The sequence below is a fragment of the Lepidochelys olivacea genome (assembly GCF_965140295.1).
Source record: "Lepidochelys olivacea isolate rLepOli2 genome assembly, chromosome: 14".
Taxonomy (NCBI): domain Eukaryota; kingdom Metazoa; phylum Chordata; order Testudines; family Cheloniidae; genus Lepidochelys; species Lepidochelys olivacea.
This window is the reverse complement of record NC_140424.1, coordinates 7943612-8484498: the sequence shown is the minus strand read 5'-3', so window position 1 is coordinate 8484498 and position 540887 is coordinate 7943612. Positions and strand designations below refer to the sequence as shown.

Sequence of the window (540887 nt, the reverse complement as noted above, 5' to 3'; positions counted from 1 at the left end):
AATGAGGTACATTTTTTTTTTTTTTAAAGGCTGCTGAAGCAAAGGACTCTCAGCAAAACGGTATACCTAGGTCACTATGCATTATGGCAGAGTACACCAAAGGATTTAGCTAAAGAGGAAAAAGCATTGTACATCGATTTTTTTTTACTTTTACCAGGAGACTATTAAGAAACGAAAATGATAGGGGCAGGCAAGCAAGGTGACATTGATAGAGCAGCGAAAGTACCTTCCCAGAATTGTTCTCATGTGATTTATTTCTTGACATGCAATAGACTTAGAGCACTGACTGCAAACACTGCTGTTGCTTCTAAAACACTATATATTCTTGCTGTAAGTCAGCATTTGTTTGCATTGTCAACTGGGAGAGAAGTGAAGGGTTAGTTTACTGGGCTGTACACACTAGCTAGCTTTTAGAATCAGAAGAGTTTTATCATATGATTGTAGTACCCACAGAGATGCTTGCTACCTGACAACCAGTAGCTTGCATCTATCTAAAAAGATCACAGTGCCTCCTTACTGCTTTTATTATGGTACATTTCAGTGAGAACAGAGTTGAGCATGGAGAATGGCACATTTACAATAGAGATGTCAGTTGAAATTTTCCCAAGAAAACTCTGAGGGGCTTTTACTTTGGCAGAATAAGACTGTTCCATCCTGGCAGCAACTCAATGCACTGGAGGAAGGGCTACATGAATGTCTCAAGTTTGGGTTCTCTATTTTCAACTGATATTTGAGCGTTGATCAATGATGCCCAGTTTTCCATTTATCCAAATTCAGCAATGCACACTTCCCCCACTACCTTCATCCGTGACAGTGATCTGAAGCAGACACCTGGAGTGGAGGGTGAAGGGTAGCTCCATTGCCCTGGCTCACTTAATACTTCATCTCCCCACCTGAGACAAATAGGATATCAATGGTGGTAATGGACAGTAGCTGGAGCAAGACCACTAGCTTAGGACAAACCAACAACATTTGACCACCCCTAGATTTAAACCACTACTCTAGAATAATATTGCACCTGGAGAGTTAAGCCACTAAGGAAATAAATAAACCCTTTATTAGGAAAAGTTGAATTACACAACAATGGCATTTTATTTGTGCCCAACCCCTTATTTGATGTGTATCTATTTTTTCATTTGGCTACACAGAGACTAGGACATCACAACGTTACTGAAAGAGGGAAAAGCAGCAAGATGCTTTATTTTTCCTTTCACATCACAAAATCTTAACCACTTCACCTCTTCCAGAAGGAAGGTATTTATTGTATCATATAATAAGTTAAGAGGTAACAGTCCAATATGTTTCAGTGTCTATTACTTAAACATTTAACTATTCATTGTTTTCACTTTTTGGTAAACCCAGCGTGTGTTTTTAACTGGGGGTGTTTAAAAATATATGTAGATGTCACATACTGCAGACAGATGTTTATAAATCATTTGGATTGCTCTTCCAGACTCTCTTACTGAACAAGATCACACTATTTTAAAAGCTGTACCTGATTTAAAAAGAAAAAGAAAAAAAGAGGCCATTATTTAGAATACTTGCTTTACAAGCTCAAGTGGGGAGGTGGCAAAGTAACTTCTGAATTGCAATAGATTACTAATGAAGCAAAGGAGTGGAAAGAAAAAAGTGAGAATTTCTTTAAAGATCAAAACATTTCATACTCAATTACATTAGCAGTCTTCCAATAATTAACCAATAGGGGGCAGATTACTAAGCATATCAAATGTATTCAATGTACAGGAAAGTACATGTGCAATAGAAAACTGGTCTATAGTACAGCTAGCTTTTCATACTGAGTCAGTTTTGCTTTACACAGATTTTAATGATTTCATCATTAAAAGACAGTTTACATTTCACTTTCAGGTTATTTTGTGTGGTGTTGGGATAGCAAATGAGACGCACGTATCAGGCTACACATCTATCTTCATTAAAGGGACACTGTCAAACTTAGGTAGTAAGTTGTTAACTCAGGAAATGTCCCCCCAATTCTAAGAGTCCCTAAAAACCCATATTCCAACAAGCACCAGTGAAAAGGCCAATGCTACAAGTGAAGCAGGCCTTAATAGGACATCAGCAACAATGCTAATGCAGAGACAGAAACAAGCAAATATAACCACATGAATTGCTAAACAGATAAAAGTTTAGACAACAAAAAGGACAAATCTGGCAGGGATTTTTATTTTCAAAACTTTTAGTATGTTTTATTACAAACAATGAAAAGCAAAAAGATTTTAAAAGTAATTAGATGACAGTGTCCCTTTAGAGTGTATTTGCCCCTCAACATTTCTAACAAATTTTACAGGGTCTCTTACTTTAGAACAAAGTTAACTCCTGGTGTTTTTTTTAGCAGGACAAACATGAGTATTTTGCAGCCAATCAACTGACACACTGAGCACATAAGACACTGCAGTCTCTCCAGTGATTTACCCAGTTCTATTATGAACATATCTTTCTACAACATTTTATGAGAATTTAAAAGCTTTTGAACTAAATTCTACATAAGGACTAATTACATTCGCTCAGGTTTATCTGAGGACCTCTGATGACACAGCATAAAGAAAAACAAACCCCAACTTGGTTTAGTGTGTCACCAAAAACTCAAGTTAAAACATAATTCAATAACTTTGGAATTTACATGGTAATAATATACAGAAACAGGACACTGGAGCAACATAGCAGGTCTCAAGTATTATGAATTCTCATGCTTTTAAGAACCAGTTTTAAGTATAATTTTTGAAATACATATTCAGGAATGATACTGGTATTGCAGATATGGTAATTTTTTAAATATATCATTTTTAAAAAAGACAAAACCACAAAACTTGATAGCTGATAGAGCTAGAAAATGTCTCGACATGTTAGCTGGCAATAGAAAAACTGAAAAGATGTCAAGAAAGTGAAAATGTCTATATGAGATTAACATTTCCCTAGCAAGAGAATAATTTGTATTAAAAATTTCTAAGAAGTTATATAAAATTTGGCAATGCCAAGAGCTACATAATCAACCAATGTTTCATTAGAAACACCACCAAATCCGATGTCAAACACATGACTTTATTTGTCTAGGATGAAATGTCCTATTACGTACAAAAAAAGTACTCTTCAGTTTGCCACAACTATTAAAAACATAGCAATCTATTGGCTACAGGTAGGAAAGTTCTTTTCGCATTAAGTTTCAAATGACATCATATATATGTATATATGAATAAATAGTACAGAAATACTATGAAGTTGTGAAGAGATGCAGAATATTTTCAGAACTCATTAAATTGAGAATTTTCCTTCTGGCATCGAACACAATGCATACAATATGTAGCATTTCTTTTAAGAAGTCAAAGGACAACATAACCTAAATGCAACTACTCTTCTCATAATATTTTAAGAAGCATAAACTGATTTTGTTTTCACACTGAACAATTCATTTTTAGTTTTCACATCTAGATTAAATGACAATATCTGTACAAAAATGTATGGGTTTTATTAGATAAAATTAACTCAGAAGAACCTGTACACCTGAGCATGTAATTGTAAGAAAACTGTGGTCAGTAGCAATGTCTTACTTCTAAGAAATTAACAGGAAAGGTTCTTGCATAGCAGGGTGAGGTTAAACCCAAGGGAAGCTTATCCATAAACCAGGTAAATCCCAGATCACTGTAGGACAAAGCTAATTGTGAAATAGTGCAAAATGGTTGTAGAGCTGCATAAACCAGCCTTGGCTGATTTACTGGAGGCAGTTAACGTGACAAAGTCACTTACATAAGCAATGTGCAAGTGATAGCTCAGAGAGAGGAGAAGGAAAAAAAGTCTGCAAGTCACATCTTCCTCTGTTGGCTTCCATTTGTCCCTCATGCTAGCTTTCCTTGGACAGGAAGAGACAAAACCACTGAGTGCCCTTCCGAGATATAATTACAAACACGTGGTACATCATTCCTGGATGATACTTTGCCTTCTACTTTCTAATTCAGAAGTAGGCAATGAAATTTCTCAATACTGCCTTTATTATCTGATGCAGCAATTATGGCACCACAATAGAATTGTTTTTTAAAGGGACAGTAGTTGCTTAATGAAAAAGAAAAACGCTTTCCCTTCCTCCTTTTCTTACCCTTTTCCTCCCCTACTACTTGGGATACTTCCAATTCCGAACAGACCCCCCCCATCCACCAAAAAAAAACAAAACTTTACAAACATATTAGCGCACATTCAAAGACACCTACATCTGTGGGGAGAAAAATTATCTCCATTTATTTTGTTTCATTATACATCCATGTTTTGAATTTTAATACAAAAAGAAAAAAAATTAGAATCTGACAAATGTTTACAAACAAGATACCTTCAAATAGATTTTACTCATTTCAGTCTGGTGCAGAGTAAATGACAAATTGTACTGTTATATTCAAGGCAACAGAGTCTGTAGTCAGTCTGTGACCACTTAGCCCAACTTTTATGCAAGCTTAATCATTTTTATCTACCATGAATGATAAACTCATTGTTGATTCCCAGTTTTTTTGTGTGTGCACATGTGTACATAGCAGCTCCTTTCATAGAAAGAAAAGACATCTAGAGGTCTTCTTGTACTTTTACCTACAGGAATCATGTTAAGATACAGAATGGATTACGTGTAACCAGGGCCGGATTTTATAAGAAAAAATAATTAGCTGACAAATGAGGGCAGCAATAAAAAAGCGTCTTTTTTTGCAACAATAAATAAATACAGTCAAAGTTTTCTGTGTGGACTTTAAACCAGCTTCTTCACTGAAGAACAGACGTGGCATTTCCATGGAGTTAAACTTGACCCCATTTACTGTATCTTTTTTCTTGCTTGCTTGCTCTCTCTCGCCAACAAAACAAAGGTTTCTCACTTCTGCCACAATAGTACAACAATTTGATCTTGACAAGAAAGTGGTGCTGCTGATTTTTATTCCTTTGTCCTTTGGACAAAATAAGCCAAGAATATAATTTGACTGCTGTGACCAATAAAAACACAGTTTACATCAAGTCTTGTCAGGATAACCTGACTAAAAACCATCTGGCTTCTTAATTAAAAAATTTTCAGACAACCAGATTCTTGCTGTGTGTGTGTTAGGTTAACACGCTGAACTCTAAGAAGCTGTAGACTGCAGTTTGTTGTTATGAGACCTGCAGAATACAGAAAAAAGTGAATTAAGCACCCTTCATTTTTGAGAACACTGTTTCTCTAAGAGGATGCCACGGGTCAATCACTAGGAGGGGAACGCAGCCATGTTGTGTCTGTTCATCTTTGGAGACAACCACCATTTAAAACAAGCATCTCTGAACTTTACAGAAGTTTTCAGCTACAGCATTAAAAAAATTCCATTGTATACAAAACATGATGCTTCACTGGAATATCCAAAAATGCCCAAAATAAAATTTTACTAATCAAGATACATAATAGTATTCTGTAATAGGGAAGGCATAAAGACAATTCATAAGTTATTACTTTTGGTAAAATATACAAAATATACCAAAGTTACATTGATTTGGGAAGTCTTTGGATAAACGTTCAAACATAAAAAACTGAATAGTAAAAGAAATTAATACCACATTTTTGCTAATCAGAGTTCAGCGAATCCCCTTTCTAAAGTTCACAGTTTTATTAGTGACTGCAAATAATTAAAATACATAGTTTCCAAGACTAAATTATTTGACTTTGTTTAAATACAGTATTCCAAGGAACAGACAGTTTCTTAATACATTTTTGTTTACCAACATGGCTGCTGGCAAATAATTGTTTCCATTTTAAAAAGAACAGTTAATATTTGGACATTGATCTGGATTTTTTAAGGCAGTTTAATGTCATGGTACTGTACAATAAAAGAAAGAGTGACCCCAACATCCAGTTCTGATTCCAGTTAAAAAGGTCAGACTAAAGATATCACAATCTGCAAGAAAAGAAAGAACATGGATGGTGTAAATGAAAAAGCACAATAAATAAAATGCAGCAATGAAATTAGTGTGCAAACAATGAATGTCGGATAACCAAATATGACTGAATGAAAGAAGCATGAGCCAGTAATGGCCTGATAAAAGCAGGTATCATAGAATTAAATTAAGAGGGTAAACACACAGTTGCTTCAGTTGGCCACACCTACACTTCCCCCATTTGGAAAACTGGCAACTTCCACAAAGATGGATATAAGTGCAGCTTCTAACCGAGTTAATTGCAAACAGATTTAATCCTGAATTGATCTAAACCTTCCAGAATTCAAGTGTAATGGTCAAGTTGACTAATCTACCAACTGACTGTACATAATCAGAATTCAGATTCAAGTTGAATTTAATGAAAGTAATATTTGTAATTATGTCATAGGTGGTTTACTGTTGGGATACAAATCTGCAATGACATATGGAGAGTCCTATTACTATACTAGTGTTAAAGAGTAAGCTAGTCTCAACCTAATTATAGCAGTACCACCACTCACAGCTCCCTGGTTTCATGTAAGTCCGTTCATGATACTATGCATTACACGTACGGACATATGGATTATAGCCTGAAACGTAGTTGACAAGCTGTATAGTTCATATTAAGCAGACTGCATGTTAGTTTTACAAACAAAGTTCCCAGATGGAATATTCTGTACCAGTCTTTTCCCGCAGAAAAGGAGTTTAAAGCTAAGTTTCTGCGTTTTTAAAAAAAACCTATTAGTCTGCAATTTAAATTTCTATTATTCAATTGGACATTTAATTGCTTAAAAATGAGGGTGAACAGGTTATCTATCTAATACAAAACAACGAGAAAAGATGGAAGTTCGTTAGGTAAGAGTAAGGAACGGTTTACTTTCGCATACATTTGAATTTTCCTTAGATTGTGAGCTCTTTGGAGTAGGGGAGCATACTTCCTTCGTGTTAGGAAAGGACCTGGCACCAGTGGACTGTAAGTAGCTAATAATGATATATAACCTGTATTCAAAACAGAAGCTGGTCCCTTTGATTTGGTTTTCACATTAACTGAAAAGGTCTTATTTATTTTAATGTTCAGTTTCTTTATAATTATGATAATGCCCATATTGATATGGAATTCATATGTTAAACAAAAATTATAAAAATATTTAAGTGGGATAAGGTTCAAGCCCTAAGTTTGACAAAAATCAACAGCTGGAATGTATTGACTCTAGATTCTTCCCTTCCAAATCTAGCTGTAATGGCACGTGTGTGGGAAGAGGCAGGCCTTTATAGGAGTGTAGTAAGATAAGCTTAGGGTAGTAGGAAGATTTTCTAACACAAACTCAGGTTACAGTCATACGATTATCAGCATGGGGAACACTTTGCCTTACCTGCTTGCCTTGAATCCTTTTAGCTTCTGTACAAAGAATGATTCAAGAACCTCTGCACATTGGTAAAAAGGGGAGTCACTTGGATTGTAGTAACGACAGTTATCAAAAATTTTGGTCATATCTGCCACAAACTCTGTCACCTTTTTGTAGTAACGTTTCAGGATTCTTTCTTCCATGGTAGCAAGGTCTTAAAAGAAAACAAACGAACAAACCAACCCACACCTGTTATTTAAAATGAGACATCTTTAGTCTCCTAGACAGAAGTTACAACATTTGATGATGATATAAAGTAACAAAAGCACAACTGGCTTGGCTACATTTTCTGCAAGGTTGCTGGTGACATGAGGTCAGCTGAGGGGTCTCATTTAGAATGTGTGCTTCTCTCATGTCACATGTATTTATTATATGTAATTTACACATTTTTAGTTACAGCAGCTCAAGTTTTTGAAACCTCCATTACAGAGCTATTATTTACTCCTTATGAAGAAAGGACACTGCCATTAGAGAATTCTGATTCTATCCTTTGTATTTTTTTGTTTTCCTTATTTTTTAATACTATCGTCAATCAATGCATAATAAATACATTGGATTTGCAGTTCATCTGCTCCTGCTGATTACTCCCTATTTGAATACATAACTCTTTTAGGGACATCCATTAACTGCCATTGAGATGCACACATTACCACACAGAGGACAGAACGCCTTCAAGGGCTTTCAGACTGCAAACTGATAACTCGAACACCGCAGCTAATCAGTTCTGAAATTTCAGGGAATGTCCTAGGCATCCATAGCCAACTGTGCTGATTTGGGGGAAAATCAAGAGAGGGAAAATGGGGGACACATGAAGTTCCTGCCAATGCCAGCTACTCAACTGTCTATCCAACAACTGGTTGATGACACCCATTAATAGCTTTCAGCATAACAATACTGCAACTCATCACTGCTCATCTTTCCCAGAGAGTTTAATATGTTGATATCCTGAATCACTTATCTCCCAGACAGAAAGAATAGCAATTGTGGTGAGGAATGGGGGCACGCACACAGGCATCTGGGGAATGGGGGAGGGGCACACAGAGTTCCTGCCATGGAGGAAGGGGAAATGGGCACACAGCCAGAGCCAGTGGTGAGGCAGGGAGAATGGAAACCCTGGTATAGGAGTTTGGGGGGCACACAAAATCCATGATGGTGGGGAACTTGGGGAGAGTTGTAGGGAATGCTAGAAATAGAGGGGGATGGGAGAGTGACACACAAAGTTTTTTTGGGGGAGGGGAATGAAAGAATGCAAGGAGCTCCTGGTATGTGCAATAAGCTCGGCCTACACAAGTTACAAAGTGTGCGACTCCCTAGTTAAAAACAAAGGGACAAGCATTGAAAAATATAAACAAAATGGTCTCTAAATTTAAATTAACAAGTGTCCCTCTTAACCTGGCTGAGAAAATGAACAAAGGATTCAACTGCCTTAAAAAAATTCCTTCTAAGACTCTAGTTTGATACTGACTTTGAAGGAAGAGGATCACGAACATTTGTAACTATGTCCTGCAGCAGCTGGGTTTTCCTTAGAGATCTTACATCCAAGTCCTGATGCAGCCCACCAGTGCTGTGCCCTTGAGATTTAGTAAGATCACAGCGCAACATAGTATGGCTGCAGATTATTATACAGCTACAGTATCTGCCCCAGCATGATTTTCTTCCTTTTCAATGAAGCTTTCAGTCTAACCAAATGTTCTTGTACAATAGCAAAGAAAATGAAGATTGCTTTTATATCTTTCCATCCTATATTACATAAGTCATTAGGCAACTACATTATCAGTTTACTAAAATAATCTTTTTTCTTAACTATCACAAGAGCACATACTTCTACTTCTCTCACTGGGAGATGCTGAGTGTGGGGAGAGGAAAAAAGGATATGGTGCGGTGGTACAACTCACTCTGTTTGAAAGTGACCACAGAAGCACAGAAAGGTCAGAAAAAAATAAGTTTGTACGTTTGATAACCCAATTGCAACTTTATTTGTATGTTAGGAAGGATGGATTTTGGTTAAGGAGCAGGACTGAGAGTCAGTATATAGGGTTCTTTTTTAGTTCGGTCACAGACTTACGTGCTGATAAGCAAGTCACCATCTCTGTCTCGTTTTACCCACCTCCCTAATGAGGATATATTGATAAAGCACCCAAAGATCCTCGGATGAAGCCATTCGATATATGTACATTTAAATCTATATTAACTAACAATTACCACTCAGCCAATCATGCTATTAACTGGAAATATACTTACCCATAGGCTCTTTGATAACACCATAATAATCTGGTGCATCATTGGGATCAACTGGTTCTAGGAATGGCCATGCCATCTTGTGAGCCTATCAGGAAAATGAGACAAACAGTTTCAGAAGAAAACATTACATATATGTTTAAATTAACTAGGGCTTGATAGCAGTTTAATTAATTATATATTGCTAGAGATTTGCATCTGATTCTAATTTCAGCAACAACTAAAGTGTTATTTGCTGATCTTGCTCTAGTCCCAGCAGATGATTGTCTGTATCCTAAAAAAGTGTAATCTGGCATGATGAGCAGTTTGTCCTCATGAGGAGAGAGGCATACGGGAATCGAGAGACTGCACATAGCCAACTTCAGCCATTATTCCTGAAGAAGCTTCCTTTCAAGTCAGTGGGAATTGAAGGGGCTGCACACCTCACAGAGTTGGGCTGTTAGTGTTTTTCACTTTCATTAAATCTAAAATTAACTTGTCACCAAAAATGTCCATTAAAACCGCTCAAATCAAACAAAAATTTTGCTGTACGTTAGATATTGCACTAGCCTGCTCTTCTATTAACACATGGGATTATTTCTAGCTGATGGCAATTTAAATGTCCCTTTTCAGCCATTAGAGATATTTACACTAACAAAAATGTTATAACTGGGCCAGAGGCTTTTCATTTTTCTTAGCAACACCCAGTCATTTGCATGCTGAAATCAATCTTCTGGAGGCGATCTTGTATGGAAGAAAATTTTAATAATTTTTTTAATCTTTTAAAAAAAAGTCAGTCTTGCAGTTTAGCTGAAGTGTATATAATTTCAGACTGGAAATCATACAGGCTAGCCAGAGAACACAACTTATTTTATGTTGAAAAGTCCATTTCCTACCCAAAACACAACTGCTCTGCCCTTTACATTCTGATGAAATCTGCTTCCTTCATGCTCAACAGAGGTATCCGCATTCATTAAAAAAACAAAATACCCCAGAACCTGGAGGCAGTGATTTTCTTCCAGGCTACCATCAGTGTTATTCAATGTGACAATGCTGCTTGAGAAAGCTGTGGCCAACATACTGTCATCCCTCACAGAAAAGGAAGCTTATTACATCTCTTAACAAAATCATGTTGTCTTACAATCAGACAAGCGGAGATCCAAGGTTACTGCCAAAAAAAACACCTCTTGGATGAACCTCTACTGTACCTGTATTTTCCACTCTAAGTATGGTTTATCCTCACCTGTAAGGAACGTAGTACTCGTCGTAATCCCTCGTAATCTTTATCAGTCAGTGGACTGAGTACTGTCATGGCATCTTCTGTAGACTGACATTGTGGACAGACATACTCATCAATGAGATCTGCCTCACTTTGCAAAATACCAACACAGCGCCCGTGATACCAGTTCTGACATCGGTCACAGCCAATGTAAAATCTGCAAGATTTGAAAGAAAAATATCAGTAACATTATCCTTTACATTTAAAACAAAAGATTTTTTTAAAGCTCAGTTTTAACAATTTGCACCTCAGTAGTTGTTCTGCATGATATAAAACAATTATATATTTAAACTTGTGACATTTCAGTTTTACATATGCTAATTAAACCATGCATGCTAATTTAATATTTACAAACTAAATTACCTGACAATTTTACTTCATAATTATCAGGAGTGCCTAAAATTAGAGAATTAATTTCAAGGAAACAAGGTTTCAAAAGTTCTTTATCAGTTTTAAAGCTGAAAGTAACAGTGTAATGCCAGAAGTCTCACTCGACCAGTGATTAAAGGAACATTTTACACATGTAAAATAGGACTACATTCTAGGGCTCCCATTTCACCTTGTTCAAACATTTTTCATATGGAAACCAGAGTCTTGTGATTGAATATAGAAGGGGTATTCTGGTGACAAAAAGCCTTATAAACGTAAAGATAGCACCCAATACCCAATACTCCAAGTAATTTTTCTAATCTGAATTGAACAAGAGACTAATTTCAAGCACAAAAAATTCTAACTAATATTCAATTTTGTTTTAATCTTTCTAGCTCTTCCCTTGTTAAAATTAATCCCAGTGTAAAATTCTTGGTCTTATTTAAAACATTGAGGCCACCTTAAGAACTTTACTTTTCCTATATATCCAAAATATTCACTTGAAAACAACATTTGGGAGAGAGAAATATTGAAAAGGAATTTGTAATACCAGGGGATACAATATATGCAGAATATTTTTTTCTCTTTTTAAGGAACAAGTAACCAAAGTCAGAGCAGTTTGCTCCCTAAATATTAAATAAGAGGTTCTTATCAGAACTCACTGTGACTCATCATAAGGTGTTCTGCAGATACAGTACAATTCCTCACTGCTGCCCTCTTGTGCCCGTTTACAATCATTACAGATGTACACATCCATTTTCTTAGCCTCCTTTTCTGTGATGCCAACACATTCTCCATGATACCAGTTAGTACAAAGATCACAGCCAATATAGAACCTAAAAGTGTTCACAATGAAAATGACAATGTAATTGTCATTTCAAATGGCATGGCTCTTTTCCCTGCATTTCTGTTTCTGATGCACTTTCTTGCTAGCCTGCTTTCTGCAATTTTCTGACTCAGTCTCCCTGTCCTCTACCATTGTATCCTTGCAAGGCCTACATCTGAAACTGCAGCTGCACTGTAAATAAGGTCACTTGGGTCAATCTTGATATAGACAGTTTAGTAAATGTGGATCAACCAATAGCTACAAGATTTTGAAAAAACTGGACTGAAAATGTGCATCTCCAACATGAATGCGTATGTGAAAAACTGTAAAAGGCACAAAAAGACATGGCCAAAGAAAAAGATTTACATTTTCAAAACTATAGTTCAGAAGCCAGTTAAGTATCAAGGTAATTTCTTAAGATTTGAAAATGTAGGTCTCAGTTAATTTTAAAAACAAAGCAAAGCACAAACACCAACTAGAAGTTACAAGTACACTACAAAGGAACATGCATACCAGCCATGTGTAGAATACATATTGGTATAACATGATGTGAAGGAAAACTGTAAGAATGTGTATTGTAATTTTAAAATTTCTATGTGGGATCCTGAAAACAGAGCAATTCAACTAATCAGAATTACAACAAACTGGAACACAGACCATTCTTTGGAGAATATAGGTCTATTCTCAAACAACACTATTGGACAGAACCAGATATGGTATGATACAAAGTGAAGGAGAATTGGGTAAGGTACAAAAACAATTTAATTCCATACAGAATCATGTGAATAATGGACCCTGCACAGAATGGTGTGATAAACTGGTAAATAATTATGCAAGGATGTTTGACAGTATTTTGGATATGGATGCCCCAAATGTACCTATGACTTGCAGAATCAACCATGGGGACAAGACGTTAGGCACTCAGTCTCCCTCTCTCTCTGACTGAGCTAAAGCTAGCTGACTCCAGATTTTCAGGCTTTCTAGAATTTAGTGAGAACCTTACCATTTATCACCTGTTATGATGCCAGTTTCTGCTAACCTACAGAACCAAATCACTGGGCAGGCATGACAAAGACGAACTGGCGATACGAGGGTGGCTCGCAATATATGTCACACCAAACAAACAAACATCTCTAATTTCTACCAAACTTTTGCACTAGAAGTCTTGGAATGTGCACCCAGACTTCACATCAAATCACACCTCACCTAGACCATTCTTGCTAATTTGGGAATGCTTCCCCTCCTGTGGGTGCCTCCAAAATCCTGTTAGCAGCTCAATATCTGCCACATTCAACCTATTTTTTTCCATTGCTTCTTATTTCTTATCAGTCAAATCTCAACAATCTAATGAAATCATCTTTCTGCAAAGAAGGGCTAGATATAGCTCTCTCTACAGTGAATCAACACCAATTCAATCTTGCACAAGGTATTTCTTCTGCTTCCTCCCCCAACACTGTAAGGGCAGATAGCACCATCTCCACAGTGCTGTCAGCTCCTGCTGGCCTGGAAGCAAATTCAGGTCCAGAACTTGGATCCTTTGCCTCACAAGTTGTTTTATTTTTATATTTCCCACTTATCGGTTAAATCTTAGATGGATACCCTGACTAACCCATAACCTGTATCTGAAATACAATAACGAGTGAATCCCTAACATGTTTCAATGTCATTAATGAAAAAATAAACATGAAAGACCTGCAGTAAAATAATATAAATGACTTAAGCAAAGAATGATCTTCGTGAATCTAGTGCATTGTAACAAATGTACAGGGCACCTCATCTCATATTACAGGCTGCCTCTCAGAAGCAGTTCAGGCTACAAAACTGAAAGCTGCACTTCTGTCCTGCCTGAACTGCAAATGAGGCACCAGCACAAAAAACATATCTGATAACTGTACATATTTATTAAAAAACACTAAATTACATAAGAAAACAATATTTTCAAAAGTAATTAACTTCTTCACAATCAAGTGGTGAAATAATTAAGCTCAACAGCATAGCCACTGTACATTAAAAACCTGTGAGATTCAGAATTTATGAGCAGAGAGGTTGAACTGGATCACATTAGGCTAAGGCATTAACATTCCATTTTTGTGAAATCTTATTTCCTGCTTAAATAAAGGTTGTCTCTGTTCACTATGCTAGAATGTGCTGTCATCATGTATTATCTATGGCCCAATCCAGTGCCCATTGAAATCAACGGAAAGATTATTGACTTGAACAGGCAGGCATCAGATCAAATCCATGTATTTACTTTATTTTTGTGATAAAGCTTCCACTACTTATAAGAGACTGAACCAGTATCACTGGCCTGTGCTCAATATGTTATAATAAAATGAGGACAGGGCATCCTACTAAGTTTTACTGAGTGACAAAAATCCTAATATAGCACTTACTCTTCCCCACCCCACCAATGCCCATTTAAAGTGGTATTTAGCACTTATAAGTTGTGGCAGATTGGCAGCCTGGAATGGAAGTACTCTATTCATAGAATGGCTGCAGCAGGGAGCAGTCTAAGCTTCCCAACACTGACATGATGGTATCGTGATCGGAGTTATATAAATACCCATGAGACAGAAATGAACCCCCTCAGTTGTGACTTAGAGGGACCACTACTGGGGTGACAGGCTAGTTCAGTCTCCATGGCTCATTTTAATTCTCGGCATTTCTACTGAAACCCCAAACAAAGCTGCTAATTAGTGCTTTTGGAGTGAGTGATTTTTGTCAAGTGGAAAACCTGGAACACTGACACCAACTGATTTCTCAGATGCCACCGCACAGCGATCAGACGGTAACAACTTTTGATCATTACTGACTTGAGCGGAAGTAGAGCCAGCAAACTAGAGGTGATCCAGTCCACTCAGTCATCCAGTCCACCATTTATTAATTTCTCCATAAACAATTCTTTCTATAAAGGAATATCCCTTTCAGCGGGAAACATAGCATTCTTCTTTTTCTCTTCATAGTTCGTTTCTAAACCACTTATTGGGGAACTGCCATTTTCATTTTGTCAAATGCTTAAAACTTCAAAAACGTACTAGAGTCTGATAGAAAAGTATGGGTTTTTTTTGCTTGGTTTGCATTTCTTAATGCAACTCAGTAAGAGTCTGGTGTGGGTAGGTAATATATTAAGAAATGAAAAGAGAAAATACATCTACTGGAAATGCTGTCCAAAATGAACTGCAGCCTAATAGGTTAGTATCTCTCGTTAACTACTTAATTACAAAAAAAAAACTTATTTATGGGGAGACGGTACCAACCCTATCACTAGGGAACACCAACCAGCTTGGTCACAAGAAGGAACACAAGTATATAATTATTTGCTCCCAAAGCAGAGGCGAACAGGCAAAACAAAGAACAGAGCGAAATAAAGAGTATGTGCATGTGAGACAGAAAGATCATACAATGGAAACATGCAAACAGGTAAAAAAAATTAACTCACAAGAATTACTAGATTTGTAATTGCTCGTGTAATCCAGACACTGCTTATTCTTTCATAGTCCATGCTCATTGCAATACCGGCTGATTTTCTACCCCCATTTCTAATCGCTATCTCAGACTAATAGCTAAATGCTAAAGCTGAACCAAACAATGCACGGAACAAGCATGCTGCATTCACCACTCACTTGGATTCATCATAAGGTGTTTTACAGATGCAATAAAGCTTTGTATCCTTCTTGGTTTCCTTTGAGGTAGTAGAAATCATTTTCTTTTTCTTGGACTTGGAAGCTGAAGAATCTTTCTCCTCCTCTCGTTTTCTCTTCTGGGAAGACGCTGGCACTGGGACTGTGGTGGCAGCTGCGATGCTGGTGGCATGCTGCGGCGGTGGCGGAGGGGGAGGCGGTGGCGGAGGTGGTGTTGCCGCAGCGGCGGCGGCTGCAGCAGCAGCGGCTGCAGCGGCAGCTGCCTGAGCTTTTTCTTTTTCTCTCTTAATTTTAGTCAAGTCTTTCTTTAGCTCTTCCTGAAGCACATTTAAAAAAAGGCCAAAAAAAAAAAAAAGAGACACCTGATGAGGACATTCTAGAACAGGATCAGAATCCAGACTCAAATCTTTCTCCAGTTTAAAAAAAAAGACAAACCATTTAAATAATTTACTCATTCAGGTACAAATTCCAAGATTAATGTAAGTCAGACCCTGGGCTCCTTTAAGATTCAATGTTTTAAGTCTGATGATAAGCGCCGGGGAGGTGACCCCATGTCTAATCCTAAGGCAAAAGAAGAGGGAGGAATTTCAGGGATCTGTCAAGAACATGGAGGACACATGCTTGCTAATAAAAATGGTGATCAGGCATAAAAAGTTGAATTAAGGATGCAGTCAGTCTTTACTGTTAATCACCTAGCTCTTCGTACTTTTAACAGTAATAAGTCAAATTTAATATGATTCTTATAGTATCTGTGGCATTCAGAATTGAAATATCCACAGAAACTTTAATATACTAATGAAGTCCCACACTGGTAACTCTGCATTATCATGTGAGAAACCTATTCAATTTCTAGTCCCTATTAGTCACTCCTTGGGCATGTAAAGGGTGATTAGGGATATTCAACAGCAGACCCTCTGGCAAATAAACTATAATGTCAGATGACACAGAAGGCAGCTCCCCCAGCCAGAGGTGTAATTGCCAGGATACAAAATCTTGTGTGTGGGAAGCATACAGAAACAATATTTCACTCCAGTGATACCATCCACCAGAATTCTCACTCCTGGTTTTCACTCCTTAATGGGAGAGTGGGGTAGCTTCCACAGTCATCAAAGAGTTCTGATCTAAGAGCAGTGGTTTAAGTGCTGTCCTCTGGACATTCCAGCTCCTTCTTGACCATGATTGGTGAAGGAGCTCCCTGTTGGTATGTCTTTATATCACTTCAGTTTTCCACACAACCACCACATATTCTTTACCTTGCAGATGGTCCAGTAGGTTCCATAAATTGTGAGGCCTTTGCCTTAAGAGCTCTGGTACATTTGTGTTGCAATTTGCTGTTTGTTTCTTGGAAATCTGATGCCCTTACAAGGAGAAAGTGCCACAGAAATAAAGGATAGGGCCAGCTCTAGGCTTTGTTGGGTCCTTCACAAAAACATGTCTAATGCAGCTCCACCCCCACTTCTAGAAGTGTATCCCCACTGGTGTGAAAATCTCAACAGGAGTGGAATCAAATGGGTCATATTTCCTTTGAAGGCAGGGGAAGGAGCCAAAACTAGGGTAGGGGGATTTCTGACCTCCTTGGGTTAGCTTTTTCAGTGAGCGGCAAGACTGCAGGATTTGGACCTTTAACTTTAATAGGGCAGAAATTGTTTTAAGATCTCACCATAGATTAAATGCTAGATACAGTAAATAAACTGATCTGGGGGTTCAGCAGGGATACAGGCATGCAGCAGAAGAATTTCACCCTGCATGCTTCCGTAAAGACTCAAAGGACAAGCTGATAAACAGAACATTTTTTTCCCCAAACTTAAGAAAACCCACCTGGCTCATTGAGAAGAACTGCTCTTACCTGTACTTCAATTTGTAGATCTTTGTCCAGAAGTGCTCTTTTTTTCAGTATTTCAGCTTTAAGCTGTTCTTTATGTTTGAAAAGCAGAGCTGAGAGCTTGGTAGCATTCTGTTTACTACGCTTCTGTTCAACACTCTCTTCTCGCTTCCGTTTCTTAGCTGCCTGTTTTTCTTCTTTATCTATCTTATCCAAAATATACTTCATCACCTGATTACACACTATCATTCTAGGGAAGGAATACAGAGAAGCACATTGTGCTAAGTTGTCTAATAAATCACAAAATCAAAGTTATTTTCTCTTTACAGCCTCCACAAATCACAAAGCTGTATTATTAATTCTGACGGTAAAATCATGGATTTAGCCACAACAGCAACACTTGCTTGACTGACAGTTTGTGGAGACCTATCCATTTCAACAAAGACTCACGCTATATAATCTGATGGTTAGAGCATCAAAAAAGCTCACCTTTTGATCCAAAAAAGAGACATTTCGAGACAATTCCATTTTTGCAAAAACCTTTGAGGTTTTATTTTTGTTCGAAGGCAGAAAAAAAATTCAAGACCTGAAAACTTGCTGCAAAACAGAATTGTCCTTCTGACAGCTCTGAACAGTACTAAACTTTGGTGTTCCAGCAAAAGTAAGTCCAAGAGAATCATTTTCTCTATCAGTAAAGATCACTACAAATAGTAGTTCCCAAACTGCTTCATCATGAAGCACCCCTTATGATAGACTGCTGGATGCAAACCCCCATACAATATGTCCCCTCTATGCCCCAGTGTTGCTGCAACTGTCTTTTCCTGACCATTTTCTGTTTGAATTTTTGTAGTATAGTTGTATTTTTGCTTTGTACTTTTCATTCATTTTGAAGTTTCTGTTCCTCCCCGTTCCCCAATTCACCAGAAGACTAAATGTTGCTTGGCATGGGGGTATTCAAATAAACAGGCAACACTTACACCTGCAGCTAAGCTGAGTGCAGCAAGAGTAGAGAAAAAAAAGCTTGTGGCAAGTGGCTGCTGCAGATGTCGGAATGGAAAATCAAGTGGTTTCAGGGAACCACCTGGTATTTTACTGAGAGCTGTAGGAATACACTGGTTGTTTGGTAGGGCCATAGGACATCAATCATTCTGTTCTTCTCCACTGTCCCACATCTACCTGGTCTAGTCTGGGTTTCACTGTTAAAGATTATACTCTTTGGGAAGAAAAGACTAATTGGGGAGGAAAGATGACAGTGCCACGAACAGAGCTGGTCAAACATCATGAACAAAGATGTTCTTTTGTTTTTTAAAAGTAACAAATTTGGTCATTTGCAATTGTTAAGAGAGCAGTCTGTGCCAACAAATTTTTAACTTTTGATTTGTGAACTAGCCACTGTGTGTTCACTATTCGTTTCTCACACTGAGTGGACAGCTAAGTTGCACAGTATTGTTCTTGTACCTGATTTGGGGATCAAAACATTATAAAACTGGAATTCCTTTTCCTGATCACAGGATTATTTGATAAAACATGTGAATAACAAAATAGTCAAAATAGCAATGGAAGAATATCTAAAGCCAACACTCCATATACACATTTGCCAGTGCAAGGGATGAAATTACTACTAATTTATGGAGTGACAATGTCTACAAGTCTCCCTACTTTTGTCTGCTGGCTGGGAGGTAAAATAGTTAAACAGAGGACAAGCTCCTGCCAACAAAGGGAATGAAATTAAGAAACCATAACATGGAGTGCTCAAACAGAAATGAGAAACAGGCTTAGCTACAATGGAGCAATCCTTCATTTCCTTTTGTGAGCTCCCTCAAAGTTATTTATCTGCTTGTATTAAAAACCTGTGGCAAGCACTACCCACATGCATCATATCACAGTCCATATTCTGGGCAACAATTGACGATAGTCAACGTTTATTTTGATTACAGGAGAATCAAACTGCTCATAATTAGGAATGTTACTTTTAAGTCATGGATTCGTCACCATGATTTGTATATTACTTGAAGTCAGTTTTAAAAATTTCATACAACTAAGCTTTCCAAGCCTGAGACAGAAGGCGTGACTACACTATGGGGAAATGCGCACTATCAGGGCGTGATTTCTAAAGCACACTGGGGTTTAAAATAGCACTATGTTAAAGCAAAATAGGGAACTTTCAGTGAGCACCAGCACTGTCTACACAGACTGGTTAGAAATCCCACTCACACAGTGTGCCTTACAGCTCCATGTAGGCAAGCCTTATTTTGTACAACAGACACCAATGAACACATTTGCTCCATGTCCATTGATACATTATCACGTGTTCCTACCTCTGATTTTCTTCTCGTTCAGCTGGGGTCAGTGTCTTTTTCTGTTTCAAGTGTTCTATGACAGCATTGTGTTTCATCACCACCTTGAACACAAAGTCCAAACAACATTTAAAAACCTCAGGTAGTGTCTGATAATAGTACTTGGGGAAATGCGGACACTTGCCAACTTAAGTCACATTTGAACAAATAAGTCTTATACTACTTACACTATTTTGAAGGTAACTTTTTATACTTAATCTTAAATTATGACTAAGGAATTTAGAGATTCAACTTAATTTTTCATTATTTCTGGAGAAAAAAATAAGTGAAGTCAGTTTCACTTCTGTAGTCAGTTGCACTTTCCCAAGCTCCTATTGCTGCACTATATTTAGAGTTTCTGCCCATTTTTTCTCCCACAGTCCGTCCCCCTGTAGTTAACAGCATTATGCTTAATACAGCTCTTACAGTCTCCTTTCTATAACAGTCAATGAAAGCACAGTAGAAGTGTTGCAAACCACCAGTCCTCACTTTTTCTGGACTAACACTGAAGATACATTTCTCCCAATAACCAGTGATACAATCAATCAAGCCAAAAGTGCCAGAGAGCAAGCACAGCATGGTAGTTTCTTAATGTGCAGAATTAACTTAGAGGCGCTATTAAATTGGCAAAAACAATTTTGCAATATAATTTAGAAATAAAAATCCCAGAGGCTCAATTCACAGGCTATCTAATGTATCAATAGGATTAACAGAAACATGTGTTTAGCATGGTTTGTATTTACTTCTGAGAACATTACCTGTTTTTGGATAATGTCACTTTGATTAGAAGCCTGAAGAGTGTGTTCACGTTTAATTTCTATCTGTTGCTGCTTTTTCTTTTGCTGTTGCTCCCTGAGCTGCTGAACCCTCTGCAGCTGCTCTTGAACACTAGCTGCTTGAACTGTTACCACATTCTGAATCTGGTGAGCCTGCACTGGGCTGGCTTGCTGAATCTGAATAGGCAACTGAAGCTTAATCTGCTGGGGGACTCCGCCTTGCTGGGCCTGTATCTGAGCTACAACATGAGACTGAAGTTGGGAGAGAACTTGGACTTGCTGCTGTAGCTGAGGTACAGTAATAACTTTTGTTGTAGGCTGCTGGATCTGCAGTTGAGGGCGAGATGGAGATTGTACAGTAACTTGATTTAAATTTTGTGCAGTTGGAAGAGTCTGAAGGGAAGTCTGAATCTGGGGTTGTGACTGCTGCTGCAGTTGAGCTTGTATTTGTAAAGAAGCTTGGGGTTGCACTTGTATCTGTTGCTGAGTTGTAGTCTGCACCTGAGCTTGCTGCAGAGCTTGGACTTGGGACTGAGCTTGTGGATGGATGACAGTCTGTGGTTGATTTTGGATTTGAATTTGAGACAGCCCTTGAACCTGGGTCTGTGGTGGAGACTGAACTGTGACTGGAGTTTTAGTTGATTGTGCCACGACAGTTTGTGCTTCAGATACGACTGGAGACTGAGCTGATGTTGGAGACTGAGACTCAGGCTGTGTCTGATCTTCAGGCTGAAGTGAGGGCTGAGTAGTCTGTGGTTGGGCTGGGGGCTGAGGCTGAACACTCTGGGTTTGCACCTGTGGCTGAGCTTGCAACTGACTGTGAGGGTGGGGCTGAACTGGTGGCAGCACTGGTTGTGTCTGTGTTTGTGAGGCTTGTTTCTGCTCTCCAGTAGCTGTGAAGGATAAAAACAGAGTATTCCACTCATTCCAAGCAATGTGTCTACAAGCCCTGTTAATTAGAACCATTAGGCCACGTCTACACTGCAGTTTTATCGACAAAAGTTACGCTGTTGCATGTCCACACTATGCTCCTTGTGTCGGCAGAGTGCATCCACACTAGCAGCTCTTGCATCAACATAGAGAGCAGTGCACTGTGGGTAGCTATCCCACTTTGCAACTGGGCGCAGGGTGCTTTGGGAAGGGTTTGCAATGCCTCCTGGGGCAGTTAGAGCATCACATGATGCAGGTTTCTAAATCCCATCATTCCATGGGCATCCTACTAGATTGCCAGTCGCTTTTTAACTGAAGTATGTGTGTGTGTGAGAGACAGGGAGCATGTGTGTGATGGAGACACAGTGTGTGTGTTGGGGGAGTGTGTGAGAAAACAGGGAGGTTGAAGGTGCGTGTGCTGGGGGAGAGTGAGTGCGTTGGTATGCTGTCTCTAAGTTCAGACAGCGGCTGGAAACAACCAGTCCCAAGGCAGATGCAGACCCCTGACATCGGCGGCTGCTGCCTCCCTCCCTGGCTCTGCATCTCCGCCCTCCCGCGCGCACACATGCCCCTGCCTGCTGCTTTGTTCCTAGTGCCCAGTAGGTTAATGATTTGCTGTTTGCTGCCTGAGCAGAGCGGCATGTGTAGCTGTCAGAACTTCCTGGAGCTTTGAAAGGGGAGGGGTGCATGCCTGTGCAGCTGGAATGCATGGCAGCAGAGTTCAAAACATTGATCAGAGTGGTCACAGTGGGTATTGTGGGATACTGGGGGAGGCCAGTTATGGAGACATAATAAATGGCAGCATCTACTCTGACACTTTGTTGCTTAACTTTGCTGCAAAAAGCTTTATGCCTCTTGTTGAGGTGGTTTTATTTTGCCGACAAAAGTAGCATTGTACACCTCCACTGTTTTGTCAGCAAAAGCTCCCTTTTGTCACCGAAACTGTGTAGTGTAGACAAGGTCCTAGGTTTTCTAAAGTTGAGGAAGCACTATTTCCCCTTTGGTTTAAAAAGCACTACAATACTTTATACAGAGCGTCAGCTGAAGATTTCTAAGTCTACACACTGTTCTTTTAACTAAGATACTTTAATGAAGAGACTAATTCCAACTATATAAAAAAAATTAAAAAAACCTAACTCCAATCACCCTCTTCTCTTGAGCACAGGAAACCCTACCTGATGTCGAAGTGGAAACCGTCGTAGTAGTTGCGCTAGCTGTAGAAGCGGATGATGATAACGGAGTGAAAAGGAATCTCTGAATTGTACCATTCGGCATAGCCGCTTGCATTAGCTGTTGTCCTGGACCTGGTATGACAGTCACACCCTGAGGTATCAACTGTAACTGGCCAGTAGTTTGACCCTGTCCCTGAATTACCACAGTCAACCCCTGACTGCCACCCTAAAAAAAAAGTAAAATTCATGTTAGTATTGTTGTCCCAATGATATAAGCCTTAGGTGGATTATGCAGTAATCCGGGAGACCCAGGATTATGAATTCTGGGGATTCAACACCTGAACCACTAGGGTACATATTGCATCTCTGATGCTTAAGTTCAGTATCGTGGAAATACAAAGTTTTATGACAAAAACCACATACAAAATATTCCAGTAACAAAATTTCAGGTCAAAAGATGGTAAAGTACCCTGGTTCTTTATGGACAGATCTGATTATCTATTGGGCTGGGTTCAGCGACATGCATTTTCATCAGAATACTGAAGCAGATTTGTAACAACAAAAGGCTGTTAAGATTTTATCTGTCAAACTTGGCTAGATTCTTAGCCAACAGAATCTACAGTTGATCTTGTGTCTCTTTAAAATGTATGAGCAATAAATTCAGGTGTGAGATTAATTTGGGGCATCCTATTAACCACCTCCTGACCCAAAGACCAACCTCAAGAATCCCAACTGCCTGTTCACAAGGTTATTCAATAAAACATTTTCCTAAGTGCATATCACACATTGCCCAACTGTAAACTGTAAGTGTTGACTGTTCATCCAGGTTTTCAGCATGCTGGTAGAACGTTACTGCTTAAATTGTTTCTTTGGATACCATATTTTTGGAGGTCTTTAATACAGGCAGAAACATCCCAGTTTTGCAGACAGATCAGGATAGTTCTAACCCTTACAGTGACTCCCTGTGTCAGACATGTCTCTTTGAATCAGTCCCACCAGTGGCAGCTCTTGCCTTCAACTGATACCTGCCCTTGTCCACACCTTCAATAATCAATAACTTTTTGAATCAGCCCTAGCAAATAATTCCTGCATGTTGTTCTACATGTCAAAAATGACACTAAGGCATGAGCATATTTTGACAATTAAACTTTATATCCATTCTTAACATTATTATTAAGTACTTATATTATGGTAGTGCTCAAAGATTCAAAGATATAAACACAGAAAAGAGGGCCCCTTGAAGGAAGGATTTACAATTTACAGCCAAACTCAGCATGAATCTAAACTAACATGCAGACCAGACTCTCGTGGTCTAGGCAGAAGTAATAGAGAGTGCTATTTCCCAGTTCCAAATGATGTAACTCTTCCTTTCCCAGCACTAAAGCAAACATAAATGACAGCTATAATGTCCTTCAACACCCAGCCAAAGACAGTGGATGGGCATCCACATTCTGAAGGCAACAAGGTAAATAGATAAAAGATATTTAGAGAAAATAAATCTCTATTTTCTTAATTTAATTACTATTTGATTTGTACGTAGGTTATAGGTTTCTCAAAAAGTAAAACTGAAACACCATGTATGAAAATGTACACCCCCCCCCCATACTGATGAGATCAAAGGATACCAGTATGGGCATATTTTCATGTCTGAGTCTATAAAAAAATGTTTACCTGTCCTTGAGTTAACTGCGTGAGTTGGGCCATAGTAAGTTTCACTTGTCCTTGCTGGGGACGAGTGGGCTGCGGCGTTGTGGTTTGTGGTTGTATATTCTGTGGAGGTGTTCCAGGAGCTGTTGCTACCTTTTGTCCAGGACTTGAAGAAGTTGTGCTAGTACTAGAAACTGCAGTTGAGACAGGCTGACCTCTAATTATCTGAGTCACCACCTGTTGAGTCTGACCTGTTAAAGACAGCAAAATTTGTTATGCTAAAAATACATTTCCAACATTTTTCATTAAAGCACACAAAACTTCTAAACCCCAACTTCATGAGAGAAGTTAAGCAAGCATTTCTGCTTGCCATAGAACATCTATTAGTCACTTCTGTATCTGACTAAACAAAAATATGAATCTGAATTCAAGTAAAACATTTTGCAATCTACTTACAAGACACTTTAAAACACCTAGCTTTCCTCTAATTACATGTAGTGTTTTCGCACAACACTTTTAATTCAAACCTTTCTACAAACTGATTAATAATAATTTTATATTTTCATTATTCATTAAACCGTTTATCCAAGTTTTGTATTAAACTAGGAAACCTGTTCTTTGTACCCACCCGAATGAAAGAGTTACTATTCAGTGGACTCTCATTCAGTAACCTTGATTAAACTGATGATTGATCCCAACACTGTTTTTGTTAACACTGCACTGAATACAGTAATTTCTGAGTTAGGGTGAATGATACATAAAATGTTTATGGAGAAACAAACCATGGTTTTCACACATTGGAAATTTATAATTAAAATGAACCTACTGGATGGAAGAATACCTTGCTGCACCACTACAGGTGTTCGAATGATGGCCTTTCCTAATGTTGATGGCTGAAGTGGTGTCCTTATTACTGTCATACCTGGGCGGAGTGGTGTCCCTGGCATTATCTAGAGACAGCAAAAGGAGAACATACATGTCAAACTTTTCAAAAAGCGCATATCCTGCTGAACCTGGAATTCTTTACAAACAGTGAGAAATAAAGGGATACAAGTAGCTCATATATTTATATGTTGCATGTTTGAAAATTCTTTTAAAGCCGACTTTAGCAAAACTCTGTCCTATTTACTCTCCTAACAAGTTTCTTAGCTCTGATAAGTATCGATTACTCATTAAAACTATGTGCTATGAGGTCCTGTCTTGTAGAGACCAGCCAAAAGCCAAGAAGGACAACATGGAAGTGGCTCCTTGATTGGTGAAAAAATTATGCGTGGGTTTATCCTCCCACTCTGACCAAATGTGAACGCCAGCCTAGAGAGTGGGAGACGGAATCCAGGAATCAGATTGATATCAAGGCAACAGGGATCATTAAGATCATCGAGTCTGACTTCAGCATAATATAGGCCCACAGAACCTCACTCGGTAGCATCTGCATCATGCTCATAACTTCTGATTGAGCTACAGTATATCTTTGAGAGAGATCTCCAGTCTTGATTTAAAGACTACACTGAAGGAGAATTCACCACATCCTTAGGTAAATTATTTCAATTGTTAATTTCCCTTCGTGTTAAATTTACACATTATTATTTGTATTGCCATAGTGCCTACACACCCTAGCCATGGATCAAGACCCCACTGTACTAGGCTAGGCACTGTACAACCTTATTTCTAGTCTGAATCAAAACTTGCATGTCTTACATAGCAATACAGCACAACCTTTGAAAACTTTAATAATTCAATAATCCTATTAAAAATCCTATTCTGAAATCTTAGAGTCTATGAGACTTGCTGTGCATCTGCATATGCATGTAGGATCCTGCTTCTGTGTTTGCTCATGTGCCCTTCCATGACTTCCAATGTATTTACCCAATGTAATTGATAAAGCTCAGAAAAACATCTTACTTGTGAAGTACATGTTGTACCTAGAGTCCCTGTGGTATTTGGCCTAATAGTTACAGTCGCTGTCCTTGGCTGGAATGAAGTAAATGTTTGTTGATTTGCACCTGTAGTTGATGGAATGATACCCAACACTTTTTGCTGAACTTGAACAACACCTAATAAAAAAAAGAATTAATCAATACAAAAAATTGCAAATGTGATAAATCATAGGGACACCACACTGACATCCAGTACTCTCACTCTGAGTTTTTATGACCCTTCTGTGGGACTTCTGTCAAAGTCTCTTGGCAGAAACTTCTTCACGTTCTATAGAGAAGTAGCATTACCTCTTCTGTTGCTTGTACAACTCCCTCCAAAGTATCAGTCCACAGACTGATATTTTAAAAGGATTTGGGCAAAGAATGGTATTTCAGAGTTGTGAACCTCTCTATTGATCTTTATGATGAGGTACTTGCCCATGTGTGGTCCCATATACAGGTGATTATTATTTACACATTTAGATATGGATGGCCTGTGCCTCCCTGCTTCCAAGTGACCTACTTAAACATCTCAATGAGCCTCAAACTCATGGAACTGAAGAGCATGGTAAGTGCCATTCATCCACCTAAAAAAGCACCATCAAAAGCTAGCAGTCTCCATGACTTTTTCATAGATTAAATAAAGGAGATGGAGGAATGAGTATTTTTCTTTGGTGAAGAAGTGATATGCCATCTACAAGCTCACAAAATGTCATGTTGTCATTTCCAATCAAGAAGAAAAGGATCCAACAGTACTGCACTGATAAGTAAAGTGAATCACACCAGCTTCTAAGGAACAAATATTTACAACAATTAGCGGTTACATCTGTTCTGCTACACTTTTAAAAGAATCCTTTTGCTGATGTCTAATTTAGAGGCAGAAAAAAGAATTTTGCATTCTAGGTTGTCGAAAGAAATTAGAGCTTCTGATTATGCACTATGGAACATAGAGTAGAAGACCCAAGGTCACGGATAAGAGCAGGCAGAAATTTAAGATACAAACCTACATTTTTTGCCTGAAAACAACTGCCATTGTTTTGGCAGCAGCAAAGAAAAAGCTGTAGAGACTTATTCCGGTTGGGTGGTTGTGGTTTTTTTTGTTTTTTAAAAAGAGGCAAGTCACATTTTATTTCACTAGGAAAATAATGTTAATGCAATCTGAATTAGAAAGTTAGAAGATACATTTTTTACCCCTACCTCCTTGGGTTGATGGCACATTAACGGCAACAATCTTGCTGTTTGCTGGAAGTGGCAACTTTGTTATCACTTTGCCTGCCATAGTTACTGGAGTGCCTGCAATCTGGAACGTCTGACCTGTGCTGGCAATGGTTGTAGCTGATGTAGCAGCTGTGCTGGTAGCTATTGAAATAAGAAAGTCAATTTTTGAACTTGATTATTATTAGTAAATATGACTTGTCTTAAGTATAAAAGAGTAAAACTGGAAGGTTATTATACAACCACTTTTGAATGAGTCATCATTTCCCCCTCATTATATCTTTTAAAGGTTTGTTGAAACAATGAATTTATGCACAGAACACTTTCACCATAAATATTACAGATAAAACTGGCATAGATAAGAAATGAAACAACCTGGCTTGTGAGTGCAGGAAAAATATTGGCCTAAGGACAGGACATTCATCTTTAGACAAAAGTAATTGTTCCCCAGCTCCCTCCCAAACTGATAAAGTTAACCACAAAGATGAGAAATTAAATTCCAATATTGCTATATTATAGAGAAAAAGTTGGTGTGCTATAGAAGCAATGACTAACAACAGGTTCCTTTAGTGACACCTAAGGTATGTCTTCACTACCTGCCAGATCGGCGGGCAGCCATCGATCCAGAGGGGATCGATTTATCACGTCTAGTCTAGACACGATAAATCGACCCCCGAGCGCTCTCCCGTCAACTCCTGTACTCCAGCGCCGCGAGAGGCACGGACAGAGTCGCCGGGGGAGTAGCAGCAGTCGACTCTTCACCACAGTAAGTCGATCTAAGTACGTCGACTTCAGCTACATTATTCACGAAGCTGAAGTTGCGTAACTTAGATCGACCCCCCCAGTATAGACCAGGGTACAGATCATTTACCTGCTGAGGACTGGCCTTGTTTAACCCAGGTAGCGAAAGTCTGATGGAAGTTCTTGTTCTGTTGGAATGTTACCGTAGCTGGAGAGCCCACTTTAGTAGTAAGCACTACTTTGGTTCCAGTAGGAACTGGGCCTGTTAATGGGCCTACCACAACCTTCTGTGGAGTGGAGGCAGTGGTTGCAGTACTGCTTGCTGTAGTGACCGTAGTGGCTGTTGTAGGTAACTGCTTCTGTTGTTCCAGTCGCTTCTATCAAAGTTAGAGGAAAAACTCAATGAATGAATGAAGAGTTAAAATTTGTAGATTTTGCAAGGGATGAATACCTAATTTTTCCCACTGAAAAATAAGGTATGCAAACAGGATCTAGCAAATCTAAATACTAAATTATTGAAGCAGAATACATTACAGATTGCTATCAAGCTATCACAATTGACATACACATGCAATATTATAATTTGCCATAAAATACTTTCTGTATTGCAGATGTATACATTCCACTGTGCTACACCGCACATTGTATACAGCATCTTTTGAATGCTGTACATAATCAATCCAGTGCATTTATTCACTATTCTCAGACTATCAAGAAATATGAAACATCAAAAGGTAGAAAGTTTTTTATCATGATAAACTACAGTCAGAAAATATATGCCCATATTTTGGGTTTCAGTATGTGTCCATGGCTTTCATCAATTTCAATGACAGATGCAAACCTGTATTACACACACAGCTCAATTTTTAATTACTGTTGGCTTTCCTGAGTTTACTGCTGGCAGCAGCTTTATCTTGCTAATGGTAACAAAAGTGTCAGAAAGTGAAGATATCTCCATTTCTACTTTATCTAATTTACCATAATCAAAAGAATACCATTATTTAAAGTTTTTCATCTGACAATGAAGCCAATCTCCAGCTTACTTTCAAAACCATATTCAACAATCCCTTACATGACAGTAGGCTTCCCATACTGTCACTACCCTAAGCAATGGTGCTTTTTTATTTTAGAGAGACTGCTATCTGCAAGCAATTAAAAATGCCAACTGTAATTTGCATGTTTTCCAATATATTTCACGTTGAGCAGTGCTCCTTATCAATTTGAATCGTGACTGCAAGTCTGGGAAAAGTGGGTAGAACTGCTTAGGCACCAACATTATTTCTTTTTCACTATTTACAAGTGAATAAATAATGATTTAAGAATTAAAATAGCCATGATTTAAGATATAAAATAGCATAAACATTAGAAAATAAAGTAATGGGTTTGTAAGTTAACTAAGGGTTGGCATTTTATGCTTAGATAATTCTAAAATACTATTTGTGGTATCAGTCACTAACAGGCAGAAATGTATTCTCTACAGACAATACAAAACAAAAGGAAAAATGAAACCATTCTGGAAAAATCAGGGTGCAAAATAAATAAAATAAAATAAAAAATCAACCTGCGATCAGGTATTGGGGATTATTAATTAGCAGGTTAAAACACAACCCTCCCCTTCCATGCTTGTACCCAGACAAACTCAGGGTTGGACAAAATCAGAAAGTTTTGTCCTAATTCTAGCATGGGAACCAATCTAGCCAATTTCACAGTCAACTGTGTGTTGAAGCTGCTTTCCATCGGACTGTGGAATGCTTCAGATCCCACCTGGAGGATGCTATTTCACACCCCCCTTTTAAAAGTGGAAGAAAAACATTTTTGGACACAATCTAAACTGGGTCTACAAAACTGAAAGACAATTATAAAAAAAAATCCTTCTTACAGCCCAGTACTTCAAAATAATGTATGTATTACGTACAGTAAGTAACAATGTTTACTATCTCAGTGGGAACTTTCCAGAATGTTGAGTTTGTATATATACTGGAAAAGTTACAATTATACTTGAAAAATAACATTACAGAGGCATACTTTATTTCTTGTGTTTGGATGTACGCAGACTAACAATGCAAACTTTTTGACAGGTGGGACTACTAATGGCTCCCCCACCTGCTGGGCAGCCAATCGTTGCTGTTTTAGTTGAACCTCCATTTGGGCCTTGAATTCCTCAGCCTTCTTCTGTTCACTAACCTTAGCCTGCTGCTCAACTGCCTGTGCCTTTTCTTTCTCCACCCTGCCAAAGACAAGCAACCAAAGAAAAAAATTACTACTGTACACAAAAAGGCTATTTCATTTTATCCAGCTTAACCGATTTTTTGAGAATTAGTCCTGCTTCTTAGACTACTCCCTGAAATATTCTAAAGCAAATTAATGCAATGCCTTTCAAAGAAACTATTTATCAAGTCTGTGGTCTATAACTATTCCTCAGACGTTCTTGTCAACTGCTGGAAATGGCCCACCTTGATTATCACTACAAAAAGTTTCTTCCCCCCACCTCCCCACTCTCCTGCTGGTAATAGCTCACCTTACCTGATCACTCTCGTTACAGTGTGTATGGTAACACCCATTGTTTCATGTTCTCTGTGTATATAAATCTCCCCACTGTATTTTCCACTGAATGCATCCAATGAAGTGAGCTGTAGCTCACGAAAGCTTAAGCTCAAATAAATTTGTTAGTCTCTAAGGTGCCACAAGTCCTCCTTTTTTTTTTTGCGGATACAGACTAACACGGCTGATACTCTGAAAACTATTTTTGAGAGACTGAAAACACCACTTTTTGCATAACACCAACAGCTCAAAACAATAGCATTTTGTTAGATAAGCAAGATAAAGGTCTAGCTATAACTTTTCCTCTAAATGTGAAGCACTGTGAATATTCCTTTCATGTGAGTGTACTTTGGGACTTAAAGGCTGACTTTACCCTTTGTTTTAAGGGACACATTTGCTTCATTCGTATTGTGAATGATTTAAAACCTTTATCGTTTTAGTAAGTAATGTGCATGTCAGAAGGACTCATGCTGTACAGAAATACTCTGTTGGCACACAACACTGTTTACTTCATACAGCAGTCAAATAATAGTTTACTTAGTTACTACATACTAGATTAACACAAAATTAGTGTGTAGGTTTATAGATCTGCCACAATTAAATTAGTTTCTGGCATCACCAGTAACTTGCTCCTTCAACTTTAAAGTTTGCCCATTTTTAAAAAAGAAAGCAAAGACAACATTAAAAGCTTAATTTTTTATTCATTATGGGTATCACCTATAGCTTGGGCAATCTGGTTGGAGCATTTATTTACCAAAGTACACACAAACTAAAATGCGTCATTTAAATTGCATCAGTTTACCTTTCAGCAAATGCCCTGATCTCCCATAATTCCAGTTCCTCCTCTGCTACCCAACTTTCAATGATAACAGGTCCTGTCTGCTTGGGCGTTTCTGGCCTCTTTGGCCTCAATGCACTTGATCGAAGGCCTTTCCTCTGAGGTGTAGGAGTTTCTTTAGAGAAAAGTCAAACATTCATTAAAGTAAACCAGGAAATAAAATTAAGATCCAAATTTAAGGTTATTTAGTGTCAATTTTTATACAAATTCTGAAGTGTTTGAAAATGGGGGTTATTCAGAATAAATTTTTCAAACAAACTCCCACTGAATTCAATGGCAGCACTGTTAGGCCAAAGCTGAAAACTTTTAAAAATTCTAACCTAACTGTTAAAGAAGTAATCTGAGTATCATTATCCAAGACTCTATAATAAGCAAAACAGATCCACAAGCTATTTTTGATTTTCAGGAAGCTAGAAGCTAAAACTGTATTCAGGAGGGCTGTTAGATTTTAATGAAATCAGGAGAAAAATATAATAATGTCTAGAGTTTTAAAGATCTGTAGGGGTAGGTTCATTTTAGCTTCTTTTGTATGATGGCATGGCTACTGAAAATCCAGAGAAAGTAAATATTACACACACACACAAATTTGCTGTTTTTCAATTGTAACCTACTTGAATCTACAATATCATATGGTAGATTAGATATGGAGTTGGGTTAACTTTTTATTAGTTGATAATTTTCTTTTAACATGTTAAGGACAGGATATCCTGCTTATAAAGAAGATTTACTGTATATTACCCCATTCATTTCTGCAAATCTCATTTTAGAAACAGGAAGGCCTTTGACTTTAAGATAATAAATCTAACAGAATGACTAGATTGATTTGTTTAACACAACTGAATGGAGAATGAATACTTATCTCAATTTGTGCAACAATGCCCTCTCCTTAGATGGTCAGGGTTACCATAAAAATTTGGTTAAACTTATTTCTATAAAATTTATGACGACATTTGAAGACTTATAAACAAACATACCTTTTGGAGCCTCAGGTACACCAATAGGGCAAATGATTTTTCTTATACAGTACTCTGAACGAATTCCATAAGGACCAACGTCTCTCCGTTTGATTATTTCAGTTGTTGTAATTTCAGTTTCAGATGTTTCTACAGTGATTTAACCCAATACGATGTATTAAGTTAGAAAATAAAAGGTAAACAATTTGTTCATCAGAAATAAAGACAGGAAGTTGTGGAGAAATAACTTTCAAAAATCCATTGAGTTTCACAGGCAAGCATAAAAGCTATTTCAAGTGCCTGCATGAACAGGCTCAGATTTACAAATCTGGATTTTTGCTTTTACCTGTATGAAGGCATGTGTGTACATAACTCCTGAATTGTGCACATGGAAATAAGGCATGCACAAAAGCGTGCAGGCTGATTTGAAAATATGGGCTACAGTGAGGAAATCAAAGAATATTGCAGTTAAAAATGGCAGAAATAAGTGATTGTGTGTGCAGATTGGTTTGGAGTAAACAAAAAACAGAGAAATACATTTTAAGAGACAGCCCACTCCTAGAACCACAGGAGGTGTAATATCAGAATAGATTGTCTACCTCACACACTGGTCAATTTTGATTGTCAGAGGAAAATTTAAACCCCACTCTTGTGTAAAGTAACACTATCACCAGTAAGAAGGTGTAAAATCCTGGCATTACTGGGTTCAGTAGAACCAGGATTTCACCCAAGGTGAGGGAAATTTTTCTTAACCTCAGATGATCATTCTGAAGTAACTGTTTGGAAGCAACTCTACACACTTTGTTTCTGGTTAGATTTTTTCAAAAATGTACACAGAAAAGTAAAGCATTTAGATTAAACTGATACATCCATTTCTCCAAAATACTCAAAATAAGTAAAATAGCAATTGGTATAAACCATATAATGTTAATTTTATATGATTTTAACCAACTGAAATTTGTGTAGCATATTGCACTTTTCTAGACAGACTCTCAGTACCAATATCCTAAATTAATACAAACTATTCATTTTTAAAAAGGCAAAAGCTTATAAGAAATACTACCTGTGCGTGTAGTTCCTCCCCCAGGTGGGGGTTTTGCAGCCATATCATCCCAACGTAAACATGCCCAGAGTAACCGCAACATAAGGCTCACCCCAGCCAATGACTTCACCGTTTGAAGTCGATATCTAAAACAAGCCACAAAGAAAAAAATAAAATATGTTACATTTTAAACTGAACACATTAAGTTCATGACTAACCAAACCAAAGACTCAAAGGGTTTTCATTTTATCTTTTCAGTATTTAAGTAGCATGAACACTTGTAATTTATTCGGTTCCTCAAACTCTTTGGAACTCATACTGCCCTAGATCTCCAGAAGATTTCCCATTGATGTCAGTGTGTACTGCATGTGTGCATCAAGGCTGGATACATGACAGGTCCCCCTATGTACTCCACGGCACAATGGGATAAGATGCTGTAGCAAACACCCCTAAATTCTGCAACGTCAGTTTGTCGTGTCCTTCAAAAATCTCTTTTGTTCCACATGACCCCAGAAAAAGCCCTGTGCAAGAAACATGACAGTCTATATATTCTATAGTGTTACAGAATAGAATTATCTTTATTAGATGACATACGAGGTCAAAATTTGGAAAGCATAAAATAAAGACCTCCACTTTTCTTCATAAGTAAATGAAACAGGGCCTTCTATTAGTAGGCATGTGTTTAAATGGTCCAGAACAAACTGACAAAGATAAAAACCTAGCACATTCTAAACTAAGACTGAAAAGCCATAGAAGAATGCATAGTGTATATTTGTTTTGAAAGTGTCTGCAGCAAGGCACAGTCACCTGTTGATGGCACTGAGGAGGGCCTAACTGTAAAAGTTTCTCTGAGTTTATTTCTACATCCTACTGACAATGCATATACAGAATTCTCTTAGGAAGTGGGTAAAGGACACGTGTGCACAAATACACCTCATCTTAAGGTGATGAGTTGGGAAGTGGAGGATAGATTAAACATATTTTGATGAAGAGGAGAGAATTTTATCGAGTTATTTACATGCCATTACAGGAATGACACTGGGCAGCTGGAGGAACATGCAAAAAGGGGCTGACCAAAAAAATCCCTCCATCGAATACCACTCAGAGGAAAAACATATGGAACTTAACAGACAGCACATACAAAAGATAGGTAGGTACAATGCAGCCTTGTTTGAGATCTAAGCAATATCTGAAAGTGCAGGAAGGAGTCAGATTTAGCACAAAGTGGCTAACACTAAATGTCTGAAGCTGGGAGTTTATCTGAAAGGTACCCAGGGACAAATTAGGGGGCTCTCTCAATGAGTTAAGCTGAAAAATTAACAGTATTTCTGCAGGTCCATAAAGTGCAGTGAAGATTTTCTGCAGGAATCTGCAAATCCCTCCCCACCAGAGAAACTCAGTTTTCAGCTGTATTTATAACAATGATTATTATGATTTAAATATCAAAGATAAAATATCAGTGCCTAATCATAATACTGCAGATTTTTGCAAGTAATAATGGGCTGTAGAAACAGATCAAGAATGAATCAAAAGAAACTTTCATAACACAATTCAGCAATAGTTATTGCTTTTTAAAAATAATAGATTTTGGTCACCTTTTCTTTTAAGGTGAATACAGAGCAATTAGAATGATTCTTAGTAAGCATTTTGTGATGAGAAGAGACTAAAATTGTTAAGATGATTCTCACTAAAACCTTGATTATGCATCATTAAAGTTACTAGGAGTTTTTCCATCATCTTGAATGGGAGCAGAACCAAGCCCTAAAGCATGAGAGTCTGTGGATACGCAGTGGAATTAAGGAAGAGCTTTAGCAGGCAAATCTACAAGACACCATATACCATTCAGGCCCAACTGTACAAAGAGTTTTGTGTTATAAAGAAGAATAATCACATAAAACCAAGAAAATTAGGCTGTTGAAAGAAAATAAAATTCAGACCCTGTCTACATATACAAAAACATGTTTAAACATGGTTATGGCTAAAAGTATATTACAGCTTATCTTACATCCACACAGACTATAAAAAGTAAATTTATAACTACATTTTAAATGTAATAGAAATTGTGTCTACACTAAACTTTCTTACATTTCCCACTACTCCATCTTCACCTAGTGTAGATAAGGCTACTGAAAGAAAAACATGGGACTTTGAAAACCGTTATAACATTCCCTCCCACCATCACCACCAAAACACTCGATAAAAAGAAAACATTTAATGCAGCTGAGCCACAACCATGTTTAAATATGGTTAGTATTATAAACAGTCTCAGAACTATTTTGTTCCAACAGGTTATTCTACCTATTCACCAATTATAGGTAACACTGAGGTTCCATCTCCACTGGTCTTTAAACAGAGCCTGAGAATTAGTTCCATATAAATCTATTTCCACCACTTTTGTGTAGCGTGGACAGGATACTTTTATTTTATGGTAAACCTTTCTACAACACTGTTTTAAATTCTGGTTTTATGTTGTTTGGATCCATCTAAAAACTGGACTTGAAACATGGGGAAGTTAGTGGACAGCAAGCTAGGGTGTAAATTTACAGTGCACTTGCTACTCTGGCACGACCTTCGTGGCCTAAACACATTTACTGAGCACTTAATGCACCCTTGTCAGTTTAGCTCAGAGCTAAACTGCCAGAGGGCATTTTTGTGCACAGTAAGAGGTGTCGCTGGAATAGCTAGTGTGCTGTAAGTTCACACCCTAGCTTGCTGTGCAGTAACTTCCCATAGAGACAATCCTTACATCACCTGTAACCAACACCTTTAGTGATTTCAGTGCAAACCTGTGTGTGGATGCTTATTTTGGAATAAGAATGCCCTATTTTGATGTACCTTAAGTCAATAAAAAATTACCTTTTGCATGCCTATTGTATTGCTTCCATTTTTACAGTTAATTTCATCCCATCCCAAATTCTTCTTTAAAAAGGTAAACATTAAGTATGTACCTCCAAGTGATACCAAAAGTTGGTCTTGGGGATGGATACGGCCAAATATCCATGGCAGGTTTTGCATTGTAGTTGAAATAGGGAACCTCTCTGATACCTCCTCTTCTGGCCAACTTTTTTAAATCATCATTGGGTAAAACAAATATACTCTTTTTACTGCTTTTGGTAACAAATTTTCTGTAAGATGGCAAGGCTGTTCCAGAACGAGTCTTTTTGGGTCTCGAAAATTTCATTAACTTCACTTTATCCCTTGTGGAATATTCTTTGCTCACAGTCATGGAAGTCACTAACGTGCCTCCTGGAATAGTTAATGAATCAGTTACTGTTGTTGTAATCACAGTTTTACTGTGCTCCTGTACAGAGATGACATCAACATTGCTGTCTGCAGCAGGTGCAGTAAGCTTAGTTACAGTGGTGGTGGTGGTTACAGTGGAAATGGCACAATTTTCTGTAGATGACACCATAGTTTGTTTATCATCCTTGAAGGCTGACAACTCTGCTACTTTAAACACCGTTTTGGATTCTGTGGAAACAGTTGATGTTGTGGTGGTCACTTCTGTAATAACAGTTTTATTTTTTGTTTTATTTTCTCCATTGATATTTTCAACTTTATTATACATCTGCAGGCCATTCTGATCAGTAAAGTCACTACTCAAGCTAGATTCCTCACAAGAAGTTACTGGTGAGGGTGCAACGTCCTTACCCATAACAGCTTCAGTTTCCATGGATTCTGCTTCACTAATCACATTTTCCTTACAGGAAAGCTGTGCTTGTGTAGAAGCACTATCAACAAAGTTGGATCTTTCAAGAGAATGCTGCTTTTCTCCAATATTTTGCACACATTTGGACATTTTATTTGGAAGCAGAGGATACTCTCCAGATTCACCACCAATCTCCGCAGAACTCTGTAAACATGATTTAGCATCCAAGTTATTTTTTAAATCTGTATCCTCCATAGTGATATCACCATTCATTAATGGCTTTACAGAGCATTCTTTAATAGTCAATGGTTTTATTTCATGTTCAGGAATGGATTTACTAATATTATTGACTTTAGGTTCAATATCACTCCCTGCCTTAGTATCACAGGTATCTTTCATTAAGCATTCTTCATTTGACAATATCTTAATGTCACTGTCTTTTCCATTAATTTGAAATGCCACCGATTTCTCTCTCTCAACTTTAGTCTCTATTTCTCCATTCTTATTGTTCTTTTTGTCAGTGATACTTTTTAGATTCAGCTGATCGAGACATTTGTTTATGGTACTTGCTTCCATTTTCTGTTCCTGACCCTGCTTTTCACCATTAGCTTCAGTGACTTTAGAATTCAGTAAATCATCACTAACATTTATTCCACCAATGTGTTCAGGAGTTTGGCTTTCAGGTGTTTTTCCTAAAGTTAACTTGGTTTTTAATGATTGTTTCTGATCAAATAAAATCTTGTTTTCAGTTTTACCATCACTGCTTTTCTGAGCAATATCTTTTCCCTCATCATTTTCTTGTGGGGACACTGATTCAGAATGGCTTTTCAGCGTGCAATTATTTTCTGGGTCACTGACCTGTTTTTCAGGTTTTTCTTTCAAGGTTGCTTTTTCAGCAATGGGCTGAACATCTGTTTCACAGCTGCTTTTAGTTACCACTGGCTGTAAGGGGTTTTCACATTTACTCTGAGACACTGTGGTATTAAATACTTTTTGTTCTGAAGATTTTTCATTGTTTAAGGTGCCACTCTTGCTTATATCTTCTGTGTGTGTTTGTTTTAAGTCATCCATGAGGGGATTCTCACTCTCTCTCTTTTCAAGAACTTCTTGTCCTTGACTATTATCAGTAGCGACTGGTTCAGAATCACCTTCTTTAGTGATGTTCTGAACTGAGCTTTGAATTTCAGAGGCATCATCCAGTACTTGGCCTTCTCTTTTTGACAGTCTGTCTATGGAAGGCAAAGAAGGCTGGTCTGGTTCACTGGTTTTTGTACAAGGTGTACTGCTGGTTGGCAAGCAGTCCTGAACTGAATCTTCAGTTTGGATCTTACCTGAAATATGGGTTCTGTCTTGGGGAGACATGTCAATCTGGCTTCCTTCTTTTGCTTTAGTTGTTTGTGGCTCATCTATGTTTTTCTGTGGACTCACAGATCTACTGCCTACAGGTTTAGAACTAGCCTCCAGCTTCATCCTTTCTAGGCGCTGTTTTTCTTCCAGCGTAAACTGTTTTACTCTTCTTTCAAGTAGTCCATCTAATTTTGATGTTTTTACTTTTCTTTTGTAGCAAGTCCTTAAGTGAAACCCCTCGCTGACATTGATTAAATCTGCTTTAGAGTGAATATCCTCATTTTTTGTGGGGGATTCCATTTTTACATCATCTATCTCCATGGGTTCTTCTTTGATGGCTCTATTTATACAATCAACTTCTCTTTCCGCTGTGAACAATAAATATTTTTGAATCAGAAGGACCTCTCAGTAATGACAGTACAATAAATAACTTTCAATTTTACATGAAGTTTAAAGTAATAACTGCACTTACAGCAGTACACATGTTCAAAGGGCTGGATAGACATTAACTGGGCTAGGAAAAGCATGAAGCAGAGAACTCTTAAGACATTCTCATACGGTACGCTACTGCAGACAAGTAGTATGAAATACAATGACTAAAAACTAGTCAAAAAACTTCACCTGAGACTCTCAAAACTAAAAAAGGATTTGTTAAAAGATTTCTTGTGCTTTAACATACATAAAAATACATAACATATATCCTAGGTAGGATATATAAAAATGTGACAGAATGCAACCCTGTATTCACACACCCTACATGCTATTGTAATAATCTGTGTACAAGGCTTGCCTTGTGAGGTATCACTTAAAAACTTATACTTTGTTGATCAGTAATATGGTAAAATGCATGTAGCAACACTGTGTGTAAAGTTATAGATAAACATCAGCTGAAATCAGGACTGAAGTGTGTTTCTCAGATAAATCTGGGGGGTGGCTAAACCAGTTTCTCAAACACAAAAGGCAAGCCGATGCCCCATCCAGGCATCAACATAGCTAATGGGCTACCACCTATCAAGGGGCCATTTTTTGGCAAGGAAGGAGGGCAGGGACAAAGATCTCCATCTTAGCAGTGAAACAGCATGAGGTCTCCTTCCTCCACCAGACCAGTCTCTTGGTTCTCAGCTGGAAATGCCTTTCAAAGAGGGACTGAAACTATAAAATGGAGGGGCAAACACCTCAAGAGGCCCTCCTCTCCCTTCCCCCTGCCCTTCTTATTCTCCACACCTGAGAAGACAAAGAAAACAGCCATTGGATTCTGGGGGGAGAGTTCCTGACTTGAAGACTTTGGTCAGTAATGCTATTGGAAGCACGTGGTGAGAAACTTTACTTGAATCTAATATAGTTTAAATCTTTATTTTTCTTGTAACCATTTCTGACTCTTATGACTCATTCCTTGTACTCACTTAAAACTTCTCTTTGTACTTAATAACCTTGTTTTATTGTTTTATCTAATCCAGTGTTTAAGTTAAAGTGTCTGGGTGACTCCACTTAAGGCGGTAAACTGATGTATATTAGTCCCTTAAAAGAGTAATGGACTTAATATATTCAGACTCTCCAGGAGAAGGCTGGCCAGTATAAGACATACATTTCTGGGGAAGAATCTGGGACTGGGAGTGTGGTGGGGTCACCCTGCAGTATAAACCAAGGCTGGTGAGAGCCAGAGTGTAACACAAAAGTGTGGCTGGCAGGCTGCAGTTACACACAGACACTCAGGGTGTGACTTGCATGCTGGAAGGCTGTTTGTGAGCAGCCCAGGTAGGAGCTACTAACAGCAAGGTATTGTAAGGCACACAAAGTTGCAGGGCAGGGGTAAATAGTCCCTCACTGGTCTGGACTGCACCCTGATGTGTCACATTCAGGTCTGAAATATGTCTGTATTACCTTCAGCTTTTGCATTATCTAAGTTTTCAGAATTCATATCAATTTCCACCTTTTCTTCACTCATTTTGTTTTCTTCCTTTACTTGGGCTCTCTCCAAGGTTTCAGAAATTTCTATTTTCGTTTGGTCCTTCTCTTGTGGATCATGAGAATCTTTTATTCTTTCTTTAGAAGAATCAGTCTCTATTTTTACTTTTGCTGGACTTTTTCTTTTATCCAGTTCGCACTGGTTTTCAGTGGTAACATCATTCTTTGCTATTAGCAATAGATTAAAAAAGTAGAAAAAAGTTTTAAATGTTTTAACTTGCTCAAAATAACTCAGTACATTTTGTTAATGATTTAATTACATTATTTCCTCCATTTCACAAGCATCACGTACACTATTTTACCTTTTCAGCCCTCCTGAAATCAAAGTTAACCACGTGGCATGGTTAATATGTCAAAAGAGAACCCAACACTTCAGTGATATATTCAAGTAACAGGCTCAAAATGTTGAATATATACATGTATGCTATGGGCCCAATCCTGGAAAATAGTAAAAATTCCATCCACTGCAGGCTCAGGCTCTTTGGTCTGGATTTTAAAAAGCAACTCGTGTTTTTGGAAGCCCAGTGTGAGATACCTTAAAAGGACCTTATTTCCAGAAAGATCTGAGCACCCACCCTCTGAAAATCAGGCCCTTTTACAGTGTCTCAAGATAGGCTTCCAAATTTTTTATTTATTTATTTAATTTTGGCCTATACACCTTAAACCCTGGATGGACCCAACTATCCAACTGGCAAACATTTTGTGCCTGACTGGCACTCTGGACTCCATCAGGCAATAATAATCCAGTCTAGCAGTTACAAAGGGAACCCAAAGGCTGTGTCCACAAGTAATACAGCAGAGGGAGCCTGCATGTTTTTGTGGACTCCAGAAAATGTTTTTAAAAGTTTCATAGCAGTAAGTTCACGCACAATGTTCTAATATTTAAAAGGAATTCCAAGATTAATTGCAAACCACTACTTTTCTAAATAAAATTGCAGACAGACAATTTTAAGGGTCAGCGGTACCAAATGGAGCTTAGGTCACGTTCATTCATAGGACTGCTTCCCCATAAAAATTGAAGTCCCGTTTCATTATTTCTGTACAGACAGGCTTCCTTCCCCATTGCAAAAACTATGGTTTCCAAATCAAGCTGGTTAATGGCACAATATTTGGTTAATATAGAAAATAGGTATATATCTACAATAACTAGCTTATGAATGCTATTTTTGGACATAGGTTGTCCACGAACAAAGCAGATGTGAAGATGCACATATGTAAGTACTACAAACTACCTCAACTTCATAAATGAGCCAATTTAACATACATGATCAATTTTGTAGGACAGCTGAAATACACGCTATATACAGAAAAAAGGCGACAGCAAATTCCTAAAGTTTACATAGAACACTATTTAGAACAAAGCCTACTTATCTGGGATGTTTTTGATGCAGTCTACTAAATATGCAGTAAATTCAGTAAGTAGTATGTTATGAATTCAAAATAAATAAAATTTCACTTACTTGGTAGCACTTTTCTGTAATTGACATTAGTATTTCCAGGTAATTTAGGCACAAACCTATGAACATGTGTTTTACTAATCCAGCTCCAACCACCATATCCTGTTACTCTATATTCCTCTCCTTTTTGTTTCCAAACCTGTTAAATATTTTGCAACATTAATTTTTTAAAACATTGTTTACTGAAACCTTTAAAGACGGTTTAAAGAAGTGTGGCAAGTCACCATAACACTATTACTTTGCACTTACGTCGCACTTTTCAGGAGTACAATACTTTAGGCTGAAAGATTTTTATTCAAGAAAATTCATTACCCCCCTTAATCATTTAAATGAGTTGGGTGCTGGTAACTCCCTTACTTCCTCCCTTGTGTGATCTTGCTTTGTTTGAGGGACTCCAGTTTACAGCATCCTAATTTAACAGTGATGCAGCTGGGAGTTGAATGTTTTCAGCAAAAAGTCATTGACTAGAATTCGCTTTCCACCAAGACCCAATTTGCTAATCTTCAGGTCATGCTGTGAAGCCTATCTGTTCTCCAAGGTTTTGATCTGGAGGGAAGGGAGAAGTTGGTGGATGAAAGGATGTTGTAAGAAAGTTTAGGGTTTTTTTGAGGGGTGAAGGGGAAAAAAATCTCCAGAAATTTTAGCTTTTGGACACAGTCTAACTACACTGGCGTGTTTATGAAGATTGTACATATGCCAACATCACTGGGTAGGAATTCTTTAATAAGTTGAAAGCAGCAGATAAACAATTTTGTTCACTTTTGCATCATACTGGAAGATGTCTGTTGCAAAATGTATACCCAAAAATAAACTGACAATACAACTCAGTCCGATAGCAAAATTCTAAAAAATCTTAGCTTAAAATAAGACTATCTTTATTTGTTAGCCCTTGAGCTCAGGATATTATTCTAGTTGTTTTCTACTTTAGAGAATATGAGCAACAAAAACCAAATCCCCTAAAAAATTCAGAAGCAAATGCAACCAAGTCAATTCCTTGAATGAATCTCCACTGAAGAATATCATAGCCTTTAATGTGTAACTCTTGTGTTTCGACAGCAATGTTTCATTGTTTCACATCTCGTTTCAGCACAATTTAGCTAAAAGACTTCTTACTTTTTATATTCAATGATACTCCACTGTTCACCTATTATACTTCCATTAAAAACAGTTGCATATTTTGAATCATAAATAAAAAATTTTGACACAGGCAACCTCAAATGATCAAGTCCAGAAATAACATCAGAAATTTAACTCTGAGTATGTGCACATGGCTCTCACTGATGCAATGGAGTGAAGAATTTGGTCATTAACATCTTAAGTATAAAACAGAGTTGTATAAATGACAATTGCTACAAAAATAAAGTCTTTTATTTCTAAAAATAAACTGCTAGGCAGAAACGTTACCTGATGTTTGATAGGAAAGGTATATTTCACCCACGTAGCCTGTTGCATTGTTTCTTCCTCCTCTTGTTTCCTCTCTTTTTTTTTCACCTTTTCCTTTTCTTCTCTTTCAATAGCTGTCATTCTGTGTAATCTAATACAGGCAAATTTTGTAAGCAAATTTGAACACCCTAATAATGGCATATACTACCTCCTTGAATGTCTAAGATTTAGATGAGGGGAAAAAACTATCAATGAATAATATTAAGTTAAGGAATAACATTAATATACATTACTGGTGATAACGTTGCATCTGATGAAGTGAGCTGTAGCTCACAAAAGCTTATGCTCAAATAAATTGATTAGTCTCTAAGGTGCCACAAGTACTCCTTTTCTTTTTGCAAATACAGACTAACACGGCTGCTACTCTGAAACCTGTTGCTTTTATGAGCATTTACACAATTGCAAAAGCAGTTGATGGCAAGAGTATTCAACATCATGAATGTGACACCTACTCTTATCCCAAGATTAGAGAACAATGTCAGATCCCAACAAATTGGGGTTTTTGAAAGTTCTTCACTGTTGCTTTCTTAGACTTTCCCCATTGATGTCATTTGAGGCTGGGGCTTAGGTAAATCATTGGGTTTAAGTAAATCACTGTTTGAAGGAAAAGGAGCAATGAAACAGGATACGTTGTCAATAAAGAATTTCAGTATCATTTAGTAGAATGTTTGATGTCTGACTGAATTCTCATCAATACTCTTAATTATAGTTTTAGCTCAACCAATGATGCAGATCAGAGTAGAATACATTCATAAAGATTCTCTTACCTAGTGTGCCCCAAGGACTCCCGCCAAATTGGCAGCATGACAACTGGTTTAATTGCACACTCCAATATAGCCAAAGCTAGTGCAAATTCTCTAGGTTTGCTACACATTTGAACAGCCTTAATCCAGTTAGACCTACATTAGAAAGAATGTAAAATATATCAAGTTCATTTTATGAGCAATACGTCAACAGGATTTTAAAGTAGGCTAAACAAACTATTAAAATATCTTTGCTAAAACACTGCATTATTTCAGTTATGCATTACATATCACATTTATTCAAGTGTCTGTTCCAATGATATCTATTGTCTATGTGAGTGATATGACTTAGGACACCACAAAGCATGAGCACCCACCGGCAGCCCCTCCGATCAGCTCCTCCCTCACCCTCCAGCACTTCCTGCCAGCTGGCGGCCCACTGATTAGCTCCTCCCGCTCCCTCCGTCCCAGAGCCTCCTGCCTGCCTGTTCAGCGGTGTGTAGGAAGCGCTGGGGGAGTGGGGAAGGAGTGGGAATGGGGTATAATTGGGGGTGGGATCTTGGGGGAAGGGGTGGAGTGCAGGCAGGGCCTGGGGCAGAGCAGGGGTTGAACACCCTTAGGGAAAGGAGGAAGCTGGCACCTGTGCCACAAAGTAATGTTATTAAATAAAATATGGGTAATCAAAAAATACTTGCTATTTCTTTACCTGTGGGAGGCCCAATTGGGGTGAAGGAATGATGCAGGGATGTTGCTCTCTAGCTGAATGATAGTTAGCCTCAGAGTAGATATGGTAAGAACCTTGGACCCATGTACAGACCCATTCCATTTGAACTCTCCAGCAGGAGTCAGGCAGAATTTATGCGCAAGGTGCCGTCTCTTGTCATGGTCTTCTCTGTGCTGGTGTTTGTTCAATGCAAATGAGTTGGTGGCATACTGGTTGTGATAGACACGATACTTCCCCTCTTGACCTAACTTGAAATAATTACTGATGTTTCCTTTCATCACGATTTCTTTCTTGGTATTCAACCGGGAGATTTCCCCTTGGGAGTTAACCACCAGAACCTTGTTAAAGAAACAAAAGGGTTTTTTTGGTTTGTTTTTTAAATTAACTTATTTAAAATCTTTAATAATATCTATTATATTCCTGTTTACAATACAGGCCTTCAATTTTCAAAGTCACATCCATTCATTCTGAATTATATATTGTATTAGTTTCTTCTTCTTTAATCTTTTTTACCTTCAAAACATTTTAACAGTATTAAAGTTAGGGGCCAAGTTTTCTAATGTAGACACCCAAGTTGCACCCACAAAATAGGTGTGCAAAGAAGTTAGAATTTGTGTATGCAAATAAGTAAAATAAATAAAGGTTACCTATCTTACAGTAACTGGAGTTCTTCGAGATGTGTGGTCCCTATCTGTCTTCCACTGACGGATGTGCAGGCGCTTCATGTGTCTCAGATTGGACAATTCTAGCTAGCACTGTCTATAGGTCCACGCCTGGGTCCTTATGCTCTCAGTCTGGAGCACGAGGAGCAGCGTGGACAGACTGCCCCTCTATTTACCTTCCTAATGCAAGTAACCTTAGAATAAGACTCAGCAGCAGTGGGGAAGGAGGGTGAGTATTAGAATACTGATAGGGACCACAAATCTCATTGAACTCCAATTATTATAAGGTAAATAACTAACTAACTTTCTTTGAGTTGTCCATATGTATATTCTATTGAGGGCAATTCATTGAAGAGAAGGGTGAGGACCCTAGCGGTACCACCAATTAGAGGATTGCTCTGCCAAACGATTCCTCAGCTGTAGAAGCTTAAACTACGGCGTAATATCTCGTAAAAGTGTGAACAGAACCCTGCAGTGCTGCCCTGCAAATTTCCTTGAAACATTGCAGCCTGGGTCAGTCAAGTGGTCCCTCACACAATGTAGGGTTGGGAAGGAATTTTCCTCCAGGGCAGATTGGAAGAGGCCCTGGAGGTTTTTCGTCTTCCTCTGTAGCATCGGGCACGGGTCACTTGCTGGAGGATTCTCTGCTCCTTGAAGTCTTTAAACCATGATTTGAGGACTTCAATAGCTCAGACATAGGGGAGAGGTTTTTCGCAGGAGTTGGGGGGAAAGGGGAGTGAGATTCTGTGGCCTGCCTTGTGCAGGAGATCAGACTAGATGATCATAATGGTCCCTTCTGACCTTAATATCTATGAATCAATTTGTAATAGAGCAGGATGCAGTCCAAACTTCATTTGGACAGTCTTTGGGACAAGATTGTTTCACCTCTCATATGTTCTTCAAGGGATACAAGTAATCTAGGTGATTTTGCTAAAAGGTTTAGTCCTCTAGAAGTAGAATGCCAAGGCTCAGACATACAGCGAGTTAGGCTTCCTCTCCTCACTGGTGGCATATGGCTTTGGGAAGACAACAGGTAAGTGAACAGCCTGATTTAGATGGATTTCTGTGACCACTTTGGGTGTGAATTTCAAGTGTAGTCTTCAGGAGACTGTCCCTCTGGAAGGCTGTGTACAGTGGATGTGCCATGAGGGTCCCCTAGCCTACATGGCTGGTGTGATGGCCACCAAAAAAGCAACCTTCATCAATAGATGGACTAAGGAATATATGTCTAAATGTTCAAATGGATCCTCCATTAATGCCGACAGGACTATGCTGAGGTCCCAAATCAGGGTAATTTTTAGTACCAGGGAAAGGTTTTAACGATACCCTTTAGGAAACTGTCACAACATGGTGGAGATCAAGTTATTGCGACAGGCACTTACAGCTGCTAATTGCATCCACAGGGATTTAACCAGTAGACATGAAGTCTTTAAGAAGAGAAGCTATTCCAAGAGGACACAGATATTGGAATCCCCTGGGGCTGACAATGTTGACACCACATCAAAAAAATCTTTTCCACTTTGTTGTGTGGCACTCTCACATGGTCTCCTCCTTTATTGTTAAGGAGGTAATGAACTGCTTCCAAGCATGTCTTTTCTAGGGTCATCATCCAGCCAAATGCCAAGCTGTTAGGTGGAAGGATGCTGGATTGGGATGCCTGATTTTGTCTCAGTCCCTGGACCAATAAATCTGGGAAGAGTTGAATACAGCTGTATGAACATTTTGACATCTGCAGAATGTTGGGAAACCAGAACCATCTGGGACATCTGGAGCAATAAGAATCACCAATGCTCCCTTTTGCTTGATCCTTCTTGGAACCTGAGGTAAGAGTGGAACGGGTAGAAAGGTGTATATTAGTGTCCTGACTAATTAAAGGGATTAAAAATGCCTCTCCTTTGGAGCCTGGACCTTGAGTCCCCTTGCAACAGCAGATTGCATCTCAAGAGAACAAGAAATGCCCAAGGAAGTCCGAAGATGGGGATCCCATTGTTGAAATACGTTCTCTATTACCAAATTGTGTAGTTCTCTTTTGCTGTCCCTGGAGAAGTGCCTGCTGAGGCTGTCTAACTTGTGGTGTATTCCTGGGAGATGCAATGCTGAGAGGATGATCTGGTGGCAAGCACACCAGTTTGAGAGATTGATCATTTCTGTACAGAGAGTTGCGGACCTTGCTCTCCCTTGTTTGAAGTAGCACACTGCTCATTTTGTCTGACTCGGGATATCGCATGTATGGGTCCCGTGGGATCCCAAAAGGGCAGTGCGAGGGGTCAAATGGGAACTGAGGTGGTCTCCATGGAGTCCTGAGGTGCATAATCGCTCCTATAAGATCAGGATAGTGCCCAAGCGACTCTGGATCCTCTGTCTGGACTGACCCTATGTCTCAATGGTAGTGTTGACACTGACTCAGAGGAGGCAGTAGCTTCAGATTCCCACATTGGTGCCAACCTTGATATGCTCCAGCTGGTAGATGGTACTGGTGAGCGGCTCTCCCTCTCTTCCATCCCTTGGATCGATAATGTGGTGATCTCCCTTGTTAGGATCCATTCTTACAGGATGAGAGAGTCCAGGTTTGAGAGGATGGCAAAGTCCTATGGGGGCGGGGTATCTATCCCCAGACATATGGACATGGACTCTCTTTCTTCGGTGGCACCAGCAGTCTCGATCTTGTCACGGCCTTTGGTACTGACATCTCCCTCTCATAGTACGACAGTACCACCAATGTAGAAGGCATCCACTTTGGCTTCTCTCTGACCGGTAATGAGTATGATCCTGCTCCTGTGGTTAATGCCAATTTTGGGGTGGTTTACTCTTTGGAGCAGTGAGACAATGATGTGCTCCTTGTGAGCTCCTGACACTCCCACCAGGGCACAGAGCCACACCTGACTTAGGGGATGTCGGAGAAGAGGTCCTTTGTTCGGATGCATACCTGGAGGCAGATTTCTCTTGCTTCTTATCAGAATGTCTCCTACTCTTCTCATGTCCATTTGGAGGAGTTCTCAGCTCTACTCCTATAAGTCCCACAGCCGCAGAGGTCACTGTGCTCCGACAGGCACTTCTTGATGCCTCTGCCTGATGTACATAGGGGTCTGTTGGGCGAAGGCTGAACTGGCACCTCATAGCATGATTTATTAGGAATCTCCAGAGTCTATATTCAGAGGTTTGATGCATTCAGCTTGGAATAGATTGGCTAAAAGTGCACTTGGAGGGGACATGAGCTTCCCTGAGGCAGTAAAAACATTTGAGATGGCCACCGCTGACTGGGAAGGCACAACGGCAGGAAACGCAGTTCTTAAATGCATGGTTGTTGGGCATACTGGTCACCCCGTATGGGTGGGGACTCAAGGTAGGGGAAGACTTCCCAAGGTCCTGACTGCTCAAAACTATACCTAAAGTATAAAATCGATCTAAAAACTGTATCTAAAAGTTATTTACAAATATTTACAGTTTGACGCAGAAGCAATTAGCAAACCCTGCAGACACAGAAGAGGTTCCATCTCAGACCACAGGAAGTAGAAAGGAACTGCAGAAATTGTCCGTCTTTGCTGCCCCTTATGCCCTCAGTTCAGAGCATGAGAAGGAGAAGGGAATAGGCATGGACCAACACACATTGCGAGCAAGAATCCTCAATCTCAGAGGCATGGAGCGTATGCACACCCCTCAGTGGAATACACAAAGGCACATGACAGTCAAATATGACCATAAAGTACCAGGATGTTACAACTAGCAAGAGAATTTCTTCATATCTGATCACCGAAAATAGGGGTAAAAATATATTTAACTAGTTTATGTGTACACCATACCCACTGCATCACTCTCCTGGAAAAGGAAACCAAAAGAACCTGCTTCACACTAAAGAAAAGCGACTCTACTCCACTTTGTTATTGTCACACCACTCTACAGAGAGCAAATCAGAGAGCAGCTACACAGAGGGAAAGGGGGTGGAATAAAGGACAAAAAAAACCTAAGAATTACCTCTGATATGGCAATTCTACCAACTTGTGAATTTCTCATGTACCTCCTAGTATGTCACTGACCCCATTTTCTTAAGACTGTAGCAGGAAGGTGGTTTCTTCTTATGTTACCAATATAATTTTATATTTTAGAAATTCTCAAAGTGAGTACAAACCTCTCTGCCTTCTTTAAATAATTTATTTGCTTCGTGTGCTGCAGCAGCAACCTGCTGGCTTTTCATCTGGCTCAGCTTGCTATCTGGATTTCGTAATCGGGTAAGCATTCGTGTCGAGCCTGATGTGCCTTTCCCTGTGCATGGAGAATCACTTCTTTCACCATTGGATTTCTCCCCTGCCACAAAAAATAATTTAAACAAACATGAAAAAAGAACGAAGGTAATACATTGCAAATGTGTTTATATATGGGAATTATGAAATTTAAGAATCAAGTTTAGAAACAAGTTTAGTGACACTTATTTTTACCTGTTTCCTCTGAGGTCTGGGATCCTCCTTCTGCATTTTCAGCATCATCAGATGTCTTAATGGAGTCATTCTGCATAGAATTTAGCTCACTGCTGTTGCTGTTTTCGGCAGACTGGAGGGGTGCAGCGGATGCACTAGGACTGATGCTGGGGGTCATCTGACCAGTTTCTTCTACAAAAGAAGGACTTTAGATATTTAGTACTGTATCAATTAAGCTTACTTTTTTTTCTTAAAGTTAAAAACTCAAAGAGTCAGATGAGCTACTGAAACATCAATAACTCATTTGTAACATGGAAGAATTGGTGGTTTTAAATTACCTCAAAAAGTCTACCTAAAATCTTTAACAATGTATGAAGCATACACAGGCATATGCACCTACTGGAAACAAAGATCTCCCTCTCCCCAATCAGCTTTCAAATCAATCACAGCTGTTCAAAATGTCTATGGTCAAATAAGCAAGAAAGTAAAAACAATAAGTGATTGTTTTAACCCAAAGCATTAAATAGACAAATTCTACATAAATAAATATCTTCATAAATATTACCAATATAAACATTTGTCTATTTATAGACAATTACATGCTTTTCAGTAGTTGAAACCTACAAGTGAAAAAATTAATCACTATTTCTTTTGTTCTTTGTATTTAACCTCTCATAGATTTCAAACCGGATTTTCTGCCTAACCTGCCATTCAAGATATTCTTCACATCCTGATATTCTGAAACTGCTGGTTAACATTACCAAAATATATGTTCATCAAAATACAAATTAAGAAAGAGTGAATCAGCAAAGACCAAACATATACTAAGTTAAAAACGATCTATGCTGTCAAACTCTCAGAGAAAGACAAAATTAGTTTTCTTACCTGCAGTTTTGGTTTCTCCTCATGTAGATACAGTGCTCTGGACAGATACTCCCTAAACTTGTCTAGTATTCTATACAGGTTTGGTTTAGCATGAGATTTTCTTATCTGTCTTCAAGTCAGGACAAGAGGGAATGTTAAATCATGCTAAAAATTGATGCAGTGTTGACAACATAATAGCAGGATTTCTTTAGCTTAACTCATTAAAAAAAAATTAAAAAAATTAAGTTTTGCTTCTTTGGAAATGTTTACTGAGGAAAGGTGTGATTAATTCAGCAAGCACGAGTGCAGGTGATGATGCTTCCAGGACCTACTCCTCCCCTCAAAGAAACTCTGACTTTTGCTAGACTGCAGAGAAATACCCATGAGTTATGACTTCTATCCAGAGCACTGGATCCATCAAAGAAGAATACTTACATTTTAAAAAAATATCTGCTATACTTTTACAACTTTTTTTCCCAAAATTACAAAACCTAAATGTTTTATAAAAACAAGCCTTGTAAAACAGACTATATAGAAGTCAAACATTTTAATTTTTATATACATTTTTACTGAGTATATTTTTTAATACAACAAAGTAGACTCCCTAGTTTTGTGTCTGCAACCTAAGCATTACAGTACTGTGCTAGAGAATAAAAAACAAGAAATGAAAGTGACTAGCTTGTTTTGTTATCCAAACTAGGGGGAATGCAAAAATGGAACATTAATGGTAAGAAGTTTTTTTAGAATTCTTACAGTTTATATTATTAAAAGTGTTATTAGTAACAGATAAAGAACATTTTTTTAAACTGACAGTGGCCCATAAAGTATTTTTTTAATCTGTATTTTATTTACCATCTCGGAATTAGATGTAAATGGATCACACTGCCTGTCGTTGTATTTAAAATGCAGTTCCTCCCTCATTTCTTAGAGCTAAGCAACAGCTTCACCAAGACAATGAATATACATAGGAACATCTACTCTGACTGGATGAATTGCCGTTTTTAAACTAGAAATTCTTAAAAAACCCCAAACCTGTCCACATATACTGGAAACAAGTCTCTACACAGACTAGTTCACATATATGGTATAAATAACTGTAGTGTTCAAGTGCCCACATGAAAAATGAAGACCCTCCATCTATTATCTGTAACATCTGTAAAGGACATTTTCTACAACAAAATTAAACAGTTTTGACAGTAACAAAAGAAGGGAAATTCAGAATTAACATCTATAACATCTTTAATGTAACCTGATTTGATCATGTTTTCCTGTTACTCCAATGGCTTTCTGAATATCCAGGATGGTGAGAGTTAAATCTTTATCCATGTCATGTTATAATTAGCAAAATCAGAGTAGATCCCTGCAGAACACGCCTGTGATGGTTCTGATATTCTAAAAATGACGTGCCTGCCTACTGCTTTGGCTTTTTGTTCTATGAGATACAGAAGATGGACAAAATCTTTAGGAACTCAGAAGAGGGTGGACGTCCATGAAGTATTCTAGTGAAGTAATTGGCCACCTAGCAGGTACTTCGTGTTGCATCCCCTCACTACTGGTAGAAGAAATGGACTGCCCCTCCAAAGGGATGGGAAGAGTCTTGCTTCCCTGACATAAAAACATTTTAGTTGGTTTGATTTACTTGGTCTGCCAGTTTGAGCCCATCCCTTAAAGTCCTCGACTTCTGGAACCTCATCTGGTAGCAAGACTTAAGAGAATCTGAGCAACTATAGTGAAAGAAGGACGAAAGAAGACTACTTGGGCTCCACAGGCAGTCCTGAACCTGGAAGCTCTGAAGAGCTTGATTCAAGGCCTCCCACTTTTAAAGCAGCAATAATGAGTTTCAGCGTCTGTCGCTCTTGGCATCTTGCCCTTAACCAGCAGCTCTTCCCACCATGAGGTTACTCATAAGTAGAAAGGAGACCAAGGTTTGTGTGTCTAGGGAGACCTCTGGCAGTAAGTCTGAAACCAAGCAGGTTGGTCCAGATCTCCATGTACTTGTGATCTGTCAAAGAGTCTAGATTCAGAAGTTGGAACCAAATAGTTGATGTTTTGGAACAAAAGGCTATGGATGAACCTGCCAATATGGTCTGTGATCAGGTCATGGATTTCTCCTGAGGTCAGAATCTTACAGAAGAAACACACCTCCTCCATCTAGAACTCGGACTCTCTGAATTAGTGACTAGGATGCCAACATGCAGGACGGACCCCTGGGTCTCATACTATCTCTTAAGCAGGCACAGAAAAGAAAAGGTGCAATTAGGTTTAGGGCCTGGTGAGCATTGGGCTTATTTCAGGGTTCCCTATCTCCTTGATAACCTTGTACAAGGGAAACACAAGGAGGGGTTTTTCCTGAACTTGAACAACCTCTTCCCGAGGGCCCTCTGTTCCTGGAGTCCTCCCTGGACAAAATCCAAACTTTGGACATCACCTCCCCAAGGGTGCTGAAGGTCAGGTGCTCAGATACTTTGGTAGTATACAGTATACCGAAGTGGTATACAGCCCTATATAGAATAGAGAACAGAATGGCGAACAGAAAGGTCCTGTCATCCTTTTGAGACTGGTGGTGGGTCATGTCTCCCTCTCTGGGAAATACTCACCATCAAAAAAGCAGAGGAATAAATCTGCTGAGAATCCAAGGGTTCTCAGAGCACCCGTAACCTCACTGCACCTTGTTTTGGGTGAGACACAGATCCAGAACATGATCAATATTGTTTGGTCCCAAACCTGCCCATTTGCTGGTTGGGGAGGACAGAATCATCTAAGGCCTGGAGTTTGGAGGAGAACGGGAAGGTAGACCACCCCCTCCCAACCTACATTCACATGATGAACTGAGATCCAGAGGGCATATAGCTGGGAAGAAAGTAGGTAGATTCTCTCTTCCATATCTACATCTCAGCTTCTGCTCCACCTATGTGGGAATGGATGCCTGCCTGTTGTATGTCATAGGTCTCCCCACGCTCTTGAATAAAGGTCCCTATGACTGTGCAGTAGCAGCAGACTTATTACTGCAAGGTAGCAAAGAATTCAGGGTAGGCTGCAGGTAGAAAAGCTTGGCTGGATGCAACCAGCTAGAGCTACTTGCAAAAACATAACAAGGAACAGCAGCCCCGAGTCCAGCCCAATAAGCATCTTCATAAATGCATTTTTCAACAAAAAATATAAACTCAAATTTTGAATCATCAAGCATATGTGCTTTCCCCATGCACCTTCAGTAATATCCTGTAAGAAAAGGATTATTTCCTCATTAACTCTAAAAGGAAATATGTACTCAACAGGTGATTTGTGAACAGTAATGGAAAAAAAATTATGCTTGATCTATAAATCCTAAACAAAAATATGTTTTTTTTCCCCCAAGCACAAGCACATTTTCCCTATTGGAGATGTACATAAAACTGCTAATCCAATTATGAAGCTATTTACTAATGGAGAGAAATAAAACTAACTGGTGGTGGAGAATAATGAGGGTCATTTCATACAAAAGAATTAAATACAGTAATGTTTTAAAAGTTAAATAACCACCCAGAAACATTACAAACTACGTCTGTATGGAGGCATTTTACTTGTTCTTGGAACACAGCACACCATATTTTTCAATGAGTTATCAAGAACCAACTTTCAAATCTAACATACCAAGTGTGCTTTTTTCAACTGCAGTACCTTAGTTAAAAGAAAAGGAGTACCTGTGGCACCTTACAGACTAACAAATTTATTTGAGCATAAGCTTTCGTGAGCTACAGCTCACTTCATCGGATGCATGTACCTTAGTTGTAATATTGATTCAAGTGAAAATACAACTTTCATGATCTTAATTAATGCTATGAGTTATTCAAATTAACTTATCTGTTGCTAATGTAGGAATTTGGTCAAAAGTACAATGTTCTCTCTCTTTTCTAAAAAGTATTTGTATGGTTTTAATGTACTAATTAATGCTCCAGACCTAAGCAAGTCATACTCATTCCTGAGTTTCAAGAAAAGAATTGTATTTTATGGAGTAGCAAATTACTACTGCACGAAATAAAAAACAGCTTAAAAGAAAAACAAACTTTGTACATACATTATTAAGCTTCAGCCTACAGATTTTTGGGATGATGCAAAACTTTTCTCCAGGCAACCCAATGCAAGAACCTATATGAATAACTGCAAATACTAATTTTTTCTTGTTAATTATTTTTACAGTACATTACAGGTTAAACGATTTAACAGCCATTAGCAAATAAAAGCTTGAAATAAACCTTTGTAGGATGTTCACCACCACTACGGTTTGCAATGAAGAAAAATAAAATATATAGTAAACAGAATATGAGAAAAGCTTAGCCACAGTAATCTTTGGAGGGCATGGAAGCATATGCTAACAGCAGGGAGGACCACATTAAAAAATTCTAAATGTTAGATGACAATGCAGCAGTAAAGGATGGCAGTGAAAGCAAATAGCATGAATGAACATACACTGTAAATGGTTTTAGTTGACAAACCATAATTTATAATAAGAAAATCTTAAAGGTTCCCCAAATTACAGAGGCATTGATACAGCGCCCTCTGTACCTGAGAGATCCTGAGGGAGCTCTGATGCCACTTTCTTCTCTGCCACATTGTTGCTATCAAAGGTTTCTGACTGACACCCCATTGCGTTCTTCCCTTCAGAGGAACTAGTTTCTCCTGCAGAAGGATTTGTGGTGCTGCCGTCTGTGCTTGATGCCCCAGAGTTACTTTTATCCCCAACGTCTGTTGGCTCTACAGTAAAATGCACAACAAATCTTTAAGGATATTCTTAACATTTCCTTAGGATGTCATCTGGCCTTATCCATGCTAAAAAGCAGACTTCGTGCAGTTCCTTGTATTATGTCCACTTTGTAGCACCAAAATATATTGAGTGTATTTCTGCAGTAAGGATAGTGTCTTCATAGAATCAGAGAACAGAAACAGGCCAAAACTACTTAATTCTACTTTAAAAATAGCATTAGAAATCAATCCTTTGATACTGGTGGATGTACACATATTGACTGCCATCAGTGAGCTTCATGCCAGAAAAGCCAGACATCTCAAAGCAAAAATGGAGTCAAATTGTAAAACAGCAGTAGGGAAAATGAGCTATCCAACACTACCAAAGAGAAACAATGGTATATAACCATAAAGAAGCAAACTAGCATTATCTCTTTAAAAGCAATTTTAAAAAAATCTTGCCAGTGTAAAAAATTACATTAATATTTCCAGAAGTAAATGTGCTAGTAAAAGGTTATTTAAAAACAACAAAAATATTGCTAATGCAAGGTCAGTTTCTTTACCTTCTGTTTTTCCTTTTTCTGAGTCTTGTTCAGATGGTGTGTCTTCATTTTTTTCCTGTAGTTGGTCTGCAGGTTCTTCCTTGCCTTTTTCAGTATCTGTTTGGTCATTATTTTCAACATCATTTTTGTCCTTATCTGTTTCCTCAGCTGCTTGACTTTTATCCTCCACTATTTCTCCTTTTTTGACTCTAAGAGCATCCAATATTTCATCTACAGTAGGAAAAAACCGGTAAAATTCAGGCAACAAGAATCAAAATACCCTTTATAGAGCCATTAAGTAGAAGTCTTAAATCAAAAGTCATTTAAATCAAGATGGCCTTCAGGTTTAAAGCATTACCTTTCACAATCACAAAACAAAAGCCAGGAGCTAAGAACAAAAATTAACATCCAAGTTCTTACTCCTTTTTCCATTTTCAGATGCATGGAAATTGGAATGCTCGAGTTCTTGATTTCTCAACATTATGTTATGTACAAAATACCAAACCCCTTTACACAGTCCTTTATTGTTCTATGGTAGATAAACTGAGTTTCAACTTACTGTTTATGGGGTTCTACATAAAGTTTAAAGATGCTATCACACTTTCTCTAAAAGATTAGGGTTTTGCTCCAGTGTTTTTGTTGAAAATATTTGCATGGCCAGTGTCATATGCCTGTTTATTCCTGCCCCTCTTTACACTGGGGGAATTCAGGAGGTCAGGATCAAATCTATTTCTGCCTTTTTTTTTTTTTTTTTTTTTTTAAAGTGGTCTACATAGTTGCTTCCTTTTGTCTCCTTCCCTTGGGATTACACATCTATACACCAAAGACCAGCTATATGAGACTGTCATGCTAAGCACTGAAGTACAGTGTAATTTCTGTTCAACTGCTTCTATAAAAATCCAAGCCATGTAATTTACTGAGAGTTGAGTACATGTATTGATGGTTGGCTCCAAATATCTGCTGAGCAGCACTCCACCCATGGCGATTCACATTCACATTTTAACTTTTGAGTATTAAGCAGAAAGAATTAATTATGGAATCAGACTGTCTCCAGACAGGTCTTTTTGGGATTTTTTTTAAACATCACTTATACTGCCATTATAAGATCCGGTTTGACCAGTAAAACCTTGAAATAGTGATTCTGACTTGATTACTGTAACTTATTATTGAGAATTAATTGAGGGTGCTCTCAATTCAATTCAGATTGCATGTGACTGAATTCTCACCAAGTCAATTCCTTCTCCATGTCATGCCATTCTTATCCTTACCCACTTTGGCTTCCAGTAAAGTATAACGGATTTGAGCATTAATCATTGAAACTCAATAATACTGCACCATCCTACCTCCTAGTTTTTGTTATTTTGTACTCCTTCTCTGAATGACGTAAGAATAGCTGCTTTGCTCACAATGTTGAATGAAGGCTTTCTAAACTTTGAAAGACTTCATACTTTCAGTAATTATATCTCATAACTAATAAAAATCCTTTCATCAAGACATAAAAAGCTGAATTGCTTAAACTGTTAATTTAATATAGCCAAAGCTACATAAATGCATATTGTATTTCAGTAAGAAAAAAAGGCTGAAATAAATATTGAGCGTGTAAGTTACAGCCTTCGTTCCTTGAGGAAACCACACAGGTGATACAAATCATTAGCTTGTGTAGGGCACGCATGTAAACAAGGATTCAGATACAGCTTCTATGTAGTTGATACTTCATCTTGCTTGTTTTCTCTGCCTAGAATTTCCCTAGATTTTTTACTTTGTCAAAGCTATCTAGAGAAAACAGATTATACCAAATGCCAAATCACATACATCCATGGAGTTCCTTTAAATCTTTCACATCTGAACCAAGAATTATTGCCACAATACACATAACTCATAGAAAACACTTAATTCTTTCATTTACTAGTAACATTATACAGTTGCGTTTGAGGAGCATTATGTACTTCCCCCAGTTAGTAGTAGCATTTAACATTTACTTTACACCAGATTGCTGGATAATTAGAAATTCTAAAATTTAACATTAGGGAATTTATATCTTTGGCACTCATTTGGAAGGGACTGTACTTTGACAGCAGTCTACAATATTCTATTAAAACAAATGGCTCAGACTTCAATTTTTAACAAGAAGTTCTGTGGAGAAATGAAATGTTAGTAAAAATGTTAAATTAAAACAAGGTTGAGTAGATCTCATTCATAATTGTAGTGTCAATGTTTACAAAGTACTAGATAGGAAGTACAGAAGAAATTTCCTAATAATTAGAAAGCTACTAGAGTATTAAATATGTGGGCCTGCAGATGCAGACGTCTAGGTCTCTAAACAAAACTTAACAGACCTAAAATTAAAAAGTTATATAAGTCATATTTCTCAGGTAATTCAAAATTGTATTCTACCCCTTCAAAGAATATTACCTCCAGACAGAGTTAACAGGAAGGACAACTCCGTTTTGAACCCCTGCCACTAATATCTATATGAAATCCAAAAAAGGTATAGATTTGGACTTTTCTCTGGAATGGTCATATCACCACATAAAATTCAGTTAACAGGATACTTAACCATTTTACTAATGAACACTCCATCTCTCTCCCTTTCCCCACCACACACTCTCTCTTACGTGGAACATAACATTAAGTCAATGGAAATTCAGGACATAAGTATGTTTGGCAGTGCTAGAAAAATATGTCTAGAGGATATATCAAGCAGTCCAGCAGGACTAAAACTGTTTAAAACAGGAAGTATGGAAGCAACTTCAGAAATTCTTAACATTGCTACTGCCAGCCAGGTTGACGTTAGAAAGTTATTAACAATACATTTCAAAAAAACATTTGTATATGTGAAACTTGGGGGCAGACATTACTGCAATGTTTAAAGACTCTGAAGTAAAATCATAATCTGAAAGTGTTTAACATTCATTCCCATGATAGACAGATATTCCTACCATTTGCTGCAGCAAGGAAAGATTTGTTGTTGCCCCGTGCTTTGTTAGTAAGGTCTTCCGTGATATCCATATGCCGATGAATTTCTTGGCACATTTCTTCAAGAGTTTTGCAAAGATCAGCTTCCCAGTAATCTTTGTCTAGGCATTCAATTAACTGTGCCAGCTGGACCTTTGTGCTATAGTACCAGAGTTTCTTATCCTTCTCATTGTCTGAATCTTCCTCTCTGCAATAACAGTTTGAGAACAATTGTTTTATACATTTATTTTAGATAAGTGAAGAAAATTAGATAAGATGAATTTACCTGCTCCTTTTTTCCAAGAAAATATTAAGCAATAAGGGCTGAATAAGATTAACACCCGAGATTCACCTTTGGCCTCCCAAGCTTCTAAAGAAGCTCCCTCTCTTTCCACCTCCAAATGTTCTTTTCACACCACTTCCTCCCTGTTCCCTCAAAAAAGCCAATATTCACAATCACTTCCCAGGGAGGTTAAAAGAAAAGCTTTTAAATCATTGCCTCAAATCTGGTTTGTCCATCTTCCAGTAGGATTTACTACAGTTATTTTTCAATGATTACAATATTACTAAATGCCTATGCTTACCAAGCACTCCTAAAACCAATGCAATATTATGGCTTTGATATATTTAAAATTTCAGTCAGAAAATTTAAAGATGGGGAATCCCATAATCACCATGAAATGTTTTATATTACTATTCAGATAGTATTTACCTGTGTGCGCACGCATCAGAGTGGTGAAGAAGGCACAGGCCCTTGCGCTCGCTGCAGAGGATCTCTATTCAGATCCCTATAATCTGGAGGTTTGGGGAGCACAATGCTCTGCTCCTCCTCTATACCTAATTCTTCCAAACAAACCAGTCTGAAGCAACCCGATCAGGGGAACTTGCTGAATTTCCCTCACTACTGGCCCTCTCCAGTGTTTTTTCTCCCCAATGAAAGTATATGATTTGGCCTTATGCATTCAGGAACACAAGTATCCTTAGTGATTTGATGAGTTTATTTACATATTAGAATACTTTAAATAAAGATTATAAAGCAAGCTAAACAGTCAATTACACACAGACAGTGCAGAAAAACTCAAATTCACCAAAGTGTTGTTACGAAGACAATCATCCTCAAAATTGCAAAAATATCAGGAGCTTGGAAGTAATGGCAATATGACTTTACATTAAATCAACACCTTTCTAGACATTACTTCAAAATATGTTTTTGACTGGCTGACAGAATCTGGCATATCGCAAAGAAATACTACCCTTTCCATTAAAAAGGACTTAGGGGAATCTTTCCTTGCTTTTGGAAGGCAACTAAGACTCTAGTTAATTTATTCTTCTAGTCCAGTGGTCCCTAAACTTTTTACAGGGGGTCCCCATTACCGCTGTCTGCACCTCCTCCCTTCCCCAAAGCCGCCACTGGGAGCTAGGAGCGAGGCCAGGAGCTAGTGCCAAAGCAGAGCAGGACTGTGTGGTGTTCCCTTCCTGCCCCCTTTGGGGGCTGGCCCCTGCCCCGCCGCATCCCCCGCCCTCCTAGAGAGGCACGCCCCATAGTTTGGGGACTACTGCTCTAGTCTTTCTAATCTCCATCTGATCTTCATAGTTTAGCATGTTTTAGTTATTTAGTGGTTTTAAAAGGTTTCCAACAAAAATGATTATTTAAGGAAATTTTCAAGTTGTTCACACAGATTACAGATCCAACGGATAGTTCAAAAATAGTTTTTATATTGTCAACTCTTTGTTCTTATTTATCTCTGTGGTGTACTCTAACACTTAGCCACCTATGTGTTTTTCAAACTTAACAGAGTTAATGGTTAAACCATATTTCATCTAAACTAAGAAAAAATTATGCTAGTCTGATAGGTGCTTCAAATCCTATGAGTGAAGAGACTGTCGAACTACTGGGATATGGAAAGGAAAAGCAGGAGGAGGCAGAAACTCAAGAAGAGAAGGGAGAGAAAACAGCACGCAAGTGACAATATAGCTTATTCAGAAAAAGAAGAACAGACTGTAAACGAAAAGAACAGATAAGAGAAAAAAAGTGGTAAAAGAGCAAGAGGAAAAGAAAAAAGAATACATGCTTACAGTGTTGTATTTATTTGTTACTCGTTTTATATCCCTGGCAGACACCACTGCAATGATGGGAGTGGGAAGGGTTGGCAGAGCTGTTGTAGGAGCTAGACAGTCATTTTGCTGCTTAGTAATATTGTGGAGCACATGTAATTGTTGATAAGAGTTATACTTTTATGAAATTACTTAATTACTCAGCAGCAGGCATATTTGTTTTTCATTTTGAAACCAATTTATAAATCACACAAGATTACTGGCTAACCAACACAGAAGCCCACCTCACCTATCTATCTTAGCTACTTAGAAGACTCCCATTATCAAAGTATCTGAGTGCCTCTCAGTCTTTACTGTATTTATTCTCAACATCCCTGTCAGGTAGGAAAGTACTGTTATTCCCACTTTACAGATTGGAAATGGACACAGAAAGAAGCTACGCGACTTACCGAGACTTTGGCTGTGGCCATCAAGCAGGTTTCTTCCTCTGACCTCCTTTTTTCCCCACCTAGCTTCCTACCAATGAATCCAAAATGCCACAGCTAAAGTCATATCTGTTGCTCTGACCATACAGTTACCCAGCCTAAGACACCCATCTCCTCCTCCCCCTCCCTCTGTTCTCATTTCTTCTTACTCCGGTGTTGCAGGGCTCCCTCAGGTCACCCCATCATACAGCAATGTAGATTCACATCTAGTAGATTTCTCTCTCCACTCCAGGCATAGAGACAGAGAGCTTACCCTACCATCTATAAATTGCCATGTTATAGTCTGACACCCCAAAAGAATCCTGAGCCACCCAGATGGATGCTACATCACAAAGGGATGATATTTTACAGGAGAGACCACAAAGGTAAACTTTCTGGATCTAGTCAAAGCTCTAATCGTTTCATGACTGCTCTGATCATGTACAGGAAACAGACTACTAAAAAACAAAGTATTTTTTGAGAGTGCCATCTAATTTTTTCACAGGGTTTCACTGGGCATGGTATTTCCCTGGCAAGAAAGCTACAAAGCACATAAGGACAGCCACACTCAGGCAGACCAATAGTCCATATATCCCAGTATCCTGTCTTCTGACAGCGGCCAGTGCTAGGTCCTTCAGAGGGAGTGAACAAAACAACTTATTGAGTGATCCATTCCATTGTCCAGTCAGAGGTTTAGGAACACTCAGCTAATGGCTGTTCCTTTCTAGATTAGAAACTGCTCTTCCCAGAGGACAGGGTAGATAAAAATCAATTATTTTTTTTTTAAATAAAAAATCTGATTTTTTTATTTAAATCCATTTTTCTGATAAAATGCTTTTTGAGGGAAAAAACCTATCTAAAGATAGTTTTAATTAAGATACATTATAGCTCAAAAACATCTCATTCTGGAATAGGGATTTAAATTCTAATTCTATTATATGAGACAATATATTCACATAATGTTTAAGAAAAGTTGGTAAATGAGTTCCAATAGTTCATGGATTAGGGACCCAATCTTAGGCGGTTCCAGGGGCTTCTGTACAGATTTAGTTTATCTTTCTATCTACCCAATGGGACTCAGTGCTCAGTCTAGAAGATACCATCAGAGATGCTTAGTTTGCAGTTCTCAAACCGTGGATTTGTGTCTCCAGAGATAACATACTTGTTAACAGCAAAAATGTTTTAAAATAAATAAATATCTAGAGAGATGAAAAATAACAGACCTCAACCCTACTGTCCCTCTGCAAATTTGTGTACAAAGAGTCAATCCCTTACCTCTCTTTAAAAGTGCAAAGTTTCAGAAAGTTCAATGAATAGAAGATTGTTGGGGGCAGAGTAGATCTGGACAAGGAGAAGAAGTCTAGAGATAAATGTGAGAAGGGAGGGACAGGCAGCAGAAACAAAAGTGAAACTGTTTGAGCAGCATATTCCAGAAGTCTTGAGGTCTTTCTGAGTGTAGCCCTCATTGATTTGAGATCTACCATACCATTCTCTCACTAGAAGGGAAAACCTATAATGACAGCAGGCCGTAAAAAAGACCCAGTTTGGGAATATTTTAATGAAGTTCCTCTACCTGTGGGTAAGAGAGGCATGCATGCAAAACGAAAACAGTGCAAAAAAAGCAATGCAAAGCCTGGTTGACCGAATGAAACAACATCATTAGAAGTGTTCCTTCTCAGGAAGGAGCTGCGTTGAAGATGATGAAAGGAACACATCTGAACATGCAGAATCTTCAGGTTGGTAAACTTTTTTATTTCATTACTTCTTTCTTAAGGGCTTCCTTCTGGTCTATTCTTGAATTCTCATGTCTGAGCAAAAAAATATATTTGTTACTCTATCATTTTAGATGCAGTTGTGATAAAAAATAAATAAAGCTGAAATAGGCAGATCTTCCTGCGGGAAGTGGCGTGGGCCAAGGGACTTACTGGCTGCCACTTCCCGCAGTCCCCATTGGCTGGGCACAGGGAACCGCAGCCAGTGGGAGCTGTGATCAGCCGAACCTGCAGATGCAGCAGATAAACAAACCGGCCGGGCCCTCCAGGGGCTTTCCCTGAACAAGTGGTGTCCCAAGTCTGGGAAACACTGGTCTAGAAGGTGAAATTGTTAACCTGAGTCTTGACGGGTGGAGCAATGTCCACAATGATCCTGTTGTATGTGCTTGTCTGACAATCAAAGAAGGGAATAAGAAGGGGAGTACATGTGGCACCTTAGAGACTAACAAATTTATTTGAGCATAAGCTTTCATAAGCTACAGCTCACATCCGATGAAGTGAGCTGTAGCTCATGAAAGCTTATGCTCAAATAAATTTGTTAGTCTCTAAGGTGCCACATGTACTCATTTTCTTTTTGTGGATACAGACTAACACGGCTGCTACTCTGAAACCTGTCATTGAAGAAGGGAATGTCTTCCTTATAGAAACAACTGATATATCAGGAAATGCACACACAGCGGAATACTTACAAGAAGTAGCAGTAAAAGCAATAAACTGAAAAACAATTCAAATGTCCAGTATGCAGCTTGGTCACAGACAATGCTACAAATGTATCCAAGATTAGAAGAAACTGAGAAGAGAGTCCCAAGCTAATAACATACGGTTGCAGTGCTCATTTATGCACCTCCTAGCCAAAGACTTCAGTGTTCCAGAAATAAAGGCTAATAATGTTGAAATTGCAAAATACTTCCGTAACAACCACTTTGCAGCAGCTGCTCTGAAAAAGTGGGAGGAACCAAGCTAACTCTCCCACAAGACGTACGACGGAACTCAGTAGTGGACTGTTTTGAGCACTATATCAAGATCTGGCCTAATCTGATGACAGTTTGTGAACAAAATAGTGAAAAAATAGCCCAAGTTCTCAACATTGGGCTTAAGAGAAATGTTGAACACATGCTGAGTGCCCTGAAGCCTATTTCTATAGCCTTGAACAAAATGAAGGGAAATAGCTGTAAATAGCTGTTCTATTGCCGATGCTGTTGAAATTTGGAAGGAACTGAGATCTTAAAAAGATAAATATGCAAGGACAGAGTTAAATTACAAGCATTTAAAAAAAACGAATGGGACAAGCACTGTCTCCAGCTCATTTTCTTGCCAATATTTGCAATACTCGGTACCAGGGTCAAACCTTAACTGCTGAAGAAGAGGAATTGGCTATGACATGGATATCCAGCAATCATCCCTCCATTATGCCAACTATAATAAACTTCAGAGCGAATGATACACCATTCAAGAAATATATGTTTGCTGATGATGTTTTAAAGAAAGTCACTCCATTGAACTGGTGGAAGTCACTTAAGCACTTCAATTCAGAGACTGTTGAAGTGATAATCTCACTTTTAACAGCAGTAGCTTCTTCTGCTGGTGCAGAAAGAATATTTTCTTCCTTTGGACTAATTCATTCCAAATTGAGAAATCGTTTGGGACCTGAAAAAGCAGGAAAGCTTGTTTTTCTTTTCCAGATTATGAACAAACAGGAAAATGAAGCAGAAGATGACTGAGTTAGCTGCAGAAGCCAATATTTTATGTTCCTCATGTTGATCTGGCTGACACAGTTGATTTAATTTTTATTTAAAAAAACAAATGTCATTTAACTATTTTAGTTAAAAACAATTTTAACAAAAACAAACCTGATTTTAAAAAACTTGAATGTTTAAATTCAAAAATTCATATGCTTGTTTTGTTAAAATATTATATGCTTGCTGTTGAAGGAAAAAAATCCAGAATACACAACATTGATTTAGTCAAATAAAACAGTTTAAATGTCTGGTGATATTCTCCTCCTAATACAGCATGGCAAGAAAATCCTCCAAATATTAATGATTAACCTGTTGAATTGGAGATAGTTCACCTCCCAATGACTTCATAAATATCTGCTTCAATTACCTTTGGTAAATGAAATAACCAAACAATAATTCATTTTCCAATGTAACTATAAAACTAATCTGAAAAGTTTTCAAAATAAATCACTTTAAAAACGTATAGTGTGTACCTTTTAAAAATGAAACCTACATCTCTATCTCTGAGTTGTGAAGAATATGTATTAAAGGTTATAACAACCAACAAGAATGCACTTTTACGTAGAAATCCATGATTAAATTGAGTCTTCCTAACTAGAGGTTTAAATCAAATCCACCCTGCCAGAGGATTTTCCCTTCTTGGGATGATGTCAAATAAAGATTGGAAAGGGCATGAGACATGAAGAGATCCAAAGAAAACAAGGACTCAGGTCTACTGATGCCCATGATCTGGGCCTGCTGGGAGCCTTACAGAATGAGAGAGATGAGATCTGGAGTTTGTGTTGACAGTGTGGGAGGTAGATCATTGCCACTCAAAGAAGCTGTTTCAACAGAAACACCTGATATTTCTGGGCTGGGTTAGTCAGCACTGCTCCTAGAGAATGAATCAGGAGAGACAGCGGAGGATAGAACCAGAGAGACAGAATGGGGCCCAGGACTCTTGCTGCTTCTGGTGCATTTGGGACAAAAGGAGTCTGCTAGAGCACGGGTCAGTGGAAACTCCCATACCTTGGGCACTTTCTTCCCCTCTGTCCAACCTGGCCTTTTCGTTTTGAGGACATGTTCAGCTTGACATAATGAAATCACAGGAAAAAACTGTGAATATCTGTAAAGCCTGGTCCTGCTTCAGTAAACAGGCTTCCAGCCCTTCCTGATGCTGCTATGGAGTGCGGGAGACCACACATACACAAAGCTGAACAGGAGCAGAGGACTCCAACCTATGGAAACCTCAGCACTACTGACAACCGAAACAGGAAGTACTGAGTAAAAGGAATCCCCCTGGTGTCCTTGATATACTGCCCTAAAGTGCCCCCCTCCCCTCACACACACACACCTGATTCGTTGGCGGATTGGAGGGGAAAAAAAAGAAGGCCAAACTTCTGCCTAAAAAGAGGACACAAACATCCCAGAGGAACTTTTGTCTGCCTTGAAATGGAGTCTGGGTTTAAATATGGCTGCAGTACCACAAGCATGCTACCAGACTAGCCAATATCAGGTTTAAGAGGGGGAAATCTCAAGACAAATTTTACATTTTAGTATGTCTACACAGTAACAACACACCTGCAGCTGGCCTGAGTCAGCTGACTTGGGCTTGCAGAGCTCAAGCTGCAGGGCTGTAAAAATGTGGTGTAGCTGTTTGGGTCAGATTGCAACCAAGGCTCTGGGGCCCTTCTGCCTTGTGGGGTACCAGAGCTTGAGCTCCGGCTTGAGCCTGAACATCTACGCCGCAATTTTACAGTCCCACAGCACAAGTCAGTTGACATGGGCCAGCTATGGGTGTTTAATCACTGTGTAGACATTCCCTATCTTATCTTTAAAGTGTGGAATTCAATATTTAATATTAGTAAGTATGTTGAGTTTTGACAGAGGGATCAGAGGCTGCTAAACAGCCTGGGAGCTTGATTTATGGCTCTCTGTTAATCCGAACTATTACAGTTGATGTTTCTCCCACTTCCTCCTCATTTCCAGAGATTCTGGTTAAGCAATATCTCCAATGGAAAATGTTAAGACCTTCAGTGTAACCAGAATGACTTAATAAGGGGAGGTACAAGTTTGAGTTGGGGCCACTATGCCTGATAAAACTGGTGGAGCCACGACCTACCACCTTTGGCTTTAAGTTTTAAGAAAATGTATTGAGTGGAGATGGAAGTTTGTCAAGGTAAACTTTGAAATATGTTACATCAATGCAAAATTGAGAATCTGAGACCTGTTTTGTAAGAATCAAATTACTACAGAAAAAGGATCTAAATTTGACATTACTAACAGATGTTAGATAATTAAACTACCATCATCCCCTTCTTGCCCTCTCAGTCCTCATTTTAGGGCAAAGCTTTCTTCAAAATTTTATCTTACGTACTGATTTAACTGTTTTAGTTGCATTTTTTACTCCTGGGGAATTCTGTGCAGAATTCATGTCCCCCACAGATTTCTTTGCTTCCCTGCAGAAAAATGACTTCTGATGGGGAAGCAAAGGGAAGCCGCAAGAGCGGTCGTGTGATCCTCCTTAGCAGCGCAGGCAAGTCAGTTTGGGTGCCTGGAGCAGCTGGTAGAAACGTAAGTCACCGCTTGGGGGCAGGGGGGTAGCAGGCAGTAGGATGGGCAATCACCACTGGGGGGGGGGGGGGATGGGCAATCACAGGTTTTGGAGGGGTGGGGGGGAAAATGGACAGTCATGCGTGTGAGAGTGTGAAACTTGGTCGGTCCCTCTCGCTCGCTCCTGTGGCACGCTAATGTACAGAATTACAGAATCATAGAACTGGAAGGGACCTTGGGAGGTCATCTAGTCCAGTCCCCTGCACTCATGGAAGGACTAAGTATTATCTAGACCATCCCTGACAGGTGTATACTCCTGGGGGAATTCTGCACCACTGCACAATGCAGAATTTTGCAGAAATTAACGTGTGCACAGAATTTCTTTCCCCCACAGAAATGGGCTGCAGTGCTGCTAGCTGCCACCAGGGGCCACTGGACCCAGCAGAACCCAACTCGCACATAGAAGACACTGCTGGGGGAGGGAGAGGGAGCTAGAAGGTTCCTGGCAGCTGCGGTTCCCAGCATTCTGTGAGGGAAGGAAAAAGCAGTGTGCAGGAAACTCCATGCAAGCCTGGTACCAAGCATAAGGCTGTTTCTCCCTCTGTATCTCTGGGCTCTTGCGGGGAGGGTTGTGGGTGTCTGGCCTCCTGGCTGGGCTCAGGGGAGGCAGAGAAACAGGAACGGGGTTGTCATAGGGGTTTCTTTAATGCTCTATTCCTGGGGGAATGTTTGTGTGTGTCTGTATTATTATAGACATACTTGCTGACAGGTAGAGCTGGTCTCCACTACTGGGGAGATTGACACTGCTGCAATCTAGTGAAGACCCACTAAACCGACAGCAGAATGCTCTCCAGTTCACACTGGTACTCCAGCTCTCCGAGAAGAGTAAGGGAAGTCGACCGGAGTGCATCTCCCATCGATTCAGTGCCGTGAAGACACAGGAGTAAGTTATTCATGCAGCTGGACTGGTGTAACTTAGGTCAACTTACCCCTGTAGTGAAGACAACCCTGCATTTTGAAATAAATTACCAAAATAATTGAAACTGGTGTGATTATGTAGTGTTATAATAATAAAATTTGCAGAATTTTGTAGAATTCAAAAATACTGTATGCAAAATTTTTAATTTTGGGTATAGAATGCCCCCAGGAGTAATTTTTCCCCTTCCTTAGTTGTTTTTTGTTTTCAGGTTAGTAGTTACTACTCAGCATAATGCATATTCAGTACCAAAAAATGCACTAAAAAACAATAAAACTGTGACTGTAAAATTTGACACTGCAATTAACAACCATCAACTATTAAATCTGAAAAACAAGTACTGTAAAAACTAAAATTTGTGACAAATCATACTGGTATATTTTCTCTTGTTATTAAGATTGTTTAATGGGAGGGTTAAGATTTCCATTCCATTCCATGGCAAACTATAATTTCAAATTGTACCTGCACGAGTAGAGACTCCATATTAACACTGAAGTAAATCACTGATAAGTATCTGAAAGCCTAGATAGTGCCAAAAATGGCAAAAATAAAAATTTTAATTTTCAGTTTTAATAGTGTAATGTTAGCATAACAAGATTTCTAAATTATTTAAATCTGATATACTGTAACCATTCTCAGACTGTAAAGAACCTTTTCTCCTGCGTAACTGAACTGAGTTTCTCCCACCACCATTTTGGAATCTTAGGGAAGGGAGAGGAGATAATTAACATTATCTGAATTTATGTTAGCATGTATTACAAAAATCTTTAACCTAATCAGTTTCATGCTCTAGTTCTCACACACACAACTGGGATTATCAGTATTGGCAATATTACAAGGGAATGTCTAAATTCAAGGAAAATCTTTAACTGAAATTTAGGTCTTCCCCCTTTTTCAAAAAAATCTTTATATTTTGCGCCTAATACACCTGACAATGTACCTTTAAAGAATTAAAAGATTTCCAATTAAGCAGTTTAGATAATAAAGAGACTCAATTTCATTTTCTTTTAAAGTGTTCACATTTATTTAAGATTCCAAATACTCAGAGTTTAGAATTATTCGCACACCAATCAGATCACTACTTTCTGGGTACTGTACAGTGCATTTAGGTATAATCTTTAAAGCTGTGGTTCCAAAAACTCTCACATGTAAATCTTATTCCACATATGTTTCAACTACAGCCTCCAACCAACTGTTCCCCCAGAAGACTAGTGGCATATAGGGTCTGCTCTAAAGCCCACTAAAACCACAGGAATTATCAGTGACTTCCATGGACTCTGGATTAGGCCCAAAAATGGGTTTAAGGAGGAAAATGACAAGAGGATGCTGCTCACTGAAAACACACTGAGTAGCTCCCATTTGACTCCAGCCTTGTAACAATAAGGTGGTAACAAGATGATGCAGGACCACTGAAGTACTTGAACATCAGCACACAAACAATGCAGAGATGAACTCTGTCTTTGCTCTGTAAAAAACATTTAAGAGAAAAAAGTGTTTACACCACTAGTTCACTTCTATATTTTGAGCAGTGAGGCAAGTACTTATTTTACTCTTAAATGTTTGACTATTCTCTTATGACTGAAGTGGAAGTTCAAACATCTTTAGCACTTTATTTGCTAGCCTCCATTTGCTGAGGGAAAAAGGAAGTGCGCTGGAAAAGTCAGGCATATGCATCTCCAGTGCAAGTTTATTGCAAAAAGAGATGTTCGGAAAAAAATCAAAATAATTCAAATAGGAAAAATATATATTTTTAGATAGCCTTTTTCCTCTGAGTAAATACAACCTAGGAACAATTACCCTTCACGAACCTCATTTTCTTCTTTATTCTCCTGCAAAGACTGTGACTAACTAATCCTCTCAGCTGAAAAGGAAGTGTCAGTTCTCCTTAAAGTTCTCCAATGATCCCCATTTTAAAGTTTTTAGAGTTGCTTGTTTACCTCTCAGCAGCCTCTGACAGAGTATGGCTACACTAAAAACAGGAAATATGATTGCAGAATGGGTAGTCATACCCAAACTAGCTTTTACCCAGCTAGATCAAAGCTAGTTTAAGTAACAATAGCAGTGTAGCTGCAGCAGACCAGGTTAGCTGCTCCAGTATGTACCTAGGGGCCTGGGCAGGGTTATACTCAGGAGAATAGCCCCTGCCACCATGGCTACACTGTTATTGTTACTCAAGCTAGCATTGATCTAGCTAGATTAAAGCCAGATCAGGTATGCCTACAGATGCTGCAATCACACCTCCTGATTGCCGTGAAGACATACCCTAGTCGTCTTCAGTTCTGAGCTACTGCTCTCCTCTAGTGCTTTCTAACTGCCAAGCGGCATCCCCTTTTCCTGCCCCCTAGGAGAGTGCTATACTATCACTATTTCCTCTTGTAATACAATCTTTTTCATGCTTTGCGCTGAACATGATTGTCCTTAATAATCAGCACAGTTTAACCAGTTTTTAACATTCTGGAAAGTCATATTATAGATTACTTTAAGAATCAGAAGATCTAGTACATCAAGAGAGTGGGACATACTAAAGTAGAGAACCCCCATCTCTAAACATAAATACGTGTTTGAAACTTATCTATTTCAATAATGGTCTCTACAATAGTATATCAAATCTATGAACCTTAAACAATATGTAGATGTGTGTCACCTTGTGGATATGTACACCTAAAAACTGGATTATACTAATAAGAAGGGGGGTTAAAAAGAAAGCGTGGTGTATCAGATTTAAGAATGTATAGAAGTCTACTGAAGTATTTAAATCAGCTCAATTTTAAAAAGTTATGCTAATACAGCATACATGGAATAAAAGGTTAAATTCAGTTTAACTGGAAAAAAGTTACTTTGGACACAAATTTAACATTTGCCAGATTCCTCCACCTCAAACCCTTCCTCCAAGAGAAAGATAATGTCTGGGAAGTGCAGAGAAAACAGATGGGCAAGCTCCCAAGTCCAGTTAACAACGAAAAGGCATGTCCATTCTTTCAGCAGTCAACCTTGCTTAACTGAAATACAAAACTTCACTATTATGGAAAAAAATTCCCCTTTTTGTCATAGACCAAGTCCCTAATCTGGAGTTGATCACAGGGGCTCACATGTCCCAGTATGCAGTATTCTGATAATCTCAACAAAGCAGGATCTCTGATCATGGGGTATGTATTTTGCAGAACTACAGGAGTGCAAGAGGAAAGACAAGTTAAAAATCACTATTTTGCTGAAACTCTTCCAGTTTCTCTGAGTCTGTAGTAAAATGAAGATTCTATGATTTATGATTTCATGCTGTCATAGAAATTATGGTGTCAGATTTGGAGAAGGAAATGTGCTATTTAATAGCCACTGTCTATTGGATTTTTTGTAAGTAGTGAATGGATTTAATATTTTTCCTAGGATGAAAGCTGCTCCCCAAATCTTTAAATGCACGAGTGGGAATTCAGATGAATAATCTGCTACTAATGGAAAATGCCCACTTCCAAAGAGCTGAGGAGCAGCGTGTCTCATAGCCTGACAAATCAGGCTACGTAATTCAACAGAAACCAACAGAGGGCAGCCCTCATCTGATTGAGGTCTCACATACAGAATAAAGTTGACAACAAGATCAGGCTGATCAACTTCAGCAATACATAATAGGCTGCAGTTAGCCCCAAGAATCTTACAGAAGATTAACTGCTACAACTGTGGCTTTTATGATCTGGTGAAGTAATTAAAATGACAGGAAAAACCCTCACCTCACAATTATAGGACATGCTAATATTCTCTGTTAACAAGTTGAAGTTATACCCTTGGTGGATTTAATCTCAAGAACTAGTCAATACTTTAAGTATCAATGAATGATTATGTACTAATGCTAGCAGGAAGAGATGACAGTACATTCTGAAGGACTACAAATGCATGGTTTGGCCTGATGTCTTGCAAGTGACAGAATCATATTGATGGCCCCTCCTCCCAGAGAGTCTAACATTTTGATATATTTCAATGTAATTAATTTTGTAAAATTTTGTTAACTGTAACTTACTATGGACTATTTTCTCCAGGATTGAATGCTTAATGGGAGATGGTATGAAGAGATAATAAAGCTCACTATGTTAAGCATTTTATTTCTCTCTTCATAAATTTCCACTTCTTTTCCCTTTTCACAGCTACTGTGTTAGACAAGATTTTCAGTAGTAGCCAGGATTCCACTATCTATTTTCTATTAGAAAATAAAGATCTGTTTACAACTCCAAATTTAACTTTTCGGGGAGGAGGAGAAAAAAAGATCAGGTACCCTGAGCTACCATAAAGCATCTTAGATTATGATTATTAATCACATTTATGACAGTAGTACCTAAAGACCAACCAAGAATGGGTCCCCAAAGTGCTAGGCACTGTAGAAACAAAACAATAGACAGCTTGAACTCATAGGTCTATGCATTCACTTCCTCTTTATAGCCTGAAGACTTATTTCATTTGTACATGCTCTCCATCACTGCAGTCCTGGCTGTGAACAATAGAGAGTGATCCAAGAGGATTTCTACTAGTCAGGCACAGGCAGACCATCAACAGTCACCAATATTCAACCATCAAATCTCCATCAGCAGGGGGAAACAGTATTCTGAAGTTGCTCCTAAATCCTGGTTTCTATGCAGCCTGCTGCTACGAAGGCACTGGATAGATCCAGTTTAAGTGATGTTAACAAGAAGTTCAATATTTTTAGAAAGGATATTGTAATGTTATTTTTCATATTTTTTAAAGTCGTCTCTTATTGTCTGCAATAACTCTGTGGATGCTCAAGACCAAAACATATTCCTTTACTGAGATTCCATTTCCCTTATCCCACATTCATGCCTACTACACGCTGGTTTGTTTTTGCACATGAGCATTGGGCTGAAAGTATTGAAGTTCTGTCATACATAGAGTATTTAAACATTCGTTTTGGCAAAACTACATGGATGAAATACATGGATTTTGGAACCTACATAGAAAAGTACACAGGAACTTTGGTCTTATATTACAAAAAATATATATATATATATATATATATACACACACACACACACACACACACACACACACCTTTAAGATGAAAACAGTACTTATAGGAAAAAGGTTTTAAACAAATACTTAACATCCTAATGTTCTTCAGAATAGACTAAAGGACCGGATTTACTTACATAATAAGTCTTCTGTTCAGGAACCAATATTTCCGTCTGTTTCTGTCGTATCCAATGGGTTCATGTCGAATATATGGTTTATTTTTTTGGATTTCAGCAACACAGTCAGTTACACCAGGCACCTTATGTGCTACACAGACCTCACACTGCCATTCGTCCTCTGGTACCTCTTCAAGAGGTGGTTTCACACACTCTAAATGGTACACAGCTGAGCAAGTTTCACAGCAAAGCAAATCCCCCAGTTTGTGACAAACCCTACAGTGATCATCATACTGGATAACACCTTCGGACATTAGCTCCTCACGTGCAATGTTTGTTGTAAGAAACTGATCTACTAAGAACTGTAGAACTTTGATTTTATTCTCTACTGGTCCATAAGGATAGTCCTCTGCCTCTTGATAAGGAAGAACATGATGGTATTCCTTGTCACTCTCACAATATACCCGCAGAACCTCTGGCCACGTCATTCCATCTATGAAATACAAAGTGGAATTAACGCTATCTTTGAGGTCAGCAGGTCCAAAGGTAGTATTTGAAGTGTCTTCTTCTCGTAAAACTGCTTTTAAAAGCACTATATGCATCTCTGCCATAAGTGTGCATTGCTCTTGACTTACCAGAGCAGCACAGAAGTCCTCAAAACGAAAAGGAGACAGGCGTAAAACAGTGCCAAAGTTCCGTAGTACCTCATAGATGGCAATAACATTCATTATATGCTCATTAGGCACCATTAAGTCCTCAGAGGATTTAGGAAACTCAAGGAGTGGTATGTCTTTTTCTTCCAATATTGGAGAACGTGGACGATGCACTCTTTGTCTTCTTCTACCTGTAAATAAAAGTAACAGTAAGAGTTTTGCTAATCACAAAACAGTATACTTGAGTGTGCCTCCTATGAACAGACTTCACGTGTAAAATTTTCCTTCAGAGCTACTGGAAATTAAATCTTCATGTTTTATCAGCAGCTGCACTCAGCTAAATGTAGTATTTCTCCAATTACTCCCAGTATTTTCACCCTACCCTTATATTTAAGAGTACTAAATAAAATTACTTCACAAGTCTAGATCACAAGTCTCACTTCACACTCATGTTTAAACTTCAAATTTTTAATACTCATGAAATTGTTTTTAACTTTAATCTAAATCTGACATCTAATTCTTAAAATAAAATGTAAAATCCAGACTGAGTATTCATATTGGCAAAGTAAGCAGAATCAGAAACCTAAATAAATTGAAAACAAGTAGACAAATGCCCTCAGCACCCAAAACACTGATAGTTTCTCATTTTAATTCAGTATGGCTAGCTGTTTTGCCAAAGCTTTCAGTAAAATTTCCTATCTCTGAAAGCTTTTAATTCTTAATTGATTTTTATACTTAATACGATTCTTCAAATTGACATTTTATTCAAATGAAACTGGAGTACTAGCAACAAACCACATTGCTATTTGCCTACTCAGCAATGGTGTACAAACACTTTGTGGCAAGTGGGTGTCTTCAACTATCAGTTTCTACAGAAACTAAGTTTTTTCTTTAAAAAAATTAAGTTTCCAGCCCACATGGTTGTGAAGGAAAGCTTCCAAATACGTACTGATGTCCCGTCTTCCTAAATTTGGAAACAGATACAATGCTCTGCTATTTTGCCTGTCTATAATCAACTGAAGAGTAAAATTAACAGGAGTTTGATCAGCATCTCTATTGCTAATGAAAATTTATGCCAGTGGTGAAACTGATCAGTATGTCAATTTCACTGCAGCTGCTTGGGGAAGACAGAAGTACCAGAGCCAAACACTGTAGGTTACTTACTGGGGAGGACATAAAGAGAGAATAGGCAAGGAGCAGATTAGCAAAGACCCACCCCTAACTTTCAGGAAACTCTGGAGCGGAGAGCTTTCTTTTGTTTTTTGCAATCAGGAGACAATTGGGGTTTTCAAATTTACTGAAAATGGAGTCCCAGTCAGGGTTGAGTTAGAGCACCCTCTCCTTTTACAACAGGTGGGAACTGCGGATAAATTGGCTTTCTAACCAGAGTACTCCCTCTGGCCATTGCTGGTGGTTCTTTTCCCCCTGCCCCTCTCTCTCTCTCACACACACACCCACCCACCCCTAAAATAAAAAGATCTATACTTGATCTTCACTTCTGGCTTGTCAGTATCTGGTAAATGTTTAAAACCATGCTTTCAATAAAACAGAAAAGGACCTCTCCTTAGAAAGTTTCCAGCCTCAGAAAAATTAATCTTATGCCTTTTCTAATTATCAGAAGCCAGTGCTGATCCTAAGAACACCAAAGTAATATTTCAGTTTCCTTAGATTTAGAGGGAAGGTCACTCTTCAGGGAAGCATCCTAGAAAAGGGGGAGGGAGGGGCAGGACAGGGGAAATCCCAGCTCACCTAACCAATCAGAAAAGCTATTCAACACACACAGGAAAACCAGGCATAATCAGCACAGCTTTCTAGAACGGGAGCAATGTCACAAGATTTTTCTTTAAAAAAAATATCATAAAGAAGGATAAGGAATGTTTATTCTTTACATGGTGCTACAGCAGTTTTTTTAAAAACCTACAAATATGTTCAATGTTTACTGGGTTAATTTAAAAGGATTCAACTACAGGTAATTGTTTTGGAGATATTAGATTGAGTATTCAGATGAACTCACCAAAGCTGTTAGAGCTTTTAAACTCAGTAAAGGGTTAGGCATCCAGACAAGTGAATATTAACTTAAAAATCAAAAAAGACTGAAAAGAAAACCTAATTTTAAAAAACGTGTCTCTTTCATTCAACACAGCAATCTTGTAATCTTGCTGTATTTTAGCCAATAACTCAGCAACTGTCAATATGTAAAAGGAACAGTTTGAGCTGAACTCTGTTGCCAGAGTTTCTTTACAGGGAAAATCTAAACAAAAATAAATGAGAAAGTGAAATTATCCACAAGGATAATTCCAATTACAGGTAATAAATTAGATGCATTTTCCAATGATCCAATTAAAACAGACAGTGCCATATAAAACTTTATATAAAGTTTTGTATTTATAATATTAAACCTCATGGGCTAAAATCAGAGTTTATACAGAAGTTCAAATTGACCCCAACATTTGAAAGTCAAGATGGATTCTTTCCTTCTTGTGTATTGCCACCAGTGAGAGGTCAGGCAGGCCAAATTATGTCCTCAGTGACGACCATTGTTCAACCCCACTGTCTTCAAATGGTTTTCACTGGTGTAAGTTATCGACCCTGTAATTGAAAGAACTAATCACTAACAAAAGCAGATATCAATCAGCCATAGGGTTTGACAGAGAGATGACTGAATGAATACATAAAAGGACAGATCTGTTGAGTTAGAGGGTGCCATTTTTGCAGGGTTTTTTCAGAGTAGAATACATTTTAAAGCAGCACCCAAACTTTAAGGTGGTATTAAAGAGAAAAACTCACAATTAACAAAAATACAAAACAAAAAGAAACATCTATTTTTAATGAGCGTTATGTTCCATAAAAGATGATTTGACAGATAGTTCCATTACAGGAATAGTAAATCAAGGGTTGAGCCAGTACAGAAAGAGGATAACAGACTCAAAATAATTACTATATTAGGTAAATTGCTCCCAACCTTAAAGTAGTTATCTAATTTCAAGTTTAATACATTTACTTGATAATGTGAATGAAAATCTTGTGCAACATTTGAACTACACACTCTGAAAGGATAATACAGTATAGAAGATGAACTGCCAGATGTTTCCATTATAGAAGAAATAAATCAAGATTGAGAAGTGTATAAAAATAAATTTCCAAGTTTAGTTAAGCTACAGTTACTCTGCGGAAAATGGAAGGAGGGCATATAATCATTCTTTCAGTAAACAGCTGCACAAGTCAGTGGAAAATGTTTAAACATGGCAGACACAGCAGAACATCGGGATTTCACAGCTACAGATACAAAATGCTGTTGGCAGCAAGAATATGTAGAATAATTCATTCCTTCTATTGTTGGGATTCAAAATTCTTTTAGGCTCAAACTTGAAAGTCAGTTTGAAGAAGACACTCAGCAACGACAAAAGAACATGCATTTCCTTGGAATTTATCTTAGACTCCTGAAACTTACTTCTGATTCCCGTGGAACAATCTGGAGAATAACCCAGTAGCTGTGGTCCTATTCAAAATTTTTTTCACTGAAACGTTCAACCAAATGCAAGGGAATCTATTAACAAATGTAATTTTTGCTGCCCAAGTTTTGAATTAAAAGAGCTCCTCTATGTACTATAAAGGTGGCCACAGAAGAAGAGTAAGAAGCCCAAAGAGAGAGAAAGATAGGTCTGGATCATCTTCAATGTTGACTTAAAATCATCAGGCTTTCAAAATATGAACTCTGTACTCAGAGTTCAGAAGTGAACTAGAAGAGGATATGACTGGCTAGGAGACTGGAGAAAACTGAAGGCTTCACCCTGACCCCTCAGATACTTAGATTGAGCTACATTTCTCTGATTCAGTTGTGTATTCCCAGCCTAAGAGGCAAAATTGATATATATCATAAATAAAGACAATCAAGTGGAGCATTCCTAGCCTTTCCTGTCATGGTGAAAAAAAATTATTTTTTTTTAAGTACTTTGAGGAGAAACTGCTGGTCTCAAATGCAAAGAAAAAAAGCTTATAACTGGTCAAAATATGGAGAAGCCTTACAATGTATTTACCAAAATGAAGCACTTCAGTTCAGCATATGAAATAATGCACCAGTTACAGTTATATTCTTCCCATCATGCTCCAACTTCTACTGAAAATCTATTTATATAGTGGTACACACACTGTGGTCTCCGATGACCCTCAGAAGAAGTAAAATACCAGTTACATTACTTCTCACACCTGCTTCAATTATTAAACTGAGCTCTTAACTTCAGGACATAGGTTGCAATTAGCATTCAAGTATCTTCTGACACCTCTTTGCCTCTAGTTTGCCTTGGTATAAAGCAGAAAGGGGTAAATTGCAATAAATCTAAGGGGTGGCAAATGAGCAATGATAGGTCACATTATGCAATATTAAATTCACATGCAGTATGCACCTAATCAATTTCCTGTGTTACAATTTTATAAATTGCCTGTTTACAGCCTAGCATACCTGGTTCTCCTTTACACTACTTCAAATTCCACTTCAACTAATACCATTGTAAAACACACATTATTTGACAGCCTCTCCTTAAGACCTCAGAGCCATCTCTCTCAGCTTAGGCACACTTTGTTTTGACAGGTTTCAGAGTAACAGCTGTGTTAGTCTGTATTCGCAAAAAGAAAAGGAGTACTTGTGGCACCTTAGAGACTAACCAATTTATTTGAGCATGAGCTTTCGTGAGCTACAGCTCACTTCATCGGATGCATACCATGGAAACTGCAGCAGACTTTATATACACACAGAGAATATGAAACAATACCTCCTCCCACCCCACTGTCCTGCTGCTAATAGCTTATCTAAAGTGATCATCAAGTTGGGCCATTTCCAGCACAAATCCAGGTTCTCTCACCCTCCACCCCCCCACACACAAATTCACCCTCCTGCTGGTAATAGCCCATCCAAAGTGACAACTCTCTACACAATGTGCGTGATGATCAAGGTGGGCCATTTCCTGCACAAATCCAGGTTCTCTCACCCCCTCACCCCCCTCCAAAAAACTCACACACAAACTCACTCTCCTGCTAGTAATAGCTCATCCAAAGTGACCACTCTCCCTACAATGTGCATGGTAATCAAGGTGGGCCATGTCCAGCACAAATCCAGGCTCTCTCACACCCCCCCCCCTTTTTTTTCCAGGGACACACACACACAAACTCACTCTCCTGCTGGCAATAGCTCATCCAAACTGACCACTCTCCAAGTTTAAATCCAAGCTAAACCAGAACGTCTGGGGGGGGTGGGGGTAGGAAAAAACAAGGGGAAATAGGCTACCTTGCATAATGACTTAGCCACTCCCAGTCTCTATTTAAGCCTAAATTAATAGTATCCAATTTGCAAATGAATTCCAATTCAGCAGTTTCTCGCTGGAGTCTGGATTTGAAGTTTTTTTGTTTTAAGATAGCGACCTTCATGTCTGTGATTGCGTGACCAGAGAGATTGAAGTGTCCTCCGACTGGTTTATGAATGTTATAATTCTTGACATCTGATTTGTGTCCATTTATTCTTTTATGTAGAGACTGTCCAGTTTGACCAATGTAAATGGCAGAGGGGCACTGCTGGCACATGATGATGCTACCAGCACTCCCAGCTACCTTCGAGACACCACTGACTTCCTGAGGAAACTTCAATCCATCGGTGATCTTCCTGATAACCCCATCCTGGCCACTATGGATGTAGAAGCCCTCTACACCAACATTCCACACAAAGATGGACTACAAGCCATCAAGAACACTATCCCCGATAATGTCACGGCTAACCTGGTGGCTGAACTTTGTCCTTACCCATAACTATTTCACATTTGGGGACAATGTATACCTTCAGATCAGCGGCACTGCTATGGGTACCTGCATGGCCCCACAGTATGCCAACATTTTTATGGCTGATTTAGAACAACGCTTCCTCAGCTCTCGTCCCCTAAAGCCCCTACTCTACTTGCGCTATAGTGATGACATCTTCATCATCTGGACCCATGGAAAAGAAGCCCTTGAGGAATTCCACCATGATTTCAACAACTTCCATCCCACCATCAACCTCAGCCTGGTCCAGTCCACACAAGAGATCCACTTCCTGGACACTACAGTGCTAACAAACAATGGTCACATAAACACCACCCTATACCGGAAACCTACTAACCGCTATTCCTACCTACATGCCTCCAGCTTTCACCCTGACCACACCACACGATCCATCATAGAGTGCTGGTAGCATAGGGCCTGAGGAGGGAGTCTACATAGCCAGACAATCCTGCTGTCAGGGTGCCAATGCCTGAGATGATGGGGCGCCCAGGATTTCCAGGTTTATGGATCTTGGGTAGCAGATAGAATATCCCAGGTCGGGGTTCCAGGGGTGTGTCTGTGCGGATTTGATCTTGTGCTTTTTCAGGAAGTTTCTTGAGCAAATGCTGTAGTTGCTTTTGGTAACTCTCAGTGGGATCATAGGGTAATGGCTTGTAGAAACTCGTGTTGGAGAGCTGCCGAGCAGCCTCTTGTTCATATTCCGACCTATTCATGATGACAACAGCACCTCCTTTGTCAGCCTTTTTGATTATGATGTCAGAGTTGTTTCTGAGGCTGTGGATGGCATTGCGTTCCGCATGGCTGAGGTTATGGGGCAAGTGATGCTGCTTTTCCACAATTTCAGCCCATGCACGTCGGCGGAAGCACGAAAGCTCATGCTCAAATAAATTGGTTAGTCTCTAAGGTGCCACAAGTACTCCTTTTCACTTTGTTTTGAGTAATTCAGCAATGTATACAGAGTGGCTTCCAGAACCAGGCAAGAAAAGCATACAAAAGTTGCAGAACATTTTAGGAAAGAACAATACCCAGCCATTTCTTATATGACTGGCTTAGCTGCATGGTATTTAGGCCAATCTTGGGCTTTTATACTATTTGTTAATATGGTTGGTGTTATATCCTCCCTCACAAAGCCTGAAGATTATGAGACAGACACAGAAGACAAGATGCACTGGAATATTCAGAAGATAATGTTACATGTGTGTAAACGTATTATTGTTAGTACATGTAGCACAGAACTGTAACAACAATAAGTCAGGAAAAAGAACGACAACTTTACAGAAAAGAAATCAAATAATCTAGTCTCTAATGAAGAATCTGTACTTTCTGGGTAAACTGTTCCTAAATTCTGCACCACTGTGGCAGCTTCATTTAAACTAAAATTAATTTATGATTACACATGAAATCAAACCAGGAGTACCACAGCCCATTTTGATATTAAATTCAATTTTACACCATCCCATATTTACAATATTCTATATATGTTTTTGTACTGACAATACATAATTACACTGCAGAATTTGTTACTGGTGAAGCTGAGAAGTTGGGCATTTGAAGAGGATGAACCTGGGACTTTTGGCACCTTCCGTGGCAAGAGAGAGTTTTGGACCATGGCACAACCACATTATATTTGTGTGTATGATTCTGATAAGCATCATCTATAGGTTTTGGAATTATTCCATTGAGATGGATAGTGCAGTTACCAACTCTCAGAGCTATTACATTCAAATTCTTTTTCAAAGAAAAAGGCTTTTAAAGATAAAAAATAAAAGCTTGGATTCTGAAGTACAATTCTGCAACAATGGTTGGATTCAACTTCCCAAAATCCGAATTCAGTTTATTTCTTCTTTTAGAATCTCAGGGAAGTCCCAATTTTTCAAAAGTAATTTCAGATATTTTACTTTAAGAATATGGATATTTTGATTTGTGACTTCAACTGGATACATCATTAATCACATGGATTTCTCAGTCTAAGAGATGAACAATAATTAGGGCTGCCGATTAATCGCATTTAACTCATGCGATTAACTCAAAAAATTAATCTTGATTAATCAGTTTTAATTGCACTGTTAAACAATAGTATACCAATGGCAATTTATTAAATATTTTGGATGTTTTTCTACTTTTTTAAAGATATTGATTTCAATTACAACAGTATACAAAGTTGACAGTGCTCACTTTATATTATTTTTATTACAAATATTTGCACTGCAAAAGTGGCAAACAAAATAGTATTTTTCAATTCACCTCATACAAGTACCATCTCTATCGTGCAATCTTTATCGTGTAAGTGCAATTTACAAATGTAGATTTTTTTTGTTACATAACTGCACTCAAAAACAAAACGATGTAAAACTTTAGAGCCTACAAGTCCACTCAGTCCTACTTCTTGTTCAGCCAATTGCTAAGACAAACAAGTTTGTTTACATTTACGGGAGATAATGCTGGCCGCTTCTTATTTATAATGGCACCTGAAAGTGAGAACAGGTGTTTGCATGGCACTTTTATAGCCGGCATGCAATGTATTTACACGCCAGTTATGCTAAACTTTCGTATGCCCCTTCATGCTTCAGCCACCATTCCAGAGGACATGCTTCCATGCTGATGATGCTCATTAAAAAAAAAAAAAATGTATTAATTAAATTTGTGACTGAACTCCTTGGAGGAGAATTGTATATCTCTTACTCTGTTTTACCTTCGTTCTGCCATATATTTCATGTTATAGCAGTCTCGGATGATGACGACCAAGCATATGTTGTTCATTTTAAGAACACTTTCACCGCAGATTTGATAAAACACAAAGAAGGTACCAATGTGAGATTTCTAAAGATAGCTATATCACTCAACCCAAGGTTAAGAATCTGAAGTGCCTTCCAAAATCTGAGAGGGATGAGGTACAGACCATGCTTTCAGAAGTCTTAAAGGAGCAACACTCTGATGCAGAAACTATAGAAACCGAACCACCAAAAAAGAAAGACAACCTTTCTCCTGGTGGCATCTGACTCAGATGATGAAAGTGAACTTGCGTCGATCCACACTGCTTTGATAGTTATCGAGCAGAACCCATTATCAACATGGATGCATGCCCTCTGAAACAGTGGTTGAAGCATGAAGGGACATACGAATCTTTAGTGCATCCGGCACATAAATATCTTGCAACGCCGGCTACAACAATGCCATGTGAACGCCTGTTCTTGCTTTCAGGTGATATCGTAAACAAGAAGTGGGCAGCATTATCTCCTGCAATGTAAAGCAACTTGTTTATCTGTGTGATTGGCTGAACAAGAAGTAGGACTGAGTGGACTTGTAGGCTCTAAATTTTACATTGTTTTATTTTTGAATGCAGTTCTTTTTTTGTACATAATTCTACATTTGTAAGTTCAACTTTCATGATAAACAGACTGCACTACAGTACTTGTATTAGATGAACTGAAAAATACTATTTCTTTTGTTTTTTACAGTGCAAATATTTGTAATAAAAATAAATATAAAGTGAGCACTGTATACTTTGTACTGTGTTGTAACTGAAATCAGTATATTTGAAAATGTAGAAAATATCCAAAACTATTTAAATAAATGGTATTCTATTATTGTTTAATCAGGCGATTAATCGCAATTAATTTTTTTTAATTGCTGGACAGCTCTAACAATAATATGACTACAGAGGGAGCATTTACATTATAACCCATTATTTTCAAGTATACACATCTCCCCAAAAGCTTCCCTTTGGGCTGAGATTTAAGATTGCCTTGCAAAACTGTTTGGCTTTTTTCTGAAGATGTCTTCCATGGTTAAGTTTTCAGACACTGAGATTTGACAATTTACTTTTTTAAAAAAAGTCTAACTTGTCATGTCTACACTGGGGGTTAGGTCAAAACTACAGCACTCTGGGCACAACATTTTGTACAGTCATGAGCCATGTAGCTAGGTCGATCTATTTTTTAAATGCAGACAGGCCTTAGCCTTTGTCTATTTAAGAAAGTTACACCAACACTAAACGTAAGATTTTAAACCAATTTAGTTAAACTAGTACAAACCTGTGTGGACACTTATTTTGGTTTAAAACTAGGCTTCGCTTGGTTTAACTTTATTAATGCTAAACTAAAATAAACCACACAAACTGAATTAAAAAAGTGTCCACACAGAGGTGTGTATCAGTTTAAACTGTTCAAAAGCCAATATAAATTAAACTGGTGTAGCTTTCTCATGCAGACATGACTTTAGACATCTCTTTCTTCAGCTTTATTAAAAGATTTAAAAAAATCAGATCACATGTACACACTAACAGCTGTGTTCATAACAATTACACACTGAAATACATGCATGGGGCATGGTTATTTTGATGTCACCAATCCATATGCATCAGAGTCAGATTTACTCCACTTCTATGTACCACTTCAAGTTCGCTATTTCCCTTACAGTCAGTTTATAGCTGTTTTCTCTCACATAGCAACAGAAAGGAATATTTTAAAAAAGAAAGAAAACGTGATTGTAAAAACCACAACAAATTGTCAGAAGGACTCAGAAGCAGGTGTAATACCTGAAACTACTTTTCATTTTTTATTTTAGTTGGCTAGATTTCAAGTTGATGGGGTCTAAATTTAAACCTAACACTTAAAGAGTCATACTATTCATACTTTTGGTTCCCACAAAGAAGCAGGACTTTATTTCATGAGTAATGCATCCTTTCACAATTCATGCATACCCTTTCACCTAGTCCCTGAATCAAAATCCCACCAGCAAGGCCATTCTGGGTGAGCCCAATCAAAGCAGGAGCAGAACTCCACTCCTGCTCAACTCATGTTCCATGGCTTTCTAGTGATCTAGGGTATGCATGAGACCCTACCGCTCAGCAGCAGTTTCCAGATGAGAAAGCCTGATTTAGCAGCCCCTTCCCATTTTCTACTCTCTGACTGAGGAGACTGTTTATTCTTTAGTTTTAAATACAACCATGTAATTGATGTGGCACCAATTATTCAAGTATTAATAATGAAAGAGCATTCATATAAATCTAATATGCCCAGATCAGAAAGCTTTGACTTGAAGCATCAAGATAATTGGTGTGTTGACAAACACACACTTATAACTGCTCGACACAGAAGCTGTATAAGAATTCTGCAGCCACGTACTATAAATTTCTTAAATTCTTTTAACAAAATGACAAGAGATGGCTGCATGGTATGGTCACTATGCCAACAGATTTTCTAAATTTAAGCTATACACAGCCACAAGTTCTAATGAACTTTTGGAGGCCCCTAGAAAATAAATCCTCAATCCAAGAATGACATTTTGTAATATAGAGGCTCGATCCTCACAACCCTCAATATGAGTAATGTATGAGAGGAATCTGGGATTGTCACTGGAGAGGCAGACTTACGGTTTATTGGTGCAGCACAGAAAAAAAATGTTGTTAACTTAGTGCAACCCCTTATTGTGTATACAATTCTACTGGTAGGAAGGAATTTTTACCAGTATAATATGTTTCACCAATCCCCACCATGACATCCAGTTCAGATCTAGGAATAAAGGGGCACTCTCTACCACTTAATCCTTGTTATTTTTGCTGAGATCATCATCAAAGCTGTCCATTAGTACCAACTTTGATGGATAAACATCTACATCACAAAATTCACCAAACAGGAATGGAACAGAGATCAAACTCATTTTACAGTGAACAATTAGCAAGCAGCCAACAATTTTGGTCACTGCTTCCTTGGGCTGGATTCAACCCATAAACCTAGATATTAGATAACATGTAACTCAATACTAACAAATGCATGGATTTGGGACTTCAGAAATCTTCATTCCAACAACAGGAAAATTGAATATTTATTTAAAGAGGGCATTCAAAGGTTTTTCAAGCCCACAACTGACTTTACAAGGTCCTTTAGAATTTTCCCTCCCCGACTGCTTTTCCCACGAACATCCACAACACACCTTTCGAGATTCATGGATCCCACACATGCCTATCACAACATGTGGTGTATCTCATCCACTGCACTAAATGCCCCAACAACAACTATGTCAGTGACACCAGACACTCACTATGCTCTCAAACCAACACCCTCCAAAAAATGAGAAAAGACAAAAAACAACTATCACCTGTGGGTGAACACTTCACAAAGCGATCACTCTATATCTGACCTATCAGTCCTCATCCTCAAAGGAAACCTGCACAATACTTTCAAAAGATGAGCCTAGGAGCTTAAATTCATTACTCTGATAGACACTAAAAATCGTGGACTGAAAAAAGGACAGTGGATTTATGGCTTATTACAACGATCTGTAACCCACTAACCCTCTCTTTTTGTCCTATGACTACAGAAGTGTTAATGGGCCACTCTACCCTAGATGGTCCCTTGCAAAATATGCTGACTACTTAGGCTGCTAAACAAAGTTTGGCACACCTTGCATTTTGCTGTGATGCTGGGAGTGCCTTTTCCAGACCTGAAGAGTAGCTTGAATGCTTGTCTCTCTCACCAATAGAAGTTGGTCCAAGAAAAGATACTACCACACCCACTTGTCCCTCTAATATCCTGGGACCAACACAGCTACAATTACATTGCATATATCTGTGTCACTGTGCCCATTCTTATCCCTATTTCTTTTATTTTATAACCCACAATAAGCACCCATTAGGTCTGTGAGCACTTTTCCAGTTAATTATTGTGTATTTTAATTGTAAAACAAATACAATAAAGACTAAATGATTCAATTATTCACCTGTTAATCAAAAACCAAGCTGTATCTTATATCCCATATACTGTCACTTCTAAATGTATTAGAAGAGATGGCCTTTGCAGCAGATCCTGAAAGTTAACAAAGGTGGGCTCTGGTGGGCAGGAAAGAAACAAATTCCAGTGGGAGGGACCTTCATGGAGAAGGCCTTCTCAGAAGCCCCCTCTTGTTTAAACGGAGTGTATTCCAGCTAACCACAAATGCAGTAGCGTCACACAAGGAGAAGCAATCTCTCAGCTAACCAGGTCCAAAACCAATTTGAAAGTTATAAAGAACCAACAAATTGAATTCCAATCAGAAGTCAAGGGAAGGTTTAAACTCTACTTCCACCAAAGACAGTTACTGCCATGCCTTAAATTGACCAAACATGATCTCGAGACCAATAGGAGCTGCTTCCAGCATCTGCTAGACCAGAAAGCTCTCAACTAATTTTAGTTTCTCTCCTCCAAAATCTTCCCCTTAACTTTCCTTGCCAATAGGAACAGCCAGGCCAGGTAAAATGTAAGTAATGAATTATAATCCTCTTTCAATTACCTGCCAAGACCTCAGTTCAGGGTTTTGTGTTATATCACCACCTTTTACAGAGGCCAGGAGACACATAAAAGAGCACATGGAACAAAAGGATGTTCCCTGTCCTATTAGGAAAAGGACCTCGTCAGGTTGTACAATAAAAAAAACAACCCAAGCCCATAATTCAGTATTCAGATCTTAGCAGGTGAAGAGTTTTGCAGCTCCAAGAAGAGGAGAGATTACTTGTTTGTATTTGGTGACAGTTCCCACAGAATCTTTCAAACTATGTAATGCATACATAACCCAGTCAGACTAGTTACGTACTAAAATAAAACCAGGATTTTCTTCCAGATTTAGGGCCTGTACAGAGCATCTTCAACATGAAGGTTTATTCCCAATTAATAATGTGCTGCTCTGGAGGCATGAGGATTCCCTAGAAACAGGTGCTCTCCTCAGCTCCTACCTAGTAGGCATTCTCACTTTTCAATACATTGCCACGCTTAGTCAAAGAGAACCTTTTTTTAAAGATTTGTTTTTAACAGATATGAAAAGAGGCAGTTTTAAAGATCAGTTGATTGCTACACTATATATTATTTTGAGTTATCCAAGCTTCAGATAAAAGTGCTGTGCCACAGAACTTTTCATAGTTTGAAGAGATGATATAACTAGAGCTAGGCACAAACTAGATTTTCTATATCTAGGAAAATTCGCAATTTTGAGGGTTTTTTCAATCCAAAATGGAAAGAAAATTAAAAAACCATATTTCCTGTAAAATAATTTTTTAAAAATTGTTTGGGGTCATTCTTTTTATTTCACATTTTTATATTATATAATAAAAAAACAAAGAAGTCATTCTGAAAGGGAAAATCATTCTATTCCAAAGAGGTCGAAATGGAACGTTTCAACCTCACCAAAATACTTTTTCAATTTTTCTTTCAAAATGAAATTTCATACACCGAGACATGTTTCCAAAAAATGTTTCAGTTTCAACAAATAAGCATTTTCCGACAGAAAAACATTCAGTCAAAAAATTTCTGACCAGCTCTACTCACAACTATGGGACCAGTTTGGATGTTGCTATGCAAAAGGTGCACCTTTTTTCAGTTTCCTTATATTGCTTGAAAAAGAAATCAAGATTAGCCACAGAAATTGTACCAGCTTCCTATAAAACACCACACACCAAATTGTTTGTAGAACCGTGGCACAGACAGCAGGGATGAGACAGCAGAATATGGTCCTTTGACTGGAGCTTGAGCATCATTTTCTGGGCTCAATTTATGATTTATAGAATATTGCACTCCCCTGTGAGCCACTGAACCTGACCCAAACATACACCCCTCCCTTCCCCACCACTTACACTGCTGTGAAATGGAATTTGAAGTTATTGTGGCTTTTTTTTTTTTTTTGAGCATCAAGGATATCAGCACACTTCTAAAAACAGTGGGTGTTAGTTGCTTCTGAAACAAGCAGATACACGCTGGTTTTACATAAGTTTAGTTTCTTAAAAACCTGACCATCTGCATGAAAACTATATGGATCCCTCTAAATACTAGTCAACTACAAAGATGATGTCATTTCCTAAACTACTTCCCGCATCCTTTTAAATGTTCTGGTGAATAGTATGAGATATACTGTATCAATACTTAAGTACAGTGTGGCCATTTGAGAGGTACTCATAGTCACCTATCATCTAAGCAAAATTTCAACCCAGGGATCCAAAATTGAAAATGTACAGGATTAATGCAATTTAGCTACTTTTTCAGCAATTTAGGATGACTGACAGCTTTACTTTATTATTAGTGGAGCTACAATTATGTTCACCATATGTAGACTTAATTTAGGAATTAGAATAATGTATATTTAAATTTCTCCATGGAAAAAAACAAGAAAATCCACCAAAAAGTATATTCATCAATTATAATAATTATTTGTTTGTATATTAATACCATGTGACACTGAGGTCATAGGTCAAATTTGAAACCTTACTGCAGAACTAGAAGAAAGTTACAAGGTAGCTGGTATGGCACAATATTCAACTGCTAATAAGCCAAGAAGGAGTCCAGATCCAACTATTCACACAAAGAATGCTCCTTTTTAAAATGTATGCAAATAGACCATAATTGTTTAGGATTTTATTTTAAATGGATTTTTAAGGAATTCTTGAGCTGGCATGCAAATTCTCCCCTTTCTGGTAAAAGCTGCATGCAAATTCTCCCCTTTCTGGTAAAAGCTGCAAGTCAACGCAACACAATTAGGCACAAACCTATTCACTTGTTCTTTTGCACAAACTTCTCACTAGTATTGTCAAATCATCACTTGTGTTCCTTCATAATAAGCATGATATCTTGGTGACATCTCCTCTACATAATTAAACCACCAGTTAGAGACTGCCTCAAGAGAAGCCATGCCAGGTTTTATTTAAAGCCCAGTGCATGCTGGGTAAAGACCTCAGGAGTTTAGTCAGTGCTGTGTGAATATTCCGACAGTGCAGACACGATCAGTAAAGTTTTGTTTACATACCTCAATACCAAACCTTAGTGCCTTCATTTAAGTAACTCCCCATTTAAATAACTCTCCTTCATTTAAATAACCTGGGACATAAAAGAATATTATGCAATAAAAATTACAAACAGTTAAAAAGTTTGAGAGATGTGCAACACTTATAATTCTCCAATAGAATAATTCTGCTACAAAAGTAAGAGCACTCTGGTAAAGTGACTCGTTTCAGAAGGAAATAATGATGGCTTATAGCTGCATTAACTTTCACATTGACAGAATCCAAGTCAAGAAATTTAATGAAGTGTTTATACGTAGTCCTCTGGCTCTTCACAAATCCAGTGCTTTCGAATAATTTGTCAGCCACACTGACATTTCATTCTCTGACTTAGCCAAAACCCTGATTTTAAGACATGCTGCAAGAACCAACTGCTTTCCCAGGGTTTTGTGGGACAAGGAGAAAATAATTGAGACGGAGGGTAAGATAAGACTGACTGTTCGGGAATCATAGAATATCAGGGTTGGAAGGGACCTCAGGAGGTCATCTAGTCCAACCCCCTGCTCAAAACAGGACTCATCCCCAATTTGATCATCCCAGCCAGGGCTTTGTCAAGCCTGACCTTAAAAACTTCTAAGGAAGGAGATTCCACCACCTCCCTAGGTAACGCATTCCAGTGTTTCACCACCCTCCTAGTGAAAAAGTTTTTCCTAATATCCAACCTAAATCTCCCCCACTGCAACTTGAGACCATTACTCCTTGTTCTGTCATCTGCTACCACTGACAACATCCTCTTTGGAAACCCCTTTCAGGTAGTTGAAAGCAGCGATCAAATCCCCCCTCATTCTTCTCTTCCATAGACTAAACATCCCCAGCCTCTCCTCATAACTCATGCATTCCAGTCCCCTAATCATTTTTGTTGCCCTCCGCTGGACTCCTTCCAATTTTTCCACATCCTTCTTGTAGTGGGGGGCCCAAAACTGGACACAGTACTCCAGATGAGGCCTCACCAATGTCGAATAGAGGGGAACGATCACGTCCCTCGATCTGCTGGCAATGCCCCTACTTATACATCCCAAAATGCCATTGGCCTTCTTGGCAACAAGGGCACACTGTTGACTCATATCCAGCTTCTCGTCCACTGTAACCCCCAGGTCCTTTTCTGCAGAACTGCTGCCTAGCCATTCGGCGTGCTTAAACATGTGGTTTTAAATTAAGCAATGTACCTGAAGTATTGGATATGCATAATTACATCATAACAAGCTTAAAGTAAAAGGTTACAGTGGACAGGTGGTGGCAACAATGTTTTGAAATACAGAACACAAAGGATAACTATTTCAAAATTTGCTTGCCAAAATAATGGAAGTCAAAGGCATAACAGAGTAGGGATACCTGGTTCAGGGGTGTGTCAAACTACAGTAAATTAGCTGAACTAATCAAAGTCCCACGACTGATGCTTGCTCCCCCAGCAAAAGAAAATCATCGCATCCCTTGGAAGCAACAAGTAGCCATAATGGTTGTGCTTACAACTGAATCTGACTGCAGTAATTGTCAAGCTTTATATCAATGCCATAATGATATTCCTAAGACTTTTTTTTATTTCCTAAACTTAAAATTCAAGTAACATCAAAAGTAGTAGATACTCCAATATGCACATTCAAGAGATATCACTAACTTTCCAGTAGAGCAAAAAAATTGAAGCCCTTTTTTCTCCACACAATGCACAGACAACCTGTGGAACTCCTTGCCCGAGGATGTTGTGAAGGCCAAGACTATAACAGGGTATAAAAATGAACTAGATACATTCATGGAGGACAGGTCCATTAATGGCTATTACCCAGGATGGGCGGGGATGGAGTCCCTAGCCTCTCTTTGTTAGAAGCTGGGAAATGGGCAACAGGGGATGGATCACTTGATATAACCTGCTCTGTTCATCCCCCCTGGGGCACCTGGCATTGGCCACTGTCAGAAGACAGGATACTGAGCTAGATGGACCTTTGGTCTGACCCAGTATAGTCGTTCTTATGTTCTAGGGACATTCACCATGATGTTATCTTTCAATATAAGAATACAATTCTTAAAAGTTTAAAAATCTCTCTCATTCAGGTAAACTGAATGTGATTTCTGCTTGAAGTGTCCACATAAGGCTGGTGAGAAGTGTTTGACTGACACTTGTACTTAAATTGTCTGCACAGCACAGGCAGCAGCATCATAATTTCCTCTCACACATCTCTGCAAAAATGCTGCAACTGTGAATAGGACCACATCTCCAATGAAAGGGGAGTTCAGGTTCCATTCCCAAATCACTTCTAGGATCTGATGAGATTAAGATGTCAGTTACTGCTACCTGTAAGTGGCAGTCTTTGTGATAGATGTATTTGTTCAGCAGGAACTGGACACAGACTTACAGCTGGTCAAACTAAAAGTTGGTATTTTATTATTCATCAACTGCAATAAGCAACATTAGTCATCACTTGCTTCTTTTCTGAAGATAAGAATTTGAGAAGCAACTTAAGGCTCAAAATTATTTAAGTAACTTAAAAAGTAAGCCTTTCAGCATACCGCTAAAATACCAGCCATGCTACAATATAACTGGCAACTCAGCAACAAGTATGGGGTCTATATATGTGATACCTCAAAAGACAACATTAAATGTACACATTTTTAAATTTGAGATTTAAACTCAAATAAGCACATACATTTATAATTCTACCAGTTCTTATAAAGTGTACTATTATTTTAGTAGTAGGCACTTAAATACCACATACGTGTGTATGCATACAGTGACAATACACACACGTGCCCAAAGCTCTCTCTTTAATTTAGGTACTTTTTCTCAAGACTTGAGTATTTCTATATTGTATTCTGTAAAATGGATCTTACATCTGGATTTTTGGCATCAAAATATTTCTCAGCATAAGCCTATGAAGTCAGCAAACAAATTCTTCCCTTGACCAAACAGGAGAAGGTGGGTAACTACGAAAAGCTCCCACATAACTAAATAGAAACGTAACAGTTAAGAAAATGCAGAATAGTAACTTTCAGTGCTTGGGTCTAACTTAGTACAAGAGTTCATCTTTAAACAAGAACTATTTGAAAGTCATCAAACTGATCAAAGTACTATCCTTACAGGTGAACTAAAATCCATTTTCCAAAAGATGATCTCTCTTTGGCAGTTACATTTAAATTGCCTTGCAATTTCTTTTTAAAAACTACCGCATTTAGAATCCTTAGGACATGAAAGAGGTGCCCTTTTAAAAATAATTCTACTCCTTTAGAAGTTTTGAAAGCCACATAATGGCATCCCCATTGCATGTGTCCATTAAGTAGGCAAATAATTAAAACAAGTGACATGTTCTAGCAACCTGAACTTCTTTTTCTCCTTCTCAGAAGTTGTCTATAAGTTGTACAAGACCACAGAGCTATTTTATTAAGTACAATAAATTCACACAAGCTATCTGTTTTTCTCCCCATACCTAAAAACTTAGGTAAACACTCTTGCAATCTATGGCCCAATTCAACAAGTTAATTTAAATTTATGCCTGGGCTTAAATGCCTCCCTGAATCAGGACCTAAAAAAAAAAGGTCAAGCCTAAACTCTACTGGAATGAAAGTAACCCCTAAATTTTAAAAAAGTGGTGCAAATCTAGACAAACCATAATTTTTGAGTTAAGCTTCAAAAACTCCTATAATAAAGCAAATTATGGGAAAAAAGGAGAGTAGAGTTTAAAAACTTGAAAGAAGCCCAGATTTGTTACTGATGTAGAATGAATACATTTTATAATTAAAATAGATAAACTGTAAATCCAAATAATCAAAATGAGCCTCAAACCCCTAATTAATAAACCAAGTTTTAAAGTTTGCCACATTTTAAAATAAATGCAGTGTTTAAAGGCAAGCGTTCTGAAGACTTAAACCTACTTCACCTTTGATTTCCATTTTTACCACTTTCAGTTCAATGTTTGGATGTGGGTTTTTTTAAAACATTCCAGTAACTAAAACTGGGTTTAAACCAGTGCAATGAAACCCTGTGAATTTTCCCCCAAACTGCAACAATGCAATCTCCATTTTGAACAATGCACCTCCTTTTCCTTCTAGTAAAGCTAGTTGTGTTCTGTGGCCACTAGACACTGTATGCATGTCTGCAAGGCACACAGAGTTTAATTTCTGGAGGACACCTCATGTTGCATGCACTTCCTTTCCTTATGTCTACAAGAAGAACTTGATGTTACAGGCATCCCTGTCTATATGTATTTGCAAGGACCCTTTTTGTATGAATGCATATTTTTTCCTTTATAAAAGTACCACTGGATGCTCTATACAATTCCTTCGCCACTGTTTGTGAACACTTTCTGGTGTAGTATGCGTCTATGTAATTGCAAGTCCTCTCTCTCTCTGTCTGATAGCATCCCTATAGTGCACATATTATTTCTCCTTCCATGTGAGAGTTTATGAGCACCTTCTCATTCTCAACGCATCTGTGTGGTTACCAGCACCACTTGATTTGCATGCCTCTCTCCCCCCGTGTCTACTTGCAGGCATCCCTTACTATTGCTTGCCTTCCCCCTCCCCTGTGAATGTGTGTTTGCAAACCTAGAGGGAGCATGTGGGGTGCCCTCTCCTTCTTTTACAGTACATCCCACTGACTGTATACCTGGGGTGCTGCTGTAGGTGCTGTGGCTCCTGAAGCTGCTCTCAGTGCAATAGCTGGCATCATCTTCATCCTCCATCTCCTCGGGGTAATCGGAGTCGTCGTCGTCCTCCTCCATGATCTCCTCTTCCTCCTGCTCCTCGGAGTCCTGGTTATCCTCGGGGTCCCCCTCCTCTTCCTCTTCGGACACCACGCTCTCCTCCTCCTCTTCACTCTCATGATCATCGTACACCACTTTGCTGATGCTCCTCCTGGACGAGGCAGCCCTGCCTTGGCTGCTGCAGCTGCCTCCTGCGCCTCCTCCCCCTGCTCCTGCTCCTCCAGCCCCAGCCCTGCCCCTGCCCCTACTGCTGCTGCCTCCCCCACCAGGGGTGCTGCTGCTGCCGCCGCTGCCGCCCTTCCTCTTGCTGCCCGCTCTGGGGGAGGCGGTGGAGGAGGAAGAGGCCTGGACAGCCCCGACCCCCCTCGGCCTGGGCCCCACCGCCTCCACCTGGGCCGAGGCCGCCCACCTGCCCCGACTGCTGCCCCGCTGCCGGGACCTCAGCCCCCCAATGGGGCCCGGTGGGGCGGGCGGAGCCGGGGAGCTCGCCTGAGCGGTGGCCGCCGCAGGCTGCTGCTGCTTGGGCGGCCTGCCTCGCCGGCCCCGCATCTCTGGGCGCTGGCCGAGGGGGGAAGGGAGGGGCGGGGAAGGCTGGGGAGGGCGCTCGGAGTCCGGACAGGCAGCTGCGGGGAAGCTCCCCCCCCTGCGAGGGTTCCGGGCCGGGGAGGGGGGCCGCCGAACTGCGAGGGCCGGGGGATCAATCCGAATTGCCGGCGTCCCGCTCCGGATCGCTACCGGCCGCCATCTTGTTTCTTCGTCTCTGCCTCGGCTCGCTCCGCTCTGACTGGGGGAAGCGGCGGCAGCAGCAGGCCCTGAGCGCCTCACGTGACCTGCCAGACCGCCGAGCTCCGCCAGGTGGCGCTGCGGCGCCGGCCGCTCTTCGGCTGGAGAGCCATGTTAGAGCCCCAGCGGCGGGCAGCGCTCCCAGCCCCCGAGCCCCGCTGCGGGGCTCTCACGCCCCCCTGCGCCGCATCCCTCAGCGCAGAGTAGGGCGCGAGGCTCCCCTCGACCCCCGACAGATTCCCTGGGCCCCTGCGGCCACCCCAGGGCTCTCCTCACACCACAGCTACAGAGAGCACAGGGGCTGCCCCCGCCCAGGGCTCTCTGCTCCCTGTGGCTAACACCTGCCAGAGGGCTCTCTGCTCCCTGTGGCTTTTCTAGCCTCTGCACCTGCCGCAGGGCTCGCCTCACCCTCCTCACAGCTTCAGCTCTTCACACAGTCCAACCCCAGGGCTCCCTCCACTCTATACCTGTGTCCAAAACACGGCATCCCTCCACCCCTTGCCAGCTTCAATCCCCTCTGTCTGCTATTTCCCCCCTGCTCCAGAGTCTAGGCACAGGGCTCTTCCCCCTCTCTAGTGCTGCACAGGCCAGCCATAGCACTCCCACCCAAACCACACACCCTCAGTAGGGATTCTCCCAGCTTCACCAGGCAGAGGGCAGGGCTGTCCTCAGTGTTATCCTCCTATAGCAGCTGGCAGCTCTACTGCACCCCACTTGCCTCCAACACAGCCCAGTACCAGGCAGGTAACCGGGCTTGCTCTATTCTATCTTCAGTCTTCATCCCTGTTGTGTGCGTAGCTAAGAACCCTCCTAGACCCCCACAATGTCTAACCACAGCCAACACCAAGCAAGCAACAGTGCCAGACCACTAGTGACCAGACAGCAAGTGCGAAAAATCAGGACGGGGGTGAGGGTAATAGGTGCCTATATAAGACAAAGCCCCAAATATCGGGACATAAATCTTCAAGAAAACTGGCCTGTATAGAAAGCTGCATGCAGGGACTTTCATTTCAGACCTGAAATGCCCATAGTAATCCTAGGAGACCCAGCCTATCCTTTAGTCCTGTGGCTCATGCAGCCATACATTGGAAACCTTGACAGCAGCAAGGCGTGCTTCAACAACAGGCTCAGTAGGTGCAGAAGGACAGTAGAATGTGTGCTTGGCAGATTAAAGGGTTGCTGATGCTGCCTTTTTGTCAGGTTAGACATCAATGAGGAAAATCTTCCCATGGTCATAGCAGCCTGCTGTGCTCCGCATAAAATTTGTGAAGCCAAAGGAGAAAAGTTTGGAGCATTGAGGTGGATTGTCTGGAGGATGATTTTGAGCAGCCAGATGCCAGGGTTATTAGAGGGGCTCAATGGGAGGCCATTTGAATCAGGGAGGCTTTGAAGCAGCATTTTGACAATGAGACCCACAATAGGTCTTTCTGTAATGCATTCAGCCAGACACTGTTTACTTGCCACCTCGCATGACCCTTGTAATGATTCTTGCCTGAACATTAACTGTAGTCTGCCAATGTGCCAATTGCCACTGTGTATACATTTCTATTGCAACCACCTTGTGTAGGTCACAAATAAAGAATCAGTGTCTTTTTAAGACTAAATTTTTCTTAAACAGCAATACACAGATTAACATTTCTTAAAAAGGACATGACACTGAGCAGCACTCTCTGAAATGAGGATTTCACAGCTGTGTGTAAGTCCAGCTGCTGTTATGGAAAATGTCCTTGGGGTGGAATGCAAGAGGTACTAACACAGCCCAGGAACATGCATGGGGAGGGCATGGAATGCAGTTCTGTATGGGCTGCAGGGGGCATCAAGCACACATGTGTTCTGCCTGCAGCAGAATCAGGGACCTGAGCATCTCTGTTTGGTCTTTCATGAGTTTTCTCATCTGCTCCTGACTCTCTATTATCCGCTCCTGCCCCCTCTCCTCTCTTGCTATCCATGTCTAGTTTTTCATTTACAGTCTCTCTCCAGGCTCTGTGCTTGCTATTGGCTTGAACAGATGATTGCAGCACTTCTCAAAACATGTCCTTCTTACTCCTCCTCATTCACCTCCTTATCTGATGGAGGTACTCCACCGATGTGTAGGAGCTGTCCCTCAAGAACATATCTGCAGAAACAAGAAAAAGCAATACACAGAGTCAGTATTGTGTGTGCACTCACAGTCTTGAATCATAAAAGTTATACAACCTTTTTCTCACTTTCCCTTGGCAAGCACACAGCATGGCCAAAACATTAAACATAGTGAGTTCACCCTGGGGGGGGGGGGTGAACAAGTGCAAGATGAGACAAAGGGGTCTGGTTGGCTTCAGAAGGGAATCAGCACAAGTGGCTAGGGACACTATTCTGAATACTGGCATCGTTTTCCACAAATGGGGGGTGATCAAGCTGAAATCACACTCCTGAGGGTAACTGAAGATGCAAGGGTGCATCTCTTGCACGTGTGCGGCTTCAAATTGGGTCCATATGCTGCTTGCCTGTGTGCTGCTTTGGTTCCTGCAGAAGTAATTGCCTATTAACATGGAAAAGTTTCCTACAATAGGGAAAGAAACAAAGCAGCTCTGCCAAGGAATCTTTGGCCAAGGATTGCAGAGTACCTGCAGGCAAGTTTCCTAGAGATCTCTATGGAGGATTTCCAGGAGATCTAGGTGTGCAATTTGCATTACCAAACTTTTCTGCAGGGCCCCCACTGTGTAGATGCACAGGGAAATGAGAAGCATTTGCAAACAGTACCCTGTGTTGTTAATTTCAATCCCTTCTCCCATGTGCACTGTGTAAGAAAATAAAGGATACCTCTATCTCATGTAACTGTGCAGTATCAAAGCAAAATGAGTAGTTACCGGAGCACCCCTCTCCTGTTTCAGGCATGCCAGAGCCGGACTGCTGGGACTGGCTAGACCTCTCTGAAATCAAAAAGAGGTACTGGCTCACCATGGCACTAGACGAGCCTTTCATCTGTCCCACGTCCCCCTCAACCCAACCTTCTCATCCATTTCATCCTAGGGGTTGACTTCGCTGTCCGCTGCCTCCTGTCACACCAAAGAATCCACGGAGCTCTTGGCGGTAGAGGTGAGGTCACAGCCAAGGATGGTGTGCAGCTCCTTGTAGAAAAAGCATGTTTTCAGCACTGCACCAGAGTGATGGTTGGCTTCCCAGTACACCAGCCTCAGCTCCTTGGTCTTAGCACAGCATTGCCGCGTGTCCCTTTCATGTAATTTCTCATCCATGCCACGAGCAATCTGCTCACAGGTGTTCAAGTTCCTATGGCTGGATCGGAGCTGCCACTGCACAGCCTCCTTTCCCTATCGACCCAGTAACTCCGGTATACTCCAGGCAGGAGTGTGTTTCCTGTGGAAAGCCGGCATGGGGTCAGCTGGGAAGATGCAATGTGAGCTGTCCACAAGGAGCAAAAATGAAGTGGAATTAAAAAAATTCCTGAGGCTTTAGAAGGGATGGGGCACATACTTGTATTTCTGGCTGCAGGGCAGCAGAGCAGAAACTGCTTACCAGAGTGGTCATGATGGGCATTGCTATTGTGGACCACCTAGCAAGTGCAATGGGTACTCTGACACGGAGTTGCTCTAACTTCATCACAAAAAGCTCGAGGTGGGTTTATGATGTCAGCATAGCAGGAAAGTTACATCGGCAGGAGGAGCATTGTTGTGTGTACACCTCCACTGTTTTGTTGACAAAACCTGACTTAGTCATGTTTAAAGCTGCCTCGTCATTTATATTCAGTTCTACTTTTTAAAATGTACTGTTGCATAGCGCTTTAGAACCTTGCTAGACTCCAAGGTTCAGCTACAGCACCAAGCAAACCCAGCTTATGCTCCTGTGTTCTTTTACCTTTTGGGTGCATGTCCACTATATGCAATTATTGCGCAGCCTGACAACCCTGCTCACCCCAAAGTTGTCAATTATATCCACAGTCCTGTACTTAATTTGCACTCTTCTATGCTCAACATTTCATCTCTTTTAAAAGGTGCCTATTTTTAAATTAACTTGCTGCTCCATCTGCGAACCCTGTTAGGCTCACAAACCTGCTTGTTGGGTTGGAGAAGGATGGGAATGGTGCTTTATAAAAATACTATTATTATTAAAAGCAAAGCAGAAAAAAGCCTTCCAAAAGGAGAATGCCTCTGTAAGCCCAATGATTTTACAGCATTTGGCCCACAAGTTTTAAGATCTGAACCAAACTTTCATTATGGAGCCCAAAACCACAAAGTGCATCTGGTTCTGTTTATTTATAAACCCCAAACTAAACATTTAGCATGAAACTGAGCCAGTTTATAGTTTTGATGCTAAACCAGGTGAAACATAACTGGTTTGTTTTAATTTGCTTTGAAGTCAAACTTTAAACTCAAAGGAATAAATACAAAAACCCATGTGAATTAGAATCAGAAGAGGCTGGCATTAATGAATCCCCTGTATACCAAAACTGTTGCAACTCACGCAGCTCAGGTTTTAAACTTTTGTCTCAACTGTTACCTAGAGCCAGAAAAGGAGAAATACACATTATAGCACAAAGGTGCTAGCTTTCATGCTATGACTAGCATATTTAATGTCTTACTTGTACTTTATTAATATGCAGCCACAAGTAATTATCACAGGATATGAAACAAAATAAATAGTACTTTATTTCTGGCTGCTGTAAAAAACAGTATAATAAACAGCACTCGTCCTGATACCTATTTTCATGCAACAAGTATAGTGCACTAAAATGTATATAGGACTCCTCTCTGAGCATTGGGAAGTGAGTTCATGGATACATTTTCTCTGCTATGATTAGCAATATATACATGTCCAGAATTTGTGAATTACTTTGAGTTCCTTCAGGATGAAAGGTGGTACAGCAAAGTAAAACATTTTTGTTGATATTGACATTCATTCTCTTCTTTGGTTTGTGAGAGTAAATGAAGCTGAACAGTACAGGGGATAGAAACATCTTTCTTTGAGAGAAAACTCCTACATACAGCCAGTTGGCTCATACCTAGGGCTGGATATTAAGGCATGAATGCCACAGGCCTATGCTAAGATCCCAGCTATAGTATGGCCACATGATTACTAGACTCTACAGTACCTTGGTCTACACTTAAAAGTAGGGCTGTCGATTAATCGCAGTTAACTCACGCAATTAAAACTGTGACTAATGGTGATTAATTTTTTTGAGTTAATCGCACTGTTAAATAGAATACCAAATGAAATTTATTAAATATTTTGGAAGTTCTTCATTTTCAAATATATTGATTTCAATTACAACACAGAATACAAAGTGTACAGTACTCACTTTATATTATTTTTATTACACGTATTTGCACTGCAAAAATGATAAACAAAAGAAACAGTATTTTGCAATTCACTTCATACAATCTCTTTATCAGGAAAGTGCAACTTACAAATGTAGATTGTTTTTGTTACATAACTGCACTCAAAAACAAAACAATGTAAAACTTTAGCACCTACAGGTCCACTCAGTCCTACTTCTTGTTCAGCCAATTGCTAAGAGAAACAAGTTTGTTTACGTTATGGGAGATAATTCTGCCCACTTCTTATTTACAATGTCACCTGAAAGTGAGAACAGACGTTTGCATGGGACTTTTGTAGCCGGCATTGCAAAGTATTTACGTGCCAGATATGCTAAACATTCATATGCCCCTTCATGCTTTGGCCAGCATTCCACAGGACATGCTTCCATGCTGATGACACTGGTTAAAAAAATAATGCATTAATTAAATTTGTGACCAAACTCCTTGGGGGAGAATTGTATGTCTCCTGCTCTGTGTTTTATGCGCATTCTGCCCTATATTTCATATTATAGCAGTCTCGGATGATGACTCAGCATGTTGTTCAAGAACACTTTTACTGCAGATTTAACAAAACTAAAAGAAGGTACCAATGTGAGATTTCTAAAGATAGCTACAGCACTCGACCCAAGATTTAATAATATGAACTGCCTTCCAATATCTGATTGGGACAGGGTGTGGAGCATGCTTTCAGGAGACTTAAAAGTGAAACACTGATGCAGAAACTACAGAACCTGAACCGCCAAAGAAGAAAATCAACCTTCTGCTGGTGGCATCTGACTCAGATGATGAAAATGAACATGCGTCGGGACGCTCTGCTTTGGATCATTATCAAGCAGAACCCATCATCAGCATGGACGTATGTACTCTGGAATGCTGGTTGAAGCATGAAAGGCCATATGAATCTTCAGCGCATCTGGCATGTAAATATCTTGCAACGCTGGCTATAAAAGTGCCATGCGAACACCTATTCTCACTTTCAGGTGACAATGTAAACAAGAAGTGGGCAGCATTATCTCCTGCAAATGTAAACTTGTTTGAGCGACTGGCTGAACACAAAGTAGGAGTAAGTGGATTTGTAGGCTCTAAAGTTTTACATTGTTTTATTTTTGAATGCACTTTTTTTTGTACATAATTCTACATTTGTAAGTTCAACTTTAATAATAAAGAGATTGCACTTGAGTAGTTGTATTAAGTGAATTGAAAAATACTATTTCTTCTATTTTTACAGTGCAAATATTTATAATAAATATAAAGTGAGCACTGTACACTTTGTATTCTGTGTTGTAATTGAAATCAATATATTTGAAAATGTAGAAAACATCCAAAAATATTTATATAAATAGTATTCTATTCTTGTTTTATATTTTTAATCACTTGACAGGCCTACTTAAAAGTTATATCAGCATAGGTATATGTCTGTCCGGGCGATGAAAAAAACCACACATTTCTGCTAGCTATAGCTATAACAAAATTCCCAGTGTAGACACACTATATGTTAATGTAAAGCCCTCTTTTGTTGACACAGCTGCATCTAAACTGGGAGTTACATTGGCTTAGCTACATCAGCTAGGGGTGTGTTCTTTTCTTCAGCTGACTGACATATCTATGGTGTTATTACTTCCAAGTACAGACCAAGGCCATGTCTAAACTTCTGTTGACCAAATTTTGTAGTCATATGAGCTGACAGCCACCAATTAACATATCACTCATGCACATGCATATGTAGCTGCTTGCGTCAATGTTATACGTACTAACCCAGGACTGCTTGTGTTGATGCAAAGTGTTGTGGACCACCAGTAGGTGTCCCTATATGACATGCACCGCTGTCTAGCATAATGCCTTTTGGGAAATTTTCAGATGTTGTAGAAACAAAACTATTCAGCCAAGGATCTCTAAGAGCCAAGTCTCAAGTTTGCAGCATGCAATTTTCTCCATCCCTTTATGCCATCCCTAATTCCATAATTTGCCTGCCTTTTTTTAAAAATCCTACAAACCCGCATGGCACTTTTCGGGGTCTGTCCTCTCTGACAAAAGCATGGAGCCTGCAGAGCTCTGCACTATTCTCACGAATGTTGCAAATACAAGATGTGTGATCCTTATGTATTCACAAACCTGCAGGAAGTACTGCAACAACAGTGGACATGATGATTTCTCCAAGCAGTTTGGTGAGAGACAACTCAAGGGATGTTGGTGGCATCCATAGAGCAGCTGCAGATGGTGAAGCTTACTTCTGGGCCCAAGAAATGAGCACTGACTGGTAGCATCACATCATAATGTAGGATTGGGTTGACAAGCAGAGGCTGCAGAACTTTTGGATGCAAAAAGGTCACATTCCTGGATCTTTGTGCCAAGCTCACCCCCACCTCCAGCATAGGGAAACCAGAATTAGAGTTGCGTCGACAGCGGAGAAGCGAGTAGCAATTGCATCGTTGACTCTTGCAAAGTTGGATGGCCACCGGTCAGTAGGAATTCATTTTGGAGGCAGAAAATCCGTAGTGGGGGCTATCGTCAAGTGTGTAGGGCCATTAATCGTTTTCCACTACACAGGACTGAGACTCTCAGCTTTGGGCGGGACATAGTGGATGGATTTGCAGCAATGAAGTTCCTGAACTGCGGGGTGGCGGGTGGAGGCGACAGATGGCACGCATCCCCTACACTTTGCCACAGAGCGCATCAATAGAAACAACTACTTTTATACAGTTATGCAAACACTGATGGCTCACCAGAGACACTACACTGTTATCAGTGTGGGCTAGTAAGGGAAGGTGCATGGTGCTTCCATCTTTAAGAACGTAGGACTGTTCAGAAAACTGTAAACAGGAATATTCTTTCCTGACTGGTGGATTACCACAAGCAACATTGAAATATCAGTACTGATTTTTGGGACCCCAACCTACACAATGCTCCCCGTGGTCATTAAGCCATACAGTGGCTCACTTGACAGCTCAAATAAAGATTAAACTACCAGCTCAACAGGCGTGGAATGACAACTGAATGCACTTTTGATAAATTGAAGGGATGCTGGCAGTATTTACTCATGAGATTGGATCTCAATAAGAAAAATATCCCACTGGTTATAGTTGCCTGTTGTGTCCTGCACAGTATCTGTGAGGCAAAGGGGGAAAAGCTGTGAGACGGTGGAGGTGAAGGAGCCGTTTGCTGACTTCAAACAACCAGACACAAACCATTACAAGAGCTCAACCTGGAGCCATGCAGTTGAGAGAGGCTTTGAAAGACCATTTTAACAGTCAGCCAATAGTGTTCTGTACTGGATTGTTCTCTGGACCTGGAGCTTTGGCTGCTGCTATGAATTATGTGGTATGTGTGTACATTTACTGATATGACTTTTTCTGCACTGTTTTTGTCCACTCCAAACATAGTACTGCTATGCATTTTGCAGTGTCAAATCACAAAGCACCACCTAATTCAGGCTCAGAAAAACAATGCGCAAAGAATAGGAGGCAATGCAATACACAGTTTAAACAAATGAATGGCATGGGACTTTGCAATTGGAAAGGCAACAAGTGTTTCTGCCCCTTTCAGTGCACAAATGTAGCCCATTGCACCCACATGCACACACAAACCGTGGTTCTCTCGACTCAGTTTACATGAAGCTGTGATATTCATTGGTGTCTCATGGTGTGGAGTGGTAGGAGTAAGGAAGAACACAGCCTGTCAGGCCACATGGCAGGGTTGGGGAAGAAGGGAGATGCTACTATGGAGTGCTCTAAGGACTGCAAAAGAGTGGGGAGTCTGGGATTTTTGGACCTGTAGGTCAACCAGGGTCTGCAGCATTGGTAGTTTCTGCCTACGAAGACCCATCAGGTCCTGGTGCATTCCTCTCCTGGGCCTGTCTCCTGTATGCTCTGCTCTCTACGCCATCTGCCACATCAGCCCTCCAGGCCCTGTGTTCACAGTCAATGAAGCACTAGCTTGCAGGATCTCAGTGAACATGTCCTCCCTAGTCCTCTTCTTTTCCCTTCTCATCAGTCAGGCACCAACATGTGAGAGAGGCAGCCTTCAAGGCCGCAACTGCAGCAGTTGCTGATAAAAACAGACAGGTGTAGCATTGGATTGGCAGTAACAACAGAAAAGGAAAGAAATTTCAAAACTCCCTTCTCTTATTGCTATAAAAGCTTTTAAGAAGATATGCCTATTGACACTTTAGCTGTGGAGCATCTCTGCACAGCACTGCTCCCCAACCTCAGATATGGTGAGTATGGCCCAGCAAGGGAAAAGAATTTCAGTTGCACGAAGCAATCAAATTTTGTTCTCTATTCCATGGGTATAAGCATAGGGCAATGGCACTGAAAACTGCCGCTATTTTCCAGAGGTGGTGGTGGCTTTAGTTGATATCTCACAGTTGAGAGTAACAGAAAGCACAGAAAACAGCTACTACTGGGGTCCCAAAGCCACCTGTCAGTATGCCCTTAGCCCATTTATTGCAATGATGCCAGCTAAACTGATTATGGCTTCTGGTCTCCATGACCCCATGGTAGTGGAGTTCACAGTTGTGACCAGAGCAGTACGTCACTGCTGCAGGCAATGGGGCATTGTGGGACAGACGGTGGAAGACTGTTAATGTAGACATTGCCGAACCCTTGTCAACTCTCACGCTACGTTGACTGCCATAAGTTGACCATGGCTCCATGGTGTGGTTTTACTGTGTTGCTTATGTTGGTGGGAGACAAAATTTGAGTGGAGACATGCACTAATAGGTCAACATAAGGTGATCTATACTGCTTTAACTTTGTAGCGTAGACCTTCCCCAAGACTGAATTTCTTGTTCCACTTATGTTGCTGGCTCTTCCACTCTAACCCTAGGACAATCTGGAGACAGCCAGGTGCCGTACCCAACTCCATAGGAACGCTTGGTAGAATTAGGTATAGCAGTCCATAAGAATGGCCATACTGGGTCAGACCAAAAGTCCATCTAGCCCAGTATCCTGTCTATTGATAGTGGTCAATGCCAGATGCTTCAGAGGGAATGAACAGAACAGGTAATCAAGTGATCCGTCGCTTGTCGCCTATTCCCAACTCCTGGCAAACACAAGTGAGACACTCTCTCTCTGCTCATCTTGGCTAATAGCCATTGATAGACCTATCCTCTATGAATTTATCTAGTTCTTTTTTGAATCCTGTTATAATCTTGGCCTTTACTACAGTAGGGACCTGCTTAAATCATGTACTTTTTTTTGTAAACTGTGCTTCTTTTCAAATTATTTTATGACTTGTGTATGGGCCAGGCCTTTGAGCTTACATATTACTTTTACATGTCCATGCTAAAAATATGGTGTGATATCCACGTTTTTTACTACATAGAGCAGTAAGCTCTGCTGGAGAAATTAAGCAACTCACTTCCATCTGACCTTTGCTGACAGACTGCATTCAATAATACAAATAATACAATAATACAAATGTTAGTTGTGACATGAGCTAAGCTGCTATTTAGACAGACTTCGGCTTTGATTAATACAGACTGCTCGGGGGAGGATTTATTACTCAAAACCACTCTGTGGTTACCATCTAACAAGGAAAAGTTGCTAGGTGTCTTCAGAAAAAAAAAACCCCTGGAAAAGATGTTGCACTAATTATGCAGAGTACAGATGTAGGCACTGGCCAAGACATGTTCTTAAAATAAATGTGATTAGGTTTGAACTAAGCCAATATATTTTAACGTCTTATTTGAATAAAGGCCAGTCAAAAATGAGCAGAATATGATTAGGAACAAAAGTGTAAATATACAAAATTTATGTGAGTTACTCTCAGGAGACAATACAACCCTCTCAACAGGATAACCAGCCAGTTGGATTCTTGACTGAAATATTTATCCCTTGCTATAAAAGTTTAAAATTATATAAATTATCTATTCCAGTAATATTATACCTCTGCAGAGGTTCAGAACCCTTTTGTAGCAGAGTCCTGGCCCATACTAGTTACATGCATTTTTATTTTGCAAATAGTAATCAAGTTCAGTTTAATTCTGGTGAGAAAAACTGGAAAAAAAAAATCTATTGTGGATTCAAACTGCACTAATTCCCTCCCTCCCCCCAGAGTTTTCTAGTGAGAGGCTAAACTTAAAAACAAAACAAAAACCACACCAACAGTTTGGCTAAGTTCTATTATCAACTGTTACTACAGGTTTGATCATGCAGAAGAAGGGAATCTTAAGATTGAATTGTGGGCACCAGAACTGACGACAAAAAGAATGTTGATGAATTAATTGGAGGGGTCAAAGAAGAGCTGCAAGAATTGGAAAGGAGAGGTAACTGGAGCAGTAACTGAGAGTTCTTTAAGATGTGTCCCTCTGTGGGTGCCCCACTATAGCATGCATGGGCCCTGTGCCTTTGACTGGAGATTTTTGGTAGCAATGCCTGATTGGCCTGCACATGAATCCTACATATCCTCATTCCTCGTATTGAAGTTCTATAGGGCTGTGCGGGTGAACTACCCTCAGTTCCTTCTCTATTGTGAATTACACAGAGGAAATTCTAGAGCAGAGGAGGGGAGGTAGTGGAATATCACACCTCTCCTCCTCCAAGTAGCATCCCTGGGGGTGCTCGGCTTCAGATGACTCCCTAGAAGTAATCCCTTAAGGCAGTGGGATTTTCGGAACAGAGTCCCTGAGAGAAGAACTGCATTGCCTACTGTAGTGTCTGATCTGTGCATATGCTTTGGTTCACACTGCAAGATGACCAGGTTGCAGCCTTGCAGATTTCAGCAACTGGAACATCCTTGAGTAATGCTACAGATAGATTGCAATCTACTAGAACGTGCAGTCACTTATGGGGGAAGTGGAACGTCAGTGGAACCATAAGAGGCAATAATGCACCCAGAGATCCATTTTGAAAGTTTGAGTGGAGACAGAGGCTCCCCTAGACCTAACCTGCGAGAGAAACAGTCTAGGCACCTCCCTGAATGGCCTACTTCTGTCCAAGGAACAGGCTAAGGCCCTCTGAACATTTAGTGTGTGGAAGTCAGATTACAGTGTAGACTGATGCAGTTTGGGGGGTGGGGAGGGCAGGGCAGGGAAAAGGAAGGTGAATAGTTTAGTTAATATGAAACTCAAGAAACCTTAGGTAAAAAATTTTGAATGAGGTTGTAAGGATACCTTCTCCCTGGAGATCACTTTACATTGGAGGGCCTGCCATCAGAACTCCCATCTCCCCAACCCTTTGAGTAGGGGTGATGACCCCCAATAAGGCCCTTTTCATAGAGGGACTGAGCCACTAGTCATGGGGTTGCTTCTACAACAGCTGTTTCATGAGCCGGTTAAGAAATGAGATCCCAAAGCAGTGCAGGGGCTCTAATCTGCAGAAAAAGATTTGTAAAACCTTTCAGAAATCTTGTTGCGGTCAGATGAGCGAATATTGAGAAGCCTTCTACTGGCATGTGCAAGGCTGTTATTGCCACTAAATGAACCCAGGAAAAGACCTCGCATTTTCTATTCCAGCGGGTAATCCAATATTATGGAAAGATGACTGGATAGGTGAAAGATGTGGTTATACCTGTGCCAATCTCTTCTCCATTTCCAAAGGGAAGCGTCTGCTATTTAAAAGTACATTTGGTACTCCCAAGAACAGGCTGCCTCTAATCTTGAGAGCTATTGATTGAGAACCAGGCTTGTAGCTGCAGAACATTCATATTAGGGTGAAGCATCTGACTTGCATCCTGAGACAAAACAGCTGAGGTTTGGTTGAGAGCCACCCTGGAGGGAGAGGAGTAAGTTTAACAAGGTAAGGAAACTAAACTTTGTTAGCCAAGTTGGTGCAATCAAAATGGCCGTGGCTTGGTCCTGATGAGGACCTTTAAAAGCAATGGAGTTGGAGGATATGCATAAGAAAAGACTTTTGTCCATGTAATGTGGAAAGCGTCTCCTAGAGATTGAGTCCTGGAACAGAGTTTTCTGCACGTCATGTTGGCTGCCATGACAAAAAGGTCAATCTCTGGAAATCTTCCAGCTAGGAATATTTTGTTGAAGATTGAAGAGTCCAAATCCCATTTGTAATTTAGGGAGAAATGTCCGCTGAGGTGGTCTGCCATGGTATTTTGTATACCCGGGAGGTAAGAAGGTGAGATGACTATCTGGTTTTCCAAGCATCAGTTCCAAGTTTATTTCTTTAATACAGAGCAAGCAGGAACGCGCTCTGCCCTGACAATTGATATAAACACATACAAGCTTTGTCATCTGTCATGATCTTGATGGACTTGTTTTTGACTAGGGGAAGAAAGTGTAGGCAAGCATTTCTGACCACTCTTAACTCCAACAGATTGCTGTGCAAGCATTCTTCCGGTTGTGACCATTTGCCTTGGACTGTGTGAGGACCCAATTGTGCTCCCAATCCCAAGAGGGAAGAGTCTGATGATAGCATGACCATAGGGGGATTGTGGTTGAATAGGACTCCAGCACAAAGAGATTTTTCCACCAGGTGAGTGACTGTAGAATCCAGCTGGGTACAGATACTTGTTTGTTCATCTTGTGTTTGTTGGGTACATGACTATAAGTGTCTGTCACATTCTTATAAGAGCTATTAATCATGCCGTAATCATTTACGGCTTTATAATTTGCTTGTGTCTTGATGGTAGCTGGGCAATTCTGCATTATAAGCAGGCTTGGAAGGATCAGTAAGTGTCATTAAACAAATTTTCTGATACATACACAAACCAATGAAAACATTTCCATTTGACTATCAAATTTACAGATAGGCAAAATAAGAAAAATGCTGCTTGAGAATTTAGAGTCCTCCTTATTGTATATAAAACATGTCGTAATGAATGCTGCATGAAGCATATATTTACAACTTTGTCTAAACAGTTGGCTCCAATGTTAGCAAAACTGGAGCTGCAGATAATTATGCAATATTTATAAAACTAACTTTTTGAATCTCAATGTCTATTGTCATAAAATTGTCTGACGCCTTCCCCCCATGATTTCCCACAACTATGAAAATACAAATAAAAAGAAGCTTAAAAATATTCTGATGAAATTATCCCTCCCACCAAATTCTATCAAATCTAATAAGGAAAGCATGATTCTAGGATGGCAGCCTGAATCATAGAATTGGATATTGTGAAGTGACTGCTACAAAAGAGCAGCAACCCCCCCCCCCCCTGCAAGCAGAGATAAAATTCTGATGCTACAGAGTGTAAGATGAGATCTTGACATTCTGAAATTTATGCAAATGGTAATGGTAGTCTCCAGGATAATGAATTTTAGTAATTTGAGCCCTCAAGACCATCCCCCAGAAAGATGGTCTATTCTCCCATCACAGGCACCAGGAGTTCAAATGGATGTAAACTCCTCATCTTTTACGGGGAGAGCCCCTAAAATGGGACTCTGGTTTTGGGAGTAGGCTAGTTCAGACTTGTTTCAGGAAAATATTACATTAAGGTTTGGTCTTCACATTCAAAAGGCTTTCAACAACATTTAGGGCAATCAAGGTTTTTAATGCAGAATGCGAGTTTGTCACGTATAGGTGAGTGGTGGATTAAAAAAAAAATAGAAATCAGAAGGGCTGAAGCTACCAATGGGGCAAAATGTTTGTCTGCATTAGAAAATGGTACAGACGAGGTGCTCTTACTTACCTTTTCATAATACAAAAGCAAACATCCAATGAAGCTAACAAGCACTGCATTTTAAAGATAAGAAGAAATACTGCAGTTAGTCCATAATCAACTTGTGGAACTTAATGCCACAAGCTCCCTTGAATCCAAGATCTTAGGATTAAGAAAAGGAGACATTTGTATGGATAAGAACATTTTATCCTAGCTAATGTAACAGATATAGACCCTCCTGCTTAAGGCATAAATACCACTACTGGTTGAGGTTGAGCAGAAACGGTTTATGGGAAGGTTACTCCCTAATTGAAATTGCAGGGATTCTTGCACATTCCTCTGAAGATCTCGTACTGACTTCCGTTAAGAGAAGATGTTGTTCTATTAACATTCTCTTATCTCTAACACATACCCCCTCCCCCATCACAATGGGGCCTAGAGAAAAGTTGCATATAGTTAGAAGGATTTAACCCAAAATACATTTGAAACTGTATGACCAAACCCACGCAAAATTTCTAATCTATCCCTTTAACCACAATTATAACACACATTGGACTGGATGGACTACTGGTCTATTGCAGTATGGCAATTCTTATGCCAGAATCTGAGCAACTACTTCAAGATCACTGAACCAGAGTGTCTTCTAGGGTGTAGCTGTGGCTAAAGAGTGGTTGGGAACCTATGTGAACCTTTATGCTTAGAGTCAGAGACACCATTGTCAATCTCGTTATACATCTAAATGTAAGAGGTACTAGGAAGCCATTTGTTCAAAGTCAGGTTCTCCATTTTACTTCAAATCAAATGACTAGAGTTCCAAGTCTACAGTTTCTAAGCAAACTTTGAGGGCAATTTCCACTTATCTTTCCCCAGGGCTTACAAACTTGTTTCTCCCTCTATTTTAAAGATTTTCTTAACCATGACCATTGGCTGGGAATGCACCTATGATGGGATAAGCATGGCATCACAATCCTTCTAGATTTAAGAAAGCTTCAGAAGAACAGTTAAGTGTGTGTTAATTCAGTAAATCTTGCATGGATTGATGAAAGGGAGAGAGAGAGAGAGAGAGAGTGTTCTTGTCAGTTGCCTCTGGCTAAGAAAAAAGGTCTCTCCTTCAGCTCAAGAGTGTTTTACTATCTCAGAGAAACTAGAATATGCTTCATGAACAAGTTCTCACTATTAAACTAGTATTAGATTCTACCTCTTAATCTGAGAAAAATAACACAGTTCTTCCTGTCCAGAAAGCAGCTCTCCTCCTCCCCAACTCTAGGGTCTCCAGTAGTCCTGTGGGGGCAAATCAAGCAATTTCAGGTTACAGCAGAACCTGGAAGACCCAACAGACTGGGGACCTGCTAGGTCAGGCTCGGGACAAAACATTCCTTGCCCCAAGAATTTATAATCTAAGTAGGCATGACAGACAGGACGGGAGGAGAAAGAGGCACAGAAAGGTGAAGTGACGTACTGTATGATGTTGGGCATAAGTGACAGAATAGGGAATAGAAACGAAGTCCGTAAGTCCAAATCCAATGCTCCATTCACTGGACAATGCTGCCTCAGTGAATAAAGCTAGGCTTGGTTGCGCCAAAAGTATATTAGTAAAATATGAAAACAATTTAAAAATGGGAGGCCAATGATGCACACTGTAATTAGCTATGAGCTGAATTTATCTGCAATTCATAAACGAAGTGGTGAAAACAGGAGCTTTGTGAAATACCAAATCTGAGATTTCAGCTGTCATAAAAAGACCAGGGGAACAACAAGCCATAAAATGAGTGCCTCTGAAGGGAAAGTTGTCATTTAATACTTTTCAGATCTGCTATAGCTAGGAGGTCCCTTCCAAAGCTTTGTCGGTTTATCTCCTAAAACCTCAAATTAGACGCTAAAAAGGTAATAAAATGAAAAAGCCACAAGCAAAAGAATATTTGTTCAGCAGGACAATGCCATTTCACCTACTGATAATAGAGGAGAGAACAGAGTTTCTCTTCAGGTTTACACTCTGATAGGGAAGTGCTAATTGACAAACTCCTTATTCTTCATCTTTTGGAAAAGTAAATTTGCCCAATGTTAAGGACCAACTGAAATTAGTTATTCTTACTCCCTAAATGTAATCTGTTTTGTGCACTTCGTGATAAATCTTACTTCCAGTATAATACATATAGGGGAACCAGGCAGATAGTATTAAAATGACCTTCTACACAAACCTAAATGTTTAAAACAAAGATTCCATACTATAATTTCGCTCATACTGATGAACAATTCTTGCACAGTATAATACTGTCATCTTGTCTAAGAAAGTGCCTGTCAAGACCCTATTTATGAAGCTATTTTACCAATATATAATCAAGTTTGCATAAAATCAAGTCACATTTTAGAGTGTTACTGGGAGTATATTTTCCTAGTATGATTATTCTGATGTCATGTGGGGTCTTCAATAGGTCATCCAGTGAAAATGGGAGAGCTTTATACATTAGCCTCAAACTTGTATCCCTCAATGTAGCTACAGAGTAAACCAGTTACCCTGCACAGAAAGCTCACAACCCATTATGAAGAGGAAATAAATCCTTGTCAGAGAAGGGATTAAATAAAAAATAAGTTTATGAAGAATACATATCAAATTCAAACCAGTTCCAACATTTCAATAGAATATAAGCCAAAGTCTTTTTGGTGTTTTATTCTTTGCAGCTCTTGTAAACTTCCTTCTATCTTGTTGAGTTCTGAGTGAAATCGTACCTAAGAAGAAAAATTAAGATGTTTATAATACAAAGTTTATGGAATGCTTTTCATATGTGAAAACAGTGAAAAAAAAAAAGGACATTTATATGATACACTCATCCTGAAGGATCTCAAAGCTGTTCAAACTACAAACACAGAACCACTGCAATACTGTCATTTCTGGGCCTGTAGTAGATGGAAGACTATAGAAATTTGACACAAAGGACAAAGCATGAGTAGAGAAGAACAAATGTGTATGATTGAGTTGACTGTATTTTTATATCTCACGTGCCACTCGGATACTAAATCCATACTCAAATTAGTGCAGTATTATAGGAAGTGTAACTTACTTGTGCTCTCACAAACTTATGCAAGCTAAAAAGTAATCCTTTTGCTTCTGGTAGCATCACCACAACTGTAAAATGAGCATCTAGTAACAGGCACATCCAGTCCATAATCTGAACAAACAAGACAAATCAGCATTACCATAATTATAGTTTAATGATATCTAACATCATCTGCTTAACAGATTACAAGTTCAAAGGTTGAACAGGACATTTGTATTGAAAGTTTAAATTTCTAGTGATGTAAAATGAAACCCCTTTATCTTGGAGAATGTGTCTTTTTCCAAGCCACTTTAGAGATATTAATCTGTTAGCATGTAATGAATAAATGCAATACAATACACTGATCTAAACTACAAGATTACGCCATTACCAAATTTAGGGTAATATTTAATGCTATCTTCTCACCTGGTTTATGGTTGGAGAGCGCATGCCAGGAAAATTCATACTAACTTTTTCACTGCACTTTATATACAGGTACTGCAAATACCGGAGAAACAGCTAGAAGAAAAATAGAGTCAGACTGCTATACCAGATTCTTAGCTATTTCCCCCCCAAACATGCCCCTATTTGTAAATTTTAATATACTGTATCAGCACACAATATAAGGGAAAGGAAAAAGACTTCATTATTTGTTAATTGTAAAGTATTGATCTCATTTTTAGAGAGACTGAGAATTTAGCTTCAGAACACTTAATACCATTTTTAATTCTTATTTGATATCTTAAACCAATACATGAAAAATAAGTTTATGCAACTTAGAATCCATCATTGAAAAAAAGTAGTTTTCTGATTTATAGTTAGAGCTAAACTGATATTTAGTTCTAAGTAGTATAGCATGCTTACAACAACTTGCTGAGCTGAAAGGTCTTTCAGATGAGGCAAGAGAAACGTTTCACTGTATGCTGAATGGAGAATGGCATTTCTGTGTAGGATTATTCAGGAAATACAGTTTCAAGAATTGTCATTTCTATGAAGATTCAGTGGATCTTAAATTTTGTTAAAGTAGTCTTCTACACTTTTAGGGAGAAATGCTGTTCTGGTTTCTGAATATTCTTCTTCCTAGTCTTTGGGCTTCTACCGTGATATAAGTTAGTCTCAGGTCACTGAGACTAGCATTTTTTTTATTTTTTTTTAAATGGATTCAATTTTCTTAGAAGTACTGTAGTTACATAGTTAAGGGTGCCTTTGCCAGCCAAACACTTAATACCAAGTTTTCTTTCTGTGAAGCTAACATTTTATACCAAAAATTATTGCAACATGAAATTGTATACAAAAAGTAAATGTAAATCAAAATTAAGTATCACTTATTTTTACAGGATGAATACGAAGACTGCCTTATTACTTTTTGTGTAGTTATGACCAATTTATCACAACTGACAAGCTTTTTATGATTAACAAGAGGTTAAGACAGACTTTGGAACAATGCTAATAGTAAGCACCACTTATTTTACAGCCTGTATTTTAATCAAACTAGAGATAATTCATGAGGTAACAAAATTAAGAGGGCATATATGCATCAAAGGATACAACAGTGCTGCCTTTTGTGGTCCAACAGGGCATAATTCTTCAGTGTACATCACATGGGATTTGTGTGTTAACTGAACATCACAGCTGTCCTCCATCAGTTCAGAACTGAAGCCATTCTGTACAGTTTCACTTTTTTTTTCTACTTGATCATTGGGCGTAATATCGATGTAACCGATTACTGAATCTAAATTCACATTTGTTCCTTGAAGGCTGTCATCATTGATGCTATAAGAAGGAAGGGTCATTCCATGGACAGACTATTAAATGTTTATGTTTGTATATTCTCTGCACAGGCAACACTATCAATCTTTTTATACCAAAATAGTCTATTAGCACTTTGAAGCATACAATACAGACGAAAGAACAAGAGAAAATCCAGTTAAATTATTTGACTTAATATTTATAAAACGTGTACTGATTCTAGCACCACAAGTTTAAATTACCGTGTCACCAGCCATTCTATTATGGACTAGTTTAAAGAAGGTTATAATCTAAGCTTGTTTTGATCATATGGCATTATATAAAGCTGTGTGTTTTGTTCCTTAAAATGTTTATAATTATTCCAACATTTAGCATGCAGGCAGTTGACAGGCAATTAGCTGCTAATATGAACACCACAGTTTGCCATTTTGAAATTTTTAAAGAACGAGTTAGTCTCCATGGATAGTAACTTTTGGCAATCCAAATAGTTTATAGAATTGTTATAGTCAATAGGCATCTTGCACAGATAGAAGGTAGAATTTTAGTATTAAGGGCTTCTTTACACACAAAGTTGTGCCAGTTTAACAAAAGGTTATGTTTAGTTAAAACTAAACATTTAGTTAAATTGTGTGTGGACATTAAAATTAATTTATCACTGTTCTATATTGATTTAGCTTGCCATTTAAGTTTACAGGAGCAAGCTAAACCAACGTAAGACAGGCCCTGGTAAAATATATCACAGGCCACTCAAAACCAAGAGCAGCAAAGTGTTCCCTTTAACCTCTCATCTGTGTCTGGGGACTGCAGAACATACATAACTTATGCCACACTTAAGAAACAAGTGCATTTACAATTTTCTGTTACACTTGTAACTAGCTAGTGTGGAGAAGATACTGAGACAAAGACTTATTGCATTTAAATGAATCTGCAGATGGATGGCTCCAAGTATTCTGGGGATTTTCAGGGCTGCTATTCAATCTTTTTTTTTGGCCTGGCTTTATGCTTTGGTTTGTCTTAGCAATATACCATCTGAGAGAATATTAAAAGACAGACAATAGTTCAGCATTTTTTGTAACGGTGAAAAACCATGGTGAGTTACATAAAAAGCATGGTGTATAGGCAAAACTGACTTAGCTTTCCATCTTAAGAAGCTATCAAAGCAAGGGGGGCGTCCAGTTTTAGTGGAAACAAAGCTAATGCCAATAGTGTGTCCTAGGAGAGGAGACACACAAGCCTGGCATCAATTTAGGCTAATGAAGTAATTTGCTGACCAACAAGGTGGTGAGTAAAAATTCAAGAATAAATACAATTTCAGGTTCCTGAAGGTTCTTAAAATATTGTTTAACTCTTCATCTGTAAAAAAAATGCTTAGAATGCTAAAATGATTCTTAGGAATGTATTGAAACCAAGTCTTCAGGTAAAAACTAGACTAACAGAAGGGAAATATATTACCAGCTTCCTGCTTACCTTAAGAAAGCCTTCAAGCAAGCACAGGTAACTGCTTCAGGAACATCAGGAAATTGCTGTAGACAGAGTTGCAACAAATGCACATCTGTCTTCTCCAAGGCAACTGCCATTAAGTCTGGGCACAAACTAAAGCAGAATAAATAAGTTAGTCCCCACATTTCGACCACATGTGAACTACTGAAGTGTTAACCTTCTTTTAGATTAAGGTGCAGCAGTATTGTCCAGTGGTTAGGGCACTAGTTTAGAACTTGGGAGACCCACGTTCAACTCCCTGCTCTGCCACAGACCCACACTGGGCAAGTCACTTAGCCTCTCTGTGCCTCAGTTCCTACATCTGTAAAAAATGGGATCACAGTACTGCCCTACTTCATAGGGATGAGAATGATAAATATTTTAAAAAAAATGAAGTACTTTGAGATCTACTGATGAAAAGTGCTATAAGAGGTACCAAAATTGATATTTGCAACAGAAATCCTACAGGTCTTCCTGTGAGAACAGCAAATCATAAAATAATCACTTTTTCTGGTAAAGGTCTCCACATTTCGACCATAAGTAACACTTTCAAAACTTCACATAAACAGCTTAGTCACTTTCAAAAACTGGACTTAAACACTTAATATTCACCTGTAAGAGAGTCCTTGTGTCTGGATTAACTGTACCAGGCAATTTCGAGGGTAAAATGTTGGCTCTGTTTTACACCTGTTCATGAGACCTGTTATAACGTATCCAACTGTAGCTTGGAAATCTGACATCTGTGCATTTGACAAGAACTGCCTCAATTCCTCTTCAATATCATTCTGAGAAGAATCCTAAAAGTAACATTATCCAATTAAAAAAAAAGTGTTAGAAATACAAGATTAGCATATTGTTACTGATTAGACTAAAATGGAGAAAAAGAAAACTTCAGACTGCAGATAACAACATGCAATGTAGATGTAGACGTGTTGGCCCCAGGATATTAGAGAGACAAGGTGGGTGATATATCTTTTATTGGACCAACTTCTGTTGGTGAAAGACAAAAGCTTAAAAGTGACACAGGGCTCTTCTTCCCTGCAAACTAAGATGACTTTCCCTTCTGATATGGTGGTGGTAAAGCTAAGATTTTAAGATTACCCCTTTTGACAGCCTTGTCATAATGACCAAAAGATCTAATCTAGAACTGAAAATTATACCCTTAATAATCAGATGGGAGTGGTCTCATTTCAATCCTTACTCAGTAACTTTTCTCATTAGTTACTATAATATTTGCAGAGATCTTTACTCAATTTCCAATCAAATAACTTGAGTTACAGCACTAGGATTGCTTGAACAATAATATTTTTTCAATTAATGTGTTGCATATACCAAAGCAGCCATGAACTTTCAAACAAGCGGGGAAGCACTTTTGATCACACACCATTTGCAACAATTTCCAGGAATTAATCAGAATATGCAGCGATGTTGCTGACTAGTCAGCTCAGGTTTACTTTTATAAGTTTAAATACAATTAAATTTAGTTCAGCAATTCTCAAAACTGCACCAGGATGTTGCTTAACTTGTTTCTAAATTGATGTGCTATAGTGAAAAATCATTATTGTTGATACAGGTATTAAGTTTAATTATCTTATTTTGGAAGCGATTATAGGACAGACTTCACCTTCAGACTACTTTTTAAAATTAAGTAGCTTGTTTCACATTGTATCAAGAAACTCAGGTATGAAGATTTGGGAAGAAGGGTTTTATGTTGGAATATTAATTGTCAGGGTGCCTCGTGCCTCCATATAGATGTCTTATTTAAATCAAAACAAATGTAAATATTCCAGACAGAAAAAGTTCCAAAAAGTTACAAGTCTAGAGTTCAGTCAGAATCTTTTTTCTAAGTCTCACCATTTACTTCAGAATGTCTATTGCCTTTAAATTTAAGACCTCCATCTTTGTGCAAGGCTACATTTATAATATTTAAATTATTCAGACGCTGTACACGATGTTCCTGAAGCTTTGTTGAAAGAGCTAGCTTTAATATCATTAGTATTATGCATGAGCAATTCTTTTTGCAGAATAGTTATATACACTGATGGTTTGATCTCCAATATGGCTAATTCTTACAAGCATACATGTATCAAGCTACGAGGACAGGAAAGGAAGAGGGGGAATGACGGAACTCGATCGGCCATTTGGGTTGACTTATTTTGAGATATTCTAATAGGTTAGTAAAATATGAGCTAAGGATATTTTAGTTACTTACCTTTATATCTGATAAAAGCTGTTCAACTGTAAGGGTGTCTCGCTGCACTTTTGCAACATTGTTCCTTCTCGACCTTAACTGTAATTTAAGGAAAAAAAATAAATCGAAGTTACCCTCAAAGCCTGGACAAAAATGATAAATTTTCAATCAAAATAACTAGGAACAGCATGAATGTGCTATTTGTGTGTTGTAGAAGTAGTATGTAGGGTTTAAGGCAGTGTTCCCCAAACTGTGGGGCACACCCCCATAGGGATGAGTGGAGGAAAGCTCAAAGGGGGGGGGGTGCATGGCAGAGCCCATGCCAGCCCCCACCCGAGGCGGAAAGCACCATGCCGCCCCTGCTCCAACTTCGCCCCTGGCCACCACTCTCTCCTCATTCCCTCTCCACCCCCCAGCACTGCTTCAGCCAAAGCTCCTCGGCTGAGCCAACTTTAAAAGGATGGAGGAGGGGTGCAGACAGATTCCATTACTGGAGGGTGGGGGGCGGTGGGAAAGACGACAACAGGAAACGTTTGGACACCACTGGCTTGAGGTCACCAACCGAACAATGTTGAGACGTCCGATCACAGTTTTAGAAACAAACTGTTATCTGCCAGAGCCAACCCTGAAGTTTTGAAAATACATGCACTCATAATTAAGACTAAAGTTTGTGTCATGCATACTTTTATTAAAAGTCAGACAGATCACGGGCAACAAACAGAAATTCACGGCAGTTTGTGAACTGTCCCTGACTTTCACTAAATATATCCCTGACAAAAGGGGTAGTGGATTCAGCACCCACTGCTGCTGAGGCTCTTGGGTACCCCACTGCTTCAGTGTGTGGGTGCCACAGGGATCCGCTGCTTGCGGCCGAGCAGTGCCACAGGGTCTCCCCACCAGCTTGAGGGCTGGGAGTTGCGAGGGCAGGGCTGGCTGGGAGCTCCAGCCCCAGGGCAGAAAAGGTCATGGAGGTCAATGGAAGTCACGGATTCCGTGACATAATCGTAGCTTTACTTATAATGCAAAGACAACCAAGGAAAAGACAACCCTGAAACTTACAGTTCTCTTGGATTCAGTTTTAGCAGTTACAGATTGCTGTGCACGTGGAGATGCCAGATCTTCTTCTTGAAGCATATTCCAATTCACATATGAAGACACCGTTCTCATACCTGTGCAATCACAAAAAGTTATATTAAACCTATACAAAAAGTTACAAAAGTGCATTCACGCAAAGAATGGAAGCAAGTTAATTCTATCATCTCTCTAATAGCAGTAGGGAATCTTTTAACTCTAAAGCAATTTAAAATATTGAGTCATTCCTTGTCAATATAAAATTTGTTTCCAATTCCATGCATCTTGTGAATAAAATTAAAATAAAGTTTAAGATCAGCATTAAAATAAAAATGTTTTCCTAGAAAATAAGGTTAACGCAACTGCTGTATCAGTCAAGATACAAATACACCAGTTGCTCTGAAATCTATCTTGGACTTTATTCTAAAGTCTAGGATGAATTAGATATGTACTTTCAACAGTATTTTACAGGTGCAACAGTATGACTGGTGTTAAGCTGACTCCACAATACCCTATTTTCAGAAAAGGCTGTGCCAAGAACTACCTCTAGGCAAAAGACTATCATATGAAGTCTGAAAATAATGGAATTTGTATTAAGGGGAAGAAAAAACAAAAAACACCCAAACCAGCACTGTATGTAAAGATGCTTTAAAAAAGCTTCCACCTAAAAAACTGCGTAAGTACAGTTTTATTAATAGTAGTAGTAGTAGTAGTAGTAAAGGTTTAACTAGCACAACATACAACAGTTTAGCAGCATGGGGGACAGTCATGTTATTCCTCTACAAAAAATATGCAGTAAGTGAATGCTTAATGTTGTTAAATATATTGTAAGGAAATTCACAGTTCATAAACACCATCTCCCCCCCATCACCAAGGCACGTTAGGATGCTCTGTTTCAGTGCATCGATACTACAGGTAATGTATTATGCACATTTCAATAAAGTTTTTGCAAAGGAACAGAAAGCAAAGTTAAGCTACTGTTCAGCTATTTTACTGTAAGACTGATCCTGTTTTTTCTATGAAGTTTTTCAACAGAATTTTAGTGGTAGGTTGTATGCTGAAATTGCAAGTATTCACTGAATAATATTTATAATTGAACTCTTACCTGAGGTTTGAGTATCCTTGAGTTTTCCAACAGCAGCTGCCAAGGAGGAAGTTTCACACTTGTATACGATTACAGTTAGCACCTTCCCATGTGTTAAAAAAAATTTCTCTCCATAACACCACAACTACAAAATATTAAGTACATTGTTAATTAACAGATGAAGTACAGAAGCTAATTTGGACTTCTACACAAAAATCCATTCAAATCAATATTTTTTTTTAAAAACATCTCAGTAAGTTGTTTCTTTCCATCTACCCTTACCCTCGACTAAAACTCCAACTGAGTCTTAGCATCATTGATCAAGCAGTGTGAATGAGACAAAAGCTTTATTTTTGGGCAGACTAAGTGCCTCCTAGTGGACTTTCAAAACTATGTTTCTTTCCAATCAATTTAGGATTTAAAAAACCTACCTTTTAGATAGCCCTGTCACAGTTTTATTGCATAAGCCCATCTTGCCTGAAGTTTGCCTCAAGAGTTGAGCATTTTAAAGTGTTTATTATTTTACGCTGCTCAAAAACTTCTACTGTTTCTCTTACCATGGCTTAAACAAAACATTCTGCCCCTCCCCAGTTGTATGTACTCATTTCTACAGTGAAATAGAAATGCCAAGTTTGTTAGATTGAAGCCTACAGTACCATAGATATCAAACACTGAATTACAACTTACTTGTCCTGAGGTTCCCTGTGGTAGTTCTTTTGAAGTTTGCAATGTTTGAAATTTTGTATTCCATATAGATAGGCACTCTACAGAAAAAGGAAAAAACTGGATATATTGAGTGTTCAAAGCGACAGACATAACATTTCTCTGTAGTCTTCAGTTACAGAGAGGCACTTCCCAAAATAAAATGAAATTGCATTTCAGAATGTATATAATGCACCCAGCACTAAGGAACAGCAAAAGTGATTTTGGCAAGTCAAATGGGGCAGTTTTCCTGCTAGGATGTCCTGCTTTCCAGTCTGGCCAAACCAGCCAGGCCAGCACCCGACGATCGCAGGGAATATATTTGATTTCAGAACCATAGACTTGTTCCTGGCTGCCTTGCATTTCAGCACAGCCAAAAACAAAAATATTTTGGAAATTCAGTCTTGCGAAAAGCTTCATATTTTATTCCTAGGGGAATTCTGTGCCAAAAAATTAAAGATTCTGTGCACAATATTTTAAAAAATTCCTCATTTTATTTGTCAGAATAATGCAATATAATCACTCTGGTTTCAATTATTTCGGTAATTTATTTAAACTACAATACAATGGCTGGCGCATGGGAGTGGGGAGCATTGGAGAAAATCCCCAAACCTCATTACCCAATAGTAATGTGGCCAGGTTTGACCCTTTATTTCTAGTTATTAGTCAACAAATATACGCAGCTATATGCTCAGTGTTACATCATAGGCAACTGAAGAGCAAGTGAGGGCTGGGGAATCAAACTCACGATTTATATTGGCTACTGACCATCTCCAGAAAAGTCAGCAGCAAACAGTTCATGAAGCACATTTTGATAGAACTGGTCCAAATTTTTGGACTGAAAAAGTTTCCTAATGACTAAAGCACCGTAAGCATTTATAAGGCTATACTGTCCTTTACACCACTCTGGCAATGTAAGAGGAGCCTTAAAACTTTTACACCTGTTTTATACTCCTGGAGGAATTAACAAAGACAATGGGAACAATTCACTGTGCAGGCAGGCTGTTACATTCTGCTCTACCTAAGGGAACAAAGCCTGCCCCACACCTACCTCCTAAGGAACACACCGAAGCCCTGCCCCTCCATGCTGAGTGTGCCGCAATAGTGAGCAGTAGGTACAGTGTCCCTCTCTCTCTCTCTCTCTCATGAACGACTGCCCAGCCTGCCCCTGTGGCCCTGGCAGTGATTTACATCTCTAGTAGCTGGTTTGTGTGCCTGAACCAACCCATCTGTGCTGCTGGGGAGGGGTGTGTGACCACTCTTGCGCTTCCCTTTGCTTCCCCATTAGAAGTAATTTTTCTGCAGGGAAGCAAAGAAATCTGTGGGGGACATAAATTCTGCACACGTGCAGTGACACAATTCCCCCAGGAGTAAAATTTGACTTTTCATCCTGATTCAGGACAGAAAATGTTTTGGAAACTTAGAATTTCAGTCCTGGGGCAAACTTCATTTCCCAGCCAGTTTATTTGCAGTAGAAGTAGATAATTCTCTTTTTGTATGCTGAAATTACAAACAAGTTGTAAAATATTTGAGGGTTATCTCCCACTATATTTTCATACAATTTTCAAAAACAGTGTAGAAATACTGCAGTTTAGAGAGTGAAATTCAATAGCAAAAGTAGTTTCTAGTCTTGGGTTTGACACTACTATTTACAATTACAATCCATTAGAGGCATTATTTCAGTAAATGTAGATTGGAAACCACTCAGTTGTATAATTAACTGTACTACAATAGTTTCCAACAGTAAACTAGCATTCTGTCAAATTTAGTTTCTTTACCATCCCCACTAAATAATTGGGTCTCTGAAAAAAGTTGTAAATTCCCCGATTAGAAATTCCAACCCAAGATCATTCTTTCCTGTGAAGAGACCATAAAAATAATCCACCAACTGGTCTATGTGGCCAACTTAAATTTTGTCTTAGAAGTTAAACAAAACAAGTTACTTCAAAGTTACCTTTAGCAATATTAGGTGGAGAATCCAAACATCCCAATACTGCAACATGATCTATATCAAGGATGGCTAATGAAGCTCTTTTTAGAACAGTGTCAGACACTACAATTTTGAGCAGTAGTGACTTGGACAGAATTTGCTCTTCCTCTGGGACACTTTGTTGCAGTGACATCTTATACACACATCCATTAGAATCTATCAGAAGAGAAAAGTGACACTACATTTTAAGTTAATGATTGTGTCAAACCATGCCTCTGCATTTTTCTAAAGCTTCATATATACATCTAAGACCATTATAAAATCTGCACATGAAAAGCTAACCTAAATGGACCAACTTTAATCACAATGCAGTAAGTTCAGAAGAGAGTTCAAATGCAGAACTTTCTTAAAGACATCTCATTGTGCAACGCATAGCATGATCAGGTATAAGACTTTCCAGCCATCAGAACAAGAAAATGCTTAAAAAAAGTTTTAATTACTACTACACAAAATTTAATACCAAAAAAAGTTATATTAGACAACAGCAATTCACAAACAGCTGTAGTTGTTAGTTTACAAGTTTCAACCAGTTACATCCATCATAAAATAAGACTTACACAAACACAGGAGTGTGAGAATCTTGTTTTTTGTATATGCTGTAAAACTCAGTGGATGGGATGATTCTTCTTGTTCAAGCTTGTATTTGTGTAGGATATCTGGGTTAACCTTCTGCACATACACAAAATAATTCCCATTCTAAAAAAAAAAATTAGTTTACTGCTATTTCATTTACAAAACAGGGACATGCTACAGATATTATTGTTACAGACTAGCAGTAGTGAACTGCCATACAAGCCATTTAGAGTTATGAACCTAAACTCTTAACTGGACATGTTGCACAAACAACTCACATGCAACAGTTTGTAAAATTCATGCAGGTTTAAGTGACATTATGAACTAATGCAATACAAATGGATTTACAGGGAAGATAAAAACGAGTTAATGAAAAAGCCAAAATATCAGAGAATCACTTTCAGGCACTAATCAACAGTGCATTTGAAGGAGTCAGAAGAGGCTATTAACATGAGCCAATACAGGTTTTCTGGTTAATAAACCAAACGTGACGCTCAAGAAGCCATTTCATTGGCTAAACAAGATTTCTGAGGAACTTGCAGGGGGAGTCCTCACCATCCCAAACACCAAGAATTAGTTATGAGGGTTCTCTTTTACTTAGTATTTCCCAGTTTTTAATTTTAAGATTTCAAAACAAAGCATGAGTGGTGCTCCTAGGGACTCAGGAATACAAACTACTACTACTGTTCTGATTTTAATTTTAATTGCTCTTTAGATAAATACCCAAACTAGTTTCCCTTCTTGGAGGCAAAATAATGGTAGAGTTCAATGCGATTGTCACTTTGTAGAGACATGTACGGTATTTCAGATAAATACACAGGAATTCCTCCCTCCCCACCAAAATGAGATTTTTGTAGTGGGTCACCTTTGTAAATAATTTTTTTTTACAATAGAACCTCAGTTACAAACTGACCAGTCAGCCAAACACTTATTTAGAACCGGAAGTACATAATTGGGCAGCAGCAAAGACAGACAGACAACTGTGTTAAACTACTAAAAAAAATAAAGGGAAAGCAGCATTTTTCTTGTGCATAGTAAAGTTAAGTCAATATTCAGCTGTAAACTTTTGAAAGAACCATAATGTTCTGTTCAGAATTACGAACCACCCCCATTTCTGAGGTGGTGCTCATAACTCTGAGGTTCTACTGTATGTAAAAATATGGCTTTAAAGTTGTAGGCCTCTGTAAGACTTATTTTTTAAGTTGTCACTACATTTTCCATCATAATTAAATGTCCTGAATTTTGCCCCATCCCTGGGGTAATGAGAACAAGTTCACTATTACTGAAAAGCTAGATGACATTTTGTAGATTTTTCAACTAAGTCACGCTCATCACTACAGGACAACTCAATTATAATATAAATTAAATAGGTAACAAATACTTTACATCATGAAAATTTATATTTATGAAATTAAGCAAGAGATACAAAGAAAGACTAAATTGATTTAAACCCTATTATAATTTATTTATTTTGCTATAACAAATTTTTAAAAAGCCACTCACTTTCTCAGTAGTAAAAATTAAAACAGGTTGTTGTGTTTCCATGAAAGCTTCACTCCACCTAAAAGTAGAAAGTTGTAGGATTATTTCTTGCTACAAGTAAAAACAATTGAACATTTTTAAGTGGGCAATGAACTAAAAATACATTTAACTCAAAACTCTAGGTACATCTTCTGGAGGCACTGCCAATAGAACGGATGACTATCATTGTGATCTTCAACATCACTTCAGTCATCTAAATGCATTAAATTATGTATTTAGACCTTTATACATATATTCTCATTTTAATAGGATACAGCCTTATAGCCATAAAATAGTAGTGCACAAGACATTTTTAAATACGATTGCAGCTCTCACCTCTGCAACACACACTTCAGGGCACACAAGATAGACAATAGCAGACTTAGACCTTGATTCACATATGACCATCAATTCCTTGGATTATGAAGGTAGTTCCCTAAAATGGTATCACTCACCTGATGACTTCATCTGAGATAACATTTTCAATTTCTTGTTGTGGTGCTGCCAGCAGAGCATCTAAGGTTCGCACAGCACCTCCTTTGAAAAGCACAAGTGGCTCTGTATAGGGTAGTGAATGTATCCGATATACCTCAGCTGTTAACTGAAAGAAAAAGTGTTCTCTTTAAAAGTTTATTTTAAATTCACAATTTATTGCCCCCAAACTGTTGTACATTTGATTTTTTTGTTTTTTATTTCTACAGATTTCTTATAAAAACTGACTAGCAACAGAATGCTGCCAGTGCAGAATTCCTCATAATGGAGTCCCAGCAAGTTCCACTTTTGTGAAACATTGTGATGCATCATCATTTCACTGCCGAAAGAGGCAATCGCTAGTAAAACATCTGTTCCAACTTAATTAGCGTCACATTTCTGGGTCGCATTAGACAGGTTACAATCCGGAACAGTTAAGTGACACCAGGAATTTAAATATAACTGCTAAAGCACAACACATCCACCAACCAGACCTCACTATAAAGAAATACAAAACGCAAATAAAATTTTCTGACTGAAACTCCCATTCAGTTGAATAATTTACCTTTTACTCACAGAAATAGGCTAGAAGAAACCTTATGTATTGAAATTTTATTAGCCCAGTGGCCCCATTCAGAAAATTCCACAACCTATAAATTCTATTATGTTTCAAAAAGAGTTATCACTGGTCCTACTAACCACTTTCAGTCTAATGTTTGTCAGGAAGATCTTTAAACCTAAGCACACAGGTGAATTACTAGTAATATTCCATACTACTGGAAGTGTAAATTAAGGAGACAAGTAATTGAAGAAAAAAAAAAAGAATATATATTCAACATTTCACTGCAAAGCTAACATCCTCCCCTCCAAAAATTCTTAATTCTAATTTTAAAGTGAATATACATTATTAAAAAAACAAAAACAAACAAACTTACTGTTGCTTTAAATACTTTATCGAAATTAACATCTTCATCCTTCCATATTCTTAAAACCTTTACAAAATAAATGGTTTTATAAATATGATGAAACTGTCCATTTACTGTATATCACAGACTCGCATATGAAATATTTGTTAGTGAAAGCAAACATATCAGGAAATTTTGAATGAATTCTGAATTCACAAGGAGTGACCTTAGTGAGAGCAGTCTTGAGGAAGCGGTTTGTGTGGGAGGGACAGCCAGAGGACCCAGGCAAGAGCTGAAGGAGTTAAGACAGCAGAAATTCAGCACAACTGCAAGAAGTTTGCATTTGAAAGGGAGGATGGATAGATTTTTGAGAACAGAAGATACAGAAGCGTGACTGAAGGAAAACAAAGAAACCAGATGAGGATAGACTAAAAGGGAGGAAAAAAAGGAAAATTCCGATAAAGGAGTTGGAAGGGGATATGATCAAAGCCACCCTCTACCAGGTCAGGGCCCAGGCCGGAAAGATATAGTAGGGTTCATTAGTTATTAAATATAATTCATTGGCATGAGAAAGTGTATGAAGCGTAAAGAAAAGCAGAACCGGTGGTTATTTTCAGTTACCTATTTAAAAGACGAGAACAGAGAGAGATAAGGTAGCAGAACAGGAGATGTGAACTACCCCAATCATCTCAACAGGGTGTTAATGCAAGTCTCACAACGTAAATAATTATTACTTCAGAATTTATTTTAACCGAACTATTCTTATGCTTATGTCTATCATATGAAAAGACTTTATAGGAAAGAACTTGCAAGTTTTCAAAAGGCAAGTAACTGAATATGTGGTTCTCAACATAAGGCATCTCCTCTTTCCCCCCCAAATGTGTGTCCAATCCCAGTGCTGGATGTCATCCTCTCCACTGCGCAAAAATGCAGTGACTGAGGTGCTCCAAATTCTGATGGTGTGCAACCTGGAGCATTCCAGGATTTGAAAAGCCCTAAGAGAAGGATAACTGCATTTATTCTGAAAAATTCCACACTTCTCCAGTACTTCAAATAGCTAAATCACAATCAATTACTTGTAATTCACTCAGAAGACTTTATATTCTCAAACACTGGAAAATAGCTCTCACCTTATTGTCTTGGACAGCAATGTATTCGCCAGTTTCAAAGTTACATACAGCCGGGCATGTGATAGTTTGATCTTGTTTGACTGACCAACAACCCAGTGGCTTTTGGTCCGAAACCTAGACAAGTGAGAATAAGTAATTTAGATTTCCACGGATGACGCAAGCATAGTTCCAAAGAGGGTAATGAGTCAAAACACAAACTAATCAAGTTTCACTTGAATATGGAGTTTATATAAAGAACACAGGAACTACCATTCTGGATTAGACCTAAAGTCCATGTAGCCCTGGCTCAGATGTTACCAGTACCAGATGCTTCTGAGGAAGATGCAAAAACCTCATAATAGGCAGATGTGTGGTAGTCTTCCTTCCATATTAGGTTTCATCCTGGTCTCCACACTTCGAGCTGAACACGTAGTTTCCAGCTTGCATAAACATACACATGCTAGCTTTGATTGAGCTAGCATGCTAAAAATATAAGCGTAACTGCACTGGCACAGGTAGCAGGACGGGCTATCCGCCCTGAGTACAATCCTGTCTAGGAGCGTAGGTACTTACTTGGGAAGCTAGCCTGTTCTGTTGCCTGTGTCTACAGTTAACAGGCTGGAAATTAAACCTTCAGCTTGAAGCACAGATATACACTATTAGTTAAAAATTGATTTAAACCCTGAGGCTTGATATCCCTTCCAAAATTTGTAATAATTAATTAGGAGATCAAGTATGTCCAGAGTTTACCATGTAAGTGTCCAGTCCCTTTTTGAATCTTGTTAAATTCTTGGCCTCAACAATTTCCAATGGAAATGAGTTCCCCAAGTCACTCCTAGAGCCTTTTTAAAATACAGGTATAACATTTTCTACCCTTCAATCCTCTGGAACAGTGGCTTTTTAAAAGAAGATATGGCAGATTTTTGTTAGAAGCTCAGCCACTTCATACTCAAGCGTCTTCAGAAGTCTTGGACATAAGCCATCTGGGTGTTGACTTATTGCTTTTTAATTTATCAGTTTTCTCCAGTATTTTTTTCTTCAGGTATGTTGATCTGATAGTACTTCATGCAAGTTACCAGCAAAGCACAGCTACAGGTTAGGTATCTCCCCAATATCCTCAGGAGCAAAAACCAAGAAGCTAACTGACTTCACATTAATAACATCCTCCTCCTTTAAGCCTCACTGATTCTGCAGACCAACCAATTACTTCACAGACTTTCTGTTTCTGATATATTTAAAGAATCTCATTTGCTTTTACATTTTTAGCAATTTCCCTTTCACTGCCTGATGTATTATTTATGTTTCTATTTATTGGCTTCCCTAGGGTCTGATTTCCAAATTTTGAGGGATTTTCATTTGGTTCAAACAACTGCACTAACCATGGCAGTGAGCCACCCTTGTTTATTTCTTGCATTCCTTGTTTTCTTTTTGTTCAGCAGTCCACATATCTTCCAATGCCTTTTTAAAAAAATTAAAGTAGTATTTATGTCACCTCTAAGAATTTAACTTCGTTATTTTTAAGTTTAAGGTCTTTTTGCCTAACCTCATTTCTCCTTTTCCTAAAGTTTAGTGTTACTATGTTACTTTTTGATATCTTGTTTGCCCCAAGCACGTTGACCATAACTATATTGTATTCACTATTACTCTTTTGTTTCCGCTACACAAGCTAATTCAAGAAGTGACAGTATTACCTAAGCCTGAGCGAAGAATTGCCTCTTTTTGAATATTCTAGAACTAGTTGTTCCAAGAAACAATCATTTAAACATTGGAGAAATTGTCTCTTTGAGAACCACTGGTTTAAACTTTTGTACTGGTTACCCCTTTCACACAGCAAGCCTCTGAGTGCGACCCTCCCCCTTATAAATTAAAACACTTTTTTATATATTTAAACACCATTATAAATGCAGGATGCTAAGCGGGGCTTATGATGGAGGCTGACAGCTCGTGACCCTCCCCCCCCATAATAACCTCGTGACCCCCTGAGGGGTCCTGACCCCCAGTTTGAGAACCCCTGCTTTAAACTCTGTTCTATGATGCCATTTGACCAGTTTATGTGGCTGTTGTCCACCATTTTCATTACTGTTAAATTTGTCTTCCTTTTTGATTCTCTCTGTACTGTGTACATTCGCACATGTTGGGATTTGCACTCATATGTTAATCATAGCAGCATTACAGCCTCACCTAAAGATCCCAACTGAGATCAGGGCTGTACACACAGCAAAAGGCAGTCCCGCTACCAAAGAGTTTACAGCAAGCAGACAACGGAGACAATTGATGGGAGAATGGAATTATTGTACCACTGAACTTTTCTTAATTATGTAGAGCTGCCGTTGCTTTTGTAGAGTGAAGATCTGGTATATGCATCCACGCCCTTTCTGAAAACCAGCTTCCTCTTTTCTGAGAACGCTATCAACTGCCTCGGATATATGCTGGACAATGATCTTATATAATACTTTGCTTGCCACATGTAAAAGTGTGATACCATGCCAGTTATTACAATCACTGACAGCTCCTGTCTTCACTATAACCCCATTGATCCACTCATCTAGCACTTTTTCCTTTTCCCAGACTGATGTAAATAGAGGGGCCAGGATAGATGCTGCTAATTTAGGATTTACCTTGAACAATTCTACATTCAAGTTATCCTTGCCAGGAGCTTTCCCATTTTTTCAGGATTTGATGGCTTGAATGATCTCTTCCTTAGTTGGGGTGTCTGTGTTGATATCAAGATCATCTTCTGCCTCCTGAATGTTTGCTTCTTCTTTAGGTGGCTTCCTGTTCAGCAATTCTTCGAAATGCTATGTCCAGCGCATTTCTTGTTCTTTTTCGGTTGTTAGTAGGTGGCCTTGTTTGTTCCTGATGAGAGTGTTTGTTGCCGTCTGCCGTTTACCATGGATAAGCTGCGTCATTTTGTAGATGGTTCCTTGTTCACCACGAGCAGCTGCATCCTCTGCTTGTGTTGCCAGATCATCAATATAATTCCATTTGTCTGCCCTCACAAGGCGTTTGACCTCCTGGTGTGCCTGGCTATACTGCTTGTGGTATTTGTCCTTTAGCTTCTGGGATTTTGCGTCTAAAACTTTTTTCTTCAAGGCTTGTCTAGTTGCAGAGTCTGCAATGGCAACTTTACATACATTTCATAGACTTTGAGAAGGCTTTTGATAACATTCACAGGACCAGCCTATGGCGCATTCTGCAGGCATATGGAATTCCTTTCCGTATAATCAACGTCATCAAAAGCTTCTGTTTCAACTTTACATACAGTGCTGATCACAGTGAGCTCAGTTTTTAAGTCAAAACAGGAGTACGTCAGGGGTGTGTCATGTCTGCAATCCTCTTCAACATTGCCATTGACTGAGTAATGCGGCGTACAACAGAAGACATGCCAAGAGGCATTAAATGGACACTTTTCATCCCTTGAAGACCTGGACTTCGCAGATTATGTTGCTCTCCTATCACATAGCCAACACCATATACAAGAACAAACAACTTGAGTCAACACATACAGCCAGCAAATTGGACTGAAAATTAACCGCAAGACAACAGATCTCATGACCTTTAATATTGCCTCACCATCACCAGTAAGGATAGAGGATTATGTTCTCACCAACGTAGAAACATTCACATACTTGGGCAGCACCATCAGCCAGGATGATGGAATAAGCCAGGACATCCGGAACAAAATCAATAAAGACGGGAACACCTTCAGGAGCTTAAATACAGTCTGGATATCATCAAAAACACAACACCAAAACCAAACTCAAGATTTATCAGAGCTGTATACTTTCAACACTACTTTATAGTTCAGAATGCTGGGAATGAGAATGTCCAAGCTGTCTTCATTCCATACAACCTGCCTCAGAAAAATTCTCCATATCTTTTGGCCCAAAACAATCACAAACCAAGATCAATTGGCACAGTGCAGCCCACAGGACCTGAGCACCATCATTGCCAAGAGGCACTGGAGATGGATTGGTCATGTGCTTCGGATGGAAACGGATTCCATCACCAGAGTAGCAATAAGATGGACACCTGAAGGCAAGTGAAAACAAGGCCATCCAAAAACAACATGGGAAGAGCTGTGGAAGCCAAGCTGAAAAATCTGGGGCACAGCTGGGGAACCATTGAAAGACTTGCCAGAAACAGACTGGAATGGAGGAGCTTCGTTGCTGCCCTAAACGACAGTTGTGTAACAGGAACATGATGATGAACTTTTCTATTTTGCTCTGTCAACATGACATGATTGTATGCAGTGTTGTAGCCATGTTGGTCCCAGGACCTGAAGAAGAGCTCTCTGTAAGCTCAAAAACTTGTCTTGAAAGCTTGCCACTGACAGAAGTTTGGCCCAATAAAATATATTACCTCACACCACCATCTCTCTCTAACATAAAATGAAGATTTTTTTATGACATTTTACCCTTTAACTTCAACAACTTTTTTTTTAAAATGAAAGCTATTTGAAGAGTAAAAAGTCATTTAACGGTGGGGTTTCATTTCCAATTTGTTGCTCCTCAGACCAGCAGGCAATGGAGGCTGTAGGATCAAAAACTGTCAGATAAAACAGTTGTAGCACTGCCTTCTAAAATAGAAAGTTACAAACTATCAGGTTTCATGATAGACTGTTTCCCTATGGGTTAGCAAAGAAACTGACCACACTGCTAACTACAAGCTGCACAAGAGGCTAGGTATACTGCAGGGCAGCATGGCTGAAGGAAATACATGTTTTTTTCCTCCTACCCTCAGAAACAGCAGGTACCGGCTATTATCAGAGGCTGGGTAATCAGACTAGAAAAGCCCATGCCCTGATGCAGAATAGCGAGTCCCAGGAGTGCAAGGCCAGCCTTGGGGTGCGCGCAGATCTGACACACAGCGCCCCGCAGGTGCCTGAAGACAAGAGAGGGTACAGAAACTTTTGCTAAAGCACACGCACCCGGGTGGGGGGAGAAGAGAAGAGCCTCCTGCAGCAGCTGAAGCGGCAGAAGTGCCGAGCAGGGACACAAGGGCAAGGGATACATCCCCGCAGGCTGCATGGCCCTTCCCCACCCCGCGCTCGGTGTCCGGCAGCGGGGGTTGGGGCAGCCTGGGCGAGCTCTGCCATGCTGTCCCTGCCCAGCATATACAGGACGGGGGCTGCAGCGAGACAGGCCAGCCCGGGGGACTGAATCCCCGTCCCGGGGAAAGCGGGGCTCCGCACAGGGTCCCTGCCGACGAGCATGCGGTGCAGGGGAAAGAGGCAGGCGGATCTCACGCGGTCCCGTCCCACAGAGGAGCGAGGCTTCCCCGAGAGAGCGGCCACGTCCGCCGCCGGGCGGGGCGATCACCTTGTAGAGAGTGGCCGTCCGGCCGCGGTCGGTAAGCAGCACCCGGTCGGAATCCGGGCCGGGCTCCAGCCCCACGATACCCTGGCCAGCCCCTGCTCCCGCGCTGGCAATCAGGCCGCACAGCGTGAACTCCTCACACAGCGCCGCCATCTTACAGAGCCGCCGCCTCTCGCGAGAGCTAGGGAAAGACGCGAGACCACATTCCGCGAGAGAGCCGGAGCAAACGGCCAATGAGGGGAAGCAAGCGCGCGCGCGCGAGAATCAACCCCTAGGAGGGGAGGCGCATGCGCATTTATCTTTATGCGTGTTGGGGCGTGGCCGACCTACTTATGAGGGAGGAAGGTGTCTGGTGCTAGGAGGCAGGTCTGCGTGGTCCTTTCTTGCGGGTGCTGGGCGCAGACTCCCCTCCCGATGTACCGTGAGACCTTGGGCAAGTCAGAGCCCTGCGCTGGAGCGGGAGGTTGTACTGTCTCTGACTGGTGGGAGGTGCAGGTTCAAATCCTGGTCAGAAAGCTGAGCATCCCCTCACCCCCATTCCAGGAGGAGAGAGGGTGCTGGCTGCCTCTGTGTGCTGGGTCCTCAAGGTCTCAGGTTGGCAGCTCTCTTGATTGTATCACAAGTTTCTCAACATTTGATGTTTGACTTAAAGCCCCAGCTCCCAGAGAGAAGAGTCTCAGCTGCTGTTTAAAAATAAGAGTGCCCAGCCCTCCCGGTTGCAGAGAAAAAGCTTGAAAAATCCAGCCCAAGAGCAGCCTCAAAGCTCAGAGGGCAGCTCAGAAAAAGGACCCCACATTTATTTATTTTGTAAACCTCATGATTACTACACCGATCTCATGATTTTGGGGGAGCCTGGCTCATCATTTTGTAATGTTTGGAGTTGGCGATACTGATTTGGGCACTCAAAAACTGAGGCACTTGGAGTTAAAGGGCTCATCTGAAAGTTTGTTTAAAGTCATAGTTGGGACTGAAACCCAAACTCTCAGTATCACTATATAGATTGCATTGCCTTTCATTAGGGACCGTTCCTTCATGAATTAACAAGTTTTTCCTCTTGTTCTGCTCACTCACGCAACTGTTTCAAGCAGATCACTATGCTTTATGGTTTCAGCCTACCCAGGATAGTATCTGAAGAATGGTCTTTTTTATATATCCATTGCCTTACTTTTCTTCCTTTCATAGATTTTTTTTCTTTCTGTTTCTTTGTCACTGAAAAATATCCCCCATCTAAAGTATTTCATATCTCTGGGGAGCTACAAATGCATTTGACATACCGACTATCATCTTAAATCAAATATAATAATTAGATGAACATATTATCCTCAGAAATAATCAAACGAGAATGAGCAATTCATTAAGAAAGGGCAGAAGAAAGCTCTTGGTCATCAAGCAATATTTTTCTAGTTTGGTAGCACAAATGTGTTGGAACCAGGCACACTTCTGAAGAGTATAGAGTTTGAATATTTGTCAGTCAAAGCAAAGTGCCACATGTTTTTTCTTGCTTTCGATACAAGTAAATATGATAGTGAAAAGACCTTTTCCTTTCCCCATGGAGGATGACCAATCTCTACATGGGAAAAAAAGAGAGTATTTAATTGTTGGTATTTCTGGTGAGGATGCCAAGAAGGGTGCTTGTTTTGATGGTAGTGTTTACAATGTGTAAATTTGCCTGTGGGGAAATGGATTGAGAGTACAAAGCTCATATCACTTATTGAATGATGAGTTGCAGTCAATAGTGATCGAGGCTGGATGCAAACCAAGGTGCTGGAAGAGAAAGTCTCTATTGTCTAGTACAAATACCTTGAGCTATTCAGTCCCAGAAAAGATTCTCTTTATTATTGCTAGTATATGGAAATAATACCAGGACACAAAGCTAGCAGCAGAAAAAAATGATTTCTGGAGAGAACAGGGGATCTGGAGGTTTTCTTATATTCCCACTAGAATATTCCCACTTTGAGGGAAAATGCAGCTCTGCTCTGAAAAATGTATTTGTAAAAATAGCTTACAGTTATTGTGTCTTTCTGATGCTGTATCAGATTTTTCCAGGTAACCATCAGCTCTGCAAACATTTTGGGATCTGAAAGCCAAGCAGAGTTTTTTTAGCTCATGCATCAACACAAACAGTAAAGACTCTGCAGGCTACATACTGCACTCAGATACACCTGAGCGACCCCATTTTGCTCAAATTATGCCCTGACACCTGTGCAATCCTATTGTTCTATTGTGGGAATATATAAGTGTACCTGAGGCATCATTTGAATACAATGCATTTACACAGGTGGCCCAGTTACCAGAAATTAGATGACAACTATATTGTGGATGTGCAAGCCAGACATGATTCAGTTCACTCTCCTAGAGCTAGGTTGATTCTACACAGGAATAAAAATCTGTAAAAGTTTACTATTGTCCCTGAAGTGCATTTCAAAAGATTTAGAGGTTCTAAGGGCTAGATTCAAAAAGGAAATCCATGCTGAGTATTACAGTTTATGTGTCCTGTTGTTAAATGGAATTCACAGCCATTAGGTAGGCATCCAGGCTCTCTATATAATGCTCGGTGAGGGCCACGTGCCAGAAAAGGGATTCACAAAAGACAGCAAGCATACTGAGCTGCCTAAAATAGCTAGTAGGAATTGCCAAGGAGAGGGTTGTGGCCTAAGCCTCACACTTCATAGGGTGTTGGGCACCTAAATCCAGGTCAGAGAGAGATAGGTGCCTCCCTCCACTGGGGATTTACAGCTGTGAACCTTTCTCCTGGAGTTAAGGGCCTAAGCCAGACTGACCCTTTCTCAAGAAAAACAGAGGAGGAGGTGCTGCTACCATGCCTTTTTTACTCAATAGTCCAATGGCTAGAGCAGTAGGCCAGTATGCATGAGATCCAGGTTCAAATCCCCACTCTGCCTGATGTGGAGCAAGGGCGTGAACTTTTCCACCTCAAAGGTGAATTATAAGTGGAACTGTTGGGTGGTGTGAACACAAAGGCAGCTGTGCACATGTAGGCACCTAAGGGACTGTGCCAGTTGAAATATAGGCACTGGAGGAATTTAGGCACCTACAGCATTGGGGACATCTGAACAGAGGTTTTGTGAATATCAGTGGGCCCTAAATGTTGGACCTAGATCCCCTTTGTGAATCAAGCCCTAAAAATCTCACCCAAATTCAGATTTTAACAAAACCCCTTGGTTTGTCTCCTAATCTTATGCTGTAAATCACAAGACAATCCTTTGCCTTTTAAAGGTATTTTTATGTGCAGCATTGGAGCTGTGCTGAGGAACCATAATAGATTTCAGAACTAATACCTAAAACCATGTATCAATCACAACACTACTTACTGAACGGCAGTGTCCCCATCTGTAAAGTGGTGATAATAATTCTTGCCTATTTACTTCATAGAGATTGAAATAAGGCTTAACTAATTAATGTTTGCAAAGTGCATTGAAAATGTGGAGCACTATGCAAGTTCTCAATATTATAGTTTTAAAAAGAATCTTTAAGAATTTCCTATTTGGAAATTTAAAGGCAGGTGTAATTAACAACATTTAAGACTCTATTCCTAGTCTTGTTTCCATTACAACTTACGCGTATTATCTATCAGACCATTTCTACAGCCATTCATGTGGTCTTATGGATGGTTGATTATGCTAAAGAGGTTTAATTTATATGCAGATTAGCACTTGCACATCAGATAAAAGAAAAGGCTCTTGAAATTTTGCATCCATGCAATAATAGGTTGCTACTTGTAAGAATGCTTGATTTAAATCTGCTTCCCTACCAGGTAATTCTTGTTATATAGGATTTTAATAAAGAAAGCGGCAGTAAATTTGTTTCCTTTTGCAAAAGTGCAGCCCAGTCCCATTGACTTCAATGGGAGCAGGAACAGGACCTAGACTGGCAATCAATTCATAAGGTAGTTGAATGAAAAACAGAGACTCTGCATTTCCTAATTCTCAATGTAAAAGCTTGGCAATCTAGTGGTTTTAATACTGTACATATATAGTCACAACTGGAGATGAAAAATATTCACATGGTATTTATTGGATCTGGAAAAGGCCTTTGAACAAGTTCCAAGAGAAATCATCTGGTGTGTATGAGGGAGAAAAATGGTACCGGAACTTCGTGTGTGGCTTGTTCAAGCCATGTATGTGTGTGCAACATCAACAGTTAGAACTTTTAGTGGTGCAACAGATGAACTATGAGGAAAGGCGGGGTGTGCATCAGGGATCAACACTGAGCCCTTTCTTATTTATCCTCATCCTAGATACCCACAAAAGGAACATTCAAAAGGAAGCACCTTGGTGTACATTGTTTGCAGCTGATATTCTATGTAGTGAGGAGAAAGATAGTCTAGAAAAGGATCTTGGTAAGGGGAGAGATGTGTTGGAGAGACATGGGCTCAGGATAAGCAGAGGAAAAGCAGAGTATATGGTGTATAATTTCAATAATGTGAACACTGAAGAATTATCCTTGAAACTAGATGGGCAATTAGTATTATGACAATTTGGAGTAGTTGTCTATACAACTTACTATATCTGGTTGATATTATGAAATTGTTACTATAAAAATCGCTGTATCAGGAAATGTGTTTAGGTCAGCATATACACCATTGCTGACAAGTTTTTAAGCACGTTCCTCCCAAACCATGAACAACAGACAATCCTTAAGGACTATCACCACCTGACTAGGTCTTGCCTGGGTAGAACAAAAAAGTAACTGCAGCATCCTAGGGGAAACCAGTTCCAATAAACGCCATGTAAATGTTTTCTATCTCCCGTTGTGACAATATATGCACAATATTAAAACTACTAGGTTGCCAAGCTTTAAATTGAGAATTAGGAAATGCAGAATCTCTGCTGAAGGTCTGCATTGTGACTTAAATGGTCAACAATTTACAGATGAAAAGGTGAACTTGAGAGTGATGTGTGCTTAATTACCTCAGCCATAATAATAGCGATACTGTGTGGCACCAAAGCACTGGTGAGCATCTTTATTGGGTATCATGAGCACTGAGTGTCCAGGTAAAATTTTATTTCCTTGGGTTATCCTATGTATTTCAGGCTTATGTGCAAATGATATGGGGAAATTGCTTTGATCAGTGAACAGATACCATAGAGATTATATAAATCTGAACCTCATCACATGATATTGACCAAAAGAAAATAGCCACACTTGTAAAGAAGATTGCTTGGTAGTTTATTTACAACAGAATGTAAGGAAAAGTAAGTTATTAACAATAATAAATAACTCAAAAAACAGCAACTAAGTGATATGGATGACAAATATGAGAATAAAATTCTTCTGCTTAGCCTTGCATTGTTTAACATACGGCACATTTCAAAGCTTGGTCCTTCTCTGATGGCAGTGGTACATTCTCTAAGTTAAATGTCATAACTCTAAACCTAAAGCTAGATACTAAGGATTACAGGGACATTCAAAGTCACACGGAACTTTCACAGAAATGAAATAAAAACAATTAATCTGTATTAGTGACACCCAAAAACTAGAGGAGACTGTAATTCAGTGACCATGCTGTCCATTTAAAGCAAAAACATTGTTAGACTCAGTTAGCCTCAAGCATTTTGGAATTTAGACAACTAAATTAAGTCTGAATAATGGCAGTTGAAAAGTTCCTATTGACAAATTCATGTGTTCTCTCTTATTGCACTTACTAACTCATAAAAAGCATGTATGTTGAGCCTTTTTTAAGTAAGAGAATGTTAAGTTATAGTGCAGCAAATCCCAATGCATTATTAAAGATTGTTGCTGTCTTATTACCAAATTAAAGTCACTGGACAAATAGTCCAGTTTCAAAATATCTATTTGAGTGCATTCTGTTTTCTAATGTATTTGTATACTACTACTAATGAACATGAATTGTGCCCTCAATGGAGCAAAAATCATCTCCCAAAATCTTGGTATGATCAAAAAGCAACAGAATAAGATCAAACTATGCCTTTCTGTTGGATTATTTTGTAACTCTTACCTATGTGACCAATCATTACTGTAGTGAATAATCCCATTGAAGTCTATTACTGAAGACTATTCACACAAATAAGAGTGGCTGGACCGGGCCCTTGCAAATTCTTATTCAGAGAAATCTTTCTTTTTAATTCAGTTGGTGTTTTACCTGTGTCAGGACTGCAGGATTGGGCCCTCAATTGCCAGCATCATTCTGCGAGGTCTGATTATTCTGGAGGAAATACATATAAAAGTAGGAGCAGGGTGGGGAGAAGGATTTAAAAATAAATCATAAGCCAATTGCTTTATCAGCTTCATTGTGCTCTTCTTGGTGATAATTTTTTTGTGGAGCCTCACTATGGTTGTATTATTTAATTCTCCAATCATGGCAGCAGGGAATAAGGAGGCTACAGAATTATTAAGTAACTTCAGTTTTGCTTTGCTGCATCGTACTTTAAAGATGTGCCTCGTACAATTTTTTTTCACAAAAGAAATCAACATGTGCAAAATACTCTTACTTCCTTCCCCTCCCACAAACATGTCTGAAAATTATACATCAGGTGTTTTTACAAAATCCATTCACAAGTCAGCAATGAAAATAAACAAAACATTTTCTCAAAACATGTTGTCAGAAAAATATTCTAGATTGCTTTTTTTTATTTTATTTTATTTTATGTGTGTAAGGAACATTGTAGAAAACAGATATCCTGCCACGACAAAAAGAAAATGAAATGACATTGAAAAATTATTTTTGAGAGCATATTTAATGGTAGAAACACTGCGGTAAAACAGAGCAGAACACAGCATTGGATGCTTGTGTAACCTGTGGAAAGCATGATGTAACCTATAGTTCTTTCTTATCCAAAGCAGTGACATTCTATGGATCTTTTTATTTGCCACCATTAGCACCCACATTGAAGGCAGATATGGATTGTACTGATCCCCATGTTGGCTAGCAGTGAATTAGAAAAATTTTAGTTGTCTATTCAGTAAACGTTATACTTCTGTAATACAGTACTCGTGAATGGAGCTCAGAGTTATAGAATTGCATGCAGAGGCATAGCATTAAGGATTCATTATTTTTCCACTGCATGCTCAGTCAATTCTTTTCTCTTTCCTAAATATCCACCATACAGCTAATTAATTTGAATCCTCTTAAGATATGTTAATAATGTTCATACATGCCTGATCCCCATACCTACATACGATAATAATCTTATCACACAGGATAGGAAGTTTGATACTTAAAAAAAATAAACAAATGAGTAAAGCTATGTATGCTTTGTCCTAATGATCTGTGTTAAACATTCAGAAGCAAATTAAAGAATATCAACATTTATTTGTATACATGCAGAAATTATGAATACTTAATTAGTACACACATCTGTTAATTAAAGTCATGAGTTGATGTAGGGTACTTTAGCATTTGATACCTGTGGCATTTCACTGGCTAAAAAAAAATCACAAATATTAATCACCAGTTAATTTACTAAGCACATGGAATTGCTGGCCTTGAGAGGAAAGGAAAGCAGAACATGGACAATATATGAGATAATGGATGAAGTCATACCATAGGCTAACCTACAAAGAGCTACTGGATTTTATTTAGCCATGGGCTTTTAAATTTCAAATACACACACATTTTCAATGTCATCTGACAGTGGAATTCTTCCCCTCCCTCTCCCGTTACTAAAACTAGCCCATAAAAATCAGACATTCAACTTAGCATTTACTACTGGACATGGAGCTATTCGAAAGGTCAAAAGGTTTAAGTCAATTAAACTTTTCCACAAGCAAAAATCATGCTACCATGCTGGGAAGATGGTACAAACATATCCCGCCACCGGGGAATTCTATCCACAAACTGATTCTTCATCATTCAGTGATACTTTAACTCCGTGAGGTCCGTCTCTCTGCTTCACCATGCTTGTTATAACTGACAGTACAAGATACCATCTCAATATGAATATGTGATTCAGATAATATCCACCTTTCACTGGGCATTCACAATGACTTATTTAAAGTCTACTACAACAACAAGGGTGGTAGATGCTGACATTAGTTAAATAGCATCACAGGGGACTAAACACAATGGTAGCATTGCAGAGGACTAAACCCATTATATGAAAGTCAACAACGAACCCTGTGACTGGACGTCAATAGGAAAGGTTTCTCCATAAGGCTGAATTTTAGAAAGGAAGTGGCTCCTTATTTCCCTATATTTTTTACTCTTGGCTTGGGGAGAAAATCCCTTTTCTGATTTTTATTCCTGAGACTGAAGGGTGATTTCACTAACAGGCCAGGGATGTTGCTCCCCTTTCCCACATGTTACATTACATGTTACTGAGTTGTCAGATGACCCCTTTATTTTTGGTAAGTCATGTCTTTCATTCCTCTCCCCTTTTAGAGATCAGTGGCAAAGTCTGAGATCTGTTTCCTGCTACTGGAGACCGCATTAGCATGAAAGGACAGGGATAAAGTAAGGGTAAGTCCTCTTTCTCCCTCAGGAAGCCCAGAAGATCCCCATATTTCCCCCCTCATCACCTATGAGGTCTCCTATCACAATCACAATTTTTCTGTCCAGTGAGGACAGGATGGAATTCATCAAATCTGCTCCTTAATTGGCTAAAGTGGCCACTGTTGAATGACTTCTTTTTGTTTGAGGGCTGAATATGCTGCCTCTACAACATTATTATCCCATTAGCCCATGAAGCAAGAAACCTAGACTGGGATCTGAAATTGAATCTGAATATGTAACACATCAGGGCAGAGCAAAGGTTGTGGCTGAAGATCTTTAAAGAACTTTCCAATGGTGGACATATAAAAAATGTTTATTTTCAGAATCTTTACTCCCAGGTGCTGTTCCAAAGCATCATGGCCTAGTTATTCAGTATCCATGCTCAAACAACAACTATTCTGCATCTGGTAAAACACCATAGCATAATATACATTCAGCACTAATTAGTACAGTGAAATCTGTACAGGAGGCTACCCTTATTAGGCACCCACCTGTCTTAAGAGACTGTCCTAAAGTATCCACAAATGTACTAAGTACCATTCTTCCCCACCTTTAGTAGAAGACCTCCCTCATTGAGCTCCAGATTTTTTTACAATCCCTCGAGTGGTTATTTAGGGCCTGAGCCAAAGCCCACTGAAGGCAATGGGAGTCTTCCCACTGGCTTCAATGGGATTTGTATCAGACCCTGAAAGCTGGTTTCATTGTAATTAGCCAGGAGTTCAGAGGACTTAAATGAATGACAGGAATGCTATGATGACAGCTTCATTGGGAGAAGACCCTTGCATTATTTGGACTCTTTAAACTATTTAGCGGCTTGTGTTTCCGTCTTTTTTATACCTGGAGCAGGGGTTACAAACACCAGCACATACTTGAGAGATCACAAGAGGACTGGGGAGAACTAGTAAAATACAATATAAACAAGAAATGGGTGGAATCTTTTATAAATTCTGTGCAAGGTATAAATAGTTCAGTGGCCTTAAAGTCAGTATTATTAATTACAAATGGAGCCTTGGTGCATTGGTTATTTAGTTTTAAAAAGTTTAAAGTTTGTGTTAGCTAGGCCCCAAATCCTGAGTCATATTAAGCAACACCTGAATTTGAATAATTGCTGTTGGTGTTCAAGTATCGACAAGTAGCAGTTCAAAGGTTTATGATTAGACATGATAAGCCTGAGTAGAAAATTTTTAGAAATTCTGATATAATAGGAGAAAATTGGATTTTTACCTTTTTAACGTAACCCTGCACCTAAATTGACACTAGTTCCCTTCAGAAATCCTTGCCAGCTTTATTAAATACCTTCAGCATTTCCAATCACAATTGCAGGCTATTCTCAGACTATTTAATTTCACATTAATAGCATGTGCCATATGGCTTTGAGCTTTACTTTGGGAATCAGAGTATATGAACTATGTTCTCTCACATGCACTTATTTAAGGGTTTTAGGGAACAAGTCTGAGTAAAGAAATCATCTTTCTAGATTGGTAAAATCGTTAAAAAAAATCCAACCAACCAACCACACTGAGCTTTGTAAATGTTAAGTTACTCTTGTTCTGGCAGACATGGCTTGTCAGAAGGAAACATGCTAGGTTAAATTTAAAGTGCTTTTTTCTCTGGGTCTGGAAGCGTGAGGGTTTCTGGAGCAGATTTTTTCCGAGGTCGGTCTTTGGGAACTGATAGGAATTCAGGAGCATCTGAGGATAGAGGAGTGGATGGAGCACTAGAAGGAGCACTACGGGTTGACGAAGGCAGGGAAATATTAGAGATAGATATTGCAGGTGGGAAAGTCCCAATTTTCTCGTTGGTGGCTTCCTGAGTTGCACGTTCAAATTCTCGGACTTCATCCATCGTCATGTCTTTAATGAGAAGAAAAGAAAGACAAATGGAAAGTTAGAACCACTTCAAAGATGATTTCAATAGCTCCATTGCAGTGATTGCCATCAAAATCTAAACCGAAGGGTGTATTCTCACCCCAGGGTGGGGATTCATGTATTGGAATTCTACTAGAGTTAATAGGAGCTCTGGCCAAAGTTTTCATAAGAGGTCACTGATTTTAGGTGCCTGGCTTGACACACCATTAGGCCTGATTTTTAGAGGTGCTGAGCACGCAGAGCATATTGAGTTCCCAGGCAGAAGAGAGTGCTTCATGTCTTTCAACAGGAGCTAGGTGTCTCAAATTGGGTATCCAAAAATGAAAGCACCCAGAATGAAAGGCCACTTTTGAAAATGTGGGCTTGTGGAGAAGGGTCTTCCCCACACAAAAGGCCTCATTCTCCACTGCTTTGAATTCCGTGAAGTTGTTTACACCTGTGGAATTATGAGATCAGAATTGGTAGCATTACACACCTCCTTTGCACAAGTGTAAATGATTGCACAAGGTGCAACGCAATGAAGAATCAGGCCCAAAGAATGCTTCCCTGTTACTAGAGAAAGCCTTCTCATGTGGAGGTGAGCAAATGTATCGGTCACATAGACACTACTGTACAAATCCACAAGAGGGCAGAGTAAGCCCAGAATAACGTGTTCCAAACAGCAATACAAACATTTTCTAATAAACTCCTAAGCCAGGTGTAACCCATCTAATTTTTCTGTACAAACTCAGAATTCAGGACAGGTTCAGCAAAAGTTAAGCAAATCTTTTTTCAAACCTTGCATTGCATTTGGAGTGTCATACAGGGGTTTATTGCTACAACTCAAAGCAAAATTCAGATGAGTTTCACTTTGAGTTTTTTTGAGTTCATTTGAAGGAATCTCAGCAAGAAACTCAGTGGATGTAAACCCACCAGAACCAGCACAGAAAACAGGCTCACACAGAGCTCCTGTAAACTGTAAACTGGCGGAGTTTGGCACAGCTCCAGTCCCCAGCACTATAACATATGTAGTCAGTAAGAAATATTTTTCAAGTACTGTAAAACTTCCTTATAAACATTCTGCAGGAGGTTATATTATAAGTGATGATAGATCCATGGGATGCATATTTAAAGAAAGCTCAGGAGAGGGGTTTGTTTGCATTGCTAAGATTTATGTCTATCTGACTGTTACTGGCCTCCTATGCTGCTCCACGCGAAGGGTATGCCCACACAGCAGCTGCGCGGTGTAATTCTTAGCTCACGTAGAAGTACATGTGCTAGCTTTGCCTGAGCTCTTGCGCTAAAAACAGCAAGTTGGTGGCTGTGACAGCGCGGGCGGTGGCTTGGGCTAGGTGCATAACACGATCCCGCCTGACCGCACAGGGTGTGTATTCAGGCAGCTGGCCAAAGCCACTGCCCATGCCGTTGTGGCCACACTTTTCTTTAGCGTCCTAGCTCAAGCAGAGCTAGCGCCTGTACAGCTACCCAAGCTGGGAACTATACCTCCCAGCTGCTGTGCAGACATACGCTCAACCGCACATTCACGACATGCCATGTGATACTCAAAACCCACACTGTGGAGGAGGAGAGAGGACAACTGTCCTCATAGCCATGTGAGGATGGAGCTATGGGGCTAAATACACGCTCTGGTATACCCAGGGATGTTGTAATAAAGTTTATTGTATTTCTGCAGTGGAGGGGATATAAGCTACGCTACTTCATTTTCTCCTTATGGTTGGATGCCATCTGGTTAAAATGAAAAAAACCACATACGAGCTATACACTGTGACCCCCTTATTTCAAGGTAACATAGTTGTGTGTATGTAGCCTTGACTGTAGAATGTTTCCTGATGCTGTTGTGTGAAACAGGCTTTATGCTGTACTGTAGAATCTATAAGATAATCAAAGTCCCCATTCAGTGCGAATTTGCCTGCTCCCCTCTGAACCGACTTTACTGGTCCAGGGGCTTTTTCAGTCTACAGGCAGCTCCTATTACTGGGAGTGGAGGATATTTTAGCCATATTCACCCCTGAGGTAAGTGGGTGAGGTAAGCGGATGAGCTCAAGGGAGCCCACCCATTTACACCAGGGATGAATTTGGCCCTGTTTTGCTGATTTACATTTTGCTTAACTTATGTTACATTGCAAGTAGTGTTTCTGCGCTTAGGGCCTGATCCAAAGCCCACTGAAGTTAATAGGCGTCCTTTCATTGACTTCAGTGTGCTTTGGATCAGGCCTTTAATAATGAAAAATAAAATAAAATATGGCTTCTGTATGGGGAGAGATATAGAGAAGAAGATTCCTCAATAACATGCCATCAGAGTGGAAGGCAGACCAATGAAAGTCCTACCATGCGCCCCTCCCAATATTGGCAATTTCAGAAGCAGAAGGGGAGCACTCACCCTGCCTGAACTTAATATTTGGTTTTTAGTCTATGCTTGCTTCAAATTCATGCCCATGCTAGGGTGACCAGATAGCAAGTGTGAAAAATTGGGGCGGGAGTGGGGGTAATAGGCACCTATATAAGACAAAGCCCTGAATATTGGTACTGTCCCTATAAAATCAGGACATCTGGTTGCCCTACCCCATGCTGATGTGCACTCAAGTAAAACTAATCCTGACCCAGAACTGCAAAGGACTCAGAAATACGTGACTCCATTCTGTCATTTTCTTTTTATTAATAAAGGCCAAATCCTGCCCTGATGATAGTGGCAGTTTTGCCTAAGTAAGGGCTGAATAAGGACCACAGGCTTTTTACCAAAAGCCCATAGGGCCAAATCCTGAGGTCTTTAGTCTGAGCCTGATTCTAATCTCGCTTACTGGTGTAGGCATCAGGAATAACTCTGAAAAAGTCAATGGGAATTCACCAGCTTAAATCTAGAGTTGCACCTGCGCAAATTTGGTGTAAGAATCAGGCCCTCACTGTTTACTGAGAGAAAGTCCTTCTGAAGTCATTGGAAGCTTTGATTGAATAATGACTGAGTTAGGACTTCAGGATATAGCCCTTAAGGACTAGCCCCGACATCGTTATTTGGGCAAAGCCGTCATTCACTCCCATGGGATTTTGGCCTGACTAGAGATGCCAGACATACCAACATTTTAAAACTGAAATGTCACTGTATCTCCTTTCAGGCTCCTAGTTTGTAGCTTATCAAGGGCAACACTGCAAATGATCTTGAAGACAAGTGAAAAACCCAGTTAGCCTTTTTCTCAGTGGTACAATTTCAGCAGCCCCACAGAACTTTTCCACTCCCCAGGTTCCTGGCTGTTTGACAAATGACACTTGAACACTGACATGGCTTTGAAACAATCAGAATAACTGGATGCCAAACCTGACATTGCTTGATCTTGCTTCTACTAAAATTCCTCTTTGTGTACCCAACAGAAGTTTGAGGATTTTGTTCTCCTGGAAGACGGGGAGTTATGAACCTGACCCTATCCTCTACTAGCTCAGTGGGAGTTTGGGATGCAAAAAATGCAGGATTACACTTTACTGGGAGTGATTCTGATTCCACTGAATGTCAAACCTCCCGTTAACTTCAGGAGCAGCAGGATCATGCTTAAAAAGGGCCATTCTTCTTTGAGTTGTGAGTTAGGCGAGGGTGGGCAATATGTTTTAAAAAACTACATACACTTGATTTTGCATGGCTCTCTATTTCATCCACAGTAGATGAATGTTGATTGCAAACTTTAATGTTGGTTTTTTCATGCATATTTTTCTCGAATTCTCGAACATCATCCATAGTCATATCTGCAAAAAGTTCAAAATGTTGGCATTTTCCATTAATTCACTGCAAACTTTAATAAAAAGGAAGGTGCGAGGGATAGATCGTCTTTCAGCAGAAACCAAAGAAGGTTAAAAAAAAAAAGCAGGGAGCCAACTACCTTTATGAAAGGTGACTCATAAAGGTAGTTAAACCAGCCAAGGAAGATGTAGGAAGGGAGTCATAGAACAGGGAGGAGTGGAAAATGTTTAGGAGTATCTATGTGAAGTGAGCTAGGCAAAAAGTGTTGGAGTGCAGGCTTTTCTACAGGAAAGATCTTCTAAAATGACTTTAGAGGATCCTCCAAACTAACTGACAGGTATTAAGAAATATAAGGATTTACTTACCTTTCTAGGAACTTTCTAAGATAATTCTATAGCATTATCTTTAATATTGCATGGTATGTTTCAAAATAAAAAGAAACCTTCATTGCTGAAGCATACAGCTGCAGTTTCAGAAGCTAGCATACAATCACCATGCTGAACGGTTTACCAGTCAATACCAGTAATAATTTTGTAGCATCAGACCCTTGGAAAGATTATATAAGTCTGACAATTCAGGCTAGTCCAGAACATCAGGAAAAGATATAATTGTGTGGGTATGTTTGACATTGTTAGTATATAGCTATGAAATAAAATGGTATGGGATGGAATTGCAATACGTGGAAAGTCTGTTAAACGTTTTCTGCCCAACTTGTATGATTTAAATTCTACTTTATTAGAGCACTATACTTTCATATTTCCATATGTACCATTTCCAATAAAGAGATGATCACTGAAGTTTAGACAGGAGTTACAGAGAATGTAGCAATTTACCACCCGGTCAGTAATTAACTTGAGTAGAAATTGGGTTTGGGCTCTTGCTGCTCAAATTTTTCTCAAGTGTTTTGTGTGTCATTTGGATTTATGACTTGCCATTTGTTATATTGTACGAGAGACTCTTCCTTCATTTAACAAGAGCATGCTTTTAAGGAGATGCATCACTTATGCTGTTATATCAGCGATAGAGTACAATACTTTATTACTAGTGGATCCTTTCTCAGTGAGAATGAAGGACTGCTTAGCACTGATCAAAATGAAACATATGGAATAACATTAAATGACCCATTCATTTAACCTACTCTTTTTCCTATTACCAGAAATGAAAAAGAAATTAATAAACAATGTAAATAGCATGCTAAAAAGCATTTTTGCCAAGCAAAGGATATGCTCTTTATTAGTAAAGTTTTGAGTTAACAATACAGTGAAGAAATTAGTTTTAATTCATGATAAAGCTAAATACATTTCAGTAAAATCAGTGATAACACACATTAATACTAGAGTCGGTAAAATCTGCTATTTTCCTTTTTAGTCGTTGAGTCTTATAAACAGTGGGCCAAATCCTCAGCTGGTATAAATTGGTGTAGCTCCACCAAACTCATTTGTCTCTTTTGAACTAATTTATACCATTTTAGGATGTAGCCCAAAGGTTTTAGCTTTAAAATTAACACGCGCATTGAAGGGACACTGTCAGTTTAAAATTTATATTTTTGAAAAACTTTTCCTTCCTTATGTTACTAGTAATAGTGAAAGAACTTTAAAAATTTAAATGTACTTTTTACCATATTATATGATTGTTTACTTGTGCATTTCACTCAGTTTGGTCAGTGAACCAGTCACTGTCCAGTCAATTTCACTTTCCGATTCTCATGCTTTAGTGCAATTCTGCAATACTTGGATTGCAAATAGTGCAGGGGAATATTTAAATTCTCCTCCAGGCTTATTTAATTTTTTTAAAATAAAACTTTCCTACTAATATCCTAGATTTTGGGCCTAACCTGCCTGACAGAGTCCCTTTAAAAACATACCCACATGGTATCATAAAAACTGGTACCAAAAGTGAAAACCTAAATGATAACCATGTACATTAATAATTCGCTTATTTGTGCAAACAGTCTTTTTTTGACAGGGTGGTTTTGGGGGTAGAGTACGGAAATATGTGGTTACATTTTTTCCCCTTGGTTTTTCTTTTTTAACTTTTGAGTATGTGCCTAAATGCTTTGCTGAACAGGAAGGGATTAGTCACATACTTAATGCACACACTTACACATTTACCTGAACTAGGGCACGTAAGCTGGTGTGTTTCGATTCCTATTGATAGAAACTCTCAGCGACAATCTCACCCCCATTCACCCACAACTGTGGGTGCAGCTGAACCAACATAAATACAAATTTTCCACTTGTAACTTCTGTTCTTCAAGTATGGTTTCTGATACGGATCCTGTACTAAGCCTGATTCTGGGGTCCTAATTTAGGCTTAAAGCTCCTTTTGAAGTCAAAAAGCCCACATCCTCAGTGGGTGTATACTGATGTTTTGCCATTAAAATTAATGGACTTATGCTGATTTACTCCAACTTGAGGACCTGGCCCAGGAAAGTTCTGGCTGTGTAAAAACTGCAAGATTGTTTTCTGTCGTGCACCAGTCTTTGAGCTTGTGCTAGAATGGCATGCTGTAGTTAAAACAACGCTAACCAGATTCTTTCTTTCTTTCTTTCTTTCTTTCTTTCTTTCTTTCTTTCTTTCTTGATAAATTTCAGAGAGCACAGAAACAGATGGGATGGCCTTAGTAGGGACCTAATCACTATATGGATTTGATCCTGTGCATACCAGCCCTGATCTTGGGGGAGGGATAGCTCCGTGGTTTGAGCATTGGCCTGCTAAACCCAGGGTTGTGAGTTCAATCCTTGAGGGAGCCATTTAGGGATCTGGGGCAAAAATTGGGGATTGGTCCTGCTTCAAGCAGGGGGTTAGACTAGATGACCTCCTGAGTTCCCTTCCAACCTTAACCTTCTATGATCCTGAAAAGCCCTTAAGCATATGAGTAATCCCACTGAAGTCAATGGGATTACTCATATGTGTAAAGCTAAGCATTTATTTGTTTTGCTGTATCAGGGCTAGAGAAGTCATTCAAAAAAATTACTGGACTGATCCCATATATGTGGGGTGACAGGGGGAGGGGATGGAGATATGTAGATCTGCAAAGGTAAAAGTACCGGAATAAGAGTTTAAAGCTAGATGTTTCCTTTCATCATATGGTGTAGCTCCATCTTCCACATCTCAGCAGTAGCTGAGATTAGACAGGAGATGGAATCTGAGTGCAGTGAGCTGAAAAAGTACACCATCCCATGCATTAGATAACTATAGTTTTGCCAATGGGAATTGGGTTTACCTAGTAACTAATAATCCACATGTGATTCAGGAACAATGAAGAGAGTTAAAAATGAATCCACAAGCTGCAGATTTAATTTGACAGTTAAGAGTGTCCGGTATGAAACTGCAGAAAAACCTGAGAGTCTCTGGATTAAGTTTAGAAGTGTGAGCAACAAGGGTGATGTTGTGGTGGGAGTCTGCTCTAGACCACCGGACCAGGGGGATGAGGTGGACAGGCTTTCTTCCAGCGTGAAGTTACTAGATCACAGGCCCTGGTTCTCATGGGAGACTTCAATCACCCTGATATCTGCTGGAAGAGCAATACAGCGGTGCACAGACAATCCAAGAAGTTTTTGGAAAGTGTAGGGGACAATTTCCTGGTGCGAGTGCTGGAGGAACCAACTAGGGGCAGAGCTTCTTGACCTACTGCTCACAAACCAGGAAGAATTAGTAGGGGAAGCAAAAGTGGATGGGAACCTGGGAGGCAGTGACCATGAGATGGTCAAGTTCAGGATCCTGACACAAGGAAGAAAGGAGAGGAGCAGAATATGGACCCTGGACTTCAGAAAAGCAGACTTTGACTCCCTCAGGGAACTGATGGGCAGGATCCCCTGGGAGAATAACATGAGGGGGAAAGGAGTCCAGGAGAGCTGGCTGTATTTTAAAGAATCTTTATTGAGAACAGGAACAAACCATCCTGATTTGTAAAAAGAATAGTAAATAAGGCAGGCGACCAGCTTGGCTTAACAGTGAAATTCTTGCTGATCTTAAACACAAAAAAGAAGCTTACGAGAAGTGGAAGATTGGACAAATGACCAGGGAGGAGTATAAAAATATTGCTCAGGCATGCAGGAGTGAAATCAGGAAGGCCAAATCACACCTGGAGTTGCAGCTAGCAAGAGATGTTAAGAGTAACAAGGAGGGTTCCTTCAGGTATGTTAGCAACAAGAAGAAAGTCAAGGAAAGTGTGGGCCCCTCACTGAAGGAGGGAGGCAACCTAGTGACAGAGGATGTGGAAAAAGCTAATGTACTCAATGCTTTTTTTGCCTCTGTCTTCACGAACAAGGTCAGCTCCCAGACTACTGCACTGGGCAGCACAGCATGGCGAGGAGGTGACCAGCCCTGTGTGGAGAAAGAAGTGGTTTGGGACTATTTAGAAAAGCTGGACGAGCACAAGTCCATGGGGCCGGATGCGCTGCATCCGAGAGTGCTGAAGGAGTTGGCAGGTGTGATTGCAGAGCCATTGGCCATTATCTTTGAAAACTCATGGCGATTGGGGGAGGTCCTGGACGACTGGAAAAAGGCTAATGTAGTGTCCATCTTTAAAAAAGGGAAGAAGGAGGATCTGGGGAACTACGGGCCAGTCAGCCTCACCTCACCAAGGAGCTTGGCTTGTTTAGCCTAACTAAAAGAAGGTTGAGGGGAGATATGATTGCTCTCTATAAATATATCAAAGGGATAAATACAAGAGAGGGAGAGGAATTATTTAAACTCAGTACCAGTGTGGACACAAGAACAAATGGATATAAACTGGTCATTGGGAAGTTTAGACTTGAAATTTGACAAAGGTTTCTAACCATCAGAGGAGTGAAGTTTTGGAATAGCCTTCCAAGGGAAGCAGTGGGGGCAAAAGACCTATCTGGCTTTAAGATTAGACTCGATAAGTTTATGGAGGAGATGGTATGATGGGATAACATGATTTTGGTGATTAATTGATCTTTAAATATTCATGGTAAATAGGCCCAGTGGCCTGTGATGGGATGTTAGATGGGGTGGGATCTGAGTTACTACTGAAAATTCTTTCCTGGGTATCTGGCTGGTGAATCTTGCCCATATGCTCAGGGTTTAGCTGATCGCCATATTTGGGGTCGGGAAGGAATTTTCCTCCAGGGCAGATTGGAAGAGGCCCTGGAGGTTTTTCGCCTTCCTCTGTAGCATGGGGCACGGGTCACTTGCTGGAGGATTCTCTGCTCCTTGAAGTCTTTAAACCACCGTTTGAGGACTTCAATAGCTCAGACATAGGTGAGAGGTTTTTTTCAGGAGTGGGGCCGGGGGGTGTGAGATTTTGTGGCCTGCGTTGTGCAGAAGGTCGGACTAGATGATCATAATGGTCCCTTCTGACCTTAATATCTATGAAAACCTCAGTTCCTGGAAAAATCATGGAGCAGGTCCTCAAGGAATCAATTCTGAAGCACTTAGAGGAGAGGAAAGTGATCAGGAACAGTCAGCATGGATTCACCAAGGGCAAGTCATGCCTGACTAATTTAATTGACTTCTGTGATGAGATAACTGGCTCTGTGGATGAGGAGAAAGCAGTGGATGTGTTATTCCTTGACTTTAGCAAAGCTTTTGATACGGTCTCCCACAGTATTCTTGCCAGCGAGTTAAAGAAGTATGGGCTGGATGAATGGACTATAAGGTGGATAGAAAGCTGGCTAGATGTCGGGCTCGATGAGTAGTGATCAATGGCTCCATGTCTAGTTGGCAGCCGGTATCAAGCAGAGTGCCCCAAGGGTCGGTCCTGGGGCCGGTTTTGTTCAATATCTTCATTAATGACCTGGAGGATGGCATTGAGTGTACCCTCAGCAAGTTTGCAGATGACACTAAACTGGGAGGAGTGGTAGATACGCTGGAGGGTAGGGATAGGATACAGAGGGACCTAGACAAATTAGAGGATTGGACCAAAAGAAATCTGATGAGTTTCAACAAGGACAAGTGCAGAATCCTGCACTTAGGAGAGAAGAATCCCATGCATTGCTACAGACTAGAGCTCAAATGGCTAGGCAGCAGCTCTGCAGAAAAGGACCTAGGGGTTACTGTGGATGAGAAGCTGGATATGAGTCAACAGTGTGCCCTTGTTGCCAAGAAGGCCAATGGCATTTTGGGATGTATAAGTAGGAGCATTGCCAGCAGATCGAGGGATGTGATCATTCCCCTCTTATCGACATTGGTGAGGCCTCATCTGGAGTACTGTGTCCAGTTTTGGGCCCCACACTACAAAAAGGGTGTGGAAAAATTGGAAAGTGTCCAGCAGAGGGCAACAAAAATGATTAGGGGACTGGAACACATGACTGAGAAGAGGCTGAGGGAACTGGGATTGTTTAGTCTGCCGAAGAGAAGAATGAGGGGGGGATTTGATAGTTGCTTTCAACTACCGGAAAGAGGGTTCCAAAGAGGATGGAGCTAGACTGTTCTTGGTGGTGGCAGATGACAGAACAAGGAGTAATGGTCTCAAGTTGCACTAGGGGAGGTTTAGGTTGGATATTAGGAAAATCTTTTTCACTAGGAGAGTGATGAAGCACTGAAATGCGTTACCTAGGGAGGTGGTGGAATCTCCTTCCTTTGAGGTTTTTAAGGTCAGGCTTGAGAAAGTTGGGGATGATTTAGTTGGGAATTGGTCCTGCTTTGAGCAGGGAGTTGGACTAGATGATCTCCTGAGGTCCCTTCCAACCCTGATATTCTTTGATTCTATATTCCAGAGACAGGTGTGTTCTGTACAAAGAATGATGAGTCAGGATCTGGCTAGCTATCACTGCATTTTTAATGGCCCATCACCTCAGTATCCCTGTAGCACCTGGAAATGATGGGTGCTAATTCTGGCTCAGACGCTGACTCTCCCTGTGGTCAGCTCACTTAACCTCTCTCTCTTTGTTGTCTGATCTGCAAAATGCAGATAATAGTACTTATTTCATAGTCCGTTAGGAGGATTAATGTTTGCCTTGAAGATTATAAACCCTAAGCGGTATTATCCAAGTCCTTCTGAAACTTGTTGCTCTCTTCTGTTGTATTTACTGATTCCCTCCTTTATTTTGGGGTGCTTTCTTCTTTTGTGTCTCTAATATATAAGTGAGCACAATTTATCTTAATTATGATCTTCGTGGCAATCTGCTTGTCTCCTTCCTCTCCCTCCTGAATTGTCTTCTCTTGTCCTCTTTATTAGGCCCCCAAGATATTGTGACTCAGATATCTCCCTGCTTATTGCATACATTTGACTTCATATATTACTCTTGTGTGTGGTATTTTATCAAGCATTTTCTTGATGTCCAAGTAAATCACAGCCTCCCACTGATATTTCTTTGTGTCTCTCTTCAGTGAATACCATCCAATTTGTTAGGCCTGACCTTTGTGTGAATTCAGTCTGCTCTATTTTTATTCAAACTCTATTGCTTCAAGTTTTCTTCTGCTCCTTCTTTGGTTAGTGCATCAAGTCATGCAGAAAGATCAATTAGGGCTTATGAAAGGCAAATTGAACTCCAGTGTTATGGAAATTGTTAAATCTTATAAGAAACATGAACACAAATGGACTAGTTCAAAGAAATAAATGAAAGACTAGAATTTGGAAAACACCTAAAGTGAACCCAGTGGAAAATATCTCACTTTCTAAGTCGGGGTGGGCAAACTTTTTGGCCTGAGGGCCACATTGGGGTTCTGAAACTGTATGGAGGGCTGGGTAGGGAAGGCTGTGCCCCCCCCAAACAGCCTGGTCCCTGCCCCCTATCCATCCCCTCCCACTTCCTGCCCCCTGACTGCCCCCCTCAGAACCCCTGACCCATCCAACACCCCTGCTCCTTGCCCCTGACCGCCCCCTCCCGGGACCCCCCGCCCCTAACCACCCTCCCGGGACCCCACCTGCTATCCAAACCCCTCTGCTCCCGTCCTCTGACTGCCCTGACCCCTATCCACATCCCTGCCCCCTGACAGGCCCCCCGGGAGTCCCATGCCTATCCAACTCCCCCCGTTCCCCATCCCCTGACCCCCCCCGAACCTTCACCCCATCCAACTGCCCCCTGCTCCCTGTCCCCTGACTGCCCCCTGGGACCCCCTGCCAACTTATTCAAACCCCCCAGTCCCCGCCCCCTTACCATGCTGCTCAGAGCAGCAGGACTGGCAGCCCCGCCGCCCGGCCGGAGCCAGCCCCGCCACCACGCTACCTGGCAGGAGCTCGCAGCCCCGCCGCCCAGAGCGCGGGTGGCATGGTGAGCTGAGGCTGCAGGGGAGCGGGACAGCAAGGGAGGGGCCAGGAGCTAGCCACCCTGGCCGGGAACTTAAGGGCTGAGCAGGATGATCCCGTGGGCAGGGCCGGCTCCAGGCACCAGTGTTCCAAGCAGGAGCTTGGGGAGGCAGTTAGAAAGGGGCGGCAGAGTTTCCGCAGCGGGGGCAATTCGGCGGCAGCTCCTCCCTTTTGCCGTCCATGATGGCAGCTTTTTTCACTGCTTGGGGTGGCAAAAACTGTAGAGCCGGCCCTGCCCGTGGGCCGCAGTTTGCCCACCTATGTTCTAAGCTGTTCTTCTCCTCTTCAGAAACAAGTAGCATAGGTATGTTCTCGGCAAGGCAAAAAGAACTAGTATATATAAAAGGTCTTTGTTCTGATGGATGCATACTAGTACTTCCCATTGACATAGTGGGAGATAAAGAGTAAGCATCAGAGCACCACAGTATAGGTAAGAAATGAGAAAAAGCAGATGTGTATGTTATTGTCAGATCTACAGTACAATAAGCAAATTGGTACATTGTCTTGTTTTCAGCACAGCTGCAATGGTTGATTAATTTTGAGTCCGTTCTCTCTTCTTAACAATGTACAAGAACGTGAATTTATTGACTGAAAAACAATTAACTTGAAAATTTAGACTCAGTGCTATAGAATACCATCATAGTTATAAATATGGATTTAGCCAGCACTTTTCATTGAGATGCATGGTTCTTTATTTCCATACACGCTTTGCCAGAAAACTATAAAATGAGATCTGAAAAGAAACGTAAAGGTGCAGGCATGAAAATTCAGAGGATGGCAAGACTCGAGATTTTAGTTAGCTCTGAATCCTCATTTGGAACAAAAGTAATAAGAAGCAAATTCTGTGTCCCATTGTGAATTCATACTAGAAAATTTGATTTTGTTCATTTTATTCTGCTTTGTAAATGTAATTAGCTAAATTAATCCGTAGTGTGACACAGCTGAATCCAGCAAATTTACACCAAGGATTAATTTGGTCCAACTTTTTAAAATTATGGTTTTACCAGTTTTTCACTCCTCTACTTTTCAGCTAAACAGGACTCTCTTGTGTAATTTACATTTAACTGGTATTTGTTAGCTTGGATTTCTTGTTGTGCAGTGGGGACCCTGTGGGCACATGTGCTGTGGAGGGTGGGAGTAGAGGAAAGGGACACAGGCCTCCCTGGCCAAAGATGATTAGGGAAGATCTAAAAGTGAAGGACCTCAACACCTACAGCAGCCGGTAACCCAGGCAAACTATGACCTTGAAGCATTGCAGGGATAAGATCTTCATTAGCATGTACTCTTCTGGACTCATCCTCCAATGCATAGACTCATATCTGTCAAGTAAATCTTATTTCTCAAGCAGGCATGTTCTGTGGCTTCAGGGAGGGAAATCTTACTCCTTTTCATGAATAGGTTCTATTGATTCCCTTGTACAGTACTTCAGATTGATAGTCTACCAAAGCCCATTTCACACTGTTGTCATTTTTTGAAGATCAAGACACTGATCATATTTTGCAATCTTCTGCCTCACTAGAGATATCTTTTTGATGTAAAAATTTATATTCTTCTCCTTGGCAACTGAACAGTCAGACTATGCCCCTTTTGCGCTGGTGTAAGACTGTACAGTGGAGCTAACAACACATAATGTGGAAACAAGGACTATCCAAAGCATAGGTGGACTCTTCTGAAGTAGTTCTCCTGGCATAAAGTAAATCACCCAGAAACGGTGCATTACACACTGGCTAAAGTGTTTCTCTGAAGCTGATTCCCATATAAATGAATCCATTCACATTCTCTTATGTGAGAGCAGAGGAACTCCTCAGTCTCTATTTGCAATTTGTGCTGAAGATCATCACCATCCAAAACACTGACAGATATAACTATGTGGTCATGCATCTTGGATATTCTTCTTGAGCAACCCTGTCTGATTGCACAAAAAATTTCCATAGAAATGCCCTCATAGTGTATGAACAAAAATGAAAAGCAAGGAACTGAAAATAATGATGTAATTTTTGTTTAATTGTCTACATTGAGCCAAACATATAAAAATACAACACAAGTGTTTCAGCAGTGTCTTCCCTGATCTGCTTGTGTAAATCAAGTATTTGTGATTAGGGCCTACTGCATAAACAGCGCTACACATTTTAAGCAAGAGTCCAAGCTACCGAAGGAACAACAAAATATGCATTAAGTTGCTTGTTACTAGCAATCAACACTATCTATCTATATCTATCTATCTAAACAGGAAACAAGATAAAACAGGAGATAGGATAAAAGCATCACATGGGATCACTATAAAACATAGCTTAAGGAAATGAAGGAGTATGAATTTCATTAGAAAAGAAACTTGAAAGTTAGAGATAAGCTAAACTAATATTGGGTTATTTTCATTTGTAGCTAGGGGACACTGTCTGAACACAGACACTGTGTCTTTTACAAAACTTATGGACACTGATGATGGCATAAGGATTTGTGGAGGTGTGGGACATATACCATATGAAGAAATAAAGCTTGTTCTCATTTGAATTAAAGATGCAGAATCCTCTTACTAGTTTATGAGTGTCCCTAAATTAAAAAACACAAAGGAAAAAATAAAAGATCCATTTCCAGTCTGCCAGTATTTTTATGGCCTCTATACCACAGCACATATTTCCTCGTGCTTTATCAAATCTGTACAATAAAATAAATTGTGATTTTAAAAGGAAATTCTTCTCTAATTTCTAATAATCAGTAGCCCAGATTATGGCCAGATCTTTATCTGGTGTAAATTGGTATACTTTCTCTGAAGTCAAAATAGCTATCCCACTTCACACAAACTGAAGATTTTTGTTTGGACTTCTAGGTAACAGAATATTTCTGAGCGCTGAAGAGAGATAAACATCATGTCTACACTATTGAGATTATACTGGCATAGCTATGCCTGCATAGCCCCATGGTTTACATGCAGCCTGCGCTGACAGAAAGTTAGGAACACCACCTCCCCAAATGAAGTTAGGGCTTGTTTACACTTGAAATGCTACAGTACCACAGCTGAATTGCTGCAGCTACACAGCTGTAGTGCTTCAATGTAGACACCAGCTATGCTGACGGGAAGGGTACTCCCATCGGTGTAAATAATCCACCTCCCCAAGAGGCTGTAGCTAGGTTGAATTCTTCCATCAACCTAGTGCTGTCTACACTGGGGGTTAGGTCGGCTTAATTGCACTGCTCAGAGGTGTGAATTTTTCACACTCCTGAGGAAAGTAATTATGCTAACTTAATTTTCTAGTGTAGACCAGAGGCAGGTCTACACTACAAACTTTCATTGGCTCAGCTGCACCAGTGTCACTGTAGCACGTCTGATACAGATGCTCTCAGCTAACGGGAGAGAGCTCTCCTGTTGGCTTAATAACTCCACTTCTATGAGTGGTCGTAGGTACGTTGGCAGGAGAAGCTCTCTTGCTGACATAGTGCTGTCTACGTGGGGGGTTAAGGTCACTATAATTTTTTCAACACCCCTGAGCGACACACTTACATTGAAGTAAGTATGTAGTGTAGACCAAGCCCAGGTCTTAGCTATGTTGACAGAGGTCCTTTTCCATTGACATAGCTGCGTCTACAACGGGGCACACCTGTGCTGATCGGGGTGTGGTTTTTTTCACATGCCTGACTGACGTAGCTGTGCTTTTCAGTGTGGACCAGGCCTTAGAATCGCTAAAGATTGTTCATGAAAAGTTTAAGGCAGTATTCCCTTGAACCTCAAGGTGGTTCTATCTATCTTTGTCTCTTTTAAATACATTTCTAAATTGCAATTCTATATTACAGGAATGTTTTAGAAATTGATCTATAATATCTGGGATAATGCATACCCTTTATTGAAATAGTATGTATATGGCACAATACCTGTGTGTTTATTGTGCAATAAAATGTCATAAACTATTTTGATGTTGAAATTACTCTGTAAAATTCAAAGTGCCTATTCCTATAGCTGAAGCATGGATTCCGTGGGAGTTGTGTATGCAGCCACTGTTGAATCAGAGCACGTGGGTTTTCAATTGGAGCTATTATATTTATTTGTTTTTCAAACAGGAACTTTTAGTTCTGGTTTTTATTACATTTTATATTAACAGTTTAAAACCCGTCCTGAAAAGTTGAAATTGTGTTAGAAATAACATGGGCCAAAAGCTTGGAGGTTGGAGATGACTGCACATTAGTGCTATGAAAGCAGCATTAATATTGGCTTGTACTCAAACCTATGCACTGTCTTTCATGTAGATTATTCTTGACAGGGGCAGCACTAAACTGTTGAAGATGTGGAGTGTCTGGATCTGGGGCATATGCTCTAAAATACATGGACCATACACCCTGGTCCCACCTTCTGGATGCACCTTCCCCACCAGTGGCTATTGTGGCATAAACTTACATGTAGAGTGAGGGGTGAAATAAGGCCCTATGTATTTTGGGCCTCATCTAAAGTCCATTAAAGCCAATAGGAGTCTTTCATTTATTTCAATGGGTTTTCCATCAGGTCCTTTCTAAGGCTATTTTGTAAGTTAATTTTGTGAAGATGACTTACCATACCACTCATCAACCCATGCAAAAGCCTGTCGGTGTCCAATCATTAATATATCTCTGACCACCTGTGAAATAAGAAAAAAAGGTTAAAAGTATCTTGTGTAGTAAAACATTATAGAAAATAAACTATAGGAACATCATGGTCTCTCTACAGGGTGGAAGGACATAAACACTCTGAACTTTGAGACTCTACACTGATCTATGGTGACATACACAAGAAGGGGACATTTGGGAGCTGAACAACCAATATATTAATATTTGGGCAAGCAGACTGGAACTCCTTTCCCTTCTATCTTAAAATGGAACCTGTTAGTTCTTTTCACATACAAGAGGTCAATAACCTTCCAAAATTCTACCAATGTCTGGACATTAAAATACTTGGAGAAGACCATTTGATAATTGTATCATTAATGAATTAATATTTGGACAAGTAGAATGGATAACTTTCCCACCACTTGTGAAAGCTGTAGGATAACCTGGATGTTGTTATTCTGTGAAGGTTACTCATTTCTAATTACAGATTTTAAAAAAATCTTTGAAGAAAAATATAATATACAAAACTTTGGCAGGAGAATATATAGAAAATCCTATCCAAAAAGCATGAGTCAAAACCTTTATGAAAAATTCAGGCATTTTTTAATAAAAAAGGGATTGAATTCTGAGGGCTTTGCAGAATAGGAGAAGTGTTTGCAACTGTGACTTTATCATCTTGGAGCTCTGTACATGCCCTGAGATATCTGGTTTTAGAAGAAGGAACCACACATCCAGTGAAAATGAACAATAATATACACTTGAGAGCCAAGCATGCTAAACTTCAGGAAATCAGATGAATGTGCAAAAGGCATCAGAACTATTGCAGTAAGTCCAACTTAGTTGTCTAGAAACTCTCGTTCAGTGATAGCTTAATATTACGCTAACGGTCCAATTCTGATCTCATTTACACTGGTTTCTTACTGGTGTAGCTCTTGTGACTTCAGAGGAGACACTCTTGATTTACATCAGTGAGACTGAGGTTAGAATTAGACTCTAAATCAAAGGAGTGGGTTGAGACTGCCACGGTTTTTGTTTTTAGTATTTTGAGATTGGCAGATTAGCATAATGAGAATTAATAAGCTTTTACTGCATCCAGATAGATAGCCATTAAAGCCAATAGAGCTATCAAACTGAAGTAACTGTTTGGCTTCACATTCTGCTCTCACTTTCAGTACACTGGGAGTAACTACACTGATGTCAATGGTGTAAAATCAGAGTGAGTGAGGTCAGAGTCAGACCCACAGTGTTTGTTTAATTGTGGTAAAATTAAATGAACTGCTGATAAAGTGCAATACAGACTTTAAAAGCTTCAAGTAATGAAATCACAGGGGAAAAAATATTTCAGTCTAGAAACATTGTATTGTATTCATCTAACAGCTCACAATTGTCACAATAAAGCTGTTGTCATTGGCACAAATATTATTTTACCAGCAGTGGAGGTCTCTTGGGCAAGGATGTTGTTAATTCTGCCCACATAAGGATCACAGCACTGGAAACGTTATTGCTGGCTGTACTCAGAGATGGGCGAAAAACTAAGCCTTGGATCTGAGTAACTCGAGCCTTTGGGGAAGTTTGTATCCAGAGATTAATTTTGCAGCTGGGCCTCTTCTCTTTAATTGACACATGAAAACCCCAGATCGAATCACCCTTGAATGTTAAGGAGGTTTGGAACCAGATCTAAACCTGAACTTCCTGGCTCAGCCCATCTCTAGTCCTATTCATGTGCAGGTCAGGATAATGCTCTAGTTCCACTTGTGCTCTAGCCCTACTCCTGTGCAAGATAACAGCATATAGGCATTCACTGACCTTATGTACAAATTGTTCTACTCTAGTTTGAAGTCCCCAGACTTCAAATTTCACAGTCACCAGTTTGTAGGAGCACATGATCGGCTGGTGTGTCTCCCTCCAGCCTTCTTTTAATAGGCCTCTCCCCGTCTTCTCTGACTTGAAATGTTTAGGATCCTGCAAAGCAAGGAGAACCACGACTGAAAAACCTTGGCTGAAAAGTCCCCATTTGCTAGCTTGTTAATGTGTCTGTTTTAAGGCTAATAAACACTAAGGGTATGTCTACACTACCCGCCAGACCGGCGGGCAGCGATCGATCCAGCGGGGATCGATTTATCGTGTCTTGTCTAGATGTGATAAATCGACCCCCGAGCGCTCTCCCGTCGACTCCTGTACTTCACTGCTGCGAGAGGCGCAGGCAGAGTCGATGGGGGAGCGGCAGCAGTCGACTCACCGCGGCAAAGTCACCACAGTAAGTCTATCTAAGTAAGTTGACTTCAGTTATGTTATTCACGTAGCTGAAGTTGCGTAACTTAGATCGATTCCCCCCCTTCCCCTCCCCAGTGTAGTCCAAAAATAACACAATTTGCTTAAATGAATGGCAGGATATAATAAGATACGTAAGGCCAAATCCTGGTCTGTTACCCAAAAACCAGTGCATTGATGGCAGCAGTAGATACTTGGCGATGCTGTGAAGCTCATTGGGCACAAAAGACATTGGGCCATAGCAGGGCATGATGCTACAGGTCATTTTAGTACAATGCACTATGAGGCACTGTTTATTGCTCAAGGAGCAACAGGTCTATTTCCAGTGAGACCTGCTAGCGTATTCTATAGTTGGCGGCATACATATACACCTGACTGTGGTCCAGCCACATCCCTATTCCTGAAAACCATATCTCTTTTGGCATATCACACCCACACAACATGGCAGATCTGCCAGCAGACTCTTGTGGGCCATCAAAGGGTGTCAGCTGGAAAGCCCCTTTGCATGCATCACTACTTGTGTGAAGATCTGTGGCTGATTGCACTCTTCTTCTTCCATACCCACTGCAGGAGTTAGCTCAATGTAATGCACTAATGTGAAAATGTAGGGAGTTGCTCAACCTGGAGCAGCAAGGGAGCCAGATGGGATGACGCCTGTTGAATCTCATCCTTAGCTATAAACCAACTAACTATTGGAAGTTTAAAGTAAATGTAATGGCAGGGGGAAATATCCAATGTGTTTTTTTTTAAATTACAAAAACTCTTGTACACACCATGTGTAAAGAAACTAGAGAAGGGAAAGCAGAGATTCCATTGTGCTGTGTGTCTGCACTTTAGAGCCAGCATATAAAAATAAAATGTGTAGTTGTGACAATGCAAGTGGCAGGAGGGACTAGCTGTCCCAAATGTGTACCTGTCTGAGACATTAGGCACATACTCCGGTTGGCTAGTGCCTTCTGCCACTCACATCACTGTGGCTATGCTCTATTTTTAGCACGCTAGCTCAATCAGTTTGCATGGGTAGATCTCCTCGATTTGGGAAGTACACCCTCCAGTTTGAAGATACTGTATACGTAAATCCTGCCTGCATTTTATTCTGGACTCTGCACATCGTTTGGATGGAAAATAAACAGAAACAAGTCAAGGGTGAAAAAACCCAAAAAACCCAACACTGCCAAGCTTCATTATCTATGTGTTGGAAGCAGAGTTACTCACCTGTGTGCTCCTTTATGAATTTATCAAAGGCCTTATCATCTACTGCCTTAGACCTTGTGTATTCATTTATAAGTGTGCAAAGTGAATGCAAAGAAGCCATAAAATGCTACAATCCCAATTTGGTAGCATATTACATGCACACTGTGGAGGTGTCAATGACAACACAAGTCATGAGGGCAGTGAAGAACCAGGGTTCTAATGTTCAAACCAACTGGGAGCACTGGAAAATCATAAAGAACTCTGTTTCTGAGGTTGAGGAAGCAAGTTTCAAGCCTATGAGAGAACCACATTATGGGTATAATCAGCAGATGGTAAAGTGTACATCATCTGTTTGAAGGGCTTGACAATGCCATTGTAAATTCTAAACTAACTTGTATATTACTGGTTGAGCATGAAACTTTACCAAGTTGGAACCTCCAGTAACATGGACAAAACCCTGAAGGGACTGTAATTTCAACATCAGCTATTTGATTTTCCAGTACGTCAAGGAAAGTCAAGAAGTATGATACTAAATATATTGTTTGAGGGGGCAGTGAAGCCAAGACACCAATTGCTATTGAAAGCAAAGACATTACATCCAGTATTGATTCTTAAAATGAAATCACTTTCCAGGTTCTCCAAATTCATTGCCCATGTAATAAACTGTATTTTAAAAATATGGATGTTTTGGAGATGTGGTCATGAGAAGACAGCCAACTTGTCTTCAGGGTTTATTTTAAACAACACAAAAAGATGCCCTTGGTTTAGGTAGGATAGACAAGAAACACTTAGAGATTAGTTGCTGTTTATTTGCATTCGTTTGTTAATTTTTATGTATCTGGCCTTATGTCTATACCTGCTAATTGCACCTTGGCAATCTTGGACAGGATTCACAGTTCAATGTTCATTTTCAAATGAACAAGGACAGGGAAGTAATAATGAATTTACGATACAACTCCTTTAATCTACACTGAAAATCAAGTTCAGCTGTGCCCTACTCCCTGAGGCCTTGATCCAGGAAAGCTTGTGCTTAAGTCCATACTATTTAGAAAAACACTTAAATATGTGGCAAAGAGTCCTGTGGCACCTTATAGACTAACAGACGTGTTGGAGCATAAGCTTTTGTGGGTGAATACCCAGATGCATGTAGTGGAAACTTCCAGAGGCAGATATAAATATGCAAGCAAGAATCAGGCTAGGGATAACGAGGTTAGTTCAATCAGGGAGGATGAGGCCCTCTTCTAGCAGTTGAGGTGTGAACACCAAGGGAGGAGAAACTGCTTTTGTAGTTGGCGAGCCAGTCACAGTCTTTGTTTAATCCTGAGCTGATGGGGTCAAATTTGCAAATGAACTGAAGCTCAGCAGTTTCTCTTTGAAGTCTGGTCCTGAAGTATTTTTGCTGCAGAATGGCTACCTTTAAATCTGCTATTGTGTGTCCAGGGAGGTTGAAGTGTTCTCCTACAGGTTTTTGTATATTGCCATTCCTAATATCTGATCTGTGTCCATTTATCCTTTTACGTATGGACTGTCGAGTTTGGCCGATGTACATAGCAGAGGGGCATTGCTGGCACATGATGGTGTATATTAGATTGGTGGACATGCAGGTGAATGAACCGGTGATGGTGTGGCTGATCTGGTTAGGTCCCGTGATGGTGTCGCTGGTGTAGATATGTGGGCAGAGTTGGCATCGAGGTTTATTGCATGGATTGGTTCCTGAGTTAGAATTACTATGGTGCGGTATGTAGTTGCTGGTGAGAATATGCTTCAGGTTGGCGGGTTGTCTGTGGGCGAGGACTGGCCTGCCTCCCAAGGTCTGTGAAAGTGTGGGTTGTACAACCCATCCTGGACAACGATCTCTCACTTTCACAGACCTCTGTGACCTATGTCTGTTAGTCTATAAGGTGCCACAGGACTCTTTGCCGCTTTTACAGATCCAGACTAACACGGCTACCCCTCTGATACTTGACTTAAATATGCACTTCACTTTAAGCAGAAGCTTCAGTGATCTCCTGAATAAGAGGCTAAATGAGGATGAGCTAGGGAAGTGGCAAACTGGTGAGACTACTCTGTTTGTATTTCCTGCCACTCACTGTGAGCTTCTCTCTCACTTGGTGCTATTCTTTTTCTAATGTTTATAGTTAGCCCCAATGACTTGGCTTGTGATTTGATTCATAAACTGAAGCTCTACCATGAACCTTTCTTGTTAATCAGGCTCAAATGAAGAGATGTTCTTGCCATCTTTCTGAAAATCATTACTTTCACATCCTTCTCTAAATGTGACTGCAGTATTCTCTGCTTTCAACCCTAGAGCACCATAAAAACAAATCAGCTCCAGCACATAGCTGAGTAACATACCACTTCATATCACGAATAACTGTCACATATTGTTTGCCCGTCTTCTCATTCAATAAAGCTTGTCCTCAGCTTGGTCTAGATATTTGAAAAGAATTGTTATATAACTGATAATTGCCTGAAGCACACAGTTCAATAAAAAAAGTAAGATGTGGATGTGGAATTCTAATAGATGGATCCTTGAATTTAGAAACAGTTTACAGCAACAATGTAGAATGATTTCAAATATTCTGATACAATATGCATGCAGTAAATAAATATTCTTCTTTGAGTGCTTGTTCATGTCAATTCCAAACAGGTGTGCGCACACCACATGCACGACAGCTGGAAGATTTTTCCCCTAGCAGTATCCGTAGGGTCAGCCTGGATGCCTCCTGGAGTCACGCCTTCATGGCGCCCAACATAGGGCTCTGTCGACCCGACCCCCACTCAATTCCTTCTTACTGCCTGTGATGGCTAGCTGGAACTCCCCGTTGCTCTTGCCTCAGCAAGCACGTGTTAGCAGTGTTTGTGTATATAGTTAGTTAGTGTTAGTATAGTAGTTTTTTCCTTTGGGGGGGTCCCCCCACCGATGTTTTTCCCCGGCACTGGGTTATGCCTTGGTCTCTGGGCTTTAAACCATGCTCGGACTGTGGCAGGTTTATGCAAAAAATGACCCGCACACTTCGTGCTTGAAGTGTCTAAGCGAGGGGCGTCTTAGAGATCAGTGCAAAATCTGTAGAAATTTTTGCCCCGGGACTCTTAAAGACATGGAGGAGCACATCCGAGTGTTGTTTATGGAGGCAGCACTTCGTCCTCAGTCAGAGCCGGGTGTGGCAGATCCGACTTCGAGCGCCGCATTCTTGGTGCACAGTGCTCCAGCACCGTCCATGTGCGAACCGGTGCCGAAGAAGGACTCTGCTGGAGACCCTTGGCACTGCCATGGCTCCGCCCACAGGCCCCAGACATCGGTGAGGCACCGGTGGTGCTCCCCAGTGCCCCACAAAAGGAAAAAGGCTGACAGAGGGCGCTCCCCGGCCAGGTATAAAGACCAGTTGGCAAACAAGCCCCTATCGGGTACCCATTCGGTGGAGATTCCATTGACTCCTGCCCCGAGATGGGTCCAGTTGAGTCCGGACCAGCACTGCTCACTGACGCGCCGCCACAAAGACCTCCAGCTCCTCTCTACACCAGAGAGGCTCCGAGGCAGCAGTGGACCTTTTGGCGCTTACAGCACCACGCTCACCTCCTAGGCGAGAGATCGCCAGCACCGGTTCCGGGCCTGGTACATTCTGTGGGCAAACTAGCGATGATGTTGGCCTTTATATATCAGCCTTTATGTGTTCCTGCCCACCCCGCTCATTCACAAGGTACTCCTCAAAATACGGAGGGAACAGGCTTTGGTGATACTGGTAGCTCCAGCCTGGCCCTGCCAATACTGGTACACATCACTCCTGGAAATGTCCATGGAAGCCCCAGTCACCTTGCCGCTCTTCCTGGACTTAATAACTCAGGACCATGGATGCCTTCAGCACCCAAACCTCAAGTCATTGCACCTCACGGTGTGGAAGCTCCATGGCTGAACCCGATGGAGCTTGCCTGCTTGGACTGGGTTAGACAAGTCCACCTGGACGGTAGGAAACCCTCCACCAAGGCCAGGGGCGGCTATACGAATTTTGCTGCCCCAAGCAGTCACTGCCGAATTGCCACCGCCGCAACAGTGGCAGAGCTGCCGCCAAAAGCCACGGCGGTGGGAAGAGCGGTGGAGCTACCGCCAAATTGCCACCACAGGACACGGACTGCCGCCCCATTCTAAATGCCGCCCCAAGCACCTGCTTGGAAAGCTGGTGCCTGGAGCCGGCCCTGACCAGGGCTACCTACCTTGCCAAGTGGAAGAGATTTTCAATCTGGGCGGCACAGCATCATTCATCTCTGACTCTCGCCACTATCCTGCTTATATTGGACTACCTCCTCCATCTCAAGCAGCAAGGTCTGTCCATGTCGTCAATAAGGGTTCACCTGGCCACCATTTCAGCCTTCCATCCAGGTACAGCCAGCCGATCGGTCTTCACCAACCCTATGGTCAGTCGTTTTCTGAAAGGTCTCAACAGGCTATATCCACAGGTCAGGCAACTGATCCCAGCTTGGGACCTCAACCTCGTCCTTTCTAAACTGATGGGTCTGCCCTTTGAACCACTGGCGACGTGCTCCCTGCTCTATCTCTCATACATGATGGCATTTCTGGTAGCGATAACCTCAGCCAGGAGGGTGTCTGAGCTCAAGGCATTAACATCAGAGCCTCCTTACACCATGTTCTATAAGGACAGGGCGCAGCACAAGCCACACCCAGCTTTCCTCCTGAAGGTTGTCTCCCAATTTCACATTAATCAGGACATCATCCTCCCAGTAGCCTATCCTAAGTTGCACTCAAGTGGCAGAGAGCAGAGGCTTCACTCATTGGATGTGTGCAGAGCCCTGGCCTCTTACATCGAGAGAACGAAGCCATTCTGAAAGTCTGTCCAGTTATTCATGGCAGTGGCGGACAGAATGAAAGGTCTTCCCATCTCTTTTCAATGAATTTCTTCATGGATCATGTCCTGCATCCATGAGTGCTACAGCCTGGCAGGGGTGCCCGCTCCTCCAATTACTGCGCACTCTACCAGGGCTCAGGCCTCTTCAATGGCATTCCTGGTGCAGGTTCCCACCCAGGAAATATGCAGAGTGGTGACGTGGTCCTCCATACATACTTTCACTCCGCACTACGCAATTACCCAGCAGGCCAGAGACGACGTGGCCTTTGGTAGAGCAGTGCTCCAATCAGTAGACAACTCCGACCCTGGAACTTGGGCTTCGGAGTCACCTGACTGGAATTGACATGAACAAGCACTCGAAGAAGAAAAAACGGTTACTCACTTTCTCTTAACTGTTATTCTTTGAGATATATTGTTCATGTCCATTCCAATACCCACCCTCCTACCCCACTGTCGGAGTAGCCGGCAAGAAGGAACTGATGGGGGGTTGGGTCGGCAGGGCCCTATACTGGGCGCCATGAAGGCGCAACTCCAGGGGTTGCCCAGGCTGACCCTATGGATACTATTAGAGGAAAAATCTTCCGGTTGTCATGCATGCAGTGCGTGCCCACCTGATTGGAATGGAGATGAACAACACATCTCGAAGAACAACAGTTACGAGAAGGTGAGTAACTGTTTTTTTCTAAAGAGGTCAAGCAAAATTCACATGAAAATTCTAGTTGCACTGGGTTAGTTACTGTGCTATGGTTCATAGGATGTTTTTGGTATTATGGCAGACGTAGAAAAGATGGTTTTGCATTATTCACATTCTCACACATAATTACATATTTGCATGCTAAGATATAACAGATACAAAGATGATGTAGGAGATGAGATGGCAAATAATAATTTATTAAAATCAAGATTTTCAAAAGTTACTAGGGATTTTGCATGCCTGAGTTTTTTGGAAGCCCAACTTGGAAGACCTTAAAGGGATCTGATATTTTGAAAATATGGAGCACCTGCCCTGTGGAAATCAGGCTCCTTCAAGGAGTCTTAAGTTAGGTGCCCAAAATCACTAGTTATTTTTGAAGATCTTGGCCTAAAATCATTCTTCAACCACTTAGTCACACCAGACTCTCTATTGGTTACTTGAGAAGCAGATTTAGTAATAACAGTACAATGGCTCATCTAATATAGACACCCTAGTGATGGTACTTGGTGACTCTGTTATTTAGATTGATAGGAGCTTATCCTGCCATTCACTGACTTCATTCACTTTGATTGTCCTTTGCCATCCGTAATCTACATCTTTCAGCAAATTTACACTGTTTATGCACAGTGTCAACACACATTGTTAAACACTTTGGATAAAATATTCAAAAGTACCTGTGTGACTTAGGAGCCTAAATCCCATTTTCAAAAGTGGCATAGGCTCTTACGAGCCTAAATCCTGTGAACTTTCAATGAGACTTAGATTTCTAAGTGCCTATGTAATTTTTGAAAATGGGATTTAGGAGCCTAAATTGCTTATGTACTTTTGAAATTTTTGCCCTTTATTTCTTTAAGGAATTTTCATGTGGTTTCAAATGATCTCTAGTTCTATGTTAGTGGAGAAGAGTAATGTTATAAATAAGTTGATGATAACTGCTAATATCAGCTACTGCTGAGAGTCACGTTGTCCCATACATGCAATCTATAGTTTTAAGCCCCAATGATCACTTTGGTTCATGAGGAAGATAAAGCAAATGAAGATTTCTCAGTTACTATTTCATGTTTTTAACGATATACTTTGTACTATGTCAAATATTATTTTCCAGCTGCAGGATGCCTAGATCATTGATCAATTTTCTTTTATTAAACATTTTTTCAATTTAGGTATTCTATGGTTCTTATTAGCAACATGGATGTTTCTTTGACATCAGTGAGTAACTTCCTGCTCTTACTGAACTAAAAGTGGACCATTGCTGATTGCTCTTAAATGAAATGTTCAGGTAGGGTCTTTCTGACCTGGATAACATCTTATTTCCTGTAATACTTCTGGTCCAAAATATCTCAGGCTGATAAACTAGAATTTTATCTGCCATATTGGGTTACTGAGTCCGGAAGTTACCTTAAAGAATTCTATTTTTATATACTTAAGGCAGGGACTGTATTTTCATTTTGTGTGTATACAGTGCCTCATATAATGGACCAGTGGTTCTGATTGGGATTTTTAGGCATTACCACATTAAAAATAAATGAAAAATAATATAGTTTCTACCTATAGTACTATATAAATAATAATTAATTTCCTCCACCCCCAGCAAACCTCTAGATAAAAAGTTTCAAATCCATTAACTCCATTAAAGTCAACAGAATGACCCCAGTGATGAATTTGGCTCAATATCAAAGTTTCCATAGTTTATCAAAGCAAACTAAACAATGACCATCTAAATTGCTTGAATACCTAATTGCAGATGGGATTTGTGTTTTGCTCAAACCATAACAGTTATCAGGAGGTCACAAAAGGCATTTTATTCTTTTGGAAAGTTAACTCAGCACATAACTAGATTAGTGATGAAGACTCTTTTTAGCTGTTGGTCCACAAACAGGCCACGGATATCTACTGCATTGCTCCTGGCTCAGAATCCTTTTAACAATGACCACAATGGATGCTCACAGATGGTCTCTTGGCTGTCTTTAATCACTCTCATCTGTTTGAAGGACTAGTCATAAATTGGCTGGAGTGCTTAAAGCACAGGTGCCAGGTGGTGATAGACCTGGACAGGCAATCTGCACAGCTCAAGAAGTGCCAAATCTTTTACAGGAAATCCTTCGTTTAAGAAAACATTAATGTACAGATTTCGCATGATGCACCTTTATGAATGAGTGCTGGGAAATTAAAAGGTCAAATCCGAAAGACATTATTCAGCAGTTACTCAGTCCTTGCTCAGGCAAGGCTGGTACTCAATTCAGTGGGAGCTTTGCCTGTTTGAGGACTGAGTAAAAAACTGAGTAATGTGGCCAAAGGAGCACAGCTCCAGTAAGAAGAGGAAGAATTGTGAGTCTAATTTTTTGTCCATACCCCTGAAAATTTATCCCAGGGTTTGCTAACTTTGGTCTCACACCTGGGAAGGGTGCAAGTGTTTTACAGAGGAAAGTAACTATCTGTCTTCGGTTGTAGTTCTGTTGCTCCCATCACTGTAGTGTCTAAGGGCCTGATCCAAAGTTCTTTGAAGTCATTAGAAATCTTTCTAGTGAATTCAGTGGGCTTTGAATCAGGCCACAAGTACTGAGTACCATTCCACATGCTTTGAATCAAATTTTCAAAAAAGCAGCTTCCATTCTGGGGGTGCACTTTGTTCCTGCAATTGGGTTGCTCTTGTAAATCTGAGGACCAGCTCCTCCAGCTACGTGATGGAGAGCAGAAATCAGGTAGCAGAAGAGCCAAGTATTCTGATTTGCATTCACAATCCATTTTGCAATCACAAATTGCACCTGCAGAAAGGTGGCCAGGTTTGGCCCTTTTGAAAAATATACCTCTTTGTATGAAAAGAGGCCTCTGATCAGAATTTTGCCTCGGAGGGAGGGCCCAGGTTACCTGCCTGGCCTCCTCAAATTTGAATGACATTGCAACTGCATGTGCCAGATTACAATGCCACTTATTCTGATGGAGGGTGATAGGTCCAAATGCGAGTGACATTGTTGTCCTGAGTGTTAGGTCACAATGTCATTCACTCAAATTTGGCTCAACCACCCCACTGTCATACCAGATGGGAAGGGGCTCTGCCGTTACGCCACCCCACTCTGGTCAAGGTGGGGCCCTGGCTCTTTGGTCTAATAATAAATAATAATAATAATTAATAATAGCAACCTTACTAGTCTTCATTACCCAGGACATCCAGAGAGCTAGCTGAGCAAAGTAAATTCAACCAGATTACTTACACTGTCAGTTTGGATTACAAAAGATAATAGTTGACCAGGAAAATGTCTTGCTATTAGAATGTGCAGTTTTTAATAAATATTAAATTAAGCAGATACAAATTAATGGAGTTCTTTTCAGTTCTTCAGGTAACCATTCCTGCCTGTATGACATTTTCATAATGCACCATCCTAAAATATAGACAATGGGTAATATTTTCAAAAGTGCTTAAGTGACTTAGGAGCCTAATCCCATTTTCAGAAGCACCAAAATTGATTTTCAAAAGTCTCATTGATTTTCAAAAGGACTTAGGCTCCTAAGTGACTAAGGCACTTTAGAAACTGGGAGTTTGGTACTTTTGTAAACTATACTCCCAGTGACTAAATGCAGGGAATGTTGTGATGAACTACAGATCTTTTGCACCTGTGCTTCACGTGCTTCTACACTAAGTGTTCTCAATATTCACATTTCTCAAGTGAGGCCACCAGGGACTTTTCTTGCAGCCACAGCCTCCTGGGCTCTGATTGGGGGGTGTGGCAAAGTAGCAGCCCCTCCCCCTCCCTGTTGCTCCTGGATGCACTGCCTTGGTGTTGGTTGCTGGGGCCACCAGCAGGAGTTGGGCCCGACCCCCATCTGGAGATACCTGGGGCACACCGCTGTCGGAGCAGGCAGCCAATGAGTTCCCCACCTTCCCAGGTGCAATGGGGCTCAGGCTTTGGGCTTTAGCCCTGAGGTGGTGGGGCGTCAGGCTCTGGCCGTAGGGCTTCGGGCTCCAGCCCAGGGCTCTGGCTGTGGGGCAGCAGGCCCCAGGCTCCAGCCACACAGCTTCAGGCTCCATCCCCGGGCTCTGTCCCCCGGCCATGGGGCTTCGGGCTGTGGGCTCCAGCCCCCTGCTGCCTCCCCTAACCCCCCATTCCACCCATCACCCCTGGTCCCCACTGCCTCCCCCAGCCCCCCATCCAGAGCTTAATTTGTCCCCAGTCTTGCCTGGGCTGAGTAAGTCTGCTGTGAAAAGTGATACCTGTATGTTTGTTAATATCACTTTTCACAACAGACTTGCCAACTAGCAATAAATAAATTACAATGATTTGGATGTGTATATGTGCATATTTATTTGCTTTTCCTAAAGCTAATTAAGTATTTTAGGAAAAAGCGTGAGAGTGGCCTCCAGCAAGAGTTGGGGATCGCACTCTGAGGCCACAAAAATTTGTCCTGAGAACCCCTAACTTACCTTTCCATTTTCTAAAATAAGTGCTCATCTCTTTCAGAAAAATCAGGAATTCATCTGAATATTTCTTTGGGCACGACAGAGAATCTCTTTTCCCAATGTCATTAGAAATTGATTTAAAACACTCCTTGAAAGGACAATCATTACGCTCTTGGATCCATGTGTTTTGTACCCTAGTGCAAATCAAGCACAGAGGCAGCAATAGTTTTGCTTTGTTAGCACTCGATACCCCTAAAGTGCTGTTTTTAGAGCACTTTGTACCTGGCAATACAATGTCTGGCAAACACAGAGCAATTTGTGCCTTTCCCTAGCAAAACGACTTTGTCAGATGAGCATGCCTCGTAAATTATATCTGACAAGCATTGAGAGAGGTGGGGAAGGATTTTCTAAACCATCCGTACACTTTGGTTGATGAATATTCTAGAAAGGAACACACTGAGGCACTGAATGCTATGTTTGACCTAAGGTTAAATGATTAGATGATTTCAGTGTTTAAGGGAACAAGGCTCATACAAAGGCTTTGCTGTGCTGAAGTTTCAGAGTAACAGCCGTGTTAGTCTGTATTCGCAAAAAGAAAAGGAGGACTAGTGGCACCTTAGATGCATCCGATGAAGTGAGCTGTAGCTCACGAAAGCTTCTGCTCAAATAAACTGGTTAGTCTCTAAGGTGCCACTAGTCCTCCTTTTCTTTTCATTGTGCTGAAGTGTACACCGTGCAATTTTTGGACGAAAGAATACTTTGCTAGTCGTAAAAAATAAATCCCAGATTTCTGTGTGAGTTCTCCTCAAAAGACATATCGTTACAAAGCTTACACTCATCATTAACTCGCAAAGTTGTCATGGCCAGATCAACCCAATAAAATGCACAAGGCTACGTTCTGATCTTAAGACATTAAACGGTAGGGTTAGGAATATGAAGGGCAGACAACATTTTAAGGCCAATATTCCAATCCCATTGAAGACAGTTGAGTAGCGCTGGTGTAATAGAGCAGGCCTTAAAATGTTATCTGTCCTCTTACATTCTTAACCCATAGGTCCCAAGGCAAGAGTAAGCTGATTTATCAGCAACAGCTCAGGGGAGGGATTACAGGTTAATTCAGTTAAATCTGATCAAGACACTTCTCTGAAACTAAGTTCTGGCACTTGCTGTCAGGAAGACATCAGATCAAGTTTAGGTTTTGCTATTTACCTACAAGTCTTTATGTGCAAGCTTATCCCTGGCCCTTGCCAATGCACCAATCCTGACCTGCAGCACCCAGTGCTGGGCCTATATGGCTCTCTCAGCTCTGTACTAGAAACACTCCTCCTAGTCTACTCTTGGGGCTCTCTTGAACATTAATTGCTGTTTGGTTGGTTGTTTTGTAATGTGGAAAAATATTCCCAGGCAGCTAGGATGGGCACATTCAACTCATATCCCCTGTGATGAACTAGGATTTAGTCTCCAGAAGTGAAAGGGCAGTGGGCTCACTCTGCATCTTTTTATCCTCCTACAGGTGGCTTTTTGGATGCCTCAAGACAAAGATTCTTTCTGGTATGTGGATTATTTTTCTTAAACTCCTACCACGGAATATTCTACCAATAGATATTTAACATGAAGTTAATTTTTTTTAGTCCTAAGCTAAAGATCAGTTTGTTTGATCTAGCATTTCAGAACTAATTCTTCGTAATTGTATTTTGAACTATATATTTTGAACTATGGCATTTCATCACCAGCTGTGATGGGTAGGCTTTGGATTTCAGACTGTACATACGGTGCTCCAGAAGGCTATGTCAACATAATCTCCTACTAGTGTATTTTAATTGTAAATTTTGTATTTCATTTTTAAAATATTTCATTTTTTATTTGAAGTTTATAAAAATAATTTCTTTGAGGCTGTTAGATAAATACTGCATTACCCCAAATGTCAAGATAATTCTGCTATAAGCAAATACATATTTATTTTATTTTATTTTAAAAAATGTATTAAATAACACATGGTTCTGTGGCATAGGAGTGTAGCCTACAGACCATCTCTAGTAATATGGTCTTGTCTACACAGTAGAAATTGACTATACCAGAACAGCTATTCTGGTATAGTTTAGCTACTCCAGAATAACGCCTCTGTGTAGACACTATTCTGGAATAAAAGTAACTTTATTCCAGAATTATTACTCTATTCTGGAATAATTACTCCACTCACAAAGCAAAGTCACTTGTATTCAGGAATAGATTATCCACAGGGGGACTATTCCAGAATAGCTATTGCAATATACTTATTCCAGTAGACAAGCACAGTGATTGATACGCAAAGTGAAAAGGGATTCAAGGGGGGGAGGGATAGCTCAGTGGTTTGAGCATTGGCCTGCTAAACCCAGGGTTGTGAGTTCAATCCTTGAGGGGGCCATTTAGGGATCTGGGGCAAAAATTGGGGATTGGTCCTGCTTTGAGCAGGGGGTTGGACTAGATGACCTCCTAAGGTCCCTTCTAACCCTGATATTCTATGATTCTATGACATTAGATCAACATCTGCTCCAAGATACTTCATAGTAAATCTGGAGTAATTCCATTTGAGTTAACACAGTTGCTCTGGACATAGGTGTAACTGGGAACAGAACAAAGACATTTGGTCCCTTGTTGCTCTGCTTTGCTATGCTTCATGAAACTTCTCTGTATTAGAAACTCTTAACTGAATAGAGAGAACATGTTGTTTTCTTTCTTTTACTCTGACACTTTAAAAAGCTGAGATGACAAAAAATGATTGTTAAAAATGGGAATCGCTCTAAACTCAGACCCAGCAGTCACCATCAGAAAACAACAGAGCTGTGGCAGACATGGAGGACACATGGTAATCCAGCCAGACATTCCACAAGCTACTCAACTGGCGTTAGTAACTACAGGGAGATTTTCACTTGGTTCTGCTTAACCCAAGCTGAATTACTATACTGACAATTGAACACACTTTCAGTATGGGAGCTGAAGCAGCTGTATTATTTCAAATGTCATCATTCTCTGTGCCTGAGGTATAATGCAGGTTTAGTTTTTCTAAAAACACCCCAACAGGGGCAAGTTGGACCCATTAAAACACAGCTGTTTTACACTAAACAGAAACTGAAGGAGAACTGTGGCAGCTGCATGAAATCTTTCTATTTGGAGGTAATTTGAAAAGCTTACTCTCTGTCCCCCAACCTCAGCCACTTTGCTATAAACAGGAAATGAAACATAGTTAATCTGAGAATTTAAATAAGGTGGAAAAGAACATTTTGCATAACAGTTCATAGCTACGGTAAATGTTTTGTTTATGTGAATGGCTCACTTGAGGCTCTCATTCTTAAGCAGTAGCTCAGCTCCTCTGTTCAAAAATTCGGGTAAATGCATCATTTATGTCTAATACACAAACACATACAGGGAATACATGATACTGAGGTATAGTTGGCATGAGTTTGGACTGGTCATGTGAACTCACAAGTGAATTATGAAGATCATCCAATGCTAGTGCTAATAAAACCTTTATGCACAACTCTTCATCCTATATTCTATGTAACATTTAGATATAGATTTGGACACGCACACACACACATACATGGCACATTACAGAGATAAAGACGAGCCACTAAATTTGGATTTGGAGCCAAACTTCCTCACAAATGAACCTCACATCTAAACACCCCAGGCCACTGCTTTCCGGAGCTCCCATTGGCCGAGAAGGGTGAACCGCAGCCACTGGGAGCTGCGAGCAGCTGTATCTGCGGACGCTCAGTTAAACAAAAAGAAAAGGAGGACTTGTGGCACCGTAGAGACAACAAAGGTGCCACAAGTCCTCCTTTTCTTTTTGCGGATACAGACTAACACTGCTGCTACTCTGAAACCTGTCAGCATCTCACGACCTGCCAGGGGCTTACCCTGAACAAGCCATAAACCAAGTTTGGGAACCCCTGCTCTAAATCGAAATGTGAAATGTGAAGTCATAGCCACTCAGGAAGGTGGCAGCAAAAGGTTTGATGATGAGAAATGCACAGAGTGTCATCACCAATAATTGTAGATAGGAAGAACTCCAGGGAAGACAGAGAGGTGCAAGTGAAGAGACCTGAATGTAACAGCTAGGACCCCCCCCTCCTCCAGTCCAAACTGAATTAGTTCCTGAACAAATGTATGGGCCAAATTCAGACAGAGTTGCACTTATTTGCACCCAGTCTGAATTTGGCCCTTTGAGTCTCATTAAGAGTTATATATGGAATGATATCAACCCATTTTCTTATGCTGGATCTATGAGATCACGCAAGTTCTCATTGCAAAGTTTAGTGGTTTTCCTAGCATGTTTGCATACACAGAATTGTGAGCATATCCAGCCCTTGTGATTATGCAGGTTCATGTGAGTTTAGATTGACCTTTTTCAGATGCCTTGGATATTTACAATGCTCAGTATATGAGTGCAGAAAAGGCAGGAAGGGAAGATTGTGGGGTTTGGCTGATCCAGTGGTTATCTAATATACAGAATCCATTAATACTATAGACATTTTATTTATTTATAAAATTCTTTTTGCACCTATCCCCAAAATACATGGGTGCTTCACAGCAATAAAAATAAATCTTCCTTTTGAAAGGGCCAGATCCTCATCTGGTGCCAATCACTGTACCTCTTTGAAGTCAATTTACACCTGCTGAGGATCTGGCTATGTTTGTGCTTGCCATCGTTAATAAAATCCTTTTGCGATTCAGTAGTTGTTTAAGTGCTTTTTTGCAAACATTGAGGGATAAGACCGTTATTCTTAAATGGATTAGGATCATTTAGATGGCTCTGGCCAAGAGATCACTCAAGATTATCCTGAAGGATCATTGGTAGACATCCTCTAGGATGTTCCTGCGTGAAATGATAACAGCTCTTCAGCACATGTGGCCCCTGGGTAACTATATCTTTGACACTTCAGTTTGTAGCTTATGTTTGTTGCCTTGGAAGAGGAGGGCAGCAGATGTATGTTACACGAATTACACTTCCCCTCCCACCCCCGCACTTCAATTTTTGTCCCGTTTTCACAAAACACATCTCCCCTGTTTAGTTACAGCAGAAGTCAAAGTGTACCGCATAATTCCAATGGGAGATTATGTACATGAAAGACCTGTCTTCTGTAGCTTTGGCCCTGTTGTTTATGTGAAAATCACTGCTATGTGATGTGCAATGGAAGGGAAAATACAATCTCTTTAACTTGACTGATACCTCTTTTAGATTGTGGGCTCTGTGGAGCAGGGAATGTCTGTTTTGTTTGTACAGCACTTAGCACAACAGCACTCCTGATTTCTCACTGGGGCCTCTAGGTACAACTGCAATGTTGGTATTAATATTATTAATAAGAATATAATCTTTATGTGTAACACAAATAGGTCCAGCTTTTCTGAACTTTGCTAAAGTTAGTGCAACTGTGTGCTTTACACCAGGAGAAGATTTGGTCCATAATCCATGGGTTGGTTCGTAAACAGAAACTCAAAGAAAGGTCACAATCAAATTGCAGAAAGGGGCTTTTCATGCAGAGGCCCCTGCAATATTTATGATATTTACAAAGATGCGGGGAAGGGGAGAAAGGAAAGCTGAATGCCTCAGAGCTAAAAATAAACAGTTTGAGTCACAAATATTAGCCTAATAAGAAAAAGTATGTTGTTAGTGCAATTTTCTCTGATCACATAGCACCGGAATAATGATCCACCTATACAAACAGTCTAATAAACACTGACATATTACAAGAAGATTGAATGCTGCATCAAGTGAGAGGAGAATCTGGTCTGTAGATGCAATGCAGAAAAACAATGCAGAAAAATTGTGTAGAAAAATCCCTTTGAATCACTGTGAAAATTTTACATCAATCTGTTTTTAGTAGAAACATTGTTAATTGTGCTATGAAAAATACAAAGGGCCAGATTCTCATTTATACTGAAAGGTCCCTTTATGCTAACGGAGCCTTAAAATGGGCAGAAATGATATATACACCTTCTTTAGGCCCTTTTACACTGCCAGAGTAGACTAAAGAGCCGTAGTGTAAATGAGAATCTGGTCCATATTCTTCATATGGAAGTGTGAAAACATAGCTTGGAAACCTTTGAGTGTACTGAATCAGTTATTACAAATTCATTACCAACTACCAAATGCACACTGTATTTTTTTTAAATGAGTACAGGACACCCTCCCCCCTTAAATAGGAATGATGGGCATCTTAGCTCTTAGTATTTTATTAATTGTTGAAGAAACTTATGTGGTCTCTACATAAATTATGTTCAAGCACTGGGAGAAACATAACAGTTGTTGGGCTATTTTTGTTGTTTAACAACATGCAAAAAAATCTCAATATGCTTGGAATCGGAGTCATAGATTTGTCCTTGAAATATAACACATGGTCTTTGAAACTTCACTGAGTTAATATGAAGTTGTTTTTCTGCATTGTAAAATAAACCCTTTTCAAAATGAAATTTAATAGTTGGGTATTAAGGAACCATAAGAAAAGCTTAAAAGCTATTTGTTATCTTTATGTTTATAGTATCTTGAAATGCATATTGAGATGAAAAAATATAACTTGATTTGTATAAAACACAGCCAAATACTGGCCAGTTTAACTGCATTTCTGTTCTCTGCAGCTGTTATTCCTAAATGGTACTGGAAGACCATGGGATAGAGTTAAGATAATGTGAGGCTGGTGAGTCATTTCACAAGGTGACATATAGCATGGATTTCAGTATACAACAGATGGCTTTTACTCTACAATATATTTATTTTTCACTCTGATAGAAATACAGTTTTTCACCTCCTGTATTATGATCAGTAATGTATTATAAAAATTTCAATAGGAAGTATAAATAGGAGATCGTAACATATGGCTTTCAGAGTATGAAATACAGTTTTTCCTATCTTATACAAATATTTCCACTGACAGTTCTTCATTTTCTATCCTAAAAATGGTTGTGCAGTCTTGTTGTGCACTGTTAAACAGCCACTGTGCTCCGCCCCTGCTATGAGGATGTTACTGGGTCCAGCCTCCCCTTCTGCAAAAGCAAATTGTGCCTCCAGAATGAACAGTAGGCATGAATTGGAGTAGTTCTTCCTCTAGCTACCTGTTTTGAGCCTGCAGTTAGATGGTGTGAGACTCAAGTGCTCACACTTGCCACTGAAGGGTGGGTGCTAATTCTGCAGCTGTAAATTGCATCCTCCTAAAGGAGGAGCCTTTCAGGCACACTTTAGATTATTGAAACACATGGTTGAAATTTTTGAAGAAGCTTAAGACAGTTAGGTGCTCAGTCTTCATTGAACTCCAATGAGTTTTCGGTGCCTAACTCCCCTAGGATTTTTTGAAAATCTCACCCTATATATTACATAGTTTTTTCTATGTTAAAAAAAAACAGCATTTCGGTTATAACATTGAACATTTGAATGTTAGGAAATGCCAGATTTATGGTTGCTCATGCAAGCTTAATTCAGCCCCTTTGTGCTTTGAACTTGTGCCCCAAACAAAGCAGGGATCCTATGGAAAAATAGTATGTTACCCTATAATTACTCTACTATAATGCATATGCAGTGCACAAGAGGGCAGAATTAAAGTTGCCCAGGCAACTGTAAACAGGGCATTTCCCAACTTTCAAGTGCTTGAGTTTGCAACATTAACAATATTCTTGTAGCATAGTTATTTTATATGTAATTATATTATGTGCATTGTAACAACTTCTCAGCATGCGTCTTAAGCAAAAGTCATGAGCTTGACAAAGGCATCACTTGGCAAAATTCTATGACCTGTGTTACGCAGGAGGTCAGACTAGATGGTCATAATCGCCCCTTCTGACAATAACATCTATGAATCAGCAGCAGCCTGAACCCTGAACCTTCAGTATCCCAGCACACACTGCTGCCACCTGACTAGCTAGCAGCAGCAGCAGCTGTGGATGAACCAGTGGGCCGAAGCACTGGATCTAGGGGATGGCCAAGGGGATGATGCGCCTGGCCCATGAATCTCTCTCTCTCCCCCTTCCCCCCCCCACGGTGGGAATTGGGGAACTTCCTGCCCCCTGAGGTCCCCCATAGTGGGACCAGGTGATGGGTCTGGGGGAGATTTATGGAGTAGATGGAGGGGAAGCTGCTCCTGGTAGGTGGGGGTAGGGGTTCCTGACCAATGTAGTGCCTCCAGAGGGGGACCTGGTCCATTGGGGTCTTATGCTGGGCCCAGGGGTGGAGAGGAGCCCAGCTCAGCTCTTTTTCCTCACCCCTAACGCTGCTCCCAGGTGTTCGCAATAAAACATGGGCTGCAGCAGCCTGGCCTTAGAATATTGGTGTTAGTTATTATTTAGGCAGGCTGCCAATGCTTTCTAAGGAATGCAAGCAAGAGAAAGAAAATAGTGATTTTTAACAGTTTATAACAACACAAGTCAAATGGAATTTCACAGAACAAAGACAAGGCACTTCTCCACCCTGAGAACATTTCCCCTGTTGAATATCAAAGGCCTGTTGTAAACAGTGGAGATTTAAGAGCTTCTCAAAGAAAAGAATCAAGTATATTTTATAATGGAAATTGTTAGGCAACCTAAATACAGGGTCACTTCCAGATCCCTCTATAATCTACAGCACTAGCCCACATTTTTAGACTAATGACCAGCACAATTTTATTTGAAAATACAAAACTAGTTTGAGTCCTAAGAACCCTTTCCTATCCCTGTTCTTCCAGATACATGAAACAGCCACACTGAGTACCTTTTATAATTTATATGAACATCTTAAGATCTTCATCTTAAGAAACTTCAAAAACAGACTCCAACGAGAGACTGCTGAATTGGAATTAATTTGCAAACTGGATACAATTAACTTAGGCTTGAATAGAGACTGGGAGTGGATGGGTCATTACACAAAGTAAAGCTATTTCTCCATGTTTATTCTCACCCCCACCCCCACTGTTCCTCAGAGGTTCTTGTCAACTGCTGGAAATGGGCCACCTTGATTATCACTACAAAAGGTTTTCTCCCCCCCCCCCCACTCTCCTGCTGGTAATAGTTCATCTGAAGTGATCACTCTCCTTACAATGTGTATGGTAACACCCATTGTTTCATGTTCTCTATGTATATAAATCTCCTCACTGTATTTTCCACTAAATGCATCCGATGAAATGAGCTGTAGCTCACGAAAGCTTACGCTCAAATACATTTGTTAGTCTCTAAGAAAAGGAGTACTTGTGTCACGTTAGAGACTAACAAATTTATTTGAGCATAAGCTTTCGTGAGCTACAGCTCACTTCATCAGATGCAGGTGCCACAAGTACTCCTTTTCTTTTTGTGAATACAGACTAACACAGCTGCTACTCTGAAACCTGTCATTATGCAAGGCACTGAATTTAGCCGTATGGAGTGGCAATCTATCAACTTCATGAAAAAACTCGTACAGATACAGACAGATATCATCTTCCTTTCCAAATGCAAACAGATGGACATCATACCAAAAGGACTGAAGGTAAAAAATCCATTACAATCTACATACCACAAAGACTATGCTGACTGCTTGTGCCACACGCTCTCAAAGAAACTGCGGAACCACATGATCAACATCCTCTACAGCAAACAGGGAAAGATTAAGAATGAGCTCTCAAAACTGGATACTCTCATAAAAAAACAGCCTTCCATACAAACTTCCTTGCGGCTGGACTTTACAAAAACTAGACAAGCCATTTACAACACACACTTTGCTTCTCTACAAAAGAAAAAGGACACTGAACTATCTAAACTACTACATGCCACAAGGGGCCACAACAGTGGTTCTCTTAACCCACGCAGCAATATTGTTAATCTATCCAACTATACTCTTAGCCCATCAGAAGAATCTGTCCTATCTCAGGGCCTCTCCTTCTGCCCCTCCACAAACATGATACAGTTCTGTGGTGACCTAGAATCCTATTGTCGACGTCTCCAACTCAAGGAATATTTCCAACACACCTCTGAACAACACACTAACCCACAGAGACCTTCCCACCAAGACTACAAAAAGAAGGATTCTGGGTGGACTCCTCCTGAAGGTCAAAACAACAGACTGGACTTCTACACAGAGTGCTTCCGCCGACATGCATGGGCTGAAATTGTGGAAAAGCAGCATCACTTGCCCCATAACCTCAGCCGTGCAGAACACAATGCCATCCACAGCCTCAGAAACAACTCTGACATCATAATCAAAAAGACTGACAAACGAGGTGCTGTCGTCATCATGAATAGGTTGGAATATGAACAAGAGGCTGCTAGGCAGCTCTCCAACACCACTTTCTACAAGCCATTACCCTCTGATCCCACTGAGGGTTACCAAAAGAAACTGCACCATCTGCTCAAGAAACTCCCTGAAAAAGCACAAGAACAAATCCGCACAGACACACCCCTGGAACCCCGACCTGGGGTATTCTATCTGCTACCCAAGATCCATAAACCTGGAAATCCTGGACGCCTCATCATCTCAGGCATTGGCACCCTGACAGCAGGATTGTCTGGCTATGTAGACTCCCTCCTCAGGCCCTACGCTGCCAGCACTCCCAGCTATCTTCAAGACACCACTGACTTCCTGAGGCAACTACAATCCATCAGTGATCTTCCTGAAAACACCATCCTGGCCACTATGGATGTAGAAGCCCTCTACACCAACATTCCACACAAAGATGGGCTACAAGCCGTCAGGAACAGTATCCCCGATAATGTCACGGCAAACGTGGTGGCTGAACTTTGTGACTTTGTCCTCACCCATAACTACTTCACATTTGGGGACAATGTATACCTTCAAATCAGCGGCACTGCTATGGGTACCCGCATGGCCCCACAGTATGCCAACATTTTTATGGCTGACTTAGAACAACACTTCCTCAGCTCTCGTCCCCTAATGCCCCTACTCTACTTGCGCTACATTGATGACATCTTCATCATCTGGACCCATGGAAAAGAAGCCCTTGAGGAATTCCACCATCATTTCAACAATTTCCATCCCACCATCAACCTCAGCCTGGACCAGTCCACACAAGAGATCCACTTCCTGGACATTATGGTGCAAATAAACGATGGTCACATAAACACCACCCTATACCGGAAACCTAGGGACCGCTATTCCTACCTACATGCCTCCAGCTTTCACCCAGACCACACCACACAATCCATTGTCTACAGCCAAGCTCTATGATACAACTGCATTTGCTCCAACCCCTCAGACAGAGACAAACACCTACAAGATCTCTATCAAGTATTCTTACAACAACAATACCCACCTGCTGAAGTGAAGAAACAGACTGACAGAGCCAGAAGAACACCCAGAAGTCACCTACTACAGGACAGGCCCAAGAAAGAAAATAACAGAATGCCACTAGCCAACACCTTCGGCCCCCAACTAAAACCTCTCCAACACATCATCAAGGATCTACAACCTATCCTGAAGGATGACCCATCACTCTCACAGATCTTGGGAGACAGGCCAGTCCTTGCTTACAGACAGCCCCCCAACCTGAAGCAAATACTCACCAGCAACCACACACCACACAACAGAACCACTAACCCAGGAACCTATCCTTGCAACAAAGCCCGTTGCCAACTGTGTCCACTTATCCATTTAGGGGACATCATCATAGGGCCTAATCACATCAGCCACACTATCAGAGGCTCGTTCACCTGCACATCTACCAATGTGATATGTGCCATCATGTGCCAGCAATGCCCCTCGGTCATGTACATTGGTCAAACTGGTCAGTCTCTACATAAAAGAATAAATGGACACAAATCAGACATCAAGAATTATAACATTCAAAAATCAGTCGGAGAACACTTCAATCTCTCTGGTCACTTGATTACAAACCTAAAAGTGGCAATTCTTCAACAAAAAAACTTCAAAAACAGACTCCAACGAGAGACTGCTGAATTGGAATTAATTTGCAAACTGGATACAATTAACTTAGGCTTGAATAGAGACTGGGAGTGGATGGGTCATTACACAAAGTAAAACTATTTCCCCATGTTTATTTCCTCCCCCCACCCCCACCGTTCCTCAGACGTTCTTGTTAACTGCTGGAAATGGCCCACCTTGATTATCACTACAAAAGGTCCCCGGGTCCCCCCTCTCCCTCCCGCCACCCCGCTCTCCTGCTGGTAATAGCTCATCTTAAGTGATCACTCTCCTTACAGTGTGTATGGTAACACCCATTGTTTCATGTTCTCTATGTATATAAATCTCCCCACTGTATTTTCCATTAAATGCATCCGATAAAGTGAGCTGTAGCTCACGAAAGCTTATGCTCAAATAAATTTGTTAGTCTCTAAGGTGCCACAAGTCCTGCTTTTCTTTTTAAGATCTTAAAAGAGATCCACACATTTTGCATATGGATACCATGTCAAACAAAGATCAACCTGAAGTATGTCTGTTCCCTGTAAGCAGACTGCAGAGCAATGCATATATTGTTTATAAGCCTTCTCAGAAAAATAACATATTTTTGAAAGTACAAAGAGAAATCTGGACAACATTTTAGCACTCCAGTGGGGGATTCTCTGAAGCTCCCAGTGGACAGCACCTGGGTTCTGCAACAGGGGTCAGATATGTGGGAAAAAAATCCTACCAGTGACAAATGAACTCTAGGCTACATTCCTTCTTCACTGTTTTATACTCTTACCTCCGATTCTTTGTAATAGCGCTCAGGGATTTCGTCACAGGCAATATCGATAAAGCAGACTTCTCGCTCAAGATCTTTGGCTTCATTGTCAAAAATCTGCAAGATTTAAAGAAACTTTAACTTTACAACAGGACAGTTCCAGCTGCAATAGTGTTTACTAGGCATTGTGAGGGGCTGAGCCAATGGCTTGTAGAACAGCAGAGCGCATAGTGCAGAGGGATCTGACCTCATGCTTGGAACGCTTGCAGCAGCACTCCATGTTCCACATAATGCCAAGTCATCCGCAGAATCCAGAGGCCCTGTACACGTGCCAGAGCACGCAACGAGGCCCAGGGGAGAAAGTGGGTGTGACCAAGGAGGCAAACAACAAGCAATACATTCCTAAGCAAGATCCAACTGCGGCTTAAGAGGAGTGTGCAGCAGCCATCGTTTTGGGGTATTTAATCACTCCTGCGTCAAGCCAGGAGGCATTGGACCGTACTTAACAGTACACCCTGCTTAGCGCCTCTTGCTGCTGCTCTGCTCAGTCCATTCCTTTCCATGTCACTCTGCACATCTTTGCAGGATCCAGCCCCTAGTGACTTCTGGGTAAAGCAGATATTTCGTCAAGGGATTATTATTTATGTTGCCTTCTCTAATTGTTGGGCCAGATATCACCATCGAGGGAAAAGCTGACTTTCCAGACTCAAGTTTTTTTTGTTCTTTCGAAAGAGTTATTAGAAGAGTTATTCTACTTTCGGGACAACGATGAAATGTATCTGTGCATGTGTATGAAATGAGACAAAGCTTCGACTCTGCTGTTATACTGAGACTCAGGATTCTGGCTGAATCCTACAGATTAAAAGGTTGAGGAAACCGTAAAGTCACAGGATAAAGTTCTGCTCTCAGGTGTGTGCATGAAGCTCCTATGGATTTAAATCCTTTAGGACTAGGTTTTGAAAGGCCAGACTCTATTTCTGCACCTACATACTAAGGGTGCACTTTTGGAACCACAATTATTTGCATGTACAATTTAGGCAATTTCTAACTACCTGACTGTGCCCACAAATCAACTACATGGGCATCTCAATGACATATGCTGTGTCTGCAATGTTTTGTTGGCACAAAATGGTGGCCAGGGTAAGGCAGTCCTAAAGCCAGGAGAGCCATGCATGCACATTCAAGGACAAGAACTGGCCAACACTGTGTTTTACCTGAGTAGTACCATGCTCTACAGCTAACATTTTCAGGAATTATATATATCCCTTGCTTGAAAAATAAATTTAATGAACATATAAAAAAGTTAATTCCATTTCATTTCAGCCCAGTGGGACAATTAATTTGATATAAGGATACAAAATGCAGCGCTACTCAGTAGCCAGACTGCCAGTTTGGTATTTCTTCAAGAAACATAACTATTCAATATACAGCAGTCATAATGAAAGAGGGACTGGAAATGGGCCAGTTTATGGGAGGAGGTTGAGCTAGGCCAGTTTGTAAATTCTTAACAGGTTGCTATTAGTAACACAGGTAAGAAACTTTCTTAAAAATATGTATTTTAATCCGACATTGTCCATTCAGCTGTGTACTTGAGATATTGAAGGCTCAATCTTCGAGTAGTACCTATAAATTACACACAATTCAATTTTTTTCTCGCTTTAAAAAAGTTAGAAATAGGTCAGGTGGACAGATTTCTGGAGGCTGTTCAATTAAATCACTGGCCTTTGCTAGACTGTCAGCCAAGTGAAAGGTTAGAAATGGACCTAAAAATGTACAGTCTTCAGAGGGTTAATTTAGGAGGAAGAGATTATATCCCTCTCCATCTCCATTAGTCCTCCACCTCTAGAATTTGGCACTAGAACACAGACCATTTCCTTAGCTCCAAAAGTTGGCTGCATGACGTCCTGGCTCCCCATTACTAGCCCAAGTTGTCATCTAATCATTGGTCCATGTTCTTTTCTTAGAATGTCCTCACAAGATTTGCAGATAGAGATTTAATCTCTTAGTTTTATCAGCAGTGGAAAATAAGAAGTCATTAGAGCACAAGATTGATTTCTTTTTTAGGTCTAATTCTCTTATTGCCCCGTCTAGCCAAATACTCCAGGATATTCTTAAAGCACACAGGGGGGATGGTTTGATTGCTTTTGCAATCAAAATTAAGAGGCTGGAGAAATTAAAAAGTTTTAAAAAAAGAGATTAAAGCCCACAAAAAGAAACATAAGGCTCCCAATCTGTGCAGCTCTATTTGCAAGTGTGCAGAGAGTGACTGACAAGAATGCTTTGTATCCTTCATAATAAAAAAGAAATTGTAGAAAGGCTGAATGTTAAATATTATTAAATCTGAACGGTCGTTCTGAGAGAGAGAGAGAGTGCACACTTTACTGCAATATTCAAGCATCTGTGCAATTCCATTTTCCAAGAGGGATGAAAACTGCTCAAGAGAAGTTTCCCAGTCAGACTAAATCACCCCCAAAATAACAGAAGAACAGACAGTAGATTTTAATCGGGCTATTTTGTATCCAGATAAAGTCGTTTGTTTAGAACGAATTTAAATGCCAAAAAAACCCAACAAAACCCTGGGACAACGTTAGAAGAAGATGCCCAAAGAAAGATCACACAGGGCACTGAAACCAAAACAAGTGCTTTTCAATTTACCCCCATTTCTTTTCTTTCTACTATGTAATGCGAGCTCCACCACCTTTTCTCTCCCAGGCTTCTGGCTCAAATCTAGCCCAGGTTGTAGTGACTGTCAGTTTCTGCCATCTGACAGTGAATTCTTAGGGTATGTGTTCACTGCAGAGTTAATCTGGGTTACCCTCCCACCCTGACACTTGGGTGGGAGCACCTGGGTTATCCCAATTTGGGTGTGAGCAGCTAGACTACAAAGCCATACAGTTGTACAAAGCCATACTCAAGTTTGCCCACTTGATTGCATCCACACTGGTTCTTCACTCACTCAGGTGAGAAAGTAGGACTTCTGGGGTCACGTCCCATGGTTCTTTGTGCTGCTTTAAACAGAGCTGATATATGATTCTTTCTTACTGAATTGTGAGGGTACTTGTCTGCCTACATTAAAAGCTTGTCTCAAAGGTACTTGTCTCAAAGGTAGAAATTCTGTCCCCATAATTAAGCAATGGGGTTCACTTTAGAAATCACAATTTGATAGCACAGCATAACTAACCATATACCAGCTTTCATGCTGAAAAATTTCTGGCATTTAGCTAAACAGTGATATACAGAAGAAAGATTTCAGTGCTCAGATAAGGTATTAGATCCTGGGCTTGGTTCTCAGTAACACTGAGACCCCTTTATAGTGGGTATATCTGTATGCCCATTTTAAGGCCCTTTCACATGGCCAGTGTCACGTAAAAGAGCCCTAGTGTAAGTGAGAATCAAGCCTTCCATGAACAGCACTGAGTCTCTGTAATTGAATCAGGAACTGAATGTTCCTATCGCTACTACTACTTCATAAGCAAAGCCTGTCCTAGCTCCAACTCCATGCACAGTAATAAATAATACTGTACAACCTATGCACAAGGGGGACAAGGTAGTATTTCCTAACCACTAGGCATTTAATTCTCCCTAATAACATTGCATTAATAGAAAAATAAAAAAAGATTATGGGCACAATCCTCATCTCCAATCCGTCCCCTTTACGTTGGGTGAAAGGGCCAGAGCAGTATAAAGGGGCTCGATAAGCCGTGATCTGGCCAAGGGAGGATTCCCCCAGCACAGGAATGGCAGAATCCAGACAGGCCCTCTTCTGGGGAGCCCCCTCGCAAGCCCTGACACAGGGGACATGCCAAGGGCAGGGCTTTTGACAAAGAGGGGTTTGGGGAGTGGAGCTGCAGTATGCAGCACTGTGGAGATTCTGAACAGCGCTATGCCCCACAGGCAGCTGGAGACAAGCTGTTGTAACTGAGGCCCCCAGAGCAGCTCAGGATCAGGAGGGCACAAAGGTGGCTTAAAACCATCTTAGCCCCCTCTCCCTCTGAGCTGTGTTTTCTGTGCTGTGCCTCTTAGGAACTCAGGAGACAACCTCTCCCTAAGCGACTGTGATTTTAGTTAACTCTTCAGGTCCTCAAGCTTTTATGTAGGCTTTCTTTAAAATTGCTGTTTAAATATAAATAAAGTAACTGAATCTTATTATCAGGCCGCATGCAAAGAAATTAACTAGAGATAATGGTAATCGCCTGGGCTATGACAGAATGGTGATAATTGGCAAACTGAGAAAGGGATTAAATATTTCCCTACATTTCATTTCAAGCAGATCCTCTACCACCAAGGAAGCAATCATGTTGTCGGCCTCAGTGCCTGATGACAGTTCCCTCCACCAGCAAATAACCTCGGAGATATATCAGACTCTCATCTTAATAACATGCATATTTTAGTGCAAGCTAAACCCAAATTGATGAGTTCTCTTTTATAAGGCCTTAATACCCCCTACAAATCTAAGCTGGAGAACAGAATTTTACTAGGCTTAAGCAGGAATAGGCATCCCTATTATGGTACTTTTGGAATACTCTGCTTTGCCCTGAAAGTTAAATAAACTCAGAAAGCTCCTGTCTATGGTTTAAGCCCCGCTTGCCTGATTCATTTGAGTAATCCCACTCAAATCAATGATATAGCGTAGAGTGAGCAGGATTTATCCCTTAAAAACTCAGTCCTGAGGCAATTTCCTGCAAGATCTCCCCATGCAACTTGCACAGACACTCAGGAGATTGCTAGAGCCCAAGTGTTTGGAGATGTGATATGCCAGGCATGATTACCAGTAGGATGGCTCAGTTCCATGAGTTGTGTGTGATACTCCTTCGGGGAGGGAGCCAAGGGTGGGGAGAAATCATACAGAGTCCCTGAAACTGCAGATTGAATTAAACAGCATCCATTTCATTTACAGCAAGTGATAATGCAAACTAATCCAACATAGGAGGAAAAGGGCAAATACATTTGCTGATTGGGAAACTATTGAAGGATTAGGGGTAGGAGCCAGATCATTTTAAAGGCAAGGAAATTACTCTAGTTTCCCCCTAAAAATAAACTGATGGTGAATTCTTTTTCAGACTGTAAGTGAGTGTTTCTTTTAGAAAGGGAAGAACCCAGGCTCTACCATGCTGTATGGTTGACACTCACACCTTTGCAGGGAGGCCAGTACAAGGCCAACACAGCACTTAAGTCCCATTTAAACCCTCAAATTAAACTTAAGTGGGATTTAAGTGGTGCACTGGCCTTGTGCTATACCTCTGCACAGAGTGAATTTCACCTTATATAACTAAAGCCTAAATGATATACGAGAACGATTGAACAACGTGTAAGTATTGTAGAGTGCACTTTCATAGATTCAGAGGCACGCAACGTGCAACACTTAGGGCCTTATTTTCAGATGTGCTAAGCAGCTGTAATGTCAGATGGAGTCAATGGGAGCTGTGGCTGCTCAGCACTTCCGTAAATAAGGCCCACGGTATCTCAAGTTGGGCACTCAAAAAATAAGACACGCAAAATTAGTGGCCACAGTTGAAAAATCTGGCCTTGAAGTTTATGAAAAACTCGGAGCCCTTTGAAGGGAAGATGCTATAAGCATGATTGCGTGCACATCAGTCTCCCCAAGACAGCTACATTTACATGTCTTTCCATTCCTGTTTTCATTCATTTATAACTTCCCTCGTTCAGGTTGAAATACTCCAGACCTGATAGCTGCCTGAATTGTGTTTTTTTTTAAGTTTGAGCAAAAGCAGTTCAACAATTTTTTAATACAAGGAGCATAAAAAATAAACATATTCCCCATTAGGAAAAGAAATCTTGCAGAACAAAAGTTCTAGTACCAAAATGGCTCAGGAAAGAAAACAGAAATTGGGCCTAGAGGATGAGTGTGAGTGAGCACTCCAGTGAAAACTGGCTTTTGATTTGATCAATTAATAACCCATTGAAAATGACTCTCTTTGCATTCACAGTATATTTTATGCAGAGTTTTCTTGCTCATAAAGTGTACACTAAGGAAGGATGCATTGTATCTATCTGCATGGCTCACTTAGTTATGCTTTTTATTAATTATTTGTATTATAACAGAGCTTAAAGTTTCCATTGTGTTGGGTGTCATACATACACATAGTAAGAGACAGCCCCATGTCATCTAAACAGACATGGCAAAGGGTGAGAAGGGAAACAGAGGCACAGAGAAACGAAGTGACTTGTCCAGGGTCACACAGCAGGCTGGTGAAAGAGCCAGGAATAGAACGCCTGATTATTAGTCTAGTGCTCTACACATTGGACCATACTGTGCAGTAAAAATGCTGTGAGGGGGGATGGTGAATGTCTGCAGGTGCCCTGGCCTCATTATCTGTGCACCTAGAAATGTAAGAGCTGAACAGCTCATGAGTTTTGCAACACAGAAGCTCCTGCCTCTGGATCTCATAAGATGTGGGATGGGCTGTTTTGGTGCTAACTAGGTTCTCTTTCTAAGATATGTATTTTATTCTCGGCCATGAAATTTCTTCTCAGCCAGCAGCAACACCTTCCTTTAGTGTACTTCAAGGGATGAGCCAGTTAACTACAAAGCTAATTGAGCTGAAAATGTAGGTGGCCTGTATGTGTCAGCTAATTTCCACCAACTATGTGTTATGCTTTATCTGTAGTACATTGTGTAAGATGGTTTACTTGATATAAATAACTTCTGAGGACTCTAAGGCATACACAAAGAAATACAAATTACTACAAGACACGATGACAGGATTTCTAAGGCAGCAGGAAAAAAGTATGATATGCTGAATTACATGAGGAATAATAAAAAGAAAAGGCGGACTTGTGGCACCTTAGAGACCAACAAATTTATTTGAGCATAAGTTTTCGTGAGCTACAGCTCACTTCATCAGATGCATTAATAGATGATCATGGGCTGTGTTGTGATGGATAAAATAAGTGGTCAATGTTAAGGTTACTGGCTTTTGAGTGCTTCACTGTGCAACCTTAACATTCTCTTAAAAATGTAAGTGTTTTCAAAGGAATAATAATTATTGTTGTTAAATGTTGCTCTGGGAAGTGTCAAATATGGGGTCATAACTGTGGTGCAGCCAATATTTCCCCAGGCCCAGAGAATGAGTGTATCAAGGCCTCTCTCTAATTGTATTACCAGCCATGTCTCCTTACAGCCAATTACTGGATCTGCTTCCTACCCAAGACACAAAAAAATGGGCACAGGCCCAAACCACTTAAGAATTGCAGAAGATTGTATCTAGTGCAGAGGTGGGAAAACTACAGTCTGCAGGACCATCTTGCCCAGCCCTTGAGACCCCAGCCCCTCCCCTGCTGTCCCCCCTCCCCTGCAGTCTCAGCTCGCTGCGCTGACAGTGCTCTGGCCTGCCACTCCTGCCGGGCAGCGCGGTGGCAGGGCTGGCTCTGGCCAGGCGGGGGGGGGCTGCGAGCTCCTGCTGCTGAACAGCATGGTAAGGGGACGGGGAGTGTGGGGGGGGCGCTGGATTCGGGGCAGGGGGTCCCAGGGGGCAGTCAGGGGACAGGGAGAGGGTGGTTGGATGGGGCGGAGCGGGGGGGGAGTTGGATAGGCATGAGAGTCCCGGGGGGCCTGTCATGGGGCGGGGCAGTCAGGGGACAGGGAGCGGAATGGTGGTGGTTAGGGGTGGGGTTCCAGGGGGACGATCAGGGGACAAGGAGCAGGGGAGGTTGGATGGGTAGAAGGTTCTGAGGGGGGGCAGTCAGGGGCGGGAAGTGAGAGGGGGCGGATGGGGGTGGGGCCAGGCTGTTTGGGGAGGCACAGCCTTCCCTACCCAGCCCTCCATACAGTTTTGAAACCCCGATGTGGCTCTCGGGCCAAAAAGTTTGCCTAGCCCTGATCTCATGTCTACTACTGAAACAGAAGGGAACAAGTTGTACCATCCTTATGCAGCAGTTGGTTTTGCTCTCCCTGCGAGTACTGTTTTTTTAATATATTCTAAAACAATGTGTGCTAACTACCCTGACCGGGCTCACTTGCTCTAGCTGTGTGCTAAAGTACCAACAAGCAAGTTGGCTTCCATATATTTATTTTCAAGATGTTCTACACAATTACCACTCCCCACACCTCTTCTGAATCCTTATGAATATTATTGAATTAGCTGAACTTACCAAAATGGAATGAGGCCTGAACCCCAATTTTGCCCTGGGATTTGACTCCTGACTCTGTCCCCAATTCCCTGCTTTGGTTTCTGACTCCCAACTCTGACCACTAGGCTTGACTGCCCTCATCCTGATGCTCATATTGATAAGACCAGGATCCGATAATGGAGACAGGATTCCAGCCCCGTACAATAGGTTCAATATTTTAAAGCTACAAAGGGGTCACTATTTGGATAACTGTGCAGAGAGCAACGGAACTGCTGGCACTGATGTTGGGACCTAATCTCTGTAGGTTTATAAAGAAGTAAGCCCACTGCCTGGGCAGATTTTCCCTCACACCAAGGTCCCTCTGCAGCTGCAGATTTGTCAGTCTGCTGCAACCAGCCCTGCCATAGAACCTGCCTCCCTGAAATACAACATTTTGGGGGGATTTTAGCTGTAATTGGCACTCTTCCTTCACTTCACAGGGCGGTGATTCCTTAGCAACTGCTAGAATGAAAACTTTCGTCTTTATTTATTCAAATATTCTCGTTACAGAATCCTTTTCATGGCTCAACATTTGTTATTTTTTTTTCTGTTCCTTGGAATAGGAACAGCAAGTGCTTTGATAACGGGATTGAATAGGTAGTTTGTTTTGCTGAAGCTTCTCCAGTGCCTTTGTATCTTTTGCTGAAATTTTGCCATTTTGTTTTCTTTCTTTTTTATTTTAACATTTTTAGCTGAATTTAGTACTTTAGGAAGGAGCCAGACTGGGAGTTCTGAAGCCTCAAGTCTCCTATTCATTCAGAAAACAAGCACAACTGCCTGCCAACTCTGTAGGAGAAGGACCACTTCTAAGGGATATTTAGTTTCTATGGCCAGCTCTGTCCTAACCCCTTTCCTGAGACCACCAACATACATCAATTAGCACTGGTTGGTGTGGTGGATTTTGTGATGTGGGTTCCTGTCCATTAGGAAGTGAACTGAGACCACAAACTCCTTTCACATAGATTTAAAAGCAGCCAGACTAATGGCTGTTGACCACTCATGAGCTGAGCTAGAATTGAATGAATGCCCTAGACATAAAAAATTCCCTTCCTAATAGCAAATATATTGGGCTATTCCCTGGCTCGCTATTTTGTAACTTCTTACACCAAGAAGAACCTCATTGACTCATACTATCCTTATGCCTCCTACAGCAACAGCACTCTTGGACGACTATGTACTCTTCTTTCTAAAGCAATGAAAACCCATCCCAGCCACTCTGAAGCTAAACCAACACACCTATCCTGATTCTTTGCACTTGGGCTTGGTCCTACTCATATATTCCCTACGCAAACAGAGCCCCCATTGATCTGAATGAGAGATTGGACCCATAAAGCATAAACCTAAAATGAGGCCATACAGATTTTTATAATACCAGCTAAATGAATGCTTGTTAACACTCAACAAATGCTTTTATAAGGTTGTATGAGGAGAATGAAGATTGCTAGGCTGGTTTTGGCCCCGGGAATCTCTCATACCCCAGTGGAGTGCATTGCCAACCCATATGTTAGCCTTGAATGAGTCTGAATATGTAACTGGAGCTATGCTGATTTGTGTTTGTAGTGCATCCTTTATCACAGCCTACCACTCCAGCAGCGCACACAAAATATTAATACCTGATTGTATCAATAGTCAGAGCAATCCTATTCCTCTCTATATAGACCACCAGGTTTTTGTTTCTTCAGGTGCCCATTAGGTGATTAAAATACTTGGTTTAATTAAAAAAACTCACCACTTTAAAATAGTATTCTAATTTTTTGCCTGTGAATTTCCTTTTTAAAACCTTGACAACCAGCTATTTGCTGGTCACCACTCCCACATCCTGGTTATTTTCATTAAGTTCATTAAGTTGTTTTCATTAAGTTTCACCAAGATGTCCAGAATACATCTATCGATCTATAGAAGTCCCTGAACATCCCCAGGCAATTCAGAAGTAAGCCTGTAAGGAAAATGGTGGGCGGTGGGGAGGGGGAGAGAGAATGTTTAACTGGAGAATTAAAAATTTTATGAAACAAAACCCAAGACGGGGGGTTATTTTGGTACTTTGAGGAAAGATGTGTATGTATAAATAGTGGTATAACTTTGCAAAAAGGATTGTAAATATGAGCATTTCATTTTTTCTATTAAAAATCTGGCACAAAGCCTACACTCTCTAACTTGTGATTTCAATCTCCTTGGATTGGCATAAAGCCAGAACTGTTGGCTAATTTCCAATTTAATACCACAGCATCCGATAGCAGCTTGTGTCAGCATTTCCATTATGAACCTCTGTTTTCTGAGGTTTGTAATTTGGCTTGAAAAAAGGTTAGTTAAAACAAGCCCAAATTTAAAAATAAAATAAAAAACCTGTTAATTTGCTTGAATGGGAATTTTGCCTGAGTAAGGATTGCAGGATTTGGTTTATGTTGCAATACCTGTTCACCCAGGATAATTATCTACCTGGACACATTGCACCATAGCCACCAATGTCTTTAAGTAGAGGCAACCCCATTTGAGATCATGGAATTGCACCTATTTATACCAGCTGTAAATCTGGCCCATTGAGCATGAATGAGTGACATCATTGTCTGCCATGGAGTGAACTTCAAAAAGGTAGTTGTATATTTACAGCCTTCCTCTCCCCTTTTTATCTCTTTGTCAAGCCCCCACTATTAGTTCACCTCATATGAAGTGTAGTTTATTTAGATTTATCCTGCTATCCAGTGCACCACACTCCCCCACTACTATTTACCAGTGAATGGTTTTTGAATACCATCACATCTGTATGCAGGACCAGGTACTGGACTTGCCGTGCATGGCCTCTCTACTATTTGTTGAAGTTTTAGAAGTTAGAGGCAAGATGATTTTGTCTGGTTAATAGCTCTGTCATGATGGGCTCAATTCTGTTTTCCATGAAGCCTGTGTGTGCGCTTGGGACTGACTATTTGTAAAGGTGTTCAGCACAGGGGTGCTGGAACTATTTGTATAGTGGGGGTACTGAGAGCCATTGAACCAAATTGTAAATCCTGTATATGATGAAAACTACTTCAAGCCAGGCGGTGCGGTAGCACCCCTCGTTCCAGCACCTATAGTTCAGCAAGGCTTGGGCCCTCCATACCATGTGACTTTCAGCCTGATCTCCCTGCATGTTTGCCTGTGTTTGTTAGAAGAGCCATTAGGTGGGGCTCTCTTCACAATAAAGAGGTTTAATTGAAAACTTGCAGGACCCACGTAAACAGTGCAATTAATACTGTCAAACATTATCAATATAGGACAGATAAAGTTGTCCCTAAAAAGAACCTATTCTGAGATTCAGGCACATTTTGCAATGATGTATAATAAGAGGTGCTCGTAATTATCATATTTCTATTTTATAAATGTTCATCAAGGCTAAATTAGAGTACAACTGAACGCCCGCTATTAAGGTTATGTTTTGCCGCACAACTTTCCTTCAAATAGAAACGAACAGAAGTTCACTCTAGCCAGAGTTCCATTTCAGGATTTAGTGGAACTGCGCTATATCAGGGTTTGCGATAACTAGATTCCACTTTATTAAGTAAGAGAGCAACCAAAAAACTAAAAATAAAAAAGCAGAACCAAAAACAGCTTCGCTTGTCACCCTCGTATTTTAGGTAAAACCTACAACTGAATTTTACTCCAGCTGCATGTTTCTTTATATGGCAACAGATACTGCAAAGTTGCACATTAAAAAGGAAGGAGCATATTTTTAGAAGCATGATGTAACACTGCACATTCAATCACTTCCCAGGGTTGCAGAATTAGAACTCATAAGTTAGAAAAGATTTCCTATCTTTAAATGATGACACTCCACTGTTTTGAGGCTAAATATTGAGCAATATGTACCTATTAGCCACATATTTTTAGCATGTTCTGACTATTAATTTGTCGAACAATACTGCTGTTAATTGATCAAATACTGCTATTATTCCTCTGCATAAAGGGTTATGTGCACAATAGCATTACCTCTGTGCTGTAATTTGACAAATGCTCAATTCTGAAACAAGGTGGGTGAGGTAATATCTTTTATAGGACCAAAATTCCGTTGGTGACAGTGCATTCTGTTGGAGAGCGAGGAGCACATTGGAGGTATATTCTTCTCTTGGTCCACAGACATTTATTTTTGTAGCTCCTACTGCAACAACGTTATTCAGAGTTATACACACAAAATGTGGCCCATTGAGAAGATACCACATCCTGTTATTTTTAAAGATGAGTATGCCTCTAAATCTTTGCTACCGTCTTGTATTGCCCTTAAGAGGCTATATGTATTCTTGCTAATAAATGCTCCACACCCCTCTAACAAAAGAAAGAGTATCTTGTTTTATTATTCCACATATTAAAAACTTTCATGGTATTCTTCAGTGTAACAAACCAGTCACCTTCTTAAGGGCATAGGTTTTATACTACAAGCAGCACAGGGTGGCAAGAAATTTATAAATAATTCTTTTCTATTGTGACAACTGTTCAATTATTTTTAAGTACTGTACCTTTTGCTCCCCACTATCACCAACCAGGCAGTAAAATTCACTGACCAAGTATCAGGAGAAATGTATTCTTGCATAAAAAGAGAAGTCTGTCAAAGATAATGAGAATTCTGCAACCAATATGAAAAGCCCAAGGAAAGTGAAACGTCTTTCTGCGACTCACTCATTTATTTTAATAGCATCTGCCCACCCTACAAGTTTGCCCTAGCCTAGAGTAACTTTCCCCGGCCCTGACAGCATGTAGCATGCAGATCTAGCTTAAAAACAGCTTTTTGCTAGCTATGCATGTCACACTCTGTTCCTTCCCTTCATATATTTTTATTACCATTTAATGCTGGTGTATATTTATAACGAGGTTGATACCAGCTTTGAACTCACCCACAAACGGACTCATGTGTAGCTGTCTGACATAGCTTTGGTAGACAGCAAAAACATGCAGACAGAACAATGAGAAGTATACATCTGAAAGGGTCAGTAATTCTGTTTTCTTTGCGTGTGTGTGTGTGTGCATGTCAGAATGTTAAGGCATCTGATTCACACTTGAAACATCCACTTGCTATAATTTGACTTGTATTCTGGAGAGAATGTATTAACTTTAGATTATAACAGCCTAACCATTACACGTAGCTGTGTGCAGACCTGCCACTGAAGCTCTGTGTAAAAAAAGGTGAAACAGTTTGTTCTTGAAAACTTATAATGTTGTTCTAGACCAAGATTTAATTAATTTATATACACTCCTTGGACAACCTGTAAGAAACGGATGCAATATAAATTGACTTTTAATAAATGGATTATGGGGGTGGAGATTATTTAATGGTTTAATATTATTTCAGCAGAATTGATACAGGTCTCAGCAAAGCAAGGAATTCACTATCAACAGATGTCATACCATTGCTTCTAAAACACAAAGCTCATTTACGAATCAGGGAGCAAATAGAGGTGGCTTCCCCTGTAGCTTCTGTAGTGCACAACAACGAGAGATGTGTGAAACAGGTAACATTTTTTGCATAAAGGTTTTGCCATTTCACTTTGAGTGGCTTTGTGCAGGTTTAATTTCTCAGTGACATTTTACAAAAAGGTTATTTTTGTACTGAAAAGTTCAGAAAATCTGAACTTCCCTGGCTCATTTTTGAGTGACAAATTGGACTGTGGAATTTTTTGCTGAGATGGTTATTTTTGGTTATTTTTGTACTGAAAAATTCAGAAAATCTGAACTTCCCTGGCTCATTTTTGAGTGACAAATTGGACTGTGGAATTTTTTGCTGAGATGGGCCTATTTTCTCATTCATAGTGAAATGTGAAAAGATTTCTCAGATTTTGAGTAATTTTGCCTTTGTATTTTTTTTGCAAATATTTTGTTTATCACTATTAATACGCAAAAAAATTCCTATAGATTATATGCCCCAGACAGCACATCAGCAATGACAACCTCATTCCATTCAGACTATCTTCAAAATGGAAACTTCAGTAAAGACAAATATATCGTCCATTTTGAAATTAGATGGGTAACTTATACTAGTCAGGCCCTGTTACTTCAAGGCAGTGATGAGCTGCTAAAATCTTAACAACTGGTTCTCTCCTCACCCCATGAGGGGATTGTGGCCCCCCCGCCCTCCCGCGGGACTCCTGCCCCGTCCAACCCCCAGCGTTCCTTGATGCCCCCCCCCAGGACCCCTGCCCCATCCACCCCTCTCCCCTGTCCCCTGACTGCCCCCAGAACCAGGCAGGAGGGTGGCGGAGGTGAGCTGGGGTGGGGAGCACGGGCCCCCCCGGGTTACCTACTGCGATGCGGGTGGCCCTCCTCACACCCCCCAACCCCAGCTCACCTCCGCCTCCCTGGGCCTGAGCGGGAAGCCACGGCCTGCTTCTCAGCCTGCCCCGGCTTCCCGCACGAACAGCTGATTCGTGGGAAGCTAGGGGGGGCAGAGAAGCAGGGCGGGGAGACGTGTTCAAGGAGCCGGCGGCAGAGCGGAGGTGAGCTGGGGCCGGGGGTGGGGCGGGGAGCTGCCGGTGGTGCTCTGCACCCTCCATATTTTCCCCTTGGGTGCTCCAGGGCTGGAGCACCCATGGAGTTGGTGCCCAAGGCGCCACTTTTGGCCGGTTAAATTTAGAAGCCCTTTTAGAACTGGTTCTCCCTTGCGGAACAACCAGTTCTAAAAGAGCTTCTAAATTTAACAACCGGTTCTAGCGAACTGGCGGGAACCGGCTCCAGCTCACCGCTGCTTCAAGGGCAGAGTAGCCCCAGCCACAATTTGTTCTCTAACCCTCTTACTCTCTCTGCAGGTTGGTAGGGTAGCTATAATTCCTGTCAAAGTTCTACAGGCGAAACTGCTGTGAGAGACGGGGCTGTAGGTGCTGGGGGAGAAGCTGAGGCAGGAGCTGCTGAATGAGATGCTGCGTCACTGCACTCCCCAGCAACCTTGGCCATGCCCTCTTTCCAGCCAACTCATCAACTTTTGGGGCTGTACTGAGCCTTTACACCTCTAGCCCCACCAAACTGAGGTTGCAGCTGCTTTGTGCTACCATAATCTTATCTGCCGGTGGAGTTTGCACCATAACGGTGTACACTGACATTAACCGGTATAACCCTAGAATAAATTAGGCCCCAAATCCTATTTCCAATTTGCCTAAATAAAAGAAAATAAATAAAATTTAGATATACCTCCTATTCAATTTATTCAGCAATATTTTGACTGAGCTAACTAAAATATTGTCTCAGAGATCCATACACTTTTGTACATATAAATACTTCAGGGATCTTACTGACCCTCATCCTACCAGTCTTAAATAAGAAAATCTTATGATGATGATGATTGATGGAAGAACAAGTGTCATATATTTTCCCTGGACTTTTTTTATTCTCTTCCTTGGCTGTCATGGTGTCGCTACTTGTTTACCATGAGGGCCCATCCGGCTGGCCTTAAAGAGAGTCTATCATTACATGAATTCTGAAAACATAAGCAAACTTTATGGACATCTGTGTCAGAGCTAAGTGCCTGAGGAAATGTGTGTCATTCCCTGAATGTTCACTTACCACATCACTTTTTATTGGCAGGGCAGGAGCAAGCGGCATGCTTAAACAAATGCTACAGCCCTACACAAAGAGTTCAGCTCATGTCAACTCTTCTAAGAAGCAAAAGCCCTTAGGGGTAATGTCCCAAGTTCTGACATATCAGCTATTCAGACCTGGAGAATCCACTCCACTTATTGGATTTACAGGATTCAGGGGTGGACAGCAACCTCCGTCATTCCCCTCAGGCTAAAATTGCTTGAGGTCAATCAATATCTTCAAACACATGCCCCATTCGGAGAGATCATGTGCTATCCAAAGGCACAAAATGGAGTGGATATGATCATCTGTTAGAAAGAACTAATTGTTACCATCAGAGTCAATGGAAACTCTATCTCCAAGAGCAGAATTTGGCTCAAAGGTATTTTTTATGTGCACGGAAAATATTTCTTATACTACATCAGATAAAGGGCTGGGGGAAGACAAGGAATCCATTTCAATTTAGGTTTGATGAAATCCTCTACCAAAGCAGAAAGACATCTAGACCTTCAGAAACTAAAGTTTTGCATGTTATCTATCTACTGTTTAGGCCTGTCACAGGGCAGGGTTCCCTCATCCAGCACTCCTTACTGCATACTGTCCTCATAGACATCAGTCACAAGTTTAACACCAAATGCTTCATTTACAGTGTGCTACACAAGTCCTTGTTCCCCCACAACAGAAGGCGTTTACCTTCTCCCTAGCCACAGGGCAGGGAGAGATCTCACCTCCCTGAGATCCTGGACAACTCTGGCCCTTCCTTCCTACTTTACCCTCTTTCTTTTAACTGTCCTCAGCTGAATCCCCTTGTTGACTTGTACTTAATTATCACATCACTTGGTACTTAATTATCTCATCACTTTTGCTTATCAAGTACACAGAAAAGTGAGTCAGCCTGAGGCTACTCAAACTGTGTCACGGCCCCCATTACCACAGTATCTTTGTTGTGCCTCATAATCTTTCACATATATATACTCACAACACCCCTGTGAGGCAGAGAAGTATCATCCCCATTTTACAGATGGACAACTGAGGCACACAGAGATATTAAGTGACTACCCAAGATCATGTGGAAAGACTGTGGCAGAGCAAGGATTTGAACCCAGGATCCCAAAGTTTTAGGCTAGTGTTCAAACCACTGGGCCCTCCTTCTGTATAATAAAAGGCAAGCTGTGCAATTCCCTATTTATATTTATTTTGGTATGGGGAAATGGAGGGTGGAGAAAACAGCGTGTTTACCATAAGAGTCTCTGAGATGGAGTCCCCACACTGTCTTGGGCTCCCTCTTAAGGCAGTGATTGAAATATCAGAACAATATAGCTGGCCTTAATGACTGTAAATTAAGTAACAAACATCAGATGAGGACTGAAGAAAATTATCATTTTACAGCCAAAAGCTCATAAATCTAGTCACAATACTTAATATTTATACCTACTTTACAGTTCACGGACCTGGTATATTATCGTCTTTTCAATATCTAACTCTGGCTCTAGCTCTTTTCACATCTAAATGAGAGGACCGACAAGAAGACGTTTCAAGCCATCTTTCTTACAGGGATTGCTATTTATTAAGGTAAATCACAGCTATTGTAGGCAGCTGCTTTACTAATCTGAATTTGAAAACGAAACCATAAAAACCAAAGCCCATAGAACTCCTGCCTAACAATAAAATAAATGCTTTCTTTTTTTCCCTGTAGTCCTCCATTATAGACTATTTAAGGACTAGACAATTGGGTTTGAATAAACATAGTTTTCTTCGTTTTTAGGGTGTCTGCTTTTTAAAATTCAAGCTCACTCTCAGTTCATAAATTAAATGTAGTGTACATTCTTATGTGCAGCACTTTAGAAATAGCCTAGCAAATACTTTATCGTTTGGCTGTCCTATAAATATCATTATACTGTAAGGACCAATGATAGTTGCAAGTCTGGATGACTTTTATAATACCAAATTTACAGTACATGTGGTCCTCCTTGGATGGATCCTATTACCAGCTGGAGGACTGCAGCGGATACTATTTGTGACCGACTGCTAAGCTGTGTCTGGCCACAATCCCCGAAAAGGACAAAATAAACAAAGTCTCAGTATCTGTGGTGGGAACAGAGCAGAATTTGGGGAGTACCAATTGGGAAAATCCAGGCTATTCTCTACCTCACCTTTTCTGGAGTGAAATGTATCTAATATGAGATAATAAATGCTGAATGGGTACAGGACGAAAGGAAGAAACGAATATCTGCCTGAACCAAGAAGTGAAGTCACCAATTAATGAACACATGCCTTTTCATGGAGGCCAGGACAATCCAATCACACAGGAATGAGCAGCAAGTCATACCACGCATGTCTGTGAATTTATACCATTTAAGGAATTAGAAAACTTTCAGAATTCCCTTCCATCATATCTATGTTATTAATCAATGCGGAGCTGGCATTCAAAACAGCGCTTTTATGTATGCACATAGCAATCTCTTCTCTTGCTGATTTTACCTTATGGACAAAATAAAAATGAAATATGCATATTATGCATTATTTTTCATGCAATCAGTGAGAAAAGATGGAACTGAGAGAGACAGGCCTGTATTTGTATCACCTGTCAATGTATGGAGCCCTTGTTGTAGGCATTGTTATTATTAATATTAGGAGTCCCAGTCATGAAGACGGACCCCATTGTGCTACATGCTGTACAGACATAGTTCCTCTCTTCCCAACAGGGTCTTTTCTGTTTTGGTTCCTGCCTCAGAGTAGCTAAAAGCAGCAGATTTGCAGTTGACTTAAAAACACATGAGGGAGGCAATATTCGTGATTAGCTGAGAGATGCCAGTTTGGGGCCATTCATATTTTATAAGACATTCTCATTTAAAAAAAATATTACCTTCTAATTTAAAATAAAAACTCCACTTTCTAAAAAGACCCTTAAGCAGCAATGCTGAGTGGCTTGCCTCATTAGCCCAGTTTCAAACACCATTATTTGATGTACTAACATGTTCATCCAATGTTGACTCTGTTTTTCCAAAGGGAGAGTTGCCATGTGAACAGCTAGTTACTTCAGCTGTGTTGTAGCACTAGAAATCACAAGTGGCTAGATTTATGGTACTGCACCACTATCATGCAGGCAAGCCTCATTAGTGCGTTATCTCAATAAAGAGCTCCAATCTCCACTGCTTTGCACTTTGTGTCATCGTTTACAACTTGTGCAAAGAAAATGCAAAACTACAGAATGGTACCATTTTACTCCCATTTTTCACAAACGTAAATGATCACTCGGGGTGCAGATTTATCACAGCATTTTTTGTCACAGATAATGGAGCATATTGGTAAGTCACGGGTTTTGCTATTTTTGATAAGAAGATACCATGACAAATCAGAAGGAGGCCCACAGCAGTGGCATCCGCAACTCCTGCCTTGCAGGGCTGGGCTTTGCTCCCCACTCTGGGTGTTGTGACTTGGAGCATGGGGTTACAGTACTGCTCAGGTTTGGCCTGGCTGCCCCCGTCACGACGACAGAGGAGCAGTTGAGCCAAACCTAAGCAGTGCTGTGACACCCACGCAGTAGGTCACAGTGCAACACACTCAAATTTGCCCCACCCCACATTCTGTCATGACCCCATGTGCTAGGCTGCAATATCTGGAGCAGGGCGGCAGCCGCAGCCGCCCCCCTCCCCAGGACTGCCACTGCTGGGTGAGTTTATTAAAGTCACAGACACAAAGACAAGTCTCAGACAAATGGGAAAATCACAGTATCCATGACATTTTTCCCACTGTGACAAACCTTTAGTCCTAATGATGACACAAGGTATAAGGTCAGGGGAGAACTGGGTCCTGGGTACAATTTAATTATAGAATATCAGGGTTGGAAGGGACCTCTGGAGATCATCTAGTCCAACCCCCAATTTTTGCCCCAGATCCCTAAATGGCCTCCTCAAGGATTGAATTCACAACCCTGGGTTTAGCAGGCCAATGCTCAAACCACTGAGCTATCTCTCCTCACAAGAGAGGGATAGCTCTAGTTAATGTTGTCTTTCATTAGTTTCTGCTTTCAAGACTATTAGCTTTATTTTAAGAAGAAAAGTCAGGAAGACATTTATAGCTAGATGGGTTACTGGAATTAGACAGAATGCTACCAGATAATGCATCATGTTAAGTGAAGTAAGAATATGAATTTACTAGCTCACTAAACGATAACAGGAGCCTGAAAGCACTTAGGTTGCTTTCATCCACTAATCAATATAATTATCTTTAGCTTTCTTCAATTTAATTATTGCTTTTTACAATCAGTATCTATTTCATTAAATCACATGCAACTGAAGAAGGGATCAGAGTTCAGAGAATAATTTAAAAAAAAGATCTGAACAATCTCAAGGAAAGCCTAGAAACAGCCTAGCTAAAGTCACTCATGCATTATTAGGACAATAAATTTATTCCTCATTCTACTCTACTAGTAGGGATGATTCAACATATTCTGTATTGAAACTGCAACATGTATGAAAGCATCTCCTACGGTTAATTATTTCCACATCCATGGTTGGCAGTTAAAGTGAAGGGAAATATAGAATACAGTATCTTTGAATGCAACCTGATGCTGCTAATTCACCAGAGCAGTAGAGGTGAAAATGTTATGGGTACAATTCAGTTAAAAGCTATATTTGCCTTTTGCCAAAGAGGGCAGGGGGAAGGGGCGGTGGAGAAAATACAAAAATATAATGATTTTAACTCGTTGAATATTTAAATGCAGTCAAATGAAAAGTTTAGCAAAAAAGGAAAAACTGGCCTTTCTGCTGTTACCTGACTGAGCAAAATTTTTCATATTTAACCTGAGTCTGGCTGCAAATTTTGCCATAAAAGAATACTTTGACCCCAGTGTAGACTGAATTTTAAACCTACTCACCTAGTTCTGAGTGCAATAATGAGCTGGGGACCAAGTCCAAAGCCCTTTAAGTCACTGGGAGTCAGAATTAATGTTTATAAAGAGCTTGATTTCAACGGTGGTACACAGCTGAGGATCCCACCTATGTCCAGTTTGCCTTAAGTTCACTGATTTGATACTTATTCAGGGCTTGACACAGTAATATTTTTGCTCCAGAGAGCTGACATCCTGAAAATATTTTTAAGCATCCATTGCTTGGTTAATGAGTTGAGTGGAAAACTGACTTTCCAACTCTCCTTATTCCATGCTATCAGTGCAGAACACGTTTTCTTCCTGCCAACTGCCATTGCAGTCTGACTGTGCTAGGACACTGTGTGTCCCTCCCATCTGTCACAAATGCTTGACCATAAACTGTGGGCCTTCTCTGAGTTAAGTGTTACTAAGGCCAGAAAGGGGGAGAGAAAATTTAATAATTGTATGAAACTGGGCATACTGGAAGACTAAGACAATTGGCAATGGAATATACAGCCTCTCTCCTTCTAAGTCACTGGTTTGAATCTAAGGGTATGTCTACACTATGAAATTAGGTTGAATTTATAGAAGTCACAGAATCGGAAAGGACCTCAGGAGGTCATCTAGTCCAACCCCCTTGCTCAAAGCAGGACCAATCCCCAATTTTTGCCCCAGATCCCAGAATGGCCCCGTCAAGGATTGAACTCACAACCCTGCGTTTAGCAGGCCAATGCTCAAACCACTGAGCTATCCCTCCCCCCAATTTTTTAGAAGGTGATTTTATACAGTCGATTGTGTGTGTCCCCACACTAATGGACTAAGCGCATTAAGTCGGTGGTGTGCGTCCACAGTACCGAGGCTAGCGTCGACTTTCAGAGCGTTGCACTGTGGGTAGCTATCCCACAGTTCCCGCAGTCTCCGCTGCCCATTGGAATTCTGGGTTAAGCTCCCAATGCCCGAAGGGGCAAAAACATTGTCACGGGTGGTTTTAGGTACATGTCATCAGTCACCCCTCCCTCCGTGAAAGCAATGGCAGACAATCGTTTCGTGCCTTTTTTCTGTGCAGGCGCCATACTGCTTTCAGCAGACGTTGCAGTAGGACTGCTAACCGTCGTCGTCATCATCCACCACTTCCACTGCCACTCTGTTCTCCTGATGCTATGAATCCACCTCGCAGGTCCTCTACATGACTGTCGTCATCCACCGCTTCCACTGGCACTCCGCTCTCCTGGTGGTCTCGCAGGGCTGCTTCCACTGCAACTCTGCTCAGCTGCTCTTGTCTCGCCATACTACGGCAAGCGTGCAGCCCGCTCAGCTGTTGTGTCCTGGCAACAGACGGTGCAGCAGGTCTGCAAAACTGGTCGTCCAACCACTGCTTCCCCTGCAATCCTGCTCTCCTGCAGACGCCATACCACCGAAGCATGGAGCCGGCTCAGATCACCGCAGCAGTTATGAGCATTGTAAACACCTTGCGCATTATCATGCAGTATATGCAGAACCAGAACCTGCAAAAGCAGGCAAGGAGATGATGGCAGCGCGGAGACAAGAGTAATAAGGACATGAACACAGAATTCTCTCAAAGCATGGCCCCGGCAATTTGGCCATCCTGGTGGCAATGGGGCAGGCTCATGCCATGGAACGCTGATTCTGGGACTGGGAAACAAGCACAGACTGGTGGGACCACATAGTGTTGCAGGTCCGGGATGATTCCCAGTGGCTGCAAAACTTTCTCATGCGTAAGGGCACTTTCATGGAACTTTGTGACTTGCTTTCCCCTCCCCTGAAGCGCAAGAATACCAAGATGAGAGCAGCCCTCACAGTTCACAAGCGAGTGGCGATAGCCCTCTGGAACCTTTCAATGCCAGACAACTACTGGTCAGTCGGGAATCAGTTTGGAGTGGGCAAATCTACTGTGGGGGCTGCTGTGATCCAAATAGCCAACGCAATCACTGAGCTGCTGCTATCAAGGGTAGTGACTCTGGGAAATGTGCAGGTCACAGTGGATGGCTTTGCTGCAATGGGATTCCCTAACTGTGGTGGGGCGATAGACGGAACGCATATCCCTATCTTTGGACCAGACCACCAAGGCAGCCAGTACATAAACTGAAAGGGGTACTTTTCAATGGTGCTGCAAGCACTGGTGGATCACAAGGGATGTTTCACCAACATCAACGTGGGATGGCTGGGAAAGGTACATGACGCTCATCTTCAGGAACTCTGGTCTGTATGAACAGCTGCAGCAAGGGACTTACCTTCCAGACCAGAAAATAACCGTTGGGGATGTTGAAATGCCTATAGTTATCCTGGGGGACCCAGCCTACCCCTTAATTGCATGGCTCATGAAACTGTACACAGGGAACCTGGACAGTAGTCAGGAGCTGTTCAACTATAGGCTGGGCAAGTGCAGAATGGTGGTAGAATGTGCATTTGGACGTTTAAAGGCGCGCTGGTGCAGTTTACTGACTCAGTTAGACCTCAGCAAAACCAATATTTCCATTGTTATTACTGCTTGCTGTGTGCTCCACGATATCTGTGAGAGTAAGGGGAAGACGTTTATGGTGGGGTGGGAAGTTGAGGCATATTGCCTGGCCGCTGATTACACGCAGCCAGACACCAGGGCAGTTAGAAGAGCACAACAGGGCACGCTGCGCATCAGAGAAGCTTTGAAAACAAGTTTCATGGCTGACCAGCCTACGGTGTGACAGTTCTGTTTGTTTCTCCTTGATGAAAACCCGCCCCCTTGGTTCACTCTACTTCCCTGTAAGCCAACCGTCCTCCCCTCCCCACTTCGATCATCACTTGCAGAGCCAATAAAGTCATTGTTGTTTCAAATTCATGCATTCTTTATTAATTCATCACACAAATAGGGGGATAACTGCCAAGGTAGCCTGGGAGGGGTATGGAAGGAGGGAAGCACCGGGTGGGGTGGTGGATGAGGGGAGGAGGGAAGGACAAGGCCACACTGCACTTCAAAACTTATTGAATGCCAGCTTTCTGTTGCTTGGGCAGTCCTCTGGGGTGGAGTGGTTGGGTGCCTGGAGCACACCCCCCCCCGCATTCTTGGGCATCTGGGTGAGGAGGCTATGGAACTTGGGGAGGAGGGTGGTTGGTTACACAGGGGCTGCAGTGGCGGTCTGTGCCTTTCCTGCACCTCAACCATATGCTGGAGCATATCAGTTTGATTCTCCAGTAGCCTCAGCATTGCATCCTGCTTCCTTTCATCATGCTGCCACCACCACTCCTGTTGCTCCAGCCATCTATCCTCTCATGCGTCCCTCCTGTCATCGCATTCATTTTGTGCTTTCCTGGACTCTGCGATTGTCTGCCTCCACACATTCTTCTGGGCTCTTTCAGTTTGGGTGGACTCCATGAACTCAGAGAACATTTCATCGCGAGTGCGTTTTTTTCACCTTCTTATCTGCACTAGCCCCTCGGACGGAGATGCTAGTTGAAGCGTTGAAACATTTGCAACTGCGGGAAGTAAAAAGGGAGATTTAAATTGAAAAAGACATACTGGCCATTTAAAAGGAGGGGCTGATGTTTTCAGGTTAAACCCAACTAACCCCCCCCCACACCCAATTCTCTGGGATGATCGTTTCACCCCTCCCCCAACCGCGTGGCTAACAGCGGGGATGATTTCTTTTCAGCCACAGGCAAACAGCCCAGCAGGAACAGCCACCTCTGATGTCCCCTTAATAAAATTCCCCTATTTCAACCAGGTGACCATGAACGATATCACTCTCCTGAGGATAACACAGAGAGATAAAGAACGGATCTTGCTTGAATGCCAGCAAACACCGGGACCACACGCTGCCATGCTTTCTTTTGCAATGATTCCAGACTACATGCTACTGGTCTGCTGAGGTAAAGTGACCTATCATGGAGGATGCAATAAGGCTGCCCTCCCCAGAAACCTTTTGCAAAGGCTTTGGGAGTACCTCCAGGACAGCTTCATTGAGATGTCCCTGGAGGATTTCCACCCCATCCCCAGACATGTTAACAGACTTTTCCATAGCTGTACTGGCTGCGAATGCATCCCAAGTCTTTAGGGCAAATTAATCATTAAACACGCTTGCTTTTAAACCGTGTATTATATTTACAAAGGTGTACTCACCAGCGCTGCCTTCTCCGCCTTCAAGATCTGGGAGCCCGAGTTGGGAGGGTATTGGATCCAGGGTGATAAACAGTTCCTGGCTGTCAGGGAGAACAGTTTCTCCACTTGCCTGGTGTGTGCTATCATCTTCCTCGTCCCCAAAATCCTCATGCCTGTGGCATGAGACTCCCCCTTTGCAGGAGTCCATGTACAGGGGTGGGGCAGTGGTAGGGGCACCCCCTAGAATTGCATGCAGCCCATCATAGAAGCGGCATGCCTGGGGCTCTGACCCCGAGTGGGCGTTTGCCTCTTGGGTTTTTTGGTAGGCTTGCCTAAGCTCCTTAAGTTTCACGTGGCACTGCCGTGGGTCCCCGTGATAGCCTCTGTCCTTCATGCCCTTGGAGATTTTTTCAAATATTTTGGCATTTCGTCTTTTGGAACGGAGTTCTGATAGCATGGATTTGTCTCCCCATACAGCGATCAGATCCAGTACCTCCCGTTCGGTCCATGCTGGAGCTCATTTGCGATTCTGGAACTCCATGGTCACCTCTGCTGATGAGCTCGCCACACTGGCCAAACAGGAAATGAAATTCAGAAGTTCATAGGGCTTTTCCTGTCTACCTGACCAGTGCATCCGAGTTCAGAGTGCTGTCCAGAGCAGTCACAATGGAGCACTGTGGGATAGCTCCTGGAGGCCAATACCGTCAAAGTGCATCCACACTAGCCCAAATTTGACCCGGCGATGTCGATTTCAGCGCTAATCCCCTCGTCGGGGAGGAGTACAGAAATCGATTTTAAGAGCCCATTAAGTCGACAAAAATGGCTTCCTTGTGTGGATGGGTGCAGGGTTAAATCGATCTAATGCTGCTAAATTTGACCTAAACTCGTAGTGTAGACCAGGGCTGACTCAGGTAACTAGTGACTGAAAGTTATCATCATCCAATGGCTGCTTGGTGGCCTCAGTCCAGTTTTCAATGGAAAAGTGTCTGCATCACAAAAATCATGATTAAAACCAAGACTATAGTTATCTAATTGCAATTATTATGCACCCATCAACTCAGCAATTTAGCAGAGAGGCCAAGGAACTTGTTGCCTGACCTATTCTCTCACCATTGGAGGAGGTTCCACCGGGTCAGGGTTGGGGCAATGTGTGGGTAAATAAAGAACGTCAGTCTCCAGAGATGCCATCTAGCACCCAACTCATTGTTATAGGATGACCTGTGTCGTAGACCTTTTGCAGTCTCTCTCAAATGCACCCCTCGTGACAGGATTTACTTCCTTCAACAAGGGTGGAACCCCACAATTCAATAACTCAGACTGGATAATTGGGCTGCAGCCACCCTGTTTTCCAACACTGTTAACACAACCAGCCCAAGTGTATTTGACACTTGCAAGAAACCTTCCTCCAGAAACTTCCCAGCCTATGTCCAGCAGCTGATTAAAGTGACTCAAAACAGCTTTTTCCAAATAAGCATATTGTTTATTCACCCAAAGATTCACAGCAATCAGAGAACTGGGTTAAAATAACAAAAATCTACATGCATCTAATCTTATCTAAACTTTACCCTTTCCTTGCAAGTCTAGGAACGTGCACTTAACCCAGAAACCCCCAACTCAGTGCTGGGATAGACAGAGTGACCTCCTTCATTCTCTGCCTCTGGCAGGGTCTCTATGTCAGTGTCTCCCCTTCAGTTGCTACTGGCCACTTACCTGCTCTGTCTTTGGAGAGACAGTTTTTTACTGTTTACAGCCCTTTTGATTTCTCGGCTATGGTCTTGAGGAAAGAGCTGTGTAACTTTTGACTGGTGCCTGGGAAGAGCATCTTCCCAATTAATGGCCCAGCCATTGTTCTCTTCAAGTTGTTTACCCAGAGCTGCCTTATCTCTGACCCTTGTTTTGTTTCTTGTTTGTTCTTCCTACCAACTCCTTTTAATTCAGCTCCACATAGACACAGATAATATCAAGCAGGTAAACTTACATACATATGATATAGATATCTCCCTCATTCTCCACAATCCTTCATGAGCATTAAATTCACACCCATGAATTATGTTGAGATTAGAGGAGGAGCCTGGAGGTAAGATAAGAGGCATAAACTCTTTATACCATAGTGCTTTACATAATTCTTTTGCAAGTTGCACAGTCTTCATGGAATCATAGAAACATAGGGCTGGACCGGGCCCTCAAGAGGTCAGCTAAGTCCATCCCTTCATGCTGATGAGTTGGCTATCCAGGTGCAAAGATTAAGGACTGCTGAGCATTCTTTTCCAGTTTGCAAGCCATGCAAGCCCCAGGAATATTTCATGATTAACAATGTCCTTGCATGGGTTTAAACATTTATTTTTCAAAAAAGATCATACTTACATTGTCATTGCTTCCTTTGTTGTCCTCATATTTTGTTTCTATGTGAATGGAGAATTTAGGCAAAAATGAGCACTGCAAAGAAAGCAAAATGTGTCCAGATCAATTTAAAATGTCAATTGCTTCATCAGGTCACTTGCTCAATAAATCCTGTTTTCTAGCAGCTTTCCTATTTTTTCTTGATTATTGCAAGAAATTGAATCAAAATCACTAAAAATCCACAATTGCAAAGGTTTTTTTAAAATGATTTTGAAAGGATATATTGATTCTATCCCAAAGTTGAGGACTAAAACAAAGTTATAACTAAACTAATAGAATTGTGGGACAACTAGTTATAGCAATCAGTGTTTATTTGATACATAACAGTGGCTATATTCTGAATGTTCCTCCACTGCTCTCTGTCTTAAGTATCGCTATATTTTTCAGAACTTTTGAGCCGTTGTTCTATAGAGCTTTTCCTTGGATGACTACCATTTCCAGAGCAATGCCTATCTGCTCTATGCACAAAGTCTATGGAAATTCCACTGCCTGCAGTCCCTGATCAAAATGCTGAGGATGCTTGATCATGCAGTTATTTTCTAATTCCAGTATGATGCAAGTTTTTAAGTTATCTCATTTTGATTTTTGGAAATTTTCTTAATTTTGGCATCCAACCAAACACACCATCACATCAACCCACCCATATAGTGCAAGAAAAATTACAAACATTCAAATGTTTTTCCTATCGATCAAGAAGAGAATCTGATGCCCCTATGCTCATATGGGCAAATTCTCAATTAGACCCATACAACTCCACTGACTTGAGGGAGTTGGCACATACTCTTCATATCAAATTTTGCTCTAACACTGGTGCATATCCACTAGTGTTACTTTATACAAGACTGGCTTTCTTTCTCTGTGGATTGTTTCATTCATTTGGTTTCCTAAGAGTGCAATTTGCAGTGCTAGACATCACAGTTTCACTTTAGAGACTATTTCAAACATCTTCTCTTTAGCGTTTCACACTCTTGCTCCCAAATCAATTTTTTTCCACTATACTTAAGCAACCAGAGTCAATGGCCAGCAATCCTTGAATGATATTAGTTCAGCCACTTTAATATAAAGGCATCAAGTCTTTTCTTGCATTAACTGTCAGCGACACTGACGTGCCAGTTCTTTGCAAGACATTTAATTGATGCCCGATGGCAAAGAGTCTTTGAACTGCTTGTGACTATTTCAAACATTATGTACTGAGGTTACACAATGAAGAAAGTTTGATGCTTCAGTGCTCACATTGCTACTGGTCCAAATTTGGATTTCATCAGAGTTGATTTTGGTTCCCGCAACAGGAAGGGAGATAGCTTGGAGAGCCAGCTGCTGTGGAGCAAAGCTGAAAGGGGAAGTAGGTTCTTCCTGAGACTAGAGAATTACTGTTTTCTATTCCCTGGACATTATGAAAAGAAGCCATTGATTGAGCCTCTAATTTTGGCCACAGAACACCTACTATTCATTAGCAGCAGCTGAGCAATAAGCATGGACCACTCAAACCTTTACGCAAAAAAGAGTGAGATGTTTGTGCCAGAACAGGGCCCTGCAATGAATTTAGAGAACAATCTTTACCAAACATTTAACACAATACTTACCAGCTATGAAAATATCTAGGCCATGAACTATGCACCTTATTTATGATATTAATAGTAGACCAGTGATAAATGTGGTACAAGAAAAAAATCAGTGGTGTGTGCAATGGAGGATGGAACAGCTTCAGAGATGGCCCAGTCGGTTCTAATTACCCATATCTTTGGGGCCATGTGTTACTTGGTAGGCACACACCTCAGAAGGCTAGGTGAGTGTATTGATTATTCATAAGCAACCAGACAGAGCTGGAGCTAATGCAACGCAGGCTAACGGATCAGAAACCCAGACAGCCTTCCAACTTAGCTTTGACTAGCGGAGTCTCAGCTGATTCCAACATACAGGACGTTTTCGTCCTGTCCCAGGTCTTCCAATCTGCCAAAAACATCCCTATTTTATTTCCCCAAGTTCTCAAGGCAGCTGCAGAGCTTCAGTCATAACTCCTGAAAGAGTTATAACTCATAACTCATAACTGAAAGAGGGTCAAGCAAAAGGGTTGTTTTTTCCATCTTCTGCATTACAGATCTATTCAACATGTTATGACTGGGCTGCCCACTTTCGCTGGGCTACACAAACCCCACCACAGCACGGCACAGTGCATGCTCTCATGTGGGGGAAGGCATCAGATTGCTTGTTAGGGTTGTGGGAAAGAACTACCATGACAAGTTTGTGTGTGATTGCTAGTGCCCACTGGGAAGGCTATTACACGTAAAAGCAGGAAGATGAAAAGACAGAGCAGATGGACAACACAAGACCCGCAGGATGCTTTGCTGATTAGTTGCTAGCTGGTCTGAGCATGAAAGAGATTTCAATATTTTTTTCAATCCATTACAAACAGTTTTCTTTCCACTTTCATATATGGATGTGAAAGCTGGAAATCCATCAGAGGTACAGACAGATGTCTAAAATACCTTCAGAAGCAAATATATATCACAAATGCTGAGATTCATGACCGAGTTCAATAGCTTATCTCTGAAGTTATCCACAAAAGAAGATGGAAATATCTGGGACATGTTAAGAATGAAGCCAGAGCATCTGTTGTGGCAGGTGTGCTATTGGGTAGCTAGAGGAACGTGTAAAAGGGGCTGACTGAAAGAACCTCTCTGTCAAATAGTACTAAGCTGGGGGGTGGGGGGGGAATATGGGACTTAACAACAGAGAGAACATGCAAAGAGTGGCCCAGGATAGGGAAGGACAGCAGAGTCCTGTTTGTGCCCTAAGCAACATTTGATGGTTCCAGAAGGATTCAGATTATAAACAGTAAAGAACCCAACATAGAGGGTATGCTTTCTGTTTTACACTAGCTGTTTTGTGTGCGTGGGCAAGTGGATGATGGATAAAGCAAACTGCTACAGAAAGTAGGTTATATACTGCAGATTTTTTAAATAAAAAAGAAATAGAGACTCATCACATACATCTTGCCGTGCAGAATTTTTGGAACAGCTAGAAAATAAGAAAAGGACGGCTGTTACTCTGAAACCTAGAAAATAAGGTGGCCAAAACATGGCATATAGAGTTCTGCTGCTGCCCACGGCAGCTGTGATTTTTAATAGGATGGTGTGTAGCCTGTAGAGACTACAGGTCTGAGCACCTAATGCTCCAGCTAGATTCAAGCTGGAACTCTGCATGCTGAGACTTCTGCTGGGAAGCACCATGTAAGAGATGAGAGCAGTTGCAACTTGTTGCATTTTAGAGATGGCTCCTGGCAAGTGTGGTTTTGTGTGGGTGGAGTCTGGTTATGCCTGCCTTTACTGGGGGTCAGTGTTTAGTTTTGAATTATTGGGTTCACCAAAAATGTCACCAAATTTTTTTAAAAAGTGGTTGCTTCATGGTTGCTAAATGTTTGGAGGATTTGATAGGAAAACACAGTTGATTGGTGTTCTGCACACATGTCTTCAGGCTATTGCTCTGTGTCATCGTCTGTTAATGTGTTTTAGACCCCAGCTCTTCTGGTCCGAGCATGCAGATTTAATTCTCTCTTTTACACAACTTTTAAGAAAACAAAACCAAGTAAAAATCAAATCTAGCAAACAGCAGAAGTTGTAGATGAAATATATGAGCTGCCAGTTGGTGGAGAGTAATCAAAGCATGTACTGTCTGAGCAGACAAGATCCAGGTCTGGCCAATTTGTGAAGCCACAAAGCTGGTTTCTTAAATTACACAGTACAAGTCTGGTGCTTTGTCCAAAACCTCAACAGTTATGTAAATTACTCTTATCACTCTGGCTCTAATGGCCACGGACAGTGCAGCTGCTCCCACAGGCGTACTGGTGCTGCTCCCATATCCCCAATTACCCTGCTTGCCACAGGAAGTGGTGTTGCCATTTTAACCTTCATTGCTAGGTTGTCACTGAAAACCCTCTTGTTGGCAGAAGTAGTTTTTCACATTCACTTTTCTGCTTCTGGTTGCTATGCAGACAAACACCCACCCCCCAGCCACCCACCCAGTGATTCCTCTTCCCTTGAACCAGCGAAAGTATCCGTGTGCTATGATCTGACTGTCAAGTCCCTGGAGGTGTTGGATGGAACATATTTTCCACAATATAAATACCTTTTTTCTTCACTTATTGAAACTGTTGCTGTTGGGTACATCTGCACTGCAATCATCCTATGATTGCAGCTCGTGTACATGTAGGTAGAGATTAAAGCTATCTTGGGTATATCTACTGGAGTTGCAACCACACCCCATGACTTCAGTGTAGACATGCCCCTGAAATCACCGCAACCTCACAGTTAATAGAGGATAGCAATCAAAATCATTCTCTCTGCCTTAGTGGGGTAAAGCAAAACTGCAGTTCAATTATAACTCATAATTCAGTACAATTATGACTCCTGAATAAACATGGATAACTGAGAGGATTTTTAAATATATAGACATCTGGGGCATGACCCTATTTTATATAACAAGAGTACTGGATAAATCAAGTGACACTATAGCAAGCTTCTTAGTAAATGGCAAACCCCAAATTTAAGTCCTGCTTAAGTGATGCTTTGTCCTTCTGCCCAAGGGTAAAATTCACCTCAAGTATTTTAAAAGTCACCTGTGATAGGGGCCTAGGAAATGCTCACTGCTGTGTATACAGACAGGTTTGACCATTGGCCTGCTAAACCCAGGGTTGTGAGTTCAATCATTGAGGGGGCCATTTAGGGATCTGGGGCAGAAAATTGGGGATTGGTCCTGTTTTCAGCAGGGAGTTGGACTAGATGACCTCCTGAGGTCCCTTCCAATCCTGGTGTTCTATGATTCTATGAACAGTAAATATGGCAGGCGACCAGCTTGGCTTAACAGTGAAATCCTTGCTGATCTTAAACACAAAAAAGAAGCTTACAAGAAGTGGAAGATTGGACAAATGACCACGGAAGAGTATAAAAATATTGCTCGGGCATGCAGGAGTGAAATCAGGAAGGCCAAATCATACCTGGAGTTGCAGCTAGCAAGAGATGTTAAGAATAACAAGAAGGGTTTCTTCAGGTATGTTAGCAACAAGAAGAAAGCCAAGGAAAGTGTGGGCCCCTTACTGAAGGAGGGAGGAAACCTAGTGACACAGGATGTGGAAAAAGCTAATGTACTCAGTGCTTTTTTTGCCACTGTTTTCACGAACAAGGTCAGCTCCCAGACTGCTGCACTGGGCAGCACAGCATGGGGAGGAGGTGACCAGCCCTGTGTGGAGAAAGAAGTGGTTCGGGACTATTTAGAAAAGCTGGACGAGCACAAGTCCATGGGGCCGGATGTGCTGCATCCGAGAGTGCTAAAGGAGTTGGTGGATGTGATTGCAGATCCATTGGCCATTATCTTTGAAAACTCATGGCGATCGGGGGAGGTCCCGGACAACTGGAAAAAGGCTAATGTAGTGTCCATCTTTTAAAAAGGGAAGGAGGATGATCCTGGGAACTACAGGCCAGTCAGCCTCACCTCAGTCCCTGGAAAAATCATGGAGCAGGTCCTCAAGGAATCAATTCTGAAGCACTTAGAGGAGAGGAAAGTGATCAGGAACAGTCAGCATGGATTCACCAAGGGCAAGTCATGCCTGACTAATCTAGTTGCCTTCTATGACGAGATAACTGGCTCTGTGGATGAGGGGAAAGCAGTGGACGTGTTGTTCCTTGACTTTAGCAAAGCTTTTGATACGGTCTCCCACAGTATTCTTGCCAGCAAGTTAAAGAAGTATGGGCTGGATGAATGGACTATAAGGTGGATAGAAAGTTGGCTAGATCATCGGGCTCAACGGGTAGTGATCAATGGCTCCATGTCTAGTTGGCAGCTGGTATCAAGTGGAGTGCCCCAAGGGTCGGTCCTGGGGCCAGTTTTGTTCAATATCTTCATTAATGATTTGGAGGATGGTGTGGATTGCACCCTCAGCAAGTTTGCAGAAGACACTAAACTGGGAGGAGAGGTGGATACGCTGGAGGGTAGGGATAGGATACAAAGGGACCTAGACAAATTAGAGGATTGGACCAAAAGAAATCTGATGAGTTTCAACAAGGACAAGTGCAGAGTTCTGCACTTAGGACGGAAGAATCCCATGCACCGCTACAGACTAAGGACCGAATGGCTAGGCAGCAGTTTGGCAGAAAAGGACCTAGGGGTTACAGTGGATGAGAAGCTGGATATGAGTCAACAGTGTGCCCTTGTTGCCAAGAAGGCCAATGGCATTTTGGGATTTATAAGTAGGGGCATTGCCAGCAGATCGAGGGATGTGATCGTTCCCCTCTATTCGACATTGGTGAGGCCTCATCTGGAGTACTGTGTCCAGTTTTGGGCCCCACACTACAAGAAGGATGTGGAAAAATTGGAAAACGTCCAGCAGAGGGCAACAAAAATGATTAGGGGACTGGAACACATGACTTATGAGGAGAGCCTGAGGGAACAGGGATTGTTTAGTCTGCAGAAGAGAAGAATGAGGGGGGATTTGATCGCTGCTTTCAACTACCTGAAAGGGGGTTCCAAAGAGGATGGATCTAGACTGTTCTCAGTGGTAGCAGATGACAGAACGAGGAGTAATGGTCTCAAGTTGCAGTGGGGGAGGTTTAGGTTGGATATTAGGAAAAACTTTTTTACGAAGAGGGTGGTGAAACACTGGAATGCATTACCTAGGGAGGTGGTGGAATCTCCTTCCTTTGAGGTTTTTAAGGTCAGGCTTGACAAAGCCCGGGCTGGGATGATTTAGTTGGGGATTGGTCCTGCTTTGAGCAGGGGGTTGGACTAGATAACCTCCGGAGGTCCTTTCCAACCCTGATATTCTATGATTCTTCTTCTGACAAGTCTGTTTAGATGATAATCTCCACAACATCATTGCAGTTTGGAAAAAAGTCCATATCAGTTTTCACTTTTCCTCTCTACCCATAAATATCAGATATTATCAGCTAAGCAACTGTCTGTCAGCAATGAGGCAGATCAGGATGCTTCTTAACACAGAGCCCAGCCATTTTACATGCTCCAGATTGAATTGCACCAGCTTGCAGCAGCTTGACAAACCATTACTTTAATGAGGTGGTTGTTTCCTGTGCTCCTGAGTCTAGACTCTCCTTAAAGTCCAAACCCCAGGATACAAAGACATTTTTCCAAAATACTATTCATATGTAACTAATGGAGAGATGCTCTGCCTGAGTCTGCAGACAGCCTGAAACATTAGCTATGAAAGGTGTGCCCTCCTCCCGCTCATTTCAATGGGGCAGTAACTCTGCAGTCTACTGATTTGCAAAAAGAAAAGGAGTACTTGTAGCACCTTAGAGACTAACCAATTTATTTGAGCATAAGCTTTCATGAGCTACAGCTCATTTCATCGGATGCATACTGTGGAAACTGTAGAAGATCTTATTATATACACACAAAGCATGAAAAAATACCTCCTCCCACCCCACTCTCCTGCTGGCAATAGCTTATCTAAAGTGATCGCTCTCCTTACAATGTGTATGATAATCAAGTTGGGCCATTTCCAGCACAAATCCAGGTTTTCTCACAACCCCCCCCCCAAACACAAACCCACTCTCCTGCTGGTAATAGCTTATCTAAAGTGACCACTCTCCTTACAATGTGTATGATAATCAAAATGGGCCATTTCCAGCACAAATCCAGGGTTTAACAAGAACGTCTGAGGAGGGGCGAGGGTTAGGAAAAAACAAGGGGAAATAGGTTACCTTGCATAATGACTTAGCCACTCCCAGTCTCTATTCAAGCCTAAATTAATTGTATCCAATTTGGAAATGAATTCCAATTCAACAGATTCTCGCTGGAGTCTGGATTTGAAGTTTTTTTGTTGAAGAACCTTCCACACAAACTTCCTCGTGGCTGGACTTTACTAAAACTAGACAAGCCATTTACAACACACACTTTGCTTCTCTACAAAAGAAAAGGGACACTAAACTTTCTAAACTACTACATGCCACAAGGGGCCACAGCAATGGTTCCCTCAACCCACCCAGCAATATTGTTAACCTATCCAACTATACTCCCAGCCCAGCAGAAGCAGCTGTCCTATTTCAGGGCCTCTCCTTCTGCCCCTCCAACCCCACGAACATGATACAGTTCTGTGGTGACCTAGAATCCTATTGTCGACGTCTCCAACTCAAGGAATATTTCCAACATACCTCTGAATAACATACTAATCCACAGAGACCTCCCTACCAACACTACAAAAAGAAGGATTCTAGGTGGACTCCTCCTGAAGGTCGAAACAGAAGACTGGACTTCGACATAGAGTGCTTCCGCCGACGTGCACGGGCTGAAATTGTGGAAAAGCAGCATCACTTGCCCCATAACCTCAGCCGTGCGGAACACAATGCCATCCACAGCCTCAGAAACAACTCTGACATCATAATCAAAAAAGCTGACAAAGGAGGTGCTGTTGTCATCATGAATAGGTCGGAATATGAACAAGAGGCTGCTCGGCAGCTCTCCAACACCACTTTCTACAAGCCATTACCCTCTGATCCCACTGAGAGTTACCAAAAGAAACTACACCATTTGCTCAAGAAACTCCCTGAAAAAGCACAAGATCAAATCCGCACAGACACACCCCTGGAACCCTGACCTGGGATATTCTATCTACTACCCAAGATCCATAAACCTGGAAATCCTGGGCGCCCCATCATCTCAGGCTTTGACACCATGACAGCAGGATTGTCTGGCTATGTAGACTCCCTCCTCAGGCCCTACGCTACCAGCACTCCCAGCTACCTTCGAGACACCACTGACTTCCTGAGGAAACTACAATCCATCGGTGATCTCCCTGATAACACCATCCTGGCCACTATGGATGTAGAAGCCCTCTACACCAACATTCCACACAAAGATGGACTACAAGCCGTCAAAAATACTATCCCTGATAATGTCACGGCTAACCTGGTGGCTGAACTTTGTGACTTTGTCCTTACCCATAACTATTTTACATTTGGGGACAATGTATACCTTCAGATCAGCGGCACTGCTATGGGTACCCACATAGCCCCACAGTATGCCAACATTTTTATGGCTAACTTAGAACAACGCTTCCTCAGCTCTCGTCCCCTAATGCCCCTACTCTACTTGCGCTACATTGATGACATCTTCATCATCTGGACCCATGGAAAAGAAGCCCTTGAGGAATTCTACCATCATTTCAACAATTTCCATCCCACCATCAACCTCAGCCTGGTCCAGTCCACACAAGAGATCCACTTCCTGGACACTACAGTGCTAATAAACGATGGTCACATAAACACCACCCTATACCAGAAACCTACTGACCGCTATTCCTACCTACATGCCTCCAGCTTTCACCCTGACCACACCACATGATTCATCGTCTACAGCCAAGCTCTGCGATACAACCGCATTTGCTCCAACCCCTCAGACAGAGACAAACACCTACAAGATCTCTATCAAGCATTCTTACAACTACAATACCCACCTGCAGAAGTGAAGAAACAGATTGATAGAGCCAGATGAGTTCCCAGAAGTCACCTACTACAGGACAGGCCTAACAAAGAAAATAACAGAACGCCACTAGCCGTCACCTTCAGCCCCCAACTAAAACCCCTCCAACGCATTATTAAGAATCTACAACCTATCCTGAAGGATGACGCAACACTCTCACAAATCCTGGGAGATAGGCCAGTCCTTGCCTACAGACAGCCCCCCAACCTGAAGCAAATACTCACCAGCAACCACATACCACACAACAGAACCACTAACCCAGGAACCTATCCTTGCAACAAAGCCCGTTGCCAACTGTGCCCACATATCTATTCAGGGGACACCATCACAGGGCCTAATAACATCAGCCACACTATCAGAGGCTCGTTCACCTGCACATCCACCAATGTTATATATATGCCATCATGTGCCAGCAATGCCCCTCTGCCATGTACTTGGTCAAACTGAACAGTCTCTACGTAAAAGAATAAATGGACACAAATCAGATGTCAAGAATTATAACATTCATAAACCAGTCCGAGAACACTTCAATCTCTCTGGTCATGCGATTACAGACATGAAGGTTGCAATTCTTCAACAAAAAAACTTCAAATCCAGACTCCAGCGAGAAACTGTTGAATTGGAATTCATTTCCAAATTGGATACAATTAACTTAGGCTTGAATAGAGACTGGGAGTAGCTAAGTCATTATGCAAGGTAACCTATTTCCCCTTGTATTTTCCTAACCCCCCCCAAGACGTTCTTGTTAAACCCTGGATTTGTGCTGGAAATGGCCCACCTTGATTATCATACACATTGTAAGGAGAGTGGTCACTTTAGATAAGCTATTACCAGCAGGAGAGTGGGTTTGTGTGTGTGTGGGGGGGGGTTGTGAGAAAACCTGGATTTGTGCTGGAAATGGCCCAACTTGATTATCATACACATTGTAAGGAGAGCGATCACTTTAGATAAGCTATTGCCAGCAGGAGAGTGGGGTGGAAGGAGGTATTTTTTCATGCTTTGTGTGTATATAATAAGATCTTCTACAGTTTCCACAGTATGCATCCGATGAAGTGAGCTGTAGCTCACGAAAGCTTATGCTCAAATAAATTGGTTAGTCTCTAAGGTGCCACAAGTACTCCTTTTCTTTTTGCGAATACAGACTAACACGGCTGTTACTCTGAAACCAGTCTACTGATTGTCATTTAAGTGTGGTATTTTCAAAATGCTCAGTGTTGGCCTAACTCTGCCCCCATCCAAGTCAATGGTGGTCTTCTTGATTTCAGTGGGAGCAGAGGTAGGTCAACGCTGAACGCATTTGGAACTACCAGCCTAAATTTCAGTGTTTTAAACTACTGCATTGAGGATCAAAGCACACGAGAAAGGAGAGCGACAACATTATAACGATTTGCACAATCTAGAACGAGTGCCATCTCATGTTGGCATCAGTACTGAGAAAAGATAGGGAGAACAGCACCACTTATTTTCTCCCTCTAGGTCGAACCCTGACTACATTTAATGTCTCTTCATCATGCCGTATTTTGCCACTAGCTATCCTGTTTGATTGCCTTCCTGAGAAGCAATAGGCTGGCATAGAAAGACTGGTATATTTCACTAAAGCTGTTTTAGCAAGTGTAGCAGGGTGGCGTGCCTCTTAGGGTATGGCTACAGAGCATTTTGGACCCAGCGCGAGTGAGCCTCCCAGCCCAGGTCTGCAGACTTGGGCTGGAGGGGCTCATGCTAGCACTCTGAAAATGGCTGAGTAGACAGTGCTTTGAAGATGCGGCTTGGGCTGCAGCTTGGGCTCTGACGTTATACAATTATTTTTAGAGCACCAGCACGGCAGACCTGGGCTGGGGGGCTTTCTCCTGATCACTTCAACATGCTGTGTAGACATACCTATGAAGGCTGGAGGGCCTGGTGCTAAACCTGATTACTCAAGAGGCACACCTGAGCTGGATCAAGTGATTCCCCAAAGAGCAGCAGGAAGCTGCAGGAAAAGGGAAGAGGCTCAGGAGTGAGTGAGAAAGGCTGCAGTAGGGGTGCTGGAACAATTTACATAGTGGGGGTGCTGTTATTGCTACTTTGAGCCAGCACCACTGACCCTGAAACCCAGGGAGTCGCCCCAGCTAGGAAGGGCCGGGAGTAGCTGGCTAACACAGAGAAGCCCTCAGACACCCAGGGAGTTTGAGGCTGTGCCCAGTTTAAGGCTGGAGGGAAGATTTTTTGTGTTTAATTTTGAATTTTAAGTTAATACACCAGACCCCCAGCAGGCCTTGTTAAAGCCTCTTATTTGAGTTTATTGAGGAAGCCCTGAGGGGCCACATGCAGGGCTGCCCTTAGGCCTCAAGGGGGTGCCTGGAAGGAGGCCATTCGTTGACGCCTAAGGACCCCAGTCACCATGTCCCATACAGCAAAAGACGTGTGCACTTTCCTGAGGTGGGCAGCAGAGCCGGAGCACAATCACCACAAACGCCTGGGAATGAAGATGCTGATCATGGTTGGCCTCCTGGTGCCCCTTGTCTACTACCTGAAGTGCCACAAGTGGTCTGTACTAAAGAGCAGAAAAATCGTGCACCGGCCCCCCAAGTAAGCACTGGACCGGAGCCTGCCGCCCTGCGGGCCTTGGCCACCCAGCCGCCACGCAGCCCCTCCCAGGACAGGAATGTATGTTCAGCTGGACAGACAGATGGGTACAGCCCACTCCTCATGATGCATTACTCTTATTTAATGTCCTCTCCCTTGGACACAGCCGCTCACCTGATAGGCCTGGGAAAGGACTCTGGGAAGGGGGGCGGCTGCTGTCTGCATGTGCCCATCGGGGGGGGGGGGGCAGAAATAAACCTTCAATCTTAAGTGGGAAAATGTGGTGTGGTGTGTTGGCCTAGGCCCTGCCCGTGGGGCCCTCGCCTTCCCCTGGCCTTGTCACTGCCACCTGCTGCCCTGCCCCATGTCCTTCCCACCCCAGCTACCTGCCTGGTGGGGACCCCACCAGAGGGGAAGGCCTGTGCCCTGCAGCCCCAGCTTCCTGGGGGGCCTGTGTGTAATGGTGGCATTTATTAAACCATTCTCCCCCCGCCCCAAACAAAACAAAACAAAAAAAACCTCACAACCTTTGCTCCCATAAGCCTCAATGAGCTAGGACATCCCTTTGATAAATAATGCGTTCGCGAAATACCAAGTCTTAAAAGAAAAGAAAATCCCCGTGGAATCCCAGCATTCTCCTGAAAAATTAGCTTCAGCAACTGCGTGTGTGGGATGAGAGCTTCAAGAACTATGTCTTTGTCACCTGTCAGCTTGTTTCCCCCGAAGAAACATTAAGGGAAGATTACAGACTGAGAATTTGAGTGCCATTTGCCTCATATGGTATAATGGGAAAGAAACTAGGAAGCCATAGGTCCTGCCCAGCCACCAGGTTCTAATCTAAATGCATGTGTAGCACTGGGGCTGTAACAACTTTGGCTGAAACGAAAAATGGTCATGGGAACTTAAAAAAGCCCCCAAAATACTAAAATCCACCTACAGTTACTGGATTGCAAATATACCTTAAAATCATTTAATTTATTGGCAGCTGCTGTTGTAGTAGCACTGGCTTTCAGCAACACTTAGGCAAGGTCCAAATTTTTGTACAAGTCACAGAATGTATTTTGTGACTCATCAGATGCTCTCTGAGTAATTGGCACAGAGCTCTGGCAGCACCAGGGAACTGTTTATGCAGCACTCAAAAGGCTTTCTTATTCATCACGCACAAAGAATTTTTTTCCCTTAAAGAACAAGAATTAGGCAAGAATTAAAATCAGACACAAAAGTGAAAGCTCGGAAATGTTTTTTGAGTGAATTACTCTTCAAGGCACCACTCCTTCCTGCCCTGCCTCCCTCGGGGATGTATTCCAGCACAAACCTGGCAGCTGATTGATACACAAAGCATGCACAGGAATGTATGGGGCAATTCCATTTCCAATTTTCCATTTCAACATCTCTAAGGTTTGCAAAGTGCCTCTCAGAGAAAAAACAAGTAGCAATTCCAGGCTACCATATTTTTAATTCATTTTTTCATTAAATCTTAAATTCTACAGAACATCTCTAAATTTGCAGGATTCCCCTTGTCTTTTATGACCCTTAGTCCTAAGTTTCTTTTCTGTACAACTGTCTTGATAGCTGACTTATATATCATGGCTATCAAATCCACGGAAAGTGCATTATAAACTCACGTTGACTATCTCAAGCGTCCTGCAAACCCATGATATTTACAATCAGGTGTGTAGGGAGAACGCAATGCACAGAAAGTTGAAATTCATTAAGATTTTGCTTTCTGAGGCCATGGGGAGATTTCACAGCGGAAGAGAGCAATTAGTGAAACAAATGCATCTCTCTGTAAGAGTAATTACCAGATTTAAGCGTGAGTATTCCCAGATTAAAGAAGGGGGAAGTGAAAGCAGTATATGGAAAATACATACCACAGTTGGATTTTCAATTCACTACAGACACTCTCTTGAAAATGAAAGGCTATTTTTAGCATGATGATTGATTAGTGTTGTCATAGCAATAAGAAACACTTACAGGAACAGGATAAAATGTAAGCAAGCCAAAACCACTGCCAAAGCCTTAAAGGGACAGAGTCAAACACATATGGCATTTTGCAGTCAATCTATGGATAGGGCTGTAAAAATAATCCGTTCATAGCGATTACTGTACATCTGAGGTGGATGAAGGGATTACAGTGGTTTGCAATAAAACTGTTGGGCAGAAGGCTAGAGAAAAGGGTTCCTTTGCCCTTTGTAACCTATTCAGGAAGCTGGGGAACAAAAGGGAACAGTATTTTAGCTAGTTTCATTACTCATTGCGGGACCTTCTGCAGAAAATCCAATGAGCTGCTGGAGGCTTCATCAGTGCACTGTACCTCTCTATACTCCTCATGAACATTAATCCTGAAGCCTTGGAAACTATTTTTGGATTGTCAGAGTTAATCCTGCTCTTTGCTAGAGTGGCTGAGGCATATTCCCTTAAATCTTAGCACAAAAGCTAAGGGGCAGCAGTCATTTCATGTCAATGCTCAGTCTGGCCATCTCTCACTTTTCAGGCTTTGTGCTTTCTTATATGGTCACATACATGTTTTCTTGGCAATGAAGTCAGATTCTGCAAGGAGCAAAGTGCCTTTGACTCCCATTGAAGAGCATATCCTAGGACTGGGCCTTATAGACAAGGTGTTTGGCTGAGTGAAGTGAGGTTGGCCAAGTGAAGCAATGTCTTACGCTCAACTTGATGACTTTTCTCTGTCTGTAATGCAACAACTTTCGAACCCCACAGCCAATCAATTCCAAAATGTCAGGGAATGTTCTGGGCATCAGTGGACAGAACTCTTGATTTTGGTGAACATCAGAAAACCACAAGGGGGAAATGGGGGCCTCTGGCTAGCAGACCCAGCAGCTTCAACCATCTCTGTAATTGTCTATAGATTCATAGATTCTAAAGCCAGCTTGTGATCATCTAGTCTGATCTCCTGTATAAACACGGGCCATAGAACGTTCCCAAAATAATTCCTAGGACAGATCTTTTAGAAAAACATTCAATCTTGATTGAAAACTGTCAGTGATGGAGAATGCACCACAACCCTCATTGAATTGTTCCAATAGTTAATTACTCTCACAATTAAAAATTTACACTGATAGATCAAAGAACCAGTTGATGACAGCCATGAACACCTTCCACCTTCATCTCTGCTCTGTTAAGATGCTGCTACCCTGGACAACTTATCTCCCAGAGAGAAATAAATAAGAATGGTGGTAGGGGAGGGGAAATGGGGAGTTTAAGGAGCATTTCCTGCCAGCACCACTAAGGGCACTAGAGGGGGAAGGGCAGGGCGGAATCAAGGTCATAGATCCAATCCCCCTCTCTTGCACCAGGCAGTGGAGCTGGCCAGCCACCAAGGGAAGAGTGTGCTACATGGCCTGAACAGGTGTAGCAGCAGGCATGCTCCCCCTTGAGGCCTAGAAACACCGTGAGGCACAAAGCTGCACTACTTCCAATGCAAAGCTGTGACTAAAAGCCACACGACAGCCCTTCATGTGCAGCTGGGCTTACTGGGGCAAACCTGAACCAAACCCAAATGGCCCATCTGAAGGTGTCTGTCTTTATGAACCCATTGCTCCTCTCAGCTGACTATGTCACTATGGGAACCAGGGGGTCTGAAAGAGCTGCACAGGGCCTCCATTCAGCCTCTCGGGGTTCTTGCAGAATTTGAATTTTTTTTCCTGTCCCTCAGAGAGATAAAACCTATCCTCTGAAGGAATGATCAGATGGAAACTCTGCGCCTCCAGGTCACATTTTCAAGCTTTTCTTCACTGCCATGAGGGCTAGAAACTTTTTTTTTAAATGGAAATGTAACCCACATGCTTTATACTGCAGCATTTGCTCTGAAGTCCAAAGAAAGGCAGAGAAGCAATGGGGAGGAGATATGAATACTTTGTATCTCTGCAGATGTGTAGAAGACCAGGCCAAGCAACTCAGCTAGAAGGGACCAGAACATCCAAAAGTAGGGAATGGCAGTTACTGGATGCTGTTTATGAAGGTTTTCATTGTAGGCTAGCGACTTGGCAGGTCACAGCCATTCATCCTCTGAAAGCTCAGCCAATCAGAGCACAGCAGGTAAGGAAAGTAATAAATATAGGAGTTGTAGACAGTCCTGTGGACTCAGTGGCTGATGCATACAGATGTGTCTGCTGTGAGAGCTGCGTCCCAATACCTGTCCCATTTTGGATATAGGTAAGTGCTATTCTAGCTTTCCTTAGTAGAAAAGCTCTCCATTAGGATAATGTTTGGTCCACTGCTGTGTGTATCATGGATCTAGACAGAGAGCGGGGAGGCTACAGGACTTATATTTAGCCATTAATTAACGGCTTGAAATTGAGATTCTATCTCAGTTAAAGAGAGGACCGGGCAGAGCTCAGTCAGAGAGGGTTTGTACATTCAGACCTGATTTAACTGGGCTCACAAGGAAAAGCTAGTGCCTTCTAGAAGTCCAGGGAATGGACGTTTTATATGCCGATCCCAATACATGTACCACTTCGGATACAGGCTACAGATTTCTGTTTCACAAGCAACTGAGGTCCAGTCAACTGTGGAGGCCCCAGACTGTTTGCTGACTCAGTTCTGAAGTGTTTGGAAAGGAACTGTCTTTGTTCATGAGCTCTGAAGAGTCAATACACATTGTTGAGACTGAGAAATTGGAGAATCTGTTTATATGTATGTAGCAAGGCACTGAAGTGTATATGTTATGTTAAAATATATATGTAACAGCAGCAAAGGGGGAAATCTGTATGAAGAATACCAACAGATTTGCTGCCTAATAGCTTGTATTTACGGTATTCATAAGTATTCCAAATAATACTTGCAATGTACAGGATGATTTGTAATGTTTTGTGTGTGCATTAAATGGTTATTTACTGAGAAACTGTATGGTACTGTCTCATACTGGGAACGATTAACACTTATTTACCAGGGTTTTGCATGCAATAGCTCTGAGGTTTAACTCTGCGTAATACTTTCAGAAAAGTCCTGAAAAGAGAGAAATCTGGCCTGTGCTTCAGCAGAGAGTTAAGCTGAGGTGCAAGAAGAAAGAGAACATAATAGAGCTGTACATAATATCCCCTCAGCATCTTCCTACCCCATTACAAAAGCTCAGAATCTGGTGTAGTCACATGACTCCAAAGGCTGAAGCCCTGACACAAGCCTATGCCCTAAACTAGCCTTTATTATAGAAGTAAATCAAGGGAAAGACCTGTTGGGTTACTTGTCCATCCCTGGCCAATGAAGGATTGTTCCCTATAGCATATATATTAGTGCTTTTATCGGGAGTTTCTTGTCTCTGTATGGGAAGAGCCCAAAAAAAGGATGATTTAGCCACAGGTTTGTAAATCTGTGCTGCAATGTAACTGATTTTTAAGAACAATGATGAAGAAAAACTGCACAAGGTTGTGCCCACAGTGCAAAACCCGCATTACATCACAAACCACCCAGGCTTTGCTCTTGTTGCCACTTCATTATAGTCCCTTGATCTTTGTGTGGTTAACTACATCATATGCTCTCCAGAGAGATGCATGCAGAGAGAGAGAGTGTTGTGAAGAGCTGGACTAGCCTGGAGTAATCACCTTCCACCTGCCTAAAAACTTCCGTAGCTTCATCTGGAAAATTTACTCTCCACTTCATTGTCTAAAACCCTGCTTCTTGTTTTCAGTGCAGAATGGCTGCACCCATTGGAGTGATTCCTGTAGAGGGAAGGCTTGATTCTGATCTCACTGACATGGGGATTTACACTGGGGTGACTTCATTGAAGCAACTCTTGATTTACGCAAGAGCAGAACCGGGCCCATTAGTCTGTAAGGTGCTCTGGGGTCTTACAGGATATAAAAGCACTGTCTAAATATAGTCTGTTCTTATTCATTTTCACAAGTTTAAGATAACGGTTCAGATCCTAAAGAGAGATGATGTCTTCCAAAGTGAGTGAAAAAGACAGTGTGCGGGAACGTGGAGGTGATATTTGGTCAGTCATGAGCCTAATTTTGCTCTCACTTACACCAGTGTCATTCTGGAGTAACTCCTCTGACTTCAACAGTTTCACTGTATTTACACCAATGTAAAGGAGACAAGAATTTGGCCCAGATATGTAGGTCTTTATGACTTCAATTTAGATCTGCAGGGTTCACCACTTCACCCCAATACATGTTTGAAGTTGCGTTAACTTTAATTAAGCTTAAAATGAATGAAAAGTTTATCCAGCTTCCTGCCAACCCTCACATTCTCTGAAACCACTTTTAATATGAGAGAGACTGAGATCTTTGGAAATGTTGTACTAATAATTTATGAACAGTAAAACTCATCTCAAGTGATCATCTCAAGGGAAAAGAAACAAAAAATAAGCTCGGTAGGAGAGGTTTCCTAACCACTGCCTATTCCTGCCCGACTTGGGTTTAAAATCTATTTTTCAAATAAAGATAGTTACAGCATCCCAGATAAAAATAGACTTTTTTTCCAATAAAGACAGTCAGTCCCCTTCCCCAGCCCACCCTGACATGTTCAGAACCAGCCTGGAGCTCGCTCCCTTGTGGCACAGGGTGAAATCCTGGCTGCACAGAAGTCAGTGGGAGTTTTGCCGTCGATTTCAGTGGGGCCAGGATTTCACCCTGGTACAAGTGTCCCCGGCACAAGTTGCTGTTTCCCTCTCATCATTTCTATGTTGCTGGGGTGCTGTAACTGTGGCTTTCTTACCAACAAGCAAATTTCATGCAGAGGATTCCCACTCTCTATTGTCATAATACTTTCTGTATGCTTGTGCATCCAAAATCCTGAAACTGCTACTAATGCTAGAGACACAATCAGGGTGCAAACACCACCACAGCCATTATAGACACTGCATTAGAGTCAGAGAAACTCTACCTATCAACAAACTCAGTCACTTCACCCCAAACTCCCTGGGTTACAGCTATGTTTAATTCAGAGAGGAAAGCTCCCACTCATGGTAAAATTGAAGGGCTAAAATCCCCATGCATCACACTGCATTATTTTTACTCCAGTCTAAGTGGGCAGAAAATAGATTTCATTAAAAAGATTTAAAAAGCTACTGGATGTTGGAAGCTAATGAGTGTGGGACACAAATTCTCCTTGCATATGCAAACACAATTTCCATTGCATATTCCTACATTTTTGGTTGTTAAAAGGCAGATGTAGTATTAGACAAATATGTACCAGTTTTTCCTAGTCTCTTACATGATCCTTTTTACTTCTTAGCCTTTGGCTGGAACTCACTGATTTATATTCTGTGCACTCAACATTTTACACTCTGTACCAGGGGGTGCTGTATTATTGATGGTGTTTTATATTTTTGCTGGCTGTGGCTTTAAATGGGCTGTAATATGTAAGAAATCAACTATTTTATTGGTGTACTAAATTCTAAAAAGAGCAGAGAAGTTAGTGCACTCTGGGCCTGAGCCTCCACCATTGACGTCAATGAGATTGTTGTAAGCTTGGACACTAAAAGGACTAGGGTCATAAGGAGATTTTTAGTCTGTAAACAGCCAATAACGATCTGATTTTAAAATCCTTTTAAACCTCTAATTTTCACTGGTGTACAGTTTGTGCTCAGCAAAAGTTAGTCTCTGTAAATTAAATGTATCTTGGCCCGTTAGCAAAATACTAATCAATTACAGATTTTTAAGCACAAGGGCAACACACTATTTGGCCCTTGATCCTGCACTGTGATCCATGCAGGTGGATTGATTAGTTTATATAGAGCAGTATTTATTTCTATAGGCTTCGTATGGCTATAGCAGTCTGCCCATGCAGATCACACTGCAGGATTGGGGCATTAGGTTGTAAACGGAACAGGCCTTGTTATCTTTCTGAATATCTGTTAAGTGCCTAACACAATTTTAATACCAAATACAAATTATAATGGTGTAGCTTTTTAAAAAAAATTATTGCCAAGATTTTATCTTAACAATATATAAAACTTAACCCAATTCATCCAAAAATGAAGCAAGAGGAAGTTTAACTTTGGAAAAAAATTTTGCTGTGCAAACACTGGGTGGCAGTTGCTGAGCCTGGTAGATCAAGAAACCACTTTCCTTAAAGCAGCTGGCTCTCCTCATTATGGGTCTCATGGAAGTAAACAGGAGTCTCTGACTCGATGACTGCAATGTTTTGCAAATGCAAACTCAGGTGGAAGTTGTACACATGACTTGATTTTCTTCTGCCTCTTACAGAAGCTAGATAGATGGAATTTTCAGAGTCTTTTTTCATAAATAGCCCCCATATTACTGCCTACCCGTAGGAAACTGTGCACAGCACAGGAGTGTGAACACACAGTAGTGCCATTCATTACCAACTGCTTACGGCACAAGCTGGTGTCAATCAGGATGACAAGTATGTGATTTTATAAGAAGTTATGATCATGATAACTGGAAAATGGATGGCTTGGTAATGTCATGAATGCTGTGACTTTCCTGCTATTTCTCAATCCTAGAAAAGCTATGTGTGCGTCCTTTGGTGCAATCTGCATTGGGATCAGTGCCAGGTTCTTCTTTCTTCCTGCAGTTAGGAGGACGATCCATATAACCTCCAGTCATCAAACAGCTCTCCATGCTAGATCGCCCAAACTTGGAAGAGAGGGAAACTTCATGGCCAGCCCTGATGCATGTCTAAAAGTCCGAGAAGTCAAACAGAGAAAGGCAATGATGTGAAGAGTAGGGCACAACTAGGAGGATGAGACAAAGGAGAGAAAAAGATGAGGAGTAGAGTATGGAAGACAAGATAAGGAGCACGAGAGTGGCAAAGATGGGAACAGTGCTGTAGGGAGGAGAGAGTAGCAGAGACATATGATTCTATGAAAAGAAGCAAGGAAACTACAAAGAGAAGTTCAGCACAAACAGCCAAGTTCAGTAGGAAAACGGCTGTTTACATCACAGGTGCAGACCCTAGGAGATGAAACAGTGAAGGAATAAGCTGCCTCTAACCACTCTGAACCTGACATTGATGACTCTATTCATTCATTGATTCAGGCTCTTCTTGTTCTCTGACATACTGGAACAGTAGCTTGCTGAGAAAAAAAGAGGGCCAGAAGTAAGCAGATGCAGCGTTGATAAAGAAAGCAGCAGTGTTTCCTAAATTGGAGAATATTTGATGTTGACTGAATCATAATAACCAAGTAGGAGAATAAAGGAATTCTCATAGGCATCCTTTTAGGGGAAGATTCAATAGAAGCTCTTAAAGATGGAAAACAGCTTTAGACGCATGTGAATTTGACATGATTCGAAGGCAGACAGGCTGATAAAGAGAAAAATGAGCAAACACAGCAACATTTTATAAAAATATAGGGAAATGTTGCTTGGCAGGAGAATTCTGACTTCCCCAAAGATTTTGGAATTGTTACTTGCTAACCTGGGTCTTGTACCTGTAACTCATGTACAACTACAAGTGCCATTCACTTCACAGTGAGTTTTAGTTGGACAAGCTCAGCTCTTTGATCATTAGGGGTCTAACTAGCCAAGCACAGCTGAATTTTCACCGAATAAATTCAGAGGCAGTCTTGCAGTTGCCAGTTGGGATAAGTATTTGAGAATTCTGAAATAAAGTGTTTCCTCATTAACTTGTATTAGGCCCCAGTACTGCAATTGATAGCTGCTGCTGCTTGCATGACTGATAGAGCATATTAGCATGTTCATTAAAAGCATATCAATAGGATGCATCCAAAATTCAAGCAGTGGCATTCAGATAAGGGAAAAAACAAGAGATTCCCCTCCCCCCAAATTCTTTGAAATTTTATCTGAAACAAAAGTCTGCTCCCTTGCTTAACTCTACTGTCTGTTAATCAAGGTAATCACTGTACTTCTTGATAACTTATTTTATGGATAAATTAGCAGCTGATTAAGTGAAACACGTAACTGGTCTGTTCTCAAAACTAGTAGGTCAATAATGGGACATTTAACAACTATCACTCTGGTGCCGTGATACTTGTCAACTGAAGTATTATATTCTCCATGAATCACTTGCTATAGGAAAAATAGTGTCAATGTGATAGATCATCAATACAGGATTATCGTCTCCTGTTTTCTCTTCAAAAACTGTTTTTCATAAACACTTCTGTATTTAGATTCTATTCTCATTGAGGCCAGTGGCAGGTGGAGGGCAATTCTTTTCTGGTATCTGCAGGTTGATCAACTTATGCCTATTTAATGTCCCATATTATCTTAGCTTCCATACTTATAACTATGGTCAAAAATTTTATCAGTGGTCCAATTTGATCATGGTGTGGTCAAAAAGTGTTCCAGCTGGTTTTAAAATTGCAGACCCAGTATTTAAGTATTGCTTGTACTGTGAAAATTGACTGCAGAAGTATTTGAAACTAGCCTTAGTGTGTGATGGGACTGCACATGTGAACCAGCAAAAGGTCTGCTTGAATTCTGCTTACATTAGCTTTTTGTTAGGTTTCCCCCCCCCTTCCCTCTATGTGGATATCTGCAAATGTTTTGAGATTGATTTTCAGTGTATTTTGAACATGAGACTGATTTGTTTGGACCAGGACTGAGTCAGACAGTATTGGTGACGAGGTTGTTTATTTGTTTATTTTGAAGCTTCTGTCTTGTTCTCCACAATCTCAGCTTTCACTTTGAACAGGTCACATGAGTATTTGTTCTGTGCTCCTTATTGGTTAACAGGTACAGTATCCCTGCTCTAGAAGCCATCTTCACTTGGTTTCTGAGAGAGAGGGACAGAGAGAGAGAGAGATTGCTTTTCCATTAATTCTCTTTGATCCAGCTGGACAGATCCAGAAAAGAAAAATCTCCTCAGGATCTTTTACTCTGGCAGACAAAGGCCTATTAAGCTTACAGAATTACCCCCATAGCTTGGGACAGTTTTTAGTATTTAATATTTTGCCTTATAAAATTTTCAAGCTTGAGTGTTGTGGGTGCTCAGTCACTTTTCATCTAGGTGTGTAAAAATGACTTTAGTACCTCTTGACACCTAATTATGAAGATTTTGGCAAATACCTTTAAGTGGACCATCTATATTGGACACAATAATGTAGGCGATGGGTAACTATTGTTCAACATAACCTCATAATACTTTCTGTGTTTTCCATTTCTGTATTATGCACCCAAGCTTCTACAGGGGGCTTTCATCACTTTTTCTTGGAAGACATTTTGTAATAGTTCCATTAAGAAGTTTTGTTGATATGTGCCTGAAATGTTCTTTGCTTAATTTTGTCTCAATATTCCTAGCTGTGTCTCCTGGCATCACCCACAAGAATTACTCCCTCCTCCCCACAGACAGTTGTATCCACTCATAGTTATTATTTAACCAAATTTTACATTTTTACAATCCCTTTTAATCTTTCTTCATAAGTCAATCTCTCCAGCACCTTGATCACTTTTTATTGCTCTTCTTTGAAGTCTCCAATTGGTGAGTATCTCTCGTATGGAAGTTTACAGAACTGAAATCCACGTCCTATCTATGGTTCTTACCAGAGTTGTGCAAAGAGGGACGGACAATAACGTCTCTGATTCAGATTTGCTGTCTGACTAATAATAATACCTAGCTTTTATATACTGTGTTACTTTTTTGGGGGTGCCTTATAGTATTGCATTTCAAATTAATATATATTTTGCCGTCTGCTATCACTCCCTAGGCTCTTTCAACATTCCCAACTGTTTCCCACCCATTAGTATCTTTGCTTTGGGTTTTCTTTCCCCAGATGTAGTCACTCGTGTGTAAACAGGTCTTGGTGATTTACTGCAGTTGTTTTCTCCAGTTGGCTCCATAACATCTTCTTTAGTCAATTGCTATTAGGAACACGGTTTAGATTTTTGCGTGGAAAAGGAATTCTCTTTCTCTATAAGAAAGACTGATCCAAAAGTTTACATTTAACTTAGCAATTACATGCACATCCCCATTAGCTCTTCTCTTGGTAGTTTTCTCCACTATTAAAATTATCTACTTTTAACAGGTAAACAGTTAATGAAAAGTTTTCAGAGTGTAAAACAGAGCATAGGTAATGGATGCCAATGCCACATTTCATGATGTATGTCAACTTCCTTACACAATTTAGGGAAAAGTTCTGCTCCCAAATCCGCCGTGCGAGGAGATGATCCTCAGATGGCGTAAATTGTCATAAGCCCATTGAAGTTACTGGACCTGTGACAATACACCGCAATGAATGATCTGCCCTCAGATCACTATTGTTGATTCTGCACTCGTTCCAAGTGTGGACTACCACTTACGCCCATAGGAATATCGTGCATGACACAAATGCAGAACATACATAAAAAATCTGCCAGGCAATCTGGTGAGTAGAGTTTGGCACTTAAGTTTTAACTAACACTTTCCTCTGTCTACTCTACCTACCTCCTGCATGTTCTTAGCTCTGCACCTCCTCCCAACTGTCCCTAGATTTCTTCTCTTCCACTTTCATCACATTAATCTCTTGCTCATTTGAAAAATGTTGCATAAGCATTTTAAATGCTGTACTATCAATATAGAAGGAATGGTGTACAAGGGCATGCTTGCTCTGTAGTGCCTGCTGATGGCTAGTATGGTGGCTCTGCTGAGGCCTGCCTCAGTTTCCCCTTAACTCCTTAAAGAGTCCACACAGGCCAGATATTCAAAATATTCCCCCTTCTGGGGTCCAATTTATTAAGTCCTATACACAATCTTTCAAAATAGGTTCAGATCTACAGTCTTCACCGCAGTTTCAGCTGGACCCTGCCACTCTTCCCAGAGGGTCCATCCTCTCTTTTAAAGTTCTTTTGCCCCAGTCCCAAGCTGGGCACAACCCCTATTCCCTGAAGGTCTGTCTTCCCACCCTCCAGTGCCTCTTGCTTGGAGTTTGGCCGTCTCCACAGGCCTCCTCACTGACTGAGGGGCCTGGAGGAGCCATCCTACTCCCTGCACTGTCTGCAGGCATCTTCTTACAACCTGCAGCTGTTTCCCCCTTTATAAGGCCCAGGTACTTTCCCTTAAGCCCTGTTGGGCACCAGGTAGTTCATCCAGGTGCATTGGACCTCACTCCCTCTTAAAGGGGCCAGTCACCCTGTGACAGATGGGTTATACTTGATCTTTGCTTTGAGGGTCAATCTAACTTAGGGTAGGACCTTCTCAGTTACAGGACTCTATGTCTGGAATGTCATCCTTGAGGACATCCACCCATGTTTCTCTCTCCAAGGCTCAACTAAAGGTTTTTCTATGCAGGCTAGTACCTCTGTAACCATTTGGTCTCTCTTTATGTGCCTATTCTTTTGCCCAGCTCCGTTTGAGGGAATGGTTGGTTTTTCTGGGCATTGGGCCCAGTTTTTGTTTCATTTTGACTACAGATGGTACAGTTTCCCAGATCCTATACCCAGAGACAAGCACTTTATAAGTGTTAAAAAATAAAATAAAATCTGTCTCTTGTCTCCAAGTAAGAACCAGGACTTTAAAAACCCTTCTTTTATAGAAACTTCTTTTCTGTGATAGCTACAGTCATTACCAAGTTATCAAAATAAGTTAAATAATTTATAAGAGCTTCATAAAACACTTTAAATTAGCTTCAATGTGCTTGAACAATTACATAAAATAAAGTTCCAGTATCAAACCTGCTCAGCATTAGCGTGGCAGTAAAGGAGCCAGCTTTGGCTTCTACCTCTGGATTTTACAAAGTGATCTTATTTTCAGAATTAAAGAAATAAAGAGTATGGAAAACTTACTGTGTATTCTGGTCCCAGTTTGTCCATTGGTAATAGAAGGCAAGAGAGGAAAAAAAAAAAAGCAGAATAAAATAATGCAAATTATTTTCTCTAAATGCAAAGGTATATTAATAATCAAAATCATTGGGTTGAATAAAGTACTGACTTACACCTCACAGTGCAATCCCACTGGAGTCTATGGGACAGCATGGGATACAAGTCAGCATGATATTTAATATACAGTATCTAAAGATCTAATGCAGAAATTTAAAAGGGGAGAAGGTAGCATAGGATGTTTCAGTTTTACCCATCTATAGTTTCTGCATATTACCCATATTTTTTGGCAATAGCAACTGATGAGAAATAAAAACACCCAGTGGTTAAATAGGAATTGTTCAAATATTTTAACGTCTGCCTCTAGGTATGTGGCATGCAGCCTTTAAGGACAGGCAAGACTATGCACAATAAACTTCCAATGTTTTCAGTTTGCTTTGAGTACTTACCTGTGATTGTATATGGGTAATAATTCCAAGCCTTCTCTGTAATGTAAAATATTTTGGGAACAACTGCTCTGGCCCAGCTAGGTAGCTTGCTGCAAAGAAAGGAAATCGCTCATTAGAATATTGATTGACTTGCAAGAATTGTAAGATACTTTCTAATCCTGCTCACAGTTTGACATGTACTAAGCAGGAGCTACTAACACTAAGTCCTCACACAGTAACGTCTGTAAGTTATGTGTCCCTTTAACCCTGCACTGAAATCTCACTTCAGCCAGCTCCTGACCACTGGCCATTGCACTGCCACACATTTATTCATTCTTTTGGGGAAAATAACTTCCCTTTACGCTTCTCTAGCTAAGGAGAAGATTCAAAGTATGGGTCTGTGAATTCACAGCCTTGGTCATGTGAGGAATCAGCACAGGTCATAAGATCCAGTGCTTCAGAGGAGCAGCCGTGTTAGTCTGTATCTTCAAAAAGAAAAGGAGGACTTGGGGCACCTTAGAGACTAACCAATTTATTGGAGCATAAGCTGAAGTGAGCTGCTCACGAAAGCTTATGCTCAGATACATTTGTTTTCTTTTTGCAGATCCAGTGTGTACTTTACACTATAGTGTTCTTAGCATAAGAAGACAGCCTTTATCAAGGGTAGTGAGCAAGTATAGTAAACTGGCCTAGTCATTCTGATTCTGTTACTTCTGCCTAAGGAGTTTCTTCTTCCATATTGATGCATAAACTCTTGTATTCCATTAACCCCAAATCCTGATTACGAGACAGGATTTTCTGTGTGCTAATAATACTATGTAGCAATTATAAAGAGTTTTATATTCAAATTAACTATCCCTCACTAACACCCTTGTGAAGTTGGTGGGTATGTATTATTATGTCCATTTTGCAAATGGGGAAACTGATCCAAAATGATAAAGAGCCGGAGTTAGAACCGAGGACCTTTGAGTTCTAGCCCAGAGTCTGCCAGGCAATTTACCAATACACTGGCTACAATCCTAGTAGACTAAGAAAACCCTTAGATAACGAGAGAGAGAGAGGGGACATGATTTTTTTGTGGTCAAGAAAAAACCCCTGTAACCATGCGAAAATACCTCTGACACAGTGACAACCCAGTTGGAGTGATGACTTCTATGGGGCTATACCAGGCAAAAGCCAGTGCAGCATTCAGTTGTAATCTGTATTATGGCAATGCTTAAGAGCTCACTAGGTGCTGTACAAACACAGAACAAAAAGACAGTCCCTGCCCCAAAAAGCTTACAATTGCTTTTGAATACTCACATGGAAAGATAACAACCATGATTAGGCACTATTCCTGGCAGGCTGAGGTCAATTTTTGGACTAGCGACTCCAATTCGTGAAGCTCAGAGAACCCCGAGTTATTGTGGAGTTGACAAACCTTGGTTTTAAAGGGAAGCACAGTTTATATACATTTGCTGCTCAAGTGTTGCCTTGTGACATCAGCTTTAGCCACCAGAACTGGTGGTGACAATGATGGGGCACTTGCCACAAGGAGAGAGGCAGAAGTTTGGAGGTGACAAACAGAAATACTCTTCAGGGCTCCATTTAAAATAGTCTTGATCAGACCAGGGGCATTGGAGTCTGAACTGAACCACAGCAAGTAGCTTCTGAACTCAATTATCCAAACATAAGGGGGAAATCAATTAAGTTCAACTGTTTGTGAGTTGGATAATTGAGGGAATTTTCAATACCACCAATGTGTGTCAGGGATAACAGAGGGTTTTGGATAATTAAAGATTGTTCGATCATGATTTTGCTCGATATAAATCTTTGCATTTGTGTGGAAGCCAAAATGCAGAAGTTACCACATCTAAACCCACGAGTTTTCATGTAAACCAGAAGTTAAGTGCATTGACTTTTTCGCCTTCACAATGACATTGTCTGAAGGTTTGTTTTTTGCTTACCCATGCTTTTCTTGTGAACAAAGCCCTAAGCGGTGGTTCTTGGGGAACAAATTACATAACAAAATTCATTCTGCACATGGGTGGGAAAAATTAGACGGAACACTGGATGCTATCAGTCTCTCCCAGAAACAGGAAGAAATCTGTTTGTTTGAACTTGATTGCCAGATCTCTGGACAGCGTCTGGAACCCCAGCAGGAATATCAGGGAGGAAGGAACTCCAGGGAGAGGTCCTTTGGTTGGGTTTTATAACTTTCTCACAAAATCTTCACTGTATTTGTTTAGACTTTGCCACTAGGCCACGGAGGAGAGTCTGAGCTCTCCAGAGAATGAAAGTAAGGGAAGGTCTGTATTTTTTTTTTTTTAAGGAGCTCTACAGCTACAGTCTTGAGTGAACCTTAATCTGATGCAGTTAGGGTATTTATGTATCAGAATGAGTTGTTTAAAAGTGTCCAGTCATGGCTTGAAACCTACATTCCTTGCTCATGCAAAGCACCCATTGCCCCCAGTAGGAGAAAGGACTACAAGAACACGACCTTTAACTGGTTTTCTGCCTCATTTTGACCGTCACAGAAGTATCTTATAAACAAATCCTGAACCAAGTGCCACTTCATCTCCATTTCATTTCAGAAGTGGTGGTGCAAGTCCAGGGACATCTCTCTGAAATCCACTTGGAAGAAAACATGGGCCTTGTTGTTGGCTCAGAGAACTGGGTTATGGGATTCTAAATGTAAGTGTACTTTCCATTTGTTCTGATCTCTGGAATACATCAGTATGGTAAAAGCTACTTCCTTTGCCAAAGGCTTGGCCTTCTCCACAGTTTGCTTTATACAATGGAAAACTAAGTGTGACACATTATCACTGCTATTATGAATGCCTCATTTGATTGCTGACTCAACTCCCACTGAAGTCAATGGCAAAATGTCCACTGATTTCAATGGAAAGTTGAATTGGGTGCTTTGGATTTGGCTGCCTCGAGTGCAGCTATAACTTATCCTGCTTAGATTTTAATTTTAGTTCTTCAGCAGAAAACCGGGGCTCTTTTTTCCTGAAACTTCTACAACCAGTTAATTTGTTCTTTGAAAAATTAGCTGCTACATCAAATGCTAAATTTGATACTTGACAGTTATAGAATCATAGAACTGGATGGGACCTTGAGAGGTCATCTGGTCCAGTCCCCTGCACTCATGACAGGACTAAGTATTATCTAGACCATTCCTGACAGGTGTTTGTCTAACCTGCTCTTAAAAATCTCTAGTGGTGGAGATTCCACAACCTCCCTAAGCAATTTATTCCAGTGCTTAACCACCCTGACAGTTAGGAAGTTTTTCCTAGTGTCCAGCCTAAACCTCCCTTGCTGCAATTTGAGCCCATTGCTTCTTGTCCTATCCTCAGAGGTTAAGGAGAACAATTTTTTCCCCTCCTCCTTGTAACAACCTTTTGTGTACTTATCAAGGAACTAATTTTGCAGAAGGTCTCCCTTTACTTGCCATAAAAATTCTGCTCAAATAAGTTGGACTCATTTTAGGTAACAGAGATAAAGGAACACTATATGTTTCTATAGCATTCTTTTGTATCTTCAATTCGATCAGCCTAAGCTCTATATTTTGACCTTTTATTTCTTGTATTTCCCAAAAGTCTGGCATTTTGCAATTATTTGATTATGATCACTTGTACCTTTAAAATCCTGTTTAGTCGGATTGATTAGTCTTGATCTGAAGTTGTGAGATTTTAATAAATACACTGTACTTGTAGTGGGGTCAGCACCCCATGCACCTCCTCATGGCCAGAGGTGCCTCTGCAGTGCCCTGCTAACAGTTTCTCCCTCACAGGGCTTCTTAAATAAATCCACCCTGGCTTTTCTTGTCTATTCACCACCCTTTCTCAGGGCTCTGAGTTTATTCACATAAACAAAACTCAAGGTCCCAAAACACAGGCCATTGGTTTTAACCTCTTGTCAGGTCACTGCCAGGCTTTTTCTGCCTGTAGTCTCAGTAGGGAAACTCCATGCCCCAAATCTTTCTGCTGGAACCTGCTCCCTGTCAGCAGTCTCCAATTCACCCTGCTCCCAGACCTTCCTGGTTGGGACCTTTCCTGCTTTGGCAGGCCTGTACCCAGGGCCTACCTGGCTAGAGCCTCAGGCTTCCAGTTCTGGCTTCCAAACCCCGCGATATCGGGGTCTTCCCTGGAGAACATTCCTGAAGTTTCCTGCATTTCCCCCTTCCCTGCTGCCCTTTACAGGGAATTACCTGATCCAACCCAGGCATGCCTCTTTAGTCATCAGAATTGGCTAGCCCCAAGCCCTCCAGCCCATAAGGGGCAAGCTGCCTTGTTACAGTGCTGTTTATAGTTGTAGTTCTATTTAAATTCAATACGTTTGACTTAAAACACTTATGTTACGGCCCTAGCTGAGCTCCCCTTTGTGGACGCTCACCAGGCTGCTCTTCTGGACCCAAACCTTTGGCTCTCATGAGTTGAAGGGTTATTGAGTCTGACCAGTGTTCAGACACTCCCCTATATCTGGCTTTTCAGGCACACTCCTGGGGTACAGACTCCAATGCTGGTACCCACTCCTGAGTCATGGGGCCCCATAGCCCCGCTGACTTGCACCCCAAGACCACTGCGGACTTTCCCAGTCTCTGCAGTAGCTCTTGCATATCCCCTCCAGAGCTCCACCCTTGTCAGGACTCTGAATTACTGCTCCACCTTTCAGGGAGTTGGTGACACAGACTTTGCCAAGGCACTTTACATCACATACAAGTTAATCACAGACTGAGCATAAGAGATATACAGATCAATAGAAAACCAACAAACAAACACCCCTCCGCAGTTCTTGACCCCTCCTAAGGGCCCTTTGGCTCTTCATCAGTGTCTTCCAGGAAGGTTGGGATTCTTCTGCATCCCCTCCTGCCCCCTCCTTTTGTCAGCCAATGGATGGATGGCGAGAGAGAGCAGAATTTGTTCTTTTATAAAATTCTAGTTCCCTCTATCAGGTGATCCCCCGAGTGGCTTCAAGTTCCTTGTCAGGCGATTGGTTGCTTGGTTACAGCCTACTTGAAGTCCTGACTGGGTAAGACTGGTTTCTGTGGACTGCAGTACATGCATTGTTTGAGGGTGATTCCATTTGAATGGAAGACCATCCGGATAGATGACCCTTTTTTGCTCTCCATTGTTAGCCCTCTGCTAGATACAAGGATTTTCCCTGATACCACCTGGATGCTTCAGCTGAAAATGGAGGCTGAAGTTGCCAAAGTGAAGACTCAGCAGCACAGTTTAACAATCAAAATGGAGTTCACAAACCAGAATGAAGTTTGCAGATTGACAGACATGTACTAATCCATCAGAACGCAGCATTAGCAGAACTCAGTGAAGGCTTCTGTTGCCCTAAAATGTATTACTGCCTCTCCTGTTGCGGATAACTTACAACACAGCTATCTAATGAGGTAAACAGGAATGATGGCTGTGTAAAACATTCTCAGAGAAACCAGGTGAAACTAGACTAGTTTCCAGCGTTGCAACGAATTTGAGTCTTAGACTAGTTCCATTGCAAAATCACCATAGTTCTCGAATATTTAGAGAAAACCTGCATCTACTTTAGAACACTCAGATCTACTTTAAGCTGAAACCACCCAAAAATCACAGTTGTGCTTGGTAACTTGTGCTCAGAAGTACTATGAAAACAGGTGAAAGTCATCAGTTTTTACTGAGTTCGGAACCCAAAAACTTAAAAGCAAAACTTGGAAGGTACAATGAAACCCCAGAAATGTTGCAAAGTGCTGAGTATGTGTTGATTTAGTTGTCAAAGAATACAAGAAAGCTCCAGCTGGAAAACAATGGGTCACATTTAGCAGATTTACACCTTTTGATCTGATGACAACACTGCATCTAGAATGGTAAACTAAACCAGATGTGGTGGGTGGCTAGGAATGAGCAGTTCAAACATTTAGAATGCCAACAGAGGGTGAAATCCTTGCCCCCTTAAATTTAATGGGCATTTTTCTGTTGTCTTCAATGCAGCCATGATTTCACCCTAAAAGTGAGGTCCAGGAGATATATTAAGGGCTGGAAGGGAGGGACTGGGCTTGTCAGTAGAAGGAGAGGGAGCAGTGAGTGGGTTCAACGGTTAGGAAAGGGTTTAAGACTCGTTGAATCTGCTCACATTTTCCTATGTACTAGCCATCTTGGACACTGATCCATATATTTTAGAAGTTTTTTGGCCTATAAACAAAACAGTGTTCTGACAATGTCACAAATTACTGAATGCTGAATTACTGAACAGACAACTACCGGGAAAAGAAAAAAGATCCTTTTATTGCTAACGTACGTAAACTGTTTTTCACCCAAAGTCTCTAATCTAGATTAATGTCAGGTACTTGATAAAAAGCCAGGCCAAGTCAATGTGACTTTGGAATCGTTTACGCTTGAAGATATAGGGTAAAATCCTGACCCCATTAAAGTCAATGGCACGTTTGCCATCGTTCTATCCCAGAGAGCCAGGATTTCACCCATAAAATCTAAGAAATGATATTTCTGAGCAATATATGAATTTGCTCTAGTCCTATATCTGTGACTCACAGAATTGATGATTTGCCCACAGAGCACCATCTTTTATGAATGTAACTCATATACTGGTATTTATGGCAAGGCTTTCCCCCCCCCCATTATAATGGAAACTACAAACTAAAGTATTTATGGACAGCAGAAGTAGAATAGTCACACCAACAGATCTGCACTGGCCATCAGGCAGCATTCTATTAAGACACTGACACTCTCTCCAGGGCACTTTCCCTTAGTCAAGAAAGATATTGGAATCGTTTTGTTGCAATGGATCAGATATGGTACTTTTTTGACAGAAAAAGATATCTCAAAGAGAATGATCTTTCACCTCCCACAAAAATATGGATCTCATGGGGGACAAGTGAAGGAGACAGAATGGACAGCTACCCTGAAATCTCTAGAGTCTGCATGAAGGTGCAGTGATCTGTCCTCGCTGTTTCTCCTTCCCAGATGGAAGTAAACATCTCACATTCTTTCTCTGAATGGAATGGAGATAAAACTAACCCCAAAGGCATATGAATGTATTAGATATGAATCCTCAGGACAGTTTCTGAAAACATGTTATGTCTGTGCACAGCCTTTTGAACACATGTACATGCCAAGCACATTTGTACTAGCACTGATCTCCTAGTCAGTGACAGATATTAAGCTTCTCAGTGGTGAATAAGGCCCTCAGCAGACTTTCTGCACAAGAACAATTATTTGTAGGTGTGGAATATTGCTGGTAATTCTCTTGTTAGGCTGGGGAAAGGTCGGATCTGTCAGGTCATTACACATGCAATGGTGTAATTGCCACAATATTGCTATATCTAGTTCTAAGGATCACAGTGCAGAAAAGCTTAATAAAGAAAATGGGCCTAAGGGAACAGAGAAGAATTAGAAAAGCAGCAACATTCAGTTAGATCGGTAGTAATAAAAAACTGCAGCAGATTAAGGAATATATTTCATACAACAGAAATATATATATATGTTTTCAAATTAATACTGGGCTTTAAGTCAGTGTGGAAGCACTGACCCCTAACACTTTAATTTCAGCTGCAGAAAAGACACATATTCTGCTTTAGGAAATGATGGGGCTGTTGGGAAACAAAAGCAGTTTTTTTCACCATGTCTTTAAGCCTGTCACTTTGCTGCAGAAGGTCACTGATGTACAATTTTAGTGGTCATTCATAATGTCAGCTCACTTTGCTGAGACAAATCTTTTGTTACCAAAATGGGTCACTGGCCTTGTGCAGTTCTTACAAAGTAGTGCTCAATCTTGCTACATCAGCACCCCAAGGGCTCACTGCTACCCTAAGCAATTCTCCGCTAAGTGTGGGGCCAGAGTGACTTTCTGCATGCTACTGATGTTAAACAGAGGAGACATGATTAACCTCTGTGCCATTTCAGACAGGATTAATTTTAATGCACCTATTTGATTTTAGCTGAAGATGCTGATTTGGGATTTTAGAAAAAAAATAAATCTACCTTTGATCTAGATTTTGAAAATAAAATAACTTTGCTTTAAAGAAGAACTTCAGTGTGTTAAATTTTTTGCACTTCTATAGCACTTGCCATCAGAGGCTCTCACAGCACATTACAAACATTAATGAATTAATCTTCAAACACCTCTGTGCAGGAGAGAAGAACCATCATTTCCATTTTGCTGTTGGGGATGAAATGGAAGCACACAGCGATTAAGGGCATACACAACCTTAATTAAAGTCCATGGGAGTTACTGGTGCTCCGCGCCTTGGAAAAATCAGACTCTCCTGGACTGTCACAAGATCACACAGCAAGCATGGGATAGAGTGAGGAACAGAACCCAGATCTAGTGACTCCCAGTCCATCCTGCACACTACTTTTCTTTTAAACAGATCCCCTTTTTGTTTTATGTATTTTGAAAAATGGGGAAGTGTGAAAGAAAATGAGAAATGTGCTGATTTTCAACACAATCCTGCCTTCAGGCCACAATTCTTTGCCGAGGAAAATGTGCTCTAAAATAAAAAAGGTCTCTATTTCAAGTGACGGCGCTCTTCCACTGTCCCTTTCCTTGAAGTTGCCAGTAACTGGCCTGTAGTCAATAGAACACATTACATTTGAAACACAAAGGGTATTTCCTGAGAGAGATGTTACGCCCTACAAATCTTCAACACTGTGCATGACTGGAGGTTACAGCGGCATGCTGTTCAGGGAAACAGCTGCTTAGTACTTGCCTGTTGAGATAGACCCGTTTTTCTGTTAGCTGACCATTGCCATGATTTGGATCTTCATAGGGTTCATTCTGCACAACTTCCACACCCTCCCCTCGGTCACTCTGCTCATGGCTATGCTTACTGATCATATACAGCTGTCCAATTCTGTACTGCAAAACAAAAACAGGAGCAAATGTATTAGCCATATACAATGCATGAGTATCCACAAGCCAAATGTCAAAGGGTTATGCAGAAAAATTTGCAATTTAAAGGTAGTGAGGGGAGGGGGAATCACTGCATTGAGAACTGCCAGAATTATCATAATAAACACTACTACTAATAAATAAATTACTAAATAATAGTGGTACATCAATAGTGTCTTCTACCCAGGGAACCTCAAAGTACTTTACCAAGATCAGTCGCGTGGTACATGATCATTGTTACATAGGTAAATTACATTATGGGAACCTTAAAAACTTAAAAACCATCGGTGGGGGTGATATGGATCAGAATAAAAGCCCCAGTGTTCTGGAAAGACGGAAATTTCTGGATTGGCAAGGAGTCATGAAGAAGTTGGTGAAGGAGACTTCTTTGAAAGCCCTTGGCATACCTCTTTAAGGATTTGTAGCTATAGAGCTAGGTCCTCAGCTGGTGTAAATCAAGGTAGCTCCACTGAAGTTAAATGAGTTATGCCAATTCACAGCAGCAGGCCCCTAAATTACTACTTGCGTCCAAACCATCAGGGCACCTCACTGTCATAAGGGGACTGATTTTCTTCTTCTAAACCAGATACCAAAAGGCAAGCAGTATCCCAAGGAGACTCCCAAGTTTTTTGCTTATACATGGAGAGATATGCAAGGCACCCCTTTTAAACAGGACTAGACAACTGTGACTGTAGAGGTGCCAGGAATGGCAGCCTGGTAAAAAATTATACGGACACATACATATACCCAGCAGGAAATAATGACCTAGCCACGATCAGCTGTGACCATAAGACATCCAACAGCTTCATGATGGTCTGTGTGAAGCAAGCTGGTGGTTTCTGCCCCATTTCTAGTGGATAAATGTCCACATCACAATACCGCCACCACAGCTGACACCCTTATTAGACTCCTCAGAAAAGCCAAGAACTAAATGGGTCCTGATGACTGGCCTCCACTTCTTCTGCTAGAGGTCCTTGAAGGTCAGTCGTCAGGCACTCTGGACAGTCAGTTTGGGGAAGGCTGCACTGCCTCCCTGCCCCTGGTCTATGACTGCATCAAGGGCTTTATTATTCACGTTTGTCAATCCAGCACTTTCTACCAGCACCAGAAATTCACTAAAGTAGGTTAAGAACTCATTGATTTTCTTGAATGAAAAGGTATTTTTTTCTATTAACCTCTAAACGGTATTTTCTGTGCAAGTTTCATGATTCTGCTCTGAGTTTTAAAAGAATGTCTTGCATAACTGACAGATTCATTCTTATTTCACTGAGTTCTATTCTTTAGAAAAGTTCTAAAAATTTTCTTTTATTTAGTTTCCCTAATTTTTTTCTGTCTCTGTATTTGTACATTTTGGAGCATAAGAGAATAGTTAAGAACCAACAGCTCCCTCTTGACTTTATTGTTTAATGGATTTTTTTTTTAACTTGAAAAGGTCTTTTTCTAGGGTAGCTGTGATGGGAGGACTAATCCCCAATAAGAAACACATCAGACATCTGACAAAGAATTCCAGTGTATTTTGAAAGACAGATTTATAAATGATCTTTGTGCCAGGTTGTTAATACATGAACTGAGGTGCTTTCATTACTAACAGTTAAGTGCTACATTACGTGTCTCATATACTCAAGTGCTAAATAGCAGGGCTGATGTTTAGTACTTGTGTACAAACTATTCTATTATTATTTCAAACAGTGCCTACCACGGTCCACTGAGATATCAGTTTCTGAGACACTATGCACAATAGAAATTACATTACTGTGCAGTATTGGAGGTATTAACTCTGTTCCCCTGACTACTTTCTGTCATGGAGAACTGCAAATTAAAGATCTGATCCTGCTCCTATGGGAATTAGCGGGACTTCAGCCTTTTATTTCAACAGGGGCAGAACTGGGTCCTGAGAACAATTTCAAACAGCAGCCAAGAGAGAGGAGGAAGGAAGATGCTAACACTGCAGTTCTGGGGGAAGCCTTGATGGAGGCTTTCCAAGTACAAGCTGTACTAAATTTAAAATGTATGGATTCAGAAATGTCTGGCAGAGTCATGTGTATGTGCAGTATTCCCTAGGTGAAGATAGGACTTAGTGCCTCCTTTACTCTGTATCCTTCACTCTCTGCTGCCTCTCTTGCACCTGTCAAGCCAGGTCAGCATGCCTCCTATCTTCCTGTTTTCGAAAAGGATGGAACTTCCACCCACCTATATAATTTCTTCCTTCCCAAACACAATCCCAGTTTCTGTTCCGTGGTCACAGTGTCGCTTGATGCTGCAGTCCTTTAAAACTGTGTTTCCCTAACGGTGGGTCCCAACCCACCAATGGGTCGCAGGAAGGTTTTAGATGGGTCATCACATCTGGGACTGGACTAACCTGTCATTGGACCCTGATGGAGGGGTGCATGGGCCAAACCTGAGTGGTGAAGCAACCCTGGGTACCAGGTTGCAATGCCTGGGGCGGGGAGCTGGACCCAGCCTCATGGGACAGGAACCACTGCTGAACAAGTACAGGGTGGGCTTGTTCTTCAACCCTGCTCCTCACCTCAGAGCCTCCCCTCTGCACTGGGCTGGGATTAGGGTGGAGGCCAGGGCAGAGTGTGAATATATGTAATGCGGGGGAATCTCAAAAAAAGACAAAATGCAGTTGGTAGGTCACCTTAGTAAAAAAAAATTGGGAACCACTGCTTTAAAGGAGCTGCTGTGGCAATCACAGTAAAGGATTCTGGAGTATATGACTGAGCAGAAACAGGGAGATCCTTTAGGAAGGCTGAGACGGCGTTTGTCACCAGGAGAGAACAGTTTATTATAACAAAAATACCTAGCTTTTATATAATATTTTATCAATTTAGAACTGTCCCGTTGCAGAATAACCTTGTTATTCCTATACAGTGTCCCCTTACAAGTAGCACACTAAGCATCTGCCTACTTAGCCTATGTCTAAGGCCTTCTTGAAGAGAAGTCATAAAGGCGCTTAGCAGTGATGCAGAGGAAGTAAGATGACCAGCTTCTTGCCTGTGTGGCCTCTTATAGGCTGCTCAAGTGCACAGGCAGCCAGTCCCAGTCCCCATTATCTCACTGAGGTGCCCCTTGTAAAGAGGAGCCAGCCCACTAGCTAGGTGTGTGGTCCCAGGGTTTAGCCTCTGTCCTACAAAGCCCCTAGCCCTGAAAACGTGCCCGGCTGGAATGGTAGAGGTGTCTTTCTTTGGCACCATGCGAGAAGCATTTTGTGTTTGAAAATTTTCAGGTGGGTTTAGTGCTGGTGAAAGGAGCCAGATTTACAGGCTTGGTGGTTGACGTCTTTGGTTTGTCCCCAGAACAAGCCTGGGCAGAGGCAGCAGCAGTGCACGCTTCTTCACACTACCCTGGCACTGTACCTTAAACCTGACCTGTGAGGACTACTTCTATGAGTCAGAGGCTATTCATGGGTGAATCAGACATTGGTTTCTCTACTGAGACTGGCAAGAAAGTTGCTAATTTTGATGGTGTGGACACTTACATTGGAAGCTGGGTGGCCACCCACCGAACATATTTCCCACTCAACACCACCCAACCATCAGATAGCAGCAGGGCCAGATTTAGGGGCAGGCAACCCAGGCGACCACCCAGGGTGCTATTTTTTGTTGTTAGCAACAAAAAGGGAAAATAAAATGTTTGAAGTAACATGTTTCAGGTATTCCATATGGGGATTCATTTTTCACTAACCTCCTAGAATGTTCTGGACCTCTGTAGAATCTCATGGAACATTCCAGACTTTCTGAGAACTACATTTTCCTCAACCCTCCTAAAATGTTGTCAACCATAGCCTGTATAATGGGCAGGGCATCACCAGGCAGTCAGTGAGATATAAGAATGAACTGAACTGAAGTGAAAGCCCAGCTGCAATATTGTGAATCTTATTTTATTGTGTAATTGTGAAAGTGTACTTGTGTTTTAAGACTGGAAGAGTGTAAGCAGCGACTTAGAAAGGACATATTTAATGAGATGCCAGAGATATCTATGGAACTCCTATTTATGCAACAATATAAAAGGAACACTGTGACATGTTAAGCATGGCAAAAGAAGTAACATTTGATGACTTTCTAAGACTGCGAAACATACTATTAGGGAGAGCAAAAGCCTATCTGTTTTCCTCTATGAAAATAAAAGATGCCCTAACAGAAGCCTTCAGCAGCTCAGTATAGAAAGCAAAAAGCTCAACTGCAATCTAATTTGCAGCGAGGGGCTAATTTAATGAGAAAATATCTGAAACAGAATAACAACAGACCTTTTGAACTAAAGGACTAGGGTTTACATTCTAAGGCTGTCACCTACCATAACACTATTTACTACTGGTCCACCCAATGTTGGTGCACAGCTCGATTTCTTGATGTTAGTACATTTCAGTTATTCTTAAAATTAAAAAGTTTACATAAGCTTAGAGGAAACAACTTTTTTATTTGCTTGAATAAATACAGATTTATAAATCCTAGCATGCAAATTTATCATCTTATATGACAGGGATAAATCATGCATGCAAACTGTGCATCTGATTCATGAAATGGACTACAAATGCAATTAAAATAAGGTACTCAAAATTTAACAAATGAAGGGGGTGGGGGCTCCAAAGATGCTGCTTGCCTGGTATGCCATTTGGTCGAGTGCTGGCCACGGAGAGTAGTAATTTCTGGTCATATCTCACCTGAGTCGGTGATCCATAGGTGAAAGTTTCTATAAACCATTATTGATTCTCCAAGCTATCCTATCTGACCCTGAGAAACTTTCTTCATTTATACAGTACTCTGTACTATTAACTTTACATATTTTGATGCTTCTGAAAGTAAAGAAAGGCTTTTCCTTGGTACAGGGCGTTACAATATCCAGTATGTTCAGTTTCAAACACACCATACCTAGAAAATTGGATTTTTATAGCACCTGTCCTCATTCACTCTTTCATCTTCCAAAGTGCAGTTCAACAAAGCTTAGCAGAATTTGATCTGAACAAGACTGATATCAGAGGGCCAGATCCTGATCTCAGGTGTAACTTTTTAATTCAGTGGAATCATTCTGCATTTACTGATGTCAATGAGATCAGTATCTGACCTGCCAATCTTGTTACTATTAACTCTTAGGAGCTACCCTGCCCTCTAAATACAGCATGTTAGTGTCTCAATAGCACGTACAGATGCAGTTCTGGCATGGGATGAAGCTTTCTAATCAAACCGTATTGCACTGAACGTCGGGATGGTATAATGCACAGCTGGAATTGCTTCAATGGAAAGGCATTAAGTAAACCAGCTGGAAAGTTTTCAAACATTACTTCTTCAAGTGGAAGAGAAACACAGTGTCCAGTGACCATAATTTACTAACAATGAACTGTCTAATCAGCATTATGATCACTAATATATTGTATTTTTCCATGAACCATAGCAGCCAGGGTAGGTTGGCTCAGACATTTGTGGGATGCTGTACAAAGTGAGGCGTGGCATGCCTAAGGCTCAGGCAGACTTCTGAGTATAGCTCTAGCACCAGTGCGGATGGAGACACCTGTTTAACTTAAGGCTTTTAGCCCCAGTCTCAGGCTTCAGGGGGATCTCTAAAGCCCTCAGCACTGTCAGCATGGTGCATGGGTGCCACAAGTAACATGGCTTCAGGCACTGTGGTTGTGGCTGACCCTGAGCAAAGCAGAGGAGGGAGGGGAGCTCTGTCTCCCCATGATGCAGAAAAAGCAGTTCTGAGTCCCAGGGCTGTCTGGATTTCGGTTAAGAAGGAGACTGATCAGCTGAATTATCTACAAAAATATGAATGGTTTTGACTTTTATAGAAAGTTGTAGAGAAAGCAACTTTGATGGGGGAGAGGGCAACAGAGAAGCAGATTTCAGGCTTTTCCATGTCTCACTGCAGGGTGGAGAACAAGGAAAGGAATTGGGGAGGGCAGAGTTCTGAGTTCTTTGTCCTACTGGATAGGAGTTGTAATAACTGTGCCTACAAATCTACTCTAACGGTGAGCACAACTGTAAAAATCAGTGTAAGTTCATAAGGTGTCACAAAAAACTGTAACAAATAATGTTGATGGGAAAAGATGCAAAAGTGAAACAGAAAGACTGAATTAGTCCAAACAAAATGGCCTCCTGACATAAGTCAAGGACTGTTAAATTCATGGCTGGTAAACAAAAAAAGTGTGGAACTGGAAATCACTGAACCAAAATTGGGGTGTTGGGTATTAGGCCTAACTGGATGACAAAAAAACAAACAAAAAAAAAACCAAAAAAAAAAAACCCGAGGGGATGGGCTATTCCACCCATCACTCCATTTTGGGGTCATTAAGGAAAGAAACATTGGGGAAAAAACTGGATTCTGGACGAAGCTTCACCATCATGGCTTCCACCCCCACCAACTCCTGGGATCCTGTACCTTTGTTATCCTGATCCTGAGAGATGTCCTGAAGAGACTGAACCAGAGAGAGGGACCTGGATGACATTGCCACCTCTACCTACTCTGGCTGAATCCCAACCATTGCCTGGAATGTGAGATGGTGTCACAAACCTCCCCCTGTTTGTTCTTTTCCTTCCCCACCTTATTTCTTCTCTCTCCTACTCCTCTCTTTTTCCTTGTATCTAATAAGAGTCTAGCTAGCCGGCCAAGACTGCATATTTTGCAACACTGATGTAAGCCTGTGACCAGAAAGAAGAAACCAAAAGCAATGCCATAAAAAGCCTGATGCTGGTACGAGTTTGCCAGGTCTTGGAGTGGCTGATAAGATCATGTGCTGTGCCAGTGTTTTTCCAGCAGCAAGGTTGCAAGTGAGAGTCAACACCAGAGACAGACGTTGCATTTTCTATTGTTTTTGTTCTTACATGTCCAGCCCATCTCAACTAATTTCTCTTTTCTTCGCCAAACCTCATTTTAAAACTGTTTAATATTGGGCAGTGGTTGGGTTATGTTAACACATTTGACTCTTTGGGGCCATTTATTCCATCTAAATTAATGCAACACAGAGCAGTTGATTTTATCAGCAGAAAGGGAAACAAGGTCGCTTTGTCACTAGGAAACCGGAGACTGTGTTGGTAGCTGGTAAAAGAAGGCTTGATCACGTACGTGGCACTGCAAAGCTAGGTCCCCAAGAGCCTCTTTTATTGTGGGTTAAGGGACCAACCAATGGACAGGAGAGTTCAAAGGCATATGTTGGAAAGGGATGCAGACAGAGAGCTCCAAAGGTGCAGGATACTGGGGCCTGTTTAGAGTGGTCTCACCACCCATCAGAATTTACAAATGAGTTAAGAGGAGCATGTCTTTGTTTTAAAAGAACAGGATAGGCAATAGGAGAGCCCCACTGAATCACTGAGTCCATCTCCCATCCTATTGGCTCTCAATTGTAGCCAATAGGACTAATGGAATGTAATTAAAAACCGAAGAATTACTAAAACACTGGGAAACACTAGGGCAGCAATCTAAACTCTGGGAAAGATTCTAATCTTCCCTTAGCTCTCACAACTTTTCCACCCAGACAGGCCTCACAAAGAAAGAAAGAAAGAAAGAAAGAAAAGATTTCCAAGTCAAAGCTTATTCAAGGCATTTGATACCGGCAAAGTAAAAAGTAAAAGATGAGAAAGCGACATTAATTTTAAAGTATAAAAACTAACAAAAAACCCCCAAACCCAACCAACCAAAACACCGCAAGCCTAATTTAGATTTATTTGGCCTGATTCTTCTCTCCATTACATTAGTGTAAATCAAGTGTAGCTCCCCTGCGAAAATGTAATGACACCAATGTAAATAAAAGGTGCAAGGGGAGAATCAGATTCACTGTATTCCTTTTAGATAGACTGTATTTGTAAAGCTGTAGGTTACTGAATGGTCAAGAAGCACTTAAGCCAGTGCCTCTGAATCTTGGTTCACAAGAGCGAAATAAGGTGGCATCATACTCTCATACTCTGTATAGGATTGCAGGACTCCTCTCGAATCAACCCGATGTCAAGTGATTAACCCCTCCATAAATATACCGGGTAATTACTGCTGAGTCACAGTAGTAGATGCATCTTTGTTGATTTCAGCCATTAATTAGGAGGGCATTTGAGCTCTTATCGTGAAACCCAAGGAAGGGTCTATCCATAAATGACATAACACATTTTTAGGTGACTTTCAAGACCCACGCACCCTTTATAACACTGAAACAAAATGTACAACATAAAGGACCCATCCTCCCCCTGTCCCCCAGTGCATTATATAATTTATGGACAGCCCTGAACAGCCAACAAGCTTAGCTTTTATATAACCCTTTTCAACCATAGATCTCAAATTGCCAAAAAGCCAAACCTCAGGAGGGAGGTTAATTTGGACTAGAAACAAAGCATGTTTATTCTGTTCAGAGCGGAGTGGGAATGCCACCTGCTTGTGGAGAGGTAACAAAGGTCCTACATAATTTGAAAAAAATCAATGTAGTTTTGTCTATGTTCCTATTTTCAACATCAGAGCAATTGCCAGCCAGTTTTGTCAAACCTGTTGTTACAATTGAATGTGTTTAGGTAATCCTCATTATGAGCAATTATATTTAAAAGCTATGTGTACTGAACTTTAGTTTTTGTCAGAACAACAATCCAATATAATCGTTTGTGAATAGGCATCTAAACCTAAAAGGTCTACAGACAGTTGCAATTCAGAAAAGCATGGCATGATTTTTAGTGGAAGAGAAATTACACAGCAAAAAAAAGAAAGATCTTCATTGTTTTAATATAGCCTTTAGGCTTAAAACATGTTTTTGCAAATGTTATTATCAAATTCTATCAATTTTCTTTGTGCGTTTTATGTTCTAAGACTTGTGGTGCTGCTATTGTTTGAAGCCACACAAAAGCTCACGCCCCATTAGTATTTAGGTGTAAAATCTGTTTTGCAGTAGGCTCGCTCTAGCACTGTACATAATAATTGATTTTAAGCTACTTCTGTGCAGAAGGTCCTCCTCCAATAGCCCTTGTTCATGCAAAAACTGCCATTCTGGTCAGACTCAGAGTCCTGTGTACAAGGGAGATTTTCACCTAGACTGTAATATTTAAAACTAGAAAAACGTACTGATAACGTCTTTAATTCAGATGAAGTAGGAAGCACTGACGTTGTTGTTGACTTGCTGGATGTTTTCATTTCTAATTCTACTGTTTGGTTTCTTTAAAGTTTGGCCTGTATTCATTCACTGAATCATAGAATTGTAGGATTGGAAGGGATCTCGAGAGGTCATCTAGTCCAGTCCCCTGTACTCATAGCAGGACTAAGTATTATCTAGATCATCCCTGACAGGTGTTTGTCTAACCTGCTATTAAAAATCTCCAGCGATGGAGATTCCACAACCTACCTGGGCAATTTATTCCAGTGCTTAATGCTAACAGTGGGAGTAAGTATAGTTTAGAGGAAAGGACAGGTACCTTTGGTCTGGAATACAGTTTTGTTCTTGGCTCTGTGGAACAATGCTAGATAAATCTCCCTCTCTAGTTTTCAGTTTCCACCTCTGTAAAATGGGCCTAATAATACAGATCTCACAGGAGTATTGAGGCTTGATCAATGTTTAGATAGCAGTTTGAGATCTTCTCATGAAAGGTGCTAGATCAGCGTAAAAGTGTTACAAAATTTGAAACAAATTAATCAATACAAGAGTCTGGCCGAATCGTAAATCACTAGACCTCACATAACTAACATGGAGGATTGCTCTTTCTGGGACAAATTCCGCTTTCAGTTTTTGGTGCAATGGCCACTGATTTCCCCCTCCCTTGTAACTTAGAACAGAATTTGGCCCTATCTGCATCTCTTGTATTAGAAATAAAATCAAATTAAGAAAAAGAAATGGGCTGTGCTCTGCATTTACAATGCTTTTATGACATTTAACAATATATGCAGTTGTTTTCTCCCCTGCTGGGTAAGGGTTACATTTGTTAGTCTTGTATTTCCCTCTGAGACAAAGAGAAAACACAATGAGCAGTCACAGCCCTAAACAAATCCAAGAATGCTACTTCAGGTCTTTCATTGTTCATCTCTTAGTTGAAATTATTTACTCCCAAACCAAACTGCAGAGATAAAGCCTTTTAGAGCATCTACTCTGGCTCTTGTTTCATCTGACACCTATAAAATAGGCTAAGTCATGGCCAAAACAAATATATCAAAAGAGATAGTATCTACTGTTTGCATTACATTTCTTGGCAGCCATAGCACCGAAGGGACAAAATGAAGTTCACGGACTGAGAGTCCTGGCCCCAGTGGAGACAGTGTTACAATTAGTACTCATTCTTCTTTATTTTTAAGTGCCAACAATCATAGGTGCTGGAACTAGGAACATTACCACGTCCCCTGGCTTGAAGTGGATTCCATTATATACAGGGTTTATAGTTTGGTTCAATGGCTCTCAGCACCCCCACTATACAAGCTGTCCTGCACCCCTGCTGACAATGTGCCCAGCACTGAACAAGGCACAGTTATGGCCCTGCTCTGAGGAACTAAGAGACTAAGCCCTGCAGGAAGTCCTGCCTTAAAAGGCATGGGTGACAGCCCTCCATGATTCTCTGTTTGGCTGGCACTCCCCATATAAACCAAGAAGCCATTTTTAGGAGTTGTCTGAGCAATGCAAACCTCTGGTGTGCTTCTGCCTTAGATCCTGCAGGTGCATGCATATTTATGGGTCTGCACAGCTCTTCAAGTTCCTTCCTTTATCTGTAATAGGTTTTATAATATTGTCTGCTTCCATTACCAAGAATTTCGGTTGGGACCAGGGGGTGTAACATGCTAGCCTGTTGGCCTAGAACACAGATGAAGATGACCAGGGGAAGATACTATGGTGAAGGGTGCTAGTAAATAATAAATAATAATAATAATAATTAAAAAAATCCATAGATAGATATCTGAGTTTGGTTGTTGTCCTATTTCTGTTCATTTTAGAATTTGTAAAATCCTATTTTCAACCAGTCATAAATCTCATTCTAACCTAGAATGACAGTGTCCCTTTCAACTTCATTACCCAGACAGAAGCATCAAAAGAGTTATTAACCACCATGTATGAACAGAAATACTGAACCAAAATTGAGGCCCACTTTCATTTAAGTTGTTATGCAAACAGAATTGATTTTAATATTCATGTTGTAACAGTTCTGGAAGATGAATTACATTCTTGTGGGAGCAGAAACAAACGTGCTAATACGGAATATTTCAGAAAACGCTCCTGAGGGGAGGGGGTCAAGATGGGAGAAGAGATATTTACTGAAACTGAGTAATTCACAGTGAATAACTTATTCAAATAATGTAGCCTCCTTTCCGTTTTGAAAATTGGCTGCCTACACCATAGTCCCACTTTCTTCTGGTGATTGTCTATTGCTGGAAGAAGTCCTTTTCAGGATGGTAATTAATCTGCTTTTTTACTGTCCCTGATGGAAGGGTGTTAAACTAGCAGACAGCCCATTGTCTGCTTTTCCTCAGAGTTTAAAGAGATAGGTCTCATAGTTCTTAGACTTCTCTCAAGATAAATTCTGCTCTATAGCAAATATAAATTAAAGACAGATTAAAACCCATCTGTCACACCAACCCCTTCAGGTTCCTGTTAATATAAACCGATTGCTGTGTGAGTATGCTGGAGAGTTTGCAAGTAGTAATAGATTAAATTGTTTAATATACTGTATAAATACTTAACACAAAACCACATCTTCAGGTACAAGCTGATGAACCATATTTTCTCATTTATATCTGTGCAGACCCATTGAACTCAACTGAAATGTGTGCAGTATCATTGATCAGATGTAATTAAGAGACTAATTTGGTCCATTCATTCACAAATAGTGTACTTAACTTCTTGAAGGTACAAAGCAGATCTGGACAGATACTGAACAGCTCAATTTGTCTAGGGCATTCACTTTAGTACATCCCAAATGGGACCCTGATTTTTGGGAAGGTGCCTATGCACCTCCTAGGTGAACAACGTGGGTATCCTAAGCAACTCGATAGGCTGGTTGCTGTTTCCCTACCTGCCTTTGTTACCTGCTTGTTCTTATCTCAATTTATGTTCTGATTCATGAAACAAACACTTATGCTGTGTGTGCCATTACTCACCTGAGCACTTCCATCAAAACCAACAAGAATATTCACATATCTGAAAGATCAGGACTTGAGCCTTATTTGCACTAATAAAGTTTTGTTGTACTCCAATATAGCCATATCAGCAAACCTTCCTAATATAGACAGAGCTTACACCAGCAGGAGTTCTTTTGTCAGTACACCTAGCTTATACCAGTTCTCCAGAAACGTCAGTTTTGCCGGTGTCACCCACCTATACTAGGGCTTTTGCCTGTATAGAAATGTTAGGGGAAAGAAACACCCCCAAACCAACATTACTATAGTGGCGAAAGTTTCAAATGTAGTCTAAGGTTAGGTCTATAAACCTTCTTATCAGGGACACAGCCTTTGTTTTAAGCACTTTATACACTCATGAGGCTAACCACAGGCATTCAAACAAAGCTGTTTGAACATATCTAGTCATCCCCACACTGGTCCATTCCGTTCCTAGAGCAATGGAATTAGGCTTAGCACAGTGAAGAACAAATAATCAATGGCTTCACACACACACACCCCCCTCCCCACCCACCCACCCATTTGGAAAACTCAGTTATACTGTGACTTGCAGAACTTCCAAAGAATCATCTGCTTGGGGGTCAGTTTTTATCTCCATGCAGTCAAAAGCCCTCCAGTCCTTCTGATATCCTAAAATCTAGTGAATCTCAAGGCATTAATAGAGCTTTAGGACATTTCTACAGAGATACAGCACCTCCATGCTGCTTCCTGCGTCTTCTCCCCCTGTTAAACTGGAACTTTGTAGCCAATGTCTCACCAAACCATATATGGTCCTTACCCTCAAAGGACGTTAGCCAGCATGAATCAGAGTCAGCCTTAATTCCCACAGTTTCTCCGTGAAAGTTTTCTAGGGAATAATGTTGCATAGAGTAGTTCCCTTTCCTTGCCAGCCACGCTGCCCTAAACCAGTGAAGCAAACAACACTTTGTACTTATATCATGCCTATCATCTGAAGATCCCAGAATGATTTAGAAATGCAGAGAGTTCATGAAAGGGGCCAGAGGATTGAAGGCGCGTCAGCTGCTTTTCCTCCAAAAGACTTGGACCATTTTAGCAGGTTTTCCATTACTTTCTCCCCAAAATTTACAGGGCATAGCCTGTTCCTAAACTTCATGGAGGTGGCGGAGAGGGCAACGACTGGAAGAGAAGATATGGCTGTCTTAAACTCAGTAACATACTAGAGAAATTGGTCAAAGTTCATCTGTGTGAAAATATGACATTTGTAACATTTCAAGGTCAGTGAGACTTCTGCATAAGTGCTGGTTGTACAACTTAAATCTGCCTGGGGATTTGTTTAATTTATGCACACAATGTTTTTAATCCCTCTTCCCCTTAATTGCAGAGAATAATAGCTGTAACCTCCTCTTTTATTAGACCCATCATTCTTCCTTTTTTACATCCTACATCCCCTTGGAGACATCACCCTCTCACTACTTGGAAAGATTCTTAAAACACACAAGAAACATTAAGACAGTTACCAGCACAATGTCACTTCAAACACAAAACAAACAAAGAAACAACAGGCACATATGTTGACCCCTCTCCACTCCCTCTATCTGACATCCCCTAGATGCATAACACACCCCCTTCCAGATGTGATCACTAAAATTATCTCCCTTGCTAATCTGGCTGTATCACAGGCCTCTTCAAATCCCAGTCTCCATTGGATCTTCTATCTCCACTTCATCACATTTACATTTCTTGTCCTCATCTTCAAGACTACACAATTCTTTTCCTTTCTTCCATATCTGAATCTTATGTCCATACCTGCCTCCTCAGCTTCACGAATGATCGTAAATTCATAAGCTGTCACAGTGATTTCACTTGACAGTGTGTTGCAGGAACTGCTATTTCCATTTAGTCCTTCATATTTTTATTCATTTTCACCAGTGAAATACAGGCTGTTCTCCTCTGTATCCATCTGCTCCAAAACATCCAGAGATGGATGTACCTTCACACGGGCAATGAGCAAGTGGACTCGACTCAGGCAATAGTGTGTTATGATATGATGAATCAGGCATGTTAGCCAGTAATAAAACCACATGTGTTGTGCTGACACTGATCATCACTTTCTCATTGATTCTCATACTGTAGAAATCCCTTGGCAGAACATCAAATCACAGAGATCGTCAATCAGACCCAGACACATCTTGTGAATTGCTGATCTGCGAATACTCACTGAACAAAATGGTAGCTCTTTAGAACTTCCTCCATAAACGCAAAACAGAAGTTGCACTATGAGTGCTGAAGAAGGGATCTGTCTGATATATCCAGTTGCATACTATCTGCTTTGAAACTCACAATCACACAGGGCAAATTCTGCCCTAGTCTCCATGGAATGCACCTCAGACAGCACAACTGGTCCTTCCCCCTGCACAAGAAGTAAGCAGGGTCTGGGGGATTGTGAAGAGTGCAAACTCTGCAGCTTGTGCGGGGAGAGGAGTTTTTTCCCCCTGTATATTTACCCATCTCCCAACCTGGTTTCTGAGGCTGAATGCTGAAGCTAGGACTCACCCCACACAGAGTACACAAAACAGAAGAGAAGTAATATATTTTTTGAATTATGTGGCTCAAAACAGTCTAGTTATTGGAGACAACGATCCAGCAGGAGTTCTGCAGTACAGAATTGAAGTGTTGTGCCCTAGCAGCATTCCCCGGAAGCATTCTGGCTGACTGTCTCTCTGTTCTGGCAATACTTACTATTGTGGTGGATTTTGAAAGAGTGCAGTCTGTGCTGTGCCACCCTTGGACAGGGCTGAGGAAGGATGGTCCCTTCCCCATTTCACCCTCCTTTGGGATATCCAGTGTTGACAGTGGATCTTGGCATCCTCCATGTCCTTGAGAACTGGGAATGCAAAGACCAAGACTGTGGCTGCCCTTTGCCTCGATATGCACGAAGGGCAATCCAGTCCCAAATCATAATTTACAAAAATGAATGTAATGAGGGTAAATGGTCTGGGCTGACTCATGCTCTCCCTTTCAATACATCAGTGCTATCCCATTGCATTCAATGGAATTGCACTGGGATAACTGAGGGCAGAGCTGGGCCCAGTGTTTCAATGAGCATAGCTAAATATAATGAATACTGTACACTCAGAGGAATTATTACAATTCCCCCTTCCCCTCTCACATATTTAATCATTCCTTACAATGAATGCACCTGCAGCACAATATATCCACAACATCACCCATGGACGAGTTCTTAATTATGCAGTGTTTTTAATTTTATATGTGCCTATTAGTTACACAAAGTCTTCTCTCTGGGAGACTATGCAGAATGCCTGGTATGTGCTTTCTTCCCCTCTCTCTTGAGATTAGAACATAATGAAGTTGGGTCTTCAAAAAGGTTTGGAGTTGGATATTGAATCACCGCAGCTATTAAAAATAGCCTTCTCTTTGGACTTTCAATTTTGTTTACAATAATATTCATTTAATATGCCATTTGGACTGTTGAGAAAGATAACTGGCTAAGTAGTTTTTCATTTACTAAATCTCTCTGCTGTTTACTTTTTTATTAAAGTTACAATCTTTTTAAACAGCCTGCTGATTTAGATACAGTTTGAAGAGGAAAACAGTTGATACATTAGATGAATGGATAGATAGATGGATAGAAGTGGCTTGTATGGAGCACCATAGATAAGTTTTTGGCTTCATTTTCACGACAATCCTCTGTTTTCACAGTCTAATTATCATCTGATTATTCTGGTAAATTATACTTTGGCTCTCAGCCCACATGTTTGTTTTTTTTTCTTTCTTTTCTTTTTTTCTTGAAAGTTTGGGAGAACTTCCTTCAGCTATTTTTGAATGATTGGACAGTGGGGAAATAAAAAAAGAAACTCAAACTTCTTCAACATTAAGATATTTTCCCTCACCAATAACTCAAACAACATGGGAATGGTTAATAGTTCTTTATATGCAAATACTTCTTACTGTGGAGAAGGCATTTTGCTAAGTAAGGGGGTGGGAATTAAAAATATCATAAGCAAATAACAATTTCTGAGCATTCAGCATTTGCTGAAAAAGAGTTGACTAATCTGAGGTGGGGGCAGAGGAGAAGGATGATGATACAGGATGAAGTAATCTAGATGCATGTCATAGGCCCTGGTCAAGCAAAGCACTTACACACATGCTTAATTTTAAAGTATGCTTTGAGTATGTGAATAGTGTGGGGGACTACTCATAAATTAAAAATTAAAATTAAACACATGTTTAAATGCTCTGATGGATCAGGGTCTTCTACAGCAGAATTATGCACTTTGATAATGTATTTTAGAAATCCTGGTGATCTTACCAACTACATATTAAACCAAAGCCTTTAGGAGATGTTCACAAAGTTCTTTTTCCAAATTGCCACTAGAATAGACAATGGCATTCCACATGGTAGACTCTCTACTCTCTACTTTTCTCCTCCAAAATTCAATCTCTCTTTTTAATTTTCTCCAATTTGCAATTTAATACAACTGTAACTCTCAATTTTTTGTCCTGTGAAAACTTGCAGTCTTGTACCAATAGACAAGTCACTTAAAAGTACAGGAACACTCATTTTAAGACTACAGTTTAAAGATTACAAGTCATGGCTATTCATTACTTTCCTTAATTTCCTTCTAATTAAATATAATATATACACAATGTATTACTATATCATAATTTTACTCCTTGATTCCAAAGAGGAGCTGTATCAAATGCTTTTTCAAAGTCCACTGCATCCACTAGTTTGACTTTGGAATCAACAACATCAAAGAATTCTAAGGTAGGGATTGTGCCATTGTACTGCCTGATATGTACTATATGATCTGCGCTTTCTCTGAAAAACTACTTTCTCTGCAGTAGTTAGTTTATATTTTCCCAATCTCGTCTATTTGTGCTCTTAAAGTAACTTCTGATGTTCTTGACAACACATTAATCTACAGTAACTGGTCTGTAAATTGGGCATTTAGTTCTTTGTTAAATGGCAAAATCACATGCTTTTCAAAAGCAGCAGAGGAGAAACATGGTAATTATTTGAATGCTCTCCCATTATTATTTTCTCTCTGGACAATCTTTCACTAGGAACTACACTGCTACCAGTAACTCATTTCACATATAATCAGATAACGACTTTCTATGCCTATAGGCTTGGTTTGAATCCATACCAGTCAAGAAGAGGTGAAAATCTACATATCTCATTGCTATTTCATGAGCCATAAAGTCCTTGGGAAATATCATAATTGTTTGTAACAGAAAATACTTCTGTCTGTACTTTTACTTTACAAGATGACTGTAGTGTGCTTTCAGTAGCACCTGTTTGTCTTATATAGCTTTTTAGCCTTATCCTTTTGTAATACCAGAACGTCTCATTTTAGGGCAAGATGCCAAAGGATTCAATTTCCAAAAATTCTAACACTTTGATCAAGACACAAATGATAAAGGGTGCCACTTAAAGGTGATTTTCCCTGCGATATTGTTTTGTGAAAAGAACACTTTGTTATTCTCCCTCTCTTTTTATAGGCAAAAGCATTCCAAACCAAAGATTCACATTTTAAAAGCCTATTCTATTTACAACTTTAAGAATCTGAAATCCAACTTTGCAGATTTTTAAAGTTTCCATCAATACTGTACAGAAATATAATTCAAGCAAAATTTTATGGCCATGAGTAGAAATTATTGTTGCCAGCGTACAACAACGTGCTATTATTATTGTTGTTCAGTCAGTCTGTGAAATTGTGTCAGGCTGTGGCATAAAAAGCCAGATAACATCTCCCATGATGCACCACAGTCAGGGACACCCAGGATGCATGCGATTGCTCAGCAAAAGGTGCATCATGGTGCATCATGGGAAATATACTCCAGCCAAGAAGCTTTGTCTATAGAGGAGAATGGGAATGTGAGACCCTCAAACTACAACACTCATAAGGCACCACAGAGGCATTTCCAAATAAAAAAAATTGATTTTGAACCAAATGTTTTTTGGCCAAAATGTTTTGACTTTTGATTTTTACCAAGAAGTTGTCACTGAAATTTTCAGCAGGAAAACCCCCCCACCATTTTCCATCCAGCTCTATTCAGTAAGTCTCCCAACACTTCTGTGTCATGATTAACTTGTGGTTATGGTCAGAAAAGTGATTGTGTAAAACTAGTATCTTTTTACTCAACAAGTCTGCTCCTTGTGTGTAGCCAGAATCACATTTGCTGAGTAAAATAAGTTATTACTTCTTACTCCTGACAGCTTTCCAGAGCCAGCACAGCTATGGGAGAGTGTTGGATTCTATTCCAGCTCACACATGAGTAATAACTGTTAATTAAAATAGACCTAATTAAGGCCACTTTACGGCTAAATGAGAGTGTCCACACAGGGTTAAATGCAGTTTAAATAATCCACTTTTAATTCACACTTTCAGTTAATTTGGTTTAATTTTTCTGAGTGCCCCCATGTAGATAAACCCCAAGTTCCACAGGAAGAACATTTATCACTAATGATTTGGGAGCCAGATGGAACACAGTTTGACTTTTTCCAATCTGATTTGCCCAGCTAGCAAACTTAGCAAGTTTGTTATGGAAGTCATCCTGGGGCAATAGACATGGAGTTTATAAAGCCATTTTTACAGACGTGCTTTCCACAGCATAGGCTTATATGTCAAGTGGTCGTACACTGGGGAAAGGGAGGAGGGCATAGTTTTAAGGGACTTGAACCAAGGTCCACAATGGCAGAGCCACCAGCAGAATCCAGGATTGTTGATTACCAGTCCCCTGCTCTAACCGTAAAGATATAAAAATAAAAAAATCAACTGTAAGAGCTTAATTAAAATATATATATATATATATATATATATATATATATATATATTTGCCTGACTGCTACTATGTCTATCAGTTGAGGAGAAGATTCCTTAAAAGACCTTATTTCTTTCTGATTTGAATTTTTCAAATGTATTCCTATAAAACATTCACAAAACAATTTGCAAGTGCTGTGTATCCATTTTGTTTGGAAAAATGCTCAAAATAGCATTATGGAACACAATGTGAAAATATATCACTTTTTTAAAGCTCAGCAAACAAAAAACAAAAATATAGTTGCAATACATTAATAGACTAAGCCATAATAATCTGAGTAACAAACAGTTTGCCTTGAGATTTTATAAGGTCAGGTGAGAATTCTGCGAAGGTTTGAAGGTGGACTTTTATTTTTTTCTTAAAGGGCTTTGATAGCTCTAATAAAGGGCTGCGACAAAAAAAGAATTCAGTTGAAAATCCTTCAGGAGTAGGCCTTTTACAAGCTGATAGCAGTTTAATAGTTTTGATGAACCTCCTTAATTTCCACACTCTAGAGCTTGTTATTTAATTAACACTAGAGTAATGCCAAAAGTCCGTGTGCCCAAGCAAGTTAAGCAAAACTGATGCAGTGACTTGGTTTTAAATTAGCAGAGTTTTTCTGTGGTGCTTTAACATTTCAGGTGGACACAACATCAATAAAACAGCCAGCAACAATGCCAAACTGTGCCATATTTATAAGTCTGTAAAACATTCTCAACTCCCTTCTCTGCTAGCAGCTGGCAACTGTAAGACAATAATATCACAGTGAAGAGCCACATGCTGTCATTGGTCCATGCATATGTCAAAGGCATGAAATGGCCTGAATTAAAATAACTTTGCATTTATTTGCCCTGATGTGATGGGCAAAATGCTGCCATCTGCTGTACAGGTACACTAAGGGGGGAAAAGGACTTGGGCCAGGAGTCGTGATGCACAATGCCTCCCTCCCTAGTACACCAGCCCAACAGCGGCGGGATTCCTACCTGCCACTCAAGGTGGCTAGATGCCTATGTGCATGCAAGAGCACCGTGCCTTGGGACCCTCGGATCCAACTTGCACTCTTTGGTGCAATCTGTTGATTAGGGAGCCTGCTCACACCTTACCGCTCCATGCATATAGAACAGATGCAGCAGTGCGAAGCAGGTGCTAGAGGTAGGGTGACCACTTTTTCAAAAGGCAAAAGCTGGTCACATGCAGGAGCCTCGAACCTGTGGCCCTGTCCCCTGCTCCTCCTCTTCCCTGTGAGGCCCCATCTCCTGGCCAGGCCAGAAGCCAGGGGCAGGCCATGGTAAGAGCTGCCCAGGGAGCCCAGGCTGCTGTGGAGAGTCCCTGACCCTCCTTCTGCCCTGGGCAGGGGCCTAGGGTACCTCAGAGCAGCCCCTTGGCCTATAGGTGCCAGAACTAGGGGTGGTTTCAAGTGGTTTCCATTATGTACAGGGTTTACAGTTTGGTTCAATGTCTCTCAGCACCCCCACTATAGAATTTGTTCCAGCACCCCTGCCCCAGCTCATGTCCTCACTCCCTGGGGCGCGCCAGCCAGGGCAGGTGGAGGGTCCAGGCTCCCTGGGTGGCTCTTAGTACTGCCTGGCTCTGGCTTCTGGCCTGGTGAGGGGGCGGGGCCTCAAGGGATAGAGGAGGAGTAGGGGGCAGGGCCCCACAGTGAGGGTGCGGGGGCTAAGGCTGGGAAGAGGCAGGTGCCGCCCCTGAGCCTCGGGCAGGTATGGGGTGGCACCAAAGGGAATCGAGGACAAATGCTGTCCTGGAGTCATTCAGGACTTGAACTCTGCATTTTGGGACTGTCCCGCCCAATTCAGGACAGGTGGTCACCCTAGCTAGAGGGTGCATGTTGCTGCTTTGTTTAAAGGAGTAGTAAAGTGTGACTCCAATGTTCTTCCTGCTTACTTTGAACCATTATACCCTGAACCGGTTGCAGAGCTCTGTGAAATTATTCATAGCCAGTCTTCCCATTGTCCACATAGCATAGCGCTAAGGCTTCACCCTCAATCAACCTGCCCCAATGCCCAGTAAAATCCAGTAAACGTGGCCTGATTTTCAAAGGTGCTAAGCAAAGATAGCTCTGACTGAGGTCAGTGGAACCTAAATAACTTGGGTACCTATATTTAGGCACTCAAGTTTGAAAATGTTGGCCTGTATCCATTACTAGGCCTATAATACAAAAAAAGAGAAGGAAATATTAGTAAAGTGCATCACAGAGCAACAGGATGTACATTAATTCATAATATATAATGAAATCAGTATAAAGCAGAATACAAATACCAATCTGATAAAACCACCAGCTAAAATTAGAAGTGCCAAAGAAATAAAAATAAGTGTAATATTAGGACTTCATTCTCAAGCTCATGCGATGGGGTTGTTTGGGCTTTAGCAACAGAGATCTGCCTATGACTACACTTTCAACTTGTAAAGATCCACTAGGTGGGGCAGGCTTCGAAACATTTTCTACTACATGGAAAGAAGAGCTCTCCTACTATTATTTCAAAGACCAATCCTCACTGATTCCCGGGCTTGTTTTTTTTTAAAGAGGTTAAAATGCAGCTTTTAGGCTGGAGTCACTGATGTGTCTTAACTCCTAGTGGGTTAGATGTTGTCTCAGTGAGGACTTTTCTTTTCCCTAAATGGGCAGATGGTATTTGCATAGTGACATAAATCTAGTCACCTAGGTAACAGGGCTTCTGTTAGCAACAGCATAATGCAGGTCAGTGTGATTCTGGTCTAAAATTAGAAGTCAGACCAAATTTTTTTAAAGTATTCTTTGTATAGGTGCATGCTTACAATAAAGGTCTTCTGTCTTCAGCAGGTGTTCTGGGCGAGCAGACTTGCACAAATGGGCCCTAAGTGAGAACTTTTACTTTGTGCTATAAAATCTTTAAAAACATATTTGGGCACTTTAGCACCACAGCAGAGAACAGAACTAAACTAGTCTTAACATAAGACCTTCCCAAAGTATTTTACCATAATGATCTGCAGAGGAAGGATAGTTTTGTGGTTAGAGATCGGACTGGGATTCTGGGGATATGAGGTGAATTTCCAGTTCTGCCACAGATTTTGTGTGATCTTGGGCAAGTCACCCTGATTATGTCTACACTGCAATGTAAGCCTAAGGTTAGTAGAACTTGAGTTAGCAGACCTTGGGTTTGTTAATCTAGGGTCTTGAATGTCTACACTCATTTGTAATCCCAGATTAGGAATTGTTGAACCCCAGAGTTCCAGCATCTACACTGCATTATGCAGGCCTAAGTTCAACCACCCATATCCCATATCCCAGATTTCCTGGCGGCCTCCCAAAACATGGCTGCTTTAGCCCTTTGTTTGTGGTGCAGTGTGGAAAACCTGACTGTCCAGAGGACAAAGAAAGTTGACCTGTGGGATTGTGAAATATTTTTAGCGGACTTCCAGAGCATAAGTCCAGTGGGGCTGCATCTCCATTACAAAGCAACGGGACTTGAACCCTGGGTCCTGACTTGACTCAGGCTCAGTCCTTCCACCCCCCTGGGGTCCCAGGCCCTTGGTTCTGAGCTCTGGATTAGTACACTTTATGTGTAGACGGGAGCGGTGTTAGGTTTGAGCCTGAGTTCAAACCATGGGCTTACAGTGCAGTGTAAACATACCCTGAGTGCCTGATTCATTCCCCTTTGAAGTCATTGGGGTTCTTTCCATTGGCTTCAATGGACTTTGGATCAGGCCTTAAATCTCTCTGTGCCTTAACTCCTCATTTCTAAAGTAGTGACAATACTTCCAACCTTTGTTTTGCCTATTTGCTGTAGCTTGTAAGCGCTTTGGAATTGGTACTGTTTCTCACTATGTATATATATATAGCACCTAGCACAATTGGGCCATGATTTTAGTTGTGGCCTCTAGACGCCACTTTAATATAAATAATTAATACTAATGAAGAATAGAGCTGGGAAAATGCTGTAAACAGTTTTCTGCAAATACATGAATTAGGTGCATTTCACTGAGGTTCTTTTATTTGTGTGTTCACTTTCCATGGCCATTTGTTACTGTGTTTTGCTGGCACGGTTAACAGAAAAGTCAAAGTCTTAGGTGTGGAAACTGAACTGTAGATTGGCACACGCGAGTGTTTGCACCAAATGTTCCTGTGAGTCATTTGACTGATCACAGCTAACCAATATGACCTGAATAGCAAATGTTCAGGACTTTTAGGAGTCAATCCAAATTTTAAAATATTTTCATAAAAATAATTGAATCCTAAATAAATCTGAGGAAACCATGATCTGCTCATAGATATCCCACCAGTGGAAACAAAGCTAAATTCATCAGCTAAATCAAATCAGATATTGGCTGAGAAATATTTGCCCATATCAAATAAACAATTAGAAGCTAGCAGTGCGAATACTCTGTAGGCAAAGGAAGCAACCATTCTGGACTTAACTCAACAAGACATTAGAGCCTGTTTTATTGAAAATAGGGATAGCAAATAATTTCTGTGCCCAGTAGAAAGTCTTGGGCCCCCAGCTCACATTTATGTCTCCCTTCTATTTCCTTTCCTCTTAGCTCCACCCCTTTTACCCCTGTATGGGATTTACACTGGATGCACAACCAATTGCTTGTGCAAAAGGCCATTTGGGACTGAAAATCTGACCTTGCATATCTGCAAAAATGTAGGAAAGGGTAAATAAGAGTATCAAGTAATTAAATTCTCCACTGTGAACTACCTTTGAAGCTGAAAATCTTAAAAAAAGATGGTCTTGACTGAGGGAAAACAGCCAGATGGTTTTGGTGTCTGGATTGTAGACAGAACAAAAGTAATTAAACAAGACATATAAACTGATAACTTTACAATATAAATGTGCTCATTTGTCATTTCTGGTAATGTTATGTTAGCAATAAGTTAATAATTATGTAACTGCCCAGGAATTTTATGGGCCAAATCCTTTCTGAGGTCAATAAGGCTGTACCAATGTAACCAAGCACACAAATGGCATGCTCCTTTAGGACACGGAACTGGTTACATGCTGTAAGCCAGAAGCTCAGCCGACATAAATTGGCATAGCTCCCTTTTGTACTATTTTGATTTTGTACTATTTTATTCTCTCCACAATGAGTTTTTTTTTTTAAATAAGGAGATGATCCATGTCCATTTATGGTACAAAATCTCTGTAATTTCACACAGTTATCATATACTTCCTCAGCTTTCCTGCCTACATGATATGTGGCCATAGCAGATGCAGACCCTGTCAGGAACATGAATCCTGTCTGAAAATAACAAGGTAGGCAATTGATTTGCATCACACTCATATGGAGGGCCTTTCCTGCATGACCGGGTCCAACACTGGTTCTTCAATGGGCATGTGTCTCCTTGCAGGCCAAGCAACATTCCATCTCTACATCTTTAGCTCAGAAGACACCAGGAGGGATCTCAAGTCACTTCTAATCCTCAGTCAGAAGGCCCCACCAATGATGCAGTAACACTAGGGTTGCCAACTTTCTAGTCACACAAAACCGAACACCCTAGCCCCGTCCCTTCCCTGAGGCCCCGCCCCCCACTCACTACATTCCCCCTATCTTGGTGGCTTGCTCTCCCCGACCCTAACTCACTTTCACTGGGCTGGGGCAGGGGGCTGGGGTGCGGGCTCTAACTGGGGGTGCTGGATCTGGGCTGGGGCCAGGGTTGAGGGGTTTGGAGTGCAGGAGGGGGCTCCAGGCTGGGGGTGGGTGGGGCCGAGGGATTTGGCATGTGGGAGGGGGCTGTAGGTTGAGGCAGGGAGTTGGGGTGCAGGAGGGGGAGAGGGTTCTGGGGTGGGGCCAGGGACAAGGGGTTCAGGGTGTAGGAGGGGGCTCTGGGCTGGGGTGCTGGGGGGGTGAGGGCTCTGGGCTGGGGGTGCGGGTTCTGGGGTGGGGCCGGGGATGAGGGGTTTGGGGTGAAGGAGGGGGCTCTGGGTTTGGTGGGGGGGCTATGGGCTGGGGCAGGGGGTTGGGGCATGGGCTTACCTTGGGCAGCTCCCGATCTGCGGCAAGGCTAAGGCAGGCTGCCTGCCTGTCCTGGCACCACGCTGCGCGTGCCCTGAAAGCAGCCAGCAGGTCTGGGTCCTAGGCGGGGGGGCCAGGAGACTCCATGTACTGCTCTCGCCCGCAGGCACTGCCCACGCCCCCCAGTTGAGTGAGGAGCCAGTGCTCAGGGTGGGGGCAGTGCATGGAGCCCCATGGTCACCCCACTGAGGAGCCAGACCTCCTGGCCACTTCTGGGCGCAGCATGGTGCCAGCCAGGACAGGTAGGGACTAGCTTGCCTTAGCGCCGCAGCACGGCTGACCGGACTTTTAATGGCCTGGTTGGTGGTGCCAACCGGGGCTGCCAAGTTCCCTTTTCGAAAACCAGACACCTGGTCACTCTAACACCAATACCTCCCTTTCTTCTAGAAGTTCAAACACAGCTTCTGCAAAGATCCCAACTCCTGTCAGCTGGGAAAGAGGCACCTACATTTTGTGCAGAAAATGTACTTTAAAAAACCCCAACAACATGCATTTTTTCCTGGGGGATTAATGATCCAAGGGACAGAGTTAGGCCACTATCCCTAAGAGTATATTTACACTGCCTTGTAAGCCAAGACTCCAAATTCAGGCTCAAGCCTACTCCCCCAGCCCCATTCTTTCTACACACAAACCAACTAATCCAGAGTGCGGACCCAGGGTCCAAGCCTCAGTGAAGTCAGAACCCAGGGTTTAAGCTCTATTTCTTTACAGCATAGATGCAGCCCCACTGGACTCATGCTCCGGGAGTTCTTCAAAAGTATTACACAAACCCACAGGCCTACTTTCTGTGTCCTCTGGGCAGTCATTTGGTGGACAATCAGGTTTTCCCAAACTGTACCCTGAACAAGGGGCTACAGCAACCACATTTGGGGAGGTTACTAGGAAATCTGGGGGTATTCAAGCCCTCATAATGCAGTGTTGGTGCTGGATCTCCAGGTTGAGGCCCAGGGTTCAACAATTCCTATTCTGGAGTTACAAATGATTGGAGACATTCAAACCCTAGGTTAACAAACTCAGGGTCTTCATACTGAAGTTCTACTAATCCTGGGCTTACATGGCACTGTAGACATACTCTCAATGACCTGTACCAAGTCATTTATCATTTCTGCACAGGCAAGCATCTCTTAATAAAAAAGATATACGAACACACTCAGCAAAGGGCTGAGAATCAGGAGATCTGGGTTTGATTCCTTGCTAAATGGTAGAGTCAATGAAGTCAACAGGTGTGCCTCAGTTTCTCCACCTGAAAAATTGGGATAACTATCAGGGGGCTGTTATGAAGATTGGTTCATTACCGTCTGTAAAGCTCTTTGAGATCATAGAATCATAGAATCATAGAATATCAGGGTTGGAAGGGACCCCAGAAGGTCATCTAGTCCAACCCCCTGCTCAAAGCAGGACCAATTCCCAGTTAAATCATCCCAGCCAGGGCTTTGTCAAGCCTGACCTTAAAAACCTCTAAGGAAGGAGATTCTACCACCTCCCTAGGTAACGCATTCCAGTGTTTCACCACCCTCTTAGTGAAAAAGTTTTTCCTAATATCCAATCTAAACCTCCTCCACTGCAACTTGAGACCATTACTCCTCGTTCTGTCATCTGCTACCATTGAGAACAGTCTAGAGCCATCCTCTTTGGAACCCCCTTTCAGGTAGTTGAAAGCAGCTATCAAATCCCCCCTCATTCTTCTCTTCTGCAGGCTAAACAATCCCAGCTCCCTCAGCCTCTCCTCATAACTCATGTGTTCCAGTCCCCTAATCATTTTTGTTGCCCTTCGCTGGACTCTCTCCAATTTATCCACATCCTTCTTGAAGTGTGGGGCCCAAAACTGGACACAGTACTCCAGATGAGGCCTCACCAATGTCGAATAGAGGGGAACGATCACGTCCCTCGATCTGCTCGCTATGCCCCTACTTATACATCCCAAAATGCCATTGGCCTTCTTGGCAACAAGGGCACACTGCTGACTCATATCCAGCTTCTCGTCCACTGTCACCCCTAGGTCCTTTTCCGCAGAACTGCTGCCTAGCCATTCGGTCCCTAGTCTGTAGCTGTGCATTGGGTTCTTCCGTCCTAAGTGCAGGACCCTGCACTTATCCTTATTGAACCTCATCAGATTCCTTTTGGCCCAATCTTCCAATTGGTCTAGGTCCTTCTGTATCCTATCCCTCCCCTCCAGCGTATCTACCACTCCTCCCAGTTTAGTATCATCCGCAAATTTGCTGAGAGTGCAATCCACACCATCCTCCAGATCATTTATGAAGATATTGAATAAAACCGGCCCCAGGACCGACCCTTGGGATGCCGGCTGCCAACTAGACATGGAGCCATTGATCACTACCCGTTGAGCCCGACAATCTAGCCAGCTTTCTACCCACCTTATAGTGCATTCATCCAGCCCATACTTCTTTAATCCTTGGTTGGAAGGCATTAGATGAATCCCAAGTATAGTTATTAGATTATGTGAATGGCTGTTGGAGAAGCTGTACAATAATATTTAAATTAAATATTATTTGTGGTTAAAACAACAAATTTATCTTTGTACAGCAATATCTGATTTAGTCATTAACTATTATAAATAACAGAATTCCATGTACCATATATAAACATGATAAAATACTTGTTATACCTCACAAATTCATTTAAGAATTCTAGTACATTGCAGTCATAGACAAACTTCATTAGAATCCAAACCACACTAATAAAACCCAGCATCCTTGCCAGCCCAGGAAAGCCACCTGACTGCTTGATTGTTGCCCTGGTTTTTTTTTTTTGTTTTGTTTTTTTTTGCCTAATGTTGGTCTCATCTACAGTCATTACACAATTCACTCTGAGAACAAAATTGGTGCTCTGAAGAGTGCTAAAGCAAATCAGCGGAGGACAGTAAAAATGGCCTGTCAGACTCCACATAGGTGTGTTGTCAGAAAATGCTTCCAAGGTCTTCCCTTTGTTAGTGAGTGTAAGTTCTCTCCAGAGACCAGAATCTTGTTCTAGTCTCTTGTCTCTAGCTCCTTGTGGATTACTGATTAGGGCTGCCACAAAGCCAGGTACTTTTCTCGTACAGTTAGTTGCCTGTTCCATGAGTAAACCAGCATTTGTAACAAATACTTTTTAAAAAAAAAATTACATCAGTCCTGACAGACTCCACTGGGAGGTCTCCAGCAGCAGCATTGCACAGGATTTCAGACAAGTCTAACATTCAGACAAGACAATCATCAGCCTCATAGCATCAAGTGCAGAAAATCACTCTCATTACAGCACCTTCTATCTCTACAATAACTCAGAGGAGATGCTGTTATGAAGTCCGTTGACAGGTCTGAGCCTGGCAGGGGACTTCTGCAATAACCCACAAGACGGTCAGGGGAGGAAGGAAAGTGAGGTGAGGTGACTGGTATCAGAGACACTGAAATGTCCTGGAAAGGAACTGCAGAAGTTCCCTTCTTCCCTGCATGCTCAATAAGAAGTGGGAATTGAGGGCTGAATTTTACAAAGAGGGCAAAAAACTGCCTCTGCCCAAACATGCATGCATACACCAGTGGAACCTACTGTGTGAGCGCAAATGAGCATTTGCACAAATATACTGGGTAGCCACATGCATAACTGCCCATTTGCAACTGCAAACACCGATTTTGAAGCTACTGTGGGTACAGATGTAGGTTTTTTCAGGAGAAATAAAAGCAAAACTGGTGGATGAAACATCTGACCAGAAGAGCTAGAGACAGAGGTAGAGGCAGATAAGGGAAAGCCCTCCCACCAGAAACAGCACTTCTCAGTTACAGTCGAGTGGCAGGAACTATAGGAGCCTTTCATTTTCAAAGCTGGACATGCACAAGTCCATGGGGCCGGACGAGTTGCATCCGAGAGTGCTAAAGGAATTGGCGGCTGTGATTGCAGAGCCATTGGCCATTATCTTTGAAAACTCGTGGCGAACGGGGGAAGTCCCAGATGACTGGAAAAAAGCTAATGTAGTGCCAATCTTTAAAAAAGGGAAGAAGGAGGATCCTGGGAACTACAGGCCAGTCAGCCTCACCTCAGTCTCTGGAAAAATCATGGAGCAGGTCCTCAAAGAATCAATCCTGAAGCACTTACATGAAAGGAAAGTGATCAGGAACAGTCAGCATGGATTCACCAAGGGAAGGTCATGCCTGACTAATCTAATCGCCTTCTATGATGAGATTACTGGTTCTGTGGACGAAGGGAAAGCAGTGGATGTATTGTTTCTTCACTTTAGCAAAGCTTTTGACACAGTCTCCCACAGTATTCTTGTCAGCAAGTTAAAGAAGTATGGGCTGGATGAATGCACTATAAGGTGGGTAGAAAGTTGGCTAGATTGTCGGGCTCAACAGGTAGTGATCAATGGCTCCATGTCTAGTTGGCAGCCGGCGTCAAGTGGAGTGCCCCAGGGGTCGGTCCTGGGGCCGGTTTTGTTCAATATCTTCATAAATGATCTGGAGGATGGTGTGGATTGCACTCTCAGCAAATTTGCGGATGATACTAAACTAGGAGGAGTGGTAGATACGCTGGAGGGCAGGGATAGGATACAGAGGGACCTAGACAAATTGGAGGATTGAGCCAAAAGATATCTGATGAGGTTCAATAAGGATAAGTGCAGGGTCCTGCACTTAGGACGGAAGAACCCAATGCACAGCTACAGACTACTTTCAGAGTAACAGCCGTGTTAGTGTGTATTCGCAAAGAGAAAAGGAGTACTTGTGGCACCTTAGAGACTAACAGACTAGGGACCGAATGGCTAGGCAGCAGTTCTGCGGAAAAGGACCTAGGGGTGACAGTGGACGAAAAGCTGGATATGAGTCAGCAGTGTGCCCTTGTTGCCAAGAAGGCCAATGGCATTTTGGGATGTATAAGTAGGGGCATAGTGAGCAGATCGAGGGACGTGATCATCCCCCTCTATTCGACATTGGTGAGGCCTCATCTGGAGTACTGTGTCCAGTTTTGGGCCCCACACTACAAGAAGGATGTGGATAAATTGGAGAGAGTCCAGCGAAGGGCAACAAAAATGATTAGGGGTCTGGAACACATGACTTATGAGGAGAGGCTGAGGGAACTGGGATTGTTTAGTCTGCAGAAGAGAAGAATGAGGGGGGATTTGATAGCTGCTTTCAACTACCTGAGAGGTGGTTCCAGAGAGGATGGTTCTAGACTATTCTCAGTGGTAGAAGAGGACAGGACAAGGAGTAATGGTCTCAAGTTGCAGTGGGGGAGGTTTAGGTTGGATATTAGGAAAATCTGTTTCACTAGGAGGGTGGTGAAACACTGGAATGCGTTACCTAGGGAGGTGGTAGAATCTCCTTCCTTAGAAGTTTTTAAGGTCAGGCTTGACAAAGCCCTGGCTGGGATTATTTAATTGGGGATTGGTCCTGCTTTGAGCAGGGGGTTGGACTAGATGACCTCCTGAGGTCCCTTCCAACTCTGATATTCTATGATTCTATGATTACCTGGGCAAACGGTGGTGGGTGGGGGGTGTAAAGACCAAGTGGGGAGGCAGAGCAGAATAACAGACAGAAGGATCAAGTCCATTCCAGCACTAGGACAGACTCCCTCCAGATCTCCTGCTGGATTTAATAACATTCAAAAATCCAGGAAATTCAACTCATTGACTTGGGGTGGCACCTGTGACAGCTGGGATGGGGTGGGAGTCTAAATACATTATCCTGCGAGCACCACTTCCAGCCCCTGCCAGTCCATCCTGTTTCATTGCAGTGGTGAAATAGCAGACATATCCTTGTGCTATTGACATGCTGTTTGCTGAAGTGGATGAGCTTAGTAGTAGTATTGTAGGAACTGGATACAGCAGTGTCACTGGACGGGCATGCCTCTTCAAAGGTTTCATTGAGAGACTGGGGTGTTTGTAGTAATGAGGATGACAAGATTGTACACAACGGCATTCATTTACTTACAACAGAAAATGTGTTACATCATTTCTGCACTAGAACCCTTGCGTCATTGAACTCATATGCAAATGGGGGTTAGAATACAGAGCTTGATCCTGAGAGTTGCTGAGCAACTGTCACTGCCAGTGAAGCTAACAGGAGTTAAGAGGTATTCAGCCCCTCTCCAGATCCAGCCCATAAGGTGTTCAAAGTTATGACACGCAGAGGTTCAGCATAAAATAATCTATCTGAAGTAGTGCACATTACCATTCCCAACAGGGACACATTTTGCACAGTGGCTGTTATTTAATTGACCTAATGTAACAGAAGTTTAATACAAACAAGCAGCTTCCACTGCCAAAAACTAAATCTTTTTCTGTGAAAACAAAGATTTATAAATTATTTCACTTTCTTTTGCCAAGCAGTTTGGTCACTTGCTTTAAATTCCCTGGTGCACATTATTTCACTCAAGAGATATGAATTCTAAACCATTAAGGAGTTAATTCTGCTAGACAGTATTACATGTTCACTATTTAAAAGCAGGAGATAGCAACATGGCCATGACATTCCCATCATTAATAAACTGAATAATGACAGGAATTGCACTTGTTACCTACAAGACATAAAATGTTTTCTACACTGGAATTTCTTCCCGAGTCTTGATTTAGTCAGGAATAGAAATGGGGTAAAATTAGAGCTACAAAACTGAACCTGTTCAAATTTCAAGCAACTTGAATTGGAATGTTAAGTTACAGATTCAAAACTTGCCGAAATGGCTTGAGTTCTCTGTAGAGAAGGGTCCAAACCCACACACGGGCTTCCAATTCCCTCAGAACTGTATCTTTTCCTCTTATCCTGAATCTGAAATAACAGCCACATTTCTCAACTGGCCTATCTTTGTATGTGATGAACCCCATTTGAGGGGTGGGGAAGAGGAGGAAAAGAGGATTCAATATCCAGATCCAGAACTGAATTCTGAGATTCAGGTCCATGCAGCAATCTGGGCCTGTTTCCGAGAAGCAGCCAAAATGTCACAAGATAGCCACTCTTGAGATATTGAAACTAGGTGCTGGAAGTTTCACCAACACAAGCAATTTTGTGAGACAGGCGCTATTTGGAGATGAATCTTGCTAGGACAGCTTGTGAAATTTTGGTGCCACTGAGTCTCAACTGTAGCCCATATTTGTTTTTGAGTTCAAACTCCAGCTGAAAAACCAGCTTGGATCAGTTCCAATACTGTCTCCTAGCCCATCAATAATATTCTCACCTTTCAAAGTTTTGTTCTTTCTTCACGGTCAGAGTACAGCTGGTATGGTATAGCCTCCTGATTTATGAGCCAGGTTCAGGTTTATTTTCTCTTGTCATCAAACACTATAAATAATGATCACATTTTGCCCTGACTCTATACTCTGTGGAAGCCTACTGATGTCTATGGGATAACCCAGGGTGTAAATAAGGAAAGGTTTTGCTTTAGTGACTTTAGTCTTGCTACGGGTTCAATCCTGAAGTCCCTACTCTAACAACACTCCTATTTAAATTAAATAATGGAATGGAGCCCCAAGTCTTTCGGGTAATTTTCAGATTCAGGAGCTAGACAACAGTCTAATACAAAAATAAAATATCAGGGACATGCTCTTTCAACTAAGTCCTTGGTTCCTAAGCCAGGGAACTCTGGAGCTATGCTGTGCATTTCAAAAGGCTTTATTTAAGTCAGATGTGTTGACCAAGAATAAGATTGCACATTGTATGCCTGCTATATAATTAAATATGATTGTAGTTAGTTATATTAATCAACGTAATTTCTATTTGAGGAAAAAAGAACAATGGCTTGGGGGAACAACTGCATTTTACTGGTGGCAGAACCAGAGTTATTGAGGTAGCTGATTGAATTTCTACCATTTATTTCTCAATTGTGAATTTTAAATGAATACCTACTTTTCAAAAACAAATCAAAGCTTGAAATGCCTACTACACCTTAGGTACCATAAAATTGGACTTATTTAAACGAAAAAAAGAAATATTAGCTGTTTTATAAAGCACAGTTCAAATGTATAAAGACGACACATTTGCAACAATGAAATAGCTTGGAGTGCCTAGAAACCCTCATGTTTCAGGGCATAAGCCAACTACTGATTGAGAGGGTTGGGAAGGAACTTTCCCTTTCCAATGTTGTCCAATTCTAGATTCTTGCACCTTCCCATGAAGCACCTGCTTTTGAAAACTGGCAGAGACAGGATACTAGATGGACCATTGGCTCCATCTGGTAGTGCAATTCTTATGATCCAAATAAAGATTAAACGCAGTGTGAATCCTTATGTATATATTTGCTTTTATATAACCAGAGCAAAGTACTTGGGACTTATCCCATGCTATTATAACCCACTGGTAAGCAAGTGTTTTAGGCCCTGCCCCCATGTGCTGAGCCACAGAGGATGAGAGTGATCATGGCCCCCAGCTATTTGGCTTCTTTAGCTCAAGCTTTAGCAGCTCCAGTGGTCCTTGGTTCAATCCCCAGTGTGTTGGCGAAGAGAGAAGCCATCACACCATTATTTCATGCTATGCAACTAACGGCTCCAAGCAATTAGATCCCTCCCTGCAAGTAAGATCCTGATCCTGGAAAGTGCTGAGCACCCTCTTGGCCAGGGGTGGGAAAACTTTTTGGCCCAAGCGCCACATCTTAGTATGAAAATTGTATGGTGGCCCATGAATGCACATGAAATTGGGGTTGGGGTGCAGGAGGGGGTGAAGGCTCTGGCTGGGGGTGCGGGCTCTGGGCTCTATGCAAATGAGGAGTTCAGGGTGTGGGAGGGGGCTCTGGGCTGGGGCAGGGGGTTGAGGTGCGGGGGCAGGGGGAAGGCTCCGGCTGGAGGTGCGGGCTCTGGGATGAGGCTGGGGATGAGGGATTCAGGGTATAGGAGGGTGCTCCAGGCTGGGACCAAGGGGTTCAGAGGGTGGGAGGGGGATCAGAGCTGGCATAGGGAGTTGGGGCACCAGGGAGTGAGGGCTCTGGCTGGTGATGCGGGCTCTGGGGTGGGGCCAGAAATGAGGAGTTAAGGGTGTGGGAAGGGACTCTGGACTGGGGCAGGGGGTGGGGCACAGGAGGGGGGCAGGGGTGTAGACTCCAGGCAGCACTTACCTGAAGCAGCTCCTGGAAGCAGCGGTATGTCCCTGCTCTGGCTCCTATGCAGAGGTGCAGCCAGGTGGCTCCGCGCGCTGCCCCGTCCGCAGGCACCGCTCCTGCAGTTCCCATTAGCCATAGTTCCGGGCCAATGGGAGCTGCGGGGTGGTGTTTGGGGTGGGAGCAGTGCGCGCAGCCCCTTGGCTGCCCCTAAGCATAGGATCCAGAGGGGGGACATGCTGCTGCTTCCAGGAGCCTTAGCATGTGTGCACGGAGTGGCCTCGGACCCTGCTCCCCAGCTGGAGCGTGGGAGCAGGGCAAGCCCCAGACTTCACTCCCCAGAAGGAGTTCAAGGACCAGTTTAAACTGGCTGGAGGGCCGGATATGGCCCCCGCACCGTAGTTTGCCCACCCCTGCTCTAGGCCTATTAGAATTAATGGTTGTTGAAGGTACTTGGCACCTCATAGGTTTAAGACTCTGACTAGATCAAATGTTTCTCGTGCAACAATTCATGCTGAAACAAGTCAATAGCTTCCAATCCTATTCTCAGGAAATGACAACTGGTGGATGTAGAAGAAAAAATCAAATGCAGCATCAAAACCGGAGCAAATGAGTCACTCACGTATTTCATTTGCAGACTGAACTAGAACCAAAGGGTGAAATCCTGGCCCCAGGGAACTCCCTGGGAGTTTTGCCATTGATGTCAGCAAGGTCAGAATTTCATCCAAGGTCACAAAAAACAATTGACCTACTCCCCCCTCAATTACATCCATGCAACTACACTGACATCAATGCAGTGGGCACCCAATGGAACTGATGGAAGGCATTTGCCCCAGAGGTTTTAGATTTATGGCATGACACATGATTGAAACAAACTTTTGGTTACAAATAGCAAACAGTTCTGACTCTTATTTTAAAAGAGCAATCTTCTAAAGCTTTCTATAAACATAGAATCATAGGACTGGAAGGGACCTTGAGAGGTCTTCTAGTCCAGTCCCTTGCACTCAATGCACGACTAAGTATTATGTAGACCATCCCTGACAGGTGTTTGTCTAACCTTTTCTTAAAAATATCCAATGATGGAGATTCCAGAACCTCCCGAGGAAATTCATTCCAGTGCTTAATCACCCTGACAGTTAGGAAGTTTTTCAACGTGTCCAACCTAAACTGCCCTTGCTGCAATTTAAGCCCTTTGCTTCTTGTCCTATCCTCAGAAGTTAGGGAGAACAATTTTTCTCCCTCCTCCTTGTAACTTTGAAATACTTGAAATATGTTAGGTCTCCCCTCAGCCTTCCCTTCTCCAACTTTTTCAATCTTCCCTCATAAGTCATGTTTTCTAGAAATTTAATCATTTAATCATCTTCTCTGGAATCTCTCCAATTTGCCCACATCCTTCCTGAAATGTGGCGCCCGGAACTGGACACAATACTCCAGTTGAGGCCTAAACGGCGCAGACTAGAGCAGAAGAATTACTTCTCATGTCTTGCTTACAACACTCCTGCTAATACATCCCAGAATGATGTTCACTTTTTTTTTGAGACAGCATTACACTGTTGACTCATATTTAGCTTGTGATCCATTATGACCCCAGATCCCTTTCTGCGGTACTTCTTCCTAGGCAATGTATGTATGCAACTACTTGTTCCTTTCTAAGTGGAGAACTTTGCATTTGTCCTTATTGAATTTCATCCTATTTACTTCAGACCATTTCTCCAGATCGTTTTGAATTTTAATCCTATCCTCCAAAGCACTAGCAACCCCTCCAACCTTGGTATCATTTGGAAACTTTAAGTGTACTTTCTATGCCATTTTCTAAATCATTGATGAAGATATTGAACAGAACCAGACACAGAACTGATCCCTGTGGGACCCCACTTGACATGTTCTTCCAGCTTGACTGTGAAGCACTGATAACTAAGGTTAAGATTTAGTCACCGGTATTCTTGATAAAAGTCATGGACATGCCCTGGGCCAATGCTCCAGGTGCTCCAGGACAGCTGCTGCTCGGACGGTCTCCAAGGCACCCCCAGGACCGCTGCTCGGGCGCTCCCTGGAGCCAGCCACACCAGACACTGTCCCATCAGTCCCTGGAACCAGCTGGCCCCGGGCCTCCCGAGCTGCGGATGGTACGGCTAGTCCCGGGGACCAATGGAGCAGCTAACCCCAGGTCGTTCCAGCAGTGGCCGGTGCGGCTGGCCGTGGGGCACCCGAGCAGCTGGCCCTGAAGTCAGCCACACCAGCCACAGCAGAAGTCATGGAGGTCACAGAAAGTCAAGGAATCTGTGACTTTTGTGACCTTCAAGAAAGAATCGCAGCCTTACTGATAACTACTCTCTGGGAATGGTTTTCCAACCAATTAGGGCTCTACCTTATAGTAGCTCCATCTAGGTTGGAGTTTCCTAGTTTGTTCATGAGGAGCTCATGCAAGACAGTATGAAAAACCTTACTAAAGTCAAAATATACCACATCTACCGCTCCCCACCCCCACCCCTCCATCCACAAGGCTTTTTACTCTGTGAAAGAAAGCTGTTAGATGAAACATAGTTTGACACAATTTGTTCTTGACAAATCCATGCTGACTGTTTCTTATCATCTTATTATCTTCTAGGTGTCTGCAAATTGATTGCTTAATTATTTGCTTCATTATCTTTCTAGGTACTGAAGTTAAGATGACTGGCCAGAAATTCTCCGGATTGTCCTTATTCCACTTTTTATAGATGGGCACTAGATTTGCCCTTTCCCAATCCTCGGGAATCTCACGTGTCTTCCACGACTTTTTGCTAATGGCTCAGATATCTCCTCAGTCAGCTCCTTGCATATTCTAGGAAGTTTTGCCTCAGATGTTTTCAAGTCATCAGGTCCTAACTTGTCTAAGTAATTTTTAATTTGTTCTTTCTCTATTTTAGCCTTTGATCCTACCACCTCATTTTCACTGGCATTCATTAAGTTAGATGTCCAATTGCTGCTAAACTTTTTGGTGAAAATAAACAAAAAAGTCATTCAGCATTTCTGCCATTTCCACATTTTCTGTTATTGTCTCCGGACCCCCTGCAATGAACAACGGGCCTACCTAGTCTTCCTATTGCGTTTAATGTGTTTGTTTTCTTGTTACCTTGTTTTCTTATTATCCTTTATGTCTCTAGTGAGTTTAATCTTGTTTTGTGCCTTGACCTTTCTAATTTTGACCCTACATACTTGTGTTATTTGTTTATATCCATCCTTTGTAATTTGACCTAGTTTTCACTTTTTGTAGGATTCTTTTTTGAGTTTCAGATCATTGAAGATCTCCTGGTTAATAAATTTCTGGATATTCATTCAGGCAGAATCATGATGGTAAAAGATATTTCTAAATCTTAGTTAAACTCTTACAAATAAAGCAGACAAGTCGATATCATATTCAGCTCTCTAGGTCCCAGAGTCTGCTCTTGGTTATACTGCTGTAGGTCTGGAGTAATTCCACAAAAATCCTGTCATATCCCCCTGTATCTACCTTAATAATGACTCAATGTTATATTTTATTGCAGGTAAATGTGGAGGTTTTCTGTTATTTGTATTATAATAGCACTTAGAGGCCCCAGCCAAGATCAGGGCCTCATTGTGACAGGTGCTGTACATATATACAATGAAAGACAGTCCCTTCCCTAAAGGCAATCTAAATAGGAGACAGATAAAAGGAACAGTTATGACTATTTTAGGGAAAGGGAACTAAGGCACATAGAGATTAAGTGACTTGCTCAGGGTCAGACAAGATGTCTGATATAGCTGAGAATTGAACCCAGAGCCTTGAAGTCTCAGTTCAGTGCTTTAACCACAAGGCCAACCTGGTGGATTTTCTTATGCTCACCTCAGTTATTACTTGAAAAGAAATGGCCTTTCATTTCTACCCACTTATTTTAAATCCAACAGCACTATTATTGTTAATGGACATCTTCCCTCCATCTGTCTTCTGAAATGACAATGCCAAATGCACTATACTCATCTGAAGGTTAATACAGAGCCTCACACGTCAGCAAAGGTAATATTGGCTGATAGAGCATCTAGGCTGTGCACTCTAATCCAGGCAGTTTGTGTAGATGGTGATTCATAGCAATTAAGAATAACTTAGGAAAATGACACATGACCTCCAGCTTCTGACAGAGCTGTTTGTTTTCCTTGTTATTAACATTCCTCGATTGGACTCAACTAGTAGAGAAGAAAGTACAATATATTAGTATTTAGAGCATTGTGTAAAGGCAGATTTCCACTGGCTACTACTTGACCCACTTTTTGTGCCAGAACCATTTTCAACTATCTATTTCCAGGGAAAACTTCTGAACCCAAAAACCCAACAGGCAACAGAATCAAACCTTTCAGAGTAGCAGCCGTGTTAGTCTGTATTCTCAAAAAGAAAAGGATCACTTGTGTTAGTCTCTAAGGTGCCACAAACACTCATTTTCTTTTTGAGAATCAAACTTGTCAGTAGTTTTAATAGGTATTTTACTCATCATCTCAAGGTTTTATTAAAAGACAGACACTGTTTACGAGTGGGAATACGAGTCAGCACTAGATTATCTTCTATTTGCAAGAACAGCTAGCAAATAAAACAACATTCTGAAATCAGATTCAAACATTCAAAAATCATTGCACAACTGGACTATTTTCTACCCCTGAAATATATGGCCTTGTTTGGATAGCTGTTTGCAGGAACAGAATACAATGCCTCTCACCATAACTGGGAGCTCTGAAGTCTATCTTACATTATGGGAGCTACCAGCCTGGAAGAAACAGTTATACTCCTGAAACAGATGGTTGGTTGCTAAAGCTACATAGTGGATTGGGGTGACATGAGAAGAGTGCTGCTGGAAAAACGTAAAGTGAGGATAGAGCACAGAGACGACTGATGACTAAGTGCAGAGAAGTCCTTATTAGCTGTTGGACTATTTTGGAATGGCTGTCCTCATGGCACAGGTAGGAAGAGGGGACTCCAGAAGAAAGAACACATTACCAAAATACTGTCCTCCGAAAGAAAAGGTGTTTCTACATACACAAAAAACTCAATCTTCCAAAACAGCACAAGAGATTGACTCATTAAAAGGAAGATGTAGAAACACTAAATTTTCTACATGTCTGACTTTCTCTAATTACAGATTATTAGTGAGACATGGCATGGTTAAATCCCTGAAGTTAATTATATGTAAAATCTTTTCTAGCCTTCCCTACCACAATTCCCACTTATGCTGCTTTTTTAATGAGTTCTAAGCATATTTAAGTCTCATGCATGGTTATCTTTGGGTTGAATCCTATTAGAGAAGCAGTCTTAAGGGAAAAAAAACAAGCTAAAACATCAAGTCCACTTATCAAAGATATCATCACATCCTAATCTCTGAACAAAATCCATGCATGTTTGCAAAAGCAATTGCAGAGAGGATCCAATGGTTGAAAATTTAAAGACTTTTGTGCAAAAAAGAAACATCATTATACAATTATTTAAAGTAGAATAAAGTCCCACCTTGCAGGCTAACATTTGTTTGTCCAATGTGCCCATCAATAATTGCAAGGTGCGTTGATAATATTAAAGCATTATACAAAAAAGGACAAAAATCAACTCTAAAATGAAAACTTACAAAAGGTCCTCATCCCACTAGCTTGGGAAAGGCCTTGCAACACATCCTGTTGGTCAAACAAATGTAGGGTTTTCAGTACCAGCTGGAGGGCACTCCTATGAGAAAACATTGACTCCAGTCACCAAAGTTCAAACCTGGGAACTTTGTGCCAGAGCATCCCAACAGATCTCAACTGCCAGGATGGTTTCTCAGAGTAGGGCACATAACATTTGCAGTAACCAAGTTAGAGAGCACTTCTGAAAATTCATGTCTCAGTAATTTACTTATGGTCACAAGACAAATCAGAGGCAGGGTCAGAAACAGAATCTATTTCAGTGGTTCTCAAACTTTTGTATTGGTGACCCCTTTCACACAGCAAGCCTATGAATGCGACCCCCTTTATAAATTAAAAACACTTTTAAAATATTTAACACTATTGTAAATGCTGGAGGCAAAGCAGGGTTTAGGGGTGGAGGCTGACAACGCACAACCCCCTTTGTAATAACATTGTGACCCGCTCAGGGGTCACGACCCCCAGTTTGAGAACCCCTGATCTAGATTGATTTCTAAGTCCCAATCTCCAGGAAAAAGGGGCAGTGAGAAGGGGCAAGGAGATGCAGTTGTAAAAGTTAGGAGCGATAAGTGTGGGAGAAATTGAGAATGGGGACGTAGCCAGAGTCCAGACTGGAGGAGAGGGAGACACAGGAGAACCCAGAGATGACAAAAGGATTTGTGGATGTGACGCATGATGTGGAAACCAGGATTGAGGTCACTGTCAATTACAGGGAGGGGGAAGGAGAGCTGCAGGGAGTGGAAGATTTGTGTGAGTGAGAGCAGAGGATTTCAGAGGATCTAGTTTTTCTTCTGAAGCACAGATGATTTATAAGGATGTAGCTCCTGTTCGTGCTGATGAGAGTTAGCTGTATAAATCCCTCCCACATAGACTGGACTGTATAGAATATAATGCTTTAATCTTGGCAAATGATTGAGCAGTCAGTCACAGGCTGACTTTTATTTGTGCACCCTGGAAAGGGGGGGCTGATCATAGCGCTCCCATTTTCAACCACCTAGCCCCTGGTGTAAAGTTAAGCTTTAAGTGAGGGGGAAGGTGGTGTAAGCTTTAACTTACATGACTGGTAGGAGATCTAGAATGAATAGTTGAGATAGCAATGTCTCTTTCTGAACTCGCATAAAACAAACTGCTTAACGTAACATTTTGTGAGGAAAAAAGCATTTGGATAAACAATTTTTACATGAAGTTTTATCTCAAAGAATATTAAAATTTCAGAGTTATAAACACCTGAACCCTGAGATTTAAAGTGGAAATCCTGACATAAATGCAGGGATTCTGGCTACTGCTACAACAGCTGCAGAAATATCACCTGCCCTGACCATGAACGAAGAATCTGACAAGTTTAAGTTCTGAGTTGACTTTCAAAATGTTTCTTTTCAGTGAATTCTTGCATGCCTCTGTAATTTGTGCTGCATTACACATCTGGTGGCTTTTAGTTACATCATCAGCATTCTTTAGTATTGCCCAGATTCATGGGAATATGTTTTTTTAGCATCATGAATAAACAGTTGCAGCAGGAGTAGCTGGCTTTCACATGCTGTGAAGTTGCTTGCTTTGCCTTTCTTGAAGAAAATAAGCATTACTACATTTCATAATCCTGCTAAGGTTCCTGTGTATTCAGTCAGTGGCAACCAGAAACCAGGTTATCGAGGAGGAATGGGACCCTTCTTCAGTGTTTTCAACTTCAGATACATGATCTTTTCTAAATATTGTAGTAGCATCTTACAGATTAAAGATCTTGGGACTGCTTATACTGAAGTCCTGCTTTTACTCTGAAGTCAATGGGAACAGCGTTGGGCCTTTGGTTAATGGGTTCAGAACCCAGGTCATTTTAATTTGCATTGAAATGAAAATTGGATTGCAAATTCTTAGCTGACATGCAAACATGTTTTATCAGCTGTAGCTTACATCCTATTTTGATGCTACCTATTTATAAATCTATGCCGGCTGACAAGTGCTTGCAGGGTACCTTGAGTGTGCACGATCTCATGAAATTTCAAGAAGTGCTGCTGTTCATGAGCAGTATTCTGCAGTACAAATTCTCTCACTAAGTAAGCTACCTATATTTTAATAGGTTTCAGAGTAACAGCCGTGTTAGTCTGTATTCGCAAAAAGAAAAGGAGTACTTGTGGCACCTTAGAGACTAACCAATTTATTCGAGCATGAGCTTTCATGAGCTACAGCTCACTTCATCGGATGCATACCGTGGAAACTGCAGAAGACATTATATACACAGAGACCATGAAACAATATCTCCTCCCACCCCACTCTCCTGCTGGTAATAGCTTATCTAAAGTGATCATCAAGTTGGGCCATTTCCAGCACAAATCCAGGTTCTCTCACCCTCCGCCCCCCCCTCCACTTCACATTCCGATGAAGTGAGCTGTAGCTCACGAAAGCTTATGCTCAAATAAATTTGTTAGTCGCTAAGGTGCCACAAGTACTCCTTTTCTTTTTTGCTAATTTATGAGGAGGCACTTCTTTTCATTCAGACTACCTTTCTTAAGTTACTTCCAGTAACTATTATGAATTCTCTTCAATTTATAAAATCCATTTCTCATCAAAAATGTCACCTTCCCAGAGCAGAGTAATTGATGTTTTCAGAAAGAACACTCCATGTAAGAATTTGAGCTCAAGCACCAAGGTGGCTCAGAGGGGTTTCCATCATCATTGTCGAATCACACAGAGCAATAACACATTTATAACATTTTGTGGCAAATAAATAAGTGCCTTTGGACATATCTGAAGCAACAGAGTTCTCATAAATATGAAAAAGGAGAACTTTCTTAAGGCACCAAAGAATGAACTGAAAAAAATACTACCGTCAGGATTTAATACTTAACTATTTTACAGGCTGAAAATTCAAACTAATGCAACTTGACTTTTGAGGTTTTATTTAATAATTTCAGAAGACTGTGTAAAATGGGTAATTTTTATATTGTTTCCAAGCTGCATTGCATCTGTTACACATTCATCACCTCGATCAATTGGTCCTTCAGCCCTCGTATAGATTGCGCCAATCACAACATGTCTTCCATTCTTCTCGTATCCTGTCCTTCCTTCTCCATGTGTGTCCATGTCTTTTCATAATAAAATCTTCCCATCTCTTTGAAGGTTGGCCAAATAATCATTTCAGTTCCCGTGGGTACCACTCGGCAACAGCTGCAGTTCATCGATTGTCAGCCTCACTATATGCCTGGCCCACTGCATTTTACTATGCCTGTTCTCAAGAACGATGTCCTGTACTCCACTCTGCTGTCTGATCACTTCATTGAACACTAAATCGCAAATTGAAATTCCCAAAATTCTTCTTTCCATCGCCCTCTCTGTGAGACAGTTGCTGCTCCTCTGTCTTCATCAGCGCCCAAGTGTCATTACCGTACAACATTCCTGGCAATACTGTTGAGTTGAAGAGGCTGGCGTGTGTTGCCTTGCTGATTTTTCCTTTGCAGACATCCTTGACAGAATTGAATGCACACCAACCTGCTTTGTTTCTTCACGAGAGTTCATTTTCCTGATCACAGTGCATGTTAATTTCTTGGCCCAAATAGACATATTGCTCAGCTTCTACTATTTGTTCTCCCTTGATTGTTATTTGGGCTTCTGGCACAGTATCAGACCGCATAAATTTTGTTTTGGAGTGGTTAATTTTCAGTCCGACTTGGCTGCTTTTTGTGTTGAGTTCTCGCAACATTTTCTGTAGTTTGATAGTATTTTCAGACATCAACGCAATATCATCCACAAATCTGAGATGATTTAACAGCTCTCCGTTGACGTTGATTCCACCCTTCCAATTCATCCACCTCATGATACTAAACTGGGAGGAGTGGTAGATACACTGGAGGGGAGGGATAGGATACAGAAAGACCTAGACAAATTGGAGGATTGGGCCAAAAGAAATCTGATGAGGTTCAATAAGGATAAGTGCAGGGTCCTGCACTTGGGACGGAAGAACCCAATGCACAGCTACAGACTAGGGACCGAATGGCTAGGCAGCAGTTCTGCGGAAAAGGACCTAGGGGTGACAGTGGACGAGAAGCTGGATATGAGTCAGCAGTGTGCCCTTGTTGCCAAGACGGCCAATGGCATTTTGGGATGTATAAGTAGGGGCATAGCGAGCAGATCGAGGGACGTGATCGTTCCCCTCTATTCGACATTGGTGAGGCCTCATCTGGAGTACTGTGTCCAGTTTTGGGCCCCACACTTCAAGAAGGATGTGGATAAATTGGAGAGAGTCCAGCGAAGGGCAACAAAAATGATTAGGGGACTGAAACACATGACTTATGAAGAGAGGCTGAGGGAGCTGGGATTGTTTAGCCTGCAGAAGAGAAGAATGAGGGGGGATTTGATAGCTGCTTTCAACTACCTGAAAGGGGGTTCCAAAGAGGATGGCTCTAGACTGTTCTCAATGGTAGCAGATGACAGAACGAGGAGTAATGGTCTCAAGTTGCAGTGGGGGAGGTTTAGATTGGATATTAGGAAAAACTTTTTCACTAAGAGGGTGGTGAAACACTGGAATGCGTTACCTAGGGAGGTGGTAGAATCTCCTTCCTTAGAGGTTTTTAAGGTCAGGCTTGACAAAGTCCTGGCTGGGATGATTTAACTGGGAATTGGTCCTGCTTTGAGCAGGGGGTTGGACTAGATGACCTTCTGGGGTCCCTTCCAACCCTGATATTCTATGATTCTATGATTACCATTTCGAGGCAGGCTGTGAAGAGTTTCAGTGAAGCCATGTCTCCTGGTTTCAAATCTTTCTTAACTGGGATGCGAAGGGGGGTATCAAATATGTTATATCTGTAATGCGGTCAGAATTTGCTTCCTTTAATAGTTTAATATAGTTTGTGTCAATGCCCTGCTCTGCAAGACCTTTCAACACTGAATTGATTTGTATTCCCTTGAGCATTCCAATAGCTGGTTTATAGTGAAAATATGGTCCATTGGTCTGAAATGGGGGAGAGATAGTTCACTGGTTTGAGCATCAGCCTGCTAAACCCAGGGTTGTGAGTTCAATCCTTGAGGGGGGCCATTTAGGGATCTGGGGCAAAAATTGGGGATCGGCCCTGCTTTGAGCAGGGGGTTGGACTAGATGACTTCCTGAGGTCCCTTCCAACCCTGATATTCTATGATTCTATGGAATTCCTCCAAAAGCCTGCCTGCTCTCTCGGCTGCTGCTCGTCCAGACTCCATGAGAGTAGGTTTGTTATTATTTTGGTGAACAGCTTGTAGACATGTGAGAGCAGGCATATTAGACGATATTTCTTTAGATCTTCATGATTGCCCTTCTTGTACAGCAGAATGGTGTTGGACTCCTTCCAGCTAGGTAGTATCATCTGCATTTCCAAGTAATTGCTAAACCTCTGAGCAAGCGTTTCCCAGAGGTCTTGGCCTCCAGCTCTTACCATTTCAATTGTCAGTGCATCTTTACCTGAGGCTTTTCATTTGGTGAACTGCTGAACTTCACTGGAAGTACATGTTGTTGGGCTGTTGAAGTGCTGCTACTGGGATATTTATCTGAGACGCAAACAGTTTGGTATAAAAATCTTTGCAGACTGCTTCCATCCCTGTTCTGTAGCACCATTTTTGTTAACCTGTACATTATTAATTCCCTTTTGCATTTTTTGAGGCTTCTGCAATCTTCAGCAGTCTTTAAGAGCCTTTCATTTTGGTACTTCTAGAAGTCCTCCTTTAGTCTTCTTATCAACTTGCAGAGGAGGGAGTACTCAAGTTTGTCACCATCATTTCGCTTCATATTCCTCCACTTCTCTAGTTCCACATTTCCTCCGAGATTCTTCCCTTTGCTCTTTTCAGTCTTTGTTTCTCAGCTAATTTCACGCATTGCCTCAATTTATCAGTGAAGTTTTTATAATCCTCATCGCAGTTATCTGTAAGACTCCAGTCTTCCTTGGAAATGTTCACTTTCAAGATTGTCTCATCAAATATTTTTGGCTGCTGTCTCTGATTTGCCATCTATAGTGCTTTCTTCTCCACCTTTTCACTGAAGTTGAGCCGTGCTCTGAGCAAGCGATGGTCACTACTGGTGTTAAATGATGGTACTGCTGAGATGTCTTGTACAGTGCGCCGCTTATTGATCAGAATATAGTCTATCTTGTTCTTCGCATTGGGTGAGATCCCTGTCCATCTCCTCTTGGCCTTCTTCTTAAACCAATGTGTTACCAATGAACATTTCTTTTGTCTCCGCTAGAGTTGCCAGTCGCTCTCCTCGTGGATTCTGTTCACTGATGCCATACCTTCCAATGAACTTTTCACTTTCTTTCCCTCTTCCAACTTTGGCATTGAAATCCCTCATCACAATCGTATATGTGGATTTTTGAGCAAGGGTTTTCTTGAGCTCCTGATAGAATTCTTCCACATTGTCATCTTCGCTTGTGCTTATGGGAGCTGTCATAAATATAAAGGGAAGGGTAACCACCTTTCTGTATACAGAACTATAAAATCCCTCCTGGCCAGAGGCAAAACCCTTTCACCTGTAAAGGGTTAAGAAGCTAAGATAACCTCGCTGGCACCTGACCAAAATGACAAATGAGGAGATAAGATACTTTCAAAGCTGGAGGGGGGGAACAAAGGGTCTGTCTGTCTGTGTGATGCTTTTGCCAGGAACAGATCAGGAATGCTCTTCAGAACTCCTGTAAAAAGTTAGTAAGCAATCTACCTAGAAATGCGTTAGATTTTCTTTTGTTTAATGGCTGGTAAAATAGCTGTGCTGAATGGAATGTATATTCCTGTTTTTGTGTCTTTTTGTAACTTAAGGTTTTGCCTAGAGGGATTCTCTATGTTTTGAATCTGATTACCCAGTAAGGTATTTACCATCCTGATTTTACAGAGGTGATTCTTTTACTTTTTCTTCTATTAAAATTCTTCTTTTAATAACCTGATTGATTTTTCATTGTTCTTAAGATCCAAGGGTTTGGGTCTGTGTTCACCTATGCAAATTGGTGAGGATTTTTATCAAGCCTTCCCCAGGAAAGGGGGTGTAGGGCTTGGAGGGATATTTTGGGGGGAAGATGTCTCCAAGTGGGTTCTTTCCCTGTTCTTTGTTTAACATGCTTGGTGGTGGCAGCATAGGGTTCAAGGACAAGGCAAAGTTTGTACCTTGAGGAAGTTTTTAACCTAAGCTGGTAAGAATAAGCTTAGTGGGTCTTTCATGCAGGTCCCCACATCTCTACCCTAGAGTTCAGAGTAGGGAAGGAACCTTGACAGGAACATATATCTGAACAGTCTTGAGGGTGCTGTTCTTGTTCAGTTGGATGTGTAGCACTCCGATGAACGATGACTTGAACCTGCAGGAGATGATCTGTGGAGACCATTCCTTGTTGATGATGAAGCTGATTCCTTCAACGGTTCTCACACCTTCTCCTTTTCCCAAAATGATGGTACTTTCATCTCTCCACTTCATTTCCATCTCCTTTCTTCGTCGTGTTTTGCAGAGACCAAGGATGCAAGGCTGTCCTTGCCTTCTCCTCCATTAGATGGTTGATCAAATCGTCTCTCATCAGTGTCCTGCAGTTATAGGTGCACACAGAGAGGGCAGTCCTTTTTCTGGCCTCTGAGATTCTTAACAGCGTCTCGTTGACTGAACTCCCAACCATCGTCGCAGAACAGATTGAGGAGTGCACAAGGAGTTGGGGCCAGTTTATTCATGTTGTTTTAGCCATTTCTTCACCCACCCGCTGGCTATGCTGTCAGTGGCATGTTTACCTCCTCAATTTAGCTAGCACCCAACCTCAAGAAGGAGGACAGTTGTCCTCTCCCTGGGTTGGCAGTTTGATACCTTAATAGCATGGTTGAACCTACTGAAGAATACACTCTGCTATCCTTGCTGTCAGACAAGCCAGGGTCACTGCTGCGCCACTTTGAGGCGCTGAGGTAGGATTTTGCAGCAGTACACATTCATAGTACAATTAAATATTTGCATGCTCTGCAACAATCAAGTTAGTGAAGTCTAGACATTTAACCTGTGCTGCTAAGTAATCTTATAAAATGAAACAAACAAAAGGCTGTTTTGTTTTAAATGCACCTTTAAATGGGCTCTGTTTTTTTGCCTGTAGAACTGCAGGTGAAAATAACTACAGGAGCAATTTTGTGCTGGCAAGCACTGTTCCCTCTAAGCTGTGCACGTGTGCGTCCGCACACAGATCCTAAACCCCGCGCACACGGCGAAACACCGCGTGCATAAAAATTTGCACAGAAGAAATTTTTTGAGTACACGGCCTGTGAAAAATTAGAGGGAACATTGCTGGCAAGTATTCAAGGGTACAGTACAGGTCATGTAGATGTCTCAGTACCTAAGTGGCAGACTAGGTTAGTCAGTGTGGTAGGATGCTCTGAGATCATTTGATGAAAGGTGTTATCTAAAAGTGCAAAAAATAAATTACTGATGAAACAAGACAAGAACATGTTGAAATCATGAAGAACAAGTAAAGGGACAGAAGAGGTGGTCATTTCAGTTCAGGAAAAAACCCTTGAGAACGAAGATTCTATTCTGTAAATCTGCATGTGAGAAACATAAGCCTAGAAGAAATAAGTGGCTCAAATAGAGGCACATCAAATGTGCAAAGATCATATCAATCTCTCCGGACACTGCTGGCTTCTGGACATGCATCAGGTCTTTAACAAACCTGATAACTATAGAGTGGGTGGAAATGTATTTACTTTCTGTTGACTTGGAAAATCAAAACTGCAGCCAAGTCAACTTTCAGGCAAGAAGCCCAAAGATGATGGCAGAAGATTGTGTGTGTGTGTGTGTGTGGTGGGGAATGGATCTCAGGAAGTAAATGAATGTCAGCTATCTCTTGAGTTGTCTAAAGGAAGGAATTTGGCCCCTTTTGTTAAAGACTGTATAGCACCACTTCCATTAATGCGCATCACTTCTTACCTTCCTCGTGAGATACTTTGCACCTGCACTGTGCAGCATCAGGCCCTAGGGGAATCCTGTAACTTTGGAAGACCACAACAGTGTAAAATGGACCTGTGTCATTTAAAACATCCTGATGGCAGTTGCAAAAAATCTGATCTTTCGTTCGTCCAGGTGCCTCGTTCTAATAGTTACTTCTGGAGCATTAATTCACCCCACAGGGGGAGATGAAAAGAATAAACCACCATTTAAACAGCATTTTATCTTTACAGTGCATCAGAATGTGTATTAAAAATCCTGCAGCCTGCTCCTCAGAAAATAATCCAGTCTCCTTTTACATATCATATGTTCTTTGCAGGGTCCACTGAAAACTCTGAAGGCTGACATCAGGCTAAGGCATATTGTACATCATGGTTCACTTATATACTATACAAGCTTAATTACGCCAAAGAAATCTAGAGGAACAGTGGTTGACAAGACCAGTCTGTGTTTAGTTCATTTAAAAAAACCAAAATGACACACACAATTTATAATGCCTTCCAAATATGCACCCAGAAAGTTTTCATACCCCAAAATGGATACTTATGAACACATACATAAGAGGGGTAAATCCCTGTTTTAGATGGGTGACAAGGTTTCTAATCACATCAGAACCAGTGTGATTATACTGATTGAGGTGAAAGGGGGAGTGATTTGGGGAGCTTGCACACCATTATCCTGTGCTACAGAACCCCCCAGTTATTGTTCCATGCTGGGGGTTGGCTGAGGCAGGAGACTCAACAACTTCCATAGGCCACTGTCCAAGTGGGGGGAAGGAAAGCAGGCAGTGTGTAAATTAAACCAGTGGTAAGACCAGAGCACAGGTAGTGGAATGGAATAGGTACAGGTCCATGTTCTAAGGGAAGATTCTTTCCCTCCAGCCACAAAGAATTCCCTTCTTAGCACACACCCTACCTGTTCAATATTCTACTCAGGCTAACTGCTTCCTCATTAGTGGCTGACAACCAGTTGCCTCATTTTAAGGTTATCCTTTGGGCACAGCAGTTCATGTTATATGGCAGCACCAGGGAAATAAAGCTGAAAAATAAAACGACCAAATATACAAATAATTGGTCCGATACCTTTAGAGATAACCTTGTTTTGTCCTCCACACTCATCCAGTCCTACAGTAAAGTGCTCTGGAATAATTATTTGACTATAATTTGTGTAAGGACTTTAGGCCGTATTCTGCTGCCAAAAGATACATGTATAATATGGGCAGGAAGTGACTTGAGTACTTTACATAGACATATATTAGAAAAAGCCAGATCTCCAGAGACAGGAAATTTATTCAGAAGACTTTCCTCTAGGCCTGAGTGATTGAGCAAGCGAAAACCAGATTCACTCTAAAAATACATTACAATTTGATAAAACAATAAAAATGAAATTAAAGCGTATCAACATTTCCCTTGTGCTACCACATGAGTCTCTACTACCCCAAAGACAAACTTCAAACAAGTCATTTGGTTCACAGCCCATACCCAAGTGGTTACCTTAGCGATGTCAACCCACATAAAAGCTCACTGTTCAATACATAGCATGCCTTTTATTAGCATGCACAAAGAGCAGGCACTAAAAACACAAACTTGTTGCATGCTGACAAACCTTGATCTTCATCTATATTGCCAAGTGCTGTTCAACAAACCTGTTACTTTTTAAAAAATAAATAATTCAACGGAAGTTCATGCAGAGTCCTTTGACAACTGTTGTTTGTGTGGCTGTGAATTATTCATCAGTTAGCATAAACTGTTTTAATTAAGGAAATGCACTGTAGCTATTACTAAAATATTAATGAACCTTATTAAAGAGAATGCCCCAAATAAAGCTGCACTCGTAGTTGAATAGCCAAGATCTTTGAAGGGGCAATGCTTAAATGATCAGATGCAATACTCTTAACATTCAGAATACAGCACACACATTGCAGTTTTTATATAAAAGTTCTAATACTGTCTTTATATTATTTTTAGTTCCTATTTAAGTCTACTCCAACCCCAACTACATATATTTAAACCCATTTTTTACATGAGATAAATTGCTTTATCCTAAGTGTTAGGTATCCATTTTGTTAACCACACTGAGCTGCATCTTAATGTGAATGTCCAATGTGTGTCTTCTGCCTTATTTTGTTAAGACTTAAACACAGGAAAGAAGCGAGTTAAAGAATTTACTACATAATAAACTAATGTTATCTGGTGGATAGCATGTAGGCTCATGATCCATGGCGTTCCATTTCCAGCCTTGCCCCTGACCCTCCACATGTCCCTGGGCAAGTCATTTTAACATCTGTGTCTCAGGTCTCCTTTGCAAAATAGATTATAGGGAGAGTTGGCAATGGATCCCTATATTAAATGGCCTGGCACTTTCTGTTTTAAAGGATTCTTTCAACCTTTCCTTTGAGAAGCTCTCAAGCCTCTGTTGCAGGGAGAGTACATTATGATACAATCTTTAATTACATGATCACATGCTGTTTGTTCCAAAGGTCCCTGCCTCACTCACTATTCAGGGTGAATGTGCAAGCGGGCAGAATTAAGGTTATCAGATTTATGGTTGCACATGCATTTCCTATCTTTTGAGTACTTGACTTTGCAACCTAAATATGTTTTAACAAGTTTTTATTTTGCTAGTTTGGGGGCTGTGTGCGTGTGTGTGTGTGTGTGTGTGTGTATAATATAACTCTAAACTGCCTCATAAGATTGTGGTGAAGTTCTTTGAGATCCCTGGATGGAAGGTGAAAGAGACGGGCAAATTATAGTGACAATGCTTCTAAAATCATTAATAACACTAAAGTAGGGATAGGTTAATATACTAGAATGTACCATTTACTGCTACAGGACTTCATTTCAGCTGTACCTCAGTTACCCAGAGTCTGACTTGCCCTTGTCCCCAACACTGCAGTGCTCTGAGAGCTTTCTGTTCTGTACAGGCCAGATAACTCAGCTGATCTTGAAACAAAAAAAATCTTCTCTCTGGTTAAAAAGATATTACTGAGAAATTTGCTCCCTTGAGTGATCACAGTCATCACTGATTAATAGTTATCAATATGGCATTGGGAGAAGCCTGCAGTGATATCCCTGCAATGCGTGAAGCCACCTGTTGGCGTTGCTGTGGGCAACCATGCTGTGAAACAAATAAGTTGCAATGGTAGGGGAAAAAATCAAGTAAAAACAGATTTAAAATAAAAAAAGTTGAATCCAATCATCTACTTGCCTTTTGAGGCTCTCACTGGCCACCTGATGCTGTAAGATTTAAGTAGGTGTTTAGGCAAGCCACACCACATGACTAGCTAGGATATATGAATATACTAATTATAAGGCAATCAACATTCCAGATATTGCAATAAGATACCCACAATACTGCTACCATTGGGCATGATGAAAGCAGTAGATAATTCTTTGAGCTTTAACATTTTTTTAAATATTAAAGCCAACATAAAAGACGGGACAAAACCGCCTTTGTTCTTATACATTTATTTTTAACTAAACTTGAAAATAAGTAAGTCATATTTGTAAAGATTTAAGACATTTAGAGTGAGGTCTGAAACAAACTGGCTATGAAAGAGTATTTATTGTTGCAAAACAAAGCTTATTTAGTAGAGGAAAAATGAAAACCTCTGCATTCAAGGCGACTGAATGACAGTCCATTAACATCGTACTTTCGTGTCATCTTCCCATGGCACTTACTGAATTAAAGCGACAGCAAATGGGAAGTCAACTTGTTTTATTTTTCAGTTCTGTTCACTGATTTCTAAAAACCCACACATACCAGGAACCATCAATCCAGAATATAGACATTCTTGGATCTGACAAATAACCAGGCTTTCAAAGAAAGTTTTGTCATAACAAATTCAATTTAATTTAGTGCAGGGTCAGACCTTTTCTCCTAGAACTCAGAGGGTTTCCACAGCCCAGCCTCCTTTTGAGCTGATGAGAACACAAGAACTCACAACATTGTTTACATTTCACCTTAGAGCATCTAGAACCATAACATTTTAGGCTCGGGGTTGGAGGAGAGGAGGAGAAGTCAGAGTATCGGCTTTAGATGGTACGGGACAGATTTTCCCATATCATCTATCTGCTTTGCACAGCTTGGGCCAGGTTCCAGCTCTAAATGACCAGCGAAGAATTCCCCTGGCAGAGAAGAGCTCCCTGCTACCATAAACCTGGAGGAGGTGGCTCCTGCATCAGGCTTCCCCCCCCCCCCGCACCCAATATAGGGTGCATGCTAAGATGGGAAAGGATGTGGGGGCATGGTGGCCTGGAGCTCTACCATGCTGATCCTCCACTAACACAAGTTAGAGCACCTTCTAGGTTGCTTTAACTGATCCTGGAATTGGGCTGGTTCAGGATCAGACAGCTCTGACTCTGTGAGGGTCCCATTGCTCCCCTGTTCCAAGCAAAGTCCAGACAGAGAGAATTGGGCTCACTGTATAGTGTCTTAATGTAGCCACATTCTTTTCTTAAAAGGGCCTATTGTTTTTCAAGAGCTAGGGCTTAACATGCAGAAAGATTGAACAAATACAGAAGTTGTTCTTCAAGAGATACAATGGCTTATTGTCCTTTGGTTGCACCTCAGAAGACTTGGTTTCAAATTCTGGACTTGCAACACCCTTTGGTATTTATACCCTGGGTCTCCCAGATGGCCCTGCCAACACACGTCTGTCCTGTCCTGCAATGTGCCCATAGCTATTCCACGAAAGGGTTTCCTTTCAACAGGGTTGGCGAAAAACATCAATTGTCTATGGATTTTGTCATATGCACAAGTGCCTGCTAGGGACCAGGATGCGTCCCCACCAGTCCTCAATGCCAATCATTTTCATTGTGCACTTATGCTAAGATCTGAACCCAGATCTGTAGATGTGAAAAGCTGATTCAGTAACTCATTGCACTGTGCAGATTGTCCAAGAGTGCTAATTTTTCACTTTTTATTAAAAGTAACAAGATAAAACAGAAATATGAAACTCAGTGATTTTTAAAATTTATTTTTAAACCTTTCAGATTTCAGAACATTGTAGTTCCTTTTTAAATTTATTCCTTTGGAAAAGATTTAAGCCACAGAGCTACCCCCACTTCTGGTTTAACAAGCCATTACATCTGAAACTCACTTGTTATTGCAACAGTACAGCAAACCTGTAGCCTACATGTAAGGCACAGGTATAAGTTAAGGTAGTAATGCAATGATCCTACAAGCCTCGAGGTCTGTAAGCTATTGCTTAGCTAAACTACTCAAGGCATAAGGCCCAAAAAGCCTTAGTATAAGGAGCTAACCAAGCGTAACCCTAGATCACAAGCTATTGCAAGATAGAATGCTATAATACACAAGTATTACTAAACTGCTGATAAGTAACCACAAGATTCTAGTTTATACCAGTTTCAGATATTTTAAAATTAGGAACACCAGCAGATGTCCAACCACAAAGATACTATGGTAACTAATGGATGTATATGCTCATGAACTTGAGGTTAAGAGGATTAGTAACCTATGGGAGAAGAAAAGGAGTACTTGTGGCACCTTAGAGACTAACCAATTTATTTGAGCATGAGCTTTCGTGAGCTACAGCTCACTTCATCGGATGCATACATTGGAAACTGCAGCAGACTTTATATACACACAGAGAATATGAAACAATACCTCCTCCCACCCCACTGTCCTGCTGGTAATAGCTTATCTAAAGTGATCATCAGGTTGGGCCATTTCCAGCACAAATCCAGGTTTTCTCACCCTCCACCCCCCCCACACAAATTCACTCTCCTGCTGGTGATAGCCCATCCAAAGTGACAACTCTTTACACAATGTGCATGATAATCAAGTTGGGCCATTTCCTGCACAAATCCAGGTTCTCTCACCCCTCGCCCCCCTCCCAAAAACCACACACACAAACTCACTATCCTGCTGGTAATAGCTCATCCAAAGTGACCATTCTCCCTACAATGTGCATGATAATCAAGGTGGGCCATTTCCAGCACAAATCCAGGTTTTCTCACCCCCCCCCACCCCCATAAACACACAAACTCACTCTCCTGCTGGTAATAGCTCATCCAAACTGACCACTCTCCAAGTTTAAATCCAAGTTAAACCTGAACATCTGGGGGGGGGGGGGGGTAGGAAAAAACAAGAGGAAATAGGCTATTGCAAGGTAGCCTATTTCCTCTTGTTTTTTCCTCCCCCCCGCCCCAGATGTTCAGGTTTAACTTGGATTTAAACTTGGAGAGTGGTCAGTTTGGATGAGCTATTACCAGCAGGAGAGTGAGTTTGTGTGTGTATGGGGGTGGGGGGGGGTGAGAAAACCTGGATTTGTGCTGGAAATGGCCCAACCTGATGATCACTTTAGATAAGCTATTACCAGCAGGAGAGTGGGGTGGGAGGAGGTATTGTTTCATATTCTCTGTGTGTATATAAAGTCTGCTGCAGTTTCCATGGTATGCATCCGATGAAGTGAGCTGTAGCTCACGAAAGCCCATGCTCAAATAAATTGGTTAGTCTCTAAGGTGCCACAAGTACTCCTTTTCTTTTTGCGAATACAGACTAACACGGCTGTTACTCTGAAACCTGTCACTATGGGAGAAGGAGATCCCCAAAATTGCAGGGTGAGGAAATACAAGTGAGGAAAAGGGGATGAAATGCCTGATGAATAAGCATTAGGCATAGTGGCATCAGGGTAACACATTATAAAAGTAGTATCCCAGCCTATGTGCCTTGGGACATGCCAGAATGATGACTACTGGTGATGATGAGGGAACTCCGATTTGGGTCCTTTTGCAAGGGATGGTGTTCAGACGCACATTCTTTATTATCTCTATCTACCTTGCTAGGTTGGAGTGTTTGCAACTTTGCTAACTGTGTTAATAAAACTATTACAAACATAGCAGGTTTTCCTAGCTGTGAGTGTTGCAAACATGCACAGCAGGGTTCCCAACTGAACAGGAATTTTAATAATACTGGGCCTGATCTTGGGATAAGAACCTACCAAACCTCAGTGTGCTAATTTGGAGTTCTTAAGTAATCAATAGACCAGGCAACAACCCAGACTGAAGGAATAAATGGAGATGCTGTACTGTTACCCATGTCTGTAAAGTTGCTTTGGGAGGAGAACACTCCTACTATATAACACTGGAAGAATTCCGATTATCCTACCACCGAGATTTTGCATGGCATGTCTAATTTAATTTCAGAGGGAATATATCTAGGGTATATATATATATAGGAATATACCTAGGTACATTCGTTGCTTATGTCCCAGTGGCTATCATAACATTGTGATTTTGGGTATGTCTACACCACAAAACAACGTGTAATGGTAGCACAGGTAGGCATTCCTTTGCTAGCTTTAATTTAGCCAGCACTCAGGACTCGAATTATGGGGAAAAAATAGGGAAGGCTGTGAATCTCTAGTGGCTTGCTTTAATTTCAACAGTAATGAGAGGTAAGTGGGAAATTAGAATTGAGGTAGTATGGGGGCCTGCCCCCTTCCCCCCCCCGTCTCCCCAGTAATTTGAGCACTGCAGCAACACGGTTGTGTTAACAATAGTAGTGAAGACACGGTGGTAAAGATTTTAGCGTGGGCTATCAAGCTGGGTCCCTGGTAACTTGTCTTGGCGTATCTAGCCTGTACTCTGATGCCACTTTATACTATCCATATTACCTAGAATAAAGCTAGGGTGGGTATGTCTACCCGATCTACAATTAACCTTACTTGGAAGTGTAGACATACCTTCTGAGTCAGCATATCATGACATATTGTACAATGTTCCAAAGCAATACCATCATTTTATGTAAAAAGATCACATTATGATGCAGACTTTATACACATGTAAAAAAATATGATCGCATTGCATGACGTCATCAGCACACTGCAACCTGTCAAAACTATCCAGTGGTCTCAAAAGTTATTGATGACTTCCAGAACTGCCCTAAGAAAGTTGGGAAAATTCCTAAAATGGTCACATAAAATGGCAACCCTCCTGTGTCCCTTTGGGAGTATCTTTCTCACTACAGAAGAGACCATGAGGATAATTGCTTGGAATGTTTAAAACTAGACAAAAATCACTAGGAAAATGTAGTAAGAAAAAAAGGAGGACTTGTGGCACCTTAGAGACTAACAAATTTATTTGAGCATAAGCTTTCGTGAGCTACAGCTCACTTCATCGGATGCATTCAATGTAGTGTGAGTATAATAGGCCTCACTTGGGGGTTGGTTGGGAAGAGGGGTGAATCCATGGTGACTGTTCCTGATCACTTTCCTCTGCTCCAAGTGCTTCAGAACTGATTCTTTGTTACACCTCAGTGCACAGTGTGGGGAGTAGGCCACAAAGGAGCCAGTTGTGGTTCCTTGATATTAGGGCCAGTTCAACACTGGTCCCATGTACTTTAGAGCAGTATTATGGAGATCCAGCCAGTTTGGGGCTCCTTTGTGCTTCTGAAGAAGAAGCTGAAGAGAGAGAGAGAATCTGTGGAGAGAATCTGGCCAACTGAACTGAGGATGATAGATGCCTCACTCTATAAAGAGGGGGAAGGAAAAAGGTGTTCTTGGTCATGCCTCTTGTGAACTGTGATTGTACCAAGTAGAAGTGACTAGGGAAAGTCATTTCATTCTCTTGAGCTCTACCACATAATAAATAATACACAGTATTCATCTAAAATCCTGCAGACATCACCCACGTCTAAATACAAATCACCCATGCCTCTTTAAAGATGGATTATTTTCTTGTTTCACTTTACCACTATTCAGATTAGGTCCCCTCATTTTCTAGCCTGCAAAATTCTTAGGCTTCCAATTGCGTATTAGCCTCTCAGGAATGGGAAACCAATGAACGAATCAAAGGAATTGTGTTCTACTTTTCCTTTTCAGAAAGTCACTGAAATATAGATTAAGCCCATCTTAAACGGGAGGATATTCAGAGGACATGATCAGTTCAAATATCTGTACGAATAACTATGCTAGTAGAAGCTCAAAGAAGTGGAACAATCTTACATTTCCTTGAAATGAAAAGTTAGATTTAGAAGAGAAAAGGATATATATACACAGAGAGAGAGAGAGCGCTGAGTGGAGATGGGAGTTCTGGGCCTGGAGAGTGTTTACCTAGGACTTTAATGGGTTTGAAATATAAAAATTAAAGCCAGCTGGGTTTGTGGACAAAGATTGGTAAAAAACTAATAACATCTCACTAGAAGGACACCAGAGGATAGTTGATATTTTAAAAAACAAAACAGAGATAAGATATGTGAGCATTAATACCCTGGATTACTTTGCTCATATGTTGTATGTCCTCCCTTCACGTGTCCTGTCTACCTAGGGCCCAGTCCTGCAATTTGCCATATATGGCAAGACTGCTGCCCCTATACAGAGTCCCACCGACTGACTTCAATGAAACTCTGCGTGGTTGCACCAGTCTTCCTATGGGCAATGGATTGCAGGATTGAGGCCTTAGCTTGTAAGTTGTTGCAGATAATAACTGAGTCTTCCTATGTGTTTGAAAGCACCTAGCATATTGTGAGTCCTACTGCAATCTAAATACATCTAAACCCATATACAGAGAAAGTGACAAGATCCACATGATTAACTGGAGAGGAATACTAGTAAAACTGTGCTAAGTATCCCAGTAATTTAAGGACCATAACCATCCATCATCTTAAAAATAAAGAAAGGGACATGGTCTAGGTGGTCTGAGCATGGAACTGGACATCAGGATCTTCTGAGCTTTAATTGAAACTGACCCTGCCCCTCTGCAGCCTAGGACAAATAATAATCTCTTGTCTCAAATTTCCTTATCTGTAAAGTAGGGATAATAACACTTTTATTATATTATAGGCACTTACCCTACCTCATTGCTATGTGGATGGATTCATTAGCTAGTGTCTGTAACTCACTTTGAAGATATAAAGTATTTTTCCTAAGACTTTTCTTCCCTTTTATGGCTGTCTGAATTCCTGCTTACATTTGTTTTTTAGGAACTAAGGAAATTGCAGCCTGTGCCAGCTAAGGTGACCAGATAGCAAGGGTGAAAAAAATCAGGACAGGGGATGGGGGGGGGGGGGGGATAATAGGCACCTATATAAGAAAAAGCACCGAATATTGGGGCTGTCCGTATAGAATTGGGACATCTGGTCACCCTAGTGCCAGCTCACAGCTGGAATGACATAACTGATTTCCTACCGTGGATTTCCCACTTTACAACAGGCCTGATCCATAAAGATGCTGAATGCCCTGAACTTCCACTGACTTCATTGTAATTTAAGGTGCTCAACACCTTGGTGAATCAGGCCCAATAACTCATAAGCTGCTGCCAATTCAACTGAGTTAGTGACCATATTACTTTTAGAAACAACATTACTCCTCTAGCAAGAAGCCCACTGAAATTACATTAGTGAATGTTTTGTGTATTTTAGTAGCTGTACTGTTTATATTGCTAGCAATTATGTTGATACTGCAGCAGATCATTACCAGCAATGCAAAAACAAAGCTTATGTTACCATCAACTATTTATTTTAGCATTGACATAGGCAGCACAACTGTGTATATAAGTAATAACATTTTTAAGTTCCTAGAATTATGTTTACAATTTACAGTAGAAATAATGCTGACATTTAGAATCAATCATTTGGACGTATGGATAAAGAAGGATAACAGTGTTTGAGATCAGTGAGCACTATTATTTTTTTTCAGCTCGATGATGAAAGCGCATGACGTAAGTAGTTCCTATACCATGTGGGTGTGATGGTTCAGGGCTATCAAAGCAAAATCATGTCATTCCCCGTTACTTATACAGTAAGGAAACTAAGTATTTCTTCTTGTTGCTTATGGGTTTGGTATCATTATAAGCAATTATACTATACTTCATCTTTGTTCACACAACATAGTATATTGGCTTCAAAATGAAAACTCTAGGACGAATTGAATATTGCACACACAGCACCATATTTCAGACCTCAATACATTAAAAACTGCCCAGCACGACCACTCATGGGAGCTAGCGAAAGCAGTCTCTTGTAAGAGGTGGTCTCTCTTCAAAAGTTTGAACAACAGAGAGCGGTGGTGTACCGTGACTTCTGCAAGCAGTCACTTGTGACAGGTGGTCTTTCTTTAAAGACGGTCTCTAAGGCAGGTTTTACTGTATTTTCGAGTGATGGGGAACTGAATAGCTTCACTATATTGTCGGGAGTCTCTGTAGACAAATCAAGAATCTAATGGGTATTGACTCTGAATGGCAGTTTGCAGAAGTAGGTACTTTCTCTGCCTGTGCTGTACCTGTTCTGTGTATAAATATAAGGACTTCAGCCTGCAGGGCTGTCAATCCTGCACCTGTCAAATGCATTTCACAGTGTAAGAAAAGTTGATCAATATTTTGACCCTTTGATAGTATTCTTTGAAAACAACAACTTGGGTGAGCAGCTTCAAAACTTCGTTTTTTAAATTAAAGGAGCACAAAATAGCTTCTGAAACCTTCTTGCTTTGAGGCAAAAAGCTTTTATACCAAACTTCATCCCGGAGTGAAATTTCCAGCAGTAAAATAGGGCTTTGTAATAGAAATGCTGACAGGCCGGTAATTACGGAGGCACTAGCGAGCACTGCGATAACACAACAATAGATGGGGACACTACTTAAATATGATACGAGGCATCAGAAGATGCTAGTGTCTGTTCTCATTAAGAGCAACAGTTAAAATTCATTTTAGTCTCACTGACTCAAAACTCCTAATTTGGTGTTCAGAAGGACATATGCACTAAGACATACACATTCCAAGAATCCTAGTGAATGTATTTTCAATACTGATTTGGCAGCATTAAAGTCTGGTTTAAATAAAAAAAGTAGCAATCTAAACAGCCACAATAAGCGATAAGAACACAAACATTTCATTTTACAGAAAAAACTGGAGAAACAGAAGATAGAAAAGTGCATGTTAACCTATGTATGGAATGGACTCTGTACAATTATAAATGTTGGGTTTATATAACACAGTTGTAATATTTTGCATGTGTTACAGCAACACTATATTTAAGTGATGATTATGCTTCTGAATGCTTCTGAAGGCAAAGTTTTCCACTCAGATATACACAATGGCTCATCTTAAACAGTTGATTCTACCTACCTACATAGATTTTTCAATATCCATGAAAATTCTGGGCATGTAGAGAAGGGAAAATGCACTGTCCAGATCTGAGAGGAGAATTGGGTCCACTATGTGGCAAACTAATCAGTACATTATGAGTCTGCAGATTCTATGAAGATTTAATTCTGCTCTCAATTACACTAATTTAACCCCACTGAAATTCATAGCTTTGTATGGTTGTAAGCATATAGTGGTAATACTTCAATAACTATTATTTCATAGTTTGCTAACAAGATCATATTGTTGCTTTTATTGTAGTATATACATTTCTGAACTTGCATCATAACATTACACTGCATAATATCCTCTATTAATTTCAAAGAACACATATAGGAGGTTGGAAGGTGGTTAACTTTGAATTATTTGTAATTATGAATTCTATTTCATGGCTAATAAACAGACTCAATTCTTTTTATTTTCTTCCCTGAAGTATGTTGCTCCAAAATGAATAGGCCTGGAAAGTCTACCTTTCCTGCAACCAACTACAGAAACATTCTTTTTTGGCTAAACAGTCCTAAAATTAGATCTTTTTCAAACACAAAACATTTCAGCACGGAAAATGGGTTACACAGTAGAAAGCAAGGTATATAACTCCTACAAGGTAAAAAAAGGCAGGCTTCATGTTCCACAGAGATTTGCTTCGCTGGAAATGATTCTCTCAGTGAGAAGGTAGAGAAATAAAATATTTCACTCTGAACAGAAAGTACTTTCCCATGGAAAGTCAGAATAGTACTATTTTGAGCAATGCCCTATTTAAATACACTCTCTATCGGTCACTCACACAAATGTGCTTTCATGGTTTTGTAACTCTATCCCACCAAAGGATACAATAATGTGTTACAGCAGTTGAGAATATTATATTTAGGGGGTTCTGATTTTAGGCTTTATCCAAATACCGATAAAACAACCCCAAATAAAAAAAAACAAAAACGAAACTGGTGTTTATCCAATAAACACCAGAAAAACACCAGAAATGGTTCCTTGTATCTAGGACTTGTCTACATGGAACAGTAATGCAGATTACAAGGCTGTGATTTCTAAAGCACAACAACATGTTGCACATTAATTGGTCCATGTAGACTCTGACCGTGCGCACTAAAGGCTCTCCAGTGTGCTTTAACATAGTGCTGTTTGAAACACACTATGGATGCTTTTCTGAAACAGTATTACATTAAAACGCACCGCGGAACGTTACAAAGAGATTACTCATTACACTATATAATGTAATGAGTAATGTATATAATACAGCACAACCCTCCAATTTTTAGACATCTACATAAAACTCAAAAATTGCTAAAAATAAACCCTGAAAAACTGAAGCTTAATTATATTTTATAATGCCTCCTCACTACGATTAGCGAAGGCTCCCAAGACAAATGTCTAGAGTAGACCTCCACCTGCCCTATTGGAGCTGAAATATCCTACCACATATTCTTGCAATCCTTATGCAGATGTGGAGTATGAGGCAGCTGGACTTTCTGGATTTGTGGCCATGGAATGTTTTAATTTTCTTAGGAAGAGTAAGGTGTAAGAGTTTTGGACTTACAGAAGATGCTGAAATGCCTTACTAAGTTCCAGACTAGAGGCTCACTCTCAGGGAAAACTGCTTCATTCTTTCTCTCTAGTACTGCCACTTGTTCAGTTGGGATTGTGGGGTCCCAGGAATGCAATCAGAGCCTAATCACAACCAGAAAGCCTACTTGTTAATACCACATGACTGTCTGTGGTGGTGAAGTTTCCTGGTGAAGAAGATGCAGTGATAAAATGACACGTAATGGTAAGAATAAAATAGTATTAAGGTTTAGTGGCCAAGACTCATTTCCGATGTAAGTCTACTGTCTTCAACATAAAAAGAAAAGGAGTACTTGTGGCACCTTAGAGACTAAGCAATTTATTTGAGCATAAGCTTTCATGAGCTACAGCTCACTTCATAGTTACACTAAGGAAGAATTTGGCCACATATTGCTAGATGAAAGATCTCTGATGACTTAATACCATTTTGTCTCTACTAATTCTATTTTAATCACACCATTTTCTTCACTCTGTGACTTAAAAAAATCATAGAAAATTCTGTGCAGAGCAATGGTTTGAATGCTATATATGCCGATGAGCCTAGATGCAACTTTAGCAGTAAATTTGGGTAGGTGGTAAATTTGGTTTAACAAAGCTATTAGCGTGGAAGGTTTCACTGATTAAGGGTGATGATCTATTAAACCATATGGCACTCGCAGAAACAATAAATTCCTTTTTGTGATAGATACTGCCTTAGAATATCTCTTTTCTGATTACTGTCTTCTTATTACAAAATTAACTAGTTTGGTTATAGTGTTTTCTTAATATCATTGATATAAATGGGTTCACTGATTACACTTTAGACTGACTGCATGCACCATGATGAATAGATGGAAACATAACTGAGGTAGCACTTCAAGTTAAAATTCACAAAATTCACAAAACTCTAGAGATTTCTTGATTTTTCCCCTTACAGCAAAACTACTAGATTTTCATCCATTTCACTAGACGTCAACGGGGATGCCCAGAGTGTAAGTCAGCACAGAATGTATTTTGAATTTCATATACTACTTTTTGTTGAATGAATTATCCCTTAAGGCTCCAATTCTGCAGTCCTGGCAGAAGCAAAACTCCCACTGACTTTACCGAGAACAGGATCAGGCCTGAGAAAAACACTAATCTTGCTTATCAGCAGGCTATAGGAATGCAGTTAATTAATTAAATCAGAATCAAATGCTTGGCAATGGACTCTGTACATACTGTATTTTGCATTTACTGATTTATAATCAGTGGGAGTAGGCAAGGCTGAAGGAAGAAATTAAATTTAAATATGGACATGGAGAGCCCTTTATTTTCAAAGCTGTCAATTCTGCGTGCAGTGGGCATGAAGAAACACTGTGACGATGAAATGGCAGCAGAATGTTTACTACTGACAATGACAAAGTCTACACAAAAGAATTATTCCTCATGATATAATATCCTATGCTTAAATGATACACATCCTAAGAGGGCTAGTATTTGAAACACATCAGTAAATGTGCAAAGCATCAAATAAAAGCTGAAGAACATGATATGTTGCTAACCACTTCTCGGCAAAAACAGCGATAATCTAAGGGTATGTCTACACTATGAAATTAGGTCGAATTTATAGAAGTCGGTTTTTTATAAATCATTTTTATATATTCGAGTGTGTGTGTCCCCACAGAAAATGCTCTAAGTGCATTAAGTGCATTAACTCGGCGGAGTGCTTCCACAGTACCGAGGCAAGCGTCGACTTCTGGAGTGTTGCACTGTGGGTAGCTATCCCACAGTTCCCGCAGTCTCCGGAAATGAGATTCAAAAGTTCGCGGTTCTTTTCCTGTCTACCTGGCCAGTGCATCTGAGTTGAGAGTGCTGTCCAGAGCAGCCACAATGGAGCACTCTGGGATAGCTCCCGGAGGCCAATACCGTCGAATTATGTCCATAGTACCCCAAATTCGACCCGGCAAGGCCGATTTAAGCGCTAATCCACTTGTCAGGGGTGAAGTAAGGAAATCAATTTTAAGAGCCCTTTAAGTTGAAAAAAAGGGCTTCATCGTGTGGACGGGTGCAGGTTTACATCGATTTAACGCTGCTAAATTCGACCTAAAGTCCTAGCGTAGACCAGGGCTTACATGGAAATGCTGTTCCATACCCCTCGTTGTTTGCCAGAAATGGAGGGAAACTGCAATCATCACCAAGAGCAGCAAGGGTTGCACATTCTCCCTCTCTGATTCTCCTTAAGAACTGGTCACCAACCAGCCAATGGTTTCAGCGGACAAGCATAAATACCCAGCTGTCTAAAATCCTTGTAGAAGAGTTGTGTCCACGGGAGTGGCAGGTAGCCATGTTGTATTGCTATACATTTTGAGTCGTTGGAGTTGTGCCTAATTACACCACCAGTGAATTTATCTCAATATCTTATATTGAAATTAGAGGCAGATTCTACAATTTTACCAGGCAGGACAGCACTTGTATTAACAAGGTAGTTTTCATGTACTGTCATTAACTTGATACACTGAACAGAAAACGAATGAGAATAAAGAACAGTTTCTAGAGTGACTCATGTTACCCAAATAAAAGAGGTAAAAAATTCCCAAACAGCACAGAGCAGGAACTCTATTGCTTAGTGTGCTGTGTACTTGTATGTCTGCAAAACATCTTAGTTTTAGGGAGCAATCTATCAAAGCAGGATGGAATGTCTGTTTCGCAACATTATTATATAATTAACAGAGCTATTTTAAAAACCACATTTTTAAGATTCCTTTTATCTATTCTAGGATTCAACTGTCTTAAATCCAGCTCTGCTTATAAAAAAAATCAACAGATTTTTGTAAAGTTAACAACTATATAAAACTAATAAATAAAACTACAAAAGAACATGAAATGACTTAAACCCAACAAGCGTGGAAAGCTACATTCCTGTAATTACCCTCCTACAACTATGATTTAAAACAAGGAGTGGGAGGCATGTACTAGAGAGAAAGAGACAAAGAGAGAGAATGAGAGAAAACTATGGTTTTGAATCATGTAGAACTGTATGCAAGGTCTTTGCGATTAGGCCAAACTAATTTTCATTTGTGACTTGATTTTGAACCCAGCTAGTGTTCTAACTCACCGCAGCTCCTTGACCAAAATAAAAAGGGCCTATTTTTTTTTAAGCATGTAGTGGTTTTCGTGCCAAATTTGAGACACCTTAAAGAGATTGGATTTTACAGACGAGCTGAACTCACGCCCTCTGAAAATCAGGTCCCTTTAATGTATGTCAAATTGGGGAACCAAAATTTGAGATCCCCAAATCACTAGGTACTTTTGAAAATTTAGGCTAAGATATAAAGGTGATGTATGTAAGTGACATCCTGTGAAAGCAAATTTTCTACTTTAAAAGTCTACTAACATTTTAATGTTAACCAAACTCATCCATTACAAAAACAGGAAATGGCAGATGCATCTATTTGAAACGACTCATTGTGTTGTGGAGAGACATAAAGTCTTTTTTGTAAATTGCTGTTTTTGTTATTTAAATCTGTAAGGCTGGTACCAAAGAATCTTTATTATTTAAAATTATAATTCAAGTTAGAAAATACCCCCAAGAAAGTTTCATTCATATATATGCAAATAAACTACTCAAATTCTTATACTGCAGATTTAACTGAATTGCTGCACCTTAAATCAAATGAACGGGAAGTTTTCGAATGATCTCTACTGCATGTATAATAGTTCTGATTATTCCATTCTCATCTCTCCAGCAAATGCTTTGGGGTACGACTAAAATTTTCCTAAGGAGGGGGCTCAGATTACCTGCCAATTTCCTCACTTCTCCTTGCAGAGCAGGCCTGGCAGCGGAGGAGGGAGAGGAAGGAGTGGGAAGAGATGGTGGCCTGGTGTTCTAGGAAGTGGGGAGCTGGTTCCAGGGAGTCCTGGGGGCTGGAGCCCCTGGAAGAGCTGCCAACCCCACTCTGGTATGTGCTGGACACTGACAGCTTCAATTGCTGCTTCTTCCCCATCTCCAAAGATTGGCCTGACTCCAGGTAAGAGAGGCCTTTGTGCTTTAGTTTCCTCCATCTGTAAAATGGGTGTAATGATACTGACCTCCTTTGTACTTAGAGATCTACGAATGAAGCGCACTAGGTATTGATGTTATTATTAATTATTAATAATAAAATGGAGGTTTATCAGAGAAGGTGACACAAGTGCCTATTTATTAAACTTTGGAGAAAGGTAGAATTGGACAGCCTCATTTAAGTGTTCAAGTTTGGAAAATGGGTTCACAGACCTAGAGGAGGACAAGTATCTGTTATTACAAATAAACATACGTTCTCTATTAAATAGGATCTGTGTTTGACCTTGTATCTACCAGGAAAGCCATTTAAGTCTGTCATAAATTTTTAAATTCATATGCAGTACCCAAATGCTACCATTTCACAAGATGCTACCTACCTATATTACATATCCCATTCCCCATGAGCTATTATTGACTGTTAAAACTGTACGTTTTAAGCACTTAAGAATGATGGAATCTATATTAAGGCCAAAGACCAGTATAATCAGTATGCAGTCTAAGCCTTGGAGGACAGCAGTTATAGTAATGTATGTATAATGAAGTTTGTGTGCTATTTTTAAAAAGTGCATTAAAGATAATGACTGTTTTGCCTACATGCATGAAGTGATGTTTGCTGAGCAGATATAGGCACCAACTAGCACAGAGATGAAATTTCCTCCCCTGATAGCACTGCATATGCTGACCTTCCATCACAGCTGAGGGATGCTACCCAGTTTTACATTGTGCAGGATGAAACGAAGGGAGACTTTCCCCTCTTTCATCGCACTCTCCATACAGAACTAGTTTTATTCACCTACCTGAAATGGTCCCCCTGAAAATATCTTCATCCTCAGACAAACACAAAGGAACTGTCAGGACCTTTTTCTAAGGGAGAATGAAAGTAAAACTCTGCAGTCCAAATTCTCCCTTCAGACACCCCACTGCAAGTGCACAGACTTCAGTGGGGTTGCATGAATGTGATAAAGAGCAGGATTTGGTTCTGAAATTTTAGTGTCCACTACATTCTTCTACAGATAGAGATGATCACCAATCTCATTACCAATTTACTCCCAATTTAACCATCGCAATCCCGTATTATGTGGCAACACCTGTATTTATTCTTTGTCTCAAAAATTAGAATTATTATGGAGAAGCAATGCTTAATTACAGTAGCAATATATGGCACCCTAGGAGCTGACTTGGAAATAGTAAAAGAAATAGTTTACTGCATAAGCTCTTGGTTCCAGGCTAGCCAGCTGTTCACAGCTTAGTGATAATGCAAATTGCACTAGCTTGCCACATTGACAAATCTAAATTAGGTTTAAATGATTAATTTTTAAAGCCACTCTGGATCCCCCTAACTGCCTGAAAAAGAGCCCTTATTAAATATGTTAGAATGACCTTAAAGTCAAACAAAAATCTTAGCACTTTCAGGACAACAGCTCCATCAAGTAAGCTCCTCTAGTTTATTCATCAGTCTGCCACAGAACCTTCTGAACAACTTAATTAGACAGACAAGCCGAGTCACTGCTTTTCAGCAAGAGCCCATTTGTGGAAGAATCAATACATCTTTCCCCATTTATCATAAATGCTGAACATTAAACAAACACAATTAGAACTTTCTCACTTCATCATTATTGAACATCCTTGCATTCTACCAGTATAAAAATTATAGAAAAGGGATAGTTTGCTATTTCATGCCTAGGAGAAAAGTGTTTCTAACTGCATATCAGTATGAAGCTGTGAGAATTGGTAAAGTCACCACAGAAGCTTTCCATCAGTCTACAGTGACATATAGTGCATTCATTGTCTATGGAGAGCACAATGGACCAAATTTTCAGCTAAAGGTGCTACCGTTGCATGTTCACTTTTGCATTCAACATGACGCATATGTGTGTGCAAATAGCAAGCTGCACATCCAAATCAGGCATCTGGACAACCAACAGTTCAATACCCAAATGCAAAGCGGGTGAACATCTGCTTTAGCTTTGAAACTCTTGTATGAAAGATGCCATAGAAGTGCAACCAGAAAATAAGGGCACATAAAATAAGAAGCTATAGCTGAAATTGTGACCCAGTAGCTCCAGAACCATTTATGGGAATAATTTTACTGGCCTTCTACCACATAGGCTGGAAAAATTCTATCCTTGTTTACACCTGTGAAATCCTAGTGACTTCATTGGAGTTGCTTAGCTGTAATCCCACAGAGAGAACCGTGCAAACAGTCACCTGTTCTAAAGACCAGTACTATCTCAGTCCTCATGAGAGTACATCCATACTAATCACAAGACATTATTACATGGCCATCTATTATAAAGGCCAGAAAAATAACTACCTCCAAGTTATTGATATTATCAGGTCGCACTGTATGCATTTAAGACTAGTTCTGAGGCAAGAACGGAAAGTGAAATATATGGGAGATTGCTATGGGCATGGAAATAAGATCTGGGAAAATCAATACATGGAACAGAAAAAGTAATAACATCGTCCTGGTAACCACATTTTTTCCTTATGATAAATCCAACTTACCTGGACCAAATGATTCAGCACATTTTTATGACACAGGTTACATAACCAAACCATTTTAAAGCACTGGCAGAACTATTCACTTTGGAACACAGTCTTATCTTCTACTGCATAGCTCTTTATATTTCCAGTTAAAAGGTACTGAAAACCTCTTTACTATTGTCAAACAGAATACATGAATTTCATCAGTCACTTCGCAATGAACTGAATATCATTTCAACATATCTTGCTCTGAGGAATCTCCCATGACCTATTCAGAACCTTCAGAAAAACCTATTTTTGCCCCAATTTACACCAGTGTACAGGACAGATACTACCCTATTTCTATATATACCACAACTGTCCTCTCCAATCCCACACCTCCAGGGGAGCCAATGTTCTTCTAGTGGAGAAAAACTAGACATGCTGTACTCAGATTCACCAATGCAGCTCTTAAGCTAACAATATTTTACAGGTCTATGGCACCTTTTTACCAAAGGATTCCCCAGTGTTTAAAAACAGAGCACTAGTGAAACAAAGGCACCACTGCAGGGAGAGGTGTGCACAACATGATACATAACATATAAGACCCACAACTGTACACTAGTCAGCTAGAATCCTGTAGTTCCTACTCCAGCTGGCTTGCAGACTTGTTTACCTTTTTCTGAATTACTCTTATTCTTGTCTTATCTGGAGGGGCTAAAATATTGAATTTTCTTTCCTTTCCTATCATTAAATATGCATGAATATTTCAAAACTAGTGCTCAGCTCCTTACTTAGCCTTACTTGGCAGTTTGTTAGCAGCCCCATGGAACAGTGTGAGCTTTGCTGTAACAGTAAAGTTGATCAAATATCACATGTATAATGACCAGCAGGATGGGAAACCTTAGAAAGATAAAGGATCCCACCTCACTGGCCAGCCCAGCCTCTGACACTGTTACCTCTGCAGAAGGGCTGTGGAACTGGGTACTATGTATACCATTTACAGCAACCCAAGAAAAGGAGGGCAGTAGCTGCAGCCTTGTGAGAAGATTTAAAACCCCCCTAGCAACTTGCTTGGCCCTCAGTCTTGCCTACATCATAAAGTTACAATGCTTTAACACAAGGTGTTAGTACAAATGATACATAATGCATAATATTTCATAATTACATAATATTTCATGAAATACATAATATTTCAAATGGAGTTAGTTAAACCAATGCTGTGCTAATTTCGTTGTAGCTTAAATCCAATCAGGAATAAGCTGGTCCCAAAATAAAAGGGCCCATACAGCCTTTTGTACCAGTTTAACAAAACCAGTTTAAAAAACAAATTTCAGTTGAACTTCTGTGTACAGATAATGCCTGAATATAAGTGTCCATGTCAAGATAGCAATATATTTGCTTTTCGGGGAAGGCGGGGGCAGAATGGGGAGGAGGAGCAATGAGAAATAATCTGGAGGTAAATTTAGGAGCAAAGCTACAAATGCACACAAACCTATCCTTGTGGCAAAGATCTATCAATATTCTACATCCTAGAGCTGCATGAAAGAAAAAAAAACAAAAAACAAAAGACTGACTTAGCCTCTGATTAAGGCAAAACTCCAGCAAAAGGAATATACTGACGCCTGAGAGATGCACATAAGCTAAAAACATCTGAAACAGGAAAATAATATATAGAACTTGTGCAAGAGTCACTGTGTCATTTTTACTGTATGCACAACCCTGTCAATTAATTATGTTTTGTTTCATTTTATTTAAATGTATTTTACAAATGCCTTTCAAGCCAGCCTGCAACCAGACTTCTCACCTGTGGAGCTGGCTTTTCTGAGTGCCCCTACACAGCTAGTTTAGACTCTGGAATATGTTTCTTCACTGCTGGCAAGGAGAGGAAGAGAACACTGATAGTTTGAATGATTTAATATCTCACATAGTAGCTAATCTGTGCCTGAAAAATCTGTAATTAAATTTGCAGTCTTGTGGTCTGAACATCACTGGTAATGAAACAAAGAGAAAAATAGGAAAAGGGGTTTGATTCAAAAATAAACAAACAAATCACATCACCCTAAGCGTGATGTTTGGGGTCGGACAACAGAAATTCATTCTCTTTCATCATTCTCTGCACTAGTGCAAAAGCTTTGGACTTCCAAAACAGCTACACCAATCACCAGAGACAGAAGACACGTGAAACAAACTCCCGTTCCTCCTTTGCAGACATAGAAGTTGCTTGCCATGGCTGAACCGCTGTGGCAATGCTATGCTAGAAGAGGCAGGATGTCATGAACACATTCAGGGATTCCATAAACCCTGTATACTATATTATCCTTACTCTCATTATCATGCTCAGCACTCTTTGGGGACAAGATGGAGCTGGAAGATCTGTCACTACACAGATTATCCAGTCCTTCCTACACAGCCAGGATACCAGGGACACTATATGTGAGTGCGTGTGAGTGAGAGTGTGGGATTCCCCCCCTTTGCCCTTGCAGAGCTCCCATTGTCTAAATGACGAGCAGGAAGCCAGATATGGACCTGTTTTCAAACTACAGCCTGCAAGGTTCTCCTGCCACACACAGCATACTTGAGGATGTCACTAACACCACATAGATGGCCAGGCTCTGCAGTCATTGTGCAGGCAAAACTTCTATTGAGAAATAAGAAACCTTTACTCCTAGATTTTTGAAGCACCATGCAGGATTTTAACATATGATTCCTATAGCCACATGGTTAAACCCCACTCTGTTTTTCATGGTACTAGCCAACTACTCCTAAATCAAATTAAAGTAATTTCTCAAATATCAGAACTCACAGCACAAGAGGGGCTGAGTAGAGGCACACATCAACAATTAAATGTTTGTACATTTCTTGAAGTAATGAATTTAAGAAACTGGTTTCCAAACCAGTGATGTGAGCAGTACAATGTTTTAAAACCACAAATATTATAATTATATGCTGTACCAAATACTTTCCCTACTAGTTTTGATCAAGCCAACTCTATGTAGCTCAAAACAAACATATGAGAAATATCTCCAGGGCACCCTTACTTTCTGCAAATTTCACTGCTGTGCCAAATGAAATGGAATTGAGGGCTGGCTCCAGAAATCTGCAAAAATGTTACATCGCCACCCACTAAACATAGCAGCCATCACTAGAATAGACTTGTGTTCTCATTTTAGTAAAGAAGTGTTTTATAGATATCACAGCAAAGGTCAGCTACTTCTTCCTTCTCGCCTACACCCTTCCTTTCATTTGTTTGTGGAAACACTGTTAACGGCTGACTCCACAGCTATTGTGTACACAACAAACTCTCACTGACTTTAATGGGAGCTAAGGGCAACTGCAGCCTGTAGGAATACACCCTGGATGCCTGATCCTTGAAGTCAGCAGGAGCCCAGGGCAGGACATGACCAAGTTGGGCCTTAGAGGAAGAACTTCAGAAGAACAGAAGGAGAAGGTGTTTGGGTTAGGGGAAGAGAATGATAGGGAGGGAGGAGGAAACATTAAAAAAAGGAAGAAAAGATAGGAGGGAAAGGTTGTTATGAGGGATTAAACAAATGAGATCTGTCAGGATGCAGAAGATAAGGATCTACAAAAAATATTTTGTCCTCTGTAGTGAAATGTGTGTGTCTGTGCGCATACACGCACATATATTAGGGTGGGGGAGACAAGAGTAAGACCAGCAGAGGCTAAGGTTTGAACAGAAACCCTCTCCAGGTAGGTCTTTGCTACTTGTGTGACAGATATCACAATTTCCTTCAATATCCTTGACAAAACTTTAATGAATTAAGCTTAATTATCACAGGCCTGTATTATTGTGGGATTGTATGTAACAATTCTAGGGGAAGACATGACTAATGGAAACCTTGGGAAGTATTATGAGCGTCAAAAGACTATTTTAAACAATGTTCCAGACAAGCATGAACTTTTAAAGTTAAGTGCGTTTTCCAGGAAATCTCTAGGGGACGGTGTATGCAAATACAGCCCCACCAGTTATGCAAGAACTCAGCCTTTCAAAACTTCACCATGAGGAAGGGACCTTTGGCTGATGATTACCTGTTATGTTAGGATAAGATGAAAAGGCCCAAACTGTATAAAGGAGGGACTCACAAATTCATGAGTGTTCTTGTTCTGAGAAAAAAGTGTTATGAACTTTTAACCACAGAAGAACCCGTGTGGGGTTTGAAGGACTGACTCCTACCAGAGCCCTTGCAGGAGTTGGGGTGATCTTTGGTAAACGTATTAGATGAGTATAGGTTCTTTTTTTGTTTTCATATGTTTCTCTGTAATGCTTTCAACTTAAGAATAAACTTGCTTGCTTAGGAAAGCTGGGCAGTACCTTATAACTGTAAGCAATTATGCTGTTTATAGCCTCTGAGGGGAAAGCAAAGCAGGCCTCCTTAGGTAGTCTGATTTGCTGGGGAACTCACAGTGAAGGCAGGGAACTGGGCAGTCTGGACCAGCCCTGCCCAAAAGAGTTAACAACTAAGGAGCCAGGAGCCTAAAAGTAGGTGACCTTGCTGGGCCACAGAAGGAAAATACAGGTGCAGTTGCCCTGAACTGTGAAATCTTGGGTTCCAGTTTAACCAAAACTGACACAGAACTGGTAAAAAATTCTGGATGCACATTTCTTTCACACCATTTTACAAGCAGTAAACTCAGAAATCAAAATAAAATAAAAAATACAAACCATACAGACACACCTATGTTTCACCAGTTTCCCAAGCTCCTGGTAAACACAACTCTCATATCTCTCCCTTTTGGCACAATCCTTTTAAACTAAACAGGCTCAGCTACAATTAACTAACTCCCAGTTTTGAATGCCTCTCTGAGTTATTTCTGAGCCGTACAATGAATTAACCTCTGCAGCCCTGTTGTCCAGTTTGGTGGGTTAGAGATACCATGGGGGTAGGATGAAACCAGGCTTTGGGGTCCTATTCCACCTGCCACTTCCCCTTTCCTATGCCTCTTCTCCAGCAGTGAACTTACTTTACATCTAAATTTCAAACAGTGTTAGACAAATGCCAGTGTGGATTTGACTTGGTTGAAAGGGTTATTTCTTGGAATCTTCCCTACTGGTGCAATGAATTGAAATTTGCACTTCCTTGCATTTCTAGGGCAGCTGCCGCCAAGTGGAGGAAAACAGGCAGCAATCTTACCATTGCCATCCCCTGGACTAAATCAGCACAAATCACTGATGTTCTTTATTCCACCAGTGAATGAACTAAATCCAACTCCAACAACTTCGCAATAATTCTGAGCTCAAGCCCTTTCTGTCCGTCTGTAACTGAAAGATAAAACAGCAATACACGGATACATTAATATTGCTTAGTGAAAAGGCAGGGTCAGAGGTATCAGACTGTAATTCACTTGTATCGAACTTGTCTTATGCTTCAGAAAAACGTAACCACCTGTTAAGCTGTTATTTTGGGGAGAGTGTATCTATTTTCAGTGATAGACTTTGCACTGATATCCATCTCCAAGTATGACATATAACACCATGGTAACATAAACAGTGTAGCTGCTTGAGAAAGTTAAATTATAAATAGCAATGTATAGCCCATGAGGTCTTGGAAATAAACTAACTTGAAAAATTAATACAGCGGGTCTTATCTTGCTCCAATTAAAGTCAATGACAAAAAAGTTCCATTGACTTTAATAAGTATAAATATCAAGTACAATATTAAAGATAAATGATGAGGTGTCTTTGAGAAAGAGTCAGGTTACATATATCCACACCACACAATTCACTGTGCCTAACTACAAGAGAGATTATTTTAAGTATACCTGGTTCTTATAGTGATTTGTATTCACAAATTATCAACAAAAAAATCTGATTAGGTGTTTGTTACCCAGAATGATACCAGGTAACATTCTTAACACTACAATTATCGTTGTTTTAAAATTTCTGGCAAACATGTTGTTTTGTTTCACAGGTGCTGTGTCATGGTAATAGTGTTTCAAATAAGGTGGCATATTCAAACTCAGATTAATATTATGCTTCCAAATAATTGTGATATAAAAATGTAAACAAAATAGGTGTAACCACACACAGTGCTGAGTCCTGTATGTACTGGTCTTCACTAAATGAATGTCAATCAGGCAACTGAGTACAATGTTGGCTAAAAAAATGGTTTAAACTGGACTGGCATTATCAGATAATTATTTTGTTATGCATTGTGAAAAATAATTATTCAAAGTCAACAACACAAGGTCATCAGTTGTGCAATATCATTAAACCTATGCTGAAACAAAACCAAGAACTAATATGATGGAAATGAAACAAAAGACATTCAGCTTTACTACATTATTGCTTCTAAGTACAGAAAACAATCTATACTTTCATAGGGCCTAAATGTTCCCAAATTCCAGTACTGAGGAGAAATCAATCTTAAAACAAACAGAGGAAAACATCTAGAGACTTTTGATTGTTCTGCAGATAAGATGTGCGAACCCCTTGCTAGATTAAGGCCCCAATCCTGCATACATTTATGCACTTGAATGGTCCCATTTACCTCAAATGGGCCACTTGTGCTAAAAGTTAGGTAAAATGCTATAGGATTCCCACAAAAGGCTCAACTACTGCAACAACAAAATAGGAAATTGTTAGGGTTTCAGATCAGAGAGAAAGAAAAATCTTAGCAAGAATAAGGAAAAGAAAGAAAAAACCCCAACATTTGAAGGAAACAGAATTTTAATTTTCCTGATTGAGGACTTTGAGGCTGCTGTAATGCAAATAAAATAAATAAAGTTCAGCCACAATCCCACAGGAGAAATCTGCAGGAAATAAGAAAGATTTTCTAAGAAAATCATTGAAACCACAGTCCTATAATTTTGTACCCTGCAAAATTCAGAATATGCTCTAACGGTAAAGACTATATTTTTGTACATTTCTGGGGATTCAGAATTGGTCAGTCACCTGTTAACTGAAACCAGGGAGAAAAATTAAACAAGAAGGCAACTCAAAGGAATAAAATCTAGTGTTAGATTAAGACTTCTGTCTATAAAATCTTATTCTAGTAGAAATTAGGTGTACTTTGCCTCTAAAAATGTGATCCAAAGCCCACTAAGGTACATGGTGATTCTTTTAAGTGATTTGAATCAGGCCTCAATCGGATTTGTATCAGGCCTTAAACGTTTGCTGTATTTCTTCAAAGTTTTGGTGATATGTCTGACTGAATTTTGTTTTTCTACCACCCCCAAACAAACTGTGACTGAGCATTTAAGATATTTGGGGGTAAGTAAAATGACAGTATTTGACACAGTATTTGTGAAATCTGTTATTTATAAAAATGCGGTAAGAGTTTGTAACTTTCTGGAGGACACTTTAGCTCCAAGTTAAATTTGTGTCTTTTGGTGCTTAGCTGCATCTATACTGAAATACTGAAGAGCATTTAAGAAATAAAAATCAGGTTTAACATACTTCATATCAGATGATGGTCCTAATCACAATAATAATTAGCATCTGCATCCTACCTTTCACCTTAACTGCCCATTGCAAATTTTGATAAGTAAATGTTACCTATTTCACAGGGACATTGTAAGTATTATTCTTCCCATTCTATAGTTGGGAAAAGTGAGGCACAGAGAAATTGAGAGGTTTTCCCAAGGCCAGATTGAGAGGTAGCATCAGAGCTAGGATCAGAAGCAAAGAGCTGCTAGCTCATAGTTCTGAGCCTAGACCACATTATTCTCTCACGTGATATGTCTGGGCTTCAGCAATCATACAGAATATGATACCTTTGAAAATAACCTCCCGGTACAACAGCTGCTAACTAGTTAATCCCTAATTTAAATCTAGTTACATGCCAGTTCACACACTGTATAGTTTATTTGATCCTGACAGTAACAATAGTTCCACTGTCATCCTGGAAAACACTGGGTCAGATATTCCGTGGTATAAATCAGCATAGCTCCACTGGGTTCAGTGAAGCTACATTGATTTAAACCGGTTGAGGATGTGGCCCAGTGTCACCAATTCGATAATACATTATACAGCAAACAATACAATGGTCAGCCTTTACCATCTGCTGGGCTAGCTCTAAGTAGGCATTGTTAGTTTCAGCTAAAGACAATTGTTCATCATGGTTTGCATTTGTGGTCAAATGAAAGGGGCTGTATTCTGTTCTCAGTAAGTGAAGCTACTCAGGATTTTTACACTGATGTAAATTAGATGAAAATATGTCTCAACAGTGTGTACATCACTGGGAAACAGTTTCACAGTTTTAGGGCAATAACTAATATGGACTTCTTAAGTCTACATTGAAGGGGCCATTGGATCACAGAAAAGCTGCAATGGAGGACACATTCTGCTCTATAGGACTTTTTATGTCGATATAAGAAGGATGCTCAATGTCAAGATCAAGGTGGCAAATGTTACAAACTGTATTGTTGGTCAGTGTGAATGCTGCTGAGTTGTGTGTAAACCAGGAAAGTAGAAGCCCTAAGGGCTAGAGAAATTGCAAACAATAGCTTACTACTTTTTTTTTTGTTTTTTTCCTTATAGTTAAAAAACGAGTTTTTCTTTTCCACGCACAAGGATGTAAAGCCAAGGTTCATGCTCATCCAAAATCATGGAATGTGACTAAAGAGCCAGTATGTATATGCAGAACGATTCTCATGCCAACAGTATATTAGTGTCTAGCATGACAGCTAAATCTTTGTTTCAGGTGTTCAGATATTCAGGATGGAATAGCTAACTACAATGTCTGCATGTATTCCAGCAACCACAACTGACTCAGCTATAAAAAGACAGCTTGGGGAACATGTTTGTCAGTCCACCAGTCACACAGAGGATGCTGGATGAATCAGTCAATGACAAAACCATTGATTATAGGGCTATCTGATCATCTAGGCAGAATATTTTGTCAAGGAGAAGACAATTCCTAACAGATGTTATCTGTATTAAAACCTGCCAGACCAACTTGGATACATTCCCTCACACAGGCTGAGGTGCTAATTTTCAAACATAACTATCTCAGCCCTTTGGAGGCCAGCATCCTAGTCACTATATATCAGACCAGGCACTGGGTGTAGTTAGACTAGGAGGGATTTAGGAAGCATGATTGTATTTGAAAGGACAGAAGAGATCACTTACAGCTCTACAGAACCTGATGAGCTAATGAGATATTTAGTTTACCAGCTGGAGAACCCAGGGAAGAAAACAAGGCTGACCCAGGGAACAGGAAAGGGCTTCACAGCTCTGCTGCTATATTGTGATGTACCTGGTGCATAAACAATAATAAAGACACTTGGTGAAGGTACTTTGGTGGACTCTCTGTGTCGGTTACTTCACCCAGAGTGCTTACCAGGGAGGGTCTCCAGGAGCAAACCTATTCATATGGCTATTGCAGAAATCTTTTCCCTCCAAAAACTTAAAGATCTTACTCCACTTTAAGGACTATAATTGCCTAATATTTTATTTTTAAATTAAGAAGATTATCATCTAGAGTCTGACAAAATGCATCCAAAAAATGGGGCATTTCCAGCATTACAGCTCAAAAACAGATAAGGAAATTAGACTGTAGCAAGGGAGAATGTACTTATAAAGCCAAAATTTTCAAACTTCAGAGCTTAAAGTTAGGCATCTACAGCCATCCATAGTTAGAACCTAAATGAGAGTGGCCTGATTTTCAGAGGTGTTGGTCATTGGCCGTTCCCATTAACTTAGATAGGAACTGAGTGTGCTCAGCACCTCTGACAATCTGGCTAAGGGGATAAAACCCTTAAGTTAAGGCACTCAAAGTTAGAGGCTACTTTTGAAAATATAGGCCTTACCCTCTCTGTGCCTTAGTTTCCCCATCTGTAATATAAGTCTAATAAATACTAACTTATCTCACAGAGCTCTTGACAAAACCAAAATTTCTCGAGTGCTCTAGAGCTCTTTGGATAAAAGATACTATAAGTGCAAAGTATTAATTGGCAGCTCTTCCTGTGAAGGGACTGCAGGATCGGGCTCTAAATTATGTCAGATGAAACCTTCCAATCAAAAGTGTAAGTGTTAACCTTTTTGCTTTTTAAAGCTAAAGGACTTCAACACTGAAAGAAATACACACTGTTCTCCATTGACCCCAAGTGTATTTTTATTGTAATTTACATGTGTGTGTTTATAGGGAGAGCTGCTCAGCTAACATCTAATCTTTTCCATTGACAAGTTCTTATTAACTCAATACATTTTTCAATTAATCATCACAGAATCTTCCAATAACACTTTTGTTTTCTTTTACAGTATTGGGTTGAAGTATGAAATGGGTCTGAAGTGAAGAGAAGAATTATTTTTGATCTTTGATCTATTTGCAGAAGAGTTCAACTCAGATCTGACATCTGTTCCACTTTTCTCCAGTTCACAGGTGGCTTGAGTGAGGCTATAGAAAGCTCAAGTGTAAAGCAGGCCAGTCATTCTCTTCCCCCTTTAAAACACATCCCTCCTGGCTTCCAACCATTTCTTCTAAACTACTAGACTATAAATAAAAATAAAACAAAAACATCTATAGTTATTACTAGAAGTCAATTTATTTCGGGCTCTTTGCAGGACCTATATAGTAATAGCTTCACATGCTTTAGCTATTATATGGTTACAACTGTTCTCCCTAGCTTGTCATCTTCAAGGTCAATCTGAGGTCATGTTCTAATGAAGGCTTTTTGATGTAAGCAGATAAGACTGACCATGAGATATCAGATCAGATCTGCTTGTCCACGTGAGTCTTTTACAATGCTTTCTTTTGGAGAGTAAAAAAGATGTATAAAGTGGAGGCCCGGAGAGTGTGTAGATCAGTAATTAGCCATTAATTCATTTCTGCCAAGCACGTCAGTGCTTCAACAGATTAATCTGCAGAAAGAAGATAAAAGATTGTGAGCCAGGTTCTGTTGAGCAATGATGATGAACAAATCTCTTTCCATTTCAATTTGAAAACTGCTGCAAGATCCTTTGAGGAAATCACAATAAGATAATGGAAACATGATAGTCTCTGCATAGCTAAGGCTTCAGTCAGGCTTCATTATATTTGATTTCTACCCCTTATAACTTGGTATGAAAACTGCCAGTCTCACCGTGTAGGATAAGAATGTGGTCAGACTGCTTTTGAGTTACAAGTCATTAAAAATGAACCTAATCTGACATGTATCTAATGTTTATGTGCCCTACTCTTGCTTACAAACAACTTGTTGCTATCCATTCAAATGTCCCATTTAATTACATCTCTTTGAAAACATATGCATGGGTTATATTTGAAAAAAAGACTAAACAACTATTGATTATTTTATTCATTAGTAATGATTACAGTATTGCCCCCTGGTGGGTGATTGTAGTTTAGAGAAAAAGACAGTGTCCTTCTATACAGTACCTCACTACCATAACAGAGATTTTCCCTTAGAAAGATCATGTAATAGAAGCCACTGGAGCAAAAGTTCCCAATCCAGCAAATAATTATGCAGATACATAAGTACTGTCAGCTACTTCTCTGTGCATACAAACACATCCCCAAATAGTTTCAGACAGCCTTAAATCTCTCCATCTGACATGCTAAAAAAACCTGCTCTTTGTGCATAGAGCAATCAGCAGGCTAGGAAATCTCTTCCGCAGGCCCGCTCACAGCAATTCCAGGCCACAGGGCAGAACAGTCAAAGGGCCCCCAAGCACACACAAGCCACGGACACGGTCCACCTGATATTTGGGCTGTGCTGCGCCTGCACTGGGTGGTGCCCAACGAGCTGCCGGCTGCACTGCTGGGCACGCTCTTCCAGCACGGCCAGAGCTTCCACATGCCCGCCTGGTAGGGTTGCCAACTGTTTAATCGCGCAAACCCAAAGACCCTTGCCCTGCCCCACTCCCACTCCTTCTCAAAGGCCCCACCTCCTGCTCACTCCATCCCCCCTCCCTCCATCGCTCACTCTCCCCCACCCTCACTCACTTTCACCAGGCTGGGGCAGGAGGTTGGGGTATGGGAGGGGGTATGGGGTGCAGGCTCCAGTAGGGAGTTTGGGTGCAGGAGGGGTTGTGAGGTGTGGGCTCTGGGAGGGAGTTTGGGTACGGGAGGTGGTTTGGGTGCAGGGGGGGGTGTGGGCTCTGGGAGGGAGTTTGGTGCGGGATGTGTGTTCTAAATTGGGGCAGGGGGTTAGGATGCAGGAGGGGGTCAGGGGGTCAGCGTTTACCTTGGGTAGCTCCCAAAAGCAACCGGAAAGCTGCTCTGGCAGCGGCTCCTAGGCGGGGAGCCCACAGGGTCTCTGCACACCGCTGCCCACAGGCACCGCCCCCACAGCTCCCTTTGGCCGCAGTTCCCAACCAATAGGAACTGTGGAGTTGGCACTCAGAGTGGGGGCAGTGCATGGAGACCCCCTCCCCAGGGGCCACAGGGATGTGCCGGCCACTTCCAGGAGCGTTGCGGAGCAAGGGTCGGGCAGGAAGCCTGCCTTAGCCCCACTGCACTGCACTGCACTGCACTTTTAAATTGCCCGGGCCCCTGGGCAATTGCCCCTTTGGCCCCCCAAATCGGTGGGCCTGCTGTTCAGGGTTAGATGTCCATAAGCTCCTTAGAATGCAAATATAGGTTGTCACCAAACAAAACTGGTTGTTCAAATATTTTTATGTAAACAGTCCATATTGGGGGGAAAACCTCTAATACTTGATGTCTGGAAACATGACAGACACTTTTCATGATTACTCCCATTTGGAAGCTCTAAAATCCTGACTCACTGAAACTTACAAATAATTCAGTCTGTATTTGAGAGTATCTTTACAGTTTTTGCTTGTTTGATATGTGACTATGAGGCTGCTCCTAAATATTTTACAAGGGCCAAATTCAGCTCTTATTTATTCCAGTGTAAATTGGGAATAAGTCCACTGACTTCAGTGGAGATACTCTTGATTGGTACCAGAATAAATAAAAGAAGAATTTGTGCTATTTTATTCACTGGGAGTTTCTTCAGAATAAGAAGTTTAAGATCTGGTCCCATATACCAACTCCAGAACTAAGAGAAATGGTGATAGTCAGCCCATTCTCTGGAAAATACTGAGGATGACTCACTTTGTTTTGCATTTGGCTTCAAAAAGTTGGTGAGATATGACTTCATATTTTTCTAATATAATTTTAAACAATTAATAACTCAGTCTTCCAAACTGGAAGGAAATGGTTGCTGGCTCTCATTTCCCTACAGAGCAATCTCTCCCCAGACATCGCTCAGAGAATTATTACAGAGATCCAAGGCTTTACCTGTTGCCCTTGCTCGTCACAATATGCACATTCACACCTACCCACCCACCATACTGTACAGTTTGCTCAACATTTTCAGATAATTTAACTGGAAGGTATTAAAGTCACAAGATATTTTCTACACAGAAAAAAGACAGGAATTATGATCTGGTATGGAGCACAAACCTTTCTGAATCTTTTTAATATCTTCAGGCAGAACACTTCAGCTGTTTAGCAACAGTTTTCTGAGTGACTTTGGTACTTTAAAAAATTATGTAGGATCTTGTAGTGTTTTCTCATATGATGTAATATAAACATTCCTATTTGTTAAAATGAACAAATTAAAATGTAATGGGAAAGAAAACTGAGAGCTGGAATGATTTGTTAATTGCAGCCTGGTTTGAAGATTGGAAATATGTTCAAAACAATTACTTCATGAGACTTTAGATTCCTTATGTACTATTGAAAAGAAACTACTTTTGTAATTTGCACAGTTTAAGACTGTCAACAGAGGGACTGGTTTTGAATTCCTCATGCAAGTACAACAAGATGAGGAACCAGGATGACAGAATTAGCATGTGGTGGGCAATTGCATTATGAGGGCTAGTCAGACATCATTTATATTTTGGTTAAATTTGGAAAGTCTTGCCTGTAGTTGTGTTTATCCTGGGAAAGCAGTCAACAGGACATTTCCCAGACTATTACTTAGGTAATTAGACAGTTTCCAATGTAATATTTGAAAACAATTCTAGACTCATGGCAACTGACACGCAGTTCTCTCTGTGGCTATGTCTTCAATTAAACACCTGTTATTGGCCCTTGTCAGCTGACTCAGGCTTGGGCTGTGGGGCTGTAAAACTGCAGTTTAGACATTTGGGCTCAGGCAGGAGCCCAAATTCTGGGACATCACAAGGGGGAGGGTCCCAGAGCCCAGGCTTCAGCCCAAGCCCAAACATCTAAACTGCAATTTTACAGCCCCAGTCTGTGTCAGCTGACAAAGGTCAGCCACAGGTGTTTAATTGCAGTGTGGACATACCCTGTAATGACTTGACTGTGACATTTAGCGACAGCCTTAAAGGTGGAGGAGGATGGCATGGAGCCACAATATCCTAGCAAGAGCTCAGTGAAAGACTGAGCTTTGTGGTATACAGAGCAAATATGCAAAGATGTACTTCTCTTCCCTGGACTTTACCTTGTATCCTTGCACAAAAGCCAGGGATAATCTGGACCTTAGGGCAAAATATATACTTAATAATATTTCAGTTAATGGCAATATTAACCAATATTAAATTGTATCCTTGGGCATGTTTTAATTGCTAAGAAATACTAAGGAACTAATGCTACAGATGTACAGAAAAAACTCCCACTGACATTACCTGCTTTGAACCAGGGCATTAATCTTCAATGGCATCAATACGCAATTGACTGTCCTAAGTAGACAAGCTAGAGTAGTTATGGAGAAGCTACTATGTATGGCAGAACCCCTCCAGAATACGTGTCTTCATAAGGACCTAGATATGGGACAGGATTCTTGCTTGGTGGCTCAGACTCCAAAATAAAATTTCAGGGCTCTCTCTTACATTCTATACTTTGGTGGAACTGCTGGTCGCTTCAATGGAAGATTTGCCTTTTAAAGGACAACAGCAGTTGGCCCCAGCACATCTGATACAAAAGGTCTAAACCTGAAATTAGCACTGCCCTGTTATTTTGAGATGTATCAATTTTTGAGTCTAAATGACATTTTCTCTTGAAATAATATCCAGGACCTAATGATCAAAGGAGCATTGAAATAGCTGCTGCATTTGTCTGTGCAGATTTACTTCTGGACAAATCAGGCAGACATTTAACTACTTGATTTAAACACAGAATTCCATTTTTACACACAAATTATATTTATTTACAAAATTATGCACACAAATATATAAAGGAAGAGGTTTGCTGTGTATCTGGATGTGCGGTATGCCTTATACCCACCTCCTATGCTTGAGTTTGATCTACTCAGTGTAGCTTTGCCGTATGACAAATAAAGGCAACTGAGTACCGAGACTGGAGTCGAACTGAGTGGAAAAGGTCTCAGGGGAACCCCAACACAACACTGAAGAGTAAGGAAGGATTCTTCTTTTTCATTCATGTTATGTGAGAGTTTTATGCATGAATAATTCGTAGATCAGTACTAAAAAAAATCAACTCAAAACGAAACAACAGCCATGGAAAAGTCTCTTTGGAGACAGAGCATTTCATGATTTCATGTATAAAGTGCATAGGCTCATAGCCAGAACTTTCAAATGGGGGAAGGAACAGTGCAATAGGATTCTTAATAAGGAAAGGGGCACAAAACAAAACAAAGCCCTAACAAAACAAGACACTCCACTGCACACACTTCTCTTCCTAGGGAGAGGATATGAGAATGAATACATGAAAGATGTCAGTCACATTGCATAATACGCTACAGGATAGTGCTCAGATATTTCGGTAATGAGAGAGGTATAAGAACCTATACAGAATAGGAAAGAAATCCAAGCTCTTGTGTAAGAAAGAAATGCTGCATTTTTCAACTAGTTACTAACATCCTAATCCTGCAAGGTTTTGCACACCCTCAATTCCCACTGAATCCCACAGGATTTGAGGTCAATAAACAGCTTGCAGGAGGCAGTTAGACCTCTCTGTATCTAGCTCCAAAATGTTTCTTAGTTTTCAGAAGATGAGCGCCGCTATCCACAATGCATCAGTTTGGAAGTAGACATGCTGTCAGTAATGTATATGGACAATGGTAATATTACATTAGTGCGTACAACTAAACTCTCATTTCAACTTATTTCAACCGTATGAGGAAAGATTTAAAAAGACTGGGACTGTTCAGCTTGGAAAAGAGATGATAGGGAGTGGGGGGAGATTTGATAGAAGTCATGATGATATGGAGAAAGTGAGTAAGGAAATGTTATTTACCTCTTCACATAACACAAGAACTAGGGGTCACCCAATGAAATTAATAGGCAGTAGATTTAAAACAAACATAAGGAAGTACTTCTTCACACAACAAATGTTGTGAAGGCCAAAACTATAATTGGGTTCAAAAAAGAATTAGATAAATTCATGGTGGATAGATCCATCAATGGCTATTAGACAAGATCCTCAGGGATGTAACCCCATGCTCTGAGTGTCCGTAAACCTCTGACTGCTAAAAGCTGGGACTGGACGACAGGGGATGGATCACTCAATAAATTGCCCTGTTCTGTTCATTCCCTCTGAATCATCTGTCAGTGGCCACTGATGGAAGACAGGATATTGGGCTAGACCATTGGACTGACGCAATATGGCCATTCTTATGTTCTTATAAAGTAAGGTATTTAAACTGTTCAGAGATGGTTGGAAATGGTAAACAGTGAATTAAAGTAAGATAAAGTAAGCTGTGGTTCTCAGTTGGAATAATGGATGATTTAACACCAGAGAACAATCTGCAGCAAGAGTGGGCATCCTAAATAATTCTGTGCATATCATACAGGACAAAAGATTTTCAACCTAATCTTGCTCACCTGAGTCTCCCTGTACAGAATGTGATGCATCCTTATATTTATTATATTATTTATTTGTATTACCATAGTGCCAAGGAGCCTTACTTATGGACCAGGACCCCTTTGTGCTACGTGCTGTATCAGGGGTTTTGATTTTCTCTCCACCCTAGAATGCTATGTAAATTAATTTTTAAAAGGAAAAGGAACTTGTTTCCTTTCTGAACACATAACTAACTGCTATTAATTCACTGTGATCGTTTGAGGGCAGCTTGAGTTCAAAGAAGTTTGGCTTTGACAAACTGCTTCTTCCAATAAAATAACAGACTGAACAAGTTAAGAGCTACAGTTCAACATGACAGCTTATTCTATCAATTTCTTCTTTGAAACAATTGTTGCAGCTAACACACATATGTGAGAACAGGAGAATTATTACCTTGGAACATATACATATGGCTTTCTGATGATCCTGGTCCCACAGAAGTCAGTTTGGCCACTAATTTCTACGGGCGCAGGACTGGACCCCTATCACAAAACCAAATCTGAAATTCAGCAGTTTAAAAATATTACTTTAATTTTCCAATTAAGTAGATCCATAGGAGTATCCCCAAGTGTGCTTACTGACATGACAACAGGGACTCCACACTATACACTGGGGGGAAAAATTATCCATAATGGGTAGCAAAATATTAATCTGAAAGTAGTCATTTAAACAAATAACATAATGGATACTTTGATCTGTAAAGTAAATGGATTTTGTGACCATCTTTTATATTTTAACCTGGAATACTTACAATACCTTTTGGGGACCCTTTGTATGTAATAATATTTAATAGTCAACTACTGCATTCAGATACCGAAGAGGTATTATCTTTTCGGGCTAAATCCTACATTCCTAGACGACCCCAAGTTCCCACTGACTGGAGTGGGAGTTTGTAGAGTGCAAGAAATGCAGGACTAGCTACAATTGTGCTATTGTCGGTACATTTTACTACATAAATACCAAAAGCACAAACATTACACATCACTGAAGTCTAGCAGATTTCCAGATATGTAAAGACAATGCAGTGCTATATTTAAACTATGTGATACAAATTAACTGCAATAAAATCACTATAATATTAGTATTCCCACTGCCTTTATATACATTTCTGCACCAAATAGAGAGTGGGATGGGGGAAGAAAAGCCGGCAGTAAAAGAAATGTATTTAAAGCGCCCTCCGGTGGCCCAGAAAGGTCTTAGAAACCAAATGATCTGCCACATTGACAAAAGCAAAAGTAGAAAAAAAAGAAACTTTTCTGAGTGTGGGTGTTTGCAAAAGAAATATGTGATGCACGTTCAGTTTTTGATTGACCTGAAGAGGCACCGTCAAATGTCTAGGGCTGTTAGACAAGGGATTGATGTTTGTCATACTTTCAAAACAGTAACTCCTCTCTTCTTTTAGTGTCCACCACAGCAACATAAAGAACTGATAAAGCAGCATCTAATCCTTTTATTTGTGTGTGGCACTGTGCAACAAGAAAGCTCCATCACCATCATACTCACATATGTATGAATTAGCAGGCCTTTAGATGTCTAGGTATTTATTACACTTACAAACACACACTCACTCACTATACATCTATGTATATATGTCTAAGTAATCTATTACATATACATATTTTGATATGTATAGATGGCCATAAATGTGCATGATACTTTGCAGGCACATAAAAATATAATGTCCATAACCCAGAGAATTTAGTCTGATTGATAGAAAGCAACATGACTTTAAAATACTTTTTTCCAATACTAAAAGCGTACTGATTAATCGTTTTATCAGAGATCTACACACTACAATCATTAAGTTTAAGGCCATTTTTATTAACAATGATGTAAGGGAGATCTTTAAGTCTAAAGAAGGAAGGTTTTCATGTATTTAGAAGTTGGGTTTATTGGACAAATGCTTTATCAGATTCTAGATCTCAACACACATCAACCCTTTCAAAAAATTTGATTTCTAAATTATTACAACTAATACTTCGATGACAGTGAATTCATTACACTTACTTTCACTTACATAAGATTTCCTTATTTTGCAATGGAAATATGCTTCTCTACACCAATCACAACAGGAAAGAGTTCATTGTACAAAGAAAAATGACAGTACAATAAACACAAAATAACTAATTTTTTCTAACCTCCCTTTGAGCCATCATTCAGGGGGGAAAAGGACAAATAACCTAATGCACTATAAGCATTATTAGTGAATGCACCTACCTCTTCAACTGTCAAAGGCATACAGATCCGGTACTCCTTCAAGAGCATATTTCTGCTGCAAACCAGCAAAGCTGGAGAAGAGTGGTTATTTCTGCACTCTGATCACGGCAAAAACAAAACCACAGAAAAATGAATCAAACCCTTGGTTGAGTGTGTACTTGACAATGTGCTCAAAAGACCCCAACACTACCATCTAGGAGGGATGACCCAGCAAGAAGAAAAACCAATACAACTGCTCCTTTCTTCCAGTTCTTCCTCCTTCAAACTGAGATCATGTGAATTTCCCACACATACATACACACAAAGAAGTCTCAAACATCAAATGAGATCTTTAAAGTCAAAGACATCCGTTGGAAATGTATTAAAATGACAGTTCCTTTTCAGCTATATCAAGACATGCCTGGAGCAATCAAAAACAAACCAACCCCAAAACAACCAGCCTCAAATATTAATGTCACCAGCAGCAGTATATTGGAGCAGTGGCAGCAGCAAGGATGAGATGCTTACTTCCAGGACAAAGGCTTTACAACGTTTCCTTTCCAGGCTGATAAACACGGCTCCCTCTTCCTCTCCGTATTACAGCTGCTATTATGCACGCACTAGTTCTGCACTGTGGGGGAGAGACTGGATCTGCTGCCTGATATTTCCCCACACACACACCTTTGATCCTTCCTGGGGCTTGGGTTTCCCCCACCACAGCTCTGTGTGTGTGAGAGGTAGCTAGCAGAACTGAGGAGTCTCTGCAGCAGCAGCCTCAGCTTGGGTCTGAGTGTATATCTGACATCAGCAGCCACAGCAGGAAGGATGGCCCCATCCGGCCAATGGGGAAATGGCACAGCAAAGAATGTGGAGGATTTAAACAAAACAGCATGTCTCTCCTAAAGTGCCAGCAGCCAGCAAGCAAAGTGAAGGAAGCTTGCAAGTGGACAGCAGAGAGAAATGAAATCCAAAGGCACAATTGGTATTATTTTATTGCACAATCATTTTGGGTCATATAAGAATGCGTAACTAGGAGTAGTGGGATGAAACTGAAATTTGGGAAATTGGGAGGAACTTCCCATCAGCAAAAGTTATTTAGGCTGTGGAGCTATCTCCCAAGGGGAGTGAAGGAAATCCCTTTGCTTGTCATATTTAAAAATAAGACTATACAAAACACGGAAAAACGTCCTGTAAGTAGAGTCCTGCACTGGCAGGGAAAGAGTCATGATTATCTAAAAGATCTGTTCAATCTCTAACTCCTATGCTTTACATTGTATTGTTACGGAAATATGGAATTATTCCATTTTTCCTTTTCTTAGCACTTTTTAACCCTTCAAAACACTTTTCAGACATAAGATCCTGACGTCACTGAGACTGCCCAGCCTTGCCTTTGCTGAGTGATGGTTTGCAAGACCTATTATTATCAAAGAAACTACAAGATGGCCTTCAGGAATTGGTGCAATGAGCACAAAGGAGATATAATAAACACAGGATGTAATAACCTCACCCACTTCCCTTTTGGTTACTCCTTCATTGTATGTGTGCAGGCTCTGCAACTTGGCTAAAACTGTTTTTCACGTCAGCCATCGAACTTAAAACAGTGGCACTGCAATGTCAGTGAAAACACGTGCCTCACTGCTACTTTAGCCATAATAGCAGATCCCATTTTAATAGGCAAATTTTTCCATTGCTTGGGAAGCAGCAATCAGCTGGTTAAGCCTTTAATTTGCCTGTTTGTTTAAAATGTTTTTCAGTGACATTTAAGGTGTAAAGCTAACGTTAATATAGTAATTAATATGTTAATATTAACAGTAATGTTAGTGTGCACAGGAATCTCTTGAATTCTAATGCTGGCTGTGAAGCTGAATTATTATGTGGCCTTAAATTCTGTACCTCCGTTTCCCCACCCATAAAATAGGATCTGTGAGAATAATTTGAAAATATAAAGTGCCATATAAGTGGTAAATAGTAGTGCAATATTTCTGCAATTCTGCATTTTAATGTAAATAATTTACAGTATTTAAAAAAGTGTTGCAACACCAGGTTTTTAGGGATGGATATAAATTTTGATCTAAAATGAAATAGGTATGCCGTAATATGAGAGAGTGAAAAATCTCAGTTGCTTTTTGGCATTGAACCTATAGGTAAACTTAGCCCAAGGGGAACATAGTGCCATCTACTGGAGCAAACAAAACACTTCTTTATTAGCTTGCATTGATGATAGAAGAAAGAAAAGGAGTACTTATGGCACCTTAGAGACTAACCAATTTATTAGAGCATAAGCGAAAGAAAGCTTATGCTCTAATAAATTGGTTAGTCTCTAAGGTGCCACAAGTACTCCTTTTCTTTTTGCGAATACAGACTAACACGGCTGTTACTCTGAAACCTGTCATTGATGATAGAGTTATACATCCACTTTGCCCTCCCTTTGCACAGTTGTAAATAACTACATAAGGCAATGGAGAATCAAGGCTCTAGGAATTTTACATAGAGTTGTGTCTCTCAGTACTTTGGATTCTCAGCTTAAACATATGAACAATGCACTGCATTTCCTCCATATCAAATGAGTCTGCTTTGTCAAACCTGGTAACAGCCATCTGCAAATATCAAGCTGTAGTCATGATTTATATCTTTGGTTTTGTACACCCAGGGAAGATTGTTCCAAAGACATATCATCCAATTTCAAGTTTCAATAAGTAAGTAAGGGCTCAGTCCTACAAACTCTGAACCCTATTGCCCAGTGGATGAGGGGTCGGAGTGATAGGTTTAAAGGATCCAATCATATAAAAATAAATGCATTATAAAGTTGCAGAATGCCGGAAAGAAAAACATAATGCGACACAAAACAACCAAAGGAAGACTGTATGTAGAGCAGTGATCAGGGAGACAGTACCTGGGACATCACCTCTAATTTGGAAGAGACTCACTACGTAATCTTAAATCTAGGGTTACATCCTACCCCTTTTGAAGTTAATCGGCGTTCTGTTCTTGTTGTCAGTTGGAGCAGAATTAAGTCCTAAACATTTTGTGTCTCAGACCCAGCTGGAAAATTAGGTTAAAATTGGTTTCCCATTGAGAATCACATGCTGTTACTCAGCTGAACTTTCCTGCATAAAGCCCTGATCTTACACCACTACAGTCAATGGGAGTTTTATCATTGATTTCAATGACCTTAGGATCAAGCCCTAAATTAATTTACTACCTTCCACCACAAACCAACCAAACATTATAGTCCCATTTAATACACCATAGCGAAACACATTCTCACAATTTAGTAGGCCAAATTCAAAAACTATGTGAAGTGGTCCCCAACACAAGCACAAAGCAAATGTAGCATTAATGTACACCTGTATTCTGGACAGCAGAAGCCTCAAGCTCAGCTCAGTGCCAGCAACAGATCTTTTTGCCAGGACTATTTCCAGATCATGTGATGTTTACACATAAACACAAAGACCACACCTACTGACCACTAGCCCCACCCCAGAACACATCTCTAATGCTACTGTCTCTACCGGCCTGTAAAGTGGCCTTTCCAAACGTGTTGTAGGGGCAGAATAGCAGAGAAACCTTCCATCTGAAGCTGGGCAGGGATTTCTGGGAAGCAGCGTCTGCCTGAATCTGGTCCCCTATTTTTTGCAGGGTGTCAAAATATATCACTTAGACCTACCTCTAAGTTCACCAACCACATCCCAAAATACAGCATGCTGTGGGTGATAAATGAAGAACTTCTTATCCTCATAACTAATTTTCCATTTTTGTTCTAGGAAAAAAATATATTGGTTAAATCTGCTGAACAACAAACACAGCTGGGACTTATGGAACTAACAATAAAAGTCAAACCATCTTTTCACATATTTTATTGTTTAATGACTACTGAATTAAGGGACTAGCCTGCTGGATCCATGCAGGAAGTCAAATTTGGAGACAAAAGCTGCATCCTCTGATCTCCTGATTTCAGGTGTTGTAGGATATCTTCCTCAAATGCTAGAGGAAGATAGTGCCGGTAGGAATTAATTTTCTCCCCTCTCCCCTTTAGGGCCTGATTCAAAGCCCCTGAAGTCAACAGGAGCTGTTCCATTGACTTAATTAGCTTTGGATGAGGCCCTTCGTTCCCTGAAAGCTCTCTCTCACTATTTATTGAGTCTAAGGCAATGTCCACACAACCACTTGTATTGGCTAAACCTATGTCACTCAGGGGTTTGAATATTCCACCCCCATGATGAGTGACATAAATTATGCTATCATATGCACTTGTGTGCACAACGCTATGTCTGTGGAAGAGCTTCTCCAGCCAATATAGTTAGTCATCTACCACTCATTGAGGGCAGATTAATCATGTCGACGGGAGAGCTCTCTCCTGTCAGCATAGAGCAGCTACACAAGAGATCTTATAGCGGCACAGCTGCATCAGTACACCTGCGCCACTATAAACTCTCTAGTAGACATAGCCTAAGATAATGATGAAATTTAAAAATGTGTTTTCAAACATTTGCAACTTTTGGTACTCATGTTCCCCTTTAATCCTTATCCTTCCGTAAAATCTGGGCAGGGGGGAATGTGCTAAAGCACCTGTCTGACAGGAAGGCAGGGGAATGAAATAATTAAAAGGGAAACATGATGTCACATTATCCCTAAAAACTTGTGTTTAAAGCATTGAACACCATTATGAACATCAAATTTGTTTTTTTTTTCCTCCTGTGGAAAGCATCTCTATGGAGTAAAAAGAAAAGGAGTACTTGTGGCACCTTAGAGACTAACACATTTATTTGAGCATAAGCTTTCGTGAGCTACAGCTCACTTCATCAGATGCATTCAGTGGAAAATATAGTGGGGAGATTTATATACACAGAGAACATGAAACGATGGGTGTTACCATACACACTGTAAGGAGAGTACTTGTGGCACCTTAGAGACTAACCAATTTATTTGAGCATGAGCTTTCGTGAGCTACAGCTCACTTCATCGGATGCATACCGTGGAAACTGCAGCAGACTAGTCTGCAGTTTCCACGGTGTGCATCCGATGAAGTGAGCTGTAGCTCACGAAAGCTCATGCTCAGATAAATTGGTTAGTCTCTAAGGTGCCACAAGTACTCCTTTTCTTTTTGCAAATACAGACTAACACGGCTGTTACTCTGAAACCTGTAAGGAGAGTGATCACTTAAGATGAGCTAATACCAGCAGGAGAGCGGGGGCGGGGAGGGGGTGGATGGGTCATTACACAAAGTAAAACTATTTACCAATGTTTATTTCCCCCCTCCCCGTTCCTCAGAGGTTCTCTTCAACTGCTGGAAATGGCCCACCTTGATTACCACTACAAAAGGTTCCTCCCCCGCCCCCACTGGTATTAGCTCATCGTAAGTGATCACTCTCGTTACAGTGTGTATGGTAACATCCATCATTTCATGTTCTCTGTGTATATATATCTCCCCACTGTATTTTCCACTGAATGCATCCGATGAAGTGAGCTGTAGCTCACGAAAGCTTATGCTCAAATAAATTTGTTGGTCTCTAAGGTGCCACAAGTACTCCTTTTCTTTTTGCGAATATAGACTAACACGGCTGCTGCTCTGAAATCTATGGAGAGTGCTGGTGCTTCAAGATACTTGGGGTTACCAGTTCAAATAAAAATAAATAAATAAATAAAAATTGTGGAATTAGTTAAAATCACTGTCAATCACTACTTTTTTTTTTGATGGAGTTGAAGTTAACATAGCTGTTTATTTAAGAGCATACGAGGCTGTGTTCAGCAGAGGTGTCCACAGTTGAAGACAGATGTTGATAAATTGGAGAGGGTTCAGTGAAGAGAGATGAGAAAGCTTAAAGGATTGGAAAACATGCCATTATAGTGAAAGACTCAAGAAGCTCAATCTGTTTAGTTTAACAAAGAAAAGGTTAAGGCGTAGCTTAATCACAGGCTATAGCCTCCTATATGGGAAGCAGAAATTTTATAATAGAGGGATTTTTAATCTAGCAGACAAAGGTATAATATTATCCAATAGATGAAAATTTAGGCTTGACAAATTGAGACTAGAAATAAGGCACAACTTTTTAAGAGTGAGGGTAAATAACCATTGGAACAATTTATCAAGGATTGTAGTGGATTCTCCATTACTGGAAATTTTTAAATCAAACTTGGATTTTTTTGTTTTGTTTTATAAAATGAATGCTCTAGTTCAAACAGGAATTAATTCAGGGAAGTCCTATGGCCTGTGTTATGCAGGGAGTCAGACTAGATGGTCACAGTGTCCCTTTTAGCTTTATAATATATGAATTTACATTTCTATCAAGACAGCATGGGTCAGATTCTGATCTCAAGATACAATGGTGTTATTCTGAATTAACTCACATTAAATCAATGGAGTGACTCTGGATTTACATCAGTGTAAGTGAGATAAAAATCTGGCTTTATGTCACAAAGGATTGGAAAAGAATACAAGTTTCCCTTTATTATCAGCTTATCACACATGTGGCATAGAGTATCTTTCAGCTAAATGTTGTCCTTGATTTATAATAAAGATAATTATTTTGCATAGTCATAGACTTTTTCGTTGTTATTTGTTCCTGGACTACTTAATAAAGACTCAAACTCATGAGGAACTGTCTAACTCAGGCTCTTTCTCTGTTTTTTGCCCCCACACTTCACATTCTGAGAGTTTCTCTACTGGATCAGAGTATGACAACACAACATTTACAATGGAAACTTGTTTTGGAACATTGTGATGGCATCCTATCACCATATGTGAAAATGCCGCACCAAAATGTTCCAATGTTAGTATGATGTAGTGCAACGTGTTGCATCAAAATGCCACTACAATGTACAATGCCACTACAAAATGCCAGAACATTACAATGCTACAACACCTCCTAAAAACTTTATCCCAGTGCTCTGAAACATCATCTCATTACCATATAATGCAACGTTACTGGATTAAGTGACACTAGACTGCACAACAATGTCTTGCATTAAACAGTCATTGTGTTCGATCAACATGCCAGTTTACAGTATGATTTATGTTGCATTAATAAAGGCTGGGATGCAACTTGCCCTGTTAAAACATCATCACATCTCATCAAAGATATCGCCTTTTGTGGTCATGTTGTATGAAAGCAGTGACACTCAGACCTCAGTGGTTCAGGAGCGAAATTAGCGATCAATATTACCCAAAAGAGCCACAGTAGTGTGAATTCATCACGTCATTTACTATAGTACAATGTATTCATATTTAAACAGTAGGACAGGGAAAATATTTAGTTGACATATATTATTTTCACGGCAAAATGACTGACCAACTATTATTATTTTATTATCTACAACTTCTTAATAACATAGTAAAAGCATCCTGATTGGTTAATAATCAAATCACACAGCGTTTTAATATCACATGCTGCAAAGAGCTACAGGAGAAACAAAAAGAGCCACTTCATGAGCCTCATTCCGAGTATCACTGCATGAAAGCATTATCACGTTGAAACATGCTGCCATACAGCAATGTCAAAGCATCATTACATGGACATGCCACCTTAGTGATGAGACCACGGCAAACTGACACCAAACTCAAGTACCAGCATCCCGCTACATCATAACAGCACAGTGTTCAAGAATCATTGTGCCATGGTGAGATGGTACCTTCACTTGGGACCTGATGTTACACCAGAGTGATCCCACAGGATAAAACGGTACCTTTACATTCAGGTACCATTCAGCATGATACTGTTTTGTGGGTTCAGTGTGTGTCTCTTTGGAACATTATTGTAACCAGTGATAAAAGCAGATTGAAACAGGAAGGGGAGCTCATACCAGCCACCCAGCAAAGGCAGCCGGAGAGGAAGAGGGGGCTGTAGGGCAGCACCGCTTACCTAACTCAAAAAACGTCGCGGGAGGGGGGAGGAAGGCGGAGATGGGAGGGAGAGGGAAGCCTAAACACAACAGCACCTCTCCCCTTCCTTCAGCTAAAGCTTATTGACCAAAAAGAAAAGGAGTACTTGTGGCACCTTACAGACCAACCAATTTATTTGAGCACAAGCTTATTGACCCTTGCCCCTCCAGAGTCCCACCCCAGCCAGGGCCCTGTTTTTGCCCCTCCCCCACACCTGCTCCCTACCCCCCTCCCAGGGCCCTGCTCCTTCCCACATCTGTTCCCTCCCTAACATCCAAAGCCCTGCTCCCCCCTGGTACTGCCCCTCCCCCAAGCCCCACTCCGGCCAAGGCCCGGCTACAGCCCCTCCCCCTTGCCAGTTCCTTCCTCCACTGCAAGGGCCCTACTCATGCCGCCCCCGCCCGCCAGGGCTCTGCTACTTCCCCTCCCCCAGGTCTGCCTCTCCTCCTCCTCCTCCCTTACCTCCTCCCCGCCAGGCAGGGCCCTGCAGCGGCTGTGGGGTGTCTCCGCCAGTGCCTGCGGGGTCCTGCCGCGAGCCAGCTGCCCGCGCTGCTGCCTGAGTGGGTGCCCCTGCTGGTTTCCGGTGTGTGTTTGAGGCCGGGCCGGGGACGCGGCGCGGAGCCGAGCCGGGAGCGGGGGGGGGATGGCGGATGACGGCGCGGAGCGGTCCGACGGCCGCATCGTGAAGATGGAGGTGGATTACAGCGCCACGGTGGATCAGCGCCTGCCCGAGTGCGAGCGGCTGGCCCAGGTAAAGGGCAGCCGGCGGCCGCGGCGGGGGCTGAGTCATGGCGCGGCCCGGGCTAGGCCGCCCGCCGGGGAGCCGGGCCGGGGGACGCTCGCGGTGCAAGGGGGCTGAGGGAGGTACGCCGCAGCAAGCGCCCCCGCAGTGGGGGAGAACCCCCCCTCCGGCGGGGGGGATGGGCAGGGCCGGTGTTTGCTGCGAGGGGGTCAGTCCCGGGGGGGGGCCCAATCACGCCCTGGGTCCGCCCCCCTTCGGAAACAGGGGAGAGGTGAATGCGCTGGGGGCCGCGGCGTGGGCGGGGGAGGGGGAACGCTCCGGGCTTGATGTATCTGTGTCGTGACCGGTCTCCTGCTATGGACAGCGCCGTGCCCCTCCCCGCTTCACACAGCCACGGGACCGGGCACGGGGCGGTCTCCCAAGTCGTCCAGCTTGCGCCCCATCGCCCGCCCGAGGGCCCTGCTGCGGCATGTAGTGTGCTGGTGGGATCGGCAGAGACCCCCACTGGGTGGGCGGGGGGGGTGTGCCGCTTATGGGATGGAAAGGACGAGCCAAGCCCACCAGCCTGGTGACTGGTGTGCACAAGGGATCTGCAGAGAGAGAGAGAGAGAATAACCACCAGCGTGCAGCAATAGGCCAGCACAGACTAAGCTGTACGAAGGAATCCCTCCCGGCTGGAGGATGGAGACCATCTAAGAATACAAGGATGACCGTACCGTCAGACTAATGATCCACCTAGCCCAGTATCCTGTCTGCCTACAGTGGCCAGTGCCAGGTGGTTCAAAGGGAACGAATAGAACAGGCAGTCAAAGAGTGATCCATTCCCTGTCCTCCACTCTCAGCTTCTAGCAAACAAGTGTGTTCCTGTGACACCTGGTATTTTAAGGCCCTTGTGTGCAGGGAAGGGGGCTACAGTAGAATCCCAGGAGAGCAGCTATGGATTGTGTGTGGTGACAAAACTGTGCCCCCTCCTACCTTCTCTACTTCAGCATAGCCAGACACAGACTGCCCACTGCAGCATACATTGGGATCCTGGAGGCATCATTCCCCCCAGCAGCCAGACTTAGGCTTTATGCTGCAGCTTGCCCTTTCCAAATAGGTGTAGCCTGCAAAATTGCATAGGGAGGAGGTGGACTGATGCCATGTATGACACGTGTACAGTGGTGATGCACAAGAATTAGGAAACCAAGGATATTTCCCTGCAATATAGTCAGTCAGGCACAGGCCATATATGTCATTGTGCAGTTTATTTCTGTGATTGTAGGTGGACATATACTAGACAAGCTATGGTACACAGTTTGAAGGGACTTGGTCAGGATAAAAATAACTTTTGGAAGAAAATTCCCTTATCTGTATTACTAATACCTTAATGCCTTCTAAAAATTCTTCCAGTTTTTATGCTTAAGTAGCCCAGTGCTGCATTGTTTGTTACAAACACCTCTATTAAGTGTAGCTAAAATACTTGTTTGGAAATGTAATCTGTTTTTGGATCTAAAGTTCCTTACAATGGCCTTTAAATCCCATAGACAAATATAGGACATATAGTCCACAGTATCAAATGACTGCGGGCATTGTACTCCCTTGATTAGGATGTATATGAAGTGCAAAGGCATGTGTCACCTACCTCCTGGCTTGCTCTGTTTAATATCGGAAGGGAGAGATGGGTAACAGCAACGTTTTTTGTTACAGTATTTAACTACATTTTTATTTACTTAGGCTTTGTCTTGAATAGGTTAAGTAGTCCCAAGGCAGACCCAGACTCAACTTTTTTTCCTAGTGTACATGCCGGGTAATGCTGATAGTTTAATTTAAGTGGTCATGTTCTAGTTTAGGCTAGAATTTGGCCGACTAAATCAAATTACCTTTCATCTTCATTCGGATGAAGTTTAGGAATTTAAATCTGGCTTATCGAGCATGTTTTCAAGCTTGACCACATTTCCTTGTAAAGACACAGCCTTACTGTGTGTCATGTGAGAATGGAGGCTTATGGGTATACTGGGAGAGGAGGAATATACTTATATGCTTTTTAAATTGATGGTTACATTCCTGCCTTCACCATACTGTTACTTATGGTAGCTCTCTAGCTGAGGGAACATGTTCTGTTTTTCTGTCTCTTTTTTAAATTATGTGTTACAGTCAGCTATACATTTAAACCGGCAGCTTTTCAAAATCTCCCTAATTCAAGTCGTCATAGCTTGACAGCCCTGAGATTATTCATAACTCCAGATTCCTAATGTGAAAATGTGTACTGTTGCAACTGAGTGTCATTTCTGTGTGGAGTTATCTGTATGGGTCTGTGAATTTCAAGGAAAGCTGAGATATACTACAACAACTAATTTATTTAAAGTGAGGGAAGTTTAAGTATCTGAAGGTGGGATTTTTTTAAATTTAAATCAATAATTAAAGCATAGACACATTTTACATGAGAAAGAGGGAATGGGTTTGGGACTCAAGTGATCTGGTTGTATTCCTGGCTCCGTCACTGACTAGCTGTATTTTTTTGCATGGGTTATTTAACAGATACTTTCAAAAGTGGCTTTTGATTTTGGGCATCAGTTTTTGGATGCTGAGTTTCAGACACACAAAGTCCTGCTTTTTAAGTACGCTGAGCTGTGACCGGTCCAAATGATGTTAAAGTATGGTCATGACCTCTGAACATCAGACTCAAGATGTCCCAAGTTAGGCACTCAAAACCAAAGGCCACTCTATAATTGTTTCCCTTAATTTCTGTATATGTTTTCCCATCCATAAAAAAATGGGGGTAATGATACTTCCACCTTTGTAAGACACTTTGAGATATACAGATGAAAAGTGCTATATAAATGCTAAGTATTATATTAATGTTTATTCCTATCTTCCTTGTTAAAGAAATAAACTACATTGAAATTAGTCTTTTGCCCTGATTTTGCTTATGCTTTTTGATTATGCTTTTTCTTCTATAATACATTTAGCTATTCTTGGGTTAAACTGTTCTGTATTTTTTTCAATGTTGGTCCTAATAATGTTTGTCCATGATATTAGGAAGGAAGACTTCAAGAGGTCATTGAAACCCTACTCTCTTTGGAAAAACAGACACGAACGGTAGGTAGACTATGCTGTGCAACACATTTATTTCTGGGGTGTTCTCTCGTGTGTTCCCTCTTTCCCTGGCAGATAGTGGTGCTAGTGGGAAATTAGAGTGGTTGGCTCTGCCATGTTCCCCCTTTCCTTGATGGTGGTGGAGCGGGTGGGAAGTCTGGCTCTGTGCCATGTTTCCCCATTCTTTTGAAGATAGTGGGTCTGGAGTTATAATGGATTATTGCTCTTGTTTTTGTATTGTCAAGGCTCTGCAGTGGTAGTGGATCGGTGGTCACTAATGCACTTCTTGTTTGTTGCAGGCCTCTGACATGGTTTCCACGTCCCGTATCTTGGTTGCTGTAGTAAAAATGTGTTATGAAGCTAAAGATTGGGATGCTCTTAATGAAAATATTATTATTCTGTCAAAGAGAAGAAGTCAGTTAAAACAGGTGACCTTATATTTTTTTAAACAAAGAAATGCAGCTGTTTAGGAAGGAAAGATATCATGTTACCTTTCTAGTTCAGCTTCTGTGTAGTGCCTGTGCTCTTTGTGTTTTAATAGCCTTCTGAATATACTAATGCCAGCTTCTGTTGCTGCTTCTGATAGGCTTAGTCAAGGAGGCTTGTGTGCTAAATTCACCTTGCTGTCATCCACATTAACCTACTGAAAAATGCACTAGGGATGTAAAATATTAAACAGTTAAACGATAAGTATTAGTCTTACCGTTAATATATTGCAGTTAATTTTTAAAACAGATTGGTGGCAGCCCCGGATCTCTGCTGGATGGGGACATCATGTTAACGGTTAAACGGTTAACCAATATAATTTTAATGGTTAAAATGGATACTTTTTAAAATGGTATTTACATCCCTAATATGCACGCACTCATGCATGCTTAACTGCAGCCTTCGCTCATGTTGCCTTTTTTTTTGTTTTTGTTTTTCTCTTCTGTTCGTTTGTTAGGCACTGTCCCAAGAGTTTGCAGACATCCTAGGTGTAAAATTTTCAAAAGTGATTTAGGCTTCTAAATTCCACTGAAAGTCAACGGGGCTTAGACTCCTAAGTGCCTGAGTTGCTTTTGAAAATGTTCCCTTTTGTCTTCATATCTCTCTAAAGCTCCTAGCATCCTGCTGCTGTATCAACAGTAATCTGTTCACTAATTCCTCTGAGTGAACACATCCTTAATTTAATGTGAATGTGGGATTCCGTTAAATTTTGGTCACTTTGTTCTGGAGCTTAACATCAACTCAAAAAACTTGATTGACTTTGTCCCCTTTGTTTATGGTTCTTATCTTTGAATCTTATTTCTGATCTTTTTTTCTAGCCTTTTAGTTGTAATCTTAGATTCCTATTCTCCTCCCTTTATGCCTCTTTAGTAGCTTGCACTTTAAACACAATATTTAAACATCCTCTGCAGCTTTTTGTATTAATTCCAATCTCCTCCATTTCTTGCTCATTTCCAGCATCTGTTAAACTTTCTTGATTGCTACCTCACACTACACCTAGGTTTCAAGTCTCTGATGACTAGCAACACCAATTCCTTTTTCAGCTTCTCTATTTAGGTATCTTTAACCCTGTTGGTACTATGGTACTGTACCTAGTTTTGTGTTAATACATTGGTCACATTATATTCTCCCCTAGCCTCATGAAATGCCAAAAAGCTATGCATGATAAAGAGACTTCTTGTTTGCCCATTCCACTTTGGTCTTATTTATATCTGTTCACTCTTACATAATTTCATGGTTGAGATTTCTGCACCTTCCTGTTACCTGTTGGTGATATCCAGAATAAACAAGTCTAGACCCAATACAGGTCTTGATTAATTCCTTTTTTTAGACTTCCCCATTTATATTTAGTGGGGATGGATCTCTGCCAATGTGCACCCTGGAATAGGACCCCACTGTCATGCCCCAGCATTAGAGAGTACTCTGTCATATGCTCCAACTGACATATTGTGGAAATGATACATCAGTGTTGGGAATGGAGGGGTGGGGTGAGGCAGAGCAAGGGACAGCCTGAAATGTAAAATTCCGTTAAGCAGTCCAAAGTTGGGGAAAAGCCATGGTGTATTGCTTACCTATTCTCTGCTGTGTTCTCTGAGAGAGATGCTTAGCCCTGATCACTGAGGTCTGCGTCCTTTGCAGTTCTTAATCCACGAAAATGTGTGTCATTAAGCTGTTTTAACTAGTATTCTAGTCTTGTATGTCAAGTGTTTCTGAAGTGCTGATGCTTGGGATTGCTTACAATTCCAGTTTATTCAAGCCTCATGAAAGACACTAATCCACACTAGTCAAGCATGACCTAGCTCATATGAAACAGGATTACTAGTGACTTTCGCTTACATGTTTATCTAACTGTTGACTTTGGTTGAGACACCCAGGATTTAGTGAGGAAGGGTACATGAGGATTGTAAAGTCTGATATTTCAGACGAAGTTGTAACCTCCACCTCTTTAAATGCACCTAGGTATTCAATAATGTTATATCACAGGGGGATTTCTATTTGACCCTAGCTGGTGATCAGCTCTTCCCTTCAGACCTATGAAGATTGATATGTCTTAATTTTATTTTAGTGATTGTAAATGTAGATGATATTTTTATTTATGCTTATAGCAGAGCAAACTGAGCTGTGTGGAAGGAGATATATTTTTAGGTTGCAAAAACTTCAGTTGTACGTTTTTTCCCCCTTTTGTGTTGAGAAGAAGTGGGGGGGAAAGGACTAAGATACTTAGCACATACTGGAATACATATATAATAGTACAGCAGAGCAGTAATTAGCTCACAATGGTAAAACTGACTTTTTCCAGAAGAAAATGAATTATGAAATTGATATTGCAGTTTTTGGTTTACATGTAAAGTGTGATGTTAAACTGCAACAAATCTCAGAGTAGCAGCCGTGTTAGTGTGTATCCGCAAAAAGAAAAGGAGGACTCGTGGCACTTTAGAGACTAACAAATTTATTTGAGCATAAGCTTTCGTGAGCTACAGCTCACTTCATCGGATGCATTCAATGGAAAATACAGTGGGGAGATTTATATACACAGAGAACATGAAACAATGGGTGTTACCATACACACTGTAAAGAGTGTGATCAGGTAAGGTGAGCTGTTACCAGCAGGAGAGCGGGGGGAGGGCCCTTCTGTAGTGATAATCAAGGTGGGCCATTTCCAGCAGTTGACAAGAACGTCTGAGGAATAGCAGGGGGAATAAACGTGGGGAAATAGTTTTACTTTGTGTAATGACCCATCCACTCCCAGTCTTTATTCAAGCCTAAGTTAATTGTATCCAGTTTGCAAATTAATTCCAATTCAGCAGTCTCTCGTTGGAGTCTGTTTTTAAATTTTTTTGTTGAAGAATTGCCACTTTTAGGTCTGTAATCGAGTGACCAAAGAGATTGAAGTGTTCTCCGACTGGTTTTTGAATGTTATAATTCTTTTGATGTCTGATTTGTGTCCATTTATTCTTTTACATAGAGACTGTCTAGTTTGGCCAATGTACATGGCAGGGGGCATTGCTGGCACATGATGGCATATATCACACTGGTAGATGTGCAGGTGAACGAGCCTCCGATAGTGTGGCTGATGTGATTAGGCCCTATGATGATGTCTCCTGAATGGATAAGTGGACACAGTTGGCAACAGGCTTTGTTGCAAGGTTAGGTTCCTGGGTTAGTGGTTCTGCTGTGTGGTGTGTGGTTGCTGGTAAGTATTCGCTTCAGGTTGGGGGGTGTCTGTAAGCAAGGACTGGCCTGTCTCCCAAATTCTGTGAGAGTGATGGGTCATCCTTCAGGGTAGGTTGTAGACCCTTGGTGATGCGCTGGAGAGGTTTTAGTTGGGGGCTGAAGGTGATGGCTAGTGGCATTTTGTTGTTTTCTTTGTTGGGCCTGTCCTGTCGTAGGTAACTTCTGGGTACTCTTCCGGCTCTGTCAGTCTGTTTCTTCACTTCAGCAGGTGGGTATCGTAGTTGTAAGAACGCTTGATAGAGATCTTGTAGGTGTTTGCCTCTGTCTGAGGGGTTGGAGCAAATGCGGTTGTATCGTAGAGCTTGGCTGTAAACAATAGATCGTGTGGTGTGGTCTGGATGAAAGCTGGAGGCATGTAGGTAGGCAAAGCGGTCAGTAGGTTTCCGGTATACGGTGGTGTTTATGTGACCATCTCTTATTAGCACTGTAGTGTCCAGGAAGTGGCTCTCTTGTGTGGACTGGTCCAGGCTGAGGTTGATGGTAGGATGGAAATTGTTGAAATGATGGTGGAGTTCCTCAAGGGCTTCTTTTCCATGGGTCTAGATGATGAAGATGTCATCAGTGTAGCGCAAGTAGAGTAGGGGCATTAGGGGACGAGAGCTGAGGAAGCATTGTTCTAAGTCAGCCATAAAAATGTTGGCATACTGTGGAGCCATGCGGGTACCCATAGCAGTGCCGCTGATTTGAAGGTTCACATTGTCCCCAAATGTGAAGTAGTTATGGGTGAGGACAAAGTCCAGCCACCAGGTTTGCCGTGACATTATCGGGGATACTGTTCCTGATGGCTTGTAGTCTATCTGCTACCCAAGATCCATAAACCTGGAAATCCTGAACACCCCATCATCTCAGGCATTGGCACCCTGACAGCAGGATTGTCTGGCTATGTAGACTCAGGCCCTACGATACCAGCACTCCCAGCTATCTTCGAGACACCACTGACTTCCTGAGGAAACTACAATCTGTCGGTGATCTTCCTGAAAACACCATCCTAGCCACTATGGATGTAGAAGCCCTCTACGCAAACCACTAACCCAGAAACCTATCCTTGCAGCAAAGCCCGTTGCCAACTGTGTCCACATATCTATTCAGGGGACACCATCATAGGGCCTAATCACATCAGCCACACTATCAGAGGCTCGTTCACCTGCACATCTACCAGTGTATATATGCCATCATGTGCCAGCAATGCCCCTCTGTCATGTACATTGGTCAAACTGGACAGTCTCTACGTAAAAGAATAAATGGACACAAATCAGACGTCAAAAATTATAACATTCAAAAACCAGTCGGAGAACACTTCAATCTCTTTGGTCACTCGATTACAGACCTAAAAGTGGCAATTCTTCAACAAAAAAATTTAAAAACAGACTCCAACGAGAGACTGCTGAATTGGAATTAATTTGCAAACTGGATACAATTAACTTAGGCTTGAATAAAGACTGGGAGTGGATGGGTCATTACACAAAGTAAAACTATTTCCCCATGTTTATTCCCCCTGCTATTCCTCTGACGTTCTTGTCAACTGCTGGAAATGGCCCACCTTGATTTTCACTACAAAAGGGCCCCTCCCAGCCCCCCTCCACTCTCCTGCTGGTAACAGCTCACCTTACCTGATCACACTCTTTACAGTATGTATGGTAACACCCATTGTTTCATGTTCTCTGTGTATATAAATCTCCCCACTGTATTTTCCACTGAATGCATCCGATGAAGTGAGCTGTAGCTCACGAAAGCTTATGCTCAAATAAATTTTAGTCTTTAAGGTGCCACAAGTCCTCCTTTTCTTTTTGCAACAAATCTGTTTATCATGATCATACAGGTCTACACTTTATGTGAGAACACATACATTTGAAACTGGTATGCTGACATCAACCAGAAATAACTTCATATTTTTCTAGAAATTTACAGATACCACAAAGGAAGGGACAGTGTACCCCACTATTTATTTAGACCAGGGTAAAATGCATACTGAACACTTCCTTTTATATTATGGAAATCTGGTAGCAAACAGATAAGCTCTTTCCAGCCTGTAAAGTAGTCAGTTTGGTTTGGCATAAGAAAATATCAATTCTGCTCTTCAAGGGAAAAGTGTAGCTAGAATGAATCCCCCAAACAAGTAAATTGAGAACAAATTTGAGAGAAGTGATATAGACACATCCCATTTGACTTGAGCCAGCCTCTGATCTCAGTAACATCTTCCTGTGGAAGGTCATCTGCTCACTTTGGTTATGTCTACCTGGGGATAAAAAACTCGTGCCTGGCCTGGGTCAGCTGACCTGAACTCCCGGGGCTCAGGCTGAAATGCTCTGTGAGGGTGGGCTCAAACATCTACACAGCAATTTTTAGCCCTGAAGCCGGAGCCCCACGAGCCAAAGTCAGTTGCCCCAGGCCAGCCATGGCCATGCCATGGGTCTTTTATTCTTCTCTTTTATCCTATTAAGTTCATGCCTAGTAGGAGTGAAAACAGCCCCTCCAACACACCCACACACTTATTTTGGGAGAGAGTCCATTTACTTTGATATTAATAGTCCTCGTATCTTAATATTTTATTATAAATACTCCAAGATTATATTCTTGGCACACTTCTAGAAATCTAAAAATAGAGTAATATTTTGTTTTGCATTGTTTACACCAGGCAGTTGCTAAAATGGTCCAGCAGTGCTGTACTTATGTTGAGGAGATTACAGACCTACCAATCAAACTGCGATTAATAGACACACTGCGTATGGTAACAGAAGGAAAGGTAAGACTTTTTGTTTTCAGACTGGAACCTTTTGATGTCTAGTGGCATAATAAAAAGGATATTTGCCTTTCTTAAAGCATGTCTTGTTACCATTATTTCCTTTTTCTGGTTAGAGAGAGAGCCAAAACACATTTTGAAATTAATCTGATAAGGAAATCTGTATATTTCTATTCAAAATATCTTGGAAAATTATTTCCCTATATTGCTCATTTAAGTAACTTGTTGGAATACTTTTTTTTTTAAAGTCTCTATTTTAATGACACCTTCAAGTATTAAAGCTGAGAATTCTAAAAATTCAATTTAATGGTGTGTGTTTACTTTTTATGTCTCCTTTTGTGCAATGAAAATAGACTAGTTAGTTTTACTTCCTTATTCTGGTGAATTAGCATGGTGTCGAATGCTTATGTTCCAAACACTGAATGTGATTTTTTTTGTTTAAAAATCTTGATGTAGGAGTTTTAAAAAAACAAAGGACAAAAACCAAAACAAAAAATATAATTCATGGGAACATTTCTATTAGGCTTAGCTTTTGTACAATTTGCTTTTAAAAAATGCAAATACTGAGTTCAACTGGACCCTACAATGTCTTTTTAAGATTTATTTTCAGTACTTATTGTTGACTATAAGATTTAAAGTTGTGTACATATCCATCATCATCATCAAAGGCAAATTCAGAAGGGACATAGCTTCCTTGTGCATCGAGTACCTCCTGGATAGATCTCTAGCTTGGTTCTTCAGACAATTTAGTTAGATGTGCAGTCTGTTTCCATCAATGGCAGTCTTATTGCACCACTGAAGCTTTTGGTGACCATGAGACTGCTGACAGTGCAGCAGCATTCCTCTTTTGTGATTACCATATCTATTAATTTTCATAATCAAACAACAAAAAATACAAAAAAGAAAATGACTTACATCTTGTATATGTTCCCAAGTACTGCACAGTTCACATGATTTCCAATAAAATTATGCAATTACGCAACTTGTCGATGCTGCAAGACTGGACAATACAAAATCAGACAGTTTTACTCAGGTGTAACATGTTAGGATGGAGGGAATTATACAAACAAAAAAATACACTAATAGGCGTAAAGGTGAAGGAGGGGACCACAGGGAAGTGGACAAGGACAGAAAAAACAGAGATGTCAGGTGGAATGGAAGGCTGGCATTATTTGATCTATCTTAAAATTTTTTTGTCCAAACGTATATAAAAAAAAATCCATATTTCTTTGAATTCATATTGGTCTCTACATCGAAAAGCGATTCTTTCTTTTGCTGCTAACTCATACTGGTCCGAATATCACTGCTTTATTCCAGGCATAAGCCTACTCCTCCATTTATGTAACATCATGGACTTGGTAATCATTGCAGCCCTCAAGAACCAAAATCTTTGCAGTGGAGTTAAACATAGCATAGTAGGTACATAACCTAAGATATAACTTTCAGCTGAGGTTTGGTTGCTGAGGCCAGACACTATTTTTTACTAATGTCCACCTCTTTTCACAGCTGTCTGACTGTTGGACAGTCCCATAGTATATGCATCAGGGTTCCTTTTTCTTTCTTACAGCACCAACAAACATCAGAGGACAGGGACCCCATCTTGCCAACCTCTGTGGTGTCAAGTACATTATGAGTAGACTATTTTGCTGAGAATCACAGAAGCATTTGTAACGTTCTGTAATATTCTCTGCCATTGGGCTGTGATAACTTCCCTTTCTATGGGTTCACAAAAAAACTCCAGACCAGTGGAGGGCCTATTCATTAGTAAAAGCATATGTAGTAGACATAGGCCTAAGGAGTTTATGAAACATTTCCAAGATTCCCAGTTGCTCTGGGACTTCTGGCAGTCCTAGGACATCCGAACCAAACTGATACATCAACAGATGTTTTAGTTGTAAGTACTACCACTCCGTTGAGGGTGGCAGGTCATGTTGTTGCATTAGTGTTAGAAAAGAAACAAAGCTCTCATCCTTGACTAATTGGGAAATCCCTATAATACTCTTGCTCAGCCAATTCTTCCAAATCACAGATTTTCTCCTTCCTCTTTTCACCCCTCTCCCCCCCCAATTTGCAAGGCTGGGGTACCTCAGATAGGTGCTTTTGCATGACGGTGAGGATGAAAGTGGTACCTCTTTGCTAGGATTGCCCAGACCCTTCATGCAACCACCCGGTTAATGCTGAAGTGGTTGTAACCTAGAGTTGGAAGCTGTCACAGTCACAGTAAAATAGCCCCATGGGAATGTCACAGTAAAATTGCCCCCCTTTGGGGTCCCCTGGGTAAGCACCAGCATTGTATATCACTAATGCCTATATAGGCATATACATAAAAATGGATTTTGGGAGGGGTTGAAGGTGAGAGTGTGCAGTGAAAAGTTCCTTTGCAGGTTACAAGAGGCCGTTAGGGGAGGAAGGGAAAAGGGAATGGGTTAGCTCGACGCTCCAGCTAGGTCCAAAGATAAGACGCTGACTCCAGCCCAAGGCCATGGCACACAACTGACTCTCAGCTGCCTGCCAAAAAAAACAGGGGCCTGAATTCCAACCCCAACCAGCCGTAAAAACAAAGCAGTAAACTAAACTGCCAAAAATTGCAAAAACTAGTAAAACGGTAAAGGCCAGTGGGGGGGGGAACAACAGTTTTTTGTCCCTAAAGCTGGGGTGTTTTAAAAAAGCCACAAAAGGCCAGTGTGGACTGGTACAAAAAGCACGGGGGACAAAAGTCCCTAAACAAAACGCCCCAAAAAACCCAAGGACTTAAAACCCTCCTAAAAGCTAAAGCAAATAAAAAATCAACAGCAGACCCTGGATGGCCTGTGCACAAAACAAAACTCTTGTCCACCTTTCCCCCTCTTCTTCTTATGTTACACCCAGGCTTGGCCAGCCTTGGGTTGTGCATGTGTAAGTATGAAAGTGGGTTAGGGCATGGGCACTAACGCTTTCTTCCTTCCTCTGAGTGACATGGGAAGCACCCCGCATTCACCGCTGTTATTTTATTAATAAAGCTTTAAAACTTAGTCACTTGATGTGCTCCTTCATCTCCTCCCCTCAAAGTCCTGCGGCCTCAGCCTAATCACCTGATGCCCCAGGCAAATTGGTAACATAAATCTGTCACAAAGCTACATGATGGTACTGGCTAGGGGACTTAGTTTTGTCCATATTGTAACCAAACCAGTGTGTGCTGCTGCTTGCACAGGCAGATTGGCCGTCAGCTGCAGTGATTCACCAAAGAGAGCCAACAAGGCAATGTGATTGGCATATTTGAGGTCTTGAAGCAAAATGGTGGTCAGCCAGACACTACCAACAGCTGCCTCTTCGAGCTTATCCATGTTGGTATTGAACAATGATGGTGACAGGACACAGCCTTGCTGAACTCTTATGGAAATAGGAACCTATGCTGTGTGTCTACCATTAACTTGAACTGAGCTTTTTGTTCCATTATAGAGCTCTTCTGTCAATGACACTATCTTCCCAGGGACATCAAGTTGCCTTATTAGATTCTCCCAAGCGTTGCTCAATACGCTGAATAAAAGGGCTGAAAGAAATCTGTAAAAGGTGCTGCACGTGACTTATTAAATTCAGACATCTTCTCAAAAGGCTGTCTCAAGGTAAAGATCTGGTCGTTAGTGGAATGACCAGGTCTAAAACAGCACAGCCTTTGCTGTGAAATGCATCACTGATTCAAGACATTAACATGGAAACAAAGATTTTCTTGGGACTGCCAACAGTGTAATACCTCGGTAGTTACTCGCTTCGGCCTTGCTGCCCTTTTTGATGAAGGGCAAAATCACATCCTTCTTCTACTCATTGTGGATGGTGTAAGTGTGCCAGAAGGTCTGGAAGGGCATATGCAGTTACAATCACAAAACACACCAGTTTTCAGCAGCTGAGGATTAATGTTACAAATTGTATATTTATGAAGTTATGTTACACATGTAAAAAGTAAAGGAGTAAGGATGCATCCGATGAAGTGAGCTGTAGCTCACGAAAGCTTATGCTCAAATAAATTGGTTAGTCTCTAAGGTGCCACAATTACTCCTTTTCTTTTTGCGAATACAGACGAACACGGCTGTTACTCTGAAACCTGTTACACATGTGTTACTCTTAGTCTTATTAGGTATGATAGAAAATTAACAAAATAGGAAGTGTATCATAGAAGTCTGTGTTTATTTACTCTTACACCTTTTACCAGTTCAAATCAAGCCTAGGTAGCTGGTAACCAAAAGTTGTTAACTAATGGCTGGTCAGAAGTGCTTGTAAAAGGAGATAGTTTCCATCCGAGTTTGTGGTAGACAACAGTTCCCATCACAAAATGAGCCATCATTGTTTGCTTCAGTGAGAGTCTTGGTGGAGAGATGAATGAATTATCTTCTTCCTAGATGCTGACCTTCCAGATCAGGGTTGAGACTCAGTAACAAAGGGAGCTTTGCAGCGTTGCTGCCTCTGCTGTATCTCTTATCTGAATATTGCCAGGGCTACAGCACTGGTCGTGAACAATAGATTAACGAAATATTAAAAAGAAGTGTTTCCTATTGTAATGGTTTTTAAATACAGACTATACACTCTCCTTAAACTTAATTTGAGTTTCCAAATATTAAACTCTTATTGTAGCACAGAGGAAACTTCTATGGAAACATTTCTTAAAGCAGGTGTAACATAAATTAATGCTCTACTCACAAAGTCATCACATTATGTTCACTTCATTTAAAGAACAGTAGAAAGATTTCAATGAGACTATTCATGGGTGTAAAGTTACGCAGATGTGTGTATTGCAGCCTTAGATGTAACACGCTTTAACTTAGTAAAATAAGTTTCAGTGTTGGATTTTATTTTAATTCCAGATCTACGTGGAAATTGAGCGTGCTCGTCTTACAAAGACACTTGCAACAATAAAAGAACAGAATGGTGACGTGAAAGAAGCTGCTTCAATTTTGCAAGAACTACAGGTAATGCATCATATGGTTCATAAGTGTTTCACCTACAAAAATCAATATTTTCTCAACAACTAACAGTAAGATTGTAGAGAGAGCTGAGGCTTAATCAAGCATAGCTATCCAGGAACCAATTAACTGTATTTAGTGGAAGTGTAATTAGATTGAAGATGCTCTAGCTCTGCTAATTTGGCTGATGCTGAAAATTACTCAGCATATTTTCCTTTTGGGAAAGGAGGTTCCTGTGTATTAGCTGGTACAGAAGATTTAGTCCTAATTTAATCTTTGGACTTCTGGAACGCCAGCATTCAAAATGAAGTGTTCTTGGATCCACTTGTTCTTTGTTGGTTTTTTGTTTGTTTGTTTGGGTTTTTTTACATGAATTTGGCACAGGGAACTGGCTCTTGATGTGTCTGGAAGGAATTCCCTCCCATGTTTTATTCTGCTAAAAGAGTAGTGTGTGGGTCCTTTGGGCTGAGTTAAGGATGTGAGGGTATAACCAAAGAGAACCCTACACTTTTTCACATTTCTATTTCTTCAGAGCTTGAGAATTCCCATCTGTTTGCCACATAACAGCCACCGTTTTTTCTGCTGAAAGGGGTGGATACACTTCCTTCAAAGCTAATGAATGTTGTTGTTTAGTCATCTAGTGTGTGGATGCTTTGTTCAAAGGTAGAGATTTCTGAGTAAAATTAGCTTCTTGGTTACAATGCCTTTCTTAAGAAACTTTTCCAGAAAACAAGAGGCAAATGTTTAAATGTGTGTGTGCATAAATGAAGCGTGTCAGTGGGGGTTTGTGTATGTTGGACTATGCATGCATAAACAAGTGCATAAGGCAAGTTTTGGGGGGGATTTTGGCTTATGTGCGTACTCTTTGGGTGATTTAAATGCACGCGGTCAGACCGTATGAATTTGTCCTCTGTTATAACATATATATGATGCTCAGTAAGTCCATGTAGTAGAATTATACATATAGCAGCTTTGGTTGAAAGCTAAATATTTTATAATAAGCACATGAAAGAAGTATGATGAAAATCTTTTGCTAGAAGGGCATGCATCTCTCCTTAACATTATTAAATAAAGATCCATGGAGTTAAACACTTCAGTTTCCTTTTTAGGTGGAAACCTATGGTTCAATGGAAAAGAAAGAGCGGGTGGAATTCATCTTGGAGCAGATGAGACTCTGTTTGGCTGTAAAAGACTATGTTCGGACCCAAATTATCAGCAAAAAAATTAACACCAAGTTTTTCCAGGAAGAAAACACAGAGGTAAAGTTGATGGAGGGATTTTTTTTTCTGTAATCTGTCAGTTCTCTTTATGCACAGGAGTTTTTGTATAGTCAGTCTTTGGAATTCAGTTGGCTGTAATTTGTGAGATTAGTGGATCTGTTTCAGATTTTGACATTTGTTTGAAATTGTTTCAGAAATCAAAGCTGAAATACTACAACTTAATGATTCAGCTGGATCAACATGAAGGTTCCTACCTCTCAATCTGTAAGCACTACAGAGCCATTTATGATACTCCTTGTATCCAGGCTGAAAGTGAAAAATGGCAGCAGGTAAAAACGTGGCAAATGGAACTGCAGCAGTTCATAGTGGCAGATACCCATTTTACTGTATATTTACTGTATTTGTTAGAGATGAACATGGATCCTTTAGTCCATCTACGTGTATATGAACATTAACAAACTGTCTACATAAGGAGGAATATAATAAAAGCAATTATGCGTGTTCTTATGTAATTAGTATTTGTATCAATGACATATAGTGTATGTTGTCTTAAATTCTGAGGATGACTTAACTTCTCCATTTCATGAGTGAAAGCCTAGAACAACTTGTGAAATTAAATTCTGAACAATATTTTTCTGAATTTATGGAGCTAGCTCTGAAACAGCATACACAATGCAAATGCTGCAAACTCAAGATTGTTTTTCTCTTAAATGCTATTATTACAAATAACTTGACCTGAATCATCTTGCCTTGTGATCAAGATGTAAAAGTTTTGTTTTGACAAATTTAGTTATTAAATTTATTTTTATTTTGTTTTATTACCTTAGTTTCTTAAAAAAATTGAGCCTTACAGAATGTATATTGTTATATGTACAGTAGATTAGCCCCACATACATTTTATTCATACTCTGAGAACTGCTTTTGTTTTGACGTCAGTATTGTGTTTTGTTTTGTTCTGTTTTTCTGTAATAAAAAAACACCATTTTTTTCCTTTGAACAGGAACTGAAGAATGTTGTTCTGTATGTTATCCTTTCACCTTACGACAATGAACAGTCTGATTTGGTACACAGAATAAGCAGTGACAAAAAGCTAGAAGAAATCCCTAAGTATAAGTAAGTATCTTTTGAATAGTCCACTCTGACAAAAAACCAAACAAAAAAACAGCCCTTTAAGGAGTGTTTTGAAGGCAGAAGGGATTCAGCTACTGTTAGTCTACTGCAGTGGTTCTCAACCTATTTACCATGGTGGGCTGGATCCAATGCTACCTGTATGGCCCTGAGAATGTCACATGGGCCGCAGCTCTGTGCTGATTGGGCCACAGGTTGAGAACCATTGGTTTACTGTAAATATTTCCTATACAATTAATGTGGTGTGAAAAAAAAATCTATAAAGATGTTTTTGTGAGTGTGCAAATTAGAATTATAAATAGTAACATAAATGTGTGTCTGTGTTGGAGAGTTCTGTATTCTGGACATAGTCTGAACAGCTATTATTCCATAATACTTCACTAAATAATACTGAGAGTCTAATTTTCAAAATATGGTCCATATACAATCGTTACATGCATATGATAGAATTTACATGTGCAAACCCTTTTTGCATAAGCACACGGAGTACAAATCAAGCATAAATTACTTTAAATGTTGTTGTTTGCACCCATGGATGTACATACGAGAATTGCAGATGGACAGGAGAGACTGGGTTGATGACACCCCCTTTTAAATTTAGCTCCGAGTATCTGTCTCTCCCAAAACAATACTGTGCAGCTTGTATAGTCAAGTACAGCTGTGCAAAGTGGGTGTGAAATGGTTTGGTTTGGTAGAATTTGGCACAAATTTGCACAGGTGACTAAGATAACATATGGTACAAAGAAGTGGAAATTGAGGCCGTAGAGTGTGTGTGAGTGTGTGAGAGAGAGAATCAGTCAGTCAATAGGAAGTGTTAATGTAAAAACTTCCCATTTGTGAATTATAAATTTTAAAGTGCTGAGTAGAATTAAAAGTTATAATTAGTAGTGATAAAATCAAGCTGTTTGCTATGGCTGGATTTTTAATACAAAATACAAGTTTTATTGGTATAGAATTGTGAACTGATTTCATTAAACCATTTACAGAGATCTTTTAAAACTATTTACCACTATGGAGTTGATGCGCTGGACCGTCCTAGTCGAGGAATATGGAAAGGAATTAAGAGAAGGAAGTCTTGACAGTCCTGCCACAGATGTCTTTGGTTATACAGAGGAAGGTGAAAAGAGATGGAAAGACTTGAAGAACAGAGTTGTGGAGCACGTAAGTACAGCCTGTTTTTTAACCATTCTTACAATATAAATTAAGCATGGAATTGCTAAAAATGCTTTTTGCTTATTTTATTTACAAAGAGAGGGACAGGAGAGAAGATATGAGAGAAGCTGATAAGTTGTCTTTTCTTCTTTTCATAATGTTCTACTTCTTTTGCATTCCTGAAATGTTAATTTTGTAGGTATGTGTCTTTGCTAGCCGCTGATGCTGTGTCAAAAAAGTAGATCAAGCACTCTGAGAGTGATGCACATTCCACCACTTGGGCTCAGAAATCATAAACTAATTTTTGCATTCACTTTAACAAATTGGAATATAGCAGTTTGTGCAAACAATGGAATTATAAACAAAACAGCACGAGTGCAAACAAATACTTAATATTTAAATAGAGCTTACATGAGTTATAAGACTCGGCCCTGTAAAATTCTGCTTAGGGTAGAAACTTGAAAAGAGTGCAGTTTAATATTAAATCTGTAGTTAGTATCTTGCCTTTGTATATGCAGGAGAATTGTATGTATCCAAGAAAAGACCCCTTATTCGTTTACATACCTTTCTCTGGATAAGCCATTATAGCAACACAAGTCCTAATCAGTTTTTAACATTGACTTTTATATTTTTGGAGCCTGTCAGTTATTTCTTGCAAATAACCCTCTACTGTGAACACTTTTATTCCAGAATATTAGAATAATGGCAAAATATTATACCAGAATTACAATGAAGAGGATGGCACAGCTCCTGGATCTATCTGTTGATGTAAGTGTTGCTCAGGATATCCTCAGCATTCTTCTTAGACTTGTCCATATGGTAGAGAACTCAGTATTCAAGAAAATAGCTTTTTGACTTAATTTGCATTTATTTGCATTTGGTGTTTAAGATGAAAAATATATTACAAGTCTATCACAAATAGTGTTTGGAACAGCCATGCATCCAGTGCAAAAGAGGAGGTAGAAATATATCACTCTGAGTAAAGAACCTGGAGGAAGAAAATTTGCCCTCTCTCATACTTATCACTATAGTATATGAGCGCCTCACAATCATTAATGTATCTAGCCTCAAAACAGCCCTGATGATATTGCTTTTAGTCTCTGATGCCCATCCTTGTGTAACCAATGCTTTCCAGCTGTTACCATCAGAAACGAAATGGAAAAAAACAATATTAACTTTCAGAGAGATACAGGTAACATTAATTGAATTTTGGTTCAATTATTATAATTCAGAAACTGTTTAAAATCTCTCAGGAGCAATAATACAGATGTTAAATAGAATATTTTTCAGTTTTGCCTCTGATAATGAGTTTATAGCAGGGGTGGGCAAACTATGGCCCGTGGGCCAGATCTGGCCCATTAGGGCTTTCAGTCCAGCCCGCAGGATTGCCAGCCCCATGGCGCAGCGGGCTAAGGCAGGCTCCCTGTCTGTCCTGATTATGCACTGCTCCCGGAAGCGGCCAGCGCAACATCCTTGCAGCCCCTGGGGGAGGGGAGGCAAAGGGCTCCGGGTGCTGCCCTCATTTGCAGGCACTGCCCCCTGCAGCTCCCATTGGCCGGGAACAGGGAACTGCAGCCAATGGGAGCTTCAGAGGTGGTACCTGAAGGCGAGGGCAGTGCGTGGCTGAGATGCCTGCCCCACCCCACCCCCAGGAGCCACTGCTGAACATGCTGGCCACTTCCTGGAGAGGCGTGGGGCTAGGGCATGCAGGGAGCCTGCCTTATCCCCGCTGCACGCTGCTGCCATGCCGGAGCCGCTTGAGGTAAGCTGCAGCTCGCCGGAGCCCACACACCAAACTCCTCCAGCACCCCCAACCCCTTGCCCTGAGCCCCCTAGCTCCCTGCCTTGAGCTCCCTGCCACACCCCTCTGGCACCCCAACCCCGTGACCTGAGCCACCTCCCGCACTCCGCACCCCCTCCTACACCCCACTGGCATTGGGAGGGCAAATTCACAGCTTGTTTAGTTCAGAGTATTTTGCTTTAAGATGTTTTAATTGCACCTCCTGCTCTGCACAGCACCACCTCACAGAAGCATCATTTACCTGACCAGTGTTTGTACAGTGTAATTGGTGTGGAATTTAGCAGTAGAAATCATGTTCTGGAAGCTGTTTAGCCAAGTGCTCCCATTGTATGTTAAGAGGCTTTCAGATGTAATATATTTGACTTGTGCAGTTTGTTAGATGTATCTTGAACTGAAAATAGATGTTAACTGTTTAGTGTGGCTAACATCAGAACTTGCTGACCTTAAGTAGTTTAGTATCTACAACATAATTCCAATGCCAGAGGCGTTAATATTAAATATTATGGCCACTATAAGTACTGTAATTCTAAGAGACTGTATTACTGTTAGTATTGGTAACACCTCAGTCACACTGCTGTCGTGTTAACTGGAAATTTGAAAACAATATTGGGTATTTTGTTAATTACAAATGCTGTTCTCCTTATTCAATGCCGTTTGTCTCCTTTGCAGGAATCAGAGGAGTTCCTGTCCAACCTAGTAGTAAATAAGACCATCTTTGCAAAAGTAGACAGGTTGGCAGGAATTATCAATTTCCAGAGGCCCAAGGACCCAAATAACCTACTCAATGACTGGTCTCACAAGCTCAACTCACTGATGGCCCTAGTTAACAAAACCACACATCTTATTGCCAAAGAGGAGATGATACATAACCTGCAATAAGATGCTTCAGTATACTTAATGCTTTTGAAGAAGGCATTAAAACTTGGTAATAGACTATTATCCCAGTGTATATTTGGTTTATTTTCTCCCTACCAAACCCTCCTTGGCCAAAACTTAGAACATGAATAAAAACTCTTGAATTCTTGTTGACAGTTAAGTTCCCTTGATTATTCAGTTAATTGTTAAACATTTTTTTGCTACAGTTGGTGACAACATAATAAAATGTATTGCCTGTGTTATCAAAAGTGGTCTTGTGATTTATCCCAGTAGTGGTTCTTTTTTTTTTTTTTTTTTTTAAATTTGTAGATGTTTGTCTTGATCCACGTAAGAAATAAGTCTGCACTTACTACTTTACATGGTTACTTTTGTTTTTGAAGATGTGGGGTATGCTGTGACATTTTTGGAAAGTATTTTACAAATAAAATGCACCAAAGTAATGTGCAAGGATAAATATTTAATATGTCAAAGGTCTAACTTGTATAAAGGCCAGGAAATTCAGGTTTAAGACTGATGCTTCATTTTTCTTTGTGCTTCAGTATTGCAGAGGTTTTAGACCCAGCACTTCATCTTATAAAGGCAGCTTGGATTTCTCAGACGTAGCTCTGAATTTCCTGGCTTTTATGGGTATGGGCCAGCTCCTTAATTTAACTGTGTTGTGGATTTTAATTTGTAACGGCACCAGTAGCACATAATTAACTTGGTTGATGCTTCAAATCCACCCTCTTGTTTTGTTCATTTTGCCTTAATTATATTCCAGACAAGAGAGACTTCTTGCTTGCTTGAACTGGTCATAAGAGAGACAAGGAGGGGTGGAGTGGCTTTCCAGATGCCAAGAGAAGCCTCTGGTAATCTGAAAAAGCAAAGATGATATTTAAGTGTCGGTTTCTAGAAGTCTGTGCAACAACTCCAAGATTGGCCACACAGGGTATTTGGAGAGCCACACACTACGCATAATAGGTAGTTTTTTTGTTTTTTAAATCAATTTTTATCTCTTGGGAGGTATGTATTACTATTATAAAATGAAGATGGGCAAAATTTGAACTGGAACCTTCTTCTTGGTACTGGACTTCTCATGATATGCTTGATATTTCACAGTTAATGGCAATGAAGAGGCTAAAAGGGACACTATCAGGTTAAAAAACGCTTTCTAAATAATATAAATGTTACAGTATCATAGATGCTAAAACTGACTACTTAAAATTTGAGTTCCCTTTTCATCATTTACGCTGTTACTTTTGTATTTAATTCAGCTGGGACAATGAAAGTCAGTGGGATTTAAGCACATGCCTAAAGTTAAGCATGTATTTGAATGCTGTCCTGAACTAGATGGCTGTCCTGAGTTGAGGCCCAATTCAGTACTAAAATTCATGTGTGTGAAAGTGCCTTTAAATCAATGGGAGTTGGAGGCTTTTGAAAATCATGAGTAAAACTGAAAATCATTTCTGAACCAACTAAGTATGTAAACTGCCACACACGAAGTTGAATTGCTAGAGAGGTGGAATAAAGAGCGCCTGGGATGAAGGAAAACACAATGTCAAGATACGAAGTGTACAGGGAGCAGCAGGGGCGGAAGGTGAGAAAACCTGGATTTGTGCTGGAAATGGCCCAACTTGATTATCATACACATTGTAAGGAGAGTGATCACTTTAGATAAGCTATTACCAGCAGGAGAGTGGGGTGGGAGGAGGTATTGTTTCATGGTCTCTGTGTATATAATGTCTTCTGCAGTTTCCACAGTATGCATCCGATGAAGTGAGCTGTAGCTCACGAAAGCTTATGCTCAAATAAATTGGTTAGTCTCTAAGGTGCCACAAGTACTCCTTTTCTTTTTGCGAATACAGACTAACATGGCTGTTACTCTGAAACCTGTCATTATAGCAGACAGAGACACGCATCCTGTGTGTGAGAGAGAGATGTGCATTGCCCCTTTAATTATGCTTAGCCCATTCTAAGTACATTGCCCTTTTAAGTAGATCAGCAAGTTGAGACAGCAGCTGGTGCCAGCAAGCTCCCTCTGTCCTGAGCCCCATTGTCCCCCTCCCACCCGCTCTGTGGAGATAGGGTAAGCAAGGAGCAGGGGGACACCCTGACATTAGCATCCCTCTTCTCTTCTCTCCCCACCGCCCCTGCACTGTAAGCAGGAGGCTCCAAGGCAGAGGGCAGGAACAGCACATGGCAGTTGGGGGAGGGACACCTGAACTGCCCAGCAATTGATAGCCTGCTGGGCAGCTGCCGTACAGGGAACTTAAGGGAGCTGATAGGGGGGCTGCCAGCCCACCCTGCTTCCAAGCCCCCACCAGCTAGCTCCTACAGACTGCTCTTCCTGCAAGCAGTGGACAAAGGCAGCTGCCAAACAACGTTATAAGGGAGCATTGTGCAACTTTAAACGAGCATGTTCTCTAATTGATCAGCAACGTAAGAACGAAACAATGTTAACCGGGACGACTTTAAGTGAGGAGTTACTGTACCAGTCCCCAGAGCCATCAAATCATCTCCCGTGCATACTTAATAAGAGATCAAGTGGGTGAAACAGCAGTAATATGGTATCACCTTCTAAATTAACTTGTGGCTCAGGTGTTTGTGTAGATTATGCTTTGACAACAGCTTGTCTTGTATTAGCAAAGTAAAAGAACCCTCCAACCCTAACATTCATAATAGCTACCTGTTCCGCACAGAAAGGTGGATCTCTTCTCGAATCCTTGTAGGCTACTGAAAGTTGGTACCACTCCTCACCCTTTTGAATGCTCATATTCCTGCACATCCTGTAGTTTCCTGCTCAGCTATAGGTACAGCGAGGTCTTCACCTTGATCCCAAAACCAGTTAATTTCCAGGTTCATTGTTGCGGTGTGCAGGGACCGTTGGAGAGATTTGGCCAGTAAAGATTTCCAGTTAATAGCGAAGGTGAAAATGTTTTGTATGCCAAATGTATTCTTTAGCAAGTCAGCCTGGGTGACATTTGTCCTTGAAGTGCTGCTGTGTGTCCATTCTGTCGCTGCATTAGCACTTGTGTGTGGGCACCGTTCTGTGATTCGAGAACAGAGTATGTTTTGCAAGGAATGTGCTCCCAGGCACAAAAAAATGTAACAAGTGCACGACACGAGGTTTAAAAATAACCCTTCCATTGTAGCCTACATTCTGACCGGACCAATTCCACCGAGAAGAGGTAGAAAATGTATCGCTGTCAGAGAATGTTTGTGGTCCTCGAAGTGCCCATTCTTTTTTCTAGAATGGAGATGATTTGCTGTATCTGCACCCGGATTTAAAATTTCTTCTTCCCCAGTTTAGAAATCCTATTTTCAAAAAATTCTGAAATAAAGGCACTTGTACATGGATTTTCTTTTCACCTCAAGATTCAGTAAAGATTTGCTATGGCCTCTCATTGCAGAGAGGCAAGGGCTTGACGTGACCTGTAGCCTTTGCTCCCTCTTTTATTTATCCCGTACACATCTGCTGGCAGAGAGATTAGTGGTAGGATGAGGCGGGCATGGATGTGTAATTATTAGTTCTCACAGAAGCCCAACATTGAGGTAATTTCCTGGGTCATCCCAACCCATCCCTAGCAGCACGGCTGGCCTCCTACTCTAGCCTGAGGGAGTGAGTTCTAGCAGCCTGAAAGGGGAACGCACTGAGGTGAGTACAAGGATTTGAACTAGAAAGCACAGGTTGCCAGATCTTACAATTAGATCAAAGGGGAGGAGGCGTTTGAGGGGCCCAGCCCTGACTAGAAAGAGAATATTAGGGGAGGAGCCGAATCTGAAAGGCTTATAAAGGCACCTGTGGTGTTTGGTCTTTATTTAAATCCGTCCCTCTCAGTCTTGAGTTTCACTCCCCTTGAGTACGGAACTTGCGCTGAAAAAGAAGTTTGTGATGAACAGTTAAGTGTGCAAGTTTAAGGGTCGGAGCTCCAGAAAGAGCCAACAGAGTGGCATTACTTGCAAAAGTTGCACCATCCACTCCCATTCCCTGAGCATGGCAAGTCAGTGGAGAGATCCTCTCAGAGGACAGCATAGAGAACCGTGGCACAGGCACATTAAAAAAGGTGTCTTACCACCCCTTGATTGGTGCAAGACATGCTCTCCCCTCTCCTAAAGTGGTCTTAGATTCATAGATCCCCGGGGCCACTGTGATCACCTAGTCTGACCGCCCCACCCCGTAGAACACTTCCTCTTCCTCAGTATTGCTCATGCTATGCCCATTGTCCTCACCCCAAAATGCAAATCCATTTAATTCATTGCTTTGAATCATTTCAGTTCCTCTGTTCCTTTCCTCAAATACACATTTCCCTACCCCAATGGCTGCCTACTGTCTTTCAACTACTGCACTTTCACATGTTAATTATCTTGAACAGAGGTGTTCTAAAAAGAAAAGGAGGATGTGTGGCACCTTAGAGACTAACAAATTTATTTGAGCATAAGCTTTTGTGAGCTACAGTTTAACAGGGCTGCTACTCTGAGAGGTGTTCTAAGTCACTCAAGCTCAGGGCCTGCTGTGCTTAAAAGGCTGCAGCATTCCTTCTCCTGTTGGTGTAGGTACTCCACCTCCCTGAGAGGCGGAAGCCCTCCTGTTGAGATAGCACTGTCTACTCCAGGAGTTAAGTCAGTATAACTGCATCAGTAGTTATACTGACGTAAGTTTCTCATGTAGAGCAAGCCTGAGTCTGCTTTTAAAGGCACAGGCTTTATATAAAACAGTTCATTCTTAATGTTAATTCTACTCTATATCCAAATAACAAATTAGTCAGCCAGTCAAGGGTCCCACTGAAAAGACCCAGTAATCATATGAATTAAATACTAGTGGGGAGAAAAGGTGCTACAATTTTACTGTGGAAGATTATACATCAGGATCAAGCTCACTAACTGAAGCAGTAATGGACAAGGGATTACCACCTTTTTCATATACAAAGTTGAGTGGTTCCTGCTCTGTAGAGGTCATTGATGATGGTCATCATCTGAAAACCGGTGAAAGATTAATTTTAATATGCAAAGCTTTGTTTTCCTTACCTATAGGTATGTACAGATTTGAAAACAAAACCGGAAAGTAAGTCCATACTGGTTGTCTTTGAGAAACAGAAGTGAGAAAGAGCTTAGTTTACAGCAGCTTGTTGGAGAGCAGCAACAAAACTGTAAATTGCACTGAAAGACAGTGAATGCAGCTCCTTCTGCTGTCTGTTACTAAAAGGGTGGATTGAATAGCTCATGGGTTTTGACCAATGATAGAGCTATGGCGTAGGCTTTACCTAGAATACCATCCATTTCTCTTTCCAGAGGAGAGAGCTATGTAGTGCAGGTAGGAAATGCACAACATGTCACCCACCTTTAAAGCAAAATGCCCAAGTTCGATAGGTTTCTTGTTGTAACATTCCATTTTTCCAACTCAACCAATATATGCTTTTTTAGCTTTAGTGTTGTTAATGCAACAAATGTATTAGATCTCTGATAATGGAGAAGATGTGTGCACTACTTCATTTTCCATTACCTCAATCCGAATCTACAGGTGCTGGACTGGCACCAGAATTGAGAATCAATGAATCATAGAATCATAGAATGAAAAGGGAGCATACATTTTCTGGTAACCACTTGATGGGAAATCTGTGAAAAGCAGTGTTTACAGAACTCATTTGCTATTTGTCCACCATGTGAAATTAAGAGTACTCTCCTCTAACTTGCTTGGCCTCATTTAAATAAAAACCACTTTCTCTACAACATTTTAGCATGTCCCACATGCTCTTCAGAGGCTATCCATTTCTCCAACCTTTTCCGAACATTTGATAGTGATCGGGTTTTTCTATACTATATGCAGGATTCAGTAAGATTGCTGTTTGTCTTAATTTCATTGGGAAAGGGGACTACTAGAAATACAGTAGAAAGATTTTGCTGGCTAATGAAAGTGAATCATACCCATAACAAACTGAATTTTACATACAAAACTAAACATCAGAGCACAGATGTCACTGATAGTAATACCCAGTATGTAGATCTTTTAATAGCTGTTTGGTAGCATGTTAAAGGGACAATGTCAGGTAGCTTAGGCCCAAATTCGAGTTTATGAAAAAGCACTTGTAAATCCCTTAACAACACTTACAAGTGTTAAAAAAAACTTGAAATGAAAAAATTAGTTGAATTCAAACCCTCCCAATACAATGGTTATAGCTCAAACATGGTGCTAGTTCATCTAAACCTTAAAGTGAAATTGACTAGAAACAAAAGTGAAACTCGTCTATTTTCACAGGAAGGGTTCCAGAGTGTCAGATCCCTGTGCATGAAAAACATTGGTAATTTATAGCATTGTTATGATTTGTATTATGGTGGTGTCTAGAGGCCTTAAATGTGACCAGGGCCCATTGTGCATGGTACTGTACAAACACATAGTAAGAAACAGCTTCTGCCCCCAAGAACTTACAGTGTCATTAGACGACACAGAGAAAGGCAGCATTTTGCAGGTGGGAAACTGTGGCACAGAGATTAAAGTACTTGCCCAAAGTCACACAGGAAGTCTATGCCATAGCAGGAATTTGAACACTCACTGCCACACAGCCCGTTTTCTTCCCCTTGTGGATGTGACTCTAGGGTCAGTTATTCTACATAATGTACATTCTCAGGGTATGTCCGCACTGCGATAAAACACCCCTGGCTGACCTGTGTCAGTTGACTTGGGCTCAGGTTGCAGGGCTATAAAATTGCCATGTAGACGTTCGGGCTGACGCTCGAGACCGGGCTTTGGGACCCCAGGGCTGAGCCCAAACATCTACACTGCAATTTTATAGCTCTGCGATCCCAAGTCAGCTGACATCGGCCAGCCACAGCAGCGTAGATATATCCTAAAACTACTTAGCAGAGATTATTAGGTGATTCAGTATTGTTAAATTTGCGCTCTTAGCTGATAAGTCATTCTTCACTTCCTCTCCTCTTTTATGGCATTGCTGTTCCTGCAATTCACCGCACACGTAGTGGCAATTCTTGCCGTGGATTCAGCGTTGACTATATAGGCCTTGATTCTGCAAGCCAGGGACTGCTTCCTTTCAGTGGGTCTCCTCTGGGCTCAGGCTTACGGTGCAGTGGGTTTGCTGCGTTTACCTGGAAAGCTGCAAGCTGACATTAATTTTACAACCTCTTGAAGATGAAAAGCTGTTGCTGTTTTCTTGATTTTTATCTGGAAAGGTGAGGAAAACAGAACCAGGTCTGGGTGGCCTGAATGACTGTTTACTCTGCACCTGCTTGCAGATCAGGAAGGTTTGGGTGCGTGAACCTGCCTTTTTAACTGCATACCCTTTGTCTTCAGCTGATGTTTTTAACTTGCACTCAAAACAGTGGTGTGTGGAGCAAGTTAAATAAGAACTGAAAGTCTGAGTGCATCAGTCAACTCTCTGTGTTCAAGACAGAAGCACAGTGGGATGGTTATCCAGAAGTTTTTAAAGCACAGCTCCTGAACAAATGACAGGATTCAATGCGCCTCTAAGGAGTAAAGAGAAGTGGGTTGCTAGTATGTTTTTTCTGGGGGCTGTAAGCAGGGAACAGGACTCACACATGGAACTGATCCTGCAGCTGGGGCAATGGGGCTCCAAAGGGCTGCTGTGTTATCAGATCCAATTGCCCAATCTGGGCCTATGTCTGTAAAACAACCTGCTCTAGAAATTAGTTTTTATCACTTATTATTGAAATTACTCAAGAAAAATCTTTCTTAGAAATGACTCAGTGCTGGAAGATCCAAGAAAAGAGCTACTTTGGGGGTGGGGCAAGTTATTGTCAATATGTGGGACTGAAGTGTGCAAATACCTACATCATAGACCATGAAACTCAACAAAGATAAGGGTGGAATCCCAAACTGGCACAGTCAGAGCGATCAGGCAGTACAGTAATCTATGCAGAATAGAAACCAGGCAGTTCTTTAGCTGTGGAGAAGAACCATGAGCAAGTTCTTTGCTGGCAGGTAACTACTCTATCACTGATAGAACTACTGAAATTGTGGGCATGCTTATTTGAAAACAGTTCTGAACTGGAGAAAATCAGAAGATGGTAATGCCACCAGATGGCAGCTCTTCCTAGCAATCTCAAATTACGCTTGTTACATTTCTAAATTACTTTAGACGGAGGGTCTGCAAACTTTTACATTGAAAGAGGGTAGGACATGTGTCCCATCTGATTGCCTCATTAACAGTTTATGGTCAACATGAAGATGTGCTGGCTTGTGGCCTGCGTGGGTGGGCATGGATGCAAGAGATCTGAGATCTGTAATCTGAACAATGTCCTCATGGTGCTATCTGAGCGTTATGCTGTTGTGGGGAAGAGCGCTGGCCTACAGGCTAGAGTGCATATCTCCAGATAAGGTAAGGACCTCATTAAAATGAAAAGGAATGTGTTTGTCTAAGAAAGCAGTCTGGACTGGATCTCTGAATTGGATTCTCCAATCTTGTCATTCTGAGGACTGCCCTGTAAGGGGAAGAAATCCTCTCATGGAGCTACACCCTCTCCCGTTACCTCAACCTCCCCCCCTGCATCTTCCCCACAACACTGCTTGGCTCTCAAAATATTTCATTCTGTGGATCAGTTTGAAAATCACCTCACCACAAATTGCACACCTTCAAAATATCTAGGTCCATGGAATTTGACCCATGGCTTGTTTTTTGTTTGTTTTTTTCATTTTTTTTTTTTTAAGGAGAGGTAGATGCTCTTTTGCTCCTTATGGAACATCACAGGAACTATTTGGGGAATGTCAAATAGTTATTACTCTTAAGAGTAGCAGTCAGCCCGTAAATGGCTGTCTGGAAACAGTTTGCTTTATTGCTTAATAGGACTAAGTACTACTGATTGGTTCTAACCTTACCTATGCCCCTGACTGGTTGTATGGCCTTGGGTAAGTCAGTCAGGCCTGGATACATTTTGAGGCTCTTACCTTCCATTGAAATCAAATCCTTTATGAATCTGAGCCTAATGTCTGTCACTTTCCCCTGGTTCCTTCCTATCCCAGTTTGGCCAGGGGCAACTTGTGTTTTAACAAACCACCCCAGAAATCTGGGATAAAAGCATGAGTTTGATTCCCTCCGTGGGCTTCCTGTGCAAGCAGCAGAAGGTCAGGAATGGCATAGTCCTGTCATGCTGCTGGGAGAGTGTTGCATCTCAGGATTCCTGTCTGGAACTGGCCAGTTACTGCACCAAATACATTGTGATTGGGGGAGAAAAGAGAGAGGGGATTGGGGTTTTTTGGGGGGGAGAGGGAAGAAGGGGAGATTAATTTTTGGAGGGGGCACAGGTAGATGTTTTGGGGTGGAGGAACACAGGCTGACACTGAGAGGTGGATAGGGAGCGTTGAAAGGTTCACTGCTGGGATACAGAAAGAGTAGTGAGAGAGATTCTAAAGGACATAGGGCAGCCCAGACCTCTCCAACTTGCAGGAGAGACAATCAGCTTGGAGGTTCCACTGATGGAGAGAAGGGAAGAGAGATGCCTGATTTCCCCCACCCCATTTCTCAGCAGGGAAAGAATTCACAAAATGCCATCTGAGGTGCTGGGCCTGCTGCTCCTCCCCCAGGCAGCTACTTAGCGCTGGATGGAATATATCAGACCTGCTCAAGAGCCAGTTTCTGTGCCTGACCACAGTGGAGTTGCTCCTATAAGTTCCCTGTTAGAGGCTTATCTTTCAGGAGCTAGAAGTCATGAGGTCTGTTTTGCTGATGCACGTAGGCAGCTGTGGTCTCCGTATGAAGCGATGAATCATTAAACCTCTTCCTTGCATATTCTGTCCGGAGCTGAACTAAACATAGTTTATCTACCAGAGACTGTCTTGGGAACAACTCCCTCCAATCACGTGATTGAATAGACCAACTCTGTTCCCCACTCAGCCATGTAACATCTCTGCAGAAAGTACAGCAGTTGCTTATAAGGAAGAAGTAACATTAAGAAAATACTAATGTAGTTTTAGAGCTTCTTTTAATGCAGTTTAGCAGCTGGAACCACGGAGGAGGATTGTCTATAATGTGTGTGCAAGTTCTGGGCACGACTCAAGCTGGGGCTGGTTCAGTTGTACCCACTGCACTGACAAGCCCCACTGGATCTTTCTCAATGAGGAGGCTGGAGTTGACTAAGCTGATGATGTTTATTGATTTGAATGTCCATGTAGGTAATACACCTTCTGAAACAGTCTCAGGGTGGCCAGGAAATCCTGGCCTATCTCAGGAAGCTGTTGGCTCAATTTATACAGCTGGCCACATGCTTGAGATGATCAGACCAGTAGTGAAAGTGACTTGCTATTAGCAAAAATCTGCACCTTGGTGTACAAACAATACCATACAGGAATTTGTGATTATTTTTAAATTTAGACTTTTAATTGTTTTCTGTTACTAGATGTTTACAGGTAGAGGTAGAATGCTAATATGAAGGACTCTTAAGTTAACTTAAATGCATTCTGAAAAGATCTTATCTTTAGGTTGGCACCTGTCATAATTTAAGCCACTAATAAAGAAAAGCGTACTGGAAAACCACTGAGATTTATTTTTAGGTTGCTAATCAAATGTAATCTGTTTGAATTAAACATTTTTATTTTATTAAAAGATGTTCATGACTCTGCTGGTTTTATTGTCTTGTTACTTGTTTTTTTGTTACTGTTTAAGTTAAAATTCTATTTAATTGCTGTTTGAAAACCAAACTTCTCAGTGGCATGGAATGGATGAATTATTAACATTTTGCTTTTTTTTGTATTTAAACAGTGCTGTGGATCCTGAAGTTCTGTACCAACCGCTGTACAGAATTGTGTATTGATGTGTGGCGCAGAGAGAGAAAGGTTCTGTGGTGATACAAACAATGGAAAATACATTGCATGGCAGTGAGTGGGAATATCCACCAATAATGGAGCTATAGAGTGGCCTGGCAACATTTTCCTGGAAGCCAGCTACCCACGTTGTCTTACTCAGTTACTACAGCCAGGGAGGTTGGGGGTAGGGAGGTCTGAGTGAAGCAGATTTCAGTGTCTCGCACACATATGGTGTTATTGTGCTGAGATCCATAGAGTCACCAGTAGGAAGGGGAGATTTTAACAAAGGATCTTGGGGCAAACTTTTACTCTTACAGAAACTGGCATGGGGTCTTTAACTTAGATTGTATGCTCATTTAGGTTGGGACTATCTTTTGACTGTGTTTGTATGGTGTCTAACACAATGGGGTGCTGGCTTCTAGGCCTTACTGTGATGCTACTATCACTAATAATGTCCATGCTGAACAAGGATAACCTTGATTTTAATGTCTGGAAGTTGTTTTCAGCCAGCATGAAAGCCATGAAATGCAGTTTGACAGTCCTCCTCCTGTTTCGCTTTTGCATTGTTATAGGAGTTTGGCTTCTGTTTAAGTCAGTGGCAAATTCTCTGCAGAATCTGGTGCATAGAATCTTTCAGAGCAGTTTATCAGTAGCAACTTTACTTGCCCTGAATATTGCAGTTATTCTCTAGAAATACAAATGCCAAGGAGATTAGGTTCTAGTCACTATTCAAAATCAAGTGGATGAGAGATGAGTTAAAAATACAGATTTTTACACTTGCTGATGTAACAGGTACCCAGAAATGGGAGGGAGCCTGAGAAAAAGTATTGTTGTAGATAATATTGGTGGGATTCATCCCTGACTAAAGCAAAGCTTGGTTAAAAACTTAATGCAATAATTAACACTATTATTAATGAGTTTGCATTAATACATTCCCCATTTTAAAGGAAGGATGGTCCAGGGGTTAGGGCACCAGCCCACAACGTGGGAAACCCACGTTCAATATCCTGCTCCACCACAGATTTCCTTTGTGACGTTGGGCAAGTCACTTAGCCTCTGTGTACCTCAGTTCTCCATCTCTAAAATGGGGATAAGGGGTGGTGAGGATAAATACTTTGAAAGATTGTGGGGTACTAAGACATTACAGTGATGGGGGCTGTATAAAGAGAGAGATTAACTACTGTAATTAATTTATTTAATAGCTACTGTCTCCCATTTTACAAACAGGCCAATATAAAGGTTCCTTATCTTTAGCCAAGGTAAGATTTAACTTCATGGCATACAATACTTTGCACTTACAGAAGTGATTTTTTTCCTAGGGCTTTGTAAACAAGTTTCACAATGCTGTTGCCAAACAGGTAAATATTATATGGAATTTTACAGACAGGTAAAGCAAATAATTTGACCAAATTTAGATAGCAAGTTGGCAGCAGAACCCAGGAATCCTGCCTCCTAGTCCCATGCTTGAATCATTAGATTCTATTTCCTCTACAGAATTTAAAATCTTTTAAAGATCAGTCAAATGTAGGTTGAATGGTCGTGAGAAGGCATATATGAACCAGTCTGATACAAGCCAGGCACGAGCACCTAATTCCAGTGTAAAGTGCCAGAGTCCACCGGCTTGGTCCTACGCTCATTTGTTAATGCTGTCATTTGCAATGTTGCTGTTTTCCTGACCTGCTGACTCAGGACTGGCCACCACCTGTCACTTGTGGAGGTGAAGTGCAGCCTCCAACCAAGCTAGCTCAGCAAAAAGAGAGAGAAAGGTAGTGCAAGAGAATTATAAAAGCATTACAACTTTGAAGGTAGCAAGAAAAGGGGTTATAATTGGACAGCGAGAGGACAAAAGGGATTAGGCCAAAAGGAAAGGTGAAAAAAACAGGGATCAATGTGCGTGAGAAGATCAGAGACGAGGCCAGAGAAATTCCATCTTTTCTATCCTCTCTGCTTAGGACATGATGCCCCTGCCCAGCTCCACACCTGGAAAGCAGACAGAAAATATAGTAATCGATGCCCCCTTCCTGGATCACATTTAGCCAGATTCAATGTTGACATTCATTCAGTTATTCCAAAATCTGCAGTGGAAAATTTAAACTTTGGGTAAGGGGTTGTGAAGATGCAATCCACTGGTCAGTGTGTTACATATCTCTTTCTGTGCCCAATCCACAAAGGCAGCAAGTCTGTCTCTTTCGCTCAAGCTGTAGCTACTCAAGATGTTTAGTTCTAGAGGTGCTGGGTTCAATAGCTAATGTATCAGACAAAATGGTGGCTGTCATATAAGGCCCATAGAGGAGGAGGAAATAGATATCTGCCCTTTGGAAGCCCTTCCTATTTTTGCATTATGGCAGTTAAGGGTGTTCATTTTCATCAGTTAAATATAGTTACAAACTTTGAGGGTGTCTGGATCCAGGGTTTTGTTCTGGCCCAATTTTACAGTTTGTACCTTCCCCTCAAATAAATATGGATTGTGAAGGAGGTTGTAGAGGGGAATTATATGGAAAAATCCCTGACCATTCACATTTTGCAGGATCAGAATCTATAGATTAATGTTTTGAACAGAGGAGCAAAAAACTGGGATTTAGAAGCGAATCCCATCTCTCTGCTGCTGATTCCATTTGTAGCCTTGGGCACATCCATTTACCTTCCCGTGTCACAATTAACCACTCTGCAAAGTGCAACAATTCTTGCTACTTCACATGGATGTTGAGGGGTTTAATTTAAGCAGCAAGATCTTCAGATGAAATATGTGTGTAGATTCTCACTATTGTATTCGCAAAAAGAAAAGGAGTACTTGTGGCACCTTAGAGACTAACAAGTACTCCTTTTCTTTTTGCTAATACAGACTAACATGGCTGCTACTCTGAAACCTGTCGGTATTATATGTTACACATGGCATTTCTCATAATAGTCGAGGCTTCTGTCAATACCATGGCCAGAATTTCCCCACCCTCATCTTTGGATAGTGTTGTGTGCTGTTGGCTGCTATCATTTCCCAGAGGTCACTGCATTTCAGGGCTGTAGTTTGAAAAGCTCCTGGTAAATGTGAAATAATATAATATAGACTGAATAGCAAAATGCACTCACATCCTGACATATTGTGTCACATCCTTTTCTCTTTGTTTAATCACTATCTACAGAAAATAATTCTTAGCATTGTACAGTGTCTAAAGACACAGTAAGATCAAATACTGGCAAAGAGAAGCTTTTGTAAAACCTAAGCCAAATAGAGAAGTTTTCATTTCCCCCCCCCCCCAGTTCCAGTGGACATGTTATTTTTCTAAATCCCTTCCTTTCTAATTTCCACTTGATTAAAAAAAAAAAAAAGGCAAAACTCCTCAGCAGTTTTCAACACAAACATTGCAACATTGTGAAAGTGTATGAAAAGTCGAAAGTGAAATTGACAAGGAACAAAAGGTGACATTTCTAGTCTATTTCAAATGTCCTGGCTGAATGAAATGCAAAGGATAGAACAGAAAACAATAGTAAAAAGTTAATTAGATGTGAACCATTCTTTAACTATTATATCCTTTAACTATTTCCTGTGAGTCTGGTGTTTTTAAAAGATATATGGCTATAAACTGACAGTTGACTTGTCCCACATAGGGGTCTTGTTAATATCCTCCAAATCTAAGTTACCTAGGAGGACAAGTCCTTCAGGGGGCCTCGCTCAGTGTGGCTGCAAGGGTTTTCCACAGACGCAGTTAAAGACATTTAAAGTCACAGTGCACCATTTTATGACAGAAAGGAAAGGTCGTTTGGGCTGGTGGAAGCTTTTTGTGACTGATTCCCATTTGCAGCATGTTTACTTTGGGGGATGGGTGCTTGTGGCATGCAGGCAGGCAGCCCCTCCCCAGCCAGCAGTGATGGCCCAGAGCAGGCTGCACAAGAATATTTTTGTCATTTGAAATGGCGTCCTCCCTCCCTCAGAGTGGAAATACCACACTCCTCCTCAGCAGCCCCTGACAGGGCCTCCACCATGGCACTGAAACAGTTAATCATGCTGGCAAACATGTCTTTAAAGTTGAATAAGGAAGAGAAGTGCATTGATTTAACATCCGGGCAGCAAAAATTTTCACATTGCAATTTATTTCCTTATGTATTTATACTTCTGCAAAGGGTCTTCTTTGCAATAATCAAGAGTGTGTTATAGGAGTATTGAAACTCCTATTCCTGGGCACAAGTCTCTGTGCTTGCAGTGGCAAAGGCTCAATGTGTTAGTGGTTAGTCCTCAAGGAATTCAGATGATCTTCAGTGTAAACTTAAATATAAATGTATTTAGAACAATTCAGTGGTAAACCAATTTGAACCCTATATTTTTCTTAATTAAAAAAGTAGAGGGAAAAGTTTTAAAAAACAAACAATTGCAATCGTACTTCATAAGTGACCTACCTTAAAAGGCTGAAGTCAGATCATAATTTTTCCAGTCTTGTACTGTATTTGTATGTTATTTGCCCCAAAGCATAACAAGCAAGGCATTTTGTCACATGCATACAAGCCAAGTCAATAATATTTCTGAAGTTATTTTGCAAAACATGGTAGTTGTGAAGAAAAATACTTGAACTAATATGATTGCTAAACATTTTGAAGACAGAGTCAATAATACACTGCTAACAGGAAAGATTTCTTTGCAAAAATAAACCTGTTTTACAAAATAGTTTCTGAGATTCACGCAGAGCCAGAAATTAGTTTCCAAAAGGGAAAGTTCTTTAGCAAAATTATAAGGGAAAAAATATTGTTAAATACAACAACATACTTTCCTGAGAAACGTTATACTGTTTTTGTCCATGTATTATCTGGTATACACAGGCACTAATACAATCCCACGTGGGAAAGCAAACTATTGCAAAAATTATAATAATAAAGTGCAAGGCAAAAGCACATTTAAACGCACTGGTGCACTTTGCCCCAGAGGCTGGCATACAAGACATTTTGTGGCATGCCTAAATATCCAATAATGCATTTCTGAACGGGAACATGTTTTTTGAAAAATAAAAAGTTGCAAGAGAAAACACCTACTTCCAATAAACCGTACCCCAGAAAATGCAGTGACATGTAGTTATGTGTGCAAATCCAATGACACATTAATATATATATATATATATATAAATCTCATTTAGAAATATGGCATACACTTATTTTGCAAGGAAAACAGATAATGCATTCATTTGCTCCTCTAAAACCTGTTGTCCTGACCTAGGCAATTTGTTGCATGCCCGTGACACATTCCCCAGAAGGAAAGTTCCCGGGGGGCCAGGGGGAGAGAAAAAAGCAAGCAGAAACCACACGGTTCAACGCAGTCACGCTCTGCTCCAGAAGCTGCTTGCGGGGTGCACGGAAAGCCGGCGATTTCACTCCTTTTGGAAAACCCTGCAAGGGGCAGCCCACCTTGCCCCAGTGCCCCAGAGACAGGAGCATGCCAGGCAGCTCCCTACCCTCACTCCGCTCCTCCCCCGCTTCCCTTTGGGATGGGGCTCCCCCCTTTGTTTGTACCACCCCCCCTCCCCTCTAAGTTTCTCTGCTCTGCTCCTGGGCTGGGGGGAAGGAGAGAGGGGGTGGGGGGAGGTTTTTTCCCACAATGCTTTGTGGGGACGTTGACAAGTGGATCCAAGATGGCGTAGAAAGTAATGACAGGTAAGTCAGGACTTCCCTCTTCCCCTCCCGTGGGGGCCGCGGGTGGGGGGGCCCGGCCTGGGAGAGCCCCGGGGAGGGGATCGGGGCCCCCCCGAGGCCCAGCCGCCCCCCGGGGGCTCGGGCCGAGGCAGCTGGCCGGGCTGGAGGCTGAGAAGCGCCGGCTGGAGAGGGCCCTGTGTCTGCGGAGGGGCCTGCAGCAGCAGCAGCTCAGGGGCTGTTTACAACCAGCCTCAGCCTGAGCCCGGGGGGCTGCTGAGCTGCCCCCCCTGGGCGAGACACCCGGGGGAGAGAGACACCGCCCCAGGCCGGGCAGAGCTGGCAGATGCCTCCCACACAATTGGCTCCCCCCCGCCCAACCCCCAGGTCAGGGGTTTCTTCAGGGGGTGGGGTTGGGCGGTGTGTGTGGGGGGTCTCTTTGGTTTTTACACCGGGTGGGGTGAGGTGGGGGAGTTGCTGACTCCAGGGAAGAAAAGGAGTGATTAAAAAAAATTTTTTTTAGGGTTTATTGAGGGGTAAAAAAAAAAAAAAGTTAGATTTTAACAACTGCCTTAAAAATGAATCCCCAGCTGAGCGAGGTCTTGGTAAACTTGCATTTTTGATTGTTACACGCGGGCTGTCCCAAGGTAAGGCAATGTGAAGTGAGGAGACTTAACCCAAAAAATCCCTCTGAGATCACCGTTTATGCACTGAAAATCTTGTGGAAGCTGAAAAGTGGAAAGGTCTTATTGAATACCTCCCCCCTGCCCAACCCCCAGACAAAGCCTTAACAACTCTTTTAGGGCGGAAACCTGCAAACGGAGACACCAGTCCTGGCTAGGATTACTCCCATGAGTGACATTACTACAAGAACCTGGTCCTTCCAACACTTAAATGCAGATAATTTTCATACCTATGAGAAGTTGGTTGGTCTGAATATATCAGAGTTGATCAAGCTGTGGTAGTTTTGAATGAAAGGAGATTTTAAAAGTCATTGACACAAGACCAAATAAATTCCTTCTTTTTACTGGGTGAAAACACACTCTTACAAACTGTCCTTTAATATGAATTGCAAAATGAATGAGGATTTGTCATATTAGCATTATTGTTTTTCAGAGGGGCAGTCCCAGCTTGGGTGATTTTGAAGAGGGAGATTTAAAATAATGAGTAAAATGTAACATAACTGCAATCTGATTGAAAAAACAGGGGAAAAAAATCAGTCATGAGATTTAGAACTGCTTTCCAATGAATGACCCAAATAGGAGATTTGCATTCATCATGGCTGGTCAAGCTGGCGTATTGTGAATAGGAGGGTACTTTCATCGTTTTTCTACACCTTCAAAATAGCATCATTGATATAGCAAAAAAAATAAAATAACAATCCTTTGTTGAAGGAACAGACACTTCGGAAAAAAACAATTAAAAAAATGATCACAACATGAGTCAACTTGTCAAGTTCACATCATTGTTTTCCCTCATGGGATGATTGGAAGAAGTGAGATTTACAGTAATATTTATAAATTGTAAAATCTTATTGAAACAATTAGTTGTAAGATGGACACCTGCTTAAAAAATTAAGCACAACTTGAGTGAAAAGTCAGTAGGTCTGAAAACATCAGCTAGTTTTGATGGGATAATTTGAGTGTGAGGTAGTAATTCCTCCAACCTCCAGAGAAGGCAGGAGATTTTAAATGTTAAATTGAAACAAACTAGGAAAAATCCTACAGGCAGCGAGTGAGCGCTACTTTGTAAAAATGCTTTCAGGTTAATGAAGACGGAAGGATTCTCCCTGTAGATGAATGAGACTATGGCAGGCCTGATTTTCACTGCCTAAAATTGTTAGGGGCAGGGGATGTATTCAGTTTTCTGTGTCTCAACTTTACTCTAGTCCACAGAATTGTATTCCTTTATTGTTACGCAAAGGAGCAGCCAGAATGCATGCAATGTATTCTATTTTCATTTTATTATGTTAATACAATGTTAAACTTTGAGTTCAGGAAAAATAAACGAGGAGCTGTTACCTCCCCAAATGAGATGTATAATGTAAATTTTATTCCCAGTCGTCCCCCTTAATTCTTATTGTATGAACATATGTTACTTTCAATGAGCTAGATTAATTGGTGGAAAAAAAATCACTATTTTAGAGCTGAGATTTGAAAGGCTGTAGAAGTTTATATTTTATTTGTTCTGGTGACTAAAGGTTAAAGTGAGATATGCAACCAGCACATTAATCCACATTTTATTTGCAAGGACTCCTGCCCCTGTGTGGAGTCCCATTGACTGCAGAGGGGCTCTTCATGGGCATATGGGTCCATGTTAGCAGCTGTGATTGCCGGATCAGGGCCTTCATTTGTAATGAATTTTTTTCTGTTTCGGGTTTAGAGACACAGAGAAAAATTTCCATCTCAGTGTAAAGTAAAAATATATGTAACAGTAGATAAGAGTGTTTGGGGAGGGTGTGAGGCCTGGTGGGTCAAGCACTAAATCTGATTGGGATTGGTGACTGTGGGCAAGTTGGTTCACCCCTGTACCTTCTCATTTCCTTCATCTGTAAAATGAGGATAATGATACTGACCTCCTTTGTAAACAGCCTTGAATTCTATGGATGAAAAACACTATATCAGAGCTAGGTATAATTATTTTTGTTTTTTGCATCTGTTAATATGATAGTTTGATGAAAGATTTCCTCCGACACAGATAATTATTTTGCTTGCTTAAATTCCCCTTGCAATTTTAGTTCAATATTTTCCTCACTTCCAGTGTGTGTGTTTTAAAGCAGTTTTGTACTATCATTCTGCATTAGTTACTGCATTTCATCCTACAGGTGGCTTCACTTTAGTAGTGACTGACCAGGTCCCTGCGTATAACTTGGTATGTCAGTTTAAGGCCTCTGGTCCTTGTGCCCTTGTGGAGCTCTTTCATTGAGGTCAGTAGTATCCATATAGATCTGATTGCAGGAGTGAGGTCTAAATTAGCAAAGAGCTTTGGGATGACATACTGTATGCTTTGTGTCCCAGATCCTGCCCCCCAGCCTAAGTAGGGAGAGCCAGGGGAGCCTGCTTGCGGAATGAGCGGCAAGGTGTGGAGCTGCTTTGTGGCTACTACTGCAGCCTCAGGGCTGGAATATCTTGTGTAGCTGGTGTGCTCCCCTTCTTGGAGCAGGAGGATGGTAGGAAATGGCTGGTGGATAGATGTACAGTAGATCAAGAAACCATGGATTTTAATGAATCTCTGTGCATCGAGCCCTGATTTGGTCCCTAAAATCTACTTAGAGCCCCTGGTGCGGGGGGCATTTAGTCTGAGGAGCCCTTATCAGGGTTGTCTTCTTGGAACAGCATCACACTGTTCCACTTCAACCAAAGTCCTCCAACTGCTTAGTATGGAGGAGGAAATGGCAGCAGGATTTTTGTTACAGATCTCTTCTCCCGCTCATCTATCAGGGTTGTGCGTTTATTATTATTTATTATTTGTGTTGTGGAAGTACCTCAAGGCCAGGACCCCATTGTGCTAAAAGCACTGAGCAATATTTTATTCTATTTTTTCCCTTTAAATTTAGAAATTGTATCATGGATTAGGGATTATCAGAACAAATAAACTATTTTTTTTTTGCTTCCTATTTGTTTTACCATTTGTTTTACCATTTTTTTAGCAACCCTTGTGCGATAGTAAGGGCTCCTCTTAAAAGTCCTAGCCTTATCTAGGAGACTGTATATAGGAAAATAGTATGTGTATATTCCAGTGTCTTCATTCCAGATGTCAAGTAAAGGGAGTTAGGTACTACTCATCCTTTTTTCCAAGAAAAAGAGGAAGCGAACACTAAAACAGAAATTGCCATTTGAAAATTTCATATAGGACATACTTTTGAATAAAAAACCAGACAGTGCTTAAGAGAGTTCCTGGTTAAAACTTCCAGTGAAAAACAGGACAACTTTTTCTCTTCTCTCCATGTGTTGCTTCCAGTAGACTTTGTTCAGCATCTGAGCCCTTTTCCTAATCTTTCTGGCAAAACCCCCCCCTCCTATAGACAGTGATGTTTTCTGCAAAGTCAGATTGCTGTCTGGAAACACAGACTGGCATGTGGTGATTTTGTTATGGTGGTGGTGCTATATAATGCAAATACCTTGTGCAAAAATAAATCTTTCATATTGTGCTTTCCTCCCTTCCCCACATAAGTGCTTTACAAAGTGAGATCCAAACTATACAGGGATAATTTGTTCTGCCACGGAAGTGTACTCCTTTCAGGAGTCAAACGCTGAAAACTGCATGCTAAGTTAGGAAAGGTGGTAAAGAATACAGTATCCAGTTGAAACTGCATGGGGAATTTAAGCATGCAGAATGTAATTACCTACATTGAAATTTGTCTTCTTGTTGCCTTTCCACTGCAATGGTAAGTTAGAATGTCTGGCTTAGCTACAGTGGATATAATGCCTTGGCTACGTGTTTCTCTGTTTGTGGCATGCTCAAGGCTTCTGTGGGCAGTCACAATGTCATCTACAGCAACTCTCAGTTTTTTACCTCATGTTTTTTCCCTTTGTGCCCAAACAATCACATTGCAAGTTAATGATGTGAAAGCCAGACTCTAGGCAAAGGCAACAGCAAGCCCAAGGCCCTTAGTTTTTCATGAAGGCCATTTTACAAGTCTTGAGATGATCCGTTCCACAACTGAAAGTCCTCATTTATTGCCAATGCCCCATCCCATTTATCAGGGGGCAGTGAGCTACCAAATTTTCTGACTGGTGTGGTGTGTGTTGAATCTTTGTCAGATTAGAGTAAAAGTAACCCCACACGTTACCAGAAAGGAGAATTGGTATTAATCGTAAACCGTCTTTCTTGTCCAAGAAGCAATAGCCCCAGTATGTACCACAGCTGCTGAGTCACTAGAAAAGTGGTTGCAGTGATATTATGTATTGAGACACTATTACAATCCCCTGCCTGGTTTGTTTCTGTTGTGTGGCCTCAGGAAATACCTCTGGTATCAAGAATGGCCAGATATAGGTGGATGTTTTGTAATCTTTGGATTATATATTGGCTGGGGACTACATCTCATGAGCTATCCTCGTTTAATCAATGGCAGGACTAATGCTTCTGAGAGCTCTAGTGAGTTAACTAGAAGGTTAAGAAGAATAACAAGACAGGAGATCTGAATTTGTATATTTTGGAGTTATAGGAGTTAGGTGAAAGTTAGGATCCACTGCCTCTGGAGCAGCATTTGGCTTGTTCCAAGCTGGCCTTGTGGCCAGTAGAGTAAGTGTGATTCAGAAATGGTGGCAATGCTTTTCAGCTTCTCTATCATATTGTGCTGAGTTTCTGTAGCAAGATTTTTGTATAGCTACACATTCTAAAAATATTTCAGAATAGCAGCCATGTTAATCTGTATCCGCAAAAAGAACAGGAGTACTTGTGGCACTTAGAGACTAACAAATTTATTTGAGCATAAGCTTTCATGGGCTACAGCTCACTTCATCAGATTCATAGAACGGAACATATAGTAAGAAGATATATATATATATATATATATATATATATATATATATATATATATATATATACACACACACACATACAGAGAACATGAGAGCCTGCAGGTGCGGGGCTACCACTTCGACCGAGGGCTGGATCACCGCACTCAGCTCCAGTCCTACCTTACCACCGGCTTCCAGGCCACCAGCTTCAGGCAGGCCATGCAGGAGATAAACAGGGTGATCGTGGTGAAGCTGGAGCCGCTGGGCGAGGAGGAGACCTGCACCAACCTGAACTCCTGCCGCTGGCAGCCCTTGGGCTGCACCATCTTCCTGGGCTTCACCTCCAACCTCATCAGCTCGGGCATCTGTGAGACCATCTGCTACTTGGTGCAGCACAACATGGTGGATGTGCTGGTGACCACAGCAGGCGGTGTGGAAGAGGATCTCATCAAATGCTTGGTACCTACTTAAGTGGGAGTGTTCAGCCTGCGGGAGAAGGAGCTTCGGCAGAGTGGGATAAACGGGATCAGGAACCTGCTGGTGCCCAGTGACAACTACTGCAAGTTCGAAGACTGGCTCATGCCCATCTTGGACCAGATGGTCGCTGAGCAGAACATGGAGGGTGTGAAATGGACCCCGTCCAAGATGATCGCACAGCTGGGCAAGGAAATAAACAACTCTGAATCGGTCTATTACTGGGCACAGAAGAACAACATTCCGGTGCTGAGCCTGGCCCTGATGGATGGATTCCTGGGGGACATGATCTTCTTCCACCGTTCTCTGTATGTATATATATCTTCTTCTTATAAAAAATATTGTTTACCACTGACATTTAAAGTTATACTGCTTCGAACTTTGGGACATCCATGTTACAAACCGAGACCTATTGTATAGTAGAAAGGAAATAAGTAACTCTGCAGAAGTTGGAGACTGCTGCTCTTGAGAATCTGCATTGTCACAGTAGCAGAAGTGTTTAATATAAGGTTAATTTGCTGGCAAAGTATACACTGCTTTAGCAAACCAAAAAAGTAACGTAACTTTGTGGACTAAAATATGGAGGCCCTCACAATAAAAAGTAGAGTTATTTTGGCACCTTATAGTGACCAAGAAGATGCACAAGTAAGAGGTATTTATTCATACAGTATTCTAATTTCTTGTGTGGTTATTTTATTTTCTCCTAGGGTACCTTTGTAAAAAAAGGCAATATACTTCTCCAAAGGAATGTTCCCTCCCCAGAGCTCATCTAAATTCCTAACCGACTAGTGGGATTCCCAACTATTCTTAGAGAGTCGGAAGATAACATCCAGCAAATAACTTTTTAGCCTCTGAGCTTGTGCCATCTCACGTCAAGCAAAATCAGTTTTTCTTAGTGCTTAGAAGGGAGACTTCCAAGGAAAATCCTAGAGTTGCTTAGGAGATTGGCAATTCAGGGGCTGTGCTTCTCAGTCAATACTGAAGTGGCATCCTAGGATAGCATTGTGTGCATGATATTATTGGAGGTGCTGTTTTGGTTATAGAGGTTTGTGTTTATAGGATTGGGGCACTTTGGCCAACTCCTACAGCACTCTCCTGTAGGATGGTGAAGGACAGTCAACGTGGCTTCTGACTAAGTGAGTGACTTCAGTTTTGCTAGCCTTAGGCTAGGTAGACACACACACTCTCTTTTTCTAGGTCTTGCCAGAATTGTTCAGTTTAGCCATATCAAGTCCTTAATCCTTCTCCTAGATTAAGTCTAGAAGTAGGAAGAAAATGAGAGAAATGTTCCTAAACTTTAAAAGAAAGATTTTTTTAAGTTTGTTTTTAGAGTTTGGGGTTTTAAATTCAAGACTGAAGGAAAATCCTGTGTCTGTGTTCATTTTAAAAGAGAATAAATAGAGTAAATGCTCTTGGGGAAACTTACATGGCAAGACTTATATTAGCCTGGGCCCTGGAGTGTTGCTCCTAGGAATTACTGTTTGAAGGAAAGTTGTAGAGGCCCCAACATCTGTATTTATAGGCGAGGCAAGTTCTGCAGAACACTGCCCCTTCTGGTAACCCATGTTTGTTCATGCCTTTGGGTATTTTGTTACTACTAAAGCAGTGATTTATAGGAAATAGGGGAATGGCTATAAAAGCCCGATCCAGATCTAATAGGGATAATATGGTTAAGCTCATGAGGTTTGAAAACAACTCCCACAACCAAACACTGGTTTCTAAAACTGTAGCATTTCAAACTCCCTCTTATAAAAAGGATTTTCCAAGTTTGTGATAATGATACTGGTGATTTTTAATTGCAGTGGTTGGTTCCTGCTGTGAATTTCAAAAGAGCAAATGTCCCACACGATCGAAGGTATCATCTTTTTTGGAAAAAAGATGTCTAGAGTGTTTCTGTGACCTGTACTATTATTTTGTGCAGTCTTATTGTAGCTGTGTTGGTCCCAGGATATTAGAGAGACAAGGCTGGGGGTGAGGTAATATCTGTGTGGCTTGAAAACTTGTCTCTCTCACCAACAGAAGTTGGTCCAATAAATGATATTATCTCACCTACCTTGTCTGTACTGTTATTTTATTTATTAATTCTATTGTGGTAGCACCTAGGGGCCCCAATCAGGGCCCCTTTGTGCAAGGCATGTACAAACACAGAACAACAAGATGATCCCTGTTCCAAAGAGCTCACAGATGAAGTATAATTCAGGAATGAATGGGTTTATGTCCATTATAATAATGCAATGAAGACCCAAACCTACCTTGAGTTGTGACACAACTTTCTGGTTTATTTCTAAATTACTTGTCTTTTCAATCTGTGAACTTATGCACTGTTAACTGATAGTTAATGTCAAGATTTTGTTTTCTTTTGCCTCTGGGATGGATTGAAATAGTGAAGCCTGTTGCATGTATCCAACAGAAAAATAAACTTAGGGCTTTGTTTCTTTTCTCCAGCTGTGCAGCCATGACTTGTTTCTGTAGATGAAGCCTGGCCTTGTTCAAAGATCAATGTCGTGGTCTTCAGCTAGGGCTCTTAGGATATGTCTACACCAGTGGTTTTCAACCTGCGGTCTGTGGAGCCCTAGAGATCTGCAGACTGTCCAAGATTTCAAAGGGGGTCTAGAGCTCCATTTGAAATTTTTTAGAGGTCCACAAATGAAAAAAGGTTCAAAACAACTAGTTTACATGATAACTGGAAGCAAGCCTCCCAGGCTGGGTAGACAAACTTATGGTTCCTGTGAAGACTCTAGCTACTCACTGGCGCTTAGATCCAAGTGATTGGATGGGCTTAAGAGCCCAGGCTGCTGCCCAAGCTGCAACACCCATGCTACTGTTTTTAGCGTGCTGGCTTGAGCAGAGCTAGCTTGAGTCTGCCTCCACAGGCTGGGAGGCACATGCCAAACTGCCGTGTAGCCATACTCTTAGGCTACGTCTAGAGTACAGCTGGTATCGACTGTCTGAGATCGATCCACTGGTGATCGATTTAGTGGGTCTAGTGAAGACCTGCCAAATTGACAGCAGATCGCTCTCCAGTTGACCCCTGTACTTTGTCCCCGACAAGAAGAGTAAAGTAAGTTGAAGGGAAAATTTCTCCCGTAGATCCCGTGGTAACTCTACCTAAGGTACGTTGACTCCAGCTATTTTATTCACGTAGCTGGAATTGCGTAGCGTAGGTCGACTTACCACGGTAATGTAGGCATAGCCTCAGTCATGTGGTTTGCAAGACTGGGACATGTCAAAAGTGGAAAATGTTCTTGTATGAAAATGAAAATTTAACATTTCAGGACAAATTGTTCTGGCAGCGTGACAGTAGGACTGCATCACTGAGACTTGGAACCACTGAGTTGTCGGGAAATAGAATTTCTCATGCGTTGCCCAGAAAGGGATATAACGGGACAAATAATTTCTTTTAAAAAGAATTTTACTGCAGAAACTTGAGAGAGTTGTGATGTGAGCATGGGACCATGAGCTAGAAATTCCTGAGTCTAAGGCTATGTCTACACTTAATTCACTGCAGTGCTTCAGTGTAGACACTCACTACAGCAATGGGAGTAGTTAGTCCATCTCCTTGAGAGGCGCTAGCTAGAAGAATTCTTCTGTCAACTTAGTACTGTCTATACTGGGGGTTAGGTCAGCTTAACTACGTCACTTATGGGTGTGTGATTTTTCACACCCCGAGCAATATAGCTGGGTCGACCTAACTTTTTAGTGTAGACCTGGCCTAATTGTGTAGACCTGGCCTAATTAAGACTAAATGCTCTTTGAAGATAAAGTGCTAAGTATAATATTTAAAGCATTATGAGATATATTTGTAGCATATCTGTTGTCTTTGAATCTGTGAAATGTGTTTTAAAACAGTCCACGTAGACCCCTACATCTACAAAGGAATGCTTGGAGGCCTTGCTCAATTACTGCAACTGATATTAATTAGAGTGACATGAGTAAACCCCATACATCGCTTTGAAAATATAGGGGACAGATATTGGATCGTAGCCGAGATCCAGAAGTACTTGTGCCCACAGCAGATGCTTTGGAAAAAATAATTTTGGCAATGTCTGAGAACCCAGCACTGGACGGTATTGGTAAATGAAAGTTTACTGTGCAACTATGGGATTACCAGGATTCTCCAGTACTATAATTAAATTTTATATTTCACTGGTGCCCAGAGATGCCGATCAGGGTCCTATTGTGCCAGGAGCTGTTCAGATACCTAGTAAGAACTATTATTATTCTTAAGGTTAAGATTTAGTCGTGGGCATTTTTAGTAAAAGTCATGGACAGGTCACGGACAATAAATAAAAATTCAGGGGCCCTGACCTGTCCATGACTTGTACTATAAATAGCCCTGACGAAATCTTTGGCGTTCTGGAGGGTTCCAAGAGTGCAGCTGCTGCTCTGGAGGGGGCCTACAGTGCTTCTGCTGGTGCTGGGTGGGGGGCTCTGCGGTGCCCGCTGGCCCTGGGGGGGGGGCTCTGCGGCGCCCGCTGGTGCTGGGGGGGACTCCTGGGTGCCCGCTGGTGCTTGGGGGAGAGGGGTGGCACAGGATCGCTGCTGCTGGCAGGGGAGAGCCCCGCTGGCCTGGGACCGCCAGTGCTGGTGCTGGCGGGGGGTGGCGCAGGACTCCCACAGCTCTGGCGGGGGGCAGCCCAGGCTTGGGTGGTCCAGGGGTCAGTCACAGCTGCCGGCTGCAGAAGTCATGGAGGTCCCGGAAAGTCCTGGAATCCGTGACCTCTATGACAGATTCGCAGACTTAATTATATGATCATTGGTGAATCTTTCTATTAAGATATAGTCCACACCATGGAAACGTTTGAGAACATCTATTTGAGACTGAGTGATAAGAACACGTAACTGTACAGGATACAGGCTACTGCAGTTTAACGGAGGGACTGAGCTATTATGAACAATTGTATTATGCGTAGAAGGAGATTTTCTTTAAAGAAGCTGAAAGAATTGTAGATGAGGCTGGTAATACTGCCCATTATTAAGGTAGCCTGACACTTCCTGTGATAAAACTCTGGTTTTGATTGCTTATCACTTTGCCAAACTTTAGCCATTTGGGCTGAAATTTTCTGACAGGCTTCATAAAAAAACAAAAAACAATTCACCCAAAACTGTGTAGTCATTTCCAAGAACAAGGTTAGGGGTAAAATACATTATGTTAAAAATTCGGGCATCCTTTTCATTGAGAAATTCTAGCACTTCCCCTGCCTTGGATCAGGGACTTGGGGTTGGGGGGAGGGGAGGAATGGGCTTTGTTTCAGGGATGTGTATTTTGTCATTTCATAAAAATCTGTCCAAATTTGGTGAAAATAAAAGACTTTGAAAAATTCCCAAATATTCTGTCCACACTGTGCATGCTGCAGATGGGCTAAGCAGGACTTTCTCTGCAATTGCAGCTCTGGTCTGCTGTGTGCTGTCCTGGGTTCAGGGCACCTGAACTGAGAGCAGGAGACTTTCTCCTGTGCTGTCTGTGCCCCCCATGCTGGACCCTAGGAGTGTGGAGGAAGAAGCCACCTGAGCTGAATGCAGAGAGGACAAGAAATGGATCCTCAGAGTGGGTGGGGGGAGTAGACTGAAGTCTGGGGGTGGGAGAGATGGCCTGGAGGCTAGTGTGCGGGAGAGGGAAATTGAAAGTGGGAGTTTGGATGGGGAGGAGACTGGGTCGGAGAACCAGTGGGGCAGGGTGCCGGGAGGGACCATCGATCTGACGAAGCTGGGGTACAGTAGAAGAACTGGTACTGGTAGGGCACAGAGACTGGAACAAGGATTCGGATGGAAGTGGGAGACTGGAACTCAGAGTTAGTGGGGATGAGAAATGTGGACAGGGAGGAGGGTGAATGGAGGCCAGAGCGCGGGAGAGAGACAGATTGGATGAAGAACAGGGAATTGATGGGAGTAACGGAACAGCTGGGCATGGAGACTGGGAGTGGAGGGCGGGAGACTGGGATGGAGAGTCCAGAGGGGTCAGACTAGGACTGGCTAGGTGAGGAGAATAACATTGCAATGAGAAGCCTGAGCGGTGGAGACGGGGACTGACTAAGTGAGGAGAGTAGGCTCAGGATGAGGAGCCAAGAGTAGGGAAAAGAGAGGACTGGGCCAACGACAGGTTGGAGAGGGCAGAGCGGATGGGTCATACTTAGGGCAGAAAAGTCTGTGTCCACTAGAGCATACTCCCCCCATTGCCTAAAATAGAACCCAAGATCCCTGAGTCTCACCATTCCTCTGGTGTCAGCAGTTGTCTGTGAAACACACTGGAATAGTGCATCATCCTCTCATGCTGCTCTACATAAAGGATGATGACCTACTGCTGCTGTCCGTTACCCTGTTAGCTCAAAAACAACAAGGAGTCTGGTGGCACCTTAAAGACTAACAGATTTATTTGGGCATAAGCTTTTGTGGGTAAAAACTCCACTTCTTCAGAAGGTGCCACCGGACTCCTTGTTGTTTTTGTGGATACAGACTGACACAGCTACCCCCTGATGGATATCTGTTAGCTCAAGTGGCAGAGGTCTGTGTGATGGAACTAAAGGTTCCAGCTCTATTTGCTGATGAATTGGTTTCAATATGATGCTGTGTGATGGAATTTCTGTTTTTCTCTTTAAAAAATCTGGGAAATTATACACAGGAAAAACCTGTTAAAAGAACATTATTAAGGTTGCAGAGTTATGCGTTCAAAAGTTAGGAAATGCCTCAGTTAAGGTTATGTGAGCAACCTTAATTCAGCTCCCTTGTACACATGTATTATGATACAGTTGTTAATTACATGATTATATACTATTTTTTCCAAAGGACCCCTGCCTCATTCAATGCACAGGATGGACCTGGCTCTGGGGATGAATCAGGGTTGTATACAGAAGGAGGCTGTTATCTGTAGGACCATTGCCTGATTTGTTGCAGAAGTTGGAAGGTGTGTGTAATGAATGAAATAGGAGATGGCAAGATGACAAAGGGTGGTCTCATAAGTAAAGCAGTTGAATGCTGCCCTGGAGAACTGGATTCTATCCCTGCCTCTGCGACAGAGTTCCCATGTGATGCTGGGCAAGTGACTTAACCTAACTTTTCATAGGTGGTCTCTACTAGTATGGCTCGGGGCCACACATTGAACAATGAGGAGAAAACACAATATTGAATTGATGCTCAGTGAATGTGCACTGTCCGTTATGTGCACTGAATGAGGTAGGGTCCCGTGGAAGAAGTAATATGTGATCATGTCATTAGACTGTATCATAATGCTGCATACAAGGAGGTGAATTAACACTGTACGGGCAATTCTGGCACACGCACATTCTCTCTCTCTCTCTCTTTATGGACAGCCTTGAACAAATGGATCACTTGAAAGGCTGTAGATCAAGAAATTAGTGATGGAGTTGTGATGGATGAGGCAGTTAGACCTATACATTGTGCAAGTAATTTTCGAATTCTATGCCGGAGGTCTCAATTTGCTCAACAGATACCTTGTTAAAGGCTGCTGACATGCCACAGCTAAATCAGTTGGACAATTCCCTTGACTAGGAGTTGTCAGTGTAAATTGGGTAGAGGTTTGGAGGCGATAACACTTGCAATTTAAATAAGGGATAACAATCCTAGGGGGCCACTAGCTGAAGTTAATTGAAAGGTCTTGAAATGGTCTTTCTTTTTTTCCTTATTCATTTTCTCCACATATAATGTCACTGCCAGTGTCAGTGCAGACTATCCTCTCTCTCTCCCACTGATTCCAAAGTAAAAACAAAAGGAATCAGTAAACAAAATAAAAGCTTATGGGTATCTGTATTGAAATCTGTCTCAGCATGTTATAAAGTCTTATTTACCATATGTAATGTCTGTAGAGTTCAAAGGCTCCAGGAGTTGGGGTCAGGTCTTTCCTTAATATAAAATATCATCCCATTTTTATTATTGTTGATTTGTGGAGGATAAACCCTGCTTAAAGCATCCAAGGACTGGCTACCACCCGTCCATTTGGAAGCTGGGTCCCAGTCCTGGAGCCCTTATTCAGTAGATGTGAATGGACTACTCACCTGAGTAAAGATTGACCACTTGCCCTTTTGATTGGCTGTCCTCTCTTTGGCCTTTGTTCTAGGTGGAAAGACAATACAAATACTTACTCAGTGAGTGGCTTTAAGTTAAAAGATGTGGTGTTTTTGGAGCACTCTACCTCTTTATGTTCCCTCTCCTAAGATCTAGTCACTTTTCTCATAGGCCATGTAGCTGAAGTTCTGAAGTGCCACTGTGCTATAGTCAACCCTAGACATAAGTTTTCTTCTTGCTCTAGACCAGGGGTGGGCAAACTTTTTGGCCCGAGGGCCACATCGAGGTATGAAACTGTATGGAGGGCTGGGTAGGGAAGGCTGTGCCTCCCCTAACAGCCTGCCCCCCCCCAAACTTCCTGCTCCCTGACTGCCCCCCTTAGATCCCCCCTTGCTCCTTGTCCCCTGATTGCCCCCTCCTGGGACCCCCCACCCCAACCGCCCCCCCCGGGACCCCACCCCTTATCTAACCCCCTGTTCCTCCCCTGTCCCCCCCTCCCAGAACCTCTGCCCTATCCAAGCGCCCCCTGTTCCCCGTCCCCTGAGCCTCTGCCCCGTCCAGCTGCCCCCCGGGACTCCCTGCCCCTTATCCAATCCCCCAGCACCGGTCTCGGCCCTCTTACCATGCTACTCAGAGCTGCACTTCTGGCAGCTGCGCCGCCCGGCCGGAGCCAGACACACTGCTGCGCTGCCCTGCAGGAGCGTGCAGCCACGCCACCCAGAGTGCTGCCCACGCGGCGGTGTGGCTGCGGGGGAGGGGCCGGGAGCTAGCCTCCCAGGCCAGGAGCTCAGGGTCTGGGCAGGACGGTCCCGCCGGCTGTAGTTTGCCCGCTTCTGGTCTAGACTGATTTCAGATTTCACATCAGTTTTGAACATAGGGCCATTTTGTCTGCAATTGCACAACGTTATAAAAGGAGGACTTGTGTCACCTTAGAGACTAACCAATTTATTTGAGCATAAGCTTTCGTGAGCTACAGCTCACTTCATCGGATGCATTCAGTGGAATGCGCTGTATTTTCCATTGAATGCATCCGATGAAGTGAGCTGTAGCTCACGAAAGCTTATGCTCAAATAAATTGGTTAGTCTCTAAGGTGCCACAAGTCCTCCTTTTCTTTTTGCAAATACAGACTAACACGGCTGCTACTATGAAACCTGTCATTATAAATGGAGTAATTCATCTCTTTCTAGAAAATGGGTTAGATTGTCAGCTGTTTGGGGTAGGGAGTTAGCCTTTGTAGTGTTCTGTGTTGTGCATAGCACGCTTCTGAGCGCTGCCATAAATAATATTACTGCAGTAGCCTTATGACCAGCGTGCGAATGCCAGAGATATGTGCTACTAAGCTTTTGAGGAAGACAGACGCAACCTTTAATTTTTCCCTTTTACTTCCATCCCACACATCTGGGAGGTAGCATTCTTTTTGCAATCTAGTTCATAATTCTTTTGCATTGATGTCATTATCTACTCTCATGTTATTAAGTATTGGTTTGTGGACGTATGATTGTTCATGGTACAACTATCAGGCTGAGCTGGGAGTGCAACAGGAAAGTAGAATTCTTTGCCTGCAAAGAGCTTTGTTTTCTTTTCTCGTGATGTGCAACTTTATTTTGCAGTTCTTAGCTGGAACAACACTCTTTGGTGGTTTGATTTATTTTCTTAAATATATAGGCAAAAGTAAATAGGTTTTTATTATTATTATAGTTAAGAAAAAGAAATAAGTAACAATAATAATTTTGACTAATCTAAAGGAGTTGAGTGGCAACTTGGAGTTACAATCATATAGCCTCATCCAGAGTTGTGAGTGAGCCTTAAAATTGGGTCAGTAGAAACTTAGGAGTCTATTATAGTTTTGTAATATATATATTTTAGTTACTATATAAGATGATATAGCTGTTGGTATGCATATTATTCCATATTTTATTAAAATAACATTCTCTGATTTATGCTGGATCTTTGCTAAGTGTTGACGGTTAAACATTGATGAGTCATGGTTTTGTGTGTGTAAAATGTTGATGCAATCACAGACACAGTGAGATGGTAGTTAACAGGTTGTTTGTATGTAACATTATTTTTTCCGTGTAGTGTCGTAGTCTGTTTTATTTATTCCAGTTTATAAAATTATAAAATGCACCAGAGATCTAGATGCATGTGTAAATGAAAAAAACAAGCACCACATTCACTGGTAATTTGAAAAAAAAATCTAGAAAATATTCAAGTCACAGGGGCCTTGTCCTTATCTGCTATCCGACTTCCATCCTTTTCCCAATGAAAAATTTACCACAAGCCCCTTAGCTGATTTTTAAGGTCTTCTGCTATGAGTAGTTCACATTCCATTTTCACCAGCGATAATAAATTGTATAAGCTCATGGTCTTACTTGGAATTCTTGAGATTCACCATGTGTAGTGCTAGGCACATGGTAAAGTGAATGTATATTTACTATTTCATATGCTTTCTCCCTAATTTGTCTTAGTATTGAATGTCTTTTAATTAGAATCATTACTCACAGTTTTGAAACCTCTGATTTGTAAAGACTGTGTGGTTGTATTGAGTTTTATATAATTACGTAGTTTTTATGATGAGCATCAGAATCAATAAAGTTATTGATTGCTGCTGATGGAAATTTTATGGCCAAATCCTGCGGTCTTTACCCTGACAAAACTCCAAATAAAGTCAGTAATAGACATGAAATGAAAGTTTTGTCTGAGTAAAGATTGCAGGATTTGGTCCTTATTCATTAATAGTATTTCTCCCAATGTTTAGACATTTAATAAAATCCATTTAGTAACTTCTTTTTATTAATGTTTTAGACTGCGATATTTTGGTACCAACCCCTCTCCATTGGTAGTGTTCTGGTCTTTAATCTTGAATTTCCTTTCTGCTGCCAGCTTATTTTCTCACTCTTAAATGATTTAAACATAGATTTTTGTGTTTAAGTCATTATAGATCTGTGATCCGTACCTATTTAAAAGGTAGACAAAAACAGCTTTCATGCTAAATCAGCCACTCACTTAGCTCTAATAATTAGGTACTCTAAGTGAAATCTAGTAATAATCATAATAAAAGAAACCTCCATTGGGCTTTTGTTGTCTCTTTAAAATAATTGCCAAGAAGCCATCTTTACTTGATGCTTTACCTATATTTGGTAAGAAAATGTCTTTAAACTCTATGCTCCCTAGATAGTTCTGCCACAATGGTGTCTAGCCTTCTCAGCCTGAGGGCCAAACAAATTATTTCATAAAGGGCAAGGAGGCACAATTGACTATTTCCCTAAATTCAGGCCACTCAAGTTCTATCCTGCTCTTCCTGTGGCTCTGACAGCTTGGCAGAGAAGCAGACAATTGAGCAGGCAGAGCTGCCTTATCCCTCTATCCCTTCTGCTGCAATGCAGCAGGCTGTCAGCAGGGGTGCGCTGCTGAGTAGCTCTAAAGGGAAGGGACAAGAGCTGCTAACAGTGCTTGTGGCTCGGAGCAGAGGTGTTCTGGGGGCAGGAGAAGTAGTGGGGGGCAGTTGGGGAGGCCATGCCTGCTGTTTCCTCTGCCTAACGATGGGTCTGATTCAGAACTCCTCAGTTTAAAAATTTCAGGGTGTGGCTGAGGGAACTCATTTTCAATTTGTAATCAACTACGTGTTTTTTTTTTTTTTAACACATTGCTCTGCAGGGCCAGAGGTTGGACATCACTGCTCTGTTATTAATCTTCGACTTTAATGCTTGTTAAAATATGCAAATATTTACTGAATTGCCTACTTTGTAAATGTGCATACAAGACCTTGGTCCTAATCCTTGTGCCATTGCAGTTAGAAGGATCGGGCCACATCACCTGTTGGTTGACTAGGTAGATAGTGATCTGTCTGTCTGGATTCTCTACAGTCGATTGAGAACGTACCTGCATCTGTTTGCCTTAGCTGGTTAGCTGTCAGCTTGTCTGCTTTATCATAGGCTTTGGCTCCATAAAATACACCATTAAGCTGTGATGTGTAGTGGTACGCACTCATGGGCTGTACTTCTTCCAAAATACTAAACTTGTAGTTCAGTTCTGCTGTCTCTCCTCCTCCACTTAATTTTGGTTTGTTGTTGGACCAACTATCCAGCCATGATGTAATTCTTCAAAAGCCTCTTGTGTGCCAAAAAAAGATGGCATTTACATTAGAATAAATGAGCTAGATGATTTTGTTGTTTATAGCTCTTCCTTCTTTTCCTACTGCTTTAAAAACACTGAGGCTGGAAATGCTTTATTGGGGGTGGAGGACCAGACCAACGCCCCTCCCAAAACTTGGAGGAATGGATTATTAGGTAAATTTGCCCCTGCTAAAGTGCCTTCTCCAGAAGGTGCTGGAGGAGGAGCTAAAAGACCTCTTCAATTTCTTGAATCATCGAAGGGAAGAACTACCTAAACTCTTGCCTGTGTGGTATTTAGTCTTGTGTTATCACATGGATTGTAGTGTCAAACCATACCCTAAGACTGCATAAAGCATAGTTAAAATGTTGATGCTTTATTACAATTGCTAAATTAAAATAATTATATAAATGTGCACTTCCATGTGAGGGTCTCAAAGCACTTTTTGGCACAGCTGGGAATAAACTTCATATCCTCTGACTCCTAATTCTGTGCTACACTGTGCCTACTCATAGGATAAATTAGAAATTATACTGTTGTATTTGAATTGTATGAAAAAAAAACCTTTGAGGAACTGAAAATCAAAATTTCCATTAACAACTGCCTCCTTCCCATGCCCATACAAATATTTATTATTCTTGCTTGTTGGTCTGTGGGGCGCTCTGGTACCAAAATAGGCAAGTTCTGAAAGATGTATGACCTTAAATGTCTACATGCCCTGGAGTGTATGTGGATGGAATTGAATGAGCAGAATTTGTCAATATGAGTATGTGAATTATGAATGACAAAATGAAATTAGTCTTTGTTTCCTGGTTAAATTTGTCAGTTTCCATACTTTGCCCAAGTATCAGCATGCTTTCTTAAGATTAAATTCAATTAATAAATTACCCTTCTGAGGCTCCCTACCTATTTCTGTGTTCTGTAGATCTTCTGTGTCCATAATCAGCATTCTGCATTGATGTCCCCTTGAATGCAGAGCCTGTGACTCAGTTAGCCCAATAGATGTACAGTCCAACCAAAACTCTGGGTTAGGTAAAGCTCAGTTATGGCCCCTCAGATACTCTCTAAGGATAAGTGTTAACCCAAAGAAATTGTATGGCCTCTTCAGCATGAAAGGCCACTGCTCAGGGTGTGGAACTTGACTCCCTTTCAGGCCAGCTGATTCAACAAGAATTCAGCCGTCCAGTAGAAGACAATTTATAAATACAATTTTTTTTCTTTTACAAGGTGCCAACTTGTGAAAAGTGGCAGAGCCAGTTGGTAGGTGGTGAGCTTAATTTCCAGAATATTTTTAACCTTGATGCATGGCTGCTCAGTGACCATAGTGGTCCCTGGGAGTAAAATTATCTCAAAGCTGGAATAACTGTTCTGTGTTGTAACATGTTGTGGGAGAAGGGTTAAACAACCTACCTTCTGAAGAAACTATATGCCTATCAGTTATAAGTATATTACCGCCTCCTACCCTAGGGCAGTTAAAGTAAGGTCTGGAGCATATACAGCTCTCTTAGGCTGCTGAGACAAAAACATCAAACAGTAAAGAGCTTTAATGAGACAATTGTCCTAGGAGTTTTGTTTATATGATGGTGGTGGAGCAGGAATTAGGAAATCAAAAGTGCCATGGAGGAAGTGAAATCCTCTTTTTGCAGCCCTGGAGTGGGATAATGTAATTTAAATTTTTGAGTCTTTCAGAGAACCAGCTGCCAATCCCATTCCTTCATTTGTGGTTCCTCCAAGGAATTACTGGTTCCTAATACTGGAGCAACTCCCAGGGCTGTGAAATTTACTATGGGCAAAAACATGAGTGAAGTGAACATTGCAGGCTATGGTAGATCTAATTTTCTATTCCATCTGCTAATTGGTTCCACAGCTTGGAGCTAAATACTGGAAACTAAATATATGTATATACATATGTGTGTGTGTATATATATTGCAAGCCAGTGATTGCTGGTGGAATCAACCAATCAAGTGTGGAACCCATTTTCATTCCATTTACATTATGGACACATGAGAAGTGGGTGTGCACTGTACAAAAGCACTTGCAAACTTTCATGTGAAGAAAATCTGTGAATCTGCTTAGATTTTGTGAACATTTGCAAAATTTGGCTTGTGAGAATGTTTGTGGAAAGAAAACATTTGAGTTGACAACCTGGCCCCAGTGAAGTAAATGGCAAAACTCCTATTGGCTTCATGGGGCTGGGATTTCATCCTTTCTGAATAGTGGGATATGAATTGCCAGACTGGAAGTATTCATGTAGCCATCTTGAAAGCTCTTTGATTTTGTAAGTCATTCAGTCAGGGACTGGAAACAGTAGTATGTGACATAAGTGGCCACTTACACAGCAGGAATAGTGTGTTAGGATAGTCAAACTTGGATACTTGCATATGTGCCTCAATTACTTTTAAGTTTTAAATAAGGTTCAAATGATTTTTTTAATCATAGTTACTGACTTTTATAAAACTGCAAGTCTGCCTTCCAAAATAGTAATGAAAATGTATACTTGTTGAATATCAGAAGAGTAGCCATGTTAGTTTGTAGCTACAGTTTTTAAGGTGCCACTGGACTCCTTGTTATACTTGTTGAAGACTCAGTCCTGCAAACATCTGGGTAACTTTGACATCAGTGGAATTACTCAGGTGAATAAGGTTACTCGTGTGCTTAAGTGCACAAAATCTATTGCTTGTCCTTACCATGACAATGATAATGAAAACATGAATGATATTTTATTCCCATCAGCAAAAGGTAAAGCTCTAGGTGGGTGAGTGAGAGTAGAATTGGGAAGATCACTGTTAAGTCAGAAGGTAAAGTTATAGTCTTTCATCAGGATAAAGGCAGAAAACACAAAATTACTTTTCTCTATTTTTGTGACATATGTATTACACACACAGCCATCTCTAACATGTCAAAACAAGATGGGTTCAGTCAAAATTGTTCTGACAAGTCTTTAAACATTGTTTGTACATTCATTTGCCTTGTGATTCTGAAAATTAAATTAAGAGTGATACAAGACAAACAGAGGATTATACCATGCTGCTGTAAAACATTGAACATTTCGTCTTTACAGTTGTACTGCTTAAGCATTGGCTGTGAAAGAGCATGTGGTAATGGGTGAAAAGGCACAGTGGATTACTTCAATGGGAAAGGCATGCTCTTATCTATTTGAGCTTTAGACTTGTTGGAATTCAGGCACCTTAGATTGATAAAGACCTAGAAAGATCAAACATAATGAGGATTTCTAATAGTGAATTATTTAGATGTCCTAGAGATGGAAATTATTTTAAACTATCACAAAAGCTGATTTTATATCTATAAGATACATACATAGTCTCATAACAATATGAGATAATTTATTTTAGGAAAATTTGCCAAAGGTGATCTGCTTGCTAAAAAGAAAATGAGAAACTGCATCATTCCCTGCTTCATCTGTCAAAACAAATTCTTGTCAAGTCCATTTTAAACTAAAATAGCTGTCCTGAACTTGTGAATTATATTTAAATGTTTGGTCTTGGGAGGGATGATATTGTAAAGGGGAGTTATTGAAAGGTTTTGTGCTTTGCTGACCAGGTATATTTTTGGCAGATAATCCTGACCACCTTGGATATAAACTTTATCTCAAACAAAAAATGTCCTTAAATCGTTGAAAGTGAGTTTCAGTGGCATCCAGCTAGCCCCTACCCCTCCTCATTACGCTTTCTTTTCTAAAAGACTACATTTTAAAAAACAAAACTCAAAAGTCCCAAAAAATCAAGATGGCAGCAAGCATAATGCTACCTCACCTACTTGGGACCTCTGGGCTCTGACATCAATATGAATAGAACATGAGAGAGACTGGAAATGAACAGCAAAGCCACTTAAAATTCTTCCTTATTTACTTTCACCCACTCGCCTGAGACTACATACTTTAAGAGCAAAAGTGCTCCTGGAGAGAGGGGTGGCTTGGAGGAGAGGATTGAAAGTTGAGAGAAAGGACACTTGGTGACTAGGAAGTAGGTTATTCTCAAAGGATAAAGAGTGTCATTAATGAAGGCACAGAGCATTGGGTGAGTAATCATTCAGTAAGGTACTTAGGCACATGCCTAATTTGAAACCAATGGGATTACTCACAGGCTTAAAGTTCAGCATGTGCTTATGTACCCTGATGAATCCTGGCCAAAAATAAGAGCAAGAGGGGAGGTGATAAAAGGAACAGTATGAAGAAATGATTAGGAAGAGTTTAGGGAGTAGGAGGGGGTGAAGTAGGAAACATGAGTGGAGCTGAGTAGATGGGGTGAGATTATGGTGCCTTGAAAGTGAGAACAGAAGGAGGCTTGCCAAGATCTGATCACCAGTATAACATTTATCATCCCCTTGCCCCCTCTTTAGGATTTCTGTCCCTGAGTCATGGCAGACAGAAGACCAGAGAAGTCATGTGAACAAGCATGTGAATCACTTAAACAGCAGGATTATGAAGTGGCTGTGAAGCACTGCACGGAGGCACTCCTTTCCCTCAGCCAGTACCCCCCAGCTCACTTCCCGGAAGCATGCCAGGCTGAAATCAACCGCATAAAAATTGAGAGTCTTCTCTATAGAATTGCTTCTTTTTTACAACTTGTGAGTGCGACTCTTTAATAGTATCAGGTGACCTGGGAAGAAGAATCAAGTGCCTTTTATCTTTCAATGTTTAATTAGAAATCAGAACCTTATTATCATTGTCATGTTGCTTGGACATAAAACCCCTCCTTGCAAAAGCAGATGTAAGGCTTCAGTTTTGCAGGGGTCTGTTTACCTGTGTGTACTAGCTTGCAGGATTGGGACCCAAGTGTAGTTTGGATCTGAATAAATGATTGATTAAAGAAACAATAGAAACGTATTTTAACTTTGGTGAAACTTATTCCTGGGTCAGAGATATTCACTAATAATGTACTACATTATATATATTAAAGTAACATAAAAACTATATTAAAAGACAATTAATAAGGTTGCAAAGTCAAGCACTCAAAAGTTAGGAAGTGCCGGAATTAAGGTTGCCCATCTGAATGGGATCTTCAGGGAATTTAGCTGCAAAGCTCTCGCAAGTCTCTACTGAACATGTATGTACAAACTGTGATTTTTTCAAGTACAATATGTACCCTGCAGGTTCTGACCACACCATATTAGTGCAAGATTAAGTAAACTGTACAATTCACAGGCAACAGTCTGAATTTTAAGCAAACATGGGAAATGATAGTTCTATATTTCCCTCCGGATGTTATGGCTTCACACAGACACCTCTTCTCTTAAAACATCCATTTAGTTAAAATCCTGGAAAAAGACAACATTCTAAAGGTGAATGTATTAGACCCATGTCTGAAGTTCAAGTTAAACTAATGTACCTTCAACTATATCACATTTTCTACCTTGAAAAATAGAATGTGAAAGAGAAAATGGGTTATTTGACGTTTCAGAGGGAGTTGCTGATTGGCGCAGGAAGTCGTTTATCCCAATTGGAATAATATTGTTTTTAAACCTTTTTTTCCCCCCCACAGAAAAACTATGGACAAGCAGATGAAGACTGTAGGCATGGTATGCTGATTTATTTATCTATTGTGATTTCTAACAACATGTAATCAGTTCTCTGGATTACAGAACATTCCAAAACAAATATCAAAATATTTGCTTTTTTAATGTCATAAAATTGTCCTACCCAAATTATTGCTTTGGTTTATAATGTAAGTACAACCCCACTGAAATACAGCCACCTCTGCTGTGGAGGGTGGCAGCTGACCATTGGATCGTGAATCCCTCTGATGACCAAGAAGAAGTTGGCAATTTTGCCTGCCTTCCCAGAGAATAAATAATAAATGTTTTATCTGCATTTAGGCCATGATTCAGCAAAGCATGTGCTTGACTTGATGCTTAAATTCATCCCTATTCAGCAAAGCACTTAAGCACATGTGTAGTAAAGCCCATACTTAAAGTTAAATATGTATTCTCGTGCGTTATTGAATTGGAGTCTTACAGAGGAATTAACCATCCGTGCTAAAGTTCTGTTCTTTTATTATGGACCTGATCCAAAACCCAAAACAATCAGACTATTTTCATTGATTTCACTGGGCAGGAAATCAGGCTTTATTAGCACACTCTTGGGAAATAAATTGTACTGTGGGTAGGTCCCACCTTTTGGTGCTCTGACTCTTTAACTAATCTTGAATTGTAAGTGAGATTTCCCCCAAGCCCTGATTGAGTTTGAAAGCAATTGTTAAATGGGGACTATGTGATTACTTGTACTATAGATGTATTCGCTTGATGGGATGATTGAGACTTTATCACTTCTGAATATTTTCTGTGTATTCATCATATGCAATGCTGTCCTTAAAACAGTCTGCTATATTTAAAATCCACCTATTGTATCTGCTGCTAGAGCCAGAGATGCATTGTTCTAAACTGGCCTGCACAGTTGTCCTTCCTGACGGTAAATAAAGAGCCAAGAAGAGATATATGGAAGGATGAATAATGGCTAGAGGAGGGAGAAGAGAGAATGCCATTCAATTAATTGTATTTTCATTGACTAATATTCTGAGGATCAAATCTGGGTCATGTTGAAGTCAAATGGAAGATTTACCATTGATTGTAGTAAGGGTAGGATTTATCCTTGAGACAGCTTTGTGGCTTACACTGGGAGACTATCTTTGTTTCTTCTCAGCATGTATAGCAGATACCTGAATATTTCAAAGGAGCTGTACAGTTAAGAATTGCTAAAAAAATATGCAACAGTAGAGCAGATTAACGCGTATTTTTAATTTAAATAGATCTCTTTTGAAATGCATGGTAGGGAGAAAAAATTAAACAGTGTTCTGGCCATGATGAGCCTTTAAAATCAGACCACTTAAAGGGCTGTTCTAGACAGAAGTCTGGACTAGCATATTACACATACAAATCTTCTTTTCCTCCAGGTCTTAAAATATGTAATTTTAGAACAGGTTTTTATACCAAAATGATTTTTATAATATATATAAACAGATTTGATTGTATTGCCCTAATTGATCTTGTCCCAGCAGCTAACATTTCAAGACAGCTGCAGAGGTTGTCTCAGTGGGTCTGTTTTTTATTACTATTGAAAGGACATTTTAAAATAAAAATTCCATGCGTGTATCAAGGTTTAGGCCTGTCTGCTATAACGGTATCCATTGAAGTATGCACAAACCTTTTTGACAGAAAAAGCTTTATTCAATCTGCAGTTATGACTTTTTATAAGACTTGACATATTGCAGACACCAATGACTTCATTTTGATTTAAAAGGAATGAAATGCATGCTCTAGCATGCACACTAGAAGTATGTATTCTCTACAAACAGTTGTATTTACTGATAGAAGCACAAGGGCTTACTGTAAGAGTGAATCTCTTAAATAATTCCATAAATATTCAAAGAATTTTGTTAAAAATGAAAAGTTACAAACTGATGGCCTACTGCAACAGAATGCTTTAGCTAAATAACTCCATGCAATTAAATATATAAAATATCTTAATTGAGTATCTAAAGTTTGAGGTGTGTTATCCTAATTATTAACTGTCATACGTCTTAAAACTGAGTTTCTGTAGCTTTGTTTTTCCTTCTGGTTTGGGAAGTAAGTCTCTGTTCTGAAATTGTTGTCAGCAGCCGCAGTGTAATTTGAATGCAGAGAATTATGTTTTGGGCATCTTAAAATCAGGGTTTGGTTGCCATTATATAGTTGAAAACATGTCCTGTCATTTTTGATATAGATGTTCTTTTGGGACTATTCTTTCCTGATATGTTCACATAATTCCCCTTAATGACATGTACACCTATTAAGTGGGAGAATTGATTTGTTTTTTGATAATCTAATTCTGTAGTCCTTGTGCCTGTAAACTTCCCGTTAGCATTAATGGGAGAAACACACATCTAAGAACTGAATAACTGGTGATTGGCAGTAGAAACAGAAATGGTGACATTGACTGCAATAACAACAATGTATGTTTTTGACTGTAACTTTTACAAACAGCCTTCTTACATTATTACAGTTTGCATGCGTAGTTTTACGTAAGGTTTCAGTCTCTTTAAAAGGATCTTTTCTTTCTGGACAGGTAATGCATATAATTAAGTGTTATTACTACTGGGCTGGAGCATTTCTATATCATGAAATAAATGCTTTTACTCTTGCAAATGTCAAGGAAAGTATCTGTTTGGCTAGCTATCTAATCCCACAGTTTACTGGTACAAAGTTTACTGTTACATGAAGCTTTTAAATATCAGGATTAAAACAATCATTCCTATTGCAGCACGAGTGAATACCAAGTCACCTAGACTATTTCTTTTTAAAGTAGCAAGAATATTAATTTCTTTAGAGCGATTGACCAGTGAAGAGGTTTGGTAAATTTGCAAATTATAAAGTATGCTTTTTGCTAGAGTGAATGGATCCTCAGGAGCATGTTTTTATCACCAAAACTTTGTTGCAGTTTTGACTCTTGGAGGGATGAGGGAGATCCTTTGTATCCTTGTCAAAGAGCTGAAGTAACTGTGCTCTAACTTCAAGGGTGTTGTCACCACCCTTCTGGCTAAAGGATGATGGGTTTGCATCTCCTTCGAGCTCATCTACATAATTTCTTAATTGGTGGGAGATGTCACTGCTAAATGACAGGAGGCATGAGGGCAAAGCCGGTCCAAGCCTTGCCAAATCAGGAAGGGAAAGTTTGAACCTAAGTCTCAGATGACATTTTAGCTTTAAAGGTGAAGGGAAAACTGAGTAGGATTTAGTTAAGCTTTTACTGTCTTTTGGTGGGGCTAAAAGTAGGTGCTTTGTGTTTCAGTGCTGGGAGAGGGACTGGCCAAGGGAGATGGCTCTTTCCGTGCAGTGCTTTGCTGCATGCATCTTAAAGGGAAGCTACAAATTGTGTCTAAGGTTCTTTCCAAATCACTGATGGGCGAATCATTGGTAAGTGGATCTGATTTAAATTACGTAACTTGAAAACTAAATTACTTTTGAATTTTTTTGGTAATTTAGTATCAAACCTTGGTATGGCTCTTTGACCAATAGATAACAATAAAATAGTTCATATGGAAAATCCAGGGATGAATGTATATTAAAATATTCAGATGCTCATATGTAAGCAAGAGCCCAGGTTGTTGCTTAACCAATGTTTCTGAACCAGTACACTTTTTTGCGGATTTCTACTTTTGTTACAAATCAGTAGAATGTTCAAATTAGTTGTCTGCATCTAATCCCCATGGAATGGAATTTTTATACATGTGCAGTTTAATAGAGCAGAGCATGCATTTCCATCCTTTTTGCCTGTATTTTAAATATCCACCTGAGACCTTTTTGTTTGTGGTTCAGTTGACTAAGTTCAGCTTTCATAGCAGAAAGCACATTGATGTGATTATATTTTTTAAAGATGACCCAAATTGTTTTTAAGTAAACTTCACAGCTGTTCGAGACAGAAAATAATCCAAATACTTGATTCTAAAATAAAATTGTTTGCCTCACTTGCTGGGACCTGAATTCAAGATTCCTCTTTTAGGCCCTGATCCAGGAGAGCACTTTACACAAGTGCTTTACCTCATGCACATGAGTAGTCTCCTGACTCCAGTCACATGTAAAGTTAAGGACGTACATCAGCCTTCACAGGATTAGGTTCTCATTTACTATCTGTGTTCAGTTTCTCACAGTTTCAGTTTCACACAGTTTCAGTATCTGCGCACCAAGTTTCTCCTGTGTGAGCTGATGGTAACACTAACATCGAAGGTAGTGTAAGGAAGGCTCTGCTCTGCTCTCAGAGGTGTTAATGACTTCAAAAGCTCCTTGAGGAGAAATCCAGAACCCTAAACTCAGGCCTTAGCAAGAAAAAGCAAAAAAACTTATTGTGAAAGCAAGTTTCTAATTTTAATAAGTATCATTTTAAGGCTGTTCCTATAGTTATTGAATGATTTAAGAGCTTGAACATGCAGCATTAATACTAAAATATATAAAATACCATAAGCCCACTTGTTGCTGTACAATATGTGAGCTGTGCCAAGTAATTGTTGGGCCTTTGCTCTAAAGAGTATAAAATCTAAAGCCTACTTGAAGATTAAAATATTTGATAGAACTGTTTGGTGATACAAATCTCCTTTCACTTTCATCTGGGAAGGGGCTCTTGTTTTCCCTATTGTGGTTGATCGCTGTAGCACCCGTCAAACATTGGGGCTGTTGTCCCTTGATTGGAGGGCTTCCATTGTTGAATCCTGGCATCTTTAACAAGCCTTGGGATTGATTGACATGCAGCGTGACACTGACCGTAAACATGCCTCTTCCTGTTATACCCCTTTATAACATCTAAGATTGGGTTGCTGTGCAAGGAACAAATAGGCATCCTGCGTATCCTACTGCATGTGGATGATTGGTTAGTTTTGAAGAAATCTAAATTTGAACATAAATATTGTAACGGCAGAGGAATACATTATGTTGGGGTAATACACTCCTCCTGATGGTAAAACAAATTTCCTGAGATATATTCTCTTTTTACAATAATGCAATCTCTGACAATAATGGTACTGTTATTTATCTGAAGCTTATCTGATATGGTTATGAAGATAAACAAAAAGAATGAAAAGGATTGACATACATGTTCATGTCTTTTAGTAGTAGTTTGCCTTCAGAAAAAATAATGTAAATAGCCAAATACTCCATTACCTAGGCAGTGCATTTCAGACTGTTATTCTACAGTTATGATGGGTTGACAATTAGCTTGGTCTTTCCAAGTGAAGCCCCTACGCCCAAGCTGAAACTTATGATCTCATGACAGATCAAAGATCATCATTCGTGATTGTTTTCAATAGGAGTAGTAAAGTCAGAAAATGGTTTACTGACTTCTACCAATGTCTGTGTGGAGTAATTCAATGAATAAAGTTTGGAGTGTTTTTACTTGCAGAAACTGGAATGCATCCAGCTTCCCCCACAGTAGTATAAGGGAATGTTTCTCAGTAACTTAAATTCTTTATGCTCTATATAAGAGCCCTACAAGTTGGATTTGTGAACTCTGCTTTTGGAAAGAAATAGAATAGCATTTCAAATAAAAGCTCTGTGTATGAGGATTATCAAATGTACAGATTGGCAGTAAAGATATTTGAGTTTCGTTCTGCTGCTCTGTAGTAAAGGGGAATATAAAGGACGATTATAACAATCTGCTATCTAACAAACTCAGTGGCACTTAATTAATAAATGCAGCAAGTGGTCAGTTAAATGAAACCACAGACCCGAATCAGAACTCCTGAGTTCAGGATTGTGCCTTCCATGTCTATGAGATAGCCTTCTAATTGAAAAATAACTTCATATTCAAGGGAATCCCAAGTAAAATCCTTTGAAATGAATTTATCTGAAGTAAGGCAAACACTTAATTTGTAGTGAAAGCTGCTACAGAACAGTTAAAGGGAACATACTCCAGAATGGAAAGAGTTGTTAGACTGTAAAAGTAATCAATTTGCAAAATAGCTTCTTGAGGAGAAGTGACTAGATCATGGATACAGCAGTGTGAATTTCTGATATTGACTCCTCTGAGCTGGAGTAAATATTCTAATAGCAATAATAATAGTAATAATACCTAGCCCTTATATAGAACTTGTCATCAATAGATCTCAAAGCTCTTCACAAAGGAGGTCAGTATCATCATCCCCATTTTACAGATGGGGAAGCTGAGGCACAGAGAAGTGAAATGTCTTGCCCAAGGCCACCCACCAGGCCAGTGGCCATGCTGGGAATAGAATCCAGGTCTCTTGAATCCTTTTCCAGTGTGTCACAGTGTCTCTAGGGTATTTGTTCTGAATAATACTGTCTTGTGAATGTGGAATCTATTAATGCTTCATGTGAGTGACAGCCAAATTTCCTAGAGTTTATTTACCAAGTTGTCCTGCACATGTATCCCATTTTGCCTGACACCTGTCGCTCGAGATTAGCTTTTATCAAGGGCAAGTTTCCTTGTTGCATAATAATGTTTGCTCAGTGTTGCACAGTATGTCATTTACCATTATGTAATAAAACTCAACAGCTCATTTGTCTTCCCCTCTTGCCCGTCCCCTTTCCCAAATATTGGGTAGAAAAAAATGTTCCTCGCTGCCTGTGTTTACCATAGCAGAGGATTTATGTACCGAATGCACTAACGTTTTTCTCTTTCCCTAGAACGGGATGGTAACTAAAGATTTGACAAGACTAAAAATGCTGCTCGCTGAAACAGCGGTAAGAGTAAGCATGTTATTGGGAAGAAGGTGAAAACTGATCAATTGGCTGCAGGGTGTTTCGTTCTGTGCTCTTTGAACAAGGTGTATTGAGCACTATGGCCTACACTAGCCTACCTGTCTTCACTATCTTTAAAGCAGCCTTACACCAGTCTTGGATCTTTGTTTTTGGTGAAAAAATAAGAAAAATGCTGAAAGGTGGTTGACTGTGGCTTGCAGTATTGACTGGAGAAAAATGTGAACATCCACATACACTCTGTTTATTTCTTATGATTCAGAAAGTGATTCCTCTTTCCAGGGAAAATTATCCACTAGATCTGTTAGCTGTGTCCTAAACGTGACATAAGACTTAAAGTGACTTGGAAATTCTAGATGCTCCAGCAACATCTGTAGGAGGGAGGGATTAGTCTAAACATTATATTTATTGTTTGAATTACTGTTTTCCTATATGGACTTTGGACTTTGTTCATATTCTTTAAATCTTTGCTTTTCTTTTCCTCTAAATATAAAATAAATAGACGTGTCAGTACGTTGTAAGACTTCACTCTTACTCCAGATGCAAATTGAAATGATTGCACTTTGACTCTTTCTGTTGAATCTGCTTGCAGCTTTGGAACAATCTGCTCAGTGACCAGCCCACTACTTCATTTGCCAGTGTCATATGTTAAATTCTTATGTCTCTAACAGCAGTATGATTCACTCACAAAAATAATAGTCCCTCTTTTTTAAACAATAGCTTTTAAAAAAGAGACACACACTCGGTTCCACTAAGGCCATATGAGTGATTTGGACTGATCTTAAAATAGCCAGAGAGAGCTCTCCTCTTTAGCTTTCTATACCAGCTGCCTCTCCTACCCCAGTAAAAGGTAGAAAAAAGGGATATCAGGTGTTCGAGGAGTGGTTGTGGATGGGAGGTGACATGGTGTAGCAGAGCTTTACCATGCCTAATCCTCCCCTGGCATAAGAGCCATTATGGGCCTTATACCAGTGGCAGAAGTTAGAATAGGCCCCCTGCTGTTCTTACTTCCACAAAGGCTGAATTGATGAGGTTCAGCGAGCTGTGACTGGCTCCTATTGGACACAGCTTTGTTGTCGTGGTGAACTGGGGCCAAAGTTTTTAGACAGTACAATTACATTTTTTTCTTTCATCAGATAAGTACACTGTGGTACAGTAGATTTAATGTTCACATTAGATTTCCTCCATTCAGTTACTGTGACTGCTGGCGTGTTAACATGAGACCCTGGTTTGTGACCAGAATGTTGTTTGAACTAGTTGAGATTGTATTGTAACAGTCAGTACAAAAAAAATCTCTTATGAACACAGTAGCAAAATGCAACTTACAGTCAAAATCTTCATATATGAACCAACATATCTTTTTTCTTTGTTATTGCAGGCAGCAGCTAGCAAAGTACCCTCAGGATACCATGGGGAGGATTTGGAAGATGGTAAGTAGAACATACTTAAAAGATGCTTTGAGTTGCATGGTGAAGCATTGACGATGGAACCACCGTAGTTGTCTGAAGAAACACCATTGTCTTGTATAGGCACGGCCCAATCATTTGTCCCTGACATTTAGTTGGAGGGAACACACTAGCAGTAAAGGGGAACCCTGCATGAATATTTAGCTCCAGTTTTGTTTGGAGACGCCAGGCCACGTTTATTGGTCAGTTTGTTACGGCAATACCACAGATTAATTTCTGTAACTTGCTTTATATGATTCCAACTTTCGTCCCACGTAAATTTCTCAGGTATTGAAATCAATTGCTCAATAGATTGCTATGGGGAAACAGCAGACCTGCTTGTGTGTTTATATGTTGTGAGATGGTGTTCAGAAACATATAACCCTGTGAATGTCTACCAAAAATTCTTATACTGGCAACTGGAAAAATAACCAGAATCCCCCATTACTCTACAGGATCTCAGGATGGTTGGCAATTCCGCCCCCCACCCAGGGGCGTTACAAGTAGTGAGGAGTACACATTGTGTAAGAGGTAAAGTGATATAGTTTTATTGGTGATGAGAAGCATCTCTGTTTAAGGAATAATTTCATTTCTTTTATTTGCTGATAACTGTTTAATTCATGAGTGGAGACACTATGAGGTCAAGGGATATAACCTACGTATTAGATCAGGGAACCCATTCACACTGTGTCTCTGGGTAAGTCACTTCGCTTCTCAGCACATCAGTTTCTCTGTCTGTAAAATGAAGTCAATAACACCAACCCTTAAGTATGTTTAGCCCCATTTTGCAGAGGGAGAAACACACACACACACACACACACACACACACACACACACACACACGAAATGCCTTGCTCAAGATCACACAATTTGTGCTAAGATTGGCTTAGCTCCTAGTCTTTCTCAGTCCATTAGGATTAGACCATGCTTCCTGTGTATGTAGTTTTTATCATTAGTAAAAGTGCCAAAAGATGCATTAACCTGGGAAGTCCTGCACTGTGACTTGATTTTGCATTGCATGTGTCATGTATACATCAATTAATTTCCCAGGATGTGTTGCAATCTGACCTGCTTTTCAGCTGGTATGGTTGAGTGTGTGAAAATCTAGGCTCTTTGGACCTGATATTTCAGAAGTGCAGAGCACCTGCAATTCCCATTGATGTCAGCATTTTATAATTTCATGCTGGTAATCATGCCGGGAGATTGACAACTTGATGTTTGGTAGCCTTTTGATGACATTCTTTGTGTTAATCAGTAACACATAACAGGAGCACCGTGTGAAGTTTGCCGTTTTGCTCCTGGACTTGGTTATTTGAATGTTGCTAATTGTCTTTTTTTGCCATATGAAAGAAGTAGCAGCATTTTAGAAAAATCAGGCCCTCTGTTTTTAACTCTCAGTATTGTACCTGTATAAAGAGTGGCATTTTGAGCCAGATTTTTAATCCCAATTCTGCATTTTGTTCCAGTGAGGATATAATCTAATGTCCACTGATTACTTTTGTATTACAGGAACTATTACCTTTGGGTTGAGAAGAAGGTCTTGATTAGTGAATCCATGTGATTATTATAATTCTGGCTGTGGGAGTTAGGTTTATTTATAAAGAGACAGTAAGAACACTGAATATTAATTTTTGAAACCACAGTTGTCTTGAAGGTGGCACATGGCAATAGAGATGTGGCATCTACTAGATAATGAAATGAAGGAATTGCAAGACATACTCAATAAGGAACTGAATGTGTAAAATAAATGTAATTGTTGCTAGAAGTACTGAGAAATGAAAGAATGTGCAAAACTGGTTAATGGTGAATGATTTAAAGTGCTGTATCTTTCTATTAAGTGCTGATGAGGAAGAACCCAAGTACTTATTTCTAGAAATATTTTCTGGAAAATGAGAACACTTCTAATACGAAGGGTCAACATTTTCTAAATAATAATAAAAATTCCAAATATCCAGCAGTGTATATTGTGGTTTATTGTTTTTATTAGGTCAGGAATGAATTTGAAGTTTCTTAAGGGATGTTGATAAAACTATCCATTCAAAATTGAATCTCTTACATGTATGCTAGTAATAGTATAGATTGTTTTAAATGTAAACAATTAATTTTACTTACATTTTTATAAATTGTTTTTTTGTTAGCCATTCATTTAGTTTAGTCTGTGAAAATAGACTAGTCAGTGTCACTTTTTTATTCTAATCTGTTTCACTCTTGAATTCTCATGCACTGGTACAATGATATTAAAAACATTGCAGGGGAATGTTTAAATCCAAACAAAGAATTGTTTTCAGTGAAAATATTTTAAGTAAATAACATGAGAACACTTCTCTTAAAATGATATCTAAAATGTTTACTTGCTTTCATACAAAATTTATACTTGGAGCGTCAGAACACAGTGGCATCATTTTAAACTTTCTAAACTTTTCTTAAAGGAAAAGAGTATGCTAATTCAAATAATAAACTATAAGTAAATATGGCTTGTATATCAGACACTTTGCTTCAAGGTTTTTCTGTGATTTTTCAATCACATAGCTCCAGTTTTACCATCTAATTTGCATTGTTACATAATATATTTACTACGAGAAGGTCATAACATTAATCATCATATGCTGTATCTATCAGTGACCTTTGACCTAGTTGATCCATCCTCTTTTTCAGTAACAAATCAATGTGGGAAGATGTCTAAATTCGTCCTGTAGCGTAAACTTATATATGAAACTCAACATAAAGTTAATTACACATCTTCTACATTTACAAGATCATGGTATAGATCGTTGGCTGTCGTCAGCTGTTTGGTACATGTGGTGTTTTAATTAATCAATTTTAGGTTTCTCATGTGGAAGTGAGGATTGTCCTGCTGTTTATGCTGTATACCAGATGATTTCACAGTACTGTCAAACCTTAAACATTAAATTCTATCCTCCAATTCTCCCTCCATCCAGTCTAATTTTTTTAAGTGTTTACAGCTTTAAATAATGATAGCTGACATGCTAAAATTCTAGCTACAAGAATATTTTCCAAATAATATAGCTATTTGAATGCAAAGTGTAGACTAACAGCTGCATAGCATTTTCTGAGAGAACTGGAATTCTTAAATTGTGTGTGGGCAATAAGATGGTACTAAAGGGATTTCTTAATTTTAAAGTGTAAGCAAAATGATATCACCTGGGAACATTACTTGACATTATTTAAAAAAATCCACAAACATAATAAAGTGTTGTACACGTACTTGGTCTGACTCTCTTGTTTCAAAGAGGTTGGTGTTCAGTACTGTATGTCCTTTGGGAGATTTTCTAAATCTATCTATAAAACATTTACACAATATCTACCTGAAGTTAACTAAAAGAACCACATGATGTCAGTGTTGCTTCAGAAAATGTCTGCTGAAAGAGCACTCATCTGATAAGTAATAACATGACCTTTAGAGAAAAGTTTGTCATTGACATTGTTAGGTGTTCAGCACATATTTATTTGAAAGTAAAAGTTTCTTAGTAAAATGATTTATGGCCCTTTATGGTTAAATTGGAAAAATTCTGCATATACCATTATGGGCATTACTGCAAGAGAGGCTGCTGCTGAACAATCCTGTATGTACATGTATATGTAACTAAACCAGTTTCTATTGACTGATCCTGCCATTTTATGTCTTATGTGAGAGAATCAAAAGCCAGGAGAAAACTCTTTGAAGTAAAATCTCAGTTATTGTTTGTTTGTTTTTAAATTGGAGCTTTGAAAAGTTTGAGGCATAATGGTTTTACCTGTTTTGTGTAGATTTTTAGAGCAAGGGATCTGCAGGTATGGTGCACAGTGTACTTCAGCACATTCCCAGGAAGAGCTAACAGAATGGCAAAAACGATATGCTTCCCGCTTGATAAGATTAAAACAACAGAAGGAAAACAAACAATGTTCGGGTAGTTATATGGAAACCTTGATTGAGAAATGGATGAATTCATTATCTCCTGAGAAAGTGGTAAGGAAAACAAACTCCTTCTTTGTGTTCATATTTAAAACTATCAGATGAGCCTGTTTTCAGTCCTTACCACTAGAACTGGTCGAATTATTCATTACCAAGAAACTTTTCCTGCTTACAAAGCTTTCATAGGCTGTGAGTGGTTTCTACAAATGCAGTTGTTCTCCTCAGGAATTCAACAAAGAGTTTGTGAACTACAACTTTGTGGATTGATTGCAAATTGTTCATTTTGCATATTGACTATTCATGGTGCAGGATGGGTCAACCAAGTCATGCAGTGGTGTTCCTGCTCTTTGTTCGGATGGTGGTACTTTTTAAACTGAAGCATTAATTTTCAGCGGTGAATACTCCTTTTTGTGTGTGATTCTCCTTCTTTGCTTGCAGTTGCAGGAGTTTGCATGAAGAAAAGTCATTCTCCAAGCATTCATTTGGTCATACAAATGTTTGTGGATACTGAAGAGTAAGGTTTCAGAGTAGCAGTCGTGTTAGTCTGTATCCGCAAAAAGAAAAGGAGTACTTGTGGCACCTTAGAGACTAACAAATTTATTTGACTATGAAGAGTAAGTGTTATGGATCTGATCAAACCCAACAGTTCTTTGCAAGTCCAAAGAATGTTTGTGGCACTAGTTTTGCAGCAGTCAACCAGCTCTTCTTATGACTGACACAAAGGAGTTTTCAGTCTATCGTTGATAAAATCTGGGAAAAGTGAGCACTTTGCCAAATGGATTAATGAGCAGAAAGCGTGATTCTGCTCTCCTCGTACTCTAGTACTCTCACTGAAATCACTGAGAATATTGGATCTGTTGGGAAATGCAGTCTCGGTGCCTTATTGTATAAGACCCTTGTTTCCAACTGAAATCTTAGACCTGACTGACCTAAACTGATTTTTGAGATCCATGCCTATGAAAATCAGGTAGTGTTTGTTCTCCCTGAATGGTTGTTTTGGGTCTTTTTGTGTACATAACATGATGTAGTTGAGTTACATTCTTAATTGTTGTCTGCCTCTCTGATTTAGCGTATATCGGAATTAGTTCTTGTACGGTGCTGATATTAGAATCCTGCACAATGTTTTTGCTGAAATCAACCCTTAACTTATGAAACAATCATTTTAGGCTTTCTGTTTTAAGATGTTAACTTGGCTTGACTGTCTTCTTTATTGACAATGTCTGTAGAAGTTTAATGCTAGGTTTCTTTCTCTTTAAATCTAGCTTAGTGAATGTGTAGAAGGAGTGAGAGTAGAGCATAATCCTGAACTATCGGTTACTGTCACCACCAAAAAGTCTCAACAAACGTGGACATTTGCTCTCACTTGTAAGGTAGGATTCCTCCTCTTTGAAAATGGATCAATATTAAAGCTAGCATGCTGCAGCACTTGGATCTTATTTCTTTGCTCCAGTAAACCCACAGACTTTTGCAATTAGTGTTTCAGCTCCAAAATGCTTCTTTTAAAGTGAAGTAGTGGGGCATGGCCCAACCTCCACTCTGTTTCTCCCCATTGGGGTGGCGATTGCTGGTGTGGATGCTGGGAGGTATGGGGACACTATGTTCTTGAGAGTGCAGAGACTCAGCTGTGCCTGCTGAATGAAGTCTTTTAGCCTCCCCTAATCTGGCCTCAGATGAAGCACTTCATAAAATAGTTTTCAGAATTTATTGTCACTTCAATATTTGCATTTCTCTGTAGCCTGCAAGAATGCTGTATCGAGTGGCATTGCTTTATGATGCCCATCGTCCTCATTTCAATATCGTTGCAATATCTGCTGGAGACAGCACTACCCAGGTATCACAAGAAGTCCCAGAAAACTGTCAGGAATGGATAGGAGGAAAGATGGCCCAAAATGGAATAGATCACTACATATACAAAGTCAGTATTGCCTTTAACACGGAAATCTTTGGAACATTTCGCCAAACCGTAGTGTTTGATTTTGGGTTGGAACCAGTACTCATGCAACGAGTAATGATTGATGCTGCTTCAACAGAAGGTAACATTCAGCTATTTTTCTTTTTCTACTGAACAGAGTTGATAGAAATGTCCAAAAGAATGTTTCTCCTTGTGGTAATTTTGAGAATCCGAAACATGTCCTGCAGTGCTCATCAGTCAGTATGATGAGCATTTGATGTTGTGTGTTCTCCTGTAATATGATAGTCAGTTTACTATAAATACAAGATGATTATTTATCAGACATTATTTTTTCCTTTTCTCATCTCTGTGCAGAACATTTATGTTAGTGGATAATGAATGTCCTTCATGATATAATATATAATGTCTTACATGTCTATAAATGTAGATTTTGGGCCAGATCTTCAGCAGGTGTAAATTGCCATAGTGTCAGTGGAGTTAATGTTGCCTTGCCATTTACAGGGGACCGTCTGGTCCTAAGTCCTGATATAGAAATGCGAGAAATTGTTGGAAAGCAATATTGTCTCTACTTGCACTGGGCAGAAAACATGATTGTCTTTGTGTTCAAGTTAAATTTGAACTAAATGTTGCCATGGTCATTGTATTTTGTTTACTGCATTGATCTGTTCCTGTCAGTTACAAACAGGAAATCAGGACTTTCGGTTCTAGGCACCTCATTGTCAGAAAGATATCTACAAATTGGTAGGCATTCAGAGAAGAAGGGGAAAGATGATCAGGGAGCAGGAGTGATTGATTTATGGGGAAAGATTAAAAGAGCTAAATGTGTACTGCTTGGCAATAAGCTAAGAAGGTAGGGTGAGGCCTGGTAGTCATCTGTGTCTCTATGAAGATTGGAGAGATGAGAAGACTTAACGGGCCTAAGAAGCATTTTTACTGTGTTGCAATGAGAATAACCAGGATTAATGAGATGAAACTAAGGGAAGGAAAATTGAAGTTGTGTCTGAGAAAGAGAGATTTAATAGATTTTGACACAGTTTCCTAAGAGAGGTGATTACAACACTTTTGCTTGGGACATTTTAAAGCAATTGAGTGCTAGAGTCAGATAGACGTGAATAATGGCTGATATTCAGTTCTGCTTTGCTAGAATCATTTCTCATTGTTTTTGAATAAATAAAACCAATTTGTTGCTGCTTCTTTTCTGACTAACTTTCCCTTTTTCAAAAGAATTTCCAGATTAGCACACGAAAGCCTTTCTTTCTTCACAGTTTTGAGTCATTTGTCAGTTTCTAGTTAGTGTTTGTGTTTTGCTTAGGCTGTTCTGAAATGCTTGTGGTCCTGTTAATGCTTTCTTTTCTTTTTTTTTTTTTTTTGCACTGACTGTTCTCCAGATGCTGATTAGGTTCACCTTCAAAACATGCTCGATGAAGAATTTTAATTTTTTTTATGTGCCAAAGAATTGTCTTTTGAGGCAAAGGGGAATCAACACTTTTTTCCCCCCTGCTCAGAAACAGTTGGGTATAGTCCGAAGATCATTAGAAATATTTTGCTTGGCAGTTAATGAGAACTTGATTTGTCAAGAAGACTTACAATATGGAGAAGCCAAGAGCTGAGCACTGATTCTTGTTTTGGAAATTTGTGCAAATTCATTTATCCAAACAGGAGGTCAGAACTCAGAAACATTTAGCATAATCTCCCCCCAAAGGCTGTAGGAAAATACAACCAGTTGTACTCCTGTTAATTGTAAATCTTAGGAAATTGATGAGATCCAGATCAAAATTGGCAAAACTACTTAGGAGGTGCAGAAATAGATTGACTGACTGATTCTGACTGAAATAGAGTATGACTGTCTGGGAGATGACCAGAATACTGGTCAATGAAGCGTATTTTATCTCTTCAGGAAGACTGTTTCTCTAGTCTGTCTGTTATAGTCATCAGGGAATCCCAGGAAGAGTTCAGCTCACAAAGATTTGAAGGAACATTGATTTAATTTTTGGCAGAGGTCATAATTCTGCAGGCTATTGTTATTAATTTCTTTCTACCTTTCAGAGATGTGTTGTAGAGACTCTTTCCTATTTCTGGCATCTCCAGATCTATTCCTAAATCTTTAAGTGATCCAGGAAATTCAGATTTCCTTGTCTTTTAGTGATATAAGACTTTTGAGACCTTTTTATTAGCAGAAATAATTATAGATGTCATTGCTATACACTAATACATATAGTATGTGGGTTGGCTAGAGTTGCAGGTATTGCTTTTTGCTATTCCTATCCTTTGTGTACATAGAACAGATTTACATTTACCAGATCAGCGAAGAGAAAATGTCAATAGCAAATGCCATAGTTTATGAACTGTTCTTTCCAGATTACCTGAATACTTATAGCCCAAAGCAGGAAGTTGTAGTGTCCACAATACACTAGAGCTTCACATAGGATATGTTTCAGAATGCATGAGATACTGTGTTTAAGAGCAAGGCTGTGGTCTTTTCAGGAACTATTATGTGATCTCCATGCAAGAGGGCAGCTAACCAGAGCTGACAGGTTTCCAAAGTCAGTAAACTTGCAGAGACCTGGTGTCCTTGCAATGTAGAGCTGTTTAAGACCAAGAGAGCCAAGCCATAATTTATTTGCAAAGGCAAAACTATTAATCTTCAGACAAGTCAGTGTCCTTGCAGTTTAAACTGCCAGGATTTCTCAGTGTTGACTGCTAAAACTAGATCAAGGGCAGGGGCAATGTAAATGGCACTCTGGCGCAAAATGGAAAGATGAAGCTGCATAGTGTACTGCCTGCCGAGTTCACTACAACACCTCTTTTTGAGATGTCACATCTCTGTATGCAGAGAGATAGCAAAGGAAATCTCCAATCAGTCAGATTATTATTAATATTTATCTAATGCCCAAAAGTGCGCTAGGTTCTTTACAACCAAACATAAGTGCAAAGTCTTTCCCTTAAGAGCTAACAATCTATGTAGACAACATATGGGCCATGGAAGGGGTAAGGATTGCAACTGAAAGCAAGTGAAGGAATTGTGATGTTAGGCATATATCTTGTTCCATGTGCGTGTTTTGCATTTATATTTCCGTGAGTGGTGGGGTGTTGGGTTATAGTATGTAGCAGTCTGATGGAAGAAGTAACATCGAGCAAACAATCCTGAAGGAGGCCTTCACCTGTTGTTAGTGAGTGCCTACACTGCCGGTACAAATCCATATATGACAGATAGATCTAGGCAGTGACTTGGGAAGGTCAATAATAACTTTTAAGGATATTGGAGCTATGACCTCATGAAAGACAAGCATCCTCCTTTTTAAATGGTATTGAGAAGAGACATTTAAGTTGAGCGGCGTCTGTCACTTTTCTTGGGAAGCTCTCTCTTTCAAGAGAAGATTAGTTTCATGCCGTGAAAATGTTCTTAGGATTGGAAATGCACAAAAGTCTTTTTAGGAAAGCAACCCTGTATGTATATTCCATGTTAATACTCAGAAAATAGTTATGTCAGACGAACAGTTACAGGAAGTATCTGTAGCATGCAATATCAAATGGCCAATTTCCTAGCAAACAAGGACAGTGTCCTGGCAGTCTGACTGTACTGTTACACTCTTAAGATATGATCAGTACAGGAAAATGTAATACCCATGGTGAGATAATTCCTAATTCTGAAATCATCAAACATGGGCCTTTTTCTCCTGTTGTACATCATTAGCACCTAACATCATTCAGTTTAGAGGAAGAAGAGAATTATTTATATCTTCTTTCTAATCTCTCTTAGATGAACTTTCAAAAATATTAGAGTAGTTTACTAAGTGAGACAGGCCTGTTTCCGATGGCTGAAGAGTGATGTTGATCTGAGATTCCTGTTGCTAAACTGGCCTCATATTATCACTCAGACATCACATTTTTCATCTCTTTAGGATACAGAATGATGTAGATAAAATGAAATATTTTATTTGAGGTTACAGGGTCTTTCTTAACTCTTTCACAGGCAATGCTGTGATATCTGGGCACCCATATTATGCCCGATTCAAAGTTGATACATTGAAAGGCAGCTGTTGCTTCACCATGAATGCTAAATCATTTTGAAGCTTTTAGCTTAACTATAGTTCTGTTGCATGAAACCCCTAAGTAGTCCTCCAGGTAGCAGTTGCCATGTGTTGAATTTTTGCGTGTCAATGGCTATTGCAGGGGTCTATGAAAAATTCTTGACTTCATCTTTATGATTTGGGCTACAATATATAGACATAACAGAACTAACTAAGGACAGACTGAAACATTAATTTCCTTCCATTTATCAATGTGGTCACACTTTCAAGTGATTCTTGGAGAATTAACTATGTGTGTACGATGTGAATCTTTTCAAATGTTTAACCCTAATGTTATATTAACCTAGGATTTAGTTTTTAATATGCTAAAGGCCTTCCGTGTACTGCAAGTTAGGAGATTCCCTATCACCTACCCTACTGGTTCCCCCGCAGCTTAGCTGACATGATTTACCTTGTGAGGTTCATGTGTATTTTCTCTGGTTTTGGAGGGGAAAGGTGTTTGCTATTATATCTAAAATTTGAAAAGGACATGCAGATATTATGGATGTTTCTGATTGCTCTTAGTTATAATAATAGATTCCTTCCATTGCTTGTTTAATTTGTATGTTCTACCTGTAGATTTGCTATATTTTGATATTCTCTTATTCTTGTGTGTGAGTTGGTTTTTGTGTCTGTTGTCAATCAGTCTCTGAAGTTGGACTTGTTCTTCAACAGTAAAATTATGAAAACTGTCCTAGACAAAGGAGAATCTTATCTGCAGTTTGATTATTTTAAGATAGCTTAGTGACTTCAGTAATCCTGTGTTCTCCTTGAAGAACCAAACCATATTCTGTTAGTTAAAAATTAAGTTTCGCTTACAAATTCACAATTATTCTGTTTTACATGAATAAGCTGTGGTGGGGAAAAATCTATTGTTTCCCACTTATATATGTCATTTGCATGTGATCAAAGTGTAGAAAATCATCTTGGAGAATTTGAACTGAATCTTGTCCCTGTTTGTATTTCCACATGCAGATCTTGAATACCTGATGCATGCACGGCAACAGTTACTAACTACAGCTAAGCGTTGGGATTCTACTTCTAAGACTATTGTAGATTTTGAGCCTAATGAAACTACTGAATTGGAGAAGAGCCTTCTTATCAGATACCAAATTCCTCTATCTGCTGACCAGCTGTTTACACAGTCTGTCCTGGACAAATCATTGACCAAGATCAACTATCAGTCTCGGTTGCATGACCTCCTTTATATTGAGGAAATAGCACAGTATAAGGAAGTCAGCAAGTAAGTAATACTTTTACAAAATTCTGTCTTAACTGACTGTTGCTGTCCTACTAAAAATGATTAGGGTGTCACCCTTTCATTGTAATTGCACTTCTCTGACTGGTTTTGAAAGGGATAACAGTTAGTCATTAAGCCTTCTTACATCTTTAAAGTAAATTAAGAGTGGATATGAGTCTTGAAATCTTACCTCTTCATAGAAGAGAATGGAAATATATACTGTAGTAACAAATGGCTGTGAAGATAAAGAGATGTCTTCATTAACCTTTGGTTAGGGTTAGAGACACTAACCTCAAATGTACTGTGTTTCCCGAGGGTCCTGATGTTAGTTTTTTCTTCTTACAGCTCCCTAAATACAAAAAAATGTTAAGGACAGCAGGGGCAATTTAGAATGTTTCTGTTCCCTTGCCAAAAAAGAGAGCCTGTTACAGTTCAGTTATCTGTGACATCCTCAAATAAAAGGGGTTTCAGAAAAGAAAAGTATTACCATTCTTCTCTATAGACGATTGCAGGTTTAAGAAAACTTTTGAATCCTCCTCATGGTGGGCCAGATCCTGATCTCTGTTGCAGACGTGTACATCTAGAGTAACTGCTTTGGAGAGCTGATGCTTTACCTACTATTCGCTAAACAGGCAGACTGAGTAATAGCTTTCCAAGTGTAAGATGGGCACATAATGTAGACTCTATTTTTTGTGTCAGGAATATTCTTTGTCATTATATATATATGCTGTCCAGCACCATTAGACATATGAGAAGGATACAGGTGGAAAAACAAGGTACACGTTCCAGGTTCATAGTCATGCTATACTAGACCATTTTTCTATTTTGACATTTGTGATTAATGATCTCACCTTCACTTGTATGGTATGAAAATGTTTTAAGGTGACATACCCCTAGATCAAGAACTCTTATTGGCATCATTTCCCCCTTAACTTGATGTGGTAGCAAGTAAAATCTTGTATATACCAATACAAGAATGTCTTCTGTAGAGCACTGTGCCTCCGGACGTAGTCAGGAGTTTAATCTAATTATGCAGTGGTCATTTAAGAATATTAATAATATGTACTATTATTGAAAGAGACTTTTTTGAAGCAGGAAAATAGTATCTAGTCATTTTTGCTTTCATATCTTGTATAAGCGATAGTAAACTTGAACCAGTTCACTGAATATACCTAGTCATAGCACTCCTCTATTGGGGAGCTGGAATTTAACATACAAAGAATTTGCCTCTACATGATGTTTTCAGCAAACTAACAGATTCCCTCTTGCTGACCTCCATCACATGTATTTTTATGGAGGTTTATCTTTCAAAGCATTTTAAACCAAGATCAGACTTAGAGAAAACAATGATACAAACAACAAATAAATAATGTTTTTACTTTGTTAATATTCATGTTGAAAATTACGTTGCCAACATCTCATAGAAGACAAAAGAGCAGCTTGCATGTACAAACGATGGAATAATGAGTACATTCCAATACATGATGCTTCACTTTTGGATAATTTGGTACTGCAATAAATTATTGCTATTGCATGACTTTCTGTTAAGTGGATTAATAAACGTAAGTTCTATACATATTTTTTAAGTGTCTTCTGTTTGGTAGAGTTGATGATAGAAATCTTCTTCTTTTGATTAAATTATGTTATAGTCAACCCATTTTAATACACTGGGTCAAAGTTCTACATACATGTGATCCCGTGTGCCTTAGGTCACAAATGGTGGTTGTTGTGGATCTTGATAGCCTCTAGTAGATATTTGTACAGATTATAAAACAACTGATTGACAACAGGGTCTCTCAGGAGAGGTCCAGGACTGGAATAATTTGCAGTCCATGGTTGCAGTGCATTGCTGGGTTAACTAGTACTGCTGGTTCCTCACTTTCATCAGCCCCTAATTGATCCCATTTAGAAAGTGGTGGTGTGCATGATTTGAAAATGATGCAATAGGCCTAAACATGCACAAGAAAATGCAGAGAAAAGGTTAAAACTTGAGGCTACTTTATGGCTTCATATGCAGCATGTAACACCCCACCTGCTGTATCAAGACCCCTGCAATACTTAGATACACAATAGAATCACCAGCTTCCTGGTGGTGCTTGCTTTAAATCAAATGTTGTCCTTTGGGCTAATTTTTCAGTAGTGACACCTCCAGTTTTGAGCTCAGAATGCATCTGTTTGTGTGCACATGGGCATTTTTTCGCCTAAAGGTGGATTATGCAGTGTGCTCTGCGTAGGACTATATGCAGAAGCTGCAGCTGGTGTAGAATTGAGCCAGCTGATTATTACTAAGCAGAGTTTCCCGCTTGGAGCACATAATCCATACTCCAAAATCTGCACTGGCTGCCAATTGATTTCCAGGTCAAATTCATAGTGTTGGTTTTGATCTATGACACGCTAAATGGTTTGTTTCTGTCTGCCTGCGAGATTACCTCTCTCCTTGTGATCCTATAGCGGATGTGGTCATCTCCAGCGCTTGAGCTAAGAGCCCTCACTATAAGCAGGAGGGTGTTGGTTGCTGGGCATTCTTGGTGAAGGATTCAGCACTCTGGTTCTCGCTCCTAGCCTTAATTTTGAGCCTGGCTATTTTTTTTTTTGACCTTTAGGGCACACTGCAAATTGCAGTGCTTGTCCCAGACTTTCCTTGGAAGGCCAAAGGTCAAGTGCTGAAAGGTGTCATGTGGAAGAGGTTGAAATGGCATTGGTAAAGTGTCTTTAATTGACTGTCGCAAGGGAGTCTCTGGTGGGGTTGGGAAAGTCTTGGAGAGCTTTATGTGTAAATTGTGTTTATTGTAATATTGTGGAAAATTTTTATTTTAGATAATTACTTAACATGCTTAGAGTAGAAAATAGGGGCAATAAAGGTTTGAATAAATAAGCCAACACTCTGATTTCCATATGCAAACGTGGGCTTTGTATGAACAAGCAGGTGTGCAGGCCAAGCTCTAATTTAGATGCTAGTTTGGATCTGGTGGTAATTTGGACCCTTCATGTAATTTTTGAGGATTTAAACGTCTTCATCTTTCTCACTCTTACATTAAAAAAGAAAGCAGACTATAATAATAATAATACCTGTCACATGTTTTGCTATTCAAATTGTAGACCAGATTCTCCCTCAAGTTTTCAGAAGCCTCACATATTGGCTTTCATGGAAGTTCAGTGTATCTTTGCTGCATTGGGCCCTGAGTTCGTGAGCCATTACTGCATACTACACTGTGCCGCTGAGTAGTAAAATGCCGCTGTGCATGCCCTGTGTGGGACTTACGCGCATGAATGGTAAACGCCATACTGAACCTTTTAAAAAACTGGCGCACACAGCCATATTCTCCAAGGCAGTGCTAACCAAAGCGGTGGTCCGTGGACCAGTGCCGGTCCACGAGCCATTGGCTGCTGGTCTGCGTGCACATTGGAAAAAGCAAATGCCGGTCCCCCACATCAGATAGAGCAGTGCTTCTCAAGCTAAGGGATATTTGGTCTTTTGGGGGGCTACGGTCTGCACTGGCAGCAGATGGGCTAATGATCTGTTAAGTCTTAAACTTTTGTGATGTAATTATAGAAAATAACCTTTTCCCTAACAAATTAGAAATAGAAGCATAATTATGCTGAAATTTTATAACATTGCTTGGAAGGTTGGAATATTGGGCAGAGGGCAGATTTGCTGAGATTTTGGCTGATAAATTTTTCCTGTTCGTTTTTACTGTGCTTGTCTCCAACTTCATGGTGCCCAGAAAAATCTGAGAGAAAGAAGTATATCAAAGACTACAAAAGTTTTGAGGTGGCATGATGACTAAGACAGCTGAAGTTTCAAAAGAAAGTCAAACTTAGTTTTTCTCACCACTTGAGAGTTCATCTCTCAGTGAAGAAAAAGTATTTCTAAAATTACACAAAGCTTGAATTTACAGTATAAGAACTCTCAAAAATTAATTATGGCTTTTGTGGTAAAGTGTTTATGCGAGAGCACACTAAAAAGTGTTAATTGGACTTGCATTTCTGATTAGCTGAATATCAGATCTTTAAGTGTTAGTGTGAAAGCATCCATTGTGTAATCCAGAAAAATGTCAAATATGAGAAAAACCTCAAAAATATTTGATTTTTTTTTGGTAAGTTGTTTGGGAGACTAAGGAGTTTATTTCCTCTTAGAAAAGCACCATGATGTACTATTTGAAAGAACCTATAGTAAAACAAATGGTAGCTATGAACATTACAGTGGCTTATTAATTAATACACTAGGACAGGGAGCGTTGGACTGGGAGACAAGAAACCTGCGTTGTGTTGCTGCCTTCACCCCTGATTTGGAGTGTTACATTGGGCAGATGGCTAAGGCTTGCTCTTTCAAACGTGACCTTTAATTTTGGGTGCTCCATTCTTGTGTGCCCAACTTTAGACACCTATGACCTAATTTTCAGAAGTGCTGACTGTCCAGGACACCAGTTGAAGTCAGGAGCTTCAGTTCATCCCCTCTGAAAATCAGGCTCTTGGTATTTGAAGTTGAACACCCAAAATTAGAGGTCACTTAAAAAAAATGTGTCAGTTAACCTCCTTGTGCCTCAGTTTCACAATCTGTAAAATACTTCCTGACTTCATGGGATGTCCAGAGGCTTAATTCATCAGTTTATAGAAACAGACTTTTGAAAGGAAAGTGCAGTCCCACTCCAAAGTGTTGTTTTTAATTGGTCTGATTCAGATCTTTTGCTTGGGGAGTGAGGTTCATCTTGTTAAATCTTACTAAGCATGAATGTGGAATGTGCTCATGTTCAATCTAAGAAGGAAAGGGGGAGTGAATGAAGGAAGTATAGTGCTTGAGTACTAGAGGATTTGGTGGTTGAATAGCTCACCAGAAGGTGTCTCCCTAGTCAATGGAAATAATTTAATAATCTGGAGAAGAAGGTTTTCATCAGTAGACTAGAACCAATGTAACCACTTAAGATGATTGTGTAAAGAGTAGCATGTCTCAGAATAGCAGTAATATAGTTATTCAGCTAATATATGTGTAATAATATGGACTGCTTTAAGTTGATTCAAGTTAGAGAAAGCTTTGATGAAATAAAAATGTTATACTGCCACCTGATATCTGACTAATAATAATGAAATTTTAAATGTTACTGAGGCTTATATACATTTAACACAATATTGCAGCAGTTATCTGAATGGAATTAACATCTGTAACTGACTAATAGAGAATTCAGAATTATGTATTATAAGTTGATAAGGAAAAAGTCTTGCATGCTTTCTCCTAAATGCTTTTAGAAAGTGGAAGGAATTTATTTTAATTTCAATCATGGTCTGCTGAATTCATGCTTTGAGGTAAACTAAATGATCACTTTTACTGCAAATTCCCTAGTAGCTATTACAATTATCTTAAGTATACTGATGATGAAGACAGTAAATTTGTGTCCCTGTCAAGCCAAAAATCATCTCTTACTTCATTGTATTGGTTATTTGCCAGGGATGTTTGTGAGACTTTGTGTACATGTTATACAGAGAATGAAATACCACTACAAGGAGACAGACTTGCAGTTTTCATTTAAGCAAAAAGATTTATCAGATGTGAAAAAAAATCTTTCATGGGTTTAATAGGCATTTAAGATGCACAGAAGAGAACTGAAACTGGTTTGATTTTGGGACTGTGATACGTTGTAGTAAAGATTTTCTGTTCAAATGGATTAAATAGTATTACATATGCACTTTTAATAGTTTACCAGGAATGGTTAGAAGGAAGCTGAACGGATTGAACAAGTCAACATAAATGTGGAAAGCATCATATGGAGACAACACACAACAGTAGAAAGTTGTCCGTTTCACATGATAAAAAGATCACCGCTCATTTTAATGGAAAGCAATGTATTCTGCATCCCTTCTACTTTCATTGATGTATTCCCCTCTAACTCATTACAAAATATTAGATTAAACTTTTTGACATTGAGACAGATATATGAGCGTGTGTAATACATTTCCAAGGGAATGGCTGAAGCTCTGTTACTTGGCACATTTAGAAACCAGGATGAAGAAGGAACTAGAAAACGTACTAGATTGTTGTCCTTTAGAAAAGGGAAGGACAAGACAGGCTAATAGGTCATTTTTATCTTTATTGTCTATGATTTTTTTGAGAAGTGTAAATACAAAGAGTGGATTTGCTACTTCTACTGTGAATGTCGTGTGGGGTAGTCATGGCTACATGTTAGCGCAGAAAGAACTCACTGTCAACGGGAGCTTTGTGCACAGATGCTGTATGTCAGGGGCCCCAACGTGCCCGCTGGCACAGTTCCATGCGCCCGCAGGACACTGCACTACCAAAATGCTGCCGCCAAGCACGCCCGCTGGAGAACCGCCCGCTGCAATGCCGCTGAAAAGCGTTGCCGTTTCTCGGCTGCATTTCGGCCGGCAGCGCTTCTTTCCGCTTCTGCTTGGGGCCACTGCTCAATGTGATTAGGCATGTGATATGTTAGATATTAATCCTTCTTTTAAAATAGATCCATTCTCATTACTTATTGGTCTTAGCTTCTAATTTCATAAAGTTTTAAAATAATCTGTTAAACTATGAGGGTATAATAGCCCTTTGCTCCCTGCAAGACAGCAACCTGCCTTCTCTAGAAGAGGGTGTACAGAACAAATAGGAACCGTATTCTCTTCTGAACCTGTGTATATGTCCCTAAAGAATCCGATGTAGTCAATTCATGAATATATCGTAAACTTACAAAATATTAAAATGACTTTTCATTGCTGCGGGGAAAATGCTGCAGCCGTTACTCAGGTAAAACTCTCATTGACTTCGGGCAGAGTTTTCCCTAAGTAAAAATTTCAGGGTTTGGGTCTGTCTATTTAGAGCGTCTTTTTAAAACCTTCAGAGATGTTACTGCTTTTAACCACCCGTTGATGTTAGTTACATTCCATTCAGAAGCAAAATAGACACTGTTGCCCTCAGATGTTTTTGTACTGTTCAGTTACTTCCTTTGTTTACAATTGCATTCCTTCCTTTTATTATATATCGTTTTCTTCACCAAGGTAATGTATATTTACACTTTTTTATAGCTTTACTAATTTATTTAATATAGATCTAATTTGAGTCTGGGTTTTGTAATGAATAAATTTGACAATGGCAGGAAATATATTAATTGAGTTATCCTTTATAAAATTTCTCTACCACATTGTCACTTTGCTTGTAGTGGGGTTTTAGAATCATGGACCAGATTTACTTGCCAAAAGAAGAAACTCGAGGGTCTTTTCATTCTGAATAAACTGATTATTTGTTACCCTTAAAGTACATGTTGCCTTTAAATAACATATAAAAGGCCCCCATACCTGCAGACAGACAGAGCAGCTGCTTGCAGGGGAATTTTTCTCTTATCAACAGAATTTGTAGCTGCGTTCTCTGAATGGAAGCACAACATTTTTGAATGTTCTACAGTACTATGCTTAAATTTCTCTTACTCGGGTCCAGAATCTGCCCCCCTTATTCACAATGAATAGTTACTTACACAATCACATTGAACTGCTGCGAAAGAAGGTATTACTCAGTGTAAGGGAGATAGGGTTGGATCCTGAATGTATGATGTCTCTGAATTTGGAGGCATTTTTTATTTGATTAACATTGTCTACTGATTTCTAAAATCAACTCCTTTTTCTGAACTAACTTTATCCTTTCTGATTTAGGTTCAACATAAAAGTGCAATTGCAGATAGTAGCAAGCTTCATGCTCACTGGTGTTTCCGGAGGTGCAAAGTATGCCCAAAACGGACAACTTTTTGGCCGCTTTAAGCTCACTGAAACGCTTTCTGAAGACACTTTGGCTGGACGGCTGGTGATGACCAAAGTCAATGCTGTTTATTTATTGCCAGTCACTAAAGAGAAGTCAGTACAGACCCAAGGAACCAAAGAGAAGGTTTATGAAGCAGCTATTGAAGAGAAAACAAAGGATTATATCTTCTTGAGGGTATCCAGGGAATGCTGTGAAGAACTTAATCTTCGAGCAGATTGTGAAATGCAGGTATGTTTGAATGGAAGATTCTTGTTGTAGGAGGGATTTGTGCTATTTTTTCCCCTCCTCAAATAATTTACACGCCAAAGGACTAGAAAGATATTAATAGGAATTTTTTATTCTTCATTATATGCAGAAAATCTAGCAAGGAGAAGAATTTCAGGTATAAATTTGATTTTTATATGTAATAGAATTAATATTTTAAAACTGTTAAGAGTAAAAATATATTTTAATGAGACTCATTTCTGATATAAAACTTGTCGTGATATGGTTAAGCATCCTGTGCAAATCTTAGCTTGTGTGTCTCCATGTTCTCAAGGATATACCTTAAGAGCTAATAAGACAGCTAATAGCTATTAGCTAATAAGCTAATATTTTGTGCCTGAGTATAGACTTATTTGTTCTGCAGAGCCTCCAGCTTCATCTTTATTGTTATGGGTGTGTGTTTGTGGGGGGGCATAGGTGTTCTTTCCACTTTTGACACCTACCTGCGATATTTCTAGGTTTCAGTGTAGCAGCCGTGTTAGTCTGTATCCGCAAAAAGAACAGGATACTTGTGGCACCTTAGAGACTAACAAATTTATTAGAGCATAAGCTTTCGTGGGCTACAGCCCACTTCATTGGATGCATAGAATGGAACATATAGTAAGAAGAGAGATGTATATCTACAGAGAAGGTGGAAGTTGCCATACAAGCTGTAAGAGACTAATTAATTAATTACTATATGTTCCATTCTATGCATCCGATGAAGTGAGCTGTAGCCCACGAAAGCTTATGCTCTAATAAATTTGTTAGTCTCTAAGGTGCCACAAGTACTCCTGTTCTTTTTGCGATATTTCTTTATTCCTGTTTTCTTGATCTCTCTGCTGCCTTTTGCCTGTCTGATTACTCTCCCTTTCTCTGCAGTCTCTCCTCGTGGCCCCCTGGGCTTTGTATTGTCTGTTTTTTGAGTATGTGTCAGTGTGGATCCCTCTGTAGATGCACATGTGACTCTTGCATGCGGTTTGGATTTTGTTTTTACTACGGTCTGTTGGGGCCATGCACCTGCCCTTTCCCTCTTTGTGGTAGGGCATAAAGGGTGTGACCCGACTTCGGTTCCCCCTTACTGCCTGCTCTCTTCAGAGACCCGTAACTGGTCTTTTTCAGCCTATTTGGCTATCTTATCTTCACTATTTATCATAAAGCATGTTCCTTAAAAAACAGAAATGTGGAAAATTTGATCAATGACTCCCAGGTACAGCGGGGCAAGGTGAGGCAAGGCACTTCATGCCAACTGCTAACCTTATAGTGCAGTCCAAACCCTCTGTGAAAGATTGCAGGCCTTGAACCAGGGCCCATGGCTCCCCAGGTAGTGATCAGACTGTGGCCGCCACCCAGCAGCTCATCTGAACCAGTGGAGAAGGGGGCTACTGAAGCTCTAGCTCAAAAAGAGTCCTGCCCATGAAGAAGCACAGGAAGTTGTCTGACCATCTAGGTGAATCATTGGCTGCCTTCTGGTATGGTCCCTGCCTACTTGCCTGAGTCCTGGTTTCTTCCTCCCAGCCTGATCCTGGCTCCTGCTCTTCTCATCCCAGACCTCTGTTTATTTCTGGTGCCTGTTTTCCTGCCTTGCTCCATGTGCCGTTGCACTCTATATGAGTCTATGAAAATATGCTCATGAGTATGAATATAATGTAACTGGAATATGCTTCATGCAAAAGGTCTCTTGTAAGGTATCACTACAAAGCTTATAATCTACTGAGTGTGGTCATCCTATTTGTATAAATGTATCACTCTTGTATGTAAACTAGAAGTATGAAATATAACTCTGAGGTCCTATTCTAGTTATGCAAAATGTGGGCCATTAATGGTGGTTTGGAATCTTAATGGTTCCCATTAACCAGGACAATTTGCAAGTAAAACAGAGCCACCCACAGTCAGTGTTCCTGTATACATGTGTGCTGGCAAGTGAGTAATGAAGTCTTACAGTGACATGTGATCACTGGGTTTGCAGGAGGCTAGCAGATCTGGCTCAAACCAGGGCAGGGCACTGAAGTCCTAAGTGGACAGGGCAGGAAAGTAGGAGCAGAAGTAGTTGTGGCACATCAGGTGGCAACCCCCAGGGGGTTTCTGTGATCCAACCCGTCACACTCCAGATCCCTGCTCCTACCCATGATGATGACCTTGGCTCATGATAAATAGCCCGGAAACCTTTGCTGGAAGAATATATTCATCTAAATAAAAGAGGTTCTTGATATGGGCTGCCCAGCATGATATGGACTCAGTCCAGGCCTTGATACATTGGAACTTCAGCTACTTATTACACTTAATACAGACCAGCCTCTTGTTCAGCTCTGTTAAGGTGTAGCTTGCATTCTCAGCTTGTCATCCATCTGTACAATCATGCTTCGTCTTTTCTCATCCCACGGTGTCAAAATTTCTCAATGGGCTATTACGCACTTATTCACTGGGCAGAGAACCTACTCCTGCCTAGGTCCTCATTAGTTCTCCTGAGACTCAGGGAGCCTCTCTGTGAGACTGCTCCCTGTACAACCTCACTCCGAAGACCGTCTTCCTGGTGGCTGTTACTTCAGCCAGGAGAGGGGGAGTGAGCTTCAAAAAGTTATGGCTGAACCCCCCAATATGACATTACATAGGGACAAAGTGGTGCTGTGAACTCACCTGAAGTTCATTTCTAAGCTGGTCTCAGAATTTCATCTGAATTAGTCAGTCAAAAGCCAGATTCTGCACTAGAAGAAAAGGAATTACATATGCTAGGCGTCCAGGACTTCGCTTGATTTCATTGACAGGATCTAACCATTCAGACTGTCACCCCCTCTGTGTTTTGCTATAGTTAGGCACTCTAAAGCGGTTTCCTCACAGAGAATATCAGTTCTGGATAACTCAATGTATTGTGCTGCATCACCCATTGGCTGGTATTCCTTTACTGCTGAATATCAAGATGCACTCGACCAGACCTCAAGCAACATCCTCCTCCTGCTTCAGAAATGTGCCAGTTTCCAAGATCTACAAAGCGATGACGCGGAGTAATCCTCTGATCTTTGTCAAGCATTATGCATTGGGCTTGGATGCCAGATGTGAGACAGCAATACTCCAATGACTATTAGATTGATGTGGCTGAAATGCCTCTTCCCAACATCCTGAGGGGATACTACTTGCCCCTTGCGTATAGCAGATTCCACACTGACACGTTTTCTAAGAAGAAAGAACGGTTACTTATCCGACAGTAACTGTGTTCTTCGAGATGTTGCAACCAGTGAGAATCCCATGACATGTTCTCCATCCAAGCTGCCATGGGCTTTGAGTTGTGAGGGAACTGTTGGCGCTACTCTGCCCTTTATCCCCTGGTGTGGAAGCATGAGAAGACACGTGTGTGCAGCCCTGACAGACACTGATATTAAGGAAAACAAATATGATCTTGTGTGCATGTGGCATGTGTTCACGTGTAGAAGGATCCACACTGACTATAATATTTAAAGAATCACTTACTGTATGGTAAGTTACCATTCTTTCTCTTCCTGACTGCCTGGCTGGGCCACGTACATGAGGGCTTTTCTGAACAGCACAATGTCTACAATTATTGTGAGTGTCTGTTCTTCCTGTTTCATTATATAAGAAGAAAGGCAACATTCTATTCTGTTAATAGGTAGCAAATTCAAAACCAATAAAAGGAAATTATTTAAACGTTGCATGAACAATTAAATGTGGAACTCATTGCCACAGGATATTATTGAGGTCAAAATCTTAACAAGATTCAAAAAGGGATTAGACATTTATATGGATAATAAGAATATCCAGATTTATAATTGTTAATGCTGACATCAGTTTTGAAAGAGAGGTTATGTGCCAGGCTTAACCCAATCTATAATGATAAGGAATTAGGCAATCTAATACGACTTTTTTTGCACCTTCTTCTCAAGCATGTGGTGCCTGGCCAATGTTGGAGATGCGATAGTGGAGTAGGTGAACTGTGAGTTTGATCCAGTATGGTAATTCCTACATTCCTATGCTCAATAAAAGCTAGGCATTTCAAATGAGTTGTTAATAGGAAGATCTGACATGGCCAAGTTCCTCTTATAGGTGGTAGTAGGCATCCTTTAATCTCGAGAGACCATGGGTATGCACCCCTGAGAGGTAAAGAATTTACTCAGTTGGTTTTATGTCAGCCGTGAATGTGGCTGAAGAGACCCACTCGAGAGAGGCAATCTCTGCCACATCACATTTAAAGGTGATGTTTTGACCCTTTGGGCTCTGCCTTCTGCAAGCTCTTTCTCCTCTGCTAAGCTAGACTGCTTCCTCTCATAACTCCAGAGACCTTTGTTAAGCTCTTGTTTATAAAAGCTGCTGTCTTGAGTGTGATCCTCCCATTTGTCCACATCCATGTCCATCTCTTTGAGGTCTTGCTCGCACACATCCTTGAAACACAATTATGGGCATCCTTTGGGTCTTTTTCCAGATGCCAGTTCGCTGTAGTGGACGTCCTTTGGGGTGCGCCCATCATTCATTCGGCACACATGCCCAAGCCAGCGGAGGCGTCTCTATTTAAGGAATGTTTGCGTGCTGGGTATGCTGACCTGTTTGAGCTCCTCAGTGTTGGTGACTCTGTCCCTTCAGGAAATTCCAAAGATTTGATGCATCTGAAACGCATATGAAAGCTTTTGAGCCTCTTGATGAGAGTATAAGGTCCCTGTCTCGCTCCTATACAAAAGTGTGCTGATAACATATGCACAATACACACAGATCTTTGTGTGTTCTGTCAGTTTGTTGTTTTGCCATACCCTCTTGTTCAGTCTGGACATTGTTGTGGTGGCTTTTCCAATGCAGATGTTGAGTTCTGTTTCAAATGAAAGGTTGACTGTGATAGTGGACCCCAGGTATGTGAACTCATATACCACTTCAAGTTCATAGTTGTTGATCTTGATGGAGGGTGCTTCCTCAACTCCTTGGCACATTATGTCAGTCTTTCTTAGGCTTATACTAAGCCCAGTGTCTTGGCAGGCTTTGGAGAAACTGTCCATTAGGTGAAGAAATTATTCAGTTGAATAACAGAAACTAGAAGGAAAATGCAGACAGAGGTCTGTGTAAGAGGGAGACTATTATTTTCCCTAGCCCAGATGTCTTTAGTGGAGGAATCCCATCACAAAGTTAAGATTTACAGCACCATTGCCAGGGGAAACAGTACTGGAGATAGGGTCAGTACTTTGTTTATTTTGCAATCAGCATGAAATGGACCAAAATCAAAGGCTTGACCTTAAATAGTGTTGTGGGGTTTATGGACAAGATAGTTCAGGTAATGTAAATACATCCTGCTCTAGAACATGGAAGAATAAACTTTAGTTGATAAAAATCAAAAAATTCCCCCCTTCCTGTGTCTCCCTGGTAGAGGTAAGGGGATTGACTCTGCTACCTAACAAAAATAATCCCAAATTAAGGCTACTGAAATTGATTGAAATAAATCCATTTTTGCCGAGGGCATGTCACCTTCCATTCAGTTTGTTTTGTGAAACATATGCAAGAATCCTAATGTCTTCATTTAACATGGATAATTAGTCTGTAAGACTTGTATCATGCTGAGTACGGTTAGTGTTTGTTTTTCTTAAAGCAATAATTAAGGCCGCTAACTGACTCTATCAATAAACTGCCCTGGAATACAAAATGAGTTGGGGCTTTTAGTAACTTTCACTTATTTTTTTCTCTTTTAAAACTTCTTATGAAACTCAGCTAAGGTGAGTTGTTCAGATCTGTTATTTTAGGATTCCAATATCCTAGAATGAGAATTGGGTCCTACAATTATTCATAAAGAAGTGTAATGCTTTGTAAATCTGTTACAGAACCAATGGTCAAATCCTAAAACTCTTTATATAGTTTTTAATTAGTCCTGATTTCAGTGAGAGTTCTTCAGTGCGAGGACTGATTGAAAACTGAGTGGAAAAATTAATAGGGAACTCAGGATCTGATCCCATATACTTCAGATACACATAGGATTCACTGAAGTCAATAGGAGTTTTGCCATTGACTTCAGTAGAGCCAGGATTTCATGTTTCATTTTAAATGTTGGCCAAATCTGTCTTATTGCTATGGTCTTTGGCTAAAGTATATATATAGTTTGAGTCCGATCTCTTTCAGTAATCCATGTAAAATAAACCTCCCCGATCATGCAATTTTCTTGGTGCCCTGCTTCTCGGGTAATGGAGGCTTTTTAATATGTTTGCAGTTCTGATTTTATCAAGTGCATCCTTTACAGAGGTGCAGTGGAAATACCTATTGTTCAGGGTGAAGTGCTCTTTCTTCTTGGTCTCTGCTCCTTTTGGTGCCAATCCATCTGTAGGCTATGCGAGGACAATTTTCTTTAGTGGCCCACATGGTCCTGTGTCATTTTCTGCTAACTGGCAGTGGAACTATAATTCCGTTCCCACTGTTCTCTTGTTGTGGAATGAAGAAAGATAATGCGATAATACGCCACTCCGTCCCGGATGGTATCAGTCAGTACTTCACAAAATAGCATATCTAACAGAATGAGTTCATCCGAATTAGATTAAAAACCTCTACGTTTATTGTAAGGTATAATGGCGAAGTACATACAGCTAGTAAGAGATGTTTAACACCAACTCAGATTCCTAGAAAGGGCTGTTATAGGGACATTGCCAACATGAAAATCACATTTCTATCTGAAAATTTTGTAGGTAGTACAGCTAAGTGACACGTAAGATGGCTAGAACTGAAAGAAGTAGTAAAAAAAAAAGACTCTTCCTGTTTGTTTATTTTGTGCATTTGACAGCACTTTGCATATAGTCAGCTTAGCTGTTTTTCCGTTAAAAGCCCCAGTCTTGCATTGGCAGAGCCTTGTTCCTGTGTAACCCCAACTGCAAGGTTGGGGCCACAGTCAAGAGTTAGGAAGACACTTCTAAACATCCACAGCAGAGCAGAAAAACTCCTGTGATATTTTTATTAAAAGATAAAAAGAATAAGTTCAGGTCAAACTGTTTGAAGGGGACTCCATTGAAACATGAATTTTTAAAATTAGTCAGTTGTAAAAGTTTCACTTGACATTGTCTCTTTAATATTACAGAAACTTTTTAGAGACCAATGAATTGTAACCTCTCTGCATTCATTGCTGACAGCTCTCATACTCTTTAGAGATCATGAAGAAAGTGGTATTGCATAGTGGTTAGAGCAGAGGCCTGGGAGCCAGGAATCTTGGAGTCTGTTTCTTCCTCTGCCACTGACTCACTGTGTAGTGTTGGTCAGGACACTTAAGATGGGAATTTCAAAGGAGTTTAGAGGAGCTAGGCACCAATGCCCCATCCACCCATATGGAATCTGTGCCTAGGGTTTGAGAATGCTGCCATGAAGGATAAGGTTATGCCCACTCTGCTGTGAAGGTGAGGGGAAAGGGGAATGACAGGCAGTGCTGAATCTCATGGGATGGGGGCTAGGACTTTGGCTGCTGGTGCTAAGTAGAATGTGGGGAGTGATGTACATCTTTGGAGAGCTGTGGGGATCTGTGTTGGAGAACCACTGATGATGGGAAGAAGATGTTGATTGAGGTAAGGATTTTGGAAATCTGGGTCTGATAGATGCTGGTAATGGTTTGGAGGAAGAGCAATGAGAAGGCTCTGGGGCTCAGAGGGGTGCTGGTATAGTGAAAATGGGACAGAGTTGGAGGAGCGGGGCCTGTGGAAGACTAACTTACTCTAAGGAAGAACTACAGTAAACTACATGGTTTCCCTGCTGAGATAGTGTATGCGGTTGTTGCACTGCAGCGTGCTGCTTGGGGGCACATTGTACTTTAGCATTCTGCGTTCTTACTTAGGACTTCCCGCTCTTTCCTTTTCTCGCACTGATGAAAAAACTAGCAGAGCAGGCATTGCGCTTCTGTGCGCTGAGCAAGAGCAGCATGCCACCCGTTTAGGGGAGAAACACATTTCCCCCTCTCTACAGTGCTAGCATGGCATGCTTCCATGCCTCTGTCGCAGCCGTGTGGTGTTCAAAGGGGAAGTCTATACACCGATAACTAGAGGGGGAATGATCTGACAAATTATGATGTAAGATCACTGAGAAGTAAAGACCATGTCAAGGCAGAAGCATGAGTTGTGCACCAAAAGTATGTGTGTCCTTTTCATTGTGTGTCTAGCACCTAGCACGGTGGGGCCTCTAGATGTGTTTCAAAACAAATATCAAATAACACCCTAGTTTAATCATACCAAGTTCCTCCTTGCCTGTCTAGAGCCTAGTTCTTGTATACCTGGTTACGAGATTTATCCAGTGACTGGTTCAGAAAATAATGTAAACATCCCCCAGAATAATGCAACATCCAAATATTTTGATTACTATTTGTAAAATGTATATTAAAATTAAAAGCATATTAAATGTATATTTGTAAATGTAAAATGTATATCGTATATAGCATTTGGTAGGCTCACATCTTAAACTAACCAGGGCTATGGAAAAAGAGATTCCTTATTCAAGTAACTTTTGAAAATCATGTATTTTTTTTTTTTAGCTGTTGCGTTTGCCTTTCTAAGTGAATTCCATAGTGAATGCTGTGCAGCTTCGATGTCACCTTTATCTCTTTTGTATGGTTGGCTTTAGATTTTGCATACAAGTAAACAATAGGGATGAAAATTAAAAGTCATTATATTGATTTTTAAGAGGTTTCCAACTTTTGGGCCAAATTCAGCCCTAGTATAAGCAGGCACTGCTCTGTTGCCTCTAGTTGACTTACAACCACTTAAATCAGGGCTGGATTTGGCTTTTTTAGTAAATATTGGTACTGTTCATATTACTATTCACATATTGCCCTACAAGAGCATAGTGCTTAAGACAGATTCAATAGATTCCAGTCCCAATGAGCTTTCATTGTTAAGAGCCTAACCTTGCATGCCCTAAATTGGAGTAATTGAAACATTGACAGTTGAGTTTGCAAGATTGGGCCCTAAATTATGAAGTGATTTCACAAGCAATTACTAACACTGGGATATAACAGCTAATGAAGGATGAGGGTTACAGCAATAAGGTCACACTGTACTGTTAGTTGCTGATGCCTGCATTAGAGAAGTTCTGAGGTTTGGTTTTGATTGGGTTTTTATTCCACATGAGATAGCATGTTATTAATTCAGAGGAATGATCATTTGTTTTTTTTAGTGCTCAAGTTGCTGTTTTGATTGTCACAAAGGATTTTTAATGTAACAATTGGGAGGATTTTGTACTTAGTATAGTAAGAAGACTTTTGGATTCCATGTTATTTTAATTGGTGAACACAGTGTTATCGTCTCAATTTCTGGTACTTCTTTATTTTTAGAATTTTCAGTTTGGTCTTTTGAGAAACTTCCAGCAAAGACAGATTTTTAAAAATGCCGTCTGGTTGATGGATGCCAGTTGAACTTTCTGGCTGTTAACCAGGTGTAACAATATTTACCATTTGATAACAGAGAGATTAAGCAATAGGGTGGTCAAATATTATTGAGTTGTTAGAGCAGGGGTTGAGAGTTAATAGATTTGTGACCAAATTTTCTAATGTAGTTGCACGGGTATATATTTATAGTGACTCCATTGACCTCTGTGGAGTTTCTCCAGATTTACACTGGGGTACCTTAGCTTGGAGTTTGACCCCTCATTTCTGTTTTCAGCTCTGCTGCAGACTTGATGTGCTGTCTTGAGCAAGTCACTGCTCAGTCTCTCCATTTTCCCATCTTGTAAAATGGGGAAGGTAGTTCTTAACCCACTTTTGTAAAATGCTTTGAGATCCTTGAGTTAAGGTTGCCATAGAAGTGCAAGTGTTACTAGTGCATGTTCCAGTCAGTATGTGTCTTGAGGAGTGCCTTTCTGTATAGGTTGAAATACGTTGACCGTCAGTGTTGTCATGCTGGCCAACACACACGCATCTTGTAGTAAATCCCCATGAGTGCTCTTATTGTGTGTTCACTAAATGCTAACTGAAGTTGTCCTTCAGTGATTACATGGCTATTTGCTTGTTACTATACTATGAAAAGCTCTGCTTCCACATTGGGTAACAATCAGAGCAACTATGGATTTATTTGTTCTCTTCTATTAGTGTGGTTTTGTGTCATATTATTTCTACAGATTTCTGTTTTAATCAACATTCAATTATTCTGTTCAGTACTTTCATCAGGACCATTTGTTTCTGGAGAGATTAATAAATGTAAATTTAAAGCTGTGTAGATTATAGTCTCAGTGGATCATTTTCATTAATTGTTTCCCCTTAAAAGTGACTTTTATCCATTTCTGTAATTTAAAATGTATCTCTTTATCTTTGCTTCTTTCGTAAGCAATTACATAAATTCATTTTACCATTCATTGCTTAATACTGGGTTTAATCACGGATGCCAACATGCTATGCTACCATTTCTGGCTTTGTACCAAGATTTTGTTGTCATCATTCTTTATTTATTAACATTAAAACACCAGTAATCGGAAAGAAAGTAAATGATTATGTTAGTATGCAACTAATCTCAGAAATCCATCTTTGCAAAGATTGTGAGGTATCTTAGATGTCTTTATAGTACAATGTATTCAACAGTTTTATACTTTGAGAATGATTGATACAGCGAGTATTTGGGTTTTGCCTCTCTTGGGAATATGTCATACAGGGCCATCTACTGGTCCACGAAAATTTCTGACCAGATCAAAGTTCCAGAGTAGGTTTGTGTAACCTGTCTTTCAGCTTATATTTTTAAATATAATTGAAAAATATTCTTCTAAGATAGTCCTTTCTAGTTCTGGAAGAGATTACAGAATTATTTCTAAAAGTATGATTAAATCCTTTCATAATAGTCAAAAACACAAATTATACTACAAAGAAATCATATGTTTCTTTGCGATTGTTCAAAATGGGCTTAAGCAAGTTAACTTTATTATAAATCTTTTGATCCGATTATGCTTGCTTGAGTTTTTCTGAAGTTCAGTATAATTTGTTGAAAGATAAAACTGAAGTAAAAAGAGTCCTCTTAATTAAATATTTTCTGGTACATCTATTCATTCATTCATTTTGTACTGTAGGTTGAACTTCAGTTTCAGTTAAATCGCTTACCCCTCTGTGAAATGCATTATGCCTTGGACAGGATCAAAGACAACAGTATTTTGTTTCCAGATGTCCGCATGACTCCCACCATACCCTGGAGCCCCAACAGGTACAAAAATACAAACACTTTCATATCAAAGATGGTATGTTAATGCTGTTTTGAATTCCTTATAACTGATGATCAGATATACTTCCTGTTTTAAGGGTACATCTTTGTTCTTCATTAATGGTGAAGGTGGTTCAGGGAAGGGAGTTGAACTGCTTTAAATAGAAAATGAAAACAGACTCTTGTAGGATTAGGACTGGTAGATTGCTTTTCCCTGTTCTCCCCAAAGTAGACCTGTACTGCAATTACATTGTAGCTTTGGAAGACTGAAGCATATTATTATTATTTTCTATTTCTTCAGCCCTGTGCTGAAAGTGTGGATGGTGCTTTATAGAGAAATAAAAGTACAGGTTCCTGTTCCAAGGGGCTTACAATATACGGGCCTAAACTTGTAAATTTGCGCTTGCATTAGTAGTCCTATAAACTTGGTAATAGCACTACTTATATGAGTTTCCAGGATCAGGCCCAAAGTTAGATGTGGCACTGCAGTATCGGACCAGCAAAGATGTGATAGTAAGTATGGGAAGCACCAGCACCACACTGCCAAACTGTTGTGTCCTCATCTTGTTGGTTGCTTTTATGAAATGTAAAATCTGTAGATTGTATTAATAGTTTTGAGGGAGCTAAACCTGGCACAAGGGCAGGAGTGGTAGAGTCAAGGTCAGAATGGGAATGATAACTGAAAGAAGTGAATCTTGTGCAGGGACCTGATGGTGGCAAGAGTGAAGCTTTGTGGCTCATAGACTTTAAGGCCAGAAGGGACCATCTTGATCTTCTAGTCTCATGATTACACATTGCAGGCCCACAGAACCTTGCCCACCCACTCCTGTAGAAGACCCATAACCTCTCGCTGAGTTACTGAAGTCCTCAAATCATGATTTGAAGAATTGAAGGTACAGAGAATCCACCATTTACACTAGTTTAAACCTGCAAGTGACCTGCACCCTGTGCTGCAGAGGAAGGCAAAAAAACCCCAGGGTCTCTGCCCACCAGACCCAGGGGGAAATTCCTTCCCAACCGCAAATATGGTGGTCAGTTGGACCCTGAGTATAGGACTAAAGGATTATGGTAGATATTTTAGGTGTAGGGGGAGAGGTGAAAAAAGTCATGAAGTTACTCTAGTGCAGGGGTGGGCAAACCTTTTGGCCTGAGGGCCACATTGGGGTTCCAAAACTGTATGGAGGGCTGGGTAGGGAAGGCTGTGCCTCCCCAAACAGCCTGGCCCCTGCCCCCATCCACCACCTCCCACTTCCCACTCCCTGATTGCCCCCCTCAGAACCTCCCGACCCATCCAAGCCCCCCTGCTCCTTGTCCCCTGACCGCCCCCTCCCGGGATCCCCTGCCCCTAACCACCCCACAGGACCCCACCCCCTATCCAACACCCCCTTCTCTCTGTCTCCTGACTGCCCCAACAGCTATCCACCCCCTGATAGGCCCCCCGGGACTCCCATGCCTATCCAACCCCCCCTGTTCCCTGACCGCCCCCGCCCAGGACCCCCTGCCCCAACTGCCCCCCCCCCCAGAACCCCACCCCCTGTCCAATCCCCCTTCTAAAGCCCTTTTTCGAATGTGGCCCTGCGAACATGGCCGGAGGACTCAGGAGGAGCAGGGGCAGCTGTGCAGCTGGAGAGAACCAGCGGTTTCCCCTTCAAAGTGCCGCTTCTCTCTGGCCGGCTGCACGGCTGCCTGGTCCTCCTCCCGCCACTCACACCTCCCACCTGCTCCCCTGAGGCTGCAGGTGAGCCTCCCTCCCTGCTCTCCTCTGCCCCTGCAGTGCAGGCCCCCCTGCGGGGGTTGTGCCGGTGCTGAGCTGCCCGAGTGCCCGGCCCTGGGGCCCCCTGTTTTTGGGGGGCCCCGTGCCAGGGCCCCCTGTGTTCACTGGTAAATCCGGCCATGAGCCGCGCTGCCTGGTGATGATTGGTACAGGGACCAAGGCTTTAGTTTTAGAGACAGAAAGGGATGGATTTTGGAGAGAGCCTGCTACAAAGCCTACTAAAGTCAAGGGAATCTTTCCACTGACTTCACTGAGCGTTGGATCAGGCCCATAAAGAACAGAAAGGATTTAGCAACAAGCCTGGATGTGGGAGAAGAGGAGAGAGAAAAGGCAGAAATGTAATTAAGATAAAATTTTACATTTTCCATATTTTTTGTTAAGAATCGTTGTACTGTCTGTAACAGAAACTAAATCACTGTACTGCTCTTAAGTTAGTCTTTAGGTTGCTAGTATATGCACATGATTTGATTACATTTAACAAATTTGCTATAAGTAAATAGTGGAAACATTATTGATGTCAGGCAGCTGTCTGTCATCAAGCACTATGTAAATTAGTTCTACCAGTAAAACAGTATCTATTGCAGCACAATGTAAATTATGTTCAGGACATAGTAATAAAATATTTCATTCAGAATGTATATTTGTTTCATTTTGTTATGAAGATCATTATCAGCAACAGAGTGACCTGACTGATAATAATTCCAAACTTATGATTCTAATACAGCACAGCTCCTGACTCAGGGCTTCTGAACGGTCTCTCACTTAAAAAGATATTAAATTTTTTGTCCTCTATCTCAGAGATTAAATTTTGTAAACTCTAAAACCAGAGTAGCTGAAGGATAAAGTGTGACATTAATTAGAAGTGATGTGAAGCAGCATGGGTCTCAAGAAGGCTATTAAATTGACTTTTTGACTAAACATTGATTTGCCAGAGATAACAGCCCATGATTTTTTTGGAAAATTAATAAAGAAAATTAATTTTTGCAAATTAAGCAAAAAAAGTCATCAAAATTGAAGGTTTTGAGTACCTCATAGAAATATATATATTTTTAAAAAATAATTATTCCAGAGTGGGAAGAGTGTTCATATGAATTCACACACAATCATGTTGACACTTGGTTTTTGGCTTCTTTCCTCAACACTGAACACTTTTATTGTTTCTGACATTGGAAGACATTTTCAAAGACATACATGGTATGTATGCACCCATTTCTCAGTCAGTAGGAATTCGGTGCTCAACTGCCACTTGTGCCTTTAAAAATCTCCCCCTGTATCTCTGTGGTACATTGGCTCTAAAGCTAACGTGAGATGGTCAGGGAATGAAACAATGGGACCAGATTTGAATTTTGAGGGCATGTTGTGTGTTACCACTTACAATTAAGAAGAAAAAACTCTGCTGTTGCACTTGTATAGTAGGAAAATTTCAAGATATGCTATGCTGTGTGCCACTTAATGGAGACTCTAATCCAGCTCCAAGTTTTTGCATTCAGTCTAAAGAGAGACTTGAATACTGAATTGTTAATACAGTTTGTAAGATACTATTCTTGAAATATTGTTAAGGTTTCAGGAAGTGCTGTAAAATAGCAAATCATACCATTTTCTATCTGATTTCTGACTGTTTATTGTTGGTGAAGATACACAAAGCAGAAAGAAAATGGCTCTGTTTTTGGATACCAGGCCAGCACACTTTGATAGCATAAATCAGAGCATACTTGTGATATCAGTATTTATAACATATGAGAAAATAGTTTTGTATGGTGGGTAAGCCATTTTTATATACTTCTTACATAGCAAGCTTTCGCCTACTGCATTGATCATATATTTGTAAGTGTAATGCTGGAACTTTTCGTTTATCTGTGATATGGTCGTTAAGACTCGCTTTATTTTGAAACATTTTTATTGTTTTTTCTTATTTTCTTACAGTTAATTGGGTTTTTCCAGGTTTTTCCTGTTTTTTAACCAAATATAAAGTTACAGTTGAAAGTCCTTATTTTTTCTTTCATTCTAAATAATCCTGTATAATCCTATCTATTCAAGTCATTATAAAACACTTTTTGTTGTTGGTGTAATTTTGTTAGGGAGTCCATATTTTTATCAGACTTCTTTGATTTCTGTGGGCAAAGCGTTATGGATCTTTATTCAGGGAGGATTTAATTACTTTGGCCTAAATCTTATATAAGTTAGTAGAGTCATGTCAGAGGTGAATTTGGCCCAATATCTTTATCTTTCTAGTGCAGAATTTTTCTGACATGCTCTGGGGGGGCCGATGCTCCACTTGTGTAAATAATTGAAGTCAGTGGAGTTATGACAATTTACACCATAGGATCTGGTCTGTTATCTTTTCTTGACTGACTCAAGAAGTCTTTGCCTATAGTTTTTCTTCTATTTTTTACATCCTATCATCTTTCCACTAGTTCTTAGGTTCTTCAGTCATCTAGTTGTTCAGAGCAGTCTTATGAGTTAGGAATTCAGTCAGTTCCCTTTTGGTTTTACTCCATGCCACTATCCAACACGAGTTTTCCAGGCCCAGAAGAATTATAATGTAAGTAGCAAGACAGATCACATTACAAAAGTATGGCCATATGTGCAACAGTGACAGGTGCTTCTTATTGTGTATACCTACTTTTAAATCTGTCAGTGAGAGTATTAAAAACTGCATATAGAAATCCTTAGCCTCTTACGTTCATTGGAACTTTCCTAAAGTAACTTCCTGTTTAAATGCTGATACCCTTAACCCAGTTATAGTACCAGTACATTTTTTTTTAGACTTCAGATGCATTTTTCTTATGGTAAAGAACGAAAGTGAAGAAAAGCCTTCAATTAACTGGGTAGCTGTAAGTTCTCTGGGTTATTTTTTGCAGTTCTTCTTAGTTCAGCTGTACCAATCTTGAATGGCTGTATTTGATCATACATAACAGTGACTTGTTTCAATTGACACCATCCGTAATTCTACTGAAAACATGATTAATAAGTATTGTTTGGCTGATTAATGACAATAGAAGACGTAGGTTGTGTGTCCGTTTAATTATATTGTCTTGGTGATGGTAAAGTGCATACTGTATCCAAAATGTATACTCCAGAGGTTAATTATGATCAGTTTAGCCAATGTAAGTCATGCAATGGTTAGTCTGCTTTTGAGTAATTTACTGATTTATCATGAACTTTAACAGAGCTTTGTGATAACAGCATGTGGTTGTTTAGTTGTTGGAATACCATTTGATTTTGTTAAAAACTGCCTCAAAATGATACAGTTGATAACATGTAGTATTTTTAATTTGTCTTTTTTATATGCGATACGGCTTTATTTCTAATTGACTTTAGATTGCTGCTGCTTGTACAAACAATCTTGCTTTCTTTGTACAGACAATGGGATGAGCAGTTGGACCCTCGACTAAATGCAAAGCAGAAAGAGGCTGTTCTGGCTATCACTACTCCACTTTCGATACAACTGCCTCCTGTTCTTATCATCGGTCCCTATGGGACAGGCAAAACGTTCACTCTGGCTCAGGCAGTCAAGCACATACTCCAACAGCAGGATACTAGGTGAGCTGGGACATAGAGAGAGAGCAACATAGTTTATTAGAAATGAAATGCCTCTTTTTTTACTTAAATGCAAGTGAAAGTTAGCAGTACAGAATTTCCATCCATCTAAAAAAAACAAAACAAAAAAAACCCCCATCCGTCATTGTTTAGAATAGATATTAAGAAAGTAATATTATAGTCTTAAAATATATTCTCCCATTTAAAAAAAAACAATACAATTGGCATAATGTAGAATAGATGCCATTCACTTGATGTGGAAAGCTGTGGGGTGTGTCAGACAATAAAGGCTGTGTTTTATTTAAGATATAGGTTAGATTAATAATCACAAAATACTTTTTAAAAGTTGTATTTAAAGTTTAAATCTTTTCCTATCTGAAAAAGTGAGTTAAGGGGCATCATTGAATTATAAACTTGGGCTAGGCCAGTGACTAGTTTCATTGAGGGAAATGTGTAGGAAGATGGCCACTGTTCCCTTTTTTTTGTATTTTACTGCTTTGAATTGTTTTCTGTTTCTTCATTGCTTTTTTATTTGCACCATTTATTCCAGCAGGATTCTCATTTGCACCCATTCTAATAGTGCTGCTGATCTCTACATAAAGGATTATTTACATCCATATGTAGAAGCAGGCAATCCCCAGGCGAGACCTCTCAGGTATTCTTTAAGGTTTATTATGTCTCTATAAAATACTATTCTTAAGAAAAGGTGTCTGTAAAAAAAAAAGTTTAAAGAACTGTTAACACTTAAAAGCACATTGGCGTGTAACAGCAGTGCTTTAAACAGCGCCGTCTGTTTAAGAGGAATATGGATAAAATGGAAAGTGAAGCATATTGTCAGTGATTTTGTTTCATATGTTAAATAAAGATAAAGACATCCTTTTTTAAGCTTTTATTATTTCTATTGATAAATGTGTCTTTCCTAGCTGAGCAAACTTTTGATATGCTCCTCTAAAAGCTACTATGATGAAATAAAATGGAGATTAATTGGATTGTACTTTGAAAAAGATTTTGGCACACCTTTACCATGGTAATTTGGAAAGTGGGGCGACCCACATGGCTTTTTGAAGCAATCTCTTGATGTCATAGAAGCTGTATATTTAGAGAATCATGTGAATTTAGTTTGGCCTCTTCTAAAAGGGCAGATTGAAGTAATTTGTATATGTGAATAAATGTGCTTGACATGGGTGTCTTGGGGGAATTAGCTAAGGAAAAATTAGGGGAAGAGGATTTAAATTTACAATAAGACAATGAAGAGGAATTCAGTTATCGGCAGAGGAAAGTCTTTTGGAAGATTTTGCTAAGTGATCATGCTGTATAACTTACTGCCAGTGTGGTGTATTTTCATCTAAAAGTGTGGGAATTTATGTGCATGATTCTCTGAGCATCAAGATGTGAATACACCATATTAACTTGCAACTTAATGTAAGGTAAAATGCTACTATGCAACTTCTAAGCTGTGCAACCTCATTCAAGTCTGTAGGGTTACGCAGAGGCTGCCAGATCCACAGCTAGTGTAAATTGTCATAGCTCTGTTGACATCATTTCAATTATGACAATTTACACAAGTTGAGAATCTGGCCCAGGGAGTCTAAATAAAGGCAGATGCACATATTTATTGTGGGGTTTTTTAAAGCTGCCTCAGAGGCGACTACACCTTAGGAATGTCTTATAATGCACTTTGTAAAGCACTTTGGGATGAAAGGCATTATATACATCTTCTACTGTTGTTGTTAGTGGGGGATGGAAGGAAATATTCTCCCTCTTTTCAATGACCAGATGTAGTCAATGAAATGGGGGGAGAATATGTGATTTAACATTGTAAAAGAGTGCAGTGTGAGTTGTAAAAAATTCTGTTTATGCTACAGGAGCCAAATTTTGGCCTCTTTCTGGGCACAGGGCTCCCATTCAACTTTGCAGTCTGACTCTCAAAAACGTATGTCAGTTGGTTAAAAAAAATTATATTTTTTCACGGTAAAGTTAATACACGATTCTTTCAAGAAGGCAGTTTTATTTTCTTTCAACTGCAATTCAAATATTATCTTTTATAAAAAGTCATTAAATGTTTTAATTTGAATATAATTGGCACTGGGTTTTGATTACTTCAGAAAGTGTTGCTGTAGTTTGTGAGTGAGATTATATAAGTAATAATTTTCCTCCTGTGGTAATTTCCCACTTTTTAAAAAATGAAAGGAGCACAGATTTTCCTTTTTTGGGGGCTTTTATACATTTCTTAACTTCTTTAAAAACATTTGCTTTTAAAAAGTACTGTAGGTTGTTAAGCAGCTAATTGTGAAAATCAGCATAATTAAATAGAAGGGGCGTTATAGCATTGGTAGTTGCACTGGAATGAAAGAGATAGCTATGCCAGACTCCCAAAATAAAACCAAATTAGTCGTATCACTAAAGTTATTGTCCTTATCTATGAGAAGCATGTTTTCTGGGTCACATTCACTACACAGTTGGATATTTAAGAAACCAGATTGTGAAATCTCTGATCATAGCAGAAGCCAAAAATGGAACATCATAAGTGATTGTGGACTTCCCCTGGAATTATCTTGCTATCGGGCTGCTGTTCAGTCCTGTAGCCTTAAAATTGCACTCATTCCTCAGCAGTATCTATTTTAACAGGAGTTCAGTGTTATTCAGTGGAATTCATCCTGGTGGACAGGAAGTTGCCTGCAGTACACATGGAATGTTCTGATGCGAGACTTTATACATATAGGCCATTGTGAATAGTTTAATTTTCAGTTTGGATACTGATAAGTTTACTACTTACGTAGAAGAACATGCATCTTGCTTGACCCATACAGACATAAGGACCCCATTCAGCTGTTGTGCTTTGTAAGAAATCAAAAGACTACCTACTCTGATATTTTTTCAAGGTTTTTATGCCATGAGTAAGCTTCTATAGCTCAAAAGATAAATGCATTTTTTTGTTGTTTGGCCTTCAGGTATGTGGCATGTGGTGTTAAGAGTTGTAATAGACCTCAGTACTTGCAGACTAACTGCCTGTCAAAGTCAGGGCATAAGTGCTAAAAATAGTAATGCTGATAGGCTCCCTAAAGTTGTCATTTGCACTTACACACCAGTGGCATTCAGGTTCCATCTACATTGCAAAGTATGTTTTATTGTAAATTTATTTAATCTCTTGATCTCTGTAGAAAACTAGACAAATCCCGATGTTCTAAATATATTACACATGCATGTTTTTATATTTAATTTCTGCTTGGAGAAGTGGGTATTGTGAAAAATAAATTGGCTTAGTGGACAGAGCATTGGACTGGTACTCAGGAAGCCAGGTTTCTATTTCTAACTCTGCCACGAGACTGCTTGATGACATTGGGCAAGTCTTTTCACTTCCGTGCCATTTCTCCATGTATAAAATGGAGATGATGGTACTTACTTCCTTTGTAAAGTGCTTTGAGATCTACTGATGAAAAGTGCTAAGTACTTGATATTATTATTAGTTATTGCTGTATTCTGAAATTGTTGGTGATGAAAAAGATTTCTCTGTTCAGAGGAACATCAAACGATAGCTTGGTAATTTGTATATAGTACCATTGGCTTTTGTTGCACAGTAAATTAGTGTTTTGTTATCCAATTACCTGAACTAGTCTAGTATGCAGTGTGTTGTTCACATCTGATGGCTAGAGATGACAGATTGATTTTTAATAATTGATATGACTCTCTGAGTTAAATGATTGTATTCTTAGACAGTTATTACAGATTATGAAATCAATCTCTGACAGTTTAATAGCTGAATAGTGTTGAAACAGGAGGAGACATATTCACCATTAACAGTGGGATTTCACCTGGATTTCTGGTGTGGCAAAAGAATTCTGGGCTATAGCATCTGAGATGGACTGTTGCCTTTCTGTGGAAACCCTGTGCAGAGGTTTTGCATCCATCAATGAAGGGGTTGATTAATGCTTACTTTCAGGAGGGCAAGGTGCCAGCAGTTAAGCCCACAGTGGTTATGACCGTACTAAGAAGCTATCACTTGATATTAATATTCTTGTCAGTTACTGCCCAGTCTTGAATATTTGCTTTTTTGGGGAAGGTTACTGAGACATTTTTGATGAGACAACTTTAGCTTTGACTCTTCATGTTTCTTTGAGTTCCTTTCATCTGTTTTTAGAGCTTGGCATGGCACAAAGAAAGCATTTTATTTCTTTGGTGGATGATCCCATTCTAGCATTGAGAAAGGTCAAGTGTCTGTGCCGAGTATATTGGATCTGTCAGGTGTCTTTGATATTATTGTTCATGAGGTGTTTTGTTGAGCAGTCTGGATAGGAAAGGCTGTTCTTCAGTCGTTAAGATAATTGCCCTACCAGCAGTACATTTTGTGTTTTCATAGCTACTCTAATTAGAGTAAAGAAGACTTAGTCCTTTGCTTGCTTCTTTAATTCTGTCTGTCAGGATGAAAGTTTCCAATTAAAATCATTGCCATTAGTTTAAGTAGTGCCATAAGCCTTTTTCTATATTCTAGGAAAATATCAAGTGGAGCAGTTAAGTGTCAAGGCAGGAAATGGTACTTATAGTGATTGATGTGTTTATAGATGACTGAACAGTTTGCTTTAGGTTTTCTTTTATTTACTATACAAGTGATGAAATAGTTAAATATTATCTTTACTAAGAATGTTTCTGTAGATTAGTTGGGATGACAGTAACATTTATTTTCAAGGGACAGATGACTTAATATTTGTTAAGCAGTGACACTTGCATAATTTTTGTATGCATATATTTTGTGGTTTAGGTTATCTATAAAGTGAATAAATTACTCTATCAATGGTGCAGTGCTTGAAGTTGTAGAATTTTTTAAGTTTTGAATACTCTGCTTTAAATTCAAATATGGTCTCTAATAAAATAATGATTTGTTTATTTAAGCACCTTCAAAGCAAAAATATAGTAAATACATGATAGTGTGATATGCTAAAAAGGATGATTGGAGATAGCTTTATTATTGATGTATAGCGAAGCTTAAGATATTATGTAGGTCACCCCAAAGGAGTGCAATGAAAACTTTTATTGCACACTATATTATTATTATTGTTATTTCTTACTTACTTTGTTTGTACTGTGGTAGTGTTCAAAGACCCCCGTCGGCATAGGGTCCCCAGAGTGCAAGGCTTCAGGAGATATAAAATTTATAAAAATAAATCCTTCAGAGCAATTCTTAGAATCTGAATTAAAACAAACATCGACTGTGTTAGAGAACAGGTTATTTACATAATTGGTTATAAGCAATCAGAAGAACATTAGCAAGCTAAAACAAAAAAATCATGCTAAACAACAAGCAACACCCATTAGCATTCTGTTCCCCGGAGATACCTTTAGCTCTGCATGTTAAATGGATATTAAACGTTCTCACTGATTAATATACAGGAGATTTCAGATTAATTTTACAGTGAATACAATTTTATATTAAATACATCACTTTACATTAATGTAATATTAAGTTTACACTGGGAACTGCTAGTCTAGACCCTTGCACTTGTGTGGAGTCCCACTGACTTCTGCCTTAAACGCTGAAATGTTAGGAGGTGCAGAAGTTGAGGCTATCTTAATAACCTTAGCTCACCAATGTTAGATATGTAGGGGGCCAGTTTTATTCACGCAACTTCACTGCAGAGTTAACTCAAGTTATAACTTGAGTCCCCCCCACAAAACCTTTTCTTTGAGTCTGGTGCTTTTAACTTGAGGTAGTGGCCCATTAGTGGGATAGACTACAGCTCATCCGAGCACAACTCATTAGCTGCTAACACAGTCACTCTTTGCGGCTCAAGTCTTATATTGGAGTGTGGCTGCTCTCACTTAAGCTAGTCTTACTCAAGAGGAGTTAACTGGAGTGTAGATAACTTACATTAACTTCATAGCTAAGATGTAGCCTCAGTCATTTGGAGCTGAATGTGTGTATCTGAGGTCAGAATTGAGACCATTGTACATTAGCCCCTTGTATAAAATACATATTTTAAAAATAACTAATGAGCTGGAATATTCCTTATGTGTAGGGTAAGTGAGTTAAGATGACTATGGGAGGCTAAGTTTTGTTTTTCCTTCCTGATGTTTGAGTGTTAAAAATTGTAGCTTGAGTTTTACACTATACAAATCTGCCTTTAATTTCCCAATTGTTTAAATGGAAAAAAAATGAAAGAACTCATCCCTCTATTGGTTTTGCTTTATACTGTCACAGTTACAAAGACAAAAACGTAAAGAGCTGAGACCAAGCATGGGAAATTGTAACTCAGGATGGATTTTTTTTCAGGAAATTATGAGGTAATAGCAAGAGTTTATATTGGAAATGTCAGCATAATTTTAAGTATAGTTTTCAGTACAAAATGAGTGCCATTCCATGCCAATTTTTCACTCTTTGTTACACCTTTAAAGTAAGGAATAAATAGGTTTTTTCAATGTGATATGGAGGCACGGAGATGTTGTAGGTAGGGCACATGGAGGTAGGAGATGTTGATTTGGGAAGCTGTGGAGGAAAGAGATGAGAAAATAATATGGTTAGGGAAATACTGTTTAATGATATATTCAGAAAGCCTCTGTAGGAGGGATCTATAGGAATGTGAAGGAATTCAGATGTAATTATATGTGAGAATGAGAGAAAACTGAAAAACACAATATTTTAAATAGAAACAGATTGTGCATTATGGTTGAACCTGCTCTGACCTGCAGTAGATCCTTCAATCCCCTGCTGGAGCTCAGAGAATTTCTTTTCCTCTCTCTTCTCTCAGATATCATTTGTGTCCATCCGTTCAGCTGTGGAGGGTTGGACGTGCTTTTTCTGAAGATTTTTGGCATTGGTGTAGTGTAGGCTTAAGGGGTCACTAATGGAAATTTACTCATCTGCTAATTTCCTTTATTCCATATAGTCTCTTCTCTAATCTTCAGAGACAGAGGGCAGCTTCAGTGCTTTCACACTTGTGATGCGAACACTGTTGGGTTTGCCTGCTTGGGAAGCCATCAACAGAATTTTTCCAAAGCTGTAAAGTATTAATTTAAAAAAATCGAAACTTTTTCATTTGACCAGTCAGTGAGTGTAACCACCGCCAGTGAAAGAATAAAAACATTATTCATGGCTGTTCATTCCTCCCATGAATGAGATAGTTGAGAAGAGGTAGCTTATGTGACCGTGCCTGATGTGGGACACAGCTGAGAATGTCAAAAAAACAGGGTAGTCACATCTCAAAACGGGTGGTTTATTCTATAATTAGATTTCTTCTTTGAGTGCTTGCTCATATCCAATTAGGGGTGTGTACTGGAAGGTTTTTCCCCTAGCAGCATCTGTCGGGTTGGCTCTGGAGACCCATGGAGTCGTGCTTTCATGGCGCCACATATAGTGCCCCGCCGACCCGCCACCTCTCCAGTTCCTTCTTACCGGCAGTGACGGTCGTCGGAGCGTTAGGCTCTCGTGTTCAACGAGCGATCCTCTAGTGTAGTTTTTAGTAAATAGTTACAGATAGTTTTAAAAAAGGTGTTATAGTTAGTTAGATATTTGGACTTGAGGTACTGAGGGGTGTTTCCCTCCCCCGTTTCCCCATCCCTCTCCCGGGCCTGGGGCATGCCTCAGACCCAGGGGTTTAAGCCATGTGAGGTTTGGCAGAAGCCCATGCCCAAGGGCGACCCACGCTCAGCTTATCTAAAGTGCTTGGGGGAGACTCATCAAACAGACAGATGTAAGATCTGTAGGAGTTTTCGCCCCACATGAAGAAAGGGAGGGATCACAGATTAAAGTTACTGCTAATGGAAACAGCTCTCCGCCCTCAGTCTGAGTTGAATCCCATGGACACAGCACTGAGCTCCTCAGCATCGGTGTGCAACGCGCCGGCTTCAGTCCGGGAGGTGCTGAGGAAGGACTCTGGAGTCAGAGACCCTCGGCACCGGCACTCCCCAGCACCGAGCACGGCACAGTCTCAATCTTGGCACCGCTTGCAGTCTCCTGTCCCAAAGAAGAAGCACAGGAAGACTGATAGAGGGCGCTCGCTTTCCCATGCAAGGAAATGGGAAGCACCGAAGGGTAGGGCAACTGATGCAAGACCGCACCTCCCCCCCAGCTCAACAGCTGGCACCGTCGACCCCAGGTCCATGGGAAGGACCGTTGAGTCCGGTGCCACCGGAGGAGACCCAGGTGGAAGATTTGGGCCTCCCTTCCACACCCAAAACTTATGAGGCGGCGCAGGACCCAATATCTCTGACGGGTCCGCACTCTCCCGATCACGGTGCCGCTGCCCTGGCCCCGAGGCCCCAAACGACACAGAGGCCACCGGTGCAGTCCACAGGCAAGCAGGCTCTGTCTCGGCAATGGTCTCCATTGCCCCAGCACCGACAGGCATGGTGCCACCATGGTCTCCGTGCGCGGACCCATTGGAGTACATATCGGACATGGACTCATTGGTGTCCCGGGAGAAGTTGGCACCGTAGCCCCTGGCACTCCCCAGACAGTAGGGATGACTCAAACTTTCTCCCTGGTACCGTGGCCACCACAATGGCAAGTGCCATCTCAGATGCCGACTCAGTGGCCCTTCTGGACCCCGTGGGCTGACCACCAGTCCCAGTGGTCTGCCTCGGCCCGCTCCTTTTCGGTCGCTTCTGAGAGAAGAACTGCGTCTAGGGCCAGAGATCTCTCCCAAGCATCAGTCACCGCTACCACTGCTAGTGCCACAATTGGTACTGCGCCCAGCACTGACAGCAGGGCCAGCACCAACAGCAGGACCGGCACCAGACCCAGTGGCACCGTGTCCGGCATCATGGCTACAATAAGTACCAGGGAAGGTACTGCGGCAGGTACCATGGCTGGTACCGAGGCGGACTCCGATTTGGGGCTGGAGCCAGGTGGGCAGGAGGGGCCCTCCCATGTTTGGGGCTCCTCTTCATTGTCTCCAGATGAGGCAGTGGCAGGAACTTCTGGTGTGAATCAGCATATCTTCCCACAGGGCTAGATGTGCATGGGCTTTTAGGGTAGTCACTAAACCAAAGAGCAGCAGAGGGGTTGATGGGGAGTGACTAGGATTTAAATTAGAGATCCTCGTATGTGAAGGGGACATGAAAAAGCAGCAGCACGCTGTGGTAGGGATGTGAAATGACAGCCAGATCTATTGAGATTAGGAAATCTCCCAGGTGTATTGCAGCAAAGGCTGAAACAGATGTTTCCATCTGGGAGTTCGTTATTTTTTTAGTTTTTCTTATGCTGGCATTGAGCTGCGTTAGGTTTAATAATACTTTGACTCCCTTGTCCTCTTGTGGATGATAAAAAAAAATACATAGGATAGCCTTGAGAATGTTTCTGGTATTGTACAGACTTTCTGGCCCCCAGAGTAAGAAGGTGACAGAATTCTTGCATAACTAGTGTTTTTTTGTGTGGTTTTGGACAGCGGAGATTGGATGAAGAATGTTTTGTCATGTCACTTCCAGGAGGCGTCCATGCTGAACTGCTTCCAGGACTTGCTAATCTCTTTGTGGAGGCTTGCCAGTACAGGAAGAAATTGACAGGTAGTTCCCCATGTGCCTATATCCAACCAAAGGCCTTAGCTTGTCGTACAGAGGCTTTGAGGGCAGGCAGACACAGCAGAAGAGCTGGATGACTTTCCCCTGCTGCCTTTGTTCCAGTACTTTTTAGGCTTATAGTTGGAATCTCTGGGGCTATGCTTCTGCCGATGCTGGGTCCAAAAGGACTGCTTTGAGCTGCATAATTGCTTGAATATCCTTTTAGTAACCAGAAGAAAGCATTTTTGGTATGCCAATATTATCAGGCACTACCTTTTCCAATGTTTATTTGAATAGCATTTGAACCAGAGAATTATGAAGCATGTAGAAACTTAGAATAATCACCAGCATTCCAAGGATACAACTGGTGAGTATAACTTAGCTGCAGATCTGGGGCCCATGGCTGTGGCAGAAGAATGCATGATATTTGTGGAAGCATTGGGCATAAAAGCAGAGCTAAGACAACATCTTTCACTAGAGAGCCGAAATTGTTATGCTTAATGGTGCTGATGGACTTAAAGCCATTGCACCATGCCATAGAAATGCTACCTAAACATGTAGCACAGAGAGCAGCTTACAGGACAGCTGCCAGCCCGTCAGAATCCATTCTCAGGGAGCTCTTTATCTTTCTTTTAATCGAATCCCTTTCAGGGAAAAATGTCCTTCTCCGAGGGAATAATCATGCCTGTAGCCAGAGAAATTACCTGTACATAAGCTTTTTGGACACTGTTTTTGGGACATGGAAATTTTGGGTTCTTGACTCTTATAAAATGTGAAAATCTGCCTCTTTAGTTACTTACCTTTTTCTGGAAATTCCCACTGAGATCTTATCCTAACCTCAAAGGAGGAGTGAAAAGGCAACTGTGAATCTACTTTAACTTCACACGGGCTCTTGTTCCATACCACCTGAAACGGGTGTAGCTGGTTATATGTGCCAAAGGTGTGGGGTTTTTTCTCTTGGCTTCAGACTTTTCCAGAGGAAATTTTTTTTCTGCTTTTGTAGTGTGAGCATTCCTGCTCAGATTTAATAATTCACCTTTTTATTTAGCGGTGATTTTGAAGAAATAAGGGAGAAATCAGTTGCTTTTCAAGTTTCTCTTTGATTCCTTGGACTTCCTAGATTTTTAATTTTAACAGTGGCTTCAGATGAGACTTTTAGTCTTCCCAGCTGCCTTGTATCTGAGGGATTTCAAATGAGAAAAAGCTGACTCCAATTCTGGAGAATGAGAACCGGAGTTCCTTCAAGTGGAGTCCTCTGGACCATGTCCTGAAGCGGGGGGTGGGAGGAGAGGAGAGAGAATTCTGACGACCTTACCAAGAAGTGGGGAGAGATGTTCATGTTCCCTGGTTCAGAAAGGAGGTTGACTTTGGATGCTCCAAAGCAGTGCTCATTTACCCTTTCTAGGTAGAAAAGCTGAGAGGATCCTCCTTTCTAGAGCCTGAGTTGAAATGATAGGTTTCAGAGTAGCAGCCGTGTTAGTCTGTATTCACAAAAAGAAAAGGAGTACTTGTGGCACCTTAGAGACTAACCAATTGCCACAAGTACTCATTTTCTTTTTGAGTTGAAATGAGGTTCCCTTTCGCTTGTCCCAGAGGTTCGTTTCTTGAGGCCTAAGGCCCCATTCCTGGCTCATTCGCTCAGTTGCTTTTGAAAATTTACCCTAGGTGACTTACGAGCATTCCCAACACAGCTCATAAGCATGGAGATGGACTTGAATTTTAATCACATGTGGAAGTTAGTTACTTTACAGTTAGACTGTTGGCCCTGCTCACTCAAACAATTTGATAGAAATTCAGCCACAACAGTATAATGTGGAGGAACAGAAGAAAATATGCAGGTGAACACTGAACAGACATATTGGGCCAAATTCTCTGCGGTGTAACTCTGAAGCAAATGGAGAGAGTTAGACTAGCAGAGAATTTGATCCACTCTCTATACTTTTTATCAGTGTAGACCTCAACAAAAGTAAATGCATTTTCTGGAACATACTTGTATCAGATTAGAAAAATAACTTAAATGGATTTCATTGTAATTGCAGGTTGTACCCGAAATGCTTTTTAAAATGGCATTAGAAAGTACCGCAACATGTACAGTGCCATATTCTGAAAAGGGATGGATCTCTGCTGTGAGATTTTGCAGGTTTTCTATTACAAAGTACTAGTTGCTTGACAGAGATTGCTGTGTACATTTTCCATTCTTTTTTCAGTTTCACCATGTATTTCCTATGGTTTTCACTGTGTGCAGTGTATTCTAGTTCTGTGCAAAGATAGGTCAGCCTGAGCCACAATGTTCAGATTTGAATTTCCTCTTAATTTAGGTGTTTTGTTTGGGTTCTTGACATAATATGCTTGATATTGCGGCCTAAATTCTCAGCTGGCTGAGTTCAAACCTCCCTTTCCATGGCCACAATTTACACCCATATCATTTGCACTTGTAACTTTGCTCAAGCAAAATAAATTGCAGGCACAAATTTGAGTACCTGCACTTGTAACTGCCTGATAGCACCTGCAGTCAGATACTTACAAGTGCAAGTATTCAAATTCATGGAATCAAAAATGTATACTCTAGCTTAACCAGAAGTTGTGGGCTTGATGCAGGAATTACTGGGTGAAATTCTCTGGCATTTGTTATGCATGTCAGACAATAGATAATCATAATGGGTCCTTCTGCCCTTAAAGTCAAAGAAATTACAGGAGCAGATTTTGAAGACACAAATTGCATCGAAAAAAAGTCACTATGTTCAAAGTGTCGCAAAGTATTAATATTGGTTTATATCATGACATTTCCCAGTTTTTCACATCTGTCAGGCATTTACTGCAAGGTGGGTGCACAACTGGTTTCAAACTCATAGAGTAGTTATTAATGATTTGCTGTCACACTGAAGGACGTGTCTAGTGGGGTCCCGCAGTGGTCTGTCCTGTGTCTGGCATTATTCAATATTTTCATAAATAATTTTGAGAATGGGGCAGAGAGTATGCTTATACATTTTGTGGACAACACCAGGCCGAGAGGGATTGCAAGCACTTTGGATGACAGGATTAGAATTCAAAATGATCTTATAAATTTGAGAATTGGTCTGAAATCAACAAGATGAAATTCCATAAAGACAAGGGCAAAGTACAACGCTTAGGAAGTAATAGTGAAATGTGCAAATACAAAGTGGGGAATAATTTGCTAGGCAGTATTACTGTGGAAAAGGATCCGAGAGTTCTAGTGGATCACAAATTGAATATGAGTCAACGATGTGATGGACTTGTGAAAAAGGCTAATATATTCTGGGGTGTATTAACAGGAGTGCCATGTGTAAAATACAGGAGATAATTGTCCTGCTCTGCTTGGTACTGTTGAGGCCTCTGGTGGAGTATTTTGTTGCATTTTGGGGTGCCATGCTTTGAGAAAGGTGTGGACAAATTGGAGAGAGTCTAGAGGACAGCACCAAAAATGATAAAATGTTTAGAAAACCTGACCTATGAGGAAAGGTTAAAAAAAACTTGGCATGTTTATTGTGGGGAAAAGACTGGGGGTGGACCTAGTAACAGTCTTCAAATATGTAAAGGGCTGCAATAAAAAGTGTAAAGATCAATTGTTCTCCTTGTCGACTGAATGTAGGACAAGAAGTAATTGACGTAGTCTGTACCAAAATTAGGTTAGATATTGGGAAGAATTTTCTAACTGTGAAGGATGCTTAAGAACTGGAAGTGGTTACCAAAGGAGATTGTGAAATCTTCATCTTTAAGAATGGGTTAGACAAACACCTGTCAGGGATGGTCTAGGTATACTTAGTACTTCCTCGGTGGGGGGACAAAGGGGGAATGCATTATATGATCTTCGAGGTCCCTTAAAACCATATTTTTCTGAGATTCTATGAGCCTTTTCTGCCAGTGGTGAATAATTGCTCTAGGCTACCCTTTTTAATCTCATAACAAAATAAGAGAACTTAATTGTTGAGCAGAGATACTTTTTGAGATGCTGTCAGCCAACCTGAGTCACGCAAAGTTAAATTTTTGTAATAAAAGGCAGTGCGTGGTATAATAATATCTAATGACCATATATTTTGCATTTCAATAGCACCTTTCAGCCAAGATTCTCAAAGTGCTTTACAAACATAAACTCATATGAAACTCAGTAATCCTCACAAATACCTCTACGAAGTGATAGGTAAGGATTATCCCCATTTAACAGACAGGGAAACTGAATCAGAGAGATTGAGTGAATGGTCTTATTTCACTCAGGAGGTCAGTGGCACATTTAGGAATAGAATCTAGGCTCTTACTCTCAGTCCCTTGTTCTGTATTCCACATGTCTTGTTATACTGAGGTATGAAATAGCAGTTGAAATTATCAGTTTGAAAGCTGGTGATAACTACATATTTATATCATTAGAATGGTTTTTTTCTATATTCACTGGAGTAAGTCAGGAGTTTAAATCACTTCCTTCTGCATTGACTTCTAGCTTAAATGTGTTTCTGTTTTGTAACTTAATGTCAATTTCAAGTCTTACCTTTGATGAACAACTAAGTCATTCAGAGTAATGCAACACCTTCCTCTGTAGCATGGGGCATGGATCACTTGCTAGAGGATTCTCTGCTCCTTGAAGTCTTTAAACCACAATTTGAGGACTTCAATAGCTCAGACATAGGTGAGAGGTTTTTCGCAGGAGTGGGTGGGTGAAATTCTGTGGCCTGCGTTGTGCAGGAGGTCAGACTAGATGATCATAATGGTGGTCCCTTCTGACCTTAGTATCTATGAATCTATGAATGCATTTGCATCTCTTTGCATTTCATTTTGTGCTCATTGGCCCATAAGGACATTATCACCTTTGTTTTCATAAACCAAATTTAGAATAGCCTGAGTAATTGTTTTTGTCTTGTTAGATGGAGCGTAATTGAATAGGATCTTTGTAGATATTGTGAACCCAGTTTTCAAACATGAGTTCGTACATAGGATGTCCAAATCCCACATCTTTCAATCATGTTGATACTTAGGTGCATAAATCCCTGTTTTTTGAATGCCTGTTTGCTGATTTTAGACATCTTGGGCCAGATCCTTAGTTGGTGCAATTTGGCACAGCTCCTTTGATATCAGTGGGATTACTTAAGCTAAAGCGCTTTGCTGGATCATGGCCCAAGTCCCTCTCCCCTGCCTTTTTTTTTTTTTCCTTCCATTCCTTTTCACAAACTGGGTCATATCATGCCATCAGTTTTTAAGCAGGCTCTCTATTGAAATAACACAGTATGTCCCATTAAAATTAACTTATTTATGTGTTTTAAGATGACATTTCTCTTCCATGCCTTTGATGACAATGTCCAGGTTACTAAAGTTTAGTCAAGGAAAATCCTGACTTCCGCTACTAGAATTTCTCCCCTCATCCCCCCCCATTTTATCTCCTCCTTTCATATAGTATATCTTTATTATGGCCCCTCACAATAAGATAATTAACAGAATTTCTGTTTGATTCTTAGAGTTTACAAGACATTCAATAAGTGTAAAAGGAAGGGTAGGATTTGAGCAATATCCTTTCACATACTTTTTAAGACCCTGAAGCTGTAATTGACCACAAGAGTGGACTACTGCCATATGCTCTGTCAGTTGCAGGATTAGGATCCAAAGTGGTATTTCAGTATATGAAACCAAGTATCAGAGGGGTAGCTGTGTTAGTCTGTATTCACAAAAACAATGAGGAGTCCGATGGCACCTTAAAGACTAACAGATTTATTTGGGCATAAGGGTAAAAAACCCACTTCTTCAGATGCATGGAGCATGCCGAAATACATCTGTTAGTCTTTAAGTTGCCACCGGACTCCTCGTTGATTTTCAGTATATGAAATACTCCCAAAGTATCAACGAATTGAGTTTTAATAGAATAAAAGTTAAACATGACAGTCAAACCAGGCTTCTTAAAGCTCAGAGGCTAACTGTCTGAATTGGATTCAACCACTTAAGAGCAGGTAGTTATCCGTACAATGTATGCATAGATACTTGGTACTTAGCCTTACTGTTTCATTAACATCAGTATTCTTATAGTTGTTACATGAGTCACTGTTGAACTGAGTCCAATAGCTGTGTACATGTATTAATATAATGTAATTAATTAATATAATTCTCAGTTGCTACGGTTCTACACTGTGACAAGATTTAACTTCCAAAAGAGCTGGTTTTATGTAATAGAAAACAGAATCTTAGCTTATGAAATGTTAAGTTGTCTTTGTGTTTAAGTCCTATAGAAAATGAGCCCCTCTCTTCTTTTCTAGGGTATATTTCAGAAATCGCTGGGTAAAGACTGTCCACCCAGTTGTGCATCAATACTGTTTGATTTCAAGCACACATTCCACCTTTCAGATGCCACAGAAAGAAGATATTCTTAGACAACGAGTAGTAGTTGTTACTTTGAATACTTCCCAGTATCTATGTCAACTGGATCTTGAACCTGGTGAGAAGATTTCAGACAAGAAATATCTTTAAAATACTTTTGAGAAATAGTCTTTTTCAGTATTTTTCAGTGCCAGTCAAAGTGTCTCTTACGTCTTTCCCCATCCTTGCCATAAATGAACCCTCTCAATATTCTTTTTGGTTTTCCCTTTTGGATCCAGAGACAAGAAGGAAAATACGCATCTTTTTAATTAGTGAATGTTACAGAAGTGTTAAATGTTACAATCTAAATTTGTTGGTATTCAGATTAGCCTCATTCTGAACTTTGTTTATTTAAAAAATGGGGATAATTTAAAAAAAAAATCAAACTTTAATGAAAAAACAAACAAACCAGCATTGTCCATTATTTAGAACTGATCCAGCATGGGAGAGATGGGGATACTGAATATTTTATTTCTCTCTTTGTCAAACTTTGTTTCAGTGGAAACTATTTGACCATTTCTACCATGCTTTCTCCAGGCCCTGATCCAGCAAAACACTTTGCTGAAGAGGGATGGACTTAACGCACATGTTAAGTGCTTTGTTGAATCAAGGCCTTTGGGATGCTGTTAGTGGTGGTATCTTGCTTTTTCACATACAGTACATATTTTCATATCTTTATCAGATAATTTATTTTTCAAAACACCCACAGATTATTCTGTACTTTTTGTGGATTGTTTAGCTGTGGAGACTCCCTGACCTCCCCCTTCCCCTCCCCTCTCATGCACATACATATGTGCGCGCACACACCATTACATTAAAAAGAGATTAATTTGTTATTTCTAGATTATTTGATTTGAAGTAACCTAGACTAATTCACTGGGGCAAAGGCTGCTTAGTGCCCATCACTTTCCTTGATCCACAAATAAATTTCATCTGACATTTAGAGAATGTCTAATCTCTTTAAAGATATTTTTAAGATTAATTCCTTATGGCTGGACACGCTGCTATGGATAAGGTTAAATTCTAAATCATTATACATTTTTTCCAAGATTTTAGAATTTGAATGTGATCTCTTTGAGACCAAAGTTCTTACCTTACTTATTTGGTAAAGGGCTGCGTATTTTCATATAAAGTTGTTACAGGGGGTTCAAGGCTCACTTTCTTAGTTTTTGTCATACAGCATTGAATAATTTATTAGTTGATAATCAATACCTGAATTTTATATTAATTCAAAGAATGATTGTTAGATTTTTTTTTACATATAATAAATCTTACTCCGTTGTACTGAAATTGTTCTCTGACACCATTTTAAATCTTTAAGAAATATATATACACATTTCTCAAAAATGTAAATATATATTTATATTTCTCTTTTACCTATCTAGAGCATCAATACATTTAAGAAACACAATTACAGATGTAAAATTTTGTGTTCAAAGCTTTAGTTCATCAGTTTTTTCCAATTATGAATTTTCCAGTGAATAGACTGCGTAGCCTGATCTACAGATTATATACTAATTATATTAATTACATAAGAATTTCCAATTATTACTTTGAGGGTTGACAGGTTCTTGTCCCAAGATCAGGCCCAGTATTATTTAAATTCTTTTGCCCTCCAGTTTCTCCCCTCGTGAACTCCTACTTTCCCTAGTGTCCCATTCCAGCAAAGCACTTTGGTCTGTGTATAAATTTAAGAACAGTTGTAGAGCCACTAGAGTCAATGGGACTACACACATGTTTGAAGTCCATCATGGGCTGAAGTGCTTGATCATCTAAATGCCTGCAAGAATAGATGGACTTGGCAGTGTGTCTGGAAGGTTAACAAATCTGGGCTCTGTCAGACCCAGAAGGGAAGCAAATTCCAGAGTCGAGAAACCTATTTGGAGAACATCCTGCCAGCGATCTCCTCTTGTTTGTATCAAGGAAGCTCCAGATTGACTATCTCCACTGTTGTCAACTGTGGCAGGGGGAAAAGATGTTCTCTCAAGCAAAAGTTAAAATAATTTTCTGAATCAGTTGGCCACTGTTGTCCATCTGATATGCTGTGCTATTGTTTGGATGGTTTTTAGCAGTTAGTAGACATTCATTTGCATATGAATGTATGGATAGTTTTCACTGGTGAATATCGGAATGTAATGCTCTCAGTAGTTTATCCTATTGTCATCACTGTTTTTTTTTTGTATCTGCAATTTCGTATATTTGCTGATGTCTCTCTCGATTCTATAGGGTTTTTTACGCATATTCTATTAGATGAAGCTGCGCAGGCCATGGAGTGTGAGACGATCATGCCTCTAGCATTAGCTAATAAAAACACAAGAATCGTCTTGGCTGGAGACCATATGCAAGTAAGAGCCTCAGGACTTTTTCATATCAAGCTTGGTTTATATTATAGTTCCCTCAGAAAATGTATTAAGTTTATCCATCTATTTAAGGTATTTATCTGGCCCCATTACTGTAGTAGTAGAGTGCCTCACAATCTTTAATGTATTTATCTTCACAACACCTCTGTGAGATAGGGAAGGGCTATATTTTATAGATGGGGAACAGAAGCACAGATAGGCTAAGTGAGTTGCTTAGGGTCACACAGGTAAGTCTGTGGAAGAACGGGGGTTTGAACCCAGCTCAGCCAAGTCCTAGGCTAATGCTGAAACTACTGGGACAGTTCTTTCTTTTATAGTGCTTCAGTTTAATGAGGTGGGCAGATAAGTATGATCACCCCATATTATACGTTGGAAGGTGAGGCACGACGAGGTAAGGTAACTTGCCTAAGGCTATCCATTGAGTCAGTGGCAGAACCAGGATCAGAATTTCTTCTCATTCTCTGCTCTGACCACTAGCCCACACAGTCTCTAAAAGAGGTAAGGGAAAACAGACATCACATGTTATGATTTAGGCAATGCTTTTTTATTAATGACAACAACATCAGGAAGAGGATCTAAACCATCAGTGAATATTCTATTAGATGAATTGAAATTGAAAATACCATTATGTTTCTGCCCTTGTGTCACCATGCTGTGCTTAGAAATTGTGGGAGTCTCAAAAACCAATGATGGCATGCCATTCTGCTGCCTGTAGGCAAAAGGGAGTGAGCTTAGAATAGGGTCAGCCGTACTTGCTTTGTTGGTTTAGTAGTGAGGATGCAGCCCCTTCTTGTGCACCACTACAAAAGATGTAATGTCATATGCTTATGGCTCCTCTAGTCCTTGCATAAATACCCCTGTTGAGACTGCAGGACCTACAGATCTGGTACAGGGCCAAGGGGACATTTATTGTTCTAATAATAATCCCTAGCTCTTATATAGTGCTGTTCATCCATAGATCTCAAAATGTTTTACAAAGGAGGTCATTATCATTATTCCCATCTGAAAGATAGGGAAACAGAGATAGAGGGAGGGAAGACACTTTCCCAACATCACCCAGCAAAGCAGTGACTGAGCCAGGAATTGAATCCAGGTGTCCGGAGTCCCAGTATAGTGCCCCAACCATTAGGCCACATTTCTGCCTCTATTCTATCCTCCTCTTCCTCTGTAAAAAGCTGTTTTTCCAAGTAAAATAGTTTGGCTGTTTTCATATTTTTTAAAAAATAGTGATCTCACCTCAGTATGCAACATTTGCATTTCTAAAGTTAAAAGTGAGCTGACACTGAAAAAATAAATACAGCATCTCAAATCATTAATACAGCAGAATATATATGTAGGCTTAACATTTCCAGGCAAGTCTAAACAATGTTTTAAAATCAGTTCCGTATTTCCTTACCTTTCTAAATTGAAATCCTGGGTTATGCCTTTTCCTGCTACAGCAAATGGTGTGAGTCACCACTAAAACCGTGTAAGTGTGGTGTAGGCATTAGGGAAGCACACTGGTAACCAGGGCATCTTGAGTTCTATTCCCAGTTCTCCCAGTGAGTACAATAACTTATAATAATTTTATAAACCTTGAAGAGATCTTCAAATTAAAGGTACTAAAGAATTGCAAAATAGTATTCTGCAAGGTGTGTACCACCTTCCATTGTTTGCGATTGTCAGTGACGTCTGCAAACTATATAAGCGAAACATAGACAAAGGTGTTTTGGCACACGCATGTAAACAAGCCTTTTTCTTCCTTTCATCTTTACATAGTAACAAAATATTCTGCTGGTCAGCTAAGATCATAGGTACTTGTGTCACTTTTGCAGCAGAAAGGTGTGTTTCTATGCAGTTATTGTAACTAGCCCCAAACCAAGTCATGGACATATGTTTTCTTAATACTACTGAAGCAGCTTTGTAAGATTTAGTTGTTTACAGGCCATCCTTCAGTTGATGTAGAATTTTTCTTTTAGGAGTATGAAAATCTAAGTCTGCATATTTAGTTAAATTTTCTCTGTATGTGTGTGTCTATTACAGCTCAGTCCTTTTGTCTACAGCGAATTTGCCAGGGAGAGAAATCTTCATGTTTCGTTACTTGATCGGCTCTATGAGCACTACCCTGCAGAGTTTCCATGCAGGATCTTGCTGTGTGAGAACTATCGCTCCCATGAAGCTATCATCAAGTAGGTGTGAACTTTTTCACTGTATCACACTTTTGTTTGACTGGTGTGAGTGAACCTCAAAAGGCAGAACAACTTTGTCATTTCAGTGCTACATTTAGTTGAAAAGAGAGAGAGAAGCAACTACAACTTGTATTTACATAATAAAATCATAGTAGTTTTGCATTTTAAAAGTTAATTGGTGAGAAATTTTTTCCATTGTTAAATAATGAGACAAGAAGTTTTTTTGTTTTAAAAAAAAAAGAAAATACAAAGTTCTGAAATTAGCTGCGGGGAGCAAAAATTGGGGTATATTTCGACACTCCTATTATGGAGCTGTTGTTCAGGGAGAGGTGCCTTGATTGTGAGTCTTTCCTGCTCTGGCTGACGTTAGTTAACCTGCACTGGATATGCTCAGTATGTTCCCCAGTGTCTTTGTGAAAGGCCATGGCTAGTTTGTGATTCTGTCTTGAAGAAGCAGGAAGGTTCAGGTGGCCAAACATTGCTGAAATAAAATTTTTATTAAAGCTAATGATAAAAAAAAGTATATAATACATAAGTTGAGAAAAGAGTGCCTGTACATCTGGGTATAGTGCTTAGATTATCCACAAATACAATGTTTGTTTTTAAAGTTATAAGATACATATAGTGCATAAACAGCAATAACCCAAATTTAGGTGAATGAATTTAAGTATACAGTTCAGATATCTAGCATCCATGCATTCGGGTACGTTACTCATGAAAAAAGTTATACACAGAGTTGATGACGGAAAGCAAAATATATCAATGAGTGAATACTGTCCCTCAGTAATTGAGAATTTAGGATTGGTTGTCCATTTAGAGGAAAAAACAGTCCATCAGGAAAGTATTTGAGTTACTTTCCCAACGGTTCTTCTCATTGGCGCTCCAGCTCATCCCTCCTGGTATTACTAATGTGTTCTATGTAGATGTCCCTCGACCACCTGATGGCATCCGACATACCACATAGCCATTTCCACCTCTCCACAAAGGAAATAGACTCTGCAGCTGCAGAACCTTGACCTTGAAGCCCTTATAAAAATATTGCAGTAATAGCCTGTGATACTGAGCAACACTCTTAGCACCTGCAGTGGTTTGGACCACTAACATAGTAGCTCTTTTAAAAAATGAGAGTAGAATTGAAATTTAATCAACTTTTAACTCAGTTCATATTCTGCAATTCTTTTATTAGTTTCAAAAATTTAGACAGCATCAGAATAATTCAAGAGCATTGATTATTTTTTTCTTGCTTAAAAATAAAAGCTGCTTGCAACATAGAATGACATGATCGTATAAGTACAAAAAGAAAAAAATAGGTCAAATTATGTTCTTATCACTTTGCTAGTGTCATTTTTTATTACCTTTTTCAAGACTCACTAATTAATTGTTTGTCATTTTTATGCTGTGATAAACTAATGGCTGCTAGTATAATGAACTCATCCATGAGCTGTGCTAAAAAGAATCAGTGCAGTCATGGAGAAAACTGTTAAAGTTTAAATCCTTGCTCAAATATTTAGTGAAGAATATTATGTTGCTATCCAATCATGTTAATTGGATTTTCACTCACTATGTTCACAGCAAAAAGCAGAAAAATCCATCATGGAATCAAGATTAAAAGTTTAACACACTTTGCTAAATAGTGTATAATAAGGCCTCTTTCCATTAGGTGTACACTGCATTACAGATTCAAGTGTGGTTTAGTTTAGGCTACATTTCTAGAAATTATAAATGAGAGGGAGGCTGATGGGACTCAGAGGAGGCTGATTCTTTCCACTTTAGGTTACAGATGGGATATAGATACATTCACCTCAGAGTTGTCTAGTGTAATGCAGCCCTGGTTGATAGTGACCTAAAGTTGTGATCTGGTGGTGATTTGATGGCATATGTGAAATGAGTTTTTTGCATTTCGAGTAGACAGTTGTCTATGTCTCCAATCAAAACCACAATTACAATAACTGGCAGCCTTCACGGATTAGGGGGTCACGAAGACTGAGCAATCCTCTGACTTCTAGAGGGGGTAACTCCATGTCTAGGTTGAGGCTTATGAGTAGGGCAGAGTTGGGAAGCTTGCATGTTTTTTTGTTGTGTGTTTGTATAATGCCTAGCACAGTGGGGTCCTGGACCATGACTAGGGGCTCCTAAGCACTATAATAATACAAATGATTAATAAATCATAAAGCCTATACCTGTTCTTTGAGTAAACTGAGGGATACAGGGTTGCAAGAATGACAGTTTTCATGTTCTCTAAGGGACGTGTCAGATTGCAGTTGATATTATGTTATGGACCATGCAGCTAGTTTTCTTCAGGGGTTGGCAAAATGTCCATGGTAAAAATTTTGTGGTCTGTGGAGGGGCCACTCGCGGGTGGTTCCCCGCAAGCGGCTCCCCATCCGTGCTGTTGCTGGCAGAGGCGTGGCCAGGCAGCTCTGCACACTGCCTCTGTCCCCACTTCTTCCCTGAGCGCTGACTCCGCGGCTCCCAGCCCATTGGCCGGGAACCACGACCAATGGGGAGGGTGGCGCCTGCTGACAGGGCAGTGCACAGAGCCGTCTGGCTGCGCCTCTGTGTAGGAGCTGGAGGGCACATGCCGCTGCTTTCTGGAGCTGCTTGAGGTAAGTGTTGCGTGGAGCCTGCACCCCCTCCCGCACCCCATCCCCCTGCCTCAGCCCTGATCCCCCCTCCTGCCCCAAGTGTGGAGGGGCTTAGTGTGGGGGGAATCCAGGTGTGGTGTGTGACATTTCTGGATGGGGCAAACTAGGTGGGGGCAGCTCAGTGGGAGATCTGGATGCACAGGGACTCGAGGGGTTCTGGGTACGGGGCAATGGGACTCTGCAGGTGATCCAGGAGAATGTGGTTGGGACTCAGCAGGGGAGGTCTGGGTGTTGGGAGATGGTGCTCGGCAGGGGGTCTGGGTGTGAGGGTCTGAGTGGGTAGATCTGGGTGCTGGGGGAGTGGGGCTAAATGGGATGGGGGCCATGTGTAGCTGGTTGGGGCTCAGTGGGGTGAGGGTCTTGGTGTGGGGGGTTCATCTGGAGGGTCCAGGTGTAGGGGGTTAGGGCTTATCAGTGTGAGGGTTCAGTGGGCCTGCTTAACAGGGTAGCCCCAGCTGCTGCCAAGGGGACTCCTGCTTCCCCCTGTGATTCCTCTATCCTCTTTTCTTCCACATTTCATCCCCCTCCCCCATTGTTCCATGCCCCATTCCCCTCCCTTCACTTCCACATTCCCCTCCCCCTACCCTATTCCACCCCCCCTTCCTTCCCCACTGCTTCTTCCCACCACCCCTTTGGCCCCTTTCCCTCATTTCCTTTGCCCCCCCTTACCCAGCCCCACTGCTGGCACTCTCTGTTGCACAGGAAACAGGAAGGCTCCCAGCACACAGAAGGGGAACTCAACTGGCACTAGGACCAGGAGGCAGTGTTCAGCTGCCGAGTCTGCAGAGCCTAGAGTCAGTCAGCCTCCTTCAGCTGGGCAGCTCTGCTCTTGTGGAAATGAGGATGGGCAGTGAAATGTAACCCCATGTGTCCCTGCATGCCTCACCTCTGTTTGGGGGGGAGGGGAGAAAACCCCTCCCCCCCACCTGTGCCAATAGTCGCCCCCTCGGTTTTCTGCAGGGAAACACAGGAATTCTGTGTGGGGAGGTTTTGCGGGTACACAGTCCTGCAGAATTCCCCCAGGAGTATCTCTTGCTGGATTTAATCAGCAGTCGGCAGGGTTACCCTGTGCTTTTCCCCTGTTACTTCTATTTCTGTCCTACAGTGTTTTTCCTTGTCTGATACACTAAGACAAAGAACATTGCTATTCATGCCTGCTAAAGGGTCAGATTCTCTGGAGTGGGCAATGAGAGCTCAGCACACATCCATAAAAGGCAAACAAATGGGGCTTTTGGCTACCGTTGTGCCCCTGATCTTGAGGTTGCTGGTCACTGACCTAGTCCCAGGCAGAAATTAGAGCAACCTGGAAGCTGGTGTATCTTGTGCTGGCAGCCAGTGGCCTCCAAGGCCTCTTCTGACAGTTGAAGATCAGCCAAAGTGAGGGGCAGCCTGGCCACAACACACTTCACTGGCAGCTAGGAGGAGGGGTATATGTCATCTGGTGGTGGTGCTCCTCTAGTGGCCAACTCCACCAACTTTAGGGCTGCTTTGGTTCGACATAATGGCACAAAGGAGCTGGAGCACTCTGGAGAATTGTAGCCAAGATTCATCATGGTGGTTCTTGATGCTGAAAAGCATTGTAAATGACACCAAATTTCACCCACTAGCTTTCTTATTTGAAATGTCTTGCTTCTTTTTGTAAGAATTTGTTTTGAGGCCAGTTTGCATATGATTTTTTGTACAAACGCCTTTTCCCATTAATCCCATTGCTTTCTTGGTTGAGTGACTCCATTTTTAATTGCTATGTATCTGAAAAGTGTTTGTAGTGTACAATATTGCATTGTGGATAGGAATAAAATTCTCACTGCATTAAGGTAGGTTGTGTATTCATTGTATATAGATATAACATCCAAAAAACTATGTTAAAAGAACGTTAAGTTTGCAAAGTCAAACATTGGAAAGATAGGAAATGCCAGAATTAATTAATTAATTAAAATCACTACCATAATTTCTACCCCTTGTGCATTATGACACACTCTTTAATTACATGATCATATACTATTTTGTGGGGTGGGAGAGGTAGGGGTGGTTCCTTTCTCCAGTCTTCCTCCCCTGGCTCTTTACCTCAATCTTCTTGCCTAGCCGGTCCCAGTCTCCCCACAACCCTTGTTCCAATCACTTACCCTCTACCCCCCGGTCTGGTTCTTGTCCCTTCTCTCTTTAGGTCAAGCAGCTGCCTTCTCTTCCACATTGCCTGGGTGTCAGCAAGGGGAGCATTGCTCTCACTTCTAATGACCAGCAGCACAGTGGCTTGTAACAGCAATTGCAGGGAAAGCCCTGCTCAGTCCCTGCAGCCCTGAGCTGGAGCATGCTCAGTGCAGACAAAATCTTCAGAAATTTAGCTGCCAGTTGCTAACAACTCTTTACTGAGTATGTGCACATGGAGGTTTTTCAGTGGCTCAGAACTCGACCAGATTTCGGATGGGAGCAGCAAAAGTGCTGCTGGTATTACACCAGAGTGATATTGCTACCCAATTTCAAGTCCTTGCTCTAAGGCATTGAGTCAGGGGCTAGAGCTTCTAACTTAAATAGTTGTAAGAATTTTAATATGGGCAAAACAACATATTTTGAAATGGCTGAACCATTTGTGATGCAGCTCAGTCTGAGGCAAACGTCTGCTACAGAGAATTTCAGTTCGAATGGTTAGAGTTTGTCAACTGAAAACAGGGTTTTATAATAGGAAGTGTTGGGCAGACGTTAGGTGGCACTACCAGCATTGCCTGTAATGTGGAACCATCACATAAGAGAAATCAGTTAGAATTAATGAGTAAGAATTAGGGCTTTTGTTTCAGTATAAAACATTATTTTCTTTGATGGCATATTTCTCAGTGGGATATGGGACCAAATGCAAATTCCACATTTTATTCTGTGTTTTGCCTCATTGCAGTTACACATCTGACCTTTTCTATGAGGGCAAATTGATGGCAAGTGGAAAGCAGCCAGCACACAAAGATTTCTACCCTTTGACTTTCTTCACAGCACGCGGAGAAGATGTGCAGGAGAAAAACAGTACAGCTTTCTACAACAATGCAGAGGTAGCTCTTCTTTGGATTTACCTTTCATTGCTTTCTCAAGAATCTGAGTTCTTGGTACACTTAAGCATTTTATCTGTCACAATATCTGTTATCAAATTGCATACTTTTAGAGGTTTTTTGAACAACTTCCTATTGGATTATGTATGTAGTGTAGTTATAGTCATGTTAGTCCCAGGATAGTCAAGAGACAAGATGGGTAAGTAATATCTTTTATTGGACTGAATTCTGTTTGGTGAAGGAGTTCAAAAGCTTGTCTCTCTCACCAAACAGAAGTTGGTCCAATAAAAGATATTACCTCGCCCACGTTGTGTCTCTGTTGGCTTTTGTGTTTGATATAGATAGATGGCAGAGATTATTTCAGCCTTAAAAGAACAGGTAGCATCCTGCACAACTTGAATATGGAATGTAGAGCTAAGCAAATAGACTACGATCCTTCAAGCTGCACCACCTCTACACCTGCATAAGCCCCCACTTCAGTCAGTGGTACTCCGCAGGGCTCCACCCACATGAAAAGCTTGCAGAATCATGGCCATAATTTGTAATCACTATTTCAATGGATTTAGCTTCTTTTTCTCTTTGCAAATTGGCTGCAAGCTGCTTACAGTTTACGCAGGCTTGTTCATTACTCAGAATTATTTGCTCGATAGTTTTTATGACATTGTGATGGCTGAATCTTAGCAACTGAAAGATAGGAATTCTTTTTACAATTTAAAATAAAGCTTGGAATTTTCAAACAGTTGCCGAATTGTTTACAGTCTCTGGTTGTGCGATCCACACTTTTTTTCACTCCTGTGATTTCCTCCTGTTCCTAATGTTAAGAATGTTTTATTCCTTTTAAAGGATGATGTTTTGTGTTTGAATGAAATGGTCAGTCTGGTTTATGCAAACTGTTTCAGTAGATGATAATAATACCTAACTTTATATTGCATTTTCAAGCAGTAGATCTGAAAGCACTCTGCAACACCCTGTGACGTAGGGAAATATTATTGTCCCCATTTCTGCCCCTGAGGAACTGAGGCACAGAGAGGCTAAGTGACTTGTCCAAGGTCATGCAGGAAGTCTGTGACAGAGCAGGGACTTGAACCTGAGTCTCATAAGTTCTAGGCTTGGGCCATTCTTCCTCTCAGCTAGAGAGCAAAGGGTCTGATGAAAGCCCATTGAAGTCTTTGGAAAGATTCCCATGGACCTAAACAGACTTTGGGATCAGGTCCGAAATGAGCATGCTCAGAAGTGATTTTTCTATCTATAGTTTTTTTCACATATTACAATGGCTGTTCTCCAGAACAACTGTCATTCACACACCCAGATTCAAAACTCTTTCCTCTTTCAGTGAGTATTTTAAAATATTACTGCTAGTAAAAGCAGTGGGATTCCCCTCTCCCATATGTAGTGTTACCTGGGCTTGACCCAAACCCCAAATCCTGACACCCACAAACTTTGAATCCCTATTCAAATTTTGTTGTTTCGGCTCCTTTCTACTAAAAAATGGTTGAACATATTTTCCTTAAACTTTTAACAACAAAATGACCCATTTTCTGAAACTAAACATAGAAAATTTCAGCCCCAACGGAAATATTGTCTTAAATTTATGAGAAAGTAAAGACAGAGGATTATAACTGAAGCTGATTTGTAGTTTAGCAACACTGTTCATTACAAAGCAAGCACTATAATAGTTGCATTATACATCTACTATCCGTTAGCCATGATGCATTTCATGTGATGGGCAATTTTTAACATAGTTGTGCTGCATTTGTTTGTTAGTAAGAGATCTGCTGAAATAGGAAGCTCCTGATAGTGCAGCTGAACACTAAACACCAGTGACTTCAGGACACATCACTGAACAAAGAAACCGAAGGCTACTGACTTCTCTCATTAATGTACCTGTATCTCTTCTTCATAAATGAAAAAGGTTGTGAAAGATCTTAAAATATTTTCACTGCCATGCAGTTCAGTCACTGAATGAAAATTGAGTCATTAGTAGTCTGCAGGCAAGAATAAAGGACAAAAGCTACTTAATACTGACAAGAAGGGCTCAAACAATGCGGGAGCATTATTACTGTCAGCTTTTGCTAATTAAAAAAAAATCCCCACATTTGTATTAGCACATTCAGTGTTACAATAAAAACTGGAAGTATATTTTTCAATTCTGAAACCCTTATGCTTTTCATAAATATAAGCTTATGCACTTATAGAAGTATTTATATTATATTTATGAAAAGCATAAGGGTTTCAGAATTGAAAAATATACTTCCAGTTTTTATTATTGGTTGTAATTCTAAGCATATATTCAGAAGCAGTGGGTTTTCAGAAGAATTTTACCTGGTAGTTGAATAAACCTGCAAAGGGATTAGAATAATTTTTACAGCTCTAGTAAATCTATTCGAGTGTGTTTTAGCAACAGAATAGACTTTTTAAATGATTAGAGAATTTAGGAACTGTGAAGCTTGGAAGAATTGCATTTAAAGTATTTTCACTGTCTGTATCCAAGCCCTGCACAAATACCACCAATATATATTTACTGCACTCCTAAAATCTGTAATATTTAAAACAAACTATTCCTGGCTATGGTTGAAACTTTTATACTTGCTGACTAGGTTGGGTGGATCTGCTTTATGTTTTTGTCCGTCCATTTGTCAAGCAAACCAGAAGCTCAGAAGTAACGGTATAACAGTACAAACAACTTTGATACCTGTTGACAAATAGTGTACAAACTTTGAATATGATTACTGGACAGTCACACACTAGCACACTGCACACACGAAGAGTCCTTGCATTCTTCCATTCCACCCCACAAGCTCCTTGTGTGCCACCTTCCCATCTCCTTTTATTTCAGGGACTCTGTAACACCCCGCTCCCCATGCCAGGAGCTCTGTGTCCCCCCCCATTTCCTCTCCCTGCCACATGCCAGTGGCTCTGTTTCCCCTCAGGCCAAGGTCTCCCATTCTTCTCCCCATGCCAGGGGCTCTGTGTGCCCTCCTAGTTTCCCCTGTCCCCACCGTTCTTGTTTCTGTATTGGAGTGATGGCCAGAGCTGAGATGGTGGGCATTTATTGTTATGGTAGAAGGTGATGATGGCTGCCATCAATCTGTTCTTTGATCTGTAGACAATTTATGGAGGTGATAGAAGCTACTGCCCAAATGCCAGGGGCTCTGTGTGTCCCCCATTTCTCCCTTCTGTTTTCTAGTTTTCATCAAATGCTTCTGCCCTTTGATGTCTAGAAAGATCCCTGAAATTTTGGAACTGATCTGATGTGGTGTTCAAAAGTTGTCCTGCTACATTAAACAGACAGACAGACAGAGAAATGCCATCAAATTGGGTATAAAACCTCACTTCACTTGGCCAACAATGTAGTGCTAAATATAATCAGATTTGGCTTGATTGGCTCAGCTGAGTGAGCCTGGAGCTGTCCATGGCTGGGACGCTCTGTTGTCCTGATCCTGTAACTTTGTGCATGTGGGCAAACTGCTGTGTGTGGGCAGAGCCCCACTTACATCAGGGAAGCTCCTTATGGATACAGCAAGTCTGCCTGTGTGTGTGAAGCATCAGGACTGGAGCCCAAGACTCCAAGGAGCATTGGAGTTGTGAAGCAGCAGTTGCTGACAAATGGGATGGGATGGGGATAGGAATGAGGGATGTGACAAATTAAATAGCAGTCCAGCTATCCTTCAACTCCTGTTCAAGCAAGTCTGAGATTCTGAATCGCTGTCTTTGTTCAGCCAGAACCAATCTGAAATATGTCCATGCTTTAACTTCATTGAGTAAAACATGGTGAAGTGCCTGGCACCCACCCCCTAACCTGTCCTCTCCCAGCCCGGCTCCCAGTTTCAGGCATTAACTTCATGACCATTCCATTTTCATACACAAAATGACAATGTGACATTTACTAGAGGTGATAGAAACCTAGTCCCAAAGATCCACCTTTTGGATGAAGCATTTATCAAATATGTACAACTGATTTTCTGTGAACCTGTTACAAGTTTCATTTACAATATTTTGACCGTATCTGAGCACAAATCCTACAAACCTATTTGTACTGCACTCATGTAATCTGTGAGATTCACACTCTGTGCTCACTACTCACACTACTAGCATGGAAGCTAATTTGTGCTTATCAGCCTGTGGCGTAGGAAACATGCTCGAAAGTTCATGTGAAAATTTTACATTTTGTGGAGAAATGTTCAGTATTACAAGAAAAGTTTGAAATGTATGAAGTGAAAAAAGGAAGTGAAAGAACAATAAAATGAACATTTCTCGGTGTATCAATTCATTAGTATGGTTTGGGTCAGAGATGTTTGGGACAGACAGGGCCATTTCCCTTATCTAGTCAGGCTTAAGGCATAACAGAAGCCATAGAACCTTACCAGTGATTTCAGTATTTAACTCAGCATCTTGTGGTTGAACTAGAGCATCTTGTTTAGAAAGACATCCATTCTTGATTTAAATACTCCAACTGATGGGGAATTTACTCCTTTCTAGGTAATCTGTTGCAGTTGTTCATTACCAGGACAGTAACATAAAATACGTGTTTTTATTGAAAAATATTACATCCTCAGCTGGTGTAAATTAGTGTGGAATATATTAATGGAGCTTTGCTAACTTACAGCACCTTAGGATCTGGCCTGTAGTTTTTAGTTTGTATGCTACATGTCTCACTAGGATGATCCTGATTTTGCAAGTCCTTTTCTTGTCATTTCTGTTCTGTAATTTCATGTAAGAGTGACTGCATTTTTTATTTTATGATAAGTTGCAATGGGCACATACATTAGTATAAACATTCAAAAAATATTTCTCCACAGGCAGTTAAAATCCTGGCCTACTAATATGAAGGCTAATTAATGTAAATACTGGAAACAGGCTGAATTATTTTTAACAACCCCTCTAAAGATAACTGGGTGGGCAGTGAAGGGAATCTAGAATACTTGTAGATTCTGTTACGTTGCCATTAAGAGAATGAGCTTGAGGCTCTATAGGAAAAGTCCATTGATCAGTTATACCTTGGGTAGCTAAGTAAATGTTTATTGAATGAGAATATAGATATAAAAAAGGTTTTACCATGTTTTTTAGAAATACTTGTCACTGTGTCAATATCTCCACCCAGTGTCTCTCAGTAGGGGGTTGTTGTCTTTGCTGTGTCCTCCTAGCAGGAGATCATTTTGATGAGAGGTGGAACTGAGAACAGGTCTGTTCTGTGTCATCAAGATAGAAGCTTACTGTTTTTTAAAAGCAGTTTTTAGGCATGATCCTGAAAGGTGCTGAATCTATCATCAATTCACTTGGAATTGTAGGTGGCCAGTGGCTCCAAGAATCAGGCACAGTTTCCAGTGATTGACTAACTCTCATTGTCAGTTCTCAAAGCCCACCTTTTTACCCAGGCCTTTGTCTGAGTAAGGGTGTTCATGAAAGATGCACCAAATCTAAAAAAGGAGTAGGAATGAGAGTCATCCTTTCCTTCTCTTGCCGGTAGTGGCTGGTAATTAATTTGGGGATCGTCTGTTTGCTGCCAATTGTTGACAGCATGTTATGAATTTCTGATGATATATTTTTAAAGATCTGAATATACCCAGAGCACATATTTTATAAATGCTGATATAAATAAATTAAAACAGAAGTTGAAAATAGAAAGAAATTTAAAAATTGCTTTAGAATAACTTGGAATGTTTTTAAAAAAATAGGGATTGGAGAAAGGGTTTTGCAATGTTAACTTCAAACAGCGTTTCACAGGAAACATTTGTTTAGCTGCTTTACAAGTGTACTGCTTTCACTACATACATTTCCCTGGCTTGAGTTATCAGAGAACCTATAAATTTCTAGAACTAAAATTGTGTTTGGGGAGAGAATTGGCTCCTAATCGTTGAGGAGGCAGCATGGTCTAGTAGATAGGGCTCTGGGCTGGGAGGTCTGGATTCTATTTCTGGTTCTGCCACTTATCTTACTTGACCATGGTCAAGTCACTTCCAATCTCTGTGCCTCTGTTTGCCCTTCCACCCTTCTGTCTTGCTGTGTAGACTGAGTTCTGTGGGCAAGGACTGCCTCAGGATGTGTGTCTACAGCTCTAGCATAATGGAATTCCAGTCTCTGGGGCCTCTAGCAAGCTGCCATAATGCAAATAATAAGTAATCGTTATCATCAGATAACGTTATCATCGTTTTAAATTTATTTTGAGTAATCCCCAGACCACTGAAATTTCCCATTTTAACTCTGAAAACACTTCTCTTTTATTAGGGTCTGATTCTGCTCAGTTTGAAATCCGTAAGAATTTTGTCACTTATTTTATAGGGAGCAAGATAAACCTCAGATTCAGTTTTGTTGCCTCAGATTAGTAATAATTAATAAAGACATCTCAAATTCTCTTGCTTCCTCCTCATGATAAAGTAGCTTCTTTTGGTTAAGGCCAGGTTACAAAGATTTCCTTGAAACTTCCCAAAGTGAAGAGCACTGGCCAGCCTTTATATCTAACCCAGTGATTCCCAATCAGTGGTCCATGGAGCTTCTGTCTAGTAACCTGCATAGAGCCGGCAGGCCACATGGGGCTGAAAAACAAATATAGACTGGGTTTTCTAGTGTATTTCTACTCTCAGAAATGCACACCTGCTATGGAAGGAGAAAAGGGTTTATTTACAGTTTATTCATATACCCACTGAAGTTCTTTACTGGATTCTCCATTACTATCAGTCTTCCTAAGTGACACACAGTATGCTTTCCTCAGTTGAATTGATTGATAGCAGAGGCAGGTGCAGTCTTATGTGACAGAGAAGCTTTCAGTATACTTGCTTATGTGTGTGTCCTTTTTCTTTAGATTCCAAAATGTTACATGAAATATACAAACAGAAAGTAAAAATAAAAATAAAATAAAATACATGTATTTTGTTAACGTATCTAGATCTAGATATAGATATGACCCTAGGTCCTGATGCTCCAAAGTTTAGCATGAGCCTAACTTTAAGTATTTTAGTAGGTATAGTTAAGCATATGATTAAGTGCTTTGCTGGATAAGGGCCTTAAAGATTACTTTTTCATAGGAAACATTTGTCCTAATAGGAATTTTTTACAGTGTTCCAGAGTAATGACCCCAAATATTATTGATACTGTTGTAAGCTATAGTGTTTTGAAACATTATTATGAAATACAATAGCAGGTTTTTGTGTTTACTAAGAAGGTTTTATATAATATTTTGCCTGTAAAATCCTGTACAGTTTTAAAATTCCACTTCTGTTTTTATATAAAGGAATGATACTGGATTAAAAAGCAAATAAACACTTAACAATATTTTTGACTCAGGTTTTATGATTTTCTTTTTAAGGTATTTGAAATAGTAGAACGTGTTGAAGAATTGAGAAGAAAATGGCCGGTAGCTTGGGGAAAATTGGATGATGGCAGTATAGGGGTTGTAACACCATATGCTGATCAAGTGTTCCGAATTCGGGCAGAACTTCGAAAAAAGAGATTATCTGATGTCAGTGTAGAAAGAGTGCTAAATGTTCAGGGTAAGTAGTGATTGCATGTCTTAAGAATCTGCTAACAAAGATAAGATTGTGAAATGCAGTCCTAATTTCTGTATGTAATTTACCAATCTATGTAATTTTTTAACATGTGATATAGGAGGCTTTTTACAGTAAGCTTTTTAATTGTGATCCCCAGATTTCACACTCAGAATGTCTTTGATTGTACTTTGTAATTAGAGTATGATAGTAACAGCAAGTTAAACAAAGGAATAACATATAGGAGAAGCAGTTAAAATAATCTTGACTCTGAGTAAAAAGAGTGGATATAATATACAGTCACTAATGTTGGTGTGACAGGATCTGACTAGTGCACGTGCTCATTGGATATTATTCCATCCTAGAATACCCAAAGCAATCAATGTGTGGTTTGTGAAATATAAAATTTTTCAAAATGAATATGACTTTTTGTGTTAATGGAGGCAAAAAAAGACCTTACTTTTTATTTCTTTATGTAGCTCCAGCAATGTGCTAGGCACTTTGCAAACAATTATGGAGACAGACAAGATCCATAAAGAAACATAATGCCCCAGAGTGTTTGCAATCCAAGGACCCAGTCCTGCAAAGGAATCCACGCTCTTGGACTCCTAGTCCCACATGGTGTTCCATTGACAACAGTAGGATTCTGCGGGGGCATGTGGCTTTACAGAATCGTGTTTTAAATAGACAAAGAGCGGACAAGTGTCTGCCGGGTAGCAATTGGCAAACTCAGATAGCTGAGCAGGAAAGAACAGCCTATTTCACATAGGTAGAAATTTGTATTTGTTTGACTTTTATGGCATTTTTATTTGCTAAGCTGTGAAAGAGAAATGGCTGAAATGATGTGCATTTTTTCCTGCGGAACAGCCTTATTTTTTTCAGATGTAGCCTTTAGTGTAAATTGGTACCGCACCTATTACTGGCTGAACAGAAACTGTGCAGAGGTGTTCAGAACTTCAGAAAGTTCTGGAGTGCTTAAAACTGGCATGGAAAACAAGGATTTTAAAAGGACAAATTGCTCTTGCAATGAAAAGTGTTCTTCATAATGCATTTTAAAATGTTAAACTCTTATTATTCTTGCACAAAGCTCTTTACATGAAGAGTAACTAATGACTCTCTAGAATTACTTACATATAAAATGTCAAGTTCTGAAATCTGTCTAGCAAGTGTTGTGATTTGGTTGCATTACATCTGAAAATGGTTAAAATTATCTCAAACTTTCATCTCTCCTTTCTTTAGGAAAGCAGTTTAGAGTTTTGTTTCTCAGCACAGTGCGAACACGGCATACGTGCAAACACAAGCAAACACCGATCAAAAGGAAGGAACAATTACTGGAGGATTCAACAGAGGACTTGGATTATGGTTTTCTGTCCAATTACAAACTTCTCAACACTGCCATTACAAGAGCACAGTCCCTGGTAGCTGTGGTGGGAGACCCAATTGCTTTATGTTCCATTGGAAGATGCAGGTACAGTATGTGTGTGTTCTTTGGCTAAACAGGGGTAGCAGAAGTGCTAGTGAATATTATACATTTGAGTACAATCTATGGACTAAGTAAAACTGGTCTGCTTTTTAGGCTCCAAAGTCAAATGAGTTGCATTTAAAAAATTGAATTGGAGAAACATATATAATTTTTTACACCATTATATATATATATATTCCACTAAACAAAACCTTCATTAAAATCAGTTAAAATTGCTCAGGTGAAGCCACACCATCGGTAAAAAGCGAGGAAGACACTAATTGAGTTCTCATCTGTCTCTTGCAGACTACAACTATGGTTTCACCTTGTCCATATTTATACCATCCATTTCCACCACACACATGCCTTCTCTTCTATACTAAACATGCAATTCGTAACGCCAGCCATGCAGAGTCCTTAGAAATTGATGTTTTCTGATTTTTGGCAAGGTTGAGTTGGTGTTATCTTGAAACACTTTATTGTGTATAGTGTATATTCTGAACTGATAGTGTTGTTTAACTGTGTTACCTTGGAAGATTGCTAATGGAGGGAATTGTTTATTTTTTAAGTGAAAATGATTTGTAATAGTGTAGTTTGTAATGTTTCTAGTAGTATAAATCAGGTGATGTAAAAGGATGTATTGTGTTTTGTTTTTTCAATAGTTGGATTTATGGTGGCATGTTTTTGTGTTTCCAAACAATAACACCAGTAAAGGTGAGAAGTCACCTTTCATCTATCTTGGTGAACTTCAGAGTCTAAATGGGATACTAGCATTATTAAGCACATGGCAATCTTTTCTTTTTTCTTTTTTTTTCTTTTTTCTTTTTTCTTTTTTTTCTTTTTTCTTTTTTTTCTTTTTTTTCTTTTTTCTTTTTTTTCTTTTTTCTTTTTTTTTCTTTTTTTTTTCTTTTTTTTCTTTTTTCTTTTTTTTTCTTTTTTTTTTCTTTTTTTTTCTTTTTTTTTTCTTTTTTCTCTTTTCTTCTCTTTTCTCTTTTCTCTTTTCTTTTCTCTTTTCTTTTCTTTATCAAGTACAAAATCTCTGTGAATTGAACATGAAGGTAGCAGAGATATGATCACCAAAAGACAGAATGCCAAGTTAAGGTACTTCTCTGTACAACAAAGAAGTGACTTCAGTATGGTTGAAAATAGTATCTTCTTTTAGGACTCTGCTCCTTTGAAATGTTTTTAGGTAGGGGAAACTGAAATGCAGCATTGGCAGAGCCTGATGTGGACTTTCAAACTGAAGAAAAGACAAGGCAAAGGTGTAGTGAGGGTAACCAGCTGAGGAAGAGTGAGATAGTAAGGGCGGGAAAACTTTATGCAAGGGCCTCTACTCATAGGAAAAGTGCCACAGGATCTTTAGTGTTCAGTCAGGGTCGACCCATCTTTGATTCTTAATGTGTCCTCCAAAATCACATTGTAGCTGTTTGTTACTTGCTCAAGAGCCTGCATTTCTATATGTAATGAAGGGTAATTGACAACGCATTCTTGTTGTATTTGCTAATTCTGTAATTTGTACTTGATACTAGTAGCTCAAGACCCTCCATTTCATTTTCAGCTGTTTTTAATGTGCTTATTATAACATTGCATGTCAATAAAAATACTGCAATTAAATTTGGGCATTGAAAAATAGCATGATTTATTACTTAACTGTTTTTTGTGTGAAACATCATGGCAGTCATATGAAAGTGGAAAGCACAAAGCCATCGTTTAGCTATTCTCTGTAAACCTAGAATAAGCTAAATGGGAGCTGAATAAATGAACTTCCTGAAGACACGAATAAGGAAAGGTGAAAAATGGTAGGAGATTTAAACAATCATTTTACGGATGTAAAGGTCTTTGTCTTCAAAGGGTTCTCTTTCTATGGAAGGGGCAAAATGTTCAGATGGTCAGAGATAGAGCCTTAAGCTTGCTTCTGAAGTAGAAGAAATGCTGCACTGACTGTGCTATAACAATGCAGCAAAAGTGTGTGTGTGTGTGTGTGTAAGTCATATGTCCCTTTACATTGACTTCACTTTCCTGAGCAGTGTCTCTCTATTACAATGCTTCTGATGTTCATGGAGATGTTCAGAGAAGCCCAAATACCTTTTATTTAGAAAATGGAAACCAAACCTTTATCTACTACATTTATTAAAATATAATTTGAATTTAAATACTTATTTAAGGGGACAGCATCAAAATAACCTTTTCTTTAGTGCTGCTAACAGGTTATTAAAATCAAAAGGATTTTTGTGTGTTTTATTTGTACCATTCATGTTTCTTGCTTGCATTTTTGAACATGCCTGATTTATGTAACTCACTGGTCAGCATTTGTTACCCATACTCCTTCGTACTTGAGCCACAGATGATGTGAGTTTGTTACAACTCCCAACACCCAGGGCTTGGTTTTCTAGCTCAAGCTGCAGAGACAATTCATGTTTTCAGCTCTGGAGGTTCCTGGTTCTCTCCCTTGGTGTATTGGAAAAGATCCTGGTCATCACACTTAAGGAAATCGGTCTGTTTCAGATACTCCCTCTGCCCCACCGTGGGCTGTTGGGACACACTGGGTTTGCTCAGTAAGGGGACAAGGCTCTTGGATCCATTAGTACCACAGACCATTATGTGGCCTGCTGATTGGCTCAAGGGTCATCATTTTTAAGTGATGCATACAGTTCATCCATACATTCTCCAGCTTCTGTCGGTTCAGGGTACTGAGAGAGACCTTGAGACCCAAATTCTGACCCCTTTGAGTCCCGATAGCAAAGCATTAAGGCTCAAATTTTCGTAAGTGACTAGTGTTTTTCGGTCTCTGAACTTTTTAAGTGCCCAACTTGATAGGTTCCAGAGGTACACTCTGTCCCAACACATTTTTAGAAATTGGCCCCTTTAAAGGGTCTGAAATTTATGAAAATGTAGGCCTAGGCCGCCATTAAATTGCAGTTTTGACAGCTAATGGTCCAGTCTGCCTTTCCAAGTCCAACAGCTTTTATGTATATTCTGTGCAAAACTTACGCAACCAAAAGTTCTTTAATTAAGAAGTAAGCAATGTGTGGGAACTTTATCAAGAAGATGTGTCTTGAGCAATGCTTTTAATATGCCATTGTCTTGTTTCACTGAATAATTGAATATTTACTGTTTGAAACTCCTGCTGGAGGGCTTGGGCACTCTGCTATTAAGAGAGAGTGAGTTCTTTTTTAGCACAAGAGAAATTCAGAAGTCTGGAAGAAGTGACATTTTGTGCAGAAAAACAGACCTCAAAAAAAGTTTAGAGAGTTCTTGAATTTTATAAATATTCTAATACCTGTCAAAGTGAGTCAGGAATTTGTAGCTGTAGTTGCAGAGAGCTATGTGAAGTAGCCCCGGGTAATTATTGCCTTTCTGTATATTACAGGCAGACTAGACAGGGCTGTTTGGCAGACGCTCCCTTTAAATTCAGGAGCAACTGCAAAGCAGAGATGGCAGTGTTTTATTTTCTGTTCTTACATCCCAGTACAAGTGTTCCATGTGTAGGGAGACTGCTTGGTGCATTTTAAACAAAAGTGCATGGGCCTCAGTGGAGTTCTGGTGGTTTGCGGTAGGTTTGATGACTGCATTGAGTAATCACAGAGAGCTCTGTCATTATAGCATCCCAGTGAAATATTTCCATATTGTTGTTTAATTCTTACTTAAATACTTGCAAAATGTGTTTGCCTTACAGTCAAATGACTTGATGCTCCTGCAGAAAATGGGTCATCTATATAGTGAAATTTAAAAGCGCACTTCTCATTTACATGAAATCACAGCGAAAGATTGGCATTAGAATGGCTATTTTAAATTCTTATGTGTATGCAGCTTGGTCTACAGTACATACTTACTTCGATATAACTGTGTCGCTCAGGGTGTGAAAAATCCACACCCCGAGCAATGTAGTTATACTGACATTAAACCCCTGTGTAGGCAGTGCTAGTGCCTCTTTGTGGAGGTGGTGTTGTTAAGCTGATGGGAGAGCTCTCTCCGATTGGCTTAGAGCGTCTTCACCAGACATGCTACAGCGGTGTAGCTGCGCCATTGTAAATTTGTAGTGTAGACCTACCCTTAGTAACTATTCCTGTGGTCTTGCAAGAGAGACACTTGTCCTCCCTCAGGTTCGCCTGCGAATGGCACTGGTCAACCAGTGGCTTCTCTCCTTAGGATCTACATTGCCATAGGCTGGGTGAGCTTGCCACCTGGAACTAGGCTGATTGCCTGTCCTGTTTCCTTAAAAGGCCAACTGCAGAAGGAGACAAGGGGTAGCAAATAGAGTATGTTTCCTATGTTGTTACAGTTGCCAGCACTTCTGATCCGATGCTTCAAAACATTCCCTAAACTTGGTGAGGTATGACATGAGAAATTGTGTATGACTAACCTGGTTTATTCTTGTGCTTTGCCATTCTGAACAGGCTAAATGAAATGAAAAGGGTTTAAATAAATGTGTATTTGTGCGAATAATTCTCCATCTCTGGCTCTAGACAGTGAGCAGAGTTATTTTTAAATGCAGTATTAATCTTTTCGTTCATTCTTTCATCAACACTAGAGTAATTATAAAATTTAAAGCAAAAGGTGTTGGACAAGGTGTGGGGAAAAACTGTCCACCTGCAAATACACAGTGTGTCACCCCCTTAATCAACTCATTTTCTAATAAAATTGCTCAAGAAATATTCTGAAATATCTAGGATGCCTGGGTATTATAAAGTCTAGACTCCTAGCTGTGATAAAATAATTCCATGTCATACATGGGCATGGAGAAATATACCAGTGGCAAAGACTCAGCCAGCATCTGGAATGTTAATTCCACTGGAGCTAAATGGAGCTTTGCTATTTTTTTTTCTGCATCTTCACCTATGTGGGGTGAAATCCTGACCTCACTGAAGTCAACCTGAGTTTTGCCATGGACTTTAGTGTGGCTAGATTTTCACTCTAGGACTGCTCCTCTCTTGAAAATTCTGGAGATAACAGGATTTATCTGTGCTTCTTCCATTCTTGCGTCAGATTCTCTGCCTTCCACAGTGCATGCAGAGCAATGGTTCATCACGTCCACGTTGTCCTATAGCATTCGTTGCTTTTAGAACTCATTTTTTATTATAATTATTTATTTAAATTACCATAGCACGTGGGGGCCCTAGTCATGGACCAGGACCCCATTATGCTGGGTGCTGTACAAATATAGAACAAAAAAGGCAGTATTTCCCCCATTTATTGACCAGAACTGGCAGATTCTGCTCCTTGAACATGACCACCCACTAAGCTCCTCTCTGTATGCCCGGTGGCCGTAGTGGATCAAGGAACTTTGATCCCTGAACCCTTTTTGCAGGTCAATGTGCAGTAGACCTGCAGAATGTCAGTTATACAGGTTTTGGGGGACTACAACACTTGTGCATTCTACACAAAACACTTGTGTTTTGGCCTCTCTCTCCTATGGAAGAGCCAGACAGATTTTTGCCCAGGAAGGCACAGTCTTTTGTTTTTAAAAATAATTTTTGCTCATTCGGATGGCCTCATGGGATGTTCATTTGTAAAGCGGGCATTAATTATATTTCCCATCTTCTGTAAAGCACTTTAAGATTTACATATGACTATAGTTCTTATTACCTTAGGTTCAGGAAAAACCAGAAGAAGCAGGCACCCCAATCTGCTTATGAATAATGGAAATACATTATACAGGCCTTCCATTTTTTCAACACCTTCCAGTACAGAAATCAATCTGAGATTGTCAGCAGACGTTTACGAGTGTAAAATATTGTCAGCCTGTCGTCTTTAATCACTTACCAAAAAAATGAAAATTAAAGAGACGGATTATTATTCAGTGTGCCTTTTAAGGTTTTCATCTTTTCAAAGTCTAATGTAGTTTTTTCCCCTACATCTTTTATTTTTCATCACCCTTCATTGCTTGAAGGAGATAATTTAATAATTTTTCCTTGATTAAAGGAGATAAGATCCTGGTTGTTGTTGTGTTGTGTTTTTTAAACAATGACCGATTTAAATTTTTTCAGAGGAAAATGACTGTCCCATGTTCTGCTTGCTTTTCAGAAAAAGTATTTGTTGATAGAATTTCTAAAATCAAATGTTTTACCAATAGATATTGTCACGTGTTTTAAAAAAAAAAAGAGTAGACTTCTACATGAGTCACACTGAGAAATTGGAATGACAGATTGAAATGATCATTTATTGAGCTATTTAATTAAAAAAAAAGCTAATTTACAGCACTATAGGGGAAAATAATACAATCCTTTTTCTTACATGAACCTGGAAACCCCTATTATATATATACAAAGTATTATAATAAGAACAGTTTGCATTTATACCTGCCATTGAAGGATCTCAAGTGTTTTACACATACTAACATATTAAGCCTCACAACATACCTGGGAGGTAGGCAAGTGTTAACCCCATTTTACAGATGGAAAAACCAAGGATCAAAGAGGTTACTTGCCTAAAGTCATGTGGTGAATCAGTGGCAGAGCCAGGAAATGAATTTAGCTCTTCTAACTCACCGTCCTGTGCTTTAACAGCGAGACTGTCCTTCCATATTTTGTCCCACTATTGCTACCAGACAAATACTGTGTGATTTGTATTTAGTAGTGTTACTTCAAGAAAACCAATAAAAACTCAGGGTCATATTGTTCCACCTGTCTCAGTTAATGGAGTAGGGCATGCTGCCTCTACCCTTCCGCCTCCACTGGGGCTGGACTCTTTGGAATGGGAGGGCTTGGGGCCATGAGTACAGCTGCACTTTGCAGTTTAACACTGCTAAGGATATTAGTGAATACACTAATTCTGATCCTGTCAGTGACAACTTCCTTCTTCCAGAGGAGGCAATATAGCCTGGTTGATGTGGCATTGGACTGGGACTCAGAAGACCTGAAATCAGTTTCTGGCTCTGTTACTGCTTTGCTGCCTGACCTTGGGCAAGTCACTTTTTCCCCCAGGCCTCAGTTTCCCTATTTGAAAAAATGGGGATAATGATACTAATCTTCTTTGTAGAGCACTTGGCTTTTTGAGCTTTAATAGAGTCTGTGGTGTTTGTGTTTGCTCTTCCATAAAATTTCCAGGTTAGTGCAGTCTCTGCTTTTATGTTGACATAGGTATAGGAATCAGATATGATATGACATAGGGTTAGGGCTGGAGTCTGATCTGCCTGGACAGACCCTTATGCCTACTCTGTGGCTGGGGCTCCGCATGGATGTGTGGGCCCAGCCCCTGGATCTCATTGCAGAATTGGAGGCATGATGTGTAAGATGGGCATGTAGGAAAAATACAAACTGTACTTTGCTGTGTAAAACCTCTGTTAACTATAACCTGAGTTGGTAAATCTTATTCTTTCTAACTGTTTTCCATAGGAAATTTTGGGAGAGGTTTATTGCCCTGTGTCACGAGAATGAGAGCCTCCATGGTATCACGTTTGAACAGATCAAGGCTCAGTTGGAGGCTTTGGAGTTAAAGAAAACCTATGTGTTGAATCCACTGGCACCTGAGTTTATCCCTCGGGCTCTGCGACAGCAGCATTCTGCAAATATCAACAAACAGCAACAATCACCACCCAAGGTAAAGCATAACTGGTAATGAAGTTTGTCAGGGGGTGGTAGTGAAGGTAGAAATACCTGTCGAGAAATGATATAAAAGGTTTATTGGGCTGGTGGTTGTTTTAAAATAGCTTCCACACACACATACAGACTTGCAGTTGATGGTGTCAGTGCAATTGCTGAAGGGGCCTTCAACAATTTCAAAAGCAAGCACTAGACCTCATTACAAGGTGGTATTTATTTAGCAGTAGCGTGGGCTGGCCAAGATTGGATCTCTCATTGAAAGATGTGCTCTAGCTCAACCACCATTCATTCATTCTTTTATTGTTTGTATTACCGTAGCACCTAGGAGCCCCAGTCTTGGACTCCATTATGCTAGGTGCTATACAAACACAGAACAAAAAGACAGTCCCCACCCCGAAGAGCTTACAGTCTAAGACAAGACACAACAGGTTGATACAGACAGACCAGTGAGGGAGAACAAAGAACCCGTGTGACAATAACCACAATTTTTTTAGGCTTGGTGCAAAAATTACCTCAGGTGAAATTCAGTGGCTTATATTTTGCAGGAGGTCACATTAGATGATCATAATGGTCCCTTCTTGCCTTAACTGTATTGAAATACAGTATTTATTTAGCATTAACTGATGATTGCTGTTCATCAAAAGGCCAAATTTAATTACCGTCAAGGATATAACTGAAAATCTGAAAATCTTCCTTCCACCTACATCATCACAGTAATAAGAGCTATTCCATCTGAACATAGTTGACAAGTTGTCATCTGAGATGACAGGAGTAAAGTAAGCAGATAATACTTGAACACACGTAGGAAGTAACTACAATAAGTAATAAAGCTCCCTTTTTTTCCTTTCAAGTTTTAAAAGCCTGTGATTAGTTCTGTTTTTGTTAGGCCTTTTAAAATATAACATTTATTGTTGTTAGTGGAGAGGAGGCTGGAGACCTGAATGATGCTGATGTATTTCTACTACTGAAGAAATAGGAAGACTAGTCCCCAAGAATTGTTCTGTACTGAGTTTATGGATATCTGTGCAGTTCAAGAGGTATTGCCTAACTGTGATCCACGCTGAAAAGTGACTCTGTAAAACTGGTACCTTCTTACATCTGCCCCAGTGCTTATTCAGCATAAAATGTCTTCCTTGACCTACAAAGAGCCATACTGGGTCAGATCATTGGTCCATCTAGCCCAGTATCCTGTCTTCCAACAGTGGCCAATGCCAGGTGCTTCAGAGGAAATGAATGGAACAGGTAGTTCATCAAGTGGTCCATCCTCTATCACCTGTTCCCAGCTTCTGGCAAACAGAGGCTAGGGACACTTCAGAGCATGGTTTTGCATCCCTGCCCATCCTGGCTAATAGTTTTTAATAAGTTTTTTACATCTGTGACCCCTTCAGGGCCAAAACAGCTAATATGGAGTTAGCTGGATTTTGTACTGGCATGTGCATTATCAACAGAATTGCTAGGCCTAATGTGAAACCTAACTGAAGGCAATGGAGTTGTGTTTATTAATGGTGATGCTGCACAAACCAGAAAGAAGCTGGCTTGACTTTCAGCTCTCAGGTTGGGTTCGTTTGCTATTGGGGGAAGTAGTGGAAATTTTTTTTAATTTTTTTTTTATTTGTAAATTTAATCCAGAAGCCATTGAGAGCTCCATGGTGCCATTTGTACAGAGTCATTACGTGTATAGAACTGCACTGTAAATTTTTTTAAAAAATCACCATGTGATGCAGTTACATACAGAATCTTAGTCAAAGGAGACAATCTTTCCACATTTTGAAAATACGGTCCCTGAAAGCAATTGCTACAGAGCATAGCAAGTTTGTTAGGTCAAGCAGAACTTTTATGGGCATATAACAGACCATCTGATACCAATTGACAGCATAAACCAATACAGCAATAGAATTATGTAAACAACAAATGGGTGATGATAAGGCACAAAACTTGACTAAATTGTGATTTGGTATTAGGTCTCTTAGTATACAAATAGCTCCTTTTTAAAAGCTTCTGGGGTTCTGTTTGCTTAAACACAACTATTAAAAATAAATAATTTTCTTTTCAAAAATAATATTAATCCAAAAAACCATAAGAAAATCGGAGACCAGTCTGACACTGTCCTTTAATCTATTTTATGCATAGGTCAACATTTGTCAAATCCACCTGTCTCTGTACTTAGACAACTGATTAATTAGCTCAGACTTCTGGAAAACTGCCTAGACTTATCTACTGGGCAAGTAAAGTAAATAGGTTTTTAAAAATATTTTAAATTTGAGAGTGCATCTCCTGATTCAGAAAAGCATCCTATTCAGCAAAGAACTTAGGAACGTGCTTAACTTTGAGTGTGTGCATGTCCTGTTGATTTCAGGTGCTTTCTTCAGTTGATGCCTAAGTGTTCATTAACATGTAGGAGTGATAGCACTGAATGTAGCCTCCCTTTCTAATGTAAAATACACCCAGCAGAAGAGAACTCATCCCAAAGATCTGCTCTGTCATCCCTTCTGGGTAGCAGATACCAGGGGGATAAAGACCAAGCAACTGATAATGAATTGCAAAAGGTGGGGTGATTGATTAACAGAAAATGACTGAAAGGATCTCAGATTATCATTCAGGGTGCATGGTGCCATGCTTTATCGCCTCCACTGCTGCAGCATAGCTTAGCAGCAATTGACTGGCCCATCACTTCTACTGCATCTCCCCTCACTGCGGCATATACAATCTCAAGAGCGATAACATACAATGTTTCTGACTTGGGGAAGTATTTCTGCAATACATATAAAATGTGATATATACTGTTGAGCGGTAGAAGAAAGGGATTATGTTAGCACTACTGTCTGCCGTCTCTTTGGCTACGTCTACGCGATGAAGTAGGGGTGTGATTCCCCTGCTTGTGTACACATAATTGCACTAGCTTGATGTGGACTAGCAGTGTAGCTGTGGTAGCATGGGTAGCAGCAGCAGAGGCTGAATACAAACCTGCAGGGGAGTAGGTACTCAGTACCGCTAAGCCATACCTCCACTGCTACTATACTGCTATTTATACTCACAACCCTACCTCCTAGTCTGGAGGTAGCCTTTGGTGAACAATGCTTAAATTGACCGTGTTGGATTTTCCAGTCAGTTTCTAAAATGGTTGCCTTAGTACATTATTTACATTTAGCAGACTTTTACATACGTACAGCTTTTACAGGCCTTTTGCTTATTCTTTACTTTATTTTCAGCCTTCCTATGTAAGTGACTGCCTTCTTGTTTTTAAAAGTGCTCTTGTCCTACAAATTATACAAATAAGGATTAGCTCCTTAGCCCTTATTATACATGTCTTTTGAATACATAATCAAAAGTTCCCTTCAGCAAAATGTAAATGTAATGTATACAAACAAAGTCAAACTAACTGAAAATCAAGTATCAAAGCTTAAAATCTATGTAAATAATTTTTGTGTGAAGATAGCTGTTACTGTTTAGAGATTTCAGAGTAACAGCCATGATAGTCTGTATTCGCAAAAAGAAAAGGAGTACTTGTGGCACCTTAGAGACTAACCAATTTATTTGAGCATAAGCTTTCGTGAGCTACAGCTCACTTCATCGGATGCAATGAAGTGAGCTGTAGCTCACGAAAGCTTATGCTCAAATAAATTGGTTAGTCTCTAAGGTGCCACAAGTATTCCTTTTCTGTTTAGAGATTAGCTTCCAGGGAGTGCTCTAAAGCTCTAGACACTTTTGGAAACCCGTTTTTGAGTGTCAGGTGTGCACGCATGCGCACACGTTGATGAAGGGGAGCTGCCAATAATAAATTAAGTTGGTAACAGCTGTTTGCTTTCTCCCTGCACATCTGTGATGATGGAAAAGTTTGTTCTTTTATCCGTTCTTTGTAGATGATCAAGGTACTCAAAGCTGGCAAACCAAAATAATAATAATAATATTTATCCTGACAAGTGTTTCTGTTCTAAAATTTTAACTTGAAGCCAAAGAAGATATCAAATCCTCAGAGAACCTGTGTCCCAATGCTGTGTATATCATAAGATCCTAAAGACCCTGCAAAGGCAGAGGTACTTACAGAAGCTAGAGTGAAACTGGTCATTTCAAATCCATGTATCAAATTGCTTGTAGTTCCCGTTTCAAGCAATAATAATAAAGCAAATCTATATCTTTTTCTTTGGAAAAAGGGAGAAATGGGAGCATTTCAAATATTGCAAGACTAGGGACAGTGCAATTTTAAATACCCCGTTTTAGTAGTCAGGTTTGGCAGTGGGAATTGGAAGGATGGGCAGAGTGCACTGTGAAACGGAGGTGCTTACTAATGGAACTTTGTACTGGCCTTGGTGGAACAGTACTGAACCAGTGGAATTGGGCAAGTAAAAATACTCAAGAGAAGAGTCGTAGACTTGCTGTTTTTTCCAACCTCTTCTCTGTAATTATATTTAAATTACTTGACTGTTACTGTGCTGAAATAAAGAACTATCTTTGTGTTTGGTCTGCATTAAACATGTAAAAAAAAGTAAGTCATTATGATTTTTTTTCATTAAAGGGCAAGGGTCATCATCATAATCAGAATGACCATTTTCAAACTGATGGAATTGGTAAGTGTCTACTGTTTCTCTGGAGAAACTGGGACTGATTCTCCTATGCTTCTACTAGTTTGACATCAGTGAAGTTAATGTTGATTTATACAGCTGTATGTGTTAAGGGAGGATCAGGCCCATTATGTCTATGAAAGTAATTTATTCCTTATGTGAATTCAGCAAGCAGATATCTCAGCATACTTTAAGTAGACATTAGGTAACTCCTGGGTTCTCATTGTATGCACTTTGCATGCTGACTTCAGAACCTAGATACAACCTTGTTGCAACATAGTTGTTGCTACTATGGTTCTACCACAGTTTCCCTGACCAGTGGCAGAAGATTTGTGTCTGAAACCCATGCTATACACCACTTTGGAATAGGTACAGTAATCTCGTGTGTGAGCCTATCTACACTTGCAAAATGGCTGTGTAAGGGAATCATGGTATAAAATGATAGTCCTCTAACTCTTTTATAACATAGTTTGGACATACCTGGATATATGGATCCACACAGAGTTATAATTTACTGAATCATGATATTCTCGCCAGGTAGTCTACAGTGACTTGAGACCTATATGTATTTGTTTTTAATTTTAAAGGCATTTCTAGTCCCTATTAAAAGAGTGAAGAAGTAAACCAGGGTTGTATTGTTGTAATGTGTGCAATTGGTACAGGTCATTTGGCCACCTTAACAGTCATGTCATATTTTAAGTAAAAAGGTATAGATGGTGCTCACTGGGGAGTTTTTCTTTTAGATAACTCCCCCTGCTCCTTCCTCTCCCCCACCCTCTTCCTCTGCTTTTAGGTAACTCCCCCTGCTCCTTCCTCTCCACCACCCTTTCCCCCAGCTTTCTACCAGTCCCAGAAGTTCACTAAAACTTAGCTTGTGTATTGGATCTGCGGAAACTTATGGAAAGAATATTGATTTTAGATTAATGCTCTCTGGATTCTTCTGTATAAAGACTTACCCAGTGAATTTGTAAAGAAGGGTCCATTTTTGGAAGGGAAAAAAAATGTCATTGAAGTACTTCATGTTCTTTTCCTCCCTTTGTTTTCCTTTTTTGTTTATTTTTCAGTTCAGCCCAATCCTTCTGTCCTAATTGGAAATCCTATCAGAGCGTATACTCCTCCTCCTCCTCCTCCTCTTGGACCTCACCCCAACCTGGGGAAATCTCCAAGCCCTGTTCAAAGGATAGATCCTCACACTGGGACAAGTATTCTTTACGTACCTGCTGTCTATGGAGGAAATATGGTCATGTCTGTGCCTTTGCCTGTAAGCATTTTTTCCCCCTGTTTTCTCCTTTTATTATATCGATAAAAATGAACACAAGACTAAGTAGTGAAAAGTGTGTCAGCATCTTTCATGCTTACCTGGGTTTTCCTGGCTAGGAATGTGGTGATGACCACCAAGCTGCAAGGTCTTAATGATGTTGCTCCTACAAAGAATATCACACAGCCTAAAATGGTTTTCATGTTTAAGTCATATGAGGATTACCCATGTTAAAATCGAACGAAGATGATCATGATTAATTACTGGCCTTTTTATGAGAATGCAGGAACAGTTGAGATATAATGGTCAATTATTGAAAGCTTTCTGAATAATATTGTTTCACAAGCATTCGTTGAATTTGTGGAGGAATAGCAGCAACAGGGTGCTTTCTATGTAGAAGTGTAAAGAGAGAAGTGTTGTAAGGTTTCAAAAGTCATCTTTTATAAAGCACAGTAGTAGTAGTCCATAATAGCCCTTGGGTTTTCAGAGCAGATCATATTATCATGGTAGCCTTTGATCTCAGATTTGCAAGGTATGAGGTTAGTTACTTGAACCACTGATCTACCTAGTCCTTTCCTTAGATAAAAACAAAAGTACTGTATATACAACCTCTGCCCAAACTCCCCACATTCACTAATTAGTATAATAATTTACAGGTTTGTTTTATTACTGTTTCAGTGACTTGGGTTATAAAATAAGTTACAATATTATCCATCTTTTGTATTAATTTAGCAAGTCAGAATCCAGACCTGGAAGGCTACGAATCATACTTTTATTACCATAAATATACAAGGAAAAATATAACATGTAAACAACACAATTTGAATAATACTGTACTCAAATTAAAATGGGTTTGCTTGCTTGTCTGTTAGCATGTTAAGAAAATGTGGCTTGCTGAGTACTTAGGGCTTCAAAATTGCTTCTCTTCATTTTGTGTAAGGGCCTGTCTGCACTTGAAACTCTACAGCGGTGCAGGTGTGTAGTGCTGCCGTGCATTGCTTAGTGCGTCAATGTAAACGCTGTTTGTGTAGGTAATCCACCTCCCCGAGAGGCAGTAGCTATATCCATGGAAGAATTCTTCCATCGACCTAGCATTGTCTACACTGGGATTTAGGTAGGCTTAAATAAATTGCCCATGGGTGTGGATTGTTCACACCCCTGAGCGACATAGTTAAGACGACCTAATTTTCTAGTGTAGACCAGGCCTAAGGGGCATTTTCCGATTTGCCTTTCCCTGTTGTAATTCAGGAGACACTGCAGTCAATGGAATTACATCCCAGTAAAAGTGGTATAAGATTAGGTTCAGACCCTAAATACTCACCACAGACATTCTCATTATTCTGTGCAAAGTAATTTTTGTGCTATATGATAGCGATATTTGCCTTAAAGCTTGTGATTTGAATAGATAGGACTATAATTGCATGTATCTGAATGTTGAACAGCTGAGTACTTGAACAGGACCTCTTATTGTGGCTAATTTGACTGAAAATCCAAGAGTTTATGCTTCTAGTCTTTCGTATTCTCTGCATGTAAGTCTGATTTTCAAATCCACTTCTGTGAAGCTTCACAGGTGCACATCATAGTCCCCTGAAGGAATAAGCGTAATGGGAGATGTATCTTTCTCTCTGGAGCATCACAAGAAGTGTGTCTGATTCCCTCAGACTGTTGCTTTATGACTAGCACTCCTTTTGAAGTTGTCATACTGCTAAACCAAAACACACTAGACAATAGAAGATGATTCTAGCTCACCTCAGCTTTGGGTGCTAAAATATTACCAGCATATGAAAATTTTATTACAAGCAGTTAACTGTCCAGCTGATCAATTTAGAACTATTAATTTTCCTTTGTGGAGCACTGTGCTGCTGAAATTACGTGCCTGGTTCTGTTGTTGACCACACTATATCAATAGATTTCCCCCTACTTTTTTTTAATGGGAGTCAGTATTCCCTTCAGTTCTCTCTCCATTAGATGTAGCAACTATAATTCTGGCTGACTTTACCCACAGTGTTGCCAAATAATGATCATCCTTGAGATGTCAAAGAAGAGACTATAACTTGAGCATACAATGAGGCTTGCAGTTTCATTTAGGTTGCAGGAATTACTTGCAGAATTATACATTGATGTAGCACCAAAGAGTGTTCTAGATATTTCACTGTACAAATAAAAAGCACGTTCGCTCACCTGGAAGCCTAAATCTAAGATTAAGGGCATGTCTACACTTACCTCCGGAGCGATTGATCCATCGGGGATCGATTTATCGCGTCTTGTGAAGATGTGATAAATCGAGCGCTCTCCCGTCGACTCCGGTACTCCACCGGAGCAAGAAGTATAGGTGGAGTCGACAGGGGAGCGTCAGCAGTCGACCTACCGCAGTGAAGACACCGCGGTAAGTAGCTCCAAGCACGTCGACTTCAGCTAAGCTGTTTTCATAGCTGAAGTTGTGTAACATAGACCAACTTAGCTCTTCTCTTCCCCCCACCCTCCTGCAGGGTAGACCAGGCCTAAGAGCAGAAAAAAATAGGTAGGAAATTGGGGAAGAGAGAACAGTAGTTACAGAAATAATGTTGTGCGGTAACATAGTTGTGCACATATCCTGAAAGGTTCTTTGGGGATAGGATATATACGTGCACATGTGTACATATAATTTCTTATACATTTTTAAATAGTCACACACAGTTAACTTTTTTAATAGTTGTGTAGGTTCTTTATGAAAACCCAATTCATGGCTGCTATTTTGAGGCCTGCTCTAAACCTGTGCTTTCAACTATGAAAACCATCTGGCAACTATAGATTACACAATCTTCTCCTTTTTTTAAGTGGTAAGGCCACTGATTTCCATTCATTAGATCAAATAAGTTTTCTTTTTACTAGGTTACCAGAAGTCTGCATATGATGCTTAAATTTAAATGGAATGAGAAGGCCAGCAGCTGTATCTTTGTAATACTTACTCACTTTTTATTGATATCAAAACAAGATAATTTAAATATTTTTTTCTGTTTTACAGTTTAAGACCTAATATATTCCTATGTACCGCCAATCAAAAGAAAAAAATATGAAAATATCAGTATGTTTGAGCGTATTCCACCCCCGCCCCCGGGGATGGACTTTTAAATAATTAGGTATGAAGGTACACATACTAATGAGATGTCTGCTTTCAAAAAGAAGTATATTGGAGATACTTTGAAATGGCACAGACACAATTGGAGGAAGCACATAGCCCAAAGCTGAAGTTCAGGAATGCAGGTTTCAAGGGCAAATATTTGCAAAAATCTAACTAATTGCTTGGAAGATGCTATGTTTAAAGCAAATAATGAAGGGATTAATTTATTAAAAATATGATAAAATGACTGTGGCCATGTAAAACAAAAAGGCCTTTTTGTATCGTTTAGGGCAGCTTTCAGATCCAGAGTAAAAAATGTGGGAGGTTGTCTGCTGCCATCAGTTAAAGATGGTTTGTCACAATGAGCATTGATGATATTAATTTCATTCTCTTTTTATTCATGGGATCGCTCTTTTTAATAAACTTCCCCACAGGGAAAGATTGAACTAATTTGATCCAGAGATGTCTTCCTATTCAGATTTTAGGCCACTAAATGCACAGTATTTTAAAGACCCTGGATTTCACGCTTTCAAGAAGTGAATTTTATTTCAAACAGATGGGCAACTCGTGGGAGGAACGCAAAGGGTGGCTCGTGATCTCCCCACGTGACTCATCCCCGTCCCACCCCCCAGCCCGGGCCCTTGTGCTCTTCCTGTTCTCTCCCCATCCCACGTTACCTGGCGGGGGGGGGGGGGGGCTCTGTTCTCCTGCTGCACCGGATACTGATTTTAGGTGAAAGAAAAGTGGCCTCATGCCGGCAGTTCCTTTGGCACGGCTGTACCGGTGCTGCCCCCAGCCCTGTCCTCCAGCGGGGCTGTACAGACCCTAGGAGAAGCAGCTGTGTGGAAGGGCTGGGGGTGGGGCTGGAGGACCTGACGGCATGGGGCCACCCGGCAGCCCCCCATTCTGCTCCTTTCACCACAGCGGTTTCCTGCTGAATGTGCCCCCACTAGGCATTTCGGAAGGGGCGTGTGACCCTTCTTGACGCTCCCCCCCCCCCCCCCCCCCGCGCATGTCACCTTTTAAAATATGTCCCATAACATAGATTTTTAGGTCCCAGTTCTTCAGCTTGTAACGTGTGAGTGGACTGCTTGCTGAGCCCACCAGAGCCCCACTGACTACTGGGGCATTTAGTGGAGAGCGTGACCTGCCTGGTCATGGTATTTAGTTCATAGGCTACTCTGTCCATCTTTCCACTAATATATGTAACCTGTTCTTGAATATCTGCAGTAATGATGCATTGACCCACCTTCTTTATTTAATAAGTTTCATCTGCTTTTATTGCTGTTGGGAGAAGGGAAGATCCCTGCCTTCTTGTTTCAGTGGCTTTTCAAGTCTTATCTCCTGTCAGATGCACTTCCATGATCTCCCTCCTCCCCCCAATGTAGCCTTCATTGTTTATCTCACTCTTCTTCAAAAATCTTCTTCTCTGTGACCGTTGCTACTATGCCTGAATTTTTGCTCTTTACCTGAACTTGTTGCTCATATTTCCTGTCACTCACATGTACTTTATCAGCTCATCATCACCACTAATATGGAGAAGTGCTTCCTGATGTTGCCATAGTAATTGTAATTGACACTGTGCCTTTCCTTAAATGTACATTCATTTATTGCAACTATTTTTTTTTTTTTTATATATTACATAGGTACCGTGGACAGGGTATCAGGGTAGGTTTGCAGTTGACCCTCGAATCATTACACACCAAGCAGCTATGGCGTATAATATGAACTTGTTACAGGCGCATGGGCGCGGGTCTCCTATACCTTATGGCCTGGGACATCATTCACCAGTTAGTATAGGGCAGCAGCAACTTCAACATCAAGAAAAGGAGCAACATGAACAAAATCGAAATGGTGAGTTGTATGTTTCTTCAAATCCCCCCACAGGCGACTTCTTGTTTGGTGACCATATCTGCAGTTCAGACAAAATATTGTGAGAAACCCGTCATTTTTAAGGTGAATTTGAATGTTCCTGACAGATGCTGAATTTGACAGCAATGGAAACTTGTTCCTCTGTTTACACACAGAAATGGTGCTCACATGGCAGGGTTCTCCATGCTATCCCCAACTTGTGAACACCAATCCTGTTCTTCAGGGGGCTGACAGGGTAGTTCATTTCCCACGCCCCACTCAGAACCTGTTCTCTTTCCTGAGATTCCCCACGGAGTTGGTGTGTTTTGGGATGTGGATATGAAGAAATAGACACAAAGTTAGAATAATTTGTAAAACATTAGCAAATATATTAAGCAGAAATGATTATTCGTGATGTTGCCTAGCCAGGAAAATAGCTGGTGTTTGGAAATTCTATCTCTATCGTAGGCTTTATTGTGCTATGAATTGTGTGTCTGTAATGGGAGGCTGTGCAAGGTTGTAGACCGTACTGTAGGCTGGTCGTAGTGGAGGATTCATTTCCTTGAGTATGATTTTAGCATTGGACATAACCCTACTGGAGTATCCTGAAAACCCAGGGATCCTGGTTATTGATATGCCATTTATGATTTTTTTCTAATATAGATGGAAAACCATTTATATTCTAATATGTAGGAAAATACATTGCAAAACCTGAAATGATTTAGGGCTTAGAATGAAATAGTCTCCATGCTAGGAATTGAAGAGTGAATCTGGAATAAAGTCAAATGCCATTGTGGTCCTATTTGAGATTTGGCTACCGCTTAAATTTCTCCTTGAACTGTGATTATGATCAGAAAAATGACTGCGTAAAAATGCCACCTTCATACTCAAGAGATCTTCTCCTGATGGATATTCTGAGTCATATTTGTTTGCTATAGTGACAAAAAATAGTTTACTCTTTTATCCCTCTACAGCAATGGGAGGGTTAGCTGGAGTGTTTTGTCATTCATGTTACCAATAGAATTGCGAAGTAAATTTGTATTGTGGAATCTTTACCGAGGCAGAGTGAAGGCAGCTTGACTTCAGATCTCAGGTACAGTTGCAGGATAGGCAGTTAGGGGGAAAAAAAATTAATCTACAGAGGTATGAATCTTGCTCCCCTTGCTCAAATGAGTAGGTCCATTGCCTTCTCTGAGACTGCACAAACAAATAAGAGAAGGAGGATTTGGCCCACACTGTGAAAATCTGACGAGGCATCACTGAGAGACAATGAAAAGGGAATTCTGTGATTCTATTTGCTTAAAATCCAGTTTCAGAGCAGAATTGCACCTTAGTGCTGAAGGCTTGTATTACAATTAAAAGATGCTCTGAATTCATTTGTGCTATTAGGATGGATTCTTTCATTCGAGCTATGTATTGCAAAATCCTTCCTCATTAAATATTTGAAAACTTGAAGGCTGAGGTAGAAAGCTGAGACACTTTCTGTAGTATCAGTATACGAAACATGTAAGTTGTCACAGTAGCACACCAGAAGACATTATTATTCCTTTTCAAAGAATTGCATAGATAATTGGACTCTAAATAGTTCACTGAAATAATCACATGAAGGGGGTTTCACTGAAGCTCATTAAAACAGGGATAATACAGAGAGAAATCCAACATGCCATCCTTGGTGTTATTCTCCCACAGTATTCTAGGTTTCAGAGAAGAGGAAAATCCTGAGAAACTGATTTTGGCCATGGCAGTTCAATAACTTGAATTTCAGTAAGCTAACTAGTGAAAAGGGTTCTCAGAGGACAAATCAACCTTGTGAAATGCACTAAAATAAACTCCTTTTCTTCTGTTGATCACCCAAAAATCTGATCATTAGGGGTTGATTGTGCAAGTGCTGAGCACATTCCCTTTCTATTAATTGAAATAGGTGTTGAAGTCTCTTAGCACTTAGAAGGATTGCTGATTTAGCCCCTCATTCTGTGGCAGCAAGAGTCAGAGAAATTAGTAGTTTCTTTTCTGCTGACCAGTGTGAACCAAACCCTCTTTCTGTTAAGTTTGGAGGTGCCCTTGATATATGTGCTGGGAAGTAAGATTGTAAGGTAAGTTGCATGAGAAGGCCACATTCTGCCCTTGGTTAACTCCTCTCTACATATGAAGTAATTCCGACAGAATGTGTCCCTGTATCAGCATATGGAGGAGCGAGGCATGTGGCTCGAGTGAGTTATCTCATTTTTGAGTGGATACTGTCTAATTATGACAATAATAGCCAACTAGAAAGTTGCCCTGCTAAGGTTTGCAGGGTCCTGACTTCTACTAGAAGACACTTATACTGGACTTGGATTTTTCATACCTACGTAATACTGGAAATACTCATAATACTCTTTTCTTCCTGGCATTAAGAATTAGGAGCAAGAAAGAAATATTTGTCTAATCTTTTGAAGCTAAGGTTTTGTAGGTATTTGTGCTTTAATTTCTTTTTTTTTAATTATTTCCAGAGCTCCTTTTATTAGCGAGTATATGGAGCTATTATTTTTCTCACTGATTATCTTTTTGCTAGGCGGTTCCTTGAATTGGTAGCTAACATAGTTTTATTATCCACTGGGTTTACTTTGCCTTTCTCTAGTATGTTCTTGTGTAGCTATTCTGAACCTAGATTTCTCTGAGTTACCAAAGAGAGCTGAGATTTTTTGTGATTAACTGAATCTATTTAATGACAAAAGGGAATCAAACAACCAACAAAAAGTACCGTTTGCATTTGAAACAATACATAATGCTACATTTTTCAAGACTAAAGGTCACTGATCAGACTATTACCATTACCATGTCCAGCATGTCTTAAAGATTGTTTCACAGAACAAGAATCCTGCCACAGAAGAACAATGTGCCACAGAAAAAAGAATTATGTCATTAGTACTCTACTGGAGATGGAAGAGAAGCTATAATAGCAAAACTCAAACATCAGCAGTTCAGTGAAGTGTACATTGTTGGGAGAATTGAAATGACTGTTTCAGGAACACAAATGTTATTGTATGTAAATGCCTATGACATATTTCCTGTCCCATCTTGTAAGTGTTCTTTTCTCATGAGATCCTAAAAGTTTTCTTGATTTGCTCATATAAATGCTGTTTTAAACCAGTATCTTTTAAAACTGAATATACACTTTACATATCTCCTCACTTTTGTGTAAAGTGTAAGTGCATACATGAAAAATATGCTTTAGATTGATTGAGCCTGCCTTCATGCAACTGTTACTTTATAGTAATTAGAAGGGGAAGCAGTTTTACTAAAAAAATAAATAAAAAAAAATGCTTTCAGAGATGCATTAATTCTTTTGGTTGTTGAGATTTGTGGTTTCCTTACCATGTACTTTGATATGTGTCCGATGAAGTGAGCTGTAGCTCACGAAAGCTTATGCTCAAATTGGTTAGTCTCTAAGGTGCCAGAAGTACTCCATTTCTGATCTGTCCACTTCAAGGAGTTACGTTTCAAAGATAACCCTCAGCTGAAAAAGAATATTGTGTTCTTGTGTGTAAACTACATGTTTAAGAAATTTTTTGGATCATAATGTCTAGTACAATAAGTGTCTATTATATTTCTATTTGTCCAAATACATAAGCCATATCTGGAAAATATACTTACCTAATCAGTTGCAAGATTTCTAATATTATTGCACCTCCTCATATGTTGCAAAGTTTAGGATCAATAGGCCAATGTAAGAGTATTATGGCAGCCTTCACTGAAAAATTGATGTTTATCTTAACTGAACCTAAAAAGGTTAAGTTTAACTTGGGGTTCAGATTTTTTATCAATAGGGTTCTGATATCTTTAACATCACTTCCCTGGCATCTCACAGAACTCCAGTGATGGATGAGTTTTAGTTAGTTGCTTAAAAGTTAAAACCAGAGAGGTGCTAAGTAAGGTGTTTTTGCCTTTACAAACAGAATAGTCCGTGTTTGTTTGGATCAAAGGTTACTGCGCTACCAAAAAGAACAAGGAGTACTTGTGGCACCTTAGAGACTAACAAATTTATTTGGGCATAAGCTGTGTGCCCAAATGAATTTGTTAGTCTCTAAGGTGCCACAAGTACTCGTTCTTTTTGCTGATACAGACTAACATGGCTGCCACTCTGAAACCTGAGCTACCAAAGTTCAGGGAGGGGAGTGGTTCGGATAAAAGTTCCCGTGTTAGGTCCATTTCTCTTTCTCTTGCACAAACCAGTGATTACTTTCTCCTGCAATAGCTCCAGTAGCCCAGCCATTGAACTGGAAGAGGTACTTTGTAATGATTCAAATACAAAACTTAAAACATACAGTGTAAGGGGAAGGCCATATTTAGGAGGAAACGTTGTGTTAAGTTTCTGCCCCCTGACATAAATGCTGTACTTATAGTTCTAAGTCTGCCCATGTCTAAGGAAAATAAACAAACATGTTGAAAATATTCCTTCATTCTTTACATACCTAGAAACTAATGCATAAATATCATAAATATTTTTAGGTAAAACCGAAAACAGTGCTGGACCCGAAATTAATAAAATTCGGACACCTGAGAAAAAACCTGTGGAATCCAAACAGGTGTGTTTTGAGTTGTTTTCCCCCCATAATTTTCCTTCCCTTTTTGGTACTATGTATCTCACTCTAAGGATTCTATATTTCTTCCCCTCCTGCTCAACAGGCCCCCTCCCCATCAGTCACCACATTTCTATCCCGGGGCAATGAATGGGATTCAGAACCCATCAGTGTTGATCGGCACTAGTTGTTGTTGAGTGACGATAGGTCCCTCTTCTCGTCACCCAAGGGCAAGAGAAAATGTAAAAGATTTGAATCTGATTTTTTTTGAAGTGCTTTCTCATGCTACTTGTCCTTCCACACAATATTAATCCCATTGTTTACAATTTGTATTTCACTGATGACTAGCATAAATAACTTTTTTTAAATGTACTGATTTGTAAATTTTAAGTCTACACATAGGAATAGCACTGAGTATTATTGATTTTTAAATGTTTAGAAATTATTGTACCTTTTGATATAAAACTCCTATAAATGTAAATAGTTCTGTTAGGAGTGAAGATTCAGAAATCTTCAGTAATTTTCTGGGAGAGTAAGAGGATAGTTTAATGTAGACTACAATTTCAGTTTTAGAAATAAAGGTGTGAGTCATATAATGGAGTGTTCTGAAGTGAAATGTCGAAAACCGGCAAATAATGACTTTTTCCATTAAATATTTGGTGTCTGTATCCTACAAATAAAAGCAAAAGGCTCAGCGTTTGACAGTTGCCTATAATTAGCTAAATTAGATATGATCATAAGGAAGCAGCTGGTAATTCATCTCTGCAATAACAGTAGCTACAGAAAGAAATTCGATGATGGAAATGTCTGAGTGTAGTGTTTAAATATAGAAGAATAAGAAGCAAATATGGAGTGCACTTCTTAGTTTGCACCTAGTGAAATAGCCATGAAGGAATTAGTTTTCTCTCTAATGGGGAGAAATTTCAGATTAATAAAATACCACAAGTAGAGTAAAGGAGCTTAAATAAGATGAAGCCAGCCAGAACCGTTGGCAGAATATTCCTTCAGTTTGATAAGTAAAGAGAAGAATATGTCTTAAGCTGTTCAGTACCTTCTTTCTCTTCCTTATTCTTCCCACATTCCTGAGGTTTTGTATGCCTGAGTCAGTGTTAGATTAATTTGTTTAGTGTAATACAGTCATAGCTTACAGGGATTTTGTTTTTTTAAGTAACTTTGAAATGTTTTCTATCCTTTGTTCTAGGTTGACGTAGAAGGAAATTCCCAAAATAGAAGCCCAGAGTCACGTTCCAGCGTTGGTTATCCTAATTCTAAATTTCATCGCAAAGATAATCTCAACCCTAGGCAGCTGAATCTACATCTCACCCCTCCCCATACACAGTATGCAGTCCCCAGTCGCCACTACCAGCACCTGTCCCAGATCCCCAGGCAGCCATACCCTGTGCAACAGCAGCAAAATCTTTTAAGTCAGCAACAAAATCATTTGCCTGAACAGCAAAACCAAATACCACCCCAGCAGAGCCAGATAGTCCAGCAGCATAATCATGTAAATCAGCAGCCTCCACAACCTTCACAACTTTCCCCCGCTTACCAGATGGGCCCCAGCCAGTCTTTTTTTAATAACCCAATTCCCCACCGACCACATTCTCCTGCAGTAGATGCTGTGATTTCAGAACATCATCCCCCACCCATGTTGCAAGAAGTCAATAACCCTCTGAGACCTATTGCACAGCACAACCCAATGCTGCCATCTCACTTGAACAACTTCATTGAAGAGAATCCTGCAGGAATGCCCATAGGGGAGACATTAGGTAGGTACCACTGCTCTTCTCCACTGATGAGAGTGCAAATGTAGCTACCCTAAAGTGAAAATGAAGAAAGTATTTACTTGTCAGGGATATGGCTGTATGACTTCAAAATTGTGAATTGGTTATTGTTGGGCTAGTTTCAGTAAGTAAAGTGATCAGGAATAATTTTCTCCTTAGCGTGTATTTTAATAGTGTTTCATTATGAGTTTCATATATACATAGCCCTTCTGGGAGATTTAAATAACCAGGTTATGCTCTGTGATACTTTTGGAGTGGTTGGTATACAGCAGGTACTTTATTAATAAACACATTTTTGGTGCTGGCAAATTTGGCGATTTCATTGTGTACCTTCTTATCACTACTGTTTTTACATGTAATATAACACATGGTAGAATCCTCCTTTCTGGCACCAAATGCTTTGAAAAAGGGAGGCTGGGTAAATTTTTATATTTTTTGTAAATGTTTTACAGATCGTATGCATGGAAATGTAGCTTTGGAAACATTAAGGCAGCAGCAGCAAGCAAGGTTACAGCAATGGAATGAGCATAATGCCTATCTCAGTCAGGGCAATATTCCATATCCACACCATCACCATCCTCACCTACAACATCTTCCCCAGCAACCAATTGGATTGCACCAACAGCCAGTTAGGGCAAACTGGAAACTTGCGAGTAATACAGAAGATGAAACAGAGGCAACATATTCAAGGTATTTGTTGTTTGAATTCTCAAAGTACTGTATTTAAAAACAGAACATAGCCCACCTTCACTATAATACCATGCGTAGGTGCCAGTTGTTGTTGTTGTTATGATGTTCAATGTCAGCAATAGGCCTAGATACGTTACATTATTATTAATAGGCCCTTCTCGTTGGAATAGAAAGGCCAGAAATTTTCAAGCCTTCAGAAGGATATTGGTCACTGAGTTTTGTATGTCAATCCAGTTTTAGCAATGCACTTTTTGCATTTCTCCATCTTAATAACATTTATTCTGTGAATACAGGTTCCAGGACTTGCTCAGAGAACTGTCACACCGCGATCAAAGTGAAAGCAGGGACCTAGCTGAAATGCCACCTCCCCAGTCCAGACTGTTGCAATACAGACAAGTTCAGCCCAGAAGCCCACCAGCGCTCCCTTCTCCTTCATGCAACTCAAACCACAGCGGCCACTTTCCCAACTTCACTGAAAACAACAGAGACATTGAAATAGCCAACAACCCAGCATTTCAGCAGCATTTGCCCCAAATATACAATCCCCCGTTCTCACTGCCATCTGAACACATAACCCCACCTCCTTTGAAGTACCTGCAACCTGATGGATCATGGACCTATGCTAACCTACAGCAGAATCACCTAATGGGGCAGGGCTTTCATTATGGTATACCTCCGTTGCCACATAGATCACAACAGAACCCTTTTATACAAATACAGAATCATCAGCATGCAGTTGGTCAGGAGCCATTTCATCCGCTCACATCTCGAGCAGTATCTGCTTCTTCGCTCCACAGCTTAGAAGAGGTATGGGGATTTTAATATATATCTCCACATACATATGATATGTGTCTAATAATAGTGAATTGCAAGCATGTTGTAGATTAAAAATTCATGTCTTGAATGCCTGTGAAAAAGGACAGTTTTGCAGCCACTTTCCTCCCCTCATACACACACTGGTAGTTCAGGCTCTGCACTCAGCCCTTTGCTTTGCTGGCAGGGAGTTACAGGCTTTTGGAAATTAAGATTTGAGCCCTCATCCGACTTAGCTTATACCACTGGGAGTTTTTCCTTGCTCTTCAATGAGAGCACAATAGATTCCTTATTCCATGTAGCTGAATAAAGCACTAAAAGTGAATTCTACTGTATTGTACCCCTTTTTGCAGATTCAAATAAGTTAAATGTCGTGCTCAGAGCCACAAATAGAATCATAGTAACGTCAGGTCTACACTTAAAATGCTGCACGGGAGAGAGCTTCTCCCCTCGGCTTAGTTAATCTACTTGTATGAGAGGTGGTAGCTGTGTTGGCGGGAGAAGCTCTCCCACCAACACAGTGCTCTCTACACCAGCACTTAGGTTGGTATAACTGTGTCGTTCCTGGGTGTGGATTATTCACACCCTTGAGCGATGTAGTTATACCGAAGTCATTTTGTAGTGTAGGCCAGGGCAGAAAGTCATGATTAGAGTCAGAAATTCCTGACTGGCTGGCTTCCCATTCCATTAGACCACACCTGTCTGTATGAAATCTACTCTTTTGTTGCCAAGATTCAACACAATTATTAATTATTTTTGTGGGGCACAAGAGCAATGTTTTCTTTCCTTTGATGGCTCTGCAGTAGCAATAAACTAATAAATAGTCCTTACAGAGCTGTGCTGACAACACTGGTTGCTTATGTACAAGCAAAGCAATATTTAACTAGTACAAATTAATTTTAGTCCTTTGAAAACATGGTGTTGAGAGAGGGGAAGGGATTACTCTTTGCCAAATGCAGGAAAAAATGTTTAAAGAACAAATCTTTCCTCTAAAGCTTGTAATCGGGCTCCTTCAGATAAAGGCCAGGGCAGAGTTCTATAAAGAAAACAAAATGCTAGATGTATTTTTAACACAGATTCCTGCTGCAAGGTCAAGTTTCACAGGGAGATCTGAATACTAACAGTCATTCGAAAGCTAGTTTAGTTCACTCATTCAGCTTGACCGCTGTTTTTCTGTGCATAAAACCTAAAATAGAGTTGTTCTAAATTGTAAAAGAAAATATCTAGTTAGTGTTTGAGCTTTCATCAACTGAGAAACTATAAGAAACATCTGAGCTGCTCTGCTAATCACTAGGCTTTGACAGTTTATTGATTTTACTTCAAGTCCACAATGTTGCAGCTGGAAAAGCTGATTGTTCTCAAATTAGAGAAGATGAGCCTCCACTAACATAGTATTTAATACTTGGTTTTCTGTTTCTTTATATAAATATACAAACTTAAAGCCATATGTTCATTATTTGTGATGATGAGGAGTTAAACAGAGTGGACAGTACATATACTGATGAAGTTGTGTTTTAAAGTTAATTTTTACGTTTGGATACAGATTGGTAAATCAGAAAGTATAAATGACCTTGTTAAATGGTGCTGTGGTTAATTTATATGCCATATAAGCGTTTGACAATACAGGTCTGCAGAAATTTAAATTAAAACTAATCTTCTGAAATATGTAATCCTAGGAGCATACACTAATTATTAGATGTCTTTAACTGAAGGTTCTTAGTCACATTTATTTTAACAGATTAAAACTAGAGATCACAGAGTTTGCAGAATAAAAGGTATTTTGAAAAAGTCAATTTCACATTTACAAGCTTTAAGTGCAAAGTATTTGAAAGAGTTTTGGATGACTTTGTGTCATGTGTTGCAGTTTCACGCAACCAGATACACCACAAACGCAATCCACCAATATGTTAGGCACATGCTATCCTCTTACAAAGGATTGCAGTGCACATGTAGCCTGATGTCTTTTTCAAAATATCTTGTCCTGCACACTTGGCTATATCTGCAGTTTTAATCTGTTAAATGCCTCAATTCAGCAAAAGACTTAAGCATGTGCTTAACTTTAAGCATGTGAGTAGTTCTGTTGAAGTCAAAGAGGTTACTCACTTATTTAAAGTTAAGCATGTTCTGAAATGCTTTGTTGATCTGGGACTAAAATAACCATAAATATGACTAAGAGCCTTTGTATGCGGTGTGGGTTTTTAATGTTAGAAAAAGCTGTTGCTATTCTCTTTAATTGATGCAACTTTGCATTATAAAACAAACTAAAGACAGGTGGTGGTTTTAATTCCTCCATGTTGTAGCTTTCTATTTCTTCTGTGTTATCTATCTAATCTGGCTAATCCGGACTATTTCCTAGATCTGTATTTATAAAGTGCTATTCATTGCATTGTCTAGGCACTTTATCCAAAAATGTTTTTGAGTGCAGTGTGACAGTTCTTGGGGTATCCAGGGCCGTGATTCACCTAGCTATCCCCTGCCTCCAGTGGGGGAGTCTTGATTCTGGTAACTGGGTGTTAAAGCCCTCACACCCATCAGCCTGTCAGCCACTCAAGCACTTTCCTCTGCAATTTGCCAGCCCTGTCTTTGTCTCACAGTTTAAAAAGAGGTGCATCCATTCCTCTGTGATATCCAGCCCTTGACACTGGTTGCTCACAGAAATTCAGATCCTCTGTCTGCCCCCAAAAGGCAATGTGTCCCAGTTTACCAGTTTTACTTTAAATCACTGCTACAGTATAACACATAGAACTTGTGATCACTTTAAACAAAACAAAGTAAAGTTTATTTAAGATAGAATAGAACAATGGTCACCAACCAGCAGATCACAATCAACTGTTCGATCCTGGAGCCTCTGACAGTTGATCACGATCTCCTGTCGCTAAAAGTCCGGCGGAGCAGCAGGGCTAAGACAGGCTCCTTGCCACTCCCGGAAGCGGCCAACACACCTCTGCAGCCCCTGGAGGGGGTCGGGGTCTCCGTGCGCTGCTCCTGCCTGCAAGCACCACCCCCACAATTCCCTTTGTTCAGGAACAGGGAACTGTGGCCAGTGGGAGCTGCGGGGACGCTTCTGGGAGTGCCACCGACCGAGGTAAGTGCCACCCGGCAGGAGCCCACACTCCAATCCCCAGCCCTGAGTCCCCTCCGGAGCCAGCACGCATACCCCCTCCTGCATCACAACATTCTGCCCCAGCCTGGAGCCCCCTCCTGCACCCAAACTCCCTCCAAGAGCCCTCACCCCCTCCTGCACCCCAACACTCTCCCAGCCCAGAGCCCCCTCCTGTACCCTCGGGGAAGGGGCAGGGTAGATCCTGGGTTGCACTTAAATTCAAAAAGTGATCTTGTGCGTAAAAAGGTTGGAGACCACCGGAATAAAGATTCCACTTAAAGCAAGAGAGTGTGGTGGAAATAAATGGTTACGATAGAAAACAATATCATATAACACGAACTTGGGTCTACACTTATTAATAGTGACCTTTCCTAGCTCAGAAAGTAGGTTGTCCTCCCAAAGCTCAGTGAGTTGCTGAGCTGGCTGGCTTCACAGGAGCCAGGATTCAACATTTCTGCTCCCCAAGATGTCTCTTCAGTGAAAGGATACAGAGGGCCTTTCCCCAGCCTGTCTTATACTGCAATAGGCTTTTGTCTTTATTCATAGGCAGGCTTATCTGTCTGTTGTAATGTTCCTTTTTTACTTCAAAGTGATTTCAATTGTTTGCAGTTGTCATATGGCTTTCCATTGAAAGTCTTGGGGCTTGTCTACATTGGCACTTTACAGCACTGCAACTTTCTCGCTCAGGGGTGTGAAAAAATACCCTTCTGAGCACAGCAAGTTTCAGCACTGTAAAGAGCCAGTATAGACAGTGCACCAGCACTGGGAGCCGCGCTCCCAGTGCTGGTAGCTATGCCCCTCATGGAGGTGGGTTTTTTAGAGCCATGACTACACAAGCCATGTTAAGCGTTGCCAGTGTAGACTTGCCCTTGGGATGGAGCAAGGCTAGACAATTGCGCCTTGCATTATTACATCACCGGCTAACGTGGGTGGGGTAATAACTCCCTCCTGCCTTAATGGGTCATCATCGAGACACATCACCCCCATGGTGACTAACTTTCACTCCAAGTCCATAAAGCATACTTTCAGTATAAATACATTATTCCTTAAACATTAGCTATACATACATCTCACAATGATTGTGAATCTTGACAAGTTATGAGATTTGTACTTACGTTCCATGTTACTTTTTATAGATAAATATCCTGTAGGACATGTGTTTGATGTAGTGAGTTTGTCAGGCCTGAGGTGACAGTTGTTTGCAAAGAACAGGGGATCCTTTGCCAGGGAGTCTCAGTATCACATGAAGTTATTAAGCCCAAATTTGAAGATATTATAAAAGGAAACTTCAGTAATCCTCTATGGTTCTGCAGTCCCAGGTTCATAGAGCTTTGATCACTTCCTAATTGTTTATCAAAAAATGTGAAACTCTCCAAAAATGGTATATCCCTGCATGAATCATTGTAAATCACTCTACTGAGAGTAATTGAACATTATTGAGTCTCTTCAAGATTTGTTGTAAGCGCTTCCGAAGAGACTGAGGGCAGCTGTATTTATGTACTGGAGTTCAAGACATACCAAACTTACACCGTGGGATGTTGTCAAGTAGTTTAGAGCCAGTGTTGTGATCTATCTCCCAGTTTCAAATGCTCATTATTAAATCCACCTTTCCACTGCCAAGGTTTGAAAATAGTAGCCACCATTTCAGTAAAACCTATACAAAATGTCTTAATGGTGAAGTCTTTAGAGGGTGGAATAGTTCTCAGGGAAAAGTGGTAGGCATTCCACATCACTTTGCAACATTTGGAATGAAACTGGACAAAGTACTGCTAAATAGGTCTTTTCCCTCTCTAAGACTCAACCTATTTAAACTCAGTGGAAAGACCCCTATTACTTGAGTGGTCTTTTGGTTCAGGCTCAACAGTCTCTGATGCTTTTAAAAAATTGGGCTTCCAAAAAGGAGAAGGCGATGTCAGAGAAGCCAAGTGGTATTTTATCCCCTGTAAATCGTAGCAGCTGAAATTAGACTGGTATATTCTCTCTCTCTGGCTCTGCTTTTTCTGGGTGACATAGTAGCTAGCAGCTGAGGGGCATAACAGGAAATTTCATTCACATGTACGTAGCTAATTTTCATTGACATTTCACAAAAGTGTCTGTTTTCCCCCTTTACCAAGTAAAGATGACTGATGTACTTCATTTATGATATTCCCATCACATGTGTGCTTTTGACAGTCAGGCTAGTGCGATATGAAACAAATACTGATACTATCAGACATTTATCTTTTAACCAAAAGTACCGTCTCTGTCTTTTTAATGGAAAAAGTTGTGATTTTAGTATTTCAGCTCTGAATCACAAATGATCAAAATGTATTTATACTAGTAAGAAGTTATCTTTGGATCTTGAAAATACAGTATTTCATATTGTAGCTTTTCCCCATAAGGATAGCTGATTCTTCTGTGTTCATAGAATCTGAGATAAACTGCTGGCAAGGTTTGTAAAATCAAGGTTACTATTTTATCTTTGAAGGCATTCTGTTTTTCTTTATTTTTTTTTTATCTCAGCTAGAATAAGGGCATTAGAAGGGAAAAGGCACAGTGGGGAAATGGAAAGTGTTTAAGGAAAAACGTTCATGTGTCAGAGGGTACTGTGTGCTATCTAGAAATTATTTTCAAGTGATAAAAAGGATCAGTGTGTGAATATACCAAGACTGGCTATAAAGTAAGCAAAAGAACATTTTATAAAATAAGAGGGTAAGATTATAAAGATTTTAGAAGGCCAATCTGTGCATAAGCAAAAAGTGAAGACCACAAGGAAGACTGTTACCCCTACCAAGGTTAATATAAAGAAACAAGGAGCCAGGGATCAGTGTTAGGAGACAGTGAGGTGTTGTAGAGATGGCAGGTATAATTTATGACTGCTGTAAAAAAGTTTGTTTAAAATAAAATCTATGCTAGAGTGTTTACAAATGAGGATGCCAAGTGAATATCTGAATTTCACAGTCCTGGACCTTCCAGGTGAGGATGAAGACATTCAGGGGAAATCAAGACCAATAATAAATTAGAAGACAGAAAAACTGTAGGCCAGTGGTTTCCAAACTAGGGGCGCCACTTGTTCAGGGAAAGCCCCTGGCGGGCCGGGCCGGTTTGTTTACCTGCCACGTCCACAGGTTCGGCTGATTGCAGCTCCCACTGGCCGTGGTTCACCGTTCTCGGCCAATGGGAGCTGCGGGAAGCGGCGTGGGCTGAGGGACGTGCTGGCCGCTGCTTCCCACAGCCCCCTTTGGCCTGGAGCAGCGAATCACGGCCACTGGGAGCTGCGATTGGCTGAACCTGCGGATGCGGCAGGTAAACAAACATGCCCGGCCCGCCAGGGGCTTTCCCTGAACAAGCAGTGACCTACTTTGGGAACCACTGCTGTAGGCCTTTATCTGATCCATTCCAGCAGTTTGAGTAAGGCCTGGTCTACACTAGAAGATTAGATCAGCATAACTACATCACTTAAGGGTGTGAAAAATCCACACCCCTGAGCAGCATAGTTAGGATGCCCAAATCCCCATGTGGCAGCGCTTTCCATCAACCTAGGTACCACCTCTCAGGGAAGTGGATTACCTATACCAATGGAAGACTCCTTGCCATCAGCATAGATAGTGTCTACACTGAAGCACTATAGTGGCTCAACTGTGCTGCTGTAGTGTTTTAAGCGTAGACAAGCCCTAAATCTCTGCCCTACTCTCCTGCCCTTTTCCCACCCCGCCATGGGCAGAGCACACTGTTTCAGCATCTCCTGTGTCTACTGATTGGCAGTGCAGAGTATTTCCATGTGCACATCACCATGGAAATCAAGGCTTCAGACATTACAGGAGGACAACTAAGGTCATGATTATTCAAAGACTTACGCCCATGCTTAACTCTGTGCGCATCAGAATTCCAATTGAAGTCAATGGGGCTACTCATTAAGCACTTGTGTAAGTCTTTGTCTGATCAAGGCCTCAGTTTTGTCACTGCTATAATTGGAAGAAAGACAAGTATGTGGGGATCAATTGCTAAATAACAGAAACGACCAGCCTGGCCAGTCAATCTGGCTTTTTCACCTAACAGTCCCTGTGTTTATGTGCTCTCGAAGCGAGTGAGAATGAGAACTAGAGGGTATTTTTAAAATGTCATAGTCAAGATGAATTTAACAAGTGAGTTTTCACTGTGCTACAGCCTGTATTGCTGACATTCTTACAGTGTGGGAGGAGGGTTTGCCACTGCTGAAGGTTTATGCATGTTTTTGTTCATTTTCACCGTTAGGGCTAAATACAGGAGAGATGCCGAGTACTCTCAACTCCCATTGCATTCACTGGGGCTTGAGTACACTCAGCCCTGAGTCATGAGGGTATGGCTAGGGTAAGCTTTTTGCTCTTGTTTTTAACGCAATTTAATTGATTGCCAATTAATCAAGTCAGCAAACACATTTGTAAATGCTAGTATAGGCACTCCACAAATGTTTGATGCAGAATACAAAGCCGGAGTATTTAAACTCTACATGGGTGGAGTGAGGGGTCACTTGAGATGTTAAATGTATCCCCAAACCGGGGCCAGGGGGCACAGATCCTGCTGCTGCTGTACCAGTTGCAGAAGATAATAGTGCCACTGGATCTGAAGGAATATGGATCTGCGGCTCATCCCTTAGCCCACGTTAGAGTGGCTTTCTCAATCTGCCTATGTGGGGCCAGTCTGAAGATCTTTCTCTGTGGTATATAGTGGGTGCTGACCTACCTGCATATCCCTTGTGCACCAGAATGAAATGTGTGTGAAGCTTTTTGAGGAAGAATGCTGCTCTCTCTTACCTGATTGTATTTTAGTTATCATTGCCTTTTCCAGAAACTCAGGGTTTGTGTTTTAAAATCTTAAACTTTACTATGTACTGAAATACTTTGTTTTAGGCAGAATATGTTATGTTCTTTGTATATAACTAAGTGCAGGAGCTAAATGTGTACATAGCATTGAATAGTTCATGCATTTTAAGATTTAAATGATGTGCTGTGATGGACAGATAATTTTCAGTTTTCCTGCAGACTTTATTGAGTATTGTCTCCTTGGAGCAGGTATTATTGGAAACAAATATGAATTGTTGTAAAGTTATCAGAGTTATCGCATTGCTACACAGGTAGTAAATAAATGTTTTTAGCTGAAACAGCTTGTACATCTGCAACATGCCTGTGTTTTTATATCTGATGACCTGTGAGAGATACTTTGTCCTTTTTTCTCATTAATCTTACCATAGACTTGATATTACAGAGCAGTAAGATACGTACTACAGAGAAATATTTCACAATTCAAAGGATGTTTTACACTGAAATCTGTATTACCTTTGTAGGTAGCCATATCCATATAGATACTTTGTGTTTCTTCATAAATTAGTGTTACAGTACACACATTTGTTGTTGTCCACACCTGATTCCTTTTTGTATGTGCAGATCTGACATCAATTAAGAAGTCTGAAATGCGTTCCTATGTCGTATAATATTATAAGCTAGACGAAGGCAAGAAAGCATTGACTTCTGTGCAGCTGTCCAATCATTTGTTGCTATTTTTCATCTGTTTCTAAGTTTACAAAATATGACACAAGGGGAAACTGGATATAGTAGTTTTGCCAGCCGGAATCTAACTTATTCAGCAATAATAATTTAGTTTTTTTTAAACTGAGAGACAATCTGTAAGCCCTATGGAATTGCTTCTCTTTCTATTATCCTGTGCATTAAAAATATATATCAGCAGGAAAATCTACACCTATACATATACTGTGAATAGTGATATCTGCCCTGAATACTGAGAGCAGTGAAATTAGTAAAGCCAATTCTGTTACATTAAACCAAAGAAATTGGCATTGCATGTTTAGCTAAAGCCATTTACAAAATAAAATTGGTCTTCAACACTTCCACAAAAAATAATAAAAGTAAAATTACTTGTAAATGGGTAATTTTTAAAACTGAAGTTCATGGGAAGGAGTATCTAATGCACTCATTTAAGTTGAACTTAAATGTTCTGTGTATCAACTTCTTTTTTTTATGCCTCAGAAAAGGATTGGCTGTAACATACGCATCAAATTTCTGTTTTAAGGATTTAAAAAAAAAACCAAAACCTGAATCAACCTTCCTTTCTCCTTCTTTGTCTGCCAGATCTAGCTATATAACCTCCTTTTATGGTAGATAATATATTCTGAATTCTTTGAGATGTTAGTGGGGACAAACTCTTTTTGAATTTGCATGTTACCTGTGTAACAAATAATTCAGGTTTTGAATTCAATGGATGAATCCTGGCTCCGCTGAAGTTAAGGGCAAAACTCCCATTGACTTCACTGGAACCAGGCTTTCACCTGTTGTTTCTGAATGATGATTGGTACTATGGGCTTGCTCCTGTGCTCATACTATTAATGTTCATGGGAATTTGTCCTTATTCACTTTCGCCCTATTTATTTCAGACCATTTCTCCAGTTTGTCAAGATCCTTTTGAATTTTAATCCTGTCCTCCTAAGTGCTTGCAACCCCTCCCAGCTTGTTATCGTCCACAAACTTTATAACTGTGCCATTATCCAACCATTTATGAAGCTATTGAATAGATATTGATAAACACTATGAATTTTATTTTAAATATTTAAATATATATATTTAAAATTGAGTTTAATTGCATAGAATCCTCTGTGTAAAGTACCTATGTTTCCTCAGGAATGTGAGAGAGAGGCATTGTCTTTTCTTGAGAAGCAGGCATCTTCCTACATACACAGTTGTTCTGATATGGTTGATCGCTTCCTTCCACCCATTGAATCTGGTGATTAGAAAGCAGGTGCATGTGGTTCTCAACCAGGGATATGCGTACCCCTGCAGGTACGCAGAGGTCTTCCAGAGGGTACATCAGTTCATCTAGATATTTGCCTAATTTTACAACAGGCTACATAAAAAGTACTAGTGAAGTCAGTACAAACTAAAATTTCTTACAGTGATTTGTTTATACTGCTCTATATACTGTATTCCAAAATGTATTCCAGTTGATTTATTTGATAATTATATGGTAATGAGAGAGTCAGGAATTTGTCAGTAATAGTGCGCTGTGACACTTTTGTATTTTCATGTCTAATTTTGTAAGCAACTAGTTTTAAAGTGAGGTGAAACTTGGAGAACACAAGACAAATCAGATTCCTGAAAAGGGGTACAGTAGTCTTGAGAGCCACTGTGTTAGACCACCCCTGTGAGCCATTTGCCATGGGAGCCTCTTCTTCCCTAAAACACTATCATGGGTTTTAATCAATCCTGCCTTCTGTATAACCAACAGAGATTAAAGAGGCAGAAATATAACTTGAGAGCCAGATCCTGTGTGGCTGAAAATCAGTGTAGTTCCATAATGGAGTTATGTCTACACCAAATAAAGATCTATCCTTGCATGTTTTTACAAGCACCAGATATTTAATGTTAGGTCAGTGGGGCTACTCACATAAGGGTTTCAGGACCCAGGCCCTCATGGAGCTTTTTATCCTTTGATTTAAGATGCAAATTTAAACTCTAAAAGCCGCAGCAACATATTGGATACATTACGTATCCAGGGTGTCCTGCCACCAATGTCCTAAAACAAAATTGTCAGAAGCAGCCTTCCTGTTGGGGGAATTCAAGATATATCACAGTCAAACTCTAATTGCATGGTTAGGGATTGAAGGAAAACAATGATTCAGCTATTTTTATCTACACAAACTGACACGTTCCCTCTTTTTCTAAAGATACTTTTTTAAAGGTGGCTCATAATTGGAGGCTTAAGTGCTCTATGTTGAAGAGGAGAAAGCTAGAGCAGAGAGATTCACAATAGCTCAAAATGTCACTGCTCAATGTCTGACATTTTTCCCTTGGATATAATGCGTGCCCTGAACTCTGGAGTGCATGTGAAAAACCTTCATTCTGATGCAATTTCTCCTGCATAGTTTGTGACAAACAGTATTTCTAAGGTGACTGTTGTTTACTGTGGCTGCTACAAAGAGAGAGTCTGATCCTGTAAGATGCCGAGCATCCTCACCTCTCGATCTGGTGAAGTGCTGGGCGCTCTGGACTCCCACTGACCCCCATGCTCCTTCAGAGCTGTGCAGGGTCACATAAATCATCATACAGGAGGCAGACTGACCCCAATAAATCAAATACAGAGAAAATATTGATAGTGCCAATGTGGAAAGTATGTTTTCTAGGTGCATCCCCCTTCAGTTTACCATTTATCAGATTATTTTTCATTCTATCAATGTGATCAAACTACAGTACTAACATACAGAATTACATTTAGGGCTAGAACTTCAGGCATTAGCCAATTTGATTTTTGCAGGATTTTCATTGAAAGTCAATGGGAGTTAGGCACCTAACTTGCTTAGGCGCTTTTGTAAATCTCATGATGACCTATTTGCATCTCGGGCACCTAAATACCTTTTAAAATCTGGCCCCAGTTCAAAACATCAAAAAAAGTTCTTTTGAATTATTCTAGGCCATAACATTAATTTATGTAGTATCTGATTGAAATATATTACATTTTATTTATGCTTTGGAAATATGATATGGACTCAGTCTTGCTGCCATTAAAATCAATGGCAAACCTCCTGCTGACTTTAGTAGTAGCAAGAAATCTATGAATATGTTCAGTAATTTGCTAGCATTTTATTCTTTGATTGGCCAGTCATACTGGATGTGCCCACAAGCAGATACATTGGGGGAGCAATGTATGCTTCTTACATTTTATTTAATAAAAATATGGTTTTTTTTTAAAGCAAATTAAGAAAAGAAAATCCTGTGTCCCAAAAGCTGTAGCCAAAAGAGGCTTTGGAAGAAAACTTTCCTTCAAGACTATCTTACTCTTTTTAACAATCAAAGAATTTTACAATTAAGTTGTCTCTAATGATCAGTTATTCTCCAATATCTGCCTCAGGTCATGGTCTCTCCATTTACAAAAAGCCTGTGAAAACTAAATGTGTTTTAAACTTATTTCAGGCATAGAGCCTGGTTTTTAAAACACACCCTCTCTTCCCTGCAAATCAGATACAGTAGTTAGATCAAAATGGCCTCAGTCAAGACCATATATTTGCACACACAGTTATTTACCTGGTCTTGCTTTACATGCCAGCAAATGCCCTTTTAAATATACGGTCCTTAATCTCCATCACTCTGTGCATTCCCCCGCCCCCGCCCCCCTTTTTCGGTGCAGTCTCCTTATTTGACTTTTTATGCTACTAGCTTTTTAACATTTGAATTGTGGTTGCGCCTGGAGGCTAGTTAGATAGGGCACCGTGGAGTCACACAGAAAATGACAGTCCTTGCCCCAAATTGCTTGCAGTCAGGTGTTCTGTTTGTATTTTAAGATTTATTTCATTTGTTATATTTTCAGCTTTGTAAATAAAAATTTTTAGTTTTTTCATGCTTTTCTATTATATACATAGTATTATTCTATTTACTATTGCGATAGCACTTTTTCATTGACTCTTATTGGTCTTTTAGTACTGATTTTTTGGGGTGGAATATGGTAATATCAGGCTAATTTTTAAAGCTGTTTTTTATCTCCATGTGCAGCGTCTCTGCTCAAATGCTCTCTGCATCTCTACTCAAAATGGGACTTCCTTACTTGGAAATGTGAAATTAGGTGCCTGCACTTCAAAACAATTTTTGGCCTTTTGCCTTTCTCAGTCCATATTTGTCCCCTGCAGAAATCTCCACTTTCATACTACTGTACGTTTGCTCTGCCGCCATCTAGAAGTAACTTTACCTGTGCCTTATTTAGACAAGTTCACGCCTCCCTCTTCTTTCACTCAGTTGTGACCATAATTTCTACATTGCTCCAACTTTATCTTTTGCACTAAACCTTAACAGAGGGTGTCTGCCCTGAATTGCCCAAGCATTTAGAGCATCCGTAAATCTCAACTATTGGTACCGAGGGGTTAATGCATCTCCTGTCTTTTTCATCTTCACTGTCTGCAAGATCAATGGAAGCAAGTCTTTTCTGTGTTTTCAAATACAGTTCTTTGCATTATTCCCCGTGATAACAAACCGTTCTTCAAAGCATTTGTTCTCTGTGCGCATATCTTTATGCAAAGGCCAGCATATAAATATGACCTCATCCTTTCCCAAATCCTGGTATGCAAGTCATTCCTGTGTTATAGTAGAAATCAGAGGTCAAACCTGCCAGTTATTTTCTATACATTGTAATTGAGCATTTTCACCTGTTCATGTAAATGCCCCTCTCCCTTATTTAAGCCTTTGAAGACTAAATTTGCATGTTTATAGAGAGAGACTGTGCAAAAGAAAACTAACGTTAGGTTGAGATATCCAGTATTTACAAATCAAGAAATCTCAACCTTAACTCTACTCTCTTTGTTATATGCTTTAAGTTATTGTTGCTGTTTATCATTAACAGTCTTTGTCAATTAATGCAATCATTACTAGCGGGAATTTCTTAAGATTTTTCAGTGTTTGAAGGCACTTTCACAAGTGGATTTGTAAGAGAGATGTAGGGGGGAAATTGTCATAACATGTATGCCAGCGAATTAAAGAACTTTTTTTTTTATTCAGTATGAACCAAGAGGACCAGGCAGGCCGTTGTACCAAAGAAGAATTTCCTCTAGTTCAGTCCAGGCTTGTTCTGAAGATTTTAACACTCCTCAAGACAATCTTGGTCAGTGTAAAGAGCTTCAGGACCATAGTAACCAGTCTTCTTTCAACTATTCATCCCCTGAGTTGTGGGTAAACTCCACCTCATCTGCCCCATATCAGAACATTCCATGCAACGGATCCAACAGAGCAGTACCACCCAGAGAACTGTTAGGTAAGTAGTCTTTCTCTTTTTCTAAATCCCTCCACTTGCCTTACTGGGGTGAACTGCTTGAACCGGAGTGACAAACTCTAAATGAGGCTTAGCTGCTCTTCACAACGTATGTGTATTGTCTGCTGAGACTTGAAGCGAATTTAGGCAAACTATTTCTGAAGGGTTCATTATTTTGGTTTTTAATTGTTGTGCACAAGTCCTATTTTCATATACTGTTGTCTCAGGTAGTTAGCAGGTTGACCGAGAAGTGAATGCTATGAAGCATTTCCTCCAAATAGCTCCACTCTCCTCCAGAAATATTACTAAGTTCAAACATTCTCTTCCTTGATTCAAGTTCAGCCAGTTTGTGCTTAACAGGACCTGGTGACAAAAGGGGTGTGGTGTGAGATATGTTGTTTCACCTTAAAGCAGTGGTTGCTGTTACTGCCACCATCTTAGATTTTGATGGTGATCTATAGGAATTGAGTTTGAGATCTCAGTGCACTTCCTAGTGAACTCACATGCTTAAACGTGTCAGTGCTATAGGCCATCATAGCACATTGACAGATAGACATGGGTACATCACAGAAGAATCACACTTGAAACTGGCTTCCTTGCTGGCAGTCTTAGTGGAGACTGATTTATCATGGACATGGAACTAGTTTTTCACTGCTGGAGGGGCTCACTCCAGAACAGAGCTCGGACAGCATAGGGAATCTTGCTCTGCTACTTTGCAAACAAGAAGTCTGCCAGTATGGCACCCTTTCTCCACACTTATTTCAAATAAAAAACAAGCTCTCTTTTGTTTTTTAAGTTTTATTTTATCAGTATTAATGTATCTGAACTTTCCATATAAGTATTAACAACTCTTATTCATAGCCACTGTTTATTATCTTTAAAAGACCTATTTGTATTTGGTCAACTTCTTAAAACCAATAGTGTCATGCAGTTTCTGCTTCCTTTCGGTTTCATGGTGCACTAGTTACTAAGGTGTTTTAAATTAATGGCATATGTACTAAAAGAAAAGTCAGCAGAGAGTGAACGAAAAAACTGATACAGATTAGCTGCAGTGCTTTAGAATTATTTTCTTCTCATGCATTTTACGTTTTCAGAGTGCTAAAATTTTGATCTTCCAAAACACTATTGGAAATATTATATCCTCAGTTACTGCAGCAATGTTAGCGTCATGGTTGTGCCTTTGCAAGTTTAGGGCACATCCTTTAAAATATTGATATTCCTTTTTGCCCTGGAAAAATATATTCTCTCTCACCACAGTGGCATCCAGATCTGATGTTGCTCTAGGCTTTTCGGTTTGCTGATGTGATGGAAGCTCTGAAACGCCTGCTAGACTATGTTGGGATAAATATGTATCACGTTTCATTGATTTAGTGTAAAGGTTGAGAGTAAGGCTCTCAAGCAAAATCCTCAAAGGAAATAGGGATATATAAAATGTACCTTACATATCTATTGCTACCAACTGATAAATCCTAAAGCCAGCTGGGCAAGTTAGACTAGCATCAGTATTTGATACAAACATGTTTCCATTCTTAGGCATGGAAGCCATTTTTATGAATGAATGAATAAATAAATACACACACACACACACATTTGTTATGTCTAGCACCTAATGCAAAGAAACACAATCCACTTTTGAGGTCTTCTGAGTTTTTCTGTGTTTCTAGTTTTGCAGGCCTAATTCTAGTCCAATCTTAACTCTCCTCTGTGGTACTAATTGTTAGTGACTAGGCCCCAGCAATTTCAGTGTTTGTGGCTGATGTTATTTTATCTGTCTGAAATAAGACGCTAGTATTGCACCCCTGCCTTGACTCATTGCCTGGAATGAGCAGTCGTTGACAGCAGAGGGTGGAGGGGCTCACATTTTGGGACATCAGGAATGGAAGCAACAAGAATATTTAAAAATGCAGCCATTGGATTCATGGAGTACAAGAGGACTGCCATAAAATTGTTCTGGGTTTTTGCACACTCTTGAAGGCTATTCCTAGATTGCCGTTTGAGAGACTTGACATACATTCTGCTGTATGTGACTTTCTTTTTTAGACTGAGCATAGGTTAAGTTGTTGTCAGTGGTATTTAGTATGTATTTCTTTCTGTGTTGGGTGCCTCATTTACAGTTCTTTCTCACCCGGGGCCCTCATGCAAGTCATCTGGCCTCTCTCTTTAATCTTTTGCTTTCTTTTTGTAAGCTACGTAACCCTGTCTGTCCTGTCTGTTCTTTCTTTCTTTCTTTCTGTCTGTCTGTCTGTCGACCTTTCTGTTAAAAACAAACCTGTTCAGGAGGTGTCTGTAGCCTTTCTAATATGAGGCTGTTCTGTGTACTTATTTCTTTGTTCTTGATAATCATCCTGCACTGGTGTTTTTGTATACTCAACTCATGAAATTAACATTTAATTTTTAAAGATGGGAACAATTACAAAATATGCCCACTGCCCATCACCGGCATTATTTTAGATTTCATTTATATCATTATCCTCCAAATAAACGGCTGAGTTTTCCTAGCTCCTGGAAGACAGGAGCAGAATTCCCCAGCTAAAAGTATGGCACTTCATTAGGATTCAGAAAATTCACTTGAAAGCCGTTCCATACTCGTTGCTTTAAAGCACAATTTTCTTATAGTTGCAGGAGGAGTTAAATATGGAGCAAGAACATATCAATTAACAAGAGTGCATTCAGTCTAAAACATCAGTAATAAGTTGGGTTGCACTGGAAGTCTGAGTTTCAGTTTGTGAATGTGTTATGTACAGTGCTGTAAATTTTAATTTTAGCCTGTTTAAGCTATGAAACGAGAAGAAAAGTGAAAGACACTCCCCACCCTGGGAGATCTGTCTCATTGGATAAAGAGTGTTTGAATTAACATAGGTCCCAACATGAGGCATCTTTTCTCTAATAGGTCAGCTAGTCCACCCTGTGCATCATGGGAGGATCAGTGTGAATAACTGACAGAAGATGGGTGACTCCTGAATATCTCTCCTACTGATTTCACAGCTTCTCCTTCCTTAGCAGATTGTTGCCTTGCCTACCTGTTCTTATAATAGTTTCTCCTAATAGTTAACCCAGGCTTTCTCTCCTACGTAGAAAACTAATTGGGAAACAACTTCTTTGACCTTATACGGTAACATTATTGGGCTAATGTGAAATGTGTCTTGTGGCACACAAATAAATACATCCTCTCTTGGTATGTAAGAGCCAAGGCATTCTGACCTTATAGCACAGAATTAAGTTTACTGACTTAATGTAATCAGCTTTTCCTGATGAAATAGAAACTATGGCCTTAACATGCAGTGTTTATGGATTGTATCATATACCTCTGGGTGATAGCTCCTGAGCACACACTAGAACTGTGTACAGCAAGATCAGGAAATTGGTTTCCTTTTGACTGAAGATAAAAGCACCAATATAGAGGTCCGTAAACAGTAGCACTTGTACTATAATACTGTGTCCCTAGAGGGGAAACTATCGCAAACATTATTTGGTTAGAAAGTAATGTCTTGCACCTGTTAAAATTATGCGAGTTGCAAAAATAAGTTTAAAATAACACAGGAGATTGAAAACAAATGGTTATCGTGCATCCTTTGAAATCGCACCATATGCGTAAGCAGTGCTGTACAACAGATCAGATCTGCCAGATCATTCACCGTGTTTTTACGCACCGTGATTTGTTGCTATGAAAATATCTTATTTGTATAGCACTCATCACAGCAAAGGATCCCAAGCCATTTTACAAACTTGAGAAACAGTGAAATATAATCTGTTTAGGACTTCTCTGGGTGAAAGACAGACACTGTTTCCCAGTGCATGGCAACACACTGTGACTTGTGGTGCCTTGAGAAGGAAAATTATAACCATGTAATACAAACGGAAAATAATTGCCACTGTTTAATTGCCCTGTAAAAGGGGCTAAAGTTCTTTTACAAATGCTAGCACTCATAAAACAGAAATAATTCCTGGGTCTTGGTATAAACATTGCCTAAAATAGGTAACAATATTAAGGCCAAAGTCATTTAATAAGAGATTATTTTTGTCAAAAACTGGAAAGATTAATTGTGAGGTGCAGTTTTTTATCTAGTATAGTCTCTTATTAAATCACTTTGGCCGTAATTTGGGCAGCCCTCAATATTCATCTTGTTCCAACAGCATGTTGTTGCCTCTGATTCTCACTTTCAGTAGTGTTTTAAGTGTATGTGATGGCCACTCACATGAGTAATGGAATATAAAAGACACTAATTTTTGTTCACAAATATTTCATTCTGGATGATTCATTTGACAGTACAGCAAATGAGTTAACCCTTTCCTTTTAAAATAAAGAGCCTCAATTATTCTGAATATCTAAAGCAGTGATTTGGTTTACCATACCTTGGTATAACAAAAGATTGTATCTTGTGAAACGTACCCAACTTTGAAATATAGAATATATTTTACAGTAAGATATATTTATATCTGACCTATTATGCTCAGGTTGGCTCTTCCTCATTTTTAATATCTTTGTTTGCAGGATAAGAGTTAACTAATAGTCATGAATAATTTTGCAAAATGGGAGAAAAAGGAGACCCACATTTCCTCAGACATCATTAAATTATACTGTTAGGCCCTGTCCTGCATATAGTTATGCGCATGTTAAGTTACAGTACATGAGTATTAATAAATCATAATATTTGTATTACCATAGTGCTCGGAGCCAGGTCATGGACCAGAACCTCACTGTGCCAGATTACTCCCATGCTCAAAATTCATTGTATGACTGTTTGCAAGATACTGGGCTCTAGGCCATCAGGAAATATTCTTTAGCTTCCACTTAAATTGAAATGTCTTATTTTATTTTTTGTTTCTAAAACATCGTCTTGCTTAAAAAACACACAAATACTAGTACTGAATGCCTTCATCTTAAATTCTGCCTTCAGTTACACCTTGTAATGCTATTGCCTATGTTACTCAAGGTCGAATTCAACCCCCTGCACAGAGGGAATGTAAAGCTGCAGCTGGAGGATTAGTGTAATCGATCTATAAAGAATTTCCAAAATAAGGAACCAGAGAAATGTGTGATCAGCCCCTGGCATGTTACAGGTGTGAAACTGACACAACTACACTGAAGATGTGTGACATGCTGTAATAAGAAAGAGGTCTTTTAAACTAATTGGAAATCAGTAAGAAAAAAGTAATGTTCTCTCAGGGCTCAATCCTGCGAAATACTGTGTGCTCTTGACCTCGATCCAGTAAGGCACTTAAGCATGTGCCTGACTTTAAGCATGCAGATTGCCCCACTGGCTGCTGTTGAAGTTAAGGAAGTGCTTAAACTGGATTGAGTCAGCGCTGTGCAGGACGGAGCCATCATTGGAATCGGAGTGGCTCATGGTAAATCTATGAAGGATAGGTACTAAAATCTTATTTTTACCTGATTTTCGAACTAGCAGCACCTTTTCAGTATTCACATTTCTGCTGAAGTTATTTGTGTGTCAGATTTTTTCAGTTCCAGTACATAATCTGTAGGGGCTAAATCCTTACATTCCCACTCAGTCCTTACTCACAGTGGGATTAGTCCCTCTGTCTCCTACAGACGTGGATGTAGTAAGGCTTATTTGCTTGTACAAAAGAGAGAACTAAGTAAAAAAGTAGTCTGAAGCGAGAATCATTTGAAAAGGAGCCCTGAAGAAATCTAATAATGTTCTCAAGCCTTCTGTCATTTTAACTTAATATTGAGGTTCTGCAGTATCTGCATGTCAGTTTATCATTGTGTATGAGGGCATCAGCAAACGGATTTCACTTATGAAGGCTATTTAGTTAAACCGGCTTTATTTGTTCTGTTTCCAGCTCCACCGAAGACAGTCAAACCCCCAGAGGATCACCTGAAAGCCGAAAACATACCGCTGTCCAATTCCTTCAACTATAACATGCTGCAGCATCTCGGCCAGTTCCCACCCCTCATGCCCAACAAGCAGATCATCGAATCAAACAGCAACAGCCAGCAGAATGCTGGGGGGAACAAGCCTGCCATGTCCTACGCAAGTGCTCTGCGGGCTCCGCCAAAGCCCAAACCTCCTCCTGAGCAGGCAAAAAAGAATAGTGACCCTTTGTCTTTGTTTCAGGAACTTAGCCTAGGTAGTTCATCAGGTAGCAATGGCTTTTACTCCTATTTTAAATAATCAGATTATTTTTTTTAGAGAGAATTTAATTTCTATTTGTGTCAGTAGATCTAAGATAGTTGGGGCTTCACCTGTAGTTGCAACTATTCCCTTTGTTTATATTAGTAAATATATCCTCACTTAATTGCTTTGCTGCTAGACTTGCAACTAATTTTTTAATTATATTCCATTATTTTGCATTTTTTGATGTGGGTCAGAATTTTGAAAGCTTTTATGTAGAACACACACACACACACACACACACACACACACACACACACACACACTATTTTTTAATTTGTGTAATGTTACCAATGTGTTGCATTAAGCTAGCAGCTAAGAGGTTAACTGTGCAACTTTAAAAAAAATAAAAATAAAAAAAAAGTTTGTCTAAATTGTATTTAAAAAGAAATTGTAAGTAGCAATTACATTTATTCAATAACATTAGCATACTGTGCTGGGTTTCTGTACCAGAAATGGCCAGTTAATGTAAAAATGTATGTTATTTCTGCTTAAATTCATTTAATTTTTTTTTTTAAATAAAGGTGCAGCATCTTATAAATACTTTCAGTTTTATCAGCTTTTTTGTGAAGGGATGCTGCATTCTGAGACTTTTATAGTTTTAGATTCTGTATGATGTGGTATTGTATTCTCCATCCACTGTAGGGTACAGTAAAGGCATTCTTTGCAGACACTTGCCATTGTTTGGAAACATTCAGATAAAAAGCATTGGTAGACTTAAAAAAATGCTCTACATTTTATTTTTAGACAAGCTACTAATTTAAGCTTGTTTGAAAGGTTAATTTGATAGGTTTTTTAAATGAATCATGAAGCTGAAAATAAATTTTTAGGTATGTTGGTGCTTAGTAGATTTAATAACTATTTTAAAAAAAATTGCGTGAATTTAGTAAAATACTTGTTTTTTTTCCACTATGCATGTGTAAATGTTTGTAATCTGGCTTTTTTCTCCCCTTCGCCAGTGGTATAAAGATAAAGAATTGTGCCGCTTTAAGGTTTTTTTGGGGGGTGTTTTTTTTGGTTTTTTTTTCTCCTGGGGTTTTTTTTTTCTTCCAGTAAAACTTTTGGTACATTATTTGATGTTTACATTAAAATGTGACATTATACAAAGAAATTCAAATATTTTGCTAACTGTTTTGTTTGAGGAACATCATTAAAGAAGAGATTTAATGTTTGTCAAAGCTGTATCCAAATTTATCTAAATCTTCTTTGGGACTAAAATGATGAACTTGTTTATCTCTGAGTTCTACTCAAGATCTCCACAACCCTAGTCCTTTATAACAACATATAGCAAGAGAATTCTACAGTGTATGTAAAGATGAAAGAGAAATCTTTGGAGAAAAGCTCTAAGGATAAAATTTATACTTTAGGATTTCTGGTCTTGTACATTGTTCATAATTTTGAAATGAAGGGATGTATCTTTATAGCTTTTCCGGAGGTGGTGGTAGTCCTTCTACACTTCAAGAGATCTCTTTACATCTGGGACACAATTGATTTTTCACAAGACTGGGATTGATTTATTTACAATATTCCTCCAGTAGATGTCAGAATTACGATTTCAGAGTTGTGTAGGGATTTTAACTTCATGTTTCTCATTGGAATTGCGCATCTTCTCTCCCACCCCCTACTTGAAAAACATAAGGGTTAATTCCAGACTTTTACAGCTGTCAGTGAGAGGCTGTGCTGATGAGCAGTGCTTGCTGCTATATTCAATCAGATTTTTGTTCTGGTTATAATAAATTTATTTGTTTTTGACTTTGGGTTATAAGCTGTGGGTCTTTACATAAAAATTCATTTAAATTCAATACACCACAGAGGTTTGAATGGGTTCTAAAATCTTTGCTGGGTTCATGGTTCAGAAACTTAGCTGAAAACCTGCTTTTCCTGCTTTAAAGAAGAACATGCATACCTAGTTAATCTGTGTTTTACTATACAAAACCAAACAAAAGATGTCAGGGGATGGGTGGAAAATCACTTCCAAATACTGCTTAGCAATTTGATGCATAGCACCAGATCAAGAGGATCCAAAATGAGATGGGGCCAAATTCTATGACCCTTAATCAAGCAAAACTCCCATTGACTTCAATGGGCATTTGCTCAGTTGAGGACTGCAGAAATAGATAGGTCCATGGGAATTTACAAGGGCCAGATCCTCAGCTTGGTGGAAATCATCATATATCCATGTATTTCAGTGGAGCTAAGCCAATTTACACTAGCTGAACAGCTGGCCGACAAGGTCTGGGAGAAAATCTGTATGTCTGAATGTCCTGTGCAGAGTTCCTGGTAATATGCAAGAGACTATGACAAAAAGTTAGATGGGGTTCAAATGCACTTCACTTTGCCAAGTTGGCACTGTAATTTCAGGGGTCTCAAAGTCACTTGTTTATATGGAGCAATCTTTTGATTCTGTTGACCATATTTGAATATTTAACTAATAAACAGCACTTTTTAATTGACTGCTATCTGTGAAATAGTTAAGGAGTTGCATCCCACCACATTTATTAAAACTGTCATATACTGATATTATAACTACAGAAGCAGCATTCTAAATTCATGCTTTAAACTGTGATTTTCCCTTAAAAATTACTTTTATGTACTGTTTTGGTTAATTTTTTTTCATGGCTTCTGTAAGTCCACGGATAAGATCTTTTGGATAATATTTTATAAAAATCCACTTTGTCATTTGCAAGTTTTTAGGATGAGCCAAATGTTCTTCACCACTTGAGAAATTTTTCAGGTGCTTTTTCAAAAAAATTGCTTGTACTGTCCTGAGTGAGGTCTTTTAGTTTTATACCTAATTTCTTCAAATCCTACAAAGTTATAGCTACTTGAAAATACTGTATTGAGTAGAACAAAAAAAACGGCTGGGGGGGGGAGTTTTTCATGAATTTTTGTTTTAGTTTTCTCCTGAATTTATAAATTCCAAAAATTTCAAACAACTCGAACACCGAGCATGCCCAGTGTCATGCTGTCTGGAGTGGTTCACAGCGTGAGTGCCAGGTGCTGCAGTAGGACCAGTTTCATTGCGGTGTCTGGGTCAGCAGGGTCCTTGGACACCTGTTAAAACTTATGAACAAAGCTCTCAGTTCCTGATCTGAGGCTTTCATTTCATGGGATATTCCCCTGTCTTTACATAACTTTTCAAGGTCTTTTATATCAAGATCCTCATATGACTGCGATTCACTCATTATTACTAATCTTTGACCTTTAAAAACTCTCAATGTCAAATTTCAACTTTTAACAGTGTTTGGGTTATGATCTGCAAATCCAGTTGACTTGTGATACGTGAATCCTGCTAACTGTCACACTGTCTGGAGTGGCTCACGACGGTGAGTGCCAACCTCAGGGCAGACTGTCAAAAAGCAGAGCAAACACCCCAAAAGGGTTGTATGTTCAGTCATTAGATTTCATCAGCCCAGTAACAAGTGTGAACTCCTAAAGCACAATATCAGTCTTACCATGGAGTCAGACCGTCTCCTTGTGCATTCCAGTCTATCTTGCCACTCACGCAAGCTGCATTATACAATAGATGATCACTTACAACATCCATTTACTCCAGTGGGCACTGGACCAGTCGTAGATCTGGCCCTTGACTTTTTCACAGCTAAAATGTCAAACTTAACATTTGTGGCACCTTAGAGAATAACCAATTTATTTGAGCATAAGCTTTCGTGAGCTACAGCTCATCGCTCAAATAAATTGGTTAGTCTCTAAGGTGCCACAAGTACTCCTTTTCTTTTTGCGAATACAGACTAACACGGCTGTTACTCTGAAACTTAACATTGTAGTTACAGTCAAATCTTGTGTTCCTTACTTGAGAGAGACTCTCAGTATGGCCTATGGACATTTTGTCTCGATAAGGACCACAGGATCTGGCTCTAAAAGACTTTACATTTAATTTCAAGAAAAGGTTCTAGTTTTGATTTTTTTCTTTTAATTCATTCTACATTTTCATGAGCAAAATATCCTGCTCGCATGGGAATTTGTGTCTTTTTGCTACATTAAGAGCTAGTTGCACACCATGCAATTGAGAGAGAACGTCAGAGTAAATTATTGGAACTATAAGGTAAATCACTTAATTTAAGGTTACTGTTAAAAAGTAACAGCTGCTGCCCTTTAAAAAAGACATTATTTAACAATATAGTTGGTAGATTTTTCTTCTGTATTTTAAGGATTCATTTTGCAGAGCGTTTACAAGCCTTTATCTTGGTTGTTTTAGATCAGAAAAAAGAAACAGTGAGAGATCCTGCTCTCTAACATGTAAGGCTAGAAATAACTCTGAAACAGGATGGTTCCTGAGATCAGTTCTCTGGTAGTAATGTTACAATATTTATCTCATTGTCCTTGGTAAATTTCATTACAATACTGGGTATGAGTTCACCCATCCATTGCTTGTCCTGGTTTTTCCTGCTACTCATAGACTTTAAAGCCGGAAGGGACCATCACGATCATTTAGTCTGACTTTTCCTACACATCGTAGGCTACAGAACCTCACCCACCCACTCCTCTAATAGCCCCTCACCTCTGACTGAGTTACTGAAGTTCTCAAATCTTGAGTTAAAGACTTCAAATTACAGAGAATCCATTACCCTAGTTCAAACCAGGAAGTGACCTGTGGCCCCTCTGCAGAGGAAGGCAAAAAACCCTCCAGCCTCTCTGCCATTCTGACCTGGGAGAAAGTTCCTTCCTGACCCCAAGGGTGATCAGTGAGACCCTGCTGTAGCTAACACCATCTCTCTGAAAACACCTCCAATTTGAATTCTTCCCATCTAGCCAGTTCTAGCATCACCTTCCCCTGCCCTCTGGACATCTGCTTCACCTGACTGAGCCTCTGCTGCGGGAGCCCTTCCAGTCCATCCTCACCAAGCTACCAACCTGTCTCTTACCCCAACCTGTGCCATTGCCAGATTTCTCCCACTATGGAGGAGATCCCGGAAATAGGATTTGTCCTTCAATAGTGGAACCCCTCCCATGTTAGAGTCTGACCCCACTGACACCCTAGCTACCAGAAGCCCTCCTGTAAATGCTGGACATACACCCATGTTCCCCACGTCTCCTGTCTTTAGGGCACCAAACTCCTAGAAGGTGCATTGTCCTCCAAGGGCTAACACCATTTCCACCGCCTTTGGTAAAAATAAAAAACATTTGTAGTAAATCCTATTTTGAGAGATTTCTGTGGGAACCATGGACTGGTGAATGCCTGTTATTGGCCGTAGCCCTTTGTCAAGCATCGTATCCATCCTCACGCTGCTGAACATTCATTCGCCAAAGTGAGCTTGATCCTGCCAGAGGAGGACTGTAGAAGAGTCATGGTGGTTGGTTAGCGTTGATGTGGCTCAACATCCCAGTTTACCGGCACTGGTGGAGCAGCACACCATGGACAGCACCAGTTTCTAACATCTGCGCCTCTAATTGCGAACGCACAGTGAACCTTTAGAGGGGTTGGTGGGGTAGTGTGACCGCACTAGACAATGGAGGAGTGGCTTGCTCCAGCCCCCGTCAGTAGCTATTAAGCACCTCCTTTGCATAGCATGGGTGAAGGCCCACCATTGTTGCATCAGGCAAACCTGGTCTGTACCCCCACACAGCCCTTCTGAGAAGGGAGTTGTGGATGTAGGTGCCTGCTCTCCAGGCTGAGCCTGATCTGCATTTCCTAGCAGAGTGATTGAGCACCTATGAGTAGGTCAAGCGTGTGTCCATGTTTCACCACCCTCACCCGTCGCTCTTTGGGCCAGATTCTGCCACCTGCCCATTCTATCCTGTTGAACTGTACCTTACTCCATAAGCAGCCCTTCCTTGCAAAGTAAAGTACTTCTCAATGTGAGTAAAGGTGTCAGAATGGCCACACATTTCAAATTAACCCATATCAGCATGTTCACCTGGTCTGAGAGTGGGGCTGGCCTGTCCCTAAATCGTTCTAAAGCAGAGCGCCACCTGCAGTGGCTTGTTCTGCTTGTCAACATGGCACATCAAACACGGCGCTTTGTGAATTAAGCAGAAAATCCAAAGTAATAGAGCTGGCGACGGCCCACTTGGAAATGGACAGGTATCGCCAGAGCACTGGAGACCAGCCTCGCTGGACGGAGCCAGGAAGCTCAGACGACTGACCCTACTTGTCAGACTCTCATTGGAACGTTCTACCCCTAGCACGTTTAAAAACTGCGAATTGTGACTCGGGTACAAAGACACATTTCAGAAAGCACAGTAGCAAGCAAGCAGGCCTCCCCCGAAGGGCTCTGAAACCACTGTGCCTGCTGTTGAGAGGAATCTACTCCACATTGGCAGGGGACAGTCGCACAGCTGATCAGAGAGAGGTTACTTTCCTAACTTTCTAATGACTGATTTTTAGAATATTCGTATAACCATAAGTAGATATTCACGGCTTGTTTTCTAGCTAAAGGGAACTTAGTGATAGGTATTAATGATAAAAGGACTTTCTCAACCTAGGCTGTCCCAAATGGAACTTGCATTACAAAAAGTAGATTAAATCTTCCAAAGCGACCTGCGATTTTAGGTGCCTCCATTTTTCAATGGTCAATCTGACATGCCTGATTTTCAGAGGGTGGGGGCTCAGCATTTCTGAAAACTAGGCTCCTTTAAGGTATCGCAATTTGAACACCCAAAATCAAATACTGGTCACTTTTGAATACATGGCGTAATACCATCCCAGATTTCTCAGTATTTTTCTCCTCTTTGGCTGCTCCTTGTTCTATATTTCATGGTATTTTGTCTTTTCCACCCCTGCCCCAGTTTTCATAGTCTGTGCTAGATGGAAGGCATGACCCATAACACTTGAGTTGAATTTTCAAAGTCATGAGGTCTGAGTCAGGCATTTGTCAGTCCCTAATTCAAAACAATACCTCTGTAGTGTGGATCAGCAGAGACCTTCCAATAATTGTGATGTATTATGAACATTCATAGGGTGAGTTAACTTTTGGATTTGCCTACACATTGTTGTGGTGCGGTACTGGGACTGTGCCAAGTAATGGAGGAGGAGCAAACTAAAGTTTTGTTTCTTAATCCATCTGTGATTTTTTTTATTTCTGCATTTATAAAACTGATGCATCTTTTCAGGGTAAATTTTCGGGGTGGAGGGGTGGGGTGGATGTTATTCTACCTTGCAGTCTCATAGCACAGCCAGTTACGCTGTTGACAAGTCACAGGTGCATGCTACAGGACCAGGTGAAAATGCAATTATCAAGGTGTGATGATGGTTCTGAACTTGTAATATATTTAGCAAAAGGCACATTTGTATATCTGTTACATGGTGAGGAATTATTTTATATGGTCCTGTACTGAGACGTTAGTATATTCATTCAGTATACTATAGAGTTTGCAGTGAGGTCCAACTCTGGGTCTGATGGAGACTCGGTGTGGTCAAACGATTGGCTAGGTGAGCTCCTACAGATAGGACCATGAACGTGGCAAGTTAGTAAGAGGACATAAAGTCGTACAAGAAAATGATGAATAAAGTAGATAGTAAATGAGCCTGATCTATCTCCTGTTCAAGTTTATGGAAAGAAAAGGCTTGGACAAGGAATGGACCATTTAAACAGATTTTTTTATATCAGCCACAGAAATTAATAGTCCCATTAGCGTTACTGGTGTGTCTTGCAGGTGTTTGCAGGTATACAACTCTTGACTTCCACATTGTGTATAATACATCGGTACTCAATTACTCCCAAGTATTTTGATACTGCCTTACCTAGGCTGGCTGGGTATTTTCATTTCTCCTCCCCCTATCCCTAATGATCTTAGGGGAAAATTTTAAGAAATGCCTAAGGGATTTGGGAGCACAAGTTCCAGTAAAGTCAGGGAGGCACTTTAGAAAAGTCTCCTGTGTAGTCTATAAATGCTATGCCAAGGTAATAACCTTTCTGATCTCAAACCCAGCATGGAACTGTAGGAGCATGCTCTCAGAGATGGCAATTAGAGAAATACGTCTGCTCTGGAGATACCAAATCAAAGGAAGACCCATTTTAAGTGGGGTATAAACTGGAGCAGGAAGCCTTGTTTAGGCTCTTTGGAAGTATAATTCACCCCATAATTTGAAGGCTTCACAGGGACTTAGGCCCTGCTCATGCACCATTAAAATCCATGGGAGTTTTGTCATTGACTTTAATGCACTTAGGCTCAAGCCCCTAGCATATAGACCCTAGGCCAGCCCGCTTTACAGGGCTGAACTTCACCTTAAATACAAATTTGTTCATAAACCTGGGAAATGGATAATCTTTAATCACACGCGAAGGTATAAAACTCTGAAATAGTCTACTCCCTTTCGTTAGGAGACGGACACAAACACAATTTCCTTAATGACATAGGCAGAGCTTACAGTGAGACAGATCTGGCAGTGTTTAGAGAAAAATGGCATATAAATAAATAAGTTGTAGCAAACCTCCTGAGAAGTGCAGAAAGATTGTAAAATGCCCAGAATGATTTTACATCTTTTAAAAATTCAGATCACTCTTACCAGTCACCACAACGAACCTGTAATCCATTTTCAGGGCTTTTTTCAAATTGATTTGTCTTAACCACTTTGTGATTCCTTGTAAAATGCATTGAGGATTAGGCTTTACAGTGTCTATTTACGATGTCTTGGTGCACTCCCTTAACTTTTAAAGATTAATGGTAACACAGAATGTATTTTACTGCTACATTTAAAATGTATTTATAATAAAAACATCTTTTCAATAAATAATGTTGACATTTACCAGTAGGTTATGTTTACAGCATACACTGCTGCTGCTTCATAAACCGCTTTGACCTGCTGCACACTGATGCAGGAAGACTGGATTTCCTCCTTCCTGGGGGTGGGTGGGGACAGCTTTGTTTTATATGCAGTGTGACAAAGTTCCTCCTCTTCCTTGGTGTGTCCTGAGCTTATTGGCAGATTTGCTCGTCTCAGAGGTTCAATGCAGCCCTCAGTTTGGCCACTTTTGCTAGTGGCTCAAACCTGCCTTTCACTCAGCTAACCTCATCACTGGCCAGCATGGGGAAAAGGAAGGAGAACAATCCCTGCCGTCTCTGCTGGTCCACCTAGTGGGTCGGTGGATAGGCCAGGGACCTTCCCCTCTGGTGGGACCCACAGTCCAGGACAACTCCTCCTGTATCCAATAGGGAGCTGGGGGGGATGGGAGAAACCTGGGCCCACCCTCTACTCTGAGTTCCAGCCCAGGGCCCTGTGGATCACAGCTGTCTACAGTGTTTCGTGTAACACCTGTGTGACGGCTACAACTCCCTGGTCTACTTCCCCATGGCCTCCTCCCAACGCCTTCTGTAGCTTCACCACAGGACCTTCCTCCTGATGCCGGATAGCATTTGTACTCCTCAGTCCTTCAGCAGCACGCCCTCTCAGCTCCTTGTATGCCCCTCACTGACTGAAGTGAGGTCCTTTTTAAACCAGATGCCCTATTAGCCTGTCTTAATTGATTCTAGCAGCTTCTTAATTGGCTCCAGGTGTCCCAGTTAGCCTGTCTGCCTTAATTGGGTCCAGCAAGTTCCTGTTTGTTCTGGAACTGCCCCTGTTACCTTATCCAGGGAAAAGGAACCTGCTTAAACTGGGGCTAATATATCTGCCTTCCATCACTCTCCTGTAGCCATCTGGCCCAACCCTGTCACAGCAGCCATTACAGAGGGGAAAAGTAATTTTATTTATGAACAGTGGGCCAGAGTCCCAGCTGGTGTAGATCAGCGTAGCTCTGTCAGCTTTAATGTAGCGATGCAGCTTTTACGCTAGCTGGGATGATAGCCCGTGTTAAAGCATGGCAATAGATGGAGGGACAAAATGACTTTCTGCCTCTCAAGTGATGTGCACTGTGTAGCTCAAGAAAGGGACAGAGCTGACAGCTGAGTTTGAAATATTAGGGATCCATTGGAAATTGTGCCACTGAAGTCAATGGGATCAGAATTTCACCTGGTGTTTTTTTGTAAACAAGAAGCATCCTGCTACAGGGATGTGTTTATATCCTTTGTCAAAAATCCATTTGAAATTGCCCTTGATTTTTGAGATTGATATGTAGGTACCAACAGCCACTTGTAGCACTTTATGCTCACCTTTCACATCACAAGGGACAGGGCAGTGGTGAACCAGGCAGGTAATGAATGAGTTAATGTAATGAAAGCTTTGTTAGATGGGCACTTGCCTCAAGATTTCTTGGGAAATTCACTACTCTTATTGCATTGTAGTACTCAAGTACACAGGCAATCACGCTAATTGGGATGGCTCCCGAATGCCTGGCATACAGTATAACAGCCTCCATTCATAAACAGAAAAGTTAAAGGACCTCTAAGCATAAATCGTGTCTCATGTTTCAATTGGTAAGGTAATTATCAGATTTCTCTCTGTCATTATAATGCATCATAGTTGCTGGTGACTTGGGAACATCACCGGTGACAACACCGACGTAAGATGACACAAGCCTTTTCTGGAATGTATAAAGGACTACAAAGCATCTTCACCCACAAGTGAAATAAGACTTGGAGGGGATCATGAGGTGTGAAAAAATGGCTGCAGAAGTTGCACTCCACTGGCAACATTCAATTCTAGGTGATGAAGGATAGGCAGAGCTGTGTGTTAGCTGCATATCACTGAGCCTTGAGCCCATGTTGACTGAACATTCACTTAGTGGTTGCATGTAGATGATTGATGGTGAGTTTTTTCCTTCACTACTCATTGGATGCCTCCCTCCAGGAAAGACTCAAAACAAACCATTTTAGCTCATTACCCTGGACCCCAGTCCTCTCTCTCAGGTGAGAAAGCTATATCTCATCATCAACAGTATTGATTGCTAAGAGAGGTCCAGGAGAATGAGAATGGATGTCATCTCTATTCATCGACAGGAGGAGATCATCCAT

The 540887-nt window shown here is 40.5% G+C and overlaps 5 protein-coding genes and 1 pseudogene across 16 annotated transcripts; 3 read left to right on the top strand and 3 right to left on the bottom strand.

Annotated features, from left to right (window-relative positions):
• Positions 1-3419: 3419 nt before the first annotated feature.
• BPTF (bromodomain PHD finger transcription factor) lies at positions 3420-95415 on the bottom strand. 8 transcript variants are annotated; one of them, XM_084647487.1, is made up of 32 exons: positions 94584-95415; positions 73754-74576; positions 59056-59279; positions 56138-56347; positions 55398-55586; positions 50013-50183; positions 49706-49881; positions 44900-45255; positions 44218-44349; positions 43412-43541; positions 42011-42146; positions 40467-40718; positions 36538-38953; positions 33611-33735; positions 32569-32697; positions 31559-31709; positions 30319-30442; positions 28346-28592; positions 27457-27618; positions 26246-26397; positions 25185-25293; positions 24368-24594; positions 22700-22922; positions 20577-21487; positions 19801-19883; positions 17507-17732; positions 15643-15977; positions 11856-12029; positions 10789-10981; positions 9570-9654; positions 7296-7482; positions 3420-5139 (listed from the first exon to the last, which is right to left on the bottom strand). In XM_084647487.1, exons 1-32 carry the CDS (start codon positions 95227-95229, stop codon positions 5103-5105), a joined length of 9741 nt encoding a protein of 3246 aa, XP_084503613.1. In that variant the 5' UTR covers positions 95230-95415; the 3' UTR covers positions 3420-5102. The 8 variants fall into 8 exon arrangements, with proteins under 8 accessions (XP_084503613.1, XP_084503614.1, XP_084503618.1 ...); XM_084647488.1 differs by having other exon boundaries at positions 3420-5903; positions 25170-25293; positions 94584-95414; XM_084647486.1 differs by having other exon boundaries at positions 3421-5139; positions 25170-25293; positions 94584-95414.
• A 17489-nt stretch (positions 95416-112904) lies between these two features.
• NOL11 (nucleolar protein 11) lies at positions 112905-133714 on the bottom strand. Its single transcript, XM_084648010.1, has 18 exons — positions 133532-133714; positions 128232-128345; positions 127132-127188; positions 126181-126326; positions 125708-125765; positions 124189-124327; positions 123596-123787; positions 121627-121703; positions 120961-121084; positions 119844-119953; positions 118806-118883; positions 117206-117390; positions 116582-116707; positions 114914-115138; positions 114230-114308; positions 113792-113884; positions 113390-113497; positions 112905-113057 (listed from the first exon to the last, which is right to left on the bottom strand). Exons 1-18 carry the CDS (start codon positions 133679-133681, stop codon positions 112944-112946), a joined length of 2175 nt encoding a protein of 724 aa, XP_084504136.1. The 5' UTR covers positions 133682-133714; the 3' UTR covers positions 112905-112943.
• Positions 133715-138691: 4977 nt separating this feature from the next.
• Positions 138692-344550, bottom strand: PITPNC1 (phosphatidylinositol transfer protein cytoplasmic 1; the record flags this gene model as incomplete). Its single annotated transcript, XM_084647485.1, is given in 12 exon segments — positions 138692-143851; positions 160348-160411; positions 162186-162341; positions 186432-186527; positions 213398-213469; positions 239134-239141; positions 239616-239700; positions 248286-248438; positions 336012-336109; positions 339658-339750; positions 344332-344509; positions 344512-344550. Coding segments are annotated over 12 exon segments (1302 nt in total). The 3' UTR covers positions 138692-143591.
• Positions 344487-365508, top strand: PSMD12 (proteasome 26S subunit, non-ATPase 12). Its single transcript, XM_084647484.1, has 11 exons — positions 344487-344620; positions 347633-347692; positions 347989-348117; positions 354045-354152; positions 358985-359089; positions 360193-360342; positions 360498-360632; positions 361304-361416; positions 362418-362592; positions 363274-363351; positions 365054-365508. Exons 1-11 carry the CDS (start codon positions 344513-344515, stop codon positions 365261-365263), a joined length of 1371 nt encoding a protein of 456 aa, XP_084503610.1. The 5' UTR covers positions 344487-344512; the 3' UTR covers positions 365264-365508.
• A 16084-nt stretch (positions 365509-381592) lies between these two features.
• On the top strand, positions 381593-532470 carry HELZ (helicase with zinc finger). Of its 4 annotated transcripts, none has more exons than XM_084646536.1 (31): positions 381597-381638; positions 404044-404271; positions 405186-405222; positions 408467-408591; positions 411811-411867; positions 413261-413312; positions 413783-413858; positions 417096-417294; positions 418503-418610; positions 418976-419273; positions 424198-424465; positions 432110-432443; positions 443454-443584; positions 448719-448898; positions 449449-449550; positions 464636-464814; positions 466962-467080; positions 469118-469263; positions 474796-474943; positions 482244-482427; positions 483661-483889; positions 491218-491422; positions 495938-495989; positions 497048-497244; positions 501988-502195; positions 506681-506757; positions 507953-508520; positions 508988-509225; positions 509519-510032; positions 523650-523902; positions 529705-532470. In XM_084646536.1, the coding sequence occupies exons 2-31, from the start codon at positions 404062-404064 to the stop codon at positions 530034-530036; spliced, it is 5826 nt and encodes a 1941-aa protein (XP_084502662.1). In that variant the 5' UTR covers positions 381597-381638; positions 404044-404061; the 3' UTR covers positions 530037-532470. The 4 variants fall into 4 exon arrangements, with proteins under 4 accessions (XP_084502663.1, XP_084502662.1, XP_084502661.1 ...); XM_084646535.1 differs by having other exon boundaries at positions 449446-449550; XM_084646538.1 differs by lacking the exon at positions 404044-404271 and having other exon boundaries at positions 381622-381638; positions 449446-449550.
• On the top strand, positions 386012-391631 carry LOC311531141 (deoxyhypusine synthase pseudogene; annotated as a pseudogene). Its single transcript has 3 exons — positions 386012-386061; positions 387181-387858; positions 391514-391631. The product of its transcript is annotated as a deoxyhypusine synthase pseudogene (transcript).
• Positions 532471-540887: the final 8417 nt, after the last annotated feature.

Bases quoted from the DNA above. Each gene is read 5' to 3' on its own strand.
- BPTF (XM_084647486.1), bottom strand. From the start codon at position 95,229: ATGCGGGGCCGGCGAGGCAGGCCGCCCAAGCAGCAGCAGCCTGCGGCG. The intron at 43,542-44,217 runs GTAAGAGAATCT...TGCCTGTATTAG, and splicing joins GAGTCCTTGGGGCACACTAG to ATTACACAGAATGACAGCTA. The intron at 15,978-17,506 runs GTAAGAGCAGTT...AATGTGCTTCAG, and splicing joins ATCTACAAATTGAAGTACAG to GAAGAGCTAAAGAAAGACTT.
- NOL11 (XM_084648010.1), bottom strand. From the start codon at position 133,681: ATGGCGGCGCTGTGTGAGGAGTTCACGCTGTGCGGCCTGATTGCCAGC. The intron at 127,189-128,231 runs GTGAGAGCTATT...TATTTTGTAAAG, and splicing joins TTGCTGTCCAAGACAATAAG to GTTTTAAGAATATGGAAGGA. The intron at 123,788-124,188 runs GTAAGTCTTATT...CTCTTCTGATAG, and splicing joins TCTCACACTCCTGTGTTTGT to ATTCTAATGGATGTGTGTAT.
- PSMD12 (XM_084647484.1), top strand. From the start codon at position 344,513: ATGGCGGATGACGGCGCGGAGCGGTCCGACGGCCGCATCGTGAAGATG. The intron at 354,153-358,984 runs GTAAGACTTTTT...TTTTAATTCCAG, and splicing joins GTATGGTAACAGAAGGAAAG to ATCTACGTGGAAATTGAGCG. The intron at 360,343-360,497 runs GTAAAGTTGATG...AAATTGTTTCAG, and splicing joins TCCAGGAAGAAAACACAGAG to AAATCAAAGCTGAAATACTA.
- HELZ (XM_084646535.1), top strand. From the start codon at position 404,062: ATGGCAGACAGAAGACCAGAGAAGTCATGTGAACAAGCATGTGAATCA. The intron at 482,428-483,660 runs GTAAGTAGTGAT...TCCTTTCTTTAG, and splicing joins AAGAGTGCTAAATGTTCAGG to GAAAGCAGTTTAGAGTTTTG. The intron at 506,758-507,952 runs GTGTGTTTTGAG...CCTTTGTTCTAG, and splicing joins AACCTGTGGAATCCAAACAG to GTTGACGTAGAAGGAAATTC.